The sequence below is a fragment of the Cervus canadensis genome, chromosome 24 (assembly GCF_019320065.1).
Source record: "Cervus canadensis isolate Bull #8, Minnesota chromosome 24, ASM1932006v1, whole genome shotgun sequence".
In the NCBI taxonomy this organism is placed as follows: Eukaryota; Metazoa; Chordata; class Mammalia; order Artiodactyla; family Cervidae; genus Cervus; species Cervus canadensis.
In genome coordinates this window covers 47,856,770-48,401,753 of record NC_057409.1, presented here as the reverse complement: position 1 = coordinate 48,401,753, position 544,984 = coordinate 47,856,770, and the positions used below count along the sequence as shown (strand labels likewise).

Here is a 544,984-nt window from a genome sequence, read left to right as displayed (position 1 = left end):
CATCAGCAGATGAATGGATAAGAAAGCTGTGGTACAGATACACGTGGAATAATACTCAGCCATTAAAAAGAATTTATTTGAATCAGTTCTTTTTGTTTGTTTGTTTTTCCATTTATTTTTATTAGTTGGAGGCTAATTACTTTACAATATTGTAGTGGTTTTTGCCATACATTGACATGAATCAGCCATGGATTTACATGTGTTCCTCATCCTGACCCCCCCTCCTGCCTCCCTCTCCATCCCATCCCTCTGGGTCTTCCCAGTGCACCAGCCCTGAGCACTTGTCTCATGCATCCAACCTGGGCTGGTGATCTGTTTCACCCTTGATAGTATACTTGTTTCAATGCTATTCTCTCAGAACATCCCACCCTTGCCTTCTCCCACAGAGTTTAAAAGTCTGTTCTGTACATCTGCGTCTCTTTTTCTGTTTTGCATATAGGGTTATCATTACCATCTTTTAAAATTCCATATATATGCATTAGTATACTGTATTGGTCTTTATGAATCAGTTCTAATGAAGTGGATGAAACTGGAGCCTATTATCCAGAGTGAAGTAAGTCAAAAAGGAAAACACCAATACACCAACACCGCAACCTCTGGCTGGAAATCAAAGTCCCGCTTCCCGCTTCAAGAGAGTCTGAGACCCAATTTCACCATAAACCCCATCCCTGCTTCCTGATGCTTCCTGATACTTTGGCCACCTGATGTGAAGAACTGACTCATTTGAAAAGACTCTGATTCTGGGAAAGGTTGAAGGCTAGAGCAGAAGGGCATGATAGAGGATGAATTGGTTGGATGGCATCACTGACTCGATGACATGAGTTTGAGTAAGCTCCAGGAGTTGGTGATGGACAGAAAAGCCTGGCATGGTGCAGTCCATGGGGTCACAAAGAGTTGGACATGACTGAGCAACTGAACTGAACTGCTTCCTGAGGAGCAAAGGGCTTGTAGCCCAAAAAGGCATCCCAACTTTTAAGACTTGCCCGTGAAAGATGAGCCTCCAAGACCCCTGACTTTGAAATCCAACAGGGTTCATGTCCATGAGACCCAAAGGGCTGCAGCAATCTGAGAAATGGCCCTGAACTCACTTGTCATGGAGCCCAGCCCAGAAACAGCCACTTGAAAAGCACCCAGACTTCACGGGAAAGATCTCCCATTGCTAATCTTAGAGCATTCACCAGAGAGCTGGGACATGCTGGAATACTCTCCAGGGATGGAGGGTGGTGGGTGCCCTTTTCACACTCCTCCTCTGCCTTGCTAAACCCAGTGGGTGACTTTTTTTCTCACCCCTCAGCAGGTGTCATCTCTATCCTCCAACTGGGGAGCATCATCTTCACCAAAACTTTAACCTTGCTAAACCTAGTGATGTCATCTTTTGTTTTCCACCCTAGATCTTTTCTCTTCTTAGTAGGTGCCATCTTTGTGCCTTCTCTCTCTCTGTTGTGCTCCAGAGTGTCAGTATCTCCCAGAGGGGAGCTTTTATATGCATCTGGTACCTGGCTTTAGTCGCTGATGCCCATGGGATGCCCTTTGGAACCTCACTTGGCTTTGGAGGCCCAGGAGCTTGCATTTCCAGGTCCCAGAGGGCTATAACAGTCAGAGACAGCTTTTACCATCCGAGGGCACTGCAAAGGCAGCCAGCTTAAACATATTTATGGTCTTTCTGAAAAAGGGGCCTATTTGCTCATGCAGAGCTCTGGCCTGAGCAGCAGGCTTCTGGCCTGGTACACTTCTAGGACGTACTCTTGAGGAAGGGAGCTGGTGGGCACAGTTCTGTGCTCTCCCCCCGCCTCACTCCAGTTTGCTGGTTATCTTCCAGAAAGCAGCTTATATACTTGTCTGGTGCCCTAATTTTTGCAGCTGCCACCAGGGAACACCTCTGCATTGTCTGGCTTGGGCAGCCAGGGTGGCTTACACTCATGGGTCCTACAGAACTACAACCAGGAGAAGCTGTTCTTAAACAGCTACGCTTAGAGCACAACAAGAGGTAACAGATCCAGCTCAGTCTTCCTGTGAAAGGGGCCTAAAAGCTTACCATCACTGACAGCAAGCACTGGGGGTGTGGGGGGGCTGTGGCAAAGCTTCTCGTTAAAGACACACCAAGGACTGATTGGAAACCCTTCTGGAGACTGCAGAGGGTGGGCACTGCCTCCGTGCTCTCCCCCTGCACACTCCAAACTGCCAGGATATCTTGAAGAGGAGCCCTTACGCATGTACAGTGCCCCCAGTCGTTATCTCTGGTGCCTTGGTTTTCTGTGGCTGCCGTGGGGAGCACCCCTTAATTACCTGGCTCTGGGAGCCACAGGGACTCACATTCCTGGGTTCCACGGAACTGTAACAATTGAAAGGATAATTCTTGGCAGACTGCCACTGCAGGGCACTGCACAGACAGAAGACTGAATCACACCCCTGGTCTTCCTGCAAAGCAGGTATTCACTTGCCCTGGAGCTTTGGCCAGGATTCAGCTATAGCATGTGTTTAGAACCATGTAGACGTGCTCTCAAGGAATATAGGCAAGAGGACACCATCTATGCTCTCTTCCTCTTCCTCACTCCCAGAAAAGGAGCTAATACACTCCTCTGGAGCCTTGATATTTGCAACTGTTGCCCAGGGGTCACCTCCAGATCACAGTTCCAGAGGACTGTATATATCTGCATGCTTCAAAAGTTGCTGCCTAAAGGTCTGGCTTCCAAATCTGCATGAATCTAGGTGCTGACTGACACATGCCCCTTTGGAACAAGGATGGGTCTTGACACACACTCAACTACTGGGAACAACTAAAAATAAAATAGGCTGTGTGGACAGTCACAAAGGATGGAGAGACAATGAAAAGTTGGAGATGGGCTGAACAATAAGGTTCATCTCTACACAAGGCTACTCCTTCAAGACTGAGAGGGGTGTTTCTTTTATCTACTATATAGAAACCAACAAAAAGACTCAAGTAAAATGAAAGAATTGAGGAATATGTCCCAAATGAAGAAACAAGATAAAACCTATGAGACAGAGATAAGTAATTTAGTTGATAATCAGTTCAATAATGGTCATAAAAATGTGCTTAGAAGAAATGTCCATGTGCCTGGAGACTCTCAAACTGAGTGAAGTAAGTCAGAAAGAGAAGAACAGATATCATATATCAATGCATACATATGGAATCTAGTCTCAGTTCAGTTCAGTCGCTCATTGTGTCTGACTCTTTGTGACCCCTGAACCACAGCATGCCTGGCCACCCTGTCCATCATCAACTCCCAGAGTTTACCCAAACTCATGTCCATTGAGTGGGAGATATCATCCAACCATCTCATCCTCTGTCGTCCCCTTCTCCTCCTGCCCTCAGTCTTTCCCAGCATCAGGGTCTTCAATGAATCAGCTCTCCGCATCAGGTGGCCAAAGTATTGGAGTTTCAGCTTCAGCATCAGTCCTTCCATTGAACACCCAGGACTGATCTCCTTTAGGATGGAGTGGTTGGATCTCCTTGCAATCCAAGGGATTCTCAAGAGTCTTCTCCAACACCACAGTTCAAAAGCATCAATTCTTCAGTGCTCAGCCTTCTTTATAGTCCAACTCTCACATCCATACATGACCACTGGAAAAACCATAGCCTTGACTAGATGGACCTTTGTTGACAAAGTGATGTCTCTGCTTTTTAATACGCTATCTAGGTTGGTCATAACTTTCCTTCCAAGGAGTAAGTGTCTTTTAATTTCATAGATGACCTTATTTGTAAGGCAGAAAGAGAGACACAAATGTAGAGAACAAACATATGGATACCAAAGGATGGTAAGGAGGAGGTGGGATGAATCAGGAGACTGGGGTAGGCATACATACCCTATTAATACTGTGTATAAAATAGATAACTAAGGAGAACCTACTGGATAGCTCAGTAAGCTCTAGTCAATGTTCTGTGGTAACCTAAATGGGAAGGAAACCCAAAACACAGCAGATACATGTATAGCTGATTGATTTTGCTGTACAACAGAAATTAACACAACATTGTATAGCAACTATATTCCAATAAAATAATTTTAAGAAAACAGAAGAATAAATGAAAAATATAAGAAACCACTGAATAGAAATCATGGAACTGAAGAACAAAGTTACTGAACTGAATAATATGCTCAGTTCAGTTCAGTTCAGTCGCTCAGTCATGTCAGACTCTTTGCGACCCCATGAATCACAGCACACCAGGCCTCCCTGTCCATCAAAAACTCCCAGAGTTTACTCAAACTCATGCCCATCGAGTTGGTGATGCCATCCAGCCATCTCATCCTCTGTCGTCCCCTTCTCCTCCTGCCCCCAATCCCTCCCAGCATCAAGGTCTTTTCCAATGAGTCAACTCTTCACATGAGGTGACCAAAGTATTAGAGTTTCAGCTTCAGCATCCGTCCTTCCAATGAACACCCAGGACTGGTTTCCTTTAGGACGGACTGGTTGGATCTCCTTGCAGTCTAAGGGACTCTCGAGAGTATTCTCGAACACCACAGTTCAAAAGCATCAATTTTTCAGTGCTCAGCTTTCTTCACAGTCCAACTCTCACATCCATACATGACCACTGGAAAAACCATAGCCTTGACTAGATGGACCTTTGTTGACAAAGTAATGTCTCTGCTTTTTAATACGCTATCTAGGTTGGTCATAACTTTCCTTCCAAGGAGTAAGTGTCTTTTAATTTCATGGCTGCAATCACCATCCACAGTGATTTTGGAGCCCCAAAAAATAAAGTCTGACACTGTTTCCACTGTCTCCCCATCTATTTCCCATGAGGTGATGGGGCCGGATGCCATGGTCTTAATTTTCTGAATGTTAAGCTTTAAGCCAACTTTTTCACTCTCCTCTTCCACTTTCATCAAGAGGCTTTTTAGTTCCTCTTCACTTTCTGCCGTAAGGGTGGTGTCATCTGCATAGCTGAGGTTATTGATATTTCTCCTGGCAATCTTGATTCAGCTTGTGCTTCTTCCAGCCCAGCATTTCTCATGATGTACTCTGCATATAAGTTAAATAAGCAGGGTGACAATAGACAGCCTTGATGTACTCCTTTTCCTATTTGGTACCAGTCTGTTGTTCCATGTCCAATTTTAACTGTTGCTTCCTGACCTGCATACAGGTTTCTCAAGAGGTGGGTCAGGTGGTCTGGTATTCCCACCTCCTTCAGAATTTTCCAGTTTATTGTGATCCACACAGTCAAAGGCTTTGGCGTAGTCAATAAAGCAGAAATAGATGTTTTTCTGGAAATCTCTTGCTTTTTTGATGTCCAGCAGATGTTGGCAATTTGATCTCTGGTTCCTCTGCCTTTTCTAAAACCAGCTTGAACATCTGGAAGTTCTCGATTCACGTATTGCTGACGCCTGTGGGCAAGAATCCCTTAGAAGAAATGGAGTAGCCATCATAGTCAACAAAAGAGTCCGAAATGCAATACTTGGATGCAATCTCAAAAATGACAGAATGATCTCTGTTCATTTCCAAGGCAAACCATTCAATATCACAGTAATCCAAGCCTATGCCCCAACCAGTAACGCTGAAGAAGCTGAAGTTGAACAGTTCTATGAAGACCTACAAGACCTTTTAGAACTAACACCCAAAAAAGATGTCCTTTTCATTATAGGGGACTGGAATGCAAAAGTAGGAAGTCAAGAAACACCTGGAGTAACAGGCAAACTTGGCCTTGGAGTACAGAATGAAGCAGGGCAAAGGCTAATAGAGTTTTGCCAAGAGAATGCTCTGGTCATAGCAAACACCCTCTCCCAACAACATAAGAGAAGACTCTACACATGGACATCACCAGATGGTCAACACTGAAATCAGATTGATTATATTCTTTGCAGCCAAAGATGGAGAGGCTCTATACAGTCAGCAAAAACAAGACCTGGAGCTGACTGTGGCTCAGATCATGAACTCCTTATTGCCAAATTCAGACTTTAACTGAAGAAAGTAGGGATAACCACTAGACCATTCAGGTATGACCTAAATCAAATCCCTTATGAATAATACACTAGAGGGGTTCAATATCAGAACAGATGAAGCAGAAGAAAGGATCAGACAACTCAAAGGTTAGGCAGTGGAGCTCACTCAATTAGAGTGGCAAAGAGAAAAAGAATGAAAAAAAAAAACATGTAAGGGACTTATGGGACATGAAGCAGATTAATATTTACATTAAAGGGGTCCCAGAAAGAGAAGAGAGAAAAAAAAAGACAGAAAACTTATTTTAATAATAATGGCTGAAAATTTCCCTAAGCTGGGAAATAAATAGACATCAGGAAGCAGCAGGAAGTCTGAGTTCCAAAAGAGATGAGCCCAAAGAGAGCGATACAGAGTCTCATTATAATTAAAATTTCAAAATTTAAAGACGATGAGAGAATCTTAAAAGCAAGAGAAAAATAATTTATTACATATAAGGGAAACCTCCCATAAGATTATGAGCATATTTTCCCACAGAAACCTCACAGACTAGAAGATAGTGACACAATATATTCAAAGTGCTAAAAAAAAAAAAGTTCTAACCAAGAATATTCTACCTGGAAAAAGTTATTATTCAGAATTGAAGGAGAGATGGAGTTTTCCAAACTAGTGAAAGCTAAAGGAATCCATTACAGTGAATAATAATATAACAATTATCATAAACAACAGTCAAAATAACTACAATAATTAATAACTATTAATATATAATTAATAATTGTAACTATAATAATTAATAGTTATTGATTATAAAATTAAAATGATATTAGCTATCATAATAATTTTAATTAATAATTATAATTAATAACATAATACTTAATGATTAATGGTAAAATAAGTATAATAGTAGTTATAATAACTATAATAATAAATAGCTATAGAATTATATCAATTAGAATTACTTATAACAATTAATGACTATAATATAACTATTAATAATTAATTAATTAAGAATAAGATTTAATATGTGACATCAAAAATATAAAACTTTGGGGATCCAAAATGTAGAACTTCAAAATATGTTTAAAGTATTATCAACTTATTGACTGTCATAAGTTGTTATATTAAGTCTCATGGTAACCGCAGGTTAGAATCCTATGGGAGATATACAAAAGACAGTAAGAAAAGAATCTAAGCATACCACTAAAGGAAGTCATCAAACCACAGAGATAAAGAGAAGAAAGAACAGAAAAAAGTACAAAACAGCTAGCAAATAATAACCAAAATGGCAATAACTACATCTCTATCAACAATTACTTTATATGTAGATGAACTAAATTCTCCAAGAGACAAAGAGTGGTTAAATTGATTTAAAAAACAACACAAGACCTATTTAGACTGCCTACAAGACACTCCACCTGTTAAAAACGCAGACTGAATGTGAAAGCCTGAAAAAAGAGATATACCATGCAATAGAAACCCAAAGAAAGTGGGGTTAGCTATGCTTATATATATCAGACAAAATACTATAGTCTTTAAAACAAAGACTGTAATAAAATAAAAGAAGGGCATAACTTAATGATAAAGGAGGATACACTAGTTATGTAGATATTTATGTTCCCAACAAGCAGTCTTCTAAGAATCTGCCTGCAATGTGGAAGACCCAGATTCAATCCTTGGGTTGGAAAGATCCCCTGGAGAAGGGAATGGCTACCCACTCCAGTATCCTTGCCTGGAGAATTCCATGGACAGAGGAGCCTGGTGGGTTGCAGTTCACAGGGTTTATATAGCAGCCAACCATATATATATATATACATGTGTATATATAGCACATATATAGCAAATAATAGCAAATATTAAGACCAGAAAAGGAGAAATAGCTATGTAATAATATCAGGGGACTACCATATTCCACTTACATCAGTGGATAGGTCATCCAGACAGAAAATCAGTAAGAAAACATAGCCCTTAAATGACATACTAGATCAAATAAACTTAACAGATACATATAGAACATTCCATCCCAAAGCAGCAGAATACACATTCTTCTCAAGTGCACTTGAAACTCTCTAGGATAGATATGTTAGGCCACAAAACAAGTCTTAATAAATTTAAGAAGACTGAAATCCTTTCAAGCATCTTTCCCAACAGTGGTATAAAACTGGAAATTAATTATGAGAAGAAAACTGGAAAACTCACATATGTGTGGCGATAACAACACACCACTGAACAACCAATGGGTCAAAGAAGTCATAAGATAAATAATACCTGAGACAAGTGAAAATGGAAATAAAACATACCAAAATCTATGAAAAAGTGAAAGTATTAGTTGCTCAGTCGTGTCTGATTCTTTGCAACCCCATGGACTGTAACCAACCAGGCTCCTCTGTCCATGGAATTCTCCAGGCAAGAAAACTGGAGTGGGTAGCCATTCCCTTCTCCAGGGCATCTTCCCAACCCAGGAATCAAACCTGGAACTCCTGCAATGCAGTCAGATTTTTTAAAGTCAGAGCCACTGGGGAAGCCCACCAAAATCTATGGAATATAGCAATAGTGGTTTTAAGAAGGAATTTTTAGCAATAAATGCCTACCTCAAGACATGAGAAAAATCACAAACAACCTAAAACTATACCTCGAGGAATTAGGAAAAGAAATAAGTTAGTAGAAGTAAAGAAATAAAGAACAGAACAGAAATGAATTAAATAGACTAAAAAGACAATATGAAAGATTAATGAAACTAAGAGGTTGTTCTCGAAAAAATAAACTGACAAAACTTAAGTTAGACCCACCAAGAAAAAAGAAGGATGCAGATGAATATTGAGTTGGCCAAAAAGCTTATGCCAGCTTTTGAAAAGCTGAAACAAACTTTTTGGCCAACCCAGTAAAATCAGAAATGACAGAAGAAATGTTACTACTGATACCACAGAAATACAAAAGATCGCAAGAGACTACTATGAAGAATTATACACCAACAAATTTGACAGCTTATAAGAAATTCACAAATTCCTAGAAATATACAGTCTTTGAGACTGAATTATGAAAAAATAGAAAATCTGAATATACTAAATAGTAATGAGGGGATTGATTGAATTACTGATTGAATCAGTAATTGAAGACCTCCCAACAAAATAAAGTCCAGGACCAGATGGCTTCACTGGTGAATTCTATCACACATTAAAGAAGAACTGAGCTTCCCTGGTAGCTCAGTGGTAAAGAATGCACCCACCAATGCAGGAGACACGGGTTCGATCCTTGATCCGGGAAGACCCCACATGCCTCGGAGCAACTACACCCATGCTCCACAACTATTGGGCCTGTGCTCTGAGAGCCTGGGAACTGCAACTGCTGAACGTTCCAGGGCCCTTGCTCTGCAACAGGAGAAGACGCTGCAACGAGGAGCTTGCGCACCACCGCTGGGAAGTAACCCCGCGCGCCACACCCGGGGAAAAGTTCCACAGCAGCAAAGACCCAGCACAGCCAAAAATAAATAAAAGAATTAATACTAATCCTTGTCAACTCTCCCAAAAAATAAAAGAGGAAGGCACACTTCCAAAACTCATTTTATGAGGGCAGCATTACCCTGATAACAAAACAAGGATTCCACAAGAAAACTACAAGTCAAAATCTCTGATGAATAGAGATGTGAAAATTCTTTACAAAATAGTAACAAAGCAGTGATCAGAAGAAAATTCATAGTACTAAACATTTTTACCAATAAAAATGAAAATCTGAAAACCAATGAATCATGTTCCCAAAAATAACTACTAAAAGAGTAAAGTAAATCAAAAGGAAATACAAAGGGAATAATAAAGATAAAAGCAGAAAATGTGACAGAAAAATTTAAAAACAGAGTTAAATAAATTAAAATATTGTTTAAAAAAATTAACAGGAAGAATGGCACTGGAGGAATCAACCTTCCCGACTTCAGATTATAAAGTTACAGTCATCAAGACAGTATGGTACTGGCACAAAAACAGAAATATAGACCAATGCAACAAGATAGAAAACCCAGAGATAAATCCAGGTACTTATGGGCACCTTATCTTTGATAAATGAGGCAAGAAATATACAATGGGGCAAAGACAGCCTCTTCAATAAGAGTACCAGGAAAACTGGACAGTGATGTGTGAAAAAATGAAATTAAAACACTTCCTAACACCATGCACAAAGATAAACTCAAAATGGATTAAAACCTAAATGTAAGACCAGAAACTATAAAACTCTCAGAGGAAAATATAGGCAGAACACTCAATGACATAAATCAAAGCAAGATCCTCTATGACCCACCTCCCAGAGTAATGGAAATAAAAACAAAAGTAAACAAGTGGGACCTGATTAAACTTAAAAGCTTTTGCACAGCCAAGGACACTAAGCAAGGTGAAAAGACAACCCTCAAAATAGGAGAAAATAATAGCAAATGAAACAACTGGAAAAGGATTAATTTCCAAGATATACAAGCAGCTCATACAACTCAATACCAGAAAAACAAACAGGGGGAAAAGTGGGAAAAAGACCTAAACGGACATGTCTCCAAAGCAGACAGACAGATGGCCAATGAACACATGAAAAGATGCTCAACATCGTTCATTATTAGAGAAATGCAAATCAAAACTACAATGAGATATCACCTCATACCAGTCAGAACGGCCAACATCAAAAAGTCTACAAAGAATGCTGGAGAGGGTGTGGCGAAATGGGAACTCTCTTGCACTGTTGGTGGGAATGTAAATCAGTATAACCACTATGAAGAACAGTATAGAGGTTACTTAAAAAACTAGGAATAAAACCACCATCTGAAAAAAAAAAAAAAACCCCACCATCTGACCCAACAATCCCACTACTGGACATATACCCTGAGAAAAATCATAATTTGAAAAGACACATGACACCAATGTTCATTATAGCACTATTTACAATCGCTAAGACAAGGAAGCAACCTAGATGTCCATCAACAGATGAATGGATAAAGAAGTGTGATACACATACAGTGGAATATTAGCCATAAAAAGGAACACAAATATCACATATTAACACGCATTTATGGAATCTAGAAGGATGGTACCGATGAACCTATTTGTAGAGCAGCGATGGAGATGCAGATAAACAGACTTATGGACGTGGAGGTTGGTAGGTGGGGCAGTAAGAAGAGGATAGGATGAATGGAGAGAGCAGTATAGAAATATGCACGCTAACATATGTACAACAGATAGCCAGTGGGAATTTGCTATGGCTCAAGGACCTCAAATCAGGGCTCCGTGACAACCTGGAGGGTGGGATGGGGTGGGAGGGGGCAGTGAGGTGACTTAACTATACCTATGGCTGATCCATGCTGATGTGTGGCAGAAACCAATGCAATATTGTAATCAGTCTTTAATTAAAATAAATTAAGAAAAAAATAACAAAATAGACAAGCCACTAGTTAATTTAATCATTAAAAAGGGAGGAGGCGTAAATGGCAAAAAATGACAAGGTGGAAACAACCACTGAGACAGAGGAAAGCTCCTGTTTCTTCAGTGAAGCCCCTGAAACAAAAGTCATAAGAGACTACTTGGCACATATTTCTGCAAATGTGAAAACTTAGATAAAAGGGGTAGTTTTCCAAGGAAATATAGATGACCAAAGCTGATCCGCCTAGTTATAGAAAGCTTAAACAGACTAATTTCTGTAGAAGAAATAGAGAACGCTATGAAGAAACTGTCTAACATGAACACAGAATTCTACCAAACCTTCAAAGACTGGTACCCAAATGCTTCATCATTATTCCAGGGCATTAAAAGGAAGGGAAAGTACTTTCTTTTTTAAGGCAAGTATAACACTGATATCTAAACCCGATAAAGATGGTACCCCCCCTAAAAAAAACCCTACAGGACAATATTACTCATGAATAGTCAGGCAAGACACTAAAATATCAGCAAACAGACACCTACCTTGATGCTGGGAAAGACTGAAGGCAGAAGGAGAAGGGGACGACAGAGGATGAGATGATTGCATGGCATCACTGACTCAATGGACATGAGTCTGAGCAAGCTCTGGGAGATGGTGAAGGACAGGGGAGCCTGGCGTGGGGTCGCAAAGAGTCAGACATGACTGAGCGACTGAACAATTACCACCACCACCACCAAGTGGGATGTATTCCAGGAATGCAAGTAACGTTCAATATTAGGATGTCTGTTTGTATTATATAACATTAAAAACCTAAGGGGAAAAAATACTAAAAAATCTATGGAAAAAGTCATAAAGATTTCCATAGATGCTGAAAAAGTCTATGATAAAAATCAACATCCACTGAAGATAAAAATACTCAAGAAAATAGGAATTGAGAGTTTTTAACAAGAACAAATATATATAAAAATATAGATTTCATTTCACTATGTATTCATAAAATATATATATTATAAAATGTATAATATAAAATTATATATATGTTGATCCTAGAACAACATAAGTTTGAACTGTACAGGTCCATATATATGCAATTTTTTTAATAAAGCACCTGTATTTTCATTTTATAAATCTTTAAATGTGGGGAAAGTTATGTTCAATTAGAGACTGCAGTAAATGAAATTTAAAAATCTAGGATTTGAGTCCTGATTCTATCCAAATGGTTTTACCTTCCTGTCATCTATCAAGTCCTTTGTTTTTGAGGCAGAGATGGCAACACATAGATTTTCTTTTTTGTATTTATTTTTTAAAATTATTTTAAATTGAAGCATAATTGCTTTACAATATTTGTTGGTTTCTGCCACACATCAAACACATGGATTTTCTAATGCAGTGGGATGAGAGTTGGAGGAACAGTCAGCTGCACACATAAATTATATACACACATAATCTTATTCACGGAGCCAAGGCAGGGATGTGCACTATCTCCATTACTACTCAACACTCTTCTAACAGAAGTATTAAACAGTGGAATCAGAAAAATCAGAGCTGTAAGAATGGGTATAGAAAAAGTAAAGTTATCTCTTCTTGCAGATGATATGACAGCACACCTGGAAAACTCCAGGGAATAAATGATAATGCTAACTCAAACAGTGAAAGGATTAATAAATTAGCAGGATATAAAAGAAACCTACAAAAATCAATGTCCTTCATTACAGGTTTAGTTAAGAAAGTCAGAGTCACTGAGTTGTATTAAATAAGGAGTAAGACCTCAGACAGTGCAGGAGGACGGAGGGAAGTGACGGTCCAGAAGGAGCTGGAGGCAGAGCGTCATTCCCCAGCCTTCCTGAAGCCCTGAGGTGGTTTGCATGGGAACCTCAAAAGTTGTGCTTTTTAGCGGCCGGGGTGAAAACACAGGAGGGAAGCTGATGAAATCTGCTGAAACCTGTGGTGTGTGCTGGAGGTTTGCTCTACTTTTGGACAGAGCTGGCAATTAGGAAGAGGAGCTGGATGCAGAGCAGAAAAGAGCAAGGATAAAATGGAATCCACCAACTCCTTTGTGTTTGCCACCACATCTAACCACAGTGATCATCAGAGCAATGACTGCTGCTTCGCTTTTACCTTCCAAATCTCAAGCAAACTCCCCGGGCCACCTCTAACATTGAACCACTCAAAGAAAGAGATTCTGGAAAATGTAGCTCCAGCTTAATCAAACTGACAGTTCAAACCACACAGACATTCGGACCAGCAATGAGTATGGGTGGCCCACAGTGGAGCTGGTCATGTTCTGTTTCTTGATTTGGGTGGTGATTTCATGGTTGTATTCACTTTGAAAGAATTCACTGGTCCCTACACTGATGATCTGAGCCCTTTTCCCTAAATATACTTCCAATAAATAGCCATTTTTAAGAAGGAAAACAAGTGTTGTAAAGTTATAAACATTAAAATAATTTGGTACAGGTTCAGAAATAGACAAACAGTTCAATGGAGCAAAATATAAGACATACAGATGGCCATAAAGGACATGAAAAACTGCTCAACATCACTAATTATTAGGGAATGCAAATCAAAATTACAATGAGGTATCACCTTACACTGGTTAGAATTCAGTTCAGTTCAGTCACTCAGTCATGTCCGACTCTTTGTGACCCCATGGACTGCAGCATGCCAGGCTTCCCTGTCCATCACCTACTCCTGGAGCTTACTCAAACTCATGTCCATCAAGTCGGTGACGCCATCCAACCATCTCATCCTCTGTCGTCCCCTTCTCCTTCTGTCTTCAATCTTTCCAAGCATCAGGGTCTTTTCAAATGAGTCAGTTCTTTGCATCAGGTGGCCAAAGTATTGGAGTTTCAGCTTCAGCATCAATCCTTCCAATGAATATTTAGGACTGATTTCCTTTAGGATGGACTGGTTGGATCTTCTTGCAGTCCAAGGGACTCTCGAGAGTATTCTCCAACACCACAGTTCAAAAGCATTTGTTCTTTGGTGCCCAGCTTTCTTTATAGTCCAACTCTCACATTCATACAGGACTACTGGAAAAACCATAGCTTTGACTAGATGGACCTTTGTTGACAAAGTAATGTCTCTGCTTTTTAATATGCTGTCTAGCTTGGTCATAGCTTTTCTTCCAAGGAGCAAGCATCTTGAATTTCATGGCTGCAATCACCATCTGCAGTGATTTTGGAGTCCAAGAAAATAAAGTCTGTCACTGTTTCCATTGTTTCCCTCATCTATTTGCCATAAAGGGATGGGACCAGATGCTATGAGCTTAGCTTTCTGAATGTTGATCTTTCAGCCAACTTTTTCACTCTCCTGTTTCACTTTCATCAAGAGGCTCTTTAGTTCTTCTTCTTTCTGCCATAAGGGTGGTGTCATCTGCATATCTGAGGTTATTGATATTTCTTGCAGCAATCTTGATTCCAGCTTGTCCTTCGTCCAGCCCTGCGTTTCTCATGATGTACGCTGCATATAAGTTAAATAAGCAGGGTGACAATATACAGCCTTGAGGTGCTCCTTTTCCTATTTGGAACCAGTCTGTTGTTCCATGTCCAGTTCTAACTGTTGCTTCCTGACCTGCATACAGAATCCTCAGGAGGCAGGTCAGGTGCTCTGGTATTCCCATCGCTTTAAAAATTTTCTACAGTTTGCTGTGTCCTGTCATTTAACACTGCTGAAGTTATCATGATGTTTTTACATTTTGATAATCTCCCGGCAATGAAGAGTCAGTGTGAACCACTCTTCACTCACCCAAAGCTGGTTTTAATCTGCGCCTTGAGAATGACACGAAAGCAGTGTCTTCACACCTTTTCCGCGTCACGGCAACTATCAATGGCACTGTTTGTGGGGCGCACAGCGGCTCTGGATTCTCTGGCCTACCCAAAGCCCGCCCCCCTCATTCACCAGGTTCCAGCCCAGAGAGTGCTCCAGATTTTGGGAAGGTCTGTGAATACCGTGCTCCCTCTAGGGGTCAGAATCACTACTTTTCTCCTCCTTTAATCACTGAAGAGGAACACCTGAAATGGGGGAAGCGCCTCAACCACACACAAACTTATCAAAGCATCTCTGTCCAAACAAGGCAGAACTAATTATGCAAAGCGTTTGTTAGGAAAATACCTCTTTCAACTGCCTATAGGTATGCAGGTGGGCCTAAATAAGAAACACTTGTTTGGCTGCATTCAAACTCCTCTGAAACTAGAAACTGAAATTAATCTACACCACTACATAGCTCTAGAAAGAGGAAACAACTCACATCCTTAGAACTGGCTATTCCAGGACTGACTGGGCAAAGCTGTGGGCCCCTGAGTGGAGGTATCTTTAATCAGCTTTCTCTTTCTTCGCTTGCTTGAAGGCTGTTTTCTAAATAGAAGCACATTTGAGAGTCTTTACTAAAATGCCAGGCGGTGTTGCTAATTCTCACTCTGATCCTAGTTTGCTTGAATCCAAAAAACAGAAAATAATATATCCTGTATGATGCGTGTACCCTTGACAGTTCCTAGACATTCTCTTGCTCAGGGCAGCAAGAAACACAGGGCCCCAGCTGTCCTCTGACAAAGCTTCTGCGATATGAGAGCCCAAATGTGGAGAGGGGTATTGACATTTTTTCTCCTCTAATAAAAATTGTTAAGCTTATTTTGGAGGAAAAATGTTAAAAGCTGGCATACTTGTATTAAGACAATGAAAAGATGAAATATAATTCCCAATTTATAGAATGTACTGCCATCTACTGCATATAAAAAACCATTGTTCCTCCTACTGAAATTATTATAAATCAACCATTCACACACTTTGAAATATGAATGAATTTGTAAGATCTGGTAACTGCCACAAAGAACTTGTAATTTAGACTGTTCTATAGCTTTTAATTTTCTCATCAGAAATTATCTCTTCAATTTTCCCTTTTATCTTTTAAAAATTCTATTTTTCCCCAACCCTTTCATGGCACTAATTCTGGAGGTTACATTTTTAATTTGATAAATATTTTATTATGTGAATACTGCTTTTTACAGTATTTTCTCTTCACATATACAATATTCTTTCATCTGTGACTATTACATTGTCTGTTTCTCTCTACTTCCTGCACTGGTTCCATTCCCTGAGTTCCCTCAGTCCCCCACCCATTTGTTTATATGAATGCCTCTCATTTCAGAGGCTTTCCTCAAATGTCTAATGATCATTAGCTGCCTGTTCAGATGAATAGCAAGGTACCTCCAAGATGACTGAGTGAAAGTGGGAGGGGTGTGTCCACTCCTGGAGGCCGCAGCTGAGAAAATATACAGGCTTTTTTTTCTAGGATTTTTGAGAGGATTTTCTCTAATCCCCTGCTTGGAGGATGTTAACTTTGTTGCCAGTTTTCAGGGAGTTTAACAGGAGGAGAGTTCACTGTTAGGTGTGTAGACTTTCATTTAATCCCCTGCTTTCAGCGTAACATTCTGCCTTTGGCTATGCCTGGGAATCCCGAATCCGTGATCCTCATTCAACAGCTCCAGAAAATAAACCACTGGTGTTCTGCAGGGCACGGGTGAAGTGGAACCTACTCTAGGTGAACATGGCAACTAGGAAAATCTAACAGCTTCTTAACAGATTTACAACTGCTTCACCAGTTTTTAGCCCCACCTCACCTGTTAATTCTTATGCCTGAAGAATTATGGACAGAGGTTCGTAAAATTGTACAGGAGAGGGTGATCAAAACTATCCCAAGAAAAAGAAATGCAAAAAAGGCAAATGGTTGTCTGAGACCTTACAAATAGCTGAGAAAAGAGAACAAAAGGCAAAGGAGAAAAGAAAGATATAAGCATCTGAATGCAGAGTTCCAAAGACTAGCAAAGAGAGATAAGAAAGCCTTCCTCAGTGATCAGTGCAAAGAAATAGGGGAAAACAACAAAATGGGAAAGACTAGAGATCTCTTCAAGAAAATTAGAGATACCAAGGGAATAGTTCATGCAAAGATGGGCACAATAAAAGACAGAATCAGTATGTACCTAACAGAAGCAGGAGCTATTAAGAAGAGATGGCAAAAATACACAGAACTATACAAGAAAGATCTTCATGACCCAGATAACCATGATGGTGTGATCACTCATCTAAAGCCAGATATCCTGGAATGTGAAGTCAAGTGGGCCTTAGGAGGCATCACTACAAACAAAGCTAGTGGAGGTGATGGAATTCCAATTGAGCTATTTCAAATCTTAAAAGATGATGCTATGAAAGTGCTGCACTCAATATGCCAGCAAATTTGGAAAACTCAGCAGTGGCCACAGGACTGGAAAAGGACAGTTTTCATTCCAATCCCAAAGACGGGCTATGCCAAAGGACGTTCAAACTACCAGACAATTGCGCTCAATTCCCATGCTAGAAAGGTTATGTTCAAAATCCTTCAAGCTAGACTTCAGCAATATTTGAATCGAGAACTTCCAGATGTACAAGCTGGGTTTAGAAAAGGCAGAGGAACCAGAGATCAAATTGGCAAAATTGGCTGGATCACAGAGAAAGTAAGGGAATTCCAGAAAAACATCTGCTTCTGCTTCATTGACTATGTAAAAGCCTTTGACTGTGTGGATCACAACAAACTGTGGAAAATTCTTAGAGATGGGAACCCAAGACCATCTTACCTGTCTCCTGAGAAACCTGTATGTGGGTCAAGAAACAAGTTAGTACCAGACATGGAACAACTGACTGGTTCAAAACTGGGAAAGGAGTACAAGGCTATATATTGTCACCCGTTTATTTAATTTATATCCAGAGTACATCATGTGAAATGCCAGGCTGGATGAATTACAAGCTGGAATCAAGATTGCCAGGAGAAAGATCAGCAACCTCAGATATGCAGATGGTAACACTCTAATGGCAAAGTGAAGAGGAATTAAAGAGCTTCGTGATGAGGGTGAAAGAGAAGAGTGCAAAAGCTGGTTTGAAACTCAATATTAAAACACTAAGATCACAGCATCTGGTCCCATCATTTTATGGCAATTAGAAGGGGAAAAAGTGGAAGCAGTGACAGATTTTCTCTTCTTGGGCTCCAAAATCATTGTAGATGGTGACTGCAGTCATGAAATTAGAAGACACTTGCTTTTTGGAAGGAAAGCTATAACAAACCTAGCCAGCATATTAAAAAGCAAAGACATCAGTATGCTGACAAAGGTCCATCTAGTCAAAGCGATGGTTTTTCCAGTAGTCATGTATGGATATGAGAGCTGAACCATAAAGAAGGCTGAGCGCCGGAGTTGATGCTTTGAATAATGGTGCGGGAGAATACTCGAGAGTCCCTTGGACTGCAAGGAGATCCAACCAGTCAATCCTAAAAGGAAATCAATCCTGAATACTCACTGGAAGGACTAATGCCCAAGTTGAAGGTCCAATACTCTGGCCATCTGATGCCATCTGATGCAAAAAGCCTACTCATTGGCAAAGACCTTGATGCTGGGAAAGACTGAAGGCAAAAGGAGTAGAAAGGGCAGCAGAGGATGAGAGGTAGGATAGCATCACCGACTCAATGGACACAAACTCAGGCACACTCCGGGAGGAACGGTGCGGCCTGGCATGCTGCAATCACGGGGCTAAAAAGAGTTGGACACACTTGGCAACTGAACAATATATAAGACAGATAGTCAACAAGGACCTACTGTATGATACAGGAAACTACTACATATTCTGTAATAACCTATTGGGAAAAGAATCTGCAGAAGAATGAATATATGTATAACTGAATCACTTTTCTATACACCTGACACAAACACATTATAAATAAATTAATATTAAATTAAAAAAAGAAAAAGAAAACAAAAACTTTTTTTAATTAAAAAAATAGAAGGCCTGAAGGATAGAAAAATTAACTGCCTGTCTCCTTTTTCTTTCTAAAGTAAACATGCTCATTTTTTAAGTTGTTACTCAAAACTGCAGGAAATGCGTTCCTCTAAAGGAACATCTCTGAGCAAGAAGTAGCTTGCTAGTGATCTTCAGCATGCTCTTTAATCTCTCATAAATAAAGCTGGGATGATAATAACTACAACAATAACATCTACCTTACAGGTGACTCTCTGGGAGAATCAGAGTTAAGGTATCTAAACATCCCGCACCATACTCAGAACACAGAAGCAGAGTGAAAACACTCAGCAAATGGTAGTTACGGTCTTAAATGATAAACAAACTCATGCAATTATCAGCTTTTTTTCCCCTTATATGACTACTAGAGAGATTTACTGTGTCTTCCAAGGCTATTTAGCAGATACTGGAGTTACAGCACAGTGAGTTTAATTCAAGAGAGAAACTCTGAACACAGAGTACTCAACTCCACAAGGATTCCAAGTCACAAATCTATCTGAGCACTCTATCACAGTCAGCTTTATCATTACCTGCAAATGGCATGAAATAAAACAAATATATATAAACATATGAAACAACTTTAATTACAAAAATAAAGTTTATTTAAATTCTATATATACACATACACACAGAAAGTACCCATACATTTACTTATTACATACAAATTCTGCTTCTCAACTACAAAACTATGTATACAGTGTAAATAGTGTTAAGAATTCTTAAAGCCTCCTGTACTTCTTTTACCCTAAGTCTCATACTTGTTTTCCACCCACAATTGGACTGGGACTTAAAAATCCACATGAACATTTACTATAGCATTTGTTTCTCCCTCAAAAGAAACTCTAAAAAGCTATTATTAAACCAACAGTATGTCTAACAAATACTATTATCTTAGATCCAATAATACACAATATCTGAGATAAGTAAAAGGCTTTTAATCTCCTTCTACTTCATCAGCAATACTTTATTTCATACATAAAATTCCCTAATCTTCCTACATTCCTAGTGATCTTAAAATGGAAACCAGGTCACGTTACTGAATCTAGTTCTCTTTTTTTCTTTTGGCCAGAAAGCCCAACACTGAAAATGCATTTTTTTAATTAATTTGCATCACAACAGGTTTCTATGAATTAAGCCCAGCCTCCCAGGCCTGTCTTTATAGCTAAGATACATGCAGGTGAAAAATAAAAGATTAGCTCAGTTACTTGTCTTCCCACCACATAACCATTTAAAATAATTTTCCAAGGAGCAAAGTGAATTACATAATTGTGCTGACATCAGAGTCCCAATTTGTCTTTACTTTACTAAGCAACCTCCTTTTCTGTATATCTCAAAGACTATTGGTGATAAGAACAGGGCACTAAGAAATGGATGACTGACAACAATGATGTATGTAGAAATACGTACGTAGCAAATATTTCTTTCAAATAAACATGTGCTCAAGGTCTGTATTTAAAGAACTGTATTGAGAGGTAACATCTCTCTTACTACTGTATTCCAGACACACCTATTACAGTGCCTGGTATACGGCAGGTGTTTAATATGTAGTATTACGTACACAAATGAATAAACTGTGTGGAAAAAAAGTAGTGTATTCAACTCCATGCTGGTTCAATGGCTAACAATGTCCACTTCAGTTTGGGGGACAACTTACCAAAAGCTGGTAAAGGAAAATGACAGAACAGTATAAAATTCTTGTAGGAGTGATAATTTTGCAAATCTATCAAAAGATAATTATCACATATTAAAAATGAAACACAGATATTGTGAAGTTATGTCCATCTTGGGGTTAATAATAAGCCCTGAGACAGAAAATGCTGGTCCGTGCACAGCTGCTGCCCAAGCTCCTTCCCAGCGGCGGGGCATTATATAGAACAGTAAGTAAATAAAAGTTTCTGAGCCATTCCCGTATTCCCGCTGTTCTGATATATGAGAGACAAGTTGTAGGCAATATCTCTTCGTAAGTCTATCTGGTCAATTTCTATACCCTGGGGGGAAAATACAAAAATGAGTATATTTCAAACTGACAACCAGGACAATTTTATGGCAAATAAAGAGCTTTTATAAGTGTTCAAAAAACTATTAAAATTCATATTGCTAAAAAAAATTATAAAACTAGGCATATACCTTGAATATACATTTTTATCAGGTAATGCTGATTTCAGTTAATTGTTATAGTAACTGTTTCATCAAATATTTTAAAATGTCTAACCAATAAGTTAAAGGAAAAAAGTTTCATCCACAAGACAGAGCAGAATAAACACCAGATGAATGAGGATTTAAGAGTAAAAAAAATGAAACCATAAAAGAAAAAATACAGTTGAATAATAATATAACCTTGGTAGGAAAAGCCCTTTTAAGTATAATAAATAGCAGAAGTAAGAACTAGAGAAAGACTGACATGACTTCATAAAAAATATAAAACTTCTGCATGTAGGAAAAAAATCATAACACAAATGAACAGATGAGAAAAAAAAATATCTATACTATATAACAGAAAGGCATATAAAACACAGGTCTAGGAGGGCATACACCAAATTTATTATAATGAATACCTTATGGATGTTATTACTTTTTTTTTCTACTTAAATAACCCAAGCAATGACCTCAATGGAGTAGATTAGATCTATGTTCCTATTCTTCCCCAAACAAAAATTTGGAGTCAACTAAGAACATCTGCATCAATGAAAAATGTTGCCCTATAAAGCTTAAGGAGCAATACATAAATTATTTATGAAGTTAAGAACACAAAAGTATATGTATTCCATCAGCATAACTATAAGAGTAGGTATTCATTTGCTTAATGACTAAAGTTGAACAAGGGTAACAGAAAAGAGTTGTGAGGGAATGGGGGACTATGAGTGCAACTTTTAAAACTGAACAACGATAACATACTTTCCTTCAGAAATTAGGCTTTAAACACAGATTATCATAGTACTGGCAACACTCACCCTATATTACATTAACTTAAACAAAACTTCATTTATACTGATCTTTAATCTCTATAAAGAAGTGTGTTAGCTACACTTTTGAACTTGAAAATGAATAACGGCTACAGAACTCAATACTCAGGATTCCTGTCTACCAGCTCACACCTGTAAACCACAGGGCTATCTTAGGATAACCAAAATGGTCATAACCTCGAGTCATATGTGTCTACATGGTGGCTGATTAGGTCAGTAGGCCAGGATGTCAAACAATTACTTGTTGCTGAACATAACTAAATAAGTGCATTCAGTAAGGGGAGAATACATTTTAATATATAAGCTAATTAATTTCACTGTCTGGACCACAATACTTAGCTAACTGAACTTATCGACAGATGAAGTGTCTCCTCAGTTTTTTAAAGTAAATCATACAGTACCTCTACCACAAGCGGAGGGAGCTCCAGGGCCTTCTGATAATAGTGGATTGCAAGATGATGCAGCCCCAGTTGGTGAAGGGCACGGCCCAAGTTGTAGAATGTCTCCTGGCAAGGCCCACGTAAACTGAGGTATCGATTAAGAAAGGAAAAGCCCTACCAAAGAGAAAAGATAATAATAATAATTCAGTAGTTCAGGCATCTGACAAGCATGTGCAGGGGCAGGAATACAATCTTCTGTTTTTGGCTACCCTGTGCAGCATGTGGGATCTTAGTTCCCCAATCAGGGACTGAATCTACACCCACTACATTAGAAGTGTGGAGCCTTAATCAATGGACCACCAGGGAAGTCCCCCAATTTTTTTTTTAAAGACAGTCTCACCCTAAAAGGATATATGTCTGTGGTACAGTGTCATATCATAATATAGTTCAGATTTCTTCTGAAGGTGTAAAGGAGATATATTTTTTTAACTAAAGACAAAAAATTCACAGAAAGCAAAGCCAAATGTTACAACTAGCTATCAAAGACTCATAATCTAAAACAGAGAATATATATTTTTATGGTTTCAAGTTGGTTTTTGTGGCATTAGAGGCTAGTAAAATTTTAGGTTTGAGATACATGGCTAAAAGCTTGACCAAAATATAAACTCCAAGCTCTTATGATAATTTAGAAATGTGCATCCTCAGGAACAAACTCACTTGAGTGTATCTGACCTTGCTGGTTAAATGGTACCTTTTATATACCTCTCAGAACCTTGATAACTTCTTAACGTTAAAAAACCTGATTTTCTTTTTTCCCCTCTGAAAGCTTCTGACTCAGCAGCTCTATGGAGAAAGTGAATATCTCAGAGCACAGCTATAATGAAGCAGGCTCCCTGGGTGTCACTGCACCCAGAAAAGCAACCTGCCTCTTCACTTCTTCCTGCATTCACTTTCCCCTTCAACACAACTTCAGCTTCTACCATGCACAGAAAGCTACAAGCTGCAAGATGCAAGTAACTGATGTAAGCAATTAAGCAAATATATTACCTGAGAATTAAATCAACAAATTTGTATGTATAAAAAATAAAATGCAATTATTTCCTGAGTGATCTGGTATGTAATAAATGGTCACAAATTTTTCTTCATAAACTAATAAATAATAAAAATTAAGGAATTTGTTAGAATTAATGCATTCTAGGAATAAAAAGTATGCTCAATTAACAAGTCATATTTTCTGCATGATAAATGAATCTATTTGAGTACATGAATATGACTTCTACTGAAAAACGTGGTTCTCTTAAGTAATAGCAGACAAGCTACTAATCTCAGAAGAATCAAATCTATGTGTTTAAAAATGAGAAATTCAAAGACAAAAATCTAAGAAAGATTGTTTACTTTCTTTCCCTAATTACAGGTATATACATGCATCAAACATAAAAACAGAAGTGTTGAGGATACAGGGGTGAACGAGATAGACCAGATCTCCGATCTCTTGGAGTTTATATTTTCACTAGAGGAGATGAGCTATGTTAAGAAGGTAAACAAGAAAACAAAAAGGTAATGCAAACTGCTTTACAAACTAAGACTTTAAAAGAGCAATTTGTGGTGATGACGTAAGGAGACAGTCACACAGGCACGTATTTATACATTATCGTATGTCTATATTATTTTTAAAAACTAATTTAAAAATTCTTTAGCACCTGGAAGACTGGCAGCCTCTGAGGTTCCAGGATACCAGAAAGCCTGCACAGGATTCCCTAAGATTCTGCCTGAGCCTTCTCTTCTGACCTGGCTGCGCACCCTTTCCACACAGCTGTGTAGTTCTGGCCGGGAGTACTCCTATATGTTGATCCATGAGTGCTGAACACCGGAATGGATACTCCCAACAGGTGCACTAAGCAGGTACTACTTTTGAAGCAGGGTAATAAAAGCATTAAGTATATTCATCTTTAAAGAACATAAAATCAAGTAATGAGAAATCCAAATGAATTACCTGCACAATAAGAGCATGTCTCTTTAATACATACTTCTGGGATGCCATGTGAATAAAGGTTAGGCCTATACAGAGGTTATAGAGTGGCTCCTGGGGATGGGTGCGAAAGGCCTGCACATACTGTCCTGAAAAATGAGCAGTAATGTTAGATGACAGGACAAAAACACAATTCCTTATTTCTTCAACACTTACTCAAATATAGTGTAAGGTAAATAAATATTGCTATCACTTTAACAGATACAAAGGTTATATTCCAAAATATCAACCAGATGCATATTAATAGGAATTTTAAAATATATAACATATAACAAAAAGAAAAGGATTTACCCATCAACATACTTTGACCATGATGATTAAAACTGAGTATAAAAGTAGCTTTTTTAAAGGTACAGTTAGACATTTCCAAGTAGAGTAGTACTTCGAAAACAAACAATTGAATAACTGATCATAAATCTATTTTACAACCTCAAATCTTTTAAAAAACTAATGGGGGAATGTGTCTGTTGGTGAATTCTTTCATAAAATTAACTGAGACCCGTCTTATAGATGCTAATATGATGGATCATGGAGGTGAGAAAAAGAAAAATAGTTTTGTTTTTTAGGTTTATGAGTATTATTGTCTCAAACGTAGCAATTGTTTTTCCTGAGAAGAGCTAAATGTATCTAATAACAAGATAAAAATTCAGGGTTTTATGAATTCCATGTAGTCTATATAAACAATTATCTCATGTCAAAAGTCTAACTATATGAGATAGAGGAATTTTAGCAAATTTTTCTTGTAAAGGAATGATCTATAATTTATTATGTAGATAAGAAAACTTCTATTCCAGAAGGAACAGCACTGTAAAGTCTCCTTACCAGCACAAATGGTAGACTGCCATTTAGACTTTCTATTTTAATCTCTTTTATATATAGTTTTCTTAATATTAAACTAATAATTCCAAAAAAGTATACACAGTGAAAAAAAGCTTCAACATCTGATGTTCGAGATTACTGGCTGAACAACTATAAAGACAGCAACCATACACAAGAAACATTAAAGCATTAAACAGCCAAAATCACAGTATACTCAGGAGTGAATCTGGCAATATATCTTATTGCCAGCAGCAGGAGATACATGCCTCATTTTAAGTTTAAACTTCTGGTTAAGTATTTTTCTACTTACTTGCTCCTGGTTCCTTATTACAGAAATTTCCTATAAATGGTTAATGAATTTTCCTTCTGTTTAATTATTAATAAGAATTATAAAGACTTGTTTCACACTAGTCAGAATGGCCACCATCAAAAAGTCTACAAACAATAAATGCTGAAGATGCTGTGGAAAAAAGGGAGCTCCCCTTCACTGTTGGTAGGAATTAAATTTGTTCAGCCACTATGGAGAACAGTATGGAGTTTCCTTAAAAAAACTAAGAATAGAACTACCATATGATCCAGCAATCCCACTCCTGGGCATATATCCAGAGAAAAACACGGTTTGAAAAGGTACATACACACTCACATAGCCAAGACATGGTAGCAACTTAAATGTCCACTGACAGATGAACGGATAAAAAAGATCTGGTACATATATACAATGGAAGATTACTCAGCCATTAAAAAGAGTGAAATAATGCCATTTGCCACAACATGGGTGGGCCTAGAGATTATCATACTAAGCAAAGTAAGTCAGACAAAGACAAATGCCATATGATATCACTTACATGCAGAATCTCCCCCCCCCCAAAAAAAAATGGATACAAATGAACGTATTTACGAAACAGACTCTCAGTCTCTAAAAGCAAACATGGTTACCAAGGCAGAAAGGTGGTGGTGGTGGGGGATAAATCCTGAGTTTGGGATTGGCATACACACTACTCTACTTGAAACAGATAACCAACAGGGACCTACTGTATAGCACAGGGAAATCTACTCAGTATTCTATAATAACCTAAATGGGAAAAGAATTTGAAAAAGAACAGATATATGTATATGTAAAAAAATAAATCAAGGCAAAAAAAAAAAAAAAAGACTTGTCTCCTAAAGGAATAAACTATCAAAAAATCTTAAGTCCCTTTTTATACTATAGCAAATTAAAATCATTTAGCAAAGCATCCATAACTAACGAAAATTATTTTGAGAACAAACAAGCCTAAGTCACGCTTTAAAGTCCTACTTCAAAGACCTACTTTAAAGACTTACTTTAGCCTTTTGAAACCAAAGCATCACAAGAAAAATAAATATTTATTATAATTACTGTGAATACTTAAAACCACTTACTATATGTACTAGACATTATTTTAAGTACTTTATATTAACTCATTTAATTTTCACAATAATCTACAAGGTTATCTCCATTTCAGAGACACAGAAACCTAAGCAGAGAGAGAGAGACAAAGCCATGCGCCAGGACACTCACCAAGTGCATGCTTAAAACTACCAGACACGAAGGCATTGTGTCCATTTAAGACACACAGGGCATGATTATCTGGGTTTTTCAGCATTAAACGCAGACAAAAGCGATGATGTCGTACTTCCTGGGAATGCATGGTAACTTGATTGAAAATGTTCCAGAGCTGGGGCTTATTCACATTTTCCATTACCATTATTCTAAAATTGCAAAAAGAGAATGAGGGTAAAAAATAGCGTACAGAGAAAAAACTTCTTGATTTTTAAGACTGAAACCCTTCAGTGCTGTCCCATCAACAATGAAATTCACCACCCCCAATAAGGGGTATGTAGTGTTTCTTCATCTTGTTTCTGCTTTTCAACAAACTTTTCAACCAAAAAAACAGAATCAAGAGGATTAAGTTTTATCTTTTCTCTCCCAGCCCACTCATAGCTGCAGTACAATGAACACTGAATAATAATGCATTATCAGACACTGGACAACTCACTTAACTCTCACAATAACCTATGAGGTGGTAATATGATGAAGCCTGTTTTACCATAAAAAATGGGGAGACTGAGGCACAAAGGTTTAAGTAAACCTCTTATGGGAGTGTATGCTCTTTTATACTGCTTCCAAGAACCACCAATGAACCAAATTAATCTGTAAGCAAGAGTTAAACAGCTTACTAAATCTTGGGCATGTAAAATTAAGTCAAAGTAAATATATATGCTCCATCAAAGAATCTAATTAAAATAGGTTACTGGAAAATCACCTGATATAGTTGTATGCCTTTCTGAAATTTTTGTCCAGAATTGCAGCAGAGAGACCAAAGTATTCTAGCTCTTTGCGTTTTGGCTTGTCTTCATAAAATGAGCAGTATTCCAATGAAGAATCTACAAGTAACTCAGCCTCCTGGAACCGGGATAGATCACATAAGGAGTATATGGCCTTCAAAAGGAGGTTCCACCAGTCATCTTTTGTCAAGACACTCGTGAGTACAGCAAATATTGCTAAAATGAGACCAATGAAGATCAGTTAGGATACTATATTTCCAGAAGCAGCAGCATCAGAAAGAAAATTAACATGATCTAATCTAAAGTTAATCTAAGTTGAATAACCATGGCCCTATAGGACCGAATTCTTGCCAGCATTCTTCTGACAATGATGAGGAGGGAGCTGCTTCCTTTCACTCCCTCAGCATGACTCCCCCTGCTCTACCTAACAAACAATCTGCAGTCCAAGGTAATCCTCTTCTGATTCATCCTTGGTCAAGTCCAGCTACATCATTTGTGTTTTTCAGTGCTAGCTTGGATATATGCACCTTCAGGGCAGAGCAAGGGTGCTTTCCATGACTGAGGTCAGATATGGGAGTGTGCACATACAAGGCATTCAAATGTTTACTAAAAGGATTTCAAATTCATACTTAATCTTCTCTTCCTTATTTGTCTATAAGAAGTCTTCCTTTTACATCCCATGAGAAATACCAAATGCCATAAATTTTTTTTTTACCACCTTCAATTCAGTAATTCTCTTTCTGAGAATCTATCCTAAACAACTACTCAGAAATACGGATAAATCTATAAGCATAAAGATGATTACTATGGTATTACTTAGTTGGATGGCATCGTCGACTCATCGGACAAGAGTTTGAGCAAACTCCAGGAGACAGTGAACGACAGAGAGGCCTGACGTGCTGCAGGCTATGGGGCTGCAGAGTCAGACACGACTGAGTGACTGAACAACAACAGTGGTATTACTTAGAAAAGAAAGTTATCAAAAGCAACCATGTAATAATTTTAAAAAGAAGGGAATGACTAAATAAATTATAAAACCACTATCCAATGGAATATGACACATTCCTTAAATATAACAGCTACAAAGAGACTAGAGCATGAGAAAATATTGAGTGAAAAATTAGTACAGAGATATATGTGTGTGCTCAGTCATGTCTGATTCTTGTGCAAACCCCATGGACTGTAGCCCACTAGGCTTCCCTGTTCATGAAATTTTCCAGACAAGAATACTGGAATGGGTTGCCATTTCTTTCTCCAGGGGGTCTTCCTGACCCAGGGATCGAACTCACATCTCCTGCATCTCCTGCACTGGCAGGCGGGTTCTTTACCAGTGATCCACCTTGGAAGCCCCAGTACAAAGATACATGTCACATAAAGTGCCCGAGATAATCCTACCATGATGCACTAGCATAATGTGATCCTCATCATGATGAAACTATTAATAACAAAACAAAGACCTTATGAGCTTAAGAAAAACCAACAATGACCCTGAAATGAGGAAACAGTGAAAGAGGAAACAGGCGGGATCAGATAGAGAAAAATATAACTTGAGGGAACATAGTCCAAACTAATGTGGGCAGAGGCAGAAGCCACTGGGTTAAGCCCAGAATCAATGAACTTAAGAGATGGCAAGGCTCTAAGGCTATATTATGAGCATCTGAGCCCACATTCCTATCCTCTGACTCTCTTCCCCCACAACATCTTGCTTATGTCCTTATATTGTTCTTAACAGATTCAGCTCATCTGGATTCTAAAACCTTGTCCATTGCACACTGCCATGTCAGTAACAACGATTTAATTAATATCTGTGGACATGATTAACAATGAAATAACTTTCTCCCAGACTGGTAACTCTAGTTTATAGACTAGGTCTTTTCCAAAGTTCTCTTGAGTAATAATGTCACCCAACATCTTTGATCCTTTTCCAGCTAAAAATAGATGGTTTTAAAGTCGCATATTTGAGATTGGGCCAAAGCAATTTATTTGCAGAATTTCTATGACTGTTGCTACATTTGTCAAATTCACTTATCAAAGAAGAGCTTAACATATGCAGTTGAAGTAACCAGACAAATAAAGCAATCTGTATTATCATCTAATTATCACAAATTCTTAAAATAGGGTATGGTTTATTCTTAAAAAGTCAAAATCAAAAGATTGTTTTAGCTTTTTCACAGAAGGATCTAAGTAGACACCTGCTTTTTAATTTTCTTACACTCAAGTATTTACATATAATCTTTCTTTTTTGAAAACACCAAATAAGTTTACTTTTCCTAAGGGATCTAGACTAGAAAATATAATTTTCAATAAGATTACTGTCACGTGCTACTTCATGAGTTTTTTTTCCCCCCAAGTCAGCCCAGTTTTACACAATAAAGCAAATGAAAGTAATTACCAAAAAAAAAAAAAAAAGAAAGTAATTACCTTTTGCATCACAATTTGCTGACTCTTGGTCATTGTTGTCTGATATTTTGTCTCTTGACACTTTAATAAGGTAGAGATGCCTCTCTCCAGATTTGGAACTGGATATCAAGCAGACTTGTGCTCTATTCATTGCTACCTGAATTAAAGATAATTGAAGATTTTCAGTCATGTACCTGTATGGTAAGTTGCGTTAGTTGTGTGCAACTCTTTGCGACCCAATGGACTGTAGCCCGCCAGGCTCCTCTGCCCATAGGGATTCTCCAGGCAAGAATACTGGAGTGGGTTGCCATGCCCTCCTCCAGGGGATCTTCAATCCAGGGATTGAACCCATGTCTCCTGTGGTTCCTGCACTGCAGGTGGGTTCTCTACCGCTGAGCCACTGGGGAAGCCTTTTTAGTCCATAATTTTTTTAAAGAAAATCTATGAGAAACAAGTGTCACAGATGTATCTGAAAGCTTCTTTAGTAAGGGGAATAAAACACCGATTATCGTGTATATGAACACCTAAAAGAGAATGAACAGACTTATTTTCTCCTTAATAAAGGAGTCCAAGTCACACTACCCACCTTAGTAAGGAAAAAGAAAGCCATTCACATTATATTTATCTCACACACACACAGACAGTTAACTATCTCCCTGTAAAAAGCCAGACTCAGAACGGATGTCATACCCAGAAAACATCTCTGCAAAGTAAACAATACTGGCACACAGTGGTGTCCACAGGGCCAACAACAGACACCATGATGGTCCTCATTTTTCTAAATATGCACCAGCAAAGATTTTATTTTACAATCTGTAGTCAAGTTTATGCTTTCATGTAGGATTCAATTACATACATTAATCTCTAGGTTGTCTGCCTTTTATCTGACTTTCACTTTAAAAAGTTTAAGAGTAAAAGGGAGTTACAAAATAGTTATGATCTATGTTTAAACAAAATTCTAAACATTTAAAAAGGCAACAAAGCTAATATAAAGACCGATCACTACCTACCTTTAAAAGCATGGCTAACATGGTAAGCAAGGTATCCACATAACCATACATTTTGCCTTGTGAAAACAACAGAGTAGAACGCTGAAGCAGTAACTTCAGTTCCTAAGGAAATAAGCACAGGATAGTGTGACGAGATTCCTTTGTTTCAAGTTGTTTTGCTTGCATAGAAAAACTATCTCTTAGAAACTAAACCTTAAGAACATCTGCTTTGTGATCTCCCACAATAATTAAAACCCAACATTTTAATAACTATAAATTACATTAATAATTACGATGTTGTAACTTAAGATTCAAAATCATTTTTCAAAAACACTGAATGTAATACACTAAACTTAAATATAAGCTGGAGAGACATCCTTAAAGTCTCTAAAATATAAGAAAAGTTCTAAAATATAGCCCACCAAGAATAACTTCCACATTGCATGGCCTACCTGCTGCGCTGCGTTTGCATCTTGTGCTAATGTATCTGGATCATACATTGGTTCCAGGGCTTCCAGAGCTTTCTCGGGACGACCCAACTGCTGCTGAAGGGTGGAAAGTGAAATTCTTGCATCCAAATGAAGGGGGGCCAGATCAACCACTTTGCTATAGCTTTCGGCAGCACGCTCCATATAGCCTAAGGCCTTTAAACATTCTAAAACAATGTTAAAATAAAGACATGTAAGAGGGCCAAAATTACTTCTCCATTTTAAAAGAAATGTTACAGCAGTAAAAAAATTATAACAAGAAAGAGATTAGTGCATATTTCTGTATTTTAAAACAACTATCCCTTCCAATCTCTATGCTATAAATATGTGATCAATATATAAATACACAATTTGGTGTTCTGCTTTATTAACTTATATTATGCTTTCAACATTTCTCCATGCCTTCACTGGCATTCTGACTGGTCACAATATTCAATTAAATTTATTATTTACTTAACCATACTGCTTGACATTTAGGTTATTCCTCAAATTTTACTCTAATAAATAACCCCACAGTAAACATCTTCATGTATATAAGCTGGAGTTCACAAAGTGGGAGACCAATTTAACCCACAGATATGCTTTGTTGGGCCACAGTACTGTTAAAAACAGTAAACTGTCTACATCTTTAAAAGTTAGGATTTTTTATGAAATCCAAGACACTGCATGCTTTCGGGAAATCTGGGTTTGGCAACAGCTGAGTCCCTTCATTCCCACATGCTTCATCAGCCATGCCGAGAAACAGCGGCACCCTTTAGACGGGGCTCTCCAGTTCCCAACCTGCCTGGGCCTCTCACTCACCTACTTCACTTTACTGTTACTTGCCAGGCTCCGGAGTTTTGTGATCTCCAATATAAAAGACCTCTCCTCACCTCATTCAATTACTTCCTCAGAGTAAGTCCTTAGAGGTGAAGTTCTTGGGCCCTATTCCCAATACATTATGCCAATCAATCATGAAGTCCTATAGTTCGATGATGAATTCCCAGTAGGCATTTCTTCTTCCCCCCCAAACAGTCACAGCACTTAAAAACACAGGCCCTTCCACCTCTTTCCTTCTTACTGCACTGATCTCCTAAAGAAGGTATTTTGTGTCCTAGTGTTTTCTCAAATCTCAAATTTCTCAAATATCTCCTCACCACTATCTTCAGGTTAAACTCTGGTAACGAAGGAAGACTACTAAATATGGGTGAATCACCAGGATGGAATTTCTCATCATTTTTCACTTGTCACTTTAAAAGATACTTCATTATTATGCTATAAGCATTAAATTCCTCTAATGATGTTTCTTTTCTACTGTTCCAAATTTCCTTATGATTTTTAGACAATACTGAGGTTTTACCTCCCATTCATCTAAAGCTACATATGTTCAACACAGAAAGAGCATTTATCAGTATCATGATTATAATTAAAGAGGACTTTAAAACATCTACTGCTAGTAACAAGAGCAGTTTCAAAACCACAGCCGTACAGAAGGCAATAAAAATTTTAATTCCCTGTTTATGTCTTTTAAAATTCAAAACTCACAAATAATGTAACTTTTTATGTAAACTAATGTATGTAAACTTATACATCTGTATTCCTATTCAGTCATCCAAATAAAGTGTTATCTTAACCATTAAGTACTCTGTTATTTCATATCTGTGATATGGTCCACTGGAGAAGGGAATGGCAAACCACTTTGGTATTCTTGCCTTGAGAACCCCATGAACAGTATGAAAAGACAAAAATGAGAGGATACTGAAAGAGGAACTCCCCAGGTCAGTAGGTGCCCAATATGCTACTGGAGATCAGTGGAGAAATAACTCTAGAAAGAATGAAGAGATGGAGCCAAAGCAAAAACAACACCCAGTTGTGGATGTGATTGGTGATGGAAGTAAAGTCCAATGCTGTAAAGAGCAATACTGCATAGGAACCTGGAATGTTAGGTCCATGAATCAAGGCAAATTGGAAGTGGTCAAACAGGAGATGGCAAGAGTGAACGTTGACATTTTAGGATCAGCGAACTAAACTGGACTGGAATGGGTGAATTTAACTCAGATGACCGTCATATCTATTACTGTGGGCAAGAATCCCTTAGAAGAAATGGAGCAGCCATCACAGTCAACAAAAGAGTCTGAAATGCAGTACTTGGATGCAATCTCAAAAACAACAGAATGATCTCTGTTTGTTTCCAAGGCAAACCATTCAGTATCACAGTAATCCAAGTCGATGCCCCGACCAGTAACGCTGAAGAAGGTGAAGTTGAACGGTTCTATGAAGATCTACAAGACCTTCTAGAACTAACACCAAAAAAAGATGTCCTTTTCATTATAGGGGACTGGAATGCAAAAACAGGAAGTCAAGAAACACCTGGAGTAACAGGCAAATTTGGCCTTGGAGTACGGAATGAAGCAGGGCAAAGGCTAACAGAGTTCTGCCAAGAGAACGGACTGGTCATAGAAAACACCCTCTTCCAACAACACAAGAGAAGACTTTACACATGGACATCACCAGATGGTCAACACTGAAATCAGATTGATTATATTCTTTGCAGCCAAAGATGGAGAATCTCTATATAGTCAGCAAAAACAAGACCAGGAGCTGACTATGGCTCAGATCATGAACTCCTTATTGCCAAATTCTTAATTCAATTTCTTAAACTGAAGAAAGTAAGGAAAATGACTAGACCATTCAGGTATGACCTAAATCAAATCCCTTATGATTATACAGTTGAAGTGAGAAAGAGATTTAAGGGACTTGATCTGATAGACAGTCTTCGTGACACTGTACAGGAGACATTGATCAAGACCATCCCCAAGAAAAAGAAATGCAAAAAAGCAAAATGTCTGTCTGAGGAGGCCTTACAGATAGCTGTGAAAAGAAGAGAAGCAAAAAGCAAAGGAGAAAAGGAAAGATACACCCAATTGCATGCAGAGTTCCAACAAATAGCTAGGAGAGATAAGAAAGCCTTCCTCAGGGATCAGTGCAAAGAAATAGAGGGAAACAATAGAATGGGAAAGACTAAGAGATCTCTTCAAGAAAATTAGAGACACCAAGGGAACATTTCATGCAAAGATGGGCTCAAAAAAGGACAGTAATGGTATGAAACTAACAGAAGCAAAAGATATTAAGAAGAGGTGGCAAGAATACACAGAAGAACTATACAAAAAAGATCTTCACGACCTAAAAAGATAATCATGATGGTGTGATCACTCACCTAGAGCCAGACATCCAGGAATGTGAAGTCAAGTGGGCCTTAGGAAGCATCACTAAGAACAAAGCTAGTGGAGGTGATGAAATTCCAGTTGAGCTATTTCAAATCCTGAAAGATGATGCCGTGAAAGTGCTGCACTCAATATGCCAGCAACTTTGGAAACTCAGCAGTGGCCACAGGACTGGATAAGGGCAGTTTTCACTCCAATCCCAAAGAAAGGCAATGCCAAAGAATGCACAAACTACAGCACAATTACACTCATCTCACACGCTAGTAAAGAAAAGCTCAAAATTCTCCAAGCCAGGCTTCAGCAATACGTGAACCGTGAACTTCCAGATGTTCAAGCTGGATTTAGAAAAGGCAGAGGAACCAGAGATCAAATTGCCAACATCTGCTGGATCACTGAAAAAGCAAGAGAGTTCCAGAAAAACATCTATTTCTGCTTTACTGACTACGCCAAAGCCTTTGACTGTGTGGATCACAACAAACTATGGAAAATTCTTCAAGAGATGGGAATACCAGGCCACCTGACCTGCCTCTTGAGAAACCTGTATGCAGGTCAGAAAGCAACAGTTAGAACTGGACATGGAACAACAGACTGGTACCAAATAGGAAAAGGAGTACGTCAAGGCTGTATATTGTCACCCTGCTTATTTAACTTATATGAAGAGTACATCATGAGAAACGCTGGCCTGCAAGAAGCAGAAGCTGGAATCAAGGTTGATGGGAGAAATATCAATAACCTCAGATATGCAGATGACACCACCCTTATGGCAGAAACTGAAGAAGAACTAAAGAGCCTCTTGATGAAAGTGAAAGAGGAGAATGAAAAAGTTGGCTGAAAGATCAACATTCAGAAAGCTAAGCTCAGAGCATCTGGTTCTATCACTTTATGACAAATAGATGGGGAAACAGTGGCTGATTTTATTTTGGGCTCCAAAATCACTACAGATGGTGACTGCAGCCATGAAATTAAAAGACGCTTACTCCTTGGAAGGAAAGTTATGACCAACCTAGACAGTATATTAAAAAGCAGACACATTACTTTGTCAACAAAGGTCCGTTTAGTCAAGGCTATGGTTTTTCCAGTGGTCATGTATGGATGTGAGAGTTGGACTATAAAGAAAGCTGAGCGCCGAAGAATTGATGGTTTTCAACTGTGGTGTTAGAGAAGACTCTTGAGAGTCCCTTGGACTGCAAGGAGATCCAACCAGTCCATCCTAAAGGAGATCAGTCCTGGGTGTTCATTGGAAGGACTGATGCTGAAGCTGAAACTCCAATACTTTGGCCACCTGATGCGAAGAGCTGACTCATTGGAAAAGACCCTGATGCTGGGAAAGATTGGGAGCAGGAGGAGAAGGGGATGAGAGGATGAGATGGTTGGATGGCATCACCAACTCGATGGACATGGGCTTGGGTGAACTCCGGGAGTTGGTGATAGACAGGGAGACCTGGAGTGCCACAGTTCATAGGGTTGCAGAGAGTTGGACACGACTGAGCGACTGAACTGATACTGATCTGTGATATATCTCAAAATATCAATCAATGCTCCTCTATTTAGAGAACTTTCTGCTACTATATAGTACTTCAAAATATTTTAAATATTAAAACTTTGTCATTATACAATATTTGTAACAGAGACTATTCAAATTTCAAGGCATCTCTTATGTTGATTCAATAGGAAATCCTATTAGAATATTTTTGTCTTTCATACATTTCTGGAAGAGATTTAGTAGTTTTTCTCAAGCTGTTTTTCCCACTCTAAACAATTTATTTCAGATTACTCTGGATTTAGATGCAGCGAAATAAATTGACAGATAAAATCCAATCTTGATTGGATTTGCTCAAAAAACACTGAAAATATATTAACTTTTCCCTCAAAATAACATTAAATATAAATCTTTAAACGCTCTTCAAAAATTAGATTGCACTCTAAGTCTGACAATCTATTACTAAAAACCAGAGCCTAAGGTTAAAACAGGTAAAAGATAGGCATTTACAGTATTTTTAATCGGTACTATGTTAGTCCTTCTGTTTCACTCAGGTTCCATTAAGTGAATCATTCCCCAATGCATTTGTGAGGGAAAATCAGGTAGTGGTGAATCAAGACAATTTAAAATACTGACTTTCAAAAAATTGCCCTGAAACCAGAAATATTTTCACTAAGACATTAACATTTTATAATAACTATCACCATCTTGGGGAAGTTAAGTTCTTGCCTGCTTATGTGATTAAAACTTCCCCTTCCTACAGAAAAGAATTACCTGCATGCCGAAGCCAAACCACTGCGAGGTTGTATCTTTCAGAGCAGACCAGTGCACTAAGGAGGGGAAGTGCAGAATTATATTCACCAACATCCAGGAACGCTTCAGCAACATCAAGATAGAGGTCTCCCATGTCTTCAGGATTCTGTTCCACAAGTGTTGTCAACAGAGGCTAGACCCGAAAGCAACAGTCTGAAGTCAAGCGTTCATTACAAATAAACACGTCTACTTGTATTTCTCTTTTTAACTTATACACCAGTTATCTGAGGTCAATCTAAAAGGAGCAAGGCTTAATAAAAACAGCTTTACATGATCATTTCTTAAATCATTCCTGTGTCTCTATTACAAAGAATCCATACTGCCTTCATTCACTCATTCAGCACACCACTTCTGAGGATGTGTTATAAGGCAGGCATGCAGGAGCTCAGACGACACTGATCTGCTGTGCCCTCCCTCAGGCAAGGCAAGCAAGCCCGTGTCGCAGGGCTTCTGTGTCTGCTGTTTCCCCAGAAAGCCGTTCCCTCTGTTACCTGCTTGGCTTACTTCTTCACTTCCTTCATATCATTATTCAAATGTTACTTTCAGGGGAGGCTTTTCTTCACCAATTTAATAAAACTGCAACTCCTCCCATCCCCAGTATTTCCTATTCTTCTCTGGTTTTTCTCCAGAGCACTTATCACCAACTAGCATTCTATATTTTATGTATTTATTATCTAATCCCATTAAATCAAAAGGTCCATGAGGACAGGGATTTGAGTATTTTATTCAACACTTTATCCTAAGGTCTACAAAGTAGATATCCAATATTTTTTTATTTAATAAAATACTTAGTCTGAAGTCAGCAAAAGAGAACAACTGTCAGAAACTGCCAACTGTCTAAAAGGCCCAATCTCACATTCTGATCTCTGGATTATTCTCAAGAAAAACAAATCATTATAAGCCCAGTTCCAAACACTTAGCTTTTAAAAGACATTCACGCAAAAATAATATGATGCTTACTGTGACTTCCTGGTTATTAAAAAATGTGAAATCTAGGGTCAACTTATAATTTCCTGCTATCTAAAGAAAAACATTATAGATTTGATCTAAAGTATCTCAAGTGCAAATCTTAATGCTACTTACATTAAGTGGTTCAAGAATGTTGAGATGTACAAGGCAGACCATCAGCTTCACTGTGATATCTATTGGCACACCATCAGGTATAGCACAGATAACGTTGTCACCAGCTGTGCATTAGACAGACAGACAAAAAGTTCCTAATAATCTTAAGAAAGTGGAGCAAATGAAGCAAACTGTATCTTCTATGTAAGACCTCATTTACTTCACTCAAAGCAAATGATTCTACAGTCAGTTCTGAGTTTGGCCAACTCTGGTTCTAGGCTCTTAAATTCCCTTCTGTCTGTCTTTTGATTAGCAATTACCCTTCCTATTCTGTCCCTAATACTTTATCCACTTGCCAAAAATCTACATGAACCCCCACACCTTCTATCAAAACGACAAAAAACTAAAAAACAAAAGTGACAAATAAGGATATATGAACTTTCTCTTTTTCTTCTTGAATCCAAGAGCCCCTTTTTAGTCTTCACTACAAAAGAGGCTGAGAAAGGGATGATGTAATATTGTGCTTAAGTTTAAAGGAGAATTTTAAGTGAATGCTTAAGTTTGAAACAGAATTTTTTCAATCTTTAATAAGTTTGAAATAAATTAGTAGAGAGCATTTTAAGTCCTTTTTAAAAAGTAAATTGCTTTAGTTTGAAAGGTTTCTGATAGGCTGCTCCATAATTCATTCTTTTTTCACATAACACTATCAAGGCCCTGTGTCAATGACAAGTTCAAACAGATGTACTGAGGGGAAAAAAAAGGACTAAAACCAAGTTAAAAAAAAAATTACCTGTGAGTGAATACTCACAAGAAAAAGATATGGAATCTTTGTTAGGAAAAAAACGCTTCTTGGGAAAACTTGCTGTGAAAACACTACTAATTTCAAAATACCACGTTATGAACAAGAGGATTATGCACTCTCTCCTATGCAGAGGAAACTACAACCTTTATTCTCTTCCGAAGTGCCTTCTTCTGTAGTTCTTTTTTCCAGCACAATTCCAGAAAAATCTGTAATTACCTAAAAGTATGGGGGAGGGGGGAGCAGGAAATAATACAATAGGTATATAGGAAAAACTTTTTCACAATTCAAAGACTTGTACAGCTAATTCGAATAATCCTTAAAAGATATAATGAACTATAAAAAGCAATAGTATGTCTCTTTAAAATAAGGAGCCAATGTGATACATTAACATTTTTATATCATATTAACTAATGCTTCACTAAAAATACATAATCTCTATATCAAACCAATCTAATTTTCCCAAAAGATTAGGAAACGAATCATAACCATTAGTCTGCTGCAGAGTCCTGCTATGCTGAAGTACAGACGTACCTAGCATCTGTGATAACAGCAACAGCTCTTACAACATGGTAACTACATTTTGTATTTCATACAGGATTATTACAGAACTTAAGTGTGTCCATACAAATTTTAAATGTATAGCTTAAAATAAATAATATATACAAATTAAATGAGGAATTGTCAATTTGTAAGAATTTCTAAAACAAAAAAAGGTGTATGTTCAAAACCTAACAGAGAAACACAAAAGTTCCTACCTCCAAAGCTCTGTCATATTGTTTATTAGAAATGTATAGTTCAGCTGCAATGTTAACATCTTCCATGGAGACTAGGCCCTGGTGTTTTGAGAGAGCTTCTTCAATTATGTTAATAGCTGAAGTAACATCATTGGCTTCATAGTAACTCCTAAAATATTAATGACAAAAATTGATCAGTGCTTATTAATTCAGATCATAAAAGTCATTTTCCTACACAGGCCCTCTATTAACTATGAATCCCATTTTCTTAAAATTTTGGAGGAGAAAACTCTTTTTTAAAATCATGATCAGAGATGATCCAGAGAAAAACATGTACTGTCGGTATAACCATGTCATAACATCAAGCATCTCACTTTCCCAAAGCTACCTCATATCATTCTAGCTCACTGCCTTTGTGACTCAATACCAATAACTTTTCTACTTAGTGGGATCTGCAGAACACTGACCCTACCACTTTGTACTGCGGCTGCACCATTCCTGCCCTCACTTTTCTCCTCCTCTGTCATCCAATATCACACTTACTCCCTTGAGCATCTCAACTCTCCTGCACTCCTCTCCCTTTACCAAGATCATCTGATAAAACTCCAACTCTGATTAAGCCAAACATGCCTTCCCCACCAGCTGCCCATGCTACTAAACTCTAAATTAATGACTTATGTCGGTAGCATGTGCCAACCGAAAGAAAAGTCTTCATCTTAAAAAGTCATTCTAGTACAGGCTCAGGATAAAATGACTGTAGATCTCAGAGCATAAATATTTCACTAGCACATTTGCAATAACTTAGTATTACTGTATACGTACATAATTTATGAAAACCTGGGAATCTAGTCATCCTTCAGAACATGTTCCATTTTTAAACTTCTGGGCACATTAAGATAATCAAGTATATAATACAAATTTTTCTAAACAATCACACAGTCGACTTGGAAATAAAAAAGTACTGGGGGAAAAAACCTCTATGTTTAAGCACAATATAAAAATACAGGAAACAAAACACTTTCCTGAACCTCAATAAAAAAGTATATTCACTTCAAACATATCTTTTGATTTCTAAAACAAGATGATTAATAAGAACATTTATATATATTTCAACTTGAAACTTACTTTGCCATATCTCTAGTCAATTGCATAAATCGTTCTCCATCAGATGGAGACAAAAGGTTTAAAATACGCCTGTAACCATCCATTGCCATTTTGTGATCTCCCATCTGTTCATAAAGGCTTGATCGCTCCCACAGGTAACGGACGTTAGTAGGTTCATATTTAAGTGCTAAAAAGAAAATAAGGAATATAAATTACAGATTTATTATAAAAGGGGGCTCATGGTACCTGGGTGTGACCCATCTTTTCAGAAAATCTATTAAACACTCTAAGCTAATTTGCCAATGGACCCAAGTGGTTTATTCCAGACTAAATCTACCTTCACTGGAATGCTAAACTAGACTTGACCAAATAGAAGCCTAAAATCTCCCTATTAACCTTCATTTGGTCACTGAAGTCTAATATTAACTCTCAAGAAACAGCTTGGAACCAACACTGATCTTGGCGGAAAAACGAAGGTCTGGTCTTCAATCAATGGTTTTACTGTATTAGCTCAAAATATAAACAAAGTTGCTGATAAATGTGAAAATACAGGGAGCCCAAATACTTACCTCTGGTATAACAGAATACAAGGAATAAATATATTTCAACTAAGGAGCACCCCAGAATAGCAAGTACATTGATCAGAAAATCTATTATATAACATTTTATCAAACAAAGCAAGAAAAACATTTTTATTACCTTTTGTGTAGCAAAAAATAGCCTGCTTAATATTGTCTTGTTCCAGGGACATTTCTGCCAATCTAACCCATTCTTCAGTGTCACTGGGATTTAAATGTGCAGCAATCAATTCAAACTGCAATGATTTCTCCATGTCACCTTGGTCCTCATATATCATAGCAAGAGTAGAAAATGGCTCATAAGCCAAAGGAGCTATAATGAATAGAATAAAAAAACAAATTCCATTGGTTGAGGGAAGACGCTTATGCTAATATCAATTTCATGTTTCAAACTATGGATCCTTTCTTTAATATTTATGCTTTTTTAAATAACTTGAACAGAATTATGCAAACAGTGTATTTGCTTTAGTGTATTTTCATATACTCTTAGGATTTAAAAACTATTCTTTTCTCTAAGCAAAGTGTAATTTCATAAAAAACCCTACTCTCTACCATGTCCCCCTCATGAAAAGTCCCCTTTGATAAGGCTAAACATGGCTCACTAATTCAGCAAGTTCATCCCAATGAGCATCAGCCACATCAGCGGGGTTAAATCATCATGATCCAGCTTCCACCCTGAGGAGTATGGGATTAATGGAGAGAAGATATCTTTAACTAGCACCTAAACCCAGATTATCAAAGTGAAAGGTTAATCCACATTTCTGAAATAATGCTTCTGAATTAAGGTTCTAAGAACACAAGGGATTAAAATCAAAGGTAACTGTCAAAATAAACAATTATAAACTAATAAAAGAACAGATAATACTGAAAAGGACCCTGGACTAAATGAAAGGAAATGCCAAAATATGGAAAAGATAAATTGAAAGTTTACTGTAGTAAACTGCTCAAGCCACTATGCAGGCCATCACTTGACAACATACCAGGAAAACAGATGCAAGTGATTAGTCAAAAAGTGATTTCTAAAGGTATCTTTCAATATGCCTGAGCTTTGCAGTTTAACAGAAAGATGACAAGTATATATTGTCTTTTATCAAAAAGTAGATTAAAATAATCTAACAGTGTCTGATTTGGAAAATGGTAGAAAAAGAATACTCCTCAAAAGTGGCTTTAAAATAACGTGCTTGCCATATTTTAAAAAGACATGTTATAAACATATAAAACTCCTAAAATGAAATGTTCAAAAACAAACAAATTTTTTTAAAAGCCTGTTAAGAGTTCAATATATATTAATGATATTTCATTGAATCATACTCTGTGATTATCATTTTCTTGGCAATGATTCCTATTCAATGGGTAGTTATATCACTACTACAATCACCTCCAAGCTCCTGAATATATTTTCCAAATAGCACAGTGAGGTACTCCTCCCTTTGTTTTAAAAGTCAGACTTTTAAAATGCTGTTGTCAATAATCCCCACATTAAACACCTTGTCTTATGATTTCCATGCACATCAGTATCGCCTCTTCACGTTCTCCTCGAGCAAAGCGAATGTTGGCCTCACCCATGAGACCTCTCAGAGCTCTGGGAAGCTTACTCCGAGGTCTTTTCTCCTATAAAACAAAAATGACATTTAGACTCAAACAGAAAACAAACCCAACCCAACAAAACTTTCCTACAGTAGCAAGTTCAAAGTACAATAAAGTATTTAAACAAAGCAAAAATCAAACTGGTCAGGCATTACTAAATTACTAATTAGACCAAATGCAGAATTGGATGCTGCAAAATGGATTTATATGCCAGGAGATTTATGATGCAATGTACTGAAGATTCTCCTTTCAAATTTATCTACTCAGAATAAATTTGGTTTAAAAAAAAATCAAGATACAATATAAACCTTTTAACAGCAAAATTATAGTAAATTTTGACATGTGTAATAATTAAGGTTTAACGTTTAAAAATCTCTAAAAATGAAACATAAGAAACAGCAACAGTAGCAATCTCATAGTATTTCCTTTCTTACAGTTGAATTCTTTCAGCATAAATGTATAAAGATTTTTTTTTCCAATTTTCTAAGTCACATTTTTACATTCTGTTTATAAATACCAAAATAAAAAACACTTTACTTTCATCATTTTCTTGGTTTCACGATTGAGAACCATCTCCAGTACAAACACGTCGCCAGCAGTGGGCTGCTCAGGCGTTTCTTCCTCCTCCTCCTCCTCCTCTTCCTCCTCTTCCTCCTCCTCATCTTCATTCTCTCCAAGCATGGAAGCAAAGACCTTATGAACTGACTTGCTGACTCCATCTGAGGTTTCGCCTAAAGAAGAGGACACTGAGGTAGGAAGCAGAAGCTCCAGCATACTCAGCACTTGAAAGAAAAGCAAGCGGTATTTTCTGGAACATAAATTTCTACCCCAGCATTACCAAACTTGAAAGGAAAAGACAAATGAACATTCCCAAAAACAATCCAAAGAAAGCTGTCACAAGGCCATGTATTTTACTCTGTAGGAACTGCTGACTCATCCTTTAGGCCGTATCCAGACATACAGGCAAAATTAAGAGGGAAATCAGAAACACACAGAGTAACAGTAAGAAGCAGAAAGGAAAAAAAAAATTAAGGAATTTCAGGACACAGACCTAAGACCTAACCAACCTAAGACCTAAGAACACGTCTAGCGGGACGTGATCAGGGCATACAGACCAGGGGTTTCAGGTGAGGCCTCCAGAGCCAAGCTGTCCGCTTTCAAACTTTGCCATCATCTAACTACCAGCTGTTCTACCTTGGGCAAATTACCAAAGCTCTCTGTACCTCAGTTTGCTCATTTGTAAAAGGGGTCAATAACGTCTACCTTACAGGTTACTCTGAGTCTTCAAATATATACACTGAGAAAAATGCCCAGCATACAGTAAGAGCTTAATAAATGCTATTATTAAAACAGCATCATTACTTCAGGAACAAAATAACATGACATATTTCCTCTGTATCTGCGGAGATCACTACAGTAAAATGATTTCTCTAAGTTTATAATGATTATCTTGAATAATAAAGAAAAGTTTAGAAGCCAATTTGTTGTTAAAGCAGAGATGTGGCATATTTTAGAAAAACTACAACAAAACAGTTAAAATAAATGTACATAAATATATTTATTAAAAAATGCTAAAGCTTACTCACTTATATAAAATAACCTCAAACCCCAAAGATGCTAGACAAACAAGACAGTCAATATATTTAAGGAAGAAGAGAATGAAAAAAACCCACATGTTTTGAGGAACAAATATTATAGTAATAATTACTATGACATCATAATGATCATCTTCAAGAATTCTAAACACCCAAAATAAAGAGAAAGTTGTAAAACAAATCAATAAAATTTATTACAGTAACAGAAAAAAAGAGAAAAGTCATACAATCATCTTGATACAGAGAAGCTTTTTTGGCCATGCTGCATGACTTGCAGGATCTTAGTTTCCCAACCAGGGATGAAACTCAGACCTTGGCAGTGAAAGCACTGAATTCTAACCACTTAACTGTCAGCAAATTCCCCCAGAGAAGCATTTGATAAAACCCAACACCTGTTCTTAATAAAAATTTTTAGTCAACAGAAATGTAAGAGAATACCTTTAACTTGATAAAAAGTACCTACAAAAAAGGTTCCACAAACACAGTTAATGGCTAATTATCCAAAGATACTGGGAATGAGACAAGCCTACTATCACCATTCCTTTCAAGATTTTACTGGAGATCCCAATCAATGTAATAAGGGAAGAGAAATAAAAGCATAAAGATTAACAAAGAAATAAAACTGTCATTCACAGATTACATGATGATACATAGAATATCCAAAAGAATCTATGCGCCAAAACTGTCAGAATTTATGAATTTAGCAAGGTTCCTGAATACAAAGTCAGTATACAAAATACGTTCCTAGGAAACTGGGAGCTTGAACTGAGGCTAGTATGCCTGACTGCTCACGGTAAGCAGAAAGCACTGATTCAAGTAACCACCTTTTTTGACCACCTCTTATTCTGGCCTGGAGAATCCCATGGACAGAGGAGCCTGATGGGCTACAGCCCCCGGGGTCGCAAAGAGTCAGACATGTCTTAGCGATTGACTCTTTCACTTTCACTGGCGGAAAACTGGCAAGCACCCCTGCTACTATACTTGCACCTCAAAGACAACAGTACGATGGAAGAGCAGCTCTTCCTCTGAGCAGACAAAGAAGGACTCACAGATTTTAGAACAACTTCAGCCTGCTTTTTCACTCCACTTGCCTAGCAAAGAATCTATAATCCTAATTCTCTCTCCTCTTTGCCCTTTCTTTCCCACTTGGTCCAAGGAGGCAGACAAAACCTGTTCATTTTCTGTTCACCCAACTAGTGTTTTCTCTGTGTAAAGTCTTATTTGTTTAAAATGAAAAGAATCAGCCTCCATTTCTACCCACTAGGGCCAGAAAGTTTAGCTTAGTTCTCAATTAGACCTTATAACATGAAAATGTTAGTTGCTCAGGCATGTCCAGCTCTTTGTGACTCCATGGACTGTGGCCCCCAGGCGCCTCTGTCCATGGAATTCTCCAGGCAAGAATACAGGAGTGGGTAGCTATTCCCTTCTCCAGGGCATCTTCCCGACCCAGGGATAGAACCTAGCTCTCCTGCACAGCCTCCATTTCTACCCAGTAAGGCAAGAAAGTTTTAGTTCTCAATTAGACCCTATGCCCAAAGTTAAATTCTAACTGATAGTTCAGCATCCCAGATTACTTGATATGAATGACTGGATACCACAATCATTAGTATTCTGATCAATCACCAGAAATTAATAATTTGCCTACTAATTCATCACTTAGGCTCTCATAAGTTTAATTGGTCTGGGTGCAGTAACCAAATTTAGTATCTGGTCGTGCGGAGCTGAGGACTGGACCCTGGAATGAGGTAACACACCAAGATATCTATGCTGTGTGTAAGGTCCCATGTGGACAGCCAACTGGCCATCCACTCTGACATTTCTATCTTACCTCTCATAATTAAAGAAGCGATTTGGAAGCCCTTTGTATAGAATTATAATTCATTACAATTTAGGGGAGTATAGCCTGGAATAATTAGCAACCACGTGAGAGGGTCAATTTAAAAAACAATGACCCCAAAAGGCTCCCAAACATTGATGCAGATTTGAAACCCTTCTCCACAAACACAACCCACTAAGCAGCGCTATAATCAATAATTCAACAAATACATATTTAGCACCTATTATATACCATGTACTATGTTCCTAAAAAGCCAGGTATCAACAACAGAATACCACAGCAATTAAAAAAAAAAAAAAAACCACTTTCCCTAAATTATTAGATACCCTTAACATTTAATGCAGGCAGTGATCTTAACATACCTTCATTGGCATCTTTGCCCTGAGATTTGGTAGAGTTTATTCCTGATGATGATGGAACTTCAGAGTCATTTGGATTTTCTTCAACTGATGACTTTCCTTTTTCCTGAAGACTCTAGGATTAAAAATTAATTAATGACTCCAAAAACAAATGCACATTTAGCTCTTTCCAGCTGAGAATAGAACATCTGTCTCATTTTCTATTTCTATAAAACCTGAGCTCTGAACACATACATAGTATGTGGAATCTAAATTTGAATATTGTCAAAGTATGTCATTGTACTTGGGTCTCATTCTTCAGTCTGAATCAGTCATTTGTAAAAAATACTTTTAAAAACCTTGATACTTTCATTAATCTAAACATTGCAGCCTTTTTTTCTTTTTTTCAGCCTTGCTTTTAAAATGAAAAGAGATGGGCACTATTGGTTGCATGATTTAGGAAAGAATCCAACAGCTAACCTCAAAAGGTGCAATTACTTTTATTTTCCCTCCGACTTCAAGTGAAGAGACATGAAAAAGTCATGTATTTCCTCATTTACCAGAGAATTTTTTGTTATCAGACAAAAAAATTCACTCTTTCTGTGGAGGATTACATCACACCATTGGCAGACTCCTCAAAAATGGGAGCTGCAACCACTCCGTCCGGAAATGGACACTGAGGCCTAAAGAAGAGAGGTGAGTTGCGCGTTCAAAGTCACAAAAATACAGCGGCAAAGCTAGGACTTGAACCAGATACAAACTGACTCCAAGCTCTACTTCCCACACCCCACCTCCACCCCATTTAATCTACCAGCGTTAAGCTACCCTCAAGTAAAAAAAAAAAAAAAAAAAAAAAAAAAATGTACTATTTAACAACAGTAAAGAGAGAAGTAGTTACCACCAAGACAAAAGCTTTCTGGTGAGTGAAATGTTTTAAAGAGTTTAGCACAGGGATAATGTGAGAACCGGAGTTTCGGTAAAAGGGGAAAGAAACCGCTAGAGGTACGCGGCCCGTCCCATAAGGGTGAATGGGGTTAGTGGGTCCTTCACATCTCTTAAGTGTGCTAGGGCGACAAGACAGAGCATCCAGGCCTATCATCTCCTCACTTTCTTCTCGCGGGTTTTTCTCTCTTCTCTTCTCCTTTCGAACTCCTCAAAGGAAATCTTCCCTTCCAGATAGTCGATGAGCTCCGGGCTGAACCCCGACATGCTTGCGGGGTTCTGCTACGCTGTTCCAAGAACCAGGACAGAGAAACGGAACAGCAGAGGCTCCCAGACGCTAACCCCGCGCCGAGCCGCTAAAAGCAAGGACCCGAAGTCCTTCCGGGAAACTGGCTCGGCCTGCGCCGCAGCTGCCGCGTTCACGTTCCGCTGCTGCTGCTGCTGCTGCTGCTGCTGCTGCGCCTCTAATCCAGGCTTCTTCCTGGAGGCGTCAATAGGAGCGCGCGAGTAGGCGGGACCTGATCTGGACCCTCCCAGCTTCCAGGACTCGGGAGTTTGCAGCTGGGCTCAAGCCTCTGGTTTAAGCTTGTTAAGGAGTTGGGGAACGTGCTTGAAGAAAGTGTTTCGTCATCTACAGTATTTCCCTTAAAAATATTTGTTCTTTAATTTGATCTTTGGTTGTTCAGTCGCTCAGTCGTGTCCAACTCTTTGTGACCCCATGGACTGCAGCACGCCAAGCTTCCCCACTCTATTATTTGTCTTCACTATCGCCTGAGTTTGCTCAAACTCATGTCCATAGAGTCGCTGATACCATCCAACCATCTCATCCTTTGTCGCCCCCTTTCCCTCCTGCCCTCAATCTTTCCCAGCATCAGGGTCTTTTTTAATGAGTCGGCTTTTCGCATCAGGTGGCCACAGTATCAGCTTCAGCATCAGTCCTTCCAATGAATACTCAGGACTGATTTCCTTTACGATTCACTCGTTTGATCTCCTCGCAGTCCAACAGACTCTCATTGTCTTCTCAAACACTACAGTCCAAAAGCATCAATTCTTCAGTGCTCAGCTTTCTTTTTAGTCCAACTCTCACATCCATACATGACTGCTGGAAAAACCATAGCTTTGACTATATGGACCTTTGTCAGCAAAGTGATGTCTTTGCTTTTTAATATGCTGTCTAGATTTGTCATAGCTTTTCTACCAAGAAGCAAGCGTCCTTTAATTAGTAGTAGAGCCAGGATTCGAAGCCTGGTCTATCTGACTCGAAATCCCATAATTGGAATTAATACTGTCTCTCCTTGAGGCTTCCCTGGTGGCTCAGTGGTAAAGAATATGCCTGCCAATTTAAGCCCTGGGTAGGGAAGATCCGCTGGAGAAGGAAATGCCAGCCCACTCCAGTATTCTTGGCTGGGAAAGCCCATGGACAGAGGATCCTGCTGCGCTGCAATCCATGGGGTCACAAAGAGTCGGACACAACTTAGGGACTAAACAACAACTGCCTCTCCTCAGTGGAACTCTACGTCAACCTACACCCTCCTGTGCTTTATATTTTACACTGCATTATAACTTTCTCTATTGTCCTATTCTAAAGACATTTGCTGTCAACATCTTGAGAACAGCACTACCTGATACATCTTATTGCACTCTCCTCTCTAGGCTAGTAATCTGTGCTTAAACCACATTGATGAATTCAACTGGATGGAACTGAAAGTGCCTTTGGAATAGGCAAGGGAGTAGAAGTATGGAATGCAGCTCAATATGAAGCTGAGGTCAAGGACAAGTTACAGGGAGCCTAACACCTGACTCGGCCACTAGTGCCTCTTTATGACAATCCAGATGCAGAAAAGCCACTGTTTGATGGCAGAATGAGGACCAGGACCAGCAAGAGGGGAACTCCCAGGTGAGAGAAAAATATCCCACAGCTAGGAGTCATTCTTTTCTCATGATAAAGGATCCCCAGGGCCCTATCTGGGTATAAAATATGGGAGGCTAGCAAGGTAACTCACAGAAATTCCTAATAGGTCAATTCCCCCCTGAGTTTCTCCAGGCATCCAGGGAACTGCACTTGAGAGGAAATCAAGAGTCTCTAGTCCTAAGTCTCCTAGGGGAAAAGAAGGAAATCAAAGGGAGAAGAGCAGCCATCTGGTAACGAGAATGTTCTCCTGAGACCCAGATGGCCTGTGTGCTCAGTCACTCAGTTGTGTCCAACGCTTTGTGACCCCATGGATTGTAGCCTGCCAGGCTCCTCTGTCCATGGAATTTTATTTTGTTATTGGATGCCTGGAATATGGGAATAACAATTGTGAAGATACAGATTCACGTTGTGGAGAACTGGAGAGGGAGCAAGGGGGTGACAGTTTTTCTGCTATGGAACACCTCGATGACCATTGTTTTATAGGTCAGAATATATTATAGCAACATGTCTTGAAATTGTAATCTTTCTGCTTTTCCTTTCTCTACTTCTTTGTAAGTAATGTGTCCACTGGTGAGTCAGAGGCATCCACATTACCTTGAGATGAAGTGGAATTGTTACAGCAGTAATGAAAATAGCAAGAAAAAACTTTTCAGGCTTTCCGACTCATTTCTGAGAATCAAAATGAAATGTCTGAGGAAAGCAGAAAGCAGAACACTGAATTTATACGATGATCAGAGCATGAAGCGTACACAGGGAGGTCACGACTCCCCTTTCTCAAGTGGAGGAGTCAAGATGGGGTATGACGCTTTTGGGGAGGCAGTTTTTCCATGGTTGTCTTCTCTGCAAAAGCTTGTCACTGCTTTCCCTCTGGGCTATCTTTTCAAGGATGTCTGGAGAACAAACAGCCTTGAAACACAGAAATACTGTCTCCCTCTGGGGCAGAGGACAGATTTGTTTCCTGACCAATATAATAAAGATGTTTCCCTCTGGGACAAAGGTTGGGCATATTTGGGCATGTAGCCCCCTTGTATGAGTGAGGATTTCCTAAGTTTGGGGTTCCTTGGCTGTGGCACAAATCAACTCATGCCCAGTAAACACCGGGACCCACCCCCACATGGCCCCCGTGATACCTGGGGGACAAGGAGAACGAATGCGAATGTAAAACTCAAGCTGCCTCCTGAGCCATGAATAATAAAATCTGTTGCCTCAGACCCAGGGATCTCAGGGTCCACCAAGATTTGTGAAATTGTAGCAGCTAGTGTGTAGCTTGCAAATTGGACAAAATCTTGCACCCTTAATAGTTCTTGACCACACTAGACCTGGGATAGGGGCCAACAGGCCATGTCCTGGGGACAGGGAATGGGATGCTCATCAAAGAGGACCCGAGGCAGTTGAGAGGCTGTCAAGGACCTAAGAAAGAAGGATCACAGACCCCTTGGGAGTCTAGATCACCTGCAGAACACTTAGTATTTTCATTGCAGGAAACACTACTCTTCCGTTGACGACAGTTCTTAGCCTGAACAAAATCACTTCCCCAGTGACCTTGTAGAAACACTACTAGGGAGGTTTTGGTTGTCAAAATAATTGGGGGGGATCACTAATATGCCACTATATATTGTCTGGGGACCAGGTGTGCTAAATGGTCACTATGAAGACTTGTCCTTCCCCAACTGACAATCCCATCACCATTGAGAAACTCTAGTCTAGTGGAGTGTAGGCCTCCCATCGACAGCTACCTGCCAGTTGTGGGGAATTTTTCAGCAGAAAGGATGCATGCTCCTCTGAGACTTTGCAAGCTCACAGCTAAAAGTCCCTTGTGGATGCTCTTCATTTTCAAAGACCTTGAAACTGCTAAAGCATTCCTTTTTGGAGGTCTTGACAACCAGAGCAGGAGTGGTGAAAGGAAAAGGGAAAGCCTGGCCCTTAGGTATTTGAGTGGAACTGGACAGTGGTGAAGGATCCCCACCACTCTATCATTTGTCTGCATAGGCTATATTTTTATGAGGAATAATATCAATAATTAGTTACATGCTTTAAATGGTTAAACAAAAAATCTTGGCATTAACTAGAAGCAGCTTCCATTACATTTGCTATTGATAGCAAAATAGCACACATTTAGTTCAATTCAACAAGTATTTTTTGAGTGCTTACTATATGCAAGGCATTGTAGTAGGTGCTGGAGAAATAAAAAATGGCTTAGATATGATCTTGGCTCACAAATATCTCACAACTCTCCAGGGAAAACAGACACTTATATGACTACTTACATAGAACATACTGAACCAGACATATAACCTGTTCCTGCATATTTTATTATTCATATTCAATCATCCACCAAAAAAGCCACATAAAACTACTTTGGAACGTACAGACTAATGTCATTAGGATTACAGTGTGTGCTTCCAGCACAACGAGTTTTTATTTATTTATTTATTTTTGCAGAAATCAGAAAAAATGATACAGCTCTTCATAAACAAAAGTAGTTGTTACAAATAAGAATATGAGAATCAGACTAATTCAGCCTGAGTTGGGGAGGGGTGGGTGGAGGAAGAGGACTGGTTATGAAAGAAGGGAAATCTGCCTGTTTCTACCCTCCCTTCCTGAGGCTGTAGTTTCCTAAGATATCTGCTGTGGGGTTTCCCTTGTAGCTCAGTTGATAAAGAATCTACCTGCAATGCAGGAGATCTGGGTTCGATTCCTGGGTCAGGAAGATCCCCTGGAGAAAGAAATGGCAACCCACTCCAGTATTCTTGCTTGGAGAATCACATGGACAAAGAAGCCTGGCAGGCTACAGCCCATGGGGTTGCAAGTCTGACACGACTTAGCGACTAAACCAAGATGTCTGCTGTAACACAATGTCCACCTCTGAACATCAGGGCAGAGAACATCTCCCGGAGGCCCAAGCAACTCCTAAAATCCCACGTTTCTTTGTCTTCCATTTCAACTTAATTGTGGATATTCATTACTTACTCTCTCTTGATATGAAACTAAGACTATGGGGTCTTTTAATAGCATATGCTGACAATGGGAATGTATATTCTGTTTAGGAAAACGATACATTTTAAACCCAAATTCCTGTTACAGATAATGAACTAAAGTAAAAATGATCAATGTCCCTTTCAAATAAAAACACCAATGATAAAAAAGAAACATAGAACACAGCTGAAATGAAACTAATTTATAAGATCATAATTTCCTTTGACTTTATGGTGTTTTTGTAATCCTTGCAAATATATGCAGTGCTATATTGATATCTATGATTATTGAGTAGGAAAAAAACCATGCCCATAAGTCACATATGTCCCAAAGCTCAAACTATTTACATGTAAATCTGGAAATACAGAATAAAATGATTACAGACTGATAAAAGTGGAGGGGGAAAAACACACACAAAAACTTAGCTATGATCAAGACTGAATTTTTCTAGTGAGAAGCTTCATCTGTAGTTTTAAAACCACCAGACTTCTGAAAGAAAAAGAAAACATTATAGTGAAATAGAAATGAAGATTATGCAATTAACCCAAAGACCCAAAGATCAACATATTTCAGTGAAAACTCTTCTTGTCTTCATTTCCTAATCAGAGTTGTTAGAACTGGAAAGCTTGTAATTATGAAATATTCTCCAAATCAGAAATTTTGCTTCTTTCACAAAGTTGAATAATTCTTATTATATTACAGTACCACTAATGGTGCTCTTTTTTTTTCTGCCCTTAAACATTATCTCGTTTTGTGCTTACATGAGTATATGTACTTGATGTTTTCCCTAAAACTTTCTTTGAGTTAGAGATCCATATATGCAATTTATAGATGAATAAACTAAGGCTTAAAAAACAGCTTGTATGCAATACTGTCCCATACTGAAACAGATATGTGGTATTAATAATTATTCTCTTTTTAGTGTATGTTATTACCCTTGGGGCTGAGTGTGAAAAGTAGTCAAGGGAAGCCTTCATTAATATACTTGTTTTTCTTGTATCTTATTTTCTCATTATAGGACAGTTTTCAAGTGTATATGCCACACAGTAAATTGCATCCTCTTGTTAGAATAACAATCATTTTTTTTTAAGTTATCACATTTAAAGTAGCTAATCATCAAAATCCTTTCACAATCATAATCAAGTGCAACAATGGTTTGCTTCCTCATAATTCCATCCATATGCCCATGAAAGAATGGGAGTAGATTTTAATTATGATTTGGTTCCCTTTACTATTCAGAAAAACAAAAAGTTAATAGACTAGAATCATAATGTATTTTCTTTGTACCATACGTGTTCCTTTTTAAATAGTAGGTATTTATTTGATAGGAATGCTAAAGTAATATGAATAAAAAATTAAATCTTAGACATAAATTTCTAAATTTTTCCCCATGATAAAGTGCCATCTTTACTAATATTCTACCTTTTCCTCCCCACTAGGTGAGGAAGTTCAAGCTCAAATATATGCTTAATAATTTCTTCCCAAAGAAACCATTCTTTTAACTTTTTAATTTCTATTTAATCCAACTGGACAATTCAATATATTTCTTTACATACGATTTTCCACATAATTTAGCTATATGACCTGGTCTGAAAAAAGATATAAGAATAGGTGATTTTTCATTGTATTTCATAATTCTATTGAGTGATAATTCTACCATTTTAATATATCTCTTCTCCCCAGAAAGCTATGCTTTGAAAATTACTAACTGTCCTTTCTTTTTAAAACCAGACTGTAAAATATATGAACCAAATCTGAGTATTAACAGTGACGAGTATGATCAGAATTGAGCACTTATTTATGTAAGGAAATAAAATCATTTATTCAAATAAATATTTTCCAAACCTCTTTATGACTCACTTATATGTTTAGAGAGATCTAGGGATAAAGGGGGAGAAGGCAATGGCACCCCACTCCAGTACTCTTGCCTGGAAAATAACATGGATGGAGGAGCCTGGTAGGCTGCAGTCCATGGGGTTGCTAAAAGTCAGACACGACTGAGCGACTTCACTTTCACTTTTCACTTTCCTGCATTGGAAAAGGAAATAGCAACCCACTCCAGTGTTCTTGCCTGGAGAATCCCAGGGACGGGGGAGCCTGGTGGGCTGCTGTCTATGGGGTCGCACAGAATCGGACACGATTGATGCGACTTAGCAGCAGCAGCAGCAGGGATAAAGGGATAAATTTTACCTGCACTCAGAGGAAACAGTCAGCCTTTGAGGTAATTGGAGAGGGAGTTTTTCTGTTCTTCATAATCTGCAAATGCAGAAGCAATAAGTTCTGACTGCAAGGAGAGAGGCCTGGGATTCTCATTCACGGAGAAAGTATCTGAAAACCTCCCAAGATCAAGACCTCTTCCTTTAAAATATGCCTGAAGAGTCCTAAAAAACTGAAGAGAGAAAGAAATGTTCAATGTCATTTATAACTTAAATACCCCAAGCACTCAAAGGTGAGTATTTTTTCCCTCATTTTGCCCCCTGAACCCCACAGTGCTCAGAGCTCAGATGCCTCCTCTCTGACTGATGGTGAAACAGAGCCAGTCGTTTTGGATGTGGGGTTTTCAGCTGTGTGTTCTGCAAATACACAGAAGCTATGCAAGTGCTATTAGATTATTTTGATACTATATTGTTATATTTTACATAATTTTCTTTAGAAAAATAGTATTGTGAAATCATAAAGTCAGCATGTTTGCTATATTTGGCATATTTTTAAATGAGAATTTTTACTGATATTTTGAATTATATTTCCAAGATAACTTTATGCTGAAAATAACACCTAGCAAATTGACAAGAATACAGGTTAACCTTCAGATTTTGCAACTGGGCTTTGCAAGTGTTGGTTATATGACAATCTGTTTTATTATCAGTTCAACCTAAGCTGTGCAAAATGCAATTCCCTGTTACACTCTTAATTTTGTATATTTATTAGAAATCAAGGCTATAAAGTCAATATGTGTATAAGATCATTTACAAATGTAATGTGCTATGTGTGTATAAAATCATTTCTAAATATAAATTTGTTTCTTCACACAGAAACAAATGTAAATCGGCTAGAGAAACACTAGAACACTGGCTATAGGCCAGCAAAATTCACCTCTAACCCTGCTGGGGCATCTTCTCAACCTCGGCAGCCTGTCTCCACTGTTGTCTAGCAGAGTGCAGTGAGCATAACTCCAGGGAGATGCTGATTTCACCCCACAGCCCGGAATGTCCCGGTGGCTATTCTTACCAGATCTCGGTTTCTAGGAATGTTGAGGGGCTTCCATTTTTCCTCATTTCTCAGCATGGCTCCTTGCACAAGCCCAGGTAGCACCAGGGCACCAGCCAGCAGCAGGAATGCTTTGGGCATGGTGGAGGGAAGCTGAGTGACAGGAAGGGTCAAGGAATGTCGACGACCAGAGAGGGAGTGACTGAAGAAAAGAAAAAGAGAAGGGAGGAGGAGGGAGGGCAGAAGTAGAGAAGAGAAAGAGGAAATATTTTTAGAGGGAAAGAAGGAAGAAGAAGTAGTATGTCGATTCACCTGAATTTTGCAGTCTTCTTTTTTTCCTCTTCATTTGCTAATGAGGTCCCCCCAGAGCCAGCTGATTAGCTTAAAGGAGTCTATGAGAATGAGGTTATCCAGTGACAAACAAAGCAATTATGAATACAGCCTAGAAAGTGAGTATGCCTTTTCAACTGAAAAAAAGCCCTTGTCCCAGAGAAAGTGTATTTCTTAATAACAACAACAGCAGAACCCAAAGCAAACAACAACCCATCTTAATTTACTTTAAGTGGTAAGACAGCAGACTCGAAGAGAAGAAAAAAAAAAATGTACACCTTCCACACAGGTCGGAGAAAGACACACCACACCAGTGTTAGTAGAGATTGTCTCCCACCCCAAGGTGTAAAATGGAAACAAAACTCAACAGAAAGAGCTAATAAAGCTTACCAGGAGTTCGGTTTTGCCTGGCCCTGGTTGGTTACACTGCCTGCAATCTGCAAGGCGATTCATGGCTACTTATAACCAGTGGATCAGTTGCAGGTGGGAGTCACTGACGTGAGCAGGAAGAGTTCAAAAATAATGATTCCATTTTCTTCCACAGCACAAAGACCCTTGAAAATCACATCTTCAGGCTTCTTCGGGGCTAACAGAAAACCTATTTGTCCTAAATACAGAAGATTCTCCTCCAACCACTGAACATTTTATTTGGATGTTATAAAATACACAAAGCACTTCCACACAGCAGAATGGCTTTCTCCTTTTTCACTTCTAAGAGAAGGTATATACACAGCAGCTGGGAATATGATGATGACTGTCCCACCTAAGAGAATGTACTTTTGAAGTTATTAGCCTTTCAAATTAAACAGAAAATTCTATTGCAAGAGATAAATTGCTCTTTTGTAACCCATAACTTGTATTTCTTCTGGGAATCTCAAGAAACTTTACAAGTTTTAAATAGTAGCATGGTTTATCATAATACTCCTTCAAATAGAGCAAAAAGATAACATACATTTTGTGTAGAAAAAAAAATATTGCCTTATCTACAGCATCCTCTTGCTAAATAAATGGCATCTGCAGAAAAGTGTAGGGTTGAGTAATCGGACTTGATGAATTGAAGTTGCTTTGGTTCTGATAATTCAGAACAATCCAGGACAAGCTCTTTGTTGAGAAGGTTAGTAATCTGTATCCCCTGGAGAAGGGAATGGCAACTCTCGCCAGTATTCTTGCCTGGAGAATTCCATGGACAGAGGAGCCTGGAGGGCTAAGGATTGCCCACCATAGGGTTGCAAAGAGTCAGACACGACTGAGTGACTAAACTTCCACTTTCACAGTAACTGTACTGGAATTTAGAGTACCTGGCTACAATCTTAGTCTTGCCATCTTGACCTTGGGAGGGTCATTATGACCTTCATTTATTCACGCCTTTGTTCATTTATTCAACAAATTTATATTGAATGCATACTATGTGCCGGGGACTGCACAGGGTTTTTGAGGATAAAATGATAAGAATTATAAATCTATTTATTTAATCTGTTAATTCAATAAAGGCACTTGCCCTCAGTGAATTAACAGATTAGTGGGCAAGACAGACATTAATCAAACCTTTATACGACAAAATGTATAAATATCAAGGATGACAACTTCTACTGAGATTGTGGTGCTGTTAGTGCAGAACAGGTGGATTTGATGCAGTATGTCGGATCAGGTAAGGTTTCTGTGAAGAACTGACCTTACATCTGGTAGATGAGTGGGAGTTACATAGGCAGCCTAGGGGGGACAGAGAGAGAAGAGTTGTTCAGAAGGTGAACAACTCTGCTGGCCCTTGTGATCAGAAGAAACATGGCATTCAAGCAACTGAGATTAAGTTAATATCTGAGGAGCAGAGGGAGCAATGTGGGGAGCTGATGCAGGATGGGCCTGTAGAAGTGGTCAGATCATAATCTTTCTGCTGCAAGCAGTGCTAAGTGATTGAAAAGTTTTAAGTATCCAAGTGACTTGATCAGACTTGCAACTTAAAGAGGCTATTCAGGTTGCAGTGTGGAGGACAGATTGAGCTAGAAAAGAGAGAGACCAGTTGCTGACTACTGCAATAAGCCAGGCAGGAGAAGATGTAAGCTTGGATTAGGGAGGTAGCACAGATGCAGAATAATGGATGGATCTGAGAGATGATTAGAAGGTACTGGTAATGTACTGGATACTATGGAAGGCAGAGCTAAGGGGAAGAGAGTTTCGAGACCGATCCCTAGGCTTCAGGATAATGCAGCTGAGAGAACTATAGTGCCATTAGCTGACATATCAAACACCAGCATAAAGAGATGAGGATCGTAAGTTCCAGGTGGGACATGTTGAGTTTAAAGAGCCTCGGAAATCTCCAAGTGGGGATGGAGAGTATACAGTTGGATACACAAGTCTGAAGTTCGGAGGAGAGATCTAGGAAGGAGATGCAAATATGAGAGTTGTTGGTATACAAAGGATGAGATTACCTCAGTGAAGATTAGAAAATGAGAAGAAAAGGTGACCTACAACTTGAGCTTTGAGAAATTTTAACATGAACGAGCCTTATGTTGGAATCTATACCAAGGAGTCCGGTGGGTCGCAAAGAGTTGGACACAACTGAGTGACTAAGCACAAACACACACAGAAAGGAGACCCTGGAGACCGGGGGAACCAGGGGAGGATGGAGCAAGAGAATAAAATGTTACAAGAAGTGACACGTGGAGTAAAGTGAGGACTGAAGATGGAGTGTTGGAGAGGTTAGGTAGATGGAGATGAAAGTCAGCTTAGAAGCAGGCGGATGCGGGGACTTCCCTGGCAGTCCATGGGTTAAAACTCCGAGGTTCCACTGCAGGGGCCACAGGTTCGATCCCTGCTCAGGGAATTAAGATCCTACATGCTGCATGGCGCAGTCAAAAAAAAAAAGTGAGTGATGGACGGAGAGGAAAGGAAAGATAAAATCAATAATCAAAGTCTTGAGAAGTTTACCCGTATGTGCTGTGGCAGTGGGGGTCGGGGTGAGGGGACGGAAGGGAAGAAAGAGCGGAAAGAGAGAGGCAGTGGCTACAAGAGCAAATAGAATCAAGAGGAGGTGCTGTTATCACTGACCTGATCGTAAGACTTCAGTCTGTTTAAGTGTCTGTGGTCAAGTGAGTAAATGAACACCCTGGAATTTTAGTACACTAACTCTTCTTAAAACTCTAGGACTTTAAAGTTAAAGAGCCTAATAAAATTGGAATATTAATGAGATTATTAATACTGCAAACTCCTTAAACAGTGCTCACCCTTACTTTCTCCCAGTACCAGCACTGAGCCCAATCCATATACAATGAACTTTTGAAATGGGAAAGAGTGAATAAATTAGAGTAGATTTGCAAATCCATTTATCTCTGAATAATTTCTAATTTTAGTTCCATTTATATCAAAACACAGCTCATTTGTTCTCCCTTTTAAGAGCTCCGCATTTAAGAAATATAGTTTCTCAAAAGAGCAATGGACTAAAAATAACATATAAATATTATCATCTATTCATTAAGACTGGAGTTTTCCTGATTGTTAAAAGAAATTATATATTTAAAAATATATATATTTTCTTAATTTCAAGTCTCTGCCTTGAAAAGCAGAAGGTATCATTGATAAAGCTGATGATTTTTTTTCAGTGTATCAACACAGCACTATGTAGATGTTTTTCAATTATTCAGTTGAGAAATTCAATCAAAAGAGAGAGAAAAGAAAAAACCCAAGATAGTTCAGGTTCCCAAACCATTAATTTCTCATCTAAATTGCCTCTTCATTAAATAGAGTATTTGTAAAAGTAGCGGTTGGGATATTCAGCCTTCCATACCTAGATCCATCTAAATGAAGGTCTTTGCTGACATTTCTCAACCAGATATTAGGAGGAAAACAGAGTACTCAACATAGGGCTACTGCATAAAAGAAATCTAATAAATGTTGACTGAATCACAAACTTAATTAGATTAGAAATTCAAACATAATGGTAAAATGAGGTCTTGAGAGTCCCTTGGACAGCAAGGAGATCAAACCATTCAATCCTAAAGGAAATCAACCCTGAATATTCATTGAAAGGACTGATGCTGAAGTTGAAACTCCAATATTTTGGCCACCTGATATGAAGAGCCGACTCACTGGAAAAGATCCTGATGCTGGGAAAGACTGAAGGCTGGAGGAGAAGGGTGCGACAGAGGATGAGATGGTTGGATGGCATCACTGACTCAATGGACAGGAGTGTGAGCAAACTGGGAGTTGGTGATGGACAGGGAAGCCTGGCGTGCTGCAGTCCATGGGGTGGCAAAGAGTCAGACATGGTTTAGAGACTGAACAACAACAAAAATGAAGAGAGGAATGAAGAGGATATTGTGGGAGGCATGGAGAAATTTTAAAACTATTGTATTGCTGTACTATATCACCTATTCAAACCCTTACTGTCTTTATTAGGGAAAAAACAAAACAAAACAGAGCTGGTATAGTTATTTAGCTGTATCATGAACAGGGACAAGAATTTTATCTTTTCTTCCCCCTGGTCTGAGTAGGGGAAAGGAAAAATGACTGTTTATAGACTGCTTCCTCAGTGATGATGAGAACTTCAGAGGTAATGGAAAGCTTGCTCACATGACTAAAAGTACACCAGGCAGCTTTCTGCTCACAGCGATTGTAAACGCTTTTTGTGGTAGTGAACAGATTTCGGTTTGAAAATAGACTAAAGAGAAGAGGGGAGAAGAGGCATAAGCCTCTTGTCAAGAACAGAACAGAAGAAAAGAGAACCCACCATGACCTCGATGGATGGGAGAGGCTCACCCCTCATATCCTGGGGCTACATAAAGTTTCCAGATCCTGTGAGACCCTGGGGAAGTGAGGGAAGGTCCAGAAACCACTGAAATTGTATATCTACTCCCCAACTCCAGTCATAAAGGGGCTTCGACTCAGAAAAGTTGGTTTTATTAAACCAGTGACATTCTTGAACACCTCCATGATATGGCTGATTGCTTTTTTTTTTTTTGAGGAGAAAAAGAGATCTTCCTCCAAAACCACGTTACAGCTGTGTAGGACCAGGGTGTGTGCGAACCCCAGAAGCCAAGGCCGACTGAGAGCATTTGCTTCCAAGCCTTTGCTTTAATCAGATCTCTGTTATCATCTGCTGGGCCTTCAGCAGTAAACCCCTTCCCCCAAGGTCCCTCCCCACTCGGCCTTCCTCCCTGCCACCAGCCTTCCTGAAACACAAAACCCACAGGCTAGGCAAAGAGGGACAGCCAGCATATATCTTTTGATGCTGCCATAAGATCAAGCTATTTCTCCTGCAACTAAGATTAAGGAGTAGAGGCAACAAAAGGTAAAAATTATGACAATCCTGCATGATCTGAAACCAGCTCAGAGACATGGAGCAATAAAATAGACATCTAGATTCACCAGGTGACTGGGATATACATCAAGCTCTTTCAGCTGGGTTGGAGAAGCAGGTCTCTATACCCCTGCCACCTCAGGCCACATTGGTACCTCCAAAGCCATAACAAGTGAGTGAAGGATTTTTCCTAAAATATAAAAGCTAAATCCTTTCTTACGACTTTACAAAAAGCTTTCCAGCAGTCAGTCTGCTTTTGCAGCAGAGAGCCTGAGGTAGCTGGTAACAAACTTGGCTTTGCAATTGACCCTGAAGGAGACACAACAGAAAAACAAGGTCACACGGCTCAGAAAAAGCTTACTAGCATCATGTCCAGCTATAGTGGCTTCGGGATGCCCGTAAGATAAAGTCTAAGCTCTCAACCCTGATGTAAAGACCCTCAATATGACCCTGTCCTACCAGCCCAGCCATCTGACCTGTCTAATGAATAACACCCACACATCCACCTCAGCGCCTTTGAACACACTGTTGCTTCTGCCTGGAATGCCTTCTCTAACCCTTGCGTGTTCTCAGAACTCCTCCCTGCCCTTCAAGGCTCACTGCAGATATCACGTCTCCTGAGAAAAATGAACAACTTCATTACTTCAACAGCTTTTACCTTGAATTTGGATAATGATATTCGCTTCCACACATCTCATTGTTCCAAGGTGAGCTCCTTAAAGTCAGCATCATGTCTTTTTTATCATTGATTCTTCAGAGCTTACATTAATGCCTGGCATAGAATAGGCCAGCATATCACAAATGCTTATAGAATTAATCATTGTTTAGGTAATACTTGAGTTTAGATTCTTATAATTTTCTTTTGAAATTTGAGCCTTGTTACATGTCTATCTTGTTATGTTCATCTAAAGATTTACATGATGCCAATTTTTAATAAGGGGGGAGATATAAGTGTAGGTAGGCAAAAAATATTTTTTTTATTTGACTTGACTATTCAGGGGACTAGTAAAGTGTAAGTTAACATTCAGTCTAGTTACTGCACACAAACCAATGGAGATTGGAGTGTGGCACTTTTGTGACCACACATACTTTTCCATTTAAGTCATTCTGGAGCTGAGGTCACAAACAGATTCTTCCCTAGAGTCTTCAGAGGGAAAGTGGTCCTGACCACACCGTGATTTTGGCTTAGTGATACTGATCTAGACTTCTGGCCTCCAGCACTGTCAGAGGATAACTTTTTGTTGTTTCAAACCACCCACCTTTTGTCAATTCGTTACAGTAGCCATAGGAACCTAGTACAAGGCATGTCAAGACGCCACGCCACTGACAGAGAAGATCCATAACTCACACCTGTGTTAGCCTCTGCTGAATACACTGCACCAGCAAAAGCCCTAGAAACTGGATATAAATTCTTTATTCTCTTTCGAAAAAAGTAAAGTTTCTACTGTTATCCAATTCATAATACAACATGGATTTGGTTTGAGCTGAAATGTCTATTATGAACCTGAGGTTCTACATTAGTGAAACCGTGCTATAACATGTCTTTTTATACAAAAGGGATGAGGAAAGTTTCCATCTTAGACTATTAAATAAGACCCTCACCCCTGAGTCATATAATTTGTAATGGACCTCATATTTTAACCCATTGATAAAATTATTTAAACACGTGGAAAAAACCACCATTATTAAAATACTACCTAAATTTCCAGGAACATATTTTGTAGATAAAGGGAGTAGTTTCAGATAAGGGGAAAATTTGTGGGTAATTCAGATGGCTATTTCTTTGAATATTTTTGTGCATAATGGGCAAATGATTCCCTTTCTTAGTGCTGTTCATCAATTGTGAGTTCTGAAATAGAGTGAGTTGTTATTTTAAAAAAACCAACAACCCCTCTCCCTACAACTCTCCCCCCACAAATTGATGGTTAGTTCTTAGTATTCTGGGAGCTCTTTAGTTCTTTAGGTGCATAAAGTATTATACAATTATTTTAAACAAAATAAAATGAATAACATACCTTTACCCTTCAAGAATACATTCTGTGAGCCTAGCCCTGGGGAAGTTTCCAAGAAATCTCAGTAGTGTTCCATTTCTTTCTCCAGGGGATCTTCCCAACCCAGGGATCGAACCCAGGTCAATATCTGGATACTCATACTGGGAGAAAAAACAAGCTTGGAACCCTTCCTCAGATTATATACAAAACTAACTTGAGGTGACTCATAAATCTAAATGTAAAAGCTCAACTATAAAGCTTCTAGAAGAAAATACAGGAGAAAGCTTTGAGATATGATGGTAGGCAAAGATGCATAGTTAAGACAAAGAAAATGACAGTTTAAAAATTGATATTATAGTTCATCGTTATTAAAAAGACTTCTGCTCATCAAAAGTCATCATTAAGAAAATATGCAGGCAAACCACTGACAGAGAAACATATTTCTGATAAAAGATTTGATTTCAGGATATATAAAATACTTACACAGCTCATAAAACCTCAACACAAATAACCCAGTTTTTAGAAGTGGGTGTTTTAAAGACAGAAAATTCAGGAGGTAGTATTTTTAGCAGAAATCTAAAACATACTCACTGCCACTTGGAAGCACATTACTGTTGGAGAATTAAGATGACATCATCTCTACTACTGAGATTTCTTGGAAACTATTTGAAATTGTTTGCTTTTCTATAATTTTAGAATCAGCTTGTAGAGTTAAAATAGACTGCTGGAATTTTCACTGAGATTGCATTTAATATACATATTGTTTTGGAGAAAAATGACATCCTAAAAACAGTGAAACTTCCAGTTAATGAATATTATGTCTGTCTTTATCTTAGGGCTTATTATTTTTTAATTTAATTTTGTATTTTTATTCTTTTTTTCCCTTTCTTCTCCATCCTTTTTCTTTTTTCCCTTATACTACTGTCTTAATATGGTTCTTTATTACTCTTTAACTTTTATTTTTTATAGCATACTATTACCTTTCTAAAAAGAAAACCTCATTTTTAAAATAAATTCCACATTAAAAATCTTGTGTGTGTGTTCAATTTTTTTTATATTGTACTTTTGAGAGTCTAATCTCTATTCCAGGTTTTTAATTTTTGCTTTTTGATATTTGTAATCAATTTTATACCTTTAAGAGTCTAACTTTTAGTATCCATTTTCTCGTAAGGATTTGATTACTGGCTTGATTGCTCTCTTCCCCTTTGAGTCTCCCTTTTCTCCTCCTGGTCACTTCTCCCTCCCTCCTCTCTCTTCTCTTCTCTGTAAAACTCTGTGAAATTTTTGGGTGTTCCTGACTGTGGAGGGTTGTTTCACCGTTAACCGAGGGCTTTTGTCTTCGGGGCTGTGTGGACAGAGAAGTCTTGAAGCTACTGTAAGAGGGGGACCAAAATCCAGAGGCAGGAGGCTCAACTTCAGAACTTTGGACCATCACAGAACTCCTGACCCCAGGGAACATTAATAGATGAGAGCCCACCCAAAAGTCTCCATACCTACCGGGAGACCAAGCTCCATCCAAGAGCCAACAAGCTCCAGTGCAAGTCACCCTGTGCTAATCCTCCAGCAAAACAGGAACACAACCCTGAACATTAACAGACAGGCTGCCCAAAGTCATGCCAAACCGACAGACACCCCAAAACTCACTACTGGACGCTGAACTGCACTCCAGAGAGAAGAGATCCAGCTCCATCCACCAGGACACAGACACAAGTTCCCCGAACCAGGAAACTTTCACAAACCGCTGGTCCAACCCCACCCACAGGAGCAGACTCCACAATTAGGAGGAACTATGACCTCCAGCCTGCAGAAAGGAGACCCCAAACACTGCAAACTAAACAAAACGAAAGGCAGAGAAATATCCAGCAGGTGAAGGAACATGATAAAAAACCCTCCAAACCAAACAAAAGGAGGAGATAGGGAGTCTACCTGAAAAAGAATTCAAAATGATAGTTATGATTCAAAATCTTGAAACCAAATTTCCAATTGTGTAAAATATGCATCGCTAAGTTTGAGACTGCAAAGAGGTGCATGGAGGTGGCTGGAGCAGACGCTCTCTTTAGAGAAACAGCGTGCTGCGGTGGTTTCGGAACTATAGTTAACGACGTTCAACATTGGACTCTGCCATTCTCCTGGGCAAACAGTGTTTAATCTCTCTGCACCTCAGCTTCCTCATCTGTGAAGGAATCCTGCTTTTCAGTGTTGCGAGATTTAGAAATGATGCACATAAAGGGTCCCAAACATGTAGATGCTAAATAAATATTATTATTAAGAACTGCACATAACGCAACCTAACATGATGGCTCCCAGAGGGCATGAAACTATGACAGTTTCATAGTTTCACAGTTTCATAGTTTTAGTTCAAGAGCTAGAATTAGGGACAAGCAGATCAGTCCTGACTGGCAATCGGTAGAATTTTATGGAGAAAATTCTGATAGCCAAGATGTGGGAGAAAGAAGTTTCTGAGCAACGGCAGAGAAGGAGCAAAAGGGAGAACACAGGTCAAAGGGGATGCAGCAGCCAGGCTTGCTTCTGTGGCTCACTGCTTCCACATGTCCTCTTGTTTGGGCTGACAGTGTTCCCCTTGCCCCCACATTTCATAGGCTGAAGTCCTAACTTCCAATTAGGCACACTGATCTTGGGCTTCCAAGCCTCTAGAACTGTTGTTTAAGCCATGGAGTCTGTGGAATTCTATTACGGCAACCCAAGAAATACACCCTTCTTCTTAGACACTGTTTGGGGTAGCACATGAAGTGAAAGTGTTAGTCTTTCAGTTGTGTCCGACTCTTTGTGACCCCAGGGACTGTAGCCTGCCAGGAATTCCCGTGTACAGGGAAGTCTCCATGCAAGAATACTAGAGAGGGTTGCCTTTCCCTTCTCCAGAGGATCTTCTCGACCCTGGAATTGAACCCAGGTCTCTGGCATTGCAGGAAGATTCTTTACCATCTGAGCCAGCAGGGAAGCCCACATACCCAGCTTAAAATCTTGCTCTGCCATCTTCCTTGCAGATGTGATATTATTCTGGCCTACGTACTGTAAATGGAAGTCTCTCAGAGTGGGAAAGGGAGAGGAAAGAAGGCACCCTTCCAAATAAAAGGTAGAATTCCTTTTGCTCCTTTCCCCTCCTTCTTCCTGGAATGGAAGTATCATGTAGCCATGGTCTTGTTATGAAAGCCACACATGAAGGATGGACAACAAATGAGATAGAGGGAACTCTGGTTCTTGATGACTTAATGGAGTCCTATCCTGGACTTTCTAACCTGAAAATTTGATTGTTTAAGCAACTATTTCTCAGGCTTTCCGTTTCTTGCAAAGTAAAAGTGAAAATGAAGTCGCTCAGTCGTGTCCGACTCTTTGCTACCCTGTGGACTGTAGCCCACCAGGCTCCTCCATCCATGGGATTCTCCAGGCAAGAGTACTGAAGTGGGTTGCCATTTCCTTCTCCAGGGGATCTTCCCAACCCAGGGATCGAACCCAGGTCTCCCACATTGCAGACAGACTCTTTAACCTCTGAGTCACCAGGGAAGCCCAGGACAACTAATTAATTTGTAATTCTTGCAAAGTAATCCTAAATGAAACAGGCTGTGTGGGGAGATGGGTGTCTTTGGTAAATACCAGGAAAGAAGACTGGCAATGGATCAAACTGTCAAGGAGCTTGGACTGTTTCCTACAGAACATGTACTTAGTCACTCAGTTATGTCTGACTCTTTGGGACGCCATAGACTACAGCCCACCAGGCTCCTCTGTCCATGGGATTCTCCAGGCAACAATACTGGAGTGGGTTGCCATGCCCTCCTCCAGGGGATCTTCCCAGCCCGGGGATCAAATCCAGGTCTTCCACACTGAGGCAGATTCTTTACCAGCTGAGCCACCAGAGGAACCCAAGAATACTGGAGTGGGTAGCCTATCCCTTCTCCAAGGGATCTTCCTGACCCCAAAATTGAACCAGGGTCTCTTGCATTGCAGGTGGATTCTTCACCAGCTGAGCTACCAGGGAAGCCCAAAGAACATGAGGGAAGATTTAAAGGTTTTGAAAAAGAGAATAATAATGCTAAGTTGCTGTTTTAAAAAGGATAATGGGACTATGCAGGATAAATGGAAAGTGGGCGAGACAGGGAGGGAGATCATTTGTGAAACTGCTGCAAAATGAGGAATACTAGTAATGATGGTCTGAACCAGAGTGGGAGGCAGATAAAGAGTGAACCAATGTAAGGGTGGCTCTAAAATATTGGACTCTTTAGGACTCGCAGTATGCAAAGGAGGAGCTGGGTGGTAGGCAAAGGAGACATGATCAAAATGAATGGAGGTTCAACTTTTATAGTTGGAGGATTTTATAGAAATTTGAAACTAAAGAGAACTGCTAATTAGGGAGGGAGAGAAATTGTAAATTTCAACAGTGAGTCACAACTGAATTTGCTTAATGTAGAGAAAACTAGAGATTAGAGAACTAGGAAGAAAGCACCTATTGTTTCTTGAACATAAAGGTGTCAGCTGCATTTGGTCCATTATCTCACTTAATAGTAATATTTAAGATATTATTATCGCCACAATTTATGGATGACGATACAGTCTCAGGGAGCCTAAATATATTGCCACTGGTTCAGAGACACTTAGATACAGAACTGAGGGAGAAAGACTGTCAGACTCGATGAATCATCCACCAAGAATATAACATTGAAGTCACAGATGAAGTCTCTAAGGGAAAGTATAGAAAGTAATAAGGAAGGCTGTGGGTGTATCATTGGAGACATTTTCTCCAAAGCAAAAAGAATAGCTAGTATGGTCAGAGAGGATTTTCAGAGAGTAGGAAGAGAATCAGTATTGATTATTACACATTGAAAGTCTTCTGTGGAAGAACTCTAATTAGAAACTTTGGTTTGAATTCTATTATGGGCAAATAGAATATTGATAGAATTAATATTGCTTAATTTCTCTGAGACTCTTCCCTGTAATGTGGGGATAATAAACTTCCCTCTAAAGGCTTTTATGGAGAATGAAATGAGAAGTGAACATTAATGTGTCTGGCATGGACTCTGGTACAAGAGGTACTTAGTGAATGTCTGCTAGAAGAAATTTTAGATGTCAAGGCAGTCTGTGCCAACCCCACAATATGGTCTGGAATGTTTTTATTAATAGAAACTGCTTATACTGTTTAGGTTTTCTGTGTTGTTTCTTTTCCTTCAAAGTTGAATTACAGCATACATTTCTGATTGAAGATTCCCGTCAGTCACATTTTGGCACCTAAAGATCTTATTGAATTTTAGTCTCACTGGAACAGTAAAGGAAAAAAAAAGGTTAATATAAAACCAGGGTGAGCCACCCTTGTGGCTCAGCCGGTAAAGAATCTGCCTGCAAAGCGGGAGACCTGGGTTCGACCCCTGGGTTGGGAAAATCTCCTGAAGAAGTAAATGGCTACCCACTCTAGTATTCTGGCCTGGAGAATTTCATGGAATATATAGTCCATGGAGTCGCAAAGAGTCGGAGACGACTAAGTGACTTTCACTTTCACATAAGGTATTGCAATAAGATGAAGAAAGAACAAAATGGAGACTTAGAAAATCCATTCTCCACTCCCTTCCCCTGTAGTTAAGGTAACTAGGATCTTAAGGATAATGAAAACTAGATAGGCTACTGGCTAGCAGCAACCTAAGACATTTTAACTGTGTTCATGACATACTACGCATCAGGGAATCGGGCAAGGTCCCCGTCATATCTAACATAGAAAGAGGACTGTCTGCCACATCACATTAGTTGGTAAAACCTAGAGTCCAGATTAGGGTCACCTTTAAATTGGTTCACTCTTTTCTGGCTTCCAACCTAGTTTAAATCATCATTACTAGTATTTCAAATTTTGCAGCAGCTTTATAAATGATCTCTTTCTCCTTGTCTCACCTACTTCCCTTCTATCCTTCATGTTATAATCCCATCTTTTTTTTTTTTTTTACACACACAGATTTGACAAACTTCAATATTAGAAAAGAACTCCCCAGTGCTGGTTCTACCAGTTTCTTTCCTGCCTACCCTACCCAAGAGATCACAGCTGAAGGATTTTAAGTCATGACATTTAAGGTGCCTGACTCAATTCATTTGGTCATTAAAATGTTTCTAACAGTAACGTCAGCATAGAGTGAGGCATTATTCATTTTTGCACTCCAAGAAGTCTATCAGAGAAACAATGCCTCATGTGTATTTCCATGTTTCTGTGTGGTTTGGTTTCCTGAGCAAAGGAAATTGACATGCTATAATGACATGTCTCCTTTTCCCAGAAACATTTAACTCTCCAATGCTCTTCTTCCCCTTATCTCCTGATCAGTAGAATCACACAAGCTTATATTTTATAGGGATTTGAAAGCTGGAACGTTTATTTATATTCTAAGACTGTACAATATTCACAAACACAGGCTTTACTTCCTCTCTCAGGAGGGGAAGAGGGCAGCATGTAGTTTATAGCAACTTCCAGATTTATAACTTCAGGGTTCCTCTCCTGTAATCCCCATCTGAACATTCAGGGTGAACATACATCTGGCTCTTCTCACATTACTCTCAAGGAGGAAGAACAGGACAAGGGGAACCGAGTGGTTACTGCTTTAAATGATAGTTAGCTCCTGATCTAGAAACCTAATTTTTTTTTGCTTTCAGGATAACATAAATTAAAACCTATCAAAGACAACTTCAAAAGCTTACAAAATATATTCTAAAATAAGTTTCTTCAAAAAGGGGTTATGGACATTCTAAGTGGTGTACAAGGCAACATGTTGGGGTGTGGGAGGAAAACATAATTCATTTTCATGTTTTTATGGGAATACCAGACCACCTGACCTGCCTCTTGAGAAACCTTACGCAGGTCAGGAAGCAACGGTTAGAACTGGACATGGAACAACAGACTGGTTCCAAATAGGAAAAGGAGTACGTCAAGGCTGAATATTGTCACCCTGCTTATTTAACTTATATGCAGAGTACACCATGAGATACACTGGGCTGGAGGAAGCAAAAGCTGGAATCAAGATTGCCAGGAGAAATATCAATAACCTCAGATATGCAGGTGACACCACCCTTATGGCAGAAAGTGAAGAGGAACTAAAAAGCCTCTTGATGAAAGTGAAAGAGGAAAGTGAAAAAGTTGACTTAAAGCTTAACATTCAGAAAACTAAGATCATGGCATCTGGTCCCCATCACTTCATGGGAAATAGATGGGAAATGAGTGGAAACAGTGGCTGACTTTATTTTTCCGGGCTCCAAAATCACTGCAGATGGTGACTGCAGCCATGAAATTAAAAGACGCTTACTCCTTGGAAGGAACGTTATGACCAACCTAGACAGCATATTGAAAAGCAGAGACATTACTTTGTCAACAAAGGTCTGTCTTTTCAAGGCTATGGTTTTTCCAGTGATCATGTATGGATGTGAGAGTTGGACTGTGAAGAAAGCTGAGCGCCGAAGAATTGATGCTTTTGAACTGTGGTGTTGGAGAAGACTCTTGAGAGTTCCTTGGACTGCAAGGAGATCCAACCAGTCCATCCTAAAGGAGATCAGTCCTGGGTGTTCATTGGAAAGACTGATGCTAAAGCTGAAACTCCAATCCTTTGGCCACCTGATGAGAAAAACTGACTCATTTGAGAAGACCCTGATGCTGGGAAAGATTGAAGGCAGGAGGAGAAGGGGACGACAGAGGATGAGATGGTTGGATGGCATCACCGACTTGATGGACATGGGTCTGGGTAAACTCCAGGAGTTGGTGATGGACAGGAAGGCCTAGTGTGCTGCGGTTCATGGGTCCACAAAGAGTTGGACACGACTGAGCAACAGAACTGACGGATTCTAACAAATTAACCTACTAGCATTTTATACATGGATTGATACCAATGAGCTCACTTCCTAAGCCTTTTTCACAGCTGATCATACACTGTGTGGGATATATTCCGAGCGAAGAGGGAGAACTCTACAGCTTGTTGGAGGATGACAGAGCACGCCACTAGTTTTTTCATTCACTTGTTATTCTGAGCATTTTGTGACACTGCAGTACCCGTGAGCCAGTTAAAATTCATGCCTTATACTATTTACCATATCATCTAGTTTTAACTAACATAACTGTCACAAAATAAAGCAGCTTAAAACACACAAGAAACTACTCCTTAAAACAAAATTTAAAAATAATACCAGTAATGCAGGTACAAATCAACAAAATTTATCAGTGTCTATACCTCTAGTCTTTTGTCATTAAGGCTCATTAAGAATTAAAAATGGTAATTTTACCATATCTGATGCTATTTCTATATTAAAATTACATATATTATATACAATAAAATTACACATCACAATTGTATATCATTAAACTTTATGCATTATTATAGTAGCATTATGTTTATGGGGGCAGAGTTCAAACTTTTTAAAAGGGTATACAGCCAAAAAAGTTTGGTTATCATTGTCCAAGACAACCATATTTCATTTTACAGTACTCTATGGATCTGTAATTTATAATTGCAATTAAACTTTTTTATTCTACTTAAAAATTAGCTAGAACAAAGCTTTTTCAATGCAGTGAATATTACATATTCCTAGTTTAAAATACATTTTAAAATTCCTAGTTTAAATTTAAACTAAATTTATGCATGTAAATGCATTTAAATTCCTAGTTTAAAATTATATTGCATGCTTTGGTTTTCTACAAAGAGTAAACCAAGATCCTTTCTTAACTAAAGTACTTTTTTGTCCAGCAGGTCAAACCTTTTATGGAAAGGTCTTCCTCTCTCCTCCATCCCAATCCTGTGTCACTTTCTTAAGAGCAACCATCTCTGTAATGTCTACCAGGTAAAATGCTGATATTTCCTGGTAAGCCAGGGAACAAAAAGAGTATGAATCATGAAGTTTCCTCCTCACATGGCTTCAAACTAAATATGAGCAACTCCAGAGTAAAAAGGCCTTTATTGTTTCAGTCAAATCTTGCACTTCAATCTCTAGATCATTCTAGCTGTTTTTCTCTAGAATGGCGCAAATGTTGTTTAGTTGCTAAGTTGTGACTGACTCTTTTGTGACCCCCATGGAATGTAGCCCGCCAGGCTCCTTTGTCCATGGGATTTCCTAGGCAAGAATACGGCAGTGGGATGCCATTTCCTTCTCCAGCGGATCTTCCTGACCCAGGGATTGAACACATATCTCCTGCATTGGCAGGCGGATTCTTTAGCACTGTGCCACCAGGGAAGCACTAATGGCACAAAATACTAAAGGTAAAAAGCATAATGACTGAATCTTTTTTAGCATGTGAATATACCTCATAAAACAATTTGATACCGAAGAATAGGCTGAATTATATACATGGATATTCAAATAAGCACTTAAGATTTTCATTTACACAATATACTATGACTTAAGTACATTTAGGAAGTCTAATGAAACTTAATTATTTCTCTAAACATATTCAAGAGGAATGCAAATCACTACAAGTATTTTTAAAAGCTCAATTTTATGCAATTTTGAGTTAGTTATTAATCCCAAACTATACACAATATGAAATCATATCTGTTGAAAGTATAGTAAAATGTTTCCATTCACTTGATAAGGCAAACTAGTCTACTAATCCTTAACTTCAGGCCATATCCAAATTCTAACTGTTCAAAACAAAAAGGAAAGAACAAAACCATCTCTAAACTAATTATAATCTCACACACACACTAACCCAGAAATGGGAGACTGTTTTCATCTTTTCTAAGGGTTGTTTAAAATTCAACCCAAGAATGGAGGGGCTTTTCTTTCACTGAAATATTTTATGTTTAGCAGCTCTTTCAATTAAAACTATGGCATAAATATCACTTAAGCATTTGTTGTTGTTGTATGGTAGGCATACTTCTAAAATGGATTCTCACTCTCTCTAGTGTACACACCTTGTATCATCCATGCCTCTTGAGTGTGTGTGGAATTTGTATATGGGAATATGATGCTATCTTACATGGCACAGAAGATTTTGCAGGTATAATTAAGGTTGGCTTTGAGTTAATCAAGAGAAATCATCTCAGTGGATCTGAGCTGCTAACAAGAGACCTCTAAATCTGGGCCTGAAGGTCAGAGACAAAGGAAGTTGAAGAGATTAAAAACGGGAGAGGAATTCTGCTGGTCTTGCAGGAGTAAACTGCCATTGTATCAAAGGCTCCACAGCAGGGAGCTCAGAAGTTGACTGAGCTGACTGTAGAGCCTCTCCATCTTCGGCTGCAAAGAATATAATCAATCTGATTCTGGTATTGACTCTCTGGTGATGTCCATGTGTAGAATCGTCTCTTGTGTTGTTGGAAGAGAGTGCTTTCTATGACCAGTGTGTTCTCCCAGCAAAACAGTTAGCCTTTGCCCTGCTTCATTTTGTACTCCACGGCCAAATTTGCCGGTTACTTCAGGTATCTCTTGACTTCCTACTTTTGCATTCCAGTCCCCTATGATGAAAAGGACATCTTTTTTTGGGTGTCAGTTCTAGGAGGTCTTGGAGATCACAGAATTGCTCAACTTCAGCTTCTCTGGCATTACTGGTTGGGGCATAGACTTGGATTACTATGATGTTGAATAGTTTGCCTTGGAAATGAACTGAGATCATTCTGTTGTTTTTGAGATTGCACCCAAGTACTGCACTTTGGACTCTCTTGTTGACTATGAAGGCTACTCCATGCCTTCTAAGGGAGGAAGTTGACAGCCAGCAAGAAAACAGGAACCTCCACCTGTAACTATCCCAATGAGTCTCAGATGGGACCACAGATCTCACTGATACCTTAATTTTAGAAATGTGATTCTGAGCAGAGAACCCAGCTGGTCTGTGCCCAGACTTCTGACCTACAGAATTGTGAGTAAATAAATAAGTGTTGTTTTAAGCTGTAAATTTTGTAATTTGCTACACAGCAATAAAAACTATAAAATATATCTCTTATGGAAAGAAAGTGAAGATGAAGTAAGAAAAAAAAAACTGATGGGAAAGGCCTTTGAGGCTTTCATGCTGTACACTCCAGTGGCTTCCACACTGGGTATTTCAAGATAATTCTCAAAGTATCCAAGGAAAATATTAAAGCTTCTAGATGTGTATTTCTCATCTTTAAAAATTACCCTTTGGGGGTATATTTAATAATATATACAATGTTAACACAAGCAAATAATTTATAAATGTTCATATATTTAGAGATGCTGGTTAAAATAATTTAGAAAACACCATTCTAATCACTATGTAAGAAGACATGTACCCCTCAAGAGATGTCCTACCCCATCTGACTCCTGCCATCCATTCTATAATAAAGTTTCTTGTTTAGTCACTAAGTCGTGTCCTCTTCTGTGACCCCACTGACTCTAGCCCACCAGGATCCTCTGTCCATGGGATTTCCCAGGCAAGGATACTGGAGTGGGCTGCCACTTCCTTCTCCAGGGAATCTTCCCGACCCAGGGGTCAAACCCACATCTCCTGCACTGGCAGGTAGATTCTTTATGACTGAGCCACCAAGGAAGCCTATATGGGAAGCTACAAAATACCAAATTGGGAAATATGAGAAATTTTCATATTTCCAATATTTACTGCAATGTATCATGTTTATCATGTTCCATGCTTAGGCATTTAAACTTCTGAAATGTTAGACATGCCATAAAGACATCATTTTCAAGGGGTTTTCCTGAGATGGTAGTGTGGAGTATGTGAACTGGTAAGCAATTCTGCACCATGTGTTTTTGTTCACCAAATTTATTGTTGAACATTCAGACCATCAAATTATGACAGATTAAAAAGAAAGCACCAAATAATGCTACACATTAATACCTGAGCGGGGACTGAAGGCAAATGTTCACCTATTAAACCCTACACCATAATGCTGGAACACAGACAAAAACATTCACAACACTCTAAGGAGTACAATAAATAGCACTTTTTGAGAATTACAACTAGTTAAATGTAATAATGTTAATTACACCATACAAAAAGTACACACAAAATTACACATAAATGTATTTAGTATACCATACATTGTACAAAGTATTGGAGAAGGTCATGCATGTTTAAAAGAAAAAATCTGCAAGATGACAATCATTTTTCAGGATATAAGATGAATTGTTTTGCACTGCTAAGTATTATTATGTGCTGCATTTTCTGAATGAGAATAAAATTACTGATTTGCAAATTAATGATTACTGAGTCTATCTCAGTATAACACATAGTTTGTCCTCTATAAACTTTTAACTATAATACAGAAACTGATGCAGGTTGACATGATAGCCATGTATCTTACTGTATTACATACCCTTGCCCAAACTATTTCCATCTCAATTTGACCATGCTTTAAGGAAAGACGTTTTCTTTCTAAACACTTCCAGAGAAACCTATATTTTTGTCTTTGATGGGAGGTAGTGAGGTTAAATGAGAAGAAAGAAAAATGCTGAGTTTATATTCAAAATTATAAATAAAAAATATAAAAAAAATTCTGAGATATGGGCATCTTTTAGCAGAGACCATGAACGTCCTATAAATGGAACAATTTGTTTTGACTGAAATTATATCCATTATTCTAAATTAGCATAATGAAAATGTAAGTCTTTACATTAAAAGAAAATCCATAAAAAACTGGGGCCAGTTTTCTCTTGGTATCTTAAAAATAATTAGGAAGAAAAAAGTAAAAGGGAAAATAATGTTTAAATATATACATGAGTTTGAGTTTATATTTAATGAAAAATCATTATTGGCTAAACTAACTTTGATATACAAGGGTCAATAATCTGAGGGAAAAAAATAAGTACATGTCTTAAAGAATCCATGTCTTTGATAGATTATTCATTAAAAAGACAAAAAAATACATTTTCAGGTTATGTTTTCATGTGTATTATTCTCAGAAATGCCACCATCTTTTCCTAAAATAAATTTATTTTCGAAAACTGTAGCCAAACTTAGTTTTCTACATCTATGAAGTTTAAGTTAATTTTAATTTGAAATGGGAACTATGGAGATTAAGAGAGGCCTGTGGAGCAATAGTTTAGCTTATACTAAGGGAAATACTGATTAACTGTTATTTAAAATTTTTTACTTTACCAGCCTCAAAGAAAAGGATTTGGGGCCAATTTGAGAAGACCACCAATAATAAAATATATAATTATAAAACTTCAGGGCATTCTTTCAGCATTTTAAGGCACGGTCTGCTTTATCCCAAACAACTATAAGTTCAAGGTCACAGTGTTAATATGCATTCAATTTTGGTCTGGTTTTTCACGGGTATGTTGCTACATTTATAGTTAGCCATAAGCTTAAGAAATGGTAATACAATCACTTCAAAACAACATATCTAAATCATTTTTATATTTTTTAAAATGTAAATACACATTTATATACACTAAAAATTGGATTTTTCTCCTTCTACAGTAGAGGCAAAGAAGATTATTTGTACCAATATTCCAATAAATACATATCTGATTATAAAGAAAACATGGTTATGTTAAATACAGGCATCTCCTATTTAGGATAAAACTATTCAACACAAAGGACAAACTCATTCCAAAAATAATGTTCACTGAATTTTTAGATCTTATACATCATCTTTTTATTATCATCTACCCCCACCAGATAATTGGATAATCAAGGCCAAACATTTGAATATTTGGCTTTATCTGTTGCTTCCTTACTTCCATGATGCAAACTGCATCAACATGCCTGGGCAGAGAACCAGTTAACTGACATTAAATTATGGGGAAAACTGTGATATGAGGGACTGAAATTCCCTGTGAAAATTTCTACAGGAGAGGAATTAAAGAATTTCAACCATATAAACACAACAGTTTCTGAATCTATCCTATTCTGGCTTTTCTCTCATGAGTACACTCCCACATCAATGTTAACACTTCAGCATGAACATCTTGATTGTCTTTATATTTTCCTTTAAGATGCATTTTACAATGCTTACTTCATTGTACTATGTTGCATTCCAGTGGATAAATTTCCCCTGTGTGACTATATATAGGGAATGAATGGAAAAACATAGAAAATAAAAGAAATTCCATGAAAAACTTTTATTACATAAATGAGAGACACCTGTACTAAAAATGATCAGGGCAATAGAATTTAAAGTTTTACAGAATGAATCTGAAACAAGATTACCTAAATGATTTCTTCAACCAATTACTGAAAAATCATTATCAGGTAAACTAATTTTCATCCAATAAAACCAGAAAACACTATTTCAGAAATCAGACAAAATAGAATACACTATGCTATTAAGCTTCACATATTTTCAAAGAAAAATCAGGATACAGAATATAAATTTTGATGACTTGCGTATTTAATATAAGTCCTAGAAGAAAAATACTGAAAAGATTATTTTTGTTTTAATCCCAGTGTGGTAAGAAAGTAAGAAAAGTTTATTGGCACAGATATCTGGAGGTATTTTAAAATTTCATTTAGCTTTGGTGGCAAAGTGTGTTTTGCTAACCATATGAATACAGTTCTATTTTCAATGCAGAGCTTTATGCTAAAAAAAAGTCAAATGTGTTTTTTTTCCCCTAAAAACAGGGATGTAAAAAGTCCAATATGAAACAAAACAAGTACAACATGAAATACAAAACATGCCTATCATTTAGGCTTTTGAATAATAGTTCTATGCTTTGTCTATAAATCTTTTACTAGTAACATTTCTACTATATAAATACTAAAAACCAAAATAACACTAAAAAAATTAGCATATGAACTTTACAAAAATGGCTACTTACTTCTAGAGTTCTTCAACTAGGATTAGGGTTCACATACGCAAACAAATTTGCACTAACTAATCAAACTACATCAACAGATACAGTTTTTCAGAAGTGTTCCAAGTTACAATGTACAGAATGAGTGCAGAATAAATCTGACTCATATATATCAAGTCCCAAAGAAAGTCATTAGAAATTAACTGGTTACTTGGTATTTCAAAACAGTCATTTTTGGCAGCATAACATGCGAAACACTTTTAGAAAGTATTGCACTTCATTTAAAAAATTTCAGCTAGAGACAATGTAATCAAGATGTATCAATAGCTTAGAATATAATCTAACTTTTTAAACTGATGTTACCAATTCAGGTGTATTGCTACACTTCTACTATAAATGAAATAACAGTTTATTCTATTTCCAAATTTTGTTCCATTCTTCAGACTAAGTTACTAATATATAAAATTCAGTCATCTGTAATCATAATTTATAAAAAATGTGAATTCTTGAGCATTTAGAGTACACATACTCAGATTTGGATTACTGATTTGACTTTTCTTTCCTATTATTCTTATTAAAAGTAAAGAACATAAGTAGCCTTACAAGTTTTCTATTTCCTCAGGCTGTTAAAATATACTGTGAAAGAATGTATGAGTAATAATGTATTAAGCAAAAGTTCATTACAGAACTTGAAATGTCCTTTGTTCAAAAAGACTGGGATAAAATTTCAGCTCCTAATCATCTTAGCATTTTGTAAAAGTATCTCCTACATTTACCTTACACGGCAAGAAGTTTTCTGTCTGGGTCTAATTTCATAACACAAAGACTTTTATTGCTTCTTTTATTCCTGGGGAGTGCTATACTCTTCAAATTGACCCCCCCCAAAAAAACTTCACAAGGTTATCTTTTTTCCTATAATTTCATAAATCTAAAACACAGAGAAAACACAAAGTGATGATAAAAAATAATCACCAAATACCTTAGTCACAGAAGTCCCTACACACTAAAAAAATTCTTCCCAACTAGTTTTAATAATAAGTTACTAAAAAATTGCAAATGTGGCACTGTAAGTAAGGTTTTGCTCTAAACCTCACAATAAAGCAAGATATTACATTAATTTACACCTAATTCTTAAGATGAAAATACAGGCCAATTGAATGGTCTGGGATTCAGCAATCAACAGTTCTAGCTTACCTCATCAACTCTGTGTTTTCCTATTTCTCCAGAGCTTTCAAGAATAAACTGAAAACTGAGTTTTACCTTTAGTTGTTTTATTTCCCTTGACCACCTTCTGTAAGAGATGCTAATCAACAATGAGGTGAAAAGAATACACTATGCTGTAAGTGAAAAATCTGAAGAGTTAAGAATAGGAACTAGATAGATAATGAACAAGTCAGATAATCTGTCTCATGAAAGTATGTGTGTGTGGTGAAAATGTGTAGCATCTGCATGAGTGGCAGGATAATCAACAAAAAGCATTTACTAGGCCTATTATAGTTCTTTATTTCTTTTCCTTACTGTATAGTCATGCAGATATTATAGTGTAGCTCAAACGAGAAGTACTCCATTATATACCTAGGAACTTATCTGACTGAACTATAAAAAAAATTAAAGATTAATCAATACATGATCAATATATACTGAAGAGACACAAAGTCAGTGTTAATCAGGCACAAATGGTTTTTTTTTTTTTTAGGACTAGTGTTTTAAATACTTTCATTCTGGTGAGGATCAAGAAAAGAGCTAGCAGAAATGGTGTAATTTCCAACACGAAAAAGATAAAGAAAAGTGTTAATAATTTCTATCATATTATCTGTTCCAAATTATAACAACAGTAACTCCAGAGGAGTCTTTAGAAACACTGAAAATACTCAGTGTTTGTCCTGTCCAGGCTATATCTGATCTAGGTATCAACAATAGGGTCTAGGAGTAATTTTTGTAAGTTAAAAACTCAAAAAAATCTAAATAAAGATGTTGAAACAGCAAAGCTCAGAAGTTTTCTAAATGAGACAATCCCTAACTGCCAATGAAGTTTCATTTTTAGTAACATTTCTGATAAACCTGTGCTGTTTTGCCAGCTAACAATATACGTCTTAGGTATGACTGGAAGAATGTGTAATTTAAAGACAAAGGACTTTCCTTTTCTCAAGCGATAGAAACATTAGTTTTACTAATCTTCAGAAAGAGCCTACCTTCTCATCTCTGATAGTTATTTGGGTTTAAATTAGGACTTGATGAAGACCCTGTGAAAATGAGACAGAGAGAGAGTGTGTGTGTGTGTGTGTGTGTGTGAGTGAGTGTGTGGTTTTGCGTAAGAACCCAAACTACTGTTGTTTATACATGCTTAATTAGAATCCTTTCTGTGGTCCTCAAATGAAATATTTTGTTGGAATAGGACTTTAGGACTACATGGTAACTACACTCACGTGAAAATATTTTCATGAAAATTAGTGTGCCCAGTCTGCTGCTTTAAAAGCTAACACACTACCCACAAATGAGAAATTTAAGCTTGTTACATTTTACCGATGAGCAGAAATGACTAAACAAGGAGACCTTAGATCACATAAACACAATAATTATAGCTGTCAATTGTGATCAAAGTACAGGCCAAATTAGAAGATTTTAATTAATGAATTTGCTTAGGTTCTGTATATGGAACTAAGTTCAGATTTAGAAATATTTAAATGACATGTTTAACCTGTAACTTGAAATACAACTACACCTGAGTGAAAAAACAAAAGACATCCTATGTGCGAAAGTTGTTACGAGCATGTGTATAGCTAAACCTAGGCATATGCATCCTTGTTTAAATATGTATGTGACATGTCACGGGAAAGTGTACTCTTTCCTTTCAGGTTTGAACACACAAGCATCTTGTATTTTAATCCCTTTTGATACTTTTAGCAAACAAACAAGAGCCTGGTATGCCTGCCATGTCTATTATGAGGTTATCACTTCGCTTTTTTTTTTTCACTTCCCTTTAATGATCTCAGCAAGTGAAAATATGAATACTGAACATAACGCTGAGAAAGAGAACAATAGAATAAAAAAACTTATAACTCTCAGAGATGACAGCAAGATCCTCTTCAACTGATGATAAAACGGTAACGGAGGAACAACTGAGAAAAGAAATGAGGTAACCCTCTACATGCAGTAAAATGGGGGTGACTCTCTAATAGGCAGTAACAGCTGAGAGGCCGTAATGGAATTCAGTTGCAATGGCAGGTAAAATGAACCTGGTACTCTTGGACATTCCTTGGCACTAACAAGGACACAAGTTCACAAGTGCAACTGTGAAGTTACTGGAATATACTTAAAAGGTTTTGGGTATTTACAGCATACACATCGGAAGGAAGGACTCTCTCACCCAGGTATACCCCAGCCTGAGTTATATCTGCTTTCTAAAAATGAGCTGAAATCTGAAATGAAATGTAAATGTTACTCTTATCTGTCAAATAGTAATTACCTTGGCAAATTAAGATTCTACTATTAAACCTAGTGACTAAATACTCCAACTTATTTAGGTATATTGTTTATACTTATGCTATTAATGGGTAACAGTTTTCCACTGCTATTCCATTAATAGTTTAATTCTACACATTAAATGTAGTACTGCATTTGATCATGCTGATTTTTTTTCCTATAGGAGACTAAAACTGAGGAAATGTAGAGTTTTTTTTCTGACTACTGGAATTTAGTTATTTTAATGACCCATCACAACCCGAGAGACTTGGCAATCATTGGGTCAATGAGTTAAATAAAATGGTACAGACTGAATGACTGAACTGCTCCAATGCCTATAAATAAATATCTATGAGAATTTGCTTCAAATTTAGCAATACATCTCTTCAATAGTCTCCTGATAATCACTAAGAACACAAAATAAGATTCTTATTTGAAAAGCAAGATTAAGTTTTTTTTTCATTAAGTTTTAAACTTGAATTATGTTTCCATTCACCAATCTTGCTTGGTTATCAAAAAACATGTCTCCTTTGAACTTAAAGCATATTTTCATAGATGTAAGAAAACAAAAGATCTATTTTGTTCACTCTGACAAAAACTAAAGATTGTGGCTATTTTATTTCTGATAAGGCAGTTTAAATTTCATTAATCTTTTAAGACTTATTTTTCAATATATATAATGTAGCAAATACAAAGTAACCCACTTCTCAGAAGAAAGCTTGATGAAATGAGCAGAATGTTTGAGGTGATGAGACAAAAAACAACGCTACATTTACTGAGTGTTTAGGAGAAGATCCTGGCATGGCCAATCAAGCAGACTAGCCATGCAGAGGAGTCCTCAAAGACAGTGGCCACCATATCCTTTTACTAATTTTTCAAAAATGACTAGTACACAGATGTCATACCACAAAACAGAACCATGCTTCAACTACTTTCCTCAAGCATTACAAAACTAATTTCCTATCTTCAACATTGTAAAAATAGACTTGTTTTCTCCAAAGGATCTTGCTGTCGACACTGATGGATCTGTGTTGTTCCCACTTAATACTGGCCCTAAAGGCATAAATTATCTTTATCATTCCTCAAATCCAATCTTACATAAAGTTGCATAATGCATGGAGTAAAAGAGGAATGAAGACAAAGCATGGAACCCTGTATAAGTGTGATGACCCAAAAGCAATCACACCAACAGCCAGAGGAAGTGGAAATTGTGAAGTAGTCTTCAATAATTTACTGTAAAGAGACAGAAATACAATTATAATGTTAACTTACTCAGTGAACAAAATCTGAATATATCAATCTTTTATACAGTTTTGTAAAGTATTCTATGTGATTTTAGATAAAGTAATTTTTCACATAAAGACTTTAACAGTCCATATTTTTAAAAAAATAAATTTTGGCTGGAAAAGAGAAAATTATTCTATTAAGTAAATAACCAGTTTTGCTTATTCTTTTAAATTTTAAGCACAAAAAAATACTAGTTGGACTTATATTCAGCAATTTGACTTCTTAGAGTTTTATCTTAATAAAAAAAATCAATAATGTTTACTAAGATATAGCTACAGAAATATTTATTTTCAACCTATTTAATATCAGCAAAAAACTTCAACCAAAAAAAAAAAAATCTTTAATTCCTAACAGGAGCATACAAGACAAGACACTAAATATTAAAAAATACTATCAAGAAAGACTGTCACCTTTTTACTCTGAAAACAGAGAAACTGAGGGATTAAGAAATTTACCGAAGGACACAAAGCCTTAGATTTAAACCCTAGATCTGCCTTATTTTAGAATATCTGCAACTATCTGCCAGAATCAACTGAAAACACTCTCAGAGCAAATAAGCAGTAAATGAAAGGTAAAATTTTATTATGGAAAATCTTAAACATATACATAAGTAGATTAACAGTACAATGAACCTCAAGGACCCATCCCCCAGCTTTAGAAATTATCAAGTCATGGCCAATTCTACTTCATCTATATTACTACCTACTTTCAAGTCCTGTATTTTCTTGGAAGCAAACTTGAATATCAAAAATTTTAAGGATTAACTTTTTAAAGAAAAAAATTATTATATACTAACAAATAAAACCCATAATTAAGAAAACATAATACATTTGCACATAAGCTGTATATTTGCAAATAAACCTAATTACTATTAAGGGATCACCTTTAGTATTGTCCATGTAATTAGGAACAAAAGGTATGTTCCAGACATAAAAGAATACCAGGAATAGATGAGAGAAAAATAAAGATTAAAAGACTATACCTTGACTTTATTGAAGTAGTGTAAGTATTTCCAAGAACTGCCATGGTTGGAATAAGGATAAATGCCAAAGGTTTGCATGGATCAGGATTAAGTTTAAAGTAATACCTAGATCAGAAAGAAAAAAAAAAAAACAACATAAATCAACAAAGCATAGCCCATCATTTTAAATTATCAGAATCAATCAATAAATTTCAAAAGCTTACAATGTGGATATAAGAAAGCTCTAAATTGCTCAAGAAATCATTGATAAATAAATTTTGCCCTACATCATCTTTATATTCAAGGTTTTAAATGGAGAATTATGTTCAGAAGCTACCAAAGGAAATGAAAATATCCAATATGGAAGCACTTCCTTTCTGTAAGTATATGCCTGAAAGGTCATATAGAGATAATATTTCATAAAACAAATTATTTAAAATATATTTAAATTGTTCTATTTAAATAAGATAAAAAAATAAAAGTTTACACAAAGTAACTGTCCCTTATTTTTTCTTTAAATTTATTGTCCCTTATTTTTTAAAATCCAAATTCTCATCTCTTGCATTGAATGAGATACTTACAGCCTTTCAGAATCATAAATTTGTGCTCCTGAGTGGTTTTCTCCCCAAATCTCTGATCAAAAATCTGGACCTTGATTAAAGTAAGGGACTTATTACTAAGTCACTTCAGTCATGTCTGACTCTTTGCATCCCTATGGACCATAACTTGCCAGGCTCCTCTGTCCAAGGGATTTTCTAGGCAAGAAAACTGGATTGGGTTGCCATATCCTCCTCAGGGGGATCTTCCCAACTCAGGGATTGAACCTGCATCTTTTAAGTCTCCTGCATTAGCAAACAAGTATTTTACTAACACTACCTGGGAAGCCCAAAATAAGGGACAGAGGAAGGATATTAACATCTGGTAACCAGTGATTTAATTTATTGAACTTGTTTTGATTCATCTGACTTTTCCAAAAAAACCACCTACAATATGTAGATAATTTGCAAATTTTACATCATTTCTAAAATCTATATTAGTCAGGAGCTCACTATTAACTGAATAAGGGAGTTTTTTTTAAAAAGACAATTTATTAAAAACTAAATATTCTAGAAATAACCTTAGAGGCATTTTTAGGCTTCATTTAACCTGGGACACAAATGACAGTTTTCAGTAGTGAAATACCTGATGTGTAGGACACATCAGAAAAGTACACACTTCCTTCATTATTTCTGTTATTTTAAATGTAGCATCTATCCTCCCCTCAATTTAATATAAAATTAATCGTAAGTAGAAAAATTAAAGCACTAACATTATGAATACTTAAGTCAGCAAAATGAAGCACATTTTCACATATTTCTAGACTCAAAAAAGGTTAAAGGAAAAGTAAAAAAATAGAATTCCCCCCTATTGGGCGGATTTTAGGGAAGTTTATATTCTCATGGAAAAAAAGAAAATGTGAATATGCTAAAAATAAATTTCAGGTGAAAGCTTCTTGTTCTTGAGAAGTTTTATGAATCATTAGGAATCTTGCAAGTCTCTATTTACAGATATTTATCACTTAAACACATAAATTATAACTATATAAATAAAACTTACCTAAGATTCTTTAGCCAATAAATTAAAGATGGCATGCTGAGTAATACAATCCATGTTAATAAGTTAATCAAAGTACTGTGCATGCGAAGACTATCTTCAGCATCACTGGCAGATAAACGGAGATGGTGTACTGCAGAGTCTTTATGGTGATTGGATTTTTTTTCACTTCTTCTCGAGTGTTTCGGATTCTATAAAGCAATAAAGCAAAAACATTGAGATATTAAGTAAAATTATGTACTCAATTTAGAATCATACTCAATTATCAAACAGCTGAATAAATACAGTTTTTCATTACCAAACTGATACGAAATACTGAAAGTATCTTATTTGAAAGTATTTTAAAACAGTTGTCAGTTATAAAACTTATTCCATTGACTTGCTATTTCCACTGCTAAGACTATATCCTCTTAAGTAATTACTTGAAATAAAATTTAAGAGATAATTTTGGTAACAAAAACAACTTAAGTACTAACATCAAATTAAATGACAATTTCTAAGTCTTATTTTAATATTCATTAGGTTCAATTTTCTTAAAGCTATTTAAATTCATAATACCTTCTAAATATTATAAAATTCTAACTTAAAAAAAAAATAAACGTTTATGTTTTTCCATGTTCTATAGAGTTATAAAAATAAAACTTACCACAGTCTGGCTGTTTTTAAAAGTTGTTAGGCTGGCTTGCAGATGAACAATCTATGAAAAAGAAAAGACATTAATTTTACTTTTATTTTGAAACAAAAAAACAACCATTTTTATTGAAATTGAGAAGCATTATAATTTGAAATTTTAAAATTCTAAATAAATAAAAATCCATTTCAACATTTAAAAACATTCTTTTAGAAAAGATAAATAATAGTTACATGTGCTTGCTATCATGGATTAAAAATCAGAAACAAAATACAAAATCAGAGTATGTTGGGGCTAGTATATAATGTTAATCTTTTCACACTGTGTGACCCTATGTTTGAACGGTGCCTTGCTAATGCAACTTAAAATGTCATGTAAGCCAAAAATTTGATTATATTCAGCACAGTATAAACATCTTAACAAGTGTTATATAATCTAAATCTTTGAAAATTGAAGCTCAATTATATAGGATGGTAAAATGTTTACAAGAACCTGGGAAAGTGTACAAATTTATTAGGTGTGCTTAAGTATTTGAGAAAGTTTTTCTTTTCTTTTTTTAAAATTTTTTAATAAATTTATTTATTTTAATTGGAGGCTAATTACTTTACAATATTGTAGTGGTTTTGCCATACATTGACTTGAATCCTCCATGGGTGTACATGTGTTCCCCATCCTGAACCCCCCTCCCACCTCCCTCCCCATCCCATCCCCCAGGGTCATCCCAGTGCACCAGCCCCGAGCACTTGTCTCATGCATCCAACCTGGACTGGCGATCTGTTTCACATATGATGATATACATGTTTCAATGCCACTCTCCCAAATCATCCCACCCTCGCCTTCTTCCACAGAGTCCAAAAGTCTGTTCTATACATCTGTGTCTCTTTTGCTGTTTTGCATATAGGGTATTGTTACCATCTTTCTAAATTCCATATATATGTGTTAGTATACTGTATTGGTGTTTTCCTTTCTGGCTTACTTCACTCTGTATAATAGGCTCCAGTTTCATCCATCTCATTAGAACTGATTCAAATGTATTCTTTTTAATGGCTAAGTAATATTCCATTGTGTATATGTACACAGCTGAGAGAGTTTTTCTTACTGTGTCAGTTGTTTGAAATATTCACCTAAAAAACTGAAAATATTGTATTTAGAAATCAAATTAACTTATATTTATAAATCAAAATAATTCTGAATAGTTTTTTCTGGTGGTCATACTTTTCCTTTGAAAACTGAAAGTAATTTATAATGGCATGTATTTAGTGATAAAGTGTTAGTTGCTCAGTTGTGTTTGTCTCTTTGTGACCCCATGGACTGCAGCCCATCAGGCTCCTCTGACCATGGGATCTTCCTGACCCAGGGATGGAACCTGGGTTGCCTGCATTGAAGGCAAATTCTTTATAGTCTGAGCCACCAGGGAAGCCCATTTGTAGTAAGTGCAGATGCAAATAAGTCTTTGCTAGGAAAAAAAAAAGTAAAAAAATTATTATCCTTTCTGATATCAACTAATTCTACATAAGGTTAATGTGGAGCTCATGCAACTATATAAACCTGAATTTTCCTGCAAAACTGTCAGTCTTTTTTAGAAGCGTTTTTCATTTCCTCAGTAAAATTACCAGCTTAATTATTTTTATCATCGTCTTACCATTCTTCAGCAACATTTGTAACATTCTACATGTTTCAGCATGTTTCAACAACTTGATCCCATTGACATAATGATTTATTTTGTCTATTATCCATGTTCAAAGAAAAGTTATGAACAAACTGTTTTAGGAGAATGTTTTTCTTTTTGAAAACATTATTTGCCAAAGCATCAAGTAATGTGAAACAGATTACATCTCCTCCCCTCCCTTTGTTTTTAACAAAGGAACTCAAATCAGATTAGTAACTTCAGTTCTACAGTTAACTTCATATATCTGAAATAGTTAAGATGTTAAAAAAAAAAACTTTACACATAAGCCTGTTATATAACAGAATGTTACTGCAACAGTGATTGAAAAAAAATTTTAACAACTATGGGTAATTCTATGCCTGCTTGATACACAACTCAGGCGTTCTTGCTTTATTGATTTGACATACCTTAAACACATAGTAAAGATAAGTAAGAAGTATGGCAAAGGCTCCACAAGTTGTCCAGCTAATGAGGATCAAAACAGTTGTCAAAATGGGCAAGTCTGGTGATATTATCTTGATATCTTTAGGAAGTTCAGAGGGTCTGGGATAACAAGAATAAAGATTTTAAAAGCATATTAACAGTTATTTAAACAGTCACAATTAAGGAGAAAACAGTATAGTGCTCTGCCAGCTTCTCCTTATTAATCTGCAAGCATTAAAGTGAAAGTGAAGTCACTCAGTCGTGTCCAACTCTTTGTGACCCCATGGACGGTAGCCTATCAGGCTCTGCGGTCCATGGGATTTTCCAGGCAAGAATACTGCAGTGGGCTGCCATTTCCTGCTCCAGGGGATCTTCCCAACCCAGGGATCGAACCCAGGTCTCCTGCATTGCAGACAGACGCTTTACCGTCTGAGCCACTAGGGAGGCCCTAATCTGCAAGCATTACTATAAGGTAAATAGTAAAGCTTTTTAAAATAAAGATGATGGTGTCACATATTTTAAAATTCTATTATATACTGTGATAGTTTCTCTTGCATTTAGATATACTATGAATAATATCAGTACTAAAAGAGAAAAAAATATTGTTAAAGATAGTTATTACTTATAGGCTCTGTACCATATAATTCTGATCTTGACATGAAAAGAAATCATTTTCTGTTTTTAAAGTCTCAAGGTCACTCAGACATCTTATAATGTTAATGTCAGAAGCACTTCAGAAGAAGTAGAGGAAGAAGTATCATGAGGAGAGTTAATTAACAGAAACCACATCACTGGTTTAACCTGAAAAACCTACCAGCAACTTCAAACCATGCCTTTGGATCATAGTAAAACTCTAGGCAATGCTTGTGGAACTCTTACACATGTCATCTAATCTGATTCTACATATCAAGATTGGAGTCTCTTGCCCTCAGGCTTGACTGAAAACCACCACTTAAATCATGCCAGAAAAAAAACACTTCCCCCTTGGAAAGATTTAAACGGTGAAATTTAAAAACACTCGGGCATTCTGTTAAACTTTTTCGATTTTTTGACCATCTTAAACACTATGGTCAAAATCAAATGTAGCATTTAACTTGAAATAAATCATTATCTATGACAGAAACGGAAGTTTGAACATTAACCCCATGCTTTGCTACTTACACATTTTTTCCTTAGACATTATATTTTAGTGAAAGCAAATTAATCTTAAGGTTCTCTATCAGAATATGATTTTTTCTTACTTAAGAGCAATAAGAAAGCTTTTAGTCACTCATTCTTTACCTTTTCAAAGCTAGCCACAATGAAGAAAGAAGTCTCACAGATGTAGAAGAGAGTAGGCCACCCCAGTAGGCAGTACATGTTCCAAACAGAAAAAGAATCAAAGATACAAGGGGGAAACACATACTCTGACTAGTTAAAACGATGGCATCTAATTCTGGTAACAGTAACATATCCCATAATTCTTTAAACCATTTATATCTGCGGATAAAAGGAAACAAACAAGAAATAAAAGCAAATGATTTAATAAAAGCAAAAAATCAACAACTCTCATTCAAGGATTTAGCATTTGAAGCGTTCAACCATTCACTAGAGTCCCCAAAGTTCCATGGTATTTAATTTGTAATTATCCTGAAAAAACAAACTTCAATTCCTTCTAAGGAACTAGTGAGTCTACTGATCTTCAAAGATCTGAGTCTTAAGTCTCAAAGCAGTTTTACTGCTCTCTATTAATCCTTGTATTGAAGTTATAAATGTTTTTTTTTTTTAAAGTTAGAAAGACAATAGCTAGTTATAACAACAGAAGAAAAGACATCTAAGTAATGCTTCTTAACCCTCCCCCGTCCCCCCGCCAAAAATCAGAATAAACTAAGAATGCAGTGTTAAGTAAGATAAAGAGATCTAAAATATACTTTGTATGGGAAGTAATAAAAAGTGTCTGAGGCACTGTCTTGTCAGTATCTTATAGCACTGTGTGTTCACAAATCTGGGATACCCAAAGATCATGGGCTGTATACATTCTTTTGGAAATGTTAAAGTCCTGGTATATTTACAGATTAAGTTTACACTGTAATAACTACTTTTCAATAAATACTTTTGAAATGGTTAAACTACTGAAGTAAACACTGATATGCTTATTTGGCCTTTGCCTAAGAGAAAAAATTCATTTATTAAAACAAGTCAATTGTCTTATTTGTATGAAAATTTATGCTCCATATTTGAGCCAAGCATAATATTGTATACATAAAACCAAATTAAAAATCATTATCACAGATAATAAAACTTACCCCAACAGAAACTTAACCATAATTACAAAAGGATCAACTTTGTATGGTTTGGCTTCTTTATCCAACATAGCAGCATATTCTAAGCAATGACCTAGTGATTAAAAATATATATATGTAGTAAAGAACTCACAGTAATTAAGTATGAGACATAGTATATCCTGCATTGTTTACAAGAACACCATATTACATGTGAGAAAGCAAGAGTCTGTATTACTCTAATTTGAAATACAATCAAAACTACAATGAAGTACCACCTCATTCTGGTCAGAATGGCTCACTAAAAACTCCACAAATAGTAATTGCTAGAGAGGATGAAATGGAGAAGGAAATGACAACCCACTCCAGGATCCCTGCCTGGGAAATCTCATGGGCAAAGGAGCCCTGCAGGCTACAGTCCACGGGGTCACAAAAGGAGCTGGACACGACTGAGTGGACTTGCACTGCAGAGACGATGTGGAGAAAACAATATACCTTCTACACTGTTGATGGAAGTGGAAGTTGGTGCAGCCACTATAGAAAACAGTATGAGGTTCTTTAAAACCTAAAAATTGAACTACTCTATGATCCAGAATCACAGGCAGAATGCATGCAGGTCAAGAAGCAACAGTTCTAACAGGGCATGGAACAACGGACTGGTTCCAAAATGGGAAAGGAGTATGTCAAGGCTGTATATTGTCACCCTGCTTATTTAACTTCCAAGCAGAGTACATCATGAGAAACGCTGGGTTGGATGAAGCACAAGCTGGAATCAAGACTGCTGAAAGAAATATCAATAACCTCAGATATGCAGATGACACCACCCTTATGGCAGAAAGCGAAGAGGAACTAAAGAGCCTCTTGATGAAAGTGAAAGACGAGAGTGAAAAAGCTAACTTAAAATTTGACATTCAAAAAATGAAGATCATGGCATCTGGTCCCATCACTTCATGGCAAATAGATGGGAAACAACGGAAACAGTGACACACTATTTTCTTGGGCTCCAAAATCACTGCAGATGGTGACTGCAGCCGTGAAATTAAAAGACGCTTACTCCTTGGAAGGAAAGCTATGACCAACCTAGACAGCATATTAAAAAGCAGAGACATTACTTTGTCAACAAAGGTCCGTCTAGTCAAGGCTATGATTTTTCCAGTGGTCATGTATGGATGTGAGAGTTGGACTGTGAAGAAAGCTGAGCACCGAAGAACTGATGGTTTTGAACTGTGGTGTTGGAGAAGACTCTTGAGAGTCCCTTGGACTGCAAGGAGATCCAACCAGTCCATCCTAAAGGAGATTAGTCCTGGGTGTTCATTGGAAGGACTGAGGCTGAAGCTGAAATTTCAATACTTTGGCCACCTGATGCGAACACATCTGCAAAGACCCTGATGCTGGGAAAGATTGAGGGCAGGAGGAGAAGGGGACAAGGGGGACAAGGGGACAAGGAGAGGATGAGACAGTTGGATGGCATCACTGACTCGATGGACATGTTTGAGTAAACTCTGGGAGTTGGTGATGGACAGGGAAGCCTAGCAGGCTGCGGTTCATGGGGTTGCAGAGTCGGACACGACTGAGCGACTGAACTGAAGTGAACTGAAACTAAGAAGAATGAGGTGTCTCTTTTTAAAAAATTATACTCAAGTATAGGAGATGTAATATTTCCAGAATAATATTTTAATTAAAAGGTTGGATCTGACTAGATAACACTAAATGTTACTTCCTTCGTCCTGGAAGATAAGCTAAATCAGGTTAAAATGAACTGTAAGTTCAGTTAGTAAGTAAAGTGAAGGAGGAGAGTGAAAAATGAACAGTAAAGGCAGACTTAAAACGGCCAGCAGTCACTGAAAGGAAAGGAGTAGCTTTGAGAGGACTTGGCAATTCGGAAGTCGTGGAGGGGTTCTGGACTGCCTTTGCGTGCTTCGGCTCCACTCTGTTGTTACCGCCCAAGCCCAGCGAGCGCACAAGGCTCCTGGGAGACTGTTCTAACTGCTGCACTCTGTATGTGAAAGTCACTCCAGCACATCAGACTCATGTGACCCCTTTGTGACCTCTGTAGCCCGCCAGGCTCCTCCATCCATGGGATTTTCCAGGCAAGAATACTGGAGCGGGTTGCCATTTCCTTCTCCAGGGGATCTTCCCGACCCAGGGATTGAACCCGGGTCTCCCACACTGCAGGTGGACTCGTTACCATCTGAACCACCAGGGAAGCCCTTTTTTACTGTACTCTAGAAAGGCCTTTGTCCAAGGTACAGTACAGTCTATGTTTTCTTCTCCAGATCCATTTTCTACCCTTTACTTTGCTCTGAATTCTGGGAGGCTGACTTCTATGAACTGGTTTCTAGTTGGGTTTGGTGAATGACAAGCACTGGCAGTTAGGAGGGGAGACGGAAACAGAGTTAGTGCATTTGTTTCCCTGCCTTCTCCCTGCTGAGACACACACGGACGGCAGCTGCAGCATTTCTGTGCCTAACGCTCAGGTGCAGTACTGCTGCTTTTTCCTACAGCTCTGGAGGTTTGCTCCCTCCTTTGTCCTGGTATCGGATGGCTTTGTTGCTAATTTGGTATTTTGTCATTTGTTGTGGGTTTCCCTTTTCCTTACACAAACCTTTGAAACAATTCCTTCAACTAAAATCTCAGTTATTCCATTCAATGTACCAGGACCTAACTGATACAGTTGATAACAGTTCAGATATTATGCTGATTGCCAGCTATGTGCCTGGCCCCACGTCAGGCACTGGGAATAGAATGGAGAACAAAAGCCACGTCAACGAGTTTCTATTTCTTAAAGAGATCCTCAGAACAGAGAGAATAAACTTTAGACAAAAGGGTGTAAAATGGAGAAAACAAGTAAGTAACTTTCATGGGCACCTCTTAAAACTTAAAGAGGATCTCAAATGCCTGTGAACTTGAGAGAGAAGGGTTGTGAAATCTTCAAGAAACTGATGTTGACATGTACACACTGCTTTATTTAAAATAGATAACCAACAAGGACCTACTGAATAGCACAGGGAACTCTGCTCAATATTACATAACAACTTAATGGGAAAAGAATTTGCAAAATAGCTACGTATATATGTATAACTGAACCACTTGATGTATACCTGAAACTAACACATCATTGTTAATCAACTTTACCCCAATAAAAACAAGGAAATTGATATGTCCTCATTAGCTACATATGGGATAAAAAAATTAGTAAAGAAGCACTAGGGAAGGAATAGAGGGAGAGAGGAATAGAAACATTCTTACCTGTCGAGAAAAGAGAGTATAACTGTCCTCCATAAGCAAGAAGGATACTAGATATGACATAAGCAGGAAGCGCTCCACCATGAAATCTAACTACCTGGAAAACAGACAAATGGGAAATTTCTGAATGTTAATGTTAATGACATAAGTATATTTTCACATGAAATAAACCTGCTGTTCTCCACTTTATACGTTTTCTGACACGACCACAAAAATATCTCCAGTAATGGGCACAAAAATTCTATGTAAAATAAATGCTAAGAATATATGGTATATCAGAAATGTTTATCTAAATTTTTATCAAATGCATAAAAGAGATAATATATAACTGAGTAGCATATGTTGCAAACTTTTTTATAAGATATGCTTGTTAAGCAAATCAGGAAAGGAGTACATCAAGGCTATATATTGTCACCTTGCTTATTTAACTTATATGCAGTGTATATCATATGAAATGCTGGGCTGGATTACGCACAAGCTGGAATCAAGATTGCTGGGAGAAATATCAATAACCTCAGATATGCAGATGATATCACCCTTATGGCAGAAAGCGAAGAGGAACTAAAGAGCCTCTTGAAAGTGAAAGAGCAGTGTGAAAAAGTTGACTTAAAACTCAACATTCAGAAAACTAAGATCATGGCATCCGGTCCCATCACTTCATGGGAAATAGATGGGAAACAATGGAAACAGTGACAGATTTTATTTTCTTGGGCTCCAAAATCACTGTGGGCGGTGACTGCAGCCATGATATTAAAAGATGCTTGCTCCTTGGAAGAAAAGCTATGACAAACCTAGACAGCATTATTAAAAACCAGAGACGTTACTTTGCCAACAAAGGTCTGTCTAGTCGAAGCTATGGTTTTTCCAGTAGTCATGTATGGATTGAGAGCTGGACAATAAAAAAGGCTGAGCACTGAAGAATTGATGCCTTCAAACTGCGGCGCTGGCAGACTCTTGTCTTGACAACAAGGAAATTAAACCAGTCAATCCTAAAAGAAATCAGCCCTGAATATTCACTGGAAGGACTGATGCTAAAGCTGAAGTTCCAATATTTTGGCCACCTGATGCAAAGAACTGACTCATTTGAAAAGCCCTGATGCTGGGAAAGATTGAAGGCGGGAAGAGAAGGGGACGACAGAGGATGAGATGGTTGGATGGCATCACAGATTCGATGGACATGAGTTTGAGCAAGCTCTGGGAGTTGATGAAGGACAAGGAAGCCTGGCATGCTGCAGTCCATGGGGTCGTGAAGAGTTGGACATGCTGAATGACTGAACAGATAACTATAGAATTAAATGACTTAAAAATTCTGCTATGCCTAGACTGCAAAACATAACAAACCAAAAAATAAAGTGAAAGTAATGATACAATAAAATTTTTAGTGAATTTTAAAACTATAATTTTTCTGACAAATCACTATTACCTATTTATGTCCAGACTCTACAATTCTGCAAATTAAAATGATGTTGAATATACTGTAGTAGTTCTACGACTTGATATGTTATTTTTGTAAAACTATTTGCCTATGAATATAGAAAGTGTTAGTCACTCAAATGTGTCCAACTCTTTATGACCCTAGGGACTGTAGCCTACCAGGCTCCTCTGTCCATGGGATTTGTCAGGCAAAAATACTGGAGTGGGTTGCCATTACCTTCTCCATGGGATATTTCCAAACCAGGGATCAAACCCGGGTTTCCCGCATTACAGGTGGCCTTTTTACCACCTGAGCCACCAGGGAAGCCACAAATCATATAAAGAAACTCCTCAAATGAATTTTTCAATACGTTTATTTTTAATATAAATTACTTTTACAATCTGAGCATGCATAACATAAAAAGTTCTTGAAAATGTTCTTTTATACAATAGAACTTACAGATTTTATTGGGATATGAATACAGCATAGTATGAGAAACAAGAATTCTTTTTTTCCATTTATTTTTATTAGTTAGAGGCTAATTACTTTACAATATTGTAGTGGTTTTTGTCATACATTGGCATGAATCAGCCATGGATTTACATGTATTGCCCATCCCGATCCCCCCTCCCACCTCCCTCCCTCTCCACCCGATTCCTCTGGGTCTTCCCAGTGCACCAGGTCTGAGCACTTGTCTCATGCATCCAGCCTGGGCTGGTGATCTGTTTCACCCTAGGTAATATACATGTTTCGATGCTGTTCCCTCGCCTTCTCCCACAGAGTCCAAAATTCTGTTCTATACATCTGTGTCTCTTTTTCTGTTTTGCATATAGAGTTATCGTTACCATCTTTCTAAATTCCATATATATGTGTTAGTATACTGTATTGGTCTTTATCTTTCTGGCTTACTTCACTCTGTATAATGGGCTCCAGTTTCATCCATCTCATTAGAACTGATTCAAATGAATTCTTTTTAATGGCTGAGTAATATTCCATGGTGTATATGTACCACAGCTTCCTTATCCATTCATCTGCTGATGGGCATCTAGGTTGCTTCCATGTCCTGGCTATTATAAACAGTGCTGCGATGAACATTGGGGTGCACGTGTCTCTTTCAGATCTGGTTTCCTCGGTGTGTATGCCCAGAAGTGGGATTGCTGGGTCATATGGCAGTTCTATTTCCAGTTTTTTAAGAAATCTCCACACTGTTCTCCATAGCGGCTGTACTAGTTTGCATTCCCACCAACAGTGTGAGAGGGTTCCCTTTTCTCCACACCCTCTCCAGCATTTATTGCTTGTAGACTTTTGGATAGCAGCCATCCTGACTGGCGTGTAATGGTACCTCATTGTGGTTTTGATTTGCATTTCTCTGATAATGAGTGATGTTGAGCATCTTTTCATGTGTTTGTTAGCCATCTGTATGTCTTCTTTGGAGAAATGTCTGTTTAGTTCTTTGGCCCATTTTTTGATTGGGTCATTTATTTTTCTGGAATTGAGCTGCAGGAGTTGCTTGTATATTTTTGAGATTAATCCTTTGTCTGTTGCTTGTTTGCTATTATTTTCTCCCAATCTGAGGGCTGTCTTTTCACCTTGCTTATAGTTTCCTTTGTTGTGCAAAAGCTTTTAAGTTTCATTAGGTCCCATTTGTTTATTTTTGCTTTTATTTCCAATATTCTGGGAGGTGGGTCATAGAGGATCCTGCTGTGATTTATGTCGGAGAGTGTTTTGCCTATGTTCTCCTCTAGGAGTTTTATAGTTTCTGGTCTTACATTTAGATCTTTAATCCATTTTGAGTTTATTTTTGTGTATGGTGTTAGAAAGTGTTCTAGTTTCATTCTTTTACAAGTGGTTGACCAGTTCTCCCAGCACCATTTGTTAAAGAGGTTGCCTTTTTTCCATTGTATATCCTTGCCTCCTTTGTCAAAGATAAGGTGTCCATAGGTTCATGGATTTATCTCTGGGCTTTCTATTCTGTTCCATTGATCTATATTTCTGTCTTTGTGCCAGTACCATACTGTCTTGATGACTGTGGCTTTGTAGTAGAGTCTGAAGTCAGGCAGGTTGATTCCTCCAGCTCCATTCTTCTTTCTCAAGATTGCTTTGGCTATTCCAGGTTTTTTTGTATTTCCATACAAACTGTGAAATTATTTGTTCTAGTTCTGTGAAAAATACTGTTGGTAGCTTGATAGGGATTGCATTGAATCTATAGATTGCTTTGGGTAGTATATTCATTTTGACAATACTGATTCTTCCAATCCATGAACATGGTATATTTCTCCATCTGTTTGTGTCCTCTTTGATTTCTTTCATCAGTGTTTTATCGTTTTCTATGTATAGGTCTTTCATTTCTTTAGGTAGATATACTCCTAAGTATTTTATTCTTTTTGTTGCAATGGTGAATGGTATTGTTTCCTTAATTTCTCTTTCTGTTTTCTCATTGTTAGTGTATAGGAATGCAAGGGATTTCTGTGTGTTAATTTTATATCCTGCAACTTTACTATATTCGTTGATTAGCTCTAGTAATTTTCTGGTAGAGTCTTTAGGGTTTTCTATGTAGAGGATCATGTCATCTGCAAACAGTGAGAGTTTCACTTCTTCTTTTCCTATCTGGATTCCTTTTACTTCTTTTTCTGCTCTGATTGCTGTGGCCAAAACTTCCAACACTATGTTGAATAGTAGTGGTGAGAGTGGGCACCCTTGTCTTGTTCCTGATTTCAGGGGAAATGCTTTCAATTTTTCACCATTGAGGGTAATGCTTGCTGTGGGTTTGTCATATATAGCTTTTATTATGTTGAGGTATGTTCCTTCTATTCCTGCTTTCTGGAGAGTTTTAATCATAAATGGGTGTTGAATTTTGTCAAAGGCTTTCTCTGCATCTATTGAGATAATCATATGGTTTTTATCTTTCAATTTGTTAATGTGGTGTATTACATTGATTGATTTGCGGATATTAAAGAATCCTTGCATTCCTGGGATAAAGCCCACTTGGTCATGATGTATGATTTTTTTAATATGTGGTTGGATTCTGTTTGCTAGAATTTGAAACAAGAAATTTTAATATAACATTCATTTGAAAATCAGGAAGCAATTTTCATTTTTAGGAGGTATCAAACATGAAAGCATCACCTTAAAGCCAGGGGTGGCCAACTATGGACTGTGCACCAAGAATGGCTTTCAGATTTTATTAATGTGAGAAAAAAGAAGAAAAAAGTAGCTGAAGTAGTGGCAGCAGCAGCAGCAGCAAGAGACTATATTTAGTTTGCCTAAACATTTATCATCTGGCCCTTTACAGAAATGCTTACAACTTCTGTCTTAGAGTACCTATTCACAAGGCAATAAATAACTGACAAGAAGTCTCTTACCTGTCCAAGTATTTGTGAAAAGGAAGTCTTAACTGTCACCTAGTTTAAAAAACAATTATTTAAAAAGGTTATTTTTCCTATACTCACATTTTATTAAATGAGCACTCTACAACAATCACAATCACTACATTGTTATAATGATGAACCTAAAGGTACTCAAGATATGAAAAGAATTCTCCAAACTATCAACATTTAATTTGTCAGCTGCAGTTTTACTGTTCAGAACTATGCCCTTAATCAATTTCTTTTCGATTGGATGAATGCCATGATACATGAGTAAGCTTTTACTAACTAATATAGTTAATTAATCGGAATATCTTATGACCAGATCATACAAGATAAAGGAATTCACTGAATGACTGAATCCAGAAACTATACATTTATTTGCTGAAAAATTAAGCACAAATTAATCAACTTTCTATGTAACTTGTACTTTAAAATCTCAAACCTACAATTGTATGGTACTAAAAAAAGCTAAGCAAAACCACTTCTGAGTAAATTTAATAAAAATAGGTTTCACATGATGTAATACCAGGAACAAACAGAGCACATGTAGAAAAATTTGAGCAAAAACAATATTTTAAAAAGAAATTCATTGTTCATTAATTATCTCTACTATAAATATACCTCCTTAGATATTAGAAAGTCTGGGAAAAGGAAATATATCTTTCATAGAGAAATTGTAAAATATCTATATTTTGTCAATACATGGACTTTTTTGAAAATAAAATATTTGTTAAAACATGGACATTCTGACAGCATGCAGTATTTGAAGCCAAATTACTAACATAGCTCTTCCTATCTCTATAGTATTAGAAACAAGAAGGCACAAGTTGAAAACCATTACATCCTTGCAGAATCCTTCAATGCAAGAAACACAAAGCAAGATATCAAAGCACCAATAACTTCCAAAAATCTAAAATAACTCACAGTATAGGGCAAACTGAAGCTTGGTTGTAGGACAGATTCTATTCACTTGACCTACTAATTCTGGTTTACCCTAAGAAAGTTCTAAAAAGGAATCCAAATATTTCCAGTATATTCTATAACTAAATCTTAAAAATTAAGCAAACATATAACTTACCTCATATTGACAGTCTGATGACGTGTACATTTTTAGTAATGCTACATGGCTATCATTATCGGGTTGAGCAATATGGAGTTTCACAGAAATATCAGTGGAAGATGGAACCCTGAAAATATAAACAATGAATTTTCAAATACAAAATGCTGTGAAATAACCGTGGCTAGGTCAATACTCAGTACCACACAATGAAATACTGTAAGGAAGCTAGATGACACACACATGAGTTGGGGGAGAGGGTAGAAAGGGGTTTCTGTTTGATGCAAGTAAAGTTAAATTCTATACTGCTTAAATAAGAATACTGTATGTTATAATATTATACGTATTATCTTATGAGCACAATGCTACATAAAGGAAACCTATATTTTACTAAAAGGCACTAAAATAATTTCACTAAAATTTTACTATGATTAAATAAACAAAGTAAACTATGTATTATTCAAAAACACCAAAGTTTAAGGTAAATTCTTTGATTTACTTACTGTGCAATGGTTAGTGAATCTTCATAAGACCAGGGAATATGAAGTTTATAGATACTAGTGATTTCTTCTGTGAAAACATAAAGGAAATATGTATTACTAAATTTATATTACTAAAGGTTATATAAGCTACTGTGATACGTAACTACAGATGGGCTTTGCAGGTGGTGATAGTGGTAAAGAACCTGGCTGCCAATGCAGGAGACATAAGAGATGTGAATTTGATCTCTGGGTTGGGAAGAGCCCCTGGAGGAGGGCATGACAACCCACTCCAGTATTCTTGCCTGGAGAATCCCATGGACAGAGGAGACTGGTGGGCTACAATCCATAAGGTTGCAAGAGAGTCGGACATGATCAAAACAACTTAGCATGCACATAGGCGTGCTGATCTGCATTTATACAATTACTCATTTCATTAAGAGTTACATTACATGATAAGAAATTAGGGAGAATTCTTTAATAATAATGTTTAATTAGGCCTACAAAAAGTTATTAGAACATATGGGAAGTACTATGAAACTGGAAAAAATTAAACAGCTAAATGTCAATTACTATTACAATAGGACAGCAAGATATACAGTATTTTTTAAATGTAAATATTTAAAACAGATCAAAAGTTTTACTGTTGAAAGGGTCTATGTTAAATTAATTGGAAATATACTATTATATTAATTGGAAATATATTATCATATATTAAATATTAATTTACATGGAAAAATAAGTATTACAGAAAATTCAAGTGAAGAAGACCTAAAGATTCTTCAAATGACAAAACTATTTTTTCAGAAAATATACTTACCTTTGGCTCCTGAGCACTTGCTTACCACGTTGATTTTAAAAGCTTGGTATATCTAATAGGGTTTGACCAGAAAGTAAAAAACAAAAAAACAGGTTTGTAAGTTTAACTAAGCAGTAAAGTGAAATCAAGTCCTTGTTACTGTCAAGATAATTAATTACCTGTCCAAAGTTCAGAAGCTCTATATTATAGAACAGACCACTTGTATTTAATATCACTTTCCTTGAAGACAATCCTGTTGAATTAAAAGTACTGTATTACTTAGAATACCAAAAAAAAAATTTTTTTTTAAAGTACAAAAGTACTGACTTTAAACAATGTCTAAATAATGCCAACAGATTTTTGATATTAAAAGAGTTTATAGGTTCTTGCTTTTGGTATGGAAGAATGGACTCCTAAAAATTCAATCCTCATTCAATAAATTCTGGACAAAAACAGAACATTTATAATGACTTTATTCATTTTTCAAATTTTATTACTGGAATATAATTGCTTTATAGTATTGTGTTAATTTTGCTGTTGTTGAACAACCAAAGTTTATCAGCTACATGTATACATATGTCCCCTCCGTCTTGAACCGCCCTTCCACTCCCCTTCTCAAACCTACCCCTCTGGGTTGAGTACCAGGTTCAGTTTCCTGTGTTACACAGCAACTTCCTACTATCTGTGTTACATATGGTAACATGTATGTTTCAGTGATACTCTCAATTTGTCCTACCCTCCTCACTGTGTCTACATGTCTGTTCGCTATGTCTGTGTCTCTATTTCTGCCCTGCAAATAGGTTCATCTGTACTATTTTTCTAGATTCCATGTATATATAATATTATTTAATATTTGTTTTTCTCTTTCTGCCTTACTTCACTCTATACAATAGACTCTAGGTCCATCCACACCACTACAAATGACCCAATTTCATCCCTTTTTATGGCTGAGTATTATTCCATTGTGTATTATGTGAGATTCCATTGTATGTATGTACCACATCTTTTTTCCGTTTATCTTTTAACTGAAGGATAATTGCTTTACAGACTTTTGTTGTTTTCTGTCAAACATCAACATGAATCAGCCATAGGTATACATACGTCCCCTCCCTTTTAGCCCTCCCTCCCATCCCCCTCTGCACCCCACCCCTCTAGGCTGATGATGCAGAGCCCCTGCTTGAGTTCCCCAGGTCATACAGCCAATTCCCACTGGCTATCTATTTTACATGTGGTAATGTTCCCAGGCTACTCTCTCCACACATCTCACCCTCTCCGCCCCCTCCTCCTGTGTCCAAAGTCTGTTCTCTATGTCTGCTTCTCCATTGCTGCCCTGCAAATAAATTCATCACTACGATCTTTCTAGATTCCATATATATGCGTTAGTATACAATATTTATCTTTTTTCTGACTTACGTCACTCTGTATAATAGACTCTAGGTTTATCCACCTCATTAGAACTGACTCAAATGCGTTCCTTTTTATGGCTGAGTAATATTCCATTGTATATATGTACCACAGCCTCTTTATCCATTTGTCAATGGACATCTAGGTTGCTTCCATATTCTAGCTATTGTAAATAATGCTACAATGAACACTGGGGTGCATATGTCTTTTTCAATTTTGGTTTTCTCAGGGTATATGCCTAGGAGTGGGACTGTTGGGTCATATGGTGGTCTTATTCCTAGTTTTTTAAGGAATCTCCATACTGTCTTCCATTCCCACCAACAGGGCAAGGTTTCCTTTTCTCCACACCTTCTCCAGCATTCACCGTTTGTAGACTTTTTGTCCACTTATCCGTCGATGGGTGTTTGGGCTGCTCCCATGTCCTGGCTACTGCAAACAGTGCTGCAATGATCACTGCAGTACATGTGCCTCTCTGAATTACGGTTTTCTCAGGGTATATCTCCCATGGTAACAAGGTCACGCTTAGAATCTTGCATACTACTCTTCAGCATTACATGAACTAAGAACTTTCAGATGTCCAAACTGGGTTTAGAAAAGGTAGAGGGACCAGAAATCAAATTGCCAACATTCACTGGATCACAGAGAAAGCAAGTGAATTCCAGAAAAACATCTACCTCCATTTCATCAACTATGCCAAAGCCTTTGACTGTGTGGATCATAACAAACTGAGGAAAGCTCTTAAAGAGATGGGAATACCAGATCACCTTACCTGTCTCCTGAGAAACCTGTATGTGGGTTAAGATGCAACAGTTAGAACCCTGCATGGAACAACTGATTGGTTCAAGGTCGAAGAAGGAATACGACAGGGCTGTCTGTTGTCATCTTGTTTATTTAATCTATATGCTGAGCACAACATGAGAAATGCCAGGCTGGATAAGTTACAAGCTGGAATCAAGATAAGTGGAAGAAACATCAACAACCTCAGATATAAAGATAATACAACTCAAATGGCAGAAAGCAAAGAGGAGCTAAAGAGCTTCTTGACAAGTGTGAAGGAGAGTGAAAAAAGTCAGCTTAAAACTAAATATTGAAAAAACTAAGATCATGGCATCTGGCCCCATTGCTTCATGGCAAATAGAAGTAGAAAAGGTGGAAGCAGTGACAGATTTCCTCTTCTTGGGCTCTAAAATCACTGCAGATGGTTACTGCAGCCATGAGATCAGAAGATGATTGCTTCTTGACAGGAAAGCCATTACAAACCTAGACATGTGTTGAAAAGCAGAGACATCACTCTGCCGATAAAGGCTCATATAGTCAAGGCTATGGTCTTCCCAGCGGTTACATACAGTTATAAGAGCTGGACCATGAAGAAGGCAGTGTGCCAAAGAATTGATACCTTCAAACTGTGGTGCTGGAGAAGACTCCTGAGAACCCCCCGGAGAGCAAGGAGATCAAACCAGTCAATCTTAAAGGAAATAAACCCTGAATGCTCACTGGAAGGACTGATGCTGAAACTGAAGCTCCAGTCTTTTGGTCACCTGATATGAACAGCCAACTCACTAGCAAAGTCCCTGATGCTGGGAAAGACTGAGGGCAGAAGAAAAGGGTGTCAGAAGATACGCTGTCTGGGTGGTATCACCAATGCAATGGACATGAACTTGGGCAAACTCCAGGAGATGGTGAGGGGCAGCAAGGCCTGGCATGCTGCAGTCCCTGGGGTTGCAAAGAGTCAGACACGACTGTGTGGCTGAACAACAGGGTATGTGCTCAGGAGTGAGACTGCTGGGTCATATGGTAGCTCTATTTTTAGTTTCTTTAAGGACTTTCAATAACATTTACCTGTTTTAAAAAATCACTACATATTTCCAATTTCAAAAAGGTATGCTTTCTTGGTAGCTACTTTCTCTTTTTTTAAAAAACACCTTAATCAATTTAAAAAATTACACCCACTTAAATGTGAATGCCTTTGAATAAGAATATGCAAATACAAGTGTTCAGATGCTTCTTTGTAAAGAGAAAACAATAGGACAAACCACCACTGTGCAACAGACAGAAAAGGCTTGAGATAATTACCAAGTATATCACTAAAATTCTAATAATTAAAAAATAAATACTATATAATGTTAAGATTCTGTCAGGCATATTTAGCACCAGCTAAAACACATAACCAGGTTTTTCATAATGTTGCATTCTCCTAACTATTTTATAGGATCAAAAATTGAATTTAAGAAAATAGATGTAAGAAATTTGATCAACATGTAAACAATTTCTTAAATAGAAGGTGTACCATCAATTTGTGATTAATAAATCACTTTTAGGACACACTGCTTAGACATTCAATTACAAACGATTTTAATGAGTACCTCTTGTAAACAGTATTTTAAAATACAGCACTGAATTTAAGGCAACTCAAAATGAACAATAGGAGAAAAACTATTAGATACAAAGTGTCCTTCACACTTTACTTACTCTAATTTGAAATACCATTCATTGTGCTAACCTTCTTCACAAGAAAGATGGACTATCTTTTGCATGTTTTACAAATTCTAACAAGAGGTAAGAAATAATTTAAAATTTTGCTTTCCACTATGGCAAAAAAGGAAATCAGAAGCTAAACATTGTACTTAACTTAAAAAACATTTTTAGTCTGACTCACATCATAAAGATTTTAGAAAGAACATCTTTATTATTAAAATGTTGATAGACCCAACACAGACAAAGACTGTTACAAGAGACAAGGAAGGATACTACATAATGATCAAGGGATCAATCCAAGAAGACATAACAATTGTAAATATTTATCCACTCAACATAGGAGCATCTCACTACATAAGGCAAATGCTAACAGCCATAAAAGAGGAAATCGACAGTAGCACAATAACAGTGGGGGGTCTTTAACACCCACTTACACCAATGGACTTTTGAACTGTGGTGTTGGAGAAGACTCTTGAGAGTCCCTTGGACTGCAAGGAGATCCAACCAGTCCATTCTAAAGGAACTCAATCCTGAATATTCATTGGAGGGACTGATTCTGAGGCTGAAACTCTAATACTTTGGCCACCTGATACGAAGAACTGACTCCTTAGAAAAGACCCTGATGCTGGGAAAGATTGAAGGCAGGAGAAGGGGACGACAGAGGATGAGATGGGTGGATGGCATCACCAACTCAATGGACATGAGTTTGAGCAAGCTCCAGGAGATGGTGAAGGACAAGGGAAGCCTGGCGTGCTGCAGTCCATGGGATTGCAAAGAGCTGGACACAAATGAGCAACTGATGACCACCACCACCAATGGACAGACAGAAAATTACAAGGAAACACAAGCATTAAATGACACATTAGACCAGATAGACTTAGTTGATGTGTAAACGTTTCATCCAAAAGTAACAGAATATCCTTTCTTCTCAAGTGCACATGGGACATTCTCCAGGATGGATCACATCTTGGTCACAAATCAAGCCTCAGTAAATTTAAGAAAACTGAAATCATATCAAGTATCTTTTCTGACCACAATACAGGAAATAAACAACTATAAAAAAGAAATACAAACCCATGGAGGCTAAATAATATGCTACTAAATAACAACCAATGGATCATTTCAATATACACTAATTAATCAATGTGGTACACCATACTAACAAACTAAAAAATAAAAACCATATGATAATCTCAACAGATACAGAAAAAGCTTTTGACGAAATTCAAAATCCATTTATGGTAAAAACTCTCCAGAAAGTGGACATAGAGGGAACATACCTCAACCTAATAAAGGCCATGTATGACAAACCCACAGCAAATATGAAGTACTGAAAGCATTTCTTCTAAGATCCCATTTACCATCACAACAAAAAGAATATAATACTTAGGAATAAACCTATCTATTGAACTTAAAGACCTGTACTCAGAAAACTACCAGGTATCAGTGAAAGTAATTAAAGACAACACAAACAGATGGAGAGATACAGCATGTTCTTGGATCAAAAGAATCAATACTGTGAAAATGACTATCCTACTCAAAGCAATCTACAGATTCAATGCAATCCCTATCAATTACAAATGGTATTTTACTCAGAAATAGAACAAAAAATTTTACAATATATGTAGAAACACAGATGACCACAAATAGCCAAAGCAATCTTGAGAAAGAAAAGGGGAGCTGGAGGAATCAGGCTTCCTGACCTCAGACTATACTACATAGCTACAGTAATCAAAACATTATGGTTCTGACACAAAAACAGAAAAATAGATCAATGGAACATGACAGAAAGTCCAGAGATAAACTCACACACCGATAGTCACTTAATCTATGAAAAAGGAGGCAAGATTATTCAACGGAGAAAAGACAATCTCTTCAATAAGTTATTCTGGAAAAATTGGCCAGATATCAATACATGTAAAAGAATGAAATCAGAACATTCCCTAACGTCATATGCAAAAAAAATCTCAAACTGGATTAAAGACCTAAAAGTAAGGCTGGACACTATAAAACTCATAGAGAAAACCATAGGCAGAACACTCTTTGATATAAACTGCAGCAAGATTTTTAATCTACCTCCTAGAGTAATGAGAATAAGAACAAAAATAAACAAATGGGACCTAATTAAACATAAAAGCTCTTGCACAGCAAAGGAAGCCATAAACAAAATGAAAAGATAACCCTCAGAAGGGGGTAAAAACATCTGCCAGCAAAGCAACTAACAAGGGGTTAACCTCTAAAATATACAAACAGCTCTGCAGCTCAATTGAAAAAAAAAAAAAAAAATCAAAAGATGGGCAGAAGATCTAAACAAGAATCAAACCACTGAGTCACATCACATGGTTATTCTAAGAACTATACTAGAAATATACACAAAAAATGTTACAAGGCTCCTCATTATTACAATTAACTGGCAAAATAAATCAACACTCTACCAAAAAGAAAAACAATTCTTAAGGTTTCCAAAATCCAGCTCCCCTGTTGGCTCAGTGGTAAAGAATCTCTCTGCCAATGCAGGAACCACAAGTTTGATCCTGATCCAGGAAGATCCTACGTGGCTCAGAGCAACTAAGCCCATGTACCACAACTATTGGGTCTATGCTTTAGAGCCTATGAGCCACAACTACTGAAGACCACACACCCAGAGCACATACTCCACAACAAAGAAGCCACCACAATGGGAAGCCCACGCATTGCATCTAAAGAAAATCCCATGCGCAATGAAGAGCCAGTGAAGCCAAAAACTGAAAGAAAAAAAAAATTTTCCAAAATCAAAGTACTTACCAAAGGAAAAAAGATGAGTTACAGGAAGCTGTATGGATCTTGTCTCTTTTTTAAAGAATTCACAATCTACAACAAACTGGAATACAAAACATTGATTTATTAGGGAAAAATAGAATTAAATGTATAGTAAAATATCTTCACTTGATATTTGAGTAGAAAATAAACATCTATAAACTTCAGTTTTGAAGAAGGCATTCTATTGTCTATTACCGTCCAACTCTCCAGCTATATTCAGGGGGCATGAATTCCTCAAGGAGAGATGCTAAGCTAAAAAAAATTGGTGAAAAATCTTAACTTAATAAATTATTAGAGGGTCATATCTATAACAGCAGATGTACAGCACAGTTTTCTTGTAGTTAGTTTTAGGTGTTTGTAGAAGAGGGACCATAAAGGATGGATAAAAACATTAAGAGCAAAAGTTAATTCAAGATTAATTAGGAATTTAGATAATATATCCCCAAATACTTTCTGTCAAAATAAAATGTGATCTTGTTCCATCTTTTAAAATTTTCCATATTTATTATGTTTCTACAGTCTAATTAGACTACAAAAGGCTTTTGGAGACATACTGCCATTCATTTACAGATGCTTAATGCTATTCATGTAAGATTACTTCTAATCTTACATGAGGCTAAACAGTGATTATAGTAGATGGAAAAGAGGTTCACTGCGTACAAAGAAAAAGAAATGCTATCTCAAAAAAAAAATAAACCTAAAATGTGACATCTCCATCAGTGCAATTTCCATAATGACATTTCTCGTCTAATAACATTTCCACAGTGGCGTAAGGATCTTCATTCTCAGCTATCTAATAGAACAGTTTCATTAAAATTGTTTCCACAATCCAACTAAATGACTCTAATCTATATGAGCTGAGGAAGAAATTAATCTGATGCCTAACTGTAGCTAGCAAGTAGTTTGCAATGCACTGTTAAGTAAAAAGCCAGTGGGGTCTACCTTAGGCTTTTCCAGTAACTGCACCTTCGACTGTATTTTAAGCTGTTTTATTTTGTTTGGGTGGAATTTTGATTGTTTTTGAAAATGAAAAACAGATGAGGGAAGATGCTATCAGAATGCACACACATAGGGAAACAAAAGAAAAAGATTTACTAAAGGGCTCTGCTTTTATTTTCCCCTCTTTAATTAGAAGGCAAAGAATACTATCAGATATTTCCATTATAAAAAACAGCCGTTATAGAAAAATCATTATAGAGAAAAATATAGAGAAAAATTGTTAAGAGAAATCATTTACTGAGCACAATTATTCATTATATTTTTATAGGTGTCTTTAGCTGAGACACTGCCTAAGATACGAAGAAATTTTTAATCACTTTAACAAGTAATTAAAATAATACAAATTTTATTATTACTTTAAAAATTTGGCCATTTCTTTATGGAATAAACCTTTATCCAAAAAAGAATTCATGAGTCTGTCTCTGAAATATACAGATAAGTAAATTTCTAATGGACTTAATTTTGTTTTCTGTCATTAAAAAATTCAGGTAATTCCATATTTACATTTGGAAAACTATATTAAGACAATCAGTTGACTCAAAAACTTTTTAAACTGCCTATTTAAATACATGTATCCTTCTGGCGATGGGTTGTAACAAACACACAGAAATCATGAAAGACCTAAGTTACCATCCTTGTGAGACTGGGTGTGCAACAACTAGAGTAAGCAGTGTTACTTTCCAAAGAGTGTTCACTAAGTATTTATTAGGCTGCTAAGACTGGCTATTTGAGAAAGGCTCATTAATTTCTTGGAATAATCAGAGAAGGCCTTGTTTGGGAAAATGTTAAATTCATTCAAAACCAACTTACCTGAAAGAAAAACCCTTAAAGAGAGCTTTTAGTACTGAAGATGTTGAATTACCTCTCACTTGAGCTAAGCAAAACAAAACAATGAATCCATTACAAGGTACTCCTGAGACTGTCTTTGAGATGACTCCTAACTACATCCCCTTTTCTTTTTTACTTTAAATATTTCCAGTGATTTTGGCCCCAAATCTCATTAACTTTTTTATTCAAGAAACATTTGAATGTATATCTGGTGGTCACTAGAGATTTCACTTCACTAAAGGTTTAGGATGCAGAGTAAAACCCATTTAGTCCTTACTCTCAATAAGTTCATACTGTGGTTTGGCAATAAAGACATAAATTATAATTCAGTGTAAAATATTCCTCAAAGAACTTATAAACAAAATATGGGACTAAGTAAGAGGTTATTGGAGTTGGAGTAATATTTTACTCCAATAAAAGGAAAACAGGGCACACTTAGGTTAGATGTTGAAGGATGAGTTTGCTGGGTAAAATGTCCCTGCCTACTTCTCTCAAAAATTACCATCCTTTTATTTCTACTCCCACTGCACGACTACAAGCCTGCAAAACCCCTTAACAAGTGCCTGGTCTGTCTTGCTTCTAATCCATCCTATACCATAAATAGATTCACTGTCCAAAACAAATAGCTCTGATCCCATTACTACCATGGTGAAAAATCTTTTGGTTCCCTTCTGGCTTCTGAATCTTCCAATGAAGGACGTCCACAATATGGCCATGAACTACTTTTCCAGACTTTTCTTCCACTACTTTTCCTCTATCCATGGTAGCTATCCTTTTAAAACTATTTACTTATTCACTATTTTCCAAACATACCCTACACCTTCCATGCTCTGATTTTACTATTTATGTCTCAAAGATGTTGTTCATTATAACTTTCTGCAATAATGTTACTATTGAGCATCTGGAATATGGCTAGTACAACTAAGGATCTGAATTTTCACTCTAAGTTTAATTAATTTAAATTTAAATAGTCACATGTGCTAATGGCTACCAAAGCAGATAGCCCAGGTCTGGAATACTCAATCTGTCTATAAAAACACTAACTATCCTTTAAGGTAATTTTAAATATCACCTGAAACTAATGTCTTTTGTGATTTCATCAGTCAGAGATATCTCCCCCTTTAACGCCTTTCAAGGATTTGCAATATTCTGATTTGTATTCTACATTTTTGGGTACCTCTTTCATTTTCCCCTACCCCTGGCTATCAAATATATTTCTATCCCTCTACCAACAGTATGTAAGCTTTCTGAGAACAGAGTTCATGTCCTCCTCTTTTGTGTGCCTCCTATGATTCCTGGCACAGAGTTTTTGCACATAAAAGGGTACTCAATAATTAACATATTTTGAAAGACTGATAAAGTAGAAATAATTCCCACTTGAAAGAAAAAGAATTGGATTTATTCTGCTTAGTTCAAGTCAGAGTAGATGATCCCAATGACTTAAACAGTCTTAAGTGGATCACCAACCCAGCCACTATTTTAGATGTTGTAGGTAAGTGCTATGCTGAAGAATGTATCAAAAAACGACTTAAATATTTAGCGTAAGTATCCCAGAAACATTCTGATAACAGACTCTTGTTTGTTACCTTACTTCCATGAATAGATGGTACATAAACAACAAGATGAGACAAAGATGGATAGTCTTGAAGTCTTAACGTCAGAGACTAAAAAAGATGAAAAAAAAAGCTGATTTTATTTAGGATATACAGAGCTTAAAGCATGTTAAAAGATAAATTACAAACCCATTTCTTACTTAGTAAGTTACAAAAAAACTGACTTCAAACTTTATGTTCAGTACTTCATAAAATGCCCACGTTTACATTTTCAGGTCAATGAACCTGCTGAATGTCAAATTTCTAATAATTAAGTTAATATGGACTGCCAAATATTCCCTGAACTATATTGCTTCAAGTAAAACAAATGAAACGTAACACTAAATTTAATTATTTTACAAAATTATTTCCAGATATGGTCTCTTATAATTTGTCTACTTGTTTTGTATAATATTACAGTATGATTTCTACATTGATTTTGGTGATATATGACAAAGAGCACTCAATAGTTGAATGGATGCTCAATATGACAGAACAATTGCAACTTAATCTGAAATGATTCTGATCTAGCTCATGTAATAAACAGTTGCTGGCTAATGATGTATGAACATTATCCCTTGGAACTTGTTCAGTAAGTGACATGAATGAACTACGTAAGTCTAACAACGCACCTCACCAAATGAGCATCTCTTCTCTTCTCAAAGCTAAGGCCTTATCTTACAGTCCATATTTTGAGGAATGACTAGATAGGAGACTGGTCTATTTAATGAAAAGCTAGGCTACCAAATATAGTTTTCAAGTTTGTTTTTTTTTTTTTCTGACAATAGATGTGGGAATGGGAGTAAATTATATGTTGCAACAATCTTATGCATTAAGAAATTTCTGCACTTAACAATCTCCACTGTTCTTCAGAAGCACCCATGTGGGGCAATCTGGACTGAGAACCTGAAGCACACTATCACGAGTGGTCCTCAAACAACCTGACCAGATTCAGGTTAAATTAAACTCCTGGGCTGTTGGAGAGCCAGGGTGCAATATATCCCTATGAATGATGCTCATAATATGAATTAAGAGCATCAGGAGCGGGGAATGAAGAAAGAATTCATAGGGCCTGGACTCCATCTGAGGCCTGTCCGTGCTGGTCGTGCGTGGCAACCTCTCCAGTGGACTCTGAACTCTCTGCTTAGTGCCTGTGGGAACGACAATGGAAGGATAAGACTCCCTCCGGACAGGGGAACCTTGAAGATCGTATCCAGGTTACTCATCACCTAAGAGAAAACAGACACTAATCACCCCGGCCTCCGGACAGTATCTATCGGAATGTAACAACAGGCTTATCGGTTATTAACTGGTTGGAATGTAACCACGGGCTCATTGATTATTAACTGTTTGAACACATAACACCTGAATGATGGAGTTATTGTGATTGCATTTACCCTTCCTTTGTAAGCCTCAAGGGATCTGGGGTGGTGAGTTTGGACACATACACATGGGGTATAAAAGATTTTCACAAATGCTGGTCGGGGTCCTTGGCTAAGAGGAGACTCTGCCTTGGGCCCACTGGTGTAATAAACTGCACTCCACTAAATAAATAAATAAATAAATAAACTCCTGGGCTGCATATCAACTGATTAAAGAAAGTCTCTATAGCCAACTTACATATTCTAATGTAAATTAAAAGGTGACAGGGGCTTCCCAGGTGGCGCAGTGGTAAAGAATTTGTCTGTCAGAGGCAGGAGATGCAGTTAAATCCCTGGGTCAGGAAGATTCTCAGGAGTAGGAAATGGCAACCCACTCCAGTATTCTTGCCTGGAACATTCCATGGGCAGAGGAACCAGGCAAGCTACAATCGCAGAGTCAGACACGACTTAGCAACTGAACACACACACATGCGTGCCTGTGTGCGCGGTCATGTCCAACTCTTTGCAACCCCGTGGACTATAGCCTGCCAGACTCCTCTGTCCATGGAAGTTTCCAGGCAAGAATACTAGAGAGGGTTGCCATTTCCTACTCCAGGGGATCTTCCGACCCAGGGATCAAACCCAGTCTCCTGCATTGGCAGGCAGATTCTTTACCACTGTGCCACCTGGGAAGCCAGAGCACGTGCACACACACAAAAGGACCACACAAGCCAAAGCTCCAGGCAACTGAGACCAACCAGAGAAGTGGCAGACAATATGAAAGATAAGTTAATTAGAAAGAACCATGGCTATCTGTGTAGCTATCCACTCTGAGAGCTTTTGTTGCTCTCAAGAAAAATTTTTTTTCTCAAGAATTTTTTTTTTCAGGTCAGTCAGTTCAGTCACTCAGTCGTGTCTGATTCTTTGTGACCCCATGAACTGCAGCACGCTAGGCCTCCCTGTCCATCACCAACTCCCAGAGTTTACTCAAACTCCTGTCCACTGAGCCTGTGATGCCATCCAACCATCTCATCCTGTCGTCCCCTTCTCCTCCTGCCTTCAATCTTTCAATTTTTCAGATCAGAATACTTTAAAAAGATATGAGAATGTCAAAGTACATTTACTTATAAAGTTAAGCTCCCATATAGTTATAAAATCAGTAGGAATTTGGCAAGATACTATTTATGAAATTGCTACATTGAAAGGTAAGGTTAATACAAAGTTTGAAAATTTTTCAGTGTTTTAAAAATAAAAATTACCTTAATGCTAAGGCAACACACATAAAAAAACAAGTAACAGTGTTTGGACGTCAGAAACCCTTCAATTTCTGCTGCTGTGTGTGGGGCAAAGCTGTGGTGCAATGTTTAATTTAGGCAAAAGAGTGACAAGGTAACTTTTCTCATATAACTTAGATTTCTTTCCAAAGGTAATTGTTTTGTTTTTAGCAATAAGTCCATTTGGGCTCGCGAAATTGTCGGTGTGCTGTGGTTTGTGTGTTTTTAGAAACTTCTTCACTGTGCCATGACAGAAAAGCTCCATATGATTGGTGCTCTGAAGGCCCTAAACTGCTTTGCTAGAGGATTCCATCTATTTGTTAACAATTCAGTCAGCAGAGGTGCTCAAAATGGTGTGATTCTCATGTGGCATTACCCTTGTTGAGAAGACATAAATAAGAATAGAACTCACAGAATTTTTTTACTTCAATCTTTCCTTTCAACTTCACGTCAAAGTAACTTTGTGTGCTTTTTATAAATGGCTAACACACACAAATGTATACATGTAATTTTGACTTTCATTATAATGGAAAAGTTTATTTGCATTTAATAATTGCAGTCATCTTCAATTGAGAATAACTAAGACAGCAGAAGATTACAATCCTTCCTTTCTAACTTCTCTCTTTTCTCCTCAAATCCAGCAGGCTTTTAATGCCGCCCAGCACTTTCTCATAGCATCCACTATAAAAAGTAAGCAGAGGGAAGAACTTGTTCTCCTACTGCTCAGCCAGCTGTTTCTTACATTTAGAAAAAAATAACACAGGGGACTAAAACTAGATCAATATATTGTTTAATCTTTGAGACTAAAAAATAATATAAAAATATTATGGTTTAAGAGTTAACTTTTTAAAAATAGTAATAAAATAATATTTTACCAGGTTTTTAATCATTTATTTCTTTCTAACTCTTAAATTGGGCTTCTACAGTGGCTCAGTGGTAAAGAATCCGTCTGCAATGCAGGAGCCAAAGGAGATATGGGTTCGATCCCTGGGTTGGGAAGATCCCCTGGAGAAGGGAATGGCAACCCACTCCAGTATCTGTGCCTGGAAAATCCCATGGACAGAGGAGCCTGGCGGGCCACAGTCCATACGGTTGCAAGGAGTCAGACACGACTAAAGTGACTTAGCGCACACAGCTCTTAAATTACAGACTGAAGAGGATACCCAAACTGAAAATTCAAGGAAATATTTAATACACCTTAATCAATGACTTGTCAGTAAGTACATCCTATTACTTTTGTTTTTGTTTTGATCCAGCATAGACAGTTAGGATAGAACTAGTGAGAGACCTTAAAAATGTTCTTGTGAGTGAAATCAGTTATTTGTCATATCAAAACAAAGCCACATGAATAAATATGCGCCAAGTAAGACTGACCAAAGCGACAGGAAAAAAATCACTGCAATCATCCCGCAGCCCAGTGTAAGTGACTTGCAATTACTCATTCTGTCATCACCCCTCTCCTCGGTGCGGTACAGACTTGACTACACACACAGATAAACAAACATTCATGAGGACAAACAACTGGAGCTGGGAGATGACCAGGGCCAACCAGAGGACTGCACATCCGACTGTATGAATGCAGTATTCATTAGGACAATTTTTTTGACAATATATTTTAAAGTATATATTTATTTGAAGACTAAAAGCTACCAATTCTAGCACATGATTACCAGTGTAATAAATACAATGTGGAAATTAGAACAGACATTTTCTAATATCAAATTTTAGAATTGTTCTATTTTTCAACAACAGATTTTGTTGAGTATGCAAATTAACCTTTTGTAAAGACTACTGACCTGCCACAACTGCTTAAGGAAATCACTAGCAATTATTAAATAAATTCTATGGAACCTTAGATAAAAGTAGATAGTTACTGAAGGGTTTAGCCACAGATAATATTGAAATTGAAATCTGTTTTGTGTCTTTTTGTGATGCTTACTTCCCCAAACAAATTCTGAGTATACTCAACTCAGTATTTTAAGACAGACCATTCTAAACAAACTCTCAAATTAAATCTTAAAATTTATCTATCTTTTATTATGATGCTATAACATATAGATTTAATTTTATCTAGGATTGATGACCTGTTTTCATCTATGAAAGCTAAAAAAAAAAAAAGCTATTCTCTATTAAGTGTATTTCTAGAGAAAATATTTCTAAAATGTACATTAGCAAATCTCAAAATTTATTTATTACCTAGATCAATTTAATCAAATAACATACTGTATATTCCTATATGTTCAAATATTTTTTTCACCTGGATATTAACATTCTAAAGCCATAATTTACCTTAATTGTTGGCAGCAGTTCAGCTTTCCATGATAAATCAACCCCTTGCCGGCTTGGAAATACATATGAAAATATAATTAAAGGACAAATATATTAAAGTATTATAAATTACCAATAAGCATCAGAACAACAAGAAACCATCCATGGACCTATCAGAAACACTTCTAATGAAGTCAAGTCTGGTAAGTCTAACACAATACGCTTTATCCACATAGTCCTTTTGGGCACACAAAGTAGTTTTTCCTAGCAACCAATTACCAATGTTTGCAAAAATTACTAGTATGTTAATTTTATTTATTTTTAATTTTAAAATCAATGTTATAATTTAGTACGGTAGCAAAATGACAGTAAATGTATTTGAAGCAACTCTGAAAGTGTAATTTGAGTATATCTTATGTTGAGAAAATGAACAACTAAAGGCTTTATGTTTAAAACACTTACCACATAGAAGTGCTGTTTATGCAGCCAAAAATCCAACTATTTGTATCCTATTGATTAGTAACACAAAACAAAGCACAATATTATAGAAAATAACTATATAAAATAAGCATTTCACTGTTTATGATAGGGTCAGTAGGCATAATGAAACATAAAATAATAACTTGCTATTCAGAAATGTATTCAAAATGGTCTCAAAAGTCAAACAGGTCAATGGTAGGCAAAGAAGTCTAAACAGACAGGTAAGCAAGTAACCTGGAGCAGCAGTATGAGAGATGAGATGATGGGTAATCTTTCCATAGCATACTGCTACGCAGGTCTAATGTCTGAACAAACATTTAGAGTTCAGCAATGTCCACACTTTAATTAGATAGAAATTACAAAGAAAGTAACCTACATTTTAACAAAAAATAAGAATGAACTACAAGTGGACTTTCATACAAAGAGGGGGGAAAAAGCCAGAGTCAAGCCAAGTAATTAAAAATAATAATCTAATATAGCTTTTTAGTTTATCATTTGAGTTCTCATTTGATTACTAGACAGGTAACTTTTATGCAACTGAGATTGTGCTTGGATTGAAACACAATTCCAAGGGTTTAAGACTAAAGCTTAGTTGTAACTTTGTTAGTGCAGATTGGGAATACTGCAGAGATGGCTGTGGTATTTTAACAATATTACATATTCAGCTTCAGTTATTTAAAAGCAGTATGACCAAAGATTGTCACTTCAACTTTTAATGAAGTAGTAAGAGCAGTGCTCCAAGATCTAACAATACTGAACTCCTACCAGAGCATAAGAGAATAAGAAACACTGCTGAGACAGCTACATACATTGTCCCTTAGTATGTAGACAGAGCAATAAAAGTATCAATGTTTTCATTCAACTAGAATTTATAAAATCTAATCCGGAGCCAAGGAATTATGCTAAACCCTCAAGAAAAATGATGAATCAAGCAGATTGAGTCTCTGCCCTCATGGAGTTTAAATAAAATTTTAAGATATTTTTCAAGAACATAGAAAAGTAAGTTGAAAGAAAACAAGAGCATTGTGGTACTTCTCGACTCTCCACTGCTGACAAAATACTTGTCTGACTTCTTTATCAGTTATCTGTGCTTCCCAGTACAAATACATGACATTACAAACCAAAGCAACAGGAGAGAACTGCATGGGCCTAGACAAAGAAAACCTAGCAACCTCTCAAGATCAACTCATTTGTACGACTGGTTTTTGCAGCTACTAAAGGAGCCTATATCAAAGATAGCCTTTATTATGAAAACTGCCAATATTCCAAACTACTTATTTTGGTGTCTAGGGAATTCTGATTTAGTCACTAACAGATTGAATAAAGTATTATTCAAACCAACCCTAAGACACTGTGTTGTTAAAACCTAGAAGGTGTCAAAAGAACAACTTCAGGTTATCTAGTAAACACTCTTACCTCAGCTAATTATAAAGCTTGTATTAAAAATCAGAGAAAGTCACTCAGGATTTGCTAACTCCTGAAGTATACAGAAAAGAAAACGCTATTTGATCATAAAATTTATAGATCTAAAAAAATATCTATCTATGGTAAAAAAAAAAAAACTGACATCCTCAACAGCTGCTAACATCATTAGATGAAGGACTGATTAGAACTTGATAATGGATCATGCCAGTAGGACCTGAGTTCACTGAAAAATCAGTGCACTGATTTTTTTTGTCACTCAAAATGGGACAACCACTTACCTAACAATGTGGTAAGTATGCAGCTCTACTTATAAAACACTCCTACCAAAAAAAAATTTATTCAAGATTCTAGATCTACCTACCTACCAGTTTACAGAAAACATAAGGGACAGAAATACATGTTAAAAGATAGCACAAGAATACAATCAACTAAACCCAAAACAAATACATGGCATGGGAGGAAAAAAGAGGGGACTGTTATAAAAGAGACATAAGATCTATGAATCAAATGCCATGTATGTACTTTTTGGATTCTGATTCAAATAAGCCAACTTAAAACTTAAATGAACAAAGGAAAATTGAACATGGGCTAGATACCATATGACATTAAGGAATATGTAATTAATTTTGGTGGGTAAAATAATGATATTATAATAATGTGTAAAATTCTTCTCTGTTAGAAAGATTGAAATATGTATGAATAAAATGATAAAATGCCTGAATTTTGCTTTAAAAATGCTTCAGTCAAAAAAAGTGAAGAAGGATTAAATCACATTAGAATGGCAGAGTGTTGGTAACTGTTAAAGCTGTGTAACAGTTATACTCTACTTTTATACGTTTGAAAACATCTATGATAAAAATGGAGAAGATTTTAAAAGATTCTCCACATATCCATAGACCTTATTACAAAAAAGGGATCCTCCAATGAACCAAACGGATATATTTGCACTTTGGCAAAGATTTTTCTCAATACTGCCATTTTTATTTGGAATAGTGTGGATGCTTTAAGCCATCACCCTCAGGGCCAGATTCTCTTGGGATAAACTGTTCATCCAAATTTTAGGCTGAGAGATGCAAAACTGTGGCAAATCCACTAAAATTAGTATTCACTAGTATCTAGCCCCCAATGTCTGCCTACCAACTCTTCTAAAGACTTTCAGTTCAGTTCGGTCACTCAGTCGTGTCCGACTCTTTTCAACCCCATGAATCGCAGCACGCCAGGCCTCCCTGTCCATCACCAACTCCTGCAGTTTACTCAAACTCATGTCCATCAAGTCGGTGATGCCATCCAGCCATCGCATCCTCTGTCGTCCCCTTCTCCTCCTGCCTCCAATCCCTCCCAGCTTCAGGGTCTTTCCACTGAGTCAACTCTTCGCATGAGGTGGCCAAAGTACTGGAGTTTCAGCTTCATCATCAGTCCTTCCAATGAACACCCAGGACTGATCTCCTTTAGGATGGACTGGGTGGATCTCCTTGCAGTCCAAGGGACTCTCAAGAGTCTTCTCCAACACCACAGTTCAAAAGCATCAATTTTTCGGCGCTCAGCTTTCTTCACAGTCCAACTCTCACATCCATACTAGAAAAACCATAGCCTTGACTAGATGGACCTTTGTTGGCAAAGTAATGTCTCTGCTTTTTAATATGCTGTCTAGGTTGGTCTGACTTTACTATATATCAAATGGCAGTATCAACCAACTAAGTGACATATTAGATCCTAGTCCTAAAAAACACAAATAATCCAACAAAAGGGAAATGAGGAAACTTAAATTCTGAAAGATGTAAATATAAAGTGAAGAATCCTAGTGTATGAGGGGAAAAAAACCAGAATAGAGAGCAAAGCACCCAAATTGGGAGGCAAATTCCTGAAAGCAAGAAGTGTCGATAAATTATTAAACAGTCCTAATATAAGAAAAGATGCTAAAGCATATAACATATTTGTAGCATAGTAGGTACTCATTAAAAAGAAATACACAAAATCATCATATTGACACTGTAAATCTGGGTAACACTGTAACAAAAAGTTACTAAACTACTTTAGAGAATATTTGGTATAAAATGTACTCCAAATTTCAGTACGGAAGTCAATGGAAAAACAGTATTTAGTTTATAAAACAGAGAACAGTTTATAAAACAGAGAACAGTTTTGCTTAAATGTATCTATTTCTTTAAAGTACTAACATAATTTTAGAATTAAAGAAACTCTGAACTGAATTCCTTCATCCTAAACACAGTGAAACTAAGGTAGAAAGAAGGAAAAACCTAAGCTAGAGGCAAAGTACAAGCTAACAGTATACCAGTTACAGATACATTTTGATCAGTACTTTTCAATCAATACTCTGTTCCAGATAAATGTTTTTCAATTAAATTGGTTTAATAATAGTTTATAGCTAAAGATGAAATCCATTAAGCTGAATTTTAAAAATAAACAATAGTCAGCCTTTAAAATTTACATAAAAGTGTACCAATTATCTTACCAGCATGGTGCTCTGACAATAGACATGAGTGTAGATTTTTCTGTGATTTGCAAGGGGAAATGTAAAATATATCTTATCAGATTCCTAAAAACAAGAGGGAAAACACAATAAAACTATTATGAGAGTAGATAATTTCATAATTCAAAAATTCAGACAAAGTAATAATTATTCTAATGAATTCTAAAGGATTATTTTAATTCTATCCTTCTTGATGTTGCAAACCATTACTCTAGGGATGAGAAGAAGATACAAATACAAAACAGTACAAACTCTGAACACCTGAACTTGTCTTGGAAGCATCAATACGAATCCCTGCTTTTCTTGTTGGGTTTGGTTTTTGGCCTCATGACCGGACATTTCTTAGCTCTGTTCGCTGGAAAGGCCTTAGAAATGATAGCTCACTACTCATAACACCTGTAAGTGCCCAAGTTACGGATTTTAGATACTGTTTACCAAAAACTAGGAAGAGCTACTTTGAGAAAAAGCCAGATTCAAGGTCTGGGACAGGAAATGTCACACAATGAGCTAAAATATTATCTTATACTAGAGTGAGGAAAACATCAAAGACAACTAGAGAGCAGCTATACCAAAAAGATCCAGGAGCCTACATTGAAATGGCTTCTACTGGTCAAAGACGGAATAGTTTTGTTGTTTGTTTTTTTTTCATTTATTTATATTAGTTGGAGGCTAATTACTTTACAATATTGTAGGGGTTTTTGCCATACATTGACATGAATCAGCCATGGATTTACATGTGTTCCCAATCCCGATCCTCCCTTCCACCTCCCTCCCCATGCCATCCCTCTGGGTCTTCCCAGTGCACCAGCCCTGGACTGGCGATCTGTTTCACAATTGATAATATACATGTTTCAATGCTATTCTCTCAGATCATACCCCCCTCGCCTTCTCCCACAGAGTCCAAAAGTCTGTTCTATACATCTGTGTCTCTTTTTCTGTCTTGCATATAGGGTTATCGTTACCATCTTTCTAAATTCCACATATATGCGTTAGTATACTGTGTTGGTGTTTTTCTTTCTGGCTTACTTCACTCTGTATAATGGGCTCCAGTTTCATCCATCTCATTAGAACTGGTTCAAATGAATTCTTTTTAATGGCTGAGTAATATTCCATTGTGTATAGGTACCACAGCTTCCTTATCCATTCGTCTGCTGATGGGCATCTAGGTTGCTTCCATGTCCTGGCTATTATAAACAGTGCTGCATGAACACTGGGGTGCACGTGTCTCTTTCAGATCTGGTTTCCTCAGTGTGTATGCCCAGAAGTGGGATTGCTGGGTCATATGGCAGTTCTATTTCCAGTTTTTTAAGAAATCTCCACACTGTTCTCCATAACGGCTGTACTAGTTTGCATTCCCACCAACAGTGTAAGAGGGTTCCCTTTTCTCCACACCCTCTCCAGCATTTATTGCTTATAGACTTTTGGATAGCAGCCATTCTGACAGGCGTGAAATGGTACCTCATTGTGGTTTTGATTTGCATTTCTCTAATAATGAGTGATGTTGAGCAGCTTTTCATGTGTTTGTTAGCCATCTGTATGTCTTCTTTGGAGAAATGTCTGTTTAGTTCTTTGGCCTATTTTTTGATTGGGTTGTTTATTTTTCTGGAATTGAGCTGCAGGAGTTGCTTGTATAGTTTTAATAGAAATTTTAGTATCAAAGACAGGACAATTTTAGTATTTTAGTTTAGACAGAAACACAAAAATGTCTGAGCTCATGATAACACTAGAGGAACCCCCCCCCCCAAAATCTTATGATCACTGATGGAGGGTGTTGGTGAGCCAACTAACTATTCTGAAAACCAGTAAATGTAATATCCAAAGATACACAGAATTATCATTTTTTTCCTTCATAATCTATTTGCTCCACTCTAGATAAATTTAGCAGATGAGAAGTTTTCTATATAGTATTTCAGTTAATAAAGAAGGAATAATCAAACCACAGTCTTATTGCTTTTGCAATAAATGAATTAATGACTCTATGCCTTCTTCATCAATAATAGCTGCTAACATCACAAAAAGACGAGTCTAGTAAAAAGAAAAGCAAAACAAAAATGTGAATCTGATGAAGCATCTAGACTCAACTACCAAGTCACAGGAAGGAGTAGGCAAAGGAATATATGGAATGACACTACAGGAATGCAATCAGCAAAATCAAGACCGTGAAACTCTGAGAAAAAATGACTTTTTTTTTTCCCAACAAATAAACTGCAAGGAAAAAAAGGGTAAAGGAGGTATTAGAAATTTAAAGAGGAGTAAGAGATATATCAACAAATAATATGTAGATTTTGTTTGTAACCTGATTTAAGCAAACCAGAAAACAAGGAAACAATAAAAAATTTGACAGTTATGATAAAACTAGAAAACTGAACACTGACTAGATATCAGGGAATTATTACTAAACTGATTTAAGATGGGAAAAAGACAAGTGCTTATCTTCTTTAAAAAGTCTAACTTTGAAAGAGAAATACTAAAATATTTTGGAAAAAAAATTGTTAAATCCATTGGTGGTGTACTTACATTGTAAGCCACATATGTCCATTTGGACACTTTTACTGGAACCCACATAGATGTCCCTAAGGTAAAAGAAATTAATTTATTTGACTTTTTAAAAAATATTAAGTGATTTCTTTTACTGCATACTTCTCAGTCATAACAGGATTTGAAAAAAGCATCTTCCTGAATACCAGCTATTTAAAAAATATAAAATCCAAGGAGATATTCTCCATATACTCATCACCGAGGGGCACTCAGATCAAGTGAAGCATTTAAAAACTATTTGGTGCGTAACTCTAAGAAGTATCAACAGAAGTAAACAAATATTTTCCAACCTACGTAGAGTATAAATACATATTAAAAACAAAATTTACCAGCAAAAGATATGCTATTAAACCACAAGACTAAAGAATGATACCAAGAAACTAAGTCAAGAATGATGTAGCATTTATTTATGTGGCTGTCAGGAGAAGAGAGGCAATTAACTCTTTTAAACTTAGCTACTGTCATATTATTTTCAGTACAAAATTTTTATCAGCAATGTTACATATCACTTTTTAATTTTTTCTCTTAGTCAAGAACCTCATAAGAAATCAGCACAGGGAAATTAATAAAATATAATAGGACTATAACACTGGAAGCATTACAAAGAGTTTATCTGCTAATGACAAATTCACCTAAAATAATATCCAAAACTTATACTTAAAATTAAAATGTTATTACTACCAACCTGTTAAGTCAGAAATTATTGCTGGATTTTCCTCAAAGTGTTTTGCTGGGTGTCTTATAAAATGGTGATTCAAAACAGACAATTTCTTCTTGGGATTTTGAGTTATCTAGAAAGAACATTGATATATTCTGTATCCTTTTATATCCATTGTGATGACCTAATGAAACTTTGTTTCAAGTGTGGATTCTTTACCAGCTAAGCCACCAGGGAAGTTCCAATAAAAATAAAGTCAACAGTTACTCTGGTCCAGGCACTGTTCTAAGTGCTTAATGTGAGACTACTTACACTTTGAGTTATAGTTCCCTTGTAAGTATGTATGTTTTTCTTCCTAAACTGAATGCTTCTTGAGAAGCAGGAAAATATCCCAACATTTTAATGTCTAATGTTTAGTAAAATATCCCAACATTTTATTATCGAATATTTAGTCTAGTCTATCATATATAGTGAATTTGTGAAAAAGCTCCGTTTCATAGTATTTTGATTCTTAACAGTATTAGTCAAAAATTTCTCATTTGTCCCTTGAAATGCATCTGTAAAACACTTATCCATCCAAAATTATAATTTATTACATGCTAGTATTAGGGTTTTCTCATCTTAGAATTTAATGGAAAACAAGATATGATTTGTTAAAATTAGTTTGATATATCATTTTAAAAATATATACCTTCTGAAATTCATCTGTTATCAGCTGAAATGGGGTTTTTCCTAAACATATTGGCCATAGCTAAACAGTCACAATTAAAACAATGTTGAAAAGCTGAAAAATGTTTCCATTCCATGACTATACAATTGCAATATTAACAGTGTTAAACCTATAAAGCTGATTTACTTTAATACAGTAACTAAAATATGGCATCTTGTGATTTAAAATGTGGTAAAACAGATCAATTTGTGTCTTTCTTTTATCAATCATTCTCTCTGATAATAGTTATGCAGCTTTCTGAAGGAGTAAAGAAAAGAATACACTACCTTATTCCTAAGAGAAAATGCTACTGGAGCAAGGTTAAGTAAGACACAATAAAAAGGAAAGCATTACCTAGAGAGCTACTGTGAAAGAAACTACACATAATAGACTCAAAAAACTGGAGCCTTCAGGGGAAAGAATTCCCAAAACCTGCCATAATGACAAATAATATGAAAATAAAAGGAACTTTTTTCTCCAAAGAAAGAGAAAGTGAAGTCGCTCAGTCATGTCCGACTCTTTGTCCACATGGACTGTAGCCTACCAGGCTCCTCCATCCATGGGATTTTCCAGGCAAGAGTACTGGAGTGGGTGCCACATCCTTCTCCAGAGGATCCTCCCAACCCAGGGATCCAACCCAGGTCTCCCGCATTGCAGGCAGACACTTTACCATCTGAGCCACCAGGAAAGCCAGATCCTCTGTCTATGGGATTTTTCCCAGGCAAGAATACTGGTGTGGGTTGCCATTTCCTTCTCCCTTCACCCCCCAAAAAAGGAGGACATATATCAAACGTTAAACAGTAAAAAGGAAGAACTGAGGAAGATTTATGGTATCTTTCATTCTTTCAATTTTACTGCATTCTTAATTATTACTAGTGATCAAAGATTACAGATAAACAAAGATATTTCCATTTGAAACTAATCACAGTCAATATAAGGTGTAGGCTTCTATTACCATCCAAGTAAAAAAATGTATTAAATTTTTCACTGCTCTAACAAAATGTTTTACTTCAATGAAGTAACTTTTAGTTTAAAAATACATACTTGTTTAGTATCAGCATCAATAAGATCAAAGAATGCTCGAACTGTAGTCAATTGCAATTGTTTACACCTGAAGAATAAAATGTTACAAATGAAACTTTCTTTAAAAATATACTTTTGATACAAACATAAATATACTTCGATAAAAAACATAAAAAATTAATGGACTATAGAAATTTCTTTTAATGCGGTGAACTCTAAAATTATTTAACAAATCATTATTATTAAGCATACATCTTAAAGCTGAAACCTATCTAAATAAAGTAAATTTAACCTTCCCAGATATTTCAGAGTAGAAGTATCCGGCTGCTCTGTCTTCCCTAAATCTCCATGTCTACCCCGGGACACAGGCATATTGTCTGACCCATCTTTACATGTCTGAATGGTTGTGTTCCCGACACCACTGATTGCATAGCCAGAGCAAGGTGAAAAGAGAATCTTTAAGCCAATGGACACAGAGATAAGATACTAGGGTTTATGTATTTCCTGCCCCTTATTTAATCTATTTATTTATATTAAGCCTACTTGGTTTTCCATGTGCTGTTCCAGAATAATCAGTGCTGCAATAATCAAGTCCCTGAGTTTGGTGACTGGCCAAAGTCTTTGATTCTGCCCAACCATGATAAATCCCAAAATTCTGACATTTGACATTAGCTTCCTTTGAGACTGCTGCTACGGGTTCTCCAGGCGATGGTTTTACAGGTTGCCAAGGACACCTTGGTCAAACCAAGACAAGAACAAAGGTTGAAATTCTAACCCCTAAGTTAATCTTTCTCCCAAGCCCTTATTTATTTATAGAGAAAGCTCTAAGAAAGATAACAAACCAATCTACTCACTCATGAGCAAAGAGGACTGTCACAAACTGCCAAAGTAAGTTATATTAACTTACCACACAATGGAGAGGTGGTCTGTTGAGACCCATGTCTTAGGCACTGCTGAACTCTAAAAGGAAAGAAACAAAATCATAGTTAAGAAAAGCACACTTGTTATTCTCCAACAGCCTTGAAATTCTTATAGGCTAGTATTTAGAAACATGTAACATTAGTTTCACTATTTTATGATGCACAGACATTTTAAAATGTCTTATAAAAAGGTAACCCCTCCCAAAAAAAGGTGACCCCAAAATATTACAATATTTCCTGCATAAAATAACTCTCTTTGTCATTACTACTTAGTCAAGCTTAAATTATTCTTTAAAAATTATTAAAACATCTACAGGTTACTTACTGAAGTTTAATGTCTAACTCCTCATTACTCTAATAAGAGGCTGAATTTATAAATTTTTAATAAATCATAGTGTATGTATAAATTATAATAGATATTTCAGTAATTTCAGTTCTGATTAGGCTATCACTTAATAAATTCTAAGATGTTAATTCTAATCAGGATATATCTGAGAGATACCCACGCCTGGGGAGACTTTATTCAAAATAAATATGCCTAATCACAAAACTACCAAATCAGACTTTTATAAGTGGGGTACAGACTTTCATTAAAAAAAAAATCTCTAGATGATTAGCAATATATACTACAGGTTAGAGACAGAAGGGCAAAAGCCTAGTAAAAAATTTAAGTTTTCAGAAGGTTTCCTAACAATGACCAGCAACATCCAAGAGCTAGAGAATTTTTTTTTTTTTTTTGAGAATTTTTTGATACAAGGTAATGACCTCCTCGTGAATGAACAGCATCTTACATACAATGGGGGAATATTAGGTAAATCTAATATTATTTTTCATATCATCTCTCTCTCTGCACTGTCAAAGACACAAAGAGATGCTCTCCCTAGAAATGTCAAAATAAAATGAAAATAGGAAACTAACAATGCTATGTGTGATAAAATTTAAAGGCCTAACATGCCTCTTTAATTAAAAAAAAAAAAAAGGTATTTATAACTTCTAATGAGTCATTGAGTCATTGTAACCCTGGTACTCTGCAAATAACAATGTGTATTTGGGTTCCAGGCTCTACAGTTGAAGGAAAATCTACAGCTTACTAAATGAACTTATAGATATTAGATATCTTATTTAGGAATTACTGCTGGCAACTTACTTTAAAAACTGAGACAATCAGAGTTCACTGTGGTTCTAAGGTTTCATTAGATTCTCAGTAAAATGAGAACTCACTGTAGACATAATTTACTATTAACTAGGACACAAAGCTAATTTACTTTCATTCAGTCTAATATCTGTGTTAGAGCTAAAAAAAAGTCAACATAAACAATAAAGGTAGTTGCTCACAATCTTTGTGGTAGCTAGAGTGCGTATTTCAGTCTCTTAACTCTAAGGAGTGACTAAGTACTAACAGTGTGTAAAAAAGAGGGGTATGTGTCACCATCAGACCTGACTGCTCTGCCTCCATGCTTTCTCCTCCCTTCCTGTGGTTGCAACAGTGATGATTAAAGCAACCTTTTGGGTAAGGCATTCAAGAAGGGGAAGCCTGAGTCCCTTACTGAGCCTCCTTCACAAAACCACCCACCACTTAAATACACACCTAGGGCAGTTAAATGAGCAAAATGTAAAATTCTACTGTTTAAGTGCCATTATCTGCATAAGTGAACATTATAGAAGTTTGACCTACCATACTAAAATAACTAAGGTCTCTAACTTGAATGGTTTTTTTCCCCAATGGGTTCAGTGTCATTTAACTGGTCTAGAGATAATCATTAAAAAATTACTTCTTAATAATTGTTTTTTTAAGGAGAACATACATGTAGATATATAAAAGACTTAAGATTATTTGAGAGCTAAAAACTAAATAATGAAATATTTAAAAGCTAAATAAAAATAAATAAATAAATAAAAATAAAAAAAATTTTTTAAAAGGCTAAATAAAACTCAGATTATACAATAACCAGCTTTAAGTTCCATAATAAGTGAAATATATTTTCATCAGAGACACAGATACACAAGTTGCCTTAAACACAATACATTAACAAATCAATTAGAAAAGCATGTGCACACACACCATTAAAAAAACCAAATTCTTTAAAAGCTGTAAAAGAGGGTATCAATACAGCATCATGCTCCAGATCAAGTCTAGGCAATAAGTTATATCCAATTTTATATGACTAAAACGTCTATTTTTACTAAGAATTTCATATTTAGAGTTTCAAAAACTAGAATATATCTGCCCAAAATATTTCAGCAGCAAAAAACCAGATTCATACCAACAATGAGCTTAGAGAGGTTTACCAATAAGTAAATTAGTACTAATTAGTTCCAAAGCTACTACGGCTATATCATAGCTCCTCCAGTAGTAAGAAAATGGTTGATAAGGGCAGAACAGCCTAATAATTTTTGTTCTACGTAGCATTCAATATTTACTTAATGAATAGCAATTTACGGAAGAGCAATAGTAGCTAAGTCGAGCAAAGGCATATCTATGAAGAGAACAACTATGAAACAAAGAACTATCATCTAAAAAGCAAAAGGAACGCTATGAATTTTCTTTTCAGAAATTAAATTGAGTTATATTTGGAGACAATGTGTACACTGAGTTTAAAAATTAAGCTCTTAACTGAAGACTTCAAAGTTAAAAATACAAAAATAATGTAAGTCCTAAAAAGAAACCTGAACATATTTTACAGAAACTATGTATCCCAGTTAAAGATCAAATACCTGATGTACTAGCAGGGAAGAATAAGTAGCAAGTTTATTTATCAGGTTTCTATCTATACTTTGATACTCTATCAGGGCTCTATCTATACTTTGATACTCTATCAAGTATCAATCACTCAGTCGTGTCCAGCTCTTTGCAACCCCATGGACTGTAGCCCACCAGGCTCCTCTGTCCATGGGGTTCTCCAGGCAAGAATACTGGGGTGGGTTGCCAGTTCCTTCTCCAGGGGAATCTTCCCAACCCAGGGATCGAACTCTTGTCTCCCACATGGCAGGCAGATTCTTTACTGTCTGTGCCACCAGGGAAGCTACTATCAAGTATCAAAGCTAAATTTAAATTTTAAAACCAGTAAACCTTCATTCAAGTATAAAATTCAAGAGTATGTGAAACGTTTGATCTACTACTGTTGTGTATAGCATACCACTGAGATACACCAAGGGCCCTCGGATTTCAGTCCACACTTTCTCATACTTAATACTCTAATCAATGGATAGGCACTTTGAACAAGAAACAATTGTCTTATGTAAGAGTGATTTGCATGAAGTTTCTAACATTTTTTTCACTTTCCATGGATTTAAGTATCCATGCCTCTGCATTCCCAAATAATAATATTCATTTTTTCATATCTCTGTCCTCTCACACACACATGCAAACATGTACACACAGTATACTACAGCAACTAAGCAATCATTTCCAACCAACCACATATCAGTTCTCCTTTCATGCCCCACTGTGACCATCATGTTACTACTTCAGTAGAATCTTTAAAAAAGATTACCACAACAGATAAGGCACTGGTATGATGGCTTAATTTTGGTAGAAAAGTCAGTCCTGAACGAACTTGGTAATCCCGGAATCCTCCAGCTACAGAAAGTGTGGTTAAATTTATCTGTCTAGCATTTAAAATCCAATAGTTGTTTACAGTCATATAAAAATCTGGTGGGAAATAGAAAAGACATACATTAAAAGTTAGCAACCACTCCCTGAAACAATAACCTATCTAGGATACTAATATTAAACTGAATTTCTGTTTAAGCCATATGAATTGTCTATAAACAATGCCATCCACATTTCTTTGAGTAAAATCAGTTATCTTTACACATATTCTACTTTCCCCATCAGAGTACAAATACTGAGTTAATAAACATATCAATAAAGAAAAATTTCCCCAGAGTAATTTTACTGAGCTTTGACAAGAAAAATATAGATAGCCCAATTTTACTAGCTTTGACAAGTCTATAGCAAACAGGTCTCTACATTCCACAAGGATGCTTTTTTTTCACGAGCCACATAATATAGAAAGAAACACCCCAAATTCTTCCAAAGATACAAGTTTACTACGCTAAGGAGCTGTAGATCTTCCTAATCATGGCTGTGTCCTTGTTTATAAGGGCTCAGAAGCTTTTTACTGCAGCTACTATAGTACTGGTGACCACACAAAGTGCTATTTAAGTTCTTAAAATATCATCTATCAGGGCAATGACAGTCACATTATTCTTGGGACTCTCTACTGTAGAAAATCTGATGTTTAAGAAGATTCTATTCATTTAGTTTAACAAGCAGTTTCAAAGGGAACTACTTGGGGATAATTTTTCCACTTTACCTATGGAAGATCAGAAAAATTTGGGCGACAGAGCATGAGATGGCTGGCTACATCACCGCCTCAATGGGCATGAGTTTGAGCAAGCTCGGGGAGGTGGTGAAGGCCAGGGGAGCCTGGTGTGCTGCAGTCCTTACGGCTGCAAAGAGTCGGACAGGACTGAGGGACTGAGCAACAGCAACAAGGACGCCTTGGAGCCGGACACTGGCTGATGGCAGCGCAGGGAGAACGTATCTCTGTGGGCATCTGCGGCACAGGGAGAGCAGGTCACTGAGCTCTCCTCCTTTACGTCCCACACACATTCCATCCTGCATCACAAGGACCTCCTGAGCACATCCAAGTTCTGTCTGTGCCTCAAGCAGAGCCACCCCTGGCCACAGTTCAAGCTCAGGATTGCACATACCTGTCCTCAAGACAGATCCAAAGAGGGGCTAAGGAAGTGAGCTTGAGGCATATGGACAAGAAAAGTCTGAAAGACTGGCTACCTGGATCATGGTCCAGAAGTAAAGGTACAACCTCTAAGTAGGGAGGCTGTTTGCCCTGTACACTCCACACCTGTGTGTGTATGGCAACACCAGAGCAGGGCCCTCTAAAGTGCAGAGCCCAGCGCAAGGCTTCCTTTCTCCCTATTTAAGGACACTATTTCCAACAAGTACAAACAGGGAATTTACTTCTGTGCATAATATGGGTCTCCTGAAAACCTAAAAACCTATCATCCTTTGAACTTTTGCTTTTTTATACTAATTATGGCTTGATGCAATAAAAAATAAATACAAAATAAATGGCAAAGTGAAAGTCGCTCAGTTGTGTCCAGCTCTTTGCGACCCCATGGACTGTATAGTCCATGCAATTCTCCAGGCCAGAATACTGGAGTGGGTAGCCTTTCGCTTCTCCAGGGCATCTTCCCAACCCAGGAATCGAACCCAGGTCTCCCGCATTGCAGGCAGATTCTTTACCAGTGAGCCACAAGGGAAGCCCAAGAAGCTTGCTAACTACTGGGAAGGCACCTTGATCCTAAGAAGCACTTTCAGCCTAAGCCAGTGGTCCCCAACTATTTGGGAACCAGGGACAGATTTTGTGGAAGACAATTATTCCATGGACCAGGATTGGGGGAATGATTTCAGAATGAGTCAAGGGCATTACATTTATTCTGCACTTTATTTCTAGTATTATTACATCAGATCCACCTCAGATAATCGGGCATCAGATCCCAGAGGGTGCGGAAACCTGGTCTAAACCATTCAGAGGCAGACCATAAGTATCCTTCAAAAACACTAAAACCTGATTCTCTTGACAGTTCTTTCCTCAGAGAGATTTTTAAAAAGGATTTTGAGTAATTCTAATATAACTTGCAGGGCTCACCTACATATACCACATAAAATGCAGTAAGAGAAAGAAATCTTATTATGATGACAAGTATTGTGACTATGTCTTTAATTTTTTCTAAACCTATTATAAATAATAATTTATAATTATTAGAATCAGGAAGGCATATTTAACTTCAATACAAAATTAAATTTTTTATTCAAAGAGTTCTACAGGCAAAGTTTTAAATATAATAAGGAGAAAAATCAACCTTCTCTTTAAGTATTACTGCACCAGATATCTCAGCAAATAAGTTACTCCTTGGCAATGTCATGCTGAGATGGGTGTTTTGGATAACTACTTTGGTTTGGAGTCCTTAGGGTATGTGTCTCACTAATCTATAAAAAAAATTTTCAGCACAATTAAGATGATGCAAATTTTTATAGAATAAGAAGCTGTACAAATTTACTGATCAGGAAAAATAATTATTTCTTTCTAAAGATTTTCTTCTACACATACAATATTCCAATAAGCCATGAAGACAATACTTGACTTTAATAAAAAGTTGAGAGAATAGGCATTTAATTCTTATTCTCCAACATTATCATTATTTAATTAGATGACAGCAATCAGAGATTCCTGTTCTTCACTCAAAATTCTCTGCAAAATTACAGTATTACCCATAGTTTTATTTCCTCTGTTATTATAATGTAACTCAATTCAGAGGCAGCATATGCAAAGGGTAAAAGCACAGGCCCAGAAACAAGCTTGCCAGTGTCAAATACTGGCTCCACTATTTTCTTGCTATGTGATTTTGGGCAAGAATTTATCCTGGCCTCTTTTTTTCTATCTGTGAACACAGCTATAATAACGGTAGCTACCTCAAAGGACTGCCCTACAGATCAAATGACCTAACAGTCACGTAGTTCTTGCCACAATATCCAAAATATAAGAGCTCTATGAATGTTAGCAATCCTAACTCATCTCATCATATAAAGTGTTAGCAGACTTATTTATTTAAAAACAGGCACTTCTACTATTTTACCTAAATACATGTATTTTGAATAGAGTAGCCAGAAGAGTTAACAAAACACAGAAATATAAATACACTTCAGGAGACTGGGAGTCAACCTCAAGAACAACTAAGCTGAAGCTCAAAGGCCTAGAGGCTGTAGGACACATGCCGTCCATGCTAACATGCGACAGGCATAGGAAACTAACAGCAGCTTCAGTTATGAGTCTTAAGCTGAAAGTCACAAAAAGAGATGCTCAGAACTGGAAGTGCTGATTTAAACCTAAGCTGCTTCACACATGGATAAACCTGTAGCATACTCTAAAGGGAGTAGCTGCAAGGATTTGCTTAATCCTAAACAACAATGGGGAGGTCAGTTAGTGTTTATTTAACAGTACCCACCTGTAATGAAACGATCTAAAGGCATCACAGGAGCAACATGAGGTGTGGCTTGTGTAACAAGAAGATTGATCAGATCTTGTTTAAAATTTTTCAGTGTAAGCAATGCTCTTGCAACAAGGCCACCCATAGAATGACCAATTATTGCCACACTTTTTGGAGCAAATTCTTGACCCTATTAAAAAAAAAATCACCAAGGCATGATTAAGGATTAGAATCACAGTAAACATAATAAATACTTCTCTCAACATATAAGCAATTTTATTGAAAAAAGAATAAACTATTTATATAATCTCCCTTAGTAAGACAGAAATACATTTTCATACACCTGTAATTAGTATACACATTTTTGTGTTCTGTTTTGTGTTCCGCAAGCATTTTTAAAAGTTAGGCTTTGGTTTTCTGAACCAAAATCAAAACACTTGGTCTAGCAAATCATGTTTTTACCATTTGTTATACTGTATGTAAGAGGTGTGATTACATTTGGTGTATATCAGAATATTAGATTTTATAGGATATATAAAGTCAGATCACTTATTTGAAAGTGGAGGTATCACAAAAAAGCCACAACTATGTCAGTTGCCATAGCAATGTACTATTGCATCATATTGATATATCTTATCTCATTAAATTATTTCTCTATTGTGGGCCTGGGCTTAAAAAGGAGTCAGCAATCCACATTTATTCACTGATAATTACATACTTTAATTTTTAAAGTAAGTATTTCTTTTTAAAAAATCTTTTCTATCTCCATATAGTATCCTCGGTTCCACTACCAAACTTCTGTTAATCACCTTCCGCACTGATCCTTCACCCAGGCCTTCTCTCCTGTTACTATAATCTGGGCCTCACGCAGAACCAGAGTTAACAGAATAGACCTGAGACTGCTATCCTTAAGACTGACTGTATTCAAGGTTGGCTCTGGTTTGCTGTCTGGGACCACAGACTTTGGAAGGGCTCCCATCATTTCCTAAATGATAACAATGGCTCATACCGAAACTGCTTTGTAAACACGGCTTATGTTGAACGCCTTCAGCCTTATTTTTGTTGGGATTTTGGCACACGGGAGGCGCAGGCACAAGGTGTCCAGGTGACTGGCCCTCAGGAAAACCTTGGCTACTGAGTCTCTAGGGAACGTCTCTCACAGATGACACTGCATGCCTGTCACAAGCGTTGCTGCAGGAATTAAATGCACCCAGAGTGACTTTCCTGCAAAGGGACATGGGGAAGCTTCACCTGGCTTCTCTGGACTTCACCCCATGCACCTTTTCTCTTTGCCAATTTTGCTTAGTATCCTTTCACGGTAATAAACCATAGCCATGAGAACAACTATACGCTGAGGCCTATAAGGCCTCCTGGAGAAACATCAGCCTGAGGATAGTTCTGGTGATGTTCCAAAACATACTTGATCTTAGCAAAAGCCAAACCCTACATATGTGCTCTGAAACCTATCCCCTTTGGCCTTCTCAAGGACATCACTCTGGCAATTCTTCTCACTTTCTTCCTGAATTATTGTTTCTGTCTACTAGATCATTCTCACTAGTATATAAATATGGTCTTCCCCACTGGCTCAGAGGGCAAACAATCTGCCTGAAGTGCAAGAGACACAGAAGATGTGGATTTAATCCCTGGTCAGGAAGATCCCCTGGCGGAGGAAATGGCAACCTACTCCAGTATTCTCATCTGAAAAATGCCATGGACAGAGGAGCCTGGTGGGCTACAGTCCAAAGGGTCACAAAAAGTCAGACACAATTGAGAACTAAGCAAAAACAACTACTAGATCATTCTCACTAGTATATAAATATACTGTTATTCTCTCTTAAAAAGTAAAAACTTTATTTTTACTTCTACTTTAGCAACCACATCTTTCTTAATATACCATATATATATATATATATATATATATATATATACACACACACACACACTGTTTTGAAGAGCAAAACTCTTCAAAAACAGTTGTCCGCACAGTACTTGCTGTCTCCAATTTCTCAAACACCCTTAAACCCATTCTGATCAGGTTTTCCCCTGCAACACTCTTTTAAAACTGCACTTATCTGGTCACCAAGGAATCTAAAGATCAATTCTCAATCCTCACCTTACTTGACCTATCAATGGCAATTTACATAGCTGATCACTTATTCCTCTTTGAAAATACTTTGCTTGGTTTCCTTGATGAGATACTCTTACGGTTCTCCTCTTACCTCACTGACTGCTCCTTTTTAGTCTCTTGCTGGTTCCTTCTTATCTCCCCTCATCTCTCTTAATACTGGTGTGACTCAGACCTCAGTCCCTAAATATCTTCTTTCACATCTTGAACCCATTAGTGGTCTCATACAGTCTCATGGCTCTAACTACATCTCAGTTCCGTTCAGTTCAGGCGCTCAGTCATGTCCAACTCTTTGCGACCCCAGGGACTGCAGCACGCCAGGCCTCCCTGTCCATCACCAACACCGAGTTTACTCAAACTCATGTCCATTGAGTTGGTGATGCCATCCAACCATCTCTTCCTCTGTCTTCCCCTTCTCCTCCCGCCTTCAATCTTTCTGAGCATCAGGGTCTTTTCCAATGAGTCAGTTCTTCGCATCAGGTGGCCAAAGTATTGGAACTTCAGCTTCAGCATCAGTCCTCCCAATGAATATTCAGTACTGATTTCCTTTAAGATGGACTGGTTGGATCTCCTTGCAGTCCAAGGGACTCTCAAGAGTCTTCTCCAACACCACAGTTCAAAAGCATCAATTCTTCGCACTCAGCTTTCTTTATAGTCCAACTCTCACATCCATACATGACTACTGGAAAAACCATAGCCTTGACAAGACAGACCTTTGTTGGCAAAGTAATGTCTCTGCTTTTTAATATGCTTTCTAACTACATCTATATGCTGTCAATCCTCAAGTTATTATCTCCACACTGGATCTCTTCTCCTGAACTCTAACCTTAAACTACAACTGCATGCTACTACACTTGGGATGTCTAAAATGTACCTTAAATACAATCTGTCTAGAACTGAACTCTTAATATCCTTTAGATCTGTTCCTCCTACATTTTTCCCCACGCTGGTTAATGATAATTAAATTCTTTTAGTTTTTCTAGTTTGAAATGAAGTGTTAGTCTCTCAGTCATGTCTGACTCTTTGCAACCCCATGGACTGTAGCCCACTAGGCTTCTCTGTCCACAGAGTTCTCCAGGCAAGAATACTGGAGTGGCTTGCCATGCCCTTCTCCAGGGGATCTTCCTGACCCCTGGGTTGAATCTGGGTCTTCTGCATTGCAGGCAGATTGTTTACCATCTGAGCCACCAAGGAAGCCCTTTTTCTAGTTTGGGTCATCCTTAACTCTTCTTTTTCTCTCACATTACCCCTCCATACCTGAACTGCCAGCAACTCCTGTTGCCTTTGAGATTTATACCAGTCTGACCATTTCCTATCATCTCCACTGCTATCAACTTGATCCAACCAAAATTATCTTGCCAAAATTACTTCAATAGTTTCCTAACTGGCCTCTCTACTTCTACCTTTACATCCCTTCAGTTTATCCTCAAAAGCATACTGACACCAGAATGAAACTGTTATAACCTAAAACAGGGCTTCCCAGGTGACTCAATGGTAAGGAATTTGCCTGCCAATGAAGGAGAAACAGGTTTGATCCCTAGACCAGGAAGATTCCACATGTTGCAAAGCAACTAAGACCGTGGGTCACAACTATTGAGCCTGCGCTACTGAAGCCCGAATGCCTAGAGCTCATGCTCTGCAACAAGAGAAGCCACTGCAATGAGAAGTCCATGAACTGCAGTAGAGAGCAGTCCCTACTCTCAACGACTACAGGAAAAGCCCGAGCAGCAACAAAGACCCAGCAGAGCCAAAAATAAATAAAAAATAAAAAGAAAAAACCTAAAGCAGAACATGCTATTCCTTTGTTCAAAAACCTCTTTAGAAAAAAAAAAAAAAAAAAAACCTCTTTAGTGGCTTTCTGTATCATTGAATAAAAGGCAAAATCTTAAAACTGCCTGCAAGACTCTACAAACTGCCTTCCTCCCAAACTTCCCTTCTACTAACTTACTGTTCCAGCCATATCAGACTAGTTTTTCCTGAAATACAGGACCCATCTGTTTGCCTCATATCTTTGTTCCCTCTTCCTACAGTACTTTCCCTAGGTATCTAAATAGGCTAAGTGAGTAAGTAAGTGAAGTTGCTCAGTCGTGTCGGACTCTTTGCGACCCCATGGACTGTGACCCACCAGGCTTCTCTGTCCATGGGATTCTCCAGGCAAGAATACTAGAGTGGGTTGCCATTTCCTTCTCCAGGGGATCTTCTCGACCCAGGGATCGAACCTGGGTCTCCTGCATTACAGGCAGATGCTTTAACCTCTGAGCCACCAGGGAAGCCATTCCCTCATATCCTTCAGTTCAGTTCAGTCGCTCCGTCGTGTCCGACTCTTTGCGACCCCATGAATCGTAGCACGCCAGGCCTCCCTGTCCATCACAACTCCAGAGTTTACTCAAACTCATGTCCATGGAGTCGGTGATGCCATTCTAGCCATCTCATCCTCTGCTGATCCCTTCTCCACCTGCCCCCAGTCCCTCCCAGCATCAGGGTCTTTTCCAATGAGTCAACTCTTCACATAAGGCGGCCAAAGTATTGGAGTTTCAGCTTTAGCATCAGTCCTTCCAGTGAACACCCAGGACTGATCTCCTTTAGGATGGACTGGTTGGATCTCCTTGCAATCCAAGGGACTCTCAAGAGTCTTCTCCAACACCACAGTTCAAAAGCATCAATTCTTCGGCGCTCAGCTTTCTTCACAGTCCAACTCTCACATCCATACATGACCAATGGAAAAACCATAGCCTTGACTAGATGGACCTTTGTTGGCAAAGTAATGTCTTTGCTTTTTAATATGCTATCTAGGTTGGTCATTAACTTTCCTTTCAAGGAGTAAGCGTCTTTTAATTTCATGGCTGCAATCACCGTCTGCAGTGATTTTGGTGCCCCAAAAAATAAAGTCAGCCACCGTTTCCACTGTTTCCCCATCTATTTCCCATGAAGTGATGGGACCAGATGCCATGATCTTAGTTTTCTGAATGTTGAGCTTTAAGCCATTTTTTCACTCTCCTCTTTCACTTTCATCAAGAGGCTCTTTAGATCTTCTTCACTTTCTGCCATAAGGGTGGTGTCATCTGCATATCTGAGGTTATTGATATTTCTCCCAGCAATCTTGATTCCAGCTTGTGCATCTTCCAGCCCAGCGTTTCTCATGATGTACTCTGCATATAAGTTAAATAAGCAGGGTGACAATATTCAGCCTTGACGTACTCCTTTTCCTATTTGGAACCAGTCTGTTGTTCCATGTCCAGTTCTAACTGTTGCTTCCTGACCTGCATATAGGTTTCTCAAGAGGTAGGTCAGGTGGTCTGGTATTCCCATCTCTTTCCAAATTGTCCAGTTTATTGTGATCCACACAGTGAAAGGCTTTGGCATAGTCAGTTTGTATCAAATTGTCTGTGTCTCAACAGAGGTCTTCACTGGGTGCCCTTATTTATAATTGTAGTCTACCTTCAACTACCTATCTCCCTTTTCTGTTTTTAATTCCTGATATTTATCACAAGATAGTATGCATTTTTCTTATTTATGATGTTTTCTGCCTGCCTCTCCCTATTGGAACATAGTTCCATGAGGGCTTAGATTTCTGTTTTATTCATTCCTATATTTGCATGCATACTCACATGAAGAACAAATGTGGTTTCTTCCATCTAAAACGTCCTCTCACTTTCCCATACCCAAGTCATATCCATCCAACAAGACTGAGTTGTCTCTTAACCCCTAATATACTTGCTTGTAACAGAAATAACACTTTCTAAAAGCCTCAATTTAAAAGAAAGTCTATTAGTTCTATTGAAAATGTAACATGTATTTGTTAGAGAAAACAAGACAACAACAAAAAAAAGAAGAAAAACAAAGCACCTAATACATAACATTAGAGACACAATTGTTTTTTGGGAAAGACATTTATGGAATTAAATCTCATTTTGAAATCACATCTAATTTATCTTATCTAATAACTATCAGATATGTAAAAGGTTCTGCTTCATCTTACGGCTTGTTTTATCCTACAATAAGTGTAGATTTAAGCTAAAAAATATTTGAAGTAATTTTAAAATGCTGACTTAGGTAACGAATCAAGACACCTAAATTTCATTTTCAAGATACACTGGAATACTAATGACTGGATGACTGTAGCTTTACAGTTAAGTCTTGAATCAGGCAATGCAGGACCTCCAACTTTGTTCTTTCCAAGATGGGTCTTTTTTTTATTATTTGTTGCTTTGATTCTTTCCACATAAGCATATCAGTTAAAAAAAAAGAACTACTGGTATTTGATTTGTTGAGCATTGAATCTTTTGGTCTATTTGGGGAAAATTTACATCTTAACCTTGAGTATTCTAAACCATAAAGTTGGTCTGTTCATTTATTTTGGATTTCTTTAATTTCTACCAGAAGGGTTTGCAGTTTTCAGTGAACAGATCTTGCACATCTTTCACTAAATTTATTTAGTGAAAGATGTGTAGTGAAAGATGTGCAAGATCTGCATTTCAAAACTTCACCTTCCATTTGATCACTGATTTCTAAATACTGACCATTTACCTGTGGTTCTGCTAAAATCACTTATGAATCCTAAAACTATACTTCTAACTACTACTATTTTAATCTTACAAATTCTGATGACATGTTTTCATTTTAATTCAATTCAAAACATTTTTAAATTTCACCCGTGATTTTCCTTTTAACCTCTGGGTTATCTAGAAGTCATTTCCAAACATTTGAGGATTTTCCAGATACCTTTTTGCTGACATTTCTAATTTAATTCTGTTATGTTCAGAAAATAAACCCTGTATGACATCAGTCCTGACATTGAGACTTGTTTTATGGCTTGACATGTGGCATATCTTAGTAAATGTTCCGTGTGCGCTGAAAGAGATCATAGCTTGTTCAGTTGTTGGGTGTGGCCTATAAATATCAGTAAGCCCAGCTTGTTTCTACAGTTGGTGGACATGTTCTATAAATGTCAACAGGTCAAGCTGATTAACAGTGTTAACATCTTGTATACTTTACTGGTTTTCTATTTATTTCATCAATTATTGAGAGAGGTTGTTGAAATTATCCACTCTAATTGTGAATTTACCTATTTTTCCTCTAGTTTGTTAATTCTGCTTCATCAACTTGGAAGCTCTGCTACTAGCTGCATACTCCCTTGAGATTCTTTGGCCTTCCTGATGAGCTGACTCTTATTACCAAGAAATGTCCCTCTTTTTCAATGTAATGTCTTTTGTCCTAGACTCTATTTAGTTGATACTAAGATTGCCATGCTAACTTTCACACTATCTGTATTTGTATGTGTATTTTTTCCATTCCTTTACATTTCTTAATCAGGATTTTTAAATCTAAAATGGCTTTTGCTTTCCAGTACTCAGATTAGCATACAGTTTGGTGGGTCTTGTTTTTTTAATCCAGTCTGACAAGATCTTCCTTTTAATTGGAGTGTTTAATCCATCTACAATTAACAGAATTATTGATAGCTGCACTGAACTCTTTTATCTTGCCATTTGTTTTCTGTTTGTCCCATCTGTCTTGCGGTTCTTTCCTTTCAGATTGAATACATTTTATTGTACTTCACTGATACTGCATTTTTAATAAATCAAAGGTCTATGGCAACTTTGCACTGAGCATGTCTATTTGTGCCATTTTCCAATAATATTTATTCACTTTGTGTCACATTTTGGTAATTATCGCAATGTTTCAAACTTTTCCATTTTATTTGTTATGGTAAGCTGTGTGATCACTGACCTCTGATGTTATGATTATGAAGGTTCAAATGATGGTCAGCATTTCTTAGCAATATTTTAAAATTAAGGTATGCACATTGTTAAAAACATGACGCTATCGCACACTTAAGAGTCCACGGTATACTGCAAACATAACTTTGTATGAACTAGACCCCCCAAAACTCATGAGACTTGCTTAACTGCAGTGTCTGCTTTATTGCGGCAGTCTGGAACCTAACCTGCAGTATCTCTGAAGTAGATCTGTATTTCTTCTCCATTTGCTCTTTAGCTGCATCTCCTTTTTTGTTGTTGTTACTCTAGAAATTACAATGTACAACCTTATCAGTCTATCATGAATTAACATTACACTTCTTACTGTAGTGGAATAATTCTATCTATTCCTCTTCCTATCTTTTCACCATTAGTATATATTTTCCTTCTAAATAAATTATAAACCTCATAATGAATTCATTACTGGAAATAAATTTTTTAACCTTTTAACTCTGAACCAATTGGAGACACTGGCGCTCTAATCCTAACCCTTCCTCCTTGGTGTGCTATTGCCTTGTATTGCCCTGTGCATACATAATGTAGCACTCAAAGACTGAAAGAATCGAATCTCAAGAGCTCCTATCTATGCCTAGGTCTTCGTTCTCTTCTTCTACTCTGACCACAAACCTAGCCATGTCAGTAGTCCCAAATGCCAGCCCCTGCCTTCTTCAGCTTAGTGACTTCAATTTGCTCTGTTTCACCTCTAAAAATTTTACCCCATGGTCTGGAAAATGCTTCCAGGCAGAAAGCTGGGCACTCAAGGAGCTCACATCACATGTTTTCCCTCTTTTGGTGATCATAGATCTTTACCATTTGGTTGTCCAACATCTAAAAACATGTGCTTCAGATATTTTCACCAGTTTTATAATTGTTTATATATGGAAGTGGTCTACTCTAGTACCAGTTATGTAGACAATTAGCAGAATTACCAAACTAGAGGGAAAAATAGGTAAATTCACAATTAGTGTTGATAATTTCAACAAATCCATACTAATGGATTTAGGAAATGCACTGCACTCCTAATTTGTATATAAAGGAAAAAAAATTTGTTTTCCCAAAATTCACAAGAAAGAGTTCTTGTAAACTGAATTTGAACTTCAAAACCCATGACTGAATTCAAAGCAATAGAACTTCACACAAGAAAACCTTTGTGCCACCTTTGCTTCAACTTCTGTGTGTGTGTGTGTGTTTGTACACACACAACTCTTTGGACCTCACGGACTGTAGCCTACCAGGCTCCTATGTCCGTGGAATTTTCCAGGCAAGAATACTGGAGTAGCAGCCATTTCCCACTCCAGCAGATCTTCCTGACCCAGGGATCGAACCTGTATCTCATGCACTGGCAGGAGGATTCTTTACCGCTGAGCCATCTGGGGAGCTCATGTAAACAAATAATTTAAAATACGCTGAGTCTCTTCAACAAACAAAAAAAGATACCAGTAGGCTGATCACTATTGATCTCCATGATTATCTCATACCTTATAGAGCTTGAGAATTGTTTTAATGCATTCATGCACAAACTTGGTCTGTTTCTGAAGACTTCCACCATACAGTGCCACCAGTTCTTCATTGAAATTCACACTAAAGAAGTCAAAGTGGTACTTGAAGTCAATGTCTTCGGCTTTTCTAAGTGCAATAGAGCCAATAGAACGAACTGCAGAGGAAAAGGATTAAGTGCATATGAAACAAAAATTTTTAAAGTTTCTTCTAAAGCTTCAAAGTCTCTTAACAAATAACTATCTCTCACACTGAATAAAACCTACTTTAGGGTGACATCCTTAATAGTATCAATTTAGAAGAACAAACCCACCTAGCAATTGTGTGTCTTGTTCTATAAATTTTTTAAAATTAAATATAAAGTGAATGGTTCATTCATTCTCTACCTGTTTCCCCTTCAGTAAGGGCAATAGCAGCTAAAAGGGAAGAAAGGAATCCTTGAGTAATAAGAAGTAGGAACTTTGTCAAACTTGAGGATTTTAAGAGTGAGAAAATCCTACAAGAAATGTCTGCTCATTACAGCTCATCACAATGGTTTTAAACACTCATGGAAGATTTGTCTTTTTTCTTACACATGACATCACTGTAAGTCAATCTTGTCATGCTCTACCTTCTAAATATTTCCCCAATCAAGCCTTCTTCACCACTTCCACCACTACCTTCCTAATCCAAGCATCATCATCTCTTGCCTGAACTACTCTAATAGTTTCCTAAACAGGCTCTCTGCTTCTACTGTTTAACGTTGTGATAAAGCACATATATGTATATAAGTAATATACATATATTGTGATAAATATGACATATACTATACATATATAGTGATAGGTGTGTATATATATATATGTATATACATATAAACAATTTTTTAAATTGCTGGTCTCTTAATTTCAAATGTAATTCTCATTTCCCACAATCATACTCTCTAGGTTTTAGGTTTAGTAAACAAAATATTTGTTTTCCACTCCATTTTTTAAACATATATAATTCACAAACTATGTAACTCATTGTGCAAAGCATACAATTTAATGATATTTTGTATAGTCAGAGAGGTATACAATCGTTTTCTGCAATCTAACTTCAGACATTTTTTAATCACTCCCAAAAGAAAACCCTTTACTCATTAGCAGTTACTCTTCATTCTTCTCTTCCTCCTAATTCCTAGAAAGCACTAATATATATGTGTGTGTGTGTATATAAAACTGAATCACTTTGCTGTACACCTATAACTAACACAACACTGTAAATCAACTATACTTTAATTTTTTAAAAGATCTAAGATAAAAAAATCAGTAAAAGTTACTTTTACTGTATTAAAAAAAAATGTTAAGTGGAAGAAGCCAGTCACAGAATAATATACACTCAATGATTACAGTGAAAATTTAAAAGAGTCCAAAATTGGGACTTCCTTGGTGGTCCAGTAGTTAAAACTTGGTGCATCCACTGCAGGGGGCACAGGTTCAATCCCTGGTTGGGAAACTAAGATTCTGCATGCTGAGTGGCATGGCCAAAAATAAAAATAATAATAAAATAAAAAATATCAGCTCCTCTTTAAAAAAAAAAAAATTCTTAATAGCCCCAAATAAGTAGAATGAATTAGAGATACACACTAAGATGCTAAAACTATAAAGAAAGTAAAGAAAATGACTACCTTAAACTGAGGATTGTGGCTTCATCTAGAAGGAAGGGAGGGAGCTTTAATCAGGAAAGGGCACATAGGGGCTTCCAGGGTGCTGCCGACCTTGTACTTCTTGACTTGAGTATGGCCCCTGGGTACTCACTTTATAATCATTTTTAACCAAATAGCAATAGTCTACACATTTTTCTGTTTATGTGTTATACTTCAAGTACAATGACTAAATTTTAAAAATCAGAGTTTATCATTCCCTACCCAAACTCTCCAATAGTTATCCATCACATTTAAATCAAAATTCTAAGTCTCTTCCACAGCTTTTATGATACAGCCTGTGGCTACTTTTCCATCCTCATCACTTTTTACCTCTAGTCTCAGTAGCCTTGAGTGCACCAAACACGTTCCTGCTTCCACGTCTTCCCTGCAACAGCACCATACCTCAGTCCCCTGCCACACTCAAGCCTCTGCTCAAAATGTCATCTCCGCATACTGGCCACTTCGTCCAGTCACCTCTTGACCCTGTCTGTCCTTTATCCCTTACTCGTTTATTTTTCTAACTTTTAACATTACTGGCATACTAATATCTAGAATATCTAGAATACTGCCTAATATCTAAAACACTGCCTGGCTCATGGTAGGTGCCCCATAAATATTTGCTAGCTAAATAAATAAACATGTAAGTAATTATACTTTGTTGTTGTTCAGTCACTAAGTCGTGTCCAGCTCTTTTTGACCCCATGGACTACAGCACAGCAGGCTTCCCTGTCCTTCACTATCTCCCAGAGTTATACTAAAGGTTGAAATAATTCTATTCTTATTATATAAAAGAACACGTCATTTAATAACAATAAGGGGATTTTAGCTGAAATTACTTCTACATTGCTTGACTGTTACACTAGGAATAACTGCTATATTTCAATTTGGAATATGTACACAGATCTTCCCCCCAACCCTACCTTTCTGTGTTTGCCTCCATATTTCTAGATCTAATTTAAATAACTCCAAAAGAAAGACATCAATCTCCTCTCTTTCTCAGCATAACTTAAACCACCGATTTACTTCTCTAGTCAATGCTTTAGGTTCTGTTTTGTGTACCTTCAATTTTTAACATAAACCTCTTACCTCTACCGATTCCCAAATCCCTATATCATCTATTTATCATCATCTTCTCCTACTTATTCTCTGCAAAGTGGCTTTCAACTTTTTTTTATAAACTTGTCACATACTTCTCTCAGACAAAATGTCGTATATTTGTGTCTCCCAGTATGCATAGTGAAGTAGTTAATGCAGAGTATGTGTCTGAATGAATTCTTTAACTGAATTCACAGCTTTCAAAATTATTTTTGAGACTTACCTTGCTTATAACTTCCAGCATTACCAGGAAGAAAGAGAACAGGAATACCCGTTAAAGGGAGAACTTTGTGTTCTTCAGCATAGGACCCTTCTCCATAAAGATATAATTCATAAGCAGGATAGCGTTTTGCCAGTTTCTTTGGAAGTTCAATTTTCTATAGGAAAGAGAAAGCAATTTCACTTTAATCTGTTTTAGTAATACAATTCAGTCTCACTATACCCAATTCTGAATTATACAAATTAGATTTAGTACAATATAAAAACGTTACTGATGATAAAAACTACACTTAATGAACAACAAAGTTCTACTTTTAGTTTACACATATGAAGCATCTGTCTTGAATTATGTGAGTTTTAAACCATGAAGCCTTCAAGAAAACATAAAATGAGACTACTTAAATTCTAATAAATAGAAACTACTCAAAATAGCTACTGACAAGTGAAAAATACTGGTTTATGTCAGCATGCTCTATGTTAACATAATTGAAAATGCATTTATTATCAGTTATCAATTATACTTAGAAATGATAAAAGCTTTTCATTATTAAATGAATTCTTTTTTGCTATTTTAAACTGTTTGGTAATGTCTCTCTCCTTTTACTCAGGCCCTATTATATACTCCAAGCTGTTGCATCATTCAAAGGAAAGTAACTTTGTTTTATAATGCAACTTTCCTACCGCTCAACTTAATATGCTTGACCTACAATATGCTAACAAATTAATCGAATCTTACAGCCATGACTTGGTCAAGACATGGACAGTCTTCTCACCACAAAGATTCCAATGAATTAGCATCTGTTTCAGCTTTCATGACCTGGTGCATGGTTTGTCAGCAAGCCTAAAACTACTCTGTAATTCATATTATTATTTTCCAAATGAGCCAGTAATTGACATTTCTTTCAACATAATATAAATGAAGTCTTAATGTCATCCCGAAAAGGTAGGCATCTATAAAATTAGTAGTAAAGCATAAGCTCTTCTTCGGCTCCTTTTTTTTTTTAAACCCCTAAGGGATAGAGACCATTAAGGGCTTCCCTGGTGGCTCAGACAGTAAAGAATCTGCCTGCAATGCAGGAGACCTGGCTTAGATCCCAGGGTTGGGAATACCCCCTGGAGAAGAGAATGGCAACCCACTTCAGTATTCTTGCCTGGAGAACTCCTTGGACAGAGGAGCCTGGAGGGCTACAGTCCATGAGGTCACAAAGAGTTGGACACGACTGAGCAGCCAACACTGAGACTGAGAGGCCATTAAAAACGAAACCAGTTACACTGAACAGTAGATATTATTTAAACTGACATCAAGAGATTTAATGATCTAGCAGTAATAGATCCCCTGGAGAAGGAAATGGTAACCCACTCCAATACTCTTGCCTGGAAAATCCCATGGACGGAGGAGGCTGGTAGGCTACAGTCCATGGGGTTGCAAAGAGTCAGACACGACTGAGTGACTAAACTAAACTAGTAATATGCACGTGCTTGGTAAAAATTTTAACTACTGAGTGAATTTTGAAAGTTGCAAATTGGTAATGACTACTGAAAAAAATCACTGTTCTAAAAAGAATAATTCTGATCATTTATGCAAATTCCTGAATATTTGAGGATAGTACCATAAACAATCTGTGCCAATAACACCATGAAAACAACTTCAGAGACTGTGAGCTTCTTGTGTAAGTTACTAGCAACTTTATCTCCTCAAATATTCAAAATACAGAGATACCAATTTGCTTTAAGATGTGTTTATGTACCTCAACTCAAATTAGTTCCAATATTAATTATGCACAGTAAATAATAAAAAATAAAAGTGATGTAATATTTTGTTCTTTAGGTATAAATTATGCAAAAAAAATGAGAGAACAAGGGAACAGTTATCTTAACTCCTTGTAATTTAGCACACTATTTGAGACAGTAGCACACACACAGTAGGTTCTTTTTAGGACGGTGACTAAACAAGAGTTTTGAACGAGCTGAAAACTAACTAAGAAGGATAGGAACTATCAAATACATCCAAAAAAGTATTTAATTCCCTGGAGACAGAAAAATAAGCAAAAGAATATTATTTGATAAATTTCATAATCTACTATTATAAAAGCAATTTTATACTGAGACAATGTACATTTAAAAATATGACTGCATATAATATGGAGTAGAAAAAGCATAAAGATGGAAAAAAAGACATAGAACAGAAACATAAAGTGGGAATCGTAGGCAATGGCAAAACTGCATTTCCAACAAAACTCAAGTTGGGAGTAAGTGGCAGGAAAAGACAGGAAGGGTATTGCCTAGAGGACAGAAAAGATATTGCCTGAGGACAGAAAAGATATAGGTATACAAAAGGATGACGATTAAAACACAGAAGGTGGTCAAGGAGTTTAAAAAAAGAAAACATTTATAGCAACAGGACTCCAATATATTTTAAATTGATTATTTTAAATGAGAACTCTCCCCCACAAAAGGCTAACAATCCACAGTCCATACTGCTGTCAAGAAATAACCTTGTTAAAACATACACCTTATGTGTCTCCTCACTACACACAGACAATAAACACTTGAGGGGTCCTTTAAAACCTGGTTCTAATTATTCTTACCTACTTCCTTATAATTTATATATGGCATATTTTAAATGTTTTAATATGTTCCAAAATTCAAGATTCAACAGGGTATATACTAAAAAAGCTCTACTACCCTTGGGTTCATTAGTTATCCAATTACCAATCAGAAGGCAACCAGTGTTAGCAGTTTGTGCTTCCAGAAGTAGTAAACTACCCAGAAGTAGTTTACATATACAATATACACAAATATAAGCAAATGTGTCTTAGGTTATTTTCTCCTTTTCATTAAAATGATAACATACCACAAATACTATTTATGGAATATATCCTGGTTCCGTCCTACCTTCGCAAATGTTCTTTATTCCTGCAATTGTCTTGTTTCTGCACTGTGTGAACCACATACATATCCTACATTGCCCAGTACACAGCCTCTTCTCTATACCTGTTGACTACCCAAGATGAACATGGCAGCTCTCTTCTGTGAAGAGCCTTGTACACACTTACAATGAATTATAACGTTCAATACATTATATTTTGCCTATTCATTTCATTCCTATCTCCTTCATTATATTTTAAAGACAAATTTAAAGGCACAATGTCTGATTTACCTCGAATTCCTCCTCACCCAAATCCCGTATCTAAAATTTATTTACACAGGGAAGTCATTAAATGACATACTAAATAAACATCACACTTAATAACAAGATAAGCGATTTGCATTTCCCAATATCAGCATTTCCTTTCAGAGAGCAGGTCACATATCTAGAGGCAAATAAATTATTGTATGAAAAAACACAACACAGATGTTTTCGTCTCAAATTCTACAACTTGGCTAAAATGTAAGGCAAAAAGCTTTCAAGGATAATGTGTATTTTGCCTGGTAGGTTTGTGAAATGTTCAACTAACTCTGAATAAGTGAATCTAGGAAAACCAAAGGTAGAGGATTAAGAGATAATAATAAAAATTTAAATTCAAAACAATTTTCAGAGTTTCAAATTCTTATCCCACATTTTATTTTTAAAATGGAAAATCAAACTGAGCACGTTTCAACCAACGTTTTAAATGCCTCTAAAATTCTGCTAAAGAATATGTAAATGAGAAGTAAAAAAAGAAGAAAAGCATTAAGAAAGAGAAAAAAAAAACAAATCCAATAACTAGGATATTCCATACGCTGATACCAATGTGTGAACAACTAGAGCTTACTATAAAATATAACTAAAAGCAATATAAAAATATGTTTAGAACATTTTAAACAAATAATTGGTTCTTAATAGAAAGTGCCCAGTTATCCAGAAATCTCACTTATCATACTCAAAATGACTCATTTCTGTAGGCAGCTTCTGCAACCTAGTGTTCACAATAAAATGAAGAGTCAAACACAAATACTGTAGTGAATAAACACTTTTTACATCATAAAGATAAAAATTTACTGAAAATGTGTATCAAAACCCCTGCCACTCTAATATTACAGTACTAACATATTATTAACAGAAGTATAAAACCTCAAAAATAAATAAATAAAACCTCAAAACAGCAAAAATAAATAAGACTATTCAACAACAACAAAAAAACCCAAACAGCTCTTTTGCATTAGCTACACTAATTTTCTGTGTCTTTCCAGTCAATATTATGCTGCTTTGTTCCCAACACTAAGTGATTTCTACTACTTGAAATATTAAGATAGCTTCAATAATTGTGGATAATCCAAAAATAAATGGGAATTAGTATTGTATTGTTTCCATTTTAACCAAACTCTTCAATGCAGTACAAAACTAAAACGACCTACTTGAATCTACTGGGAGTTTTCTAATTAAACCAAAGAAAAATAAAAGATTATAAAGGCTTTATTTTCAGTTTTTTTAAAAATCTAAACTAAAAGCCCACATATTTAACTATATGTAGCCTCTGATAAACATAAACCACCATATTCATTTAGAAATTAAAAGACCACTGTAATATGCTAAAATCTGTTCCTTCAATAGCACCTGATATCAAAAGCTTCCATTTCCATATAAGCACTGATCCAAGGTAAATATCTCAAAACAAATCAAATCTAAATTCCATCCAAGGTAAAGATCTCAAAACAAATGAAATCTAAATTGAGATCCAAGGTAAAGATCTCAAAACAAATGAAATCTAAATTTGAATTCTGCCCATGGGAAAGAACGTTCTTCAGCAATTTAAACCTTAAGTAGTTTTAAGATCTAAATAATAGCAGGGTAATCAAATAATAAATAATATTCCTCCATAATGACCTGTACACGGAAACAACCAGGATCTGCATCCCTCACCTCAAAGAATAAATTTTCTATGGTTTTAAATGCATTTTATCAGTATGTGTATTATAGTACACATACTTTTTACGGTAGGGAGTTATCATTACAATATATATTCCATAATTAGGAGATGCATTTAGAAAGGAAAGAATCATTCCGGTGAAATTTCTTTGGATGCCTGTGTAATTTGTCACTCTTTTTACAGCTGGTCATGAATGAAATTCTAGAGTCTACCATGCTGAACCGATAAAGCAATTGTGATTGAAAATATCGAAAGAGGAAAGAAAGGTGGGGGCGGAGAGACAGAAAGAAGGGCCGGGTGTTTTTTAAATTGCAAACACAGTGAGAAAACCAAAACACCACCAGGAAAACAGATTTTACTTTCAACTGGTAAGGGGCGACTCGCCTCTATACAGGGTACAAGACTAGGGGGCTCCGCAAAACCTTCCCAAGAGAAAACTGCGTTAGTTCCTCATTTATTTACTCATCAGGTCAGACTTTCACATCGAGGTAAATCCCTGGAGTCTCTAAAGCAGCCCTGGGAACTATCCAGGCAACATATGCTCTGTAGAAGCTTGGTTCCCTTCTAAAAAGCAAGAGCTGACACGCAAACTCCTGGGCGGGAAGGGAAGAATTTCGGCGTGTGGGAAGCAGAGGAGGGCTGGAGCACCTGTTAGGGCAGGAAGGCTGGGAGGAGGGATTTGGGGAAAGCTTTGGAAAGCTTTGGACTACAGCTGCCTCTCCTGGGATGAGGGGCGTTGGGCCCGGCCCTTCTCCGCTTGGGATTCGGGACCGCGAACCGGGCGAGGAACCCGGAGCAATCTCGAGGGGGGGCGGGGAGGATGCTCCGGGAACCATCTATCACGGACCCCGCCGAGAAGAGAGGACAGAAAGGGCAGGAGAAGGGGACCGCGCGGGGCTGCGAAGTATTCTGGGGCGAAGAAAGCAGAGACGTGGTAGGGGGAAGGGGAAGGGAGAGGCGCGGGGAGCCGAGGCAGGGGAAACGCACCGAAGGGTAAGGCTGGAGGGGCCCGTGCCTCGGGGAGGCCAGCGAAGGGAGGGCAGAACCTCACCTGATACTCCGGGTACTCAAACATGTAGCTCATACTGCACTTATTTTCCTCAAAGCCGAAGAAGACGTCCCATAGCCCCACGGTGGCCATGAAGACCATGAGGGCATAAAACGCCAGGTTCCAGAGATTAACAGAGTGGAGTAACATGACGCCTCCGCCACCACAGCCGTGGGGCCCTCAGCCCTGACTGAGGAAGCAGAAGAACGTCCCGCTGCCCGCGCGGGAGCGAAACCCGAGCAGCGCGCGCCTGCGTGCACGCCCGGCCTGCCCGCGCGCCCGCCGCGCGTTGCGCCTGCGCGCAGCCTCTCCAAAGCCTTCCAGCCCAGCGTCCCCCTGGGAGAGCGGAGGCGGCGTTTGCCGCGGGAGCGCGAATCTGAGGGCTGAGAAAGGAGGGCGCGGAGTGGGCCGGGCTGGGGGGTGAGGGGAGGGGGAGAGGGCGCAAGGAAAAGGAGGGGAGGGGCGGGGCGGGCAATGAGCGGCCGGCTGGAGAGGAAGAAGAGCGGTAAAGGGGGGGACGAGAGCGGCACGGGAGGGCGCGGGAGTCCTGGAGCCGAGGAGAGGGAAGGACTGGGAGTGGGCGTCTGGTGGGCTAACCTGGAGAGAGAGGGGCGATTAATGATGGTGAGGCGACCAGGCGTGGGGAGGGGAGACATCAGAGCCCGGGGACCACCAGCTGTCACGTCGCGAACCTCTCTCCCTGTGCAGCTTAAAAACCCTAACCGTTCAATTTTGAAACGCCTCAGGCCTCCGCAATTTCCGTTCTCCCAGCGGTGGTGGAGTACACCCACAGCTCTCTGGACCCGTTAGCTTAAACAGAGATCAAACGGCTTTTTCTCCCCATCCTTGACCGCCGACATCGGCCCAGTAGGCAACAGTGCTTAAAAGCAGGGGCCCATAAAAAGCCACCAGCAGGTCGACGAGATTCAAGTCTTGGTATAAGATAAAAGCCTGAATCAAAAAGCATCGTTGGTCTTTAAACAATGCTACCAAATTTTTCCATTAACACTGATGCAACCGATAGGTATCTGTGTGATCAATTTGTCGCCAACTTGCCTTACTCCTCAGAACCTCCACCTCTTCGAAAATTAGTTTCACGTTAACATATGGAGACAAATTCCCTCAAGCTTCCACTCAGATTCCCTCGAGTGACTTAATTCATTTAAATGAATTTCAGTTTGGTTTTGCACAAAAAGGGGGTAAAAAAGTAGCTCAGAAACCATTCATAATCACGTATTGCAGCTTCAAAACACTGAAATTGTTAGGAGTTAGAGTAGCACCCTCTAAAGCTGACCCAAGAGCAGATAGGTGTGGTGGGTGGGTGTGTGTGTGTGTGTGTGTGTGTGTAACTACAAAATTATTCTTATAATTATTTTTGGTACTGACTGAATTTCATTTCACTTGGGCTGATTTTCTGTGCAGATGAAGTGTGGCTATGATACCTAAAATAATTTTAAAACTAAAAGGAAGCTTATAGTTTATCTCATATGATACCGTGATATTCATATGTTCAGAGCACCTGGTGTCTGGGGTGAAATTAGGAATTGGTGCGGGATATAAGGAGTCATTTGGGAAAGGATTTAAATTATACATTAAAAATGGAGTGCTCAATAGCCTGGGATCTTGAGAACATCACAGGCAAGATATCTGCTCCTCATTTCCCCTAGCATATCATGATCAGCCCAAATAAACCAAGGGTGAAGTTGCACTCACATCTGTTTATCCCAGTGCCTCAAACTTATTGTACATATGAGTTACTTGGAGATGATAAAGCAGATTCTGAGCTTCCCTTATGGCTCACTGGTAAGGAATCTGCCTACCAATGTAGGAGACACAGATTCTAGCCCCGGTCCAGGAAGATCTGACATGCTGCGGACCAACTAAGCCACAACTGTTATTGAACCTGTGCTCTACAGCCTGGAAACCACAACTACTGAGCCCATACATGCTGACGTCTGTGTGCCCTGGAGCCCATGCTCCGCGACAAGAGAAGCCACCACAATGAGAAGCCTGCACGCACCATAACTAGAGAAAAAGCCCCCGCAGCAACCAGAAACCAGCACTGCCAAAGGTAAATAAATAAATAATTACAAAGCAAACCCTGACTCAGTTCTGGAGTAGAACCCAAGATTCTGCATTTCTAACAATCTCCTGGGTGATGCCAGTGATGCTGGTCAGTAGACTACACTTGGAGTAGCCAGAATTTATCCTTCCTGAGAACTCGGCTCTGCAGAGAAAACTCTGAACCTGAAGATGACCGAGCTTACTGTTGTGATGGCTTACATGAGTTGTGGCAACCTGCTGTCTTGATTATCTTCTCAGAAAAGAGAGGCAAAGAGGCTCAATGGACTCTTATGTTTGTAATCGTTCTAGCACTACCTTTTAACTTCCTTTTTTCCTATTACAAAATTATCCCCATCCTGGCTTCAGTTCATTTTGTGTCTAACCTAACCCAGACCATCACTTAACTACCCTCTGCCAGTGCTGTCAACTTCCTGAAATCTTGTCTTTCAATCTTACTCTGTTTATAGACATCCAACCCTGAGTTGATATCATCTCTGAGCTCTGACACCAGTGTATCTGAGCACTGCTGGAGAAAATGACACAATCATTGGAATTACTGTTCAGAAGTATTTTTATATGTTTCTGGTCAACTCCCTCTCCTAGTCCTCAAACCACCTCTTTTTAGGCTGCCTACACCATCTTTCTGTTTCAGCAGAAACAGACATATTATCAGTACATAATGTTATCTTCATATTTACAGAGATGATTTTGATTTTCACATATACATTCTTTCAACTCTTTGTTTCCAAGTTCATTATCTCCATCCAGTCCTAATTCAGTTAATACATCTGAAGTGATTAGAACAATGCCTGGCAAATAGTAAGCATTATTATCATGTCATTAGAGGACATCAAAAGCAAATCCCTCTAGTTGTGTTTTAGTTCCCATTGCCTCCTTTCTCTTTTGGAAATTAGTTCTATCAAGTTAGTCTCTGTCAGTCTCTTCAACTCCTCTCTCCCTTGAAGCATATAAATATGCTCAGATCATATTAATTTTATTCTTTTAAATTTAAGGTGTAGTGCCACCTGGGCCAGGTCATAGGCTAGTTCAATTTAAAAATTTTTGAGGAACCCACTGTTTTCCATAGTGGTTACACCAATTTAAATATTCTTTAAAAATATATTAGTTTTATTGAGATATAATTGACAATTTTAAGGTGTAGAGCATAATTATTTAATTTACATCATGAAATGATTTCCATAAGAAGTTTAGTGAACACCGATAATCTCATATAGACACAAAATTAAAGAAATAGAAAAAAATTTTCCTTGTTAGGAGAACTCTTAGGATTTACTCTCTTAACAGCTTTCATAGATAACATACAGCAGTGTTAATTATATCTATCATGTTATACATTATATCCTTTATATTACATATTTATAGAATATAAATATTATATACATTTATAACTGGAAGTTTTGTACCTTTGACCAACTTTGTCCAATTCCCCCTCCCTCTACCCCAGACTCTAGTAACCACAAATCTGGTCTCTTTTTCTGTGAGTTTGTTTATTTGTTTTTAAAGTATAATTGACCTACAACACTATGTTAGTTCCTGATGTACAACATAGTAATTCAATATTTCTATGCATTTCAAAATGATCACTATGATAAGTCTAATTACCAATCCATCACCATATAAAGGCATTATAGTATTATTGACTATATTCCCCACACTGTACATTTAATACCTGTGACTCATTCATTTTGTGACTGGAAGTTTGTACCTCATAATCTCACTCACCTATTTCTCTCATCCTTGTACCCCTCCTGCCTTCTAGCAACCACTTGTTTGTTCTCTGTATTTGCGGTTCTGTGTTTTGTTTGTTCATTTGTTCTGTTTTTTTAGATTCCATATAAGTGAAATCATACAGTAGTTGTCTTTCTCTGTCTGACTTATTTCACATAAGCTAATACCTTCTGGGTCCATCTATGTTGTTGCAAATGGCAAGGTTTCATTTTTTATGCTTGAATATTATTCCATCATATATTCACATACACGTGTGTGTGTGTGTGTGTGTGTGTGTGTGTGTGTGTGTGTGTGTGTGTGTATCACAACTTCTTTATCCACTCATCTATTGATGGGAACTTGGGTTGTGTCCATATTTTGGCTATTACGAATAATGCCGCAATGATCACAGAGATCATAACTTTCTGAATTAGTATTTTTGTTTTCTTCATATAAGTACCCAGAAGTAGAGTTGCCAGGTCATGCATGCATGCTAAATCACTTCAGTCATGTCCAACTCTTTGCCACCTTATGAACCATAGCCCACCAGGCTCCTCTGTCCATGGGGATTCTCCAGGCAAGCATACTGGAGTGCGTTGTCATTTCCTTCTCCAGGGAATCTTCCCCACCCAGGGATCAAACCTGAGATTTACATCTCCTGCATTGGCAGGCAGGTTCCTTACCACTAGTGCCACCTGGGCAAGGTCATAGGCTAGTTCAATTTAAAAATTTTTGAGGAACCCACTGTTTTCCATAGTGGTTCCACCAATTTAAATTTCTACCAACATCTCTACCTCACTAACATTTGTTATTTGTTGTCTTTTTTATAATAGCCATTCTAAGAGGTGAGAGGTGATTTCTCATTGTGGTTTTGACTTGCATTAGCTCTTATTAAAATAAAAAGACAAATCTTCCCTGCAACTATTGCCTGTAACTCTTGTCTTTTCATCTCAGTTAGGATTTTTAAAGGTATGACTTTTTAAATTTGTGTGTTCATGCTAAGTTGCTTCAGTCTGTCTGACTCTTTGTGACCCTATGGACTGTAGCCCACCAGGCTTCTCTGTCCATGGGATTCTCCAGGCAAGAATACTGGAATCTGCTGCACTTAAATTAATGCAAATTTCATAAAGGAAATTACCATATTATAATCATTTGACAATCACCGCTCAATTGAAATATTTACTAAATTAATTAATATGTCAGTTTTCTTAGGAGCCAGAGATCAAATTGCCAACATCCATTGGATCATAGAAAAAACAAGAGAGTTCCAGAAAAACATCTACTTCTGCTTTATTAACTACGCCAAAGCCTTTGACTGTGTGGATCACAACAAACTGTGGAAAATTCTTAAAGAGATGGCAATACCACACCACCTTACCTGCCTCCTGAGAAATCTGCATGCAGGTCAAGAAATAACAGTTAGACCTGGACATGGGAAAATGAACTGGTTCCAAATAGGAAAAGGAGTACGTCAAGGCTGTGTATTGTTACGCTGCTTATTTAACTTCCCTAGAGAAGGAAATGGCAACCCACTCCAGTATCCTTGCCGGGAAAATTCCATGGATGGAGGAGCCTGGCAGGCTATAGTTCCTGGACTCACAGAGTCAGACACAACTGAGTGACTTCACTTTCCTTTCACTTTCATGCAAAATGCTGGGCTGGATGAAACACAAGCTGCAATCAAAATTGCTGCGAGAAATATCAATAACCTCAGATACGCAAATGACACCGCCATTATGGCAGAAAGTGAAGAAAAACTAAAGAGCCTCTTGATCAAAGTAAAAGAGGAGAGTGAAAAAGCTGGCTTAAAGCTCAACATTCAGAAAACGAAGATCATGGCATCCGGTCCCATCACTTCATGGCAAATAGATGGGGAAATGATGGAAACAATGCAGACTTTATTTTTCTGGGCCCCAAAATCACTGCAGATGGTGATTGCAGCCATGAAATTAAAAGATGCTTGCTCCTTGAAAGGAAACCCATGACCAACCTAGACAGCATATTAAAAAGCAGAGACGTTACTTTGCCAACAAAGGTGCGTTAAGTCAAAGCTATGGTTTTTCCTGTAGTCGTGTATGGATGTGAGAGTTGGACCATAAAGAAAGCTGAGCGCAGAAGAATTGATGCTTTTTTGAACTGTGGTGTTGGAGAAGACTCCTGAGAGTCCCTTGAACTGCAAGGAGATCCAACCAGTCAATCCTAAAGGAAATCAGTCCTGAATATTCATTGGAAGGACTGATGCTAAAGCAGAAACTCCAATACTTTGGCCACCTAATGCAAAGAACTGACTCATTTGAAAAGACCCTGATGCTGGGAAGGATTGAAGGCAGGGAGAGAAGGGGACAACAGAGGAAGAGATGGTTGGATGGCATCACTGACTTGATGGACATGAGCTTGAGCAAGATCTGGGTGTTGGTGATGGACAGGGAAGCCTTGCATGCTGCAGTCCATGGGGTCGCTAAGAGTCCAACATGACTGAGCGACTTCACTTTCACTTTTCACTTTCATGCATTGGAGAAGGAAATGGCAACCCACTCCAGTGTTCTTGCCTGGAAAATCCCAGGGATGGGGGAGCCTGGTAGGCTGCCGTCTCTGCTGCTGCTAAGTCGCTTCAGTCCTGTCCAACTCTGTGCGACCCCATCCATGGGATTCTCCAGGCAAGAACACTGGAGTGGGTTGCCATTTCCTTCTCCAATGCATGAAAGTGAAAAATGAAAGTGAAGTCGCTCAGTCATGTCTGACTCTTCGTGACCCCATGGACTGCAGCCTACCAGGCTCCTCCGTCCATGGGATTTTCCAGGCAAGAGTACTGGAGTGGGGTGCCATTGCCTTCTCCGAAGCTCCCCTTAGTTTTTGTCTATTTTATTTACTGGAGGCAAAAACTATCCTGTCAACGCATGGTAACCATCCTCATATTACATGATTTGGAATATAAGAAAAAAGAATGGTGCTGTTTGGTGTGGGAATCTATTTGCTTTCTAATATAATTCAATAAATTCTACTGATATCAAAGTACTACACTCATGTGACAGGTTTTTAAATAAGCTTTATTTCCTTTGTTTCTTTATACATACATACACACACATAAATATGCTGGGAGCCAGCACACAAGATCCCACCCATGATAAGGTCACGAGGAGAAGACCTGACAAGCAAGGCAGATCAGGACTTCAAGGATTTCGAAAAGCTGCCCCAGCACTCACCTTAAAGATGATCTCTGTCTTTCTGATGCTTGCTATATTAGACTACTCCCTAATTTCTGTGACACAGGTAGAAGGCCTTCCCCGATCTCTTTCCAAACAGAATCAACTTAGAACTTTAATCAATATGTCCCCTGGACGGCGGTATCCTGTAAGATTATCCAGGATGAAAGGAGTGTTTCAATTTAGACCCCTTCGCTAGCATTCTAGCCTGCTTGGCAAATGCATACTAATGCACATGACTGCTCACAGCACCTTAATCATAAACAGCATAAAGAGCCTGATCACATAAAGGCCCTAATAGGCACAGAGCCCTTCGGGGGTGAGGAAGCCCTATTAGAGAACATAAAATATTATTCTAAAAGTGGTTATAGTTAAAGATTTAGAAAAATAAGAGTTTAGAATTGTTCATTTTAACCAGGAATGCTAAACAGGGGCTGCCTCACTGGAGCTGCAGAGTCTTTGTGTGGTAAACCTTTTAGATAAATTTAACTGATAACTTCTGCAAAAGGACTGACCTTTGTGTTCATTAAAGAATAGATTATGGAAAACAGCTTTGCATTCACCTAGGTCAAAAAATGTCAATAGGCCCCAAGGCCAGAAGATAATGTACAAGACTCTCACAAAGAAGTATGCAGAAAACACCCTGGTTTCGTGAAGGATGAGCCGATGTAATATTACACTATCTTCCCCTTAAAAATGTACTAACTTAGAATATAAAAGCTATGGTAAAAAATAAAGATTTGCCAGACTCTGCTGCACCCCCCGTCTGGTCTCTCTCTCTCTCTCTCTCTTTCTCTCGCCGACGCCGTTCATACTGAGGGTACCCCTGGATCCTGCCGAGGCTGGACCCCGGCATAAATATATATATATATATATATATACACACACACACACACACATATAAAATAGATTGGCTCTTAGAAACTAAAATTTATTCTACTCAATTTGTTTTAAGCTTTTTCTCAAACTTGTTAGTCTTTACCTCCTAGTGCCTTATATGCACAGCTTCCCCAGTGGCTCAGCAGCAAAGAATCTACTTGCAAAGCAGGAGACAAGGGTTTGCTCCTTGGGTGGGGAAGTCCCCCTGGAGGAGGAAATGGCAACCCACTGCAAAATTCTTGCCTGGAAAATCCCAGACAGAGGAGCCTGGTGGGCTGCAGTCCATGTGGTCGCAAAGAGTCGGACACAACTGTGCAACTGAGCACCTTATATGTATCGGGCATTCAATAACATTTGTTTTTAATTTACTTGAAAATAAATCAGATTCTACAAATTACAGTCATAAAGCCTCACCTTTTTCTCTGATGTTTCAAAGCTTGAAAAGAAAACATAATGCCAGCAACTCTGTGGCTGCTAGCTCTGTTTCCAAGGAAACAGAGAATAAATCATCAAAAACAAAATAAGGATTTTCAACCTGATTACCCTTTTCTCACCAGTTCAGTCTCCATTGCTGCAAAATGAAAGGCAACATAACCTCAGCCCTGCAATCCAGATTTTTAATTCTGTTTGTGCTGTCTCTCACTATTAAAACTAGGAGAAAAATTTAACCTCTTGGGTTATATGTTGGTTTTCTCCTAGAGAGTTAAATTCATTCACAAGGATGAAGAATACCTTTTGAAAATAAAATACTATGTACATTTGCTGAATAACTTAATATGTTTTAACATCAAAACTGTCAAATGTTTAAATTATTGAATCTCAGATTTAACATTTCTTGGAAATAATATAAGTAATGAGAATTTCTAAGAAAAGGATAAAGAGTTCTAGGATGAAATGTTTTACTTAAAGAAATAAGAAAGAGGAGAGGATGAAAAAATGATAGGAATCAAGGGGGGAATAATTGCATTTTCATTTCACAGAGCAAAATACCGTTATAACATTGTTCTTTTTTCTGCAGATTTGTATCTGCTGTGATAAAAATCATGATCTGGAACAATATAGATAGCTATAGATAACAAAACTTTGATTTATCATTGTCATATTACCTAGTGGTGCTATGTGTTTTATAAAAGCAGTGTTCCTTTCAAATCAACACATTTTACATCTTAAATTTACAAAATGTTATGTGTTAGTTATACCTCAATAAAGCTGGGGGAGTAAAAAGCAGTATTCCTCTATTTAAAAAATGTAGTTAAAACCAGAAGATTCTCTTTGGGGTAAAGTGCACAATAGAAATTTGCTTTAATGGAAGTACAGTTCAGGAGGGTCTAGGTGGCATATTAATATTTTTTAGATAATGAATACTGAAATTCAGATAATAGTGCTAATGGGAAAGAATGATTCATATCACCATTGTTTGGGGACTTCCTTACATCAGTTTTCCACTTATATATCTACTTCCCCCAAAGGACTTCAGCTTTTTAAAAGCCTGGCCTACACAAGGGTCTTGGTCATTTTTAATACCTACAGTCAGTATCTAGTAATTGGAGGCATTCTTCCATGTTTTTGAATAAATATTTTGTATTTATTTAATAATACCCTATACTTTACATGAAGGTTTTAGCTACATCTGGCCTTTTACTATGAAAGGCAAAATTTGTGGTATTCAAACACATTTTAATTATAAACAGTAATAGCCAAAGTAGACTACATTTTGTGAAACAACTCTTAATATTTGTAAAAATTTTTGAAAAAGACTTGGAGAATAAAATATTAATCTAGAAATTTAGCTAACATAAAAATCTTAATGTTAAGAGAGAATATATAGTACCAACATGTGAAACATACATACACTTATCTTGAGAACAGTAAGGCATATAGGAAAAAATGGTGAGTTCTGGCTAAAGGACATGTTCATATATTTAAGCAAAGTATGGAAGGTGGTAAGACCTATAGAAATATTAGCAAGGGATCTGGAAATGTATCCTCGTTTGCATACTGAGGAAGTTGCATTAAATCAGAAGTCATGAAACTTTCTATAAAGGGCCAGAAAATAATTTCAGCCTTGTGGGCTGTAAAGTCTCTGTCACAATTACTCAACTCCTGTTGTAACATGAATGGACCTACAGGTAAATAGGTAAATAAATACAAAGTTCTAATAAAACTTTATTTTCAAACACAGGCAGTGGGTCAAATTTGGCCTCTTGGCCATAGTTTACTGATCCCTGGGCTAGAAGATTCTCTCAATATTCCAGATTCAATATTCTATACCTATGAATATTAACATTAGCCAATGCCACTTTTCTGATTTTCCAAACTCATTAGACATTGGTCAAGAAGTGCAACTAATGATGAAAGAGCAGAAAAACTTAGCTTTTAAGTGTTTTACAAACTTAACCTAAATGTACATCAATTTAACCAGAGTTCTATTTAATATCACTGTGCATGTGCATGAAATATTGTAACATTGCTTGATATAGTATTATGACTAATTTTATTAATAGATCTATTTAATTTAAATAGATCTATTTAAATTAACTACCTAATATATTTTATGAAGCATATTCATATATATAAGGATATAAGAAATCTCTCTAAGAAACTTTATGGCAAAATAATCACCACTAATTTTTTTGGTTGTATTTGCACCATTAATTTTTATGAATCTTAAGTTTCCTTTTAGAGAGTTAGGGGCCAAGGAATAGTCACTCATATGTTAGGTCAGAAAGCTAAGCCTACACAAAGTTCTACAGTTGCCTTTCTTACCATATGAGTGTCTCATCTACAAAATTCTTAATGCATGCCTCCCCTGATCCTGGTGACAGACCACAGAGAAAAAAATCACGTGTAAAATTTTTTTTTATGCTAAAAGCAGGGTAAGCAGAAGGTTTCTATGGAACTTGAGGGACAAACTCCTGTTTAAGATAATCACAGTAAAAATGAGATGACGGTGGAAGCAAACTGACATTTCTAGGAAGAATTGCTATGGGTGGGCTTCCCTGGTGGTCCAGTGGTTAAAAATCCACCCTCCAATGCAGGGGACTCTGGGAAGAGTCCACATGCCATGGAGCAAATAAGCCCACACGCTGCATGCGTGTGCCTAGAGCCCAGGCCTAAAGCCCACGCTCCATAAGAAGAAAGGCCCCAGCAATGAGAAGCCCTACACACCACAATGAAGAGGAGCCCCAGCTCACTGCAACTAGAGCAAGCCTGCACATAGCAACAAAGGCCCAGCACAGCCAAAAATAAAGAAACAAAGAAAAAGTTTAAAACAAAATGGTTATGGGCATCTCGTTTTCCTTGATTAGTTAGCCTTTTAATGCTAAATTACCTATGACCTGATAAGAAGCAGAGGGAGTTTCCAAGGAGTCCAAACTTCAAAATGAACTTTTGTCAGCTATGAGTTTAATGTAAGGAGGCCTGGTTCAGTTTTTATCTTTGACCCACAAGTTTTAATAATTTGGGAAATTAATCATCTTGAGCCTCAGTTTCCTCATCTGAAAAACAGGAAGAATAATTCTACTCTGGGGATTGCTGGGAAGATTACAAATATCTGTGTAAAGTGTGATATGATAAAATAACTATGGTATGTATTAGAAACACAAAAAATGTAACTAGTATTACTATGAGCTTTATAGCACTTGGCTACTTAGAAAAGCTAGTAGTAGACCCAGTAAACTCAAAAAGACTTGCCTAGTACCAGAATGAAAAATAAAAAAGAAAGACTAGTGGTTCACAAGTAACAGAACATAAGGATCACCATCTTTTTAATCTGTCAAAGAGGCTAACAAGATATATGGCACCAAATTGACATTCAGGAAGACCGACTAAATTTAAAAAGGTGAAAGTCCTTTAGAGGAGAGATGAATACACTTTACTAACAGGCAGCAGAAGGATGCACAATCTTTTAGTATTTTTAGGAGCTGGGTAGCCTCTCCAAGGGAAGCACATTTCAGTGAAAGCACAGAGCTTCCGTGGGCAGTTGATTTTGGACCCCTGTCACACCTATGGTCCAGGGCAGCGTCCAGCATGTGTCTGTTTCTCTGTTTAGTGGCTCTTCTTAAAGCTGTGTGACACTTTTTCCCTCTGTATTGCAAGGCTTACTGCAAACATACAGCTGCTGTTATACTTCTTAAGCCCTTTCTGCTGGGCAGTTGCCAGATGCTAAAGCCCTGCTTCAAAGACCCCAAGAAATGAAACATATGGGAAGATTCCAGGCTCACCTGCTGGATGTTGTACAATAAGGGTCCCTGGCTCTGCTGTTCTGAAAACCCTCAATTCAGTGAGTCACATTATAAAGCTCTAGGAACTGCCCTCCAAGAGGTTCTGCATGACTAATACCCATTTGGTTCTTTGGGCAGAGCCAGAGCCAGCAGGCAGTCTGTCTGGGAGGGGTTAGCCTGATTTTCAACTTGTTATATCTTTTCCTGTGTCGTGTGGGTGGGTCACATGCTGTGAGTTTTAAGCACACAGGTATGTACTGGTGCCCATGTCTGCTCAGTCTAGCCTAACAATTCCTACTCCAGTGCTCCTGACTTACCCTGATGGCTATGTGGATGGAAGATAATGGGTCCTCCTTTCTCGTAACTGGTGCCAAGATGGGTCCCTCCAAGCAGTCTGTGAAAAGAATCCAAAAAAGTAAGGGTAAGACTGAGGTCAGAAACTGAGGAGGTGACAAGTTGCCAAAGTGTAAACAAGCCATTGTTGTTGCTATTGAGTCACTCAGTCATGTCTGATTCTGCGACCCGATGGACTGCAGCACGCCAGACCTCGCTGTCCCTCACTATCCCTGGAGTTTGCTCAAACTCATGTCCATTGAGTCGGTAATGCCATCCAACCATCTCATCCTCTGTCGTCCCCTTCTCCTCCTGCCCTCAATCTTTAAAGCAGAGTGAAAAGCAGAACAAAGTCAAGGTTTCAAGACAACAACCAGAGGCTCCAAGTCTGAATAGAAGAAAAGGCAAGAGCCAGAGTCTAAGGAGCAAAATGAAGATGATTGCTGGGGGGTGCTGGCAGAGAGACAAGACCAAGGGAACTCAAAATAAATCATAGTTAAATTGACCATAGAGCATACTACAATGGTCAGATGCCAACATGCCTTGGAGGCCCCAGATATGCTTCTATGGATCTCCCTGTTTTCTCTCATCCATATCTACCTCTCCATCCTAAATATAAGGAGCATTATGGACTAATGGTGCTAATATTGTGTGAAAGTGGGTAATGGTCCTCAACAGATATTTGTACACCCACGTTCATAGAAGCATTATGTGTTCATAACAAAATGTAGAAGCTACCCACGAGTCCATAGACAGATGAATAGATAAAGAAAATATGGTGTATGTACATAATATATGTGTTTATACAATGGAATATTATTCAGCCTTAAAGAGTAAGGGAATTCTGACATCTGCTACAACATAGATGAATCTGGAGGACATTATGCAAAATGAAATAAGCCAGTCACAAAAAAGATAAATACCATATGATTGCACCTATATGAGGTTCCAAGAGTAGTCAAATTCATAGCAATAGAAACGAGAATGTGGTTATCAGGGGTTGGGAGGGGCAAGAGTGGGGTATTATTTTTAATGAGCACAGAATTTCAGTTTTGCAAGATGAAAGAAGTCTGGAGATGAAAGGTAGTGATGGTTGTATAACAATGTAAATGCATGTAAGACTACTGAATTGTACACTAAAAAAAATGGTTAAGATAGTAAACCTTATGTTTTATGTATTTTACCACAATTTTTTCAAGGGGTGATTGCCTTAGAGGATTATCACTTTTCATAGCAGTGGTGACTGGTGTGAATCATACACAAATTCTGTCCTCAATGCATTTTCAGTTTAGTGAGAAATCCAATGATTCTTGTTCTTAGGAAAGAGAAAATATAAAAAGATATTTTTAGGAATTTTTAGACTCACAAATAGAAGTGTCTTCCTTTTGGCACCACCAAGAAGCGAATATTTTGCTGCCAAGATGTTAAGTTTCCCAAGGAGTAATTAATAGCCCATCCTACAATGAGAGAAAGCAGGGGAGGAAAAGGAGGCAGATTAGGATAAAGTGTTATACAGAATGCAATGTGCTCAAGAAAAATCAGGAAAAAAAGAGAGAGAGAGAGAGAGAAGGGGGGGAACGAAGGTGACAGAAGTGAAAAGTAGAAAGAAACATAAAATCTGAAGAAGAAAAAAATGTAGCAGTGCTGTGCTTAGTCACTCAGTTATGTCCGACTGTTTGCAACCACACGGACTGTAGCCCACCAGGCTCCTCTGTCCATGGGATTCTCCAGGCCAGAACACTGGAATGGGTTGCCATGCCCTCCTCCAGGGGATACTCCCATCCCAGGGATCGAACCCAGGATTCCCATGTGGCAGGTGGATTCTTTACCAACTGAGCCACCGGGGAAGCCCTCTACTAAAGTCTGTGAACCCCTAGCAGTGAGCATGACAACAAGGGCCTTGGAACTTTAAGGCACAGTAATCCGTCAGCAGAAGAGCTCAACCGTAAAGACATTGTGGAACAAATGGGAGAACAAGAGAAGACTCTACACACGGACATCACCGGATGGTCAACACCAAAATCAGGTTGATTATATTCTTTGCAGCCAAAGATGGAGAAGCTCTATACAGTCAGCAAAAACAAGACTGGGAGCTGACTGTGGCTCAGATCATGAACTCCTTATTGCCAAAGTCAGACTTAAATTGAAGAAAGTGGGGAGAGAGAAACTGAGTATGGTCCTCAGCTCCGCTCAACCTGTGAGCTGCTGTGACCCTCTGTAGGAGAAGGGAAGCCTAAACGACATCCATAGGCTTTCTCTAGAACAGTGCTCCTTTCAACTGCCGTAAGCATCAGAATCCTCTTGAAGGCTTATTAAAACAGAGATTGCTAGGCCCACACCCAGAGATTCTTCTTTAGTAGATCTTGGTTGGGAACTGAAAATTTGCATTTCTAACAAGTTCCCAAGTGATGCCAGATGCTATTCATTTGGGGACCACACTATAAGAACCACAACTCTAGAATTAAAGAGGTATAGAATATGGTGTAAGTTTTTGGGTTTTTTAATAGCTTAAGAAGGAAGGCCCAAAGCAATAACTGTAGTAAGGGACTATACTAAAAACATTTAAATCCAGGTAAACCTAGTTCATTCAATATTACAGTAATCCGAGTCAATGCCCTGACCAGTAATGCTGAAGAAACTGAAGTTGAACGGTTCTATGAAGACCTACAAGACCTTCTAGAACTAACACACAAAAGATGTCCTTTCATTTTAGGGGACTGGAATGCAAAAGTAGGAAGTCAAGAAATACCTAGAGTAACAGGCAAATTTGGCCTTGGAGTACAGAATGAAGCAGGCCAAAGGCTAGTAGAGTTTTGCCAAGAGAATGCACTGGTCATAGCAGATACCCTCTTCCAACAACACAAGAGAAGACTCCATATGTGGACATCACCAGATGGTCAACACCGAAATCAGATTGTTTACATTCTTTGCAGCCAGAGATGGAGAAGCTCTATACAGTCAGCAAAAACAAGACCAGGAACTGACTGTGGCTCAGATCATGCACTCTTTATTGACAAATTCAGACTTAAATGGAAGAAAACAGGGAAAACCACTAGGCCATTCAGGTGTGACCTAAATTAAATCTCTTATGATTATACAGTGGAGGTGACAAATAGATTCAAGGGACTAGATCTGATATACAGAGTGCCTGATGAACTATGGACAGAGGTTCGTAACACTGCACAGGAGACAGGGATCAAGACCATCCCCAAGAAAAGAAATGCAAAAAAGCAAAATGGCTGTCTGAAGAGGCCCTAAAATAGCTGTGAAAAGAAGAGAAATGAAAAGCAAAGGACAAAAGGAAAGATACACCCATTTGAATGCAGGGTTCCAAAGAATGGCAAAGAGAGATAAGAAAGCCTTCCTCAGTGATCAATGCAAAGAAATAGAGGAAAACAACAGGATGGGAAAGACTAGAGATCTCTTCAAGAAAATTAGAGATACCAAGGGAACATTTCATGTAAAAATGGGCTCAATAAAGGACAGAAATGGTATGGACCTAACAGAAGCAGAAGATATTAAGAAGAGGTGGCAAGAATACACAGAAGAACTGTACAAAAAAGATCTTCATGACCCAGATAATGACGATGGTGTGATCACTCACCTAGAGCCAGACATCCTGGAATGTGAAGTCAAGTGGGCCTTAGGAAGCATCACTACGAACAAAGCTAGTGGAAGTGATGGAATTCCAGTTGAGCTATGTCAAATCCTAAAAGATGATGCTGTGAAAGTGTTGCACTCAATATCCAGCAAATTTGGAAAACTCAGCAGTGGCCACAAGACTGGAAAAGGTCAGTTTTCATTCCAATCTCAAAGAAAGGCAATACCAAAGAATGCTCAAACTACCGCACAATTGCACTCATCATACACTAGTAAAGTAATGCTCAAAATTCTCCAAGCCAGGCTTCAGCAATATGTGAACCGTGAACCTCCAGATGTTCAAGCTGGTTTTAGAAAACGCAGAGGAACCAGAGATCAAATTGCCAACATCTGCTGGATCATTGAAAAAGCAAGAAAATTCCAGAAAAACATCTACTTCTGCTTTATTGACTATGCCAAAGCCTTTGACTGTGTGGATCACAACAAACTGTGGAAAATTCTGAAAGAGATAGAAATACCAGACCACCTGACCTGCCTCTTAAGAAATCTGTATGCAGGTCAGGAAACAACAGTTAGAACTGGATGTGGAACAACAAACTGGTTCCAAATAGGAAAAGGAGTACGTCAAGGCTGTATATTGTCACCCTGCTTATTTAACTTATATGCAGAGTACATCATGAGAAATGCTGGGCTGGAGGAAGCACAAGCTGGAATTAAGATTGCTGCGAGAAATATCAATAACCTCAACTATGCAGATGACACCACCCTTATGGCAGAAAGTGAAGAAGAACTAAAGAGCCTCTTGATGAAAGTGAAAGAGGAGAATGAAAAAGTTGGCTTAAAGCTCAACATTCAGAAAACTAAGATCATGGTGTCCCGTTTCATCACTTCATGGCAAATAGATGGGGCAACAGTGGAAACAGTGGCTGACTTTATTTTTTTTTGGCCTCCAAAATCACTGCGGATGGTGACTGCAGCCATGAAATTAAAAGATGCTTACTGCTTGGAAGGAAAGTTATGGCCAACCTAGATAGCATATTAAAAAAACAGAGACATTACTGAGAGAGTCAATTCCTAGGCAGGTTGATAAGAAGTCTAGGGGTCCCCAAGGAGAGAGGGGTCTGGAATTCTCAAGGAGGAAGAAAGGACAAACTTTTTTGTCCCTCTACATTCCTTAGGATTATATAACAATAATGTATCCTGCTTGAGGACAGTCTCTGGAAAAAACCTTCTGGCTAATCCTGTTATCTTAAGGTGTAAATTACGGGAGGAGGTCTAGTGAGGTCTTTACAACCTCCAGACATTCTTCTGATTCACTGTAAAAACTAATTAGAGAGTATATAACTCCATGGCTAACACTAGCAGGGAGACACTCTTTCTGCCTCCTTCTGGTGCCTATGTCAGAAGCTTTCTCTATCTCCTTTATACTTTAATAAAACTTTATTACACAAAAGCCTTGAGTGATTAAGCCTCATTTCTGGCCCCGGATTGAATTTTTCTCCTCCAGAGGCCAAGAATCCCGGCGTCTTTGTGGTTCAGCAACAGCCTTTCATTACTTTGCCAACAAAGTTCCGTCTAGTCAAGGCTATGGTTTTTCCAGTGGTCATGTATGGATGTGAGAGTTGGAACTATAAAGAAAGCTGAGTGCCGAAGAATTGACGCTTTTGAACTGTGGTGTTGGAGAAGACTCTTGAGAGTCTCTTGGACTGCAAGGAGATCCAACCAGTCCATCCTAAAAGAGATCAGTCCTGAGTGTTCATTGGAAGGACTGATGTTGAAGCTGAAACTACAGTTCTTTGGCCACCTGATGCGAAGAACAGACCCATTTGAAAAGACCCTGTTGTTGGGAAAGATTGAAGGCAGGAGAAGGGGACAACAAAGAATGAGATGGTTGGATAGCATCACTGATTCAATGGACATGAGTTTGAGTCAACTCCGGGAGTTGGTGACGGACAGGGAAGCCTGGCTTGCTGCAGTCCTTGGGGTCGCAAAGAGTCAGACACAGCTGAGCGACTGAACTGAACTAAAACCTTGTCCACCATTTGTTCTCTTAATGCAATGGTTAAGAGTGTGAGTGTTTGAGTCAGACAGACTTGGACTGTGTCACCTTCTATCAGTGTGGCTTTGGGTACATTTGTTAACCTTTACAACCCCCTATTTTTCTTATCTTTAAAATTAGAATTATATAGCACCAACCTAATGAGGTTGTGCAAAGATAAAATTGTTGATGCATGTACAAGGACTTAGCACAGTACCATGGTATGTGGTAAATGTAGCAGGCATCTGTTTGAGGCAATCCTGCATCCATCTCTGCTACTTTTGCACCAGTCCCAATCACCTCTCACCATTGTGTATAGCTTTTTGAAATCTGATTCTTAGGAACAAAGTCAAAATAATAACCTGCCACACTGATCTTCTCAGTTTACCATGAAAACCATTTCACCCTGTGGCAGGTAATTTATAGGTAAAAATATAAGGATATATATTATTTTTATGGAAATGTTTTATCTTTAAGTATTCCCTCTAGTGGTTACTAGAAAAGGAGAACAATAACTCCAAAAGTTTCCTTAGTCAATTAATTATTTTCAATTACAATATTTTTTATTATCTTGTATTCATAGTACTGTGCCAGAAGTGTTCAAGGGAAGCAAGGAGTTTCTATTAATCAATTTGTGATGAAAAGCTGAAACTAGCTGATACTATGAAATGCAACTTAAAAACTTATCTGCAAACTCAGTAAAGATTATTAATTTGGGAAGAGTATAGTTTTATTTGCAATAAAACAAGTGACTAATTTTAGTTCTCTTCTGTTAGAGGATGTACTTATAATAGCTGAGAAATGACCAGGTTAATCATTTCTCTTGGATATGCGGTCCTCCCTCAGTATACACAGGAATTTGTTCCAGGATGCTCCGCAGATGTCAATATCTGTGATGCTCAAGTTGCTTACAGTCAGCAAGATTGGTTGAATCCAAGGATGTGGAACCCACAGATAAGGAGGGCTGATGTTTCACGAGGGAGCATTCTGGGCTGTGGCTTCAAGGTTCATTTATATGCTATAACCTCTTAGAGTAATGCATACCTTTGCTCCCTACACTGTAAGAAAACAAGAACTGGAGACTTAAACTTTCCTGGTGGTTCAGGGGCTAAAAATTCACCTGCCAATGCAGCATTCATGGGTTCAACTCCTGGTCCAGGAAGATCCCACATGCTGCAGGGCAACTAGGCCCCTGCACCACAACTACTGAAACCTACACCTAGAGCCCACGCTCCACAACAAAAGAAGCCACCACAGCCAGAAGCCCGCACACCCCACCTAGGGCGTGGCCCCCTTGAGGCTGCCAGAGAAAGCCTGCAGGCAGCAACAAAGAGCCAGCACAGCAATAAATACATGAATAAATGTCTTAAAAAGAATTAGCAGCCAAACAGACTTTACGAAAAGAAAACAAACACTGATATGGTTCTATTATGTAAGAGTACTCCCCAGGGACACACAGGCAGGCTATATGCTCTAAGGTCTGGAGATTCTTGGGGATTTTTTTTTTTTTTTTGCTTTTTTAAAAAACGGCTCCTCTTTTCATTATGTGTTTTGGATGACTTCATGTAGCAGAGAGCTTTAGTTACTACCTGTAATCTTCTGCTTCTTTCCTTGGGAGCCATCCTTTCTCTTCATAACCCAGTCCTTTACAGAGGCCAGTCCCAGATCCAGCTCTGTGAGGGGAGGGGAACGGGTGGTACTTCTTATCTTAGACTGGCATGTGACAAAACAATTCTGGCTATGATGAGATGAGGGGAAGTCTGCGGGGGACACATCCTCACTCTTAAAAAAGGGCACAGGAAAATGAGGTGAGATCTGCTGGGCTTGTTTATGTCTGCATCGGAACTGAGATAAGGGGCAGCCATCTTGTAATTAGGAAGGGAGCTAGCCTTAAGATGAAAATCCCAAGAGCTTGGTGATTTCACTGAGAGGCTGAATTCAGTAGCCCTAGAGGCACCTTTCCTAAGGACTCTATGTTAAGTAAGATAGTAAAATTTCCCTATTGCTTGACCCACTTTTATCTTAACAGTCATCTAGATGATACCAATCCTTGATTGAGTGAAGCCTTCAAAGAGACTGGTATTCTCAAACCGAGCATGGTGGTGGTCACCTTTGCTTCAGCATCTCACCTGAAGTAAGTCTGTTGAAATACACCATGAAGTTTTGAGTCAAGTTCTTCCTGGGGACAATGTGGACTTTAATGTCAAGAACATGTCTATCAAAGATGATCACTATGGCCCTGTGGCTGGCAACAGCAAACATGGCCCACAATGGAAGCAGCTGACTTCATAGCTCATAATCATCTGAATCATCCAGGACAAATCAGTGCTGGACTGTCACACAGCTCACACTGTTAAAAGTTTGCCACACTGAAGGAGAAGGTCAATAGTCATTCTCGGAAAAAGATGGGCTATGGCCCTAAATTCTTGAAATCTGATAATCCCACCTTCATTGAGAGCCTGATGAGCCCACATGTGTTGAGAGCTTTTGCGACTATCCTCCTCTTGGTTGTCTTCCTATTTATGACGTGAGACAGACGGTTCCCATGGGTGTCACCAAAGAAGTGGGCAAGAAGGCTGTTAGAGCTTGCAGGTCACCAAGTCTGCTCAGAAAGCTCAGAAGGCTAAATGAATATCATCCCCACACCTGCCGCCCTGTCTTAGTCAGTGGTAAGGGATGGTCTCAGAACTGTTTGTCCCAACTAGCCATTTAAGTTTAGTAGTAAAAGGCCAATTAATGATATACATGCATTGTAAAACCTTTAGAAGAAAAGGAGAATGTTTTGTGGACCATTTTTTTTTTTTTTATGTGTATGGCAGTTTAAGTCTTCGGCAAAAAGCTTACAAAGGAACCTGAGAAATCTTTTGAGTGATGGATAACTTCAATATCTTGATTGTGGTTGTGGTGTTATCGGTGTTTAAATTTGCTATAACTTATTAAATCATACATTTTAAATATGTGTAGTTTATTGTCAACTATAGCTCAGTCAAACTTTCTTTGACTACAATGCAATTTAGTTAGAAACTTATAATAAAAAGAAAACTATGAAAAATCCTCATAGAAGTTTGAAAACATTTCTAAAAATTTATGAGTCAAAGAAAATCATAATAAAATTTAGAAATCTTTAGGATTGAACAATGAACAAATATACATAATACATATGAAAATACATATTGAAAATAATACATAACAAACTTTATGAGATGCACTCAAATGTTAATGAGAGGCAAATTTACTGTGTTAAATGCTTACATCAGAATATAAGGAGGACTTGATATTATGAATCTAAGTTAGAAATGCATGAATAATGAAGAAATAAAAGGGATGAAATAAAAATAAGAACTGAAATTAATGAACTGAAATATAAAAGGAAAGATCAGCAAGCAAAAGGTGGTCTCTCAAGACGACTAATTAGGCAAGCCTTCAGTTCAGTTCAGTTGCTTAGTCATGAGTGACTTTTTGCGACCCCATGGACTGCAGCACGCCCGGCTTCCCTGTCCATCACCAACTCCCGAAGCTTACTCTAACTCATGTCCATCGAGTTGGCGATGCCACCCAGATGGTGATGCCATCTCATCCTCTGTCGTCCCCTTCTCCTCCTGCCTTAAATCTTTCCCAGCATCAGGGTCTTTTCAAATGAGTCAGTTCTTCGCATCAAGTAGCCAAAGTATTGGAGTTTCAACTTTAGCATCAGTCTTTCAGTGAATATTCAGGACTAATTTCCTTTAGGATTGACTGGTTGGATTTCCTTGCAGTTCAAGGGACTCTCAAGAGTTTTCTCCAACACCACAGTTCAAAAGCCTTGGGCAAGTTTAATTAAGGGGGAAAAAAGAAGAGGCACAAAGGAACTGAAAAAGCAGACAATTTGCTGTAGATGTTTAAAAAAAGCAAAAGGATATGATCCACTTCTGGCCAAATGGGTAACAGGGACCAGATTTATCATCCTGTCTAAAACAACAAAAAAAAACCCTAGACAATACATATGGAATAACGAATGCCATAACACTGGACATCAAAGAAAAAAGAACAGCATTCCCTAAGAGACGGAAAACAAATGAGAGCTCTGTGATTGGAACTGTCTTGAGAGTTTCCAGGTCATGCCAGCTCAGGGAGGGGAATCAAGGTGGAGCATAGCAGATGCCCTGAGCTGCTGAGAAGTTGATTTGCAAGGAGTACTATAATGTAATTCCTTGTAATTACTGTATGTGATGTAATACCGTGATGATGCAGAACAATGGAAACGCTCATACTCTTCCAGTTGGAATGTAAATTGGCATAACAGCTTGGCACTGCACAGAAAAGTTGACCATCCACATACCATAACCCAGCATTTCCATTCCTAGAAATGGAAGCTTTTGCACCTGTACACTGAAACACATGTACAAGAATGATCACAGAAACATTGCGATTGGACAAAAATACAGACAACCTAAATGTTCAGCAGCAGCAAAATACTTAAAGTATGTTTATATAGTAGGAACACTATACCACAGTGAAAACGAATGAAATACCCTTAAATATATCACCATAGAGAAATCTGAAAAACAATGTTGGGAAAAAATAAAACAAGTTAAATTAGAATATAAAGTAATTTATATAAAGAACAGACAAAACTGAATGACATACTGTATAGAGATACATACATAGGCTAATATCATGATGAAAAGTAAGAGAACAAGCAACACAAAATTCTGGAAGCACCCCTGTGAAGGTGGAAGAGGGGTGTGGGAATATAAGCGGCTTCTAAAGACACTAGCTATGCTCCATTTCTTAAGCTAAGTTGTAAGTACATGAGTTCATTTTACTGTTTAAAGTGAATGTTTACATTATATGCTTTTTTCTGTAGGTATAAAATGTTTCACAATAAAATATCTTTTAAAAGAAAAAAAGCAACAGAGGTTATAAATTACTAAGACTTCAGCTGATAATATTGAGATAAGAGCTCAGTTCTTATAACAGAATGCATACTCCATAAATTGGGTGGTTCCACTGCTCTGTATTTCTAATGACTAATGTCTTTGTTGAAATTAAAAGATGCTTGCTCCTTAGAAGGAAAGTTACACCTAGACAGCATATTAAAAAGCAGAGACATTACTTTGCCAACAAAGGTCCATTCTAGTCAAGGCTATGGTTTTTCCAGTGGTCATGTATGGATGGGAGAGTTGGACCATAAAGAAAGCTGAGCACTGAAGAATTGATGCTTTTGAACTGTGGTGCTGGAGAAGACTCTTGAGAGTCCCCTGGACTGCAGGGAGATCCAACCAGTCCATCCTGAAGGAGATCAGTGCTGAATACTCACTGGAAGGACTGATGCTAAAGCTAAAGTTCCAATACTTTGGCCACTTGATGCGAAGAACTGACTCCTTGGAAAAGATCCTGATGCTGGGAAAGATTGAAGGCAGGAGGAGAAGGGAACGACAGAGGATGAGGTGGCTGGATGGCATCACCTACTTGACGGACATGAGTTTGAGTAAACTCCAGGAGTTGGTGCTGGACAGGGGAGCCTGGAGTGTTGCAGTCCATGGGGTCACAAAGAGTTAAACACGACCGAGCGACTGAACTGACTGAACACCTTTGGGTTTCCTTGAAAGCAGAACCCGCAATAAGGACTTGGGAGAGCAGATAAAGGAAAAGTCAATAAATGGTGTGTTACTGAGGTTTCTGCGGCAGGCAATAGGGCCCCAACTTCACCAGAACCTTTGAGAAGCACAGAGAACACCTCTTCAAGTGGTGGTGTGAGAACAAGGGACTGCATTTACTCACCAGTTGCTGCCTCCAAGGATTGGGAATTGCTTCAGGAGTGTTAACTCACCAATACTTCTGGGCTGAACTTACACCTGGGCTAGGCTCAAGGCTTTTGAAGAAGCCCAGAGGTGGAAAGCACTGAACATGCAGTGACAGAGGAGGTGAATCCTCTCCACCACCGCTATGGCTGAAACCAGAAGTAGGCTGAGGACGCACCAAAGCGCCCACAATAACTAACATGACAGAGCCAGATCTCACAACTGAAAAATATACTCATGGTGCAAGGGTTACTTGTTTTAAATATCATTTGTGTAAATTTACCCTCTTGGAGATAAAGTAGCAATTAAAAAAAAATGTAAGTCATTTAACAGAACTCATTTTTCCCACCCATCTTTAATTGGCTTCTCAGGTCTTCATCTTCTCCGACTCCCTCTGGTTGGATTCATTCATAATTCCCTGTGGACTTGTTTGCCACGGTACTTATTCAATCACATCAGCAACATTAAATAGCAATTTGTCTATCTCTCCTACTAAATGCTCTTTTGGTCATCTTGCAATGCTGTGTCTTCAGTGCTTGGCATGTAGAAATTAACTAAACATTTTCTACATGGATGAATGGAGTAGTGAGTGAAAAACTGAATATGGAAATAAGAGTGTACCTAGAGCCGCGAAATAGGAGGAGGAGATAAATGTAGAGAGAAATGAAGGACCAAAGCGCAGGAAATTCAGTCTGAAATTAGATTTTCCTCATTTTAATATTCTTTTCCAAATCACTGTCCAATGTCAATGTATCTTCAATGCCTCTTCCTTGAATATTGTTTTCTTTCTTTTTTTTTTTTATGGCTAATTCACCTTGTTGTACAGCAGAAAAGTAACACAACATTACAAAGCAATTGTATTCCAATAATAAAATAAAATAAAAATGAGCTCAGATGGTCTTTGCTGCCCCTGATACAATTCCTAGACCACAGGACCCCACAGTCATGGCCTATCTAATATAAGAGACATCCTTTTCGCACATGGCCATTGTAGAGACCAGAATACGCCACCCCAAATATGCCACACTGGCATAAGGACTCTTTTAGAGCTGGAAGCATATGAGAATCAAGAGATGCAGAAACATACTTGTAGCTTCCTTTAAGTGATTAAAGGTAGAAACTTTGAAAAATAGGGACTGTCATAAGTCACTTCTAGGGAGGCTTTATGGCCAAGAAGATGATGGAAAGTTGGTGCCAAAAGGGCTTTTCCCAAAAACCTTACTGAAGAAAAACAATGTTCCTATAGGAATATTGTTTTCTAATTGTTTTTCTTCAGGGTCACTGAGGAAAGGCATAGTAGGTGGTATTCACAGGGGTAGGTACACAGCAACCTTGCTTTTCTTATATGAGTTTTGATGCGGTAGGCATGGAATAAGATAGATGGAGACTGACATATCATTTTGATTACTGATAAAGCAGATATTGGAGAATGTGGCTTATGTCCGTGAGTTATACTGAACCCCAGAATTAGATCGACACCCCACCCAGGTATGGACCCCCACTCCATAGGGGCTACTCCTGTAACAATGTGGCTTGGACACACAGATGCTCCCTGTGGCCACTGGCCTCCAAGAGGAGGGGAGGAGGAACAGTGGTGTTCTGATTGCCCAGTTCTGGGTCCCCAGTTCATGGGCAGATCACTTCTTTTCCCAGGGCAAAGTGTGGGGATGGAGAGAATTGCACTAACTGATCTCCCTTCAACTGGAAGAAAACACCAAGAGGGGGAATAAATGTTCCTACTAAAGATAAACATTTTATAGTTAAAGCAAAGTCAGTTACCCCCACAATGGTATAATCATTTTTACAGGGAAGGGTAGCCAGCATGTAGAGTAATTTTTATAGTAACAGTAGATTACTTGAAGTTTACTGGCACCTTAGCCAGGCAGGTTCAAGTTCAACAGAACAGAGAAAGACACCAGAATTTAAAGAAACAGTATCTATTCACTTGCACTCTAGAGAAATGTTCTAAATATGTAATTTGGCAGTTATTTCTAATATTTTTTAAGCTAAAATAAATCTTATTGGGAGAATAATTATCACATGCATGTGGTCCACAATGCATGTATATAATGTGTGTGTGGTGAAAAGTGCTCTCCCTACCCTGGCAATTACTTTTGCAGATGATTTTTCTAATTATATATCATCAAATGTGTGTTTCATTTCACTTGCCCTTTCCTCCTGATTTTATGAAAATAAAGTCCTCACTTTATAAATGAACTTTGGGAGCATAATTTGCTTACAAGTCCTTTTGAATTCAGACTGCATGATAAATTTCTAGTTTCTTAAGGAGGCCCACTAGCTTTTGATTACCACTCAAATGCAGCACACAAAATAGTATAAAATCTAACATATTCAATCACATAGTTTCTATGCTAAATTGTGCTCCTAATTCTAACCTTGACTATCAGAAATATATCTAATTCCCTGCCATTTAGCCTTAGTCCCAAATCCCAGGAGACAGCATTCCTCTTCTCCCTCAACCTCTATGCTGGAACTGTCATGGAAGTGGAAACAAAAACGTGTCTATGGTGGTAGATGGGGTAGTGATGGAACTGGGGAGGATAACAGCATTCACCATGGGAATTCGCCTGCTGACTGGGCAACTGGACCACCGCGGCACTGATGGCAGCCTAGTCACAGGAGGGCACAGCTCTGGGGTCTCACATTGCCTGGAGCACAGGGTCAGAGGCGGCAACAACTACTGGGCACAAAAGTATCTTAAACTTACAGAGACAGCTGGAAAAAACGGCAAGCTGTCTCATCACATACAAGTGGCCATATAACTTGAAAATGACGTACATTTCAGTCATTTTTTTTCTACCTTATTTCAAAGAAGTATGAATATTCTTTTAGAGTATGATTCAAAACCAACTCAGCATCATGATACATAACATTTTGGCAAAAGTAGAGATATTTACAGTCTCCTACTCCAGAAATTGAGATAGCAACTGTCAAGTGATTAAGCCAAAACATTATCTTTTCTCTCTCACTCTACTGACCAGATGCTTCAGGGCAATGCTTAGAGGGGAGTCAGACCATCTTATGGGAGGAAGCAGGCATTGAACTGAGTAAGGTTCACAGAGTGTTATAAAGAAGGAAGTAGTAAATCTATCTGAAGCTGGGGGTCAGAGCTGGAGAGAAGAGGGCACTTAAGATAGGTGCAATTATCCTTCAATTAAAAAATAAATAAATTTTTTAAAAAGATAGGCTTCAGTGAATGCAATACTTTGAAGGAGACTATCTCTTATGTTTGCCCAGCAAAGAGCACATCACGTACATAGCAAAGGAATGAAGGTTAAATAACCTGCTATACCAGGGAACTGCAATTACGTGGGGCTTTGCTGGTATAAGGGATGTGACCAGAGTTAAGTCTGAAGGCTCCAGACTATCCAGGATGTAGATGCTACTGCCTTGTATTTGAGCCCATCCTCACTATCTTTGACTTCCCTCATAGCTCAGTTGGTAAAGAATCCACCTGCAATGCGGGAGACCCCTGCTCAGTTCCTGGGTTGGGAAAATCTGCTGGAGAAGGGACAGGCTACCCATTAGAGTATTCTTGGTCTTCCCTTGTGGCTCAGCTGGTGAAGAATCCACCTGCAATGTGGGAGACCTGGGTTTAATCATTGGTTGGGATGATATCCTGGAGGAGGGAAAGGCTACCCACTCCAGTATTCTGGCCAGGAGAATTCCATGGACTATATAGTCTATGGGGTTGCAAAGAGTCGGACACAACTGAGCGGTTTTCACTATCACTCACACAATCTTCTGGAAACCTTTTTAAAAAATGAGTTATTATTACTCCTATTGCTATAAAAAAAACCCTTTATAAACTTTTTCATAATTCAAACAGAAGGTTATATATATATGATGAAAAGTCAAAGTTGCTCTCTCTACTTCCATACCTACTGACTTAGTCCTTTTCACCAGTGGAATTATTTCAATCACAGACTATATTTCAAGAATATCTCAGCAATACATATAGGTATCAACTATTTCTTTAAAATTTATTTGAGATTTGTAAAATCAGAAACAGATCTGTCACATCCTCAGGAACCTGGTATTTTTTTCCCCTACTGTGCGCATATTTATAAATACACACACATATAACACACAGAAGTCATTTATCAGTAATGGGATCTGGCATTTTTTAAAAATCTTATTTTATGTAACTTTTTCAAACCTATATACAAGCAGAGAAAATAATATAGTGAACTTTTATATTCTCTATATTCTAATCATCCTGCTACAATTAGTAATATTTTCCTTTCTTAATTTACACTCCACTTTCTCTTTCTGCTGGTGTTTTAAACAAATCTTGACTATATATTATTTCACTAATAAATACTTCTAATTTATACCTTTTACAGGTAAATATTTTGATACATTCATAATACCATTATCACACAAAGGAAAGTTAACACTTATAATCACATAGCATTTATTCCACGTGCAGTTTTTCTCCATTATCTCAAAAATGCCTTTTACCTTGATTTGTTTGGATCGGAATCCAAGTAAGATCTACATGTTGCATTGACTTGAGACCCAACTGGTATCATTTATTAAATTTCTGTCTTCACTTGCATCTATTTCTGGGTTTCCTTCCCATTTCCATGGCATTTCTGTCTAATCATGTACCAATATAACACTGTTTCAATTATGCAGATTCATAATACATATTTTTTAATATTTGGTAGTACTTTATACCCCCCTTGATTCTTTTCTTACGGCTTTCTGATTCTACTTGGTGTTTGTACTTTCAGTTATATTTTGTAGTCAGCTCATCTAGGAGAAGTGGGTCAGCGGTGGCCTGCTGCAGGGTTGGGGGCACTGAGGGCAGCATGGGGCCTTCTGAAGCAGGTCGCCATTATCTCCATCACCTCCACCATAGTTTGGTCTCAGGTCAAATAACAGGAGGGAACACAGCCCCGCCCATCAACAGAAAATTGGATTAAAGATTTACTGGGCAAGGTCCTGCCCATCAGAACAAGACCCAGTTTCCCCCTCAGTCAGTCTCTCCCATCAGGAAGCTTCCATAAACCTCTTATCCTTCTCCATTAGAGGGCAGACAGAATGAAAACTATAATCACAGAAAACTAACCAATCTGATCACATGGACCACGGCCTTGTCTAACTCAATGAAACTATGAGCCATGCTCATGTAGGGCCACCCAAGGCAGATGGGTCTTGGTGGAGAGTTCTGACAAAACATGGTCCACTGGAGAAGCGAATTGCAAACCACTTCAGTGTTCTTGCCTTGAGAATGCCATGAACAGTATGAAAAGGCAAAAAGATAGGACACTGAAAAGATGAACTCCCCAGGTCTATAGGTGCCCGTATTCTATTGGAGATCAGTGGAGAAATAACTCCAGAAAGAATGAAGAGATGGCGCCAAAGCAAAAACACCCAGTTGTGGATGTGACTGGTGATGGAAGTAAACTCTGATGCCATAAAGAGCAATATTGCATATGAACCTGGAATGTAAAGTCCATGAATCAAGGTAAGTTGGAAGTGGTCAAACAGGAGATGGCAAGAGTGAACATTGACATTTTAGGAATCAGTGAACTAAAATGGACTGGAATGGGTGAACTTAACTCAGATGGCCATTATATCTACTACAGTGGGCAAGAATGCCTTGCCCACAGACAAATGGAGTAGCCCTCCTAGTCAACAAAAGAGTCCAAATGCAGTTCTTGGATGCAATCTCAAAAATGACAGAATGATCTCTGTTCTTTCCCAAAGCAAACCGTTCAATATCACGGTAATCCAAGTCTATGCTCCGACCAGTAATGCTGAAGAAGCTGAAGTTGAACAGTTCTATGAAGACCTACAAGACCTTCTAGAACTAACACACAAAAGAGATGTCCTTTTTATTATAGGGGACAGGAATGCAAAAGTAGGAAGTCAAGAAATACCTGGACTAACAGGCAAATTTGGCCTTGGATTATAGAATGAATCTATAATGAATGAAAAATAGAATGAATCTCTACACATGGACATTACCAGATGGTCAACACTGAAATCAGATTGTTTACATTCCTTGCAGCCAAAGATGGAGAAGCTCTATACAGTCAGCAAAAACAAGACTGGGAGCTGACTGTGGCTCAGATCCTGAACTCCCTATTGCCAAATTCAGACTCAAATTGAAGAAAGTAGGGAAAACCACTAGATCATTCAGTTATGACCTAAATCATATCCCTTATGATTATACAGTGGGAGAGACAAAAAAATGCAAGGATTAGATCTGATAGAGTGCCTAAAGAACTATGGATGGAGGTTCTTGACATCGTACAGGAGGCAGTGATCAAGATCATCCCCAAGAAAAAGAAATGCAAAAAAGGTAAAATGGTTGTCTGAGAAAAGAAGAGAAGGTAAAGGCAAAGGAGAAAAGGAAAGATATACCCATCTGACTGCAGAGTTCCAAAGAATAGCAAGGAGAGATAAGAAAGCCTTCCCCAGTGATCAATGCAAAGAAATAGAGGAAAACAATAGAATGGGAAAGACTAGAGATCTCTTCAAGAAAATTAGAGATACCAAGGGAACGTTTCATGCAAAGATGGGCACAACAAAGGACAGAAATGGTGTGGACCTAACAGAAGCAGAAGATATTAAGAAGAGGTGGCAAGAATACACAGAAGAACTGTACAAAAAAGATCTTCATGATCCAGATAATCATGATGGTGTGATCACTCACCTAGAGCCAGACATCCAGGAATGTGAAGTCAAGTGGGCCTTAGGAAGCATCACTATGAACAAAGCTAGTGGAAGTGATGGAATTCCAGTTGGGCTATTTCAAATCCTGAAAGATGATGCTGTGAAAGTGTTGCACTCAATATCCAGCAAATTTGGAAAACTCAGCAGTGGCCACAGGACTGGATAAGGGCAGTTTTCATTCCAATCCCAAAGAAAGGCAATGCCAAAGAATGCTCAAACTATCACACAGTTGCACTCATCTCACATGCTAGTAAAGTAATGCTCAAAATTCTTCAAGCCAGGCTTCAACAGTACATGAACCATGAATTTCCAGATGTTCCAGCTGGATTTAGAAAAGGCAGAGGAACCAGAGATCAAATTGCCAACATCCAATGGATCATCAAAAAAGCAAGAGAGTTCTAGAAATACATCTATTTCTGCTTTATTGACTATGCCAAAGCCTTTGACTGTGTGGGTCACAACAAACTGCAGAAAATTCTGAAAGAGATGGGAATACCATACCACCTGACCTGCCTCCTGATAAATCTGTATGTAGGTCAAGAAGCAACAGTTAGAACTGGACATGTAACATCATACTGGTTCCAAATAGGAAAAGGAGTACATCAAGGCTGTATATTGTCACCCTGCTTATTTAACTTATATGCAGAGTACATCATGAGAAACGCTGGGCTGAATGAAGCTCAAGCTGGAATCAAGATTGCCAGGAGAAATATCAATAACTTCAGATGTGCAAATGACACCACCCTTATGGCAGAAAGTGAAGAGGAACTAAAGAGCCTCTTGATGAAAGTGAAAGAGGAGAATGAAAAAGTTGGATTAAAGCTCAACATTCAGAAAACTAAGATCCTGGCATCCAGTCCTATCACTTCATGGCAAATAGATGGGGAAATGATGGAAACAGTGACAGACTTAATTTTTTGGTGTTCCAAAATCACTGCAGATGGTGACTGCAGCCATGAAATTAAAAGACGCTTACTCCTTGGAAGGAATGTTATGGCCAACCTAGACAGCATATTAAAAAGCAGAGACATTACTTTGCCAACAAAGGTCCATCTAGTCAAGCTATGGTTTTTCCAGTAGTCATGTATGGATGTGAGAGTTGGACTATAAAGAAAGCTGAGCGCTGAAGAATTGATGCTTTTGAACTGTGGTGTTAGAGAAGACTCTTGAGAGTCCCTTGAACTGCAAGAAGATCCAACCAGTCCATCCTAAAGATCAGTCCTGGGTGTTCATTGGAAGGACTGATGTTGAAGCTGAAACTCCAATACTTTGGCCACCTGATATGAAGAACTGACTCAATGCAAAAGACCTTGATGCTGGGAAAGACTGAAGGTGGGAGGAGAAGGGGATGACAGAAGATGAGATGGTTGGATGGCATCACTGACTCAATGGACATGAGTCTGAGTAAGCTCCGGGAATTGGTGATGGACAGGGAGGCCTCGCATGCTGCAGTCCATGGGGTCGCAAGAGTCGGACACGACTGAGGGGCTGAACTGAGCTGAACTGAACGTGTAGTTTCAGAAAAAAACTGATGATAATGACTTAGGGAGAATTCACATCTTTACAACGTAAGTCTTCCTGTCCAAGAATGTATCTTTTTATTTTTTTAGTCTATATTTTTGTTATCAGGAGTATCTCACAGTTTTTCTTATATAGAGTTTACCCATTTTAAAAACTAGTTTTGTTTCAGTATTATACTTCTGTTCTTCTAAATACAGTCTACTCCAATCCTACATATACAGGGCAGCAAATAAACACAGATGTAAAGAACAGACTTTTGGACTCTGTGGGAGAAGGTGAGGGTGGGATGATTTGAGAGAATAGCACTGAAATATGTATCTTACCATATGTTAAACAGATGACCAATGCAAGCTCAATGCCTGAAGCAGGGCACCCAAAGCCAGTGCTTTGGGACAACCCAGAGGGGTAGGGTGGGGAGAGAGGTGGGAGGGGGTTTCAGGATGGGGGGACATATGTATACCCATGGCTGATTCATGCTGATGTATGGCAAAAACCATCACAATATTTTAAAGTAATTATCCTTTAATTAAAATAAATAATTAAAAAAATAAATACAGCCTATTCTTCCATTATTTCTTTTATCTGCTTATTGTTCGTTTATAAGAAGCTATTGACTTTATATTAATTTTATATCCTATGTCTTTATTAAAGTGTCTTACTATAATTTCTATTAATTTTTCCATATAGTTTTTGTTTTCTAGTTAGTCATGTTATCTGCAAAGAGAGTTTTTCATCTTCCTTTCAATTATTATGTGATTAAATGCTTTCTCTTGTCTAATTGTATTGACTAATACTTCCGCTTCCAATGTTAGTAAATGGACATAGTGGTTATCTTTGTATTTTCCTACTTTTAGTAATGTTTTTCCATTAAAGAAGGAGCTGGCTTATGGGCTAAACTATCCTTCAATTCCTTTTTAATTGAGTATTTTTAACTTGAATGGATGTTGAATTTTATCAAATGCCTTTCTGAAGGCAATGATCTGACTTTTCTCATTAGTTTTATTATGTTGATGAATCATATTAATTGATGTCCTACTATGGAAAAACTCTTTTATTCTTGGAATACACTTTATAAATATATATTATTTTAAAATACACTGTTCCTGGAGAAGGAAATGGCAACCCACTCCAGTATTCTTGCCTGGAAAAATCCATGGACAGAGGAGTCTGGCGGGCTGCAGTCCATGGGGTTACATGACTGAGCATGTGTGCATGAGGGTGGAGGGAGATGGGTTGGTAGCAATAAACTGGTAGAACTTTAAAAAAAATAAAATAAAAATAAAATACACTGTTGCTTCTCTTTGCTAATATTTAAGAATTTTTTTGGATCACATAGTAGGATTGGTTTTCTTTTTTTCTGTGCTCTGGACTGGATAAAATAGCATTGAGATGATATCATCTTCTGTCATCTGTTTGTTATGAAAGTCGCTCGGTCATGTCCGACTCTTGGTGACCCCACGGACTGTACAGTCCAGGGAACTCTCTAGGCCAGAATACTGCAGTGGGTAGCCTTTCCCTTCTCCAGGGGATCTTCCCAACCCAGAGATTGAACCCAGGTCTCCCACATTGCAGATGGATTCTTTACCAGCTGAGCCACAAGAGAAGCCCCTCATTGTCTATGGTTTGACAGAATTCCCCTGGGAATATATCCTTTTTTTGTTTCTAATGAAAACTCCTTACCTCTATCCTAGTTCTACAGAGTGTGGGGTCCAGGAAAAAGCAGAACAAAACTGCAAGCACTGCCCTCCTGCCCTTGCTCCAGAGATGCTCACCCATAGAATTTGCATTCTGGAACCACTACACATCAGGGTGCTATATGTTTTAAAGAAACAGGTATGATATTGATACCAAAGGATAAAAAATCACATACAGAGAAATTTATAGACCAATCTCACTTATTCTGTGAACATACTGAAACCCACCAAATTTTATATACTATAAATGATCAATTTTTTCTCAATAAAGCTGTTTTTAAAAGAAAGATCACTATAGCATGATTCCTTGATATCTCACTTGGAGGACTGAATGGATGAATGGTATCAGTTACTAATATTGGGAGTGAAGACAGACAAATAGGTTTGGAAGAAAAGTTACCGAATTCAGCTTCAGTCAGGCCATAAAAACTAACCGAAGCCATAGAAGGGGACAAAATTACATAAGATGGAGACAAGCACATCAAGTTGCAGAATCAAGGGCATATTCACTCTCCGGTACATTTCTTAATATTCTATGTGGAAATAAACTGAGCTTCCAAGTTATTAAAAACAAGCAGCAATTTCCTTGAAATTTTATTGTCTAAAAGATATATGATTATTTTATCATCACCAATATTTAATTGGATGTTCATTTAAACTCAGTATCATGGCCATTATCAGATGCTAAAACAATAACCAAGCTTAATTTTTATAAACCTTTATCTGAAAATTAATGTTAAAAAAGACTCACCTCTGTCAGTGATGAGAGGAAATGACATCTCCTCTATGACTGACTTTCCTCTGAAGATTTATAAAAGTATCACTTATTTATAGGAGAATGGCTGTGATAATATAGGCTATACATTAGTTAAGGTGAATGAGTGTAAAATTAAGTCAGGTTAGAATCCCAGCCTCACAATGAATCATACAAACAATGGAGGATAACTTTTCTCATGGAGCTATAGCATTTGTCATTTTTTTTTGGTTGAGGCTTCAAACTGACTTCTCACAAGGAGGCTACAAGCAGATTCTCTAGCAAATTGGCATCCTGGGGAGAGTCAGGTACTTTGAAAATTTCTAATTAGGAGAAGTTAAAGGTTATATAAGCCCAGCTGCCAAATTGATTCCCTAACCTTAAAAGCTAAACAGACTAAGCCTTTCCCTTCCTTCCTTCTCCTTCTCTAAGGACTTGGTCTAGATGAAATTTTAAAACACAAATACAAAGTTCTGTGATAAATCAGATCTGAGAAGTATTAGAAAGGAGCCTGTTTAACAAGTTTAACAGACTCTGGTGACTATTCACCAGACTATTCTGGTCTTTATATCTAAGCACTTATAGTCCTATGTAGTACTACAATTGGCTTCAGTTTCACTAATCAAGAGACAGCTATATATTGTTCCATTCAGCAAGCTATATTCTTTCCATGCAATTTTTGTTCCTTAGGCATATTCTTGAAAGCAGAATAAATTCAGTCTGAAGTTACAGATACTATTGCCTATAGAAAAATCTCATCAAAGACCACTACCACACAGACACTGCTCAATTTTATAAATGATGTTATTCTTGGGGAAAAAAAGCCTGAATATCATCTATTTAATACAAACTGTTGTAGCAATTGTGGTTTAGAAAATATTCCTAGCCCAATTTTCACATGTCTTTACTAGCCTATAGATACAAATGTGGTCACACTATAGCTATGTATAAATTATAACAGATCCAAATTCCATCCTCTTTAAACAGGAGCTGTTCCCCCTCCCACCCCACCCCCTCCTCCCGCTGCCAAATGATTCTCGTTATTTCTGAGAGTCTCCAAACGAGTGCCTTCTCCATATACAAAAACCCATCTTTCAGTTTTCATCACTGTATTCATTCATTCAATTAATATATATTGGGCCCCCACCGTATGTGAGGGTACAGTAGCAGAATTGTACAGGCATCTCTGTCCGGGTGCTCTCGGGGCATCCATAGTATTGTTCCTGGTCCGCTCCGGTTCTCCTTGGTCAATCATCACTGCTGGCAAGCAGCTGGAAGAAAAGTTTATCACTGCCTCTGCTGAGGAAGTTCACTTTGAAACACTTGGCCAAGAATATGCCAAGAACACGGTCTCCCAGTATTTCCAATGCCTCCAAGCTTATGTGCCAGAATGATGCTGGATTCCATGAGGAGGTGGACAAAGTGGCCCTTTTCAATTTGGTGTTACTCTTTGACATCTGGGTCCCAAAGCAGGGTGCTTCTTCATGAAGAAAACTGTCTGTAGCTCTAGAGGCTCAAAACCAAGCCAAGGCACTCACTGTCGTAATTTCATCTATATAGTCCTATCATCCCTCTTTCCTGCCCCAACCTCAGTCACCAAACTAAAGTACCCAGACATGTCAACAAGAGTTAACACTTATTGGGGGTTGGTGATTGCGTTTGTATTAGGAGTCTCTGGACCCAGCTGCGCATACTTCAAAATCTTGGCCAGCAATCTGGCATATAAACTGCAACCACTTGAGGATTTTGCCCAGAGCCATGACAAAAAAAGCACACTGCAGCTTAGTGAACTTCATGCATTCTTTTTCTCCCTTTACTTTTGGCCATGCCATGCGGCATGTAGGATGAGGGATCTTAGTTCCCCAACAATGGATCGAACCCATGTCCCCTGCATTGGGAGCAGGAAGTCTTAACTACTGGATTGCCAGGGAAGTCCCAACTTTGTCCATTCTTCAGCCTACCCAAATTGAAGCTGATAGGACCAGAGTTTTGTGTCAATTGCTTTAATTATTTGGAGGTAAACATGAATGGTAGGGTCCTTTAAGTCATCAGAGCTTGGTATGTTGGGTTGAAAGTGGCAACTAACTTTTATGGGAACTGAAAAGAACTTGACATGATTACCTTTGGAAAATCCAAAGCAAAATGGAAAATGTGATCAGGAAAAGGATTCGATCCTAAATTACTGAGAAATCATATTGTCAGGGAGAATATGTGGCGATTTCTAAGGGCAAAAAACCAGAACAAACAAAAGCCAGATACCAGACCAATAAGAAACCGTAACTGAGAGGTTTGCTCTGGGAAGATTGAGTATAAACTAAAACAAACCCAACCATCACCAAATCTTGCCTGTCACATGAAATATCCACTGTCACCATGCATACGTTAAAACATGATCTAATTGAAAAGTTTCTAAACTGTTGTCAAAATAATCCAAAACAGGGCTATGATGTCTATAACACATGACACCAGAAACTATTTATTAATGGAGTGCAGGTCAGGTAGCTCAGATTTTGAAACAGCTGGAATTCTGCTCAATGTTGTTCCTTCCATCATTCAAATTATCTCAAAAGGAAATATTTTTGTAAATAAAACCTTTCTAAGACCCAAGAGTAGGTAAATTTTCAACCTAGGATTTGAAAATGTAGCAATTAACTATTGCTTTTCCTTTTAAAATGTTTATTTAAAAGGTAATACATGTTTGCTATAAATAATTTTTTAGATACAGGAGTAAATACACAATATTATCAACACATCTTCCACCCCTACTCTAATCCCCAATCCCCAGAGATAGCCACTGTTAAACTTGCAGAATACCATTCTTGTCTTTCTCCTATGCATACACATCTTCTTTTCAGAATATGGAGTCATACTGTGCAAACTGTTCCAAAATTTGGCTTTCATCACTAAATAATGCAAACTGGATATCTTTGCATGTCAGTAAATAAAGGGCTATATCCTTTTTAAAAAGTCCTGTATCATATTCTGCTGTATTGATGCAACATTATTTATTTATCCAATTCCCTGCTGATGGACATTTGGATTATTTCCAATATTTGATTATTACAAATAGTGCTTCAGTTAACATTCTTATACATTCATATCTATGCACTTACGCAAGTAATCTGGGAAATAAACTCCTGGAAATGGAATTGCTTGGTCAGATGGTATATGCATTCAGAATTTCGATGAATAATCCTAAAATTACTTCTAAAATGTTTGCACCAATTTACACTCCCAGCAATAATGTCTAAGAGTACCTGTTTCTCAACCTGCTCCCCACACTGTGTACTTAGGCCCTGCCTAGTGAAATTAGGCATGAAATTAGACAAAAAGACATGGTCATGAGAGCCTTACCTCATGCTTTTATTTTCTCTTTACTTTTCGTAACTGAGTTTTAGTCCTAAGAAAGGAAAAAAAAAGGAATATGCTTCTTTAGTTTTCAGGCTATTCCTCAGAGATATAGGCACTCTCCAAGTTATGAACACCTACCTTATAAGCATTTACACCATACAGATAAACTGCTCATCTAGATTAAAATATAACCTCCCTGAGGCAGAAACATGCTCCCTTATTGATTCTAGAGATGGAAAAAATGCTTTTCCTATGTCTCCTTATGACTATCATTCATGCACTCATGCTTGAACAAGTTTATGCATTCGTTCCTGCTTGTATTCATTCATTCACCCAACATTTACTCTAAGTGTGAATTCTGGGTACCATTCTAATCATTGTGGCTCTATGAATGAAATACAGTCTCTGCCTTCTAAGCAGCTCGCAGTGTAGTCTATAGGAAAAGACAGAAAAGGAAACCAACAGTTACAACAGAGTGGGGACGTGTGTTAGTGCTGCCAACAGGCAGAGTGCTGCCTGTGTGTTAGTACAGGGTGCCCCGGCTGACGGAGGGGGTGACGCATACCCCAGGCTGAGAGCTGCGGAGAAGACCAGGGATATGGTTCTGGGAGGATCTGCACAACTATCATATCTCACTCAGGCAGGAAGTGAGGAAAAGGCCAGGGGCTTGGTACTCTGAAGGATAATCTTTGGTAGGAAAGACATCACCAGAAAGTTACATTTCGTAAATATAGTTTTATTTTTCTTTTAGATCTTTAGTGAAAATTCTTGAGCCAAAAAATCCCCTCAGCCTTGCCTTTGGTGAATCGAGGAGGAATATAAAAGATAAAGGGATTGTTATCCTATCTATTAAAACTGGCAAGAGACTCAGTGCCTCTGTCCCTGTGGGTAGTCAGCGTTCACCTTGTCGACTTTACACAATGCTATGGGTGAGTATAGGGAAGACGAGAAGGTGAGAGAGTCAGCTCTGGGATTAACAGTAATCCTAGTTCATGGTATTTATCCTAAGAATGAAATTTATCCTAGGTCAGAGCAGTGAGCAAATATGTCAACTGGTAACTTACCACAGTCCAACTTGGAAACAACCGAAATGTCTGCCATGGGAGATATATTAAATAATACCTGATGGTAAGTCCACGAAATGGAATAATATACAGTCATTATTGTACCTGTCTATACTGTATCTTCTTATATTAAAATATTACTTTCAAAAACTCTATGATATGGAGGGAGATTTTTATAATAAAATATAAATAAAATAAAATATTAAGTCTAAAAAGGAATACACAAAATATGGGCATATTCTGGCAGCCTAGTATTTGGGATCCCATGCTTTCACTGCAATGGGCCATATAATATATGTATATAATGTATGTATGTATATACACACACACACACACATACAGTATGAACACATCTTCATAGTAACAATGAATTTTTTGTATTTGTTTACATTTTTTTCTCTGCACATGCATACACACACACCACCATACAGTTGCATTTTCATACATATACACACAGATATCTATCTCTTTTGTCAGTTAGCTAATTTATGCTTCAGCAACAACCTGAAAATCTCCATCACTTACATCAGTTAACAAAACAAAGTTTACTTCTTCCTCATGCTGCCTGTTCATTCCAAGTCACCAAGATTGCTATATTCTTCACAGACACTCTGGAACCCAAGAAGATGATAGAGGCTCCATCCTGAGACAAGTTTCCATGATTGCAACGGCATGAATAAACACTTAAACCTTCTGCCCAGAAGTGACATACATGATTTCTGCTTATATTTCAGACTGAAGGAACATGGCCTCATCTGACATCAATAAGACAGGGAAAGCCACCAAGTGTTTGTGAACAATATTATTGCCTACCACATCTATGCATCTAAATATTGAGGGAGAGCAAAGGGTTGGGAAGGAAATTCATCAAAAGAAGTGGTTTTCACAGGGTGGTGAGACTATAAAGAACTTGATTTTTTCAATGTGGTTTTCAATATTCTCTGATCTTATAAACAAACATATTACATCTATTTTTTATTTTATTTATGTAAGCAATACATGAATGTATTCTGTAAATAACTGAAACAGTCTAGAAGTATATCAACTATATATCACCTCCCTCTAACCCCTAACCCTCCCAGCCCACTGTCAGAAGTAATCACTATTTACAGTTTGGTGCCTATCCTTCCAGATTGTCCTCACATACACATTCACAAACATAAACATTAACTGCTTTTATGAATTAAAAAAAATTTAGACAGTATATAAATTAAATATGCTTACTGTTTAGATATAGTATTTTTCTATAGAAAACACATAATTCATCCATATCAGTTCAGTGTCCTTAACCTTTCCTTCCCAACCTGTGAACTTATCTGCAGGCCATTCATGCTGTCTACTTCCTTCTGTGCTTCCTTTCCTTCTAGATTTTTCAGCTTTCTGCCTCTGTCCTTCACTGCTTACCTATCCTCCACAGCTGACTTTTCACTTTGGAGCTTCTGTGCACTCCACATTTTTACTTCCCTGGCTCCCTCACCCTGACTGTGGGCAACGACCTCAGTTCCCCGATTTTCTTGTTGGCCTACAGTTTCCAGCCAGCACTGCCCGCTCAGAGCCCTGGTTCCAATGTCACCAGCCCAGCAGCTCATCTATCTGAGAGAAGTATATAGGGAGGTTTTTGAACTTAACTGATGAGACTGCCAACTATTTGAAAAATGCTCAAGGAAACTTGGAATATTGACTCTCATCGTGGGGTGTTGGAATTTACTGGTTTGAAAAAGCATATTCAGTACTATGATTTTAATTTGGAAAGTAATAAATAAACCCAATGTTTTTACATTAGAAACTTTAAAGTAAGGCTCATGAACAGGAGTAGCACAGTGGTGTGAACAACAGGGAAAGCTGGATATGAGACTGACAGGAACTCTCTGTAACTCCTGCAAGTTTTCTGTAGGTTTAAAACTATTCTAAAATTTAAAGTTTATTTAAAAAAAAATCCTAAAGCTTACAAAATATTATTGACTAGTGGCAAATAATCTTAAGTCACAGAGAATGTCAATCAAGAATTCAGTCTCTGAAACTCTCTGTAGGAACCCAAATTAATAACGTGAATGCCAACATTAAATTAAACATTCAGAAATAATCAGAAGAGTAATCTGAACAGGAATATACACTGATGGGAGAAATTCCAGGTGTGAACTGGATCCAGATGATAGGTTTCTACAATGCAATATATTACTCAGGTCCATTTACTTTCCAAAGAGGTAAAAAAAAATTGCTGATAACAAAACCTTACTCAGTTGAGTGATTAAAATGAAAATATGGGAAGAGACAGAATAGCATTTTTCAAAGTAAGTTTCATAGAATCGGAATAAGTGTCATGTGAAAAAGTTCTGTGTTTAAATAAGCTGGAGAAACGTCTAAACAAAACAGTGTCCCCTCCTTTCAAAACTTTGCAGAACCTTCAGATGTTACTGAACATGGAGAGTAAGTGAGAGGAGAAGGGGAGGAGGGTGTTGGCAAGCTTCCCAGACTGCAGATCCCTTTCTGCAATGATGAAAATATTCTATCATCTACTACCCACGTTTGGCTGTTGAGCATTTCAAATGTGGCTAGCATGACTGAGGAACAAAATTTCAAATTTTATTTCATGTGAATTTGAACAACCACCTGTGGCTCCTGGATACCATACTGGATAGTGCAAAATTTGAGCATACCAAAGGCCAGACTGCGAAAGAACATACTTTGGGAAGCGTTTATACAAAGCAGTTGTTTTCACACTTTTGGTCTCAGGATCTTAAAAACCAGTTTATACTCCAAACAGTTGTTTATGGGGGTTATGTGTTGTGCTTGATTGTTCAGTCACGTCTGTCTCTCAGTGACCCCACAGACTGTAGCCCACAAGGCTCCTCTGACCATGGGGACGCTCCATGGAGTGGGTTGCTATGCCCTCCTCCAGGGGATCTTCCCCACCCAGGGATGAAATCCCAGAACTCAGGTCTCCCACATTGCAGGTGGATTTTTTTTACTATCTGAGCCATCAGGGAAGACCAAGAATACTGGAGTAGGTAGCCTATCCTTTCTTCAAGGGATCTTCCTGACCCAGGAATCGAACCTGGGGTGGGAGGGGGGTGGTGATTCCTGCACTGCAGGCTGATTCTTTACCATCTGAGCCCCCAGGGAAGCCCTATGGGGGTTAAGATGCTTTTTCATGGAAAACCATTTTTACTTGATAGGTCAACTGATGAGATGAACCTTGGTTATTCAGACTCGCCTATTTAGCAATAATTTTCTTGAAAATGAATGAAGTGAACCCATTACTTCAAGGAATACAACTTGACAATATGTTTAAATAATTAACTGCATACTTTAAAAAACCTTTAACTACATTAGAAAATTAATACTGAAGTTTTTACAGTGCATAATTAATTCATTTAAACATACTGTCAAGTTGTATTCCTTGAAGTAATGGGCTCACTTCACTCATTTTCAAGAAAATTATTGCTAAATAGCCAAGTCTGAATAACCAAGGTTCATCTCATCAGTTGACCTTTCGAGTAAAAATGGTTTTCCATGAAAAAGCAGCTAATTCAGTTAGTAGCTGTAACAGTCACACAGTGCTCAAACCATCGTACCTCAGTATGCAGTTCAAGTGCTTTATGCCTACTTTCATTTCTTCAAGTACTGAGGGCTAGTGAAATTGATCATTTTTATTGTATCATTCTTCTTTTCCTGCAAGTATGTGACAGTGGAGAATACAGGAACAACCAACACAGATCCAGGGGTGCTGAGGCACCAATGGCTCTACCATGAAACTTGCTGTCGGCCCCATCAGTGAGAAAGGGAGTTAGAATTATTATGAAAAAGTTTTCATTGTTTTTTAATCTTATGAACCCTTGAAAGGGTTCCTGGGATGCCAAATAACTGCAGACCACACTTTGAGAAGAGTTGATAGAGAAAAAGAGTAAGAAGAGGAGCGGGGAATTTGGCTAGAAGGAGATAAAATGCAGGAACTTGGGCCTTTAACTGAGATAGATCAGAAAACTGGTAAGAGTTTCCAAACTGTTTATTATATACATTTAAGTTAGAGAGACATGGAGAGGTTTAAATAGAATCCTTATTTTAAAGGGGGATAGATGGAGAAAATAAAAAAGGGGGTAATAACCATTATAAGAGAAGCAAAAAGCAAACGAGAAAAGGAAAGATATGTCCATTTGAACGGAGAGTTCCAAAGAATAGCAAAGAGAGATAAGAAAGCCTTCCTCAGCGATCAATGCAAAGAAAAAGAGGAAAACAATAGATTGGGAAAGACTAGAGATATCATCAAGAAAATGAGAGATACCAAGGGAACATTTCATGCAAAGATGGGCTCAATAAAGGACAGAAATGTTATGGACCTAAAGAAGCAGAAGATATTAAGAAGAGGTGGCAAGAATACACAGAAGAACTGTACAAAAAAGATCTTCACGACCCAGATAATCATGATGGTGTGATCACTCACCTAGAGCCAGACAGCCTGGAATGTGAAGTCAGGTGGGCCTTAGGAAGCATCACTAAGAACAAAGCTAGTGGAGATGATGGAATTCCAGTTGAGCTATTTCAAATCCTGAAAAATGATGCTGTGAAAGTGGGGCACGCAACATGCCAGCAAATTTGGAAAACTCAGCAGTGGCCACAGGACTGGAAAAGGTCAGTTTTCATTCCAGTCCCTAAGAAAGGCAATCCCAAAGAATGCTCAAACTACCACATGATTGCACTCATCTGACATGCTAGTAAAGTAATGTTCAAAATTCTCTAAGCAAGACTTTAGCAATACGTGAACCGTGAACTTCAGGATGTTCAAGATGGTTTTAGAAAAGGCAGAGGAACCAGAGATCAAATTGCCAACATTCACAAAATTATCGAAAAAGCAAGAGAGTTCCAGAAAACATCTATTTCTGCTTTATTGACTATGCCAAAGCCTTTGACTGTGTGGATCACAATATACTATGGAAAATTCTGAAAGAGATGGGAATACCAGACCACCTGACCTGCCTCTTCAGAAACCTGTTTGCAGGTCAGGAAGCAATAGTTAGAACTGGACATGGTACAACAGACTGGTTCCCAATAGGAAAAGGAGTACGTCAAGGCTGTATATGGTCACCCTGCTTATTTAACTTATATGCAGAGTACATCATGAGAAACGTTGGGCTGGAGGAAGCACAAGCTGGAATCAAGATTGTTGGGAGAAATATCAATAACCTCAGATATGAAGATGACACCACCCTTATGGCAGAAAGTGAAGAAGAACTAAAGAGCCTCTTGATGAAAGTGAAAAAGGAGTGAAAAAGTTGGCTTAAAACTCAACATTCAGAAAACTAAGATCATGGCATCTAGTCCCGTCATTTCATGGCAAATAAGATGGGGAAACAGTGGAAACAGTGTGGCTGACTTTATTTTTTTGGGCTCCAGAATCACTGCAGATGGTGACTGCAGCCATGAAATTAAAAGATGCTTCCTCCTTGGAAGGAAAGTTATGACCAACCTAGATAGCATATTAAAAAGCAGAGACATTACTTTGCCAACAAAGGTCCATTCTAATCAAGGCTATGGTTTTTCCAGTGGTCACGTATGGATGTGAGAGTTGGACTATAAAGAAAGCTGAGCGCCAAAGAATTGATGCTTTTGAACTGTGGTGTTAGAGAAGACTCTTGGGAGTCCCTTGGACTGCAAGGAGATCCAACTGATCCATCCTAAAGGAGATCAGTCCTGGGTGTTCATCAGACGGACTGATGTTGAAGCTGAAGCTCCAATACTTTGGCCACCTGATACGAAGAACTGACTCAACGCAAAAGACCCTGGTGCTGGAAAAGATCAAGGGCAGGAGAAGGGGAAGACAGAGGATGAGATGGTTGGATGGCATCACAGACTCAATGGACATGAGTTTGGGTAGGCTCCGGGAGTTGGTGATGACAGGGAGGCTTGGCGTGCTGCAGTTCATCGGGTCCCAAAGAGTCGGACATGACTGAGCGACTAACCTGAACTGAACTGAACCATTATATGCCCACAAATGTGACTGCTGTTAGTTATTCATTTAAGATCATTTAAGAATATTTTCATAGTATAAAGTAGCTAACATGGGGCTCCCATGTTAATTCTTTATGGATGATATAACCTGGATAATAAAACAAGGGAAAACGAGAGCCCCATTTTCCTTAATGTTGGTCTGCAAAGTGTGGCACTTGAATTTTGTATGGCCCAGAACTCATTTCTAATTATGACCACATTGTCTCCCATGGTCACTCTTGAGTTTCCACTGTCTGATTTCTTTCCCTTCTTACCATTCAGGACAGGACTTATTTTTCCTTCCCATATCAGTGGACTTCATTTCCATTGGGCACTTTTTTTTCTTTTTTGTCTCCACACCACACTTGGTTTCTTCCCTCTCTTTCAATGTGTGTTTTGGGGCTCCCATTTTGATCTGTTTCTGCTACCTTTCCATCTCCCCTCCTCCCTCTCCCTTTCTGTCCAACAAGCAGTACACCACAGGAAATGGCAGACAAAGGTAATTTAACCAGAGACTGATTTTGGTTTTTTTTTGCATGCCTTTGACTCCACCTTCATGGCAAAGTTCTTTTATTACTCAGTGACTTACAGCATTGAGCCTTTTCATAAAAAAGGCTATGCTTGGAGAATTATTGATGACAGGAACACAATTTAACAATAGAAGAAATAACTTGTGTTCTTATAAAGTGTACCCTAAAAGAATTCCTGATGCTGGGAGGGGCTGGGGGCAGGAGGAGAAGGGGAAGACAGAGGATGAGATGGTTGGATGGCATCACCAACTCGATGGACATGGGTCTGAGTAAACTCCGGGAGTTGGTGATGGACAGGGAGGCCTGGCGTGCTGCGATTCATGGGGTGGCAAAGAGTTGGACACAGCTGAACGACTGAACTGAGCTGAACTGAAAAGAATTCCAGAGTGCGCTAGAAATCTTACCCAGTTCTAATTTTTAAGGCAAGCACCCTTGTCTTCTATTTTAAAAGTGGAAGTGGAACTATTAGTACCTTGCTCCCAGATAAAGGGTGAATGTTCCCAGGCAGGAAGGGTCAGGAAACTCACTGCCCTCCCCCACCACAGTTCCTATAGCTCCTACAGAGTGTAACCCTTTGCATTCCGTGGCTGGGATAAAGCAGGCTCTGATTCATAACTGTTCCTTCAGGGCCCCTGTTACACAGTTGACCCATGTTCTTGGGTTCTGAAGGGTTAACAGCCTGGGTCACTGTTTGAAAAAATGAAAGAAAGAAAAGAAAAAGAAAATGTGCAATTATATTAATTTTCTCCACGTTCTTAGGTTCTGAAGGGTTAACAGCCTGGGTTTCTGTTTAAAAAAAAATGAAAGAAAGAAAAGAAAATGTGCAATTATATTAATTTTCTCACAATGTGGGATGAGAAATACTCAAATGAGGAAAACATGTACAGAAACGTGACATCGGTTCCTGAATTCAAACTGATGCAAACTCGGTCTTTAAAAGCTAACTACAGACATAACTGCATGCAATAAACAACAGAGAACCCAATTTCATACAATGGTAATAAAAGCTGGGCCTGCAATACAATTACACTTATTGAAAAAGAAATTCAATAAAAAAAAAAAAAAGAAATTCAATATATTGAAAGGGCTAAAATTAAGAATCTGAAAAATAATTCTCACAGTTTTATGTAGCTTCCTATACTAAGGTAATAGTAATTTAAAAGACGTATCCCAGAAGGGAAAGTAACGAAGGAAGGATACAAAAGATTGAATGTGGAAATGGAGTTGGTTGACTGAGCATACTTGATTTCTTCCAGGATCCGACTGAAATTGGTTCTAGGAACTGGTCCCTCAACGACCACAAGCTGGAAAGGTGGAAAACCAAGCAGTTCGTGTCTTACTTCAGAGATAACGTTTATTGCATCATATTTTCTCTTTTTTTTCTTAACCCCTGAAAGTGTGTGTCAGTGTAGAACACAGTGTCAACCAATAACTTTCCAGCATACTGCCGTCTGGCACCAGAGGTTTAACCCACTCTAAAACTTGCTTTGGATCCTCTGGCATCTTGTCCTTCCATCCTGGGCTTTCACAGAGGCCTCTGTGCCTATATGCCAACCAAGGTACAGTCCTTTCCTCCGCTGGCCTGGTCTCAAGGACCACTAGCGTTTGAGAATTCGGCAAAGTAAAAGTGGGCACCACCTGGAAATGTTCATTATTGTTAACTTGGAAACCTGGGGCATTTCCTTAGAAGAGCTGCATACAATTCATACATTTGCTTATTGAGTCATTGGTACTGAAATTGTGTACTGTTCTCGGTGCGGAAACAAACATGAAGTAGAGTTAAGAGACAACACATACAGGTGGCTTAACAGAATGCTAGCGCTCCATGTGGCTTAGACTGTGTGGGAAGCGTAGTCTAGTTTCCAAGTAGTAATTAGAAATATATTTCAATCTTCATGCTTTTCACATAACATTAAAGAAGTCTCAATTTAGTTCATCATACTTACAGACTTTGATTACCCAGAGCCTCACGTTTTCAGCCCTGATGGCGACAATACCTTTCTCAGAACTCTTTATTGATTTCTTCTCCCTCTTCATTCCAGTTTTTAAGTCACTCTTTATTCTTTTACCCAGAAAAGATCCAAACTGTCCTTTGGCATGTGGCAGGGAGACGGGAAGTGAGGAACACAGACACAAAATATTTCATCTTTATCATATATGTAATCACATCATTACAATGAGAGGTAACATGATCAACATCACTATTGGTATATTTAGGGTGCCTTGGAAACACAGAGGAAGGAATAATTATTTCTGCCTCTTGTTTATAGATAAAAGCTTAGGAAACACTTGAGAAGAGGTGACTTTTGATCTGGGCTTGAAAAGTTGAGTTCAAAAGGCATAAAAAGGAAGGAGCATTCTAGGTAAAAGTCCTAACACAAACAGAGGGAGGAATATGTGAAAGGAGAAGACCTCAGGCCTTCTAAAATGTCTATCATTTAGGGTGAATGAGCAGTGCCAGTGATGGGAAATAAAGATCAAGAGATGAGGCAGATGTTTCTTCAGGCTGAAGAGCCTGAACTTAAAAAAGAAAAAAACACATAATTTTGACAGCAATTTTGAAAAAAGATTGAAGGGCAAGACTTAAGGCAAAGAAATTAATTAGGACACCACTGCAGTGTTCTATAATGAGGGTCTGAAATAGGAGTAGTGGATAAAGAAATTAGGTAACTTGTTCAAAAGACATTTAAAAGACTCAGAAGGAAGAGGACTTCCTAACCAATTGCATAAGGATAACAAAGGAGAGGAATCTAGGGGGCCTGTTTTGTTCTTATCTTGGGGGCAGAGTGGATTTTGATGGTACAGAACATGATAACTTATAGGCTGTTCAAGGAAGAGAGGACATACGTTTGAGTATCTATGAAACAAACTGGTAGAGGTGTAGTACCTGGTGCTTGAGAGAGTTCTAGGCTATGGAGCACCCCGGCCATCTGACATCTCTCTGACAACATCCTGGAGTGATGAGTGACCCACCTTGATCCTGAAAGTCTCCAGTGAAGGGACTTGACAGTCTTGTATGAACCGCATCTACATTTACTACACATTTTTTCAGATAGCTTTTCATGATACCAAGTTCGTTCTGCTATAGTTAAAGCCCATGGATTTTCTTGCTCAGAGGAGGAAGAGCACATGTCCTTGATCTCTTTCATCTAAAAGGAATTCTTCACCTGATGGGAGGACTATTAGTGTAGTCAGCCTACAACCAAGTCTATTCCCAAGCATAGGCATATGCCAAGTTTACTGCTTCAGATGCTGTAGGCAACTGGCAGTTACTCTGTTGGCTAACAGATCTAAGGATTGAAAAAGTCAGAGCTGAAAGGATATGAAAAATTACTGAATCAAACCTCCATATTTTACAGTTAAGGAAACTTTTAAGCTGTTTAAATTCAGTTCCTTTTACTCTTCCTCAAAGGATATATTCTTCAATTCTTAATGTATCTGTGGTTTTTATTGGAGCATATTCACAGGTCTTTCCTTCCTCTTTAACTAAGGAGCTTAGAGCTGGTTCTAATGAACAGAATTAACCCAGCACTAATTAGAATGAGGAATTTACCTCCCAGTCTCTATTTATGCATTCCAGTCTCCTTTTGGTTTAAAAACTTTATTGTAAAAACAATAAACAACACAAATTCAAAGCAAAAGTTACTTACAAGTCTGTCATTTAATTAAATCAATGTTTTAATTTGTCTGTTACCTTCTAGCTCTTACTCATAAACATATTCAACTTTAATCTATTTTTTGTAATATTTTTATATTACAATAAATATATATTCCATATTTCTTATTTTCATAATTTAACATTATGTCAAGTACATTTTTCCAGTTAACTACAATTTTACTACTTCCTTATACCTTCCCGCTTTAACACTGTTGGGTTAAGTCCTGACACATCTTTGCCTATGATCATACAATGTATAGGCACCTATAAACATATATGTGAATTTTAACAGATATTCTCTGCTTTGCATTACCCAAGTCTCTATCAGATTATGAGGCTGACAGCAAGGAAAATGGGACTGGAAATAATAGACACTGGAAAATACGTTTTCATCTCTGGGAAATACTCTTAGCATCATGAAAGGCTTTTCTTTTTCAACATCTGAAATGTGGGAAATTAATTAGTTTCCTCAAACTAACTTCTAGTGTCAGCTGTGACATCACACATCAAGCTTCCAGATGGTACCAACTGAGCCCTTTATCAGCTTTTTGTAGCATTAATGCCAAAATGAAATAGGCCTAGCAGCCTAGTCAAAATTTACATGCTAATATGTGAACCCTTGTGAATAAAGTTGAGCAGAAAATCCATCAATTATCCGTTAATAGTCCTCTAACAAAGTTTTTACAGATTTTAAGTAATAATGAAATAGCAAGGAATAAATCTTAGGCCTGAAGAACATATTAATAAAACATGTCAAGTAACATAAAATTATAGCATGGACTTGGAAATGGAGAAATTATTTCTGAAAAGAGAAATTCAGAGGGGAATTATAAGCCCAAGTTAACTTTTTTGTTGTTGTTAAAAATTGAGATTTCAGGGTAAGTTAGTATTTTAAAGCAAATTTAGTTTTCACTTACAGAGCAGTATAGAATTCCAATGAATTTAGTCTTTTGTCCTCTGCGGAAGGCCCACTGGGAAGTATTCAGTTTTTCTTTGTGATCACTAAGACGTTTGTCTGCTCCACACACTCCTTTTGCTCATTCTGCAGCTCTTAGCCATCTGTCCTATTTTCTGAAGAGCCTCATAAACACATGTAGGTTAAACCATATGGTCATAAAACCTGTCATTGTATTCCAGTCAAGGTCTGGTGGTTGTTTTTTTTTTTTTTTTTAACAGAAATGCACTTGACCATTCTTACTTCTTTAAAAACTTCATCCTCATCCTGGAACAAAACATCAGTTTCATAATAAATCAGTTTTGAGTGTGTATTAAAGTAAAATATCTGAATAATAGATATTTTGAAGTGGCCAAATTTTCTCATCAATTCTGCTCAAATTCTATGTTAAGTGGCTCTCAAGCCATTTATTATGTTGGCCTCCTCAGTTTTTTTTTCCTTCATCTCCAATGGTTTTTCCTTCTATCATTCTCAACCACCCATTCCTTTGATTACATTCCTTACTTAGTCAATATCAAAAAAGTACCACTTCTAAAATCTTTAGTTTACCAACTCTGGTGCTACAATTCAACAACTCCTCTATTTTACCAAGAACTTCAATCCAGTGATGGGCTACTTTTCCACCATCCATCAGCTCCCTCATGTTTTCATTTCCCTCCTTACCCAGTTTAGAATCCACGATCTATCTAATCATGTCTATTGAATGCATCTTAGTTCCATAACTCCCCTTGCACTCATCTGGCAGAGCTCTGTCCCTGTTTAAGTTCCACTATCTACTTGCTCTATGCCTGTACCAACACTGATGAAAAAAAACCTACCAGGATGACTGATAACCACTTAAATTCATGGTCATAAATCTCAAGTGTACTAAGCCCTACTCAATCAGCTTTCCTCTGCTGCTCTAAAATGGTCTTTCTAAAATAACTTTCCCATCCCTTCTTGCACCTTCTTCCTGCTCACTCCAGACATTCCCCTTAGCACTGACATATTACAGCATCCCTATCTTAAAAGACAAACATCTTTTCTAGTCTCCACATCCTCCTCCAGCTACTGCCTCATTTTTCTTCTTCCTTCTACCTTCTCCTCTTTCTCTCCTTAAACCAGCCTCTTTGGATTGTTGTCCTCACCACTCCAGTGCATCTCTTCTTGCAAAAGTCACTAATAAACTCTATGTTGCCAAATCCAGTGGTCTCACTGTGTCATATCTTATTTGACCTCCCAGAAGCAATTGAGACAGTAGGTACAACTGACCCTCCTTCCACACAATCTTTACTTCCTAGGTTTCAGGGACATCTAGGTCTTTAGCTTTTCCTCCTGCCTCACTGGTCACTCTCTCCTGGTCTTCTCTGCTAGACCATCTCTTCCCAGTGTCTAAATGTTGGAGTGCCCACAATTCATGGTTCATCTCCCTCTACATTTACTCCCAAGGTGATCCTCTGCTCCTCATTATTTCATATGACTTCAGCCCCAGCCTCTCCCCCAAACTCTATAGTTCACTTGATATAAAACCATCAGCAAGGTCAATCAACTCTACCTTCAAAAGTACCCAAATTGTGCCACATTCCATTTCTCTTGTTGCTGTATTAATCCAAGCCACTATGTTTTTGCTCATCCAGAGTATTGTACTAGCCACCTAACCAGTCAGTTGGACTCCTCTCTTGCTCTCCTTTAGCAGTCAGGAGTGATCATTTAAAAATGAAATAGGACCATAGCCATTCTTCTGCTTACATTTTTTCAGTAGATTTTTCATCACATTAAGAATAAAATAGAAACTCCTGCTCCTAACTCAAACAATTTTATAGGGTCTGACCTCAGACCACTCATGATCTCCTCTCATACCACCGTTCTTTACCCCACAAGTCTTTGATCATACCGGCCCATTTCTGTTCCAGGAACATGCCATGCTCATTCCTGCCTTTGGTTCTTGGCACTGTTCCATCTCCTGGTTTTCTCCTCTGATCTCTATATGGCTGGCAATATCTTGTCATGCAGATTTGAATCTAGATGTTTGTAATTATGGAACCCAACTATAAGAAATATGAGTTATTTCAGGTTTTCAAATTGTTGGGTACTTTATCAAGTGAACATAGACACAGGTGAGATTTTTATGCTCTAAGTACTGCTTCAACATTTTTACTTTTGAAAACTAGCAAACTCTTCTATATATTAAATATGCTTCATTAAACTGTCCTTTAAAGGTAGAAAATGGTATTTAGAAACTGTCCAACAAGCAGGGCTCAGAGAACCACATGAGTCAACAGTACTGTGTTGCCAGATCCTGCTATGAATTGTGGGTCAAAATGTTTCTGTCCTTATAAGCAGGGTTTCCCCACTTGTGAAGAGGATGCAATCATTCCTTGCTTAAGACAAGAAACATACATGTGCAGGCATGCATTTGAGTGTTTAATAACAAAGGAATTAAATATCTGTCTCAGATCTGTGTCGCGCTTTTCTCCACTCACCTGCATGCAATCTCACCTAGAAAAGGACACAACCAGGGACCCCGTGCTTGACATTGCCTTCTGAAAGTCCTTTTTCTTAAGCTTGTGAGCACTCTTTAGGAGGGGATGTATATTACAGCATGCTTATGCAATTCCCTGTGAAGACAGATTTAAAAATATGGCTAGCTTCCCAAGTAATAAAGTGATGAAGATATGGTTCAGAAATGAGAGGAGAGTGAGCAGATGAGCAGTGAGGAGGGGGCACCACGGGCGGTGGGGAGTTGAACGTTGGGATGAACGGGACATGTGGCATCCCTGGCCCAGCAAATCCTGACACTAGTGAGTAAATGCTAGTAGTAAGCCCTCCCCCTCCCTAGGCAGTGTGCCGACCACAAAGCCCCACGCATTTTCCATCACCCCCTGGAGTGCTTGAAAATGAATGAATGGCACAGCCATTATCTTGGCTGCTTCATATGTTAGAGCAAACGTACCTTCAGCATGAAACTTGCTAGAGACAATTCATACAGTACTTTTATCTACAATATTTTTATGTTAACAGTCTTTTAGCTTAATGCCTTTGTGCCTTGCAAGCTAATTCTGGAACACATTAAGTGTGCAAAATGAGGGATAGATGTGCAGGGATCTAAACCTACTGAATGGCATTAGAAAGAGCAATCCTTTGACAAGCAGTTTGGAGACAAAGTGCCACATCAATGTCCAACAATATAAGCACTCAGAGGCCATTATTCCCTTTCTGCTTGCTTATAAGAGCACAAGTGAAATTAGGAGATCCTTATGTTTCTCTTGAATGGGTGAATTTATGAAGTCAAGTAAATGAGATCCTTAGTAATGACTGGGAAAAAGTGATCTTGGTGTGAATTTATACTCTTGAAGGACACTGTGACAGCCAGAGTGGTGAATAGCTTCCAAAACAGCTCCCAGTGATTCCTGCCTTCTGCGCCTCACACCTCTTGGTGGGATGTGACTCTGCATGTGGGATGGACCTAGTGACTTGTTTCTAATGAATAGCCTATGGAAAAAAATGACGGAACGTCACTTGAAGATTCAGTTATAAGCCTGTGAGTTCTGTCTTGCTCTTTTTCTCTCTGGCTTTTCTCAGTTTGCTGCCATGTTGTGAGTTGCCCTACGGAGAGGCCCATTGGACAAGGCACTGAGGTCAGTCAACTGCATCAAGGCACTGCAGCCCTCAGTCCAACAACCCATGAGGAATCCTGCCAATAACCACGTGTGTAAGCTGAGAAACAGAGCTTTTCCTAGCCAACACTGTGATTATAAACTGTGAGGGACCGTGCGACAGAAGACCCAACTAAACTGTGCCTGGACTCCTAACTCACAGCAACTGTGACATGATAAACATTTGCTGCTTTAAGTCACTGAGCTTTTTTTTTTGTTTAATTTTATTTATCTGCTTCAGGTCTTACATGCGGCAGGTGGGGTCTTCATTACAGTGCATGAGCTCTCTGGGGCTGGCACACGGGTTCCAGAGCATGCAGCCTCGGTAGTTGCAGTGCACAGGCTGAGCTGCCCTGAGGCAAGTGGGATCTCAGTTCCCTGACCAGGCACTGAACCCATGTCTCCTGAATTGCCAGGCAGATTCTTAACCACTGGACCACCAGGGAAGTCCCTAAGTCGCTATTTTAAGTCACTATTTATGTAGCACTGTGCTCTCAGTTCTATCTACACAGGCTGCAGCATGCCAGGCCTCCCTGTCCTTCACCATCTCCCAGAGTTTGCTCAAACTCATGGTCATCGAACTGGTGATGTTACCCAATCATCTCATTCCCTGTCATCCCCTTCTCCTACTGCCTTCAGCCTTTCCCAGCATGAGGGTCTTTTCCAATGAGTTGGCTCTTCACATCAGGTGGACAGAATAGTGGAGCTTCAGCTTCAGCTTCAGTCCTGCCAATGAATATTCAGGGTTGATTTCCTTTATGATTGAATGGTTTCATCTCCTTGCTGTCCAAGGGACCCTCAAGTCTTCTGCAACACCACAGCTCAAAAGAATCAATTCTTTGACACTCAGCCTTCTTAATGGTCCAACTCTCACATCTGTACATGACTACTGAAAAAACCATAACGATAAAGACCTCTGTCAGCAAAGTGATCTCTCTGCTTTATAATACACTGTCTAGGTTTGTCAGAGCTTTTCTTCCAAGGAGCACATGTCTTAATTTCATGGCTAAGAAAATAGAAGCTGTCAGTTTTCATTGTTTCCCCATCTATTTGTGATGGGACTGGATGCCATGAGCTTAGTTTTTTGAATGTACAGTTTTAAGCCAGTTTTTTCACTCTCCTCTTTCACTTTCATCAAGAGGCTGTTTTTAATTCCTCTTCCCTTTCTGCCATAAGGGTGATGTCATCTGCATATCTGAGGTTATTGATATTTCTCCCAGCAATCTTGATTCCAGCTTGAACTTCATCCAGTCTGGCATTTTTGCATGAGGCACCCTGCATAAATAAGCAGGGTGACAATATACACCCTTGATGTACTCCTTTCCCAATTTTGAAGCAGTCTGTTGTTCCATGTCTTGCTCTACAGTCTTCAAGATTGAAAAACACCAAGGTTGTATACTTGAATAAGGAGTAAGGCAAGGCAGAGAGCAATACCTTCCTGAACACCTCGAGCAGGAAAAAAAAAAACAAAAAACAAACCCACAAAAGAGGGTAGGGCAGATCAGCATAGAAGAGAGAACACCTATAGACAGAAGCGTGTACTCAGATCACTAATACACACAAACCTGAGCAATTAAATAACTTCTCTGGGATCCGGTGTCTTCATGGAAAAGGTGGTAATGGGATTCGGCGGGACTGTGACAACTGTCAACATCCTAGGACACGGATCTGAGGACCCGGGAAGCTCTCCCCTGCGCCCCCCTCCTGATGTGCCTCTGACATCTCTTTCATCAGCTGAACACTCCGTAATTAGGAATCTGTTTCTCAGCGCTTCGAGGGGCTGTTCCTGAGTTACTACCCAAGGAGAGACTATCTGAATGGTGAGACAGATTGAGAGGTACTTCTGTGTGTATCTTTAAGGACAGTGCTGAAAAGCTGGGTCTTGTGTTACTACCAGCAATTGAAGAGCAGTGACTTCAGAGCCTAGTAGTGGTGGCAGCAACAAAGATAAAAGTGGTTTAGTTCACAATTTTGTGGACCTAACAGCTTTCTCCTTTTCTGAGATATGTGATCTACAGACTTAATTATATAGGTAGTATAACCTCCATATATTATATAGACTACATTATTCTATAAATAATTATATATTATTATTAATCATATTTCTCCCTCTTACTTTGGCTGTAAGGAACTTTAGACCAAACTCAAATTCAGTTATAACCACTGCATTAAACTGAGAACTCCTATAGTTTGAGTTCTTTTTCACTGTCCTAATTTTTCTGTTTCCAGTTTATCACATGTCTTTAGTTGCAAGCCAGCTTAACTTCTTTATAAAAAATGTTGGAGGTATAAATAGGTAAAATAAATGTAAAATATCTGTCTGAAATATTTTGCTTTAATTGTGATTATATAAACAAAACCAGAAAATATACCTCTATCTTGATTATTTTAAAAATTTAAGGTTAATCTGGCTTTAGTAGGGGACAAAAGTTTAACTTAGCATAACAATTGGCAAAATTAGCATAACTGGAAAATTTAAAGACAACACAAATTGCAACAATATTTGTACCGCTTTTATTTGGAAAAATAACCATCTGAATGCATTTCCATAGTATATTACAGTTAAGTACTTCATGACATGATTAGCATTCAGTAGTTGAAAAAGTATTAAACTGTGCTTGAGAAGATTCCAATTGGTTCAAAGTCATTCACTGAACTAAAAGTCATTTCCTCATTTTTATAGTCATGGCATTTACCAGAGTCATTCAACTCCAATTTTCATAAGAAAACATTACAGACAAAATCCCACTGAAATCATCAAACAATATTTTATGCTGTTAGAAATATGTTATGCAAAATATAACACTGGCACCAGATTTGTATCATCACGCTTTGCAAAGATATATTGCACATGCTAAAGCATAAAATATATAGACAAAACTACCAAACAAAAGATATTTTTGCATTGAATTTTTAGGTCACTGCATAAAGAAACGCATAGAATTACATTTTATACACACACTCAGATTGTCACTATCTTAAAACGCTCTTCCCCTATAACACTGACCTATGGTTTATGGTTTTGTAAAAAGAAAGCATTTTAGCACTGCAAAATCAAACATAATTCCTATAGAAAACTTCAGCATCTTCATTTTCATTTCAAAGCAGGTAAAAGGGGAAAGAGGAAAAAAGACACTTTATACATTCAAAGAAAGGCTGAAATGAAAACTCACTGGTATTATATTGCTCTGATAACACTCAAATGAAAAAAAACGCAAAACATTTCACAGAATATTTTCAGAATATACAAATATAAAAAGGCACTCTAACTTCATATCACAAGACAAAAAAAAGGGATGGGTTCTTCAACCAACACAACAGATAAGCAAACCAAGTTGCTCAACAGTACAAAGAATTACTAGTGCAGCAAGTCCATTTGATGTTCTTGTCCTAATTTAATAATAAAATAATAAACCAAGCAGCTGTTTACTGCCTAAAGTACCAAAACATACTATGGTGCCCTTTTATTAGTGATAAATAGAAATCCCCTGAGCTATTTACTGTAGAATCATAGCAGATTTTAGGCAATTTGGAGATAGTAATGTATTTACCAAGGATAGGCAGACATGGCAAATAGGTGTAAGTGCAATGAAACATGATCCCTGTGGCTGTGGTTAAAATACAGTCTAAAAATAACATATTTAGGTAAAAGCACAAAACAACCAAGACTCAATTAAAAGCACAATGTTTTCTGTCTTTGTTTTTCTTAGAAAGCAATGTGGCAAATCTAGTTTTCTAACAGATGTTAAGTGAAAAACACAGAACTCAGTTTTTAAAGTCGTTTCTTAAGGGAAAAAATTTGGTCTTGGGAAGAGGGAGAAAGAAAAAGAGAGTGGGGGAGAGAGATTCAATAAACAATTCACGGCATGATTGCATTTTGTTCTTTTGTCCTCCTCCTTTCTGGCAGTGAGAGCAGGGAAAGTCAGGACGCAGCTCCACAGAGATGTCGCCCGGCTGTCACTGCCTTGCCGCAGTATTTCTTGTTCTCTGTGCTACTCTACAGGAGAAATGGTAACCTGCTTCACCATTAAAGCAGGCATCGCATTTCCTGCTTTCAAGGCCAACTGAGCAAGATTTCCATTCACTTCTGGAAAAAGACTCCACAATATATCACGTTTCTGCAGTGTTAGAGCTCCCTTACTTTCAGGGTTTTGGTAAAGGTAAGGTCATTATTGCTCATTAGCAATTTATCCACTTTTTAAAAACTCATCTTCTCCAAGCAGACAAAAAGGACAGAGAAAGGAGGGGAACACAACACCAAGAATTAAAAAAGAAACAATGGCAGTGGTGAAACAAAACGTTTCAATGAAATGAATACCAGTTCTTGCAAATCCTTTGAACAAGTTCTCATTTGTGAAGAACCCAACATGAGTTTTTAATAAAATCCAGAATATTACAGAGTGAAGACTTTTACAGTTAAATGAAATACATAGTATGGTATCTGTATTTAATCCAGGTATGTTAGGACACTGTTTAAAAAATATCTCACATACATTAAGATAGAAATTTCCAGAGTGAAAATGGAACCCATTGTAAAATATTGGAGAGCAGTACTCTAACGCAATATGTTTCTTTCCCGTCTCTTCCTCAAGTAGAAAATAGCAGGAGCTGGTGATTTTTATTTCTCTTCTTGGTACATGTGCCCACACACTGACAGTTTCCCATTTGGTTGCTGGGACCATGAGATTTTCAGCATATTCAGGATAATTTCCGCATCTTTCTTTGGGCCCTCTTTGTGCACATGACCCATTACACACTTCAGTTTTCATCTCGAAGAAAAGCATAAGGACTGCAGTGTATTCTAAGCTCTGAGCTGGCTACACAAAGGCTGAGTCATGGATGCTGTACCTTTTTTCAACCGACGTGGAAGAACCTGAGGGTCAACTGGAAGCCGTAGCAGTGGAATTTCTGGGCTTACCCTCAGGACTGCAGGCCAGCCCAGGGAAAGTTCTGTATATTTTCCGGCTTCCTCATTATTCCAAGTAAGACAAGTAGGAATTAAAACAGAGAATAAACAATGGATATTTCCTCAGCATTTGTTTCATTTCAAATAAATACAAACACATATACATCAAAGTATATGAACATTTTCTCTAGTTTGGCAAAAAATTAAGCTGTGGTAAACACATTATTAGTTACAAATGTTAAGCCATCAGCTAGAAATTTGTGTCATAAGAAATATAAAATACAATAAAGACTTACGCAAAAAGATTACATTTTAACTCCATAGAAAAGCTATTTCAGTTCTTACTTCCACTTTGAAGGAAAACAATTTAAATCTTCAATTTTAGACTGAAGCATTTTGGTCCTCGTGTATAGCTGGCTGATGAACTACAGACATAGATAAATACATACATATACATGTGCATGTGTATGTGCATAATTTAAAGTCTCATTCTTCTTTCTGTACAGCTATTCCGGGTGCAGAGCGGGGTCCATTTGACCTAGAAGCTTTGGCAGAGGAGAGGGAGCAGACACAGTGTTCACTACGATGATTTCATCATGAACCAACTTTAATCGGCTTTAATTTCCATTTCACCCATTTCTACATCGCGCTTTCACTTTGTTCTCTTTTGGAGTCACACTTCCATTCACTGAGCATGACTTTGACTGAAAAGCTCATTTAACATTCCACTACTGAGGAACAATACTGATGGCTCTTGTTTTTAATAAAGTTAGTATTTTGATTTACAGACAAATTAATCAAGGGTAATTTCATATTTGCATATATCTCAAAGTTTCGGTGCAATATAATTTTCACCTGAAATGTTATTGAAGGGATTCGTGTTCAATCATTTGGTGAAAATTAGTCACAGGCTTGTTACAGGGTGAGAAAAGCAAGTTCAGTTTTCAGTGGATTTTCCCCTTCATTTGGCAACTTAAACAAAAAAATCCTCAAAAAGAAGTTCTGGATATTTAAGTACTTACTATAGAGAGGATACCACTAGCGCCACCTGGGAAGCCTATGAATAACTGACTCCCTTAAAAAAGATTATTACAGGCGTTATTTCTGAAGATGAACACCTCTACCTTTGGCTTCTAGTAAGGAAGTAAACATCAAATTGAGCAGAGGTTTGAGGCATCTCCTATCCAGCACTTCCCTTCCTTGGGGACATGAATGTCACATTGATACACTTTTGAGAACTCACTGCTGAGTACATGAAAAGTAAAAAAAAATCTCCCTCTCTGTTGCATTATGCCCAAAGAAAAAGAATTAAATGCTTTTTTAAAATTCCATATTTAAAATGAGAGGTAGACTTTCACAGAAGTATCTCAGCTCTAAGGAAAACATGAAACAAAGGAAAGTCAAGGCCCAGCTATGTGAGAGCTTTGCCTACAGCCTAGCTGCCTTCCCTGGGCTTGATTAATCCCTTCTCTACTGGCTCTGTAAGCTCGGGCCCATAATAACACTTGAACACAACACAAATCTGGAATTCAAGCTTTGTTCCCTTCCTCCAACATGGGTGACCAAGGAAAAGCTTCTACAGTCCAAAGTCAGAAAGTTTCCGAATCAGAATCATTTTCATTGTACCCATCCTCAGAGCCTACATTGTTACTGCACAGGCTAACCATGCTACCCAGGTTGGAGAGAGTGGTCCTGCTCAAACTGTCTTTTTTAAAACAAACGAAGTTGACAGCCGTCATTGTACTGGAAGGAGAAAAAGTCATCATGGTAGCCAGAATGAGGGCCAGGCAGTCAGCCACGTCTTTGTTAGGAGCGCAAGCCAGGGCCGGGGTATGACCTGGGCGTAAATGCAGACAAGGCAGTGGTTAGTCCGGGCAATCCAGAAGTGGCGTGAGCGTCCCACAGTACATCTCGAACGACCTCACACGTGGAGATGTATGTCGAGTTAGATATCATGCCAGGCAAAAGGAGTTACTTCCCACAAGTCATGCTTGGGGTGAGGCTGGAGGGGACCGGGAAGGGGTGGACATTTGATGGAGGGTTTTTGTTTTTTTCTTTCCAGCTTACATGACAACAACAAGCACTATATTATCCGGAGTTAGGCAGGATTCCAGTCTTCATCTAGTGAACAGAAACATGAGGGGGGGAGGGTGTGACACAATTCCACAAAATAAAAAAAAACAGCCACAGGACAATCAGAAAGGTGTTTCCACTTGAGAGCACACACACACCATGCACCTTGAGCGGGGGTCAGGGCACTCTCATTCTGAGAACAATGACTTTCCACGTCAGATTAGAGAGGATGTTGAGAAACAGGTGTCTGTGAGAGTCAGTAACACTGTTCTGTCACTTTATATATACTTTAATGAAGAAGGCGCCAGGAAGCTGGTTCTAGAGAAATGGAATCATTTGAGAAGATGAGATACAGCACTGGTTGGTTGTGGTGAAATGTACTATCATTTAAAAGAAACTTAAAGAGGTTTTTAAATGATGTCCACACCACCAGCCAAAGTCCCAAATCCTAAATGTAACAGACATGGGGAGGCTGCTGTGTGCCATAGAGTCATGTCATTCTCTACTATGTGAACTTGATGGGTCAAGTCTGGAAGAGAAAACTATTTCAACACATGAAGCAGGAGCCATGGAGAGGTAGATGAAATCTTCGATTCAGTCTACCCTTATTCAACCTTTATTCTGTTGGCTGGAAAGGTTTACCTGCCCCCTCTCCTGGCTAAACTTCCTACTAACCACTGGCTCATTTTATTCAGAGGCACTGACTCAAAAATCTTAATTTTTTGCTGTATCATTTGTTAGCATTTGACCTGATTTCTGCTCCCCTCCCTGCTTAACAGATGAGTCCTCTCTCTGTTATGAAGACAAACAAGAATGGACAGATACCTTAACATTCCATTCCACAGAGGTCTGTGTAAGTGATTAAGACTCCAGTGCGGTACAAAATTGTCCCAAATGTTCCTAGGCCTTTAGGGGGTAGCTAAGCTCTAACACAGGCTGCGGTTCTACAATTCTGGTGCATTTATTGTTGAGTTTGCTATGGGCTGAACAAGCCTCAGATACTGCAGACTTACACTGAAGAAAGGCAAAACGAATTCATTCTGGACTCTTGGGTCATTTTGGAGAAAAATTGTGGGGCTCTGCCCTTCAACCCTAAAGTATTAATGCATGTGCATATAGTGGTAATAAGAAGGTGAGGGAAGGTGGGGCAGGAAGACCGAGGAGACGGGGTAATAGAGAACTTTTCGCATCTCCTACATGAGTCAGGCTGGGGACAGAGAAGGGTACATGCTAGGATAAATGGGGCTGCAAAACCAAAACTAACAGCAGTTAGCTAAAGATGTCATATGGCTGCTTACTTCTGAGAAATAGGCATGAGCTGCTAATTCCAATACCTGTAATAAGCAGTTGGATTATGTTAATACATTTTATAATACTTGAATTAAATGCCACAATTAATGCCACATTCAAAAAATTACTTAAATGGTAAATATCCAGAAGTTCCTCTTTTGCTCCCCAAATTTGAAAGGCATGGTAGTTTAATATAATTCTCGTACTCATGAGCTTTCTAAATTTCTTAGGAAATAAGAGTAGAAAGCTTCTGTTAAGAGTTAGTTCATTTAGAAAAGAAATGTGGTATAGATCAGAAGCAGCTTTCAAGCCTAGATGTTAATTTAAAATTTTTACTCATGTTCCCCAAATATCCATACTGAAAATATGAGTTCTGATCTGTTCTGTAAAATAATACCTAGAGGTTTGATCTCAGAATGAACTGAAATACAAAGATGTTTTAATTTGAGCCCTTGAGCATGCACCCATGACACATGTGATCCCTAACTCTTCAGCATGTGCAGTTAAAATTTCACTCGAATACCAAGATGAGTGTATCTAACATATTTCAACCACCATGCTGAGGAGTTTGAGACCAGTTGCTAACATGACATGCACATGGAAGGCACTGGAGGACTGCAGGGAGACTATGTGTTTTACAACAACAGACAGGACAAATTATCCTCGTTTTGTGCTCACACACAGGGGACTTCCAAGGGAAAGAGAGTTCTCACTGCTTTTTTAAACTAGCTCCTGGCTTCTCCATTTCCCTCTGGCTTCATAGCAGGTGCACTGGCACCTGAGGTAATGGCTTACTTTTCCCACTTACCATTTTCATCTACAGCAAGTACACAAGCCCCTTTGGCCAGCAACTCCTCAACGACCACTTTCAAGCCATTGCGTGCGGCCACATGGAGGGGTCTGAAAAAAAGACAACACTGAATGTCAACTGTGATGCATGTTTGTATGAGAAGGTGGCATTCTGAGTAATCTGCGTGGTTGAAAGAAAGAAAGGACTTGAGAATCTATAAATAACACGAGTATTTTCACTTTTTCAAAAAAGAATTTCTGAAGAGCTAAAGATCCAACTGTTCTTCCACATTGACCCAAATTCTTCTGTGGATATTATTGTACAAATATTTTACACCTCAAACAACCTCAGTGTCAAGACACAGGGAGCCAGAGAAAGAACTCAAGTTCTGGTGTGTTTTCCAGAAGGTTCTTTACCCCTTGCTTTCTGTATCAGTATTTGATCACTGTCTCACACAGTTAATCAATATGAAATCAATAAGACTGGTGTTACTATCATCCATATACATACTCTTAAACATTGTCATTACTAAAGGCATGAAATGAAGTTTTACTGAATTTAGAATTCTGGGCTCCAAAATCACTGCAGATGGTGATTGCAGCCATGAAATTAAAAGACGCTTACTCCTTGGGAGGAAAGTCATGACCAAACTAGACAGCATGTTAAAAAGCAGAGACATTACTTTGCCAACAAAGGTCTGTCTGGTCAAGGCTACGGTTTTTCCAGTGGTCATGTACGGATGTGAGAGTTGGACTATAAAGAAAGCTGAGAGTCCCTTGGACTGCAAGGAGATCCAACCAGTCCATCCTAAAGGAGATCAGTCCTGGGTGTTCATTGGAAGGACTGATATTGAAGCTGAAACTCCAATACCTGGCCACCTGACACGAAGAGCTGACTCATTTGAAAAGACCCTGATGCTGGGAAAGGTTGAGGGTAGGAGGAGAAGGGTATGACGGAGGATGAGATGGTTGGATGGCATCACCGACTCAATGGACATGGGTTTGGGTGGACTGCTGGAGTTGGTGATGAACAGGGGCCTGGTGTGCTGTGGTTCATGGGGTCGCAAAGAGTCAGACATGACTGATCGACTGAACTGAAAGAATAATGTCAAACAATATATTCTGCTATTCTGCTTAAACATCTTAATGGAAAAAATATTCTAATATTCCTTTGCGCTTAAAACAAATGCATAGGTAATTTCCTAAAATGGAAAACGAAGCAGCTTTTGGGTCTTTCACACTAAGGATTACACTGAATTATATTAAAATATAATTAATACAAATAGCTTAAATGCTTCAAACATATTCTGGGAACCTGATAAATAAAACTTGTTTTCCAGTAAAAATTCATAAAACTAATACGTTTAAACAAATAGTTTCTCCTCAAATATGGCGACTGGTAAGATTTTTCTAACAACCCACTATATTTTTAGTACTACCTTAGAAATATCAGCAAGGAAAAACACAGACCACCTCACAAAATTCTATGAAGGCATATCAGAAGAAAGTTTCTAACTAAAAATGTCTAGCTTGGTCAGCAATTGTAGATATGTGACCATGAACTTCACAAAGGAAAAGCCAGACTTGTGTCTTTCATCACTGCATCCCCCAGCTCTAGCCTAGAATATAGCACATTTTTATTATTGGTCAAATAAATGACTATGAATCTGGGACTTAGTCAAACTTTAGTAGTCACACTTACGTCTGCAGTGCATTGTTTTTTGCATTAATAAGGCTCTCATCTTGTATCTTGTCAAGTATTAACAAGGCACATTTTTCATGACCCTAATGAAGGAAAAAAAGATAAGAAAATGGAACAGAGTTACAGAAATGTTCTGGGGAAATCACTTCAGTATGCTTTAAATTTAACATGTATTCCCTGCGTAATATCAAAATAGGCTATTTTCTGAATAATTCATTTTCTTCTAAAAGCAAATGGTTAAACAGCTCTAGATTTTCAAAGATTCTAAATAAGGTGTATTAGGACTTGATTAGTATAAATCTGATCTAAAATATTACTATTTTTATGATAACTTTTAGAATTAATGTCCAAGGAGCTGAAGCTGATGCTATGTCAGCTAGGTCAGCAGATAAACAGAGAGTAGAATTAGGAGTGTCCTTTAAATTCTTCAACAAAGCTTTTTAAACACAAGTCAAGTCCCATCTTCTTCCTCAAGCCTTCAAATACCACCTCAGTATCCACCTATCACTGGAATTCCCATTGTACCTGTTATCTGTATCATTCATCACTGGCTGCCTTATAAATAGTCTTTTCCAGCAAAGGTCATTCTTTTCTTCCTCATTTAAAAGATACCTCTATATGCTATGACTTATGATAACTGAAAATCTAAAAAATCAACTAATAAAATAGAGACCCTTTTGGAACTTCAGGCCCTCTGCCTGGTTAAGGGGTGACCACTTCCTAAACCCTAGACACTCAAAATGTGGCTCAACAGAACAGCAGGATCAGCATCACCTGGGAGTTAGATATATTGGCCCTCAAGCCCCACTCTGGATCTACTAAATTAGAATCTGCATTTGAACCAGATTATCAGAGGATCCATTTGCACAATAAGTCTGAAAAGCATTGTACTTATATTCATGAAAACATGACAACTTAACATGAACTTCAGGAACCTCAACACTTTTTGTGGTTTCCAAAGGCTTCTTGGATCATGAAACGGGAAAATGTAACCAATGAAAGGAATGGCTGAGACTTCTGGTACCACTGGGTATAGATAACACCTTTAATAATACAACTATATTGGAATAAACCATCATCACTGGTGTCAACTAGCATCATATTACAATACCTTAAAAGGGAAACACGTAAAGATAATTTTAGAAGTGCCCATGGAGTTTCCATTGTCATGTACTGCTGGTGGAATGTAAATGGTTAAAACCTTATTGCAGGGCATTTTGGTCTTAGAAGTGTTCATAGCCTTAGACTCACTAATTTCATATTTAGGGATTTAGGGATTTATTCTGATTATTATACTACAATTAGTATTATTTGTAGTAGCATATATTTGAAACAAGGAAATGTTTAACAATAGGGGATGGGATGAATCAAGGGTAGCACAATCCTAAGGCAGGGTTCCATACATCTTCTAAAACACTATAATATATGTTGTCTGAAAGGAAGATATTCATAATATATGATTCAGTAACAAAAGCAGGTTATCCAACAGTATGATCCCACTCTCATAAAATCATACATTTATTTTTTTACAAAAGCAGGAACCTTTAGCTGTATGTGAACACAATGCTATTAAAACAAACAAACACATTCTTTGCATTGAACTACGTACCAGAAGAAAAGGGAGACAAGAGAAGCATACATAAATGAATACATTTATTTGCCTCATAAAAGAGTATTTTTGGCTGTGTTATTACAATGTCTTTAAGCAGAATAAATGAAAACATGTGGAACTGCTTATATTTCAGAAGCCACTTAACTAAGTTCCTAACCTGTATTTAAAAGCAAAATATGATACCACAACCATGAAGACAGATTCAGTGGCAGCATCAAACCAGACTGTGGCAAGAATTCAACTGGCAAATTCCCTGAGAAGCATAGCCCATCAACCCCTTTGTGTGGGTCTGCCCTTTGCTTCCCCCTCTGATTCCACTGAGAATGGCACCATCCTGGGGAAACATACATCTTAATTAAGAGCCATGATACACACTTCTGATGGACAGATTTAGGTATTATTATTATCATTTTATCATTACACTAAATAACAGTGTTTCAAATCTATTTACATACTTTACTACTAGCCAAATGTAAGGATGTGTTCAAGTCCTTATCCTTTACAGTCAGGTCAGCCTGGGCGCTGTTCACCAAAATATCTGCAGAAAAAGCCAAAAGATGGTTACTAAGACCACACGCTAATTACATGCATTTTGAAGAAATTACTACCAAAACAATAATGTTTTTGAATTTGTATACTCACATTACCATAACTAATATTTTTAAAGAAAAAAGGAACAATTTATTTCACATGAAAGTGAAAGTGAAGGTCGTTCAGTCGTGTCTGGCTCTTTGTGACGCCATGGACTGTATGGTCTACAGAATTCTCCAGGCCAGAATACTGGAGTGGGTAGCCTTTCCCTTCTCTAGGGGATCTTCCCAACCCAGGGATTGAACCCAGGTCTCCCGCATTGCGGGTGGATTCTTTACCAGCTGAGCCACAAGGGAAGCCCAAGGATACTGGAGTGGGTAGTCTTTCCCTTCTCTAGGGGATCTTCCCAACCCAGGGATATTGGAGTAGGTGGCCTATCCTTTCTCCAGCAGTCTTCCCAATCTGGGAATCAAACCGGGGTTTCCTGCACTGCAGGCAGATTCTTTACCAACTGAGCTATCAGAGAAGCCACTTTATTGCCATAGTTGTTCTATTCAAATCTAAAGTCCATAGTTATTAATTTACTTTTATTTCTTTGGCTGCTCCCAGGTCTTAGCTGCAGCATGCATGATCTTTAGCTGAGGCACACAGGATCTAGTTTAGTGATCAAGGATCAAACCCGGGCTCCCTGTACTGGGAGCATGGAGTCTTAACCAGTGGACCATGAGGGAAGTCCCTATAGGCATTAATTTTAATTGTCTTTACAGTTTTGTTATTTCCAGGTAAAATGATTCTTTTGTTCTATTTGGTTTCTAAATGTTGACAGATTTCACTGTGGAAAGGTGGGCTCACTTTGACAAAGTCTATCAATAACCAAGTTAACAGGGGACTAAAGATGAACAGCAAGTAGATTAGGTGGCTTAAATACAATGTTGGTCTTCTCTCACATGTATATACCGAAAGGATGACCACTTTCCCAACTTTACATTCCTTTGGTTTTAGACAGGCCTAAACACCAAGTCCACGAGGCAAGCACGTACCCACAGCACCAGCCTGCCCGTTCTCAGCAGCCATCATCAGCGGTGTTTTCCCTGAATTGTCTGCCGCGTTCACTTGAGCACCGTGTCTCAGAAGAAGCTGCAAGCACTCCACGTGATCAGCAAATGCTGCTGCATGAAGTGGTGTCCTAACGATTTAAAACAAGTATGATGTTAGCTTCCTATAAACGTAACACACTCCCTTTCTATATGTGCCTGAGAAACACGTGCACGGTGTCATCTTAGGGATTTAAAGCTTACTGCTTACAGAGATGGTGACCAAGTCCCCCCAAAGGCCATTCAGGGTAGACACTGAAGTGTCACCCATGTGAATGGCACCCCTAGATTTGGGAGGTGTAGGCAGTGGTCCTGATGATAAAAGCATCTTTACTGACCCTTTAATCTTGAGTTCCAATGACCTCTCTCATCACTGATAAACACACTTTCAAAATTAGGCCTTAGATTTGTAGATAATTGGCTATTTTTTTTAAAAAAGCCTATATCATTTAATATGAATGGCTGGTTTCTTTGGGAGGACAATTTGGCATGATTTATCAAAATTAAACACTATGATCTTTGTACCAAAAAATTCCAATTCTAGCACTTTTATCTCCCAGATGCATTTGGTCATGTAAACAGATACATGTACTAGACTGTTCACTGCACCATTCATTAAAACACCAAAATTCTGAAACAATCTAAATATTCTTCAAAGGAGGACAAGCTGATTAAATTATAACATATCCAGTCAATGGAATAATATGAAGCTTTAAAAAAGAATATAGTAAATATTTACGTTCTGGTATGGAAAGATGGCCAAGGTATGTTAAAAGGAGAACATTAATATAGAATGTTTTCATTTGTATAAAAAGAATATAAGCATATATATTTTTATATATTTATATAGTTATATATACAAAATATTTGGAAGAAAATAAAAATTTAGAAAGAACAGTTTAAAGTAGTTTTCTCAGTGGAAGAGGCTGGGGCTTCTGGACTAAGAGGGTAATTTCTTTATATATCATCTATTATACTTAATTTTTAAAAACATGTCTATATATTACTTTTTCAATCAAAAACAGATGTTTGGCCACTCTGTAGCCACAAAGAAGGCTAAGATTCATCAGACAAGAGCCATGCTCTTAGGATCACTTACCTGCCTTTGTCATCTCTACAATTGACAATACTGGAATCTATGGCCCCGAGTAACAGTGATGCACAATTCTCATGATCATTTATTCTAAAATGAAAATAGATTTAAAATTTTAAATCTTGCTCTCTAAAAAATTACATATCCCCTCCTACTCCATCTTTCTATGCACTATATCTTCAATAATCTGATCCATTTAAAAATTTTGATACAAATTTTGAGCAAAAGTTTCATTTACCAAAGAAGAATTTCAACATTATGAAGATTGGAAAATTACCATGTATGGAATCTTCCTGGAATAAAATGTCTTTCTAATTATCCAGAGGGATACTATTGTCAACCCCAACGTATTTTTAGAATTTGGCAGACAGGTGACTACTGATGCACCTGAAGAGCTCTTCCCATGGGGTGTGCTGTGGTTCCCAGTCCACCCCTTCCTACTGTTTCCCTGGGTGGTCTGTGAGCCACTTCACAAAAAGCTCCTGAAAAATCATTAACATTAGATACTGCACTTTGATATCAGACTTATTTGCCTTCAGCTGCAAAATGGAATATACTGGTCTTATCTGTAATCTAAAAGTGTTTTCCTTCTGCCAAAAGCCATTTTTCCAGGTGTGGTTTAAAGAATTCAAGCCACACCATTAACTTCCAGTGTTTCTACTTACATTGCACAGTGCAGTGGAGTGAAAGGATTACCGATAAATGTTCGAAAACATTTCTGCTCCAAAAGTACCTCTATACAGTTTTCATTACCTGCAAGGAACCAAAGGGATTTAGGGAGCTTTTAAGATGAAACTTTGTTTAATGAAAGTTTCTATTTTTTCATTAAGTACTGAATTCTGGCCTATGAATTTTCCTAAATTGACTGAATGATCATTCTCCATGGAATAAAATTCACCAAATGCCAAAATGTTTTCAACTATGTTCATAGGCATTCTGAGATACAATGAATAAATTAAGCAGTGATGAGAAAGAGACCTCATCTGCAAGCAGAACAATTCTATCATACTCACAGCTCTTAGCAGGTAGGTGCCTAACATAGGTACGCCTCAGTTTGTCCATATTTACGACAGAAAATTTCCCTTTTACCCACATGAATAGGTTCACTTATAATTATGCACCCTAGGGAAGGGAGGAAGATGTGATTGATAAAAAAACAGTACTTATGATAATGCAGGTTAAAGGACTTTGACTATAAAACACTATATAGTATTTAAAAGGGTACCAAGAATAGTTCCTGGCAAATAGTCCAAACCCACTAAGTATTTCTTAGTAAGTAGATGAATGAATGTGCCACTAAGCATTTTTTAGTGAGTAGATGAATGAATGTGAATAATTACTTTCAACAAAATGGCAGGTAGTTTTCAAATCAACTGAATTTAAGTAAGGCCCCAGCTCTGTGAGCTTACTTGTTATATGATCTATGAGCCTCTATTTCCTACATATAAAAAAATCAGAGAAGGAATACCTGCCCTATTGATGTTACAGGATGATGGGAAATTTACTTGATAAAGGACCTTTTAAATGAGGTTTGTGATGCAATGTTCTCATTCAATTATTAGGGCAAGAAGGTAAAACTCTTTTGCTTTGGAATATGGATTGTTGCCCTGGAAACCTCTTCTTGGCTGTGTTCTGTGCTAAATTCGAGCTCTCTTCTGATCTACCCCAGAATGATGTTGATTGAACAATTTTAAGTATTAAAATAAGTCAAACTTTTTTGTACCTATAGAGAAAAAAGGTGAAACTTTGCTTTTAGGAGGACTGAGAAGTATATGAAGTAATGAACATAAAAATCCCCCAATTTTATGTGAGTTATACTGTTTAGCTTTCTAACTATATCCAACTCTCACTCAAATATTCCAAGACATTTCAACCTCACTATTACTATGAATTTCCCTGAAGGACCTAGCTTGGGGCAGCATCTACACAAACCATTTCTTGGAGGCTATATGAATCTCAATCTAAAGGTCTGTGTAGGTAGGACTGGGGATCCTTGAATGACTTTCAGTGTTTCAAAGTGCTCAGTGAAGGAGATTCTGGGAAGAGGGGAGCTTAAACCTGCAATCTGGAAGACTACCCTGGAGTGTAGATTCCAGTGGATTGTTTAGGAGAGGTCTGCTTCCCCTTCCCTGGCTTGTACCTGGAGAGGCCTTAGAACAGACAGACCTATCACCCCCGCCCCATCCAGCTTCACACGGGAGAAAATGTGGTCTCTGGGAGGTTTGCCACCTGCCGCTATAATCAACACTGGCACTCCATCACCCCCTTCCTGCAGGTTTTCCAGGGCCAGATAGGCCTTGCAGCTTAACTCACATGGGGGTTAGGGAGACCTTACCCATTAGCAATTAAAAAAAAAATCACAATCCTCCAATGGCAGGGAGGGAGAAAAATCAAACAGAAAAAGTGGAAAATGTGACTCTTACTGAGGTCAGAATCAATGAAAAAAAGAGGATCATAATAAAAACATAATGAAAGATCTTAAATTGATACAGTTAGAGCACCATAAAACTTTTCTGGACCCAATAATCATAGTTTCTGAGTGAAAATTTTAATAGAAGAATTGATTATGGATAAATAAAACAACAGAAGCAGAGTAAGAAATATCAATAACTTCAGATATGCAGGTGACACCACCCTTATGGCAGAAAGTGAAGAGGAACTAAAGAGCCTCTTGATGAAAGTGAAAGAGGAGAGTGAAAAAGTTGGCTTAAAGCTTAACATTCAGAAAACTAAGATCATGGCATCTGGGCCCATCACTTCATGGGAAATAGATGGGGAGACAGTAGAAATAGTGTCAGACTTTATTTTTTGGGCTCCAAAATCACTGCAGATGGTGACTGCAGCCATGAAATTAAAAGATGCTTACTCCTTGGAAGGAAAGTTATGACCAACCTAGATAGCATATTAAAAAGCAGAGACATTACTTTGCCAACAAAGGTCCATCTGGTCAAGGCTATGGTTTTTCCAGTGGTCATGTATGGATGTGAGAGTTGGACTATAAAGAAAGCTGAGCGCTGAAAAATTGATGCTTTTGAACTGTGTTGTTGGAGAAGACTCTTGAGAGTCCCTTGGACTGCAAGGAGGTCCAACCAGTCCATCCCAAAGGAGATCAGTCCTGGGTGTTCACTGGAAGGACTGATGCTAAAGCTGAAACTCCAATACTTTGGCCACCTCATGCGAAGAGTTGACTCACTGAAAGAGACCCTGATGCTGGGAGGGATTGGGGGCAGGAGGAGAAGGGGATGACAGAGGATGAGATGGCTGGATGGCATCACCGACTCGATGGGCATGAGTTTGAGTAAACTCTGGGAGTTGGTGATGGACAGGCAGGCCTGGTGTGCTGCGATTCATGGGGTTGCAAAGAGTCGGACACGACTGAGCGACTGAACTGAACTGAACTGAAGAAATATATTGACATGAATTTGAGCCAACTCTGGGAGATAGTGGAAGACAGAGGAGTCTGACATGCTACAGTCCACAGGGTTGCAAAGAGTCAGACAGGACTTAGCAACTGAACAACAGCAAGAAATATATGGGAAAATATTCATGTAAGCTTAGGGGTAGGAGATCTTTTTAAGCAAGACTGTAAACCTACATACCATAGAAGAAAAAAATCTCACAGATTCAACTACATAAAAGTTCAAAATCTTTACATGGAAAAAGATATCATCAACAAGGAGCAAAGACCTACTGAGAAAAAAACATTTGCAACACACATAACACAGAGAGGATTCATATTCTAAGATAAGGTGCTCCTACAAATGTGTGAAAAAAGATAAACAACTCAATAGGAAAAAAATGAGCAATAGATGGAAAAAGTAATTTCCAGAAGAGGAAATGCAAATACATAAATCAGTACACAATTAAACAAGGAAACACAAAATAAAATGAGATACCCTTTTTTTGTCCTTCAAATCGACAAAAATTAAAAAGATGATATCACCTTGGGCTAACAAAAGCTTTTATTTACATTTGGTGGGGGTAAAAATTATGCCATACTAAAGGAGTATGGTATAATTTATTAAAGTTAGAAAATATACAAGCCCTCATCAATAATTTTCCCTTTGGAAATTCATCTAACAGAATAAAGTATCATGATATGAACATACACACTGCAGTACTGTTTGTAGTGAGAAAAAACCTAAAAACAATTTGAATGTTCATCAACAGGGATCTGGTTGAATAAGTATTAAATTCTGATATATACCCTCATATTCATGCATGTCTATACCTATTTATCTGCTATAAAATATACAACTATTAAAAAGATCAATGTATATAGATACACATTGATTTGTAAGGATATCTGCAATAGAATGTTGAGTGCACAATAAGAAGTTATAAAATATTTGTTATATCATTCTAGTTTTAAAAAAGATGTACATACCTATATATTGATTTACACTCTCAAGGGAAAATTATGAAAAATAAACACCAAATTATATCAAAAGGTGAGTCTGGAAATGAAGACTTAATTTTACTTTACAGGCTTCAGTATTTTTGAAATGTAACAATTATCATGCATTGTACTTTTTCTATTCAAATAAGTGAAACACAAAATTTTAAATCTCCTCAGTAGCAAGAGTAACTAAATAAATGGGACTATGAGACATAAAAATGCAATGCTAAAAGATAAATCATGCACCTACCAGCTGTCAATAATGACATTATTACATCATATTGTTTTGGTTGTTTTTAGCTGTATTATTTCAATTCCTTGTAGGATCCCTGGTTATTCATATAGAAAAGAAAGCCTGATTTAAACTAGTTAGTTCATCAGAAGTTCTGATGAGGAGTTACATGTTACTGGTTAACAAAAAGTGTAAAGTAAATTTTCATTCCAATAAGGCATCATGGTAGCCACGGAGGGAAAAATATTTTCTAAGAAGGGTATTTTTGTTTGTTTGTTTTGCAGTATCTGAATGCAGAAAGATTGGATACCTTGGTTACAGCATCATGTTATGTTTTCACTTCCTTTGAGATCACAGTGATGTTGGGATAGGAAGTCTATCAGAATCAGTCAAGTGACAATTAACTCACCATTGTAACAAGCCCAGTGCAGTGGCGTGTAGCCTTGGTTGTCTTTGAAAGAACAGTCCTCCTCGGAAAGTGCCATCTGGAGCAGCTCACTCAGCCATGTGGCATGGCCACGAGCAGCCGCATAGTGCAAGGGTGTCCTCCCTCTGGAGTCTTTACACAGAATCGACACTTCTTGTTCCAGCAGCATTTGCACACATTCCTCATGTCCCGTCATGATCTGATGCGTCGCAATTAAAAACACAACACAACTCTAAGAAGACTCAGCAAGCAAAGTTGTTGACTAAGTGAGGTTAGCCTCAAAGTAAGTGGACAAAACGCCCAGGTCTTAAGGGGAAAATCTCTTATCCTACTTCAGAGAAACGCAGAACAACCTAGCAAGAATTCCTAACAGAAAGGTCTGTGTGAACACCAGCATTTTAGGAACATCTCTTGACTTGCCAAACATAACCATGGAAAGTATCATGATGCAGTGGAAAGTATCAGCTTTAAAATCAGGAAGATGTGAGTTAAATTCTAGCTCCCTCTTGTAAAACTTGGACAGGTTAATTTATCTCTCTATGCCTAACTTTACCCACCTGTAAATGGGGATAGTAATAATGACCTCATAGGCTGTTGTGAGGACTAATGAGATATGTAAAGGCTCCCAGACTGCTGTGTGGCCCATAGGAAGTACCCAAGAAATAAGTTCTAAGATTATGGCATTAAACATTTAGAGTTAGGGTTAGGGCTAACCCTAATCCTCTTCTTTTCATTGATCAATGGTGGTCAGCACCATCTTTAAATAACAATTTCCTGATTTCTGCTTGTGTTTCATTTAGATTACTTGATATACTTAAAAAAAAAACAGTTCAGCAGGTGTGTATGAAGAATTACACACAGTGTACTTATTTCAGCAGAGTACATATGTCAGGTGATAAATGGGCCCACATTGTAATAAAGAACAATTAAAAATAGCGTGATTACTCAAAACTAGGTAATCATCAGAATAAATTACAACACCTGCACACAATGGAGGATTAAAAAAGGGCAGAAAAATATTTAGTGATATGGACTAAGATATTTGATATACTATAAGAAAAAAAAAAGGTTCCAAATAGCATCTTCTGTATTCTTTTTAAGATTTAAAACAAACCTATATTTAGAAAAAAGACTGGTGATATAGTTATCTTCAGGAGGTAAGATTACTAGAGATTATGATTTTGTTATTTGTGCTTTAAAATGTTTTTTGCAAATTTCCTATGATGTGCATGCAATCAGAAGGCAGAACCAAGTCTAGCAACAATAGGTGTTCATGTATCTATTATCACAGTCAAACATGACAACTCAAGAGCAGAACCTAAGAGTACCTGCCATTATTTTATCTTTGCAAAAGATTCTGTAATTTCTTTTTGACTGACTGAGGTTAATTGGCTATCTCAGGGAACAATCTTGATACTAAAAATTCATAAGAAGGTAAAAAAGAAGAAGAAACAAATTCACTGCAGAACTGCTGACTAAAGCTAAGGAAGATGACATACCCCTCTGTGTAAAGCTGTGCAGCCCATGATGTCCACAGCATCGACATTTGCTTCCTTTTCAAGTAACAATGAGACAGCATCACTGTGTCCATATGCCACTGCAAGCATTAGTGGGGTTCTAGGAAAAGAGAGAAAGTGGGCTTTTATTTTTAATTAATTTATGTTAATTGGAGGATAATTACTTTACAGTGTTGTGATGGCTTCTGCCATACATTGACATGAATCAGCCATGGGTGCATGTGTCCCACCCATCCTGAACCCCCCTCCCACCTCCCTCCCCACCCCATCCCTCTGGGCTGTCCCAGAGTACCAGCTACGAGTGCTCTGCTTCCTGCACTGAACTTGCACTGGCCATCTGTTTTACACACAGTAATATACATGCTTCAACGCCAGTCTCTCAAATCATCCCACCCTCGCCTTCTCCCACAGAGTCCAAAAGTCTGTTCTTTACATCTGTGTCTCCTTTGCTGTATAGGATCGCCGTTACCATCTTTGTAAATTCCATATGTGTTAATATACAGTATTTGTTTCTTTTTCTGACTTACTTCACTCCGTATAATAGGTTCCAATTTCATCCACCTCATTAGAACTGTCTCAAATGCAGTCCTTTTCATAGCTGAGTAATACTCCATTGTGTATATGTACCACAACTTCCTTATCCATTCATCTGCTGCTGGGCATCTAGGTTGCTTCCATGTCCTAGTGCTGCACTGAACACTGGGGTACACTGTCTCTTTCAGTTCTGGTCTCCTCGGTGTGTATGCCCAGCAGCGGGATTTCTGGGTTGTATGGCAGTTCTATTCCCAGTTTTTTAAGGAATCTCCACACTGTTCTCCATAGTGGCTGTACCAGTTTGCATTCCCACCAACAGGGTAATAGGGTTCCATTTTCTCCACACCCTCTCCAGCATTTTTTGTTTGTAGACTTTCTGATTATGGCCCTTCTGATCAGCATGAGATGATACCTCATTGTGGGTTTTGATTTGAATGGGCTTTTAAAAAGAAGATTAAAAAATACTCATCACTTCCAGTGGGAGCATCTTCCTCTCTTCCTTTGTCTTTCTGTCTCTCTCTTTCTCGGTCTCTCTCCCTTCTTGACAATCGCTTAGTATTTTCTGAGTGTCCCTGATTTGCTGTCTACTACCTGGAACAAGCTATCTGCCTCTGGTCTCTAATGATCACATGAAATGGTGGCAGTGGAATGATCAATATGAGTAGGGCAGAGGAAAGTTCCACCTCAAAATGCTCATTTGAATCCCATCATTTTCAGAACTACGCAGCACTGGACAAATATCAATTGAGTAGGGAGTGTGTGTGTGTATGTAAGAAATGCTCTTGTTTCTATCAGAGCAACTGTGAACTACTTTTACAGTTTTTTATGTTGGATTCCGGTTCAGTATTTCATTTGAACAAAGCTCCATTGCCTTAAAGAAAAGTAGGACAAGTCCAGAGGAAGGACCCAAGTGCTGGGCTCCAGGAGGTGAGGTCCAGTTCTGTCTTCGACATGAACTCATACATCTGGGGTGAGTCACCAGTGCTTTATTGCTCTGCGTTTCCTATTTGTAAGAGAAGACTGGGTGGGAGAATAGGCTAACAGATGGAAAATACTTGGGGGAAAAAAAACTCAGGAAGGATAAAAATATGAAGGATTTTTATGGAGGCGATAACTTCTTGAGGTCTGTCGTATTCCATTATTAATTTAAAAAATGCGATGGCAGCAGCTTCAGAAGAGGGTAAAAATGAACAGGAAGAAGGAACAAATGAGGAAATATTTTTGAAAAGCCAGAGCACAAGGCTACATATATAAAGTTAGCTCTTTCTCATCAAGATACACACACACACACACACACATTTTTCTTGGATATATACTCCAGTGCAAAGCTACTTCATTCTTCTAGGACCCTCATCCATCAGTTTCACCCCAGTATAAACACCAAATCTAGAATTCAGCATTCAGCCCTCCTAGCTGTTTAACAAATTAACTGATCAGTTGTGATTTGAAATGTCAACCCCAGGTGTGAGAACACTTACTGTCCTTTGGCATCTTTCACGTCAACCACTTCTGGGTTGTCTGCAATTTCTAGTAATAGCCGCATACACAGCGTGTGACCATTAATTACTGAAAAAGAAAATAATGGACATTCTTTTAACAGACCACACAGATCCCTCCGAAATAAAATTTATCTGGACTTCAAATTGGTGGTTTCCAAATGTTGCTTGAAGGCAGGAGGAGAAGGGGACAACAGAGGATGAGATGGCTGGATGGCATCACTGACTCAATGGACATGAGTTTGAGTAAACTCCAGGAATTGTGATGGACAGGGAGGCCTGGCGTGCTGCAGTCCATGGGGTCGCAGAGAGTCGGACACGATTGAGTGACTGAACTGAACCGTTGCTGATGGGCATCCCCAGGTGTCCAGCTAGTGCCAGCTGCTGGGCACAGCAGGCAATGCGTATGTTACCAACCCATCTCCACTTTCTTCCTATCAAGGCACTGTGGTCCTCACCTAACTTTCTTTCCTGGATGCTGTATAGAGGCTTTTTTCCTTAAAGAGGACATCCTTTCTTATCTACTCCTATAGAACCGATCATCTCACCCCACTTTCTGGGTAACCTTTCTGTTCCTCTAAGGGAGTCTCCCAGCTCTGTACAAGCTTCCTGTGTCCAGCCTATCTCAAGTCCTTTTTAAAGAAGGTTGAAGGCGGAGGAGAAGGCAGAGGAGGAAGAAGAGGAGAGCAGGTGAAGGAGTGGGGAGCAGAAGAGAGGAGGAGGGAAGAGGGGAGGGAGGGAGATGGGAACAGAATCTGCTTCTTTTCCCCATCATTTTGCATTCTGAGGTGGGTGTTCTGACTGATGACTGGCAACTTTAAGTCAAACCTCAAGCTGGCAATGCTAGCCATTGGCTCGCTGCTCACTGATGACTGGCACTCCCAGAGGACTCACAGATGGCCCCCCGCCCCAGGGGCTGGAGGACCGCTCCGTCTGAGTTTCTCATGTCAAAGCCCTTGTTTCTCTGCCTTCTCCCAGCAGCCTCCCACCCTCTCTCATCCTTGCTGAGCTCGGACTGGGGCAGCAGGCCCTCACCCGGCCCCTCGTCACTTAGCTGCCCAGGAGGGAACTTACAGCGGGCAGGAAGCGTGGCCCCAGTCTTGTGTTGGCCTTGAGTGCCTGGGGTGGGACCCATGGACTCGCCCTGCCCTGTGCACCAGGCAAGGTGTCCTTTAGGAAGAAGGCCCTGGTGCCACAGCGTCAGGAAGCACCTTCCAGGCTGATAATCCCTGGGGTAGGGTACTTTCCTTCAGCTCGTTGAATGGAACCCACAGCCTTGCAAAAGACATGATTTTCTACTCAGGGAGTAGGATGAGAACAAATACATTGAAAATTCTGAACGTGACCTTTTCTCCTCTCTGAACAATAAGAACACCATAAAATACATTGCATTAAGCTTGTTATGGTTGTAGAGAGAGAAGGGAATAGATACAGCTATGTTAGGCTGATAAAGGCTCTTCTTAGAGCTGTGTTTTACAGCCCTTTTTATTGCATGCCAGTCATGAGAGAAGGCTAATTTAATGACGACACATTTTTCAGGGACAATACGTATTAGAATTAGCTCACATTCATCAACACCACTCAAATTAACTACAGGGATAATACCCACATTTTGTAGACCATTGCATTCAGCTAATTCTCAGCAACATCCCATTTATGTACCTCAGGAGGAAATCTTGTAGAAATGTTGTTGCTCTTTTGCTTTCCGTTTTAAAAATTACATTAAGTCTGTTAGCACTAGTGAAATATACAAGAGGTTTAATGTATGCTTAAAAGAAAATAATTAGCAGAGGACTGATAGTTAAATACTACAAGTGGTATTATAATACTCATGAAATATAGCATATTTTGATTGATTCCTTTTTCTATATCAATTTGACATTGTTTAAATTGTTGTTGTTGTTATTTAGTCGTTAAATCATGTCTGACTCTTTGCCATCCCTTGGACTGTAGCACACTGGGTTCCTCTGTCCTCCACGATCTTCTGCCGAATGCTCAAATTCAAATAGTCATAATCATAATAGTTTCAGGGATTTTTATTTTTGCCTAAACTGAAAAAGGGGAAAAATCATCTAATTCATATCACTCATCCATTATGAAGGAAATGGCAACCCACTCCAGGATTCTTGCCTGGAGAATCCACAGACAGAGGAGACTGGCAGGCCATGGTCCATGGGGTTGCAGAGAGTCGGACACGACTAAAGTGACCAGCACATCCAGCATGCTGGAGAACAAACGAATTCCCACAGTACTGTGTTTTTCTTGGGCGGGTGCCGTTGAGATGGTGGGAGGTGGGCACCTGTAGCTTTTCTGAACTTAGCTAATAGCCCTCAGTAAATATAACTCCCCCTTATTTTAAAAGAGTGGCCACACTAGAATTCTCGGCTTCCTACACACATTTCCCCCCAATTGCCTTCTAGCAAAAAGATGCCACCATTTCCTTTTGCCGCGCCCTGCCAAACCCGGCTTTGTCTGACTAGCTCGGCCTCTGACTGTGAGTGACAGCCGTTTCTCATGCTGCTCGAAGACCACCACTGTCGTTAGAACTATCTACCCCAAACCCTCTAAAATCCATCCTGGCTCCTGCTCCTCTCAAGACTTGGAACAAAAAATTGGCCTCTCAAATGAGCTGGAAAAGATTCTGGAAAAGCGGATTCTCTCTCAAAGCGCAAGCTAAAGCTTTGCGCAGCAGACATTTTGTGGAGAATAAAACCAAACGACAGCCCGCACCTTCTCAACGGCTTGCACGGGGGACACCCAAAGGCGCCAGTCCTGCGGACCGCTAGGGGGCGCCATTGGACCACAGCCTTTAGCACGGTGGCACATGAAGGACGATGATTACTCCTCATTGTTTACCTGTTCGCAAGGGCGATTTTCCACAACCAAAATGGGCCCTTTGTAAGTGTCAGGAAGTACTCGGTAACTAAAGCAGGATGCTGACATTAATAATAGGCAACATTAAAAGGAGAACTAAATGTAAACTATATGGTAACACCAAGAATGCCTAGAATGCTAAATTTCATAATAATGCTTAACAAATACCAAAAAGACTAAATGTGATGGGAAATAAGAATTTATAATTTAACCATACCAGTCACTGCTAACCTCATGGCGAAAGTTTTTTTCCAGGAACAACTGCTTCCAGATAATTAAGCAACACCATGCTTTTTCAATCTTTGTATTATTTTTCCTCAGTGGTTTGACATTCAGAGATGCGGATAGCAATGCTTCCACGAAGCCTAACATTCTGAGAAAATTTTCCCAAGTACAAGAATCACAAAGTCTTCTGAAAACTGTTTTCATTCCTTCGCTTCCTCAATACATCCATTATTTCACAGTGAAAGATACTTACTTCTCTTTATAATATCTGCAATCCTGATCAAAGGCTATTATCACTGAACTCCTGAACCCAAAGAAAACTGTGCCTTAGCTGAGCTAGAAACTCTTCCACATTACCTTGTCATCTGTGTATGTCTAGAAGCATCTGGTCACAGTTTTATTTAATGCGCATTAAAGAAAAGTCACAGAAGAGGCAAATTACTTACTTTTTGAAAAATACATGTAGCTTTTTAAGAGCCTATTTTTACACCTGATGCATCAAGAGTCAGAACAAAAACTGTGTTGGTAAAGCAATTATGTTCCAATTAAAAATAAAAACACTAAAAAAAGAAAAAAAATAAGGAGTAAAACAAATATCATATTAACACATACATATGGAATCTAGAAAAATGGTGCTGATGAACCTGTGTGTAGGGCAGGAGGAGAGATGCAGACGTGAAGAATGGACTTGTGGACACAGCGGGGGAAGGAGAGCGTGGGGCAAGCTGAGAGAACAGCACGGACGGACACACAGCCACGTGTGTCAGACAGCGAGCGGGAAGCTGCGGCACATCACGGGGGCCGAGCGCGGCGCTCCGTGCTGACCCGGGATGGTGGGATGCGGGTGGGATGCAGGTGGGAGGGGGGCTCCCGGGGGAGGGCGCACATGTACACGCACCGCTGAGCTGGGCTGCAACACAACAAAACTAACACAGCCCTGCGCAGAAACTGCACTCCGATTTAAAAATTAAAAAAAAAAAAAACCTTTAATTAAAAAAAAATTAAGAAAAGAATCAGAGCAAAAGTGAAGAAGTAACACTTAGACTGCAGAATAACATACTCAGCAGACTGCTGTCTGACAATTCCTTTCATGAAGTAGCTGTGAATATTTATTTTATGCTTCAAAATGCTATGAGATTTTAGTCTATGTGATTTATCTGATAATAACAATACACCTTGCCCTTTTTTCCCAGAAAGTTTTGTGACTGCCATTGGCCAAAGGTTCTGAACACTCTTCTGGGTTAAGAAGGTCAGATGCAGCATAGAGGGTTTTTAGGGCAGAATGATAGATATGCATGTGTGTGTGTACTCAGTCATATCCAACTCTACAATCCCATGGACTGTAGCCCACGAGGCTCCTCTGTCCATGGGATTTTCCAGGCAAGAATACTGGAGTGGGTGGCCATTTCCTTTTCCAGGGGATCTCCCCGACCCAGGGATCGAACCTGTATCTCCTGTATTGGCGGGCGGATTCTTTACCACTGAGCAACTTATGGAAGCCCAGAATGGTAGATACATGTCATCAGACATCTGCTCAAATTCACAGAATGTACAATACCAATAGTGGACCCTAATGTAAGGTGTGGACTTTGGATGATCATGTTGTGTCAATGTAGGTTCATCCATTGTAATGAATATGCCAGTCTGGGGAGGGATGTTGATAATGGGAGAGGCTATGCATGTGTGATGGACGAGGGGTATGTGGAAAACCTCTACACCTTCCTTTTCGATGTTGATATGAATCTAAAGCTGCTCTAAAAGCACTTTGGAAGCGCATAGGCATATGTGATGTAGAAAGAGGATATTTTCAAAATTGGGATGAAGGAAGATGCGCCATCCATTTACTCAAGTGGGCCACAAAACTAAGGTAACCAGACTCCTGACAAGACCTACCTGAGGCATGAAGTGGGGTTCTTTTGGTTACATTGTCTTTCACAAAGATGGATGCACCCTGGTTGATAAGTGCTTCCACACACTCCGTATGTCCCTTAAAGGCAGCCAGATCCAGCGCGGTGCGGCCTTTTTCATCCCTGATGTCCAGGTCTACCAGCGACTGCAGAAGGACTTCCAAGGCCTGGTGGTGGCCGTTGTAGGCCTGCAAAGGAGAAACCAACACCTCAAGTGCTCGCTCAGCTTAAACCCCACAGCAATCCATCTGAGGGGCTGAGCCTCCCAGGTCACGGAGGGAGACTCCTGCAGAGAGCACACGGCATAGTTACTGAAACACGGGTGAAACCAGAACTAGATGGAAAAATCACAGTGCACAGACCTCACAGTTACGCATGAATTTTTTAATGCTCCTTCTCTTTTGTCAAATAACTTACTCCAAAGGTTCTAAATGTATCGATGTATTCTTTTATTTGTATCTATTAATCTAATAATCTAACACAGGCTAATAGCTAAATGGATTAATATATTCTTTTATCCGCCAGCTCAGTCCTAAACACATTGGTAAGATCTAAATATTTTTTCAGGAGGCTTTTCTGTTAAACCTGGAGGAAAAAAAAAATCACTAAAAACATTGTAGACTTGGTAATTCAGCAGAAGCATACTGATCTTCTGTTGCAGTCCAACATTTTAGTTTCAGCCATGTGATTCTGGCTGAGTTTCTTAATTTCACCTAGAGTTTGTTTCCTCATCTATAAAGTAAGAGCAATAAAAGTTGCGTTCCAGAGAGGATGAGAAGAGATAAAATTTCACAGCCTTTGCATAGTTCGTAATACATAGCTGATGCTTCCTTTTCTCTTGTTTCCTCCATCGATTATAAACAAAACATAAACACAATTATGGAAGTATATTCCATATATTAAGGCCAAGTTCAGTCCTATTGTGAGCTCCTACGCTGTGTTAAAGTTAGGAGGCTTCATACTACTAAAACACAAAACTGAAAGTCTGAAAGGTCATTTTTACTAAGTCTATAAGGTTAAAAAACTGTATATGCACATACAAGGTCAAGGACATTGAAAAAAGGAAAAAAAAAAAGAATACAGTGGGGGTGGGGGATGGTTGGTGGAGGGAAGCAAAGGAGGAGACAGGAAAAGTCTGTCCCGTGTATTCAGCAGCCACAGTCGTCTCTCATGTCTCCTATGCTATTTTTCTACTGCAGCCATCACCCAGGCACAATTTATTTGAAAAAAGGCTTAGCGCAGGGTAAGGACTAATTTCTTCAATACCCAAAGAGCTTCCAAAAGCCATTTCAAAAACTAGGAAAATGTGCAAAGGGTATGAAAAGGCAGCTGGCAGAAAAAGAAAAATAAAAAGGTCAATAAACATATGAGAAAAGCATGTAAATTCTTAGGGTACGATTTTTTAACTACCAAATGGCAGTGATTAAGTTTGGGCATGTTCAGGATTAGTTAAGACATGGTGGAAAAAATCAATCTACACTCTGTTGGTGGCAGGATAGATTGGTGTGACATTTGTGAAGAGTGATTTGACAAACTCTTATCCAAAATTTTTTTTAAAAAACTAAGTTGCAAATAATAAATACAACGGTTTTGCTGTATGAAAAGCAAATAAACTCAGAGAGACACATACCTGTGTCTATGTATATTTTGGTATTCATAGAAAATTTCAGAAGATACAAAGGAAACTAACAGTGGTTACTCTAGAATTGAGAGGTAAAGTAACGAACAAACGGACTCATTTTAACTTATATTTTTAAAAACTACTTGAAAATTAAAAAAAAAAATTAAAAACTACTTGAATGTTTTTCTCTCTATATATCAACCACAACAATAACAAAAACTAGATTAAAAGGACCCACAAGATTTAAGAGCACTAAAAGGAATCGTTTATAAAACTTTCTCATTATATTATTTTTATGAATGATTATGGTTATTATGTTATATACTAAACATATATATGTGTAGTATAATAACTCATATGGTGATGAACCCCAAATTTATATCCCAGTTACTTTATAAGGCTTGTATATTCAAATGCCTATGGAAATTTCCACTTGAATATCTAATATACATCTCAAGCTTAACGTGTCCCAAAATGAGTTCTTAATTTTCCTCCTAAAATTTGCTCCATCTCTGTAAATGGCAATTTTACTCTCCTGGTTGCTCAGGCCCCAAATTTTGGAGTCATCTCTGTCTTCCCTCTTAAGCCCAGGGTTGTGGCCCTGCACAAGAGCTTTGAAACACTGGGGCAAGTGAGTGCTAAAAATAGCTCCCCCGCCTCTCCCCACTGCCGTGCCATGCCCTGGTACAGGGGTGTGTCTGCTGAAAGAAAGGGACATTTTTTTGCTCACCAACAGAGGTGTCATCAGGTTATCAGGCACCTGGCAGGAAATAGCTATCCATATCTCTGTAATAATTTGCACACAGGTGTTGGGTAACTAGTAGCCCTCAAGGACATGATCATCTCTACTTTCAAGCCATGATCATCTCTGCTTCTTTAAAATATATCCAGAATCTATCCAGTTCTTCACTATACTACATCCTCTGCTGCCTCAGCGGCAAAAGCTTTCCTTCCCATCCTCACTGTGTGCTGTGCTGTATCGCTCAGTCGTGTCCGACTCTTAGCAACTCCTGTTGCTGTGGCCTGCCAGGCTCCTCTGTCCATGGGGATTCTCCAGGCAAGAATACTGGAGTGGATTGCCATGCCCTCCTCCAGGTGATCTTCCCAACCCAGGAATCGAACCCAGGTCTCCTGCACTGCAGGCAGATTCTTATCTGAGCCACCAGCAAACTATTACTGAACAGCCACAAGATGAAATCTTTGAAAACTCAAGTTGGACATAGCACTCCTCGATGAAAACTCATTGATAACACAACCCAAAACTCCCCATGACCATTCAGACCCTTAGGATCTGGCTTCCCTGACCCTTGATCATCAGCATGGCCCCTCATCATTCACTCTGTTCCAACCACTAGCCTCCCCTCCCCACTCCCTATGATTAAACAATGCATGTTCTCCTCTGCGTGACCGGCCTGGAGAGTTCTTCCGTCTCTAAGAGCCACATGGCTTCTTTGGTAATTCTGCTTCAAACATTACCTTATCTAGAGGCTTCCCAGAGCCCAATTAAAACAGATCACTACCCTGTTCCTCAACACATAAGGCACTCTCCAGCCCACTTATCTTGCTTTATTTTATCTTTATAGGATTTATTATTGCTTGATAACTATTACATATCTACTACTTTGTTATCTAAGATTGGAGGTACTTTGTGTGTATCGCTCACTGCTGTATCCTAGACTCATGCATAGCAGAGTAGACACTCAACAATAAGTTGATGAATAAATGAATGAATATAATTATATTATCATTTATTAGTATTAGTGATAAGAGTATATTTTAAAAATAGCAACTGTTTATTGAGGGCACTGTGTTGAGTGCTAATCTTTGCAAACATCCTTTTTATATACAAAAACACAAATCAAGCAATGATAATGAATTCATCCAAGATCACTTAGTAAGTGACAAAGTCAGGATTTGAAACTCAGAATCTGTGACCACTAGTATCTACGCTTTTAGGCAATGTCTTAAAATCTGTCCCAGTAATTCCATTTAGTGAAAGTGAAAGTGAAGTCACTCAGTCGTGTCCGACTCTTTGCGACCCCGTGGACTGTAGCCCACCAGGCTCCTCCCTCCATGAGATTCTCCAGGCAAGAATACTGGAGTGGGTTGCCATTTCCTTCTCCAATTCCATTGGAGACTTTCAAAATACTTTTGTGCCTACGTGTAATGGATCAGAGAGCTGAATAACAAATAGTGAATCAGAAACCTAAGATGGAAAGCCTTTAGTCTAATCTAACTTCTGAAGCAACAGCTAATTTCATGGAGCACTTGCTGTGTGTCAGGCAGGACTGAACATACAGCACCTTATTTGCTCAGACAACCCAGGGCTTGGGTGCTGCTGTTATTCCCATTGTTACCGACAAGGACACAGAGGCACAGATGTTACTCAACACTCTCATGGCCACACAGCCTTCCACGGTGGAGCTGGAATTCTCGGTCATACCTCAGAGCCTGAGCTGCCGGCTTCCTGTGAGCACCTACATAAAGCGTGCAAGGGCCATAAGGTACACATTTATCTTTTTTATTATAGGAAGTTTCAAACGTGTACGAAGAAGAGAGGATAGTGTGATGATTCCCAAATGTCCATCATCTAGTTTCAGCCATCATCAATTTAAGCCAGCTTGGGAGCACCTATCCTCCTGGAAAGGTGGAGCGTCTACATTAGAGTATAAGTCAATCTATCTCACTTGACCCTGGACTTGAGTCTGTTGCTTATTTGAACTTGAATTTGTGTAACACCTCTTCTCATTTTAAATTGTAATGGTAGTGACTGACTCAGTTTATGTAGAAACCCTGACTTTACATCAAAGGGAGATGAGTCCACATAGATAATAGCAGGTTCCAGATGCTATTTGCAAATGCTCCTTCCTTCAGCGTCACTTACTATGATGACAAAGATAGTAAACATTTACACTTTCTGTTATTTGACTTTAGTCTAAGAAAGTAGAATTGGCAACTTATAAACTGCATGCATATCTACAAAGCATGATGGCTAACATATCCAGATGAATAAAGAGAAAACTCAGGGCAAAAAGAAATGCATGCAGGAAGGACGCTCAGGTAGAGGGATCAGCACTCTTCAGGACTGCAGAGTTACATCTCAGGGCACTTAAGTGCTCACCTAAGAACTTCACTCCCATAAAAGACCCCTGAAGCGTCTCCTTTCCACTCTCACAACAAAAAATAAATCCATGTGTGTTAAATTTGCTACTGCCATTTCATTCTTTAAATATTTCCAAGTATATTTCATTTCCACATTAGATCATGCTTATTTTATTTGCTGTCTCACAAGATTCTGCATATTCAGTTCATGGATTGCCAGTGAATACAAAGAATGTTCTTGCTTTACCATAGCAACTTGAAGTTTACTTTGAAGTATAATACTTCCTAGTCCTCTGACTCAAGGTGGTCTAAAGATGGTCATATAGCTAATGTTATAACAGGGCTGGAACCTAAGGCATCTGATGGCCTTTACTTTTGGGCTTCCCTGATGGCTCAGTGGGTTAAGAACCTGCCTACAACGCAAGAGCTGCAGGAGATGTGGGTTCGATCCCTGGGTTGGGAAGATCCCCTGGAGTAGGAAATGGCAAGCCATTCCAGTATTCTTTCTTGGCAAATTCCATGGACAGAGGAGCCTGGCAGGCTACAGTCCATGGGGTCACAAAGAGCTGGGCACAACGGAACACAGGAGCGCAGCTCAAAGAGGCTTAACATGAAAATACAAGAGTGAACCTGCGGAAGGGAAGCTTCAGATTCCAATCCATGTTTTCTTCTGTATCGGGCACTTGAAAATTCAAAGAGAGGATGGTTGAAAGGCCAGATTTATGTACAGAATTCCCCTTGTCTCTTCATTTAGTCAAGCCTACATCTCTTGAATTTCAGTATGCAAAAGCATTACTATTCAGAGTTGAAGACATAAAATTATGTCTACTAAAACATCCAGAGCAATTTAAGGGAAATAATAAAGGTAAACTTGATAATACAAGAATTTTCACTTACCTTCACACTTTAGAGCTTAACCCTAGAAACAAACTACCATGTAATATGGGACTCTATTCTATGCCTAAATGCATGACTCTATCTTCAGGTAGTTATGTGGTTCTTAAAGTATATAAAAAAGAATACAATAAAACTTCAAGTTCTCTGAAAGAGATTCAGGTAGTCAGGAAAGAAGATCTTTCTCATGTCAGCAGTGCATGAAGAACGAAGCTTGTACTTTTTTTTCTATTCCCATCCTAAATCAGGTGTTCAGTGGGTACTTCCACAAATAATTTCTTTTTTTTTAATTAAAAAAAATTTTAATGGCATCATTAAATTTATCAGCAAGGATGAGGCATTCAATAAACTGCTGGGAAAACAGGTTAGCTATCTGAAGGAAAAAAATCAATTTATTACCTTATTTTTCACATGCAAGTAAGTTCCATATGGATCCTAGAATTATATATAAAAATGCAAGCATAAAAGCCAAGTTAAAAGAAAGATTACAGAGTTTTCTGCATAACTGTATGCAAAAAAATTTTAAAACTTGAATTAAAACAAAGATTAAAAACTCCAAAAAAAAAAAAAAACCCTCCAAAAACCCAAAGGTGAATTTACCAGGTGAATCCCAAAAGCCAGGTGGGAAGTGTGTTCCAGGCCAAGTCTGACCCCAAATGCCCTTCCTTCCACAGTCTTTAGTCAAATCTCCACAAATAATTTCTTAAATAACTCAAGGAAGAAGTAATCACACAAAAGAACAAATATATTGGTTCAAAAAGCACGTAGTATTTTGGCTTTCAATAGACAACCCAGTTTAAGCCCTCACTATACATAGCAAACATTTCACATTTTTTTATAAAAGACTTTAAAATATCTCATTAAGTAACTTACATATTTCTTAAACATGATTAATTTCTTTAAATGTTTTAGATTGGAACTGAGGGCAGCAGGAGAAAGAATTTGGAATCTCAACAGAATCCATGGAACAACCGGTCCATCTGGAAAACTCGACAGCTGGAGCCTTTCATTTGCATAGCCTTGTTTCTCAATTTAATTTTTTTCAAGTGGATGAAATGCTTATGAAATTCACTGGGCGGATAACCCTGGAGACTTGAATCATTCAGCCAGGAAACAGTAACTCAAGGCAGGTCAGGTTTCTTGGGGGCAGTCAAGATTTGGGGGCATCTGGTTCTCTCTCACTGTAGACTCGTCCATGGAAGAAATAATGTGTCTTGAGTTTTAATCAAGTTAATTGCTACAGAAGGTCCTGGGGAGGGTGATGGGCATACTTGTGGGGTTCTTGGAGCAAATGCTAATTTCTTTAAAAAGTATTAGCATTTACAGGGAAAAATACAAAACAGTTTTAGAATTAACCCACTGCTATCACCCTGTCAAAGTCATCATTATCATGGTTGTCTTATTTCTGCTTTGTTCCCTGACAATTTAAACTCATCATAGAAGCTTAAGTGATCCTATTAAGATAAAAGCCATATCACATCATCTGTCTCCTCAAAACCCTCCAAATGGTTTCATACTGTGTCAGAAAAAAAGTCAAAGTTCCCACTGGAGTCTGAGGCCCTGCCCGGCCACACTCCCCCGCCTGCTGACAATATGCGTTCCTCATCTCTACTCCTCATCACTCTGCTTCGGCCACGGTGGCCTTGCTGTTCTGGGAACACGCCAAGATGCTCATACCAGGGACTTTGCACTTCTGCCCAGAACACTCTTTGGTCAGAGACCAAATGGGTAGCTCATCGAGCTGCTGTTCAAACGAGAGGTTCTATGCTGTGAGAAACATCACCCCGTCCGCCGCCCTGACGCTCTCCAGCTCACGGCTCCTGTTTGCAGCATGGGCAGCACGCACCTCTGACCGTCTGCTCTGCTGTCTGTTTACTTGCCTACTGTCTTTCCTAGACTGGACACTCGACAAAAACACGGCTGGGTTTTGTTTACCGCCCTCTCTCCAGCTTCTGAAGCCGTGCCTGGCACATGCGTAGTCAGCATGTCAAAGGAAAGAATGATCCTGGCGTTACTAAGAGCAAGGAGGAAGCCCCAGCTGATTCCACATAAACTCCAGGTGCTGGTCTAGCTGCTTTACACTTGCTAACTCAAGTCATCCCCACTACGGCCCCATGACGGAGGTGCTGCTATTCTCCCCTTATAATGGATGGGGAGACTGAGACACAAGACGTTAGTTTTTGCTCAAGATCATACAACAAATTAACAAGCTGGGAAGGGTTTGGGGATTGTTAATTAACTCACTCCTTTGTAATTTACAGGTGGGAAGACCATGTCCAGGTGAGATGCTAATGAGAAGACTGCTGGCTGGGAACCCCTCTTTCCAGGGGGTGCTTACTAGGCCCCTGACAGCTGGAGAACGACCCAAGCCCATCTCTCTCCAGTGATACCATAACACCCTGTCTTTACATGACCGGACGCCCATAATACTTGGCAGAGCACCTAGCATCCAGCAAGCACTCAATAGTTTTTGAAAGAAAAAAGAATGAGAGATTATAAAATTTTTGGAAGCTAAGAAAGTCTCCTCTCAGATTACCAGTGGGCTTAGCAATGCAATCAACCACAGTGTCAAAGGACATGAGAATTCCATCTGAGATAACCTTTCTGATAGGCATCTCTTAGGGCAGCTAGAGCGTCTGTGAATGCCCAGCCTTGGGCTAACTTCCCCAGGCCCAGCAGATGGCTGGCAGAGGTTCTAGGGTCAACCTTTAGAGAAACCTGCTTTGTTTTTTATTAACTCACTCAGTCGTGTCCAACTCTTTGCAGCCCTGTGAACTACAGCATGCCAGGCTTCCCTGTCCATCACCACCTCCCAGAGTTTCTCAAACTCATGTCCATCGAGTCAGTGATGCCATCCAGCCATCTCATCCTCTGTCATCCCCTTCTTCCCCTGCCTTCAATCTTTCCCAGCATCAGGGTCTTTTCCAATGAGTAAGTTCTTTGCCTCAGGTGGCCAGAGTACTGGAGTTTCAGCTTCAGGATCAGTCCTTTCAATGAATATTCAGGACTAATTTCCTTTAGGATTGACTGGTTTGATCTCTTTGCAGTCCAAGGAACTCTCAAGAGTCTTCTCCAACACCACAGTCCAAAAGCATCAGTTCTTTGGTGCTCAGCCATCTTTACAGTCCAACTCTCACATCCATACATGACCACTGGAAAAACCATAGCTTTGACTAGATGGACCTTTGTTGGCAAAGCAATGTCTCTGCTTTTTAATATGCTGTCTAGGTTGGTCATAGCTTTTCTTCCAAGGAGCAAGCATCTTTTAAATTCATGGCTGCAGTCACCATCTGCAGAGATTGTACTAAGAGACAACTGGTATGAAATTTTATACATATAAATATCCACCCACCTTTTCTACTCTAAGCCCATGTCCAGAAGAAAGACTCATGGACATTTTAGCCTGCTTTCACAGGACTCGGCATGTGCATATTTATCACTGCGCATACAGTGGTTATGTCGGTAGATGTGGCAGAGGGTGGTGAGTGAGATGCTAGCAGATGGGCTGGTGAGTACCTGAGGAGACTGGCAAGGAGGAAAAGGCTCCATGGAGTATGATCAGTTCATCCCAATCTTCATGGGATGGCCTCATCCCTTCCTACCTACATTCCTACCTGCCTCAGTTCATCCCAATCCTCATCCCTTCCTACCCTGCCTGAATTCCTATGTATGTCCATCAATAAAATACTCCTCTCAGCTCTCCAAAATCTCCGTCTCATTTTTCCATCAGAATGAAACTGAAAAAGTGCTTATGTGTGCGTGGGACTGAGTACAATGTCATGACTGTCAAACACAGAGACCCAGCATCCTACTCTTCCCAGTATCCAGTCTCAAGCTGCATCCAAACACCTTGATGGTCCTGTACTGAGGCCTCACAACTCAGCAGCGCCTTGTGCAGGTGAGCTGTGGTCAGTCCGAGAGGTTTCCAGGGAACAGCTGTTGATTAGCAAGACCTTCACAGACATAGAGTGGTGGTAAGCTTCTCAGCTCTGTCACCCTCAGGGGGAGTTTGGTGATTCTCACTCTGAGCTATTGCATTTCCTTTCAATGATGGGATGTGGAGAGGAAGCTTTACTGGCGACATAATAACTTCTGCTCACCTCCCTAGTGGCGCAGATGGTGAAGAATCTGCTTGCCATGTCGGAGACCAGAGTTTGATCCCTGGGTCTGAAAGATCTCCTGGAGAAGGAAATGGCTACCCACTCCAGTATTCTTGCCTGGAGAATTCCATGGACAGAGGAGCCTGGTGGGTTACAGTCCATGGGGTTGCAAAGAGTGGGACACGACTGAACATCTAACACTTTCACTTTCACCTCCCTCCCAAGTCTCACCAGATACAAGAAGCAGGGTCTGATTCTTCCTATGAGACCTCGATTTCAAGCCTCAGCAGAAGCTGCAGAGTTGCTTTCATGCATATTTTCATCTTGCTCTCACAAGCCTGTGTTTAAATATCTCACAAGTTTTTAACTATGGTATTCAATTATCTACAGTGCAATGCTTCTTGTCTATATTTACATCTCCAAAACAAAAATAAAACATTTCCTCGGTTAGTAATGATTATTACTAGATAATAATTTTAAAGACTGCTAAAATTTGTAACAATCATTATTAAGAGCACTGTGACTGGGCTCCATGCACACTGTCTCTTTTCCTTTGTCCTTGTTTTACAGATGGGGAAATCAAGGCTCAGACAAGGTGAGTGATGTAAAAGTCACCAGTGGGTGAAACTGGGATTGGAACTGGAGACACACTTTGTCTCTGCTGCCTGAGGCTTTATCCATGTACTGTTTTCATTATGAGTTATTACTGCATTGCTATGCTTTCCTTTTAAGAGCAGCCTGGTTTTGGGAACACTTAGGGTTCTTTTGTAACAAGGTGAAGCTACCCACAGCATCTCACTTACAGCTAAATGGAGCGGACTCTTGGTAGCACCAGAATCTGACTCTTCAAAAACACTGTTGGTTCTTTCCAAAAGCTGTGGAGATGAAAAGAAAACAACAGTATGTGAGTACAATCTGCAGAAGGAATCCTACTTTACAGATACTAATGTTGACATAAATGAAAAAGGACGCTTCAGAAACTTAAGAAATCATGCAACTTCTCAGAAATATAAGAAATCAGATACAGCATATCTAAAACAAATATGTTAACTGAATATTTCAACTTCTAGGTCATCTTAGCATTTGCTATTTTTTAAAAAAAGCAGCCTTCATACTTGAAAAGTTCCTTAGCTTCACCAGTCTAAAAAAATAATTCTTGTTAAATCTACTTCCCACCCAGTAGTTAGTCATAATGAAAAAATGACAATACCCAGGGTCTACTCCACTATCAAACACATATTTACTGGAGATAGTGTTGAAAAAGACTTATGAAACTCTTTATTTTCATGAAGCTTACATTCTAGAGAGAGAACACAAACAAATAAACATACACATAAGAAAATAATCTGGTGGTGAAATAAGCTTATAATGAAAATAAAGTAGGGTGATGTGAAATGGAGTGACTGGGAAGCTTTTTACAGCGGACAGCCAGGGGAGGCTTCTCCAAGGAGATAACAGTTAAAGTGGGACTTCAGTAATAGGAAGAATTGTGGCTGGAAAGCATTCTGGGAGGAAGGAGGAGTTAATGCAAATATATCAAGTGGGGATGAACAGAGTGAGCTCAAGGAATGGAAGGAATCGTGGGATGAGGGCATGATGTTGGTGAGGGTATCCGGTAAAAGACATTTTCATTGACTCTTGTTGGAAGAACAAATTGTTAAAACCTTTCTGGGCAAGTCTGTGCATACCTTTGACATCAGGAATTAATTCCTACTAAACAATTAGACAAGCACACAATGGCACGTGTATAAAGAAACATATTCATTTAAAAAATGCGCCCAGATGCTGCTCCAGGCAGTGAAGATTCAATAATAAATAGTATATTTAAAGATCCATTTTCTCAAGGCAGGGGGAGGCGGGGACACGGGTGTCAGGCAATAAAAGAAAGAAGTTATGTAATTATTTAGAAAGCCATAGGTACTGTGGAGAAAAAACAGAGGAGTTTGGAAGGCTGGAAGAAAGGTCAGTTTGCAACTTTAAATATGAGATCAGGAACGGTCTTACTGAGCAGATGATGGTTAAACAAAGTGTGGAGGTGGTAAGACAGCCATGTGGTATCTAGCGGAAGTGCATTCCAAGCAGAGGGGTAAACAATTGCCTAGTCCTTTAGGGACAGAGATGCTTAAGATCATGAATGAGACGGGGAAGAAGGATGAGAAAGAGGGCAGGAAGGGTGGTAGTGTCATAAGGAGCCTTTGGGCTGCTGTAAAAAGTTTGGGGCTTTTGTCTTGAACGAGATGGAATTTCACTGGTGCACTTTGAGGAAAGGGCTGACTCGTTCTAACTTTTAGACTCTAGGGAGGGCACAGAGGCCGCTGATAGGTTGGGGCAAAAGTCCAAGAAAGAAATAACAATGGCTTGGAGCAGTGGGGTGGAGAAAAGTGTCAGATTGTGGATATTTTTGGAGGCAGAATCAACAGGATTTGCTGATGGACTGAATGTGAATGTAAGAGAGAGAAAGAAAGGATGATGCTCAGGATTTTGTTCCATGAACTGAAATGGAGAAGTGAGTAGAATATACATACTGGGAAAAAACAGAAGCTCAATTTTGGAAATGTTATATTTGAGATGTTTTTAAAGCTTAAAAACATACATGCTGGCCAAGCAGCTGTTGGATACACGGGTGTGGACTTCATGGTATTTAAAGCCGTAAGATTGGATAGGATAAGCCAGGGAGTTAAGCAGAGACGACAGACTGAATCCTGGGGGACCCAACACTGAGTTACAGAGATGAGGAGGAACCAGCAAGGAGACTCAGAATGAGTAGGTGAGATAGACAGAACATCAGGAGAGCATGAAGCTCTGGGAACCAAGTGAAGAAAGAGTTTTAATGAGAGAATGCATAGCCATGTCAAAAGTCAAGTAAAAGATCAAGTAAAATGGGGCCTGAGAATTGCCCGCTGGGTGTAGGAACATGGAGGCGATTAGAGACTCTGCGAAAAGCAGTTTATCAAGACACTGTTTATATGGGGAAAAAAGAGTAAATAGCAATAAGGATGAATTGAATAAATTGCAATGGTATATACCACCACTTCTGATAAACTATCCCTCTTTATGTTGCCAGTTTGTGCTTCTTTGTATAGTGATGCATCCAGAAGAGACAAAACCCAAACACCTCGATGAGTGGTGAATATGGCAATATTCAATGTCCACTCCAGGCTCCTGACTGATGGGCTTGGGCTGCCTTATACTGCAGGGACTGGAAAGCTCAAAACTACATTTCCTAGACTTCCTTGAACTAGGATTCCAGAGATGATTTAGGTCCTGCCAGTTAGATGCACTAATGAAATGTTAGAGACAGAGTGAGTAGAGGACATCTTTGATCGCTGATGCTAAGCAGAGTCACGGAGACTTTGGTTTGTCCTTCAGCTTCCCATGTGCAGGCTTAGTGAGGGTAGAGAAGCAGGACACAGGGATCCAGACAGCCATTTTCAACAGTGTGGATCAAGCAGATGCGGTGTGGCTCTCGGGCCAGTGACAGTGACAAGCTGGCTCCTGCGTGTCAGCTGGGGCGATGTGTCTGTGGAGCAGCCATTCCACGGCTGCTTTCTGACGCCCCATCTCTCTGGTCACGGGGAGGGGGCAGGAGCCCTGACCATCCAAGTTCATCAGTTCAGGTGTATTTCTGGAGGATCAGCCTAGGGTCCCCTCTCCTAGACTTCCCAACAAACACCTGTTTTTTAAAATATCAAATTTTAAAATTTTCTGTTTTTCTGCTTAAAACAGCTAGCATGGCTTTTGTTTCCTTCAAATGAACCTGGCTGATTCAAAAAGTAATACAGATTTAAGTTTTCTTAATGAGGGGTGGAGAAAGGGAAAATACACCACCAGTGCACTAGAAAGCGAAACTTCCTAACATGCTCTTTATTCAGATTTCTCCCGTAAAGGAGAAACCTGTCAAGTGGAAAAACACATTTTAAAGCCATATGTGTGGAAAGATACCATTTTCATTTCAAGAACTGTATTGATATGTCTACCTATGCAGAAAAGAAAGGTGAGAAACATATACCTTAAAATGTTTAATACAGTAGCCTAAAAGTGGGAGATTAGATGATTTTTATTTTCTTCTTTATATTTCCTAATTTTTTTTTTTTTTTTTGGTGAATGTATATTGGTTTTGTAATAAAAACACTAAAGCTATTTCTGTTTGGAATAAAAGTGATGAACATTTCTTTTCATTTACTAGAATGATGTCCACAGACCCCTAGGTAAGTCCATCCTAGACCTGGGCCTAGTTCTAGTTCTGTGGCTCTTTCTAGTTCTAGTTCTGTGGCTAGAACTTCTTTCTAGCCAATGCATGTGGGAAAAAAAAAAAAAAGGTTGCATTCTCTGGCAGATCAAATATCAGTGTAACACTGATCATCTAAAAGCACATAATTTCAAATTTTCAAGTAAAACAATACAAATAATTATATCAGAAGCATGAGGCATTATGTTTTTTTTAGTGTGAAAATAGAATTTGGAACTGAAGCAATCTACGATATATTAGAATAATGAGAGTAAATTTCACTTTAACTTCAAAGCAAATAACTTTAAAAACCAATCTGCTGTACAAAGTTAAAATAAAAGCAGCCCCAACTGCTTGAAAAGGCTAGAGAACAGCTGTTCTTTGCTTTGTTTTGCAACATTATCACCTGCAAGACTTCCTGGAATTGACAGTGTGTACCAACTCCAAATCCTGTCCTAGAACGGAACTTTTAATCAAAGGAACACAGAATCATTTCCACTATTATTACAAACACGATGAACAGAAGCAAGAAGACAATATACTGTTTATAGTCACAAATGAGCTATATTCCCAGAAGATTTACTGTGGAAGACCATTTTTCTACATGTGTACCTTGATTATCCTAATAGCATGGGGTGATTTACTTCAGTCATTTGCTTAATGCCATCTATCTGGGGGACCCTGGGTTAGGAACCAGATTCAACTGTGCAGCGAGCAGATGTGGTCACTGACTTAGGAGAGCTTTGAGGCTAGTGGGGAAGCCACAGAAGTTAACAGGTAGTGAAAACTGTGAGGCAAGAGCGAGGGTGCAAGATGCTACGGGAATATGAAGGAAGAGGTACCTGACATAACCTTGGGGGGTCAAAGAAGGCTCCTATGTAAAGGAAACTGTACCCTGAGACCAGGATGGTAGGAGTCTGCCAGGCAAAGACAGAAGGGACTACTCAGGCAGAAGAAAGAGCTTGTGAGAACAGTGAGTGCAACACCAAAAGCTTTAAGTTCGTTAAGACTAGATAACATGTAGGATTGAAGAAAGAGTGAGGAGCAATGAGGCTGCAAATGTAAGCAGACAATAGATTAGGTACAGGGTGATCATATCGCTACTGTCCAATCCAGGCCATTTTTCAGATTGAAATTGGGCTGGGATAATGGCTGTAAGGGCTTCCCTAGTGGCTCAGATGGTAAAATATCTGCCTGCAATGCAGGAGACCTGGGTTCAGTCCCTGGATCAGGAAGATCCCCTGGAGGAGGAAATGGCAACCCACTCCAGTATTCTTGCCTGGGAAATCCCACGGACAGAGGAGCCTCGTGGGCTTCAGTCTGTGGGGTCACAAAGAGTTGGACAAGATGGAGCAGCTGACACTTCCACTTTAAACAGCTGTAAAGCAGAGCATCAAATCAGGATAATTCCTGAGACTCACTGAAGTGCTTTTAGTAAGGAAGAGGCATGATCATGATCAGATTCTTGGGTTTCATGAAAACTCTTTAACTGCAGTGTGGCAAATGAACTGCAGTGGTGCTTGGGCCAGGTGAGGACTGCAACTCTAGGAGCAGGGAGATCAGTTAGCATATTTCGATTATGGGATTGATAAATTGTGAATTAAGTTGCTGAGAACTGATGGTGGCCTGTACTGCAGAAGAGGCAGAGGAAATGGAAGGAAGTGGGGATATTCAGGACTTTTATTTACTCCTTTATTCATTCATTCAATAATTACTTATTGAGTGCTGTGCCAGATACTGGGATTTCCAGTTCTCAAATGGTTCATACCCACATGAACCTTAGAGTCCAAAAGGTGTAATGGGCATCATTCATCAACTGAGCAATGGAGGAAAGGGAAAGAACAGGGTCAAGAATGACATTCAGTTTTCTTGCTTTGATAACAGGGTGAATGGTCATGCCTTCTTTAAGATAAGAAACAAAGAGAAGGCACAAGATCGGGGAAGGAAGATGCCTTGAGTTTTAGTTTGAAGTGCTTCTGGGACATTCAAGGCTAGATGTCCACTGGACAGATGGATATAATGTTTGAAGCTTAGAAGAGAGAACTGGGCAGGAGTGATGGATTCGGCAATCATCAGCAATGGCTGAGACAGCATGCCTTCACTGTGGATGAGACTGCCTGGGGGAAAGTGCAGTGAGAGAGGACCTAAGCCCCAGGAACCTCAATTATTTAGGGTTTGGAAGAAAGTCGTAAAGGAGGCTGTGAGAAGAGGAGGGTTCAGAGATGTAGGAGGAAAACCTGGAGAATGAGGAGATGATGATGATGACGGTGGTGGAGGCCGTTATTACCATGATATGACGGTGGTGGTGGTGATCAATGACACTCTCATCTCACTGATGACAAACAAAAGTTATTAAGCATTTACCATGAGTTAAGAATTCCATAGATCATCTCAACCCATCCTCAGAAATCCACTAAGTAACCTGCTCAAGTTTGCACAGCCTGGAAAATACAGATCATGGAATTGAACCCAGGTCTAACTCAAAACCCATGTTATTTATCCCACAAAACACCTTCCTATCAACTGATAGCTGAGACTTGCCTCTGATATTTCAAAGGAAAAAAGAAAATAGGGATGAGGTAGGAAACATGAAGAGTTTTTTTATGTGCAATTTTTAAAGTACGTGAGTCTTTTTTATGTCTCTAACTTCAACAATTCCCTTTGATCATTGAGATTTTCCTCTTTGTTTCCTAAGTAGTGGTAAGTAGTCATTTAGTTACACAGCAGTCACAGGGAACTGGAATCTAGCTCCTCTAAGATGCCTCTTCTTTTGGTGATTCTTCTTTGTTAGTTAAGAAGGCAATGTGAAAAAAAAAAGAAAAAAAAGAAGGCAATGTGAAAAAGTAGGGAGAAAAGAAATTTGCAAGTCATTCAAAAGTGACGCTTATGTTAAGACTTCTCTGTCTAATTTAAAATTGATTCTAAACATATCAAGTCCAAGGGATGAGGCAGATACACAGCACTGCTCAGAGACTCGACTCTGCATAAATGTCTCGGGAGAAACATGGGGCCCCAGAGAGACAGAGAGCGCCCAGCATGACTCATTATACAAACTCGTACTTAAGCCTGGAGCCTGCAATATTACTGGAAAATAACATTGCTCTACAGAGATCACCCTCAACCTACCTTGTCAAAATCCGAAATAGAATGGTTCTTTTGAAACAGTCATAGCTAGAATACATGCCGAAGAAGTGGCATCATAAAAAGCAATGAGTTCTGCACATAAAGCTTGCAGTTATAAATCAAATAACATAAATTTATATGTATAATACGAAGCAAACAAGTTATAACTTTCTTTCTTTTAAGACCAATTCCACTTAATATATCCTCTGGCTAATCATCAACATTTACACAATCCATGCATTCACATGCTAGTTTCCATGTTGAATTACACTCATAAATCCAGTGTACACATCCAGTACATTGCCATAGGTTTCTACTGGCACGATAAAAAATTTACACTCACTTCAAGGATTGACTTGGTTCTCTGCCTAAACAATCTATTATAACAGTTGTTTTAATAAAGCCTTTATCTGGACTACTTAATCTTATTCCTTGTTATCTATACAATCCCAGAAATGCTGCTTTTCTCAATTGATCAATCATTTATGAAGCTTGTATAGACAGTCTAGCACTGCTTGAGCCCACAGCCTCCTATCACCTTGCATTTGCCAAGACTCTCTTGGCCAAAAAACCCAGAAGGTCTGAGGTTTAAACTACTCCCAACCCCAATGACAAATAAAGATGGGCATCTGAGGTGGGAATTAAGAGAAAAAAACTAGGGTGAGAGCAAGCAGACTTTGTTTGTGAAACATGAACCCTCTGTTTCAACTGGATGGTGGTGGTGGCGGCTGGGATGTTCTATAACTTTGGGGGGCTGAGAAAACAACTGTATAAATATTATAGCAATTCAAAGGACATTTTTTGAATTTGGAAAGCATTTCCACAGGACTGGAGGGCTCACACAAAGAACACCTCAATGTCTTAAATTTAAAAGCAGCAGAGGTAACAGAAGGCCAAGTTTAAGCCTCTTTCTCTATAAACTGAATCTGCGATGATAAAATCAAGAATAAATATGAACTTGATGGTAAGCCAACTGGCCACTGGGTTAACAAAACAGTGATCTTATCCAAAATTGAGAGGAAACACATAAATATTACACTTTGTAAGTGCTTTATAAGTAGACTGGTTATTTGAAAACATGGCAAGAAAAAATTCAGAGATCTCAAGAGACCTTCAGCTGATCTAACCCAGTTTCTAAAGGTGTTATTTAAGAAAGCAAGTGTGGCTCAGACTGTAAAGAACAGCAAGGTGTAGCCAGCGGGTCTGTGAGGCAACCCTCATTCTGGTCAGTTCTGGTCAGACTCCTCCTACTAGTTTCCACAGGTTAGCGGGGAGGGGAGGAGTTAGAAAACCAGTCAGAAAATATCAAGGAGGTGCTCTGAGGAAAGCGTTTAGAATGGATGTATTTATCTTTCAGCAGTGAGAACTGAGAGGACATTTATGAGTATTCAAGTCTGCAAAGGGCTGGAAGCAGACCAAGCCCCCTTGGAAAGCTGGCATCTCTGTCAGAAATTCTATTTCACATTCCACTTGTCTGTGCTTGAGAATGAGATGCTATTTGGGCAACCTCAAGGCTGACCCAGAGTCCACTCTGCTGTGACCTGAGTCTGGCGCAAGCCAGAAGAAGGGGCTGAGTCTGCAGAAGTTTCAGACCACCCAGCCTGTGTCCACACTCCACTGAGAGGCTCCCAGGGGCCCAGGAGAGTGCTTGGGGTACCCCACAGGGCTTTCAGTCTCAGAATTAATATGATGCTCCAGGCTGTACTGGACCCCAGTGAACCCCCGGTCTTTGGGCCTAGCCCAAAATAAACTCGCTTCCTCATGATGACACGTGGGTAACAGCAGTGACTATCTGTTTCTCAGGATTCTGCTCACACCCCTTCACAGCTATTAGAAAAAGCGGTGTTGCTTGAAATTGTTATTAGCAACAATTACTGGAAACTCACTGGCTCCTGGAGATGTATGAATCTAATCTAATTTCTGCCTCCTCCACTCAATTCCATAAGTAAGGAGCCATTAACTCTCTATACTTTGTGCAAGTCAAGGTCTATGCAACTTCAAAAGGAGATAACACAAATTAAGGAGGGCGCTGCTAGAAGCTTAGCTTCTTGGGAGCTGATTTTGATTACTCTGCTTATCTCCTCTCTCCAGTGTGTATTCAGTTCCTGGTGATTTCCTTGCCAATTAAAAGGCAGAAGAGCCTGTAGTATGTGTATGGAAGGCAAATGAAACATGCTGTGAAGAGAAAGGCAAATACAAGATACAAAATGCATGGTGTTCAAAAACTATCTTGCAAGACGCCTTAAAAATGTTCATCTACTTTGACCCATAAACCTACTTCAGACTCTATCCTGAGAATGTTTTAAGCCCAAAGCCACTCAAGAGTGAAACAGTGGTAAACAACCTAAATAGAAGAATGTCTAAGTTGTGATTGATCCAACACTTGAAAATTATTTAGCTTTAAAAATGTTTACCAAGTGTTTCTAATAGCACTGGGAAAGGATCATTCAGAATATTTTATGGAAAAATAATCAATGCATAAAACTGCATATTTTATATTATCTCACGTATGTAAAAGAATAAAATATGTGAGAAGGAGACTGGAAGGAAATATACCAAGAGGGTTAATAATAACTGCTTTGTGCTTTGTAGTAGAGGGACTTTGGGTGTTTGATTTTTTCTTTTCACTTTTCTACATATTCTAAACTTTCTACAACAAATACAGATTACTCTAAAAAGAATAAAATAAATTTGTATTTAAAAGTGAGATAGTTGAGTCAGATGATTTCCAAGGTCCCTTTAGCATCATATCCAGTAAAAATTTATGAGGGGGGGGGAGAGTCCAATATTTTCATGACTATATTTCTGGTATTCTTAATTAAATCAATAATACCAATTTGGCTAGTTTACTGTTGGTTGAGTACATTCCTTCATGGCCATTAAATTGCAAATTTCTTAGAGGCAGAGACTACCTATTCCTTGCAGAAGGTATTAAATAATGTTTATTGAATTTAATTTAAATCTGATAAGTGAGGCAGGAGGGGGGATCGGGATGGGGAACACATGTAAATCCATGGCTGATTCATGTCAATGTATGGCAAAAACCACTACAATATTGTAAAGTAATTAGCCTCCAACTAATAAAAATAAATGGGAAAAAAAAAACCTCTAACTGCTTAAAAAAAAAAAATCTGATGAGTGAATGAGAGAGCACTGGTGGAATTAATTATAGGGTGATAACACATTTGCTTCCCTGCTTTGACACTGCAATACTATAAAAAAACATAACTGGAATCTTATATTTTGAATAGATTTTTCCCTTTAGAAAAACCATGTGAATACTGTATTCACTGTTACTTTTAATAAATCAACTAACCAGCCAAACAAACAAACCTGATCTTTCACAGAACATGGTCTTATAACTGAAAAATGCTTGAGAGTAAGCGTGTCTTTCTAAACCACAATGTCAGACCCCAATGCCAGGGAATGGTAGAACTGATCCTGAGACGACCCTCTGGCCTTCACTTATAAGGAAGCAAAGAAGACTAATATCAAATTAAATTTTTATACAATCAATTGACCAATACCATAAAGAAGGTAAGATACTAGTAAAAGAATTCTTTTTTTTTTTTACTAGTAAAATAATTCTAAACATATTTTCTGGTTTCAAATACATATATCAGTCCAGAGAAAGCCATATAATATGTTTTTGAAATAATGAAACAGTAGAATTCTTTTTATCTTGCCATGAGCATCCCATATAAGGAAGAATATTAAAATTAACTCAAGAAATAAGTCACTCCCTTTAGGGATAAGATATCATGGTTCCTGAAAACACAAGAACTTATCTAAGGTTGAAGCCAAAACTGATTATGAAGGAACAAGGATTTTAACTCACTGAAGGAGTTGCAAAGAATCACTGCAGAAGTCATCCCAAATGTGAAAAAATCATCAAAATGCTCCCTATTATTATTATTTTCGAGGTTCCATGGCAGCTTTGGATTTTAATGATTTAACTCATGCTCAGAATTCCTAAGTTTAATTTTTTCCAAGCCGAATAAAAATATGAAATGAATATATCTGGATTAAACAGAACCAAAAGGAATAATTCACCTTAATAAAGACATTATTCTCTCTCGTGCCATAATTTCCTATAACTGAATTTGGTTTCATGCTTTTGTCTGGGCAGTGAGCCAAAAGAGGGAAGGAATATTGATGTCTTGGAGATAGGACAGAAAAGAGAGAGAGCTGAAAAGCGTCCCTATGAAAATCTCTGAGGAACAGGCTGCAGTCAAAAGCAAATGCCAAAAGCACCAATCTTAGATAAAGTGTGTGCCTTGACTGCTGATACCAGCAAAGTTTGTCTTTGGGGCACCCTCAGCGGTGCTAGGGATGGGATAGTGATAATTATGGCAAGGAATTTGCTTACAACAGAAAACTTGGGCTCTTCTCTTGATATTCATAATAAAGGAATTAGCCTAGACTATACCTACCTCCTCCTGAAATTTGCAGAGTAATTCAAAAGTTAAGGCCACTCTTCTATATCAGCAGTGAGCTCAACACACCGGTATATTAAATTGGTGTATTCAGTCTGAGTGACCTGACTCTCTTTTGGATCCCAGCATTACAAGTGTGCTGTGGTGATGGTGTGGTGATGGTGGGGTATGTGTGTGTATGTGAAGGGGCAGGGATGGGGGGAGGAACACAAAAGCAAAAAGTCTGTTTTAACCAACCATCATCATACTTGAGTAACATGCTGTTCAGTTGCTAAGTCATGTCCGACTCCTTGCGAGCCCAAGGACTGCAGCATGCCAGGCTCCCCTGTCCTTCAAGATTTCCAAGAGTTTGCTCAAACTCATGCCCATTGAATTGGTAATGCCATCCAACTATCTCATCCTCAGTCGCCTCCTTCTCCTGCCTTCAGTCTTTCCCAGCATCAAGGTCTTTTCAAATGAGTCAGTTCTTCACATCAGGTGGCCAAAGGATTGGAGTTTCAGCTTCACCATCAGTCCTTCCAATGAACACTCAGGACTGATCTCCTTTAGGATGGACTGGTTGGATCTCCTTGCAGTCCAGGGGACTCTCAAGAGTCTTCTCCAACACCACAGTTGAAAGCATCAATTCTTCGGCACTTGGCCTTCTTTATGATCCAACTCGCACATCCATACATGAGTATTGAAAAAACCACAGCTTTGATGATATGGACCTTTGTTGGCAAAGTGATGTCTCTGCTTTTCAATATGTTGTCTCGGTTTGCCATAGATCTTCTTCCAAGGAGCAAGTGTCTTTTAATTTCATGACTGCAGTCACCATCCACAGTGATTTTGGAGCCCAAGAAAATAAATATGCCACTGTTTCCATGTTTCCCTCATCTATTTGCCATGAAGTGAGTGATGGGACTGGAGACCATGATCTTAGCTTTTCGAACGTTGAATTTTAAGCCAACTTTTTCATTCTCCTCTTTCAACCTCATCAAGAGGCTCTTCAGTTCCTCTTCACTTTCTGCCATTAGGGTGGTATCAGCTGCACATCTGAGGTTACTGATATTTCTCCCAGCAATCTTGATTCCAGCTTGAGCTTCATCCAGCCTGGCATTTTGCCTGATGTACTCTGCATAGAGTTAAATAAGCAGGGTGACAAAATACAGCCTCGATGTCCTCCCTTTTCAATTTGGAACCAGTCCGTTGTTCCATGTCCAGTTCTAAGTGTTGCTTCTTGACCTGCATATAGGTGTGTTTCGCTGGAGGCATGTAAGGTGTGCTCTTGTATTCCCATCTCTTTAAGAATTTGCCACAGTTTGTTGTGATCCACATAGTCAAAGGCTTTAGCATAGTCAATTAAGCAGAACTAGATGTCTTTCCAGAATTCCCTTGCTTTCTCTATGATCCAACAGATGTTGGCAATTTGATCTCTGGTTCCTCTGCCTTTTCTAAATCCAACTTAAACATCTGGAAGTTTCTTGGTTCAAGTACTGCTGAAGCCTAGCTTGAAGGATTTTGAGCATTACTTTGCTAGCATGTGAAAAGAGTGCAATTGTACCTTCCTTTGAATATTATTTGGCACTGCCCTTCTTTGGGATTGGAATGAAAACTGACGTTTTCTAGTCCTGTGGCCATTGCTGAGTTTTCCAAATGTGCTAGCATATTATATTGAGTGCAGGTCTTTAACAGCATCATCTTTTAGGATTTGAAATAGCTCAGCTGGAATTCCATCACCTCCACTAGCTTTGTTCATTTAGGAAAAAGAATTAGAGGGATAAATACCAAGAGGTTCTTGATAAGATTCCGTATTGTTAAGAAAAACGATTCAAAACTTGTAAATTATGCAAAGAGGATAATTCCATGTCCCTTTAAAAATCACCCTGAGGCATTGTTTTAACAAGCCTACCCAGGGATTAATTTTTAGTAAAATGTTGATTAAGGGCTCAGTCGCTATGAAGTTACATTTTGACTCGTAGATCTGTTTCCTCTAGAAATACACATTATTTCTGTGTGGTGGAAAAGATCACTCTAGATATGATAGCTTATTTCTCCTTTGGATGGTAACAAGTTTTGTATCTAACCTAACAATCTTACTCTAATATTATTTTACTAAACTGTCTATGAATGCTCTGTTCTGCAAATGCTCCTTGAATAAGCTTTAGCATCTTAGAGGTTCCACCATTACTTAGTGAGATTTTAAAAAATCTTTAACATGCATTCCTTTTCTATTATGAGAGTTTCATTTAAAATTTTTTGAGGTGTATACTCTGACATCACTTATCAGCGCCAATCTTCATACAAGACCTCAAAAGTCTTAATATCCATTGAAAATGCCTATAAAAATCTACCCCCATCAATGTCGTTCCACAACAGACTCTCCTTGGGACGCTGAGAGAACTTGAGGAGGTGCCTTCCTCACCTGCTGAGAGAGCTTGTGCAGATGCAGGGTGCCATCCCATAATCAGAAAATCAATTTGACTGGATTTCCAATGAACTCTTCAAGCTCTAAGACTGAGGACTCATGGGCTCACCTCCACTCTTCACGTATCTACTATATCCAGAGAATCATGGTAGTGGCCAAGAGCTTTTCAACTGGGGATGAAGGCCTCATGGTCTGTACCCACTCATTTTTCTCCCAGGAACCGTTGCCAGATAACAACACTGCCCTCCTCTCACCCTCAGTCTATGCAAAGAGAGGAGGCCTGCCTTGGAGGGCTACGTCCATTCAGCACATTTTGGGGGATTCACAGCACATCACCTCTTCTCCCTTTCTGGCCTCCTGTCCGACTTGGAATCCGAGACAGAACTGCAGGGAGCCTCTTCCCAGGCAGATGCGTCCAGGACTTAAATCTCAAATCACCCTCCAGCGCAAGAGGGAGACCCCTCCCTCCTCCCCATTTCACCTCTCTTTAAAAATAAATCTCTCTGCAGAAGAAAATGAAATACACAATAAAGCATAGATCATTTATGACTAAAAGCAAAAGCACACTAACGTCATTTAAGCTAAATGAGATAATTCAAAGAATTCTTTCTCCCAAAGCTCCTAAAATTTCTTTTCATTTAATCATATCTTCATTTATATATGATAACTACTCTGCCGTGGTTATTTTACTGGTATAGGCATTACAAAAGTATAAGAAAATTATGGTTTTAGATCTATAGGATATACATAAAAATCATGGCAGAGTTCTATTTTCTTTAGCATAATGAAATTGTGATGCTCCTCAGTCTGATTTTTTGTCTATCAATTTGAAAAATAATTTCTTCTGTGGGTCTTTCTGTTGTGGATCCACCTTAGTCACACACTCTACCTCTGATAATTATGCCTTTTCTTAATTGAAGGGGTTGCTGGGAGCCAGCCTATAGGCAGGCCTTTTGGCAAATCTAGCCCTCCTGGATTTTCTTTCTGTGAGATGTCCATCCATGTCTGACTCCTGTTATCTTGTCCTTTTGCTATTACTGAACAGGAAACACTGACCCTTCCTTCCAGAGCAGCCAACATTCTTGGGAGAAAGGGGGAGACACTGTTCATAGGATTTAATTCCTATTCCTTTCAATTTCGTCCTTTCATTCCACAGTTTCCCCTCTACTACAACAACCAAAACCCAAACCCCCTTTTCACAGTTATGTAAATAACTATCAGTCTCTTGGGGAACACACGCACCTTCCCAACCACCACAACACAAAATAAGATTTGCAGTCCAAACCTTGAGAGCCCATGGACAACTCATGAATTTTAATGAATTTTAAAGTCAGGCCCTATGCTATTTCGTCTCTCTTTTTGTTTCACAAATCCAGCAATTCTAAAAATTAGTCATGTTCGGCTGATGGCAAGAATGAAGAATCTTCAGCAAACAGCATCTGTCATTTAAAACACACTGAAATTTGTGAATTTGAGCCACTAGGATGCAAAGAGAGCCATTTCACCAATTTGGGAGTGTCTTCGCCTCCTTTCCCATCTGTTGTTGTCTTTTCTTTCTCGCTGTTAATTAGCTCTTTGAACAGAAGATGTAAGAGGGAAGGGTATTTAATTCAATAAAGTATATCACTAAGGTTCTCACAGTACTAACAGTGACAGATTAGAAAGACAGTTGAAACTATCATTTAAAATTAAGTTTTCATATCACCCCATGCACTTACCTTCTACCTCATTCCTATTAATGAAAGAAAACCTTAGAATGTTGTGTAACTTCACATCACTCAGACAAGCAATTTAAAAGATATCTATACTCTGGTAATGTTTTCCCCCAGGGGCTCAGCAGTCAAGAATCCGCCTGCCAAGGCAGGAGACCTGGGTCTGATTCCTGGGTTGCGAAGACCCCCTGGAGAAGGAAATGGCAACCCACTCCAGTATTCTTGCCTGGGAAATCCCATAGACAGAGAAGCCCGGCAGGCTACAGTCCACGGGGTCCCAAAAGAGTCAGACGTGACTTAGAGACTAAGAGACTAACAACAACAAGATATTCTTGTCAAGTTTTTTCCTTGTTGCTCCCAATTATCTATCAGAATGACTTTGCTCTGGTTTTATCAAGGCTTTATTAAACAAACAAACTCTACATGTGCTTTCTAAAAGCTGTGGAAAAATCTAATTTGGATGAAGTCCTGTTTTAATTTTTTTCCTTTTTTAATTTGGAGCTTCAAACATGTCAGTGTGTAACTGAAAAGCAGCTGTAAAAAATTCAGAGTTCCATTTAAAAAAACAGGTGACACTGTCAGCTCTGCACAATTTAAACTAAGACACCGTCACTGGCTGTGCAAGAGCACAGATGTCAAATCTGGACCCTATTTTCTTCACCCTCTGAGCGCAAACACTGTATCAGAGATCCTTTCATTTAGAGTCTGGATTATTTAGGAACACATTTGACACTGAAAGCTCTACTTCCCTTCTGATTACCATGTTCATGGTCACTGAAAGTCAAATCAGAATGATCTCTTTACAAAATCTAGCATCGAATATGAAATAAGTAGTAAAATAAATATTTTCAGTTTTTGACTTATTTCTCTTAAAGTCAAGGGATCAGTGATAAAAGGATTAAAATCAAGAAAGCACGATAGAAATAAATGAAAAAAAAATAAATAAAAAAAAAGAAAAAAAAAGAAAATAAAATCAAGAAAGCATATCTTAAAAGAACAAGATCACAACTTGCAGGCCATTTTCTTTTTTGTTTACTCTACATCCTTTGGAATTTTAATTACTAATACCTATGGCAATAAACATAATTGCATAAAAATCTAGGGGAGACTTCTCTGTGTGTTATTATAATAAAAAGGTGGATTGTTTTTCTTCAGTTATTCTCTTACATACCGAATTGTTCTGAAATTGCCTGAATGGTTGATAAAATGAATGTTGAATTGCACACTAATTCCTGCAGCTTTTGGTTGCATTCTCCAGTTTTAAAGTCTGGCCCTTAATGAATGTTTTCCTCAGGGGAGTGCTTTATATTTATTTATGATGATCAATTTTTAAGGATATGCCTGAAAAGTGACATGATCCTGATAAATGCCCAAACAAGCCAAAGCACATACTGAGATTGCACCTGGTCCTAAAATATTAAAGTAAGCCATCAATTCGTAAACAGTTTATGCAGATTCCTAGCTCTGCCATAAAAGAGGTATAAGAAGGAAGTTTTATGTCTTAGCAAAAAAATTTTAAATATAGCTTAATTTTAGCATGTATTTGCTGAAAGAGCTCTGAAAAAAGTCTCCAAGTTGGTGCTCAGGGAGAGTGCTGGATTGGAAAGATTAACTCAAAATTATTAAAATTAAATATTAATGGTGGATTTTATTAAAATGCCAAAAGAATTGTCAGAGGTTCTGATAATTTCATAAATAATCACACAGCTTGAATCACCACTTGGATCTTTCTTCCTTTTCTGCTTTTCCATTTAGGAAACAGGAAGGCAGAGCAACTCCATCAGTGCGGCTATGCAAGCTTGTGGTCCGTTGTTTTCTCAGCCATTTTCTCTTTACTCTGCTGAATGCATGGTTCTTTTTATCCTTCTACATGCTGATAAATCTGTCTTCATTTTATTTTCCTTCCTCAGTTGCAGAGAAGAAGTTATACTGTTGTGCTTTCTCTGCTACAGTAATGAGGCCTGGTTATTGCAATCTTCAATGCTCTGAAGGCATTTTACTTTTAACAGGATACAACCCTCAACAACAGGGACTTAAAATCCTCCTCCATAACTCTGAGATAAACCCCACCTGTAGCTCTGTGTTTATTTCCAGTCCTGTGTTCACTTTCCCTGGCAGGTAGCCTAAAAGCATCCTCAAGAGGATGAGAGAAAGAATTGGAAGTTCAGATCTTTGTTCTTCTTCCTCTGTCTGGAGTCAGGTTTGGAAGTTTACTCTTCTAAATACCACTGGCCACTCTGATGCGCTTAATTTTCCTTTAAAGTCAACCTTTGAGTGCACCACAACTATTTAACCTGTGCTCTGGAGCCTGGGAACCATAACTAGCGAGCCCAAGAAGTGTGGCTTCTCTTGTTGCCCACGCTCTGTAACAAGAGAAACCACTGCAATGAGAAAGTCTTGCACCCCAACTAGAGAGCAGACCCCCCTCTCCACAACTAGAGAAAAGCCCTCACAGCAATGAAGACCCAGCACAGCCAAAAATAAAGAACTAAAATTATTAACTCCTTTCCTTTAAACATTCATCTCCAGCTGGTAAAGTATACAGAATTATTATTTTAAGATGACCAAAATGCAATCTTCTACAAATGTGGGTAGACACAAAATAATATGGCATCTAACTGACTACTCGCATTTAAAATTTAGCCTTATTATTCTTGAAAAAGATACATATTGGGCTCAGAGTGGTCACTTGAGTAATTAAATGGCTTGTTCATTTTACTAATAACTGAGGACTTCTAAATGTGCACAATAGCCAACAATCCTTGTTTCACCCTCCCATAATAGCCATATAACCAAACGCTAATGTTTAAGTTTTATGCCCTTAAGGAACATTCTCAATGCTTATTTAACTTTTATATTTTCCATGTCAACTATGCTTCAAATGTTCTTGCTTTATATATACCTTAGGATAACCAGATGCTCCTCTGAATTCCTACCTTAAGAATTTGACCTTAAAGTGATTTTAATCAAAGAAAGAAAGAAGATTCTGGGGTATGTTTTCTATTTTAACGTACACTCCCTTTCACTGCTACTTGGCCAGGACACCCCTGGACCACCAATAACAAAGGACTCTGTTGCTGCTGCTGCTAAGTCGCTTCAGTCGTGTCCGACTCACTCTATTTCTCCCTCATCCCAAATCACAATATCCACTGTTGCAATTAAAACCTTCCTTCTGATATAATTAGTTACTTTGGGTCAATTAAATTCAAGCCTCCTTGTGTTGGGAAGCCATCAGGTTATTTTTGTTTTGAAAGTCCTTGCCTACAGAAAGTTGTAGAAATAAGCCACGGTGATTCCTCGTTGTGCTTGGGCTCTGAGAGCTCTCAGAGGCCGACCGGAGCCCTGGCATCAGCAGGTCTACATGTGAAATCACTCACACGCCGCTCTTCCTTGTCTGTGAGACGCTGATGACTCACAGACAACGGGACCCAAACTCCTACAAATGGTAAGCGTCTACTGAATCCAGCTCGAGGAGGTACCAGTTTGGTTAAATTAGAGTATGTGTTCAGTCAGCTGCTCCCTACATGTGCCTTCTGAATTATTTAATAGTAAACTTGTTGAAGAGATGCATTCATCTCTTCCCAGTACTAGCTTGGACTCCCAGCTATAGCTCACCAATATAGAAAGATCTATTTTAACTGTCTGTGATCACTGAGAACACTATTCTATAGGCCAGAGGTTCTCAACCTATAAGACTGTAACTGCCAGTGGACATCTGGCAATGTCTGGAGACATTTCTGATTGTTGAAAATTAGAAGGGGTATTGATTTCTACTGGCATCTAGTGGGGAGAAGCTGGGGATGCTACAGGGCATTCTCTAATGCACAGGCTAAGTACCCCTCCCCCAGAACAAAGGGTTACCCTACTTAATATGTCAAGAATGCTAATGTTGGAAATCTCACTTCAAGGGAATGAAATAAAAGTAGGTAAAAGAAAAGTATCCTCGGTGAATCTTTGGAAAGGGTTACCATCCAAGAGGCCTTCCCAGGTAGTGCTAGTGTTAAAGAACCCACCTGACAATGCAGGAGATGTGGGTTCGATCCCTGGGCTGGGAAGATCCCTGGAGAAGGGCAGGGCAACCCACCCCAGATTCTTGCCAGGAGAATACCATGGACAGAAGAGCCTGGCAGGTACAGTCCATAGGGTCACAAAGAGTTAGATACGGCTGAAGCGACTTAGCACGCATGCACACACCAGCCAAGAACTGTACAGATCTGACTCAAAACTGTGTAATAAGAGGACAAGTTTCTAAATAGAAGCCCTATGATGGGAGAGCCCAAGATACTCTCATAAAGGAGTTTAGTAAACATGAACCCATTAGTATATAGACCAAGTTTCAGAGAAAGTGTAACCATTAACACAAAAGTGTTCCCAACTAGGGAGAAACCCATCCTTAACATTTAACTTGACTGCACAGAAAATGTATGAGTTTAATGAAGCATAAAATAGAAAACAGGCCAAGCAAACCATCTGAAAGACTTTCAGGTATAGCCTTTTAAAAATCCATCTTAAATCTTTTCTTGTTTGGGGAAGTGTTGGACTTGGAGAATGAAGCACAAATAAATATCTTCAGTTGTGACACACGAGAAAACCTCCAGCTATTTTCAGATTTTAATCATCTTACCCACATTACAGATGCAGGCTGCCTGGCAGATGCTCAGAGGAAAGAGTCTTATCAGTCCTCGGCATCTAATTACTTATCTTAGAGAAAATTAGGCAAAATTCCAAGCCTACAGAAGACTCATGTTCTGTCGGGAGTTATTAATTACAAGCAGACTTAAGAAGCATTAATTTGTTTTGCTAATCATGCCAGAGAGTGTATGGCTCTGCCAAATAGCGCGGGAAGCAGAGACTGGGGAGAAGGTGAGCTGCTTGGCTCAGCTGGTAAAGGGGGGATTAAAACCAGATGGACCCAATTTGTCTCCTTGAGCCAAGTTCCAAATAAAATATTCCTTTTGCTGAAGTTTAAATTAAACTCATGCCTGACTGCCCACTCCAGAGTAAATCAACTCCTTCTTTTAAGTCAATTTTTTCCTCTTCTTCTTTTTCTAATGATTTCCTGTTTTATTGTTATTGTTATCTTGAAGACATGAGATAGTTAAAAGATCACAAACACACACCCCAACACAGATCTGCACACACACAGGGAAAAAAGGACTGGAAGAAAACCGACCAAAATTTAAACAGGGGTTATTTCTGTATGGGATGGTGGGACTACAATTTCCTTTTTATATTTCTATGATGTTTCCAAAATTTCTACAGTTAAGCACATATTGGTTTTACAAACAGAAAACAACCTGGAATAGGGTAATTATACTCCTCTGTCCCTCTGTCCCATTTCCTAACTATAATCACTGCTGTCCTTTAAATATTATTATGAGTACTTACGCCAAAAAAGGGTAAATAACCACAGATCCTAGACCAAGTCAGATCAAAACCTCACCCAGTATTACCTACTTACAGAGCTGGCTGTGTAACATGTTGCTAGTGGGTAACATGCTAACATGTTATTCAAGAACTCCTTTACCAAAGGACTTCTCAAATTCTCTCTTCCACAGTACATATACTCATATTCTGGCAATGGATAGTCAGAAGGATGAAAGAGAACAGAAAAGAGTCACAACCAGCCAGTTGGAGACAAGCTGACGGTATAAGGCTCAAATCTAGAAAAGGGTCTGAAGCATCATTATGCTCTCGCTCACTGTCCAAAGTCGTATGCAACGTATACATTCAATGAAACGCTTCGACAGACTGATGATATAAGGCACCTGATGCTGACTCAAGTGAAGCACCAAAAAGCCCTACGATATATAGCACAGATTCATCTAAATTTCATGGTCATCAAAAATTCAAAGTTATTTGTTTGGCTATCAATCCTAAGAAAACTCAAATGACTGAATTTATGCATCTCACAGCAAGAATTGACAATTCAACTTCAAAAAAAAAAGAAAAAAAGCACCATTTACTTAAGGTTCAAACGCAGAGTCACATCTAACATTAATAGGTATTACCACTGAAAAGAAATACATCCTCCTAAACTCTAGATTCTTAAGCAAAGATAATGAAATTCATGTATAAGTACAAACTGAAGAAAAAAAAATCCCTGTGCCTACCACTCAGTTAATAAGGCTATCTTGATCTAGGTCAATAAGTGAGCAATAAGTTATACCCACAATGATCCTGGAAGCAGGTAAGTGATCTTGTCCACTATTTCTACTTCCCTGACATTAACAATGAGGAATTCTTGTTTGATTCATAAGAGTTTCCTCGTGAGTACAGGGCCACATGGATATTCCCATAGCTTTTTAAAAATAACAGTCCTAGTAACTCTGTGGTTAAAACATCACTTACAGGATGCCTTCTGTATACAGACTATGGTGACAGATGTTTTGAGGCCACAGAATATGGAAACGACATGCGTCCAGGTGACATCCCCTGAGGCAAACGTGAAAAAATTGGACCGACACCTTGAACCACCACGCCCTCATCAACTCAATGCCCTTATGCTGGCCCTTGTATGCTTAAGTCTTCCCAATAGAGCAAAATTTATGTCCTATTTCTCATTCTCTCAAGCTTTTGCTGCCTCAAAGATAAGATGCCAGCAGGTAGTAATATATTCCCTTTTAGGACATTAATTTTCGGCTGAACTGAAATGTAATACCTGGACCCAGAAGAATCACTTCAGTAGCAAGAATTCTACATAACCAGCACAAAGATCAACCACGAAACACAATATAACTAATGATTCAAAAACCCTCTCACGCCCCCTTGCAAATATCCTTTCCACAAGTCACCCCCACCCTGACCTCTAACAACACAGATTGGTGTCATTTACTTGCTAAGTGGTGCCTGACTCTCTGCAACCCCGTGGACTGTAGCTCGCCAGGCTCCTCTGTTCATGGGATTTCCCAAGCAAGAATACTGGAATGGGGTGCCATTTCCTAAAATCAAATCATTTTCCTAAAACACAACTACTACCCTATGCTCTGGCCCAGGGGGCACTAGCGGTAAAGAACCTGCCTGCCAATTCAGGAGACGTAAGAGACACAGGTTTGATCCCTGGGTGGGGAAGATCCCCTGGTGGAGGGCACGGCAATTCACTCCAGTATTCTTGCCTGAAGAATCCCATGGACAGAGGAGCCTGGCGGTCTAAAGTCCATGGGGTCTTTAGCAAAGAGTTGGATACGACTGAAGTGACTTAGCATGCACACAGGCACGCACTAGACAAAAAAATCACCATATCAGAGATGAAGAATTCCTTCTACAGATTCCTCTTCAGACTAAATACAACCATGGGGGAAATAATCAGTGAACTTGAAGACAGGTCAACAGGAATGATCCAAACATTCAAAACAGTGGGAAAAAAAGAGAGAGAGAGAGAGGAAGAAAAAAGTAACAATCAATAGCTATCAAACAGTCTCACATGTGTGTAATTGGAGTTTCAGAAGATGAAACTAGGGGTTGAGATAAGACAAAGAACCTTACAGAAACCACATATTTTCAGCTGAAAAGCTCTTTTGTTTATTGCCTGCATTTTTGGCAGTTCACATCACAATGTATGCTGAGTCCATTGGGATGGAGCTGGGTCCATTCTATAGTGAGCAGTAACTGGAATAGTGTATGTTCTCAGTAAACATTCAGTGACTTAAAAATGACACCCACCAGATGATGCCACTGTAGGTGATAGCCCAATTTCTCATTCAATAGTAAAGAATGTTTTCTTTTAAAGCACTATCTGGAAAAATGTCTTGGGATTATAGTTATGCATATACTAATAATTACCTACTCCTTCATCTCACCCTTGGCACTGCAGGTCTCCAAAGTCACCAAATATTTAAATCAATGTGGCTTAAAATTAACAGAGAAAATTAACAGAGAAAAGCACCAGAGTTGAACTGGAGGATTCAGAGAGGCGTTCTCTCTACATTCAGACTGTGAATCTTTTGGGGTTTTTTCCAGCATTGTTTATTGCCTCGTGTCCTGCAAATTAAAGCCTATTAAGGGATACTACAGAGAAGGGATACTACACAAGATGAAAAGAAAAAATGATATTAATGAAAATTAAAGTAGCCTAGATTTGTCAGTTCACTTAATTTTTCATCTCCCCGCGCATTATTGTGTGTGTGTGTGTTGCTCAGTCATGTTCAAGGTTATGTGACCCTATGGACTGTAGCCCACCTACTGTAGACTGTAGCTCCTCTGTCCATGGGATTCTACAGGCAAGAACACTGCAGTGGATTGCCATGCCCTCTTCCAGGGGATCTTCCCAAACCAGGGATTGAACCCAGGTTTCCTGCCTTGCAGGCGGACTCTACCATCTGAGCTATAAGGGAAGCTTTATCAGTTCATTGATAAAACATGAATGCATGAATGCTATCCACAAAGGTTTTGATAATTAGAAAGTCTTTACATAACTCTGTGACATAATGACCACTGTATGCTGCCATCTAAAACAAAAAGGGAGCAGGTCTCCTGGATTTCATACTATTTAAAATGTTTTCATGAGGTGGGAGGTAGGAGGGAGGGCCAAGAGGGAGGGGACCTATGGCTGATTCATGTTGATATACGGCGGAAACAAACACGACATTCTAAAAACAACTATCCTTCAATTAAAAATAAATAAACTTTTTAAAATGTATTCAGTCCCCTATCCATTATCTACCTGTCAACAAAAGTACTCATCTGAGAACTAACTCAGGTGAAGTTCTGCACTGTAAAACATGTGATTGCATTAAGTGACAGACACATTGAAATGATGACAAGTAGTCAACCCTGTAACATATTCAGGGTCACGGGTGTTACATTTGATCAATTCCACTTGCTGAGCATACCCAGTTCTTTGTGTATTACCAGGCAAGGCAGTAACATTGCCCTCATGTTTCCATGGTGACTTCTGAGAGCAACTCTTTAAGTTTAAGAGTTACCTCTTTTAATCACCTATAGTTTTCATCTAGATTATATTCTTAATTTACCCTGAATTATATCATCGTTGTGTTAATTTACTTTTTGCTTCAGCACAAGGTGAAATTTATTTGCCTAAGGCAAGGGAGGTTTTATTTGGGAGGTAGGGGTAGGCTGGAGAGGGATGTAAAATCTGAGGTTACCATGTGGTAATCTGATTAAAAATTGCAGAGAAAGAGAACAAGGAAATACCAGATTTGAATACCAAAAAAATTTGCTAATAATAACAATAATAATAACCGCCTGTGTAACAGTGTAATAGCGGCAGTGCCCTGCTTCAGAAGCCATTCTGCTTACCTGGTCTCAGTCTCCCACCAAAAGCTGTGCTAACGTCTCTTCAGACACCATTTTTAATGCTGAATTACAGTGTAAGTGACCCAGAATAAGCATCAATTCACATCTTAGCGATTCGAGCCCAGTCATTAAAATACACAGTTTCAAAGAACATTTCGACTGAATCAATTAAATCTTGGAGGGATTCTGAAATCTTAGCTAAACACTACAGCCTACTTTTGACTAATGAACATTAAAAGATTTGACACAGATTTAAGTAAGTGGGTAAAGAAAGCTGTTGTTATTTTAAGCAAAATTAAACCAGATGGGAGAGACCGACACACACATATTCCGATATGTGCCTGCCTCACATTTAATCTTTTATGAATGGCTGATCCCAGATGGTATGGGATTCAGAAGCCCAGTTTGATATACGGCATCCATTTTCCTATTATTCCAATGTATGGTATCAGTTATAACTTTTTTATTTGGTGGATAATGCAAATATCATCAAAAGGAAAGAAACCATCATGAAAACTTCTGATATTCTGAAAACAGCGTGTTGGTCGATTGGTCTAACCAAGTCCAAACATCCAGCCACATTCTCCATCATTCAACTCATTTCAGGTTTGGTGCTACTATTCCACATTCACACAAATGGGGGTTGGGTGGGTGGTAAGACAAGGAATCTACAGACAAACACAGCAAACACCTCATGTTGACAAGTGTCGGTCAATCTCTCAGTAACCACTGAACCTATAAACGGGTGCACCCTCCCCTGAGCTCTCATAGCATGGTACCTGTACCTCATCTGGAAGATCACATTTCATCTGGATAATGATAAAAACAAGAGAAATACAAAATTCTAACAGACCAACAACACAGCTGAGTTTGAACTGCACAGGGTCCAGTAACACATGGATTTTTTTTTCACTAAACACACACTACAGAACTACACGATCTGCAGCATTGGTTGGATCCTCACATTTGGGGGAAAAAAGGCTTTGAAGTTGTCGTGTGTGCATGTATGTGCTCAGTCTTGTCTGGCTCTTTGCAATCCCATGGACTGTAGCCCGCCAGGCTCCCCTTTCCATGGAATTCTCCAGACTAGAACACTGGAGTGGGTTGTCATTTCCTTCTCCAAGGGATCCCAGCCCAGGGATCGAACTCCCGTCTCCAGCATTGCAGGCGTATTCTTTACCCGTTGAGCCACCGGGGATGCTGTCAGGCTATCCTAAATGTCTTCCCAGTGATCAAGTGAAAGTTATTGTTTACTATTGACAAAACTACTTTCCCAAGTGCAGAATGGCCCACAGAATTTAAATCCAGTGATGCTATCATTTAGATTATAGGGATCTTCTCATAAGAGAAAATAAGTCTTAGTTATCACTGAGCGATATGGCTTTTCTAAATACTCCTTTCAGCTGTTACAAATGAACGGGCCCCTGCTCATCTTTGGAATCTCAGAAGGGCTCTTTGTTCTTGGTGAGTATTGTCACCCCTGACCCTGGAGGCACAGGTGTGTATGTGAACTACTGGTCTGATTTAAAAATGCACAGGCCTCTACATTGCCTGTTATTGAATGAGGATCAAGAAGGCACGAGATCATCAGAGTGACCTGGGATAGACTTCACAAGTGAGGAGCCCTTGGCAGCTGCCAAGGATAAAGCGTCTTTGGAGAAACAGTCTTGCTGGGAAGTCGCTCCCCCTCACCCCGACTCAGTCCAGCCCCAGCTGGAAAGGGTCATCCCTGGCAGCTGTTATCACAAGGAGAGGGAGGCCGAGCTGACAGCAGCTGCTACAAAGATAACGAACAGAGATTCCAGGAAGAGGGCGAGGCCCAAGTTAGAGTGCTTTCATGAAAATACATGAAGTCCAGGGGTTGGTGTTGTGGATGGCCAATAATGATACTTCGGAACTATAGCTGGGTGGCTTTGCTCTTCACAGGGTAGGAAATACTGTAAGGTGGCTCTGCTCTCCTGACAAAAAAAGAAAATGCAGACTGCTGGTCAGGACAAGGCTTTCCAGGGAAACGGATGATGCAGACATAACCATTACTGGTATTGTCTGAGGTCCTCCTGCTTCCCTCTGACAAAGCCAGAAGACTGCCCATCTCAGGGATACTTTTGTTTGGACATCACTGTCTTGGTGGATGTGAATTCGGATGCTCTGAGACAGCTTTGTCTTTTAAAGTCTGGAGCTTGCCAGTTCTCCAGACAGAAGAGCATACGGTTAAGAACTTGGAATTTTAGAGTCAGATAAACATGGATTTGAGTCCTTCTATATCACACCAGCTGTAAAACCCAGGGCATGTTACTCCCTTTCTTGGTACTTTACAATACTCACATGTGAAATATGATTAAAAGCAGGAATTATCTCACAGAGCCGTTGTGAGAATTAAATGAGATGACATAGGCACAGGGCCTAGCCCAATATTCTTATGATAAACATTAATTATTACGACTTTATTAAGAATAGGCATGGTTCTTACACTTGTCCCCCAGGAGAAAAGGCTCTGAAAGGGAATTAGGGTTTTGTTTTGTGTGAGGGACTGATTCTTTTAAGGAGTGAGAGTCTGCTGACCTTATGATATATTGATCAAAGTTCCATGAAATTTGGTGCCATGAAGTTCACAACCCAAGTAGGTTCCAGAAGGACCTCTGGATGGAGGTGTCTAGGTTATCTGACAGATGAGCCTGGACTTTGGAGAGGACTGAGGTTAGAGATACGAAATTGGACATTTCCTCCAGAGAAACCTGAGCGTGCAACTGAGTAGGCTGGGCTGGGAACTGCATCCATGTTTACTGTGTTCTAAACAGGGTGTTGTAAGCGCTGGTAGTTTAAATGTTGAAAAATTTAGCATTCACGCTGGTCATGGCTAAAGCTGGTTCTTAGATTACACACACAGATAACTGAACTAGGGCCTTATTCAAAGACCATGTTTAACCAAAGGCTGGCTTATCATGTGGGCTGTTCTAACACTTCTTGCCAGCTTCTCTCCATTACTACTTGTGTTTGGGGAATGCAAATTGATATTAATATCAGAAATGTAAAATAATCAAAAGCTAAATTTTCTGCAGAAAAAAATGCTTTTTTTTCTGATAAGGTCAACCAAAGTTACAATGCTAGTAAAAGGGGAAACCTGAATTTGCTCTGGTTCTAGGGGCTGTATACTGTGCCAGTCTGCTCAACTACAGAAAAGTCAAGTGGCAATGTCTTTCTCATATTTTCATTCAGCTCAACATAGTTTAGGGGATTTGCCTTGAGGTGTTATTTTGACCTGTGGATTATTTAGAAGGCTGTTGTTTAATTTTCAAGTATTGGAGATTTTCCTGGTATCTTTCTGTTACTGATTTTTAGTTTTACTTCATTGTGGCAGGAGGACACACTCTATATGTTTCCAATTCTTTCACTTTTATTGAGGCTTGTTTTATGGTTCAGGATATCACGGGCACTTGAAAAAAAGAGTATGCATTTTGTTGTCGGTAGTTCAGTTCACTTTAGTCGCTCAGTCGTGTCCGACTCTTTGCGACCCCATGAATCGCAGCATGCCAGGCCTCCTGTCCATCACCAATCCGTGGAGTTCACCCAAACCCATGTCCATTGAATTGGTGATGCCATCCAGCCATCTCATCCTCTGTCATCCCCTTCTCCTCCTGCCCCCAATCTCTCCCAGCATCAGGGTCTTTTCCAATGAGTCAACTCTTCTCATGAGGTGGCCAAAGTATTGGAGTTTCAGCTTCACCATCAGTCCTTCCAATGAACACCCAGGAACTTATCTCCTTCAGGATGGACTGGTTGGATCTCCTTGCAGTCCAAGGGACTCTCAAGAGTCTTCTCCAACAACACAGTTCAAAAGCATCAATTCTTCGGTGCTCAGCTTTCTTCACAGTCCAACTCTCACATCCAAACATGACCACTGGAAAAACCATAGCCTTGACCAGACAGACCTTTGTTGGCAAAGTAATGTCTCTGCTTTTTAATATGCTATCTAGGTTGGTCATAACTTTCCTTCCAAGGAGTAAGTGTCTTTTAATTTCACAACTGCAATCACCATCTGCAGTGATTTTGGAGCCCAAGAAAATAAAGTCAGTCACTGTTTCCACTGTTTCCCCATCTATTTCCCACGAAGTGATGGGACCAGATGCCATGATTTTAGTTTTCTGAATGTTGAGCTTTAAGCCAACTTTTTCACTCTCCTGTTTCACTTTCATCAAGAGGCATTTTAGTTCCCCTTCACTTTCTGCCATAAGGGTGGTGTCGGGTAGAATGATCTATAAATGTTGATTAGATCACCTTGGCTGATGGTATCACTGAGTTTTTCTATATGCTTGATGATTTTCTATCTAGTTCTACCAATTGTTAAGAGAGAGGAGCTAAAGTCTCCAATTATAATTATGGATTTCTATATATCTTTTCACTTCTATAAGTTTTTGCTTCACATAGTATGTCTGTTGTTTAGTGTATATACATTTAGGGCACTTTTCTTGCATGAATTCCACTCTTTATTGAGCTGCTTATCCTGATATTCTCTTCCTTGGACTCCAGCAGCAGCTGAACTGCCTTCCTACCCTCCTCAGGCCTACCTAATGGGTCTGTAACTGTGTAGGAGGAAAAGAAGGAAGGAAGAAGGGGAGGAAGAGGGAGGATCAGTATAGCTTTATAGATTTTGAAGAAAAAAAAAGGAGAGGTTGGAATAAAAATTTGGAGTTGGTTTTGGGAAGCAATCAAATCTAAAGAAAAGGTCAAGCCACAGAAAAATACAATTTCATTTTCTCTCTCACCTGTGGATTCTATGAAATACCTTCCTAACAGGATAGTCACCACAATACTTACAAACTAGCATCTAAGTTTCATCACTAAGTCAAGCTCAATCATTTACAACTGCAATTAATTTGTTCAACAATTTGGTACCTGATAAATGCTTGGCATTACTAGAATCTATGTCTTATAAAGTTGGTATTTAAATTCACATATATTTAAAGGGTAATAGTTTCTTTTTCTTTAGATTTCAGAGGTAATCTTTCCTAAAACAATGACTCTTAAGCATGTGACTTTGTGTTGAACCAGTGAGTCTTGGGGTATAATCAAACAATAACTTTTTTCTCCCTTTCCTATACCTGGTATAATCTTTATGAGGTTACTTCTTTTCCTTCCACCTCAGATAAAATCTCCAACAAATAACAAAAAGTTCTCTGGGCCCTTTAGTCTCAAACATAAGTTCAGGTCAGCGAACTAAAATGTCTGTTCCCATGGATAGTAACAAACACTGGATGCTGTTTAATGCAAAGCTTCTTTCCGCCTCCCCTGGTGGGGAAGGGACAAGACCGACTTCTCTCTTCCCTAGACTACGGCTTCTCTTCCTCCATCCCCCTCTTGGCTGCTTCTGCGTCCCCCAGGACTGAAGAGAGGAGGGAAAAGAGGACATGGAGGGGACAGGGACAGTCGTCTTACTGACAGCACCCTTCTGGCAGTGATCCTCTGACTGGGTCAGATCTTTAAAACTGTCTCCTGGACACTCACTCAGGTTCTCCAGCAAATTCCCAACTTCCCTGGGTGAGAGCCCCTCTCTGCTGGTAGCTCACATTTTCCCTCCGTCCAGGCCCCCTGCATCTCCCCACACTTACAGGCAGCCCTCTTGAATAGCATCCAGCAGAACTCCAGGCCAGCTCTGGCCCCTGGCTCACACTTGGACGTTGGGAAACATACTCTCCTGACCTGTCACTGGTAGGGGGTAGAGTATTTCTCAATCACAGGCCTCTTTAGTTAACTTCCCAGCAAGCAAGCTTAAACCAGAGCGATTCAGTCTCTTTTGAGTCATCACATGCCAGTCCACTCCCTTACACTGTGTGGGATACATATCAGATATCCAGGCCATCTCCGTGAAGCTTCTTTGGCTGGCTTGGGATCAGGAAAAAGGTCCTTTCTCTCATACTGTAGGGGCAGGGGAGTAGTGGGGAGATCTGAAGCAGAACTAGCTGCTCTCGGACCTCCAACCTCTTCAAGGGGCCATGGGGTACAAACTACTATCTGACTTTGAAATGTGGGGGCAATGGTTCCACTGTTCCGAGTTCTTGACTGAAGGTGGAATCTGAAATTGTTCATATTAATACATCCTATGGAATGGTTCTTTCATCGGTTGCCAAATTCATTCACGGTAAAGCCAAAAATTTTTCTTCTTTTGCTCTATTACTTAGAAATAAGTGGAACATTCTGTCACAATTACTGCCTATTTCAATGTTTTGAACATGGACTCATATCCAAATTCTGATTCAAAATTTGTGGCTTATATTTTTATTCTTAGCAGTAAGGAGGCTGCCAACAGCATGAAAATATCTGTGCCCACCCTTCTGCTCCCTCCCTTAAAAAGAGTTCCCTATACGATTTTATGTTCCTCTTCAACTGAATTAACTAGAAGGAAACACAAGACTAGCACTGTTGAAGTTTTCACTGCCCACTGGAAGTCTGCCTGCTGGAAGGTCATGGACACCCTCAGGTCCATCTCTTAGCAGTACCTCTGGGGACAGAAAAAAGCCATCAGGGACTTGATTGGGGCTGGGGTTCAAGTTCACTGGGTTTTCATCATGTCCTCAGCTGACTGTTACGTAGTTCTCCTTTTTTAAAAATTTAACTCCTCTTCTCTATCCTGCTTTCTGAGTCTTAAGAAGCTTAAGTAGACACTGCCAGTGTGAGTACATCTTATAGAGAGCCAGGTGCTAATGGTTTACTGAAACCCTGTGATAAATACAAGACATACTTAAAAGCAGCATAATTTTAGTGCTTTGTTGCCCAAGATACAATTACCTCCAGAGAATCCCAGAAACTACTAGAATATACACGCAGGGGCATCTGTCACCCCTATATACTCTCGAAGTTGAAGTTCAAATTAGCTCACAACAGTAAAACAGGGAGAAGGTCCCAAGGAAGCAGCCAAATTCCAAGTAGAATCTTGGACTGAATTTAGTCTGAGGCCTGGTGTTTTCAAACAATCTCTCTAAAATTGATACAATTATATTGGCACATATATTTTTCCATCTCAATAACAAAGCCACAGAAGTCTTTGTTTCACAGACAAATCTTCAATGTTACAAAAGAAAAATAGGATGCCCATATAAACTCACAAATTCCAAATAGGGGCATGACTCTGATATTTCTCTCCAGAGTCGGTAAGAACACATTCCAGATAAAGAAAAAGGGAGGCAACAGAGCTCCTCTTTGCCAACTCCCTTCCTCCACTCAAGTTTATTCAGACACAAGATGCTTTCATAGCCAAGTCTCCACACTGCTTTGATATTTTGATCCCAATTGAATGTGACTGATCACAGCTCTCAGCATACATTTGTGGGCAGATTTTTGCTTGCACACACAGTATATATATCTTTGATCAAGACCAGCTGAAAACACTGGCCTAAGTAGGCAGATTTGGCAGAACACTGAACCTTGGCTATTCTACTAAGGCTAAAGGGGTTCACCCTGCTTTCTAGAAGTATTTTGCTCATGGAATGAATTCAATATAACTTTCTATAAGGAAAATAGAGTGAAAACAACTAAAATAATTTCTGCTCCTTTTTGATGATAGCAAAATAGACTGAACACAAAGTATGGTTTACAGACTCAAGCTTATGATCATACACAGGAAACATAAACCATGAATGCCAAGTAAACACACACTAAGTGTCAGAGTCAAATAAAATATGCATCAAATTTAAAGATACGAATTTAATGATATGCATAATCACAGAAATTGCTCTCTGGGAAGAGAGGCAAAAGAGAAATTTTATCAACTTCACAAATCAGCTGACTCTGACCCATCCTTTTTAATCCTACTCCATCCCCAAAGGACAAAGGCCCTACTAGGGAAGACCCAGGGACCACAAATACTCATTGACTTTCTCCACTCCTTCCACAGGCCACAAACATAGGCTAGGAAGTGTGACCTAAAGAAAGGTCTCCCTGGAACTCTCTGGGGCTCCAATGGTTATGACTCCACACTTCCACCAGAGGGAGCACAGGTTTGATCCCTCGGTGGGGAGCTAAGACCCTGCGAGTCTTCTGGCATGGCCAATGGAAAAAAAACAAAACAACCCAAACAAACGAAAAGAAAGATCTCCCTGCATAATTCTTGCTCAGAGGCTCAAAGAAGCCATTAAGAGCTTCCAGAAGCATGTCTTTCATTGTCGTAATTCTAGCATCTAACACAGAGGATTCAACTTGTGAAACAGATAATCTCCCAGGTGCTTGTGTCATGAGACAAGGCAGAAGACTGGCACGGTGGTGGTGAGTCCTAGAAATGTACGTCCTAGTGAATGCTAGTTAAGTGGTTTGCTTTCCTAACATCTAGAACTCAAAGAAATGGGAGCTGTAAGGAATATGAAGGCATCTTGCTAGTGAGAAAGTTAAAGTTAGAAAAGATGTCCTTCAAAAACTCCACTTATTGTTCAAAAACAGGCCTTACTTTCATCACAAGGAAAAACAACTTTTCCTTCTTTCTTATCTATATGAGATGATGGATGTTAACTCAGTTTATTATGGTATTCATTTCACTACATATGTAAGTCAAGTCACTATGCTGTATGCTGCATGTCAAGTATGCATGTAATTGCCAAGAATCATTCTTTGCAAATCACACAGTGTTGATCTAATCAAGGGGATAATTTCACTATCATATAGAACTTGTGAAACTTTCTGTAGACAGAAAATCTTTTCACTGGACAACAGAAATAATGACCCTGAAATGACTTCCTGAAAAATGAAAATAACGTGCAATATACTATTCACATAGGAACGAGGTGTTACAGGATAACCATTCTCTGAGTTACTGCACAATGAGATTAAAGATGAACTCATCAAAGTACTTTTCAGTTCAGTTCAGTTCCTCAGTCGTGTCCGACTCTTTGCGACCCCATGAATTGCAGTACATGGGTCCATCACCAATCCCTGGAGTCCACCCAAACCCATGTCCATTGAGTCGGTGATGCCATCCAGCCATCTCATCCTTTGTTGTCCCCTTCTCCTCCTGCCCCCAATCCCTCCCAGCATCAGGGTCTTTTCCAATGAGTCAACTCTTCACATGAAGTGGTCAAACTATTGGAGTTTCAGCTTCAGCATCAGTCCTTCCAATGAACACCCAGGACTGATCTCCTTTAGGATGGACTGGTTGGATCTTCTTGCAGTCCAAGGGACTCTCAAGAGTCTTCTCCAACAACACAGTTCAAAAGCATCAATTCTTCTGCACTCAGCTTTCTTTATAGTCCAACTCTCACATCCATACATGACCACTGGAAAAACCATAGTCTTGACTAGGCAGACCTTTGTTGACAAAGTAATGTCTCGCTTTTTAATATGCTGTCTAGGTTGGTCATAACTTTCCTTCCAAGGAGTAAGTGTCTTTTAATTTCATGGCTGCAGTCACCATCTGCAGTGATTTTGGAGCCCCCAAAAATAAAGTCAGTCACTGTTTCCACTGTTTCCCCGTCTATTTGCCATGAAGTGGTGGGACTAGATGCCATGATCTTAGTTTTCTGAGTGTTGAGCTTTAAGCCAACTTTTTCACTCTCCTCTTTCAGTTTCATCAAGAGGCTCTTTAGTTCTTCTTCACTTTCTGTCATAAAGGTGGAGTCATCTGCATATCTGAAGTTATTGATATTTCTCCTGGCCTACTTGATTCCAGCTTGTGCTTCATCCAGTCTAGAATTTCTCATGATGTACTCTGCATGTAATTTAAATAAGCAGGGTGACAATATACAGCCATGACATACTCCTTTTCCTATTTGGAACCAGTCTGATGTTACATGTCCAGTTCTAACTGTTACTTCCTGACCTGCACACAGATTTCTCAAGAGGCAGGTCAGGTGGTCTGGTATTCCCATCTCTTTTAGAATTTTCCAGTTTGTTGTGATCCACACAGTCAAAGGCTTTGATGTAGTCAATAAAGCAGAAATAGATGGTTTTCTTGGAATTATCTTGCTGTTTTGATGATCCAGTGGATGTTGGCAATTTGATCTCTGGTTCCTCTGCCTTTTCTAAAACCATCTTGAACATCTGGAAGTTCACGGTTCATGTACTGCTGAAGCCTGGCCTAGAGAATTTTGAGTATTATTTTACTAGCGTGTGAGATGAGTACAATTGTTCAGTAGTTTGAGCATTCTTTAGCATTGCCTTTCTTTGGGATTGGAATGAAAACTGCCCTTATCCAGTCCTGTGGCCACTGCTGAGTTTTCCAAATTTGCTGGCATATTGAGTGCAGCACTTTCACAGCATCATCTTTTAGGATTTGAAATAGCTCAACTGGAATTCCATCACCTCCACTAGCTTTGTTTGTAGTGACGCTTCCTAAGGTCCACTTGACTTCACATTCCAGGATGTCTGGCTCTTGGTGAGTGATCACACCGTCGTGATTATCTGGGTCATGAAGATCTTTTTTGTACAGTTCTTCTGTGTATTCTTGCCACCTCTTCTTAATATCTTTTGCTTCTGTCAGGTCCATACCATTTCTGTCCTTTATTGAGCCCATCATTGCATGAAATGTCCCCTTGGTATCTCTCATTTTCTTTTTCTAGTCTTTCCCCTTCTACTGTTTTCCTCTATTTCTTTGCACTGATCACTGAGGAAACCTTTCTTATCTCTCCTTGTTATTCTCTGGAACTCTGAATTCAAATCGGTATATCTTTCCTTTATTCTGCTGCTTTTTGCTTCGCTTCTTTTCACAGCTATTTGTAAGGCATCCTCAGACAGCCATTTTGCTTGTTTGCATTTCTTTTCCTAGGGGATGGTCTTGATCCCTGTCTCCTGTACAATGTCACGAACCTCCGTCCATAGTTCTTTAAAATAGCACAAAGTACTTTAAAATAGCACAAACTATCAAGATTATAATAACAAACTCTGAAATAAAAGTTCATATGTCCAACGATTACAGATGGTTTTCATAGAGAAAACCAATGAAAGACAGCTATGTCTCAAGCACACTTTGGAATGCAGATTCATATGAATAGTTACAGTAGTAATCCTTTATTCTGCCACTGATTAACACACACACACACACACACACACACACACACTTTGTGAGGAGCCTTTCTGTTGTGGGATCTAAAAAATCCTATTTACTGACAAGTCTAGATCAACTTCCATGACTGGTATTAGAAGGAAGAAGTGACACTGCCTTAAGTCCTAACAAGATTTTGCCCTGTGTCAAAAAGCCTTGGGTGGTGGTAAAGCTTTGAACAACAATGTGGTAAAAAAAAAAATTTTTTTTAAATCAAGGTTCCTGATCATGGCCCCACTTTCTCCACTGACCAGAGCTATGACTTTGGACAACCCAGTAAATCCCCCTGTGATTTTGTTTGCTCACATGTAGGATAAGAGATTGCCCCTTGGCCACTTAAGATTCTACTCTAAATTCAATTTAATTTAGAAGTTAATTGATATCGTTGGCTTCCTACATCTTCCTATGGAACTGGGTGGTTTTAAAATATGTCCACAAATTCTCTGATACTCCTCCCTTTGGAAGGTGGAGTCAATGCTTCACCTCTCTGGATTTTGTGACTGCGGCAATGGACAGATGCAACAAAACCTGAACTTCAAGGCTAAACCATTAAAAAATAATATGGTCTCTTCTTTTCACTTGCTAGCACTCTTGCTCACACTCTCTTCTAGGGCAGATGCCTTGGGCAATGTGAGCACCATATAAAACATCTACTTATTCTGGAAACACCATGCTAGAGAAAACCACATATAGAGAGAAAGGCCAAGGAACGTCAACAATTTGAACCTTCCTACCCAGGTGATTGACAAGTGAGAAAAGAAGCCTTTGAAATTATGCCAGCCCCAGACACTGTCTGTAACCTCACAGGATATTAACTAGAACTGCTCAGCTAAGTCACATGTGAATTCCTGATCAGAAACAGAGATAATAAGTGATAAATGTTGTTTTAAGCCACTAACTTTTAAGGGTGATTTGTTATGCAGACACAGTAACTGGAAAAGGAATAATGATAGAATTAAACTGGAGAGAAAAAAAAATGCCACCTCCAAAGTCAAGCAAGGAAATCTTTAGCATCCCCAAGAACCTCAGAAAAAGAAGACTTGGAAGTCTGCAGGAATGATGAAGTGATGAAGACAGAAGACAGGTAAAATTCATCAATAAATAACACCAAAGTCAACAGTAGAATAATCACTGCTTCATTTCCAAACTGGGTGGTCTTCATGAACACTTTCCCACAATCACAGTTAACAGAAATGTAGTAAGAATGACCGTAAGTGGAACCATTTGAAACCAGCAGCAAGGTCAAAGGTAAAGGATCTTCTTGCTGTGATGTCACTGAGTCATTTCCATGTGGGAGCTCACACTATTGCTCTCAGGCTTTCTGCCTTATGCCTTTCTCAGTGAACTGTGCAGTTGATGAGGGGCAAGTATTTCCCCAAACATATTTCAAATAACTCAAACTTCTCCTTCAGAAGGACAAGGAAAAGAGATGGAGTCCCGTAAGGAAGGTGACACCTATCACTGGGTCAGAGAGTGAGTCTGGGATACCCCACGTATCCTGGTGAGGCTGAACCAAGGGTGACGATCAGAAGATGCCAAATGGTAGCCTGCAGGCAGGATTCAGCCACAAACCCATATTTTTTCTTTCTAGCCCACCCAGTGTTTTCAAAACAGGAAATCCCACATAAAAAGCCTAGATTTGTAGTTTCTCCTGAAACACGGGAATTCTAGCAAAGCTGGGTTTGCAATACCACCTGGTTTCCATCACCTCCTGCTGACTAGCTGTCTCTCCCCGTAAACAGAGCTTGCCCTCTCTATTTGCCACAGTCCCCACCAACTCGTTATTCCATACGTGGGTTCACTTCACTTGTTTATTTTATATTTTTGTCCCTGTAGACATCTGACTTTGCATCTGGTAACCTATACCAACAGAGGAATTTCAGACTCCAAATCAAGTGTTTCTTGATCACTATAGGTTTGAAATGTGGGCTGGTTTAAAAATTCCAGTAAATTCTGCTGTTACACTCTTGCCAATTTCTTTCCCTAAACTATAGATGCGGGACTATGACAAACCCACATGCCTAATGGTTATGTAAGTCATCTTATGACACTGTTATCAAATACTGGGGTGCTAAGCGTGACTCTGGAAATATACACTAAGCTTCTTTGATACATCCAAATTATCTTCAGAATAGAAACTGTGTCCGTACCAGAGTCTAACATTCCTAGTCCAAGTTAATGTGGAAAAGAATCAATTGTTAGTTAGCTCTGAGGTTAGAATGGGAATAAATGGAACAAACAGAGAAGGCAATGGCAACCCACTCCGTGTTCTTGCCTGGAGAATCCCAGGGACGAGGGAGCCTGGTGGGCTGCCATCTATGGGGTCGCACAGAGTTGGACACGACTGAAGCGACTTAGCAGCAGCAGCAAATGGAACAAAGAGAGCTACATATTATAAAGGGAAACAATTTAATCACTTGCCAAAAAATTGCCTGATCAATTTAATCCAGGTGATTTCTAGTGGGGGCTGAATTAGGCCGTAAGGATCTTTGTTGAGAGATTCAGACCAGCATTTTCCGGCTTGGGTGTATGTGTGTGTATGTTAGAGAAGACAAATCAAAACAGCTCACCAATTCCAGACACTGTCTGTGGCCATAGGCAGCAGCATAATGTATGCTATTGTAGCCTTCCTTGTCCCGGATAGATGGATTTGCATCATGTTGAAGCAGAAATTCTAGACATCTGTTAAGTATAAAGATGAGATGTTATTTCAGAAAACATCCCTAGACCAAAAAGGATAATCAATGTTAATGTTCTCTTACTGTGAATGTGCCACAAAGAGCTTTGTGAATTGAAGTGTTTCTTTGAAAGATTCTACAGCAATTAAGGTTTAAATATTGGATGTTTTATGTGTATTTTGTGCATCTATCTTTATCTCAGCTTAAAATAGCCATTCTAGAATTCAGGAAAGGCTTTAGGAACTAGAAGAAAGAGAAAGTTGCTCAGTTGCGTCTGACTCTATGACCCCATGGACTATACTCCATGGAATTCTCCAGGCTAGAATACTGGAGTGGGTTGCCGTTCCCTTCTCCAGGGGATCTTCCCAACCCAGGGATGGAACCCGGGCCTCCCGAATTGCAGGCAGATTCTTTACCTGCTGATCCACCGGGGAAGCCTAGGAACTAGAGGGAGTAACTTAGGAACTAGAGGATAATTAAATATTTTTCCCCTTTTCATCTTAAGGTACAGGACCGGCTTGTCATCAAAATTTCTAGAGCTCTGTGTTCAAAAGATAAGTTTTCAGCATAATATAGAAGTGGTCAAGGCATTGCAAAGGGATAAACCTCAAAAAAGGTGGGTTTATTTTTTAACCTTGCTATCGGAGACTCTGAGATTAAAAGGCTGGAAAATGAAAGTTTAAAAGAGTAAGAAAAGAATAACAGAAAAGAATCTAAGAATAGCCAAAACAATAAAAAGACATAAGGACTGGGCCAACATTTAAAAAATATAAAAGATGAATTCAGTCACCACCTCTGAAGAAAGAGGCTGACACTGTACCACTAGGAATACAGACTAGAGTAAAATGATAAATAATAAATTTTAAAAGCCTTTTCTGACACAGTTGTAACTTTTCAGGGAAAAAAAAATCTTTGCAATAGGTCAGAGGAAGGGGTGTAGAACTGCTTTTGCAGTTTAAAAGTCCAGGCTGGTTCAAATTCATACTCAAATCAAAATCGCAAGATTCTACATAGAAGCTTGTATATTAAATAAGACCTCCCAATAGAAAATTTCTATAGTTTACTCAGAAACCTTAAAATGACATTATCTATCTTTCGGTATAAGGCAAAAGGAGTAAATAAATCACACACAGAGACAGATATTAAAACAGACATTTTAATTTTTAGAAAACTTGATGAAAGAGAAATTTTTAAAACTAAATACCTACATGCCACATGGTTCATCCATAAAATGCTCTGTAATAAATCAAACTATTATTGGAGACCTGAATATCATGCTGTATTTGGTTATTTACCTTAAAAGGAAGTCTTTTTTTTTTTTAATTTTCATAATGAAACGCCCATGGACTGAATCCCAGGTGTGACTCATTTTAAACTGAATTTGGCTCTTGAAGTAAAATCACAATAGGGATAGCTTTCTTGTGGACACACAATCCCTAGCTTCTGAAAGGATTATATTCTAAAAAATCAGTTGATAAATTTAACATGTAATTTGGAAAACACTGGGAATTACACCCAAAGAGCTAAGTAATGCAGAACATAGCTGAACTATAACTGTCCACTCTGCTGGGCTTAGTCACTCAGTCATGTCTGATTCTTTGTGACCCCACGGACTGTAGCCCACCAGACCCCTCTGTCCATGGGAATTCTCCAGGCAAGAACACTGGAGTGGGTTGCCATGTCCTCCTCCAGGGAATCTACCCAACCCAAGGATCGAACCCAGGTCCCCCGCATTGCAGGCAGATTCTTTACCATCTGAGCCACCAGGGAAGCCCATAATTGCCAAGAGTACTATTAGAAATAACAACAGTATTATATAATGTGAATATTCTCCACATTTTTCCTAAGGGAAATGAAATCCACTTTTAACTGGGAATGCTTGTCTTTTTCACCACCTAGGGCCCTGGACCAGTAACTATGGCACCTAGGCCACAAAATCAAGAGATGCACATTAGATTAAGGATGTATTTGCAAAAGGAAGTAGTCTTTTATTGCATGAAAAAGCTCCCCAGTAGGCTGGTCCCTGCCTTCTCCTGCCTTTCCTGCTCCACCCCTCTCCACCAGCTGGAAGAGGGCTGCTCTGGCCTGGGGCAAGCTTGCATTTCATTGGAGAAGGAAGCATTTGCTGAGGTGGCTTAAAATTTTACAGTCTTTGAATATTATTAATTTTGGAATATTAGGGCCAAACTGTGGTTATTCTGTTCTACTTACAGCTTTGTTTCCTGCGCCCACCCCAGTCACAGACAAAGTATAGTCCCTGCAGCTTGCACTGGGGCCTTGCAAGTGAAGGACTGTTGGAGTGCAAACTCTTAGAGTACTATATCCAGAGGTCTCACAGGGGCAGGGCGCAAAGTGTGGGCGCTGGGCATTCACGTGTTCATGCATTTAACAAAGAGATGTCGGCCGCCAGCTACGTGCTGGGAACTGCACAACCTTCTCATCACGACTTCCAGTCCAGGAAGGACTCTCAGAGGCTGAAACATTAGAGCTTCCCAGGTGTCAATAATCCTGGGTGTTGGCACTCACTCCATGACAGTAACAGCTGAATCTCTGTCAAGACACCGGAACGGGGCAGGTAGGATGAAGGGGACAGAGCAGCTGTCTGCAGGGGAGGAGGGTGCTGTTTCTAAGTTGATGAGAGTGTGCTGGAGAGGGAGGGGAGAGTAAAACTGGTGTATTTCACACTGAAATCTCAAAACACGTATTTATAGAATCTGCTAAATAATCATCCCCAGGTCACAAAAGGAGAGCCTGAGGTCCTCAGAGGAGGCTTTAGTATGTCCCCTGAGGCACATGACACACGGAAGAATCAGAAATGATATTCAAGACACCTGGTTCTAAAAACTGCTGCCGAATCACAGTGATGATCGCTGCAAAGGTTTCAATTTTAGAAAGAGTGTGTATCTTTAGAAGAGTATGTATCTTGTATGAAAACAGCCTATTTGAAGGATATATTAAAAGAACAGTTTCTTCTTCATCAAAGGCAGGCCCACATCACTTCCTCAAGACCCCAAGGGAGACCCCAAAATAGTAAAGCTGGCCCACATGGCAACCTAGAGCAGCAGCCAAAGCATCAGTAACCACACTTGTGCCGAAGCTGAGAAGAAACTTACAATGCAGCTTCCTTTTCCTTCAGCTCTCTGGCTCTTTCAAGTTCTTCCGAATTTTCATGGGCATTTCCTAAGATAGTCTTACTTCTCAGCAAAGGGAAACAAACAAACAAAATTACAATTAGTGGCAAAGTTGCTAATGATTTTGGTACAATTTACATCTTAAGAATTGCACCCCCCAACCCCAAAGAAGCAAGCACTACTAATTTTTCATGGGGGATATACATGGTTCTCTCTAAGTCCATCCAATAAATATTTTCTCTCCTAAGGAATCCAGTTAAGAGCACGGTATTCCTAAAACTTCCACCGAGGTATCAATGATTAAGGCAGCAATCATGCTGCCCAATCTTCCATAAGTTTTCTAAACTCCCCAGAGAAAGGGAAAGAGAAAGTGATTTAGCTCAAAATTCCCTGACACCTACCACATTCCTTGCTGCCTCCTTCTCAGTTGAGCATCTCATATATCCAGGAATGGGTTCCTAAGCACCCCTCATCTACCAGAGAAATTCTGCACCATCTAGGATTCATATTCTAGATCTTAACAGACGAAGGATGCTTATTCCCCATTCTATTCCAAGTGAATAGCACAGAGCCTGACACACAATGCATACTCAATAAATGTCTGTTGAATTCAGAACATGTGGCTGTGGGACCCTGAGGCTACATCAGACTTGCCAGTATCGTATGAAGGAAAAAAAGAAGCAGTGTTTTCCAAACTGGAAATATGGATCATGATCTATGACTGAATTATGAAATCAATTTAGTGGGTTGAAGTCAGTAGGTTTTTTTTTAATGAAATAAGAGAGATCAAAATGCATCATACATAGCAAAAGTAAATAAGGTTTTATGAAATCTTTTTTCCATTTTCCATACATATGTATAAGACATATATACATGAGTCTGTATATTGGATCGTGATGTAAAGTGAGCGTCAGTCACTCAGTTGTGTCTGATTCTTTGTGACCCTGTGGACTTTGGCCCACCAGAGTCTTCTATCCATGGGTTTTCCCAGGCAAGAATATTGGAGTGGGTAGCCATTCCCTTCTCCATGGAATCTTCCCAACCCAGGGACTGAACCCCAGTCTCCTGCATTGCAGGTGGATTCTTTCTTTACCTTCTGAGCCACCAGGGAAGCCTAGTGTGTAGGTAATTGTCCAGTATGTTTAAAAGCCATTGCTCTACAAGAAAGGGAGTTAGCACTGACCATATAACTCAACACATCCAAATAACTCAACAGTTCTCAGAACAGGGTCACCAAAAAGTATTCCTATGAAGGAGGGCCTGATCCTCAAGTCTTTGAGAGCAATATCATAAGCTGTGGGCATCTCTCCCACCTTTTCCCCTAGAACTGGTTCATTTATTTTTGCTTTCCATTCCAAGCCACCTAGAATCCAAACATGATCAGGGCAACCAACCTCCTGTCTTCCAGCTTCCGAAAGAGGATTCGTGCCCAGGTTTGAAAAATGTCTATTTTTTTAAATACTTATTTTTAAAAATAAAATACTGATGCTGCATTTGAAGACTACTGGGATTATGCATAGGTGGATATTTTTTTACATATGACATATTTATTAGAAAATGTTAAGTTTTACCGCAAATGAAGCATGTAAGCGGTGATGATGAAAACCACAGTATACGACAAAATAAATTACGAGATTTTGAATGAACTGAAAACCTGAGCTTGACAGCTCCACTTGGCATTCAATGCAAAGAACAGAGAGGAGACGCAATTGTGCAGTGACGTGTGCTAATCAAATGGAAAGAGAGCAGAATGGGAAACCCGGGGTTACGGAGGAACCAACTCAAACTCTGTCGAGTCTAGGTAAGAGCGCTTCTTCACTCACAGTCTTGGTGAGGCAGTATGAAGAAAACTCAGCAAGCCCTCCCTCTTGCGCCTCCCCCCTCTTCCCATCCCCGAAGAGACAGGCCAAGGCTGTTGTTACTTTCTGTCCACGTCTGACGCAGCAGCATAGTGCAAAGCGGTGCGGCCCCAGTCATCCGTTTCATTCACACTGGCCCCTGTGGTCACTAACGTCTCAATACAGTGGAAATGACAATTTGCAGCTGCATAGTGCAGAGGAGTCCTGGAAAACAAATAGCAATTTATTATATCATTCAGTCTGAAAAACAGATCCCCATCATCAGCACCAGCACAGACAGTGGTGTTTTTAGGGGTGTGGAAAGATCTTTGGCTCTGAGTGTGGAGGCCAAGAGATACGCCTTTCTCTAGCATATCTTATATGTTAGAACGAAGGCTGCAAAGATGGTGGCTTCAAACAGGCCACCCACTTGTGGATCTCCTTTCTTTCCATCCCAAGTGCCTATCCTGGTTCCCATCTACATGACTGCTCATGACTGCTCCTCTGGGCTCTTGCAATACCATCCAGACTGGCCTCCTTTGCCCTAACCCAACCTCCATGTAACTTTCAGCTGCCATGAATGAAGAACTGGATTTTCTAAGGTCCAATACCTTCGTATATAATCCTGTATCAAAACCTTCAGTCCTTCCCAGTGAACAAAGCCTTGATTTTTTAGTTTGAAATTGAAGGCCTTCCCAAGCTGGCCCTGGTCTATCTTTACAAAGTATCTCTCTTCCCAAAATGCTGTTTCCAAACAGAATAAACTGAGGTTTTTTTGATCACATCCTCATTTCCTCTACCCTCCTCGTGTTGTTTACTGGTACTGGATCCCTGGACCAGCTAGTACTGCAGCATGACTTAGCTATGCAAAGGACAAGCAAGAAAAGTTCTAAACCATCCCAGTAACCAGAGGGGTTATGGGTGGTATGTGTGTGTGTGTATTTCATGTTTAAAATGTGTCTCAAGATTTATCCCAAAATGAAATGTTCAATAAATATAATAAAGAGCTCCAGATCTTGTGAACAAATTCTGTCCTGGAAGGGCTAAAGTGCTCTACTTTGCTCTACAGAGAATTTTCTCAACTATATCCATGTGGAGGATTATATATTTTATATATGTAAATATTTTTATATAATATCTATAAAGTATGCAATCTCCCACATGGATATAGTTATTTATATCAGAAGGAGCAGAACAATTGGCGCTTCTAAACAGAAGCTGGGAAAGGAGACCCTTTCCTTGTGGCCTGTGCCTGCTTTGCTGGTGTCTGGCTTTGCTATAAAAAGGGATTTCCTTCTGAGGATGGAATCTCCCCAGCTAGCTTCCCTGTTTACCATTTCAACATAACACGATTTCCAGACGGACTGCTCCCCACGCCTTTTATTTAGGCACTTGAAGCAGAGCTCCCTGTTTACATACCTCCCACACTTGTCCTTTTTATGGAAATCTGCTCCACTGCTTTGCAAGAGTTTTATACATTCCACATTACTAGAAAGACAGGGAAAGCATTGTTAAGATGGTAGAGGTCAATTGCTGGGTTGTCTTCAGAAAGAGCTCTTTTCTGCACAGATGAAATGAGGACACTAACTTTAAATTCTGCTAACACAAAAATAACCTAACACATTAGAGTAATGCCATATCATAAGGATCTAAAGTTCCTCCAATTCCTTTTTCAAAACTAATATATCAATGCATTAAAGAGCTTGATGGGACATTTTCAATTCCATGACTAAAGAATTTAATGACTATTACATGATGAAACCTTTCAGTGATGGTTTCATCATTTATCCTAAAAGTCTCTTTCAAAACCATCAAGAGTTTATGAAACAACTCCTTAAACCTCTAATAATTTCATGTCACTTTTAAACAATGAGCCAGAATGGATGAGCATTACCTTTTATCACAGCAGAATGAATTCACTATAACCATTTTCGACCCAGACTCTCCTTAACGGAAAATAAACCAGCTGCATTTCCCTGTCTTGGTAATCTAGGTAAATGAATGTGTAGAACCAAGGCCGAAAATGATGTAATGGAGCGTAGTGATCTTCCAGCTTCTTTGTCATTTGCAGAAGCAATAAATCATGTTTAGTAGAGAGAAAAGGACCCATTGAAGTGAATTTTCCTATTGAAGGGCATAGAGCTAAATATTAATCCTAATAGGAGTTTCAGACATGAATCCAGAATGGTTTGTTGCCACTTTCTGTACAGGTCTGATATTTTTCAAAATGGGGGCATAAAATGAGACATTCATCTATCATTGTTCCAATCCTGGGATGCTAAGAAGTGGCCTAGGATTTACTACTTTATTATCATTTAAATAAGAAAGATGATCTCATTAATGATAAGTATAAGCTGGGCTGTCCCTGCCCCATATCCACCCTTTACAGTCACCTTTCTCAGAGAACTAACTGCTTAAATCATAAAACTGAAAAACTTTTTGAGAGCATTATGTGTTGGTATAACATGTCAATTGATGTAAAATACCTGTCTCTTCCTGAATGAAGCCAAAGGATCAAAGGCAGACAGATCCATGTTGTATGGATCAGGAAGCTCATATGATTTGGGGGGATGGGGTGAGGAGAAGGAGGTTCTTTTTAAAAAAAAACAAAACAAAATTATGAAAATAAAACTAAATACAAAACTTTGGAATGGACATGTACAAATAAGGGGCCCTAAAGCTTCACAGTCAATCCACCTCTGTTAAATAGGTAATGCCTTTGGTCATACACAGATTATACATGGAGCACTGCTGTTCCCTAAAGACTAAGAAAATGATTAAGAACCAACACCTTACCCAAACGAGGCCATCTGAGGGGAGCCATGTTTGGTCAATGCATGGTCATATATCAACAATGTATTGATCAGAGTCTTAACCTAACCACTGATATGAAAAAGAGTATCTCATGAAAAATTCTCTTTACAACTTAAAAAAACAGGCAAGGATTAAATTACTTTGCTTATCCTTTGAGTTTTCTTCACTTTTGCTCACATTTAATCATTATTAGAACTTAAAACTAAGTTTGAAATAGGACTAAAATGTCTTTAAAGAAACATGAATTAACTCAACCTTGGATTTCCTTGATCATTAACTCTCCTTCTAGTAACAAAAGACAAAAAATTTAGGAACAAATCTCAAATTACTTTCTTTTGGTGGAAGAGGTACCAAGTAGGTACATATTCTGTAGGCTACAGACCTACAATCTAAAATAAGGAAGAAAAAGAGAGAGAGAGAGAGAGAAAAGAAAACAAGAGAAAAAATATTTCCTATATGAGATGGGTTAATGATGCTTCTTTGGAAAAACAAACACATGAGCAATCTGGAAATTCAAGGTATAATATTTGGTATTGGTAGAAACACTTCTTACCCACTTTATTAAAGAAGTTGCCTCTGATTCACAGATGACTTCGGTCAATTAAGATGCACTCATAATTAGGCCATGAGAAAACAACTAGAATTGCTGATTACTCACCCTCCTGCAGCAGCAGCATGAAGGCACGTTCTTCCAAATTTATCTGGGGTGTCTATTTCAAAGCCTGCAGACAGCACGTGCTCATTACTAAACAAGGATACTATGCTATACTTTTGTCCTAGTCAAACCACAAGAAACATTGCAGAGACAGAAAAATCAGTTAGTAGAAAAACCAGAACGCAAGCCATTGTAGTCAGAAAGAGGTTGTCATGGAAACGAATGGTAACTGCTCAAGCTTGGCAATTTTATAGGAAGAACCGTGAAGTCAAGAAGAATTTATTTTCACATTCAGCCCTGGGTGAGCTGCAGCCCCATATTTCAATCCCAGGATAAAAATTTATGAAACCAATTTGAGATAAGTAGGGCAATAGACAGGCAGACAGAACACATGGAGAAAACATGGAAAGCAAAGGAGTAATCACAACATGCTAGAAGAGAGATTTTCTTAAGCGCATTATTAGCTTTCAGTTGGTGTAAGATTTGGGAAACGTGCTTTCATGCAGGGGTTATTTTTAAGCATGCCAAAAGCAGTGAAAGCAGAATCAACCGTAAGTAAAGAACTTAAAGGAATAAAAAAAGCCTCTGGGATATCTGTTGAATTAATTCATAAACAATCTTTGCCTTGCAGACCTCTATCACCTTTGAAAGCCAGGAACTTCTTAATACATGGAGGTTGGCAGAATCATTGTTAAGAAAGATTAGCAAAGCTCCAAACCAGAAAGAATTTCTTGGTTCCAAATAGGCCCGCATTAAAAAAATAAAAATAAAACCTAGTTGGAGGGTTATCAACCACAGTGATTTTTCAGAGCCCACGGAGTGGGATGGTAATTTAACATTTCTACTATTAAAAGGTAGGGGATTTGGCCTTTTTTTTTGTTGAAGAATATGAAATGTTACATCACCAGTTTAAGCCTCAAAGATGTCTTCTCCTCCTAGGACAAGCTTCCTATAAGCTATGGCCATCCCTGCCTGCCTCCCACTCTGGATCATCGGAGTTCTAACTTGATAAACAGACAAGACTCTCACTCCAGGGCAGAATACTGACGTTCAAACAGTTTCAACACCACGAACTGCTGGAAGCTGTCACATGCAGGTAGCTGTGGACACAGCTCATCCTGCCAATCAGATCATGAATGACATGAAGCACAGGCAGCCACTCACCCTGACCAGACACCTGAAGCTACACGGCTCATTTACAGGACACATTATGCGTCATCTGCAGTAATGGAGTTACTTACCCGAGGACAGTAACTTTCTGCAGCAGTCAGAGTGAGCATTGAGGGCAGCTAAATGTAAGGGGAACATGCTATGGATTCCACACCTGAGGAAGAAAAAAGCAGAGCAGCTCACGATTATAGATCTCCTGATACACGCAGAAGGGGGTGACCTTTCTAGAAGGTCTCTGATGAAAATTAAATCCATGAGACCTTGCTTAGGGTCTCCTGGCTGAAATAATTATGCAATCATCTCTACTTTAAAATAATAAAATCCTGGACTTAAACCACAGTGAAAAATCCCATAACAATAGAAAAATATATTTTTTAAGAAAACATTTCACATAAACAGTGACTCTTAGCATTTAAAATTAATTTCTCTTTTATTCTTTCAGCTTAGCAATTTTACGTATTATTCACATTCATTCGTTCATCTATTCAACACTTTATAACCATCAGATACTTTGCTAAGTGATGGAGAAAACAAGACAAGAAGCTGACCAACTCTCAACTTTGAAAAGCAACCTGTTTTATTCCTTGAGTTGATAAACAAATATTTATTGTTGACCTACTATGTGTTATCTCTTTGCTAAGAGTTAGTGCTGGCTGTATTATTAGAAATAAAATTTTGGATGAGAATAAAAACTAATGTTAACCTTTGACAAGTGAAACTTCATCTTTCTGGTAGCCTTTTATATTGCACATTTACCCACATAAAAAAACCAGTCACGAAATAGTTAACTTTAACCTTACATATATTTCATAAATCTAGCATATTTTCCCTAAGAATAGTACAGAAAAAAACCAGAATAGGACTTCTTAGACTGACCCCTACCATAACACAGCCTCTGAACACTCCTCTGAGGGATAGGCAGGCTTCTGACGGCAGTGCTTTCTGCCCTTGGAATTAAAGCCTCCTCCTCCTGCCCATCACTTCTCCTCAAACAAGGACCCAAAGTCAAAGTCCTGTGCTGACTCATAATTCAAAACATACAGCATCAGCAGGCAGTTCCTGTGTACTCAAAAGCATGTTAGTGATCTTGTCTCGTAACCTCTCATTTCATTCAGACAGTGTATTTGAGATTTTTTAAATCCACAGCATAACATAAGGAGTACAGGCTGTCTATATTTACATCTGCAGCATGAATCATCTAAGTTTCTTCCCTGGCACAAAGTGGCCCATTTCCACATTCTATATTGAATAAAAAACACATATGACTTGAATTTGCTAAGCTTCAGATACATGAATTTTATTTTCTACATAGAAAAGTTACTATGATGTGCATGAATTTGTGAAAGTATATACATGTTCACAGATAATTCATCATATTTGGCGTTCTGCAAAATCTGAGTCTGCCAGCAATTAACCACCTCTCTCTTTTCATCAAAACTTCTATTTATTGATGTTTTTGTTCGGTCTTCCCTCTGTTCACTTTCCTTTCCCTATATGGAGATTTCCAACCCAGTGTATATAATAGCTGGCATCCATCAAGGGATGCAATTTGCCCGTCTTCCGGGCAGTGTCTTGTGGAGGAGAACTGCTTATAATTGCCTCTCTCATCATTTACAAAAAAAAATTTCTGAAAAGCAATTGCATCAGTGACAACCTTGATGCTTATGAAAAGGAAGAGGGAGTTGGGGGATGGGAAAGAAGCTTTTTATTTGTGCTATTTATATCGTTCCCTTCTGATGTCAATGAAACATACTAATTTTTTTTATGTATAACCTATTTTAAAAGGTCTTTACTAAATGGAACTTAAAGCTAATAAGATTTTACCTAACCATTTTATCTGTTTTGAGGAGTTAAGGCAAAAATCTATGATTAAACATTGCTGGATGCTTGCAAGAAGAAAATGGATAAAACATTTTCTAGAATCATTGTGAATTCCTGTAAGAACATGACTAAATCAAGGAGTGGATTTTTAAAGATTTCTTTGAGTCTTCCTCATTCTTTATATGTATGTGTATGTGCGTGTAAGAATATAAATATTTTAATAATATCAACATACATACATAAGTATACCCATAATATTTATGATATAGTTTATATAGGTACATAAAATAGTTACCTTTATATTAAACAATACAAGCAAATGACTTAGGGAAAATAGTATCAAACTATAATAAAACAATTAAGAAAAACATAAAAAGTATAAAAGTTTAATAGACTCAGTGTTATAACATATTCCATAAACTTCACTATTAATACTTCTTGCCAAACTTAACATTTAACCCCATTGTCTTTAGATAATTCACCACACTCTATATTAGCTAATAATTTCATTTTTTTTCTGCATCTACTTATAAAACTGAGAAGGCAAGCAAAGCAGAACTCTAAAAGGCCTAGCAAAAATTCTCTTTGATAAAACCCACAAACAATAAGTGCTGAAGAAGGTGTGGAGAAAAAGGGAGCCCTCTTGCACTGTTGGTGGGAAATGTAAATTGATATAGCCACTATCAAAGACAGTATGGAGATTCCTTAAAAAAAACTAGGAATAAAACTACCACATGACCCAGCAATCCCACTACTAGGCATATGCCCTGAGGAAACCAAAATTGAAAAGACCCATGTATTCCAATATTCATTGCAGCACTATTTACAATAGCTAGGACATGGAAGCAACCTAGATGTCCATCAACAAATGAACAGATAAAAAGGTGAGGTACATATATACAAGGGAATATTACTCAACCATAAAAATGAATGCATTTGAGGCAGTCCTAATGAGGTGGATGAATCTAGACCCTATTATACAGAGTGAAGTAAATCAATGAGAGAAACAAATATCGCATATTAACGCATATATACGGAATCTAGAAAGATGGTCCCAATGAACCTGTCTGCAGGGCAGCAATGGAGATGCAGACACAGAGAACAGACTCATGGACACGGCTGGGTGGGGGAAGGTGACGGTGGGGCGAAGAGAGAGAGTAGCCTGGAAACATGTACACTACCATATGTAAAACAAGCAATGGGAATTGGCTGCTGGACTCAGGGAACTCAAACCAGGGCTCTGTGACAACCTGGCAGGGTAGGGAGGAGGGCCGGTGAGAGGGAGGCCTGGGAGGGAGGGAAATATGTATACCAATGGTTGATTCATGCTGATGTATGGCAGAAACCAACGCAGTACTGTAAACCGATCATCCTTCAGTTAAAAATAAGTTTTAAAAAACATAAACAACAAGGACCTACTGTATAGCACAGGGAACTATATTCAACCTATAATGGAAAAATTCTGAAAAATATATATACAACTGAATCACTCTGCTGTACACCAAAAGCATGGTAAATCAACTCGACTGCAATAAATTTTTTTTAAAAAATGAAAAAAATCCTCTTTGATATATTCCATAGTTAACAAAAAGTCACTACCTCAATGTAGGAAATACATTAATTTAGACTCAAGTACTAGTACTGGTATTCAAACAAATGAATTCAAACAAATATGATGTGCCAGTTTAAACAGAAAAACTAAGTATCAGGTGAAGATGGCAAGAAAATAAAAATAGAACTCAGAATTTCTGAATCACTTCAGAAATGATTCACGCATTACAAATAAAATTTCTCCTTTATTGTTATGAAATAAGACTGCTTATAAAGAAAGGATCCTAAAACCTTTAGCAGGAAACTTAGGATTTGACTGTCCTAGTCAAATGAGAAACATCGCTCTGACTTCATCAGGTATACATCAAGGAAGATCAAGAAATAAAGATGTCAGATAACACTAAACTTAACAGTGCATAAATTACAGGAAAGGGAAGACCAATTCCAGTTAATCTGCTACATTTATTTGACCAGTCATAAAATTAATGGAACACATTTGTATTAGCTATTTCTAATTTAGCTGTTAGCTGGGGTCTCCTACCCAGTTATTTCAGAATAAATGAGGCCAGAATAAATTGCAGAGAGCCATCAGAGGTGAGGACAGGGCTTTTGCACCATTAGAATATCAGTTCTTTTAAGTTTTCCCCTTGGCTCAGGAGGACATGGCTGTCCCTTTCCATATCCACGCCTTTCTAGAACCTTCCCTTAAGCCATATGCTTAAATAAAACACTGTGGTTAAGGTGATGGGGTGAGAACCTTTGGGTTTCAGTCCTAACTTTTCCATGTGCTAGCTATTTGGACTTTGGCAAGTACATAATGGCTCCCTCACCTGGAAAATAAAGATAATAATGGTGTCAATCTTATAGAGCAATTGGAAGGACTAACTGAGATAATGTACATAAAGTGTTAAATAGGATATCTGACCCATGGTTCCCTGGGTCGCTTAGCTGGATAATCAGCAGTCTGTGAGTTTTGAGGTTGTAATAAGGTTGTACTTCCTTAAAAGCCAAGAATGAAGTGTGACCAATAGCATTTCTGGTCTTTCTGTGTTTCAAAATTCTTACAGATGAACCTCCTTGCAGGGCAGGAACAGAAAGGCAGACGTCGAGAACGGACATGTGGAGGTGGGGGGGGGTCAGCTGAGAGGGGACCGACATATATTCATTACCATGTGTGAAGTACACAGCTAGTGGGAACCTCCGTACAGTGCAGAGAGACCAGCTTGGTGCTCCGGCTGACTTAGACAGATGGGCCTGGGGATCAGGGAAGGGGCCGGGGGGGAGGGCCAAGAGGGAAGTGCTACATGTTCACATGTGGGTGATTCACTTCACTGTACAGCAGAAAGTGACAGAACAGTGTAAAGCAACTACATCCCATTTTAAAAAATCCTTTATAATACTCACCTCTCAACTCTCCCAGGAAAGGTGGGATTGGTTTAGTTTCACCCACCAAGTGGGTGAGACAAAAACTCTGATGATTTTTGATCATCAAATGATTTTATGATACTTATTCAAGTTATCAATGTTAGTAATTTCAGTTGTGTCCAACTGTTTGTGACCCCATGGACCTGTAGCCCACCAGGCTCCTCTGTCCATGGGGATTCTCCAGGCAAGAACACTGGAGTGGGTAGCCATTCCCTTCTCCAGGGGATCTTTCTGACCCAGGGGTCAAACTCAGGTCTCCTGCATTTCAGGCAGATGCTTTAACATCTGAGCCACCAGGGAAGCCCAAGTCAAGTGATCAAACCATAAAATAAATCTCTTATTAATTTTAATCTATGTCATTCCAACTGTTTATCATGCACCACTAAGTTACAGGCACTTGGCCTGACTGACAAAAAAGAAGCCTGGTCCCTGCTATTTACAACCTGCAGACATTTTCAGGGGTTGCTTTTGGATCAAAGTCCAAATACTCTAACATGGCTACAAAGCCTAGATGTGTTCTTAGGATCTTTGAACTTCTGTCCATTCCTCTTGGAAGAGCCCTGGGTTTTCACATGCACGCCCTCCTCCTGAAAGTCTTACAACTCAAATTCTTCTGCTTCTCATGGTATTTCTCAAACTAGTCGTTACATCTCTAGGGGTTGCCGGAATATCTTTGGGCTTTTAAGAACTCTCTATTACAATTTTAGATTGTCTTTCCCTTTTGATGAGAATCTAAAATAGATGGCATGCAAGCATATGTTAGTGCATCTAAAAGGCCACCTTATCACCACACACCTCTGCCAAATTTCAGCACTGACATTTGCATGATGCTCAGGATCACAGCTGTGCTGTGTAGTACCACTTTAATTGGCAGGTGTCAGTGAGAGTAAAGGTGGACTTCATAGAAAATGAAAGGTCTGAGTCTAGGAAGGGCAATGATAATGTAGCGCAGTCAGCTTCCTGTGTGCACAGAACTGGTAATAGTTTGAGTAAAGGTTTCTGCGCCATGTGACAGGTCCACTGCCCACCACTTTAAGTGACTGCAAAACCTCCACTTCCATAGGTAAGTACTGGATCCCAAAAACTCAGTATCTTAGTCACCAGGACCACAATTCCGAGCAAAATGCTGAGTATCAACCACATCATCCATTACATGGAGAGGCAGCAAGCCTCCTGCCTAGGAGCTGAGGCTCCAGATCCAGGTGATCAAGGATGGTGTCCTATTTCCACTCACCGCTCTGTGACCTAAACCTCCTTTACTTCACCTGTAAGATGGCCATAATCACAGCACTTACCCCAGGGGTTGTTGTGACAGTAAACGTAACCTCTCAGAGTGGGGCCTAGCATAAGGAAGAACTCATGAGCATTTGTTACTATTGTCCTGTGCAGTTATGGTGAACGCTGTGGGTTTCTTTTTGTGTGCATTTTGTGATTTTTAAAAATTTATTGCTATATGAGAGTCAAAAGCCTAGGGAGTCTCTATTTAGTCTTATGTTTATACATATCCAAACATTTTAATAAAAATAATCTAAGCAGATGCTTAGGACCTGAAAGACTTTCAGTTACATAACTAATTGCTACTTGTCCTACGAGTTAACCATCCCTCTTCTGGGAAGCTTTGCTGGTCCTGCTACATCCCATGTATGTTCTCCTGTACTCCAGTGGCACCTGACAGTTGTTCTGCCATCAAACTTAGCACACATGATTGTCACTGCCTATTTCATTCTTGCCCTGGAGAAGGAAGTGCAATCCAATCCAGTATTCTTGCCTGAAGGATTCCATGGACAGAGGAGCCTCGTGGGCTACAGTCCATGGGGTCACAAAGAGTTGGACACGACTGAGTGACTCACACTTTCACTTTTGCGTTCCCCACTCCAACAGGCTGTAAACTCCTTGGCAGCAAGCTCTGTGACCTCAGAACCTGACAGTGGGTGATACTTAACAAGCCATCAGCAGATAGTGAATGTAAGAATATCAGAATCAGTCACCTGGAAATCTATAATACCACCAATTCTGCTACAACTGAGGCAGAAAAAGCAGTGAGAGTTTAATTGATAAGATGGAATACAAATTAAAATATCCTAGAGACAAGCACCCCAAAACTAACAAAGTTAAACAAGAAAAAACCCAATGGCTTTGATACCACATGAAGTTGCATAAGCACCGAGTCACCCTGCAGAAACTGAAAGTTCAGAGAAACAAAAAAGAAAAACAAAGAATATTTAATCAAGGCCTGAAAATAAGATGCAAATAGATTCATCAGAAAGTAACGACTATAAAACTTGTCATAAAGAGATCTTTACAAATACATTGGCCATATTGCTTATGAATTAAAATGGGTTATTTTCATAAATGCTCTTTTTTGTTCACTTATTTATAGAAGGAAAGGCCTGTTTTTCTTCTCTTTAATGAGCTACCCTAGATAAATCCACAAGGAGACCAGAGAACAGTGACTTTCTGGGGAAAAGTGAAAGTCGCTCAGTCGTGTCCGACTTTTTGTGACGCCATGGACTATACAGTTCATGGAATTCTCCAGGCCAAAATACTGGAGTGGGTAGCCTTTCCCTTCTCCAGGAGATCTTCCCAACCCAGGGATCGAACCCAGGTCTCCCACACTACAGGCAGATTTTTACCAGCTGAGCCACAAGGTAAGCCTAAGAATGCTGGAGTGGGCGGCCTATCCCTTCACCAGCAGATCTCCCTGACCCAGGAATCGAACCGGGGTCTCCTGCATTGCAGGCAGATTCTTTACCAACTGAGCTATCAGGGAAGCCCAAGCCTTTAGCAAATTCAATCATCAGTTCTCCTGTCCCTTCACGTGGATATTTTCTCTTTAGGTGACTTCCCTCCCCACACAACATGCACACTCACTCACACACACAAACACACACACACCCACACACACACAGTTGTTGCCTTAACGAACCACTGTTACTGAAGGAAGCATGTCTTAACCCCAGATAGCTGGGGCAGAAGGAAGCATATGTGGCTCTTTGAAGCTGGGACAATGTTTCCCTGGCCAGTGTCCCCAGTACGGTCAGTAGAAAGAAAGGTTACTTGACCAACAACGTCATTCCTAAGGCATTTTTGCCACATAGTTTGAGTTTGTACAAATTGAGGGCAAAATAATCTCAAGGAAATAGACTTTGTGCTTACTGCGTTAAATGTGGTTTTTCAGAAATTTTAAGTACTGAGCCTTATTTATCTTTATCCCTCAAATGAGGGATAAAGTTCAAATTTTTTGAAAAAAACTCTTTTTCAGATGAGCTCAAATCTGAAAAAACCACTGAAAATATGAACAGCATGAAGATAGCTTGTGCCTAAACACTTTATTTCTGCTTAACTGACACTGAGCATTTAAGATCTTTGACTTCGGGTTGTCAAGGCCTGCTTGGGAACTCTAGAATCTGGTGAATGGCTCCGAAATCCTAGAACACTGCTCTTTCCAGGAAACTGAGCTGCCGCTTTAGATTTGCAACCTTCCGGTCAAACAGGTCCTGTGACTTGAAGCTGATTCCCTTCTCTTCTGAGACAGCCCACTGTTCTTGCTGTTAGTATCTGTCAGTGCCAGCGTCTCTCCACCCTCAGTCTTGTCCTTAGCTTGAGAACTGCATTTCTTCTCTGGACATTCGCAAGAGGCTGCCAAGTGTTTCTAGTCTGGACCACTTCCAGTCTGTCTGGACTGCTATTAGAGTGATCTTTCTTACACACAAACGGGATCATTAGACACAACCTACCCTACACATAGTTATAATTCTTTAACAACTTCTGAATGCCTCAGAATGGTATCCAACTCCTCAGCAAGATGTTCAAGGTCCTCTGAAATGTGGTTCTTCCTGCCTTTCCACCTCATCTCTTTCCACTCCCCTAACATGCTAGATATTATGAAGCAATAATAAATAATAACATAATAAATTAATAATTAGTAGTTAGCATTTACTGATAGCTTACTATGAGCCAGGCACTGTTCAAAGAGCTATTAAGTTGGATTATCTTGTTGAATACCTTAGCAGATGCATTTAGATAACTCACACACAGATCTTAACACATACCGGAGAGCTTTACTAGTAATTAAGTTCTTTAAACCTCATAACAAACCTATGGTAGATACTATTATTACTCCCATTTGCCAAATGAGGAAATCAATGTGCAGACAGGTTGAGCAACAAGCTCAAGGCCACACAGCTCACAAATGAGGCAGCTTGAGCTGGAGCCCAGCCAGTGCCCCCTAAAGGCTGGGTCTCCCACCATGATATAATGCAGCCTTTGGCAGACCCCACCAGGCCAACTTCCACCCCACTAGGCCACCCTCCCCGCGGGAGCTGTATCTGCTCCTGCTTTCCTTCCTGCTCGGGACGTCTGCCACTCTCTGCTCTATTCACATAACTCCCATCCTTCAAAGTCCACCTAAAAATCACCTTCTCCTTCAAAACTGTGGCCACCTTCCTGTCTATACCCTATGGCATATTATTGTCTACACCAAATATTTTGCCATTAAAGTTCTGTTTCATTTTGAACTTTGCTAAATATGATCTTGCATGGTTCTTCGTCTTAAGGGGATTTGGGGCCTCCAACAAAATTATGAGCTCCCGGAAGGTACCAACCAGGTAACGTATATCTGAAATTTCCCACAGCACCCAACATTGCAATGGATTCATATAGATGCTTCACATATTCTTGTTGAATTGAAGTACAAAATGAATCAGGTCCCTCTTCCCTATGTGGCAGATTTACTCAATTGCACAGTATAACCATATCATTAAACATGGGTTATTAACATATGCAAAATGGTACTCTGAATAAAATCTGAGTTTGCCCAATTATGCTTTATTTTTCCTGCTTAATTAACACTGCACATTGGAAAAAACAGAAGAATATTAAAAAAGATTTAGGAGTAAAGTTCAAGTTCCCTTAATTAAAACCACTGAAATAGGCCTCTTTCTGATATAGCTGAAAAATAAAATTGGTTCTTCCTTGCAACTGTCATTAAAAATCACTTAATTTAGTTCAAATTTAATCTGTGTTGAGCATAATAGCGCAGATCTACCTTAACCTGGATAAACAGGATCTATCTGCAGCATGGCGGAGCCCCTTCGGCAGTACCCCACATGCGGCAATTGATCCCCTGTATCTTTGCTGTAACCTACTTGGCTGTGTCAGCTCCGCTGGTTATTAAGGTGTTAATCAAAAGCTCATGGCCGTATCTTGCAGCCACGTGAAGAGGGGTGTTACCATCCTTATCCACACAGTCAATTTCACCTCCTGAAAGAGACATTTTAATACAGAATAACGTAAGGATTCATGTTGACTCAGATAATATACTCACATTGACCAAATGTTGACTTCATTTTTATTCTGTGCATCTCTGCTCTCAAGGACAAGAATGCTCTTTAAGGGAACAAGTCACCATCTGAAGTTGTAGTATTATTAAATCTGCATGGAAGGAAGTCTATCAGAAATGCTTTTTAAAAACCTTTCCACATTGTATTATTTAAGAATCTAAAATCTTACAACTAGATTCCCTCTCTAAATAAACAATGTAATCAAATTCCATAAAATGCATCTCTGAAGACATATTCAGTTTTAATTTTACTTGCCGAATTAAAGACCTATGTAAATCTTATGCTACAGCATAAGAACCAAAGGAATAGAGTTCAAGAAAAGATTTTATGTAGTTTGACTATCTAGTTTAAAATATGATGACTAAAATGAGTAAAAGCATAAACTATAAAGTATCCATATTTATCAAAACTATCACATTAATTACCTACAGTTCTTTTAATAATATAGTAGTTGCATTTTATTTTATTGTATATTGCCTCCTTTTCCCCAAATTCTTATTTTACTATGTCTCTTTCTTTCTCTCCCCTTTTCATATATATGAAAAGACATATAATATGTAATAAATGAAATACAATTAGTCTATTAATTTATTTAAAGAACCATTTAGAAATAAGTTAGACATCATGGATTTCACCTCTAAGAACAAAGACAGACTCCCGTATAACCACAACACCATCATACACTATAACTATCATACCCAAGAAATTTAACAGATACCATAATTTTGTATAACATACAGTGTGTATTTCAATTGTCTCCAAAAATGTGCTTTATAATTGTTTTTTTTTAATCCAGGATTCAATCAAAGATTCTGACAGCATTTAGTTGTCACGTCTCTTTAGATCCTTTTTTTTTTTTTTTTGCTTTTGTTCTCTTTAGATTCTTATCATCTGGAACAATCTTCCTGCCTTTTATGTATGTATGTAGGTATCTCTCAAATTATTGATATTTTTGGAGACTAAGCCAGGAGTCATATACGATATAGTGCATTCTGGCATTGTCTGGTTATTTCCTCCTTATCAGATTCAGGCTAAATATTTTGGCAAGAATATCCCAAAGTTGAAATGCACTTCGCATCCCATCTCCACAGCACACACATAAGATCAAGCTAGTCCGTTACCGGATGATACAAATGGAATTACTTACAATGGGTACAGACCGTCAGTTTGGGAAGATGAAACAGTTCTGCAAAAGGATAGTGGTTACGGCTGCACAACTATGTGAATGTACTTAATGTCACAGTACCATATGCTTAAAAATAGTTTAAATGGTAAATTTAATGCTAAATGTGTTTTACCACAATTTAAAAAAGGGGCTTGATTACTTGGCTAAGGTGATGCCTGCTCGCACTCTCGACTGCAAAATGTCTTTTCCCTTTTGATAATTAGCAAAGAATTTGTGGGTGATACTTTCAAACTGTGCGAATATCTGCTTTCCCAACAAAGTTTCCCACAATGATTTCAGCATAAACAGGGAGCACTCTGTTCAAAAGTTATCTGAATTCTTTATTCTGTGTGCTTATATTATCAATTTGATACACGGCCTCATTTGACTGTGGGCTTCCCAGGTGGCGCTAGTGGTAAAGAAACTGTTTGCCTATACAGGAGACATAAGAAATGTGGGTTCAATCCCTGGGTGGGGAAGACCCCCTGGAGAAGCGCATGGCAATCCACTCCAGTATTCTTGCCTGGAGAATCCCATGGACAGAGAAGCTTGGCAGGCTAAAGTTCATAGTATCACAGAGTTGGACACGACTGAAGTGACTTAGCACTCATTTGATCTCGCCTTCAAATATTTTACTGGCTCTGATTTAACTTTATTAAATACATAAAACATGTGTTTCAAAAGTCTATACTTTTAAAAAGCCTCATTTCTATCCCTTCCACTTCACCTGCAACCACATCCTATAGTAATTAATCATTTTCACTAGTTTTCGTTTATGCTCTCTGTGTTTCTCTTTGTAAAAAATAAACAGATTCTTTTATGCCATGCCTTTTTTTCCTCCCCACTTGACAATGTACCCTGGAATTCACTCCTAGAGATCACTTCTTTGGATATCTTCATTTTTGTATGACTTGTTTTTCATTGCAAGGAGGTATTAGTTAAGTAAACCAGTCTGGTATAGATGAACATTTAGGTAGCAAAAATAATTTTGCTACTATCAGGAATGCTGCAGTGAATAACTTTACACAAATATTGTTTTGTATTTGTTGAGTGCATCTTCAGAATAAATTATTAGAAAGGGGATTTCTAGGTCAAAGAAATGAGTATATGGTTTTATTAGATTTTGCCACATATCCTTCTCTAGGCGCTGTACAACTTTGCACTCATGTGAGCAATGTGTAAGAGTTTCTTTTTCTTCAGTCTTGCCAAGCTTTTGAATATATTCCATGTAACGAGTGAAAACCGGTTTCTCACATATAGTCTTTATTTACATTTCTCTTGTTAAGGAAGTCGAGAATCTTTTCATATATTAAAGGGCCATTGTTTATCTTTTTCTATGAACCATTTGTTCATGACTTTTGCCCATTTTTCTAAGAGTGTGTGTGTGTGTGTGTGTGTGTGTGTGTGTGTGTGTGATCTTTTTATTCCTTAATTTTTAAAGGTTCTTAAAAGAGTTGGGAGATTACCCATTTAGCAGTAATAGTTGTTACAAATATTTTTGTCCTAGATTTTCTTTGTCTTTGGTGTTTTATGCTGAAAAAAATTGTTTTATAATTTCTTTTATTATATTTAGATTTTGCATTGTGGTTTAAAAAGTTTTCCCCACATCCTAGCAATACAGAAACTGACACAGGTGAAAATATTTGCTATATGCATTACTGATAATCAAGTAAACTTTCAAGTATTTTAAGAGCCTCTGAAAATCAAGGAATAAGGAGGAATTAAGGAGAGGGAGGAATGGGGAGTGACTGCTAAATAGGATGCGGTTCTGGGGTGCAGATGATGAAAATGTTCTGGAACTAGACAATGGTGATGACTGTAAAGCCATGTGAAGATACTGAGATCCACTGAATCACACACGTTACAATGATGAGCTCCTATAGTACATGGAAGTTATATCTCAATCATAAAGGAAGGGCCTGAGGAAAGCTAGAGGGAAGGGGAGGGAGTAAAGGACAGGGAGCAAACCACAGAGAAAAACACACAGTGTGTGCTCAAGCTTACGGAAGACTGTGTGCACATCCGCTTTCAATGAGAGCACCTGAGACACTGGGACACCAAACATAAATTAGTCTAAGAGTTCATTTCCTGACTATCCTGCTCATAAACAAATCTCTGCATCATTATGGAAAGCAATTAAGTTATTGAATTATCAGCTCATGCTCTTAGATATCAGGTATTTTCAGTTCAGTTCAGTTCAGTCGCTCAGTCGTGTCCGACTCTCTGCGACCCCATGAATCGCAGCAGCTAGGCCTCCCTGTCCATCACCAACTCCCAGAGTTTACTCAAATTCATGCCCATTGAGTCGGTGATGCCATCCAGCCATCTCATCCTCTGTCATCTCCTCCTCCACCTGCCCCCAATCCCTCCCAGCATCAGGGTCTTTTCCAATGAGTCAACTCTTCCCATGAGGTGGCCAAAGTATTGGAGTTTCAGCTTCAGCATCAGTCTTTCCAATGAACACCTAGGACTTATCGCCTTTAGGATGGACTGGTTGGATCTTCCTGCAGTCCAAGGGACTCTCAAGAGTCTTCTCCAACACCACACTTCAAAAGCACCAATTCTTCGGTGCTCAGCTTTCTTCACGGTCCAACTTTCGCATCCATACATGACCACTGGAAAAATCATAGCCTTGACCAGACAGACCTTTGTTGGCAAAGTAATGTCTCTGCTTTTTAATATGCTATCTAGGTTGGTCATTAACTTTCCTTCCAAGGAGTAAGCGTCTTTTAATTTTACGGCTGCAGTCACCATCTGCAGTGATTTTGGAGCCCAAAAAATGAAGTCTGACACTGTTTCCACTGTCTCCCCATCTATTTCCATGAGGTGATGGGACCAGATACCATAATCTTAGTTTTCTGAATGTTGAGCTTTAAGCCAGCTTTTTCACTCTCCTCTTTCACTTTCATCAAGAGGCTTTTTAGTTCCTCTTCACTCTCTGCCATAAGGGTGGTGTCATCTGCATATCTGAGGTTATTGATATTTCTCCCGGCAATCAGGTATTTTAGAGTAGGTCAAATCTTCAGCTTTACCTCATTATCAATTATATTGAACTAAACTAAGCTGACGTTTTAAAACTAAAATGTATCATTTTAAGATACTAATACTATAATGTTTGGTTGTGTATCTAAGCTACACATACACATTTATACATTCCAGAATAAGAAATACAAAATCCTGAGAAATGTAAATATTCTATAAATGGCTTAGATCTAAAAAGATATTAAACATTTACTTTAAATAATATTAATGAGAAAGTAATTTTCTCATTGTAGAAAATTTAGAAGATGCTGTAAAATACAAAAAAGAAAACAGAAGTCATCTATAAATTCACTGATTATTTTGAGGTAATCAGTATTAATATTCTGGATATTTCCTTTCAGTTGTTTGTGTGTATGTGCATTTGTGTGTGAAGACATTTCCCATGGTTAAGATCATAGAATACAAAGGGTTTTGTATCCTGACTTCCCCCTTAATATTACATCACAAACACTTCCCATGTTATTAATTTGTTTCATTAAAATAACTGCAAATCTCCATGGTATCAGTATTTAGAGAATTTACTTAGAAAGGCCCCAATTACAAGGCATTTAGGCTATGCCCAATTTTGCCACCAGGAAAAACACAGGAATGAACATTATTATACATAATTTTATCCACATTTCAGATTATCTCCTCCAGCAGCGTTTTCAGAAGTAGTACCACTAGATTGGAAGTATGAGTATTTTTAAGGCCCTTGATGGACACTGGGAAATTGCTTCTGAGAAAGTCTGTGCCCATTTGTACTCCCGTTAGCAGTATATGTGAGAACCAAAAAGAAGCCATTGAAAGTCTTTTCAGATCTAAGGAAAGAACATTAACTCCCAGGCCACAACACTCTCTCTTATGATATGACCATTATAAAATCTTCAAATAATAGCTGCAAGGCCCTTCCTTCTAATGAATCCTACTATGACCACCAATCCCCTAAGATTTATTTCCAACAAGCAATATTCTTTCTAGCCAGGTATGTTGGTAAACCAGAGTTAATGAATGAGATTCTTTCCTAAAAAGTGAAATAATTACAAATATGTGTGGCCTTTGTAGAAGGGGAAGATGTTTAAAAAAACTCCAATCAGTACATCCGTTTACATAGGATTTAAGATGTTTCACTCCACAGCCAAGACTTCAGCATGTGCCAATAAATGTACACATTTGGATTTTGCAACTTAATAGCTGTTCACAAAACAGTAATCCCTTTTTGACTTTGTGACAGAGAAATATAAATGGCAGCTTGAATACAAATGCTGATCTTTCCTCAAATCTTTGTTTCTGCAGCAAAGTATTGATTTTTAAAACCAGTTGCTCAAATATAGACTATGATCATTTCCATAAAAGTAATTACATATCTTTATATGCACATTCTTAAATACATGTAAAAAATCTGGAAGTTTCATCAAATTGTCAATAGAAATTATTGGGTGGGATTAAGGAGACACATTGATGGGGATCTCTTTAATAATTTAATTTTATTCTATAGTGAGCATGTATTCATTTTATTGGAGAAGGAAATGGAAACCCACTTCAGTTTTCTTGCCTGGAGAATTTCATGGACAAAAGAGCCTGGCAGGCTACAATCAAGAAAAATAATAAAACAAAATTAGTTACTGCAAATTTTTCAGTTCAGTTGCTCAGTCGTGTCAGACTCTCTGCGACCCCATGGACTGCAGCATGCCAGGCTTCCCTATCCATCACCAATTCCCAGAGCTTGCTCAAACCCATGTCCATCAAGTCGGTGATGCCATCCAACCATCTCATTCTCTGTCGTCCCCTTCTCCTCCTGCCTTCAATTTTCCCCAGCATCAGGGTTTTTCCCAAATGAGTCAGTTCTTCCAATCAGGTAGACAAAGTATTGGAGCTTCAGCGTCAGTCCTTCCAATGAATATTCAGGGTTGATTTCCTTTAGGATTGACTGGTTTGATCTCTACTGCAAACTTTTAGGGACTCAAGAAATAGCTGACAATAATTTAAATTTAGAAGCATCCAATTTAGATCATTTTTATGCCCTGGGGACAGGCAGCCACTTGGTCTCCATGGATACCTCAGAGCAATCCAGGATACAGGTACCCATGTGAGAGCTGCCCACAGTGGTCAGCCTAAAAGGTCCACCTACGGAGCTGATCAAAGAGTGAAACCTCAAAGAAATCTTCGTCCTGGACAAACACTACATTGCTCATGTCCTTCTGAGCCAAGTGTTAGGGGCTCCACGTTCATCAGCCTCAAATATTCCAAAAATAAGACAGGAAAAGAGAAGAGTGAAAAATACTGGAAAGGAGGGTCTAGGGGATTTGAGCTGATAGTTTCTTTGTTGTCACTACCATTTCATAAGTTAATTTAAAACTGTAAAAATATGGGTAATTATCTTTAATTGTCCTTTAAAATATATTTCTGGAAAACATCATAACTTAGTAGGAAAGTAGAGACTATTTGTTATTCAGAAATATGTTTAGGACCTCTAGATGAATGAATTTCTATTTTATGGTCACTCCCAAAGCTATCCATTTTCATTTGAAAATCTTTAACAGTTGCTTGGAATTCAAATATCTTCACTCTTTATTTGAAAGTTGCAAGTTAAATGTTGGTAATCCAGCATTGATAATTAGTGAGGAAGATAAACATTTGTGAGTTTAGACACAGGCAGAGCATATAGGAAGAGATGATTTATGCAGCATTATCCAAGCATTCATCTGAAATTAGCTTTTCATTGCACAAACAAGAATAGTCATCTTATTAAGCTGCCTTGGAAGGGCTATGACCCCAAATATAAAAAATCTCACAATGAATCATCCTAACCTATCCCTTGGCTCCTCCTTTTCAAACTCTATTTATTTTTAAAGCTTCTATGAAAAAAAAAAAAGCATCATTTTGAACTTTTGTAACCTGCTGGGCAGCATCTAAGGCAGCTGCTTGTACAAATGGCTGGATCAAATGCCTTCTGATATCAAATTATGTCTTCATTTAATTCTTTCCCTCTCTGGTTCTGACAACGCAGCTTCAGATAACAAACAATGTGACTGAATAGCAGAGGCACTCTTTATTTATTAACTTAAAAAAGAGTTTTTTAAAAAGTGATCACCTTACCAGAACTGAATGATTGGGGGGGGGCGGGTGGGGAAGATATTATAAAGAACTAATAGCCCTGACTAGAGAGCAATCAGAGAAGCAGAGAAATGCTGCAAAAAGTCCAGATTATCAGAGCAATTTAACAAAACAAACACCAAGCATGTCCCTCAGCAGGTCTCAGGACCAAGTGATGTCCCCATGGGGGATGGGCATTCGGGGTCCTGCCGTGTAGGGGTCCGCTCTGGAGGACGGACACCAGGCCCTGGGGGTGTGAGTCTCTGGACTTTTCCCAAAAGGAAACCAACAAAGAGGAGGAAAGAAAAGAGCTTCCTGTTCTTGTCCCTAAGGGCTTTTTTTCTTTTTTTAATGTCAAATGGAAGAACTCACAGTTCTCACATGTGTAACAAATGCAAAGAATTGTTGGCTGAGAGAAGAGAATGCCAAATTATCCTTTTACAGGGATGACTCCATGCCAAATACAGGCAACTCTTAAATAGAATTCAAATTTTAAAAAAAAATTTAACATGTCATTGTTTGTCCAGATAACACATTTTTAAGTGAGCGTTTGAGAGCCCAGTCTCCAGTGTCAGTCTTCCTATGTCCTAACCTCTGTTCCTCAACACGTGTGCCAGGTGTCCCAACAAAGGTGACAACCTCTCTGCCTCAGTTTCTCCATGTTTGAAATGGAGATAAGAACAGCGCCTCTTTCTCATGGGGGCTGTTGGAAGGATTTATGTGGAGTGCTTAGTCAAGTGCCTGGCACAGTGTGAAGAACATGCAACCATTATCACTATATATAAGAAGTAATATACTATAGCCACTATATTTTCAGTATTTTAGGACCCTGGACTCCACTCAACCCACAGAGCAAGATGCCAGGCCAGCCAAGAATAGGCTCTGAGACAAGCTCCTTGATCACAGAGGACAAGACATAGGGTCTTTTTCAGGTCTCATCCCCACTCAAAAGTCTAGCAAGAATTCTAGTAGAGAGGGCACGGAAGTTTAAGTTCACAGGGATGGTTTGTGAAGAGAGCAAAGCAGCCAGCGGCTGCCCCAAGACTGCTTTAAGCACATTAGCATCACACAGGTCTGGCCCCCAGAGATGGACCTGTAGGAAGGCAGTGCTTACAAGGTGAAAAGCTGCTCCTTCTCTGGTCTGGTCACTAGTGCTTGAAACTGCTTCAACAGGGAACAATGCTTTTTAATGCCATCAAGCTAAAGCCCAGTGATTATATTCACATTAAATTTTTTTAATTGGATACCAAATAGCTCCCTGGTTGTGTTTATTTTTAAGGCAGTGGACACTGTTTCTGAAAAACAGTTGAGAAACACAGTGGGATGAGTCGCTGTTGTTTAGTTGCTGAGTCGTGTCCAACTCTTTCTCGACCCCATGGACTGACTGTGGCCTGCCAGGCTCTTATGTCTATGAGATTTCCCAGGCAAGAATACTGGAGTGGCCCGCCATTTCCTTCTACAAGAGTGGGATGAGGAAAGTGTGCAAAGGAGAGATGCCAGGGGCCGTCCCCACCTCCCTTTATTTCAAAAGAAACAAAACAAAGTGGTTTTTCAGTAAAGTGAATGTCAAAGGCATACCATGTATTTCAAACTAGAATTAATAGGTGTTGTGCAGTTAATTTTCAATTACCTGTATTTGCTCACTGGAAATTTGCCGGGATTGCTTTTCTTCTATAGTTTCACTGAAGTGCTTCTAAATTTCCTGTGCTTCACTGCAGCTATTTTGCTTCCTCAGCATAATTTCTCTGCATAGTGTCAAATGACTTCTGTGCCTAAGACATAACTTGTGCATGCTAAGTCACTTCAGGCATGTCTGACTCTTCGAGACCCTGTGGACTGTAGCCTGCCAGGCTCCTTTGTCCATGGGGATCTCCAGGCAAGAACACTGGAGTCGGCTGTTGTGTCCTCCTGCAGGGGATCTTCCTGATAATACCACTAATGCTTCAAGTGTATGCCATCCAATATTCTTACAGATGACAGGAAGATGGGTCTACAAACCTGACTAATGTCTGAGTTTTGAGATCTAGAAATGTGGGTCAACTAAAGATAGTTTAGGAACTGCTGAATTTATGTGATATGTCAGCAAAAATCTGAACTAAACATGTTTTTCTTTTTTTTCCAAGTGTCTTCAAGATTAGCTAAGATAACAGAAGTTGTGCTAGCAAAGTCAGTGCACTCCCAGATTCTGGCCATTACCCTCTAATAGGAACATGAATCGTGATGTGAAGTGACGCTCCCTAGTATTTTGGCTGCAGAGACAACCCAATGGTTCAAACACATCTTTTTTGTAAGTCTGGAATATTACTAGATTCTGTGACTTTCCAAGGTCTTTATCGAGCCTGTGATTTTATGATCCTTTATATCATGTATGTACCCGCTTTTCTGTTGAGTCATCTCATTTTTCTTACCTTTGACCAAGTAGCTTAATGAGTTTTAACTTATGAAACTATGGTGGGTTTGAAAATTTAAAAATAATTCAACTTTGCTGTTAGAAAATGCCTGATACTTATCTTTACTGGTTTCTGAGTAAAACATGCAGGATCTTAAGCCTATATATCATTTCCAGTTTCAAAACTCACGTGTTCTTTGACTAGGAATTGACTATGAAACTTATGGTTCCATGTCCTTTTTCCTAAGCTGGGTGGTGATGACCTGTCTGATAAGGAGCTCGTAGCCAAGTTCATCAAAGGATAGTATAAATTCAAGCTTAATAAACACTAACAGAGCATTGTATTTCATATTCAAATAAGTGACAGCCAAACTCAAGTCACACCAAGAAACTGTTCCAATAACGACACTGTAGCAGAATCTCTCTTACCATTCTGAATGAGGGTCTGCGACCGTGTGAACCTTCCGTGGACGGCTGTCATGTGAAGCGGACTTTTACCATCTTTGCTCTAAAAATTGAGAGAGAGAGAGAAAAAAAAACAGTGGGCAAGTAACACCAATCTGAAACATTCCGCAATTCCCAATAGAGTGTATATGATATTGCAGGTTTCTATCTGACATCACATTTTTTTAAAAATTAAGTGTAGTTCATTTACAGTGTTGTGTTGGTTTCAGGTGTTTAGCAACGTGATTCAGGATATGTATACGTGTTCTTTTTCAGATTCATTTCCATTATATGTTGTTATAAGATATTGAATATAGTTCTCTATGCTATATAGTAGAGTCTTACTGTTTATGTTATATATAACATCACATTTTAAAGAAGCTTGGAGAAATGGAAATTATTCTAGAGAAGAATTGCAGAATTTTTAGTTACACTGGCAATTTTTAAACTACCCTGGTTTACACTGAGGAAATCATCCAAAATGTTTTTTCATCTCCTGTGGTCTACTAATAAAAGTTTCCTTCAAGGAGGTTTTTTTTTTCAACTTTAAGAAAAATTGAAGTATAATTAATATACAATGTTGTGTTAGTTTCCAGTGTACATCGAAGTGACTCAGTTATAAATATATATGTATACATATATCTTTTTCATATCTTTTCCATTATAGTTTATTATAGTGTTTTTCAACTCTTGTCTGCGGTAAATTAAAAAAAGACAAATGATGTATTAACTTGTTTGGTCCTCTTTGGCCTAAAGATGACTAAACTGCTATAAATCATTGCAATTTTCAAAACTGACCTGAAATCCTCCACCATTATCTACATTTTAATCCCACAGAGGGAAAAGAAAACACTTCTTTTTATTATCGCAATAAAGACACATTTACTCCACTTAACTCATTAGAAATTATAGGATTAAGATATGAAATAGTTTAGCAAATTGCCATTTTAATGATCAGCTGGAAATGTGCTGAATTTATGCACCACCTCTTTATCACTCAAGTTATGACGGCATTCTCTGATATAGGTTAAGGCAAAACATGGAAAATGTACAGAGTCTACCCACTAGTCAGCACTGCACCAAATACCAAAGTTCTACACTTTTAATTAAGTAGTATTTGTTTATAGAATTTTCTAAAAACAGTAATACCCATGAAAATATTAGTTACTTTAGACACAAAGTATCCCCAGCTGAGAGAATATATTATGTATTCTTTGATTCAGATATTATTTTTAAAACCAGAAAGAAATTTATGTAACTGTTATTTTTCTAAGTCTCAGAAGAAATGTTTTCCTAATCCTGAGCTTAACATACAAGAATTTAAAAGCACAAGTTCATTTTTGTGATGAAACTCATATACTTGTGTTTTAAAATGATTCTTTTAAAAATGCTACAATGGAAAGCAAATAATCACCTAAATATTTCAAATAGTGAACCACAGACTCCATGCATCTGAATCACTCAGGGTTCTTGGTAGGAATGTGAATCCTGGGTCCTAGCTCAGATTTACAGAATCAGAACTGATTTCATTTCTAACTTTCACAGCACACTAAAGTTTAGGAGCAGCTGCTTTTGACTGTGGACTGGAATAGCTTATAAAACCACAAGGTTGAACAGAAGAATTTTTATTATGTATCCCATAAGTCTAGACTGAAGAGGAGCTATGTATAACCTGTGCCAAGGGAAGTCAGTCAAAGCTGCTGTGCTGTTGTGTGCTCACTAAGTCAGTCCCGACTCTTCTGGAACACTGCGCTCAGTCGTGTCTGACTCACTGAGACCCCACGGACTGCAGCCCTGCCTGGCTCCTCTGTCCACGCGATTTTTCAGGCAAGAATATGGGGCGGGGGGTGGGTGGGGTGGGTGTTGCCATTTCCTTCTCCAGGGGATCTTCCCAACCCAGGGATTGAACTCACGTCTCCTATATTGCAGGCAGTCTCCTGCATTGCAGGCAGATTCTTTATCAACTGAGACCCCAGGGAACCCCAACTCTTTTGGTAACTGCATATCGAGTGTAATAAATCATCATTATAGTGAAAGATTCTCAGGTTGATGGGGAAAAAATAGAAATAATAGGATCTTCTCTCTATGTTAATCTTGTATGATTATAGCCTGAATGGAAAAGATTTAGAAAGTAAAGGAAGATGGAAGCAAACTTGAAAATTACTGAAATAATATTTTGGGGGAAAGGAGCATTAACCGAAAAATAAGAATACGATGCCATCACCAACCACAAAATATACTATGGAGGAGAGATCCTGAAAGCTATCTGATTACAGAGTCTGCATCTTAGATGGGAGAAATGCAGACAATTCGAAACACTCAAAAGTCTGGGAACCACTTAGGAATGAGGATTTAAGACATATTTCCCTCCAACAAAAAAGTGATGACAGTCTAAGACTCTTGAGAGAGAAAACAGAAATTGCAGAGTTGACATTCATTTGTCCCTAGGTGGTGCTATTTCTTTAAATTTTGCTCCAGTATTTTCTCTTAAATTTAAGATGAAAATATAACTAATTAGCATTTAGTTAAATATACATAAAGCCATAAATACTTCAGTGTTTAGATAATACCTTTATCAATATTTAAACAAGAGTTTTCCATGCCTAGAAAAGAGCTTAAAGGCTAGCAGTAACCACTAACCTGGAGGCTGCTAAACTGCAGTCAGAGAGCCCCAGGGGGCACAGTGTATAAAGCTTTCCCCACTACGGAGAGAGTGAACACCACACCCTTTCCCCTTGGAGGGCCTGTGCCTTTGGTAAAGGAGCAGAGATGCCCATTTTAGGTAAAATTAAAAGGACGGCAATATGGTCAATGGTGATGTTTGCTTCAGATCTATTCTTGAAGATCTTTGCCTGAACTCATCTGCTACTAAGGCCAGTTCTTAGTTGATTCTTTTTTTTCTGAGAGAGAGAGAGAGGTGGGTGGCAAGAGGCTGGGCATTAAGCGTGTCATAGCAGTCACTGTGGGGCATCTTTGTTTATATGCTATAGGTAGAAAAGGAACTCATTTCAAAAAGTCATTGAAAACCAATGAAGGTCAAAAAACTAGTACTTTTTATTTAGCTTTTACAAGTGAGAATTAAGAATATTCAGGTTGAGACTAGAGATCCTACTGAGTTTCACTATCCGCTTGAGAAATTTTTCACACAGGGGTGGGGGTGATGGGTTTTCCTTTGCTGCTGCTGCTCCTAGAACTTCAGAGAGATATAAAACATTCCTTGAATTCTCAAAGGAGAAGGAATGTTCAATTCTCCCACTTATTCTAAGCTTTGCTTTTAGAAAAATATTTCTTCATTTCTAGTCTCCTTAGAAATTCTAGGTGCATTTCCCTACCAGATTTAAGGCATGGAAAATTTTGTTACCTATTGACTTGACTTATGATTCTGCTATGGGTCATGAAGCAAAACCAATGAGGACTAAGAATATTTTATGACAAATATCAGTAATCTTTCAGGGCAGTATTCACCATCACCCAAGAAAGATTAATCCTTGAACTAAATGGAGCATTTCAATTTTCTTGACCAATATCCCCAGAAATCCATTCATTTTTTTCTTCCACTTCTAATGCCTTCTTCCTTTATGGGCTCAGTTGCGTCTGACTCTTTGAGACTCCGTGAATTGCAGCCTGCCAGGCTCCCCTGTCCATTGGATTCTCCAGGCAATGATACTGGAGTGGGCTGCCATTTCATCCTCCAGGGCATGTTCCCAACCCAGGGATCAAACCTATGTCTCCTGTGGCCCCTGTATTGGCAGGCGGATTCTTTCCTTCTGGCCACCTGGAAGGCCCTGCCTTCTGTCTTCATCCTCCCTCAAACCTTCTCTGAACTTAAACACACAGCTGCTCCCCAGGAACCTGAAGGCACAGGTTCTCCAGGGCACAGCACCCACATTGTCACGCAGCTCAGTGGAGGACAATGAAGCCTCTGAGCTGCAGTTCCCAACCTTTTTGGCACCAGGGACCGATTCCATGGAAGACAATTTTTCTAGGGACCGGGGTGGGGGTGGGAAAGGTTTTGGGACAATTCAAGCACGTTACATTTATTGTGCACTTCATTTCTATTATTATTATTATTCTATTACTATTATTATTACATTAATAATAATATTATTATTACACCTCAGATCATCAGGGATTAGATGCGGAGGTTGGGGACTCCTGTTCAACAGGATAATGCTAAGGTCAGCTGGGGGAGGTGGCATCAGATATAGTCAGAAACCCAAAAGGGCTCCTAACTCAATGGAAGAGCAATCTAATACCTTGGTTTGCAAAAACCTATATATGGTCAAGATTTTACCGGTTCAAAAGCAGGAGATGGTACGTGGTTGCCTTGGACATTCACCTCCCTGCTTGGCTCACTTGCCCTCCCAAGTTCCAAGGGACATGTCGCTATTAGTGCTTACTCCTGCCTATTCCAATTTCATCTTCAACCTCTGCAATGCAATTATAGAATAAAATTTGGTCCTAGTACACAGAAAGGAGAGAGCTGGTCTGCTTTAGTAAACTGTGATGGGCTTTAAGTTAAGTGATCTAAGGGCCCGTGGGCAGAAAAGAATTGAGACCACAGGCAGGTGGAATGTTAGTGACCAGAAGGTAGGCAACCTGGCAACGGTCATTTCTGAACCTATCTTTCTAAGTCATATCCAGTGTAGCCATATGTAACTATCTTCTTTAAAACTTAGTTTGAAAGCTTCCGAAAAGAGCCTTGAGATGCTACAGAAATAACAATGTGGTCTCTACTAGAGAAGAGAAATTACTTCATTTTTTCTCATGCTCTTCCTATTTGCAAAAAACAAGTAAACATTCAACAGCTTATTGTATAAAGTAGTGCGTCTATTATTTTATAATAATTAAGCTTTCTGACATCACTATATTCAAAATCAAAGACAGGGCCATGGTCAATTTAAGCAAAATGAGGGGCTTTAAAATGCATGCAGGACACACAGCCTTTCTCTCATCTCCATCATCTTGAAATTTCTCATCAAGATGACACTCTTAGTGTTTTGGGAGGACAGAGGAAAACAAAGTGAACATGTGAATAGGAACTGGCTACATTCCAATATGCTATTTTCTTCGAACTTTGACAAATCTAAACAAATACAAATTGTCATGCAATCTACAAACACTTTCAAAATCCAAGAGCAATGTGGTGCAGAGAGATAACAACTGCCACTCAGACTGAATGGCTCCATGGAAACATTAGACAATCCATGCATCCAGAGAGAATCTGGAATAACTAATAAAGGGTCAAGAGAATTCGTACATAGATAGAGAAGATGAAGGGAGGCTGAGGGAGAAGGCTAGATTTGATTCAAAATCCCATTTACACAGATTAGATAATACATAAACACAAGTCTCAGACTTTTTTTTTTTTAGACTTTTTTTTTTTTTAATGGTGCCTCTTATACTCTATTGATAATTAGCATCTACAGGAAAAATTAACTATTAAAGTAGCTATGCTTTCCATGTCCATTTTGTGAGGGAGAAGAAAAGGCTGCCATAAACCAAGGCACTATACGTAGCTGAAATCCCTTATCCAATCTGAACTGGCCACTAATCAGTTATCTGGGAGAAGTAGGTATGTGTGGGAGAAAGTGGCCTTCCAGCTTCACTATCAGTCACACTGAAAACATCAGTTGGCATGTTTTACAGAGTCAATGGAGAGCATCAGATAACCCTGTGAATCAATTAAGTGAGGCTGGTGAAGAGATACTTTACCTTCAATAGTGTTCCTTCCTTTGGAGGATCCACAGGGTGTCCTCAGGCACCAGAAAGGCAAGAGCAGTGTCCCAAGTCTCGGGGACACTGGTGGGTGACCACCTGTCTGCCTCCTGTCCTCTCCCCCCCGTCCTCTAGGACTTTAACCTGTGCTGGCTCTTTCCCCCACCTCGGTCTCTTGGTTGCCCCTAAAGACCTGCATTTCACCTCCACACAGGACCTTGGGTGGGGCCCCTTTACAAGATCTAGAACTCTGAAATTCTTCTCATCTCGTTTACTTTTTCATTTCCGCCTGCATTCTACCTTCACAAGGACACCACTTCTCCTCTGGGTCCTTCTCCTACCTTCTCTCCTTTCTCATCTCTTTCTCTAGCTCTTCCTCCTCCTGCTGATTCTGAGAGCAGAGTTACTGCAGACCTGCATCCCCTTCTCCACTTGTGCTAAAATGCGCTCCCTCCCTAGGTGATCTCAGCCTTTTCTCTCGGCTCCCACTATCAATCACCCCTGCGTGAATGAGGCAACCTATGCATTTCCTTCTGTTCTCCACTGCTGTCCACTACTGCTTTTCTTGTACTGGCCGTATCAAAGGCTCAGAATCAGCTGCTCAAGAACTAAACTCACTAGTTTTACCTCCTACGCCTACTCTTTCTCCTGACATCCTTCTTAATAACAATAATCATTTATGAGAGGGAGGGGATATACCTATACCTGTGGCTGATTCATGTTGATATATGGCAGAAACCAATACAATATTGTAAAGCAATTATTCTCCAATTAAAAATAAATAAATTTAAAAGAACATTTATGGAGCATTTCCTATATGGCCAGCATTGTTCCAAGTAATTTATGTGAGATAACTTTAAACTTCACAACAGTTCCATTTAGAAGATACTATTGTTTCCCTAATTTTACAGATAAACTGAGAAACACGAAGTTGTTTATGACTATATATTTATTAAAAGTCAAGATCAGGGTGAGATTCTAGGCAGTCTAGCCCCAGAACTGGACCCTGAATCATTATGCTGTACTACCTACCTCTCCTTAGCCAGATTTCAATTCTCTTCCATCTGCTGTCCAACCAAATCCCATTGATTTCCTCTCTGCAAAGCCTCTCCCTCTGTCGACTGTCCCCATTCCCTGTCCTTATTACCTCTTATCCTTTTATCTAGACCCGTTCTATTGGCTTCTGGTTATCCTCTACTTGTCGCCTCCCTAGGTCCACTATATCTGAACATTTTTTTAAAATGAAAATAGCTTTTTATTCTTTTGGATATGAAAATAATACATGTTCATTGCATCACAATATGATTAAAACAATATTGAAAAGGAACTAAAAAACCCAAATCATAATTTTGCCTTTCTGGAGTGATAACTGTTGCTCCAGGATATTGATATGTATTTCATATATTACTTTCTTCCTATGCACATACATAGATGCACACTTTCTGAAATTCAAAAACTGGATCATACTTACTTAATGATCTTACATTTTAATATTTCATTGATTACATTGCCAATTTTAAAGACAAATATTAATGTACTAGTATTATAAAAGTATTAGTTTGCATTTCTCTAGTGACTGGTGATACTGAACATTTTTTCATAAATTTAATGGATACTGTATCCTCTCTTTTGTGATCTGCCTTTGTCCATATTTTCTAGTAGATTGTCAGATGTTTTATTATTGATTTTTATGAGTTCTTATGTATTAAATATGTTAAATCTTTCTTATCATGTATATTGCAGAAAAATTTCCGAGTTGTTCTCCTTTTAATTTTATGTTAAGGTTTTTCCTTCTCTTTTGTTGTTGTTCTGTTATATAAAAGTTAAAAATCTATATGTAGTCATATATACATATATACATTTTTTCCTTTTATGTTTTCTGTCTCTAGTGTTCTGTGGCCAGATTACTGTTCCTAAGCCTCAGTTCTGATCATGTGACCTCCACAAGGATTAGTGGCTTCTATAGCTTATAGAAACCCAAACTCCTTGGCCAGTAGATAAGTGCTCATTCTTGCTTAGGTCACATTTTGGCTTGTTCCTGACTCCTTTCTTTCAAATGATTTGCAGTCTGCTCAATCACAATAAACTACTATTCTGAAAATTTGTCTCATATTTCCCCACTATTATAAATTAAATGAAAAAACATAAAAGGATTTTAATAGTGAATAGAGAAGATCATTAAAATAAAATGATCCAGTATTCTTGAAATTAAATCCTGGAAATTACCGTTTTTCAAAAGCAGAGACAGAATACACTGGGCCTTTGCTTTAGGATTCCTGTGTGTTTGGGAGAAGGAGAGCTGAGGATGAGAACAAGGTCACTTGGGATAAGTCAGGATATTCTGCTACAATCTGAATGCATCCAAGTAATGTAACCTGGATCCTGAAAGCTGCCTACAGATGTTCCTCTTGGTTATCTGTCAGAGTGAGTGAACTAACAGTTATCTAAAGGTTACCTACTGACACCTCTCAAACCCTTTGCTAATGCCATTCTTTCCATATGGAATGTCCTCTCTCAAATTCTATCTCTCCTCATCTCAACTGATATCAATCTTCAGCTCAACAGCAATCTCCAGTTTTGATGTCCAAGCAAAAAGCAAGTCAACACTTCCTCCTTATGGCTTGCAGCATTTAATTAATCCCTCATGTCTCTCATGGCATTCTGTCTTGCCTCACGATTATCTGAGCACATTATCTCCTTGCCATACTGTAAATTCCTTAAGGGCACCTTGGAGTATACACCCAGTATCAAACCGAGGACACTAGGGGGTCATCAGTCAGTTTGCTGAGTGAAGGAATTACCATTAAAATCAGATTAGGATCGTAAAATGGCAGCTACTATCTGGGGCGGACTCCAGGAAGGCATCTGTGAAACTTCTTGGAGGGTCACATGGGTTGGGAACATAACTGATATCATTAGGTTAGGCTTCCTTTTATTCTCAGGACCTCTGCTCTGTCAGCTCAACATTCACTTCAGTATTGGAATCTGGGCCAAGTCAACACACCTGAGACCCAGCGTTTACTCATAAACTCACTAAGCTCCCAAGGTCACATAGCTAGAATCTGAGTGCCATCCCCTGGTACCAGCACCCCTGCATAAGTTTCCACGGTGTGGCAGGAGAGGATAAGGCTGCGAGAGTCAGGATGCTCGGAGTTACAATTTACTCGTTGTAACTGACAGCCGGTGGTTCTGTTCAGAGGCTCAATGCAAAGGCATTTAACGCTGGAAGAAGGCTGAGAGAGTCCTACCTGGATGTTAACATCCGCCCCGTTGTTTACTAACAGTTCAAGACACAGAGCACCGTGCGTGGAGGCAGCAGCAAAGTGCAGCGGGGTGAAGCCGCCGTTGTTGGGCTGGTTCACGTTAGCACCGTAGTCGGTCAGCTCGTTGACTACAGCATCCTGCCCGTTGTAGCAGGCCAGGTGGAGGGCTGTGTTTCCATACACGTTGATTTCATCGATCTGCAAGTGAGCCCAAAATGGGTGATGAAAATCACTGGAGCCAATATACTCCCATTTCCCACCAAAAGCCTAATAGCTGTGCTGGGGAAAGGAAATATCCCTCTGTCAGCGTGATTATTCAGAGCTTACTCTTGCCCCAGGGTGGTCATCCCGGGAAGGCTTCAGCCTGGAGATAAAGATCAGCATAACATGAGAGTGACCAGGCTTCAACTTGTGGGAAGAAATTCTTCAGCTACGGAAAGGATAAAATGAAATGCAAACTTGTCTCAAAACACCAGAGGAGAACTGAACCCGGGCAGCCAGAAAAGAGCTCAAAACTCAACGGTGAACAGAAGAGGGAAGGTTGGGGGTTGCTCAGAGAGCTGCCGTGAACCCTCAGGTTTGGCTCTGCTGTCTGACCCCTCTCAAGGCCAAGTTCTGGTGTTTGGGCCGTGTATTTAGCCCCTACCTCCCTCCTGCGTTCCCCAGACAGCCCTGACTCCTGTGTCTCACCATCACCATCTCAGCTACAACTGTTTTCCTTTCCTCCAGGACAACCTCGCCACTGCTCCTGCCCTGCTACCCAAGGAGGATGGGATTGAGGCAAATTCTCCAACTCAGCATGTTTGTCCCTGCCATTTATTCATTCATTTCTGCTTGGAAGCCTCGATTTAGAAGGTTCTAAAGGTGGGATGAGGAAACCTAGCCAGTCTTTTAAAATTGACTGATCAATGTTTATCATATATCATATATGCTTAAATATTTCTCTATCTATGTTGATACAGAAAGTTAGTCCGTTTCTCGTTTTCTGCTACTTAGCATATGCCCTGATCGCCCTTCATCAGTTGCCCATGTAAACTCAAAAAAACAGGATGCTAAGAAATGAGGGTTTTTCCCCCTCTTGAATTAAAACGCAAACAGGATTTCTGAACAACAGAAAACCCACAAATGCACCGTGGGACAATGCCTGAATCATAGCTCACCTCCACCCCCAGATTCAGAAGATGCTTGACAACATTGATCTGTCCGTTGGAGGCTGCAGCGTGCAGAGGCGTATAGCCCTTCTTGTCCTTACACGTGACTTCTGCACCATGGTTAACCAGCAACGCCACGACGTCCAGGTGGCCTTTATAAACAAGGCAACAGAAAACACGATGAACCTTCTTAGGACAATTTGACAATTCATTCCACCTGAATTATCACCATCCACTTTCACTGCCACCAGCATTTTCCTAAGCTGTGTGTAAAAGCTGATTCATGGCAAAAAATATTCAGTGCATACCTACTATCTGTCAGGTATGTAAATCCTGTGGGAAGAAAGAAGATGATTCATATGTAAGCCTTCTCTTTAAGGAGATCCACGCTTGTTTACAGATAATGACCAAGTCCTAAAAATATGTTAGAACCAGAAACTAAAAAAAATTGTGTTAAAATGAAAACAATGCTTTTGAAACCAATTGCCATTCTTCACTGAAAAGTCTAACAATAACAATTTGGTCTGGAATAACTAACGAAAAAAAATCAATTAATCAGAACAACTCCATATGTTAAATCACATGAAACTGGTACTGTTTGACCCTTTTTTGAACCCACAAAAATGGCACCTTTATATGGTTCAACTTCAAAGTGTTCTCATGAATTACTGACTAAACGGAAAACTAGTTTCAACTCCTGTTGGCATATTCTCAAGAATATTTTCCTTTGTTGTCTATTTTGCGACATATGCAATGATAAATGTATTTGACCTTTATTTCCTGACTCAAGATTGTTCAGTGCTTTAAGATCATTGCTCTAAACCTTGTTGATAACTGAAGGGTAGAAGATGAGTACTGACTTCAGGGCCTAGAGAGACAGAGACAGAGACAGGGAGAGACAAAGAGAGAGACTGGTCTTGGCTAGTGGTGATGCTATCTTAAGCTCTTTGTCCTGGTTTTGACCTTTAGTTCCCAAAGACAGTCATCTCTATATGTTTCCCTACTTGCATTCTGATGACACACAAAAACATAACTTAACTTCTTTTAGCAATTTTATACATGTCTTAAGTATATATCGGAGAAGGAAATGGCAACCCACTCCAGTACTCCTGCCTGGAGGATCCCATGGACAGAGGAGCCTGGCAGGCTACAGGCCACACGGTCACTAAGAGTCAGACACGACTGAGTGATGAACACCTTTAGCTATATATCAGCAAAGAACAAACGCAAAAGGCCACATTCTTTGAGTCAACGTCACACTAGCTTAGTGTATGCTCTGCCTAAATGTCATCTGGGAAATGATCACTGGCTCCAGTCTGGCAGGGACCATGCAGGCATCTAACTTGTTTCAATTAATTCGAAAGTTCATTTCACCTTGTAAAAAATGGCAATGCTTGCAAAATCTTACGATTCTGTTTTTTAAGCCCCAAAATTCACTCAGACTCATCTATACCCACATAATTTATTTCAGCTCTGCCCCAATCCATTCTTTTTCTCCCTACAACTACCATTATTGTTTTTTATAATAAAAGGTCTGTAGGCTTGTTTAAAAGAATTAAGAAAAAGCAATAAAGTGTTAAAAGGAAACCGAAATCATCCATTTCCTTGAGACAGTCAGTTAATATTTCAGTGTTTAATACATCCCAGACTGCTTTTTCAAGACTGTATTTATTTTAGAGATCTCTTTTACAAAAATGAGGTTGTATTATTTAAACTGTACCATTATATGATCTGTTTTCACTTAACATAGTCACAGAATCTTTCTATGTTAAAAAAAAAATACTGACAACATCATTGCTGTAGTTACTCCATAGTGTCCCACTGTGTAGCTCATCCATAATTTACTACATAATCTCCTGTGTTGTGACGGGCAGTCAGAGTGTTTATAACTTGGAGCTGGTAGAATTCTGTCTGCTTTCCTAATTGCAGGATGTTCTCCAATCAGAAACACAAAGGAAGGACCTGAGTTCTACATTTCCCACAAGCCCACACTGAACATAAACTCTATGCCGGCTCTCATTTGTCAGTGGTACCAGTGCCAAGGGAAGCGATGAGAAAAGCACAGAAACGTAACGTCTTCCTTTGTCTCCCGCACCTGAGCCAGCAGAAACAGGAGCAAGCCCCAGCTCTGCTGGCGGTGCAGTAACAGAATCACTCACAGGGACTCCAGGCCCCTCCACAGGACAGCCAGGATGCTGTCCTTTCTTCCTGGTTTTTGTTTCTTTCAGGAGTATTTATAAATAAAAAGACAAATGAAATTTACATCCTTGCTTTGCAAGCCAGTCCTCCTCCTTTTTAAACACTTTATTTTGCTGCCACAAAAAGTTAACATAAGCACAGTTTGTGCAGCTTTCCAACCCAGATTGCAATACATTCAGTGAAGTCCATGCCATGATTCCTTCCTGCTCTTTGTAGATAAATAAATCCCCGACGAAGCTACTGCCCAACTAGAGCGCTCTATGCGTGCCAGCAAGAGGGACTGAATCTTAATTCAATTGGATCCCAAGCTTGAGAAGAAGTCAGGCTCGCCCAAGAGAAAATCTATACAGTCAGTGAGAGACTTGGAGCTTCCTCAGTTCAGATTATCTGCACTTTGCTCTCCATTCACAGAATCCTTACCCATATAAGCGGCCCAGTGCAGAGCACGGCGATCCTTCTTGTCAAACGCATTGATGTTTGCCCCTTTAGCCAACAGTAAATTGACCATCTGAAAGATAACCAACAATGAAACCAAATGTATACTCTGTAACGGTGAGTGGGCCTCACCCTCAGCAGGTGATCTGAGCCAAATGAACGTCCAATCTAAAGGAAGGTCAGAGATTTGAAGTCCAAAGTAGGAAGATACCTCAGCCAACCTGTGGCATGCGTGTCAGAGGAAAAGACTGAGATGTTGGCTACTTTTTCAATTTATTGTGGCTCTTAATTTAAAAAGAGGTATAGTTGCCTAAGGTTTCTAAGGCCTCAGTGGTGAAATTTAGGTTCCACGTGGGGCGAAGAGAGTCTGTGGGGAAGATTCTTGCTCCGGGGATGAGGACACTCACCTCCACATGGCCATTCAGAGCAGCATGGTGCAAGGCTGTGCGTCCCCCCCGGTCGGAGACGTTGACGCTGCTGAGCAGCGGAATGATGACTTCTGCGCACTTAACAGCCTTATTGGCCGCCGCCACGTGGAGCGGGGTCTGCCAGTTCTTGTCCCGTGCGTTGACATCAGCTGAGTGCTTAATCAATACTTGTACTGCTTCCTGTAATAAAAGCAGAGTTTACAGGGGTCACTGGCAAACGTTCAGTCAGTCCTTACTGGGAGGGATTGGGGGCAGGAGAAGAAGGGGGAGACAGAGGATGAGACGGCTGGATGGCATCACCAACTCGATGGACATGGGTTTGAGTAAACTTCGGGAGTTGGTGATGGACAGGGAGGCCTGGCGTGCTGCGATTCATGGGGTTGCAAAGAGTCGGACTGAACTGAACTGACCAGACCCTCACAGGCTGGCTCGATGTAGAAAACCAAGGTCATATAGGATGAAGATAGAGAGAGTGGCACAGATAAAGAGTCACTCTACCTTCTTCTTTTAGGCCAAAAGTGCCAGTGCCGGCACAACTCCGAACCCAATAAACCTTCCAATGGTTTCCTTTCAAAGTATAAGGTTTCCTTAGGCCAAAGAGAACACGACTAATAATAAAGTAATGACTATTAAATATTCCTTGAGCCTATTTTAGTGTGAAATGTGTACATGCATTTTTTATAAGTATTCACATGTATTTTTATTGTATATTTATTTATTTTGGCCATGTGATGCAGAATGTGGTATCTGACCAGGGATCAAACCCATGCCCCCTGTTATCAGGACTGCAGTCTTAACCACTGCATCACAGGAAAGTCCTGTACATGTATTATTAACACTTACTTATTATGTGAAAAACACTGCTGCAACTATGGAAGACTGAAGGAAACAGTAATCGGGCCCTATACTAAAAAATCCCCTGGAGGAGAAAATGGCAACCCAGTCTAATATTCTTGCCTGGAAAATCACATGGACAGAGGAGCTTGGCCGGCTACAGACCATGGGGTCACAAAGAGTTGGACATGACCAAGCACACACATATACAAACATATACACACACACCCTAAAAGCTAGGTGAGTAAACAATGAAAGAATGTGAAGAAACAAAGAAAGTGTGAAGATCTAAATAAGAGAAAGATAGTATTTTTATCAATTTTCATCTCATAAATCATGCAGTTTATGTAGATGTACAATTGTGATATGGGAACAAAATATTGGAACCTCTATTTAAATTCTATTTCATTAAAAAGGAAAGCATTTTAGCTGGTATTTAACTTCCAGGTAGAAGCCTTGTTGTTGTGTCTGATTCTTTGCAACCCCATGAACTGCAGCACACCCGACTTCCCTGTCCTTCACTATCTCCCAGAGTGTGCTCAAACTCGTGTCCATTGAGTTGATGATGCTATTGAACCATCTCATCCTCTGGCATCCCCTTCGCTTCCTGCCCTTAGTCTTTCCCAGCATCAGGGTCTTTTCCAACGAGTTGACTTTCACATCAGGTAGCCAAAGTATTGGAGCTTCAGATTCAGCATTAGTCCTTCCAAAAAATATTCAGGGTTGATCTCCTTTAGGACTGACTGGTTTGATCTCCTTGTTGCCAAGGGATTCTCCAGAGCCTTCTCCAGCACCACAATTTGAAAACATCATTTCTTCACTGCTCAGCCTTCCTTGAGTAAACTGAAATACACAGTGATAGAACTTCCTCGGTGGTCCAGCGGCAAGGACTCTGCACTCCCAATGCAGGGGGCCTGGGTTCATCTCTGGTCAGGGAACTAGATCTCACATGCTGCAACTAAAGATTCTAAGTGCTGTAGCTAAAGATCCCACATGCCACAGTTAAGACCTGGTGCAACCAAATAAATATTACAAATAAAAATTTTTTAAAAACACACAGTGATGACCTACCAAGTCCACATACAGATTGTAATCTGTTCCCTTAAACTGAAACACCCGAAGACGTTTAAGATTTATGCAAGGAATCCACAGATTAAAGATGATAATACCAATGCAATCATAAATCATGTGAAAGTCACAGAGCTGACACCTCTACTCTGAGTAAAAGTTTTCTATTACCCACATTAAAGGTAAAAGTAATGACAAATTTAATCAGATCTGACAAGAGCTTGGCCCAAACAGAGAAATCATCAGAAGTCTATTATCTATATGGTTATTTAAGACTATGACAAATGAAAAGCCTCTCCCTACGTACACTGCCTTGAAATATTAGCTAAGATAGTAGTTCTTACATATAATTTATAAATAAATGAGATGCATACTCTGAGGACACATGCTGAAAGTTTTGCAGATACACGGCCAAAAGTTCTGGAGATAACCATTTCAAAGCAATACTACATTCTTTTCACACATTCGCAGCAAAATAACAATACATACAGTCACTTTAATATCTTTACCATGTATATTATTTTACTATACTTGTACAGATTCCTGCTTTGCATTAAATGTTACATAAATTCAGGACATTTTACAAATTTATACCATAAGGCTAATTCACAAGAAATTTGTTTTTTAAAGGCAACACAATGTGATTGCTTTTAGAGTAACTCTGACTAGGTGAATGAGTTATTACCTAGAAGAGGCCCTACTTTTAAATGAATATTTAAGAATGATTTGCACTGTATACACAGCAATAATTTAAGCAAAGAAAATATACATGCCAGTTATAGTTTTTACATAAGCGCTTTTATAGTTTGTAGGGGAGGAAAAACTGTATTCTTAAGTAAATAATACTGCTAAAAATATTTTAATCACATATATGTTTTGGTTTGGTTTTGTAAATAAAGTTTTACTAAAACACAGCCTCATTCATTTATTTACATATTATCTATTTGCTTTAAACTGTAATAGCAGAATCGAGTATTCGTGACAAAAACTTCATGCAGCCATCAAAGCCTAAAAATATTTACTGTCTCCACTTTTGGGCTGCCTGCAATGCAGGAGATGTGGGTTGGATCCCTGTGTCGGGAAGATCCCCTGGAGAAGGAAATGCTATTATTTTAAGAAGGAATTATTCTTGCCTAGGAAATCCCATGGACAGAGAAGCCTGGTGGGCTACAGTCCATGTGGTTGCAGAGTCAGACATGGCTTAGCGACTAAACAACAATCTCCCACTTTACTGAAAAAGTTTGCAGACCACCTGGCCTAGCTCCATGTTTGAATTATCACAAAGTACAAATAATCAAATCTGATTAAAATAAAATTTTATTATTTACTAGCACAAAAAAATACCAAGCCCAAATAGTCTTGTGAAGGAGGGCAAATCCTGTGTCAACATACAGAGGTCTCTGAGTTCAGCCCCTGCTATGCAGTGGTGGGTCTAGAGTGAGCTTTGTCGGGGAGGGGCCAAATACACTTGCATCACTCTGCATAATAGAGTGAGAAGCATTTACAGCTTGGCAGGAAGGCAGAGATGAGGACAGACTGAAGAGAGGACATGGCCCTGCAACCGGCAGAGGTGTACATCTGGGTGGGAACAGAGTAAAGGGCCGAGAGGGAAGAGAAGAACCCCAATGAATGCACGAAGTGCAGGTTTGTGGACCCAGGCAACCAAAACTGGAATTTTGGTTGGAATCGAGGAATTCTGTGGAATCGTTGGGAGACTATTAGACTTTGTAGAAGGTATGGTATGTCATTTCCAGTCAATCATATCTGTTTAGAAGGCTAGGTGCCCTGACCAAGATCTGGGTTATACCTAAAAAGTTAGAAAAGGAAAAGGTTCAAGTTCATTGATTAGACAGGAAAAAAAAAAAAAGAAATGGGTAGAATCGAATATATTTCCTTTCAAGTGAACTTTAGGTAATTTTCACATGAGTGCTCACTTAACCTTGATCAAGACCATCCCCAAGAAAAAGAAATTCAAAAAGGCAAAATGGTTTTCTGAGGAGGCCTTACAAATAGCTGTGAAAAGAAGAGAAGCTAAAGGCAAAGGAGAAAAGGGAAGACACACCCTTCTGAATGCAGAGTTCCAAAGAATAGCAAGGAGAGATAAAAAAGCCTTCCTCAGTGATCAGTGCAAAGAAATAGAGGAAAACAATAGAATGGGAAAGTCTAGAGATCTCCTCAAGAAAATCAGAGATACCAAGGGAACATTTCATGCAAAGATGGGCACAATAAAGGACAGAAATGGTATGGACCTAACAGAAGCAGAAGATATTAAGAAGAGGTGGCAAGAATACACAGAAGAACTGTACAAAAAAGATCTTCATGACCCAGATAATCACAATGGTGTGGTCACTCACCTAGAGCCAGACATCCTGGAATGTGAAGTCAAGTGGGCCTTAGAAAGCATCACTACGAACAAAGCTAGTGGAGGTGATGGAATTCCGGTTGAGCTATTTCAAATCCCAAAAGATGATGCTGTGAAAGTGCTGCACTCAGCATGCCAGCAAATTGGGAAAACTCAGCAGTGGCCACAGGACTGGAAAAGGTCAGTTTTCATTCCAATCCCAAAAAAGGTAATGTCAAAGAATGTTCAAACTACTGCACAATTGCACTCATCTGACATGCTAGCAAGGTAATGCTAAAAATTCTCCAAACCAGGCTTCAACAATACATGAACTGTGAACTCCCAGATATTCAAGCTGGTTTTAGAAAAGACAGGAGAACCAGAGATCAAATTGCCAACATCCATTGGATCACAGAAAAAGCAAGAATGTTCCAGAAAAACATCTACTTCTGTTTTATTGACTATGCCAAAGCCTTTGACTGTGTGGATCACAACAAACTGTGGAAAATTCTTCAAGAGATGGGAATACCAGACCACCTTACCTGCCTCCTGAGAAATGTGTATGCAGGTCCAGAAGCAACAGTTAGAACTGGACATGGAACAACAGACTGGTTCCAAATAGGAAAAGGAGTACGTCAAGGCTGTAAATTGTCACCCTGCTTACTTAACTTATATGCAGAGTACAACATGAGAAACACTGGGCTGGATGAAGCACAAGCTGGAATCAAGACTGCTGGGAGAAATATCAATAACCTCAGATATGCAGGTGACACCACCCTTATGGCAGAAAGTGAAGAAGAACTAAAGAGCCTCTTGATGAAAGTGAAAGAGGAGAGTGAAAAAGCTGGCTTAAAGCACAACGTTCAAAAAACTAAGATCATGGCATCTGGTCCCATCACTTCATGGCAAATAGATGGGGAAATAATGGAAACAATGCAAACTTTATTTTTTTGGGCTCCAAAATCACTGCAGATGGTGACTACAGCCATAAAATTAAGAGATGCTTGTTCCTTGAAAGAAAAGCTATGACCAACCTAGACAGCATATTAAAAACCAGAGACATTACTTTACCGACAAAGGTTGGTCTAGTCAAAGCTTTGGTTTTTCCTGTAGTCATGTTGGATGTGAGAGTTGGACTATAAAGAAAGCTGAGCGCCGAAGAATTGATGCTTTTGAACTGTGGTGTTGCAGAAGACCCTTGAGAGTCCCTTGGACTGCAAGGAGATCCAACCAGTCCATCCTAAAGGAACCCAGTCCTGAATATTCATTGGAAGGACTGATGCTGAAAGTCCAGTACTTTGGCCACCTGATGCGAAGAACTGACTCATTGGAAAAGACCCTGATGCTGGGAAAGATTAAAGGCAGGAGGAGAAGGGGACGACAGAGGATGAGATGGTTGTATGGCATCACCGACTGGATGGACATGAGTTTGCATAAGCTCTGAAAGTTGGTGATGGACAGGGAAGCCTGGCTTGCTGCAGCTGATGAGGTTGCAAAGAGTCGGACATGACTGGGAGACTGAACTGACTGACTTTTGTACCAACCCTCACTTTCACAGCTCAAGAACACCTAGAATAGCCATTACATTTATTTCTCCACTTTTATGAAATGTTTCAACTTTGCAGTTTTTCATTTTTTAAAATATCTGCCAAGGTAATGAATTGCAGTTTCACCTTACTTGACAAGAAAGGACTCTATCAAGGAATGCTTAGTTATACAAAGGAGGGGTTCTTCATTGATTTCCAAGGATTAACCCTTTTTTATTGGAAAAGACCATGATGGTCTCATTGGGCAAGAACCTGATGCTAGAAAAGATTGAGGGCAAGAGGAAAGAGGGCAGCAGAGGATGAGATAGTTAGATAGCATCACTGACTGAATGGACATGACTTTGAGCAAACTCAAGGAGATAGTGAAGGATAGGGAAGCCTGGCGTGCTGCAGTTCATGGGGTCACAAAGAGTTGGACAAGACTTAGCTACTGAACAATCTTTTTCTAAAATGAAAATGCAAGTAGTATAAAATGGTTATGGAATCAAATGCACAGAGATACAGGATATAGAATTAGCAAAGGCCTCAAGGGTCATCTGGACTGACCCTCATCTGACAGGCAGCTTCATTTTACAGTCATGATGGCTGAAGGTGGCTTGCCAGCCTGGCTGTCTTAAGGGCACCTGCATTTTCTCCTAGCCCAGAGCTCACTCAGTGGACAGTATCGGGCAAGTACCCTGACATAAATACTCTTAAATGTTAATTCTCCCTTAGTTATTTACATTTTAAATTCTGAAGTTTCAGCCTGCAAAAATGGATGCATGCATTTAATAGAAATGTAAAGTAATATTTTCACAAAAATGAAGCTTTGATTTAAAAAGACTACAATTCCTTTTTTAAAGTTGCATTTTTATTTCAAAAAATTTAGCTTGAAAGCATTTTACCTTGAAGAGGAAGCAATTTATGGTTATTGAGGGAATCAATGATTTTTGTAGTCAAAAGAAGTCTTTTTCCTATATTTCCCACTGGCTAAAAAATTACAGCTAGGAGTTTGCTCTGACAGAAATTTACTAGGTGAAAAAGAAGCTATGCTGGGAATGGGAAGCTGAACACTTTCTGAACCAAGAAAGGATACTTGAACAGTACTTCTCAAACTAGTTGCGGTGAAGGATAAGTTTTTTTTTTTTAATATTATTTCAAATTTCTCATGCATAATTAGTAGAATAACAAAATGAAAAAAGAGACAAAGATACAAATTATAAACTCAGTTATTTTCTTATTAAGTTTAGCAGTCATGAAATTACTGTATCAAATTTTTCTGAAAGTTTCTGAATGCTCACTCAAGTCACCACAGGAAAGACAAAATCTCAGACTAGTCACAGGCCACACTGTGCGTGGTGCTGCTTCAAAACCTTGGTTTCTTTTTTAATGAACAAGAAGGTATAAGGATGCTGACATTCCTCCTGAGTGGAACACTCAGCCTGAGGACTGCAGGCCTTGTTGGAGGACACTCCACAGTAGCCTCTCCTATTTGAGATACAGAAATAGCAGACAGAGAGAGGAACTGTCAAGGCATATCACGCAGGAGTGAACTGGAGATGGCATCTATAGTCATTTCATTTCTACTTTTTATGATCTCCTTTTACAAAAGGTCGCTTCAACCCTGTTTAAGAAAGAGAAACAGGTACTTTGGCACATGGAAAAGATGAGAAGAACTAGGATACATGTGCCTTAAAAATGGTCGCCTCCAATATTTGCTTTTCTTACTTTCAAATGTGCATTGCATTAAGTGGTCATAAATTACTCATGGAAAAGTAATTCTTTATGATTATACAGAGTCCTTGTAGGCATAAACAATGTCAAATTTTATAAACAGTAAGTTGCTTTGGACCAGGGTCTGAGTCTCATGCAATTTTCTATACTGTCCACAAAGCCTGGCAGGTTTCTGGCACCTAATGTATATTCAATAAATTTGAGTAGAATAAATATATTGGTATAATGAATAACAAATTCTCTAAATAATAATATGCAAAAATTAACAAGATTTATGTGTGTTAATGTCCCTGAGGCTGTACTCAAGTCCAGAAGGAATTTAATCTATTACTGTAAAATAATAATTGGTTGGGGCTTTTACCCTCTATCCTCTATTGATTACAGCAATTTCATATACTGTAAGATTGTATAAATTGGTGCCTAATTTGTTCAAATTAGTCAGATTATCCTTGTAAAAATACCACTACTAAACCAAACGTGTGCTTTATCATTATAATTATTATTAGAGTACAATTATTCTAAGAGCCAGCAGTATAAAGGGGAGACTTGGGGATGTGAAAGAATTCAAACTATTCAAGAACCACTGGCTCTAAACTTTGGAAAGGCCAGATACTAAAGTATTCCCAGACATTAATCTCAGATCTCGAAGTATGGAACGTAGACCACATGCATCAGAATTTTCTTTTTGAAATTCTGGGCTCAATAAAAGGCTTCATCAGAATCACTGGGGGTGAGGTTCTAGAACATGTACTTTGTGTTTGTGTGTGTGTGTGCATGTGACTTTATTCAAAAATTCTTTAAATTGAAGTATAGTTGATTTATAATATAATGTTCGTTTGAGGTGTATGGCAAAGTGATTCCATTTTATACATATATAAATAAGGGCTACCGTACTGGTTCAGTGGTAAAGAATCTGCTTGCCAATGCAGGAGACTTGGGTCCAATCCCTGGGTTAGGATGATCTCCTGGAGGAGGAAATGGCAACCCACTCCAGTATTCTTGCCTGGGAAATCCCATGGACAGAGGAGCCTGGCAGGCTACAGTTCACTGGGCTGCAAAAGAGCTGGACACGATATACATAGGCAATTGTGTGTGTGTTTGTGTATATATGAAATATAATATTGGCGACACAGAATATTACAAAATACCGAGTTTCGTTCCTGTGCTATACAGTAGGTCCTTGTATTTATCTCCTTTATATGTAGCACTGTTAGAACAGGTACTTTTAACAAGCATTGCAGGTTATCTGAATGCACACTAAATCTGAATACGACTCATCCACCTTCAAATAGGTTATAAGATGCTAATTTTCTACCCATTCCAGTTACAATCTATGTTCTATATGTGATCATCTTTTTATCATCATGGAAAGCAATAACATTCTAGTCTCCTATGTAATTTTTCCAGTTCTCCTATTAGCATTTAGCCCAAAATGACAGTGTTTTTTAGAGGGAAGGGAAAAACATGATGCTTAAATTTTAAGCTATAAAATGTTTTTCCTACTCAGATCTGGAAAACATCTTTATACCTGTTGGACATTTGTCTGCACAGATACAAAAATAGATACGCTTTATAAGTTAACAAGTATCCCTAGGGATGCCCATGGGATGAGGGGCAGCAGTGTAGCGCAGTGGTTAGGAGAACAGGCTCTCTGGATACACCCTCCTCCACTTACTGGCTGTGGTGTCTTAGGCTGTGTTGCTTAACTTCTCTGAGACCACATTTCCTAAATGAGGATTAATAACGGTGTCAGACTCACAGAGTAATTAACTCAGAGGTTAAAACGGAATAATGTACAGAAAATGCTTAGCACATAGCCTAGCAAGCAGTAATTGCTCCATAAATGTTCATCATGACAGTACTAATTTGAACACAACATTCTGAATTCTACACCCCAAAGATGGGATACAATCATTTTCAATATTTCTAACCACAAAAGAGCCTCTGGGACAGAAAAGTGACAAGTTCAGCAAATCCTTTGATGCAGCCCCTCACTTCATTAGAGAAGAAAATGCATGTGTGAAAGGCCAGTCACATTTGGACACAGACCACAGTAGGCTCTATGGTTTTCTACTGGGTGTGTGCTGGCTGTCTACCTGCTATCTGCCCTCAACACAATGTCTAAGAAGTGATACTTCGAGGGAGGTGGGAGAGGGGATCGGGATGGGGAATACATGTAACTCCATGGCTGATTCATGTCAATGTATGACAAAACCCACTGCAATGTTGTGAAGTGATTGGCCTCCAACTAATAAAAATAAAATTTAAAAAAAAAAAAAAGAAGTGATACTTCACAGCCACTTGAGGCCCACACAGAACAGGCTTCAATAAACGTGTGTGGAACTCCCCAGGTTTGTATGCATTTTGTTCCTTTATACACAGCTGTTCTTTATCAAGGGAAAACAAAAAAAAAACAAAAAAGCAACAAGAATAAGCTAAACAGGGGAAATAATATGAAATAATTTACATCAACACTTCAGATAATTCTCCCTGGCAGCCCAAAATCTTGCTCATGTATGTTACCTAGCATTGCAAAATAAATGTCTTTAATTTTTTGTAAGAGACTCTTTTATTTCTTCACAGCTGTGGGAGCAGTCAGAGAAAGAGAGGGATGGGTGGTGGCCTCAGGGAGTCAGTAAGAAGACAATGCTGTTTGGCTCTCATTTCCTGCTTGGTGTCTTCTCCCAGGGAATCCCGAGCATGGGGGCTGGGATGGAGGGAGGAGAAGGGGGATTAGGCCCAGAAGGGAGTTTACAACACAACCTGGTCAGTACCAAGTCTTAAAGGTTTATCTCCACAAAACCAATCTATTTTGATCAATTTTCAAGGGATATGACCATGTCTTGATTTACCTTCTTATTTGCAGAGGAGCTTCTACAATGTCAAGCATGGGTTGGATATTTAATCAATATTATGACCTAATACTCCTATTGCTGTAATAGGCTCAGGAAACGAATTCAGCAAATGAACATTCTTTTTCTAGTCACAGAAATCCAAACATGAAATTTGCCTGATGGAAAGAAGCCTCAGAAATATTGATGTACACTGATCTCTCTGACTTAAACTGATAATCTGTGTTGCATGCCATTTTAGGAACTCATTCTGATTGTGCAGGATCCAGTGGCTTAACGTGGTTTTAGTGCGACACTCCCATAAACAAACTTCAAGTTAGTGTATGTTCCATGCATGAAAGATGGTTGCCACCATCCTTCTCTGTGCTGTGTACTAGCTCCACATTAGCAGTTTTACAGAGACTCAGGTTAACACAGCTTAAATGGAAAACCCAATCTTTACTGAGTCACTCTAAAAACAATTGTTTCCTGGGCAGGCTAGATGCTAAATATACAATGACAAACAACAGGTATGCCACTCGTTGCAAAGAACTGACTGGCTAGATGATCTTTTTAATAAAACAGAATAACAATGTCAATGGTAGTTTCATATTGTTCCTTCCACGTTAGCCAAGCTGAACTACATTTCACAGAATTCCCTCCCCTGTATTGTTCCGTTTAGGGTTGGCCCCTTGAGAAAGCCACGTGCTCTGGGAGGCAAACATGAAACTATAGACCGATGGCGTGCTGGGTGCCAAGGGCAGTGGCAGCTTTGTGCACAGGGTCAGCCACCAGCGGCATCACTGTGTTGGCACAGGCTGATGCTTCCTCAGATCCCACCACACCTTCTTCAATTACTCCTGTTCCTGGGCCAGGCACGTGTGAGCTCAGAGGTGAAGCACACAGCTCCTTCTGCCGGATACCCACACGGGCAATGCTGAGCAATGAGAGACGGATGGGGGTTCCAGGTTGTCCCTATTTTCCCCCATTTCACGTCTCGTTTTTCAACTGCTGGCCCACAGTGACTTTAGGACCACACAGAAACCAAGAGGACAGCTTTACATAAATAAATAAACTTCCTCAGCAGCTCACATAATTGTGTAAGGTCTAATTCCTATAATATATATCTGCATTTATCATGGTGGTTCTGATTCCCTGATTGAACCCTGAACCTTGAACCCTGAGAGGGATCAATTATCCATGCTTGAGATGCAAAGAGGTTTTAAAGACAATATAGGGTTTATAAGTCTTTCAAAGAAGAAATGGCTCTTAATATATATTTGTGTAAGGAGTATCAGTGTTTGCCAGTCTAAGCAACAGACAGATATGCCTGCTGAACTCATGTTATCTTCTTTGGCAAGTTCTAATAGTCAAACTCCAAAGGACCAGTCCAAACCTTCTCTGTTCTTCCCACCTTGAGTATGCTTTCCCCACCTATTATTTAGGGGAGGCATAAAGTAATGGCTTTTGAACTGTGGTGTTGGAGAAGACTCTTGAGAGTCCCTTGGACTGCAAAGAGATCCAACCAGTCCATCCTAAAGGAAACAAGTCCTGAATATTCACTGAAAGGACTGATGCTGAAGCTGAAACTCCAATACATTGGCCACCTAATGAGAAGAACCGACTCATTGGAAAAGACCCTGATGCTGGGAAAGATTGAAGGCGGGAAGAGAAGGGGATGACAGAGGATGAGATGTTGGATGGCATCACTGACGCAATAGACATGAGTTTGAGTAGGCTCCAGGAGTTGGTGATGGACAGGGAGGCCTGGCGCACTACAGTCCATGGGGACACAGAGAGTTGGACACAACTGAGCGACTGAACTGAACTGAAAGTAATGGCTATAGGATCTAACTTAAAAAAGGAGGAATGGGATGTAGCCAAGATGGCAGAATGGGAAGTGCCTGAACTCATCCCTTCCCACAGGCATACCAAAACTGCAACTGCTTACAGAGCAACCATCCATGAGAGTGATCTGAAGACTTGTAGAATAGATTCCCCCAACAAAAGATATAAAGAACAGACTACAACAAGATAGACAGGAGGGGCCAAGAGGTAGTATACGCAGGACCCATATAGCTGGGTAAGAAACCCATCAATGGGAAGCATATCACAATCACAGAGGTCCTCCCCAAGGAGCGAGAGGTCTGAGCCCCACACTGCTCTGCAGCCTGGGGTGCTGCAGCAGGAAGATGAGTCCCCAGAACTTCTGCTTTGAAAGCCAGTGGGGCTTATGTTCAGGAGAGTCAGAGGACTTAGGAAACAGACTGCTCTTAAAGAGCATGTGCAGAGGTTGTAGCTTGAAAAAAGCCTGGGTCAGACCTACTTGCTATTCTTGGAGAGCCTCTTGAGAGGCACGAGGCACCTGGGACTCACTTGAGAATGAAGAGACTGGTGGCATCTACTTGGGGGAGCTCATTCTGCCATGATGTCGGCACTGGCAAGTGCCATGTGAAAATCTTTCCAATAGCCTATTAGTGTTGGTGACTTACCTGCCCACTAGCACCAGCTCCACAGCCCCCAGGCTGCACAGTCAACCGCTTGGGGAGCCTGCCACATCCTCCAGTGGGCCCCCAACATGAGGGAGAACCTCACAGCTAAACAAGCTTGGGGCCAGCCTTGCCTCCCAGAAAGCTCACAGTAATTGACCCGGCTCTGTCAGAGGAGGTGCCCACAGCCCAGATCGGGGTACCCCTAGAGCACATAGCTCTGGTGACCAGAAGGAAAGTGGTGTTGGATCCCATAGGACGTCTCCTACATAAAACCACTTCTGTAAGATCAGAAAATGTATTTGACCCACCTAGTACAGGAAAATAAACACAGAGAATTAAGCAAAATGAGGAGATAGAGAAATATGCTCCAAATGAAGGAACAAGACAAAACCTCAGAAAAAGAACCAAAGTAAGATGCTCAATGAACTTCAGAGAAGAATGGATGAAAACTGGGAGAATTTTAACAGAGTTAGAAAATATAAAGAAAAACCAAACAAAGCTGAAGAATATATTAACTGAAATGAAAAATACACTAGAAGGAATCAACAGTAGATTAGATGATACAGAGGAATAATCAGTGATCTGGAAGAGTAGTGGCGATCACCCAAGCTAAATATAAAAAAGAAAAAAAGGATTAAAAGAAAGAAGAATAATTTAAGAAACCTCCGGACCACATCAAGCATACTAACATTGCAATATAAGAGTCCCAGAAGGAGAAAAGAAAGAGAAAGGGGCAGAGAACTTACTTGAAGAAATAACAGCTAAAAACTTCCCTAACCTAGGGAAGGAAGTAGACATCCAGAGTTTCAAACAAGATGAACCCAAAGAGGTCCACATCAAGTCATACTATAACTAAAATGACAAGAAAATGTATTTCCAAATCACTTTGTTGTAGAGCAGAAACTAGCACAACAATGTAAAACAACTATACTTCAACAAAATAAATTTTTAAAAATATATAAAAAATCTAAAAATTAACAGCAAGAGAAAAGCAACCAGTTACGAATAGTAAGCTGATGTTCAGCAGAGACTTTGCAAGCCAGAAGGGAGTGGCGCTATATATTCAAAGCGATGAAAGGAAAAAAACCTACAACTGAGAATACTCTGCCTGGCAAGGTTATAATTCAGATTTGAAGGAAAGATAAAGAATTTTACAAACAAGTAAAAGCTAAAAGAATTCAGCACCACTAACCCAACCTTACAAGAAATCTTAAAGGGACTTCTAGTGAAAAGGAAAAGGCCACAAGTAGAAATATAAAAATTATGAAAGAAAAATCTCATGCGTAAAGGCAAATATATGACAGGTAGTAGATCACTTATAAAGCTAGTAGAAAGGTCAAAACACAAAAGCAGTAAAATCATCTATTTCCACAATAAGTAGTTAAGAGATACACAAAACAAAAAAGTGTAAAACATGATGTCAGAAATATTAAACATAACAGGGGAAAATAAAAATGTAGGGGTGTTAGAATGTGTTCAAACTTAAGAGATCACTAATATATGTGTGTATGTATACATACACACACACATATACACACACACACACATACATATACACGTATGCATGCTCAGTTGTATCTGACTCTTTGAAACTCTATGGACTGTAGCCTGCCAGACCTCTTTGTCCATGGGATTCTGCAGGCAAGCATACTGAAGTGTGTTGCAATGCCCTCCTCCAGGGGATGTTCCAGACCTAGAATCGAACCCACGTCTTTTACGTCTCCTGCACTGGGGGGCAGTTCCTTACCACCAGTGTCACTGGGAAGACCCATACATATATAAAACTTGAGATCATCAATATAAATGTGTGTGTGTGTATATAGTAACCACAAACCAAAAACCTATAAGGTTCCACGTGCTCAGTCACTCAGCTGTGTCTTACTCTTTGCGACCCTGTGGACTGTAGCCCACTAGGCTCCTATGTTCACGAGATTGTTTAGGCAAGAATACTGGAGTGGGTTGCCATTTCCTCCTCCAGGGGCTCTTCCGACCCAGGAATCAAACTTGCATCTCCTGTGTCTCCTGCATTGGAAGGCGGATTCTTTACCACTGAGTGACTTGGGAAGCCTATAATAGACACATATAAAAAAACAAAAAAATCTAAACACTCAATATAGGCATCAAGTCACAATGGAGGAGAACAAAAAAAGAAAAAAATACTACAAAAGAACCAAAGCAGTGAATGGAAGGGCAATAAGAACACACCTATCAATAGTTACTTTAAATGCAAACAGACAAAACGTTCCAATTAAAAGACATATTTGCCATCCTCACCCACATTTCCAGCATTCAAAATAAAATTACTTCCTGAGCACCTACAATGTAGCAGGCTTGGGATGCATCAAGAAACAAGACTCAGATTCCCTACTGTCACGGGGCTTCCATGTCGGGGACATATTCACCAAACTCAGCACTTTCAAACAGAACTGAGAAACTTCCCTGCCCCATGCTCCTCTGCCTGGCCTTCCCAGTTAGCGATGTCACCCTTCACCCAGGGTCTTCTTCTCCATCTTACCCTCACTTGTTCCGAATCCTGTCAGGCTTACACTCATCTCCACTGTCCACAGTCCCCACTGCTCAGGACACCCAGGATTCTGCTACTTGACCCAGCCTCTACCATGAGACTTATCTTCTACTGTACCCCGTGTCCCGGCTACATCCAACGAACCCACCATTGTTCACAGCCATGACCCTGTTCTTCAGCACATTGGTTCTTCTGCCTCAGCCCTCTCTCCTTTTCTTGGCCTGGTAAACCTCTACACATCCTCTACGGACTAGCTTAACTGACATCTCTTCTTGGAAGACTTCATCTATTCAAGAAGACAGTTATTTGCTCCTTCCTCCAACTCAGTTATGATACTGTACTGATCTGCTTACCTGTTTGCATCCCATCCAGACTGAGAACTCACTGAAGTCAAGGATGATGCCGTCCATCTGGGACCACCCCAGGCAGCCCCTAACACCATGCCTGGCATGCAGGAGGTGCTTAAATAAACAGCTGTCCAAGGTGGTAGCCCTCTCGCATTAGAGGTTTGGCATGAGAGCCTTTTGCTCACCAGTGAGAATCCCTAACTCAGCAGAAAGCATTTTTCCCTTTCTAGAAACCGGAGGTGCTAGGTTAAGTAAGATAATCACTCACCTCACTCCTGGAGGCGACAGCCCGGTGCAGCGGGGTCAGCCACATGTTGTCCTTGGCATTCACACGAGCTCCTGGAACCAAACAGCACAGGTTAGACGCATCCTGCCATCAGGGCAAGTTCTGCTGACGCGAAGTCAGAAGCTGTGTCTTGTGCTCTTGTTTGCCTGGTACAAACAATACATTTTGGTTTTTTTTCTTTGTATCAATCACGTGCTTTCTGGCCAGACAGGAGGCGATACTGAGCCCAGAAGAAGCAAGATCATGAGTTTAGACTGTCACAGGAATTGGGTTAAGACGAGAAAAGAAATGACAGGGTCTCCCTGGGGAGGAGATAGTTTTGAGAAAGCTGAGATCCTCCAGGACTTCAGAAATACAGGTTCTGAAGAATGGAGAACTTCTCAAGGGTGTGGATATATGTATGTGTGCTCCTGAATATAATATATATTCCTGAACATAAACTATATAATCACATTCATTATTTCATTTTTAGTCATTAAGCATATTTATCTCACAGGGCAGACAACATCCTTCTTGACAAATTATTAGGGATGAGCAGTCTTTTAACAAAAGTATATTATCCTAGAAGCCAGTGAGATGTCAAACACATTTGTTAAGTTGGATGCTGATGAGACTTGATCTGGGCTAAAGGGATTAGCAGAAATCCATTTTATCCAAGACCCTAATTATTCCTCTGGAACAAGCCACATATTTCGGAAGGAAGAAGCCAGCTTCCATGGGAGCTTTTGAACTGACACCACATGAAGCCTCTGTGGGCTGTTCACAACTCCCTCACGCGATGGGGTGGGCAGATAGGGTGAGACAGCTATGTCTCCTCAGCCGAGCTAGTTTGAACCAGCGCTGTGAAAATTGCCTATTACCACGAACAGCAAAAGACCTATTTTACTTCATGGTTTTGACCATATGATTAATACATGAATGTATTCTTCTTTCAAAAGATAGATCGTTATAGATTTAGGTAAAGTCCCTTTGAGAATCACCCCCAATGCTGGACTTTCTTCACTCCCTAAAGAAAACTATTGCTCTGAGTTGGTACATGAGATTCTGATTTATGTCTTGTATAGAAATATGTGTACCTAAAAAAAAATAAAGTGTACCTATAGAAAATATTTCCAATATTTCACTGTAAACAATGCTGCTATGAAGATCCATAAAATGACTCTATGCAAGTGTGTAAGTATTTTTCTAGGATACATAATTAGAAATGGGCCTTCTGTGTCATTGACCATGCACTTTTGGTTTTAATAGTTTCAACCCTTCAAAGTGTGCCAATTTATACACTCACAGTGTATGATTGCTTGAATTCCTCACATTTTCATCAATACTTGATGTTATCAGTTATTTATTATTATTATTATTCAAGGAATATGCATAACAATCCAGAGTTCTCCAGAGCTGGGGCCACCACTCAAGTGGAGGATGGTAACTTCAGGCTGAGCACAAGATTCCTGGAGCGCTGCCCAGTTGCTTCACCACCAACCAATCAGAAGAAAGTCACACAGTCTGCAGCCCTCATTCCAGATGTTGCCTTCCTCTCCTGGGGACCGGTGATGACCTACTAGGCCTCCTGTTTGGCCCCTGTCTATTTCGTCACTGACTGGCTCCAACAGTTTTGGGCTAAACTGCTGTTACTACAAGGGCTTCCCACGTGGCACTAGTGGTAAAGATCCCGTCTGCCAATGCAGGAGACACAGGAGGTGTGGGTTCAATCCCTGGGTCGGGAAGATCCCCTGGAGGAGGAAATGGCTACCCACTCCTCTATTCTTGCCTAGAGAATCCCATAAACAGAGGATCCTGGTGGGCTACAGTCCAAAGGGTCGCAAAGAATTGGATACAACTGAAGTGACTGTGCACATCAGTTACTTAAAATATTGCAAATCTGATTGGAAGAAAATGCTCTTACATTTCTGTGTTGCCTATTTAACAATGAGATTGGGCATCTTCTAATATGTTTGTTTATTAGCCACTTGTAATTCATTCCCTGAGAACCGTTTATTTATATTCTTTGCCTATTCCCATTTTTCTTATAATTTATATGTATATATTTATATTGTAGTTACTATTATTACTGTTTACGTATTCTAAAATTCTAAAAAAAAAAGTTTTATGTAGATCCAAATGTGGCTTTTAATATCAAAATTCTTTGAAGGAGAAAAATGCCACTGAGCTTGCTGGGGAACATAAAGCAACCTTCACCCCCATGTGTAACAAACACCAGCACTGTGTCCATGCAGCTTTGGACTCACTTGAGAAATTGAAAGATAATTAGAAATCTAGGGAGTAGATTCAGCCACTGTGTAAGCCTTCCATTTCTCCACTAATCCTCCTCCACAAGGTTGAAGAGGCAGCTGCCAGGGAAACCACCTCTCCCAGAACAACAAAATTATTATGACAAAAGCAGAGTTATCTGAACGGGGACGCGTATTTCATCAGTGTCATCCCGTGAGACTGGCTTCCTCATCCTCTTCCTCTGTCTGTCAGAGAGTCTTGTTTACATGTCAGAGGGAGATGTCGGATGGTTTGAGCTGAATATTTATAACTGATTTTTCTAAAGGAAGCTTCACGTTATTTACCTGCCTGTCAGGCACCATTGTGCGCTGAAGGACACGGAGTCAGCATGTCTAATGATTTAAAGGCAATGTTTTTCCTCCAAGCACATTTTTAAAATTTTTTTTTTTTAAGCACCAGGTTATACTGATTCTCCAGAAACCTAGACCTAACTAAAAGTTATCAGGCATGAACTGTAATTACAAATTAAACATCTTTTTTTTTTAATCTTATCCCTACTACCTCTTGATTTTATTTTCATAAATAACAGGAGTAAAGAGAACTCTGAGCATATTTTCAGAGGCAATATTTCTGTTCTTTTCACCGTGTCATCTAGAAACAAGTAGGACAAAGGAAAAAGAAAGATCAAATGACTAAAAATCTTACAGGCCAGCGAGAACAATTGATTCTTAAGCCAACGTTTGGCTTTTAATTATAGAAATAAATATGAAAGAAAAATCACATGAAATATGATTATAATACAGTGAGATCAGCTTGCTATTGATTTTTTAAAACAAACAGACCAAATCTCATTATAGCCCAGGAGCACTGTCCTGCAAAGCAATGGCCTTAGAAGAATATATGATAATTCCAAATATGTGGCAGTTGCTCAAAACATTTTAAAAACTCCCCTTGGAGTTGCCTTTGGGGCCAGTTTATATGCCTATCAGCAAATGGCCCATTACTTTATAATCACACTACATTGGAGACCAAAATCAGCATTGCCTCATTTAATTACCCCTCTTTTTCTAGACCTCCCCCAAAAATCAAATCCAACCTCAAAGGATGAATATTTGTTATGCATGAAAGAATCAAAAGAATGACCTGCCACCAGCTCTGGAGGCAATTTGCATTGGGAGTGGTAATCACATTTTGAAAAATCACAGGAAATAATGTCATAGGAATACCACTTGTTTGGTGGCCTACATTCTAATTTATTTTTTTAAATTAATAGTTACAACTCACAAACACTCACATATTACAGGGTGTGTACTCCTGGTTTTCTTCCTTCAGCTCAGAACCCTCTTTCTAACCCTTGTGTGTTTCCAGAATTTCTGTACAAGGTCTTGTTACTATGTTTCTCTGTGTGCTTCCCTCCCCATATCTCAACACTAGTCTCTTAACTCTTAGCCACTGATTGGTTCACACTGATCTCATTCATATATCTCCAGGCAAATGATTTAGCAAGCTCTTGACTTTCTCTCTGCCTTAATCCTGACTAGGTCAGTTCCAAAACAGAAGCTACAAGCAGGTGGTGAAAATAAAGCCAGAAGCAGTTATAAGAGGAGGAAATCTGCAAGGCCTGAATTCCTTGCTGTCTACTCAGACGCACTCAGGGTTCCATCTGCCTAGCTAACAAAAGATAATGTCAGTAGGAATTTAGTGGGCTGGAGTTACACTATGCTCTGTAAGTTAATACAACAATGGAGAACACAGCTGTAATGGGAGATTCTGGCAAAGTCAAATGATTTGTCCAACATGGGACTCATTAGCACCTCATTCATTATTAAACTGGAAAACAATTTGGTTGGATTCCCTAAAGGGTCAGCTGCCAGATGTAAGTCAAGAGATGAAATCACTGCTCTTGCAATGATATTTATTTAGGAATATACTACACAAAATGAATAAAGGACCTTTCAGGGAAATTAAAACCATGACAATTTCAAGAGTTTGCTAAGTTTCCACAGTTGAGTAAAATTCCTAAAGAACCTTCACAATTCTCTTCCGTATCCTGTCTTCCTAATTTGATGAGGGGAGGAGGAAAAATTCCATAGCATGTGCCACCTGAAATTATACTAGAGGCATTAATAGCTCAGTGATTCTTCCAAGATGACTGGGCTAAGGAAACAGCAGTACAGATCAAAAGATACAGAACAGTTTCTCCTGGCTCTGAATGAGCCCTGTTTAAAAGAGGAGGGTGCTCCATGCCCACATAAAGGAGAGGTGAAACCAAGTCTTTTGATTATCAGACCCTAGATGCCTGGGAAAAAATAGATGGGTCACCTCCATGTTGAAGAATTAAAACTTTCCCCTTCAAACATAGAAAGACAGACAAAACAACATGCAAAAAAGCATAGCTGGGGATATAAGACAAAGTTCTAAATTTGCACAGTCATGAACCAAACATTCCTCTGAGAACCCTGAGCTGTGTCTTAAAACAACACTTAGAAGGTAGGTAGAGCTTGTTGGGATCATTAGGTGTCATACCACAAAAGTCTTTATTTGGCAACTCCACTGATTCTGCTTATAATTTTCCATGGGCCAGATTTCTACTGCTGGGGCAACCAGCCAGGTGTGCACCGGCTCTTGGCCACAGATGGTGCCAGTGCCAAGCAGTACATGCTTGTTTGGAATACAGCCTTGAAACATCTTTAGAATTATCAGAAGGAAGGCCTGTTCTCAAGAGCACAGAAAACACTCCACGAATTCTAACCTAACCTCCGTGAGACTGTCAGGAGCATGGAGCACAAGCATTGCAAGGCATAGAATACTTGTTTCCTGAGAAAAGCTACCTCAAGAACACAAACACAATGAAAATAAGGGCAATGTGAATCTTCCTTGTGCATCAGAGCACCACTCTTTTTCACAGTGTTCTCCACACCTGCTCCAATACTGTTATCAGTTCCTGTCTTTGCATAGCTGACTTTGGAATTCTACAATTTCCCTTTACTACTGCAAACAAAGGCGAAACCTTATTATTGGGCTTTTGCATAGTCTCTGGGCAGCGGCATTTCCTCCAGATTTGAATCTCCCCAAACCAAAAGAAGGAAGAAGAAAGCCAGCTAGCCTGCATGCAATCCACATGGAGACTCATGCACATGCTTAGATCCACTCCACGGATTTGTTCAGCAAACACTCAAAGTTTTGAAAAAGCACATGCTGGTTTTGGGTGGGATATACCGAGCAAAGGTACTTATGTGTTGTCTAGTCATGCAATCGTGTCCGACTCATTGAAATCCTATGGACTGTAGCCGCCAGGCTCTTCTGTCCATGGGGATTTTCCAGGCGGGAGTACTGGAGTGGGTTGTCATTTCCTCCTCCAGGGGATCTTCCTGACACAGGGATCGAACCCACGTCTTCTGCATCTCCTGTACTGACAGGCAGATTCTCTACCACTGAGCCACCTGGGATTCCCACCAAGTATATAGGTTTCCCAAAATGAAAACGCTGGTATTTTAAAATCTGATGAAATATTTAAAATACATAGAAAAATAAAGAGAACAGTATCACAAAGACCAGTATGCACACAACATGTGCTGGCCACATATTTACTCCCAATTTTTAAAAAATGAAGTATTTTACATAATTACTGTCTCTTTTTTACCCTCCCCTGAAAACATCTCTCACTCTATTTGCCTCCTCAGAGGTAACTACTATCCAGAAACTGATGTTTCATTTTTTCCCCATATTTTTATGCTTTGATTACATTATAGTCATGTATCTAACCTAACCTCCATGAGGTTAAGTTAAACAAAATAGTACTGTTTTGCAATGCAATTTAAAAATATGTAAATACACACACATATCTATGTGTATTCATGTAGACTTTAAGGAATCCATTTTCCTTCTTTAATTTTTAATTTTTTACAGTGAAAGAAACAGATATCCAAATGTACGGAATGCATCCACAATCCTGGGCCTGACTACTTGTTAAGATGGTCAGGAGTCAGACTTCCAAAGCAACATAGAAGTTTTACTGGAGAAGTCATTTTTCAATAAGAAGAATGTCTTGTATTGTCGCCTGTCTACTGATAAAGTCAATGATCAAATAAATGTCCACAAGCACAATAAAGAAACTTTGTTTGGGTTCTTTGTAGTAGTCAATCTAGTAAATTGGTTATTTAAATCTTCACATGCCATTGACTTTTAAGTACAGCTGATATTTACCTGACAGAATCAGGAGTTCAATTATCTCTGCATCTCCCAGAAACGCAGCCACGTGAAGTGGGGTTCGCTTCTCAGAATCCTGAAACGATGGCAAAGATAAACAAGTCAGTACCGGCCGGAGCTGCCTTTGGTAGATACAGTATGACATGTCACTTACTCTGAGGTTAATGCTTGTGAGAGAGAGTGAAGGTCAAACATCTATTCAGAGGAGTGCTGGTTACACATTTCTCTCAGCATCTCCCCCAGTCCCATCAAGGAAAGATCCCCATTTCTGTGTCCGTATGTTGTATTTGCCTCATTGCTCCTCTTATTAGAGCCCAGCTCAGGTCAAGGATGGCCCATCATGCACTGGATGATGAAATAAATTTTTCTTTAAATCTTCAGTATGGGTAAAAAAATTTCAATGCTTCTACCTATCTTAACAGTACAGTTCAAAGTTTTCAATGACTTATTTTCTTTCTAAGAAAACTTAAACTATTCACAAGGACATGAAATATAAATACAATTATTTTCCATTACTGTTGCTTAGACCACTGCCCATTCATGTAATACTTACTGACTGCCTACTGTGTGTCAGGAACCAGATTCTGGGGACATAGGGGTAACTATGAGTTCATGCCTTCACGAAACTTACAATCAAGTGGGAAGGCTGATAATAGTCATGTAACCCAGTGACACATGAAATCCTTTCAGATGGTGATAAAGACTATAACAAAATTAAAACAGGATGAGATCCAGTGACTGTGAAGATGAGAACAAGATTCCTTAGGGCGGTTGCATAAGGCCTTTCTGAGGGTGCTGACGCTGAAGCTAAGAGCTGAGGCAGATATTACTAACTCTGTCGTACAGATGAGAAACTGTGGCTCAAGTAAATTAAGAAATGTCCTCAAGACTCCACAGGTATACAGCAGAGTCAAGATTAGACCTTCACCTGTCAGATTCCAGACTAAGTCCTTTGCATGGCATTCAACATATTGTGCTGTGAGGCAGCATGGTAACAGGCAGGGGAAAAAAATACTGCTTCCCCATCTGTAAATTGGAGATAATACCTCCCTAGAGGACTGATAAGAGCATTCAAGACAATGTAAGTAAATAAGTCCTCAGCAGGTATGAGGCTTGGTACACACACAGCAAGTGCTCCATGGTGGCCACTCTTGTCACAGCATAGACAGTTGTGGGATACTGTAACCCAGAAGGACCCTATGGAAACTTCCCCATCCGTGTCCTCTACCTGCCTCATTTGTAGAAAAACTTTAGCTTCCTAGGCTTTCCCCTAGTTTCAAAGAACAAATTTAATCAAAGTGAGAAAATGCAGAAACAAAGAAAAGAGAAAATAACACAGACATTAAACAAAATCTAGGACCTTGAGTTCCTCCTCGAGGGCTATAGATAATATCCTGAGCCACATCCTTGAGTTGTTTTGCAGATACTGAAACCTCCACCAAGAGGAAGAAGTTAACTGCGTGCTGACATAAGCACGTAGATCCCAGACAAGTTGGAACCAGAATGTTGAGGATGCTGACACCCAATTACCTCACCACCAACCAACCAGAAGAATGGCCACAAGCTGATCATATACCCCAAAACCCTCTCCATCACCCTGACTTTAAAAACCTTTCCCTCAAAGCCATCAAGGAGTTCAGGAGTTTTGAGCATCGGTCGCCCACACTCCTTGCTTGGCCTTGCAATAAACGCTGCATGTTCCTTCACCACAATCCAGTATCAGGAGATTGTCTTTACTGCACGCAGGTGAGCAGATCCAAGTTTGGTTCAGTGACAACATCTTCCCTCGAAGACTGAGAACTCTCGTAGGGTACAGAACAGGTCTTACCTCTCTCCCTATAGTAGCACCATACTAGGTGAAGAAGTGAAGTGAAAGTCACTCAGCCGTGTCTAACTCATTGCAACCCCATGGACTATACAGTCCATGGAATTCCCCAGGCCAGAACACTGGAGTGGGTAGCCTTTCCCTTCTCCAGGGGCTCTTCCCAACCCAGGGATCGAACCCAGGTCTCCTGCCTTGCAGGCGGATTCTTTACCAGCTGAGTCACAGGGAAAGCCTATACTAGGTGCTCAGCATAAACTGACCAAACTCGACTAGTCTACATGCATGGCCTCTGCTACAAACTTTCAGCAGCTATCCTATAACAAAGGTAACCAAAGCCTATGCACCGTCTTGGCAGTTTCTCCAGAAACTGGGATGCATTTTAGTTTTGACACTTGTAGAGTCACTATTGATTTTAATCATCATTCCTATCATTCCTTGACTAGACAATATACCTAACAGTCCTTGAAGCCCAAGGATGTTATTTTGTTTTCTGACAGTTCAGGTCCTCTGCTCTCAGTCTCTTCCAGACTATAGCTTTTAGGCATTTCATGACTCACTAATATCTAAAACAGATGGTAGGCAGGGAACATGACAAGAACTGATCTTCAAGCCAGCCTATTTGTTAGGAGGTCTGGTAAATAGGTTTAATGAAGAGATTAACTAACTTTTCAGCGGATCAAAAGAGGGGGTTTGAATTAACTGGGAATTTATGTCTATGTATGCTACAGGCAATCACTACATATAAGAGGAAGTAGGGCAGTCACGTTACTATTCCATATTCGATAATGATATGCCTTAGAAAAGGACTTCCCTGGTAGCTTAGTCAGTTAAGAGACTGCCTGCAATGCAGGAGACCCAGGTTCAATCCCTGGGTTGGGAACACCCCCTGGAGAGGGAAATGGCAACCCACTACAGTATTCTTGCCTGGAGAAGCCCAGCAGGCTACAGCCCATGGAATCACAGAGTCGGACAGGACTGAGCTACTAACACTATTATAACACTATGGCTTAGAAAACTGAGTGAGATTTAAAACCACGGTTAACCCTCTTATTGCCACATCATCCTTTCTGTGAAAATAAAGATTCAATGTTTAGAAGCATATTTGCTTATTTGAGAATCAAGTATTAATTTATACAGTGAACTATACAAATACCTGAGATCAGACTTTCACAAATGTCTTCTATTTCTTCTATTATGTTTCTACAAGCACTTTCCTTTTTAGCTTTATATTCTCTTTGAATCCTCTATAATAACTGAAAAGTATCTATTGGGCCTTAGAATAAAAGTTAAATAATTATATGTTCGTTCATAAATTGAACTGGTTCCAGAGTTTGGTTCAACAAATTAAACCTCACCTAAGTGATTTAAACAAGGACTAACCCAACCCAACTTATGACTTTAATTTGACCTGAAGCAAAGTCAATGCTCTGTTTGAGAACTTGGCCTCAAATAAAGGCCAAAAAAATACCAATATTCAAATCTGGTTAGTCCATCATTATGTAACAGGCTTTACTCATCCTGTAGGTCCTTTTATGACATGACTTGTTCAAATTGAAGTTTTTGTATTATAATATGGGTGTGTTACATGAGATCACGCTGTAAAAACTCCTTGGTTATAAATCCTATTTTTCCTCCTAATATGCATTTAAAGGTTTCCGACAGCTTTCTGAACACCTATGCCAACTGATACTCTCCCTCATGACAGGCCATGAACAGGCAAAGCAGAGAAGATCTATATTCAGGAAGCAGTTCTTCAATTCACCAAAGCAGCAGAATCATATAAACAATTTCATGTGCTATTAAGACCTTACCTAAAATAACAGTGCATTACTGCTATTGACCAAGGGTTGCCATCACCTGCTCTCAAGCAAGGAACCTGAGTGATGTGCAGGATCAAGTTGAGAGGTGAACAACAGAGTCACATCCATCACCATACCCAACGAGGTAAAACCAGCCAGGAAGTTGCAGTTCATCCTCTAAGTAGAGGTCCACTCTGCTTGCCATCGGCTAGATAAACGGACTGGGAGATGCAATGGTAGAAGGAGAGGGAAGGCTCCAGGAAAAGAAAATGCTAATAATAATACTAGGAAAAATAGGTCATTGGCCAATGATATCCCTATGGCATCTAAAAGAAGAAACAAAATCCATCTGGTACTGAGGCAAGGCTTTTAGATTTTTTTTCAGAATGCCTTCTCATCTCTTCTATTATTTAAATCTTATAACATCCGTATCAGGGGAGACACATCTTTCAGAACTTTGTTGTTAAGTCTTGCTACCACCATTTAAAAGATATGAACTCTGAGCCCTTGGATATGTTGTATGACTTGCCCAATACAGTAAACTGATGTCAAAGAATTGGGGGTCCTGGCTACCAACTTGAAAACCTTTTTCTTTATAAATGGAAGCAAGTGATGACCAAGCAAGATGGATGGGACAGGGGAGGGAGGCTCAAGAGGGACGGCATATATATATTTACATATAAAATTATGACAGATTTGCACTGTTGATGGCAGAAACCAACACAACATTGTAAAGCAATTATTATCCAATTAAAAACAGATTATGGGACTTTAGTTTGTTAGCCTCTGTTCCAGATGTCTAGGAAACATCAGCAGTCATCCTTTTGTGTCCTATGGGTCATAGCCCACACACAGAAACCTTGTTTACAAAATGTGGGGTGTACATCTACCAAGAGCAAAAGATCTGAACAATGAGAAGGAATTTAAACATAAAATTCAAAACCAAACCAAAAAAAAATGGAAGCAAGAACATCATCATAGAAGCTGCCTTGATAGTCAAAAAAACTTTCCCTTATAACCCCTAAGAAATTTTGGGGGAAATGTGACAAACATATAGTAAACTTTCACTTAAATGAACTTGCAAAAAGTTAAATGATCTGGGGCAGGACACAAGGAATAAACAGAACCAAAGCTGGAAGCACATGAGCTCATTACCCTGCAAGGAGAAGCCACACTCCAGGGGCTTGGGACAGAACACTTGCTCTGGGATGGAAGGTGAGGTGGAGAACTAAACCTGGAAGACCTAGAAAGTGGTCTTGAAGAAAAATTCCTAAAGAACAACGGTAGGCTCCAAAAAAAGCTAAACACTCCCTGGGCAGATGGCAAAGTAATGCCTTGGCCTAGATTCTTGGTGGAAGAATAAAAGTGTCTCCACTGAGCATGTGTATCCCGAGTCTGCCCTCCTGTGGTTTCAGGATTTGAAGAATACTGGAGTGGATTGCCATTTCCTACCCCAGGGAATCTTCCCAACCCAGGGATCAAACCCACGTCTCTTGGGTCTCCTGCATCGGCAGCTGGATTCTTTACCACTAGCACCACCTGGGAAGACCCCTGCATAGTTTAGAAACTTTCGAGCCAGAAAATAGTTATAAAAATTGGTTCTAGGCCAAGGATACCCTGATGGTGCCAAGAAGAAAAAACAATACCTATCTAGAGAGATGTGTCCTTGATCCAAGTGACCCAGGATTCCCACAGACTAAAACCTCACTGAAGGTGAGCTCACAAACCACAAACTTATGTGGAAACAATTGATTTCCCATAAGCCAGGGTCAGCAGGCATACCAACCAGAAAGAGCTTGATAGAATAGAAGAATCAGACAGAGACACAGTGTTTAAAATCATTTAAACATGAAGGATAAAGCCCAAGGGAGAAAATAAAGCCTTTTTTATTTTTGACTGAACAAAATTTGGGGGAACAGGTATGAAGGAAGAATTATAGGAAGCAGTACAAATGATGTTAGAAACCATCTAAGACTTTGATTTAAGAGAGATGAAAACAGAAGAGTTGAAAAAAATTGAAGAAGGATAAACTAAGAACAGTGACTTTGGAATATGTTTTACCACCATATATTCAGCCATATTTTCTAGGTACAGACATGTATTAAGAAGGTATTATCTTCCAGACACTGTGATAGATGTTATTAATAGAAATACAAAATTTGAAACATTCAGTCATCACCATAAAGACACTTACATCCAGTAACCAGTTGGCAAATTTAGGACATCAGAAAAAAATAAAAGCAGGGACATGGTAATTTGATGGTAATTTGATATTTGTGATGTTAAAAGATTTATGAAAATTACCAAATGCACTGTGACAAAGTGTTAGCCACTCAATCATATCAGACTCTTTGTAGCCCCTTGGACTGCAGTTCACCAGGCTCCTCTGTCCCTGGGATTCTCCAGGCAAGAGTACTAGAGTGGGTTGCCATCCTTCTCCAGGGGATCTTCCTGACCCAGGTATCAAACCCAGGTCTCCTGCACTGCAGGCAGATTCTTTACCATCTGAGCCACGAGGGAATCCCACTGAGACTAATGCTGTAGTCAATATTGTCCCCAAACCTGTTCAATTCTGACCACGCCTGGGGCAAGAAGTCTAAATGGACAAGAAAAAAATCTCTTTTGAACTGGGACATGAACACATTTTGCCCAGGACTCTCAAGAAGCCCTACTGGCTCCCACTCAATAGGAACTTGGGAAGCCCTGGGCCAGATTTCCAGTTCAGTCCCAGAGCCCAGCCGGTATCTTATAGGCTGCCTTGGGGTAGTTTCTGGATCAAAACTAGAATCCAGGACCAGACTAGGACAAGAGTAGCCTTCAGGCATTATAGCCAAGCTACATGTTCTGCACCATTTGTATTCATTCTATCTGTTGTCCAAGTGGACTTTCTGAGATGACCAACAGTTAATAAATGGTTGCATAGGTCTTTACAACACCTAGGAACACAGAGGAGAAAAAAACTCAAAAGCAAGCACACATCAGAAATAAACACAAAAATAAATTCAAAATCGATTAAAGACCTAAATATAAAATCAGAAACTGTAAAACTCTTAGAGGAAAATATGAGCAGAACGCTCTCCAACATAAATCACAGCAAGATCCTCCATGACCCATCTCCCAGAGTAATGAAAATAAAAATAAACAAATGGGACCCAATTAAACTTAAAAGCTTTTGAATAATGAAGGAAACTGTAAGCAAGGTGAAAAGACAGCCCTCAGAATGGAAGAAAATAATAGCAAATGAAACAACTGACAAAGCATTAATCTCCAAAATATACAAGCAGTTCATGTGGCTCAATACCAGAAAAACAAAAAACCCAATCAAAAAGTAGGGAAAAGACCTAAACAGACATTTCCGCAAAGAAGACATACAGATGGCTAAGAAACATGTGAAAAGATGCTCAACATCATTCAGTATTAGAGAAATGCAAATCAAAACCACAATGAGGTATCATCTCACACCAGTCTGAATGGCCATCATCAAAAAGTCTACAAACAATAAATGCTGGAGAGGGTGTGGAGAAAAAAGAACCCTCTTACACTGCTGGTGGAAATGCAAACTGGTACAGCCACTATGGAGAAGATTGTGGAGATTCCTTAAAAACTGGGAATAGAACTGCCATATGACCCAGCAATCCCACAGCTGGGCATACACACCGAGGAAACCAGAACTGAAAGAGACACGTGCACCCCAATGCTCATCGCAGCACTGCTTACAATAGCCAGGACATGGAAGCAACCTAGATGAATGGATAAGGAAGTTGTGTACATATATAAAACTCAGAAAAAGTAATGCATTTGAGGATACATAAATACACAAAGGAATGTATTTGAGTCAGTTCTAACGAGGTAAATGAACCTGAAGCCTATTATACAGAGTGAAGTAAGTCAGAAAGAGCAAGACAAACACTGTACATGAACGCATATATATGGAATTTAGAAAGACAGTACCAGCGATCCTACATTCAAGGCAGCAAAGGAGACACAGATGTAAAGAACAGACTTTCGGACTCAGCTGGAGAAGGTGAGGGTGGGATGATTTGAGAGAATAGCATTGAAACATGTATATTACCATATGTAAAATAGATGACCAGTGCAAGTTTGATGCATGAAGCAGGGCACCCAAAGTTGGTGCTCTGGGACAACCCAGAGGGATAGGCTGGGGAGGGAGATGGGAGGGAGGTTCAGGATTGGGGGGACACATGTATACCTTTGGCTAATTCATGTTGATGTATGGCAAAAACCATCACTGCATTGTAATTATTCTCCAATTAAAATAAATTAATTTTTTAAAAGAAATAAATTATCAACGTAGTTTTTAAAAGATTGTTCAAGTTCACAAAAAGAGAGATCTTTTTCTATCCCCTAGGAGCTTCAATTCCAAATAGCCCTTGGCAAACAGATTCAGACTCATGGAAAAAATTCAGGTTTCTTCAGAAGGAAGGAAGGTTAAACCCTCCCTTTCTATGAATAGCCAAAGACACACACAGCCAGCTGGCGTCTGAGCTAAATTTGCAGCATGTCATGGAAGGATCAGGCAGAGGAAGTTTCTGTCATCTGTTTACCAAAGAAGCAGATGAAAGAAAATGGGGAACTAGAAGCATGTCCATGTAAAGTGAACTTGACGCGGGCAGAGAGTCATTCTGACAGTTAAACAACACTGAGTTAGGCAGGCCGACCGAGGGGACACCCCAAGCCTCTCTTTTGAAGACTAAAAATTGTTTATTACAATTCTTTGGAAATTCTAGTTAGAAGCGCATGATCTAATCTTCATTGTACGCATCTGTCGTACACTAAAACAAACATCCCTCCCTACACAGAAATATCTGAAATACTAAGACAGGCAGACAGCACAATATTAAAAAAAAAAAAAAAAAAAAACTCTACAAAGCTTTCCTGTCATGAAACACAAAAGTTAAGTTCCAATCATCAACTCAAATGCCCACTACTACCAAAGGAGTGGAGAAATAACTAACCAGCTTATGTACATTGAGTGGAGATGAGCAGGAGCAAACAAATATCTAAAGAACTCTGGACACAAAATCAGTACCTTGGAGATACATCAAATCATGTGAGGAAAAGAGCCAAAGACACATTAAAGATTTAAATCAAACAAGACACAGAAAGGGAAAGATTGGTCTGAATCTCTCACTTGGTCTGAAGTGAGAAATTAAAAGAAATTTTTAAAGAAGAAAAAACAGCAAAAAAGGAAAACAAAAATCATATTTCTTTTTAACAGCTCACAAATACAGAGGGAAATAGAAAAATACCAGATCTATATGTCCCACCAGCGAAATCAAACATGTTAACATGTTTTTACATCTGCTTCAGAACTCTGTTTTTAAAAAAACAGCTTTAGGGGTAAATGTCATGAGTACTGTGACTTATAAATGGTTCAGGAAATAACTCGCTATGTGTATGCGTGCGTGAGAGACAGAGAAAGGGAGAGGAAGGCAGAGAGACAGGTTAGGCAGTTTCTGATTCTTTACTACAAGAAAGGATGTTGCAATGTACATTCTGTCCATGTCTCTCCCAGAATATGTATGAGAATTCCCCTAGGGTAAACACCAAGAAAAGAAAGGCCTGATCTCAGGGAATATTCATCTTCACCTTTATTAGGTATTGCCAAATAGCTTTCAAAAATGGTTTACCAATTTATACTCCCACCAGTCACAAGTTAATTAGTTACTTTCCCTGACATCCTTGCCAATATTTGCTATTATCAACCTTATTACTCTTTGCCAATATGATGTACCTAACATGGTATTTCATTGAGGCTTTGATTTATATTTCACTACATACAAGTGAGGTTAAGATTCTTTTCACATGTCTACTAAAAATTCTGGCTTCAACTTCAAACTCCCTGTATATATCCTTTATCCATTTCCAAATTCGGTTATTAGTCTTTTTCTTATGAAGTATGGAAGACTTTTTAAAATATTGCTTAATTCAATTTTCAGCGAAAACTCAAGTTTTATCTTCACCTAGACATAGGAGAGACAGGTCAATGTCTACCCCAAGTCACCATCAAAGAAAAATTCAGATTTACAATCGTTATTCATCTTCCATGCATGTGTGATCCCACAGAGCCAGATTTTTCTTGGCTGGAATATCCTCTGCCTCAAAAGTTGTGGTTTATCTCTGTCTCTGCACACCCCCAGCACTGAATAACCTCATTCAACCACCACTCCGTTGGTGTCTTAACCCATCCATCTGAATGTAACACAGATGTATGAGAAACACCAGTACATTTTGCTATATCTAAAAATGTTCAAATTCAAACCTCAAAACTATATATAATTCTTGAAGCGAAATAAATATCACTCAAAAGACTTTAAAATGAAGATAAAATATAGGAATTCCCTGGTGGTCCAGTGGTTAGGACTCTGTACTCTCATTGCTGGGGCCCAGTTAGATCCCTGGTAGGGGCTAAGATCCTGCAAGTCACGTGGCCAAAAAAAAGATTAAATAAGAGAAATGAGAATGCCAAAGACATTTTGATTATATCTGCCTTAGGTAACTAAATACTATATATTTTATTGCATTAATTTTTTAAACTAAATTAACATATATTAAGCAAAAATTATATCAGAGATCTGTATATTTTCTAATTTGTTCCTAAAATAATACTATGAGGTAAATGTTATCATCCCTATTTTACAGTGGAGGAGCCTGAGACTTTCAGATGATAAGTAACCTGACCAGAGTCACACAGTTAATCAGTGATAGAACCATGTTTCAGAACCAGATCTGATTCCATTGCTCATGCTCTTGCTGACTCTTTGAATAGTTATAAGTCTTGGCAAACAAAATGAAAGTTATTGTTGATTATAATTAGTACTCTTGCTCTAATAGTCTAGACCTAAGAACAAAATTCTCTAAGTAAGAAGTACTAGCTGGCAAGAAGAATAGAGTTGGAGGACAAACACTACCTGATTTTCAGATTTTAACATGAGGCTCCCGTAATCGAAACAATTTAGTGTATTGGTGTAAAGACACATGCATGGACAACACATGATTCTCAAAGAAGGTCCTAGGGCAAGTCACCAGCGAAAGGACAGTCTTGTCAATAAATGGCACTGAAACAAACAAACAAACAAAGCTTCAGCCCATATCTTGCACACTAGACAAAAATTAAATCAAGATGGAACACAGAACTAAATGCAAAACTTAAAATTCTGAAAGAAACATAGGAGAAACCCCTTGTAACCTTACATTAGACAAAGATTTCTTAGCTGTAACATCAAAGCATGACCCATAAAAGCACAAATTGAATTTCATCAAAAACAGTAACTTCTGCTCTTTGAAACAGACTGGGTTTTTTGTTTGTTTGTTGATTTTTTTGTTTGTTTGTTTTCTGGCTGCACCACACAGAATGTAGATCTAATTTGCACAAAGAGGGGTCAACCCACACTGCTTACATTGCAAGTATAGGTCCATTAACCACTGGATCACTGGAGAAGTCCCTGAAATACAGTGTTGAGAGAATGAGAAGACAAGCCACAGAGTGAAAGAAAATATTTTAAAGTATATATAGGATAAATGACTTCTATCTAAAATATACCAAAAAACTCTCAAAACTCATTAATATGAAGACAAACGATCCAACCAAAAAGCAAGCAAAAGATATGAACAGATATTATACAGATAGCAGATAAGCACATGAACTAATGCTCAACAACACTGATCATCAGGGAAATGCAAATCAAAATCACATTACATATTTAACTAAAATGGCTAAAAGTAAAAAGAGTGACAATATCAAGTGTTGGTGAGGATGTAGAGAAACTGAAACATTCATACACCACTGGTGGGAATGTAAAATGGCACAATCATTTCAGATCATAGTTTGGCAATTTCTTAAAAAGTTAAATACAGACCTAAATGATTCAGATATTTAGGAGTTTACCCAAGTGAAAAGAAAGCATCTGTCCACACAAAGACCTATACATGAATGCCTGTAACAGTTTTCTTTTTTTTATTTATTTTATTGAGTACAGTGGATTTACAATGTTCTGTTAGCTTCTGCTGGACAGCAAAGTGATCCAGATATGTATGTTCTTTTTGTATTCTTTTCCATTATGGTTTAGTACAGGATACTGAATATAGTTCTCTGTTCCATAGAGCTGATGTTCAGTCACTAAGGCATGTACCATATAGTAGGACTTTGTTCTTTATCTATTCTATATACAGCAGCTTGCATCTGCTAATCCCAAACTTCCAAAACGTCCTTCCCTTACCGCTCCTCCCCCTTGGCAACCACAAGTTCTAACAACTTTATTTTCATAACCAAAAATTGGAAACAATCCAAATCTCTACCAACAGACAAATGGATAAACAAACTGTGATATTTCCATACAGTGGAACACTATTCAGCAATTAACAGGAATGAACTATTGTTACACATTACAACATGAATTTGTTGTTGTTGTTGTTCAATCACTCAGTGGTGTCCGCTCTTTGCAACCCCATGGACTGCAGCAGACCAGACTCCCCTCTCCACCACCATCTCCTGCAGCTTACTCAAACTCATGTCCATTGAGTCAGTGATGCCATCCAACCATCTCATCCTCTGTCGTCCCCTTCTCCTCCTGCCCTCAATCTTTCTCAGCATCAGGATCTTTTCTAATGAGTCAGCTCTTCGCATCAGGTGGCCAAAGTATTGGAGCTTCAGCTTCAGCATCAGTCCTTCCAGTGAATATTCAGGACTAATTTCTTTTAGGATGGACTGGTTGGATCTCCTTGCAGTCCAAGGGACTCTCAAGAGTCTTCTCTAATACCAGAGCTCAAAAGCACCAATTCTTCAGCACTCAGCCTTCCTTATGATCCAACTCTCACACCCATACATGACTACCAGAAAAACCATAGCTTTGACTATACGGACCTTTGTCAGCAAAGTAAAGTCTCTGCTTTTTAATATGCTGTCTAGGTTGGTCACAGCTTCTCTTCCAAGGAGGAAGCGTCTTTTACTTTCATGACTACAGCCACCATCTGCAGTGATTTTGAAGCCCAAGAAAATAAAGTCTGGCACTGTTTCCACCGTTTCTGCATCTATTTGCCATGAAGTGATGGGACCAGATGCCATGATCTTAGTTTTTTGAATGTTGTGGTTTTTTTTTTTTTTTTTTTTCATTATAAAAACCCTTTATAGTCATTTCATGTGGGTTGGAAACCACAGAAATTAGGCAAAAAAAAAAAACCCAGGGGGACAAATACAAACGAACAGCACAGCGTCTCCCCAACAGTTCTCTGCTCTCTGGGCACCAGGAAGGAGCCAGGCCGGCACTGGGCAGTTGCTCAGGACGGCAGGGCCTGGCCACAGGCTGCCCGGCTCAGCTCTCCTCCTCATCCAGGGACTCCGAGTCCACCCGCAGCCGCTCTCGGTCCAGCCACTCCTTCCCGGGCCCATCCAGGTCGGGGCCCTCCCTAACGGTGTCATTGTGTAATAGGTCTTCGGAGGAGCCACCCCCCAGCCCCTCCTCCGAGTTCTGTACTTGCTCTGGCTCCTTGTCCTCGGCACTTTTCCCCTTCTGGGACACGGCCTCGCCGTTCACGGGAGCTGAGAGGTCAGTGTTCGCCTCGTCCTCCGCCCTCTCTGTGGGGGCCTCCTCTCCGGCCAGCACTTCCTCGGCCTTCTCAGCCTCGGCCCTCTCCTTCTCTGACCCAGTTTTGGTCGCCTTCTGGATGGCCTCGATCTTTGGTCCCAGGACCCGAGACTTGAGCCGGGTGTAGACCTCCGCCGCCTTCTCCATCACCTCCTTGTTAGCCTTGTAGCGGCGGATCTTTTTCAACGTGGCCACGACATCCGTATTCTTCTGAAGGATCTGTGAGGTCACCTGCAGGGTCCCTAGTTCCTCCAAGGCATTCAGACACCTCTTCACATCCGGATTGTCAACCTTCAGGGCGAACTTGATCTCGCTGTGTAGTTTCTGTAGCTTCTCCTCCACGGAGGGCTCTTTTTTCTTCTCAACATTCCGGTCTGGTGGGAACCCTTCTGACCGCTTCCGGGTCCGCTCCACCTTCACAGGCCTGGCTCGCGGCTTCTCCTCAGAACGTCCCCTCTTCTCCTTCTGGCTGGGTCTCCTCGCAGGCTCTGTGCTCTGTGACTGCAGCTTCTTAGCTGATTTCTTCACCTCTCTGTCCAGCTCGGCCTCGGGCTCCGAGTCGGAGGAGGACTGTGGGCCCCGACCCCGGCCCTTGCGGCCGCGCTTCTTGACTGGCTCGTCGTCGTCCTTGAGCTCCTCGCCGCTGCTGCCCGCGCTGCCCCCAGGCGCTGTCTCCCCGCGCTCGCGCTCGCGCTCGCGCCGACGCTCCTTCTCCTCCTTCTCCTGCTCTCTCAGCCGCCGCAGCTCCTCCTCCTGCTCCCGGCGCCGCCTGGCCTCCAGCTCGCGCCGCCGCTCCTCGTCCCGGCGCTTCCACTCGCTGATGCGGTCCACCTCGTCGCTGTCGCTGTCGCTGCTGGAGCTGGTGGGCGGCCGCTCAGGCTTAGGTTTCCGCCCACGTGGCTTGGGCGGAGGTTTCTCGGCTGGCTTCCGGCCTCGCGGAGGCTTCTTGACTGACACTTCCGAGTCCGAAGAGGAAGAGGAGGAGGAGGCGGAGGACGACGATGGCGACCTCACCGGGGGCACCGGCTCAGCCTTGGCTGCGTCCGATTCTGCTTTGGAGTCCGAGTCTGATGCAGAGGGCGCCTTCTTTTTCTTCCGTCCCGGAAGGGGGCCCCGCCGTGGGGCCCGGACAACAGGTTTCTTCTCAGGAGTGAAGTCCTGGTCACTGGTCTCTGACTCGGAGGAGCTTTCCGAGTTCTCCTCCTCAGATGGAGACATGCTGGCTTGATCCAGTTCGCTGGAGGCCTTTCGAGTTCGTTTTGAGACCGACATCTTCAAGGCCACAGCCTTCCGCTTGAGGCCGCTGTTGTCGCTGCTCTTGTCAGAGTCAGAGTCACTCTCCATCCTGTCACTGGTGGCTGCGGCGGTCACAGCTGTGACAGCCATGACCCCCCGGTCCTCGTCATCCTCACTGCCACCTGCCCGGTCCGCTTCAGCGGCCTCGCTGTCGGAGGAGCTCACTGGCAGAGGCGCGCTGTAGCTGGCGTGGGGGTTGTTCTGGATCTCCCACAGGCCCTCATTGAAGCCTCTTGTTGGGCTTCCCGTACTTGTCTTTACACTTGTCGTAGGGGAACAGGTCCTTGGGTCCCAGGAAGGCTGTTTCGTGTGTACCAAAGAAGAAGATGGGGTACTTGTTGGGCGGGGGCTTCACGGCACCGTCGGCGATGTCATCGATCCGGGCCGGCCAGTGTGGGTAGCCCTTCATCTTGGCGAACACCAAGTCCCCGGGCTTGAAGGCGTGCGGCATGCTGGCGGCGGGAAGCCCAGGCCGCGAAAAGCGGCGGCGGCAGCGGCAGCGGCTGCGGCCGAATGTTGTGTTTTAAGCCAGCTTTTTAACTCTCTTCTTTCACCTTCATCAAGAGGCTCTTTAGATTCTCTTCACTTTCTGCCATAAGGGTGGTGTCATCTGCCTATCTGAGGTTACTGATATTTCTCCTGGCAATCTTGATTCCAGCTTGTACTTCATCCAGTCTGGCATTTCACATGATGTACTCTGCATATAAGTTAAAAATAAGCAGGGTGACAATATACAGCCTTGACGTACTCTTTTCCCAAGTTGGAACCAGTCCGTTGTTCTGTGTCCAGTTCCAACTGCTGCTTCTTGACCTGCATACAGGTTTCACAGGAGGCAGGTAAGGTGGTCTGGTATTCCCATCTCTTTAAGAATTTTCCACAGTTTGTTGTGATCCACAACATGGATGAATTAAAATAATTAAGTTCCATTAAAGGAGTCAGACCAAAAAAAGATTATGTACTGTATGAATTCATTTACATAAAATTCTAGGAAATGCAAACTAATGTACAGTGACAGAAAGCAGATCAGGGTGTGCCTAAGGAAGCTGGAGCAGGGATTAGAAAGGGTGGGCGGAACGGGTTACCAAGAGGCACAAGGAAACTGCTGGGGATGATGGATATATTCATTATCTTGATTATGGTGATAGTTTCATGGGTGCAAACATGTCAAAGGACTGATGCTGAAGCTGAAGTTCCAATACTTTGGCCACCCGATGTGAAGAATCAACTCACTGGAAAAGACCTTGATGCTGGGAAAGATTGAGGGTAGGAGGAGATCATCAACCCAATGGACATGAGTTTGAACAAACTCCAGGAGATAGTGAAGGACAGGGAAGCGTGGCATGTCCATGGGGTCACAAAGAGCTGGACACGACTAAGCAACTGAACACCAGACATGTCAAAACTTTGCAAATCTTTATTATATGTCTACTTTATTATATGCCAATTATATCTCAATAAAGCTGCTTTAAAGTATATAAGCAGGCAATTAAAATACATTCTCCCTTGCACAACATAAAGAAGGGCATATCTAAGAGTTAAAAAAAAAATACACCCATGCAACAATTCAGTTACAAGGAAGAAAAGAAATGGCAAAGTCATGAAAAGGGATGAAGCAATTCATGTTATGTCCTGCTCATGTAGACATAAAAGTGAAGTTCTGGCAAAAGAATGGGGTGTTGGATTAAACTGTATACAATTTAAAAACAGGCACACACATACAAAAAAAAACCAGGCACAAGCAAGATCTCTCTTCAAAATCTCTTAGGACATTTACATTTCCTAAATGAAACCTTTGACAAATTTGTACTGGGTAAGATCATGGCATCTGGTTCCATCACCTCATGGGAAATAGATGGGGAGACAGTGGAAACAGTGTCAGACTTTATTTTTTTTTTGGCTCCAAAATCACTGCAGATGGTGACTGCAGCCATGAAATTAAAAGACGCTTACTCCTTGGAAGGAAAGTTATGACCAACCTAGATAGCATATTAAAAAGCAGAGACATTACTTTGCCAACAAAGGTCCGTCTGGTCAAGGCTATGGTTTTTCCAGTGGTCATGTACAGATGTGAGAGTTGGACTGTGAAGAAAGCTGAGCTCTGAAAAATTGATGCTTTTGAAGTGTGGTGTTGGAGAAGACTCTTGAGAGTCCTTTGGACTGCAAGGAGATCCAGCCAGTCCATCCTAAAGGAGATCAGTCCTGGGTGTTCATTGGAAGGACTGATGCTGAAAGTCCAATACTTTGGCCACCTCATGCAAAGAGTTGACTCATTGGAAAAGACCCTGATGCTGGGAGGGATTGGAGGCAGGAGGAGAAGGGGACGACAGAGGATGAGATGGCTGGATGGCATCACCAACTCAATGGGCATGAGTTTGAGTAAACTCCGGGAGCTGGTGATGGACAGGGAGGCCTGGCGTGCTGCAATTCATGGGGTCGCAAAGAGTCGGATACAACTGAGCGACTGAACTAAACTGAACTGAAGGATGTAGAAAATAAATCTAGAAAACTAAGTACAAGTATCAAATGGAATTGTTCATGCCTAATCTGTGGGTTCACTGCAACATGTCACCAGAGGACCATTGGAATCTTACCAGTGCCAGAAATTTCCAAGTGACAGAAGTTCCTTTTTTTAATCTATTTTTTTAAGCACCTCACCAGACACATGATCTGTTGGCACATTTTAACAAAATAATTTATATAAATTTATAATTTATATTATTTTTTGGCTGCACTGCACAGCATGTGGGATCCTCCTTCCCCAGTCAGGTATCAAACACATACCCCCTGCCCTGGAAATGCAGAGTCCTAACCACTGGACTGAAAGGGAAGTCCCCAGAAGTCCTCTTAGAGCAGACTCTGCCTGGGGAAATTGACAGGACAGTTCAGTTCAGTTCAGTCACTCAGTCATGTCCGACTCTGCAACCCCATTAACTGACTGCAGCACACTAGGCTGCTATTTATTCTGTTGCCCTGATTGTACTTGGCCAGAAACGTTTCTTGAGAGTCAGCAGAAACAGAACGTAGAAAAGGGTTCTAGTCCTCTAGTCCTACAGGTTAGAAAACAGGCCAACATGCTCGAGTTCTGTTGCCAATGAAACAGTAAAACACATTCAGCCAATGCGAAGGCAATCGTCATGAGCTTCTGATGAAAACAAAGGAACCGCCTCTCCCGAAACCCTAAAAGCTAATCACGTTCACAGATGCCCTGTGCAGCATCCCAAGTATAAGAAGGAGCAGTGTTTTTAACTGTAATGTATTTGGTAAGTAGTTTTTCCCGGAGAAACCATAATTCTAATATACATGGTGGGAACGTTTTACCACTAAGAGTATCTAAGGAAGCCCACAGTTTGGAACTGCCCTTGGGTCCCATGAGCTAACCAGCAACAAGAGAAGTTTAGTTTCTGTTAGGGCCCCACCCCAGGCTCCCAGGCTCTTTTAATTAGTTCATTAACAATTTCTTCAACAAAGATGTCTAATAGGAGAGGCAGAAGCAAACTCATAAAAACAATTTCTGTGGTCCATAAAAAACCATCTTGACTAAAATGATTAATATTTCTTTACAAGTTTGTGGGTACTATGGTAACTGAGTTTACACATAACCCTGATAATAAAAAGAACCAATGCAGTTACCAGGACCTGAGATCTTGATGATCAGCTCCGTACACCAAGAGGCTAACAATCATCAGAGCTGCATGAAGAGTGCTACGGGTGTTCTTCACCTTCTTTCTTTGCCTGTATTTCAATTCTTGAATTAACACAGTTTAGAAACAAAAAACCTAAAATTCCTTTTGCAAATAAGACTTTACGATCAAAAAACAAACAAAAATCAAACAAAAATAAAGCAAAACAAGCAACAGGCTTGCTCTAGTAAGAGCTAGTTGTAAGTAATTAAACATAAAATAGTAACACACTGGATATTGTTTCCCATATAAAAATCTTCGTTATCCTATAGTAAGGTTTTAAATAATTGATATGCAAAATGTTCCTTTGCAAACCACAAAACATTATGTTTATTACTAAATTTGGGAAAACTATAATTTATATAATGCTCCATACAGTTGCCAAAGCACTGTCCTACACAACTGCATCAGCTTATCAGGAAAATTCAGGAAGACTGATCAAGTAGGTATTGTTATCCCCATTTTATAGGACAAGAACCAAGGCTGACTCAGAGTTGAATGACTTGCTAAAAGTCAGACACCAACTTTTGAGGAGTCTCGGTTTCCTGATTCCACATTTTCTGTGTTCTCTCAGAATACCACATAGGATCTGACTAGCCGGTACGAATTCCTCACCAAGGAAGAACCTGCTTCCACCCTCCTCAGGACACTTTAGGGGCCTTTGATCCACCCTGACCTTTCCTGCCAAGTGACCTGCAGGACAGGAATGGACACATGGACACACACACACACTTTCGTTAGAGGCATCCTCGTAGGGCCTAAAGAACATACACTTTGGACTCAGAATGACCTGACTTTAAATCCCTCCTCTGCCACTGAGGAGCTGTGTGACTTTGGGCAAACAAATCAGTTTCTCTGAGATTTATTTTCTTTTCTGTAAAATGAAAATAGGATCACCACCCAGATAGGCAGAAACTAATTTCCAACAAATATTAGCCATCATCATCATTATTATTAACATCTTTGTGGCTTATCCTAATTCTTTTGGTTCCCCTTGGGATGATACTATATAAGGAGCCTCAGGATAAACAAGTTACTGTTAAGAAGCGGTATTTTTTTAAAAAAAAATTAAAAAAAAAAAAAAAAGAAGAGGTATTTTTTAACCAGCAGAAGGGCTGACACTGCCCGCTCAAAGCTGGCAGAGAGCAGTGCTTTGCCCGTCTCCTCTCCCTCCTAAAGCAGTCATTTTCGATGAGCCTGGCCATTGTATCCTCACTTAGGATCCTCACTTGAAAATATGGCTTCAAGTACACGAAGGCAAGAACGGAGTCTTGCCAGTGCCAGAAATTTCCAAGTGACAGTAAGATCTCAAATACTCACATACCCAACACCAGAGGACAGGGGGATATGGTATTTGATGGGTGGGGTAAACACTAATACACATCTGGATAATTTGCTTGCTTGCTAGTGTTACCTTCTCTCTATTGAGCTTATGTATTCATGGAAGGGAATGATTTTTAATTTAAATATATCTTGCTTTGCATACCATCTATATTTCTGAAAATGGCCTACAAATTAAATGTTATAAAAACTGATTATTTTTTTCACTAAATTATAAAATAATGACAGGATAACAAAAGAGGACATGAGCTTGACTATCATCAAAAAGACCACAAATGAACTTCCCTGGGAGTCCAGTTGTTAAGAACCCTCCTGCCAATGCGGCGGGCATGGGTTCAATCCCTGGTCTGGGAAGACTCCACAGGTTGCAGAGTGACTAAGCCCGTGCCCTGCAACTACTGAGCCTGCGTGCCTAGGCTTCTCTGATGCACAGCATAAATAAATCAACAAACCACAAATACAAATGCTGGCAAGGACGAGGAAGTGTGAGGGCTTTGAGACCGTCAACACAAAACATTCCCCTTTGAGAAGAAGCAGGAGCATTTCAATATAACATAACGACAACATTTGTTTTATAATCACAAAACAGGGAGCCCCTGAGTTTTCTGTCACCTGAGAGAGTCTTTTCGTACTCAGCTCAACTGACCTTTCCTCTGAAGCCTCCTCTGATTCTCCGCCCACCTCCCTCGACTCTACAAGCTTCTCTCATGGCACCCTCACAACTGACTGTCCGCCCCCCTCCTTTCCGACTCCCACCAACCAGGCTGTGGGCTCAGGGCAGAGAGAGTCTTATTCATTTCTGTATCAGCCTAGCACCAGAGCAGGCTTCCGTGGTGGCTCAGACAGTAAAGCATCTGCTGCAATGCAGGAGACGCGGGTTGGATCCCTGGGCGGGGAAGATGCCCTGAAGAAGGGAATGGCTACCCAACTCCAGTACTCTTGCCTGAGGAGCCTGCTGGGCTACAGTCCATGGGGTCACAAAGCGTCACACGTCTGGCATACAGTAGGTGCTCAATATACATTTCTTGGAGGAATAAATGAGGGTATTGTCTTAATTTATTTTAGACTCTATCAAACCTAAACAACAAGAAAAGGGTCTGAGTGAGGATGGCTTGTAGGTTTCTGTGGTGAGGCAGAGAACTGCCATCTACAAGGGGCCAGGGATGCCAAAGAGTCTGGATGGGTCAGTGGCATGGTTATCTGTGGCTCTCGTCCACATCTAAACTTGACTGAAGACAGCAACCCCTTAGTCCACCAGGGGTACGGCCTGGCCTTGTTTCAAAGCTGTCTGACCATCCCAGGATCCCCAGCCCTTCAGACTTCCTATCCATTCTATTGCTTTCAACAAGCCCTTGGTTTTGTACCTCATTTATCCAGTGGGTGAGAAAGCTTGCTAAGAAGGTGGTAACAAAAGTCATGAGGCTCAGCTACCGTTTCTTATCAATAAAGTTCACCTGTGTCCCCCCCAGTATGGGCTGCCTGATGTGCAGTCTGGTTCCAGAGAGACCTCCACTACAATATGACCTAGAGACCGATGGACATTCATGTCCACAACTAGCTCACAAATGCCAGTTCCTGAAAACCCAGTGGTTTCTGGAACTAGGGGACCAACATTAAAATTTTGTTTAAGGTGGAATATTTATTTCCTTGTTTCTAGCTACCCAAACCTGTATATGAAATGATTAGAGGCTCCTATTAAAATGAAACTACTGGTGTGGCTAGTTCCAAGCATAGGAAATCTAGATGTTGGCATAGTCACAGAAAGGAGAAGGCGTGGGCTGGTCACCTTTATTCACAGGCCAATGCAGGCCCAGTGCAGGGGAGGGGTGCTAGTGATGAAGAAGAGGAACGCTGTTCCTAAGAGGAGACGGGAGAGGAGATGGGGTTTCCCTGGCAATCCAGCAGTTAGGACGCCACGCTTCCACTGCCAGGGGCACAGGTTCAGCCCCTAGTCAGGGAACTGAGATCCCACAGGCCAAGTGGCCCCCCAAAAATAAATAAATAAAAAAAAGAGGGCTGAAGAGACTACAGTTGTGGGTGTGCGTCCATCAAAGAAAGTCTTCACAAAGGACACGTGAAGGAAGCAGGGTCACAGGTGGTATCTACTGCTTCTCAGTCCCTCAAGAGTTTCCCAGAAGGGATTTTCCCAAAAGGCTGAGGTGCATCCCAGACAACTGTGTCACCCAGCTAGAACCGGGGCTGCTAGGGAAATTTTATTCAGGGGTAAGAGATGATGTGATTCCAACTTGGCTGAGTGGGGACTTTCTATTACATCCCTCAGGTCACTGGAGGTCTGGCCTCAGAAGCTGTCAGCTCTGTCTGGGTAGACCCCTCTCTGGCAGTACAAGGTCAGGGGTGTGGCGAAGAGGGAAGGAAGTACAGCTGTTGTGTTCCTGGAGTTCCCAGGCAGGCCTGACACCAGAAGCCCTTTCCCTTGGTTCTCCGGAGCCATGATGTGGGGTCAGGCAGGTTGTGTACTTCCTCCAGCTGAAGAGCAGCTCTCCAAAGAAAGCCCTTCCCCCAGCAGGTCTCCCGGGCGTGGCTGCCACACTAGGCATGCTCAGTGAAAAAGCCCACGCTTACCAGGAGACCACCTTCCCTGCCACAGATTCTCTCACCTGCTGCTGCTCCCCTCCCTGCAGCCCCCCCCAACACCCATACCTCTCACCCCGACTCCATGATCAAGCGACCCTCCAAGCCCCGGAGCACTAGACCTCTGCTTAGTCAGGCATGCCTCAGCCAGAAATGCCTCCCTCCTCCTCGTTTTCTCAATGCCTAAGCTGTCTTAGTGTTGAAGGCCTAGCCCTCAACCTCCTCCAGGCCCTCCCTGAAATGCTTTCCCAGCAACATGTCTCAAAACTAGTAGTTCATCTCTCCTTGGTCCCTGAAATGTACTTGCACTTTGCAAGATGTCCAAGAGCCATATAAGCATCCTCTCCAGCAGACGCAGTGACTGAAGATGCACAGGCTGTCCACTTGGTGGGAGGGGTCTCCTGACAGAGGAGCTGACTGGACAAGGCTTTCGTTTTTGGTGACCAAAATCTAATTGCTGCCATAGCCACCTGTAATTACCGGGGTGACAGAAAGGCGGAATGAATACCAACCATGGTGAGTGGGTCACATCCTGCATCTCATTTGCTGTGTGCTCATCTGTGAGCCAGGTGAGCTAGGAATAGAGAGTGGGAACTAGGAGGCCACATGTAAAAAGGGCCCTGAACACTGGAGGAGCTCAGAAAATGAAGCTCTGTGTCTAAAAGACACATATCTTGTCTCGGGATATGAAAGATACATCCTGAATAAATCATCTTGTCCAAGAATAAAAGCATAACATATATAAGTGACAGATCTAGTTTCCCAGCTATTGGAAATTAATAAATTTGGCATTTTTGTTTATAAATCATTCTCTTATAAACTTAGATAGTGTGAGTAAATTCCCCAAATTCTAATCACTCCCACTGAGCTGAGAAAAATTGTTTCTCTGGCTGATCTGCATAATAAAGTTTGAAAAGCATTAGCAACAAGGAATAAATGTGATAAAACATGCCTTTAAGCAGTACTCCATCAGCAAAAAAAATTTTTAACACAAGCAAAATTATATTTTTAATTATCTAATCATAAATTTCATAGATGCATTACTATTTATCATACTTAATATTCTATAAGATGCACACAAAATGTACATTAAATTTTTTTAAGAAATAGAAGTGGGTATTCCCTTGCCCTCAATGGATCACTTTGCACATTCTCTGGGATTCCTTTACTCCCTTTTTGGGAATCTATTGTCTTAGATCAAAGATCTCACCTTAGGACTAGACCATCCAACTCAGACCAGTGTCTTCCAGCCATTAAGGACTACCCACGGCTTTCTGGACTATTCCGCATCGAGAATAATTTCTAAGGGAGCACTGCACAGTGCTACTTCATGAATGGAACTCACCAGAATGGATCTATAAGTAGAAGTTTTGGCGAATCTGTATCCAGGTAATGCTTTTAAATAATTCAAACTAGTTCTTATATGTCCTAGTTTATAAACATCCTCCTCTTATCTGATAAGCATGAACTATGCTTGGTTGCTTCACCTCTAAGGGCTGGGCAAGTAGAAGGGGCTGGAAAAATACCTGTTCATCACAACACTGGCTCATAGCCAAAGTGAGACTATCCTTGTCATCTGTTTTAATGCAAAGCAACCAGTTCTTCCCCTTCACCAGGCTCTTCTTCCCAAGTTATCCCGAGGCAGCATACAGGCACAGCAGTCTCTTCCTTATCTAGTATTCTACTGAGCAGAACACAAATTCAGCCACCTGTTTTGTATAATTCAAACATTTAATATCTTTGCAATGACTCGCCTTTGAAGCCCTGAGCTGCCATGTCAGAAGTTCAACTATCATGTAGGGGCCGAGAAGTGAGGATGCCCAGGCCACGTGGAGAGCCCACGTGGAGCTGCTCACGCTGACAAATAGCATCAGCTGCCAGGCACGTGAGTGAGGACATCTCCAGATGATTTCAGCCGCCAGCTGACAAGGCCTTCCAGCTGAGTCCAGATGCCATGGAACAGAGGGATGCTACCCGCTACACCCTGTCTGAATTCCTAACCCACAAAATCCATGAGCCTAATACAGTGGCCGTTTTATACCACTCAGCTGTGGGGCGGTTTGTTACACAGCAATCGTGACAGTCTGCGTGAGGCTCTGAAGTGCGCTCTGAATTGTTAGAGAAAGACAGCATTATGCTTAGTGTTAAATGGCCTTATGTGCTGTCTGATTCAGGGCTACCAGGCAACCACTGACACACCCCACACAGAACAACTCTAACAAGAGTATTTATTAAATTCCAATATCATGTCTTTTGCATACTAGCAAACAATTACCATATTTGCAGAATACCAGTGGCTGTGGTCACCTCACTGTCCCCCTGAGAAGTAACTGTTTAGCTCCCTCCTTTCTCTTAGAAATGGCTCCTGCTTCTGTAGCTTGTGCCCCCTCTCCATTGCTCAAGGCAGGAGCCCAGGAGTCATTCCTGGCACCTCTCTGCTCCTTGTCCGTCACATTTAACCCATCAGCAAATTCTGTATGATCTACGTCTGAGATACCCTGGAAGCAACCCACACGGCTTCACCACCAGCATCACGGGTCATTCGTGTGAGTGGCGCCCCCTAGAGCCCGCAAGGGTGTGGCAGCCTGTCCGCAGCTCCCAGCCTACCCCAGGCCCTTCATTTCTACCGCGACTCCAGTTCTGCTCCTCCTGCTCGTCCCCTCACAATCCTTCCTCCACACAGCACCCAGAGTGACTGCTGACGACAGTCACCAGAACCTTCTGCATTTAGAATTAAGCCCAGACTCCCTCGTTCAGCTCCAACGACCTGGCGCCAACCTTTTTCTTCCACCCTCTCTCACTCCTGCCCTTCAGCCCAACTAGCTTTCTTTCCTATCCCAGAACTTGCTGCTCTCTCCCCCACCCGCCACGGCCCAGACTGAAGCATCTCCCCCATCTTCTCACGGCCAGTCTCAGCTGAGACAGCCCTGCCGCCTCAGAGATCTTTCGCAACCACCTTTAATTCAGGGTCAACACACACTGTTGGCTTCCTTCACAGCGGTCTTCTCAGTTCCTATGGACCCACCACGCATTTCCTTTGCCCATTTACTGCCTGTCTCTCCATTATACCGTGAACTCCTGATGCAAGATCAGGCCTGTGTCCACCACCCATGCATCCCCAGGGCCTCGGACGGTGCCTGATGCGCAGCAGGTTTGATCAGCGTATCTTGTGTGAATGCGTTAACTTGCATACCACGGCAGCACACACGTTGTACCACCCTATTCACTGCGACTTTTGTCTTCCTTCCAGGTTGAACATGGACTAGTGGTTCTCAACGCAGCAGCAGCAGCACTGCCTGGGAACTTAACGAGAAAAAGCCCCACCCTGGATCTCCCAAATCAGAAACTATGGGAGTGAGACGCAGCAACCTGATTTTAACAAGTCCTTCAGGATGCTAATGTGCAAGTTCAAGAACCACTGGCACAGACGATTCCAGAGACCCTCATTCCATAATGGAATATCCCAAAGTATAAGTGTATCACCTTGGTTCTGAGGGTTGGTTTCAGGTATAGCTTAAAAAAAAAAAAAGTAGGCATTTGAAGCCAAATGAATTTGAAAAACACTGTGTTGATAAAAGTTAAACAGGCTTCCTTATGGCAGGAATTTCCAGAAACTTTAATATAGCAATATACATTGTGAATCACGAAAACAAGGAAATTTGCAGTAGAAGTACTTCCCAATTTTATTTAGCCACAAAATCTCTTTATTTTCCCTTCTACACACTAGTCAGACTTATTGTGGTCTCTGAAAAGCACATTTTGGAAAATGTTGTCATAATGTATTCTTCCCCAGAGAAAATCTTAACACCATTCTAATTCTTCGTGCCCACAGTGATATTAATAATGTCTGAGTCACTGGCTTAAAAAGCTTTGTGCATCTTCATTTCTTATCCTCTTTGCTAGATTTGAAAATAAAATTATTTTCAATTATTAAGCACATCTTCTTAAAATTATTAAGCACATCTTCTACATGTTCTCAAATATCAGTAAAAAGAACTCCGATCTTTGTTAAAGCCTAAAATGTTTATAAAGTCAAATATGGAGGAATAGAAAATGGTGGCAGTTTCAAATTGAATTAGAGAAGCCAAGTTTAGTCTCTTGTCCTGCCCTGAAGTAGAGAGCATGGAGATTTACTATTTAAATAGCAAGAGAAAGTCCTCTAATGAGCATCAGAGAACCAGCTTCCTGTCTGGGGCTCCGGGAGAACCTTAGTTTTCTTCCCTAGCTGAATGGGGGAAAGAGAGATTCTCTGATGATCAAGTGGAAAACTGCACAAGTGACTGAAAAATTATTGGCCCCAGCTGACAATTAGTAACCTTGAAAAGGCTGAGCCAGCTTGGAAATAGGAAGTTAAAATATTCATGCCAAACATCCAGTGTTTACTTAATCAGGGCTAATGATTAGCTTCTTAATGAAATTTTATAAGCTCAGTTGCACACAGAAAACATTTGCTTCACTAAAAGCAAATAGGTCTGTTTGTACTATAATCAGACATCTGGAGCACAGAAGACCCCCCAACCCTCAGGAGTACAAAGGCAATTCTGTTTGGAGACTTCTGATCGTTTTTACAAAGATGAGAGTGATCAAAATGTGATGGGAGAGAGAGGGTGGAGACTAAAAAGTTTACCATGAACACATCTGCCACATTCAATGGTTTTGAAACTGCAGAATTTAATGCCACAGATCCTAACGTAAGAGTTCTGGCCACGCAGGGTCTGTGCAGTAACAGAACGATTCTACTTCTATTGCAGCACTGACCATTTCCTTTGATAACCTGGATAAATGTCTGTCTCAGCCACCTGATTATGTGATCCACCGGAGAACCAGAACTCTGATCTAGTCACCTTACGGTTCCAGCCCCCGCACAGTGCTGGGAAAATGGGAGATGCTCAACAGACATCTGCTAATTGAACTGAAGTGAAATAGTCATGGTTAGGTGGTTAATTAATTGCCAATTTAAAAAAAACTTTTTAAAATTTCTTCATTTTTGGCTGTGCTGGGTCTTCATTGCTGTGGGCTTTTCTCTAGTTGTGGTGACCGGGGGCTACTTTCTAGTTGGGGTGCACAGGCTTCTCGTTGCAGTGGCTTCTCTTGTTTCGAAGCACAGGCTCTAGGGTGCTCAGGCTCCAGGAGTTGCAGCATGTGGGCTCCATGGATGTGGCACACAGCCTTAGCTGCTCTGTGGCCGGTGGGATCTTCTCGGATCAGGGATCGAACCCGTGTCTCCTGCATTGGCAGGCAGGTTCTTTACCACTGAGCCACCAGGGAAGGCCCCCAAATGCGTTTTAAATGGTTTTCATTTTTTAATTTATTTATTTTTGGCTGTGCTGAGTCTTCATTGCTTTGTGAGGACTTTTTCTGCTTGTAGTGAGCGGGGACTACTCCTGGTTGTGGTGTGCGGGCTTCTCGAAAGTCGCTTCTCTTGTTGGGCAGCATGGGCTCCAGATGCACGGGGTTCAGTGGCACAAGGGCCACTGGTTTTTCTGTGCTCTAGAGCACACACTCAATAATTGCGGTGCCCGGGCTTAGGTGCTCTGCAGCAGGTGGAATCTTCTCGGACCAGGGATCAAAAATCTGTGTCCCCTGCACAGACGGATTCTTTTCCACTGCGCCACTAGGGAAGTCCTAAATAGTGTTTTAAAATATTCAACTTTAGTAGGGTTCAAGGAAACATAGCAATTGAATCTAGGAAATGCAGTAACAGGATCTATTTTGAAATTGATAAATTGGCAAACATTAAATCTGACCATTTCTCCAGAAACAAGATACTCAGTGGATAGCCTGGATGGATTTTTAGAAGCAAAATGAAAAAGAGGGTCAAACATGTGATCTTTCTAGAACATTTTCACGTTTAGCCAAAGACTACTGAGCCATTTCCCAGGTGGCACTCGTGGTAAAGAATCCATTTGCCAATGCAGGAGACGCAGGCTCAGTCCCTGGGTCGGGAAGATCCCCTGGAGGAGGAAATGGCAACCCACTCCAGTATTCTTGCCTGGAAAATCCCACAGACAGAAGATCCTGCTGGGCTACAGTCCATGGGGTCACAGAGTCAGATATGCTTAGTGACTGACCACAAGCACAAACTGAATCATTATTCAAAATTATGGGAGATAAATCTTCCTTAACTGTTACAATTATGACCTACAATTATATCTGCAAAATGCTTCATAAATAAAGCTTTGTCCTCTAACAAGTCTGCTTCTAACAGGAGGCTTGGAAGAGGATATTTGAATGTGTCCTAAAGAAATCGCAGGCATTGAAGTTAATCTGTATGGATGCATGAAGTCAAGTTGTCATAGTGTTTCAAAAACAGACTTCCCTGACATTTATTATAGAATATTGTCAAAAGCCAAGAATTCTGAATATTACACTTTAGGGAAACTCAACGTATTTGTTCTCAAGTTTTCTCTCCTTAAGAGAAAAACCATTAGAGCTTCTCTAATAGGGGAAACTACATATTGAAATGTGTGATTTATCTCTGAGGGAATTATATTTGCTTTATTGAGATATGATGAACAAAAACTTAGATATTTGAAGTATACAATGTGATGACTGATATACATATACATTATGAAAAGATTCCTTCATCAAGTAAAACATCTATCAGCTCAACATATTTACTTTTTAAAACAGATTCTACATGTAAGTGATTCCGTGTGGTATTTGTCTTTCTAGTTTATTGCACTTAATGTCCTCCAGGTTCATCCATGTTGTTGCAAATGACAGAATTTCCTTTTAAAGGCTGAATGATTATTCCAATATTTGTATTCTAGAGTATATAAGGACAAAAATCACGATTTCTTGAAAAAGATACTTTTATAATTAAATGTATTCAATAGTGAGTAAAACTAAGATTCTGAAAATACCATTAACAATAATTTTACCTTTACAAAGGTACAAATCTTACTGGCCCCCCTTTTTTTCAAATGTACAATTTGATATGCTTTTAATTTTTAAAAGTGTGGTAAAACACACATAACAAAATTTACCATCTAAGTTTTTACCCATTCCTACGACTGATGCAGTTGTTACCACAGATCAGATTCAGAGAGTTCCTGACAAAAGGGACTTCTCCTCTTTAATAAAATAGCCATTATTACAAGGCTCTTGGCCAAGAAATGACCCACTGTGATGAAATCCTAGAAGGAATTTTGTAGAAATATGAAATCTATGAAATAAATTTTTGTGGCATATAGCCACATAGATAAATCTTGAGCACATAATGTTGAACAAGAAAAAGCAAGTTACACAGGCTATAAACAGCTTGCTTAGTTAATGTATTTAAAGATACACACCACCACCTATTGTTTTGGCATCTATGTAACACACGCACACATACAAATTTAAAGGTATAAATAAAATCAGAGCATATAAAGACAAACGTTTAAACTTCAGGACAGTGGTTCCCCCTGGGGAGAGAGAGAGGGAGGGAGGTGATGGGTCAGGAAGCCTAAGGAAACGTCAGCTCTGTTCATCTGATCCTAGTTGATGCTGGATGAGGGTGATTCAACGGGAACAAAGCCATGTCCCAGCTCTAACAGAGCAGACATGCTAGTGGAGGGAAACAGACAGAAGACAAGTAAGTGCACTGAATACATGAGGCAGTGAAAGTGCTAGAAAGAGAGGTGAGAGGCTGATGGAGGGAGGCCAGTTTACAGAGGAAGTTTGGGGATGGTGCAAGGCGGTGCTGATGCAAAGATAAGAACGACGCAAGGAGCATGCGGAAAGCTCTTCAGCCGTAAAATTTCATTGTGTTTCTCTAAGTAAATAGGGTAAAATGTTAACATTTCTTCCATTATAGTAGTGGGCTCATGGTTGTTTTCTGAATGTTCAAAATTTTTCATAATAAAACAAACAAGAAGATTAAAAAAAAGAAGAAGAAGAAAGCCCACTACCATCACTTCTTCGAAGATTAGGAGGAAGGATGTCAGACATCTCCAGATACCTTCCAAGTGGGACATCTTGAGCCTGTGACTGCAGATCCTATTTCCTTAGGGAGCCTGCAAACGTTGGGGCCCCCAAAGAAACAGTAATAACCTCAGCACTGGACATGCTGCCTGGCCATTAGGTTATGCATGCTTGCCTGCTATTCCATCCACCTACCCATCCACTAACTGATCTAGCTATCCATCCACCCACCTATCTTTGCCTCCAAAATAAAACATATGCCTGCTCAAACACCCTTATTTAAAAAGAAGAGGGCCGATGATAAAGAGACAACACAGGATATATGTTTTAAATAGAGGGAAAGGCATCTATACAAAGTAAGTGGGGACACAAGATATAAACCAACATGAAGCACTGATGACAGAAGACAGGACCTCTGACATCTGGTGAGGAAAACACACAGTGTGTGTATTTGTGAGGCACAGAGATCTACCATTTACAACATGCTCCAACGTCACCTTGCTCCCTCCCCGCTCCCAAAGAAAGGGAAGGTATCTTAGTGATGTTATGTTCCCACGTGCACAGAAAAGCAGGGAGCAGGGGTGGAATCACAGCTGCCTGGATACCTCAAACTCTTTTTTTGGAGATAATGTAAATTGAATAAGAAAATGTGAGGAAGTATATGGGATGTCAGCTCTAATGCTACACCTCTAGTAGGTATTTAATCAATATCTGGTGAATGGATGAATGTATATGAGGTTGCCTCACAGTAATATTTTATAAATGATGTATTTTTTTGTACTCAGAGCATTTCCCAGGTCACAAAATTCTTTCAAAGGTCATGGTTAGCCCCGACATCTCTCTTTCATAATAAACAGTTATTTTTAGCCGACCATCTAATGAGGTTCTAGACAATACATAAGCAATTGTGTCCTTAGCGGAAGTGTCCTTGGGGTTGAGGGTGGAATTCCCTTCTTCCACCTTTCTGCTATCTGAATTTGGATGTGACAGCTGGATCTCAAGCAGACATTCTACACAATGAAATGCAAGCCACCTACCAAGGATGGCAGCAGAAAGAGAGACAGAGGCTGGATCCTCCCATCATTGAGCACAGGCATGCCTCATTTTATTGCACTTGGCTTTACTGCATTTTGCAGATACTGAGTTTTGACTTTTTTTTTTTTTTGCTTTGTTTTTTTACAAATTGAAGGTTGGTGGCAACTTTGAGCTGAGCAAGTCTACCGGTACCTTTTTTCCAACTGCATTTGCTCATTTCATGTCTGTGTCACATTTTGGCAATTCTCACAATATTCTGAAGTTCGCCATTATTTTTCTATTTGTAATGGTGACCTGTGATCAGTGACCTTTGATGTTACTATTGGAAAAAGATTATGACTCATTGAAGGCTCAGAAGATGGTTACCCATGTTTTAGCAGTAAGGTATTAAGGTGTGTTCGGTGGCTCAGACATTAAGGTATTACTGGTGGCTCAGACAGAATAGAATTTGCCTGTAATACAGGAGACCAGGGTTCAATCCCTGGGTCCGGAAGAAGGAATTCCTGGAGAAGGGAATGGCTACTCACTCCAGAATTCTTTCCTGGAGAATCCCATGGACAGACGAGCCTGGTGGGCTATAGTCCATGGCATTACAAAGAGTCGGACACGACTGAGCAACTAACACAGTACATTATTAAGGTATGTACATGGCTTTTTAGACATAATGCTATTTACAGACCACAGTACAATGTAAACATAAGTTTTATATGAACTGGGAATCAAAAATCTCATGTGACTTGCTTTACCGTGATACTCTCATTATTGTAGTGGTAGGAAACCAAATCCGTGATGCCTCTGAGATATGCCTGTACTACAGTAGTCCTGGGCAGCCTATCTCTGAACTTGTACACTGGAAATAAATTAACTTCTAGTTTATTCAAAATCACTACATTTTAGTAAAATAAGCTTTTGTTTACTACAAGCTACCATTTTCCTTTTATCAGTTTTCTCTCTAATGCAGCCAAATCTAATCCTAACAGATATATATATATGTCATTTCATCTCTCCAACAAAAATCTGATAAAAAGTTTGCTATCAAACTCATTTAATAGACAGGGGACTGAGCCCAGAGTGGATTAATTGGCTCAACAACACACAGAACCCAAGACTTCTGCCTCTGACCTGAACCCAGGACTCGTTTCCCTGCCCACAGCTGCATTTTAGTGTGACCGATAGGGAGTCCTCATTGTCATGCTTAGTTGCTCAGCCACGTCCAACTCTGTGATCCCATGGACTATAGCCCCACCAGGCTCCGCTGTCCATGGGATTTCCCAAGCAAGAATACTGGAGTGGGTTGCCATTTCCTTCTCCAGGGGGATCTTCCCAACCCAGGGATCAAACCGGTGTCTCCTGCACTGCAGGCAGACTCTTTACCACTGAGCCACCGGGGAAGCCCTGGATATGGATTATGCACCAATTAACAAGGGGCTTCTCTGCTGGCTCAGATGGTAAAGAATCTGCCTGCAGTGCAAGTGACCTGGGTCCAATCTCTGGCTTGGGAAGATCCCCTGGAGAAGGGAACGGCTACCTACTCCAGTATTCTTGCCTGGAGAATTCCATGGACAGAGGAGCCTGGCAGGCTACAGTCCATGGGATCACAAAGAGTCAGACATGACTGAGTGATTTTCACTTCACTTCACCAATAAATAAAGTATATCAAGCAGAAACATGCAAAACAGTTTGTTGTGAAGGTGTTATATCAAAAATTCTGATTAGGTGCATATGGGGGGTAGGAAAGCCAGGAAGGAGTTCAGGAAGCAGGCTAAAGGAGAAGGTATACCGTACTACACTCAGGATGACTTCAGAAAGTACACACAACAAATCCACCACTGCCCTAGACTGACTGCCATGAACAACCATTCAAGCAGGAAGTGGCAACTGACTTGATCACAACCGCCTATGCAACCTCCTGGGGAAAAATCCCACCCATCTCCCAGGCTTCCATCCTAATTATATAATATACATTTAAGCTCTTTGCATTTCTTCTTTTAAAATCAGTTATATAATATTATGTCTATAAAACTACAATTGGAAAGTCCTCTGGCTATCATAATTATATAGTTAGTTAACATTTGAAACCAAAAGGAATATATCCTTGGTAAAAATAAGAGCTGGCACAGTTAATTCATCTAAAATATATGTTATACCCTTTTAATGTGAGCATATCTTTTAAGAATAATCTGAATACATGGTTCTCTCTGCTCAATTCATTTTAAATGAGTTATCTCTTTTCAACAAAGCTTTAAATTTTTTTATGATTATAACTATATTCTCATTATAAAAGAAATTAGAAAATAAAGAAGCCCAAAAGTACCTTGAAACTTTCACTTTTTATTCTAATTGAAACTACAAAAATTGTTTTCCATATATGAAACGTCCATAAATATAACTAAAAAGACATGAAATTATATGGTATTGCTGTCTAGAAGTACTACACAAAAAAATATCTTAATGACCCAGATAACCACGATGGTGTGATCACTCATCTAGAGCCAGACATCTTGGAGTGCAAAGTCAAGTGGCCCTTAGGAAGCATCACTACAAACAAAGCTAGTGGAGGCGATGGAATTCCAGCTGATCTAGTTCATATCCTAAAATATGATGCTATTAAAGTACTGCACTCAGTATGCCAGGAAAACTCAGCAGTGGCCGCAGGACTAGAAAAGGTCAGTTCTCATTCCAATCCCAAAGAAAGGCAATGCCAAAGGATGGACAAACTACTGTACAATTGCACTCATCTCACATGACAGTAAGGATATGCTCAAAATCCTCCAAGCCAGGCCTCAACAGCACATGAACTGAGAACTTACAGATGCACAAGCTCGTTTTAGAAAAGGCTGAGAAAACAGAGATCAAATTGCCAACATTTGTAGGATCATACAGAAAACAAGGGAGTTCCAGAAAAACATCTACCTGTCTAACCTGCCTCCTGAGAAACGTGTATGCAGGTCAAGAAGCAACAGTTAGAACCAGACGTGGAACAATGGACTGGTTCCAAATCGGGAAAGGAGTACATCAAGGCTGTATACTGTCACCCTGCTTATTTAACTTATATGCAGAGTACATCATGTGAAACGTTGGGCTGGATGAAGCACAAGCTGGAATCAAGACTGCTGGGAGAAAAATGAATAACCTCAGATATGCAGATGACACCACCCTTATGGCAGAAAGTGAAGAGGAACTAAAGAGATTCTGGATGAAAGTGAAAGAGGAGAGTAAGAAAGCTGGCTTAAAACTCAACAGTAAGATCACGGCATCCAGTTCAATCACTTCATGGAAAATAGATGGGGTAAAAGTAGAAGCAGTGGGAGATTTTATTTTCTTGGGCTCCAAAATCACTTTGGACAGTGACTGCAGCCATGTAATTAAAAGATACTTGCTCTTTGGAAGGAAAGCTATGACAAACCTAGACAGCATATTAAAAAGCAGAGACATCACTTTGCTGACAGAGTTCGTATAGTCAAAGCTACGGTTTTTCCAGTAGTCATGTACAGATGTTAGAGTTGGACCATAAACAAAGCTGAGCACTGAAGAATTGATGCTTTTGAATTGTGGTGCTGGAGAAGACTCTTGAGAGTCTCTTGGACTGCAAGGAGATCAAATCAGTCAATCCTAAAGGAAATCAACCCTGAATATTCATTGGAATATGAACGACTTCCAATGGAGACTTCCCTGGTAGCTCAGATGGTAAAGCGTCTGCCTACAATGCGGGAAAGTTGGGTTCAATCCCTGGGTCAGGAAGATCTCCTGGAGAAGGAAATGGCAACCCACTCCAGTATTCTTGCCTGGAAAATCCCATGGACGGAGGACGCTGGTGGGCCATAGTCCAAGGGGTCGCAAAGAGTTGGACACGACTCAGAGGCTGACTTCACTTTCACTATTCATTGGAAGGACTGATGCTGAAGTTGAAGCTCCAATCCTTTGGCCACCTGATGGGAAGAGCCGACTCATTACCAAAGACCCAGATGCTGGGAAAGAATGAGGGCAATAGGAGAAGGACGCACTGAGTGTCCCCCAGAGGACAATTAAGAATGATACTAACCAGACCTGCCTTCACACATCATAAAGGGCCGTCAAGGCACATCACTGCAGCCTGCTCAGAGCCCTCTGGAGTTCATGAATCATTCTCTACAGGACATAGGTCATGGCTTCCAAACCACAGCCCCACATCCTGGGCCGTGGTCCAACAAGGAGCGGGGAATGTGACAGTATTGCCAGGCATATGCTGAGAGGTGAGCACCTACCCTCAGGACAAAAACACCCATCCCAGAGCTGCGCTGGGGCCTGCAGCCTACCCACCAGCCAGGGGCCAGAAGTGTCCACACTTGCAGAGCACGGGTCACTGCTCCCCCCAGAACCCTGGGGCCTCTGCTTCAGGACTGTGCTTTGGAGTTCCAGATCAGGTGGCCAGAGAAACTTAACTTCTAAATATTTGCTGATCTACGGTTAGCAAAACGGTGGCCTGCAAGCTGGATTTGGCCCACAGAAGTGTTTTCTTTGGCCTGAAAGATGTTGGATCATTTTTTTGGAACAAGCATTGAACAATTTAGAGATTTCCTGTATTTTCTCTTAAAAACTTAAAAGTCTGGGCCACACCGAGCCTGCATTCTTGTGCAGAAACATTCAGCAAGAGCTGAGCGGGTCATCACTCCCAGTGACAGTATGCCTCTGTATTTATGGGACTGTGCTTTGGGGGGCTGTCCCCTGACCCTTGCCTGTAGCCTCCTTACTCCTAGCAGTTCCTGATTTAGGTCTAATTTAGAGGGTATCTAAAGCTAACAAAACAACTCATGTCTTTATCCCCATATAAAATTCCTTATTTAAAAAAGAGAAAAAAATCAAGATATATGTAGGTGAAGGAAAATACACAAAAGTCTAGAAGTTTAAAAGCCTGTGCTATATGGTTTGTATTTGTCATGTTCTCATGACATGATAGAAAGAAGCTGAGCAAAGTTTAAAAGGCTGTTTAAATTCATCACTCAAAATTCTTTAGGTAGTCAGATTACATCCTTCTGGATGGATTCAAAGAGTATATTCTATTTTTAAAAGAAACAGTGCAAATGTCCAGTAATAAAGTAAATAGACAACAAGATAAAAAAAAGTAAATAGGTCATGGGGATGTAATGTACAGCATGGTAACCTTAGTTAAAAACACTGTATTGCACATTTGAAAGTTGCTAAGAAAAGTTCTAAACCTAAGAAAAAAATGTTTTTGCAACTATGTATGGTATTTTTTTTTGTAGGTATAGTAACACACACATGAGAACGAATTATAAATTTACTATTGACAATTTGTCTCATTTGAAAAAAACCCTCTCATCATATAATATTGATACAGTTTCTTTTTTCTCACTTAGATCTTGAGATTGGCAGGTCACCATCCCCTGAATTAATGCCCACAGTCAAGATTCACAGCTTTAATGCTTTCTCCCCTGTTTTCACTATAAGTATTTTGCCAACATAATGTTAGCTTTCATCTCATGATTTATTCTAATAGATGCACTCATCATCCCTTCCTACCCTGGAAGTGAAGACAGTAAGCAAAATGCACCAATATATTGGGTTGGCCAAAACGTTTGTTCAGGGTTTTGTAAGATCTTACAGAAAAACCTAAATGAACTTTTTAGCCAACCCAATACCTGGGCCAGATCCTATTATGGCAAATGATAAACATTAATTGCTTGGCAAAATCATCTATTTTTTGTATAAAATAGATGCATTAAAATAATCAACCCAGGAACAACCCAACCCTAAAAAGGCATTTTTAAAACTATTATAACAAAATAAAATTGAATATGCACTGGCAATTAGTTGATACTGAGGAACTACTACAAATTTTATTTAGTATGACAAGATTTTGTATGTGTGTGTGTCCATATCTGTTACTGCTAGTTTTAAAAAGAAATAAACTCCATGGGTTTGCCATCACGTGGGACTTACGAATCTTAGAATTGTAGTCTTTCACAGTTTTAAAAGGCTGTAAACATCACCTAGTCCAGGCATGGAAAGAAGATTTCAATTTACAGGCCAATTTAAATTTAACAGTGTTGTCCCGAGAAGAAATGTGAGTCTTTAAGACTGAGAGAGGGGAAAAGGTCATGAACCATTAGCAATACTGGCCAAGGACTCAAAACGGGAAAGGGGGGCCATATATGTTACTACTACTGGTCACGTCTAAAATCTCTAGTCTAGTGGTTTCCAAAGAGTTTATTATTTGTTAAGTCAACTCATTACTTCTTTAGACAGCTCTATGAAGTTCTTTCTTTTATTTTGACCTGAAATCTTATTTTCTGCAGCTTACAATGATGTGACATATAAGAAGAGCTCCACTTTAATTTGACAGTGTTTGAACTATTTCCGATATGTCTCTCATCTTTCCCAAGTCTAAACCATCACCACTCCTCACTGGGCACGGTTCCCTCCCTGTCGTTTGCACTTGCCATTGACAAGCCCCAGTTTGTCCCTGTCCTTATCCCAGTGTGGTATGCAGTAACTGGTCTGCTGATGTCATGTGGTCAGAGCATAATCCCAAAAATGTCTTTATTGAGTTCAAATTTTGGTTTTCAGAATCTCTACATTCATTTAGACTTCAGATGCTCTACCTCAATTTAACTAGTTGGATAGAAGCTTCTAAATCTTTCTATTATCAGCCACATATGGGTCAACTTGAATGGATCTCTCAGAACATATAACTGTCTTCCCACATTTCCAGGCTCTGGCATGCCAGCAGCCAGGGAAACCACAAAGGGACTCAAATGACCCTTCCTGATTGTTCCATGGCTCCTCAAATGCATCTGTGAATTTTCAATCTTAGGAAGAGAATTTTCAATCTTACAACTGAGAACTGAGGGCCACTAACCAAGTCAGAACTATTTGGCTACTTGTCCAGAACTATCTGGCCACCATTGTCCTTGCTAAAAAACAGGCAGGCTTCCCTGGTGGCTCAGTGGTAAAGAATTAGCCTTCCAACGCAAGGGACATGGGTTCGACCCATGATTCAAGAAGACAGCACATGCCACGAAACACCTAAGGCTGTGAGCCACAACTATTAAGCCTGTGCCCAACGGCCCGTGATGTGCAACCAGAGAAGCTACCGCAATGAGAAACTTGGGCACCGAAACCAGTGAGGAGCCCCTGCAGCGATGGAGGCAGCACAGCCAAAAGTAAAACATAAATACATTTTTAAAAATTAAAATAGGCAACCACAAATTGGCTCAACATAAGTAATAAAGCAGATTTAGTCATTCACTCAACGTGTGCTGTAAGGACTGGACTGAGCCACTGAGCAAATGAGAATGAATGACATAGCAGTCATGTCATCAAACACACAGTTTCTCAAAAGTAAAACATAGACATAATTAACTCAAGTAAAGTGATCAGTGAGGTACAAAGAGCTAAGGGATTTGGGAGGTGGAAGAGAAGGCAGCAGAAAGGAAGTTGAAAATTAGGCCAACTTAGAGGAAGGATCAACAGAAGGCCTGAAAGGACAGGTGGGATCAGAACGGTGGAGAAGTGAGAAAAGAATAAATACCAGTAGGTTGAGTAATTCCGTTTGGTTGATGCAAACCACTGCTGGGAAATAAAGTTTGGAAAAACGCAGAGAGGCAAAGCTGAATGAGACTCTTCCCCTATCAGGATCAGTTAATCAAAGCATATTTATACCAAAGAACAGGCAACCCATCAAAAGGTACAGAAAGGTGAAGAAGAAAAAAGAAAGCAAAAAAGTCAGAGCCTAGAGAAGAAAAGAAAAAGGAAGTGACTAAATAGGGATAAAGAGAGAAAAGCAAAGGATGAGAAGGGAAGACAAAAACTGTCTTCTCGCTAGCAAGAGGTGCTTCCCCGATTTACTTCCCCTCTGTGACACTGAAATGTCTGGGAGCAGCCGCTCTTCCATCCCAAAATGAATCTTTAGGTTTAGATTTCTAATCCAGATTTATCTTCCATCTCTCTATGCTCTTCTTGACGATCACTTCCCCTAAACTGTCTAATCCACCTCCAGCAGTCACCGTGACTGATCCCGAAGGGATGCCAACAAAGGAAAACCAGTGAAGAGGACAGCGCAGTATTTGCAACACACCTGATAACAGAGAGGAGTAAATGACCTTTATACTCACCTGAGGACGGGGAAGGGGGATGTGAAGAGGGAGGCTGCGAGAGGTAGAGTGGAGGAAAGAGTCTGTGGACCCAGAGGAGCCACACGATCGACCTAAGAACTCAGGCTCCTCTTAGGCGTGTTTATTCACTCATTTAACCACTCATTCATTCATTTATTCCTCTCCCTCTCTTTACCCCACCCTCTTCTGCTGTCCCACCCAAGAGCTGCCACACATCCAACAGCAAATATTGCCGGGAGCCAGCACATGAGATCCCACCCATGACAAGGTCATGAGGAGAAGACCTGACAAGCAAGGCATATCAGGATTCCAGGGATTTCGAAAAGCTGCCCTGGCGCTCACCTTAAAGATGATCTCTGTCTTTCTGATGCTTGCTTTAATAGGCTACTCCCTAATTTCTGTGACACAGGAAGAAGGCCTTCGCCGATTTCTTTTTGGTTTTTTTTTTCCCGATTTCTTTTTAAATAAGAATCAACTTAGAACTTTAATCAATATGTCTCCCGGGTGGTAGGGAGGCTGTAAGAGGTATGAGTGAAGGAAAGAGTCTGTGGACCCAGAAGAGCCACACGATCGACCTAAGAACTCAGGCTCCTCTTAGGCGTGTTTATTCACTCATTTAACCACTCATTCATTCATTCATTCCTCTCTCTCTTTATCCCACCCTCTTCTGCTGTCCCATCCAACAGCTGCCACACATCCAACAGCAAATACCAAGCACTTTCCACAGCAGCCTCAGTTTATACCTCACTTCATTAGTCCCTCGTGATTAACACAGGCCCCTAAAGAGTGCCCCAGATTTTCCATTTCAGAAATACAATATGGTATGATTTCTCACTTGTTGCCTTCTCTGCCACATTAGCTCATAAGGGAAAGAGCTATCTTTTCAACGGCTGTATCTCCAGCACCTTACACAGGGTCCAAACTCAGTGATTAACTGTCAAATTAACGAGACACTACACAGACAACTAAGGGGTACCACCTGAATTACCTAAAATTCTCTAAAACCAGAAATTGGTGTAGCCAAGATGGCAACTTGTTCACCAAAGTCACTGTTCTTTGACACTTTGGGGACACAGTTACACTAACTTCCCAACCTCTTCTGTAGTTAGCTGTGGCATGGGATGAGTTCTGGGCCGTGGGATGTGAGCAGAAGTGATTATTCCACTTTTGAGCTGTCCCATACTTGCCACATTCTTTGCCTCCACATTCTTTTTTTCCCTTGTTGGACTGTTGACACACCCCTTGAATGACCCACGCTTTGCCTCCACATTCTTTTTTTCCCTTCTTGTTGGACTGTTGACACACCCCTTAAATGACCTTAGAAGCTACATGCTGATACCTGGGACTCTATGTAGAAAAGACCCACCCCTCCACCCTGCTCATAAGAGAACTAAACATCTCTATGTTTGAGCCATCTACGTGTGACAGCAGTTAACCTCCCCTAATCTTTACCTAGAGCCAGACATCCTAGAATGTGAAGTCAAGTGGGCCTTAGAAAGCATCACTACGAACAAAGCTAGTGGAGGTGATGGAATTCCCGTTGAGCTATTTCAAATCCTAAAAGATGATGCTATGAAAGTGCTGCACTCAATATGCCAGCATATTGGGAAAACTCAGCAGTGGCCACAGGACTGGAAAAGGTCAGTTTTCATTCCAATCCCTAAGAAAGGCAATCCCAAAGAATGCTCAAACTACCACACAATTGCACTCATCTCACCCACTAGTAAAGTAATGCTCAAAATTCTCCAAGCCAGGCTTCAGCAATACATGAACCGAGAACTTCCAGATGTTCAAGCTGGTTTTAGAAAAGGCAGAGGAACCAGAGATCAAATTGCCAATTGCTGGATCATCGAAAAAGCAAGAGAGTTCCAGAAAAACGTCTATTTCTGCTTTATTGACTACGCGAAAGTCTTCGACTGTGTGGATCACAATCAACTGTAGAAAATTCTGAAAGAGATGGGAATACCAGACCATCTGACCTGCCTCTTGAGAAACCTGTATGCAGGTCAGGAAGCAACAGTTAGAACTGGACATAGGACAACAGACTGGTTCCAAATAGGAAAAGGAGTACGTCAAGGCTGTATATTGTCACCCTGCTTATTTAACTTATATGCAGAGTACATCATGAGAAACGCTGGGCTGGAAGAAGCACAAGCTGGAATCAAGATTGCCGGGAGAAATATCAATAACCTCAGATATGCAGATGACACCACCCTCATGGCAGAGAGTGAAGAGGAACTAAAAAGCCTCTTGATGAAAGTGAAAGAGGAGAGTGAAAAAGTTGGCTTAAAGCTCAACATTCAGAAAACTAAGATCATGGCATCCGGTCCCATCACCTCATGGGAAATAGATGGGAAGACAGTGGAAACAGTGTCAGACTTCATTTTTTGGGCTCCAAAATCACTGCAGATGGTTACTGCAGCCATGAAATTAAAAGACGCTTACTCCTTGGAGGAAAGTTATGACCAACCTAGATAGCATATTAAAAAGCAGAGACATTACTTTGCCAACAAAGGTCCATCTGGTCAAGGCTATGGTTTTTCCAGTGGTCATGTATGGATGTGAGAGTTGGACTGTGAAGAAAGCTGAGCACCAAAAAATTGATGCTTTTGAACTGTGGTGTTGGAGAAGACTCTTGAGAGTCCCTTGGACTGCAAGGAGATCCAACCAGTCCATCCTAAAGGGGATCAGTTCTGGGTGTTCATTGGAAGGACTGATGCTGAAGCTGAAACTCCAATACTTTGGCTACCTCATGCGAAGAGTTGACTCATTGGAAAAGACACTGATGCTAGGAGGGATTGGGGGCAGGAGGAGAAGGGGAAGACAGAGGATGATGGTTGGATGGCATCACCGACTCGATGGGCATGAGTGTGAGTAAACTCCAGGAGTTGGTGATGGACAGGGAGGCCCGGCGTGCTGCAGTTCATGGGGTTGCAAAGAGTCGGACATGACTGAGCGACTGAACTGAACTGAACTGAATTTTTACCAGCCAGCAGCTGTGCGTCACTTTCCTATGGAGAAATAAAAGGCTTTCAGAGGACAGTACACTCTTTCTTGGTATACAGGACTGACAAAAGTCCTGCTTGTTCATGATTGTCAGGGAAGATAGTGACGTTGCCTTGGGCTGGCCTGGGTGTGGCCCACAACACAGAATAGGCTGGATGAATTCTGGTGATGTCAGAACATAGATGATCAGTGGGCTTGCCTCGCCTCCTATCAGAAGTACAGGGCCCCATGGGCCCTAGACAAATGCCCAGTTGCCTTCTCAAGTAGTCTGGCCCTGACCTCATCTGTGCTTACCTGGCAAAAATGTCAGAGCACATTGCTCTGCTGTTGTCAGGGCCAGCTGGGGAGAAACTGCCAAGAGCTTTTTCAAAAAGCCACAGCAACCTACACTGCCACAGAACAATGGGTGGCAGAGATGACTCGCCTTCTCAATAAAACCTGTGGCTGAGCGGACAGATGCAACCTCAGACAGAATGCATTTCCCGGTGGCAAAGCTCTTCTTGCACCACAGATGCACCTGAGTCTGTTGTTTCTCCTGAACACTTGGGACTTCAAAGGGAACTCCTCTCCCTGACAGACTGGAGCATGTAGGTAACTGCATTACATTAAGAGAATTAGTAGCATGTACTATTCATAACTGCTTGTTCCATCTAGGTCTAGGAAACTATTAAAAGGATAAATTATTGACTAACTCTTTTCACTTTTCCTCATTGCAGGTTTATTTCAAGAACTTCCAGATTCAGTGGTTCTTAACCTTTAGGGGATCATAAACCCTTTTAACAGTTTGATGAAATGCCTTGACCGTTTCATTAAACAAAATGTCCACAAGTGCCCGCACATATTACATGTGATTTCAGGGTACACACAGGATGCCAAGTTCATCCACTCATTCCAGGTTCATGGACCCTCCAGTGCTGCTGCTGCTGCTAAGTCACTTCAGTCGTGTCTGACTCTGTGTGACCCCATAGACGGCAGCCCACCAGGCTCTGCCATCCCTGGGATTCTCCAGACAAGAACACTGGAGTGGGTTGCCGCTTCCTTCTCCAATGCAGGAAGGTGAAAAGTGAAAGTGAAGTCGCTCAGTCGTGTCGACTCTTCGCGACCCCATGGACTGCAGCCCACCAGGTTCCGCTGTCCCTGGGATTCTCCAGGCAAGAGTACTGGAGTGGGGTGCCACTGCCTTCTGCGACCCTCTAGTGCAGAGGGCAGCAACTTCTCCCTTGAAAGGGCCAGAGAGTAAATATCCTGGGCAGACCACATACTGTCTCTGTCACAGCTGCTCAACTCTGCTGCTACAGGAGGAAAGCTGTCCTTCCCGTGTTCCAGACAAACTTAATTCGTAGATATCAAAATCTGAATTTCATACAATTGTCCTAAGTCACAAAATATTCTTTTTTTTTTCATTCCTTTTCAGCCATTTAAAAAATAAAAACCATTCTTAGCCAGTAGCTTATACAAAAACAGGTGACAAACCATAGTTTGTCAACTCCTGCTGGTAAGGCATGGGTTCTCTAGAACAAAGTTTCTATCTCTATTTTCACTAACTTCTAACTGAAACTTCACATTACGAATGCAGGCAGCAAACCTTAGTGTCGGCAGAAATCATAGGCGCTTTCATGCCACGTTAGAATGGTGGCAGGTAACACAAAATATTGATCAGGCTCATCATTATTTTAAAATTATGGCCATTATTAGATCTCCTACTGCATCTTGCCATTTAAATGTGCTGATAAACACATATATCATTACATGAAAATTTTGATTCAATAACTATATTTCAAAATAATTGATTTCCATTTGAATCCTATATATTTGATTTAGAGCATCTCAAAACAGAATTCTGAGAAGTATGCCAGGGCTTTCACCAGACACCAAAAAGGTCCACGGCACAGAAAAGGTGAAGAGGGTCTAGGCAGGCAAAGCCAGAGCATCTCCTACCAGAGCATTCACATCTTCTGTTTTGTGGATGAGCATCCGTATCTCCTCTGGATCACCGCTGAAGATTGCTTGGACCAGTGGTGGCTATAAACACAGAAGAACTGGAATTAGAACTATAATTAAATAATTGGATTGTACTCAGATGCAGATGGCTAGAAGATCTAGTCCCCAAAAGTGTATTCAACAATTATCAATTGGCAGATATAGATGAATATGGCTCGGGTCCACCCTTGCTCGAAGTCCAGTAGGGGAGTTATTTGCATCAAGAAATAACTATAATATGATTTGAAAGCCATGACAGACAGTCACATCTAATCTGGGGCTATGAGTGTAACATGAAAATCACCACTAGTTGAAAATGTCCTTGGATGGTCCTTAAATTACCTATCAAGAAAACTACCAAATCTGTGTTTTTGTGCATAGGGCCCCCTGCCATTCCCCAGTTTCTCATTAGACAATGCTCCCTGGACCTTTAAAACGATTCTGTTCCTAGACGATGTTAGTGGCCATGTCTCTGGCCTCCTGCACGCTTGCTTTTTTGTCAAAGTTTGGAAAAGCCTTTATATCATTCCCCCAACACTTCCCATAGCGTAGCCAACGAGCACTGAGTGCTTTAGAGGTGATTACTTTCCCATCTATTCAAAATAAGTGGTATAACGGTGGGGTGGGGAGGAAGAAGGGAGGCATTACTAAACATGTATCATTGAACTTCCCTAGATTAAGCAAGCCCAACACATGGGAGAAGGATTTATAAACTTGATGGAAAGCCAGCTGAAAGAAAAACTGCTCCGCGTGGGTGGTAGGGTGAGAAGAGTGTCCAGAAAAGCTTCATGGAAGGCACCTTCATGTATGCCTGTGAGTTTGCAAAGAGAAAGAAGGATACAGTGGCCAGGGAATTGGAGTGTGGAAAGGTGTGGATATGCAAAGAGCCTGGTGTGTTAGAAATGCCGCCATCAGCCTGGTGACCAGGGTGTGGGAGAAAAGAGCAAAAGGGGTGGGCTCTGGGGTTGGTGCTGGGCTCCCCCACATGGTGAAGGATCCGGTTCAAAGCCAGTTCTGCCGTTTGCCAGTTACATGTTGAGCCCATTTCCCATGTGTAATCTGGGGCCAAACACGATCTTTGCTGTCCAACCCATCAAAGGGTTGGTTTTAGGAACAACTGAGACAATAAGTGGGAAAACCTTCTATAAGCCTACACACTGCATGCTAATTCGCTTCAGTCGTCTCTGACTCTTTGAGACTCCATGGAGTATAGCCCACCAGGCTCCTCTGTCCATGGAATTCTCCAGGGAAGAATACTGGAGTGGGCTGCCACGCCCTCCTCCAGGGGATCTGCCTGATTCAGCGATGGAATCCAGGTCTCTTACGTCTCCTGCGTTGGCAGGTGGTCTCTTTACCACTAGCGCCACATGGGAAGCCATACAACCCTATCCAAATAACAGATGTTTTCACTAAGAAATGTTTATAATGTCAATATGGAGTATTTGACAATTTTTTTTTCAAAGTTTAAAACCTTGGTGAGAACACACATGCACACGCAACACACATATATTTACTTATAAGTTTTGGAAATACTTTAGTCCTTGCAGGCAATTGGATGGTGGCAGTTTCCCAAACTCGTCTGATCATAAGTATCACCTAAGATGCTTACTAAAACAATATTCCCAGATCCCTTCCCTGGAGATTCTGGGGTGGGGTCAGAGAACCCAGACTTCTAATAATCACCCACTTAGTTATCGGGAACTGTGCGCACTGACCTAAAGTGACATGGTTAGAATTATCTGCCTCAATCTCTATGTAATCTATATGAAACTCCGAGCCCTGACTTTCTCTACAAACTTTCTTTTCTCTTTTTTACCTTCCTGTTGCCTTTCTTACATGTTTTGATGATATTCCTTGTTATTTGAGGGGACCAAGATAAGTACTGTCAGTAGAACATGGTAAGATTCCTTAAGGAAACATTATATTTTAAAAAAGGTTAGGGACTTCCCTGGTGGCCCAGTGGTTAAGATTCTGTGCTCCCAATACAGGGGACACAGGTTTGATCCCTGGTCGGGGAACTAAGACATCTCATGATGCAGGGCGTGGCCAAAAAAAAAATATTAAATTGTAGATAAGTATTACCACCTGTCAGCAATTTGTCCACAGTTTTCCCCTTGCCATCACAGTTTCCAGCAAGTAGACAGATGTATATCTCTTTTTGGTCCCAAACACTCTCTTAATCCTACCTTCTTGCCAAGGTGTCTGATTCAAAGATAGTTTCTCAAATTACCAACAATTAAGTAGCAGGAAAGAAGTCTTGAAAAGAATGCAAGTTTGACCAGTTGGTGTGAGCTGGCACTCTGCCCAAGATAATAAGTTCCTTCCCTACACTTGCTGACGACTTGCCACGTCTCCAGACACCCTGCCTCATGGCAAGGACCATATTTCAAGTAAAATAGACAGTCATATAAAGTCAGGATTTCAACAAAAATATCTGACTCTGGCATATCTACTTCATAATCCTCTATCTGCTGTGCCTGTTGCCAAATGCTTGTGCATATTTTTCTGCCTTTTTGAACCTTAAGAGAAAGCAAATACCAAACCCCAATAACCGAGGGATGACAAGCAGAGGCAGATGAGATTTTAGTGTTGAGTCAACAGTGATCAATCAACAGCTGAGAAGTTAAGATTCTGAGAAACAAACCCACCCCAGTTTAATGCACCACTGGTTAGTCACTTTAAGGAAACACAGCTAGATAAGCAAAGCTCCTCTTCACTCTTGAGTGAAAGAATGCACGCAGATATTCAGTCCTCACACCACTCAAGAAACGCAAGGGTTCCAAGCTATGGCTGGAATGTCCCCAAGGAGAGCCACCCTGCAAAGCTGCCAGACAGAGATGCCAGCACAGCCCTCCGCAGGGAGTGTGGAGCTTTCCAAACACCTCCAGGCCCATCCCTGAGACCCTCCCGAAGGTTATCATCAATGCAGAGAATTCCCAGCAGAGAAGGGTATGCATACTTCCTCAGTGTCTCCCTCTGCTAAAAGCTGCTTTGGGGAGTATCGTCAACACTCAGAACTCCTAGCATCCATTGGGAAGAAGTTGACAATTGCAATTCTTTCAGTCACATGTATACACCAATAAACCCACATATACATGGCTACATTTTGCCCATGTCTGTACTCATATGCATCTACATTCATGTCTGTATGCACAGAGATACATGCCGATTCACACACAAATCCCTCCCATTCCCTGTGGAACAGAAAAGTGCCGGTTCTCCAAAGTCTTACTAACTGGACCTTTCTGCCCCAGCTGGGCTGTGTGGTCACTGTGACATCACTGTTTTCACAACTGTGAATCCAGGCACTATGAGATTCCAAATCAGAACTTCAGACACACGCTTTGCTGTGTGTCTGCATGCATGAAGTTCTTGAACTAAATTTCTATAACTCTTGAGCTAGTGGTACTTCTCTAAAAAAAAAACAAAAAACAAAAAACAAAAACAAAAACACAGTACAGGAGAATCCATCCTCGAAGAAGAGAAGGGAGTGGACGAACGCGCCAGCGCGGTGGGGGGAGTGGGGTGGAGAGAGAGAGAGAGAGCCCTTTGCTCCTCTTTCTGTATGTTTTTTTCTTCCCCCGGGTTGGGCTTAGGCAGGAGCGCTGTTCTACCTGAAGTCCTCACTCTGTCCTACCTAAAGTCCTCACTCCAGTCCTCTGACCTTCCTTTGACCTTCCTCTGTTCTATTTTCGCGGGCTTTTCCCTTCCTTGTCTTTTAGCCACTGCCATTTTGGACTCCTTTTCCCGATTCTAACTACCTAACACTTCCAAATAAAACACATCATATAACACTTTGACATTCCCTTTTGTTGGGATTTTAATTGGATCCTGCTGTTTTATTTTTCCCTAGGCAAACACTTGCCCTGAGAATAAATATTTGGGAAAAGATACATCTAAATACTGTCTCTATTACATGATTTTAAGAAAGAGGGAATATTCTAATTACAGTACTCTTGTTCATAAGTACCAAGTACTTATACTCTGTTGACTATTTATTTGGAAATCACTGTATTTTTGCCTTGACCTTGATAGGGGCTTCCATGCCAAAGAACAGAGTCCCAAGCCTTGGCACATACGAGAATTTTTTTTAGAAGTTTCACCCATTTCAATGCTAGCCTATACAAAATACAAGTGCTTTGTGTGCAAATTTGAATAAACACATTTTTAACAAGGGTCAGAGTTGTGAAAAACAAACAGTGGAAGGGAAAAGAGAGAGATTCTGATGTCATGAAACCACTGGTTATCAATCCCTAAAGAAATTTAAATTCTTAAAAAGAGATACGCGGCTTCAGTTACCAGAACTGTTTTAGCATGTTTAGCAGCTGTAGACTGGAAATGATTTCCATGTGCTGTGAATACTGGCACCGTCCCTCATGTGGACTCAGGATACTTCCTGGGTTGCTTAACCAATGGCACCAGTAGGGGTCAATACTCAGACGGTACCTGTCTTTGTCTTCAATACCACCAACCACCAACACTCTACTGGGAGAAGAGTGAACGGGTAGGGCCGTTCACACTCGCCAGAGCGTGAACAGCTGCCTTCTAGAGGTGACTGTCTGCCAGCCGGATGACATCTGACCCCTCTAAGACAGAAGAGCAGAGCAGAAGCCCCTTGAATTTGGGAACCATCATGAACAATGTGGCCACTGCTGACATTAGGAACTGAAAATCTATCTGCAAAAAGCCACTTTCACTTTCACTACCCACATCCCCTATCAGCCCACCCACTACAGCATTTTTCTATTTTATTCTCAGTCTTTGAGAACAAATGAGGAAAATAGCCCATTCCCCAAGACACTAAATCAAATAATGTACTGACAAGTGTTCTCAAACTGTGAAGCAGAGTAACAATTCCACTAGGGGGGGCAAGAAGGTAATTTGTTACCTGGGAGGTAAAGAGTGAACATTCAAGTTGTGCAATGAAGGTAGCTGGAGGATCACTTTATTCAAGACATGAAAGGATTCAAGCTTCTGGGAGAATTCTTAGTAATAAGTAAACACAACCTGTATTACACCCCAAAACAAACATTTTTTACACTTTCCTATTAATCCCTGAGGGTCCAGGTTTTTAGGAAGTAAGAATAAAGCTATTTAAAACCCAGGTGTTACCCAGAGGAATCGGGTGGAGAGGGAGGTGGGAGGGGGGATCGGGATGGGGAATACATGTAAATCTATGGCTGATTCATATCAATGTATGACAAAACCCACTGAAAAAATAAATAAATAAATAAAGGGAAAAAAATAAATAAATAAAAGCGTGAGATAATTCCCCATCTAAACGGTAAGAAATATGGACTTGAGATCAATACAGGGTGAATTAGTAGTCAACAGCAATCAAGTACAACAGAAAAATATGATTCATTTCTTAGAAGGGCTAAGATCTCAGTTTATCGAGAAGCATTGAAGATTGGGGAGCTGAGCTGGGAGGAATGTTTTAATTTAATCGACGAGTGGGTTTGTGGAGGAAGGGCCAAAAAAAAACAGATAAAGAAAAAAGAAAAAAATAAAACCCAGGTGTTTAAGAATTATTTTCTTCACGTACAAAATCCAATTATTTCCTCAACTGCACTTTTAAACAGTGCTACTAGTGGTGTCAGATATGCCACTGGCTTAGGAATAAAGTCCAGCTATGAGGAAAGCACAGGTGGTTTAAAGGATCCACTCCGTCCTGTCTTGCAATGACAGATCCCCATCAGTTTAGCACCCTCCAAAATCTTCTACTGAAGTTTCCAATTTGATTTGATTTTAGCTAAAACCACTGTATAGTGCATTTCACTTTCAATTTGTCAGAGCTGCGTATTCTTTTCTAATATGTTGGTTTTGGAAGATAAGCAGAGTGATAGAGGCTGTCGCTGAGCATCTGAAAATACAGCCCATGGTAGAAGTCCAAGAAGATGCTCCAGCATTACATTCCAAGTTGTTGGCGTGCTGTTTGTCTTTTTCTGATTAGACTGAGTAAATAAAGATTCCAAGTCTAAATGAAAACATCTTGCATTCTAATCAGGAGTGAGCCTTGGGAATCAATCAATAGCCAAGAGGGAAAAATGATATTCCTAAACATCTGTCCACACTTAAGTATTCTGAGTACAGTATGTCATTAAAGCAGGATTGGGAGCATGTTATTAGTAGCTAATAGCTGATATAGCAATAATCTGACCATGTGAAACCATCAACTTATACGAACATGCTGAAACACTTCATTAGGTAACAACTGGTTTTTGTGTGAGGTACTGCTTGCATTTTTATAAAAGGATAATAAAAATTTGCTCAAGTCACTAGATTTAATGGACAGAACTTGTTAGCTCTATTCATGTGGGTCCTGCCTGCTGTGTGATTTGCTGACAGAGTGCCACTGAGTGCTTCCTGAATATAGATCACTCCTTACTTGGGGAGAAGTTCACTCTATCATAGAAAGACAATAATGATCGTAAAATGAGAATCTGTTTCCCTTAAGAACTATACAAAATATACTGAGTCCTCATAAACATTTTTAATGCAAGACTACATGACTGAAAATGTCTCCTACAAACTACACCACAGAGTGTCTATAATATTTTCAATTTTTTATTAAAAACAGAAAAAAGCATAAAACTCAAAGTATTGGTAATACTCTATTGTAGAGATTAACTTTACACTTCTGAGAGAAGAACTACTGTTAATCAGAAAATAGAAAAATTAATTTATCCAACTCTTTCCGAAATGATTATGACACATAGGCATTGACTATGATATAATTATTCAAGGACCAGTTATTCAGTTTCTGGAACATTCATTTCCTTTGCCTCACCTTCCTTTCCTGAGATCCTCCTTAAAGAGAGATCTCTCTGCTCTTTAAGAGTGCTCATTAGCACCTTCACCAGAGGAGCACTGGCCAGAGGAAAAAAGAAACCCAAGCATGTCAACTTTGCTCCTAGATGCTTACAAAAGGTTAGGTAAAAGGAAATGACGAAACAACAGTAATTGTAAGCTTGAAATCTGGAAGCAATGTTGATTTTTACAGACCTGAGATCTCTCTTTCTTCTGCCACATGTATGGTATCAGAGAGACTTTAGGTTAAATCTTAGGGTCTTACATGACCCTGTTTTATAGATGAGGAAACCACAAGCAAGGCTCCAACAGGCTTCAGCAATACATAAACCAAGAACTTCCAGATGTTCAAGTTGGATTTAGAAAAGGCAGAGGAACCAGAGATCAAATTGCCAACATCCGTTGGATCATCGAAAAAGCAAGATAGTTCCAGAAAAACATCCATTTCTGCTTCATGGACTACGCCAAAGCCTTCAACTGTGTGGATCACATCAAACTGTGGGAAATTCTTAAAGAGATGGGAATACCAGACCACCTTACCTGCCTCCTGAGAAACCTGTATGCAGGTCAGGAAGAAACAGTTAGAACTGGACACGGAACAACAGACTGGTTCCAAATAGGGAAAGGAGTACATCAAGGCTGTATATTGTCACCTGCTTATTTAACTTACATGCAGAGTACATCATGTGAAATGCTGGGCTGGATGAAACACAAGCTGGAATCAAGATAGCTGGGAGAAATATCAATAACTTCAGATATGCAGATGATACCAACCTTATGGCAGAAAGCAAGGAACAACTAAAGAGGCTCTTGATGAAAATGAAGGAGGACAGTGAAAGAGCTGGCTTAAAATTCAACATTCCAAAAACTAAGCTCATGGCATCTGGTCCCATCACTTCATGGCAAATACATGAGGAAACAATGGAAAGAGTGACACTTTATTTTCCTGGGCTCCAAAATCACTGCAGATGGTGACTGCAGCCATGAAATTAAAAGATGCTTGCTCCTTGGAAGAAAAGCTATGACCAACCTAGACGCATATTAAAAAGCAAAGACATTACTTTGCTGACAAAGGTCCATCTAGTCAAAGCTACAGTTTTTCCAGTAGTCATGTATTGGTGTTAAGAGTTGAACCATAAAGAAAGCTGAGCACCAAAAAATTGATGCTTTTGAACTCTGGTGTTGGAGAAGACTCTTGAGAGTCCCTTGGACTGCAAGGAGATCCAACCAGTCCATCCTAAAGGGAATCAGTCCTGAATATGCATTGGAAGGACTGATGCTGAAGTTGAAACTTCAATCCTTTGGCCACATGATGTGAAGAACCAACACTGGAAAAGACCCTGGTGTTGGGAAAGACTGAAGACAGGAGGAGAAGGGGATGACAGAGGATGAGATGGTTGGATGGCATCACCGACTGGATGGACACGAGTTTGAGCAAGCTCCGGGAGTTGGTGATGGACAGGGAGGCCTGGTGAGCTACAGCCCATGGGTCTCAAAGTCAGACACGACTGAGCGACTGAACTGAACTGAGCCATTTAATAAGATACGTTTAAGAAATGACATAACATATGTCATACCTCCCATACAAGGCCAATGCTCAATAAAAAATAGTGATTAGTGTTGATTTTTGAGGTAATAAGCTCAAAAACTTTCACAGACAAGTGCATGGGATTCAGGGAGATTTCCTTCAAAATCACAGAGCAAATAAATCAAGTTAGGCTTATAACCCAGTCAACACCACCAGTAAAGCAGAGGGACCCTTCATACTGGGGGAAAAAGTGTTTATTTATAGGAAAGGGAGAAAGAACCACACTGAGTCTGGTTTGGCCTTTGTTATCCTGGGAAACCTCAAAAATGCTGTACAGACTCACTGTACTCAGAGGTCTAATCTATAAAACCAAAATAACTGCGACTCACCTGAATAATACATCATCTCTCTTGACTCATCCAGCTGTGCCCCATATTTATGTCTTCTGGATGGGACATGAAACTTTACTGTTTAAGGTTATTATAAACAAACATGGTTTCATTTTCCTTTATGTTTTCCTGATGGTCATAAAGGAGATTAATTCCCTGTTTGGAGCTGTGAGGGGGGTCAAATGATTTGCCTGTTGGTGGCAAAGTTGAGACTAGAATTTAGTTTTCCAGATTCTCTCAGTTCAGTACTTTCTCTCTCACATGTCATATTAATACAATAAATATAAAATAAATATATTATACATAAGTCCTAACCAGTAATTCAGCCTCAATTTCAATGAACTTTCTATGGAGAAATTTTACAACTTCACAACTCACTAAGGGAAAATATTACCATTTCTATTCTCTCTCTATATGTGTGTATATACACCATATAATGACTATATATGTGTATATATTTCTAGATACAGTACTCCCAACACAATGACTAACAATGAAACAATCTTGCCAAAAGTTAGAAAACAAATAGGTAGGATCTCAAACCTGGGGAAGGCACTCTCTGTGAACTGAACTCTCAGAAAGAATGAGAAGGGAGGTGTAAGCCAGATTTTGAACGAGCCTGTGAAGACTGTGGAGAGTGCATCTTTCATGGTGGAGAATGGCAGACAGTGAGGTTAGAAAAAACAAGAGTGGAGGGGGCACAGCGCCAGCAGAAGTTTTAGCCTCATCTTCTGAGCAAACAGGAACTGAAGGTCTTGAGCAAGAAAACGGCACAGTCTTTGCAGTTAACCTGGCCACACTGTGGGTGGGCGTTCAAGGAGAGGAAGGAGTTAAGAGAACCCAGTTAGAACACTATCACGGAGACCCAGGCATCCCAGGAGAGAACTTTCCCATCTCCACGTATCTTGGGCTCCCAAGTTACAGCTTACAGGCAAACAGTGCAAACGACAGATTCTGTTTTTACTTCTTTGATGTGGCTCTATTCCTGGATGCAAATTTGGCTCCACATCTTGGCAATTTTCCTCTCCTCTTTATATATAGCCCAAATCTCCTGCCCCCAACACACCACTGCTTCCAGGTGAAGTCGAGGTTACTCCCTTTAGCTCCTGGAACACTTCCATCTCCACCCCAACAGAACCTCCATGGAAATAAGTTCTGTTTTCTCAGACTTGTCACTTGAGCACTGAATTTAAATCATAGCATTTCAAAAATAGGCCACAACCATAAAGAGAAAAGCAAAGCAAAACAACACAGACATACTTTGCCAAATGCCATATTTGTATTGGGATCTGCTGCCAATTACCCACATCTTTCTTCACTCTGTCTAGTTTGAAATGGCTTGAGATCAAATCTCAACTTTGGCTAAGTTAATTAAACAGTGTTCAGGAGTTAACATTTAAAGAAAGTTATTTTAAGCAAGAGCACAATAGATCCAAGAGGTTAGCGTATGCAGCATATTTAAACCAATGTAATTTTAGTGAAACAGAAAGGACAACAATATACTTCTACAACAGTTTCCTGTTTTGAGAAATTGTTATAGAGGTTTTATTTCCTATCTTAGTTTTGTTAACATTCTTTGTATAACTGTATCTTCTAGCATATTAAATTCAGGTGGTTTTAAATACAATCAGTGATTTTAAAATGTTAATCACTGAAATAAAAGCCATTTTAGTGATCTTTGTGGAGGAAAAACATCCATATGGCCAGAAGATGATTTTCCAGGGTAATAAGTGTATCCAGTGTGACTTCTTTTTTCAGATGCAGAAAGTGGTTCTCAGTTTCAGGATGCACTGTACAAGCACAACTATTTTACTAATATTTGATATATACATTCCTTATCATAGTAAGGACAGTGACTAAATAGTATTACTAAAGAAAAAATATGACAGAACATAAATTACAGTAATATTCTCTTGTGATCTAGCGTAATTATAACTTTTGAGAATTACTGGCAATTGGAAGCTAAATAAACCAATTCAATCATCCTTTAAAAACAAAATCAATGTGGAGAAATAAAAGGCATTCAGCAGGAAGGTGGCAATTTCTTGTTACATTTGGAAGAGGGTGGAATGACCACATTATGAGATATAATGAATTAACTCAATCACATAAAGTTATTCATGGCTCAGGCGAATTCCAAATTGGGTTTGCTAATTTGTTAGAAACTGAATTCTCTCAAAAGTCACTTTTTATCAGTTAAGTCTTTCCAAAGTCCACGGGAATTTCCTTTTAAACCTCTCCTTCCTTTCTGTAGTTCTTTTTCTTTGAATTCCACAGAATTCCTCAGAAAGGAAGACAGCAGTAAAACTCTCACGACTTCTCCACAGGGAGCCAGATGGGAGATTACGGAGATGCGGAGACGCACCTTCCTGGCCTTGGCTGTTCAAACCTAGCACAGGGCACTGACCTGGACCTCCACTAGTCTCTGCCTGAGATGCCTGGAGGGTCCCCTGCTGCCCCCAAGACCAGGAAGGTTACAAGGAATGCAAATCAAATACGGACCCTGTCAGGGTACTAGGAAGCATCTTTCCAGTTTCCCCATCCAATGTCATAGCAAGGGCATTCCGTGACAGATATCAAAGGGAAATGATAAGACAGCAGGAAGAAAAGAGTCCAAGAGACCGGAAAACATTAGATAATATAAAATGGGAACTTTTGCAAAAACGAAGAGTCATATCTTATTTCCTTGCTGGGATACTAACTCTGCTCATATTTCCTTTGTTTCTCTGCACAGCACCCCACCAACAAGAAATGCATGAAATATTTTTCAAAAATTAATCTGGTACATTTCAGATAACAAGTACATTCAATTCAACAAAGATTGATTAAACATTAAGAAATTTACTAAGGGTAACAAATTCTGACACTGAGATACGCCAGTTTCTTCCTTGATGAAGTTGCCAAGGTGGGAGGGGAAGAATATAACTTGAATGTCAGGTAGATACCATAGGAGAAGTCCATGGAGAAGGGGGAGAGGTCGCACTTGGCTTCCTGAAAGATGCGGCCTTTGAAACAGAGGTTGGAAAGGATTTAAACAGGTAGAGATGGATGAAACGGGGAGGGAGTGCTCCTGCCTCAGAAGAACATGAGCGGAAGGCTAAACGTGCACGGGGAAAGGTTTATGCAGCTGGAGCCTGAGGGACACGGGGTAAGCTGAGCAGCACACTGGGGCCCTGTTCAAGAAGGCTCTGAATACCAGGTCTAGGGATCTGGACTCTCTTCTTTACAGCTGGGGGGTCATATATGTTTTTGAGCAGGGGAATTATCTACGAGTTGTGCTTCTGTTTATAATAGCCAGGACATGGAAGCAACCTAGATGCCCTTCAGCAGATGAATGGATAAGGAAGCTGTGGTACATATACACCATGGAATTTTACTCAGCCGTCAAAAAGAATTCATTTGAATCAGTTCTAATGAGATGGATGAAACTGGAGCCCATTATACAGAGTGAAGTAAGCCAGAAAGATAAAGAACATTACAGCATACTAACACATATATATGGAATTTAGAAAGATGGTAACGATAACCCTATATGCAAAACAGAAAAAGAGACACAGAAGTACAGAACAGACTTTTGAACTCTGTGGGAGAAGGTGAGGGTGGGATGTTTCGAAAGAACAGCATGTATACTATCTATGGTGAAATAGATCACCAGCCCTGGTGGGATGCATGAGACAAGTGCTCGGGCCTGGAAGACCCAGAGGAATCGGGTGGAGAGGGAGGTGGGAGGGGGGATCGGGATGGGGAATACGTGTAACTCTATGGCTGATTCATATCAATGTATGACAAAACCCACTGAAACGTTGTGAAGTAATTAGCCTCCAACTAATAAAAAAAATAAAAAAGAAAGGAAAAAAAAAAAAGAGTTGTGCTTTAAAACAATCACTATGGCAAAGGATTTGTATGATAAACTGGAAGAAAACAGCAGAGAGGTAAGTTAGGAGACCACAAGAACAGGCTGGGCAATAGGTCCTGGGCTGAGTGGACCTCAGCTCTTTCTCCTATCAGTCCCTGAAAACTCTCTCCACCTTTACTGCAACGGGAGCTAGCCAGCCCCAGCCTTGCGGTCTCCTTTCAGAGAGCAGCTCACCAGCTTCCCAGGTGACATGCGGGGCTCTGGCGCGGAGCTGCCCTGACCACCTGCAGAGGAGCAGCGGAAATTCTGTAGCATTCGCTTTCTTTACTTTCCACCTGTGCAAGCACATGCACGTGCCCACTCTGCTCCCTTCAGCTCTGGGCAGGGAGTGTCCAGGGCCCTAAGTCTGTCAGCATCCTGCGTCCGAGCAACGCGCTACTTCTCTGCCCTCTCCACCACAGGAACCAGAGCATCATGCTTTTGGGTTTGGTGCAACCTTTGTAATTTAGGTTTTGGTGAAAAAAGAACTTCTCTTTATATAAGCTCAAAAAACAAAAACGCAAAAGACTCAAGTATAATGCTGTCTTTATTTCCTAGTTCTAAAATTTAGTCAAAGAATAAAATTCATTTTTTTTCAACCATGCAAAGGGTAAAAAATAGAAGTATTACAAGAAAGGGACTTTCTAACACATAAAAACCTTTGTGCGTTTGCTCTTTGTCTTATATTTCCTGGTATTTGATCTTAGTAGCTCTCTTGTTGCAGCAACGCAAAGACAGCAGTAACAATCTGATGTGTGTCCTTCCACATCTTTCCCCAAGTCCTTGCTGATATATCAAAATATAGATAGAGATATAGGAGGCATATTTACAAGAACAATAATACAGTGAGGACATCCCCCAAGTCACCAGCTATCGGATTAACTCATTTCTTTTCACAGCTATATAGCACTCCACAATACGGACAGATCACAATACACTCCATTATTCTCATGGCTGGACATTCAGGTTGTTACCGGCTGGTGCCACAACCAACAGCCTCTTAGTATCTATCCTAGCCTGTGCATTTCACAGAAAATGCTACCAGAGCTGAAAGCATTTTCCGAGGACCCTCTAGAGTCCCTGAAGAACCATGTATGGCGGTTCTTAACATAGTTAAGGAGGCGGTGACCAAACCCAGCCCCAAGAAAAAGAAATGCAAGAAGGCAAAGTGGTTGTCTGAGGAGGTCTTACAAATAGCTGAGAAAAGAAGAGAAGTGAAAGGCAAAGGAGGAAGGGAATGCAGAGTTCCAGAGAACAGCAAGGAGAGGTAAGAAAGCCTTAAGTGAACCATGCAAAGAAGTAGAGGAAAACAATGGAATGGGAAAGACGACAGATCTCTTCAAGAAAGTTGGCAATATCAACGGAACATTTCATGCAAAGACGGGCACAATAAAGGACAGCAACAGCATGGACCTAACAGAGGAGAAGAGATTAAGAAGTGGCAAGAATACACAGAAGAACTATACAAATAATGTCTTAAGGACCTGGATAACCACAATGGTAGGATCACTCTCACACCATAGAAGAGACATCCTGGAGTGTAAAGTCAAGTGGGCCTTAGGAAGCATTACTATGAACAAAGCTAGTGGAGGTGATGGAATTCCAGTTGAGATATTTCAAATTCTAAAAGATGATGCTGTGAAAGTGTTGCACTCAATTTGTCAGCAAATTTCTCAGCAGTGGCCGCAGGACTGGAAAAGGTCAGTTTTCATTCCAATCCCAAAGAATGGCAGTGCTAAAGAATGTTCAAACTACGGCACAACTGTGCTCATCTCACACGCTAGTAAGGATATGCTCAAAATCCTCCAAGCCAGGCTTCAACAGTACATGAACCGAGAACTTCCAGACGTACAAGCTGGATTTAGAAAAGGCAGAGGATCCAAAGATCAAACTGCCAACATTTGTTGGATCATAGAAAAAGTAAGGGAATTCTAGAAAAACATCTACTTCTGCTTCATAGACTACACTAAAGCCTTTGACTGTGTGGATCACATCAAACTGTGGAAAATTCTCAAAGAGATGGGAATACCAGACCACCTTACCTGTCTCCTGAGAAACCTATATGCAGGTCAAGAAGCAACAGTGAGATTTGGACATGGAACAACTGATTAGTTCAAAATTGGTAAAGCAGTACATCAAGGCTGTATATTGTCACCCTGCTCATTTAACTTCTATGCAGAGTACATCATGAGAAATGGAGGCTGGATGAATTACAAGCCGGAATCAAGATTGCTGGGATAAATATCAACAATCTCAGGTATGCAGATGATACTACTCTAATGGCAGGAAGTGAAGAGTAACTAAAGAGCCTTTTGATGAGGGTCAAAGAGGAGGGAGAAAAAGCTGGCTTAAAAACATTCAAAAAACTAAGATCATGTCATCCGGTCCCATGATTTCATGGCAAATAGATGGGGAAAAAGTGGAAACAGTGGCAGATTTTATTTTCCTAGGCTCCAAAATTACTGCAGATGTTGACTGCAGCCATGAATTAAAAGACACTTGCTCCATGGAAGAAAAGCCATGACAAACCTAGACAGCATATTCAAAAGAAGAGATATCACTTTGCCAACAAAGGTCCCTATAGTCAAAGCCATGGTTTTTCCAGTAGTCACGTATGGATGTGAGAGTTGAACCATAAAGAGTGTCGAAGAATTGATGCTTTTGAACTGTGATGTTGGAAAAGACTCTTGAAAGTTCCATGGACAGCAAGGAGATCAAACCAGTCAATCCTAAAGGAAATCAACTCTGAATATTCATTGGAAGGACTGATGCTGAAGTTCCAATATTTTGGCCACCTGATATGAAGAGCCAACTCATTGGAAAAGACACTGATGCTGGGAAGGATTGAGGACAGGAGAAGAGGGCGACAGAGGATGAAACGGTTGGATGGCATCACCAACTCAATGGACATGAGTCTGAGCAAACCCCAAGAGATAACGCAGGACAGGGAAGCCTGCCATGGTGCAATCCATGGGGTTGCAAGAGTCAGACATGACTTAGTGACTGAATAACACAACTGCAGGCTACAGGCTTATGAAATATGCAAAAGAAGTGTGTGACATAGTCCCTTCCTCAGAGAGCACCAAACATAGCTGGGGAAGTAAGCCAAACCCACACCCAACAATTTAACTGTTTTAAGACAGGACTGAGCCACGTTCTACAGACTTTACACAAGTGAATGCCAGCTTTTCCTCCAGCATGATGATAGCTCAGAGGTCCCTCTAGCCCTAATATTCTCAGAAGCTTCTCTGATTCAGAAAAGGGGGAAACAGGAAAGGCTAAGAAGTCAAGGAGGTGTCTGTGGAGGAGGCAGGACTTTGATCAAAACCCAAGAACAGTTTAAATCAACAGAGAAAAAGGAATTGTATTTCTGTGACAAATGAGCCAGGGCATAGCACTGCCCTGAGCCACGAATGTGTTCAGGAGAGTGACACAGAGCAGGCCCTCCTCCAGGTCACGCGTTTCCAAACACGCCCTCGCCCACTCCTCCACCCCCATCCAGCCTGCGCTTAAGTATAAAGAATCCCAAGTTCAGCTGCCACTGAGCACCACCCTCACATGGAATCAAATGCACTACTTCCAGAGAGGGAGCTGGAAAATACTCCCCAGATCTCTGCTCTCCCTATCCCCCACACACCCCTGCCCAGCCCTGCATGCACATACACACCCCACCTTGTTCTAAGCCCTGTAAATAATAGCAGTGGTTTAAACTGTTTCTGTCCATCTGGGACAGAACATGTATAACATGGAGGAAAGAAACAATGAAGTTTCAGTGACTGCAATTTAACCAAAAAACTGAATTTGAGAATAAAAACTGTTTAAAATGTTGTTATTGATAAACTGACTACTGCACTGTTAGTCTTTGACCCTATGCTGCCAAACTATGTTTGCAACTTACCAAGTTCATCTAAATATAGAGAACATTTAAAAAAATAAATAAATAAATAAATAAATAAATATAGAGAACATTTAATACCATGTTTTAAATTTTATCATATTGGTAACTAAGATGTGAGAATTCTGTGTGTATGCTGGATATATATTATGCCTTGATACTAAATATAAGTGGCTCTGTGACAAAGTTCTGAAAATGAATTCAGCTAAGTAAATTAATGTGCCTTTTATCTCAGAGCCTTGAGATTGAAAAGTTGCATATAATTTTTAAAACTTGGAATCACAGGGAAATCTATGCTTTTCTTTTTCTTTTCACTACCCCTCCCAGCCCATAATAAGCTTTCAAGACATTTTTTAAACTTAAGGAAAACAAGATTTACTCTCAGGATGTTTACTTGAATGCCAAGTTGAAAGACAATCTTGACAGGCATAGTGCAGAAAATAAGGGCTTTTAATAAGGAGCGGGAATTATTGAGTTTAAATAAAACCTAATTTGCATAGCATATTGAAAAGCAGAGACATTACTTTGCTGACAAAGGTCTATCTAGTCAAGGCTATGGTTTTTCCAGTGGCCATGTATGGATATGAGAGTTGAACTGTAAAGAAAGCTGACCGTCAAAGAATTGATGCTCTTGAACTGTGGTGTTGGAGAAGACTCTTGAGAGTCCCTTGGACTGCAAGGAGATCCAACCAGTCCATCCTGAAGGAGATCAGTCCTGGGTGTTCATCGGAAGGACTGATGCTGAAGCTGAAACTCCAATACTTTGGCTACCTGATACGAAGAACTAACTCATCTGAGAAGACCCTGATGCTGGGAAAGATTGAGGGCAGGAGGAGAAGGGGATGACAGAGGATGAGATGGTTGGATGGCATCACCGACTCAATGGACATGGGTTTGGGTGGACTCCAGGAGTTGGTGATGGATAGGGAGGCCTGGTGTGCTGTGGTTCATGGGGTCGCAAAGAGTCGGACATGACTGAGCAACTGAACTGAACTGAATTTGCTTGTTGAAAGCTGAAACTCCAATACTTTGGCCACCTGATGCAAAGAACTGACTCAAAAGACCCTGATGCTGGGAAAGATTGAAGGTGGGAAGAGAAGGGGACGACAGAGGATGAGATGGTTGGATGGCATCACTGACTCAATGGACATGAGTTTGAGTAGACTTTGGGCATTGGTGATGAACAGGGAGGCATGGCATGCTGCAGTCCAGGGGGTCACAAAGAGTCGGACACGACCGAGCAACTGAATTGATTTCTACTTTACAGTAGGAAGAAAAAAAAAAAAACCTTGACCTCTACTGTACCAGCACAACCACAAAGGCAACTGAGGTCTGAGACTGATGCCAGGGAGGCAGCCAGCATCCTGATGCTTCCTATGGCTGGACCAATGATAACTGAGGTGGTACCTGTCTTGGTGACAACCTTTTCCTCGCCAACACTCTCCCTGAAATTAGCTTTAAGTGCTATGAAGGCCTCAGGAGTGCCTTTGCAAGTTAAATCTAGATTTGGGAACCTGCCCTACACATCTAACATCAAAACTCTTAGCGACTGTTACCCAGTTACCACACTACACTGGAGTAGTTTAAAATGTACCATATGATCATATTTCTTTAGAGATCACAGTCGCATCGTCCCAAATGAGGACTTTTAAAAGGCTGCCCTTCCTCCTCCCAGGGATAGAACTGGGCTTGGCCACAGGCAATAAAACCAGGGTCTCCTGTGATGGACATGGCCTGCCCGGACATGTTGAGGCCTGTCCCTCTTTCAGAGTCTGAGTACATTTGGCACGTATGACTACATTTGGCTTCTTGAATCATGACTGATCAAAAATGTTGAAAGGAGGCCACTGAGGGAGGTAGAAAACTTATCTGAGAAGTCAGACGCCTGGTTTGCTCTGGCCCTAGTGAGCAGGTATAATAAAACTAGGGCGCGTCACAAAGCTGACAGAAACCTCGGTTTCCTCCCCAGAAAGGGCAGGTTCAAAACAGTCAACTCCTCAAGAATAAGAAGGGGAAGAGCAGATTTTACAAGGCAAAAAAAATCCACTGAAGGGTCCAGGTGATGGTAAGCCATAGACCATGTAGCCATAGACCATGTCGCTCAGAGCAAGGGAACCAGCAGGGCCTGTCTGCTTGGAACTGGCCAGAGGACTGGGACAATCAATAGTGTGCAGTTCTCAGTGCTTCTTTCATTTTTGAAGACCTGCATTATGGGTACAGAAGAAATCTGGCTAATGATTCATAGATGGGTTGCATATCAGAATCTCCTGGAGAAGTGAGTCCCACCCCATTGGGCCTGATGCAATAAGTCAGAAATGGAAATTCTAGCAAAGGCACTTGAAAAGACTTTCCAGGCAACTTACATGTAAATACATGTTTCCTCAAACATATATTTACTGAATCTGATCCTTCATATCAATACCTTGGAAACAGAATACTTTTGACCCCATAGTCCACTTCAAGAAAACCATCCTATAGAAACAACTAGTGAAAAGTGGGGGTGTTAGTCCCTCAGTCGTGTCCCATGTGGGACCCCATGGACTGTAGTCCATCAGGTTCCTTCTGTCCATGGAATTTTCCAGACAAGAATACTGGAGTGGGTAGCCATTCCCTTCTCCAGAGAAATAACTAGGTAGATATGCATACACTTTTTATATAGAGATGTTCATACCAGTATTCATGATTACAGAAATTAGAAAGGAAACAGTGTAGAAGCTTAGGAAATGATTAAATAAGCTAAAATACATAAAGCCAGAAAAAGATACAGAAATAGGCATCAGGCACACAAAAAGATGCTAAACATCATTAGTCATCAGAGAAATGCAAATCAAAACCACAGTGAGACACCACTTCAAACGCACAAGGGATGGATACGACAAAACAAAACAAATAGAAAGTGCTGGTGACAATGTGGGGAAATCGGAACATGGCTGATGGGGGTATGAAGTGGTGTAGCCTCTGAGAACAACCATCTGCAGGCTCCTCCATAAAGTAAACCTAGAATTCCTATATGACCCACAAATGCCACTCCAGGGTACATACTCAAAAGAACTGAAAATGAGTGTTCAAACAAAAACGTGTACACAAATGTTCCAAAGGGTGGAAACAGCCCAAATGTCTATCAGCTGATTAGCAGAGAGGCAAACTGTAGTATAGTCATAAAATTGAATATTATTCAACCGTAAAAAGGGAATGACATACAGTGATAGATGCTATAACATGGACGAACCTTGAAAACAGTATGCGAAGTGAATAAGACAAAGGTCATGAAAAGGTCACGTTATATGATTCAATTTATAGGAAACATCCAGATTAAGCAAATTCACAGGGACAGTATGCAGATTAGTGGCTGCCAGGGACTGTGAGGAAGAGGGAGGGAAAGTGACTGCTTGATGGAGATGGAGTTTTCTTTGGGGCGATGGAAATGATCTGGAACGAGGTTGCGGGGATAGCTGCACAACATCATAAACGCACAAAACACCACTGAGCTGTTCCCTGGCGGCCTAGGAGTGAGGTTTCTGGGCTTTCACTGCCAAGGGCCGAGTTCAGTCCCTAGCTGGGGACGTGAGATCCCATAACCCACACGGTGTGGCCTGATGAAATAAAATGATTAAAATGGCAAATTTATTCACAGTGTGTATATTTTACCACAACCAAGAAAAGTGCACAATACATAAAAAAGAATATTTTCATTATTAAAATTTATCTTTTGAGGTACATTAATAATGAGAGCGGAAAACATGGGAAAAGCAGCCTATGAAAATACTTCTAGTGTGGATCCCAGCTTCACAATATATAAATATGCACAGAAAAATAAGCACTGGAAGGAAACATATAAAGATGTCAAACAGGGTATTGGGAGATACATTTTCTGTCTTACATTCTTCTGTAATGTCCACATTTTCTAATGCATTATTTTTATTATTAAATGTCATTAAATTACTGTTAAATATTACTCTTACAATCATAAAATAAAGAACTTTTTAAAAAGATGAAACAGCTTGACACTCTAAAGTACAGATAGGAAAAGGTAACAGGAGTTATGAAAGGTCTAAAAAAACGCATGATGTAATGATTTAATTAGTGGGGGCAAGACAAATTATGGAGTGTTCGAGACTTCAACAATCTGGAGAACTTATGTCCTTTCCAAAGCTGGAATTGTGGCTCCAGATCTTTTGAGTTTTCAAGAGATTCTGAAGCTCCAGACTTTTCAGCAAAATGCCCTGGTTTTTAAATGTTGGCAACTTAATTCAATATTTTTTCAAACACCCCAAGCCAAACACAACACATCTGTGGACCGGATGAAGCCCACAGGCGCCAGTCAGCAAACTCCAGTTTATGGGAACAGGAATGTTTAGCCTGGAAAAGAGAACCTTTAAAAGGACACAGTGGTGACTTCAAACATCTGAAGAATGGCTATGGGAAGACATGTGAACTTAATCCCTAAGTCTCTAGAAGGCAGAATCAGAACGAAAGGCAGAATTCGGAAGCAGAATCAGGCCCAGGAGATAAGGGAGGGTTCCTAACACTACAGGAGCCGTCTAACTGTAAACGGAGCCCCAAAATGCAGCAAGCCGCACATGTCTGAGGGCCCCAGCCAGGGCTACGGAAGTGGGGTTCCTGCTATGGGCAAGAAGCTGGACGAGGGTCAGAGGCTCCCAATCAGGGCTGAGCATCAGAAACCTGAAAAAAAAAAAAAAATACAGATTCCTGGACCCCTTTCCAGAACCATGAGGTGAGGCCCAGGACTGTGTCTTTTTTAAAAGCGTCTCAGCTGCCTAGCAGATGATTTAGAACCACCGCCATGAACCTGACTCTGATGCAGGAATTCTATGACTTTAATCCATGGCTTGACCTAGCTGGCAAGGGAGGCAAAGAGGGTTGGAAGGAAGGAAGGAAGAACAACTTACTGGAGCTCGTTAGGGAGCAGGCTCTGTGCTAAATGCTTTCTTATGTCATCTCACGGAATTTTCACAACAATTGCTGGACAGCGGAAGCCATGATGTCCTCCATTTCATTTCCCAGAGAGAGAAACTGAGGCTGGGGCGTTTGAGTATGACCCAAGTTAACTGCCAGATATTGGGAAGATTTTTCTGGCTCTGAATCCCATGCTGGTTCAACTCCACCACAATGCCCTCTTCCACCAGCTCAACTAACATCTCTCAAATGCCCCCGAGGCAACTTGCCAGGCAGAGGAGATTCAGTAGTGATTAAGACACAGTCCACAGCCTCAGGAAACTTTGGAATCTGGTGAGGCAGAAAAGTAAGTAATTACATTACAGTGAGAACTAGGGAGTCAGGCAGGGGGGGCACCCAACTCAGTCCTTAGTTATCAGGGAAGGCTTCCAGGAGGAGGCAACAGAAAACCTAGGGTCCTAAGGTGAAAAGAGAAAAGGAAGTCCAGGCTGAGGGTGCAGCACCGTCAGAGGCACAGCGGCCAGTGCGAGCCTAGCAGGCATGGGGAAACGCGAGCAGTTCAGAGTGGCTGGAACAAGGGACGCAAGGAGAGGAGTGGCGGGAGGTGGGACGGCCAGGTGGGCAGGGCAGAGCCCCAAGCACTCAGGGGCCATGCTAAGGCTTTACCGTTTATCCTCAGGGGAACGGAAAGGGTTTAGGTTTAACACAGAGGAGTGATGCATTCAGAATCACATCTCACAGAGATCAGACTGGCTGGGGTGTGGAAACGGACTGGCAGGGCAGGACTGACCGGAAGCAAGGGGACCTCATGGAGGGCTAAGGCAGTCATTTCAGCAGAGGGGGTGGTCATCCCACCAAGATGATGGCAGGGCAGATGCGATGAAGCAGAGAGATGGTTTGTGCCCCTTCCTCCCTGCCTCCCCCCTCCCTCCCTTCCCTCTTTCTTTCTCTCTGTAAATAATGTTATAGAGCCCTGGCTATGTATTGGCCACTCTGCCAGACCTAGACATACAAGAATGGGCGAAAACAAATATAATTCTGCTATCACGCAGTTCACGCTCTGCTGGAAGGTGGATGTTTGCGGGAGTGTTTTTAAAAGTATTAAATAATATACCAGAAGTATACTTGTTGATTGTGCCCAATAATTATAGTTAAAGGACATAAGCGGGCTGGCTCCTTCCTCCTCCATCATCAATTCCAAAAGAATCATTAAGCATAAGAGTCCCATAAGATAAATCTGAAAAATTATATCCACGGTAGCCCAGGACTCTTCAGCATTATGTTTCTAATATTCATATGTGAGAATATAAAGCAGACTGCCTACTCTTGGTATATTTCATTCATGCAAAGTAAAAAGAGTTTACCTCCATTTTAATGCATTTTTCCCTAAACAGAAGTGGTTGGCTTAAAAAATGGGTATGGCATGTTAAAATTAATAAATTAGAAGAATTATTAACGATTTACTAAATGTGGCCTCATACTAAATTAAATGAAAACCCTTCTTGCTATATTTGGGATGGATACCAGAGGGTGTGGGAACAAGTCTGGACTTATCCAAAAACAGGCCACAGGACAAGGACCCAGTGAGTCACGATTTTGTTGAGGGGCGGTGGGTCCTGAAGGGCCTCCCTGCTCAGGGCCCTGCAGGTCTGAAGGGGACCCTGAGGGTCCGACCCACTGTCTCCAGAAGGCTGCACGTTCCAGGTCTGGAATAACTCCCTTCTCCCAGTCTCCCTGCTGGGTCGCCCATGAAACCAGGATGTCCCTATTATACCAGAGAGTCCTTGTGGTTTAAGTCACAGCCACGACATTCTTTTCATTCCTTTAGTTGACTGCAGTGTAAGAATGACCCTTGATCAAACAGCTGTCCTTGTGGACGGCACACTAAGCCGCTTCTCTCTTAGAGGTGATTCTAGTTTCTTTTTGACTTCTCAGATGTCTCCTCTGATCTTTTATCATCCTAGCATCTCAATGGCAAGCAAGAAAAACCGTACCTTAACCAATAAATGTGTTCTTTCCCCTTTCCTTTTTTTAAACACCAACTCAGGTCAAGTCACTGAGGAAGTCCTCTCATAATTTCTTCTTTCACCATGATGATCTTTCATGGCTGTGTTGAACACTTTTCCTTGGTCCACCAGCCAAGGGAGGCATATTACTATTGGTTGGTAGTACTGAGTCAAAATCTGCTTTCCCAGGAATGTTACAGAAAGAAAGAACTCATGTCCCAAATGGTTCAATAATCCTAATCTTTGCATCTGGCAAATTAGAGAAAAATAGAAATGAACACAAGATATACATTCCCTGAGTACGTATGGGCCAACCTCCAAAGAGAATCAGCTTATAAAAAATATATCAGATTCCTAAAAGTAAAATTTAAAGTTCTCCTCCCCTTTTTATACATTATACAACAAGGAAAAAAGAAGAGGAGATGCCAAATGGTGATGGGAGCTTTTCTTGCTATTATTGGGTTATGGTTGTATTGATGAACTTAAAAAAAAATTGCTTCCCTCAAACTTTCTAAATATATTTTACTCTGGATGTTCAAAGAGATGCTCAAGATTTGTTAAATATTTTAGATATTTTCTAAGTAACTCCACGGAAGAGCCTCAAAACTCAGGTATGACATAAACTTGCCTTCAGGTGCCCTAGTGGAGAACATTTGATATCAAGAACCACCCCACACACGCATCAACAGTGCAGAACCAAACGGAGGTCAGAGAGAGCTGGCCCGTTCCCCCTAAATGCACTGAAAAACTTATCTGCGTATCCAACCCCAACTCTCCTCCCACACTGGGGACGATAGAGGATAAACAACACTTGAGCAAAGAGCTATTAGCCCTTCAACCTTCGACATCTGAAGACTAGCTCAGCTTCCCAGTGGGAGAGGTGAGCAGGCAAAGCTAAACCATGCTATACACCGTGTGCCTATTTTCCAAGAACGGCTTTCATTTTAGTGCTTTCAAATGGGTTCTAATGGTAACCTTGGAGAGAATGACCCGAAACCCCAGGTAAATGACCCATTTTCTCCAGGATGTTTTGCAGCTTCTCTCAGAACATAGTGTGATTCATCCATTAGGCTATCTGGAAAACAGGCATTTAGAATAAAGGCAGAGTGGATACAACAGCCAGTGCTAGTAGAGACAGCCCTCTGGTTTGCTTTGTGATGTTCAAGTGATCCATGAATGCAACTCATTTCCTTGCCTACAGTTCACATGCTCATAGTTCTTTAAAGGTGAAAAGGCAAGATGTTCTGAGTAGTTCTCTGAGTGGACCAAATCCTGATGCTGTTTAGGCACTCCAGGATTCAAAACCCTGACTTTGTAAGAATTCTTAATCATTCATGTGAATGGACCCCAAGAAAAGGATAATTATGAAATCTACAGAAAATAAGCTTTAGTTGGCATCATGCTTTAGCCCTGCTAAATCACTGACCAGAGTAAACCTGGCCTGAAAATACCTTCTTTGATACCCTGAGTGCTCTCAAGTGGGAGCGCAAATGAAGAGAGAAATGATGAAGTGACTAAAGGCTAGAGGAGAAAGGCAGGACAAATAACGTAGTCAGCACTGCACTTCTCTTCCTGTACCTGTGGTAGACGTCACTAATCAAGCATGACACGCTTTTCAATCTCAAACAGACCTTCAGAAACTTTCTCAACAACTGAAGTACTCCAGGCAAAGACCAGCAATCAAGAACAGTTGATCTATTGCCACTCTGGGCTAGATAATCCAGTGGATACAGACAAAGATGAAAAGTTCTTTTATTTAACTATTTTATTTTCCTCTAAGAACTGGAATACTTTACAGAAATCACCATGAAAAGCAAGAAAGAGTTAAGCACTAAACGTTGATTCTGATTCCAGAAAGATGAACAGACAAGTAAGTTGCCTTAGCACACAGCCCAAGATGCTGAGGAATCAGGAGAACAAAGAATCAGGGCAGGAATTTCAGTTCAAGAGGGAGTGAAAACAGGGCGGCAGCTACACTGTGAGGGTTTCTGGGGAGAGAGGTTACTTTGGGGCCTCACCTGGGGGACCATGGGCAAAGCAGAAAACTGCTCAGAATCCGTGGGAACCCGTTCCTGCTACCGCAAAGACTTCTCTCAGCAACAGAAATTCCCTTAAGCTAAAAGTTTCCCCTCTAGGCTGAAGTCACCTCTGAGTTAAAGGTTATCACTTAGTCAGATCTTATGGAGAATCAGCTTTTCTTTTTTTCTCTGGACTCCTGAACAAAGACAGCAGCAAAGGCAGGATAGGGGTTTCCAACAGAGACAAGGAAAGAAAGTAAATGTGATTTGGAGCCTCCTGAGAAGGGCCACCCAGGATTGAACCCTGGGCTTGGGGTCTGGAGAACATCTGTGAGGGGCATTTTTTGATGAGTTACTACATGCCAAGCACTTTTGCTTCCTCTTTACCACCAACAGTGAGTTATTATTAACACCGTCCTTTTACAGATGAACTCAACGAGGCTCTAAAATTTAAAGTAACCTGATCACCGACAGAAAGGAAGTGAAGGACTGCGGCTAGACCCAGGTCTGGGTCTGTGTGGTCCCAGCACCGGCGCCCCCCTCACATTGCTGAGCTGCCTCCTCTGGAAAGGCATCAAAGACACACTTGGCACACTCGGAAATGTTCCTTAAGGCTGATGCCTATCTTACTCCATCACCCTCCTCCAGAGATTAGGAAGGAAGCAAATTCTCCTCTTAGAAGCTAGGTCTTAAAAGAGGACGGCCCCACCTGTTGGAACAGCTTAACTTGGAGAGATTAGGGGGCTGGGGCTAGGTGGACTAAAATGTCATGTGCCGGCTGCCTTTGGCTCAGACGTCGTTTCTCCTGCATGGAGAGATGCAGCTTCACAGGAGCTCAGAAACAGAAGCTGAGCGTGGCCTCAGCCCCGCGCAGAGAAGAGTGAAACGTGTAACGGACATGTTCTCCTGCGGCCTCTGATGCAGCAGAAAGCACCCAGGGTGGAACCTGCTCTGGTCTGGGTTGTAGCCTATGAGCTAATCCTGAACTGCTCCCTCTGTGGGTTCACCTAGGACTCCAGACACTCCCCGATCTGGAGGCTCCACCGCCCACCTGTATGCCGAAACAGGACGTCAGGCCGGGGGGTGCTGGTCCCCTCACGAAGGCAGGCCTGCGTCGCCCTCTCTGATGCCATGAAGCAGGCCACGGCCATTTCCACCCTCTTCACACTTCTCATACCTGGACTGTTCACCCCCAGGATTCTGATGGACCACAGGCTCTGCCCTTCGAGCAGGCCCAAGGAAACCCAGGATGAATGCCCAGCATGCTTGCGGCCCAGGCAGGCACACACAAGGGGTGCCAAGTGGTAGGGCGTGCCTCCAGGTGACCAATAACACAGGGGGCTGCCAGGGGGAGCCGGGGGCTGCGAGGAAGCAAGCAACACGCACGCCACCCTTCCGACCTCTCAGACAACCGCACCGAGGAGCCAGCGTCCAGCCAGGCCTGTTCCAGCTCTTCCTCCAAAGTCCGTGTAAGAAGACAAGACTGAAGGTGTTCCTCTGGATGGCTGTCTCAAAAACAACCTAACTTACACTCCCTGTAAAGTTTCCAGTCTACGCCTTATGATATCCACATTAGTTTCACTATAAAAAAAAATAATATTTTTAGGTGATTGACAAAAAAAGTTAACCACCAGGGAAGATAAATCACGTCAATCCTGTGGGTTGTGTGGACGCTGGCATACTGGAGGCATCCATCCTGGCATCCATATCGAGGAACACAAGAATTTTGGACCAAGTCAGGGCCACACTATCCTGCTGCCCCACCCCACCACAAGACTCTCCCTCTTTACCAACTTTGGAGAGTCCGGGTGTTAAGTAAGAAAGGCAGGAGGTTATAAACCATCACCCAGACAAGAGGGACAGTGAGAGACAGCAAGGAGGAGATGACCCAGCACAAGGAAGCCCCACAAAAGGTCAACTGTCAAGGCCAAGAGAGCCAAAGGAACACACACAATGGGGACCCAACACTTGGCCCAGGTTTGCAAACATCACTCTAATGATGAGGGATTGGGAATCATAAGTCAATTCTCATGCACAGGAATGCACTTTGTTGAGTCTGTCTGTCTGTCTGTCACACACACAGACACACACACACACACACACAATCTACTGCCGTCACTTTGGGAGAAGCAGAGGAGATATTACCAGCATGCGGATCCTGAGAATTGAGAAACTGGAATGGGGGGGTGCCGGCGCCAGTGGACGCAGAAGATGCCACACCCCAGGGAGCACTTGAGCTGAGTTTGAAACCAGGCAGGTGGTGATGCAGTGAAAGCACCCTGGCCTCAGACCAGAAGGCCAACTGGCCTCTGAGGTTGGTTATCAGAAGCCAGTGGCCATGTGGGCGTGGACAGCAGACAGCTCTCAGAGAAGCTACTTTCATCATACAGTCTCAAATCAAGAACCCCAAATGAGCATTTTCTGCACCACACACTTAAGCCCTTATAGGTGTGATGATCTAACCAACCCCCTGTTGCCTAGGCAAAGGCACATCTTCAAAGTCTAACCAAGACCATAAGTTCCAGAAGAGCAGAGATGGTCACCATTGTGTCCCTAGCTCCGAGCACAGAGTAGGCTCTCAATAAATCTCTGTTCGTTGAACGTAGATGAAGGAAAGTTATTGCATTTATTACAGATTAGTTTCAAAATAACACATTCCTTTGTTCTGCGTCTCTACTCTGCTTTCAGAGTGTGTTAACCAATCAGATCACTGGAGGGTCTCACGGAAGAATGTCTCCATGGGTAAAAACTTGGCATCATGGCAACTGCTGTCACGTCACACATGTTTTCTCTCAAAAGAATTCAGTAACACCTACGTGAAGGAGGGAGGCAGACATATACACACAAGCCAGCCAACCCACCTGATGACCTCACGCCCCAGGGTGAGGGAGAGAAGAGAAGGCAGCACCCCCTCAGCTCCCTCAGTCAGTCTCAGCCCAGCGAGCTCCGCCCGGGGTGCGCATCTCAGACCCAAGTGGGACTCTGGTGTTTAAGGAAACATTTTTCACACAAGTCAGCCCCTACACACAAGCCAACTGCCTGTCTGGGGTTCAAAGAAAGTGCAACGCGTTCCAACTCTGCAGGCAAAATGGGCTGTGCTGGCCTCCACGACAGACAGAGCAAGGGCCTCGAACGTGGGGCTTTCCAAAGAGACTCTCAAAGTTAATTCTGACTCAGCGTGACTTCTGCCTCATATCCACATTTACAAATCTAGCCACTTGGTAAGCCCGCCACCCACAACAAGAGTAGGCTGAATAAGGAGTGCCTTCCAAAGGAGAGGACTAGACTATCTGCTTCCAAAGTGGTCTATAAAAGAAGGGGTGGTAATGTAGAAAATACTATTTCTGGCATGGATTACAATTCAGTACATGTTCCTCCAACCAGCTTTCTGGTTTTTCTAAAATGAACCAAAATAATATCTGCATGGTGACTATTCCACAGCAAGATTGCTTGGAATTTTTCTGCATTTCTTCTAATTGATTTCAGCACATGTTACTTCAAGACCTCTATTAAATATATTAAACATATTTAACCTTAGCTAAAATAAATCTGGCTAATTAAATGATATAACGAACAGCTCATTAGCAGAGCACTGGTAAATATTTCTCTACTCCGGCTAAGCAAGGCTTATTATACACTTGAGCACTATGTGATCTTATCATATCACAATTATCAGCCTTATATGCTAAGCCTAAGCATAAAACAGAGAAGGCAATGGCACCCCACTCCAGTACTCTTGCCTGGAAAATCCCATGGATGGAGGAGCCTTGTAGGCTGCAGTCCATGGGATCGCTGAGTTGGACACAACTGAGCGACTTCCCTTTCACTTTTCACTTTCATGCATTGGAGAAGGAAATGGCAACCCACTCCAGTGTTCTTGCCTGGAGAATCCCAGGGACAGGGGAGCCTGGTGGGCTTCCATCTATGGGGTCGCACAGAGTCAGACATGACTGAATCTAATTAGCAGCAGCAAGCATAAAAAATCTATAATTGAACAAATAATGGAATTGGACCTGTCCATTGCTAAGCTTTTGGTGACTGGTTCACATGATCTTTTAATGGCCAATTTAAACTAACTGTAAGTTTTCATAAACAAGACAATTCCAACACTTTTAATGATCTGTTTTATCAGACTTTCTGAGTAAACAAGCTTAGAAATCTTTCATCCCTTGTTAAAAAGATACATATCTCAACCACAGCCACTTAAAGAGATTAAATGTTTGTATCTTTGGGATCATAGAATCTTTCCTAAAACATATTTTATATTTCTTTATGCCATTTAATTTAGGATCACTTTAAAGCAATCTAATCACTTTAAGGAATAAAGAATCATAGAATAAGATGGAGGCTGCAGCTGAACCGTACACTTGAATGACTACACATATCTTAACATCTTTATTCCTGTAATTCTTGTGGGAAATTGTCATAAGGAAACAACCAGGGATGAGTACAAAGATTTATGTTCAAGATATTTATTGCAGTGATATTTATTATAGAAAATATTTGGAATCTTAATCATCTTAGTGTAATAAAATATGCCACACATCCAAATAGTAGAATATTATATACCTATCAAAAATAATATTTCAATATATGGCAGAGTCCCCTCGCTCTTCACCTGAAACTATCACAACACTTAACTGGCTATACCCCAAAACAAAATAAAAAGTTTTAAAAAATAATATTTCAAAGAATTTTTAAAGACTCGAAGAAATATTTGTTATATAAGATTAAGTGGAGGGAAAAGGTAAACAAAACCATATCCAAGGCCTAGCAAACAGCATACATGCAAAAACAATTCTGTCACACCAGGTAACACATACAATGAGCTAGCAAGCAAACCTGTATTTTAAAGTACATATACACAAATAAGCATAAATAAAACTGAAAAATATCAAGAAGCCAATAGCATTTCTCTTGGTGATTAGATTACAGATGAGTTATTTTCTCCTTTTTTCTTTTTCTCATGTGTATCTTCTAAATTTACAGTTAACAGTCATGACTGATACAGTTGGGAGAGAAAGGAAACATTTTAAAAACTAAACATGAAAACAGATGTCTAAATGAAATTACAAGTCAGAAAGAGAAAAACAAATATCATATATTAATGCTTAAATGTAGAATCTAGAAAATGGTACAGATGATCTTATTTGCAAAGCAGAAACAGACATAGAGAACTAATATATGGATGAGAGGGAAAATGGGATGGGAGGAAGTGGGAGATTGGGATTGACGCATAAACACTGTTGATACTATGTATAAAATAGATGACCAATGAGAACATATTGTGTGGTACCGGGAAAGCTGCACTGTGGAGGCCTGAATGGAAATGAAGTTGAAAAGGGAAGGGGTATCCGCACACACACGGCTGATTCATTCTGCCGTAGAGCGGAAACGAACACAACATTGCAAAGCAACTAGGCTAAAATAAAAATCCGTTTGTTTCTTAACTGTAATAAATGAAATTACTCTTTAGACGAAATTTTTGAAGAGTACCTAGGACACAGAAGCCCTCTGACACTGACAGGTACAGTGGAAGCAAAGTCTCAGACCAGAGACAAGGGCTGCCTCTCCCCCGATGGTGCTCCCACTTAGGCCATGCCAGAATTCAGGGCCGGGAAGAGCCATCTAGGCAGCCGGTGGGAACTTGCCGTGTGACACAGGGGGCCAACCCCATGCTCTCTGACCACCTAGAGGGGTGGGAAAGGGTGGGAGGTGGGAGGGAGGTTCAAGAGGGAGGGGGCATGTGTACACCCGTGGGCTGATTCATGCTGGTGGATGGCAGAAACCAACACACTATTGTAAGGCAATCATCCTCCAATAAAGTAAAAATTTTTTTAAAAAGCAAGTTGATATGTTATCATTAGTTTTATATCAGAGCTTTCAATGTTGAGGTAATATATTAAATCTAAGCAAATCAAGGTAGCTTATTTCACCCTGTTTACTGAAAACCACTAAGAAGTAAATCTGTTGTTGTTGTTTGGTCGCTGAGACATGTCTGATTCTTTGAGACCTCATGGACTGCAGCATGCCAGGCTCCTCTGTCCTCCACTGTCTCCTGGAGTTTGCTCAGACTCATGCCCGTTGAGTCACTGAAGCTGTCTAACCATCTCATCCTCTGCCACTCTCTCCTCCTTTTGCCTACAATCTTTCCCAATATCAGGGTCTTTTCCAATGAGCAGGCTCTTCACACCAGGTGGCCAGAGTATTGGAGCTTCAGCAACAGTCCTTCCAAAGAATGTTCAGGGTTGAAGTAAATAGCCAGCTCCAATTTTTCAACTGAAGCTTTTTCTCACTTTTGAGAAAGAAAAAGCCATTCTGACTGGCATTGGCTGGACTATATAAACCCCAGTTTTGGGCAACATGAGGGTCTCTCGGTACCTCAGTTTAACACTTGAAATGGGGAAGTGCGAGGCAATGAATCTATAATTTCCAATTTAATCCATGCCTAAACGCACAGATTAGAGGACATCTCCCCAAATAATTTTGATGGCCTCAAATGGTTTCAATTAAGTGAAACAAAACATTTCTAGGTATTTTTAATGAAGAATACATTCTTGGTTGACCAAGTATATGGGAAAAAAATATCTGGTACTTTAAAAGATACATACCAAGCCCTGTGACTAAGTAGCCATTTAATTAAAGTATTAATAAATGTCTCAACATAAATCCTACTGGCAAAGGGGGTATACAGTTTTAGAAATCTCCCAGCAATTAGGTCTTTGGTCCTAATTCTGTGGCAACAAACAGAGATCCTAACAGCCAATATGTCTATATTGGAGGTCTCGAAAAGCTTTAAGCTCTTGTGTCAGGATTCACGAGGCGGCTTCCTCTGCATTCTCATCCCAGTTTTCATTCATTAATAGCAGCACCTGCCAGTTCTCTGTCAAGCAGCTAGGACGTGGAGGAAAGAACACCAAGAGTCACGCAGACCTGTATTCAAGGATTTGTTCTGCCCCTTGCCACCTCTGAAGCTTCGCCTCTGGGTGCCTGCTGCCTTATTTATAAAACCAAACCTGGCTCTTCTGGCTACGACTCACGTGAAGGAACAGAGAACAGAGTCATCATTCAAAATAAAGTGTGTGTGGTACGGTTTTCAAAAATTATTGTCTTGACTTCTAAGTAATCTACAAGGATGGTACTCTACTCAACAGAGAAGATGAGTTGATGCTCTGCCCTAAAAGTCTCTCAGCTGGAGAGCACCACAATATTTCCTTGGCTTATCCTGTAAGTGATCCAACAAATTTCTTTGGCATACCCACTGTGAACTATTCAACACCCTCCAAAGATCAGTGTCACTGCAGGGGAAATCTGGAAGCTTTTTCAGTCTGTCCTGCCTCCCTCCATCCTAAGAACTTGGCCCCCCAAAATCCCTGTGATTCTGATGAAATTATTCGTAAAACACTTCCCTTGGCTGTCCTCATCACCAAAGCAGGCACATGACACGGGGCGACCAGTCAGAGTTCTTTCTCAGAAACTGATTTGGATCCTGAGAGGGCAGCAAGGGTGATTCCTCTCCAAGACACTGAGCAAAGGCATGTTTCACTGCCTTCCCCTTGCCCTTCTCTAACTGGAAGAGAGTGGCATTTTCATTCCACACAACATCAACCCACACAAAACTACCTTTTCTTGCCTTTTTCTGCCATCACAAGCATCAGCTTCCAGGAAACACTATGTTACTATGCTGAAATAGCATGAAACCTAAGGCAGCGGTGATGGGTGTAAGCAAGTACATTGACAGAAAAACAACCAACCAAAAGATTACTCTTTTAACAACAACAACAAAAAAGACACAACCACCATCACAAATAAAAAGGCAGAACTGGCTGATTCAAAGCAGAATCCCCAGCAGATGGGAGGCACCTAAGATAACGGAGTTATGACTATTTTCTCATCTCTGTTTGCCAAGTGAGCCTGGCTTTGCTGTTGAATAGAGATCATTTCCTTTCCACCTTTTTTTTCATGTCCCAATTATCTTCCATATTACTCAGTTATCTAGATAATCACCATTACCTCCTATTTGCTGACGGATTCACATACTTTTCAGTTAAAACTCATACAGAAGCAAAACAAACAAACAAAAATTCAGGGTATCAGATAAAAGTTCCACCAGGACTTCATTTAAAGGCTCTGAAATCAATCAGAAACTCAGGTTTTCACTAAGGTTGAATGGCTCCCCAGATAGATTTCAGTAGGGGAACATGTTAGTGTTCTTTAACATAGAAAACGTTAGTGTCACCTCAACCTACCAAAATTCAAGTGGTTCAGCCAGAGAAAGGCTGATACTTGCTTGAGGGAGACTCTCCTGCAGGGAAGCAGCAAAAATAGCACATTCAACTGTATCTCAAAGATACTTGAAATTGTTGTGTAAAACAATTGAGAAATTAAGCAACAGGAAAATAGCCAGATAACAAGTCCAGAAGAGCCTATTTTGCACTTTGGGACAGAGCAATAATGGTTCTGAGTCACCTACCTGCTCTTCCTCAAGAAGTACCCTTAAGATTTTCATCTTTGAGATAATAAACATATGATAGGGTTATTTAACAACTGTGGGGTCCAGTTTTCTCATCTGTTAAATGAGTGGGTTGGATGGCTTGTTTGGGGGGGGGGGTTTGTTTTTGTTTTAGCTTATTTCCAGATCTAAAAAGTCTACAGTTCAGTTCAGAACACAACTCCCACAGTTTCTAGAAAAACATTGGAGTAATTGGCCCCAAAGGAAACAATATTTAGCAACAAAGCCCCAAAGCCCTCTACTCCTTGACTAAAATATTTTCTCCATTTCCTATGGATGGATAAAATAAGATTGGCAAGAGCATGAGGGCTGAGGTTATAAGTGAGAAAATGTATAGGCAGAGTTAAAATACTGGAACAAATAGGAAAGAATTTCCTGATCTTGAGATCAGAAAACCAGAAGAGGATGGATTCTTATTTGCTTGGGAAATCCTGTAATACTGAGGCCTGAGATTATTCTATGAGAGGCTCTGGACCTGGTATGACCCCCGACCCCCGACCCCAAGTTGTCCCATCTCGGTATCAGGGGCGAGCACTTTATACTCCATATTAAACAGTCATTATAGGCAGACTACCTCCAGGGAGGATGTGATTTTGATAAAGCAAGTCTCTTGGGCTGAATATACTGTTCAGAGAGGAACACACTGGACAGCCTTCAGTCGTGAATGGAGCCAAAATTCAGCCTCTGTACAAGCCTACCATATTGAATCCCAGAGACAGAGTTTGGGGTGAATTAGAAACATGAGTGTCACCTGGGAAGCCCAGAAAAGGACAGCTTTATAGCTCTGCCAGACAAAGGGGGCCACAGCAGGCCAAGGCCCCCAGAATGCATGCCCCGCCCCGGCCCCCTGTCTTGAAGTCCGTGATGCCACGCTCCTTCACTCTGCACGTGTGGTTCAGGACACGTGAGAGCCAAAACGGACTATTTTCCTCTATTTTCCCATCTTCTCACCTCTGTGCTCAAGCTGATCACTCTGCTCTGAGAACTTTGCTTTTAACTGCTCCCAAGCCAACACCCACAGTTCAGTAGCCAGCTGGGACCCATTCCGCAGTGCACTCCCGCCTCCCACAGATCTCTCTCACATACTGAAGGCAACTTGCACTTCTGAAGCTTAAAACAGAACTGATGAGAAGCTAAACATTTGATGTCCAAAGGACAGAGGGGGAAGGAAAGTTTCCTGAAGCCCCTTCAGACTCCCCAGCATGGGGGGACCCACAAATTCACTTCTCTAAAATGTACAGTTCCACGGCATCAAGGACATCTACACTGCTGTGCAATCCCCACTATCCTCATCTCCAAAACATGACATTTTTGCTGAAACTAATTTGAGAGGGATTTCTGTCTCTTTCATCCAACAAAATCCTGACACAGAAATGCATAGTACAGATTGTGAAATACAAGAAATTCGTAAAGGATATGAGGTATGTTTTTAAAACAGTGAATAAAACAAAATTTTCTGGCACTGTGAAAGCAGGAGACCCTGATTACTCTTGAGAATAACCAGAGTCTGGAAAGACCAGAAGATAATTAGCCAAATAGATCATATAGTTTAAATCACTTTAAAAAAAAAAAGGATTGTTTTCTTATTTGTAATAGAAGAAAGCACAAACACAAAAAGGAAGCTTGCATTTCATCTCCCAAGGGAAGACATTCTGCAGAGGAAATCAGAATCAGGCCAAACAGACAAATCTCCTAAGGCAGGGGAAAGCCTTAGAGAATATGGAGAAAAGGAAAGAGAGAGTGAAAGCTTGGCACAAAAGATTCCCTTTATTTTAACAAACTTTAGAAAGCTGTTTGCCTTATTTGTCCTACACAAATAATTTTATTAAAAGTGTAACAGAAGAATATTCCTGGAGCACTTTTCTTCATATCAGCAGAAAAGTCTGTGCTGTATAAATTACTCTGAAATCAATCTAGAAAACTTAAGTGAAAGTATATAATATTTTTAAATGTAGAAAAGAAAGAATCTTTTTCTTTTTTTGGCAGGCCTTAGTTCCCTCACAGCTTTTATTTCTTCCCCTTTGCCATAAATTTTAATTTCAGTAACACTATATTCCCACTTTTTCTGGGGATAAAACTTTCTGTCATTAACAAGCCTAAATATTTGATTATAAATCCTACAGGGTTATCATCTAACAAAGAGTTAGATTAACCACTATTATTCCCCCAGTAACACATTTGCTAGCCTGGAAAATGGATTCTCTATATAGTAAGATTTTCTTATTTCTCTGCCATCTTCTCCATTCAAAGTATTGTCAGTGTATATTTTGAGACAAGGAATACACTCTAGAGAGAGAAACAGGATCAAGAGTTATCATGGGTGGACATTAGCAATTTGCTCAGTGGCCAAACTTGACTGCAAATACCCTTCATCTTGGCAGGAAGCTCCAGCCAGAAAACATATGCTTCAATTAGCTGTCGTGTCAGGCTGAATATATTTCATGGGTGGGGAGTGGGGTTGGGTTGGGGGCAAGGATTACAAGCGCAGCTCTCAGCTAAAGCATTTCAGCTGGCCCAAAGCAATCAGTCTCGGAAGAATCTTGCCTTAGAAATTTACCTATTAGTATAAACCAGCACTAAAATCTCTGAGACAGTTAGCAGCCTTTATTAAATGGATATTCAGGAGCCCACTTTATTTTGCCTAGCAGGTGGGCTTACAATAGATCATTTACTTAGAGACATATTATGTGGTGTGAACGTTATTTTTACAAAAACATTTGGGAGAATGTATTCTCCTAATTTACATGTAATCTGAGTTACTGTAAAACATATCTGCTAGATAAGGAAATATTTTTTAGCAGAAGAGCTTGGTTATTCTTTGACTAGCAGGCCTGACCACAAACGCCCACTATAGCCCTACTACAGAGGAAAGTCACTCTTACAGTTATGCAGAAAGCATCACTCAGATTGCCTCAGCCTCTCATCTCTTCCAGGGAAACTTTCGCTAATGATATGAAGCGGCCAGGTGAGGGCCTCGGATAAAAGCATTTATCTTCACCACCTTCAGTCAGTTTTTGCTCATTTTGAAGGACATGTTATAATATGTCTCTTTTCGCCAGAGATAACTTGAAAAAGTCAGAGATACAATACAGGAGGAAAAAGTTTTATAAGTTCATCCAACTGGTAAGGACTGAAAAGCAAGGCACGGGCTTCCCAGGTGGCTCAGAGATAAAGAATCTGCCTGCAGTGCAGGAGATGCAAGTTCAAACCTTGGGGCGGGAAGATCCCACTCCAGTATTCTTGCCTGGGCAAGCCCATGGACAGAGGAGCCTGGCAGGTTACAGTCTAAAGGGTCACAAAGGGCAGGACACAACCGAGCAACCAGACAGTAACAGCAGCAGCAAAAGGAAAGAAAAAAGAGGCACAGGCCGGCACAACGGGAAGCTCCTGCTTGGAAGGACGGGAGTGTGGGGTCTAGTCCCACTCGTCCCCTCTAGGTAAGACGACGTCTCACATGTCAGAATCTCACTTTTACCATCTGTAAAGTCCTTTTGGAGGTCGCCAATAGCCCTACCATGGAGACCTACCATAGATCCAGGACTGGGTCGCCTCAGGCCAAACAATTAACAGAGAACACTGCACAACATGTCTAAGATCTCTTCCTAAACTAAAACCCCAGTATTCAGCTACCTCCTGGACTGAAATCCTCTACTTGGTGACTCCACTCTAGCTAAGAAAGGCACTTCGAACAAGACAGAGAATAAAAAAGCGTTTCTCGAACAAGAGACGGGTTTGTTTTTTCTTTTTAAGGTAGACAGGTCAAGCTATCCATCCCAGCGCTGTGTGTTGTAATCAACTGTCAGGATCTGCCTTGCACTTTTTACTTCTCTTTATTGCCTACAAGTACCTGCCGCTGTCCTGAAAGCAGAGACAAGAGGAAGAGAAAGGCTGTTGAGAAGGAAAGTTCCTAAACTTCTCCCGCAGCTGAAAAGCTCTAAGGCAGGAGACAAAAAGAAACAAACAAAACCCTAGCAAGAATGATGAGTAATGAGAACTATATATTTTCTTTAGGGATCAGAAACTCTCATGAAGATGCAAGTTGTGCTTCAGCCTTTGGGTGGTGTAACTTTGAAAAACATCTCATACTCTTATTCTTCTAGAAGATTTAGAACACTTCTCTGGCCCAAGGACACATCCTCTTTCCCTCACTGTCACCTCCTCGGTCTTTCACTAGGTTCTGACAGTCACAAAATAAGGGGGTCAGGAGAAGCTTGGAAGAAGGGTCATCATCCTCATGACCTAGGTGTCTCTCTGTTCATTCCGTCCAAGTTTGCTTTCAACAAGTTTCCTTAGGCAAAGTAGTCATTTCATGTCACTCCATCGAATTATTCTCTTATTACCTTCTCTTATTCCTGAATTTTTTGCTGTTGTTATTTGAGAAAACTCCAACAGGGTTTCAAGTTCCTTGCTTTCTTTCCTATTCTTAAACTGTGACATACTTAAAGTATACAAACAATTTGGACATTAGTATTACAGACATCCTTGTACCTGCTACCCTGGTTAAGAAGTGGGACATGACAGATATAATGAAAGCCCCACACCCATCAACCATCCTTCCACTCCCATCCTCCCACCACCCTGATATCAGTAGTTATCAATTCTACACATGTGTTTAAACATTCACTGGGTGTGTTTATAACCATGAACAACATAATGTTTTAAAGGTTTACATAAATGGAATCGTACTGTCCATATCCTTCTGAAGTTCGTCTTTCCCATTCAACATCATGCTTTGGAGATTTATGTCGGTGCACGTCCGCCCGTGTGCTCAGTCGCTGAGTCGTGGCCAACTCTTTTGTGGCCTCATGGACTGAAGCTGCCAGGCTCCTCTGTCCATGGGATCTTCCAGGCAAGAATACTGGAGTGGGTTGCCATTTCCTCTTCCAGGGGATCTTCCTGACCCAGGGATCGAACCCGAGTCTCCTATGTCTCCTGCACTGGCAGGCGGATTCTTTCCAATGAGCTGCCTGGGAAACCCATTGGTGTACACAATCCTAGTGAATTCATTTTTTATCCCTGTGTAGTATTCCACTGCATGAAAAATAACCACTCTATTTCTCCATTTCAGTAAAGTTTGTTTCCAATTTGTCTATTTTTCATCACAAACAAAGCAGTGGTAAACACTCTGGTAATTGTTTCCTTAAACACAGATGTCAGGGTTTCCCACGGATACAAACTCAGGAGTGGAATCACGAGGGTTAGGGTGTACACCACTTCAACTTGTCTATCTGCAAATTACTGCAACAATTTACACTCCCAGAAACAGTATGTGAGCATTCCTGTATAGCTCTCTAACATTTACTATTTTCAGATTTTAATTCTTGTATATCTGTTGTATACCTGCACTTACTACTTATACAACAAATAAGTTTTTGAAAGCAAAAAAAAAAAAAAAAAACTTTGATGAATGAAAACCTCTATAACTCAGCCCTCAAAAGTGGTGGGTGCACCTCCATATGTGTAGTAGAGTACATTTAGGAAAAGAATTTTCTATCTGTATTCATGAAATGTTGGCTTCGAGATACTGATTACAACTAGAGAAAGGGTCTTGGTCCCCGACACTGTTCCTTGAGCACATTCTGCATTCTAGAAGGCAACTCACATCCTAGACGTCAACAGGCAGAGTACAAGAAACACCACCACCACCGTCATCGCTCTGATGGAAGTGGTTCTCCATGGCGCAAATCTTGACCACAGTTAGAAGAAATTAAGGGTGAACAAATTAAACAAATGAAAAAGGGAGAAGAGCACACAGGAAAATCAATTTTAATACACTGTATGCACAATTGGCATTTTCCTCCTTATAAACATAGTAAAATTAATCTGAAACACTATATAAAGTTGCAAGTCTTTCAGGTATTAAAACCCAAATCTGACAATCAATTATAGTCCAATTAAAAAAAAAAATTCTGCTTTTCTGAACTGATCTCAAAGAGGAGTTTGAAAAAAGGAGCAGAAGGAGATGGTCTTAAGATGAGTTATTCAGAACCTAAGATGATAATTCATGATTTTCACAGCAGTCTAGTTACTTGACAAGAGTAATTATAACTTTCTACAGTTTAAGTCCTCAAAATTCTGTGAAATACAGCATAGGGAAATGGCTTATGAGTTGGGCCTTGGAAGCCAGGTCATCGGAGTTCCAATCTCAGCTCTGCTGCATATTAACCATAATCTTGGGTAAATTATTTAGCATTTCTTCTCATTTGTAAAGTGAGAATAATAATACTATCTACCTAATAATAGTTGTTGGAGAATTAAAAGCTAGAATAGGAACTTGCATGTGAGAGGTCAAAAAACAACAATGACAAAAATTAGTTATTACATTCTAGCCTCATTTTTAAATTAAAAAAAAAAAAGTTTTCTATTAAGAGTAAATAGTTGGGGTTCCCAGGTGGCTCAGTAATAAGAAGCCACCTGCCCATGCAGGGAACACGGGTTCAAACCCTGGGGTCTGAGAAGATCCCATGTGCCTCAGGACAACAAAGCCTAAGCACCACAGCTACTAAAGCGTGCACGCCCAGAGCCCACGAGCCGGAACGAGAGAGCAGCCCCAGCTCGCGGCAACTAGAGGGGATCTGAGTGCAGAAACAAAGACCCAGCGCAGTCAAAAAAAAAAGAGCAGATACTGAAGAACTGAACCACTTTGATGTATAGCAGATATTAACACAACGCTGTAAATCAACTGTGTTGTTGTTTAGTCACTAAGCTGTGTCCAACTCTTTCTCGACCCCATAGAGGGTCGACCCTAGCCTGCTAGGCTCCTCTGTCATGGGATTTCCCAGGCAAGAATACTGGAGTGGATTACCATTTCCTCCTCCAGGGGATCTTCCCCACTGTACTTAATTATATTTTTTAAAAAAATTTTAAGTAGGTATCTAAGGAGTAGTCTTTTGTGTCCATTTTGGACATTTGGGTTTCTAATGTTTACAGGATTACCTGAGTGAAAAATTGGGGATCATCTTTGTTTTCTTCATTATGCTTTTCTGTACTGAAAAAACACCTTATTATTTTAAGCCTCACATGATTTTCAAACGGAAACTCAATTTCTTTTCAGGAAAAGGGAGTTAAGGCTAGTAATGAGTAGAAACACTGATTGCTTTAAAAGCACCTCTTATGTAATTATATCTGTTCCTACCTGATGCCTCGTGAGATCAGCTGCTGTCCTTTCCCAGTATAAGATTTTTATAGCTCATAAATTCAAAACAAATGTGAAATTTATCATGGATATAGATGGTACCTTCCTGTTTGCAACTAACAACAGTTCTGAATCTTGCCTAGATTCTTCTGACACAAAAGAGGATTACACAGCCAGAGCTCTCAATGTGTGTGATGGGGAGGAAGCAGAGGAGAGAAGGGAGGTGACCTTGGGCTTTGGATTTACTATAACCCGATTATGTGCCGGATGATAACCGCCTTTGGGGATCCAAGGGACCGAAGGCTTGAACAGAAAGGACTTTGTGAGGAAACCTTCAGTATCAAATTTGATGCCACACTTCTTAATTATTCTTCCATATCCAAGATAAACTATAAATCACTCAGCCCAATTTCTGTATGGTTAACAATTTGAAGCTAAGTAAATAAAAGGAATGGTCAGTTATTCTTATGTGTTCCCAGTGTATTACCTTTAAAAATAAATCTGGTTTGAGGGAATTTGATTCCCAAGGAAGGGTAATTTGCTTTACCAAGGACTGGAATTTTGACCCCAAAATCAGACCTAATAATTTGGCATTTATAAAAATAAGATTTCTGCCTTGGGACTTAAAAAGAGGTATGGGCTAGAAATTTCTATGCTTACTTTAAAAACAATCTGCAACCCAAACATTGTCTTCTAAGCCTATGAACCAATTCTCCCAAGATAATCTTTTTGAGAAAAACACTTCCAGTTATCTAAAAACAACAATTTCTCCTTCCTGGTTACATTAAACTCTCTTTGTCCTATCCTCCACGGCTCATAGAAGAAAATTTTTATGGTTTCCTCTGGAGAACTATCTTACAAATCAATGACATAGCTTCAATAACTCTTTAATAACTTTTCTATGTTTTTCAAGACAAAAATGATTGGTGTTCTTCATTACAGTAAACCCAATTACAAGCTGTGTTGTAGCTTATAAATCCCCTGGTAAGAGACCAGCTATATATATTTTAAAATAGACTGTTACAGCTACAGGAAATTTCAGAGGTGATCCAACTGAGCTGCACATTTGAATCCCCTGCAGAACTTTTAGAAATACTGCTGCTGGGCATACCCCACACCAATGAAATCAGAGTTTCTATGGATGGGGCTGAGGTTTTGTTTTTTGTTTTTTTTTTTTCTTTTTAGGTACTCCCCAGGTGATTCTGATGCATAGCAAGAGTCAGATACCACAGATGTGGTCCAAGAACCTTGTTCTATAGGTTGGAAAGCTGAGGCCCAGAGCTGTGAAATGACATCGCTAAAGTCACATAGGTAACAAATTCATAATAACATGGGATTTAGAACCCACATCTTCAGATTCTTCTCAATTACATTATCTTCTTTCATAACACTATTTCTTCTTATAGAATTAGATCTCAGAATGTGATTTTAAAAAGGGACCCCAATCTGGACCCGATTTCCAGAGAACTTGCAGAGACCAGCTTCACAACAGCTGGTTTAACTGAGGCCTGGACGCCCAGTCACTGGCTGCTATTACAACAACCACCTCACCCTAAGAGCAGAAAGCACCACCTCCTGCCTTCTCCACCAGGAAACAACAGCCTATACACAACCTGTTTTCATGGTTTCCCTTACTGTTTCCACCAACCCCTGTCCTCTGATGCTTTGTTTTAAAAGAAATGATAACTGCTTCTGAAAAATTTCATACAGTGGTAAACTGAATTTCTAGTGTAGGGATGAACTAAAAGCTTTCATATAAAAAAATGGTTTTGTGGCAACTTCTTGAAAAAGAAATTATTTGCTAATGGGTAGTCCCCAGTTTTGTTTTCAAAAGACAGCTGACACAGGAATGCAGAAAGAGCGCGATGGGGAGTTAATAGGCTCATGTGTAGAGACTGATAAAATGCAAATGAGAAAATGCTCAATGAATTAAGGTCATCTATAATCAAACCTTCCAGAGATGATGCTATTAACATTTTGGAATTCTTTCTTTCATACTTTTTCCTGTCTGTGTAGATATAAAAATAGAAAAATTTCCCAAAACTGAGTTGTAATAACTCTAGCTAATTAAGTCCTTCCTTAAAATGCTCAGAGGAGGTTTAAAGACCTAACGAATAACTGGTTTCTCCTTTTGATTACCACGTAATTAAAACATATGAAAAAGTATAAAGCATGGCATTTAGTAACACTGATAGATTTTATTTATAAAGCACTTACACTGTGTCAGGCACAGACCTAAAGTCCATATACAAATTAAACCCTTTGGTTCTCACAACAGCTCCAGAAGTGGGTGCAATTATTTTCCTGAAAGCAAGGCCCAGTGAAGTTAAACAACTTGGCCCAAGGATGCACAGAATGTAAAATGCTAAACTGGGATGAGAAGTCAGGTGGTGGGGCTACAGAGTCCAAATGTTAATAACTGCTATGCTGACTCTCAAATAGAGGCACAAAGTTACCACTGCAGAATTAGAAAATATAAACTCCTTTATGCTAATCTATAACCTGGAAGCAAACAATATATAATGTAGTGACTGCTGAGCTAATCATAAAGCTAACATGCCGAAAATGATAATGTAGGAAATAAACACTGATTAAAATAAACTAAACACAACTTGAATTTCACAAGCACAGATGGAAGGATGATCTTGAAGGCGGGATCTTGGTGACAAATGTAGCCAATACAAGTTTTCTTCAAGGATGCACTGTCTGTGTTTAGTTTTATTACTTAAAGGGTTAGACTGCCAAGAATTTTTAAAAAGGTTGATGCATCTGTGGCTGCATTTCCCCCGAGCACCATAACCTGCAGTCTTGCCAAAATTAAATGAAAGGATTGACTGTCCTCTTCCTTGCTCTGCCTTGAGAATGCTAGCATTTGAACTGTGGCGGGGAATAAAGTTGCTATGAACTCCACACACAGGAAGAATTTTCTGCTTGGATGGCAACCAAAACTCCTTATTCCATGACCAGGTCCCAGCAGTCTCAAAGGGCAGCTAGAGGCAGATCTAAACACTCATCCCTTCCAAGGAAGACCTTGAAAAGGAAAAGCATGTGATCTAAGAAGGTATACAATTAATCGTATCACAGGTACTGCTATGACAGGACCATATCCTAGGTTATGACAACAGAGGTCACCAGAGTGACCAAAGAGAAGGAATAAGTAGTACTCTGATGACATGTGAGAGGTACCAAATAAAGGAGAGGGAACCGGCGAGAGTGCATCCATCAGGAAAGCTAAGTACTATCCCAAACATCCCCTAAATCTCAGCGGTATTACAAAGTAGGAGCGTGTTTCTTTCTCACGTTCCAGTCCAACACAGATTAATAGAGGGCAGGGACCCATGTGGCTACTCAGGGTCTCAGCCCTCTTCCTCCAGTGGTCCCCTCAGTTCCCAGGACCGCAGGGTCCTCTTGTGGATTCTGTGCTTACCGTCAACAAGCCAAGACAGACAAAGTAAAGGATCATTTGGGAGGTTTTACAGGGATGAGGCCAGGAAGTAATCACATTTCACTGGCCAGAACTCTGTCACCTGTCCCCACCCAACTGAAAGGAAGGCTAGAAAACCAGACTCAGAGAGAAAAGAAGACACGGGGTTGATGGAATAAAGCATTTTCTCTGCCATGAGAAGGAAGGAGGAATTCAACTCACATTTGGATGAAAATAGACAGATGTGCTGGAGAAGGCAATGGCACCCCACTCCAGTACTCTTGCCTGGGAAATCCCATGGACAGAGGAGCCTGGTGGGCTACAGTCCATGGGGTCGCGAAGAGTCGGACACGATTGAGCGACTTCCATTTCACTTTTCACTTTCATGCACTGGAGAAGGAAATGGCAACCCACTCCAGTGTTCTTGCCTGGAGAATCCCAGGGACGGGAGCCTGGTGGGCTGCCGTCTATGAGGTCACACAGAGTCGGACACGACTGAAGTGACTTAGCAGCAGCAGCAGCAGACAGATGTGCCTTTAGCTAAGTCACTGTCAGTAGCCATGTTCTTGGGGATAAATTGAGCTGAACCTGAAATATGAATCAGTTAAGGATGTCCTACCATGAACACCCTTCCCTGGTGACTCAGATGGTAAAGAATCTACCTGCAATGCAGGCGACCTGACTTCAATCCCTGGATCAGGAAGTTCCCCTGGAGAAGGAAATGGCAACCCACTCCAGGTTTCTTGCCTAGAGAATCCCATGGACAGAGGAGTCTGGCAGGCTATAGTCCATGGGGTTGCAAAGAGTTGGACACGACTGAGCAACTACACTTTGACTTTCTTTCACCATGAATACCCTTCCCTAGCCCTGCCACACATGGTGTCGTTGTCCCTAGTGTTCCTCTAGGCCAGTGGTTCTCAACCAAGAGCAATGCTGCCCTGTCATGGGACACTGGCAAAGCCTGAAGACATTTCTGACTGTCACAGCTGGGTGAGGAGTGCCACAGGCATCTAGTAGGTAGAGGCCAGGGATATTCTAGACATCCTACAGTGCATGAGACAACTCCCCATGAGAGAGAATCATCTGGCCCCAAATGTCAAAAGCACCGTGGTTGAGAAACTCTGGTCTAGGCCTTGAGTCTAGGGCCTTGTTCATGTATTTATTATAACACTTTCATTCAGGTGCCATTTTTGAGCACCTACTATGTGCTCAGTGATTCGCCTGCACACTGTAATGGAATAATTATTTCCAGTTGTCTTCTTCACTCTCCCCCCCAGAGTATGAGTTACAGGGCAAGAATAGGATTGGTTTCTGTATCCATCACCACCCTCCAGTGTCCACTAGTATTAGGCATATATTACTTGTTGTATGAGTGGATGGATGGATGACCCTAAACCACTGTGTCCCATGCTCTGACCTTCTGAGTAAATTAAGGTATTTGGTTCTCATGACTGCCTGTTTTGAAACCCTAACCAAACAACAAGGAGGTGATAATCCAGTTGGTCCTTAAGAAATCCAACACTCAGGGATTTGCCTGGTGGTTCAATCGTTAAGACTTCATGCTTTCATTGCAGAGGGCGTGGGTTCAATCCATCCCTGGTCAGAGAACTAAGATCCTGCATGCCACATGATGCAGCCAATATATATATATATATATATATATATATAAGAAAGAAATCCAATGCTCAAATTAGCACATGGCCTTAGAAGCTGGTGATGAAGCAGAAAGCCTCATCTTCACAAGTCAGCTCTTCACAAGCCCTCATCCAGACCTAAAGATACAGGAAGCTGTACCCATGTGGCAGCTGCCTAGTGCACTTCATTTGATCTGAGCCCTACGCGTGTATCCAGGGCTTCCCAGGTGGCTCAGTGGTAAAGAATCCACTTGCAATGCAGGAGACTCGGGTTTGATCCCTGGGTCGGGAAAATTTCCCTGGAGGAGGAAAAGGCAACCTTCTCCAGTATTCTTGCCTTAAAAATCCATAGACAACCTGGAGGGATGGGGTGGGGAGGGGGTGGGAGGGGGGCTCTGGAGGGAGGGGACACACATATGCCTATGGCTGATTCATGCTGACGTATGGCAGAGGCCGTCACAATATTGTAATTATCCTCCAACTAAAATAAGCCAATAATTTTTTTTTAAATGCCATCCCATGGACAGAGGAGCCTGGTGGGCTACAGTGCATGGGTTTGCAAAGAGTCAGACGTGACTGGGCAACCGCTCACACACGCACCTGTGTAAGCATCTACTATCCCAGGTCCAATAACACAACACACGGTGGGGGTGGACGCACTGACAAAAACGCTGGTCGTCTGAAATCCGTTCACACTAAAGGGGCGATCCCAAGGTCTGGAGGAGGGCCCACTTCCTCCTGGAAGGCAGCTTCCCTTAATGGCAGTAAGTCCATTTCACCCCAATGGAAGTCAATCCATCAGGTTCCTTTCCTGGCGCTCCCCATCCTCTGCATCAGCTTTTGAATCTACAGCAGAGGACAGCTCTCAAGCACTTCCCACAAGGACAGATGGAATGTGCTGTTACACCACGGATTGCCAAAACACCGCCTCACATGTGGATAGTTTTCCAACAAAGTTCTTTCATATCTGTTAGCTTATCTGACCCTCATCCTCTTCCTTTCAGCCTAATATTCTCTCACAACACTTTTCAATGGTCTGAAGCTTTATTGGCATAAAATATGGTCCCAGTACATTTTAACCTGGGCTGCTTTGCTATGATGCACACTCTCGTGGGTAGAAGTGAAGTGAAAGTCACTCAGTCGTGTCCGATTCTTTGAGACCCCATGGACTATAGAGTCCATGGAATTCTCCACGCCAGAATACTGGAGTGGGCAGCCTTTCCCTTCTCCAGAGGATCTTCCCAACCCAGCGATTAAACCCAGATGTCCCGAATTGCAGGCAAATTCTTTACCAGCTGAGCCACCAGGGAAGTCCCATGGGTAGAAAGAAAGCAAAATTTGAAACCAGAGAGCCTGGCTCCATCCAATTCTGGACTCTCACTTATCAGCTCTATGGCTCAGTTTGTTTTGTTTTTATGTTTTTTTTTTATTTTTTAATTGAAGGATAATTGCTTTACAGAACTGTGTTGGTTTCTGCCAAACCTCAGCATGAATCAGTATGGCTCAGTTTGTTGACAGCATTTTCTCTGGGACCGTCTCCTCGCATGACCGACTGGTTCATACAAAGCAGAACTGGCGTTTCCTGTGCTACTTCATCCACTGCTCTTAGAAGGATCCAATGGGACAAAAGCATTCTGTAATGTGATGTTCTAGCTTCTTCCCAGAAACGATCAATGCCTCTCAGCTGCTGAATGTTTCTGACCAAAGTCAAACTGCTAGAAAACACAAATTAGATTACAACCAATGATACTATTAAACTAAGGACTGCACTTTTTTTCTTCAACCAATATCTGATGAGTTCTAAATTGACTTGACTTAAAGTGAATAAACAAAAACTGCTTATATTCTCTTTTGTATCATGGCTTCTCATTGTTTAGCCATAACTCAAGTGTAACCACACTCAGCTTAGGCCAAGAAAAGTAATGCAATGAAACAATTCAAAACCACACACTCTTCAATTGTCCTGTCACTCTTCTGTTACAGGACACCACAAAATTGGAATGACAGGAGGATGTCTAGGGACCACTAGCCATATTTTTTTCTATAACTAAATAATATATAAATATAGTCTCCATTTAAAAGTCCCCCAAAATACCGAAATAAAGAGAAAACCAAAAAAAAACCACCCATCTTCACTCCCCAAAAGCAGTCGGTCATTGGTCTATCTGATGTGAATCCTGCTAGACTTCCTTCTGCAAATCAACCACATGCATTTATGTACAGAAATCTCTTATTCTGTTTTGTTAGAGTTGTCCTACAACCTGTTTTTTTACTTTTTGTAGATTTTCCCATGTCATGCATTCCTATCCACCTTATTCTTTCAGGTAGTGTAGGGTTTGCTGTTAGCCAAGTACCTCAAACTTAACCTTAGTGGTGGAAATTTAATGGTTCTTGACTTCCAAAAATACAAAACTTTGTTAAACTTAAAAATTTTTAAATCTCCATTTGATTGCCTCTCTCCAAATTTCACCTGAAAACTACTTCCAGTAGAGCTCTAATATTCCCTTTCAATAGAGTCTTTTTAGGAAGAGGCAGGCTATACTCAATGCTAAATCTTTCTAACTGCATTCCTTATTCATTGCTACCAGCATTTGTTCAATCAGCCCTATGTTTCACCTGCAGAGAGAATGCGCCACTATGTACTAACATGGACTTTCAATGTTAGGACATTACAAACTTTAGCCTCACACACACACATATACCCACACTTTCTCTCTCTCTCTCTCTCTCACACACACACACAATGCTAAGACCAAAGAAAGAAGGTTTGCATGTGAAAATCATTGCAAGCAATAAGAACTGTCTACCCAGTGAAGCATGGTCTTGGGTTCTATTAGATAGAATGATATTGCTAAATCTTCTATAAGAGCAAAGCTACATTCACTTGGAATTTTCAAATTCAAATATTTGTTGATTGTCTACTATCTGGGCTTCCCTGGTGGCTCAAATGGGCTTAGAGGGGCTCAAAGGCAGTATGAGAGCCAACCTCTGCCTTCCAGAACATACAAAGCTGTCGAAGAGGGGGTTTACAGGACTAAAACACGTACCTGACACCGCAAAGCAGTCCACGACTGAGTGAGCAAACGAGTGGTTCGAGCAACAGTGCTCTAGGAGGAGCTCTCAGGAATAATAAATCAAAGGAAGTAACACCACACAAGTCACTCTGAATAGGGGCCTCAGCACAGCACTCAGGGTTTGAAACATGGAGTCTGTCAGTGAGGGCTATTTGTTACATGACCATCAAACAGTAATTCTAAGTCTAAGACACTTCTGGACAAATCAGTCTAAGCATAAGTGCACATCTGGTGATGCTCCGATAGGTAAAAACCAAAAAGGCTTAATACAGACTCAGAGCTTTATCCAGAATCTCTCAACCCCTACCACTTTTGCGGGCCATACAGGCTACAAAGTACTTCTCCGCAAAGCCTTCCAGGCAGGATCAGAATTTAAGTTCTAGGCACTCTTCCTCTCCTAAAGGCTGACTGTGCAAATACATTAAAAAAGCATCATTGAGTATCTACTATATGTCTGTTGCCTGAGTTAAGAACAGGTTGAGATTACACGTGGCTCTTACCTTGAAAGCATTCACAAGTGTCTTAACAACTGAACCCACCTCCCCAGCTAGTCAACGGTACAGCCTAAACGCATTAAAAAAAAAAAAAAGAACAGGAGAATGTACACAAAGAATATTTCTGTAGGTCAATAAAAAGAGGATTTCTTGTGTTCGCGTATCTTTACAGTGTTGAGACTTGGTATCTACAGGGCCTAGTCATTTCTTTCAAGTCTGTGGTCAGAAATGTTGCCTATATATCCCTTTTATGGAGCTTTCAAATAAGTTTCCACTTTTTTCTCCATTCATCACAAAGATAGTCTCAACTTAAGCCCCAAACTGCCAATCTCTCCCCTCAATAACGACTGAAAAAATAAAGGAGGGAAGGAAGTAAAAAAGGATGAAAAAGAAAGGAAAAAATTTTACAGTAGGTATGAGAAAAAGAGAATTGCTATATCATGTCAAGTCCAAGTTTGTACAGAACACATAGTGAGAGAAAATACGTGTCTGCCTGTGAAGTCGCTCAGTCGTGTCCGGCTCTTTCTGAACCTATGGACTGTAACCCACCAGGCTCCTCTGTCCATGGGATTCTCCAGGCAAGAATACTGAAGTGGGTTTCCATGCCCTTCTCCAGAGGATCTTCCCGACCCAGGGATCGAACCCGTGTCTCTTACATCTCCTGCGTTGACTGGTATGTTCTTTACCACTAGCGCCATCTGGGAACTCACTATACTGTATTTAAATGACTCCCACAGAAGCAGCAGAGGCACAGCAACATTCAGAAATACTAGAGGGAAAATCAAGAGAAGCAAGACATTGCTGTCTGTCTCTCAGTAGAAGTCAGGAAAACACGTGAGACAAAGTGTTCTTGTTGACCTGGCAGCGGCAGAGATGGCAAGTAGGATAGAGCCCAGCTAATGAAAGGCAGTAGAGACTTATTTTAGGGCAAACAACTTCTTTAGGTTGCTTGCCATCAATTGTGGGTCTCGTATAATAGCTGATTTTTTTCCCCTAAGAATAGACCTTTGTTCTCATATAGTACTGCACTCTTGAATGTTTCAGTACTAGTTATGACGCTTAAGAAAGGCACAAAACACTATAGTTGTTCAAAGCAAAGAAGGAATCAATTCTTAAATCATCTTTTCTAAGGATTCACCAATCTATCAATAAAATGTGTTTGGAAAACAAATATTTTCCTGCCTCCACTGTTTTTACTTTTAGTAGCATTAACTTAAAAGGTACCATTTCAGCAATATTTTTCTCAAAAATTGAGACTCACTAACTCACTTGCATTCGAGCCAAGCTGCTCCACTCCTTACTTTTTTAGAAATACCATTCAAGGGAGCATGTGCTCATTAAAAACATCTCAGAGCATTAACATTCTCACTAGAAGCATCAATGCATGTGATGTCTTCCACGCTGACTCCATTTGTATCCACTGTCCACCTGTGCAAATGTCTAAATGATAGCTGATAAGCAACCTATAAATCACCACAAAAAAGAATCACAGGGAAAAACCTGGAGCTTAATTACATGCCCCCAGAGCATCACCTCCAAAAACACAAAAGGTCTGATTTTTGTGATAGTTCTGGAACTCAATGATCAAACTCTCTATAATACTGTAATAAAAGATAATACTTGATTCATACAAAATTGACATCCCTTCCAAGTAAACTTAGTTTATTCCCACTGCTTTCCTTTATATATTGTGTACCAGTAATGCACAGAAATGCAATGGCTGTCTTTCCACTCCTGAAATGCACCCAGTCCCCTCCCTTCTCAAGCTTTGGCACAGACCATTCCCTCTGTCTAGAACATTCTATACACTCTCTTTACCACATTAAATCCAATCCACCTCTGGATCTCAATTCAAAAGGCCCTTGTCCAGAACAACCTGTCCTCAGCAACCCTCCCACTGCCCATCTAGATGAGATTCCCCTGTTACGTAGGTTCTGGTCGCTTCCTGTGCTTTCCCCTCAGAGCACTTCTCAGCTTGTAAAGTAATTCTATAATTGTGTGTGTTCTTTGATTAACATCCACCAGACTGTAAGCCCTGTCAGGCCAGAGACTATGGCTGTTTTGGTTTCACTGGATTCTTGGAGCCTAACACAATGGCTGGAATATAGTAGGCACTCAATTTGTTAAATAAATTTAGTAAGCAAATTTATCCTGTCCTGCCACCCTGCCATATAAATGGTCAGACCAAATAAAGATGGAATGAGGAAAACAGTCTGTTCTGAAAACTGCCTGATAACTTGGCTTGACACAGTGCTAGTAAGTTGATTCTTCTCAGCAAATTTAGTTTATCTTGGTCTATGTTATGGTCACGACCCTGACAAAGAATGAGTTTAGTCCTCAGGATAGCATGACATGATAGAACGATTAGCTTTGGCAGTGTAGTTCAGTGAATCCCAAAGAGCAGTGGCTTAAACAAGATAGATGCGGATTTTCTCTCATCGTAAACAAGGTCTAAATACAAAGTTACCCAGGACTACTTCAGTGCTCTGCGGTGAAAAAGACCTGGTTCCATCTATCTTGCTGAAACTGTCCTTAGCATCTACTTCATGCTTCTACTTCACAATCCATCAAGGCTGCTCAAGTCCAACCATCCCATCCAATTCCAGGTATTAGGGAAAAAGAACAAGGTTAAAAAGGGTGACGTTCCTCTTTGCTAGAAATTTCACACTGAAGTCCTTTAGTCAGAATGCAGTTCCACAGCCACACCTAGCAAGGGTAGCTAGACCATACAGCCTTTATTCCAGAAGAAGTTTATGTTACTTACAAAGAAAGGAAGGCCAGATACTGAGGGACAATTAGCGGTTTCTGCCACAATGTGCAAAAACATTTAACGGGATCTCATTTGCTGCTCCTGGTAACAGCAGGTATCGCTTCAGGTGAATGTTATCTAAGCAAGTCAGACCAACGAAATGGGAAGAGGAAGCCTGTATGTCCAACAACGGGAAGCATCAATAATTTGAGCCTTGACGTGAACCGAGAAGTTCGTCTCCATGCCAGATAAACACGTATCACCATCACATGAGCTCTAAAATGTGTTTTTGTTTTGCTTTGATTTTATTTTCTATCTTCATAAATGTTTGTGCCACTGACACTGTCCCAGAGTCAGACATACAGTTGCATGTTTTATATCCTGCCAATTCTACTGCAGACCTGTTTTCTTCACTCTTCTGACTAGTCCTTTAGTCTTTGGGAGTTTCAGTGTCTTTATGGATTTCAGATCTTGAACAGGAGATGAAAATGTGAACAGGGCAACACTCATGCAAAGACCAAAGTGTCCTACATCTGAGCCAGCACCAGGGTGAAACTGCCTCTGCTGCCAAAGACTGGCCCTAACGGAGGAGGCGATGGGAACACCGCAGATGACCCCAGTGCTGCCAACAGGAACGTGGAGATCTGGAAGATCAAGCAGCTCATTAAGAGCTTGGAGGTAGCCTGCAGCAAAGGCCCAAACATGGGATCGTTAATCATTCCTCCCCAAGACCAGATTTCACAACTGGCAAAAATATTAGCAGATGAATTTGAAAGTGCATCTAACATTCAGTTACTAGCAAACTGTCTTTCAGTCCTGGAAGCCATTACATCTGTACAAAAAAGACTCAAGCTTCAAAACAAAGTACCTTCAAAAGGGGATGATAGTTTACTATGGTACAAATGTAACAGAAGGAGGAAAGGAAAAGAAAGTCAACACCGACTCTGAACCCTTCAAAACAATGACTGCATTGTTGTATGTGTGACAACAAATTCCATCTGAAGCTCTTATGGCACTACTTCCGGATGACAGCTAGTTGGTGTCATTGTAGTAAATAGGAAATACAAGAGAAGTCCTGCATGAATTCACTGAGATCTCCTAAAGAAACATGGAGAGGAGATCAACCAGCCTTGCGTCTTGCCCTTTCAAGTATGGAAGGTGACGTAACTGTGTTCAGAAAGTAGCTGAGACTGCTGGGCAGGCTGCACATGGCATACGAGATCTTAGTTCCCTCACCAGGGATCAAGCCCATGCTTCCTGCGGTGGATGTACAGTCTTAGCCACTGGACCCAGCGCAGTGACCCATTTACATGCCATCCTCAGCTTAGACTAAAGAAGAAATATATGTGGTGAGTATTGGGAGAGAAAAAAAAAAATCTGTTAAATGCTTCTCAAATGGTCTCAATGTGGGTTTTCAGTCAGAAGAAGAGCTTTTCATTTTTCTGCTAATCTCTCAAACACATTCCCTTATAATACATGCATTTGGGGTATGCTATGACTTCTACATTTCCTAAAATACCTATTGAATTGTTAGTTATGGAAGAAAACTTACATAGAAATATATGCTCGAGAGGTAAGTCACACCAGATTGGTACCTTCTTTAAAAAAAAAAAAAGGAGTTGTTTGGACTTCAACTACTAAGCTGGAGGTATTTCAGAAATTAAGCAGCAGCAGATTTCCTGGCAGTCCAGTGGTTAGGACTCCTCGCTTTCACTGCAGAGGGCCCAGGTTTGATCCCTGGTCAGGAAACTAAGATCCCACATGCCATGAGACAAAAAGAAAGGAAGAAATTAAGTAGACGAACTGGGCAATAAGCAAGCTGGGAATTTCCAAAGCTGTTCTAAAAACAGCAAGCTAGTGACATCAGTGACAGTTGCTAGCTAGACGCATAAAATAAACCTTTACAAAATTGCTAGAGATTCAACCTCACTTGTTTCTAGCTAGTCTCTCTCTTAGGGAGGCAACTTTGTGCCCAGTTTAGATTTAGTGTGGCTACAGCAGTCTTTAAAGCAAGTTTTTTTGATTAACCACAGCAGCATGTGGTAATGTTTTACTGTGGATAAAACATCATCTCAGAGACAGATCCGAGGACATGATATGCTGCATAATAATCAAACCTCACAATTTTATGGCCCATTCTCCACTACCACCGCCCCAACACACACCCATCTTCTCTTAAAAGTAACTGTCTGCTCTTTGCAGTCCAGAAATTCTACAATAAGCCAGCCTGTGATCAAAGACATCTCCATCAGCTTTACCTGGATACATAATCCACAGCTGGCAAAGACTCAGAAACACCCTATTGACCATGAATAAATTTGATTTTTTGGACCAGACGTATGCAAAATCTTGCTATGCAGCCCACAACAATCACACATTTGGAGATTATTCCTCCTTTTCAAGGCAGATATTTTCTTTATAAATCTTGGTCCTGTTTCTGAGGTGTCCCAAGACCTCAGACCTGAAAAATTAGGGGGAAATTTCTCATAGCCAGGGCAGAATGTCAGAAAAGCTCGTGATTTAAACAGAGAAAAGGAAGAAAACAGAATTAAATTTGTCAGTGTGAGAGGATGCTAGTAGGCATTATACACACACACATGCACACATATAGTGCTAAGAGTCAAATAAGTTTGGGAAACACTAACTGAACGATTTCTTTCTTGCATAGCTTCTCAGAGCCTTTAATATTGTCAATATGCATTATGGATCTCTAAGAGGGGCACAGTAGACAGATTTTCTACTGCAACTTATTCATCTTACAGGCAAATGCTCTGTAGAATATACACGGCAAAATGCTAGAATGGAAAGAAATGTATCAAGATTAGACAGGGCTATCTCTGGGTATCAAAGTTTATAGGTAATTATAATTCTCTACATTCTAAATTCCCTATCATGAATTTTTACTGCTTTTATAATCTGAAAAAAAGATGAGAAAATAAACAATAACTCTTGAATCTATATTAATATCTTTAAAAATAAGAAGTAACTAAAAGTGAGATATTTTCTTTCTCATAAGAAATAGAGGTGTTCCTTGTTCTTTAAGATTTATTGTATACCTCCAGTATGCCAGGTTCTGATGTAGAAAGAATTTAAATTGATGATTCACTACATAGTACCAGGGGCCTGAAAGAGGAAAAGAAACTCTTTAAGATCTTCCCACTGTGTACTAATAAATAAACTAAAGCCTGCAAACGTAATACAAACACTCATACAACATTAATCTGAAAAATACATATTTACACTATTGTGTTTTCCCCTTAATCATTTAAAAGATCTCCTATTAGTAAAACTTCTTGATTTACCTTCTAATAGTACCCTATAGATAAAAACTTACACTAGAAATCAAATTTTATCAATAGACCCTTAAACTCTATCATTCATTCTTTTATCAAATTATTAAAGGTTATTACATGCTAGGAAATATGTAATCATTCTTGGGGAATTTCATGAGAGCAGGTCTTTCTACATGCTAGTTATTTTAGCAGGTTATTATCTATTTGACTGCAATACTATTTATAAAATTAGAAAGAGAAAAATCAGCATAAAGAAACTAAAGTTGCAACAGACCTATGTAGCAAATATTTTATGATATGATCTGTTGCTTTGTCTTATTCTCAGCTTGATAATCACAGTAACATGGACTACCCAGAAAAGTAAAACCAAGCTCTAATTCTGGCCAAAAGAAAACATTTTCAGTGTGCTTGGTCCTAAGGCTTCCTACATTTCCAGTTACTCCAGATTTCTCAGAAGAGACAGGAGGAGCCAGACATCAAAGTCCATCTTTAGCAATTCTACAAACCACTTGCTTGTTAAGACATCCCTGTCCCCAGTTACAACCACAGTGACTAGATTAAAGTCTAGTCACTCTCCAAGTTCACCATGAACAAAAGAACTCTTCTTCTAAACCCTTCAGGCTGTTCTTCCCATGGAGTATTTTCAGAGAGTTCTGGGAATGACCCCTTCCTCTCAGTTGGGGGGCAGGTCAAGAATGGACACAGGACACTGACAAAGGCTGACTTTGAGCCAGACCTATCCAGGGAGGCAAAGAACACACTTCTATTCAGTCATCTCCCAAAATGAGAGTAGGAAATCTCTGGGTATTCTCTCTGCAACTCAAACGGGAGAAACCCAGGGAAATTATGTCAGCTGGAACCCCCACTGTGGAAATTTCAAGTCCACCAGGCTAACCACAGTCAGATGGAAGGGTCACAAATAGGTATAAGCCTTTGCTTCAAGACCTCAGTAAAGAGGCCTAAATTTTCTGACTAGCCAAATGAGCAGCAAATTTATTTGCTTGGGGAAATTACATTGCCCTGCTCTAATTAGAGCTCTGCTAGAACAGAGTTTCTAGAAAGTGTTGCGATATCCTATTTCACTGAGCAAGAGTTCTAATGACTAAAGTGGGCCCACAAAATCATATTAGAAAAGCCATTTAGAGGAATAAATTTCCACAAATCAAACCAAAGCAAAATAAAAATAAACTAAGCCTACCATTTTTTAGTATTTACTGCATACGTATATTCACCAATATACAATATGTTTCTAGTTCGCTCTGCTGAATTGTCTTAAGATGTCAATAGCAGCAAGGAAGACTGTAACACTAGCTCAAAAGGATTCTGAGAGAGACTAAGAAACAAGGAATACAGTGCCTCAGAAATAGAGCTTTAAGACCAAAAAAAAAATTGTTTTATAAGTAAAAGAAACATGGGGCGCAACTCTGAATTCTGTATTTGTTGAATCAGTGTTAATAAGTTCAAGCTCATTGGGCTTTCTAAAACTAACATGCTAAAACAAATAGATGGAGGTCAAGAAAACATACATAGAGGAAATATTTGTGGGCCCAAAACATGAGGTTAGAAATCAAACAGTGTTAATAAGCATAGAACTATTGTTATGTCACCCATGAATAAAGACATGAAATGACCTATGTACAAAAGTTCACAGTCATTGACATCATATTCCAAGACAAAAATATCAAAATAACTAAATGCTTCTCACACATGGAAGCCACACCTTAAACACGAAAAGAAATTCAAACCCACTTAGGTGGCTATAAATGACAGAGGAAGCAGCTGCCGTTAAAAAAGGTTGGGGTTTCTTAATAGCTCATGTCAGCAGCCATTTTAAAAAACAGGGTAATTTTTTAAATGGTTAGACATGACTCTTAAGCAACGATCCATGGTGAAATAGGAAAGTTGAGACAAATCTGTATACTGAGGAATACCATGGTATTAGGAGAAAATTGCTTCCCACTCTCTTACTAATTTAGCAAGTAAGAATGTATCAGCCTCAGATTGGTCAGTATCTAAGCAGCAGGCAGTAATTTTTGTTTTCTCCCCCGCCTTTCTGAAGAATTTAGAATGCATCTAATATTACTTGTTAACAATCATTTATATCCACTATCACCAGGCATATGTCTGGAGAGAGCTAGAATAGAATGCCCACGTGCTGTGTCTCATGTTAGTTGAAACTGTTGTTAAGGAGATAGAAAAATAGAGGATGGAAAAAAATCACACATGTGCAGAGACTATTTACTATTCACTTTCTACCCTCAACAAATCTAATGCCAAGCTTTGGTTTGACAATTTTTGAAAGACAGCCATCTCTACATCTCAAACAGTGAATGCAAACCGTCTCTTCAGCTATCTCCTTGACCTATAGAGATGATGACTCTATTTCTGGTTAAAATACATGAATAGGTGGGTGACTCTGTGGATAGCCAATTCGAAAGCTGGCCACAGGTTGGCTACATACACTGCGAGTGTTAAGAAAATATATGAAAATTTCCAATTACAAAGAAGATTAACTCAAGGGTGCTCATTGATACCTTATACAGTAAAGAGGCTATTTGCTATAATTTTTATCAGGTCAAGAGGAAGAGGAAACTTGAGAGCAAAGTTGTTCGTGACGTTATTTTTTGTAAGAGTGGTAGAAACTGCTAGACTGTCCCATGAGACTCACCAGGATGATTCTTGTACACATTACTCAAGTCAGGAGGTGGCTGGAGCCATCACAACTGGCTGTGACGCCTAAGGACACTGGACTATCTTTTCATTCAGGGAAAATTAAAAGTATCGAGGCTGATCAAACCAAGTTGTACCTAAATTCTCCTAGGAACATTCCAAAAACTAAAAAGCAGGAGAAGTAAAATATATATAGTCCCTAATTACAGCACTCAGATATCATGCAACCTCTTCATTCTCACTGAAATGAAAGTAGAAAACGGGGAAAATGGGAAAGGGGAGGAGTATTTTGGATTCTTCCTCAGTGCTCCATTCCTACCGTTCTATTTTGTCCCCGAACCAGAAAAATGACATCAGAAGTGTGGACACAACACAGCGCACAAGCCCTGATGAAGGTCAGGCTTTAATGAAGGAGGAAGAGGTAAAATATGAGAGTCCAGTTATAAGGCCACAAATAACTGTGCCCCGCCACGCATAACCCCTACATTCTTAAACCACTCTGCTCAACCAGCCTACGAAGGCAGCTTGAATTCGCAGGCCCCTGGTGCTGCCAAATATCCTGCATTTACTGCAGCAATCTCCCCATCACTACCCCTGTCAGGGATGTAGCACCTACCTCGGGGTGCTGCCAGACTTGCTTCCTGACACACATTTTCTTGAGCTGAAATACCTACAGCAGCCTGCCAGTTTCGGGCACTATGCTAAGTGCTTTTCATGTATTACCTCCTTTCATCCTCAGGACAGGACTATGAGATATGTATATTCTCATTCTTTCCACTTTGCAGATGAAAAAACTGCGAATAGTTTAGTAATTTACCCAAAATTACACAGCTAGGATGTAGCAGAACACTTACACCCTCATTTGCTTTACCATCAACAAAAGTCCAAACTCGCCAGCCTCACCATCAAGCATCTCTCTTTCCAGGCTTATTTCCTTCTCTTTCCCTCTGTTTCTTCCTTACTGCCTGGCATGGAACAATGCAGTCCTCTCAACAAGTACGTGTTGACCGAATGAAATGTCCAACCTAATGAATGATCGGTCCGTTTTTACTTCATTCAAGCACGGTTCCTATTTTCAAAGCCATAGGGAAAAAATTGTTTCAGCTTCTGCCCAGGAAATCTAATCTTTGAACATGACACTAGGCAACAAAGAAATTGCACAAGAACTTGTTAGGTTAATTATTCATCTCTCACTGTCAGCAAGGGCTTCCAGGCAAGGTAGTAGTCAGACTAGGGTGAGGCAAGGTTGTTGAATATGAGTCCCCAATCCAGGAAACAAACTCCTTATGACACACCCTTTCGTTCCTTGAAAGAAAGTTTGACAAATCTATCATAGGGTGATCAGACTTGGCAGTAGTCTTGAGTACCTAGAGCAAAACTGATTGTTTTGCAATCAAAACAAAACAAAAATTGTTTTGTTTGGTGGCAACAGTAGGATAAGTAAAATACAAACTTAATTCATATAGTGCTTTACAGGATATAAATCACTGATACATAACCTCTGACATCATCCCCACAGCAACACTGAGGTTTTATTTTTGTCTCCAGTTGGCATAGGAGGAAACTGAGATGCAAAAATGATGAGAAAAGTACCCCAAACTACAAAGCAGGCAAAAGACAAGAGCCCAAGTCTCCTCTCTCCAAGTCCAACCTGAGGGTTCCAGGTGTGAAGAGCAGTTATTTTCTCACAGACCTTTCCCTCGACACAAAGCAGCTTCCGTGAGAAAGACAGATTCTGCCCAAATCATACCAAGAATCCAAGCTGGGGCATGGAGGCTCTCAAGAAGATCCAGGAAAGAGCCGACAACGGGGCCCTTCTATCAAGGTTTCCGCAGGCTTAAGACACTAGCTCTGTCAACTGTGCACAATAAGTAATGGTTCTTATTACTTATAAGGTGACTTTTCCCTCCTTATCCCCCTTCTTCCTGTCCACTCCCAAAATACCTGAACAATCCAGAAAAAGAAAAGAAGAAAGTAGTAACAGCCACACTTGTCGCTTCTGGTGCTGCAATAGGCGCAGGGAGCAGAGCCTTATTACCTCAGCCTGGGGAAGGGCTGAGAAAGGGAGGCGATGGTTCATTTTGTGGATCAACTTGGAGGGTGTATTCGGATGAGATTAACGTTTAATGGGTGAACTTCAGGTAAAGCAGACTGCCCTCCACAGTACGGATGGGCCTCACACAATCAGCTGAAGGTCTGAACAAAAAGAGTAGACAAAAAAGACCAGCCTCCCCAAGCAAGGGGCAGTTCTCCACCATACTGCCCTAAGACTGGGTCTGCATCCATTCCAGTGAGAGCTGCCTCAGCTGCCCGGGTCTCCAGTCTGCTGGCCCACAGAGCAGATTTTGGACTTCCCATAATCACATGAACAAATTCCCTATGAAAAATGCCATATACATATATAGAAAATAGTGTGTGTGCGTGTGTGTGTATGTATACACATATATATGATCCCCTGGAGAAGGGATAGACTACCTACTCCAGTACTCTTGGGCTTCCTTGGTGGCCCAGAAGTAAAGAATCTGCCTGCAACGCAGGCGACCTGGGTTCAATCCCTGGGTTGGGAAGATCCCCTGGAGGACGGCATGGCAACCCATTCCAGGATTCTTGCCTGGAGAATCTCCATGGACAGAGGAGCCTGGTGGGCTACAGTCCATGGGGTCACAAAGACCTGGACATGACTGACTGAGCAACAAAGCACACAGCATATATAGATATATGATTTTATTTATTTATATTTTATTTTTATATTTTTATATTATATTTTTATTTTATTTTATTTATATTTTATTTTTATATTTTTAATTATATTTTATTTTTATTTTATTTTATTTATATTTTATATCATATATATATATGATTTTCCAGAGAAAATGATATATCCAATGATATATCATTGGTTCTGTTTCTCTGAAAAATCATGCCTAACAGGGAGAATACCAATTGGCAATGGTAGAATATTGTAGGAGCAAATTTTTGCTACAGATGAAGAAAGATCCCTGAGATGATGAAGAGGAACTCAGAGATAGGTTGTGGTGTCCATGTGGAGGAAGTACTGAAGTATAGGTACTTTGTGGAGGTGCTGGAATTGAGAACACCTTTGCTAAGGGAGAACTAACATTTTCAGCTATACAAGGAGAAAGTTTATCATTCTTAAAAATTATATAATATGTAAAAAATGTGGTATAAAGCTCACTTTGGTTATAAAAATACCACTAGAAAACACATTTGATGATTTTTATCAAATTAACCTTTTTGAAAGATGGCAAGACTCACATTATGAAAGAGGAATAACTTTCCCATTTTGCTTAATATGTGAAAGAATCAAGAGGCTACCAGCATACCTTGATTTAAACAGTATACTGCTGCTGCTGCTAAGTCGCTTCAGTCGTGTCCGACTCTGTGCGACCCCACCAGGCTCCCCCGTCCCTGGGATTCTCCAGGCAAGAACACTGGAGTGGGTTGCCATTTCCTTCTCCAGGGCATGAAGGTGAAAAGTGAAAGTGAAGTCGCTCAGTCATGTCCGACTCTTCGCCACCCCATGGACTGTAGCCCACCAGGCTCCTCCATCCATGGGGTTTTCCAGCCAAGAGTACTGGAGTGGGGTGCCATTGCCTTCTCCATTAAACAGTATACTGGGAAGCAAAAAAGTTTTTATGACAGAGCAAAGGAAAAATACTTCGTATTTGTTTCAGATATGTAATTTCAGCAAACACATCTATTAAAATACATAATCTCATCAGCTGCACTAAAGTTTATTTTTAAACAGATATTCAAAATATTTAAGCCCTAATCCTATCACAGCTGCAGCTGGATCATCAATTGGCAAGTCACAGGTTTACATTCATTCTCACCAAAATATCTGCATCATTAGAGTATTTATTTTGAGAATATTTTCCATGTGGATAATTAAAAGCATACAAGTCCATATACATTTCATTTTTATTATCAAAGTAGTTTTCAAAGATATTTCTAGCCCCAAAATATACAATAGGTATTAACTAAGGTTAAATTTAATGTATTTTTCTATGATGAAAATTTTGCACCTATGATAAAAGACTAACATAGAATGCTGACTTAGCTCAGAAATTTTAGTCTACTCATGAAAAATAATTTCTTCTGGTGGGATGATTTTAAAATTATTATACTAGACAATGACAACTTATCAATTAGTTAGGATGTTTTCAGCTGTAAACATCAGAAGACAATAAAGTTGGCTGAAGCAATCTATCTGGACATTGATATCTCTCTTTAACAGTACCTTCTGAGGTAGGTGGTTCTAGTCTGAGTAGGTCAGTGGCTCTATGGTGTCATCCTTTGTTCTTTCATCTCCGGCAGCTGGCGACCACCTTCTGATGTTTGCAAAGTGGTGGCAAAAGCTCCAAACAACACATTATCACGCAAGAATGTCCAAAGTAGGAACACAGGAGGCAGGGAGAGGTAAGGAAACTGGCTCCCTGAACCTCTCTCTTTTTTTAATAAGAGAGAAACATCTTTCCCAGAAGCCCTCAGTTGACTTTCCAATAAGTCTCCTTGACCAAAATGAAGTCCCATGACCTCTTCTATACTACTTTGGGCCAAATAGGGATAGGATTACCATGATTAGCTAAGAAGTTTTCACTCATCCTGTAGGGTTGGGCATTCCGCAGCCAGATATCTGAACAAAATTGGGGTTCTGTTAACAAGGAAGAAAGCAGGATGGGCAATCAAGAGTGACTTCCAGAGATGGGTAAGGGAATAACAGCTTATTTTGTGGGTGCTTTTCGCACCACTCACCTTATTATGCACGTTTTATACATTCTATCATCTAGTTCTCACAGTTAGAGGCCACTGTTATCTTCATTTTCCAGGTGAGGAAATCAAAGCACAGAATGGTCATACAGTTTCTTCTAAGTGACAGAACTGGGATTGAAATCAGACAGTCTGACCTCACAGTCAGCAAAGACTTGGTTCGGGCGGCTACAAAAATTTTTACAGCAGCAATGACGACTGAGGTGGCTATAAAATGTTCCTGGAGAGGTATACTAGTAAAAGGAGAACAGTTTTAAAGCCCTTCAAGTTTCAAATAAAAAGCATCTTATTTCATCCATTTTTACTGCATTATGCAAAGAAGGAATAAAAATTATTACAGGTATAACAAACTTTAGAATGCTCCCTTTAAAATATATAATGCTCCAATAAAATCTGTTGCTAAAACTTTTTGTTTTAAAATTCATATATATTACCAACAATAAAACTATTTATTGATCATCTTTGTACATATTTATTACAATACATAAATATATACATTTTACTTTGCTTTCTTCCAAATCGTTTTCATTTCCAGTCTTCCTGAATATCATGTGGAATAATGAAAAGAAAATTCCAATTTTATTTGCTGGCCACCTACATTCCTTCTAATTTTTCACCATCAGAAATAACACAACAAAGTTTCTTTTTGATTTTTTTTTTTTCTTACAGTTTTTTTCTTCTTCAGCTGTCTGTCTTTAGAACAGATTCCAAAGAGTGGGATGGCTGGGTCAAAGAGTCTCACCATTTGTATAATTTTTCACATCCACTGCCAATGGGCTCCTAAAAGCACTGAGCTATTAACAGTGCTGCCAGAAATGTATGAATGTACCCATTTTTCTCATGCCACATAAGCTTTGTTTTACTTATATTTGTATTCATTAAATAGCTATAAAATGGCTTCTCATTATTTTTTTTTACTTCCATTTCTTTGATTTGGAGTGGACCATTTCCCCATAGGCATATCTGCAACTATTTTCTCACGTGAAAACCTGTTCCTATTCTCCGCTCATTAATCTTTCTGGGTCTAAGTGCTGTTGTGATTCACATATTTCAAAACAAGTTGGTTTAATTTCATTTCTGCAAACTATCATGCAAACTGACTGACTAGTTTGTCTAGACTTACACTTGGGTGAACCCAAATTCCAGCTTGTATCCTCAAACTCCTAGATTAATAACTGAGGCATAACTGTCAGTCTTAGTGATAAAAATATTAACAAGAATGTTTCCACTGCTTATCTTTTTCACCAAGATACATACTAAGACTGCATACTCAAAAATTCTAAGAATAATATTTATACATCAGCCCTTGTTTTCATTGTCAACTACACTCTGCAGATAAAGGATTATTCTTTCACTATGGGATAATAGCCATCATAAGATTTCTTTTGTGCTTTTATTCCAAAATTGCAAGGTGGAAAAAAACAGTATCTTCAGATTTTATTTTCCTTAAGTATAAAGAAAAAAATCCTCCTCAAAACAACATATACAATAAACTTTTCAATCTTAAGCAAAAAAGAAAAGGCAAAAAAGGGGGAGGGAAGGATAAACGAGGAATTTGGGATTAATGGACACACACTACTATATGTAAAATAAACAACAAGCACCTACTGTGTAGCACAGGAACCGATATTCAATATCTTATAATAACCTATGATGGAAAAGAATCCGAAAAAGTGTGTATGTGTGTGTGTGTATCTAAATCACTGCTGTAACCTGAAATTACTACAACAATGTAAGTCAATTATACTTCAATACAAAAAAAAAAAGAAAAAGCATAAGGTACATTGTTGTAAATACTTTTTTCAACTCTACCACTCTGCCTCTTATCTCCTTCTGTTACCTAAATATTTATTCTCAAACCGGAATCCCTAAGAGAGCCTTTTAAAAATGTAGGTTCCTGCCCCATGCCCCAAATCTTTGGGGTTGCAGCCTAATAATCTGTACTTTTAAAATATTCCCCAAGTTTTCAAATATTTTAGTTGTAAAAATTCTCATTTTAAACTAAGTCTCTTAACAAGAACCATAATGCTAATATTTAAATTGATTTTAAATTCTGCTAAGCCAAAGATCTGTATTCACTTTTGTAGTGCTTCCCACCCAGGTGGCGGTAGTGGTAAAGAATCCGCCTGCCAATGCAGGAGACCCAAGAGACGTGAGTTTCATTCCTGGGTAGGGGAGATCCCTGGAGGAGGGCATGGCAACCCACTCCAGTATTCTTGCCTGGAGGATCCGATGGACAGAGGAGCCTGGTGGGCTACAGTCCATGGGGTCGCAAAGAGTCAGACACGACTGAAACAACTTAGCACACACACTGCTTTGGAAAGCTCTTGAAAGACAATTTAAGCTGTTAACTCATCTTTTACCTAAGAAAGAGCAGAGGCCAGAGACAAACATTTTTTGCTCTCACTCCTTTGCTAGGTAAGGTAAGGATGTGTGACACCTAGAATCATCACTGGTATCAATTTACCCTCAAGAGTGCTTTTCCTGAAGGAAGTATTCAGGAAACCTTAGTCCTATGGCAAAGGCTTTGTTAGTTTTTTGTTTACTTTTTTATAAATAACCAAAATTAACTTGTATAAGGGTAGCACAACTGTGAGTAATTTTATTTTTTCAAACTTTTCCATAATGTTTGGGGGAAGTTTTTTGGGGGGGGAGGGGAGTTGTTTTTATGCTTCAGGAGAAACTGACAGACATAAAAAAAGCCTTGGTGGCATTCCCCATTTATAAACTGGTTGCTTTTGAATTCTCTTCATTGACAGGAATTATTAGAATCTTATTCTAAGATGTCCAAAAGTGCAGCAATAGTTTATTACTGTATTCAATAATGCTGATTTCTGCATTACCCTATTAATAAGGATTATTCTATATGCATATATTCCACATATGTACATAATATATATATAAAGAGAAACTTGGATGCATTTGCCAATCAGGATATTAACGTAAAAGCCTTCGTAAGTCAATGCTTTACTAACTCTCCAAGGTATTTCCACAAAGGTCTTTAAACCACAGGAAAGCACTTCAGCTGTGGCCTCAGCTGTGTGGAGAGAAGACCCTGTGGTTAAGAGTTTTACCTTCTTTCTGCAGCCCCCCAAAAAAAGACAGCCGTGCTATGTGAAGAGAACTCTGAGGAGACAGGGCAGCATACACAGTCCTCCAGTCAACAAGGAAACATGTTAACTGCGGCCTCCTGAACGGGCTAAATCTTACTATTCAGCCTCGTTCCAGAAACAATATTAGTAATCAGTCCTGCGTTCCTTGAAAGATTAGTGTTCCGAGTTCAGCCTTCCCCAGTGGGAGTATTCTTTACCCAATTCTACAATACACAGGCTGCAAATCTTTTGATCTCATTGAACTAAAACAGGCAAAAGCATTCAATATCTTACTCCATAGTTTCATGTTAAGCTTCCAACTGCAGGCTATAATTGGCCAGAAATGTTGATGCTTCTTGAACTATCCTACCAAAACATCCTAACAGAGGGGCAGATCCCAAGTACAAAATTAAATTACTTCCCCTAGGGAATGTCTTAAGAATTCTTGTATATGTTCCATCTTAGTCCCTGTTATATTTATGCATTTTCTTTGATAACAAATATTTCTTTTAAAACTCTAGGATAAATGGATAGTCCCGAAGGAGGAAGTAGGTGTATTACAGCACTTCATATACCCAAGAGGGTGCACACCCATCAGATTATCTGCCTTATTAAAAATGCTTTCCAACTGCAAACCACATGCACAAAGCAAGTTCCTGAGAGCTCTTTGTGCAACCAGCTGGCCCAGGCCCTCACTGTGTTAACTGAGCCAGAAGGGCCCTGAGGACAGAGACCAGGAGGTTCCCCATCCGGTGAACGTGAGGAGATGGAGAGAGATGGAGAGAGAAGATGGAGAAAGGAGATGGAGGCTGGACCTGGAGCCACGTGCTCGCCCCTATGTAATCCGAGGAGTGAAGAAAGGTGGTTTTCAGAAAGGGACTCAGTGAAGAGGATACTCAGAAGCAGAGGCGAGAAGCAGAATGAAATGCCACCTGGGTCTCTGATATATCCAGTCTGGGGTTGGGGGGCTGCCCTTCCCGGAGCTGGGCTCCGACCATTTGGAAGCTCAGCTCTCTGAGTGATTCACCTCAGCACAACACAAGGAACTCTAGTTGGCAAAAGATGAGCTAAAGCAATGAAAAGGCAACCCAGGGCCTCGGTCACCATAAGCTGAATCGCTTTTGCTGTGGTTGCAACCTTACCCTAACAACAACTTTCAATTTTAAAAAAGTTAAAAATTAAGACATAGGGGCAATAAAACGAAATCAATAACCGGACAGGTTCCTAGCTGGATATAAAGCAGGTATTCCTTCTTACCTAGCAAGAAGAAACCGATCCAACCTGCCTTGCCTTAAGCTGCCGTAGTTTTAGAATTGATAATCTGTAAATTATGGGTACACACACTTTAAAAAGAGGAAGGCGTGCAGGCCTGTCTTCCGTCCTCCCCAGGACGGAGAACTTCCCTTTTCTCCAGGTCGTTAGGCACTCTGCTGCTGTCACGGCGGGCAGGGTGGAAAGAGGCGGCCCCAGCACAGACGGCCTCGGTCCACCCGCACAAGGAAGGCGGAGAGCGGGACCAGAGAGCTGGCAAAGAGGAGCAGTGCACCTCCAGTCGCGTGGCGGAAACCAGAGCCGGCACCGCGCTCAACAGAAGCGAGCTCGGGCATTGCCATGCGCACCGGATGCGGAAATGCTTAATTACGCATCTGCGCTAGTCACTGCAGGAGGCCTTTAAAATGAGTGATTACTACGTTCATTTAAAAGTAATAAGGAATCTTATTCCATCTGTTCTAAATCGAGAAAAATAATTGAAGGAAATTCTTGTAATATTCTGAATTTACATTTTTGTAGCGGGGGCTAGCTTTTGTATACATGGTTTAAAAGAAAATGTATGGATGACCCATAATTTAAGAATTGAATTCATACCCCTTTCACTTATTGTTCCAGATAGAAAATAAGACATATGGGGAAAATAATTTTAAAAGAGAGATTTAGATGAAGAACGAGTTGCCAGCAAATGCCCAGCAGTGGACCAAGCTGGTTTCTAAATCAGTAGGTGTGTGAGCTGAACACCTACGGACTAAACCCCTAAGTGTGAGAAGCATCAGTGGAAAAGATTCCTGCCTTTCTCTGTCTCTGATTGTGTGCCTTTAAATCACACTCTAAGTCACTGACATTTAGATACTCTCCACATTTCAACAGTTTCACAAAAGGTACAAATAGGCACAAGGGAGCCAAAGGAAAGACAATTTGAACACAATCATCTATATCAAAGTACCGAAACCAAAGGGCATTATAGTCGTTACAATCAGGAAATAAGTCAATCTGAGGAAGACAAAGGGGAAAAATCGATAGATCTCCATCCTAAAGTTAAACATCTGTCTTCCAGGCTCTTTTTTTTAAAAAATACACTTTAAGATTCATTCTGAATGGAGATACTAATTGCTCCTAACTCAAAGGATTGTTCTGAGTATTACACGAGTTAATATTTTGTATTAAAAAAAAACAGATTAAAAAAAATTTTTTTTTAAAGATTCTTTCTGAAGAAGACATCATCAGTCACCCGTAGAAAGGATTAAAAACAAAAGCTAGCTGTTTCAGAAGATGGCACAGGAAAAGAAGGGGGTGTAAGTCTCTAAACATAAGGCACGTGGTCAGCATTCTTTTAGGGCATTGTGGAAACGAAGTCAGGTGGCCAAATGTAAGTACCATGTAGACCCACAGGAAAACTGAACATTTCCCAGTTCAATACAATCTGACAATGGTTTTAGGAAGTATTCTTTTTTTTTAAAAAGTTACACAGAGATGATTTTTAAAGCCATACAGACAATTTTTTACTTGATAAAACTTAAAATCAACACAATATTAGTCAACTTTTTGCACAAACCTTTTTTTATTGAGGTAAAATATACCTAACAAACTTTACCAGTTTAAGCATTTTCAAGTGTACATTCAGTGGCATTAACGGTATTGTTATGCAAGCATCACCACTACCTCCAGAATTTTTTCATCATCCTGTACAGAATCTATTAAACAATTCCCCCTCACCACCACCTCCTCCTACACCCAGTAAGCACCTATTCTACGTTCCATTTCCTTGAATTTGACTATCCTGGGTCTCACATAAGCGGGATGTTAACAATATCTGTCCTTATTTTCCTTCTTGTATGGCTTATTTCATTGAGCATAATGTCTTCAAGATTCATTCGTGTTGTGGCATGTATCAGAAATTCATTCCTTTTTAAGGCTAGTGCATGTATGCATAAATTTTGTTTATCCATTCATCTATCAATGGACATGTGAATTGTTTCCATCTTTTGGCTATGTGAGTCATCATGGTGAGCAATCGATGACTGCTCTAATTATTGGTGTACAACAATCTGCTCAAGTCTCTACTTTCAGTTATTGTGGATATACACTCAGAGGTGGAATTATGTTGGATCAAGTGGTAATTCTATGGTAGGATTTTTGAGGAACCGCCATACTGTTTTCCAGAGCAGCTGTACCATTTTAAATTCCCACCAGCAACACACAAGGGCTCCAATTTCTCTGCCACTTAACCAACATTTAGTGTTTTCTGGGTATTTTGATAACAGCCATCTTAACGGGTATGAAGTGATATCTCGTGGTGGTTCTGAGTTGCATTTCCCTAATGATTAGTGACTCTTCCATTTTCTTTTAAATAGTGTTTCAAAATATGTCTTTTTGTTTTGTTTCAGTATCTCTTTCTATATAATAGAAATGTAGCCACTGCTCTAAGGAGATAATCATGAAATGTTCTGGGAGCTCTGAAAACCTTCCAAGACACTAAAAGTAAGGAGCCAATGTTCCCGTTATCCAGGTCACAAGTAGGTGCCAAAACCCTGGGGCCCAGACATAAAAGATATTTGCAAAAATGCCTTTGAGGTTCTTAAGGACTAGGTAAAACAGCCTTGAACACAATCCTCCTATATTGCCAATAATGTCTTTGTTGTCAAAGAGATTAACTAGCTGAGTTAAGTGGAAAGCTGGATGGTCCCAGGGTTCTGGGGTACGAGGATGGTTCACCAAGTCAAGTATTGCTGCTCCTACCTGAGGCCTTGGTTGATCAGCTCCCACTAATGTGTACATGTGTGTGTTCACATGTGCACACATGCATTCTCTGGCACCCCTCCCAGAGCTACACCCCAACAAAACAATCCAGCAACAGATTCAACCACCTCATGATAAAAATGATTTCACAAACCTGAGAAGCAGAAACAGGCACTTAAAAGCTCTTGGGGTTAAAAGCCCTGCTGTGAGATAACTCGTTCAGTTCTCCAGGTCTGGGTCCCTCTTCGTCCAGCCCACCATGAGTTTCCAAATCCTATAAATAACCTTCCTTTCCCTTCTCCATCTAAGCTAACCTAACCATCTCTAGGCTGCCTGAGAAAATTTCCCTTTCAAATCTTTTCTCTTCCTTTTTCTTTATTAAACTGTCTTCCAATTCACAGTCATTCATTCAACAGGCAACACACGCGTGCTGCAGACCGCTGTGTGTGAGGGGCAGGGCTTGGTGCTGGCCATACCGTGATGCCAGCCGGAAGGGACTCGCGTGGAGGGGGTCTGCCCCCTCTCATTCGTACTTTATCTAAAATCCTGAAGTATTTCTGAGGGCTTATAGCCATTCTCTGTTCATCTATAAACAGAGGGTCACTTACAATAGCTCATTGAAAATGAAGTGGCGCAATAAAGATTCTTGAGCAAAGTCACTCATCTCGGTGGCCTCCTCAGAAAAATGGTAATACCACCCTTCCTGGAAGCAGAGACCTGAACCAAACAATCATTTATAGGGAAATTCATCAAAAAGCTTTCTCAGAAAGAACAACAACAGTCAAAAAGAAATAGGCAATCTTTTCTAAAAACTTTCACCCTAAGTCTCTATGCTAAAGATGAAGCTTCGATGGCTGCTGCAGTAGCGGCCATCACCGCTGGTCTCCTGAAGGAGGTTTACGATGGAGTGACAATGAGGGGCCCCAGAGACTCTGAGACTTCACTGCTGAACAAAAGACCACAACAATGTTGAAGACACAGTTTATGTTACTAGTACTAAGCCAACAAGAACATTTGCCTCATATTAAACAACACAGCCTGCTAACTTCAGTTCAGAGGTGACCAGAAGAGAAAGCCTGCAAGACTAGTTCACCCGTATGAGGAAAACAGGAAAAAGATGTCAAAATCACCTTTGTTGCGTGTAATGGAATAAGAGAAAACCCGAGGGCAAAATGTAAACATGCACACGATGAGGAATCTCAACCAAAAACCTGTAATGTGTGACGTGCACCAGGCTTTGCAGTAAGAATCTAGGTATCAACAACTACCAACCAGAACAAAATATTCATGTACTTTTGTACAAACAAACCTTCCTGACCACACAGTGGTTCTCCCTGACACTGCATTCTGGGTAGAGAGCAGCAAATGAAATCCAGACAGGAAGTAGCCAGAAAAAAGAAATGGCAGAGCATTCTAGCCCTATCTTCTTGTGGAGAAACAAGAGTCACTATTATATTTTAATCAAATTATTTTAGAACCCAGACCCTAAAATTACCAAATAATATGGTTACTCACAGATGCTGGGGTAGTTATAAATGAGTTTTGTAATGGTTTGGCTTCCTTCCTAGGATCTGCATCACCAAGTTGGCCCTAATTACTGACCACTGACAACTGCAGAGTCACATTCCGATCCAGAATGAAAAATTCTGACCTACTCCCCTTTCTGAAGCCTTTTCTCATTCTGATGCATATGGATTTGTGCTAATGGAAATTCCATGTGAAAATTCCAGCTTGTCAAAATGAGTCCATTCTCTACCCCCCACCAAAAAAAAAAAAGCCGTTTAAAGAAAGTATAATCACTTTTAACTTAAGAATGACAATACATTCATGCCAAGGGGGAGTGGGGATGAAGAGGGATGAACTAAGAGTTTAGGATTGGTAGATGCAAACTATTACATTTAGAATGGATAAAAAACAAGGTACTAATGTATAGCACCAGGAACTATATTTGGTATCCTGTGATAAACCGTAATTTGGAAAAGAATATAAAAAAAGGATGTATATATATATATATATATATATATGTACAACTGAGTGCCTTTGCTATACAGCAGAGATTGGCAAAACACTGTAAGTAAACTATACAGTAAATAAATAAATAGAAAGACAATATATTCAAAGTTTCCTTTCCTAACATGGATGTCTGAGCAATACATTAAGATACAAACATTGCATGATATGTTCTGGTGCTGTTTGTGAATTAGAATTATGCCTCATTAAAAAGTATACTATCACGTTTGAATTTGCCTAAAAGCCACAGTTGTATAGCAACAGAAGAACACATGCTACTATTCTTGTGCGGCAGAGGCTCATGTTGTCCTCCCAGATAGCCACTGTCCCTTTCCTCTAAGGAAATAGAAGGTACAGCAGGGCTCGTGGCCGCATCCCTGAAGATTACATCTTCTAGCCTCCCTTGCAGAGTAGTAGTCATGTGATTGGTTCTGAGCAACGGAATATGAGCCACATGATGTCCGCAACCTCTAGGTCACTTTTCTAAAAGGAAAGGAGATTGTCCTCCTATTTCCTATTCCCTTTTGCCACAGTAATAGAAACTCAAGCAGCCATTGTAGCTGGCAGAATGGAAGATGTGGGGTAGAGAGGGCAAAGTGATAAGACAGAAAGAACGGTTATCGCCAACATCATAAGGCCATCTTATCGGCCTTGGTCTGCTTATGTTCTGACCCATATAGGTGCGAATGAAATAAACTGCTATTTTCAACAAACCAGTATCCTAATACATCTCTTGAAGCACTTTGAACCCAACCACTATCTTTTGTTGTGATACCTGTTCCTTAAACAGAAGGCACCATGGTTTTCTTTCATGCGTGTGTACACTGACACATTTTATTATTGGAGGGCGATTGCTTTACGGCAGTGCGGCGGTTTCTGCCCCGTGTGCGTGCTGGTCGTGTGCAACTCTCTCTCTGACTCCACGGACTATAGCCCGCCAGGCTTCTCCAGCCATGGGATTCTCCAGGCAAGAGTGCTGCAGTGGGTTACCATTTCCTCCTCCAGGGCATCTTCCCAACCCAGGGATCGAACCCGGGTCTCCTGCACTGCACGCAGATTCTTTACCAACGGAGTCACATGGGAAGCCCAGTCTCTGCCATACATCAATGCAAATCGGTCACAATTACATATGTGTATATATATACACATATATATATCTCCACCCCCATTCCACCCCTCTGCGTTGTCACAGTATGTCAGGCTGGGCTCCTTTCTCTTGCAGTAGCAGCAGCCTCCTGCTAGGTATCTACTTTACACATGATAGTATATATGTGTCAATGCTATTTTCTCCGTTTGTCTCACTTTCTCCTTCCCCTACCATGTCCACCAGTCCATTCTCTATGCCTGTGTCTTCATTTATTCTCTGTAAAGAGGTTCATCAGTACTATTTTTCTAGATTGCATATATATGTGTTAGTATATATTTATTTTTCTCCTTCTGACTGACTTCACTCTGTATAACAGGCTCTAGGTTCATCTACCTCATTACAACTGACTCAAATTCATTCCTTTTTATGGCTGAGTAATATTCCATTGTCTATATGTTCCACAACTTCTTTATCCATTCATCTGCTGATGGTCATCTAAGGTTGCTTCCATGTCCTGGCTATTGTAAACAGTCCTGCGGTGAACACTGGAGTATATGTGCCTTTCTGAATTGTGGTTTTCTCAGGGTATATGCCCAATAGTGAGACTGCTCAGGGTATATGCCCAATAGTGAGACTGCTAGGTCATATGGTTGTTTATTCCTAGGAAAACATAGGCAATATACTCTTTGACATAAATCACAGCAAGATCTTCTTTGACCCACCTCCTAGAGTAATGGAAATAACAAAAATAAACAAATGTAACCTAATTAAACTTAAAAGCTTTTGCACAATAAAAGAAACTATAAACAAGACTAAAACAAAACCCTTAGAATGGGAGAAAATGATCACAAACAAAGCAACTGACAAAGTATTAATCTCCAAAATATATAAGCAACTCATACAGCTCCATATCAGAAAAACAAACAGCCCAATCAAAAAATGGGTAGAAGACTTAAACAGACATTTCCCCAAAGAAGACACACAGTCAATAAACACATTTTTTAAAATACTCAGCATCGCTCATTAGAGAAATCAAAACTACAATGAGGTATCACCTCACACCAAGCAGAATGACCACCAAAAAAAAAACTACAATCAATAAATGCTAGAGAGGATGTGGAGAAAAGGGAACGCTACTGCAGTGTTAGTGGGTATGTAAATGGGCACAGTCACTATGGAAACAGTATGGAGATTCCTCACTCTGGGTTTCTTGAACGGAATTTCTCACCATGTTTTTAGCACCTACTGTCAATGCTTGATGTCAGTTTGATGTTCACATTACTCTGTTAGAGTGGTTAGGATCAACTTTCTCAGTCCCTGAAATTAATTTCTATAATAAGCAATCCATAAAAAGAAGCAGCCTTCCCACTCTTCACTCAGGGCATTCTACAGAAGGAGCATGCATCTGACTAGCATCTATCTCACCATCCAAGATGGATCTCATCTTGTCCTCATCATCCCTCCATCAAGAAAGGTAGGACAAAAAAAATAAAAAAATTTAAAAAAATTAAAAAAGAAAGGCAGGACACACCTGGGAACTTTCTTCACATCTTTTGGAAACTAAGAATCATATCTTCACTTCTTCCAGACCCCTGAGGGTGACGAGAAAAATCACCATTTTATAGTTCAGGAAATCAAAATCCATGACTCCAGATAACAGAACAAAATACTAAGGACAAAGTTATCAGGTCAGGTTTCGCAGGTTCTTTAAAAGAAAAATTCATCACAATGCCGATGTAGATTCATCAATTGTAACAAAATGCACCACTCAGTGGGGGATGTTGATAATGGTGGCAATGCATGTGTGGGGGACAGGGGGTATGTGGGAACAACCTGTACTCTCCTCTCAAACTGTCTATGAGCCTAAAACTGCTCTTTAAAATAAAAGAAAGTCTTTTTTAAAAGAGATATATACATATGTGCACATATGCTCAGTTGTATCCAACTCTTTGCAACCCCATGGACTGCAGCTTGCCAGGCACATCTATCCATGGGATTTTCCCAGCAAGAATACTAGAATGGATTGCCATTTTCTCCTCCAAGGGGTCTTCCCAACTCAGAGATTGAACCTGCATCTCTTGTATACACACACACACACACACACACACACACAATCTGTTATAAAAGAAACTAAACTGTCTCAATGTTGTAATAGTCATTACCACTTACAGAATGAAAATAATAGTTGGCGCAAAGGTAATAATGATCAGAGTCAGCCGCCAAAAAATACACCAAGAAAACCCAGTAAAAATTGAGTCCTCATAGAACGGTTCTGTCCAAGGTGTATGTGTGTGTGCTCAGTTCACACGACTGAGTCCAAGGTCATCTCTTTGTGACCCCAGGGACTGCAGACCGCCAGGCTTCTCTGTCCGTGGAATTTTCCAGGAAAGAACACTGAAGCAGGTTGCCATTTCCTCCTGCAGGTGATCTTCCCGATCCAGGGACCGAACCCGAGTCTCCTGTGTCTCCTGCGTTGGCAGGCGGACTCTTTACTGCTGCGCCGCCTGGGAGCCCAGCTCCATCCTGCATCAGCCTCTGATGTCACTCCAACCAAAAACCCAACTAAGAACACACATGTTATTAACCCATTCCACACACCAGGCAGTTTTTTTCTTATTTCAGTCACAGAAACAAAAAAGGACTTCCTTAAGTAAAAGCTTTTTTAAAATGAAAACTTGCATTGTTTTTTTTCCCTTCACTGCCTCTGCACTGTCTAATAAAAATGACTTGAGTGTTTTGTGTTTCTTTAACTCCTAAGTGTGGGATTTCCCATATGCAGAGTATTGCAACTGTGACCATTTATGAACAGAGCACATAAAATGCTGCCATAAGAGTAAACAACAAACCAACAGGTATCACTTTCCTCTAACACTTGAAAGAGCACATCATTTCATATTTTTTTAAAAAGACAGTATTATACAACATAAGGAATATAGCCAATATTTTATAATAACTATAAATGAGCATAACCTATAAAAATTGTGTACCTATAAAAATTGTATACCTTTAACAGACTTTTGGACTCTGTGGGAGAAGGCGAGGGTGGGATGTTTCCAGAGAACAGCATCAAAACATGTATATTATCAAGGGTGAAACAGATCGCCAGCCCAGGTTGGATGCATGAGACAAGTGCTCGGGGCTGGTGCACTGGGAAGACCCAGAGGGATGGGATGGGGAGGGAGGCGGGAGGGGGGATCGGGATGGGGAGCACATGTAAATCCATGGCTGATTCATGTCAATGTATGGCAAAAACCACTACAATATTGTAAAGTAATTAGCCTCCAACTAATAAAAATAAATGGAAAAAAATAAAATAAATTTCAAAAAAATTGTATACCTTTAACATTAATATTGTACATCTACTATACTTCAAGTTTTTTTTAAAAAAGAAAAGAAAGGAGTTTTAATACTATTTCAACTCTTTGGCATAATATTAGCAGCATAATTTAAGAGTTCTAATCCAAACCACCTATGTTTTCACAAGTTGAACTTCCAGTAGTGAAAGTATTTTTATTGTACCCTCCAAGAGCTAAAATTTAAAGCATATCTGGCTTAAGGTAATTAAAAATCCACCTAGAATTTATGTTCCATAGAGTATATGACATATCCCTGTACAAAAAAATGAACTTTAGTAAACTGGATGTAGGCCAGAGGAAAGCTGTACCATAAAGGCAGCAAAATGACTGCTCGGGCAGGTGGAGCCTATTTGAGGGGTACAGGCTGCTCAACCAGGCTGAACAAACAGTCTTTTAGGGGACCAACCAGAGGTGACCACTTAAAGAATTTTCCACCACACGCCACCATTTTCAGTCCTTTCTGATTAAGGACCAAAATAAGAGCTGTGGTAGTTGTTTCATTTCAATCATTTAGAAAGCCCCAAATAACAGCTAAGAGCTTTCTATAAGCATGCCAGCGGGGAGGCAGGGGGAGGAAAATTACAGTTGAAATTATATCCTTTAGAGAGCCAGTTAAGCCACTAATTCACAAGCAGGTCTCAAGGCTGCTATCTGACCCAGAAAGCCACAGGTGAGGGATTCATTTTAGGACTGATTACATGAACGTCAAATCATTCCATTTTTTTAACCTTTTAAAAAATTTGGACTTTTTTCACACTTTTTCTTTACACAACTGAACGATGGTCCCAACCCAAGGACTTGAACTTGGAAGTGGAAAACCTTCCAGTCTGAGCATTGAAGAGTGTTACTAGCCCTTGCATACCTCAGGCAAGTCATTACACCTCTGGATTTTGCCATTTCCCTACCTGCAAAACAAACAAAAAACCACTTCCTACTTCCTGTTATGATAAAAAACAACAACAACAACAACTAGGGTAAGTCAAGCTCCAAAAAGACTTTCAATATGGTATATGACATTCAAACAGCCAGTTTTGGGGTAAGAAGAGGGAGGGAGGTTCAAGAAGGAGGGGATATAAAGCAATTGTCTTCCAATTTAAAATAAATTAAACATTTTTTAAAGAACTTAGAAATAATCTCTTCCATTTAATCTATTTGCAATATAGAAAAACTCCCTATATAATCTATTCAAAGTAATAAAGAAAAAAGTTTGACCCTTTCAAGTCATAGAGAAGTATTTGCTCTAGAGGGCCCAGTCTTCTAGATTAATGTCCAAGAGGGCAGGGATTTTGTGTTTTGCTGTGGAGTATATCTTCAGCACCTAGAACAGTGCTCAGCCCATAATAGGTGCTCATTACATATTACTATTAACAGATGAATAAATGAATAAACAGCTGGCAAAGAATCTGCCTGCAATGCAGGGGACCCCAGTTCTATTCCTGGGCTGGGAAGATCCACTGGAAAATGGATAGGCTACCCACTCCAGTATTGGGCTTTCCTGGTGGCTCAGCTAGAAAAGAATCCGCCTGCAATGCGGGAAACCTGGGTTGGATCCTTGGGTGGGGAAGATCCCCTGGAGAAGGAAACTGGCTACCCACTCCAGTATGCTGGCCTGGAGAATTCCATGGACTATATAGGTCATCTTCAGCACCTATAAGTGTCCAGCCCATAATAGGTGCTCATTACATATTATAATAGATGAATAAATGAATAAAAGTTCAGCACTCAATAAAGGTAGGAATGCTTTTTTTCATTTTAGCCATTTCAGGTGGAGAATTCCTTAAAATGTGTAGTAGCACCCTCTCTTATCTTCTTAAAAAGATCATAAAGACCATAATAGCACACTCTGCAACAGCAAATGGTCACCTTTATGTCCATCAAATATTTCAAAGATGCCCTTCGTGTGCTTTAAAACATTAAATCACTACAGAATTTTTTATGCAATTTTTAGCTTTTTCATGCTCTTATCATTTTTACCACCCTTCCCTTTCTGTAGGGTTGTCATTTCTGCCTATTGTGAACAGCTTAAAATTGGCCGTTTCTGAGTTATTATTTGATTAAAAGCCAGTCAACCACAACTTAGCAGAGTGTCTCAAGTAAGAGTACAAGGCTCTAAGAGATAAGGGAATGGGGCGAGGAGAGGGGGCTCTCTGTCTGCAAGCACCTGCTTCATGGGATCAGCCTACACTGAGGGATCAGCCTGCACTGAGGGATCGGCCTGCCCTGAGGGATCGGCCTGCCCTGAGGGATCGGCCTGGACTGAGGGATCGGCCTGCCCTGAGGGATCGGCCTGGACTGAGGGATCGGCCTGCCCTGAGGGATCGGCCTGGACTGAGGGATCGGCCTGCACTGAGGGATCGGCCTGGACTGAGGGATCAGGCTGGACTGAGGCCTTCCTGGTATGTACTGCTTTCAAAGAGCAGAGTAAGTCCTTCAAACTGAAGCAGCTGAACAAAGGGGAACTTTCCTAATGCTAGAGAACTAGCATTTTTAAATAATATGTTAAAGAGGAATGACCTAAAGCTGCCCAGCTAACCTGTGGTTTGAACGCCCAAGCATCTTAAATCAGGCCCCATTTTACAGGATCTTAGGTTAGTATTGGTTTGGGAAAGAAATGTGACTCTTAGATAAAATAAGAAATGCACATTAGAAAAAAATCTAACAGTTCCGTGAAAAATCATTAAGCTGTGAGGCGTCGTTTCTTGACCTGGGTGCTACTTATACAGGTTTGTTCATGGAGACACACATTAGGTGTTCTCCTCTGTATGCGCAGTATGCTTCAATAAAAAGCGTGACAATTGCCAATGCAGAGTAATATTTTATCCTTGCCCTATTCTAACGTAAACTGGCCTTTCATAAGCGATAAAGCACAGAGTTTGAACATGGAGATAGAAGCCGTAAGACTCCTCTCTCCAAATAAAGACCCACTCAGAGAAACACTCTACTCATCACCAGAAGGCTGTTGCCTGGGAAACCGGAGCTGTAACTACTGCAGTCACACCTCAGGGACAAAGATGGCCAAGATCTATTTCAATTCTTAGATGCCTCGAGGAACCACAGATGACTCTAACTATGGAAGACAGCCAATCTGTAGTAACAAAGAAGCGCATGCCCGAGTTAGAGAAGCTACAATTGTTAAAGGAAAAAAAGAGAGGCAGGGAAGAAGGAAAGAGAAAACGAAATTCAAGGGCAGCAAGTAAAGCCCCATCTAAGGACTGCACAGCTCAAGGCTACAGGTTTCATTCATTTCAGCCAATCCACCCTCTTTACCTTATGGTGACCCCACAACAGCGCCTGCTGGCCCCCTGCCGGGAGTAGGGAGTACAAAGCTGAGTAAGACTGGCCCTTTCACGGGGGAAGGCAAGCTCAGAGAAGCACCCCACTCGAGGTACAAGCGCCCTGGAACAAAGTAGGGGCGCCAATTATCTTCTGTATGAAATGGGCGTGGGAGGCTTCAGAGAGAAGGTGGCAGTTTTTAAGCTTGAATTCAAAGAATATGTGCGATCTCCCCAGGATGAGGCCGAGGAGGGGCATCTCAGGCCAAGAGAACAACAGATACAAAGGACAGAGGCAGGCCACAGCCCCATTCTGTCTCAGAGGGTGGCTGCTGCACCTCGGCAGGCAGGGGGAAACTCCCCTTGGAGACCAGGTCTCACACGCTGTAGGACGTGCGCCATCTCGGACCCCAGCCGCCATTCCCTGGCAGCAGCTCCCAACCATTCTGATAACTAACGGAATGCTCCCCACGTTTCCAAACATACCAAGGAGTGAGGCTGTGCTACTGCTCAGACGTGAGAAGCCCATGAACACAAGAAAACAGGTGTGTGGCTGGAACAGGGGCTGGGGGGTCCGTAGGATGGGAGCTGAGGATGGGAGCAGGTGAGGACCAGGATGAAGGGCTTCACGTCCCTGCTAAGGAGTCAGGCTCTCTGCCAGACCGAGGGAAGAGACAACAGTCTCGGAGCAGTCACGTAGGAGGCCAAACCAACAAGACTTGGCAGCTCATGGGCTGTGAGGGGGTGGAGAAGGAAGAATGGAATAAAGAATAACCCCCAGTCATAAGCTGGGCCAACTGAGTAAACAGAAGTGGTACTGACCAAAGGAAAGAATAGAGTCTGAGCAGGGCTAGGAGGGGATGGAAAAGGGAAGTGGGAAATGAGTCTGAGTCTGAAGCTCATAAGGTACATCCAGGTGGGATGTTTAAAAGTAACAGACAGACTAATGCTAAGGAGAGACATCTGGGCTGGAAGTAAGAGAAACATTGGCATTTAATTGCTGAGTCTGAAGCTCATAAGGTACATCCAGGTGGGATGTTTAAAAGTAACAGACAGACTAATGCTAAGGAGAGACATTCTTCGAGGGGGTTCCAAACAGGTGTTCCCCAGCTTGCTGAACAAGCCAGGGAGAGATGCAACTGGAGGTGTGAAGGCTGAGCCCCTGAAGCCAGGGCGACACAGCAAAACGAGACCCAAGCGGGCAGAGGCTGGGACGATGGAGCCAGCTAGCCAGGTGGGGACGAGCGGAGCAGCGATGGAGTTACTGGGCACAGGGGGCTTGGAACCAGCTCCCCCGTGCCGTGTCCACGGGCGCCCTTCACGTGGCTCCTGGCACACACCAGGACACTGGCTTTCCGACTTATTTGCCTGTGATTCACGGTAAGAAAACAATCTGACATCTCAACACAAGTCAAACACAAGCACCCACACGAGGGCTGGTTACACGTGTGCCCTGCAAGCTGGGCAGCCGCATGGCCACACACTCAGGGGGCCCCACACTCATGGGGCTACACACTCAGAGGGCCAGACACTCAGAGGGCCCACACTCAGGGGCCACACACTCAGACAGTCAGACACTCAGAGGGCCCCACCTCAGGGGCCAGAGGGCCAGACACTCAGAGGGGCCCACACTCAGGGGCCAGACACTCAGAGGGCCCACACTCAGACACACTCAGTCAGACACTCAGAGGGCCCCACACTCAGAGGAGCCCCCTCTTGGTTACTTCTCTGCTGCTGCCATCTTGAAACTCCCAATAATTTTTTAACAAGCAATACAGTATTTTCATGTTACACAGGATCCCACAAATTATGAGGCCCATCTTGATACATACAAATACATTTAACAAAAATTCCATAGAACAGTATCTCCCAAGTACATGTGGTATAAAATTATATTTTCTGTTCTATTTTTTTTTAATGCAGTCCCAGCCTGTTACATTCACAATCCACTCACAGGTTGCAAATCACACTTTTAAAATACTCTCTGGGGCTAACTCAGTTCTAAAGGTTTTGTTTGTTTTGTTTATGCTGGTGGAAGGGGTATACAGATTCTTTTGAAAACTTATATTCTCTTTCCTCCACAAAGAATTTGAGGCAGTATACAGAAAATAGTGAGGGTAACTGAAGACAAAGGAACTGCTGAAATTAACCACGCGAAGGAGGAGGACTGGATTCATGAAGAAGGAAGGATTCATTCAGGGAAGGATTCATGAAGAGCCAACACTGAGTTGGGAGGCAGGGGATTGAGGAGGAATGGTCAGAAAGGTAAAATGAAAAATAAAAAAAAATGGGCAAACACAAAGGAGCCAGAGCTTCCAGAAGGAAGCAGTCAATGAGGTCGAGAGCCCCAGAGGGTATCAGGCTGAGGTGAGAGTTGCATCCGGAGGTCATTGAGGACGAACTACATTAGTTTCAGGCCACGTGAGAGAAGTGTGAGTGCTGAATGCCAAGAGGCCAGGAGGCCAAAAAGCAAAAAAATCAAAGAACACCAAAAGAGAGAGAGAGAAAAAGGAACTTGGTGGGAAAGTAGAATAGGGTAAATTTTTTCTAAGAAATCTGGGAGGTAGCTCAGACAGTAAAGCATCTGCCTACAATGCAGGAGACCCAGGTTCGATCCCTGGGTCGGGATGATCCCCTGGAGAAGGAAATGGCAACCCACTCCAGTATTCTTGTCTTTAAAATCCCATGGCTGAGGATCCTGGTGGGCTACCGTCCACTGGGTCGCAAAGAGTCGGACACGACAGGGACTGCACTTCACTTAGGGTGACTAGCAGCTTCCCTGGTGGCTCAGATGATAAAGAATCTGCCTGCAATCCAGGAAACCCAGGTTTGATCCTTACATCGGGAAGATCCCCTGGAGAAGAGAATAGCAACACACTCTAGTATTCTTGCCTGGACAGTTCCATGGACAGAGGAGCCTGGCGGTCTGCAGTCCATGGGGTTGCAAAGAGCTGGACAGGGCTCAGCAAGCAGCAACTGCAGTTTCACCTGGAAGCCCCACCCTCCACAATATTAAATATGTAAAAATATGCCCACCTCCCACACTAAATATACATTACCTTTATTTGCATTATAACTATATATTGAAGTGAGCTGCAAAAGACTAATTGACATAAATGCTATGTTTTATAGGCATTTGATTAAACATATATTACTTTTGACTTTAACTTTCAGTATTCAAGAAACCAATATAAACTTTTTTTTTTCTGATTTCAGACATTTTTAGGCCTTTGAAAAGCTTATTGGCCCCAGGCCCATAATTTTTAAAGATGAATGAAGGCTGTGTGTCGGGGGTTGAGGTAAGGAGTCTGGAGAGACTAAAGAAAGACAAAGTCTTTCTTACCAGAGGCAGTGGCCTCTGATAGGAGACAGAGCTGCTACAAAATGGTCATAAGAGGCTGGATAACCCACTTTTTTTAATGGCAACGTTGATGAATAAGCAATCCAAGGAAGAGAAATATAGAAGGTCAATGAACATATAAAAAGCTACCTAACCTCCTCAGCACACAGGGTAATCTCCATTTTTCATATAATGGACTGGTGAAATGCTGAAAGACTAATAATACCTAAAGCCAATGGTGGGGGGTGAGCATGAGGAAGCAGGGCCTCTGAGATACTGCTGGGTGGAGGGGATGTCACTGTAACTTCTGCAGAAGGTCATCTGGCAGGCTCCAGTAACTCAGAACATGAATCTAACTTCCTCACATACATCACCCACTTCAGGCTGTCTCCCCCATCCTGCGATCTTGGCATAAGTTTACCTCCTGAAAGGGGCCTTTCCTCTAACACAGAACCTTGCTTTGTTTTACTCAAAGCCCTTATGTCTGCTATTTCCTACTTTCTGAATTGCTTTACCTGTTTAAGCAGAGAGCACCTGCTTCTCTCCCCACTTTCCACCTTCTTCTCTTATTCACCTCCTATTCCCAGCTCTGAAGGACCTGCGGAAGCACTACGTGGACCAACAATTTTCACTGCAGCATTGTTTTAATGACAAAAACTGTAAACAACCTGAAAGTCCATCAATAGGGGAAATAGTTGAATAAATCATGATACGTCCACACTATGGAATAATAAAAATAATAAAATAGCTTTTTATGAAGCTTGATACTGATCCCACTGGGGTGGGAGAGATGTTTATAATGTACTGTTTTATGGATAGAGCAATTTATAAAATACTTAGATCACACTTTTATTTAAAAGAAAGAGAAAAAACCATGAGGTAAATACAACTGTACATGTTGGAATAAGCACAGAGAAAAGGAAGGAAGGAAACACACACAGCGTTAATACTGATGGCCTTTAGGGTATGATACTACTGCGGGGGACAGGAGATTTCATTGCTACAATGAGCTTATATTTTGTAATTTTTAAAAATTAAACTATTTTAAAAGAATTCTGGCCTCAAGAATATTAAATTATCATGCACTGTGTTTATTCCACCTGTTGGAGACTCTTGAGACTCCCTTGGACTGGAAGGAGATCCAACCAGTCCATCCTAAAGGAAATCAATTCTGAGTATTCGCTGGAAGGACTGATGCTGAAGCCGAAGCTCCAATACTTTGGCCACCGGATGTGAAGAGCTTACTCACTGGAAAAGACCTTGATGCTGGAAAGATTGAAGAGGAGAAGGGGACGACAGAGGATGAGATGGTTGGATGGCATCACCAACTCTGTGGACAAGTGTTTGAGCAAGCAAGATGGTGAAGGACAGGGAAGCCTGGCATGCTACAGTCCATGGGGTCGCAAAGAGGACAGGACTGAGCGACTGAACAACCACAATCCTAAGGGTTCACTGGACCTGCCTACAGCCAACCTTGTAACCTAACTTCCCATCTGATTTGTGAAAAAGCCAAAATTATTCCAACACACTGTAGCAGAAATGCCATGCCTTTTATTAAAGGCCATAGTTCCCCCTGGCTGACCTGAGAATCATCTGAGAGTCTTTTTAATAGACCACTTGAGAGTCCAAACTGCCCAGCAACAAGAGAGGAAGAGAGCAGAGTCAAGAACCCACCAGTGAGCACGGTGGCATCTGCTTCCTGAATGCCTGTCAGGTTCCCAAGGCAGACACCGATTCTCCCACAAACTTCACTTGGCTGGAACCTGGGAAATGATATCTGGAAAGCCCGAGGCACTCTTTTCAAGAGGCCCTAAATCAAAGGTCCTTGGTCTCTGCCAGAAACAACCTATAAGGAAAATCTTATCACAAAACAAGCTCTCAGGCATGTCAAGGATTTTTCTAATTAATTCCTTAAGCTGATCAAGTGATAAAAGCTGGGAATTGAAAAGAACTCAGATATTTCTACCTCACTGTGCTAATCTACCTGTAAGCTAGTCAACCAACCATGAAAGAAACAGTATGAATGGGATGGGATTTAGCACACAGCATGGGGCACAGCACCTCACACCAATCAAATGAATGGGAGTGAATAACAAACCGATGAATGAATGAGAATTGTGGAACCCAAGTGGACATCACTAAGGGGGCCTGACATTTAGAAGGGGTAGAATCCAGTCCTCCCTGAGACACTAGTTATGTACTTAAGCCAAGGAAATTACTGAAAATGCTCTCACTTCAGTCTCCTCATCTATGAAACGGAAATGATTATGCCTATCTCCTAGGACCACCACGCGGCTCAAGTGAGGATATACATGAGGAACTGTGGGAGATGGAGGTAAGCTGCCCAGATCCCTCTCTGGGGAAGGACTTGCTGCCCAGCTTCGGGAGCAAGGTCAGCACAAGGCCTTCAGCCGCCCACTCCTTCGGGGTCTGCCCCAGGGCCAAAGAGATGCCTCCCTGAGATCGTGCCCTTTCGGCAGGACCTGAGACAATCTGAGTCTGCTGACTGAGGCCCAGTAATTCTTTCCCAAAGCAGGACACTATGACTGCACATACTCACTGCAGTTTTCCACCAGGTTGGCTGAGGTCTTTTCAAACCCTTCTTCTACCCAAGCCTGCTTCCTTCCCTTCCTGAGTACCAGTCTCTAATGAGCCCTAAATTCCATGCAACTGCTTCAAGAGAAACCAACCTGCAACAAAGCCCTTCTGTTGTCTAAAGTAGCTCAGGGCTTCCATAATGTCACAAAGAGCAGATGCCAATTGTGGCTTGGGAAGAAAAACAAAATCACACTCATAAACTTTTGTTTTTCTGTATGTGCCATTTATGTCAAAGTATTCCAAGTCTGGTGATTCATTCACATTCACCACATTTGTACAGAATATCATGTCCTCAGGGCAAGCTGCTAGGGGCCATACGGGCTCTGCAGTGATTCTGGCTCGGAGCTGATGCCTATCTCCTTGGCTGTGGCTCCTGGTGAGGTGGCATTGTCCCTAGAGGCTTTGGAATCGGGTAAGCAGCCTTTGGTTGTTACACCGATTACAGGACTCTGATGGCATCTGGGAAGGATGCCATCTGGGGAGCAGAAATGCCAAATTCCTACAATGATCCAGAAGGTCCCTCTTGATAATGGTTTGTCCCATGTTCCACACAACTTTCATAAAAGAGAACAAAAGTTTATATAATCATCTGAATCTAGATCTTAATACTGCATTTCATAAAAATATTTTGTTCAGTTTTAAATATATTGAATGTTCTAAGAATTCAATTATCCTATAAATCAAGAGAAAGATATACTTAATTCTATTCAGAATTTTACCAAGAGTTTTTTATCATCTCCCAAAATCATGACAAGTTTAGGAGTGCCACAATTAATGAGTTACCTGTGTAATATACTTGTATTGGTCTATATGTAGCTATCTTAGTCTTAGTGATAAACATAAAGACTTATTTAGCCCTTATTTCTAAGGTTTTATATGTAGTATTATTGATAATATTTAATTGAATTAGTCCTTAAATCAAAACTGATTTACAGTAAGAGCAAATATCTATCTCATTATGTCTTCTAATGCAGGTGTGCACATACTGAAATACAAGCTATTTCATTTTGAATTATTTTCATGATACTTCTTTATACTACAGTTAGTCTTATATTGTTGATGAATATTATGTGTGAGGCCTGTTATAGGCAAGTTTCATTTCAGGAAGTAAAGAGGATGTTACAAAATACATGAAAGGGGATGTCAGGTTTGATGGTTTATAGAATTGATTCTAAAACTGAGGTCTGAAGCTCACCTATGACAGAAACATCTATAGCGTTCAAAAAAAAATAGAAGATCCTAGGTTCCAACCCAGACTCAGAGTGTACTCTGGGGCTAGAACCAAGGAACCTGCACTTTTTCAAAGCTCCTCGGGTGATTCTGATGTTCATCCAGGGCTTGGTAGCCACAGCTATGAAGGAGAGTGGGGACACCAAGCCATCGTCTAGCCTGGAGGTGTAACTCTAATGTCAGGCACAGGATACTAACAAAGAGCTGTGAGAATTCAAGAAGGGGAGGGGCTAGCCTGGGGGAAGGGTCATGAAGAGGGTGCACTCGTGTGGGGATCTGAAAACCAGTGATCCCAAGAGCCTCATCTCTGGGGAGCATCACTGCAGGAGCCCTTTACATACATTAACTGCATCAAAATGCACAGCTATGGAGAAGGAAATACAGCCCACTCCAGCACTCTTGCCTGGGAAATCCCACGGACAGAGAAGCCTGGTGGGCTACAGTCCTTGGGGCCGCAAAGAGGTGGACACGACTGAGCACGCACGCATACACACAAGGATATATTGTACAGTGCAGAGAATTCAGCCAATATTTTGTAATAACCATAAAGTATAACCTTTAAAATTTGTGAATCACTATGTTGTACACCTGAAACATACCTCAAATACACCTCAACTATACCTCAATTTTTTAAAAAAATCACCCCTCTGTTAAAGAAAAAAAAAAAACTTCACAGCTACCCTCTGGGTAAATATTATTCCGGTCCAGATCTTTCAGAAGAAAAGACTGGCCCAAGGAAGACAGGTAACTTAAGGTTTCAAATTCAGCTCTTGCAGCCCCAGAGGACAGGGCTTACCCATCCCACTAACACTGGTCCTGGGCCCAGTGGAAACAGGGTGGATTTGGGGGAAAGCCCAGGGAGTTTGGTGAAGAATGATTTCTATTCCAAAGCTGCATTTGCATCTTGTTATTCGCCTTCTCACCAACATTCTGGATGACAAAAAGATACCACTGTGAGGAGAGATTCTGAGCATATATCGTTCACATAAGGCTGGAAAGACTCTAGGAGAACAGAAATTCAGGAGGCACAAATGCTAATAAGCCACGAATCACAGAAAAGTAACTTATTTGAGGCAACAGCGAAATGGTAGGAGGCTTGGTAGAAGCTGTTTTGTTTCCCCTGATCTAGCAACAGGACAAAGCTTCTGCTTAATCAATTCCCACCTAATCAGAGAGCCATCTTAACACTGTCTCCCAGAGCAGCAAATTAGCCTAATAGTGAGTGACTGTAGCAATCAGGAGGGCATTGGTGGGGAGGGTGGCGATGGAAACACGCTAGTGCTGGGGGCTGGGGGGAAGCAATTGGCTAGTGCTAAGGGGTTAAGTGGTGTTTAACTAGCTGTTAAATTGCAAAGTGCTAAGTTTCCCCATTCTAATGCAGAAACTGCCAACAATGAATGGAAATGAAGATGAAATGCATCAGGTTCTGTCTTTATTCTTACACCCCAGGTATGCATACAGGTAGACACAAAATTTATTTTTAACACTATAAAGGGAAAGATCAAGGCTCTTCATATGCCAAGTCAAGCATTTCTCAAACTCAGACACTCATTAGAATCACTTAGGAGCTTGTTAGAATCACAGTGCTTGCAAGTCACTCCAGTTGTGTCTGCCTCTATGGACTGTAGTCCTCCAGGCTCCTTTGACCAAGGGATTCTCCATGCAAGAATACTGCAGTGGGTTGCCAGCTTGAAGGGCTAACTTCCTCCTACCCAGGGACTGAACCAGAGTCTCTTACATCTCCAGCATTGGCAGGTGCTTTAGTGACACCTGGGAAGTTCGTAGATCCTAGGTGGAGCCCTAAAATTTACTTTTAACAAGTTGCAGGGGGTGCTGAGTTCGCTGATCTAGGGACCACACTTTGAGACCCCACTGCTCAGAATGTCTCAAGAGCCATTTGGAAGCGGGGGCAGGGAAATGAAGGAGCAGCTGAAGGGTGGATAAAGAGAGAGGCCCTCTCAGCAAGCAATGGAGGGTGCCCTTAATAACACAGGGAAGCTTCCATGTACTCTTTAAACCAGCGATTTGTCATCTCATTAAGATTAAAGAGGCTATAACTATAAGCAATCGAGTAATGCCCGCCACATGTCTCTGGAGAATAAGAACAAAATGGCAAGGAAGACAGTGGAGGCCTACACTTTTCACAGATGTGCAATGAGATTGGCTAATCAAAGGGGAAGTCAGAATATGTCACAAGGGACAAGAGGTACCAGGCCAGAGACAGCTGAATGGTTACTTCTCTGTCTGGAGGACCCTAAAGAAAATTCACTGGTTCTGCATTACTCTTTCCCTGTGTCGAGTGGTGTTCCCACCATGACTGATAATCCCAGGACCACAACTGGAAGAGAATCAAGCTTCTGCAATGAATAAAATCTTGGTCTGACCAAGATTCAGCACCCACTGGTCACAATCAAACTTCAGGTTCTCCTGGATCATCCTTACACCAACCCAGCAGGTTGTGTAGGACTAGGTTGTGTAGAACTAATTATCCCATGTCTCACCATGGGCAATAAGGATTTCTTCTGCTAAGATGGACCAAGATTAACATCAATGTATCACACCCTGTTCCCACGACTCCGCAACTTCCAGATGCATTGTCGAGAGACCAGACGCTTCTGGAGCAATGTTTCCAATCAAAGCACTGCTTTGTGACCCCAGCTTGTATCAACCAAAGACCAAAAGCCCTCTGCCCTTCAACTTTCACCCTCCATCTTTTTCCCTTCCCTCAGTAAGGGTATGTGGGTCAGCAGCAAGCAAGTACTTCAAATCTCCGAGGCAAAGACCTTTGGCCTTGGAGAAGTTCAGAGCAGAAACAGGTGGTGTGGTCTGGAGCCAACATTCAAAAGAATAAAATACCCAAAACTGTGAGAGGAGAATCTCTCCACATGGAATTCTTATTTACATTTCATGCAGTCAGCGGTTCTCCAGTTTTTCCACACCCCTTTCAAGACTAGGTTCTCATATTGTGTGCTGTGTGTAGATCAGACTAACAGGGTTTTGCTCTGATGGTTTCAGGCTGGGTAAAATATCATAACCACATGATTGCAGGGCTGAGCTTAGCAGTGCTGTATTTAAGAGTTAATCGCATGTCCATCATTCAAGCCCAGACGTCAATATGGGATAACATATTGACCCCTTGGATTTAAGAGAAGCTGGTGATAAAACATTTCCCTCTTCTAACAAGTCCATAAGGGTCAGTTCCTGATACAAGGCCAGGGGGCCCACTTGCATGTGATAAAAATGTGTTTCTAACTGAACAATGCCTCAAGACACAGTATCACACAGTCAAGGCAGTAAATAAGCCATTGGTGCTCTACACTGTGGTTACGTCATTTGTCTTAAAACACTACTTTGCACAAATCAGAACTCCAGTCAACTATTCCATGGCTGCCTGCTGAACCCGAACCCCTCAGCATTTTTCTGGGGTGCTGCCCATTCTCTCCAGTCCATCTGCCACTGTCTCCTGGGCAAAGCCCTCCGCTCCAGTCAACTGCTGACATCACTGCTCTTGGACACCTAGCACAGAACTTTCTTTTTCTCTTATTTCTGGCCTCTGTCTCAAACGCCCCCTTCCTCCTTCCTCCCAGCTTGCTAAACTCCTACCACTGTGCTTAGTCGCTCAGTCATGTCTGACTTTTTGTGATCCCATAGACTATAGCCCAACAGGCTCCTCTGTCCATGGGGATTCCAGGAAAGGATACTAGAGTGAGTTGCCATGACCTCCTCCAGGGGATCTTCCCAACCTGGGTATCGAACTCAGGTCTACCCGCACCGCAGGTGGAGTCTTTACTGACTGAGCCACAATGAAAGCCCAAAAAATTCCTACCACAAGGCATTTAAAAGCCAGCTCCAATCTTGTATCCTCCACAAAGCTGCTTTCCAGAAAATGGTCTGACCTGGCTGCTCTCGCCCCCTGAGTTGCCATGATAGTGATCAGCTGGCACTGGATGTGCCGTGCACGGTGGAATTTTATTCCCGTATCCTGGAGCCGCCTCAGGTGGACTGTGCAGCTCCTAGGCACAGCCTCTCACACCGACTTCCCTAGCATCTCACCTGCTCCCCTCCCGCAGCGGACGCTCCTAAGAGGCTTCCTGCCCTCACTCTTCAGCAACCACCACAATCTGGGTCCTCCCTGGGACTCAAGGTTTATGAGATACCTCTGTCTTTAAATCCTCTTATTTCTCTTCCTCGATGTCCCATCATTGGTCTCTCTTTTAGCCCAAGCGTGTGACAGGACTGCCAATTCATTCTTTTCCTACTGTTGTCAAATAAATAGCTTAACGAGTGTTTAATCAAAAATCCTAAGAGGCAATTGCTAGGTTGGAAAATCACTCTGGGCCCCACAGGACTGTGTTCGGTCTGCAGACAGGAAACAGACATCAGGAGGAAGAGATTAGCATGAAGGAAAAGCAGGCTAGGGCTCCTCTCCACCCCCATCAGCAATCTCTCTACAAAACAAAAAAAGAAAGCATCTGGATAGAACCTGGGCAAATATTGCTGAGATCAGAAAACTACACAAACAAAAGCGCAAGGGGTTTTAAGAGGCAGATTTCACTCCCCAGCCCCCAGTCACCAAAGCTCAACCAGAAAACGAGCATGTTCCCTCAGCACATCTGTTTTCAGTTACCTGTGTTGAACCACACACTTAACAGAAAGGCAGAGATTTCCAGCTGACCTCATGGTTTAAGGTCTGTCAGGGCAGAGCTCGGAGGCCTTGAGCGATGGCTGGACAACATCCGTGATCTGGACAGGCCTCCCGGAAGACAGCTTGGTGGACCAGGAATTACGCTGTTGACTTGATTGCTAAAAAAAAGTAACAGCCACCAAAAGGTAGGACCATCATTTGAGAAACACACCTACCCAGTGTCAGTCAATCACCAATTAAGACATTAATCTTACCAGTGAGCAGTCACGTTATCAACCAATACCCACCACACACAGCCTTTCTTTCTCCATCATAGTAGTACCCCATCCACTGTTTCAGTTACCTGAAGTCAACAGCAGCCGCAAAACATTAAAGGGAAAACTCCGAAATAGACAGTACATAAGATTTGAATTTGAAACTGAGCACCGTTCTAAAATCCAGCCCTATCCTGCTCTGTCCCTCCTGGGAATGAATCATCTCTTCATCCAGGTATCTTTCCAGCCAGTCACTTAGTAGCCATCTGGGTCATCAACTGTCACAGTATCCAAGTGTTTACATTCAAGAGGCCCCAGAATACAAAAGTAGTAATGCTGGCAATTTAAATATTCTCTTATTGTGCCTAATTTACAAAATAAACTTTATCATAGGTATGGTATATTAGAAAAAACACAGTCACTACTATCCAGTTTCAGGCATCCACTGGGCATCTTGGAATATTTTCCCCCACCAATACGGGGCAACCATTGTGCTGTATCTTATCTATCTTGCTACTATCTTCCTAAACTTTTCCAGTTAAGATTTTGGTTTTATTTTTAAAATCTTTGAAGAAAAAAAGGAAATTTATATGTTCAACCTCTGAGAAATGTTTAAAAAACATACAACTAAAAAAATTATTTTTTAAAAATTAAAAAAATGAAAAACTCTGTGACTACTAGAATGTTCTTTACATTAAAGCCTTAAGTTCTGGTTCTGTTCACAACATTCTTTCTCTAGACTAATAAAAATATTTCCAAGAGTAATATTCCCTTCCTTTCAGTGAATTGACGATATAGAGTACTGCCCATAGGTAGATGCTGGAAAATAGGAAAAGTACCAGTACTCCTACTTCGATAAAACCCTTCCACATCTGGTGCCCACTTAAGTTCGAGAATACCACTAAGCTACTCTTTGAAACAGTGCAATACCGGAAATCTTTCCACACCAAAATCCTAACCCCTCCCTTATCAGAGAGCAACCTGACCTACTCTAGTCAGATGCAGTATCCAAGCCTTACTTTCACCTGCTTACGGCTCCTTTATTGCTACAAAAATGGCTGCAAGAGGGAAATGCAATTTTAAAAATCCACTTCAGTATCAGAGGTTCCAATGACTTCACTGTTACGTTAAATTTGTTTGAGAAACCATCCCCATATATTGTTAAAATATATTATTAATACATATGATATGAAATACTAAGATGTTTATTGGATAATTATTGCCATCCAGGTACTTTATTTGTTGAACTTTCAACAGTCCAGTTCAGTTCAGTCACTCAGTCATGTCCGACTCTTTGCTACCCCATGGACTAGAGTACGCCTTCAAATCTTTCCCAACCTTTTCCAATGAGTCAGCTCTTCGAATCAGGTGGCCAAAGTATTGGAGTTTCAGCTTCAACATCAGTCCCTCCAATGAACACCCAGGACTGATCTCCTTTAGGATGGACTGGTTGGATCTCCTTGCAGTCCAAGGGACTCTCAAGAGTCTTCTCCAATACTACAGTTCAAAAGCATCAATTCTTCGGTGCTCAGCTTTCTTTATAGTCCTACAGTTAGGTTTCTTATTAAGAATACAGTTATTTTATATTTACTACGCATCCCAGGTGGAGCTAGTGGTAAAAAAAAAAAAAAAAAAAAAAAAAACCCACCTGCCAATCCAGGAGATGGAATAAACGCAGGTTTGATCCGGAAAATCCCCATGGACAGAGGAGCCTGTTGGGCTACAGTCCATAGGGTCACAATGAGCTGTACACAAATAAAGTGACTTAGCAGCGTGCTAGCAATTGTTTCATTTAGTTTCTACTTGAATTATTTTATACAGGAACATGGAGATCAACATCGAAATTTCAGTAGAACAGGTATTGAAAGCGATACTTTTCAAGACCTAGGGCTCTGCCCAGAGATTGGCATGAAATGATAGGACTCAATAAATATTTATTGGTGGAAAAATGAATTGCATTCCATTTGCTTGTTCCTAGAGTAATCAATCCTAACAGGATTTTTTAAATTTTATAGTCCTTGCTGTAAAAAAAATCTAACTAGTGCAGTTTCATATTGCTTGGGCCATATCAGAACAAGGGTAACCAAGCTCTAAGACCGAAGTTAACAACTTCCTACACCAGTCTCTATGTGCTGGCAGAAAACCTAACCTATCCTGTGGGTGGGGGATAACTTAAGTGAAGCTTTGTGCTTGTGGGGTCGCTCAGTCGTGTCCGACTCTTTGCAACCCTATTGAACTATAGCCCTCTGTCCATGGGATTTGCCAGGCAAGAATACTGGAGTGGACTGCCATTTCCTCCCCCAGGGGATCTTCCCAACCCAGGAATTGAACCTGTGTCCTGCATTAGCAGGCAGATTCTTTACCATTGAGCCACCTGGGAAGCCCCCCAAGTAAAAAAATATATTTCTAAAAAAGTATTCCTATGATGTTTCCTTCTCTTAGGGGGGAGAAAAGCTACCAGGGATTCTTCTCAAGGAATTATAAGTAAAAGTTTCTAAATAGATACAGAACACCACTAGCTAATGTGCCAAGTAAAAATCTGGAAGACACTATGTTTTTATTTCATAAAAGCAGAGACCTATGATGCATTCACTGCCTATAAAAGTAGTTGGTCCTTTCACTGATCATCCATCTGGCTTCTCCTCTCATTTGGAGAGATCACCCACGTTTATGGTTTTAACTACACCTATTTCAATTATTGTTCTTTCCATTTCAAATATTTCCTCTTCACTCTCCCTAAAGGTAAAGAAGGTTAAAAAGCTGGGCTCAATTCCTTTCTTCCCAGCCTTCTAAAATTTGAGCATCATGCCTTCTGTTTCACCTCTTAGCATCCCAAGGTAGCCCACACATCTGCTAAACGCATCCAGAACCATATCATGCCACATCAAAACCACTCCAAACACCCCAGTATAACTCCCTAAACTAGGCTACCTGTATCCAAACGCCAAACTCATACTCAAACCCTTAAACACACACTGGCACACACTCTATACAAGCCCAATATACAAACTGTTAGGTTTAGAATTCAAGATACACACACTCCATCAATAACTGCCCCTCACTGCAGCAGCCTCTTTCTCTAATGCCTCCAAATAAAAACTTTCATCATATTAATAAAACATGATAGACACTGCAGCTTCCATATATATATCAGAATCATTTTAGTGGGTTTTAGACAGAACACTGACAGGATGAGCACCTTTCACAAGTCTTATAATATAGACTATACCATGGACTTAATACCTACAAGATCTTCGAGAACAAACACCAAAAAAAGATGTCGTTTTCATCATAGGGGACTGAAATGCAAAAGTAGGAAGTCAAGAGAAACCTGGAGTAATAGGCAAGTTTGGCCTTGGAGTACAACATGAAGCAGGGCAAAGACTAACAGAGTTTTGCCAAGAGAATGCACTGGTCATAGCAAACACCCTCTTCCAACAACACAAGAGAAGACTCTACACATGGACATCACAAGATGGTCAGTACTGAAATCAGACTGATTACATTCTTTGCAGCCAAAGATGGAGAAGCTCTATACAGCCAGCAAAAACAAGACCGGGAGCTGACTGTGGCTCAGATCATGAACTCCTTATTGCCAAATTCAGACTTAAACTGAAGAAAGTAGGGATAACCACTAGACCATTCAGGTATGACCTAATCAAATCCCTTACAATCATACAGTGGAAGTGACAAATAGATTCAAGGGATTAGATCTAATAGAGTGCCTGAAGAACTATGGACGGAGGTTAGTGACATTGTATAGGAGGCAGTGATCAAGCCCATCCTCCAGAAAAAGAAATGCAAAATGGCCAAGTGGTTGTCTGAGGAGGCCTCACAGATAGCTGAGAATACAAGAGAAGAGAAAAGCAAAGGAGAAAAGGAAAGATATACCCATCTGAATGCAGGGTTCCAAAGAATAGCAAGGACAGATAAGAAAGCCTTCCTCAGTGATCAATGCAAAGAAATAGAGGAAAACAACAGAATGGGAAAGACTAGAGATCTCTTCAAGAAAACTAGAGATACCAAGGGAACATTTCATGCAAAGATGGGCATGAAATAAAGGACAGAAATGGTACGGACCTAACAAGCAGTGGAGAAGGCAATGGCACCCCACTCCAGTACTCTTGCCTGGAAAATCCCATGAACAGAGGTGCCTGGTAGGCTGCAGTCCATGGGGTCGCCAAGAGTCAGACACAACTGAGAGACTTCACTTTCACTTTTCACTTTCACGCATTGGAGAAGCAAATGGCAGCCCACTCCAGTGTTCTTGCCTGGAGAATCCCAGGGACAGGGGAGTCTGGTGGGCTGCCGTCTATGGGGTCACACAGAGTCGGACACGACTGAAGTGACTTAGCAGCAGCAACAGAAGCAGAAGATATTAAGAAGAGGTGGCAAGAATGCACAGAAGAACTATACAAAAAAAGATTTTAATGAACCAGATAACCACGATGGTGTGACCACTCACCTAGAGCTAGACATCCTGCAATGCAAAGTCAAGTGGGCCTTAGGAAGTATCACTATGAACAAAGCTAGCAGAGGTGATGGAATTCCAGTTAAGCTATTTCAAATCCTAAAAGATGATGCTGTGAAAGTGCTGCACTCAATATGTCAGCAAACTGGGAAAACTCAGCAGTGGCCATAGGACTGGAAAAGGTCAATTTTCATTCCAATCCCAAAGAATGCTCAAACTACCACACAGTTGCACTCATCTCACACACTAGCTAAGTAATGCTCAAAATTCTCCAAGCCAGGCTTCAGCAATACAGGAACCGTGAACTTCCAGATGTCAAGCTGGATTTAGAAAAGGCAGAGGAACCAGAGATCAAATTGCCAACATCCGCTGGATCACTGAAAAAGCAACAGAGTCCCAGAAAAACATCTGCTTCTGTTTTATTGACTATGCCAAAGCTTTTGAGTGTGTGGATCACAATAAACTGTAGAAAATTCTTAAAGAGATGGGAATACCATATCATCTTAGCTGCCTCCTGAGAAATCTGTATGCAGGTTAAGAAGCAACAGTTAGAACTGAACATGGAACAATGGACTGGCTCTAAACTGGGAAAGGAGTGTGTCAAGGCTGTATATTGTCACCCTGCTTATTTAACTTATATGCAGAGTACATCATGAGAAATGCTGGAGTGGATAATGCACAAGCTGGAATCAAGATTGCCGGGAGAAATACCAATAACCTCAGATATGCAAATGACACCACCTTAATGGCAGAAAGAGAAGAGGAACTAAAGAGCCTCTTGATGAAAGTGAAAGAGGGGAGTGAAAAAGCTGGCTTAAAACTCAACATTCAAAAAACTAAGATCATGGCATCTGGTCCCATCATTTCAAGACACATAGATGGGGAAACAATGGAAACAGTGAGAGACTTTTATTTTCTTGAGCTCCAAAATCACTACAGATGGTGACTGTAGCCATGAAATTAAAAGATACTTACTTGCTCCTTGGAAGAAAAGCTATAACCAACCTAGACAGCATATTAAAAAGCAGAGACATTACTTTGCTGACAAAGGTCCATCTAGTCAAAGCTATGGTTTTTCCAGTAGTCATTAATGGATGTGAGAGTTGAACCATAAAGAAAGCTGAATGCCGAAGAATTGATGCTTTTGAACTGTGGTGTTGGAGAAAACTCTTGAGAGTCCCTTGGATTGCAAGGAGATCCAACCAGTCCATCCTAAAGGAGATCAGTCCTGAGTGTTCATTGGAAGGACTAATGCTGAAGCTGAAACTCCAGTACTTTGTTCACCTCACGCGAAGAGCTACATCATTGGAAAAGACCCTGATGCTGGGAAAGGTTGAAGGCGGGAGGAGAAGGGGATGACAGAGGATGAGAAGGTTGGATGGCATCACCGACTTGATGGACATGAGTCTGAGCGAGCTTTGGGAGTTGGTGAAGGACAGGGAAGCCTGGCGTGCTGCAGTCTATGGGGTCACAAAGAGTCGGACACAACTGAGTGATTGAACTGAACTAGTGAAGCTACACCCCACTATACTAAACAGCACGTTAGCAACATCACTTCCTCATTTTCGAAACACATCTGCTGCTAGATTCATCAAAAGAGGTACTTTACATCCTATTGCTGGCTTTGGAAATTAGGAGTCTCAAATGTCAATTACCTAGGGGCTCATGCATTATATGAGAGCTGCCAATGGTTTTCCAGTTTTAGTTAAGTGAAGTAATTCCCAATAATTGGCCATGTGGAAGAAAATGAATAGAAAGTTGGATAAGTATCTCCCAAAAAGGTTCAGGACGTTGTCTCTTTGATGGATTGAGGGGTACAGAGAAACTAAAGCTAAATGTCTTTCATAGAATTTATAAACTTGAAATATCTATATTTTACTCTGGAGAAAATAAGGCATCAGGTGTTATATGAACAGGCATGTAACACATACAAATACAAAATAAAAAGTTTAAAAAAAAATTAAGACGAATCAAAAAGAAAAGTACCTTCAAAGATGGGCAAACATCTATACCTGGTGACCTTAAGAGATGGAACTCACTTTAGCGAGACCTATTTGCAAACAATATCAAAGATGTGCACACCAAGAATGAACAAGAGCCCCGCTGGCCTCTGTGAGGCCATCAGGATTCCTCAGAGTTTTCCCTGCGTTTTGATCCAGAAGTTTCCAAGTACTGTCCTTCAGGCGAGCCATGTTCTATGACCAAGGCCAAGTTGCCTAACCATGAAAATCAAACAATGGAGTCTTTTTCCCAGTTCTTAGAAGGAAATAAATAATTATGTATACTGTCATAGAGATATGACATTTATTCTTTAAGTTTTCTCATTAATTTCTCTAAAACCTTAGCATCTACCATCATATGACCTCACAAGAAATGAAGGCAACATATACTCAGAAACTACATGTGTATATTTGGACAAAATTCTAGAAATATGATAATTGTTAAATTTTAACTACTAACCGTAAGAAATATATTTTCTTCTAGTTGAGCAGGGCCTGTTCCATATGACAGAAGCAGAGATATTCCAGTTTTGTGGCACTCCAAACAATGTGCATCTTGAAACCCACCCAGGAGTTTTAGGCCCTGGGCGAGTTTATCATTCACTAGCCTCTAGTCAAATCTCTAGGCCCACTTACCAACATCCTGCAAGAAGCAATGAAAAACTAGGGAGTTTGAGTTGAGCAGGGCCTGTGAATTCCTCTGTAAGAGGTCCACCAAGTTCCACAAACCGTCTTGCCGCAGGTGTGGCTGGGATCACGGAGACCAAGAGTCAGTCAGTGGAGTTCGTGTGATTCCATAAAAGCTACCAGTGGCATCCAGATCCCCCCTGCTCCTCTTCTGGGTCCTGATCTGCACACAGTAGCCCACCCGTGATGCAGCCACTGGAGGAACGGGATCAAAGTGTGGAAAATCAAGGGCTACAGTGACTTGCCGAGCTATGGGAAATATTCTAGTTGGATGTTGAAGCTTTAATGCCTGGCTCTAGTAGGGTAATGACTCTCACTCCTTTCTCATAAACATGCTAAGCACATTTTTACTTTCTCCAGAAACCAAATCCCTCTGTGACTTTATGACTTACAGCCATAACCAAGAGCCTCTTACACATTAACAGTCTACTGTCACAGCCCTAAGGACTTGGCCTATTTGTTAAGTCTTAAGCATGCCCCCCTCACAAATTCCTGCAAAATAAACCCTGGTTAATAAACAGATTACAGAAAAACAAAAAGGAAAGAAAATACAAACTCCATTTGTGGCTGACAAAAAACCTGCACAGAGCTTAAAGAAATGAACAAAATGATACAGTATCAGAGTCTGAAGACGAGATGTCAATGCAGTCACCTCTGGGGCAAAATCAAGGTAGCCAGTTTTCATCACTGAGTACTAGTGGAAGTGACTCAACAATTCCAACTCCCACACTAAATCCCTGAGTCCAAGATCTAATTCTGGGTTAGTCTGATAGAGCTGCCGACCCCAATTTACAGAGAAAAGGGGCAGTCTGGACAACTTGGCACGAGGCAGAGACCCCTTCCATTTGGTCATTGGAGCTGGTTGACTAACATAGTCATTTGCTACTCTACACAAGTTTTCCATGACACTATTAAAGCACATAGTCCTTTCCAAACGTCTTTTACCTCAATAGAGTCCATTTCCACCTTGCAATAAAATTAAGCAAGGTGGTGCGAACCTATGAATGGTAGACCGCCAGGCTCCTCTGTCCATGGGATTACCCAGGCAAGAATACTGGAAGTGGGTTGCCATTTCCTTCTCCAGGAGATAGTCCTAACCCAGGGATTGAGCCTGGGTCTTCTGCAGGGCAAGCAGGCTCTTTACCAACTGAGCCACCATTCTATTTAATACTAGTTCTCTTGATCTGAAAACAATCTGTTTATTTAATACAAAGACCTCTTTTAATGCTATCAAAATGGCAGTCAAAGTTGGTTTAGAATCTTTAAGTAATTTCTAAGGATAGAAAGAATCTCTATTTACTACACCTTGTGTTTTTTTTTTAATGCTTCTCCTCAGTTCTCCTAGAAATATTTAACTTGATTTTAAACAACCTAAAGTACTCATGTGCTTGTGAAGCTGAACATTTGGTTTTCATCCAAACTGTTAAAAAAAATATACCACTTTGGTAAGCAGGAAAAGACCATAGAATGGAAACAGACTTAAGATCCCTAAAAGTTCCAAAATTTTCTTATCCTATTATATTTTAAAAAGGAATCTATCCAACTATCCGACATTCTAGAGAAGGCAACATTATGGAAATAATGAGATCAATGGTTGCCAAAAGTTAGGGAAGACGGATGAATGGGCAGAACACAGAGGGCTTTTAAAAGGGTGGTGAAACCACTCTGTGTGATACTATAATGGTGGACACATGTCATTCAATATTTGATAAAACCCACAGAATGCACAATACCGAGAAGAACTCTAATGCAAACTATAGACTTTGGGTGATAATGATGTGTCAGTCCAGGTTCAGAGATTGCAACAAATATACCACTCTTGTTCCAGACGCTGAGAGTGGATGAGGTTGTGGGGATAGGTGGCTGGGACTATCCAGCCACAGCGGAACTCTGTAGTTTCGGCTCTTTTCTGCTGTAAACCCAAAACTGTTCTAAAAAATAAAATCTTTGTTTAAAAAAGAAGTAACATTGCTACACAGCCTAGTTACAGGTATATATCCTCCAACTGAAAAAAAAAATTAGGTAGAATAGTTGAGGAAGAGGTTAAAACTCCCGTCGCCAGAAAAAAGTGTAAGGAAAAGTCACTGTGCTGCTGGGCCTGCCTCGTGACATTACAGAATACTCGGCAGAACAGACGTGTTTCTGTTTGGCCTAGAGATGAGCAGGAGGAGCCAGCAACACCAGTCATCAGAAGATGAGCATTCTCTTTGGACAACCATGTTTGACGCTGTTGAAATACTGCACAGCAATGCCAGACAAAGCCATTCAACACACACATACAACCAGTACATCATTTTTAATTTTATGTCTAGATATTTCACCTCGTTTTTGGTAAAATAACTTCCCAGATATACTATTTCCATCTCAAAGAATCAGGGGATTTGTTAGCTAATTTCAGAATTGATGAACTAAGTAACTATCAGATGTTCTCCCACAAGCAGCTGCTTTGCTAAAAATGTTATAAAAGCAGAAATCTAGGTCTTTAAGGGTCTTGGAGAAGACTCTTGAGTTCTCTGGACTGCAAAGAGATCAAAGCAGTCAATACTAAAGGAAATCAATCCTGAATATTCACTGGAAGGACTGATGCTGAAGCTCCAATATTTTGGCCACCTGATGCAAAGAACCAACTCATTTGAAAAGACCCTGATGCTGGGAAAGATTGAAGGCAGGAGGAGAAAGGGATGACAGAGGACAAGACGGTTGGATGGCATCACCAACTGAATGGACACAAGTTTGAGCAAGCTCCAGGAGATGGTGAAGGACAGGGAAGCCTGGAGTGTGCAGTCCATGAGGTCGCAAAGAGCTGGACACCACTGAGCGACTGAACAACAAAAAAGTCTTTAAATGTAACAAATGAGCTTTCCAAGACATCAAATTCTAATTAAACTTTAAATTTTAATGAGAAACACCATTGCTAACTAATATCCTGCAATTACTATGGTAGAGAGTGGAATATGCAGAGGAGCACACAGACTCCAGATTCAACACATCTGAGAGAAGTCTTCCCAAGCATCAGAGTTTCACAAGTCAGAGAGATAAGTTCTCAAAACATCCACACACATGAAACAAACTTCCCATCAAGGATCTAGTTACTAGAATTATCCTTCAGAAACACACAGATCATGAAAGAAATGTTATTTGGGTTAATTAGTTTAAAAATCTTCTAAGTGAGAATATATATAAAGCCCTATTATATATACCCCTCCACCTTATCTTCAAAAGTTCGTTTTAACACATGAGCCTAGTTTTTCAAAATTGTAAACACAAGCTTTTCAAAGGAGATCTACTGCCTATGAGAATTGACTAGCATGTCTCATTCACACCCGAGGTGACCCAGCTGGCCAATGGACGGGACTCTGGGAGCACAGGGATGCACAGGTCACCCCCATGATGACATCACCTCTTCCAGGCTTGCCTCGTCTCTCAAGGAGTGGCTTCATGTGGGGACCCTGCACCCCTGGAGCACGGGAAGCTTCAGGGAGAGGTCCACAGGCACAGGCTGTGTGTAGGAATCATGGTCCACATCCTGGGCTTCCAAATGTCTACCTTTCCAAAAGGCATCTACCAACAAAGGTCCATCTAGTCAAGGCTATGGTTTTTCCAGTGGTCATGTAGGGATGTGAGAGTTGGACTATAAAGAAAGCTGAGTGCAGAAGAATTGATGCTTTTGAACTGTGATGTTGGAGAAGACTCTTGAGAGTCCCTTGGACTGCAAGGAGATCCAACCAGTCCATCCTAAAGGAGATCAGTCCTGGGTGTTCAATGGAAGGACTGATGCTGAAGCTGAAACTCCAATACTTTGGCCACCTGATGTGAAGAACTGACTCATCGGAAAAAACCCTGATGCTGGGAAAGATTGAAGGCAGCAGGAGACGGGAATGACAGAAGATGAGACTGTTGGATGGCATCACCGACTCTATGGACAAGAGTTTGAGTAAGCTCCGGGAGTTGGTGATGGACAGGGAAGCCAGGCATGCTGCAGTCCATGGGGTCACAAAGTCAGACATGACTGAGCAACTGAACTGAACTGTGGTTCAGAAGTGTGCTTTTTTTCTTTTTTTACTGCTTCTTCACACATCTCTCTTGAGGATCTTTCTTCTCCCACGTGACAAAAGCAGACTTACCCCTCACACATTCTGATTCTGACTGAGGGAACTGCCTGCGAGGTGTTAAACTTGCTGGGGCCAACACAAGGGCACATTCAAAATACTGCAGGTCAAGAGAGCTTTCGCTGAAGAACACCCCATACCATGCCAGCAATTACGTTCTCCACAAACGTGAATTAACTTAAAACAAGAAAGCAAGCCTCATCCAGGGATTAAGAAAGGCATTTCAAATAAGAATGTTTGACTTCACATATTTTGTTAATAATTTATCAAACTTTATAATATGTTTATGTTTTGACAAATTGTTGATATATATAAGCTCAATCCAGAAATCTATTTAATTCTTACCACCTTAGGATCATATTTTTATTGCAAAGTATCACTGGATAATCAGAGGGGTTTTTTTTGACACATTACATTTGATAAAATTCTGTGTGAGAAAGTAGAATGGAAGTATGAATTCAAGGAGGAAAAGGAACAATGTAAAAAGTTCCTACTATTAAAGTGCTTGTTCCTGTATTTTTAAGTGATGATGGAGTATATCAAATCACAACAGTGTTTAAATTCCCTTCTTTACATTTTAAACAATAATAACTTTATTTTAAAAGTCAATATTTACATTATGTTAGGAATCACATCCTTTGTAGCTTTCTAACTTTATAATGAAAACCTAAAAAATGTGCAAGGGAAAACATAGTTATAAAAATCTTTCAGAGGTGAAAGTTGAGGATAAAGAATGTTGCAGAGCTGTTCTTAAGCATCATTAGATGACCCAGCTTGGCCCTGCCTTTGGTCCCTGCAGGATCACTGGTGGAAATCATATTCTGCTTCTTTTGGGCCTGAATAAGTTCAATACTTTAAATCAAACACCCACATTAAGAGTGACTTCCCGTGCAAGTCTTTAAAGAGCTGTTTCCGTTAAAGCCCATCTAAAATCTTGCAAACATTTAAAAAAAAAAAAAATGATAACCAAACATTTCCTCCTGTACTATTTCCGTGACTGGGGGTGGGGACTAGGGGGAGGCTATTTCAGATCTGCTCACATCATGACAGAATGGGCTATCAGTCACACGATTCCTGATTATTCCTATTTAACAGGGAATCAAGGGGAAAACATCCACTAAGGCACTTTGGCAGTATTTTCCACCACCAATCCTTTACTAGGGCTATTTATATAACAAAATATTCATCACGTCCTATCCTTTCTGGCTTCATTTTAATGATTTCAGAAAAAGGAAAGAGAGGAGGAAGGAACCAGGAAGGATGGTGGGGAAGGAGAAAACACAGCAGCAGATCATTCTGCTGGACCATTCATTCATTCATTCAATGAGTAGTTGCTGATAACCTACTATCGGGTTCACCAGAGCCCCGCACACTAAAAAGTGCGAGGTACAAACACTTTCCCCTAGAAGTGAAGAGCAAACAAATGGCTTAGCTTCCACCTTCCCAAGCCCCACACTGATCAAGGAACTAAAAATGGCTTAAAACCAGAAGTGAGAGGCTCAACCACCACGAAATTTGCCGAGTCCATGTAAGAAGGAAAATGAAAGTACTCATTAAATACATCTGTCTTTAGACATGTCTGAAGATTAGGCAGTTCTGTGAAAAACATTCTCTTCAGATGGCAATTTCAGATACTCCCCATGAAATTAAAAAAAACAAAGGACACTGTGGAGGTATTCTGGGGGTGAGGGCAAGGGAAAGCCTTCGTATTTCAGCACTTTTCCCAGTCACAAGTGTTTTCAAACAAGAATGAATTTCCATGGCCTTCAGGGTATCACGGCTCTTCACCCAAAGTTGAACAGTAGGCAATATTCTTTCGGCCCTGTACACAATGGGCTCACTCTTGTAGACCAGCTTAGAAGTGGGTGGTAACAGTTCTGATCTGGATAATGCAGATGACATGACTCTAGAACCACATAATAATTATCAGGCGGCAGACTTCAGTACTCTATCCTGGGGTGTTTATACAGTGTTTCAAGCTGTATCCTAAATATAACTGTAGAAGTGACAGATGTTTTTACAAGTGCTGTTTAAGAACAGGATAGGCAAACGAAATGCACCTCAGACTGAGCTGGAGGAGAAACAAGAGGTCCACCCCGACTGAGAGTCAGTGAGCCAAGCAACATCCAGAGGCCTCTGTTTCTCCCTCTGAAATATGAGGATCCCAGAGTTCAATTGCCTCCTCCACACGCTTCATAATACTGTTCAGAAAACGGTGGAAGTCCTTTAGGTGCAAAGTCTCTATCAGTGTTTTCTAAAGTTATACACTACAAGAATTTCTTCACAAATCTTCCTAAACAAATCCCTACAGTCTTAATTCTTTCTCTCTGTAGGCTCAGAAGAGAAAAATGAAGTTAACTTTTGTATGAAAAACCACAAAAGTGTGATTATCCTCCAGGTAAAATAAATTAATTTTTTAAAAAAAAGATGACGTGTGTTGACTGACCACCCTTCTGCTCCTCATTAACCAGTTCAAGGCGCCCATCTTCTCCCAAGATCAAAGAGAACTGGCATAGGAAGAGTTTTAGAGTAACTCAAATGCCTCTGGAAGTGCAAAAATAGAATGTAAATTCTCTTTACAAGTACAGTGACATGAACACTGGAAACCACACAAAAACACACACACTCACCCAAACTCATAACGCACACAGAAACTATCAGACTTAGCTTCAGAGAGAACTCTCCAGAAGAGTGAGTAATATTAGATAAGTAGATACTATTGATAATTCTTTCTTAATTTTATAATTTCCATTTGTAATAGTTAACTATACCCTTTAAATTACTTAACTGTTTAAACTGGCTGTCTATAAACCTAAAACCATTTTCATGCCCACATTAATCTGGAGTCCCTACTCAAAGAAACTAAAGATATTATTTTTAGCACACAATGGGAAATAATATTAAGATTTCTGTTTCGCTCTTAAAAATAAGCAGTAAAGTTCTATTCCCCTGTCTTGGCTCTCTTAGAGCATCAAAAGTATATTTTAACTGTTTCAGAGTCCACATCTGGAGTTTAAAAATCCAGTTTAAAAGGCAAATGATTTAAAATATAAACACATGACTTCCTTTTCTACAGTGATTCCTAGAGGGAGGGAAAAAAAGTCTGAGTACAAACAAACTGTTTAAAGAGGATTTTTTTTTTTTTTTAATTAAAAGCATACGAAAAAAGCTAACTAAGCTTCTGCTTTCTCCTGGAAAAAAATAATAAAGGCAAGACTCCCCCATCTTAATCTAATTAAATCTAAATTAAAGTTCAGTTTAGGTAATACCAAGGCTGTAAGAGGGCAGCCCTTAATTTCTGAAGAGTATGGTTCCAAGCGTGTGCTTGCATTAGAGCAAGGGTTGGCAGACCTTCTGCAAAGAGTCAGTAAATATTTTCAATGCTGCAGGTCATATAGGCCCTGTCACAAGGACTGCCCTCTCAAGGCCTGAAAGCACCACAGAGACAGTACATAAACAAATGAGGGAGGCTAGATTCTGTTTTATTTATGGACTCTGAAATGTGAATGTCATATAATTTTCATGTGTGTCAAAATATGACTCTTTGATCTCTTTCAACCACTTAAAAATGTAAAACCTCTTCCCACAGGCCATGTAGGCAGTAGGCCGAACCTGGTCTGTGCGCAGTGAGTGGTCTGCCAGCCTCTGAGTCAATGTCATAGAAGACTGGATGGGGGGTCAGCTCATCTTAGTCAACGTCCTTAGCACGTAAAGGAAACCGAGGCCCAGAGAGGTGTGATGACCACCAGGATTTCCCAGCAAATTCACAGCAGAAATGGAGGTGAGAATTAGATCTCAGGAAAGGCTAATTGAAAAGGTAAAGCAGTGATGAAGAAATGCCCATCTTGAGTTCAACTCAAATGGACAGGCAGTGGGTGCTCAACACCAGAGATGTCACAGCAAACTAGTCACCAGCAATAGGAGTCTTCAGTACCTGCCCACCCACTGTGTAAAACAATTTAACAGCTGCCTGCCCACTACACTGATTCTGGGAGAAGGCAATGGCACCCCACTCCAGTACTCTTGCCCGGAGAAGCCCATGGACGGAGGAGCCTGGTGGGCTGCAGTCCATGGGGTCGCTAAGAGTCGGACACGACTGAGCGACTTCACTTTCACTTTTCACTTTCATGCACTGGAGAAGGAAATGGCAACCCACTCCAGTGTTCTTGCCTGGAGAATCCCAGGGACGGGGGAGCCTGGTGGGCTGCTGTCTACAGGGTCGCATAGAGTCAGACATGACTGAAGCGACTTTGCAGCAGCAGCTTACTGATTCTGAGGATTCTGTATCAGCGGTGAGGACCCAAAGATGAGTCAGATACCCATCAGTCTGACTCCGGTCTTCTGGGTACATAGCCCTGCTCATTTCTTCTGCAACCAAAATAACAACCTCCACTTTGGTTATTCTGATCCTAGAACTCCAAGAAAAAAGGTCCATGTGGCTGAAGAGCAGAGATCAATGTTAAAAATTATTTTAAAGAACAGAGTAGAGAAGGGACGGCCAACTTCAGCCTACATTCAACGGCATGTCCAACAGTCACCTCAGAAAGCAACATGGTCAACCTCCCTCTCATTCCTACCTCCTTCTCTCTTTTATAAAATATGTTTGCCTCTTCCTATTAATATTTTCTTTATTTAATCTTCTCTTTTTTATTTTTTTGGTGGGGCTTCTCTGTGGCTCAAAAGGTAAAGAATCCACCTGCAATGCAGGAGACCTGGGTTCAAACCCCTGGAGAAGGGAGTGTACCAATTCTTATTTTCATTTTCCCTTCATTCTTTTTATTTTGCCCTACACTTTCACTGGGCATAAATTCAACTGAAATACACTTTAAAATTAAAATACACACATGTATCCAATGATGTTTAACTTGCCTCCTTTCTAAATAGCATTCTGTAGTTTTAAGAGAAAAAAAGACTCCAAAGTAAAGTGACTGTTTACAAAGGTTCTATCATCTGACTCTTTTAATCACATTTTTTTTTTCAGAGAAATTTAGGGTTTTCTATCCTATTCATTCAAGGCTTGAAGTTTTATACCAGTGTTACCAGTGTTTTTTAGAAATTCCATCATGATGATATTTTACAAAGTTTGCTCTATCAACTATTTTGTTCTTACACACTTCCTCAGAAAAGACACCGTTATATACTTCTGTGAAGAGGAAGTGGCATTCTTATAAGTAATTTTCAGTTCTTTTTGACAACTTAAATCAAGAATGACTGCAAACACCTCAGAATTTTTTCAATGCACAGTTATTCTCCTATCTAAACATAAGATTCTTCAGTCAAATTAAGTGAATAGATGTGTTTAAATGAAAGAAAAAGGAAGGACCAAAATGCTACAATTCAAACCTCTGGATGGAGATTTCACAATAATAAAACACTTCCTACTAATATTGTTTAAGTTAGAGAGAAAGCTGACCAGATAAATGGGCATAAACTTAAAACATAATCAAAACCATATTTTAATTGAAATTAAAGAGCTGAAATGGACCCTAGAGCGCTAGTTGCTTCAATCTGACAGAGGAGGAACCAACTAGAGACCAAAGACTACTGAGCGCCTACCATGAGCCGCTTGCTGGACAAAGGCTTTTCTCACTTCATTATCACAACCTTCCCATCAAGTATTTATTACACCTATTTTATCAAGGAAAGTGGTGTCATGGCAAGACTGATACAGCTAGTTAGGAGCAGAGATGTTCTTATAGCCCAGATTTCCAGGTATCAATTTAAGGATCCTTTTAACTATGCCACTCCCATGTAATATTTTTGGAAATTGCTCATTGTGATGTCACAATATTTTAAAACATTATAAACACAGAAATAGAGTACCCTAGAACCTTGACATAAGACTCTTTGCTAAAGAACAGAGCTCCTCAAAGCAAGATTATTCCTTCTTGACTGCTAAGAAAAGAAGCATTAGCAGTTAAACATTATATGTACCTCATGGACCCCAAGACATAATTGTATTGAGGCTCCTAGGCACCTAAAACCCTATTCACTTGGCTTCTAAATGACTTCATGACAGTATCAGTTACTCAAGTTGTAGTTAGCCATTTCTCATTTATAGTCTACTCTGACATCTGGACTCCATTAAGAAGGATAGGGAAAGATTTTCACACTTGCAGAAATAAATGAAGATATTTCAGCACGCCTAAAGAAATACTGAAATCCCTGGAGCAAGGAGCAACACCCATTTCCTGTCCAGGTAAGAAGGGAAGCTGCGGGGAGGGTGGGGACAGCAGGGTCATTAAAATTGAGACCTGTAACTGCTTGCTGTCTTAAAAAACCACCAGGATTAAATAGAAATGAGGTTAAAATGTTAATGTAACAAAATTATTTCTTGGCAACTCTAGTACCTAAATTGCGCTGGAAAAACCTTACCCTGAAAGAGTTCACAAAAACAAAGCCAGGTCTTCCTGTGACTTTAAGGCAGAGACTCAAATATCTAACTGGAGTCATGTGGGCCACTTTGACTAAGTCAACAGGTGGGGTGAACCTCACCACTAACTCAGAAGCATACTGCTTTAGTCAACAAAACTAGCAGAATTGTGTGCGTTTCTGACAATCAAGAGGATTCTAAAAATTCAACTGAAGATATTCCATCAAGTGAGAGTGAAGGGCTCAGAAGGGGCACAAAAGGAGCAGGAAGAAGTAAAAAGAAAGAGAAACCATTTCCAGAAAGAGTAAGTCACTAAAATATTTTAAGTGTCCTGGTCAAATATTAAGGGTTTGTGGGGGATTTCTTGTTTTCTATGATAAGGATCTTCTTTTTAAACATAACCACAATACCATATTCATACTTTAAGTCATCAAAGAGCCAAGGATCCAAATGTCTCCATCTCTTAGAAGTATGTTAGTTTACATCAGAATCCAATTAGTCTTAATTCTCATTTAATCTATATATTTCCCCTCCATCTTTCTTTTTTCTTGCATTTTTTTTAAAAAAGAAATGAGGTCTTATTGTAGAATCCCCATAGTCGGCATTTTTTAATTAATTTTTTAACTTATTAAGGATTCCCTGGTGGCTCAGTGGTAAAGAATCCGCCTTCAAATGCTAGAGACACAGACTTGATACCCAGTCTGGGAAAATCCCACATGCCACGGGGCAGCTCAGCCCACACGCCACAACTACTGAGCCTGCGCTCTAGAGCCGGAGCCAAACAACTGAGGCTCAAGTGCCCCAGGGCCCGTGCTCCTAACAAGAGAAGCCAACAGTGAGAATCCCATCCACGGCACTACAGTGACCCCTGCTCGCCACAACTAGAGAAAAGCCCACGCAGCAACAAAAACCCAGCACAACGACAAATAATTTTTTTTTTAATGTGTTGGGTTAAAAACAGGCCATCTCTACACCTACTACATTATTCCATCAATGTCCCACACCATGAAGACTATCCAGTCTCTTTCAATGCTACTCCAGGATACACGTTTGTCCAAAAAATGTTGCCATGACAAGTAATATATGCAACATTCTATTCATGTACTAGAGGGTGTCATGGAGACAGAAGACCCATAGGTAACACCTTACCTTATGCTATAGTACTTTTGGAACAATCTGGGGTACAAGTTAGTTTTTAAAAGATTATGCCTAAGCAACAAATGGAAATAATGAGCTCTGTCCAAATGTAAACTCATTTAGGTCTCCAAGAGAGGATACACAGTACCTATCAGGAGAATTCAAATGAGAAAGATTCGTTATTAATAATATACATACACCTCTCCTACCAAGTTTGCACATTAACTATTTCTTCCTTTAGTTCTTCTGCCTTACTAGAATGAACCCAGTGTTTCAGTAAATACACAGTCCTCAAATACATGGTATGTCATTCATCTGGGATGCCTTCCACCACCATCTTGCTGCCTAAATAATTTCTTTCTTCAAGGACGAGTTGGACTCGCTCTAGCTCCCTGAAACCTTTACCCATCTCTGGACTCCTGGAGTCCCTAATTAGTACCCCCAAAATGTAGTCTAAACCTGCACTATAGCTGCTTTGAGAACAATAGTGCACATGTATTGAATAAAGATTTGAGGAAGGCCTTCCATGTACAAGGCATTCAAGGTCATCTCTAACAAGACCATGAGCTCCATGAGGAAAAGGGTCTCTTGTGATGCTATACCTATTTCAGGAGTCCAGAAGCACAGCGGCTAAGAATGTGTACTTGAAGTCAAGCTTGCCCAGATGTGTTGAATCCCAGACTCATAATTACTTAACCTCTCAGATCTCATCGTCATCATCTGTAAAATAGCATGATAACAGCCAGTCTTTCATAGAGATGTTATTAGGATCAAATCACATAAAGCATGAGTATTATCTTGTCTCCTCATTACCAATTCTTTCTAGTCGTATCTGTTCTTATCCTTTGTGGAAAGAAGGAGTAGAGGACTCCAACAGAGTTACTGCCATGGAGATGGAGTTCATTAAACACGCCTTGGTGGTTTGAATACATGGAAGATGCACTGTGCCATGGGTGTGGGTGTCCCGTTCCAAAGTATTTAAGGTCCCTTTTCCGAGTGTCGCCCTGATACTTTCCCTGTGAAGAAAAGGAGCTTGCTCAGAACTAAATACAATGTAAACCTACCTCCATCCAAATTTAAAAAGAGGGGAAACAAGAAAAAAAAAAAAGACCAAAAGTGATATTTTATCTTCTGATGGGGCCAACTGATGGATGAATGTGAGAGTTGGATTATAAAGAAAGCTGAGCACTGAAGAATTGATGCTTTTGAACTGTGGTGTTGGAGAAGACTCTTGAGAGTCCCTTGGACTGCAAGGAGATCAAACCAGTCAACCCTGGGGGAAATCAGTCCTGAATATTCATTGGAAAGACTGATGCTGAAGCTGAAACTTCAATACTTTAACCACCTGATTCGAAAAACTGACTCATTGGAAAAGATCCTGATGCTGGGAAAGATTGAAGGCAGGAGGAGAAGGGGACAACAGGGGATGAGATGGTTGGATGGCATCACTGACTCAATGGACATGAGTTTAAGTAAGCTCCGGGAGTTGGTGATGGACAGGGAAGCCTGGAGTGCTGCAGTCCATGGGGTTGCAAAGAGTCAGACATGACTGAGCGACCGAACTGAACTGGAGCCAAAAATTTACTCTGACTTTTGTTTGAATGGAAACCCAAGAAGCTCTGCTTACAGAAATTTTTGAGTACCTCATGAGTGAAAATCTTTTGAACATGAACATATAAACATATACACATACATACATGTTTATTTCACTCAAATAGTCACTGAGCAGTCACTGTGTGCCTTACACTGTTCTAAATGCTTGTAAGTAACAGAGCAAAGATTTTTGTTGCTGTTGCTCATTCTGTCCAGCCTTTAGGAAGTCGGGCCTGAGGGAGGGGTGCTCCTGGCATGACCAGTTGTTGCTGAAACCCTTTACCTCTGCCCGAAGCGCAGTGAGGTCAAACAATGCCAACACTGAGCTCGGAACAGGGCGAAGTTCACTGCAGGCCCATGCCAAGGGCACGGGTGGCTCGCGCCTTAAAAACCCCAAACAAGGCTGATTCATGTCAGTGTATGGCAAAAACCACTACAATATTGTAAAGCAATTAGCCTCCAACTAATAAAAATAAATGGAAAAAAAAACAACCCCAAACTCCCCAAGAGCTTTCAGTAAAGTTCCTTCCTAGGAAAGGTGAGGGAGGTGCCTGGTTAGTTCTTGCAAACTTCTTGGTACCAGATCCTTTGCTCTTGAAGTCAAGCCATGGTCAGGTAACAATGTTGCTGTAAATCTTCACCAAACATTCTTCTCTGTTCTGACAAGAAAGGACAAAGTCCCAAGGCTCAACTTTCACCCTTTGAGGTCCAGGTCCTGGCTAAGAGAAGAGAGATCTCAGGGCCAGGTCCTCAGATCCTAACCAGTCATCATCACTGATGAAGCCGGGCACCCAGGACACGACTGGCCCTCAGGTTCCTCAGGCCACCCAAAGCGGGGTAGGGGGATGCGGGTCCCACATTCTGCAACCTATGCAGACAGCTGCTGCTGTTAGGTGCAGAGACAGGGGTGGGGGAGAGCTTCACGGCTGCCTCAAGGCCTGGGCCAAGGCTAGTGGGTGGCCTTGGGGAGGGCTCTGGAGCCCTGCAGGACAGGGCCCCCAGCTCACCCGCTAGCCCGAATGTTCAGGGCTGTGTTCAGCAGAGCTCTACTCCACACCGATCGGTGAGGAGCTGGTGGCTGGAGCCAGGGAGAGACCAGCAGACACACGGCTGCATAGATGAGCGGCAGAGGTGAGTGGAGGGCCCGGGGGACACTCCAGACAACAGCGTTTACTCTGGCTGACACTGGAGGGCTGTGAACAGGGAAGCTACATGACCGCAGATCCAGCCCGCCGACAGCTATGCGGAATAGAGTCCTGGGGCCAAGGCTGGATGGGGAAGACTGGTCAGAATGCTACTGCAATAATCTAAGAGATAGTCTGGCCAAGGAGGCAAAAAGTGGAAACGAGAGCTAAGAGGGTTTTATAGTACTAGAATACAACATATATTAAAAATACAAAAAAAAGAATTAAGGATTTTTTAAAGAAATATTCTAATAATTCCTTCCTCAAACTCAATAAGACATCCCACTCACCCCTGGAGTAGAGGTGCCCCCCCTCTCTTGGAGACCACTCTTTAACAATAATTGGCTGGGGGACTTGTCTCAGCTGACCTGAATTTCTGCCTGGCTTTCTGTTCTAACACTTGTCCTGTGTTCACTTCCCATCTTTCTCTTCATTCTGCCACTCTTAGATACCAAAACAAGTTTCTTCCACAGACTGAGCATACCTACCATACAAAGGATGTTGATCGGATGTAGGAATTCCCTGCTTGTAAAAGTCTGTGGTCTTTGGGTCCATTGCACACAGTATCTGGGTGGGGCCAATGGTTGGGAAACAGACTTGTTAGACCCAGATGTTATGGTGGAGTTCAACAGAACAGGATTAACAGAATCCAAGCCGTTTGCTAAAGCAGCCCCCTCTGCTGAAGACTACAGCAGCCCCAGCTCACCACAGCTCTCAACAGAAAAACCTGGGGTCTACAAGTTTACTCCCCTTGCCCGCAAGAGGCTCAAGGAGTCTCAAAGCCCCAGAGAGAAAAGCCTTAAGGGTTCTGAATATGCCCTAGAAGATGGCATTTTAGGGGAAAGTATCCCTGATTCTTAGGCAGAACGGTGGGTGCCAGAAGGGAAATCAGAAGTTCACGGAAGGCAGATACCTTTTGAAACCAGATTCCATGAGTTTAGAAGAGGTTGATACTGAAGTACCTGGGCTGCTCTCTTAGAATGTTGGAATGCTGGAAGAATTTAGAAGACTCCCCACCCACCCACTCCCATGTAACAAAGAAACTAACGCCAGGAGTTGTTCAAAGCTACACAACTATGAGAAAAAGAACCACGAGTAGAATCCAGATCTTTGTATTCCTAGTCAAGAGGTACTTTAAAAATAAATGAAAGCAAAATTAAAGAATTTAGCATAGAAATCTTTAGAAACAGGTTATAACTGTGATTAAATCTTGCAGGAGACACGGGTTCAAGCCCTGATCCAGGAAGATCCCACATGCACCACAACTATTGGGCCGGTGCCCTGGAGCCCAAGCTCTGCAACAAAAGAAGCCACTACAATAAGAAGCCCACACACTGCACCTACAGTAGCCCTCGCTTGCCACAACAGCAGCAAAGACCCAGAACAGCCAAATAAATAAATAAAATAAAATAAAAGATACCTTAGAAAGTTACACAGGGGTGCGAATGAGGGGATTAGAGACAAATGAAAGCCAAGAATTATAGGCAAACATTGGCTTAGTAGAGCTTAAAATGGCCCAAAGGTGGACTACATGATTATTTTCTTTGCTTGGCCCAATTAATAGAGTACTAGACAATTTTCAGTTTTCAAAAGGAGAGACAAGTGAAAGAACCGTTAAAAGCTTTGATATGATCATTAAAAAACTAGTGGTTGTGAGTCATTAATTTCAACCACTTGGGGCTACCAACTCTCTTAGAAGCACGAACACAACAAAATACCTGCTCTCCTAACTTCTGATGGCAGAGCACAAGGCGAAGATGATGTTGGCCAAAGGGGAGTAAAGGAATAGTCAATAAAATTGATCATCTATGAAATGAATAATAAATATAAATGATAAAATGAATAATCTTAGATAATCGTGGCTTATCTATAAAATAAAAGTGGGGGACAGGGCAGGAATCAGTTCCCAAATTATTGACTTTGGAACTGGATGTGAACTGTTTGACTTGGATAGCTGGAGAGCTCAATTAGAGTTCACCTGCACACACCCTCCTTGGCCACTGTACCACCACCACCCATGGAGGGCAAGGCACACAGCAAGCGGGTGGAGCCTGGGCACTGGAGAGGCAGCCAGTCCACTCTCTTCATTTCATAAAGAGGAGCCTCAGGCCCACAGGGAGAAGGCAATGGCACCCCACTCCAGTCCTCTTGCCTGGAAAATCCCATGGACGGACGAGCCTGGTGGGCCACAGTCCATGGGGTTGCGAAGAGTCGGACACGACTGAGTGACTTCATTCTCACTTTTCACTTTCATGCATTGGAGAAGGAAACAGCAACCCACTCCAGCGTTCTTGCCTGGAGAACCCCAGGGACGGGGGAGCCTGGTGGGCTGCCGTCTATGGGGTCGCTCAGAGTCGGCCACGACTGAAGGACTTCACAGAAGCAGCAGCGGCAGAGGCAGCAGGCCCACAGAGGCTAATCCAACTGGCCAAGGGTTGGCCAAGCCACCGTATATGCCACCTCCCCCTCACCCTATGTCCACAGCAAACACTGATTATCAACCATCACATTTCCCCACCTCCGGCTGCAAGAGCTACTGCGCTTCTGACATATTCCTCCTACAATCTCCCCTCCCCGCCACACCCACCCCTTCCCAGCTAACTGGTCAGAGCTAATGCATGAGAAAAAAACCCAGTTTCCAACTCTGGCCTTACAGAAGGTCATAAAATAGTCTTTACTATACTGCTTCAGTGTAAGTCTGGCTGGAAAGAGAGTGACTAGGTTTGCTGGGGACAGCCACACCTGTTTCCTCAATCTAATATTTAATAGTATTCTGTATCATTCTCAAAGGCATCCCAGTTTGAATCAAAATAGTATGGCCATCCATGTTCTATGTAACTCCTAGTCAACCATAAACACATATCTGTTTTTTGAGTACATGGTGTTTCAGGAAAAAAAAACAAAACCTGACCCAGTCACCAGCAGTTTTACAGGATGTTTTCAAATAATACTAAACCCAAATAATCCTTGAAAGGGCCTCACCACTACTCCCACCAACCTCTATTATACAATGAGCTTCCATATGGAATTTTCCTTGGGATAAAACAAAAAGGAGAACCACAGTTTATGTAAGTTTGGAAACCATAGGATTATCAGATCTCTGTAGCCCCTATTTTTAAATTATTTCCTGTTCTACTTTCACCTATAAAAATTCACATTATATTGATGACACAGAAATCGTTTTAAAAAATGTTTCAGGCCTGTTGCTGGCACAAACAAGTGTGCCTTTTTGGAGTTTATATTTACTCTCTGTTTAGAGAAAAAGAGGAAGTAAAAGTTGAAACCTTAAAAAAAGTTTCAGTCAATCCAGGGCTAGACCTTGTGTACCACGGTTGTATTTACACTAACACAGCCAGTTGTTTATTGACAGGCATAAATTTCAGTTTATTTGGAAAAGCCATTGGTCTAACCATCATAGGTATAACCTTTATGCTCAAGAGAAAGATATCATCAGGTGGAAAATTTTAAATTCTTACCTGGCTACCCAGACAGAAGACTAGAAGGAAATATATCAAGCTGTCAAGAGTAGCTCTGAGTATACAGATATAGAGACTTCAGATGGTTTAAACAGGTTTTCTTTTTGGTTATCTAGCTTTCTGATTTTTCTACAATGATCATAGTTCATTCGCTAATGACCAAGAAAAAAAAAATCACCAAGTCACCAATCAACACATCATTCTCCAGGGTCAGGAGGTGAGAGGCAAACAGGATAAGCCAGGCACTAGTCTAGCAGGAGCAGAGACCTCAGGACAGCTCCTGACTCTGCCTTGGCCATACCTTGGCCTGGCCCCCGAGCTAGGAGGACTGTGGGACTGTGGCCACCTGATGGCTTCCCGGTAAATAAGAGCAGGCATCTGTGACGGCTTCGGCTACACTGCCCTTTCAACTATCCGAAGAACAGCCATGTGGTGAGGGCCCCACCTGTGCAATCAGACTGCTGCGCAAGATACTGCGCTCCATCACTTACTGGGGGTGTGAGCTCCAACAGGTCAATTAGCCTCTTTACTCATCACCACCACCTACCTCCTCGTATGGCTGTGAGGATTAAGATAGATGATCCACGGCAAGGGCCCAGCATATAATAAGATCACAATAATGTAAGCCATTATTAGGTCTCTGCCATGAAACACCAGTCCTCAAGTGCACTCCCCAAACCACGTGACTGCATCTCAAAACAACCAGAGAAGGGTCCAAAGAATGAAGCTTTTATTTTCCCTTCTCTGCTGAAGGCAGACTGGACACAGAGTTTGCTATAAGCTCAGGGCTGCTGGGAGGACAAGGGCAGCCCAGTAAAATATGTAATGTGCCCCACGCTAGGGGCTAGAAATGCTGCTTTCAAAGTTGCGGGATTTCCAGTTTCCACAGCTGCCAGCCATTGCCTTTGGCAAGGAGGTGACTAAAATGTGAGCCAGGACTTGGCAAGAGGACACCAAACCAGAAGGCCTCCAGGCAGGAAGCTCCAAAAAGGGCCACCTACAGCCAAGAGTCCTGAGAGGAGATGGCATTCTGCTGACACTAGCAAATTCAGGAAAGAATGGTGAACATTTCAAAGGTCCGACAGAACTTACCATTCTGCTTCAGAACTTTGAAAAACTCTGGGGAGGGGGCACCAGGCCAGGTTGAAGATATGACCACATTCTTAAAATCACTGCAATGCTTTCACTATATGACATAAAGAACACCCCCCTCATCCCATAAATTTCAGTATTGCAAGGAATTTCACATCTATCTTTAACTAAGATGTAGTACATTTAGATGTAAAGAAATTCTTCCCGAACTTAAAATTATCTCACTTTACAAAGATATAAACATCCCAATATCCATCGATGAGGAAATAATTACCTTGTTATGTTAATTACATAGGTGAGTGTGTTCTGTGCTGTATAGGGTGATCAGCTTGTCCTGATTTGCCTAGAATTTCCTGGTTTTCGTATCAAAAGTCCCATATCCTTGAAAACCCCTCAGTCTTGGCAAACCAGGATCAGGCCCCCTAACACTATAAGAAAAATGATGTGTATTGTGTGAAGGGGAAAACAGAAGAGACACAGTTACAAATGCAGAAGTGCTCAATGCCAAGTCTATTTGCAGCAATAACTCCTAGTTCCTTTTCATAGTAAAAAAAAAAAAACTAAACCCCACACTTGCCTCTCCCTTCCTCCTTTCTTTTAACTCTCCCAAAACAGAGCTAGGAAAAGGCATTTTCCTCCTCTTGCATGACAGAGATGTCAGCAAGGAACTGACTACTGAGAAGGTGACCACCATCGCCAGCAAGCTCCTGCACCCAGTTTCAGCAGGACAGGAAATGTCACTTCTTTCATGTACGCATGAAACTTATCTATTATAAATCAATGTTATGTCAACTAAACAAATTATAAAACTCAAAAACAAAGACCTAAATAATAAAACAAAAAAGCCAAGACAACTAGTGATTCAGGTTATTAACACAAGAATGTGTCTTCATACTAAAAGTCTAAGAACTCTGACAAAAACAAGATCCACCTTGCAAACAGGGCATTAAACAAATGAGAGGGAATTAACATGTGATTGTTTTAATACACAGCTGAGTGGAGAGGGAGGCATTTCTACAAACTCTAAGGTCCAGACTTGAAGCAAGTGGCTCCCTACATAATGGTGAAGCAAAGCTCCTGTGGCAGGAGTTTAAGCAAAGGGTTTAAGCATCAGAGTTTAAGCCTCTGATGAGGTTAAGAACCAGCTTCTAAGAATTTAGAGTTTCAAACTGAAAGGTAAGACTATATAAGGCAAGAAAGACCACACACTTCCTGGACCTAAGGCCTCCCAGAAACCATACTTGTTCACCACTCTACCCCACCCAGTCCACCTCCTCTCCCTCCAGCTTTGCCCTACAGGCTGTCACCTTCTAGGTGTTCATGAATTTAGAACTCCTTAGTTTCCCGTTATGCATCAGGAGATGGAATCAAACACCCCTCCACAGTGAGACTGGTTTGTTGGGGAAAGGGTGAGGATGTATTCAAAAACACTTTAAAAGGGAAACTCTTTGAAAGTTCTACTCGGATAAGTCCTGGAGAATAATTTTCTAACATCAAAAAATACTTTTCACCAGCGTTGATCCAGATTTGGCAGAGAATGCCTTCTTGTCAGCCTTTCAACACAGCCATTGACAAGACAGAAGAAGGTATCTTAACCATCCCTAGAAGAAAGGACAGGAATCTGGAAGGCAGGAGACAGGAGTGCATCTCTGCCCTACAAGTCAAGAGCTGTGTCCTTGAGGAAGACATGCTTCCCTTGTCTAGACCTCAGTCTCTTGGTTAAAAAAATAAGGATTTGGGTGAAGATCACCTTTGGCATCCCTTCGGCTCTAAAGTTCTATGTAAAATTCTTTTGTGTATGTGAAAATGACAACACCTATTAGAAGCATTTTGTGTACTTTGAAGATGAATATTTAGAAATTAACAGAGAAGTATAGTAACTTGCAATGACAAAGATAACATTACCAAGGCAGACTAAAACCAAAAGATTTAAAACAAGCAAATGTCTAACAGTTGTCAAAGTGTGTGACTAAAAGGTGGGGGGCTGGGGGGAGGGCTAAACTAATATCAACTTACAAGTACTCTTAAATGCTCTGGAACCAATGGAAACAAGTAGATTCAGCACTACCAGCTGCTCCTCCTGCTAAATTTAAGGATAAGTTAATTTTAATTCAGTGATCCCTCCCCCATATAAAAAGAAAATTTTAAAAGCCTGTAAATACTTATAGAAAGCAAAGCAAAACTTTGACTCTAAAGGCAGGAGAACAAATTAATGTGGTGATTGATTGCACTTAAGTCTCAGGAAGTTCTGGCTGGATACTGAGAACAGCGAGGCACCAGAAGCAAAGCCACTTGAGAAGTAGACGTTTAAACACCAAAGACTGGCATGTTTGACCGCCTGTGTCAAAATCAAGTCTGCCTCTCCGCCTACCAGGACCGCAAAACAATGTTCATTTCACTATCCATGAATAAATGGAAAAAGAAATAAAAGCAAGCTGTTTCCTTTTTTCGTAGAAGGAGTTACAGAGTTTTGTCACACGGCTTGGTTGGGCGCTTGTGAGTGCCCATGCCCTCAGAGGAGCAGCGTCCCTAAAGGCAGGGGTGTCCCGTGCCACAGACTTCCAGCGAGGACTGTCAACCGAGCCAGCAAACATCCCCACCTCTCCAAGCAAAGGGCTCCAGAGCCACGCCGTGCTATGGCTTAGCCGGAAAGCGACAGAGCTCGTGAACACAGGCAGAGGGTAGCCCACCGTCTGTGAGTGGAACCCCGGGCCGAACTTCACCTCCTCCAGGGACAGCCGTGCCAGAGATCCCCATCGTGCACCACGCACACACAGCCTCTGGGCTACTAAAGAGGAAGTCAGGGTGTCATGTCAAAAGGATAAAGACAGCCCGACCACACGAGAGCCGCGGTCTGGGCCGGTCTCCAGCTTGGCTGGGAAGAGGGTCCCAGGCTGCGGTCCTTCTCCCTCTCCATCCACCTTCCTCCTCCCGGCGGCGCGCACCAGCCTCCCTCCGGCCCGCCCGGGCTGGCGGAGCCCAAGCTGCGCAGCGCCCGAGGAGCACCCCGAGCTTCCCCTCCCCCTGCCCAGCCCGGGCCCGCGGACAACGCACCCCCGCACGCCAGCCAGAGCCCCGCCGCCCCTTCCCCAGCCCCCGGGGCGCCCCGGCCGCCCAGCCGAGCGCGCAGTTCCGACGGCCCAGGGCGGGGACCGAGCCGGGGAGGAGGGCTGCAGCCGCCGGCTTTCGGAGCAGCCGGCGGCCGCACACACTCCTCCCCTTCGCCGCAAGTAAACAGCTCGCGGGCGCGCTCCGCGCCGCGCCCCCATCCCCCCGCCGGGCCCCGCGCCGCCCTGCGCCCGCGCGTCCCGCCCGCCGGAGCCGCCGCCCCTACCTGGTCGGTGAGTTTGAGCACGGCCATTCTTCCGCTCCTTCGCGCGCACACACATACAGGTCCCCGGCCCGCAGATGTCACGCCAGGAGCCGGGGAAGCGGAAGGGATTGCCAAGGGAAGGGAAAAAAATCTGGCTCCCGAATTTGACAGCCCTCCCCCTGCCCCTCCTCCGCCGCCGCCTTCTCCTCCTCCCGCCGAGAGGCTGACACTGGCTAGTAGGGTTTGCAGCCGAGCCCGCCCGCCTTTATACAGGAAGTACCGGCTGCTGCCAGCCGGGCCGCCACTGACATCACCGCGCGCTGCCTCGCTCGCCGCCGCGCCGCCTGGGCCGACGCTGCCTCCTGCCGCCCGCGGCCGCGCCTCGCAGCCCGCGGCTCGCGGTGCTCGCCGGCTCCCGCACCGGGCGCGCCGCGGTGGGGTCAGACCGCCGCCTGCTTCCGGCACCTGCACACTGCGCCCGGGCTGGCGGAACCCGGCCCCGGCCGCCCGCGCTGCCCCCACGCCGGGCGTCCACGGCTAGAGGCCCCCGGGCTGGGGAGGGGTGGGGGGTTACTGATCGTGACCCCCCCCGCCCTGTCTCACCATCCCCCCGCACACACACACGCGACCTCGTGAGCACCCCCTGTGGATACACCCGAGGGGCTTTAAAGGCTGCATTCACTCGTAGCCAATTTCAAACCAGGAGATTGGACCACACGCCTTCCTCTAAACCTCTCCCTAGTCCGGAACCCGCCCAACTCTTCAAATTATCCCACCTGGTCAGGGACCGCAAGGCTGGTGCTCTCTTTGTTTAATACAGGGAGGCCCTGGCTCATTCCTTAGCTAGTTTTTGTGAAACGCTTGGCGGGTAGGGACCCGGGGCTCTGGCCCTTTCACCTTGTTCTCCAGCTACCTCCCAGCTAGACACGCAGAACCCCATCGTTAAATTCAAACAGTGGGTTTTGATTTGAGGAGGAAGGAGATGGAGCAGCGTTACAGGAGAAGAAAAGGTCTTGAACTGCTGCATTAATTGAGCTTTTGAGGATTTCCACCAGTTGACTCACTCATTTCTACAAAATCCAGTTACCATGCTCTTCAACAGACAGAAGACCCAGCTGTCAAACAGCATACACACACAACAGTAATATACGTAATCATAGTAAAGTGTTAATACTTGTGGAATTTGGAGCAAATGCTTGTTCATTCCTGGAGAAGGAAATGGCAGCCCATTCCAGATTCTTGCTGCCTGGAGAATCCCCATGGACAGAGGAGCCTGGTGGGCTACAGTCCATAGAGTCGCAAAGAATGGAAACAGGACTGAAGCGCCTTAGCATGCACGCACGCTTAGTCATTCAACAACTATGTTCTGAGTGCTGACTTTGTACCAGATGCTGGCTACAGACACATGAAAGGGGGAGCATAAACATCCTAGATGCTCTCCTAAGATACCTAGTCTTAGGAGATGTCTGACATAAATAATCACTGCTAATGAATGTAATTACAGACTGAGATAAGGGCTCACAGGGGAAAAAATACTTGTAAAGAAATCCACGACTGAGGAATCAAGCCAGACTGGTAGGTGAAGATGGGTTTCCCTGACAAAGTGACAGAGTTGAGATTCTGCCAGAGGAAGAGTTAAGTGGGCAAGTGGATGGGGTGCTGCTCCCAGGCTGGCCCACGTGCCCCTGGCATGTCATGGAATGAACCTACATTGAACAGCAAACCAAAACTACAGTATCTACCCTTAATTCACAAATCTAATGTGGACTCCACCTCCCCACTTTCAGAGCCTCCCCAAGAGTCTATTTGAGAACGGAGAGGAGGGGTGATAGCATTTGCTTGGCATTCTCCCATTTGTTATCTAACCGTGGACTTGGGATTCAGATCACACGGACAAGGAGATCAAGAAAGCACTCTCCTGGCTTCCACAGTCCTCAGTGATGCACGGAAACAAAAAAGATTTCTGTCCAAGGCCTCCCTCAAACACAAAACAGTTTGCTTTTGTTGCATCTGTGGAGCAGTTCTTCAGTGCTGTTGTTGGTTTGTCTATTTACTAATATCCTCCTTCATGGCTTTGTATTAATAAGTAACAATAAGACCCTGACTTCTCTACCTAAATATATCTGACTTTCAGAAGAGTGATAACAAATGACTTGATTTGGCAGATGTACTCAAGATCCACTTTGGTTCACCACAGGCATGTCTACACATAAGTTCTTGGGACCTAATCTGAAAGGAGGGGCACGCAGTTCTCAGCCCTTTTGGACCCATCATCTGCTTTTATAACTAGTATTTTTAACGTTTTCATTACTACGAAATGAAATTCATAGGTAATATTACCTACCTATGCAAATTTCTGTCCAAATCAATCTGTGTGTGTGTGAAGTTGCTCAGTCGTGTCCAACTCTTTGCAACCTCATAGACTGTAGCCCATCAGCTTCCTCTGTCCATGGGATTCTCCAGGCAAGAATACTGGAGTGGGTTGCCATTTCCTTCTCCAGGGGATCTTCCCAACCCAGGGATTGAACTCAGGTCTCCCACACTGCAGGCAGCTGCTTTATCCTCTGAGCCACCAGGGAAGCCCCTATAATGCCCTAATTGTATAATAAGGAAAATAAAAGGAAAGTGATTTATAATTAATGTGTATTTCAATAAGTAAATGCTATATAGCACAGCTCTGTCAGAAGACACAATAATAAGATACTTGCACTTACTTGTATGTAGAACCAATCTGAATGAGAGAATTACAAATGCAATCCAATATGAATGTGTTTTACTAGCAACTCACATATCAACACTGGTGTTGTCATTGGTGACATGGTTTTGTGAAAGGTCAAACAGTTCTTGGTCAAGTTCCAGGCAAAATAAAGAGCAAAAAGATTGAGCTAAATTTACTGATATGGGTGCATTTACCAGAAAGTCTGGATTTAATGTGTGAATTCATAAATTGAAACTGACTCCAACATTTTGCTTCATTGGTTAAAGTAACTCAGACTCAGTGGTAGTATATATTTGATGAAATGGAGATAACAATGTCCCTGGTATACAATGTAGAAAAAGAAGACTCCTTAATGGGACCTTATGATCCAGAGGAATCCTATGATACCTAAAAGTTGCAGATTTGGTTCCTCTGGATCTTAAGGTCCTACTACTGAGTCTTCTTTTTCTACATTGTATACCAGGGAAAGGCCAACTCTGATAGAAGACCCACAATACAGCCTTCTTTAGCTTCACAACAAAGCCATGCCCCCTTCTGCAGATGACAGTTCTCCATTTGAGAAATTGTACCTATCTTGCTACTGAATTTGAGTGACTGGCCATGAGACATCAAATGACTATGCAACCTCAGCTGCCCATTATGAACCAGTTGTTGTCTGACCCATCAATCCATAAGGTTGGGCATGCACAAGAGCAATCCTTCATCTAATAGAAGTGGTATGTAAGAGACAGCTTGAGCAGGCCTGGAAAGCACTAGTTGCCTTAGCCAGTGACTCAGATTCCTTTGGCTCTCACTGCTGGTATATTGCTTCCTCATCTTCAACCGGTTAACTAGTTTACATGCAGTTCTCTTCCATATGCTGGCAGAAGCTTGAAGTGGTTTGTTTTAGCATTAGAACTGCCATGACGAATGTCCCTGACAGTAGTCCTGAAGGGAAATTATCTTAGCACAAGGAATGTCCACAGTGCAGTACATTGGGTGTCTACTTTGTCTACATTGAGAGATGGCCAGATAGACCTACACTCATCCATGGGCAATAGCTGATGGTTCTCCTGAATGGTCAGTAACTTGGGAGCAAAAGGATTGGGACAAGGAGGTTTAGAGAAGAGGTATATGGATGCTCATTTAAGAGTGGGCACAATGTGTGAGGATATTTGTGAACATTAAAGGGCATTCACTCAGAGAAAGTTTTCTATAATCAAGGGGGATGACAAAACTGATGAAGCTGGTCTCTTTCCCCACCTGCTGCAGTGCTTATAAAAAGCAGTGATGGCATCAGGAATAAAGGCTATCTAGACTTCCCTGGTGGCTCAGATGGTAAAACATCTGACTACACAGGAGGCACAAGTGTGATCCCTCAGCCAGGTAGATCCCCTGGAAGAGGAAATTACCACCCACTCCAGCATTCTTGCTTAGGAAATCCCATGAACACAGGAGCCTGGCGAGCTACAATCCACAGAGTCACGAAAGAGTGGACACGACTTAGCGAGTGAACAACAGCAACAACCCAATAAGTGCTCTCAGCCAAGAGCAATGGCCACACCGGGGAGTCTAGCCTCTCCCTGGGGGTACTCATATCCAGTGAGCTCCAGGGAGCCTTTGTCCAGCCCCAACCCCAATTCAGGACACCTTCATTTCGGAGCTCCCCCACACCTCGGATCAGCTAAGGAGTATGCAACAACTTCATAGCACATCCAGCTGCTCCTCACTCCCCCAAGGTGGTGACCCTAAAAAACAATCAATCTTAATTTACCAATCTCTGTCTCACAAACTGCTCCTTCAAAACCCAAACCAATATAATCATCTATTTTGACTTTACACTGATGGTTTAGATAGTTGATCCCCTGTTTGTAAATAAATCAGAGCCACCTTCCCAGCCTAGGTGAAAGCCACAAGCAGAGCTAAGTATATGGTTGCCGAATGGGGGTGAATTTTGAATGAGCAGACTTTCCAGTTTTGAAGCTGGTATGGCCTTTGATGCAACAGATTAGCTACTGTTCAAGGGTATCAGGGCTACAGGTGATCCTCACAAAGTCATTAGCAAGGGCCTAACAATCAAGGCTAAGAAGCTTAGAAAGTCTTGTCAATGTATTTTTATACATTTTCATCTATAAGCACTATTTATTCCTCCATACACCATACTTTCTGGATTCTATACAGTCATGGAGTTTACATTTGTACCAATGGTTTAACAGCACTCTTTCAGGGAGGAGGAGGTGAAATATTTCCATATTATAAATGAAATGATCCATATTAACAAGTCAGCACATATAAAGCACTTGTACCTTGTACAAAGTCCAAAATGAATGCTAGCTAGTATGTCTATTGTAGTATCAATAAAATGTGAAAAGGTGATGTCTTAGAACTGAAGAAATATGGTCGTTTTCTAAAGTAAATATTGTAAAATTATTTTCTGTGTTAGTTTGTTGGAAGGTCCATTCTTTAGACCAGGAAATCCTTTCCATGGCTCTTGATCTTTACTGTCCTTGACTCCTAAAACAAGTATAATCAGTGGCATTCAGTTAAGCACTTCATTGTTTTATTTTTTTATTCATCTATTCATTTAATTGTTTAATGATATCAATCTTCTGTAACATTTTATACTTTATTTTGTACTTGTTTTGTTTCCCTCATTATATTAGAAACTTCTAGTGGGCACTAGCCATGCCTTATAATTCTTTGATATCCCCTATAGTGCTGGCTACTGAGTATAAATTCAATAAATAATGGCATATTTCTGATTTTAAAATAATGAAAATGGAGGGAATGTTAGCTGTAAATGTAGTAATTCTACTCAATATATACTAAGATATTTTTTCTTTTCTTTAAATGTTTACTCAAAATCCTACTTTGCTTCCCTAGGCAAAGTGTAAATTCAGCAACACAGAAAAAACTTTTCAGATGTAGATCAAAGTAGGAAGAGCTAAGTTATTACAGTGATTTAGAAATAAGCTATTTAAATTTTTCCTGTGAGGGGTTGCTACAATGAATAATGTGTCAGCTCTGGGTTAAGACTTCCATTGTTCCACTTTGGTTTTTAAAATTCCATTTATTTTCAACTTTTTTAGATGGCTGTGTTGGAAAAGCAAATCAAAAACAGGAGAGAAAGTAAGATTCATTCACCTTAGAACATAAAGTGATGGGTGATAAAGGAGAGAAGAGAAATTGCAAAGGAATATCAGAGAAGTGGTTAGAGGTATTAAAAGGGAAACCCCTGATGGGGCATTTTTAACGTTCGATGCTGGCCTTTCAGCCTCATTGAATCTACGCTGTAGAATCCGAGGCACCATTCTCAACCTTCCTCCAGAAAAATGACTACATAAATTCACAAAATTTGTCAACTCCCTCTCTCTTCTTCACAGCCAAATTTCTCATGAGGGATATCTCTTTTTTCTTATCTCCCCTTCCTGTCCTCCTCAGCCCTCTTCCAACTCCACTGAGCCACTCCCTTGAAACCACAGCCGCTCTGACCAGCTCCACTTGGGCACATGCTAACACTTTGTCTTTGGCCAAAAGGCATTTCTGTGTATCAGGCCAGCCACATTTCTCCTCATGTCGACTACTCAACTCCTATCTTGGATGTGGCAAAGTCACCTCACACTCAGCATATCCAAAAAAAACTAATAATGCTCCCCTAAGCCCAGTCCTCTTCCTATATCTTCATCTCAGTCAATGACGTTACCATGAATCTCCTTTAGTCTAGGAACAAAAACTGAGGCTCTTCCAAATTTGATCACTTCTGTTTTTGTCGTATCTTTTAAATCTATCACTTATTCTGATCCCAATCTTCTTTTTGTTTGTGCTCAGTCGTGTCCGACTCTTTGTGACCCCTTGGACTGTAGCCCACCAGGCTCCTCTGTCCATGGAATTTTCCAGGCAAGAATACTGGAGTTGGTTGCCATTTCCACTTCCAGGGGATCTTCCCGACCCAGGGATCGAACCAGCATCTCCTGCATTGGCAGGTGGATTCTTTACCACTGTGCCACCTGGGAAGCTGTCTCCAGGGCCTCACCTCAGGCCAGTCTCAATGTATAGCTGCCTTATTGGGACAGCTTCCTAGCTGGTTTTCCCTGGGTCTGTTCTCTAGCCCACAGGCAGTACAATCTTCCCAAACTGCAAGCCTGATCGAGTCACTCTCCCTCGATGGCTTTCATACCCTCAGGCTGTCGGCAGACACCTTAGCATGCTTGGTTTTCAAGGGCCTGCACCCTTCTTCTTGCAGGGAAGCCAGCTTGCTCGATTCTGGAGGTGTTCCCATCCTAGTCTATGTGAACGATGCTTTCTGGAGTAGTGCAGTGCACAACCTCTGAGACGAAATATGGCAGCCTCGCCTTTTTTCTCACCCTTTCTACACTGCGCTAAAAGCAGCTTCCCTGATGCATCATATTCCTCTCACTCTGAGCCTTTGCGTATCACTGTTTGCTGTTTATAATTTTGTCCAGCTCCATGCCATCTTCATCTAGTTAATTCTACTTGTCCTTCAGATCTCAATTTAGATATCACCTACCAATAAAGCTTTCCCTTACTCACTCTGCCTCCCAGTTCTAGAATAGAATGACCCTAAAGCTTATGTTTAGTGCCCTCTGCTTAACCCCTATTTTTGTACTTATCCTTTGATCCTGTAATTGTCTCTTTACTTTCCTGACTCCTCTTTTAGGGAGGGGGCTGTGTTTATTCTCCTCTGTGTCTCTAGTTCATGTTATAGCATCTAGCACATAGTAAATGCAAACTATGTACTTTTGAATGAATGTAACTTTGGGTAAATGGTTTGACCTAGCTAAAACTTCACTTACCACTGGTCAAATAAGGCTGAAAATGCCTGTCCTCAATATTTTACAGAACGATATGACAAAATGTATGTGAAAATGCTTTGAAAGTGGAAAGAAATGAATAGAAAAGAGAGACAAAGTAATTGGTATGGCATTATCATATAGAGAAAGTGACAAGGGATGGGATGATCTAAGGAAAGGCATGAGATACTGCTCCACTATGTCGTGTGTAAGATCTTAATGCCTGTGCTACCGAAGTGAGCACAGATTCCGTGTCTTATCTTAAATTACAATTAGCGGTCATAGTGCTTCAAAGAGAGGGCAAGAGGGAAATGAAGAATGCAGTAATGAAGCCATTATATCAGTTCATTAACTGGCCTCACATTCTGTGAGGTACGTATAACTATTTCTTTCTTGAGGACCAAGTTGTTCAAAATAGTGTACCCAGAGCTCAGGAAATCACAAGATAAACTCAGCTCTTCTTCCTGGAACATCATTTTTACTTGGTGATTCAGGGAGTTAAATTATTTACTTGGTAAGTAACTTGAAGCAGTGTTTTCATATTTCTATAAATAAATGGGTATGTTATCGCTTGGACTATAGCACTTGCATATCTTTTTAAAATAAACCTAAGGCTTCAAACATTTTGTATTGCAGTGGACAGTAGTCTCACACTGTCTCCCTCCAATCCGTCTACCAACTTTCATACTCACAAGCCCTAGGAGTAGGTCCTTACCCACCTATGGTCTTGGAGTGCCTAAGAAAAGTTTAATACCTGCTCCTTTTCGAAGTTTGGTAGGCTTCCAATGCTGCTGAAATGAAACAGATAGAAGAATCTTTAGCAGATATGGTCGGTTCATGTACCACAGGTTTACAGCTGAGCATTGATTTCTGTGTCTGTTCTTTTTTTCCTCACTTGCCTGTTGCATTGGTCAGCAGTTTTGTAAATATTGGTCACTAGTTTTCAGAAGAATCGAAAGAAATTTTAATGCAGAGAAGTCTTTACTAGCAACCCTCAACAAGCAAAGAATTCTCATTCCATATCCTCTTGACATTTGGCTGGTGGGGTCATAATTTTTGCATATAAAGGTCAACATATTACATCTAAAAGAAGGGGAGAAGGGAACTAACATTTTTGAGCTTCTCCTATGTGCCAGGTGCTGTATGTTCCATTTCCTCCTCCTTCAACACCCCAGACACACTTAATCCTAACCCCTTTATATGATTTCTGTGCTTTGAGCCCTTACTACTTGGTCTAACACTTTAAATATCAATGATTTGTTTGTCTGTCACTTTACTGTGAACTCCTTGAGGGCAGACCCACTTCAAATTCATCTTTTTATCCCATGCACACACTCAGAACCTGGTCCTATAATATACCCCATCAAATTTTTATTAACTGAACTAAAATTATCTCTTCCAATGTATATGATATTGTTAAGAAGTTAATGCTTTCATACTCCAAAAGTTCTTTCTCTAAATCACCTTGAACAGTTTCATCATCCTCTAAAGAAGTACAGAGCCTAGCAGTTATATCCGTTTTTTGCTGTTTTCAGATCCTAGAACATTTCCAAATCTCCCTCCTACCCTCCCCAACAAGAACAAGAAATGCATATATATATATATATGATTAGCATATAAAATAATAAGCCATACATGCTTTTTAATTATCTTTGCAAAGCACTCTTTTCAATAATATGTTAAATAATCTGTGAAATATATCTTAAAAAAATTACTAAGGGCACATGTCCCCCATTTCCATGACTTTAACAAATGACAACAGACAGGACCAAGTGGTGCAGCCGCAATGGAAAATAGTATGAAACATTAAAAATAGAACTACCATATGATCCAGGAATTCCACCCTGGGTATTTTTCCAAAGAAAACAAAACACTAGTTGAAAAAGATACATGCATCCCCATGTTCATTCCAGTGTTATTTACAATAGCCAAAATATGGAGGCAACCTAAGTGTCCACCAATAGATAAATGGATAAAGAAGTTGTGATATATATATACACACATATATATACATATGTATATGTGTATATGTATATGTATACATATATATACATGTATATATATATACATACAATGGATACTACTCAACCATAAAGATTTCATTTTTTTATGATTGAGTAGTATCCATTGTATGTGTATATATATATATATATTCACAGTGCACCATAGGAAATTTTGCAGAGACAGAGGGGAGTGGAAACAGAGCATACTGCCCCATATGATAGATTCGAACTTACTAGAGAGAAGTATGGTATCTGCATTCCTGCATAGAACACGGCGGGTGTTGGCATGGTTCAGCCTGAAGAGGAACCAATGCCACTTGGCACACACTGAAGGTTTTACAGGTTTGGGAGCACGAAAGACTGTGTGTGCTGGCCTTAGCCGCTCAGTCGTGTCCGACTCTGCGACCCCATGGACTGCAACCTGCCAGGCTCCTCTGTCCATGGGGATTCTCCATGCAAGAATACTGGAGTGGGTTGCCATGCCCTCCTCCAGGGGATCTTCCCAACCCAGGGATCGAACCCAGGTCTCCCACATTGCAGGCGGATTCTTTACCATCTCCGCCACCAGGAAAGTCCAAGAATACTGGAGTGGGTAGCCTATCACTTCTCTAGGGGATCTTCCCGACCCAGGAATCTGACCGGGTTCTTCTGCATTGCAGGCGGATTCTTAACCAGCTGAGCTACCAGGGAAGCCCTGAAGACTGTGCCACAGGGAAGATATTTTCTCCCTGACCTTTAGCAGTACATTGCAAAGCCATGGGATGGGGAGCAGGTTGGAGGAGCTCAGTAGACTCAGTGGATACCCACCAAAGCCCTGAGAGAAAATAGAAGCACTTAATGTATGTTGATTTATTCCTGAACACGTGTGAGACACCCTTGTGACTTCCCAGAGTCACCTGGGGTCTGAAGGGGAAGTAGGAGGCACTTAGCTAGGAATACAATTTTCTTGAGTTTAAAAGCTAAGGTAATCTGAGGCTGTTGGGGCTGAGGAAGTGGGGTTCCATAACCCTACTTGCCATATTCTAAGTGTTTACTTGGATAAATGCTTTCATATGACAATAAGAGCTATTGTAGACCTTCACTAAGGCTCCAGAAGACTTGCCAGTGAACTATTGGTGGATTTGGTATTTGCTAGCTTATTTTTCACCATGGGCCATACACTGGCAATTACACTGCAGAGATATAATAAATGTAAAACATGCAAGTACATTTTTAGATTCTTTTGCTGTGTTCTTGATTTCCTTGTTAATGATGCATCCAACTGACAAAGAGCCAGACACTCTTAATTCTTTCCTGTTTCTACAAAAATTGAGGGTGCCTTCCTGTGGATTCTATCATTACTGGTTGATGGCTATGCATTCTGCAAACTGGATGGAAAAATCCATCTGTATCTTTGTGTCTCTGAATGTCATTAACTAATTTTCAAGTGTTCAATGAAACCACAGATATACGAGGTCAAGTACTTTTCCCCTTGAGTTTTTGAAAATATGCACATTTTAAGAAATATATTGCATGTGTTTCTTCTTCACTTACTGCTAAATATTCCAAATCTTGCACTGCAGGAGTTAGACTCGGCCCAAAAAGCTTATTGAACCATTTTTGAAACTGTTCTACAAAAACAGGAAGTCACAATACACCAAATGTCAAGTAAATTTGAACTTGAGAGGAGTTGGATTAGGTTCAAAACATTTGAATTCATAAATTTGAGCAGGTTCTAAATCAGGGCATTGATGAGTCCCCTGGTTTCTAATTATTTTTCCTCTTCTATGCTTGTGTGTGTGCGTGCATGTGTTTGTTTATACAGTGCCTACTTTGTATGCACTCTAAAGTGCAGTGATGAGAAGAGATTTCTCTGTTTTGATTACACTGGATTTAGGGAGGCAAGAAAAACAATCCTGAGGCTTCAGACTTGGAAATTCAGAATGCATATTTAATTGTCTATGAGCAAAGGATGAGATGGTCGGATGGCATCACTAATTCAACTGACATGAGTTTAGCAAGCTCCGGGAGTTGGTGATGGACAGGGAAGCCTGCAATGCTGCATTTCATGGGGTCGCAAAGAGTCGGACATGTGCGACTGAACTGGGCTGGGTGGCTCAGTGGTAAAGAGTCTGCCTGCAATACAGGACCCACAGGGAGAAGCAGGTTCGATCCCTGGGTCAGAAAGATCCCCTGGAGAAGGGCATGGCTACCCACGCCAGTATTCTTGCCTGAAAAATCCCATGGATAGGAGATCCTGGCTGGCTAGTCCATGGGGTTGCAAAGAGTCGGACACAACTGGAGCGACTTAGCACACACGGACTTATTTCTTCATTTAGTTAGAATATGGGATCTTGGCTCCCCCACCAGGAATGGAACCCACATCCCCTGCATCAGAAGGTGAAGTCTTAACCAATGGATTGCCAGGGAAGTCCCTACAGTCTTAAAAATAGGAATATATTCACTGGGATGATAAATGTTAAATTGAGGACAATGAAGCACCTCTGGTCACCTAATCTATGAGAAAGGAGGCAAGACTATACAAAGGAAAAAAAAAAACAGCCTCTTCAGTAAGTGGTGCTGGGAAAACTGGACAGCTACACATAGAAGAATTAAATTAGAACACTCCCGAATAGTATACACAAAAATAAACTCAAAATGGATTAAAGACCTAAATGTAAGGCTGGATATTATAAAACTCTTAGAAGAAAACATAGGCAGAATGCTTTCTGACATGAATCACAGCAAGATCTTTTTTGATCCACCTCCTAGAATAATGAAAATAAAAACAAAAATAAACAAATGGGGCCTAATTAAACTTAAAAGCTTTTGCACAGCAAAGGAAACCATAAACAAAATTGAAAAGGCAACCCACAGAATTGGAGAAAATAGTTGCAAACGAAGCAACCAACAGGGATTAATCTCCAAAATATACAAATAGCTCATGCAGCTCAATATCAAAAAAAACCAATCCAATCAGAAAATGGGCATAAGATCTAAATAGATATTTATCCAAAGAAAACATACAGATAGCCAAAAAGCACATGAAAATATGCTCAACATCACTAATTACAGAGAAATGTAAATCAAAGCTCCGAAGAGAGATCACCTACCACTGGTCAGAATGACCATCATCAAAAAATCTACAAACAGTAAGTGTTGGAGAGGGTGTGGAGAAAAGGGAAGCTTCCTACACTGTTGGTGGGAATGTAAATTGGTACAACCACTATGGAGAACAGTATGGAGTTCCTTAAAAAACCACCACAATATTTTAAAGTTATTATCCTCCAATTAAAATAAATCAATTAATTAAAAAAAAAAAAACTAAAAATAGTGGAATTCCCTGGTGGTCCAGTGCTTAGAACTCTGTGCTTTCACTGCCAAGAGTCTGGGTTCAATCCCTGGTCAGGGAACTAAGATTCCACAAGCCACAGTGTGTCCAGAAAGCAAAACCAAAATAACTAAGAACAGAGCTACAGTATAATCCTGCAGCCCTACTCCTGGGCGTGTATTCAGAAAAAACAGAGTTGGAAATGATACATGCACCTGGATGTTCCTTTGCAGCACCATTTATACTAGCCAGAACATGGGAGCAACCTAAATGTTTATCAACAGAGTAATGGATAAAGAAGATGTGGTACATATACTTAGCCATTAAAAAAAAAAAAGCAAGCATGCCCTTTGCAACAACATGGATGGACCTGGAGATTATCATACTAAGTGAAGTCAGCCAGACAGAGAAAGACAAAGATTTTATGATGTTGCTTATATATGGAATCTTAAAAAAAATGATACAAATGAACGTGTTTATAAGACAGAAATAGAGTCACAGATGTAGAAAGCCAACTTATGGTCACCAGGGGAAAGAGGGAGCAGCGAGGCAGGAATAAGTTGGGAGACTGGGGATGACATATACACACTACTATATATAAAATAGATAACTAATAATGACCTGCCGTATAGCACAGGGAACTCTTCTCAATACTCTGTAATGACCTATATGGGAAAAGAATCCAAAGTGTATATTTTTAACTGATTCGCTTTGCTTACAGCAGAAACTAACACAGCAATATAAAAATTGCAGGCAGATTCTTTACCATCTAAGCCACCAATGAAGCCAAATGTAAATCAACTATTCTCCAAAAAAAAATTTTTTTTTAAATTGAGGGGACTTCCCTAGTGGCCTAGTGATTAAGCCTCCATCCTTCTACTGAAGGGGGCACAATTTGATTCCTGGTCAGGGAACTAATAGTGAAGGACAGGGAAACCTGGCGTGCCCCGTGCAGTCCATGGAGTCGCAAAGAATCAGACACGACTCAGCAACTGGACAGCTACAGGGAACTAAGACCCCACATGCCAGGCACACCACATCAGAAAAAGGAAAAAAATTGAGGACATTGATCGCCTTCGGGAAAGGAGGGAGAAAGATGGGATTATGGAGGATACACAGAGTCTTGAATTTTATCCCTAAATTTTTACTTCTTGAGCTGAGTGGTGGTACACAGATCGTTACTTATTATTCTTCTATCTTTTTTATTCCGTATGTTTAAATAGCTCTTTAATTACAAAACAAAACAAAACATAAAATCAGTCAACAAGAGATCCTTGACAGTTAATTCTATGCCAGGCACTGTGTAAAGCAATGAGACATACCATCCAGGATAATAGAATGTCCATTGATGGTCATTCAATAAGCACTCAGTTCACTCATAAAATGAATCACTGTAAGATAAAGACACAGCCTAGTCCTCACTGTAAGGACTAGAATAACGGGCATGAACCAAACAGAGAAAAGCCCATGATTCTCAGCGGTCACTGAGACAGTGGTTGACGAAAAGGGACAGGAGTGGGGATGGAGACAAGAGCCTGAGTTGCCTTTGAGACCTCCAAGCTGGGAAATGTGTAGAGATTCACAAACAGGAGGAGAGAGTTGGATATACCAGAGGAGATTCAGATTTGAGAATTGTCAGCACGCGCGGTTGATAATAAAAGCCATGGGAGCAAATAAGACAATAAAGGAAACAGGAAAAGGATAAAAAGAAAGGAGGCTCTGAGGAGAAGTAACAGTTTAAGGATGGAGAACAAACTGGAAAAAAGAGGTTCAGTTCAACATCCCAATTCCTTGAAAAATAATACTAAGGTGACAGTTATCCTAAATGCTGCCAAAGGATACAAACTATGTTAACTTTTACTGTAGTAAATATTAAACAAAGGCTAAAATTCTCCAAGCCAGGCTTCAGCAATACGTGAACCGTGAACTTCCAGATGTTCAAGCTGGTTTTAGAAAAGGCAGAGGAACCAGAGATCAAATTGCCAACATCCACTGGATCATCGAAAAACCAAGAGAGTTCCAGAAAAATATCTATTTCTGCTTTATTGACTATGCCAAAGACTTTGACTGTGTGGATCACAATAAACTGTGGAAAATTCTTAAAGAGATGGGAATACCAGACCACCTGACCTGCCTCTTGAGAAATCTGTATGCAGGTCAGGAAGCAATAGTTAGAACTGGACATGGAACAACAGACTGGTTCCAAATAGGAAAAGGAGTACGTCAAGGCTGTATATTGTCACCCTGCTTATTTAACTTATATGCAGAGTACATCATGAGAAACGCTGGGCTGGAAGAAGCACAAGCTGGAATTAAGATAGCCAGGAGAAATATCAATAACCTCGGATATGCAGATGACACCACCCTTATAGCAGAAAGTGAAGAAAACCTAAAGAGCCTCTTGATGAAAGTGATGGCTTAAAGCTCAACATTCAGAAAACTAAGATCATGGCATCCAGTCCCATCACTTCATGGCAGATAGATGGGGAAACAGAGGAAACAGTGGCTGACTTTATTTTTTCGGGCTCCAAAATCACTGCAGATGGTGATTGCAGCCATGAAATTAAGACACTCCTTGGAAGGAAAGTTATGACCAACCTAGGCAGCATATTGAAAAGCAGAGACATTACTTTGCCAATAAAGGTATGTCTAGTCAAGGCTATGGTTTTTCCAGTGGTCGTGTATGGATGTGAGAGTTGGACTATAAAGAAAGCTAAGCACAGAAGAATTAATGCTTTTGAACTGTGGTGTTGGAGAAGACTCTTGAGAGTTCCTTTGACTGCAAGGAGATCCAACCAGCCCATCCTAAAGGAGATCAGTCCTGGGTGTTCATTGGAACGACTGATGTTGAAGTTGAAATTCCAATACTTTGACCACCTGATGCTAAGAGCTGACTCACTGGAAAAGATCCTGATGCTGAGAAGGATTGAGGGCAGAAGGAGAAGGGGATGAGAGAGGATGAGATGGTTGGATGGCATCACTGACTCGATGGACATGGGTTTGGGTGGACTCCGGTAGTAGGTGATGGACAGGGAAGCCTGGTGTGCTGCGGTTCATGGGGTTGCAAAGAGTCAGACACGACTGAGCGACTGAACTGAACTGAACTGAAAATAGAATAGCAATGTGAACTCTCACTTACCCATTACCTGGGTTCAAAAATTATCAAATTCATGGATAATTTTATTTCTTCCATACCCCCATCTGCTGCATCATCCCTTATTCTGAATCATTCTCAGAAATCCCTTCATTTCATCCAGAAACATTTCTGTATAGCTCCCTAAAGATAATGACTTTTTTTTTCTGGACACAACCACAGTGCTATTATCATATGTTAAAAAAAAAGTCAACAGTAATCTTTTCATATATCATCAAATATTTAGTAGTTGTTAAAATTTCCAATCATTTCATAAGGGTCATAAGTTTATTTTACAGTTTTTTTGATTAAGATTTTACATGTTACTATTGGCAACGGCACCCCACTCCAGTACTCTTGCCTGGAAAATCCCATGGATGGAGGAGCCTGGTAGGCTGTAGTCCATGAGGTCGCTGGGAGTTGGACGCAACTGAGTGACTTCACTTCCACTTTTCACTTTCATGCACTGGAGAAGGAAATGGCAACCCACTCCAGTGTTCTTGCCTGGAGAGTCCCAGGGACGGTGGAGCCTGGTGGGCTGCCGTCTACGGGGTCGCACAGAGTCAGACACCACTGCAGTGACTTGGCAGCAGCAGCATTAGGTGATAACATCTTTCAAAACTGGATCCATCTGTCATCTCTTTTTTTTCCTTGCAGTTTTTAAGTCTGCAATGTAAAAGCCCAATAAAAATAGATCTGGACAATAAAGAGGTCACCCAAGAATTCCCTGCAGATCCATTTTGTTGGAAAATGCTTGGGTGGGATGTCCAAGCTCATTTTTTTAACTGAAATTGGAACTTAAGTTTGTTCAAACTGAGGTTGCACAGAGCACCATGTTGCATTAAGTTACAAACTTTAACTTCGTTTCACTATCATGAAAAATCCAGAAGTTCTGTGGCGTAACTTCCACCCTAGTTATTTCTTCAGAATATTAAGGACCAATCATCAAGTACTTCTTTAAGGAACAGAAGAGATTGACTTTAGAATTATTCCTTTTATACTGACAACTTTCCTGAGGATTTGTGTTCACTATAAGCTGCTACAAGTCAATTTGACTTTAGATGGTTGTCCTCAGTAAAAACCATTAAGCTAACAATAAACTCAAAGTCATTTTTAAATACTTCCTAAACTGGACAGAAATCCAGCTCCACAAAGTAGTCCTTAACACACATTTGATATTCTTGGGTTTTAAGACAATAATGAAAATTTACTTTAATCATTTTTTTAGTTTTGTTTTTTAAACATGCTTAAACATATGTTTACTTCAGCAACTTTCCATGGGTCCTTGGAAGTGGACCTACGCAATCACCATGGGTTCCCGCACTGCTTTTGAATTCTGGTTTTTTGTACATGGAGTCAGTATCTTTAAAATTCCTATTGTTTAAAATTGCTATGTAATGCACATGTTTGGTAATAACTTACGAGATTTTTCTTCCTGTGGTTCTGAGAGATTTCAGTGTCACAGCACGTTGAAGCCAGTTGATCTCATCTCTGGCGGCGGTTCCGCCAGGAGCAACGGGGCGGTTCCTAATTCAATGGTTGTTTAGTCACTCAGTCGTGTCTGACTCTTGGCAACCTTGTGAACGGCAGCACGCCAGGCTTCCCTGTCCTTCACCACCTCCCCAAGGTTGCTCAAACTCATGTCCATTGAGTCGGTGATGCCATCCAACCGTCTCATCCTCTGTCGTCCACTTCTCCTCCTGACCTCAATCTTTCCCAGCATCAGGGTCTTTTCTAATGAGTCGGTTCATTGCATCAGGTGGCCAAAGGATTGGAGGAATGGTGGCGTAGAGTAATCAGCCAGTCAGTAGTGCTTTAAATTAAGAGGCAAGAGGGAAAATGTATGGGATAGCAGAGAGCTAGCAATGGTGAGATCTGGAGGTATTAACTAAGCCACAACCGCTACTGCTGCTGCTAAGTCATTTCAGTCGTGCCTGACTGTGCGACCCCATAGACGGCAGCCCACCAGGCTCCTCGGTCCATGGGATTCTCCAGGCAAGAACACTGGAATGGGTTGCCATTTCCTTCTCCAACTAAGCCACTGAGACATTCAAAGTGGGACCATCAACTAGAAATGGGTTGTATGACAAAGAGCAGAGAGAGGCCAAGGCAAATTTGGAAAGTGTATCAGGTAATATGGTTTGGGCTGCATCTAACAGGACACGAGACACATTTCAGAGCAAGTGGTAACATTCTACTATTCCATTAGATGATTCCAGAGCTGACAGATGCAGTGATCTGATGACATCAAGTCACTTTTATGAGCTTCTCTCTATTTTCCCCTCATGGTTACAAGATGACTGCCAGAACTCCAGGCATCACATTCTCATACATCAATGTTCAAAGACAGGAAGAAAGTGAGGGGAGTGGGCTCTATTCCTGCTTGTCTCTCTCTTATTAGGGAAAAAAAAAATCTTTCCCACCCAGATATTCAACACATTTCCTTTTATATCTCATATATCCAGATTCTCATTGCAAGGGAGGCTGATATTAAAATTTAGCATTTAAAAAATAAATAAATAAATAAATAAAATTCAGCATTTAGTCCTTTTGGTGGCAAAAAGGCTCTGTCCACAAGGAGAAGACCAGCTAAACAAAAACGGGGATCAGATGAGAAGTTGCTGAGAGCGGTTAGCAGGCCTCCATCTGACAGGATGTGCTGCTACTAATACTTGCTCTTCACTTCCCAGAGTCTTCTGTGGTCCTCACACTCTGGATTGTTCATGAGAGCAACAAATTGTGTTATTCTAAATTATCATGTGGTTGCTTTGAAATGATATTTACATTCTCACAAAGTCTAAAATACCTAGAAGTAGGACTATTTTTATGAGAGATTTGCATGGTATAATTTTTTAAAATGCAAATCCAAGTTGAAGAGATATAGAGATTTGCATATATGCAGAAACATATTATGTTTTTAGATTTTAAAGTGAATATTGAAAGGACATCAGTTTATCACAAATAAATTTATAGGCTTAAGAATTACTTCCGTTTTTTAAACTCAGAGAATTTTTTAAGGAATGGTGACAGAATTCAAAAATTGGTCTGGAAAAATGATTGAAAATATCAAATGTTAGGTAATTTTTTAAACACTTTTAAATCTTAGAGTGATGCTACCAGAAACCATTACCTTTTGTGATGATGAATCTTTTCTACAGTTCAGAAATTCCTTATGTTTTACTAAAGATTTTCTTTCTCATAAATTAAAGTAAAATTAAACTCAATATTGTTTTCGTTTAATGGAAAAAAATATAGTATCATCCCATTTTTAGAAAATTATTTGAGTAGTCAATCATACTCCAGTAAAAGTTTTTAAAAATAAACTGCTTGATCTGTCCATTCATTAAACAAGCATGTCAGTACTCACTATATGCAGACACTGTTCTAATGTGAGCTTAAGTGAGGAGGACACACAGAAATCCCTGCCCTGTGTCCCCACCCAGCCAGCTGCCCAGCAATCCCACACCTACTTCTGTGCACTAGTGGATGTGCTGCAACAGTAAGACTTAGTTGATTTGTTCTTTTCTCTGTTGTATTTTTCTGAATCGGTTCATTTTTTAATAACAACTGTCGTTTATGTTTTCTGGGAAGCAGATGTCATAACAAAGATAAAGGTGCCAAAGATTTGTTGCAGGTAATACTTGAGAAAAGTAGAGGGCAGAGGAGCAGGAGTGGCAAGGAAAACCTTCAGATCCAGTGTTGGTCTGGCACCCAGGAAAGAAGAGCTGGGGGAGGAAGAGAGATGGGGAGAAAGAGCTTCAGGCTGCAGTGCAGTTCTGAGAAGTTTCACCTCATCTGACAATGCAGTCCAGCACACAGACGGCTCACAGAGGAATCGACCACCAAAGGCCAGGTCCAGTCCCTCTGCAGTGATCAGTCATTGGCTGGGAGCTGCCTGGGAAGAGGGTGGTTTCAAACATTGTGGCAGATGCTCGGGTGTTGCAACTAGAGGGTCAGCTCATTGCACTCCTCACAGATGAAAGGTGATCTTCTTCTACACGTGAGGTCCAAGCAGAGCCTCCATGGCTGCCACATTCACTATTATTCTATTTTAAAAAGTCATTTCTTTAAAAAAAAAAAATTTTGTAGCCACCACATAAAGACTAAGGAACAGAAAATAGGTCTTCTTTATTTTCTGCTAAATCAAAGAGCTGTAAAAGAAAATGCCAACTTGACTACATAACATCTTATAATTTCTGTAACTCTAAAAGAATTATGAACAGAATTCAAAGCAAGCAACCAAGCTAGGAAAAATATTTGAGATAAATATGACAGGCAAATTAATAGGCTTTACCTGGAGAGAATGAATAAAAATTGATTTTAAAAAAAGCAAAGACATTTGAACCCCAATAAAGACAACAGGTTAAAGATATAATTAGACAATTCACCCAAAAAAGGTATAAAACAAATAGAATTAGAATATTTTCAACCTCACTAGCATTTAAAAACAAGTAATTTTAAGCAATATTTTTTTAACCTAAGAAATTAACAAAGGCTTAAAAATTATATTACTCAATACTTGTAAGAGTATAGTGAAATAAGTCATACATTTCCAGATATGGTATAACTTGGTAATTATTTTGGACTTTTTACTTTCCCTTCAAAGAATATATGTTGAGGAAATAGAAAAAAAGTTTTAGGCACAAAAATGTTATTCTAGTCAGGATTCTTGATTATGAGAAAGTCAACTCAAGCAGCTTAAGCCAAAAAGAGAAAATTACATGTTCATATAAATAAACCATCAAACCATGGAAAGTAGGGTTTAGAGCAGGCCTGGGGGTAGACTTGATGCAGGAACTCCATGACAAGTCATGCACGGGCTTTCTCTCTCTCTCTTTCACACATACACACACACACACACACACACACGCCCCATACCCCCCAGCATCTGATGTGTGTTGGCCTCATTCTCGCAGCCCTGGGAGAAAAACAAAACAAACACAATGGTATGTTCATTATTAGGTACTGAAAGATTGTTTTTCTCCTCAGTAACCAGAGTGTTTAAAAGGAGTTCAGGTGCAGTATGATGGAGAACAACACAGCCCCAGATTTGGGGTCACCTCCTTACAGCTTGTGACTCAAAGGGAGTGAGACGCTGCTCTACCCAGCCCGGGTCACAGGTCTATGGCTGAGTCAGTTCCTGGCCAGCCTGGCCCTGTCGGAGCGCTCTCGGGAGCCCCCTCCAGCCAGCCTCATTTCGGATCCTTACTGTCTCTCACCTGGACTGTTTGTTTGCTGTAACAGCTCGCACACTTTCCATGACAACCCCTACCACGCCCCCACATACCACACCCACCCCAGTTCATCCACCCTGCGCACTCTGAGCAGGGTTAGCTTCTTTTCCTAAAACACAGATCGGGCTGGGTCATTCTCTTGCATCAGCTTTTCACCGTCTCCCACTGCTCTTGGGATGAAGTCTGTACTCTTTGCTCATCCTGTAAGTCTACAGGGTCATTCAACAATCTCCCCTCTCACTGCTCTCCTTGACTGACATGGTCCAGGACTACACCTTGCCCTGTCCCCAGAGCCTCTGTTCTTGGACACGCCTGTTTCACACACCAGTGTTTACAACCAGTTCTAGAGTGTGACCAGCCCCGAGCAAGTCCAGCCAAGGCTGCTTATCACTGTTCCACACCAGGGGGCCTTGGCTTCAGGCCTTGAGGCTTCTCTAACCTCATGAAGTAGGATATCCATGAGAACCTACTATTAACGTAATTGAACAAGGAGGCCACTAAAATGGCATTAATGCCAAGGTGGCCTACTAAGCAAACCCAAATCTAAGCTTGTAAAAGCCCAAGGTCACAAAATCCAAACCTAAGTACAACCAATCACGAACAGCCAACCAGGCTTTAAGCTATAGCCAATCAAGTAATCTCCTTGCTTTTTTCTGCATCTTCTCTGTAAAGCATCTCTCTTCAGTTCCAGCTCCAGCTCTACTCCCAGCAGAGTGCTCCTAACTACCTCTGGTTTGGTGCTGCCAGATTCTAATCAATTTTTCCACAGATAAACTCCTAAAAACCTTTAAATGCCTCAGTTTATCTTTTAATACTGCTCAGTTCTCAGGCAGGCAGCAGCCGAAGGCCCAGAACAACTGAATCCTGTGAGGCCATACTTGAGCAGGAGAAACTGGGGCCAGCAATAAATCCTTTCCCTGCTCATTTCCCCAGAGGACAGTTTTTTGTTTTTTTTTTAATTGTAGTGTTTTTTTCATATATTGACATGAATCAGCCATGGATTTACATGTGTTCCCCTTCCCGATCCCCCCTCCCGCCTCCCTCTCCATCCCATCCCTCTGGGTCTTCCCAGTGCACCAGCCCTGAGCACTTGTCCCCAGAGGACAATTTTAAGACATCTTATAAAGCTCCCCAAAAGGCCACACAGGATGGAGCACAGGCATCCACACCGGCGCCAGACTCAGTGGCCACATACCTGTGGCAGCTGCTGCTTCCCTGTTTCCCTTCCCCCGGGATCACATACCTAAATAATCTACCTGAACCCAAACCTTTCCCTCAGGATCTGGTTTGGGAGAACTCAGGCTAGGACACTAAGCCATATCCAAGCCAACAACTTTCTGAAAAGTCATAATCTGACCAAAAAAGGAGAAAAGATCCAAAGCCTGAGAAAAGAAGAAAGACTATTAAATGAAACAACTTCCTTATTCCAATATCTAATTCTAACTCAAATAGAACTGTGCTATGTCTACTTAGTCACTCAGTCATGTCCAACTCTTTGCAACCCCATGGACTGCAGCCCACCAGGCTCCTCTGTCCATAGGGATTCTCCAGGCAAGAATACTGGAGTAGAATACCATGCCCTCCTCCAAAGGATCTCCCCAACCCAAGGATCGAACTGGGAACCAAATAAGCCCAACCTCAGAGCAGTTTGACACTCAATGCAACAGTCCAGCAACCAAACTAATGTAAATATTAATAAAATCATTAATATCATCCATCTCAGAAAGCATCAAGTATAGGGAGGTGTATTTTTAATACATGTATTTTAAAATGTCTTCTCTGGATGGCTAACAAACACATGAAAAGATGCTCAACATCACTCATTATCAGAGAAATGCAAATCAAAACCACAATGAGGAACCATTACACGTCAGTCAGGATGGCTGCTACCCAAAAGTCTACAAGCAATAAATGCTGGAGAGGGTGTGGAGAAAAGGGAACCCTCTTACGCTGTTGGTGGGAATGCAAACCAGTACAGCCTCTATGGAGAACAGTGTGGAGATTTCTTAAAAAACTGGAAATAGAACTGCCATATGACCCAGCAATCCCACTTCTGGGCACACACACCGAGGAAACCAGATCTGAAAGAGACACATGCACTCCAGTGTTCATTGCAGCACTGTTTACAATAGCCAGGACATGGAAGCAACCTAGATGCCCATCAGCAGATGAATGGATAAGGAAGCTGTGGGACATATACACCATGGAATATTACTCAGCCATTAAAAAGAATTCATTTGAATCAGTTCTAATGAGATGGATGAAACCGGAGTCCATTATACAGAGTGAAGTAAGCCAGAAAGATAAAGACCAATACAGTATACTAACGTATATATATGGAATTTAGAAAGATGGTAATGATAACCCTATATGCAAAACAGAAAAAGAGACACAGATGTACAGAACAGACTTTTGGACTCTGTGGGAGAAGGCGAGGGTGGGATGTTTAGAGAGAACAGCATCGAAACATGTATATTATCAAGGGTGAAACAGATCACCAGCCCAGGTTGGATGCATGAGACAAGTGCTTGGGGCTGGTCCACTTGGAAGACCCAGAGGGATCAGGTGGAGAGGGAGGTGGGAGGGGGGATCAGGATGGGGAATACATATAAATCCATGGCTGATTCATGTCAATGTATGACAAAAACCACTACAATATTGTAAAGTAATTAGCCTCCAACTAATAAAAATAAATGGAAAAAAAAATAAAATAAAATGTCTTCTCTGTCACCTCCACCACTTTCAGTGTCCTCTATGTGGGAAAGAACTGCCCATCAAATCCATATTCTCTCTTCTTGCCTTCAACCATCAGTTACAAAACTCCTTATAGAATGTCAAAGTCCTCATAGTTCTAGATTTTCTTCTCTTTTCTTTTCACCCTTTTATCTTCTCTCATTTTTTCTCTTGTGAGTAATTTTGGCCTTTTTCTATGAAGATACCCCAACGCATCTCTTCTATGGTCTGTTTTCTACTGTTGTCCCAATTCTGCATCACAGAGCCCAGAAACCAGCCTGGCAAAGACAGAATCCTCATCAACTCTCAGAGAAAAGGAGAGCTGGGAGTTGCTAGACTTAGAATTCTTCTTAGCAGGTAAAAGAGGCTGTGAACACTCCACTTAAATACATTTATTCCTAGTCACACAATATTTACTCTAAACACAAAGGCAAATGCATCTCAAGATTTCTCATTCCTCTACAAGGAAAAAAAGAAAAGATGTGAACAACATTTAAAGACTGACATTAACCCAGGAATTCTCATAGTCCGTGTACTATCTAGCTACCTCTACTTTTGAAGTATGTATTATACAATATTTTTTATATTTGTTTAATCCTTAACATATCCTGTGACTGAGAAATTGTCTGGTGGTTTAGATATTCCCACAATTTCTGGAAGTAGTGACTATCTTCTGCAGCAATATTCTAAGTGTTTTCAGTGGGAGTGAGGGGAAAATGACCTGGATCACAGTGCTATGAACACTGGAAATTAGATTAAATCACACGTTGTTTGGTGATCCATGAGCCACAGGAGCTCATAGCATCGAGGAGATATGATTGTTGAACACTTTCAACTCATCTCCAGAGCCTAACCTGACATGCAGGTGAGCCGGGTGTGTCCCCAGATTAGGGTGTAAAACCACACAGGAGAGACATCACCAGCGTCTGTATCCATACCTCTGCCTTTCCCAAGGCTCTTTCTTTGGATAGGTTAATATGCTTGTGTGGGGTAGGGGTGGTCAGGCTTGGGCATCATTTCCACAAAGTGCCTCAAGTAGAGGAGGTAACTTGTTGAACCAAAAGATACAGTAATGGGGTCGAAGAAAGACAGCATCATTTGCCTTTATGCTTGAACCCCAATCCAGTCCACACTGCCTGAGTACAATGAAAGGATAATTTAATAAACCCTGGTGGCTCAGACAGTAAAGCATCTCCCTGCAATGCGGGAGACCTGGGTTTGATCCCTGGGTTGGGAAGAGCCTCTGGAGAAGGAAATGGCAACCCATTCCAGTACTCTTGCCTGGAAAATCCCATGGACGGAGGAGCGTGGCAGTCTACAGTCCATGGGATCACAAAGAGTCGGACACGACTGGGCAACATCACTTTACTGGGTAATTATCTAGGGCAGCATAATTATATTGTATTATGTGTTGTATGCGGAGAAGGCAATGGCGACCCACTCCAGTACTCTTGCCTGGAAAATCCCATGGACGGAGGAGCCTGGTAGGCTACAGTCCGTGGGGTCACTAAGAGTCGGACACAACTGAGCGACTTCACTTTCACATTTCACTTTTCATTTATTGGAGAAGGAAATGGCAACCCACTCCAGCGTTCTTGCCTGGAGAATCCCAGGGACGGGGGAGCCTGGTGGTCTGCCGTCTGTGGGGTCGCACAGAGTCGGACACGACTGAAGCGACTTAGCAGCAGCAGCAGCATGCATTGTATGTGTTAAAGTAATTGTCTGAATGTAAACATTCAAAATAGCACAGTTTTTCTAAGTCATTTTGCATTTCTTCATTTATTTTAATAAGTGGGAATAACAGAGGCCTCATAGGCCTCTGAAATTCTGAGCAGTCCTGGGTCAAGCAGCTCTTGTCTGAACATTATGCCTCTGGAGATGGACTTTGCAGCTCTCTACACCATTAACTAGTTAACAAGTTGTTAACCACGTTAACAACTAAGTCATGTTAACTACTTAACAAATGAGAGAAAATTAAACAGCTGCTCCCGGAATGTTTACTGTTTGTATGAAAAAATAGAACGTAGTTCTTACCCTCAAGGTTACATGCCAGAGAGGCGGAAGGCCAGCAGTCACGGAATTGCATCACTAGTCTAAAATTGTACTCTCGTGGGAATTCTCTGGTGGCACAGTGGTTAGGATTCCAGGCTCTCACTGCCGTGGCCTGGGTTCAGTCCCTGGTGGGGGAACTGAGATCCCGCAAGCCAGATAGCACAGCTGAAAAAAAATTACACTTGTGATGAGTCGCAGTAGGGGAATTTGACCTTCCTTGGTGGGAATCAGAAAAGTGTTTGTGAGGAAAGGACAGAGGTTAGACAGATTTCTCAGAAGGGAACAGAAATAAAGTGGGGGAAAGTGGCAGGGCCAGGGAAGAGAGTCCCAAGCAGGGGGAAGAGGGTGTTCAAAGGACCTGTGGCGAGAGGGAACCGCACAGATTTGAGACTTTGAAAGATGGCCTGAGCCTCTGAGACAGACAGCCAGAGCTAACGGGGGCCAGATGAGGCGAGCTGAAGATCACTTTGAACCTCCAGGCTCTTTTTTTTTCCTTTCTTTCTTTTCAGGGGAATCATCTCACTGCTACTCACACACGCCACGTTCATGTCCCACCCCACTGCATATCCAAATTCCAGTCTTCTTCAGAGCTCAACGTGAGCCTGAGCTCTCTAGAGTAAACCACACCAATCTGCCACACTGACTGCCCTTAAAGCGTAACTTTCTCATTGTGCTTCGGATTTTGAACAGCAGTGAAACAGAGGGAGCAAACCCATAACTGCGGAAAGTGTTGTCAAAGAAATAGCATTCAAGCCATAATGCTAAAATGCGTTTAGAGAAGCAGACATAAAGAAGGAAACATGCCCACACAGAAATTTTTAAAAGTTTTCCCAGATTGGGGGAATTTTCACTTATTCAGAGCAACAGCTTTGAGTTATTAGGGGACTTTTCACATATAAATATTACAGTGCATGCCAGGGGATGTGGTGTAAAAATGAATTATGAAGAGCCAAAATTTGGCTCTTTTAGAAGACTTTTTAAAAAAATAGACAAAACTCTGGAAGCTGGTAAAGCAATCAAACAAGAAAGCATAAATAGACAATATCAGGAGTAACAAGGGAACATTATTATAAATACAAAGATTTTTAAAAATAAGAGACTAGTGAGAACACCTTGTTGGCAATAAACTGAAAACAGATTAGGGGAACAACTGACTAGAAAAATATATGTCATCAAAATTAATTCAGTAAGAAAGTAAGTAAATTAGGGAATATATAACTGGGATTAGGCAGAGATGGTAGACTTCATCTCAAATAATTCAGGGCCGTGCACACGTGCTAAGTCACTTCAGTCGTGTCTGACTCTTTGCAACCCCAAGGACTGTAGCTCTCCAGGCTCCTCTGTCCATGGGATTATCCAGGCAAGAATACTGGAGTGGGTTGCCATGCCCTCCCCCAGGGGATCTTCCCAACCCAGGGATCAAACCCGCACCTTCTGCATCTCCTGCACGGCAGGCAGATTCTTTACCGCTAAGCCACCAGGGAAGCCCCAATTCAGTGCCAGTTGATAGCAAATGACGGAAAAGGCATTCAGGAACACCCCTAGCAGCAAGGGCTTTCCTGGTGGCCCAGCTGGTAAAGAATCTGCCTGCAATGCGGGAGACCTGGGTTCGATCCCTGGGTTGGTAAGATCCCCTGGAGAAGGGGAAAGCTGCCCACTCCAGTATTCTGGCCTGGAGAATGCCATAGACTGTATAGTCCTTAGGGTTGCAAAGAGTTGGACATGACTGAGTGACTTTCACTTTTCTTTCCTAGCAGCAAAATGGTCTTTTCCCCTCTGATTCTACCAGTTGCTCATCTGTAATGTATAAACAGGACGTTTAATAACTGAGATTATGAGACCGAGGGAGAATTTCTTCTTACACTGATATCTTGGCTTGCATGTTTTCCTGAAATTGCCGCCAGTGACACGAACATTAAGGGCCCCTATTTTAAGCAGGCGTGTGCCTTGTAACCGCCTAAAGTATTATGCCGTCAGTTCTGAGCCTTTTTAATCTGAGGACGTGTTTGAATACCATCGGCACACTTGAAAGGCCTGCAGACGATACTAAACTCTAGTTTAAAAAAATAAATAAATAAAAATAAAATAAACTCTAGTTAGCAAGAATTGCAGTATACTCGTCCTACAGTGGAACAGGGTCCCTGTGACTGTCAGAGCAGCGATTCTGGTTATCACTCTTCAGCACTTCGTTACTATTTGAGAAGACCCTTTGACTATCTGCCCAGGCTCTATTAAGCATTATTAAGGCAATGACTTTATATCTCACATCCAAGCAAATTCTCTGCCATTACACATTGTGTCACACACAGCCTATTCCAGCTGACAGACCTCATATAATGAAATATGCATCTACTGAATCCCAGGAAGAATTAACTGCTATGTGTTCACCAAACTTTAACAACACCCCCCACCCTCTTGTGACAGGTTCACCTCACACCTTGTACACTAGCGGAGAACTGCCAAGAGCTACTAGCAATCCAACATACACAGGTGATTCATTTTCCAAAGTGCAGAATATCATTTTTTTCTTAGAGTAAGGGCTTTATGGAAATTGCTCCCAGCAACTTCACAGCGAGGTCCCTCCACACCACCTCCCTCTCTGGAGCCCGGAGCCATGGGGAGACAAAACAAAGGTCCAGCCGACACAACCTTTACTGGGGTTAAATAGATGATTGTAGACAGAATTTTTTTCATTTTAATACATATTAGGAAGAAATGTAACTAGCAATTCAAACCTGGGTTCTCCCAGATATTATTGTTTAAAATAACTTAAATTGAGTTGCCTGGCAAATTATATATTTAATAATATATTTACATTTACCTAGTCAGTTTATTTAAATATGAATGTTAAATTGATGATAGTATGTATAATATGAAGATATGGTAAAAATCATGAAGGTGGCATATGAGTGATTGAAGTTTAGGAAAATGCTTTATCTAATTCACTCATTAAGGCCCAATATCACACGGCAGAAAGCAAGGACCAAAGAGAGGTAATGTATTTTAAGTACACGCTGTCATTGACAGATGAATGGGTAAAGAAGATGTGGCATATATGTGTGTGTGTATATATATGTACAATGGAATACTACTCAGCCATAAAAAGAATGAAATAATGCCATTTGAGCAACATGGATAGATCTAGAAATTATTATACTAAGTGAAGTAAGTCAAACAGAGAAAGAGAAATAATGTATGATACGACTTATATGTGGAATCTAAAAAAAATTATACAAATATAACTTATTTGCAAAACAGAAATAAACTCACTGACAAAGAAAACAAATGTATGGTTACCAAAAGGGAAAGGGATAAATTAGGAATTTGGGATTAGAAGAGACACATTACTATATATAAAATAGGTAAAAACAAGAACCTACTGTATAGCACAGAGAACTATATTCATTATCTTATAATAACCTATATGGAAAAGGATCTGGAAAAGAATATAGATATATAGATATATAACTGAATTACTTTGCTGTACACTTAAAACATTATAAATCAACTACACTTCAATTTTTTAAAAAAATGCTTTCTCATAATGATCTCAGGTGATCCCCCCTATACTGTAAGCTAAGAGAGAAAAGTGTTGTTATAACCATTGTAAAAGTAGAGTGAGACTCAGAGAGGATAAACGACAGATGTGATGTCATTCAGACAGCTCCATGGATCTCCCACTTCTCAGAAGAGATTGTTAAAGAGAAATACCACAGCCCCAAAGTGGTATCACCTGTACTAAAGTTCATGCTACCAAACCTAGATTTAATACCTAACCTAATCGAAGTTTTGAGCTCCACCAGAAATGTAACCAGTCTGGAATTAACCAGTCTGGAATTTTCTGTTCATTGCCAATGAGTTAATCCATCACCCTCTGTGGCCGTCTCCATCCCCCAGGAAGAAGAGGCAATGATGATGCAAGATAAAACCCTTGAAAGTCCCTTCCACCCAAAAAAGAAAGCCAGCCTGGCCTAAAGATAACCTTTCCTTCTGCTAAAAGCTCCCTTGCCCCATCCTTCTTCCTCTAAAAATCTTCCATTTTGTACAATCCCTGGAGCACCCTTCCGGTTGCTAGATTGAAAGCTGTCCAATTCATGAATCACCTAATAAAGCCAGTTAGATCTTCACACTTACTTGGTTGAATTCTGTTTTTTGAAAACATAATGGTGTGCATACACATTAGATGGTGAGTAGACCATCTTCCACTTGGTCCATCTCTTTTCACTGTGCCCTGTCCCCACTGCATGGAAGACAAAGGGGCAATAGAGGGCCCTGAGAACTAAGGGGCCGATATTATCAGAGGGTAGAAGGACTACAAATGAGAGCCTCCAAAAATAACCCTTGTCTGCCTCATAATTCTGTCCCAGGCTGGTGAAGCTTCAGTTCAGTTCTGTTCAGTCACTCGGTCATGTCCAACTCTTTGTGACCCCATGGTCTCCCTGTCCATCACCAACTCCCAGAGCTTGCTCAAATTCATGTCCATAGAGTTGATGATGCCATCCAACCATCTCATCCTCTGTCGTCCCCTTCTCCTCCTACTTTCAATCTTTCCTAGCATCAGGGTCTTTTCCAATCAGTCAATTCTTTATATCAAGTGGCCAAAGTATTGGAGTTTCAGGTTCAGCATCAGTCCTTCCAATGAATATTCAGGACTGATTTCATTTAGGATTGACTGGTTTGATCTCCTTGCAGTCCAAGGGACTCTCAAGAGTCTTCTCCAACACGACAGTTCAAAAGCATCAATTCTTCGGCACTCAGCTTTCTTTATGACCCAACTCTAACATCCGTACATGACTACTGGAAAACCATAGCTTTGACTAACCTTTGTTGGCAAAATAATCTCTGCTTTTTATTATGCTCTCTAGGTTTGTCATAGCTTTTCTTCCAAGGAGCAATTGTCTCTTAATTTTATGGCTCCGGTCACCATCCACAGTGATTTTGTGAAGCTTAGAAAAATGCCTTTCTCTTTGTAGGATTATCACGTGTAAATGACAAATCCAAAATCCATTCTCTCTTAAATTCCTAGCCCTAAGAAAACTAGCCTCTATTTTCCCAGAAAAGATTTGAAATGGGGCACTACCACAGCACAAACCTGGAGTGTTATTTTTTTTTTCAGTCAATGTTCTTTCTGGGCTTTCCTTTTTTTCCTCCTAGTGGTATAAGCAAGTAGGGATCAAATTCTGAGATGATAGGATTCTGAGGCAGTTCTTCCACAGAGCAGGCATGAGTAAGAGAAGCACATTATCTGGGCTCCAACAAGTAAACTGGAGTTTCCAGGGCATCCCAGATAAAAAGTGAAGGGATTAGGTTGCTTCCTTGAAAGATAAATGTGGACTTGGAGTACTGTAAGGGAGAATAATTCAGATATTCTTAAATGTAAGTGGGATTTGAATTTCTCACACAAAATGAAGAAAATAGTCCTCCCTGAAATCAGATCTGTTCTATGTCTTACTCAGAAATACATTAACTCTAGAGCCAGGGGCATGGCAGTAGAAGAAACAGAACTGTGGTTTCAGACATAGTTTTCCAGCTCTTTTTTTGACCTTGAGCTTGTTACTTCCTCTCTGTGGTTGGCCAAATGTACTTTCAGAATTTTTGCAGTTCCAGCACTGTGTGATTCTAAACATACTGTTTACAAGAAGAAAAAAGGAAAATTCAGACTTTACTGATCTCAAAAGTGGAGCATAGGGACTCAGCCTCTAAAATAATCT

The 544,984-nt window shown here is 40.0% G+C and overlaps 5 protein-coding genes across 10 annotated transcripts; all 5 read right to left on the bottom strand.

The window, feature by feature from the left end:
* Positions 1-19,671: 19,671 nt before the first annotated feature.
* On the bottom strand, positions 19,672-47,978 carry GTF3C3 (general transcription factor IIIC subunit 3). The gene is made up of 18 exons (XM_043445488.1): positions 47,708-47,978; positions 46,625-46,736; positions 43,368-43,561; positions 42,731-42,854; positions 41,365-41,556; positions 40,687-40,852; positions 39,583-39,730; positions 38,971-39,043; positions 38,047-38,150; positions 36,925-37,096; positions 31,432-31,634; positions 31,001-31,102; positions 30,012-30,147; positions 27,569-27,806; positions 26,824-27,014; positions 24,429-24,553; positions 22,457-22,609; positions 19,672-21,080 (listed from the first exon to the last, which is right to left on the bottom strand). Exons 1-18 carry the CDS (start codon positions 47,807-47,809, stop codon positions 20,958-20,960), a joined length of 2,658 nt encoding a protein of 885 aa, XP_043301423.1. The 5' UTR covers positions 47,810-47,978; the 3' UTR covers positions 19,672-20,957.
* Positions 47,979-51,760: 3,782 nt separating this feature from the next.
* Positions 51,761-57,283, bottom strand: C24H2orf66 (chromosome 24 C2orf66 homolog). Of its 3 annotated transcripts, none has more exons than XM_043445487.1 (4): positions 55,950-57,283; positions 55,659-55,790; positions 54,621-54,819; positions 51,761-52,919 (listed from the first exon to the last, which is right to left on the bottom strand). In XM_043445487.1, exons 2-3 carry the CDS (start codon positions 55,776-55,778, stop codon positions 54,640-54,642), a joined length of 300 nt encoding a protein of 99 aa, XP_043301422.1. In that variant the 5' UTR covers positions 55,779-55,790; positions 55,950-57,283; the 3' UTR covers positions 51,761-52,919; positions 54,621-54,639. The 3 variants fall into 3 exon arrangements, with proteins under 3 accessions (XP_043301422.1, XP_043301421.1, XP_043301420.1); XM_043445486.1 differs by having other exon boundaries at positions 55,659-55,839; positions 56,358-57,283; XM_043445485.1 differs by having other exon boundaries at positions 55,659-57,283.
* Positions 57,284-74,930: 17,647 nt separating this feature from the next.
* On the bottom strand, positions 74,931-151,362 carry PGAP1 (post-GPI attachment to proteins inositol deacylase 1). 2 transcript variants are annotated; one of them, XM_043445054.1, is made up of 27 exons: positions 151,095-151,362; positions 145,198-145,351; positions 142,195-142,370; positions 132,854-133,025; positions 129,313-129,470; positions 125,806-125,858; positions 124,920-124,986; positions 123,194-123,299; positions 122,488-122,543; positions 119,953-120,036; positions 116,037-116,083; positions 115,596-115,647; positions 110,666-110,743; positions 107,238-107,313; positions 100,754-100,827; positions 100,596-100,647; positions 99,800-99,866; positions 99,318-99,426; positions 98,234-98,272; positions 93,461-93,554; positions 90,236-90,326; positions 89,232-89,429; positions 87,935-88,070; positions 85,874-85,924; positions 85,231-85,418; positions 83,656-83,760; positions 74,931-82,619 (listed from the first exon to the last, which is right to left on the bottom strand). In XM_043445054.1, the coding sequence occupies exons 1-27, from the start codon at positions 151,239-151,241 to the stop codon at positions 82,481-82,483; spliced, it is 2,769 nt and encodes a 922-aa protein (XP_043300989.1). In that variant the 5' UTR covers positions 151,242-151,362; the 3' UTR covers positions 74,931-82,480. The 2 variants fall into 2 exon arrangements, with proteins under 2 accessions (XP_043300989.1, XP_043300990.1); XM_043445055.1 differs by lacking the exon at positions 89,232-89,429.
* Positions 151,363-207,291: 55,929 nt separating this feature from the next.
* On the bottom strand, positions 207,292-513,572 carry ANKRD44 (ankyrin repeat domain 44). Of its 3 annotated transcripts, none has more exons than XM_043445412.1 (28): positions 513,321-513,572; positions 391,694-391,777; positions 347,552-347,630; positions 341,099-341,169; positions 325,113-325,313; positions 324,691-324,778; positions 322,081-322,223; positions 320,906-321,118; positions 311,925-312,003; positions 301,630-301,744; positions 291,757-291,839; positions 290,519-290,582; positions 288,466-288,534; positions 287,131-287,271; positions 285,191-285,271; positions 281,970-282,081; positions 244,022-244,093; positions 233,488-233,689; positions 228,478-228,565; positions 226,448-226,565; positions 224,931-225,147; positions 220,556-220,643; positions 219,897-219,980; positions 218,744-218,889; positions 217,628-217,710; positions 215,561-215,643; positions 213,878-213,969; positions 207,292-211,543 (listed from the first exon to the last, which is right to left on the bottom strand). In XM_043445412.1, the coding sequence occupies exons 1-28, from the start codon at positions 513,345-513,347 to the stop codon at positions 211,296-211,298; spliced, it is 3,171 nt and encodes a 1,056-aa protein (XP_043301347.1). In that variant the 5' UTR covers positions 513,348-513,572; the 3' UTR covers positions 207,292-211,295. The 3 variants fall into 3 exon arrangements, with proteins under 3 accessions (XP_043301347.1, XP_043301348.1, XP_043301349.1); XM_043445413.1 differs by having other exon boundaries at positions 207,292-210,251; positions 513,321-513,567; XM_043445414.1 differs by having other exon boundaries at positions 211,402-211,827; positions 513,321-513,568.
* LOC122426461 (hepatoma-derived growth factor-related protein 2-like) lies at positions 360,289-362,586 on the bottom strand. The gene is given in 2 exon segments (XM_043445415.1): positions 360,289-362,311; positions 362,313-362,586. Coding segments are annotated over 2 exon segments (2,019 nt in total). The 5' UTR covers positions 362,531-362,586; the 3' UTR covers positions 360,289-360,510.
* Positions 513,573-544,984: the final 31,412 nt, after the last annotated feature.

Bases quoted from the DNA above. Each gene is read 5' to 3' on its own strand.
- ANKRD44 (XM_043445412.1), bottom strand. From the start codon at position 513,347: ATGGCCGTGCTCAAACTCACCGACCAG. The intron at 312,004-320,905 runs GTAGGACTCTCT...CTCAATTTTTAG, and splicing joins GGGCGGATGTTAACATCCAG to AGCAAAGATGGTAAAAGTCC. The intron at 228,566-233,487 runs GTAGGTCTTGTC...TTTCTTTTTCAG, and splicing joins AACCCCACTTCATGCCTCAG to TAATTAATGGTCACACGCTG.
- PGAP1 (XM_043445054.1), bottom strand. From the start codon at position 151,241: ATGTTACTCCACTCTGTTAATCTCTGGAACCTGGCGTTTTATGCCCTC. The intron at 107,314-110,665 runs GTAACAAACAAG...TTTGTATTCCAG, and splicing joins CATCTATTCATGGAAGTAAG to TTTGTTGTAGATTGTGAATT. The intron at 88,071-89,231 runs GTAAAGAATGAG...TTGTTATCCCAG, and splicing joins TTGTGGCTAGCTTTGAAAAG to ACCCTCTGAACTTCCTAAAG.
- GTF3C3 (XM_043445488.1), bottom strand. From the start codon at position 47,809: ATGTCGGGGTTCAGCCCGGAGCTCATCGACTATCTGGAAGGGAAGATT. The intron at 46,737-47,707 runs GTGAGGAGATGA...TTTTAATCCTAG, and splicing joins GAAAAACCCGCGAGAAGAAA to AGTCTTCAGGAAAAAGGAAA. The intron at 21,081-22,456 runs GTACTGTATGAT...TTTTCCCCCCAG, and splicing joins TCCCTCCGCTTGTGGTAGAG to GGTATAGAAATTGACCAGAT.
- C24H2orf66 (XM_043445485.1), bottom strand. From the start codon at position 55,778: ATGCCCAAAGCATTCCTGCTGCTGGCTGGTGCCCTGGTGCTACCTGGG. The intron at 54,820-55,658 runs GTAAGAATAGCC...TTCTCTCTTCAG, and splicing joins TTCCTAGAAACCGAGATCTG to TTTTTTAGGACTCTTCAGGC.